Genomic DNA, 461,613 nt, shown 5'->3' with positions numbered 1-461,613 from the left:
AGCATTGGACCTTATAGCTTTGGTGATTCCTAATAGCCTTTGCCCCATGCAGAGGGGCACGCTCAACTGTGTCCCCAGGGCTTTGACAGCACTTACATGTGTCTTCTCATGTCCATGTGTTCTTTTGTTTTAAAATGTGATTTTTACACCACCATTCTGTTTCCTACCCACGTATTGTTTTTGTTCAATTAAATGTCTTACCCACTTGGATAGGCATATTTCTAATTCCTTCTTCTAGGTCATTACCTACAGTGGCCCAAATGGTGTCCACTAGACACAGGGAAGTCACTCCAGTCTGCCCAAGTTGACAGAGTGGTTGGTTACTACACTTTAAATTCACACATACTTTAATCCTCTAAGGCCCAACATTTTTGGAGTTTGGGGTATGATGTAGTTTCATTGATTCCACCACCCCTCCAGAACTGATAGAGTATAGTAGAATTGACCAAAGTGATTCAAAATAGAGTTAACTGGAATTACTCTTTAAGTTTTAAAAAGAAGAAAAAAAATTGTTTCAATAGTCTGTATGATTGTAAATGTTTGTGTTCTTTCTAATAAGATTTCAGTAATAGTACTAAAGCCTGATCAGCAGGCCAGCGAGGAAAGGAGGAAAATCCAGGGATGGCATGCCTCTGTTGAGGGAGCTTCAGGGATCAGCAGTCACTGGTGGTGTCCACGTGGACAGCCAGGCCGCTGTGGGTTCCAGGAGCATTGTGTGCAGGCAATGGCAGCTGTGGCATCTGCAGTGGCAGTGTGGAACTTCAGAGGGTACATTCTCCAACATGAAGCAGGACACCAGCAAGGCAGTCAGCTTTGGGGGGCAAAAAGTGGGGGGTGCTGCAGGCCCACTTCAAGTTGAGAGACAACAGGACTGTTTTTAAGTGAGGTTCATTTCCAGCCTGATTGGGTTACTGGGGAGTTAAGGGAAATCTCAGGCAGAAGCCCAGTAATCAAGACCAGTCGTGGTCCTTGGGAAGAAAGCTGCAGCCTGATGAGATGCATACTGGGGATGCCAGCTCAGCCTCAGGGGCTAGAGTGCTGTTAGCTGTGACCCACCTATGTGAGGTTGGGGCTGCGAATAGGGCTAGGGCTCCCAGACCCCTCACACTAGCCGGGCCTGAGCCTGGAGGTTCAGTATCTTCAAGACGTCAGCCTGAGGCTGAGGAAGGCAGGGCTGACTGCTGGCCGACAATGCAAGGAAACTAACTTTGAAGGGTGACATGGTCCTTTAAGTGATATGTGTCTTTCTAGACACAAGGTTCCAAATTAAGAGCTTGTGATTCTGCAGCAGCAACCACCAATTCTCAAATACCTCCTGAAAAAACATTATTCACTTCAATAAATCCAACCTTAAAAAGAAAAAAAGGCCAAAACACTTCTAAATTAATTTCAACTTTGGCCCCCCTAATCATTCCTCTCTTATTGGTGCTGATCATCTACACTGGTGTTTTAATATTCTTATAATAATATAATAGGTATTATAAGAAAATATAAAGGTCGATTTATCCATCCAATAATTTTTAATTTTTTAAAGGAAAATATAAATTTTTTAATTTTATAATATAAAAATTTTTTCAAGGGAAAGAAAGAAATATAAAAACCTAAGCATTCAGATTATTCAATTTATCTCATTGGTTCTCAGGGCTGAGTATTTAGAATCATATGATTCCCGGGCAATATCAAACCATTTGAATCACAGCCTTTGGGATTGAGACCCTAGAAAATAATATTTTTGATAGCTTTGTTAAAGAGATACAGTTCACACACTGAAAGTGTATAGTTCAGTGGGTTTTAGTTTGTTCCAGAGCTGTATAACTATCACCATAATCAATTTTAGAATATTTTCCTCATCCCAAAAACGAAACCCTGCACCCATCAGCAGTTATTCTCCGTTCCTTCCCTCAGCCCTCAGTTCTGGGCAAAAACTACTCTACTCTCTTTCTTTACAGATTTGCCTATTTTTAACATATATAAATGGAATCATATAGTATGTGGCCTTTTGTATCTGGAGTCTTTCACTTAAAGTTTTCATGGTTCATCCATGCTGTAGCATGTATCAGTACTTAATTCCCTTTTAATGCTAAAAAGTATATATTCCATTGCATATATTTGCCACATTTTATTTATTCATCAATTGATGAACATTGGGTTGTTTCTACTTTGGGGTTATTATGAATAATTCTGCTATAGGCAGTCATATACAGGTTTTCCTGTGACAAAGCATACTGTTTTTTTAAAGCTCTCCAAGTGATCTCTGATGTTCAATGAGGTTTATGAAACACTAGTCCTAGTCATTACAAATGACTGAACGATATTTTTCCTTGAATTAACAAACATATCTCCTCTACTTCATGTGTTACTGAACACAGAACATGGCATACTGTATATGCTCAATAAGTATTTGTTGAAGTGTATAAGAAAAAACTCTTTCGGGTCATCATGGTGAGTGAAATAAGTCAACACAGAAAAGAACAAATATTTATGGTCTCGCTGATATGAAATAATTAGAATAAGCCAATTCCGAGAGTCAAAAACTAGAATACAGGTTACAAGGGCCTGGGGCGGGAATAAGGAGTTAATGCTTAATTGGTACAAAATCTTTTTTTAAGGTGACAGAAAGGTTTTCGTAATGGGCAATGGTGATGGTAGCACAACATTGTGAATGCAGTTAACATTGTTGAATTATGTATTTGCATATAGTTTAGAGGCAAATTTTAGATTGTATTTGCATATATATATATACACACACACATATTATATATGTTTATATATATGTTTAGAGTAAAACTTTTTTGGAATACAGGATTGTATAACAGTGAGCCTTACTATAAACTATGGACTATAGTTATAGTAACAATTGTAATAACATTATTTCATCAGTTGTAACAAAAGTGCCACACTAATGCTAAGTGTTAGTTATGGGGGAAACTGTGTGGGGAGTGGGAGATGTATGGAAATTCTCTCCATTTTCTGTGAACCTGCAACTTCTCTAGTGAAAAAAATGGTAAGAAAAAAGAAACCTTTCAAGGTAGGAACACAATGAAGAGATGCTTCTTTTCCTAATCAAGACACCATTTCACTGGGGATTCTAGATCTATACAGAAGTGCACTATATGTTAAGAAAAATAATTTCTTCTGACAATTTGTCCAAGCAAGAGCCCATCAAGATGGTAGTAGCGGTGGTAATGGTGCTGGTAAAACATGATTCCTGAGTAAAGGCTATCTCGAATCTGCAAGTGTATGTTGACCTTTACTAAATTTCAAGATCAATATTAAGTACTGCCAGATTGCATAATTATAAAAGCCCTATTAGATGTTCTATACCAAGGGAAGAACTTGAATTAACACCTTCTGTGATTTCTAACTTTATAATTAAATTTGTTCCTGTTTAAAACCTTGAGTTAGTGTATGTTATTGTTATATTTGTTAACATCCAGAGAAGTATTGTCATTAGGGAGATATCCATCCTGGATTTTTTTTGACAATTCTGCTTTACACCTATTTTTGTGGGTTTTTGGTTTTTGTGCTTTTTTTTTTTTTTTGGTATATTCATTAATAGCTTTGTCTCACTCAAAAGTGTCACATTTTGAATAACAAAGTATATGGTGACCCCCAATTACAGTGCTGTTACAATGACTGAATTGATAGGTTTTGAATGTCATCTTAAAAAAATACATTTTTGTAGTATCAATTGGATGAATTGATTTTCATCCCAAAGACCTCTAATTGTCTTTGCCTGTTCTTAATAAATGCTTTATATTGTGCCATTTAGAAACCACGAACTCTACTAATACACAAGTTAGAGTTTACTACTTAATCTGCTTTGGGGACTAAGTCCCTGAAAGTAGTTTGTCATCTGCCCTGTTTCCCTGAGATCAGGTGAAGAGCGTACACTGCAGGACTGAGAGAACCATGGCAGGGCTGTCTCTTCCACAGATACTGGTCTCAGGAAGAAGTCTCCTTTGCTTTTCTCTCTCTTTAGTTTTGTCCTTTGTTCAGTCTTCCCTTTCTTGCCTTTGAATATCTCTCTTTTTTTTTAACATTCAGAACAATCTAATATTCCTACATTAGCAATTTATGTGCCATTTTAACCATCTTTCCAGCTTCAAGTTACCTGTCTTAGTTTTCCAGGGCTGATATAACGAAGTATCACAGACTAATTATATCATAGTTCTCAAGGTGTCAGCAGGGCTTGCTCTGAAGTCTGTAGGTTCTGACAGTGGCCTTGCTTGTGGCGTAACTCAGTCTCTGCATCTGTCACATGGCTGTTTTTCTCTGACTCCTACTGCCTCTAAATTTCCTCTCTTTATAACCACATAGTATTGGATTAGGAGCCACCCTAACCCAGTTTGGTCTCATCTTTAATAATATTTTCAAAGATCTTATTTCCAAATAAGAACCATGGGTCTGAGAGTCATGGGTCTGAGAGTCAGGACTTGAACATTTCTTTTGGGGGAACACAAATCAATCCGTAAAACCACCATTTTTCTAATCTCACTTCTCTGAAGCTAACTCGTTGGATGTAGATGGTCCTCTGTCAGAATCATCAAAGGAATTCTTTTAAGTGTGGATTTCTAAACTCCACCCTAGCTCTCCTCAATTTCAATCTCTGAGGTTGGGACCCAGGAATATGAGTCAATGTTCATTTCTCTTCCCATTTCTTTCCCCATTTCCTTTCTCCCTACATTGTGATTATTTTAGTCAGCCAAAGCTGCCAGAATGCAACGTGCCAGAGATGGATTGGTTTTTAATAAAAGGAGATTTGTTGAGTTAAAAACATAAAGTTCTATAGAGGAAAGGCAGCTAACTTTCAACTGAGATTCTTTCATACACAGGAAGGCACAGGGTGATCTCTGCTGGCCTTCTCTCCAGGCCTCTTGGTTCCAACAACCTTCCCCGGGGTGATTCCTTTCTGCAGCTCCAAAGGCCTGGGCTGAGCTGCAAGTGCTGAGATGAGGTATGCTGAACTACTTAGGCTGTGCTACGTTGAACTCTCTCATTTAAGCACCAGCCAATTAAATCAAACATTCATTGCAGCAGGCACACCTCCTAGCCAACTGCAGATGTAATTGGCAACAGATGAGCTTCACATGCCATTGGCTCATGTCCATAGCAACAAAACTAGGCACCTTCACCTGGCCAAGCTGACACCTGAACCTAACTACCACAGTGATCTGGCTAAAAATCATATTCTTTGGGCCATACCCCCTTTCTAAGATTCTGATTCAGTAGGTTTGGGGCAAAGCCTAGAAAACTTATTTTTTCTTAAGCTGGGTATCCTAAGTGCTCCTGAGGTAGGTGGTTTAAGTATCACGTTCTGAGAAACATGACCATAATGCCTTCAGATTTGTATTCACCCAGCAGAAACCATTTCTGTAAGTAATGAGCCTTTAATTTGTCCAAGCTTTTTAGATTCCTTTTTAAATCTAAAGATCATGAAGCACAAATGAATGTTAAAAGTTGCATTTTGTGTTATGAGGTTTATAAAGAAATGTCTATAAGGAGCATGCAAGATGCCTCAAATTGTTCATAAATTATCTTCTATAATGGTATTTTATATTGTAAATAATATTCAAATCAAGATGTAGCATTGTTCAAGAAAGCAGACAATAAAAATATTTCCATGCACCTATGCCGCTTCATGGCCTTGAGTTTCAGCACTGCAATTTTCTAGTGATCAGTCGCTTTGCTCTGAGAACATAAGTGAGGTTTCTAAAATGTTCTTTCTGTCGAGGTACAAAAAACATGATGGACTTGGTTGTTAACAAGAGTTGTTAACAATAAGTAATTCAAATTTTGTAAGCAGCGTAAACAGGTTCTGTGCAAGTGAATGCTGGTTATTCTTGCTTTAACTTGAACCTGCCGTATTAGGCATGCCCAGAAAAACCACTCCAATATGACAGATAAATCATAAGTGAGGTTTGGAAAAGGAAAAAGAATTCATTAAGTTAGCATTCCCTTCTCGTGAGAAAATGCAATTCCTTACGTGTAGGAATGAACTGGTTGAAAATATTAACTTTTCTACAGAATTAAGAACCAGAGGCTTCAAGACATCTGATTTAAATGTAAAAAAGACATTTTAAGTAGCAGCTAAGTGCAGGTAGTCAATTGCAAGACACAATTATATTCAGGCAATTTAGCTGCAAGTCCCACAACAGAAGAAATGAAATGCCACATAAATGCCCAATCATAGCTAAGAACTTCTTACACCAAAATGATTTCATCAGTATAGCAATTTACCATAAATTCACTGATATGTTTATATAATTGCAAGCTTAGTTAATAGTGATAGGTTTTCTTAAGTTGCAATGAACAGAAAGACACTAGAGGATAAGTTCAAAGTACAGAAAACAGAAACAATGTCCTAACATGGACTTATGGAAGAAGAGAAATTATGATAATTTTTCAGAGTACAGCCTATTTATGCCTGTTATTTTATCACTTTCTCAGCAATGGGCATTCATTTCTCTCTGTTTGGCAGCTGCTCCACCATAATAGGCAATCAGCTTCCCCTGTTTTTGTTTCTTTTGCTTTTGCCATCACTGACTTGTGTGGTGGTTTGGAGCTGTATGTACTCCAGAAAAACATGTTCTTCAATTCAATCCATTCCCATGAATGTAAACTCCATTGTAAGTAGAACCTTTTGATGAGGCTGCTTCAGTTAAGGCGTGTCCAACCTCATTTAGGAAGGGTATCGTCCTATTACTGGAGTCCTCTATAAACAAAATGAATACAGAGAGAAAAAGCCACAGAGGCAAGAACTGATATCAGCAAAACCCAAAAAAGAGAGACCAGCAGATGCCACCATGTGCATAGTGGCAGAGGCACAAGCCACGGGCAGCCGGCCTTCAGGAAGCATTGCCTTTGTGATGCCTTAGTTTGGACATTTGCTCCTACTCTAAGGTAGGTGAATCAATTCTCATTGTTTGAGCCAACCCGTTTAATGGCGTCTGCTTTGAGCAGCCTAGGAATTAAAACACCTGGCCTCTGCTTCCCCTGGCTTCTACTTCACTGCCTTCTCTGCCCTCACTACTAATTTATTACTCCCTCTGGCCTGCAGCTGATCTGATTTGTTCAGTTAATCACTACTGTTGCTGCTGGGCGCGTTAATCCTGGGTGGCCTTGAGGGTGGCTGGCTAGGTTGGGGAGTAGCAACTTTTAGATAAAGCAGCCACTCTGCCTAGTCAGCTCTGTCCAGAATGACAGTGTCACCTAGAAGGAACCATGAATGTGGCAGCAACTCTGAGCACCAGTACAATGATTAACCTGGCTTCTTGAAGGTGCTGGAGGTTAGTGCAATATATGAATACACTGGGCACTAACATTCTAGAAGCAAAGATCCTTACTGGTTTAGCCTTGTTGGAGAGCTGGGTGCATCTGAATTAATGCAATACCTGAATTACAGAACATCTTACGCAATTTATTTGTAGGTTCATTAACATTTTTGAATCTAAAGGAAGAGTATAGCCAAAGTAAGGATAAAAATTTCTGGTCATTGTTGAGAAGTATAAGAAATATTTTCCATCACCCTGATATGACATAAATGGGATGAAATGTTAGAATTTCTGTAAACAATTTAGGTATTCAAATAAAGTGTCCATGGTTAATGTTGAAATGTATATACAATGCTATGGAAGAACTTTCTACAACCCTTGGAGGATGGTTTAAGACTAGATACTATTAGGAAAAAATGTACCAATGATAATGGCAACTGCCTACACTCTTAAAGAATTTAAGATAAATCTGTTGAGTGACTATTTAAAGAATTCATGACAAGAAGGATAGGAACACTTGTGCATTGTTGGTGGTGATGTTAAATTGTGCAGCTGCTGTGGAAAACAATTTGGCAGTTCCTCAAAAAATTAAAATGGAATTAACAAATGACCTGGAAATCCCACTTCGAGGTAGATGCTCAAAAGAACTGAACGCAGGGACTTGGAGAGATATTTGCAGCACTACAATGTTCATGCAATGTTATTTACAACAGCCAAATACTTAGAAGCAATCCAAATGTCCATCAGCAGATGAATGGATAAACAAAATGTGATATAGAATATAATATTCTGGCCTTAAAAGGAATGAAGTTCTGATAAATGGCACTACATGGTCGAGCCTTGAAGACATCATGTTGACTGAAATAAGTCAAACATAAAGGGACAGATATTATAGATACCACTTAATATAAGATAGCTAGAATATGCAAACATATAGAAACAGAAAGTAAAATACAAGTTACCAGGGTTGGGGATTAGGGGCAGTGGGGGTTAATGTATATTGAATATAGGGTTTCTGTTTGGGTTGATGCGAAGGTTCTGGTAACAGAAGATGGTGAGGATAACACAATATTGCTAAGTGATTAATCCCACTAAACGGAATGCTTGGGAGCAGATGAGATGGGAAAGTTTATGTTGTATATATGTTTCCACAATTTAAAAAAAGGGCAACTAAAGAGACAATGATGATTAAATGCAATCCACAAACCTGAACTTGATCTAATTATGGAGGAAAAAAGGCCTAAAAGGACATTAATGAGACATATGAAGAAATAGGAATACAGACTGTAAGCTTTATATATCAATATTAAATTTCTTGAATTTAAAATTGGTTTTAAGGTGGTTACATAAGTGAATATCTTGTTCTTTGTAAATATTTTATATGTTCAAGGAACATGTTTATACCACTTACTCCCAAATGTTTAAAAAATAGATAAATGATATAGACTGGATGGATGGATGGATGGTTGGTTGGATAGATGCACAGACACAAGAAATGTGGCAAAATGTTAAAAATTAGTGGAGGGGCATGTTGGAATTCTCTGTATGTGTTTATTGTTATTATTGAAAATGTCCTGTAAGTTTGAAATTATTTCAAAATAAAAAGTTTATCAAAAGAAAAGAGAAAGGAAATAAAAGTCGGGGAAATAGAAGGGAGGGGGAAAAAAGAAATCATGATAGAACACAAATAGGAAAGACCATTCTTTTCCTAGTAAATTAAAATTCCTTCAAATCCCATGACTAGCAAGCAGGCCAAAAATACTCTGGAATATAGACATAAGGAAAAGATTAAAGTTTGGTTCTTGGCTGAGTTCTAAATTCCCTTTTAAAAAATGTAGATAGGCAAGCTGATCTAGAAGACTTGCTACGTTAGACAAATTGAGCAGGTACTCTTGAATTGTTGACTAGACAATCCAGGTGAAAAAGAATGTCTCCTTCACAGGTATGGAATACCTGCTGGTATTAATATTCTCTTAAGGTAAGGGGAGATGGCAAGATCTAATAAGCTCTGAACTATCACGCTTATTTGGTCAAGATTTCTGCTTCATGAATTGATCATTTAAATGTGTCTTGCAGCTTGTGTCCATCCCATTTTCTCAAATTTCTCATCCCATAGTCCCTCAAATTGTTTCTCCCTTCTCTCAGTGAATAATTCACACTTCCTGTGTGATTTCCTTGGTACCCCCCTATACTCATCATCCTCTCACGTGCTACCTGCTATTCCTCTACCTTTTATTATTGTCCCAAATCTCTGAGATTTACTTCCCTAAAATACTTTTCTCCCAGAATTCCTAATGAATGCTTGCTGGGCAATTTTAGCTTTGAAGTAGAAAGGGTATCTTGTAGTTTAATTCCTGAATCTTGGTTGCTTTGGGATATACAAGAGGAAGCTCCAAATACGAACCAGACACAGTATCTAGAATTCAGTAGGAAGAAAGAAAAATTGTTCACCTAGCTCCTGGTTCGAAAAGATGATATGCACAGAGAGCACCAAGCAGCCTTTTTGTTGTTTTTTTTTTAAGGACATTTTCATTTAATTACGACTCCAATGATAATTGAAATATGAGTTATAGTGCATGTAATGTGTACACACATGGGTCAGTGCAAGCAGGACTGGGCAGGGAAACAGAAGGCCACGTCTGGTGTTATCCTTGCCAATTAGCATCTTTAAGGACGTCACGTAGTAGCTCTGGGACTTGACTTTCTCTTCTGTAAAATTTGAATAAGGATAATAATAAATTCATTGCCTATTGCACAGGTTTATTTTAATTCATTAGAAAATGAATAGAAAAGAACTTCATAAATTATAAAATGCCTTAGGGCCACCAAGTATTATGTTACAAGATGCTGTGCCACATTGGCCTGGCTAGTGCTGGGGAAATTGCAGAAAAAAGGCCATCTCCCACCCCTCCCCTATCCCACCTTCTTTTCTACTGTGTGCTGATGTTTCAATATGTTTCCATTCCTCAGCCTGGGGGAGACACTAGATCTAAAGAAATGGCCTGAGCATACCTGTTTTAGTTTGCTAAGGCTGCCAGAATGCAATAAACCAGAAATGGGCTGGCTTTTATAAATTGGATTTATTTAGTTACAAATTTACTGATTTGGGAAGACACAGGGCAACATCTGCTAGACTTCTCTCCTGGCTTTTGGGTTCAAATGGCTTTCCCTGGGGCATGTCCTTTCTGCATCTCCAAACATCTGGGTCTAAGCTGGCTCTGAGCTCTGAACTGAGGTGTGCTGAGCTGTACTGATCTGCTGCTCTCTTCTGACTCTTCCTTTTAAGCCTACCATTAATCAGATTAGAATATCACTCATTGCAGAAAGCATACCACTTAGCCAGCTGCAGATGTCATCAGCTATAGATGAATTTCACGTGCTGATGATTTAAGTCCACAGCAGCATCCAACAGGACACCATCACCTGGCCAAGTTGACACCTGGATCTACCTCCTGTAATACCTTAACCTGGAGACCAGGAATAAGCTGCCCCAGCTGCTTATCAGGACTGTAATTTTCAGTGGCAAGACTCCTCCCCCTGGGATGCAGAAATATTCAACACTCAAATAGCACAGGATCTCTCCTCTAAGACATGAAATGGGATGTGTGGAATTGCCATCTACTGACCCTGACCTAAGCAGTTGACCTCTCAGGAAGAACAGAACAGATGGGCTCTTTTTCTCTGCTCTTTTGAATCCCTTATGCCAGGTAGGTAATAAAATAGTCATTTGATAAGTTTTTGTTGTGTCCAAACCCGTGTTCCATGACACAACATAGAGCAACTTGCTCCACAGCTGGAAGCGATAACTTCATTTAGTAGCCCCAGTAAGAAATGACATTACTGGCAATGAAGATATTATAAGGATACATGGTATCATTATATATTTTTTAAAGATTTAATTCATCCTAATTTTTTATAGTCTTTAAAATGTTCCCACATACAGAATTAGAAGATTCTAAGAGAAATTGTTTCTAAGGAAAAAATCCTGAAGGATTTGTCTTGCTGGAAGATCCAAGATTCTTTTGTTGCTATAGAATAGAATTGTGACAGCTCCTGAATCCCATTAAAAACAAATGAGTAGATATAGAATTCCTTTCATTGGAAAATTCCTAAAATTTGAAGCTACCCTCTCATTCTCTCCTCCCTTCAGCTTTGGTTTTCTCAGAAGAAATGGGGGGAGGGCGGGGGAAGAGAGAGAATTTAGCCTTTTTCTAGCTAATTATAATAATACCTAATATTTCTTTGGGTGATGCTATGTGCTAAGTACTGAACTGAGGTTTATGTATTTATGCTTTATGTATTTTTCATTTAACCTTCACAACAAATCTCTGAGGTAATATCTCCATATTTTAGATAGGGAAATTCAAGCTAACGAGGAGAAAGTAATTTGCCAAATACCATACAACTGAGCTCTGAACACAAATAAATAATAGGGTCATTATTCAAATCAAGGCAATTTGACTCAAGAGTCCACACTCTTAACCACAACCCTTGTTAAGAAGTAAACATTGTTATGGTTATGAATTTCCCTCTAAATTCAGCTTTGGCTGTAATCCCATAGGTTGTGATATTTCCATTGTGGTTCCTTTCCAAGCATAATAAAATTACAGCTTTGATTTCTTTTTTGATCTGAAATTGAGACTATTCAAGTGGTCATGATTGTTCTGGTCAAAATTTTAGCTACAGAAAACTAGCCACAATGGCTTGTTTAAGCAGAAAAGGAATTATTAAGGATTCACTTAGCCTACAGAATTTCAGGAAGGGCTAGGGAACCAAGCCTGGATGTTTTATAGTGACAAGTGGTATGGTCAGAGAAAATCCCAACTATACCACAGCACTGTGCCAGTGAAAGGTCTACTACTTCTACTTTTCCCCTTGCCATTCACAAAGCTGATGACCAGACACTAGATACTTCACTGCAACAGCTGCAGATAAACTAAGCTCCTCTAAGACTTTATCTGCAGGATAACTCTGAGGGGTCGTGTGGGTCTTCACTGTACAATGTTCAATTCTGCCTTCCAAGTCTCACACAGGTAAATCTGCATGGTAAAAGGCACTCCCATATAGAATTAGTCTTAAGGGAATGGGAGAAATGCCAACTCTTCTCTGTAGGAGTGATAAATGATTTGGAATGGGGTTGGCTGAGTCAATCTGCGGTATCTGCCACAGAACTTATTTTGTTTAGCTTCTACTTTTGTTATTATTTTTTAGCTTTATTTCATTGTGGTCAGAAAATATCATTGTTGCTATTCCTACTTTAACCATCCAAACTATTTCTACTCTCTCAGAAACCTATTATATGGTACATTATATGGTACACTTTAAAAAGGGCTCCATGAGTGGTTGAATTACTGGTTTATTTCCTATTCTCTGGCTATAAAGCTGCATGCAGGTGTATGTAAAGTTTTATGTATGTATCTACAAGATCTCAGGGGCAGAGGGATTGAGGCAAACTGCAGCCCATAGTCTAAATCTGATCCACCACCTGTTTTTGTAAATGAAGAGAAGTGGAATACAGCCATGCCCACTAGTTTATATATTGTCAATTTTGTGCTACAATGGCTGAGTTGAGGAATTGCAAATGATACCATATGGGCCGCAAAGCCTAATATATTTACTGTTTACTTTTGAGGCAGGTAGGCGAGGAGCACTAAGACAGCTATGCTGTCTCCAAGCACATAATCACCAAATCTATTGCATCTTCCATCACTTTGGCACATCCAGTTTGGTATAAGGGGTAGGAGAGTGAACAACCCCAGGTTTTTCGTGCTCCCACTTTGGAGTAAGCAGTTTACCCTGACAAGAGAGCAGCTCAGCATGATGCCCTGCGGCTCACAGGCCCTTTGCTTAGAAGTGTCTTACTTATTTCTGTTCAATCATCTTTGCTGTACAGCTGTAGAACTGGTTCCCTTTGCTCCTTATCTCCTCCCTTGCTATTTAGAAAACCAGATAGGAAGAAATAAAAATGGCCTGGCTGATAGACACAGCAGCACATACTGTATGGCTCTATGTATATCAAGTACAAAAAGAAGCACTCTATACTGTTAGAAGCCTTCCTTGGTGGACCACAAGGAGGGCTTCTGTAGTGACAACATTCTGTTTCTTGATACAATACTAATTATATGGATGTGTCCACTTAATGCATTTTGCATGTATTTTATACTTCAAAAAAGTTTTTTTTCCAGTTCTCTTTTTTTATCACAAAGTTGTGTATTCCTCACCATGATCATCTTTAGAACATTTGCATCACTCCAAAAAGAGAAATAAGAAGAAAAATGAACTCATACATCCCATAAATTGAAATACTATTGATCAATAAGAGGGAGGGGTAAGGGGTATGGGATGTATGAGTTTGTTTTTTTAATGGCATGCTTAAAGGTCATCCTTCAAACATGCTTCACATACATCTGGGTGTCTCCACCCCTGCCATGTTTATCCATGCCCCCCGTCTTCCTATAGCCAATGTGAGCTTTGTTGTGAGGGCTCCTTTCTCCCTCCAACTGTATCCTGCTCGGATAATACTGGATGTATGCCAAATCTCAGCATCCTCCTTCCGTTTTTTGGTCCCAACTTTATCGCATTTTACAAATGTTCTTTGGAGTCTATTCACTGGGATTGTGGCTGCCCTGATTTCATTATAAACATTCCCTTCTCAGTGTTAGGCCCTGTTTCTTATTTTTGAGTTTCAGGGCAGAAGGCGAGTGTGATGCAGTCAATGTCCTTTCAATATTTCCTGGAAGACTTGTCTCCCTTCTGTTTTAAAATGATGACTGTTGAGCATAATTTTTAACCTAAGCCGAACCTTAGCCATTCTCCTTGGGATAAACTCATTTAAAAATATAGAAAGTTACTCACTATTGCTGCTGATGAATTCTTTAAATACAAGTACCTAATTTATATGTTTCTGTATGTTCTGAGAAGGCCCTGGTTTAAGAATTCCTTGTTTGTTCTGTAGCTGCTAACTTTCCCTGGTGGAACAGCACACAGAGCTGTTTCTTTGTTTAAAACTTGCAGCTAATTACTGTATTCTCATGCTTTTTAATGATTGCTTAGCTCTGTACTCAAGCTCTGAGGTCTACTTATTATGAAGGTTGCAATTCTATTATTCATAAATGAAGTAAGGGATTGATTTACTTTGTTAAAGCTGCTGGAATGCAACCTTTCCAGAAATGGAATGGCTTTTAAAAAGGGAATTTACTAAGTTAAAAGTTTACAGTTCTGAGGTCATAGAAATGTCCAAACTAAGGCATCCGGAGAAAAATACCTTAACTCCAAATAGAGGGGCCAAGGATATTTGGGGTTTCTCTCTTATCTGGGAAGGCACATGGTGACTTCTGCAAGCTTTCTCTCTTCATTTCATAAGGCTTCCCCAGGAACATTTTCCTTCTGCATCTCCAAAGATCTCTGGCTATGTGGGCTTTTTCAGCACTAAAGCTTTTTCCAAAATGGTTCCTTCTTAAGGGGCTCCAGAAAGCAACCCCACTTTGAAAGGGTGGAGACACATCTCCATGGAAACCATCTAATCAAAAGTCACCACCCACAATTGGATGGATCACATCTCCATGGAAACAATCAAAAAGGTCCTTCCCAGCAATATTGAATGAAGATTAAAGAATGTGGCTCTTCTGGGGTACATGACAGCTTCAAACCAGCACCAGGATATAGCAGTTTCTGATGACCAGAAACAAAGAAGATAATTCACTGATCAGAAAACCCTAGCCGTGTCCTAGGAGCTCATGGTCTGTAATGACTGTAACTTATTTTTCTATGCTCTAGTGATAATTATTTTGACAATATCTAATATTATTTATAACAAATGAAAATATCTAATTCTACGTATAACAGAATAAGATATTTGACAAAGCATCTCATTACTTTCCTACTTATTTTCCCAACTATTACATTTCTATGATTAAGAAATAGTATGACGTCACTGAAAGAAATAAAAGTAAGTGCCAGCTTTCATTTCCAATTAAGATGGAGTAAAGACACTTGACCCTATCTTTCCTAATGTTAACAACCAAAACTCTGGAATGAATACATAAAGCACCCAGAAGCCTGAAAAGTAAATAATAGCAGACTGATTAGGGAGGGTGAGATAGTTAAGGTTCAGGTGTCAACTTGGCCAAGGGATGGTGCCTTGTTGTTGTGTTGCTGTGGACTTACAGCATCAGCATGCGACTTTCATCCGTGCCTGATTGCATCTGCAGTTGGCTAAGGGGCCTGCCTTCTTAAATGAATGACATTTAACTTAATTCGCTTGAGGCTTAAAAGGAAGAGTCAGGAGAGAGAGCAGCAGCTCAGCACAGCACAGAGCTCAGAGCCAACATAGACCCAGATGTTTGGAGATACAGAGAGGAGACGCCCTGGGGAAAGCCATTTAAACCCAGAAGCTGGGAGAGAAGGCCAGTAGGCATTGCTGTGTGCCTTCCCATGTGGCAGAGAAAGCTAGCTGTCTTTCCCATGAAGAACTGTAGATTTGTAACTAAATAAATCCCCTTTATAAAACCAATCTCTTGCTGATGTATTGCATTCCAACAGCTTTACAAACCAAAGCAGACTGAATCAAAGCTCAAAGTATAAGCCATACAGGAATCAGTTTCCTAGGCTTTTTCTCCCTCCCAGTTCTTCTGACTTACACTAGAGGGTAGAACCACACAGTGGGGTAAGACAGGAGAGGCTCCAGGAGAAATCCTCTCATGTTATAGGAACCTGAAGGGGGATCCCCTGTAGTATGGATATAGTTGGGCAAATTCTCTTCTCTCCCAGCCCTTCCCACACCAAACCCAAGTCCCAAAGCTTTACTTTTGCATAGCAGATGTGGTGCCAGCAGCCACAGAAGCAGTACCTGGGTACCTAAACCTTGAAGAAAAATGTTCCTTCTCTCTAACCATAGGAACTAATGAAAGGAGACCCTGCGGTTCAAAGAATGTGGGGTGAATCCCCATTACTTTTTCTCTCTTTTCTCTTTGCACCTCATACCAGAGGTGAAGTCAATCATAAGAAGTTTCTGCAGGGGAGATAAAATCTTGCCTTCCCAGTTTTCTAGGAAGGCAACTAAGAAAAGAAGCCCTTGACAACAGGAGAGTATGGGAGAAATCAAAGAAAAGAGGGAGCTTGAAAACAAATCCTATAAAGTTCTTTATTAAGTCTTGAGCTCAAGTCCAAGCTGCATATGCATGTAACTGATCCAAGACAACATGCCCAAAGCTGTGAGAATCAGGTGTGGTGTAGAACACCTCTGGGTCCAAGACTGACCACCTAGATGATGCGCTTGTGAAGGAGAGCTGAACAGCACCGCAAAAGCTTCGAAAATGGAACTAACAGTAAAACCACAGTCAGAACTTATGACCTGAATCTAACGGGTAGGTTGCTGGCCAAAATAACAAATAAACATTGACCAAAGGAATTGAACAGGACCTAGATACTGATAATATACTAAATATTCAAGAAGAATCCAAAATTACTTAACGTACGAAGAGCCAGGGAAATCTCAACAACCTACAAGAAAAAGCTCACCCCAAGATGACCCAGCTGTTGGACTTATCAGACAACAACTTTAAAGTGGCTATTATAGCCAAGCTGTTCAAGAGAACACTCTTGAAATAAATGAAAAGATAGAAAGTCTCTGCAGAAAAATAGAAGCTATAAAAAAGAATCAGAGGGATATGTAAGAACTTAAAACTATAATAACAAAAAAAATCACTGGATAGGCTCAGTTGAAGAATGGAGATTAGAGAGGTAAAATCAGTGAACGTGAAGATCACTATAAAGATCAATATATATTACCCAATCTGAAAACAGAAAGAAAAAAATTGACAGTCTCTGGTACCTATGCAACAATATCAAAAGGTTTCACATTTATCAAGATTAAATACTGAAAGAAACAAAATTTATCAAATTTGGTAAAATACATGAACATAAAGATTCAAAAAACTCAGCAAACCTCAAACAAAATAATCTAAAACAAAGAAACAAAAAATATGTCCAAATGCATCAAAATTTGGGCATCAGAACTGCTATAAATCAAAGATAAAGTCTGGAGAGAATCAGAGGAAAAATGGCACGTTACATATAGATGTTAAATGATTCAAATGACTGTGTATTTCTCATCAGAGATTATGGAGGCCAGGAAACACTGAAACAACATTCTTTAAGTGCCAAAAGAAAAGAAATGTCAATCCAGAATTATATGTTCATTAAAATACCCTTCAGAAATGAAGGCAAAATAGAAGCATTTTCAAAAGCCTTCTTGACCAAAAGGAGGAAGAGAAATGAAACAAAATAAAGTTTCAGTGGCTGAGAGATTTCAAATAGAGTCAAGAGGTCATTCTGGAGGTTATTCCCATGCATGACATGGATATCCTATTACAGTTTTTAGTGTATTAGAATAGCTCAGGAAGAAGTGTGACTGCTGTAAGAACTTAATCTGTGCCCCAACTTCCTTTTAAGTATTCTCTGAAGGAGTCCATACAGTATCTATCCTTTTGTTTCTGGCTTTTTTTGCTCAACATGATGTTCTCGTGGTTCATTCAGCTTGTTGCATGACTCTTGACTTCGTTCCTTTCTGTAGCCATATAATATTCCATCATATGAATATACCACAGTTTGTCCTTCTGCTTCTCAGTCGATGTAAACCTTGGCCTCCCCCATCCTTTGGGTATCATGAATAATGTTATCATAACGTCAGTGTGAAATGTCTATTTTAGTCCCTGCTTTCAGTTCTTTTGGATATATTCCTAGTAACAGGATTGCCTAATCATATGGCCACCCTTTGTTTAGCCTCCTGTGGAGCCTCTATATTATCCTCTGCAGGGCTGCCCCACCAACATTGCATAGGTAGACCTCTCTCTCCACAGTTTCTCGCACACTTGAATATTTCTGTTTATTCATTTATTTTGAATCTGCAGATTTTGTGGAGATGTATTCATATAGCATATATTCTATCCAAAATAAACAGTGCTTCACAGTATACTCACTTTGTTTTATGGTCATTATCACTTTCCCTTTTAGACAATTTTCATTGCTCCAAAGAGAAAAATAACAGATAGATAAACCCATACCAAAGAGAAAATCCAAAAGTCCCCTTAACCCTTGTCTCTCTCCAACTTTCAAATTATTTACCCCTAGTATTGTAGTGATACTAGTAAATGTAATCCTGTTAAACATAGGCCATAGCCTGCAGTAGTAGTTTTTACCATATAACCTTCTATTATGAGCTTTGTATCTTCGAAGTAGTTCATGCAAGAACTTATTTGTATTTGTACTGCTAATTGGTGAGGTACATGGCTCTAAACAGCCCCTCTCAGTCATGTTCACCTTCACTATGGCACTGTTACTTACAAACCTACTAATGAACTGGCATCACCTCTATCCATCCCTGTACTTTTAAGTTCAATCTCGTTAACTGGTCTGTACAGTCTAGGTAACTTGTTAGCCCTTCTCTAGCACCTGTCTATCCCTAGGCCCCCTATAGTCTACACTTTAAGACACTGAGTTTACATTTTCGAGGGGTTTCATATTAGTGAAATCATATAGTATCTATCCTTTGTGTCTGACTTATTTCACTCAGCATTATGTCCTCAAGTCTCATCCATCTTGCCATGCGGTCCAGGATGTCATCTCTTCTTAACTGCTGCACCATATTCCATTGTATGTATATACCACATTTTGTTTACCCACTCATCTGTTGATGGGCACTTGGGTTGTCTCATCTTTTGGCAGTTGTGAGCACTGCTGCTATGGACATCCGTGTGCAGATGTCTGCTCATGACACTACTTCACTCCTAGCTGTGTATACTCGAGGAAGGAAAACTTATATTCACACAAAGACCCGTACATGAATGTTTAAAGCAGCATTACCCATAGTGACCAATAATTAAAAACAACCAAAATATCTTCCGATGGATGACTGGATTAGCAAACTGTAGTGCCTCCGTACAATGGAAGGCTGTTCAACAGTGACACGGCATAAACTGTTGATTTACACAACAACATGGATGAATCTCATATATAGTAAGGTTGTGTGAGAGAAACTGGTCCCAAGTGGTGACATACTCTAGGATTCCATTTATTTGACACTCTGAATTAGGACACTATCCCTCTACGGAGGGAGAGCAGAGCAGCTGGGTTAGGGCCTGGGGAGGCAGTGAGGGGACGTCTGTATCCTGACAGTGTTGGGGGTTACATGAGCTTATACAGGTATTGAAGCACATACAACTAGACTTAAAACAAAAGAAAAAAGGAAGAAAATGTAAATCTAATTGTATGTAAATTAAAAAGAAAGACAAAATACGTTAAAAATCAGTGCAGGTAATGTCTTAATGCACTCTCATTGCATAATATTGCTCAAACATAGGTCTTGGCTAAGAAATACTGGGCAAAAATGTCACTAAATACTCCCCATTCCCATTTATTTTTAAGAGACTAGAGAAGTTACTCAATTAGCTACTCCAAATAAGCCAAAAGTGGTTTCTATGTAATATGTTGACATAGAATTTTGTTAATCACAAAATAAATGAAAAATAAGCTGTCAGTGCAAAAGCTTGCTTCATTTAATGCTTTTGCAGAGACCTGGAAAACAAGGCAAACAAAGTTTCCTCCCATAATTAATTGCAGGAAAATCACAGGGAGTTACATAATTGCCCCAGTTCTCGTTTGGAGGATACAGAAGCTAACATGAAAGAAAGGACGCTCTGGAAGAGAGCTACTTTGCAAGGACATTAGCAGGCTGGCTCCCAGGAGTACTAGAATGGAACTTCAGAGGTGAGGGCTTCATCCTTGGGCTTCACTAGCTTCCCCACCAGAAAACTCAGCTGTTTTGAACTGAACTGCGAACGATTACACTGCAGTGGTTGTGTTCAGAACTACCCCTTTGAGTCCGGCTAATTCTAAATTGGAAAAAAAAAAGAATACGAGGTGTTCAGAGGACAGTTAAGCATTCTCTCTGCACTCAAAAGGGCTTAAAGTTGAGAAAGGGAAAAGGGGAGATAAGGCTTGGGAAATGGGATTTTTCAGGCTGTCTTAAAATGCCTTTAGTAGTGTTGCTTTGTATTTTTTATTAAAATTTTAATTAAAGAGGGAAACAAAAAATGCTATTCTACATTTGCTTTGTTGTTCAGGTGATTTAATCATCACAGGAAAAATGATAGGGTCTGGCTGCTGTGCTTTTAATGAAAACAGAAAAACTCAAACACGACTGCAAGCCCACCACAAGCTTGGTGCTGATTCACGCATGCGCATGGCTGTATGGAAGTGAATAATGGCCAAATTACACACCCACTTTTTTGGTAATTATCACTCAAAATATTTGCCACTCCTCCCTGAGAGCCCCTCCCCGAAGGAGGAGTCTACCTCCCTGTCTGTGGAACTCAGGTGTGGACAAGTGACTTGCTTTGGGCAATAAACTGTGAGCAGAAGTGACACATGAAGCACTAAGAACCAGCACATGGGTTGTCATGTCTTTTCCTCCTCTGCTCTAAGACCAGCAATATCCCAGCGGATGGCTGGTCCATGACCCTGGGTCTATGAGTGGAGCAAAGCTGTAGCTGGCTCACGATGGGCAGGGAACATGAACAAAAGTAAACCTTTGTCTGCTTGGAGCTCCCTGTTCCTGCAGCACCACAGCCTATACTGATTGTTGCCTATTTTCCATCCAAGTAAGAGTAGCGTCATAACCATTTAGGTAGTGTTATAGCATTTGCTGAGTCTTTTTATTTATCTATTTATCCTCTCCTAAAAGCTAAATGTATACAATTTCCTTTTCCTTCACCGATAATGGAATCCCAACTTCATTCTAGCTGCAATGTGTCTAACTAAAAGTTTGATTAGTCTAAACTCAATCATAGCAACTCAGTTTCCCTTTGAAAGCAACTGATTTGGGCAGGGGAGGATAGGACCCATTTTTGATCAGTGAGATTTCAGGGGAAGTCTGCTGGAGAATTCAGGGGAAATTTTCTTTTCTGTGAGTTTTGAAAGCTGTCAGAATGTGGTCCCTGGAACTTTGACCATGAGTTAACAATACGAGGACAACACCAAGTTGTTGAGAGTGGGAGTTGGAGGGGCTCAGGTTCTTGATGACATTAGTGAACCATCAAACCGACCCTGGGACCACCTACCTGAACTTCTTGGTGGACTATTAATGTCCTTGTAGGTTAAGAGACAGGTCTGATTGTTCTGTTGCTTGCTGCCAAAAGCATTCAAACTGCCAGAAGGTATGTGGACAAATTTGTATAAATGTAGTTGACTTTGCATGTTTCATAAGAAATTCATCTTTACAATAGGCTTAGATCTACCAGTTCCTTAAAAGACCACAATGGAAGTTAAAGGAATTTGGGGGCTTTACTTGATTTGCCCACCCTAGTGCAGTGCTACCCTTGACAAATTCATCTTTGTTGCATGCACTGAACAGAGCTCCCAGACCCCATGCCAATGGGTGTTGGTCTCTTTCTCTAGGTAGTCCTAGAAGTTGCCCAGTCCTGGGATTCCCCCCAGCTCCCTACCACCAAACTCCAATACACAATTTTTTTCAGCAAAAGATCGTGAACCCAGAGAGCTGCCGATGCCACTGTCTTTTTTTTTTCTACATGGGCAGGCACCGGGAATCGAACCCGGGTCTTCTGGCATCGCAGGAAAGCATTCCTGCCTGCTGAGCCACCGTGGCCCACCCTGATGCCACTGTCTTGAGCACTATCATATTATATGCTAGAGGTGCAGCATGAATGAGTGCCCAGGGGCCACCCAATTAGAGCCCCAGTGAGTGCTGTGTGTGTCACCCTCTGAAGCAAGAATAGTCCCCACTCACAGGCACTGTCAGGAGTGGCAGCATCAGCCACAGAGTAAAGCACAGCACGAAGCAAGGCGGGCTGCATCCACATTCTCTACAAATGATTTGGGTCTTTTCAGAGTTTTTGGAACAGACCTCATTTTGGCATTCTGCTTTCATCCATTATTTCCAGATGTTCCTTGTTTGGTTTTATTTTTCCTAGTTTTCTATTTCGTAAGCCATGTTTTGTTATGTTTAATATTTTTCTTATGTCTGTATTTGTGGGTTCTAGACAAACTCCCAGAAATGTGATCTATATCATTCTTTAATTTTGCAAGTATCTTTTTTCCTTGTTGTCAAAGCACAGTGTGGCTTCTGGACAGGATGTGGGCACAGCACTTCAATTTCAAGCATCTGGAAACGCATAACAAATATCTCAATTGTTCCAGCCCTGCTTTCTTTTGATCTCAGATTTACCTGTCTTTCATTTTTACCAAAAATATTATTTTGATGCTTGGCATTCTTTCCTATTGCCTGTGATACCTTTTTAACCTTGTAAATAAGAAAGAAATACACAAAACTTATCTTGTACAATTATTTAAATAAATCCTGGTAGCTGTTCTGAAAAATCCCAGGAAGAACAGTTAAGCTGCTATTTAAGCTCAAAGTAGATATATTTTATGAATGACCCAAAGTGATCTTCTCAAAATAACCTCCTATTTTTAATTTGTTATTCTTTGGATAAATTAGATAGTAGCTGGCTATTAGATATTTGCCATTTTTCTCCCCTCTCCATTTCTACTCCATTTCATAGACTGCCCTTTGGTCCATTTTTGTGGCTACTCAGCACCTGTGAGTTCTCAGCATTCTTTCCTAGATTTATGCCTTGAATCAGAAGAGATTTATAAAATAAAAAAAAGTCTGTTGGTGCACGTTATCCCATAAAATTTTCTTTGGATGGACTAATACACCAAGCTTTTACAGAGTTTCATAGTGATTCGAACTTGTTGATTTCTTGTGGGTTTTTTTTTGTTGTTGGAGCATTTCCACTCTTCCATCAGCTCACAGGAACCTTGAAACATCTGTGTTTGGGAGAAGGGCGCTTTCATGGACACATCTAGCAGCTTTGTTGCAGCACATCATGTGGCAAATAAAAGTCATAGGCCCTCACCATTCCAGGCAGCCACCGGTGTATAAATGGCTTGGTTCTAACAGTCTGTGTCAGCTGGTTATTTGAAATGCATTTCCCCATGGAAACAAGGTTAAGGGGGCACTTGGATTTCCAGGTTAGCTAATAAAGCTTATTTCACCCAGAGTATCACTAAAATTCTGCACATTGCAGTGAACAAGAGCCAAATACTATTGTAAAACTGGTAACTCTTAAGGACCCAGAAAAGCAATGCAATTGAATAAGAAAGGAGATTTAAATATAGACACTGAATGATGATTGTCAAGGAGAAACAAAGTTAACTCGATGAGGAGGTGGAGGGATAAGAAAATTTCAGCAGTGACAATGGAAGGACAAATGACCCTGGTTTTCGTTATTATACCTGTTTCTTTTAAAACTAAATAGCTTGTCATATGTACAAAATTTTGTTCAATAAGCATTCTTTTATCATTAAGAAGAAGATACAAAGTGATAATTTTAAAAGAATGCTTTAAGAAGTGAAAGAAAAATAATGATTTTCTTCTTTCTTGAGGTAGTTGTATCAAAGTCACTTTTTTATGTATCCCCCAGTGGTCGTGACTTTAGTCTCTTTCGGTCTTTTCATTAATTGAACAGCTGAGTATCAAGTGCCTACTAAGTGACAGCACTGCAGTGGGTTCGAGGGATTCCGCAGCAAATGAAGGCAAATGTCTGGCTGGTTGGCTTACAGAGAGGAGGGGAAAGGCTGCGGGAGAGACTTGCCCACGGGAATGGGCAAGGAAGAAAAAGATAAAGGAGGAAGGGAGAAAGAGATTTTATGAGTGGGATGAACTGAGCTGGGAGGGGAGAGGAAGAGTGAGAGATGGGGTTTTGTTTCCTTGGCTGTTCAAGCAAATTCCATGCAGTGGGTCGGCTCAAACGGTGGGAATTTATTAGCTCATGGACTCTAGTCAAGGCCTGCTCAAGGCAATAGGTTCTCCCCGAAGGCTGGTGCGCTGGGGCTGGCAGCTGGGGGTCCCTGGATGTGGGCTCCCCGTCAGTGGCACTGCACACCGTGGCCTCTCCTGGACTCTCCCTTCTCTTCTGGGTTCCGCTGAATTTCAGCTTCTTGCTTCCTGTGGCTTTCTCACTCTTCCAAGTTTCATTCTGCTTACAAAAGACTCTAGTAATAGGATTCAGACCCATCCTGATTGAGGTGGGCTGCATCTTCACTGAAATAACCTCACTAAAAAGTCCTGCTGACGATGGGTTAATGGATTAAGTTTAAGAACTTGTTTTTCCGGGGCACATACAACTCTAAACCACCATGGGCGTTACCCTCGGAATTCTGGAAGAAGGAAAAGAAGCTGGGAGGGAGAGAACTTGGATGAAGCAGTGTTTCGGTCAAACGAAGGGGTGACTTTGCGATGCCCAAACAACTTGGTTGTGACCCAAGGTGACAGGAAGGAGAAAGGGCAGTGAGGCCATGTCAGCACAAGCAGTAGGGATGGGCTGTTTTGCAAGACGGTGTCAGAAATTTTAGGAAGTAAAGCAATGAAATATTGTTCTGTTTCTGTTAGGAGCGATTGTGTGTGATTAGGAACTCTCTAGACTATCTGGAAAGACAGTGTTGGGGAGGGCTAAGTAATTGGGATTCCGGGAGACAGTGAGTGACTGAGGAAGTGGCAACCCCTGCAGGATAGGTAGGAGCTGAGCTCACAGCCTAGTAACTTGCTCACTCCTTTCGCAGCTTCCTTGAATTGCACCTACACCCTCGGTTCACTTTAAGGAGTCCTTGACATTTGCTTTTAACATATTTAAGGGACTACTGGTCCACCCAGTTAGCTGCGTGTGCAGTCTCTGCACCTCTAGAAAGATGACCCCACCACACATAATAGCTTCACAGGGGATAAGAACCAGACCATTTGGGTTTGAATCCTGACTCAAATAACACAGGCATTTCCTAGCTATTCTGTGTGGCTTTGGGCAAGTTATTTAACTTCTCTGGGCCCCAACATCTTCATATGTAAAATGGGTATAATGATAGTAACTAGCTCTTTGGGCTACTTTGGGGATGGATAGGTCCATATATGTGACACTCTCAGAAAAATGCCTGGCTCCATACAGTGTGAGCTTAAAAACAAAACAAAATAAAACTTAAAAAAAAATTCCTTCATTGGTTACTCATATTTACTAAAACAATAGAAAATGTTGCTGCATAATTATACTGTTTGCCTTCAGAAACATTATAATTAATGCTTGCCATCATGTAAGTGGTTGGAAGCTGGCTCAGCCCCTCTGGCTCAGTCCTTCCCCAGCACCAACTGTCAGAGAACTGTCACATCTGAACATGGTTCACTTCCAGTCCTGGGCTCGGCCAAAATTTCCTGGGTGAACTTTGCTATAGCAATGTTAGAAACTGCATACGTAAGTGTTCCCAGACCTTCTATTAGAAGATGGCGAGTTGGTGATCATTTTATCTGCGTGTGAATGTAGTTGAATTTCTTTTAAGGGAATACATGGAGGGGAAAAAGACTCAAAACTTTCCTGTTCTCCTTTGGATGCCTTCCTTTTAGCAGTTTATCTGGAATAAAACAACTATACTCTAGCCAGGTCTCTGGCTCCACACAAGCTAGTGAAGCAAGCAAAGTTCATCTTTAGGGCATCTCTCACCTGGACTTTAACCCCTAACCAGATCCTGTTACAAAACCCCACCCCACCCCAACATTCACCCTCATTCTCAGCTGTCGTAAAGAAAATTTGGACTTATTTTAAACAGGTGAATGTTAGATGCACAACTTCCTACCTCTAACAAGCATGTCTGTTTCTGGTTCTTCCCTTCCCTTCCTCTTCTCTCTACATTTAGACAAAAACATGTCACATGTTTAATTCCAAAGAGAATTTTTTTGTTGCCAATAATGAAATGCACACCAACTGGTCTTTTTTTTTTCTATCAAAATTGGGCAAGGGGGCAAAAAGAAGAAAACAACGAGTAGCAAAATGGTGGGGAACCAAAACTGAAAGTGTTGTAGAGAAAGAAAGGAAGCTGGAGTAGAGAAGAGAGTTAGACGCTTTTGTGTTTAGTGTTATGAGACTCAAGTTGACCAGGATAGAGTTTAGGAAAGGAGGTCCCGGGGCTGATTTTGGAAATCAGATAGGGAGGGTTACTTAAAAGCTTTAGTCATCAGCCTCATTGAGGTGACAGAGTCCCTCAGTCAGGCTGAGGGATTAACAGAGATACGAGGTAAGTGGAGTCTATGGCCCAGATTGTTGGCAAGGCAGGATCTGGTTTCTTATGCCAACTGGCCAAATATCAGCACCATTGATAGTCCTAAAGGGTGGTTATGCAGTGACTCTGGAGAGAAACAAAACTAATCCTAAATATTTGGAAAGAGACCAAAGTTTTTTTTTTTTTTTTTTATTAGCCTGTCCCCAAGAAAGGCCTTTTTTGCTTCTGCCTATATTCAAAAGCAGTAACACATTTACTGAGTTTCTACTATGTCCCAGGCACACTTACTAGTGCTAGACAACTACAGTGGACTGAGATAAAGTTTTCTGCCCTCAAGAAACTTACTACACCTTGGAAAAAACAGAAATTTTAAAAACAACACTAGTAGCCAATATTTATTGATCGATTACTATGTCCCAAGCATATACTTCTACGTGCTTTACTCAGAGGGACATATTGGAGATGCACTTAAATCAAAACTGGGGATAGAAGTGAGGGAGAAATTCAGATAAGTCATCTAGCAGAGATGTCACCTGACTTGAGTCTTGAAGAACAAGGAAAATTAGTAATGGAGGATTATATTAGAAGGTATAGCATGCTTGAAATTACAGTGCTAAACCTGTTGCAGGTCTAACATGGAAATCAGCTGCCCCCTCAATCCTTCAGTTTCTAACTGGTGGAAAGTTTCTAACTGGTGGACTCAAGGAACTAGGCGAACGAGAAGTAAAATGTGAAATTTTCATAATTCCTTCCAAAATACAGGGATCTTTGGCATGGGTTTGGAAAATACAACTGAAACCAGAAAGACAAAGAGATACATCCTGTTGCCATTGTATCCCTGTATTTCAGTCAAAAAAAAAAAAAGAAGAAGAAGAGAGTTTCTAGTAGCTTTTGGATACAAGGTTGAAGATAAATAGTCAAAACCATTTAGACATAAAAATTCTGAACAAAGTATTCAATAATATATAAAAGGGATAATATATGATGGCCACAAAGGATTTATTCCAGGAATAAAAGGTGGACTCAATATTTGAAAATCAGACAATGTAATTGGCCAAATCAACAAACTGGAGGATAAAATCCATATGATCATCTCAGTAAATGAGAAAAAGCACTTGTCAAAATTCAACATTCATTTATGATGAATACTTCCAGCAAACCAGCATTAAAAGGGAACTTCCTCAGCCTGAAAAAGGGCATCTTAAAAAATCCTACAGCTAATATCATGCTTAATGATGAATGAATGAATGCTTTCTCCCTAAGATCAAAACTACTTTATATGATACTGTATTAGAAATCCTAGCCAGTGTATTAAGGCAAGAAAAAGAGGTAAAAGGTATACAGATTTTACTGGAAAGGAAGAAAGTAAACACTTCTATTTTCAAAACACAAATATATGGTTGTCTATATAGAAAATTCCATGGAATCTACAAAAGTGCTCCTAGAACTAAGAAGTCAGTTTATCAAGTTGTAGGATACAAGGTTAATGCACAAAAATCATTTTTTTGTATATAATTTTGAATTAAAAAAGGAAACTCAAAAGGCAGTACCAGTTATAATACTGCAGAAAATGAAATATTTAGGTATAAATCTAACAAAATATTACAGGATATTTATGCTGAAATTAGCAAACATTTGTAAAAGAAGCAATCAAGACCTAAAAATGAAGAGATACAGTGTTCTTGGATTAAAAGACTCAATCTTAAGGTAGCAAGATTTTCCCTAAATTGATACATATAGTCAATGCAATCCCAACCAAAATCACAGCAGGATTTTTTTGTAGAAACTGGCAGGTTGATTCTAAAATTTAGGTGAAAGAAACAGAATGAACAAAACAAATTTGACAATGCAGAATACCAGCTGATTTAAAAACTTGCTATAGAGCTACAGTAATCTTCAAGAGAGCATGTTCTTGGCAAAACAATAGACATAGAGATCAGTGGAACAGAACAATAAACCCAGAAACAGATACTACCTGCATATAATCAGTTGATTTTAGACAAAAATGCAAAGACAATTTAGTAGCGAAAATTCAGTTTTTTGACAACTGGTGCTGGAGAAATTGCAAATCTATTTTCCAAGAATCAAAATTAAACAAAAGCACCTCCATCATACCTCACACCTTGTAAAAAAATTTGAAGTAGATCATAGCGTTAAATATGATACATTAAACTATTATAGAAGAAAACATAGGAGAAAATCTTCATGACCTTAGTTTATGCCTAGAGTTCTTAGATATGCCATCGAAAACATGATCCATAAAAGAAAATTTGGGCAAAGGTCTGAACAGTCACCTCATTAGAGAAAATATCTGGATTGTAAGTCAGCACATGAAAAGCTGGCCAAAAGCATTAGTCATTAGGGAAATGCCAATTAAAAACATAATAAGATAAGACCATTTAAAAACAAATGAAACAAAACTACCACCAACAAAGTAAAACACGACACTACCAAGTGCTGACAAGAAGGTGAAGCAAATGAAACTCTCTTACATTACTGTTGGGAATTTAAAATGGCACAATAACTTGGGAACACAGTTTGGCTGTTACTTATAAATTTAAACTTACACTTGCCATCTGACCCAGAACCTCCACTGCTAGGTGTTTATACCCAATAGAAATTAATACCTGTAATCACAAAAAGTCTTTTATGCAAATGTTTATAGCAGTTTTATTCATAATCATCAAAATCTGGAAACAACCCAAATGTCCTTCAGCTGGTGAATGAATGAACACACTATAGCACATCCATAAAACAGAATTCTACTTAGCAATAAAAAAATACATGCAAGGAAGTGACTGATGTGAAGTGTATTATGCTAAATGAAAGAAGCCAGCTTACAAGGCTATATACTACATGATTCTGTTTATATGACATTCTGGAAAAGGCAGAAATGTAGGGACAGAAAACAGACTGGTGATTGCCAGGGACTAGAATGGGCCAGGCAACATCAATTAAAGTTGATTTTCCTTTGAAAGACTGTAATTGCAATGAGTAAGGATTTTGAGGACACTCTTCCACTGTTCTCCAACCCACACTTCAGCTTTAGCGGTGATATTGAAAACTGCAATTTTATGTTCTCAAGGTACCAAAGGTCAGAGTTCAAGGGTGTCAAAGCAGCTGTAAATTTATGTGGGAATCCTGGATTCAAGACAGAAGGAACAGGAACCAAAAACTTAGTGTAAACTCTGCTCAAGTCCTTGACTGACAGGTAAACTATAAATTCACCAGAGACATCATGGGGGCCTGGTGAGAAAGCAGGGAGAGATAGGAGAGTAGTCTACCCTTGAAAACAGAACTGAATTGCACCAGGTTGTGTTTGCAAGTTTGCTGCTCTTTGATTGAATACACGGCCAACCTGTGTACGGATCTGCTGGCACAAAGATGAAGCTTTCTTTACTGGATCAAGGTGTTCAAAGACAGAACCTGTGGCTGGAAGAGAAGCTAGAATTTTAGGAGGGAAACCATAGAAAAGATAAAACCACAAAAGGAAGAGTTACAAAATCTGAGTATGAACTCCACCCAAACTTCAAGTACTATGATAAGTTTTCAATGCAAAATTAGTAAGTATGTCGTGCTTGCTTTGGTGGCACAAATAATCACATAAATAAGAGTTGTATTATCCATTGCCAGGGAAGAAATGCAATCACTATTAACTAGCTCCTGAAAGCACTTAGATGTTGGATTTAGCAACTATTATAAATAGGTTCAAATAATTAGATATATCAAAATATATCCAAATAATTAAAGGAACATATGGCCTTAAAAGATAAGAAATTGCAACAAAGAAGTGGAAACTATTTTAAAAGAACCAAATAGACATTTTAGAACTGCAAACAAAGGGAGAAATTCACTAGAGAGCTTCAACAGTAGAATGGAAATGGGAGCAAAAAGAAACAGTGAATTTACAGATAGATCAATAGAAATTATCAAATCCTAAGAACAGAAAGAAAAATGATTGAAGGAAAATGAACAGGGCCTCAGTGCCCTAAAGGACAATAATGAAAAGATCTATCACATATTTAGTGGACTCTCAAAAGGAGAGTAGATATAGAAAAGAAGAAAAAAATTGACTTCAAGAAATAATGTCTGAAAATTTTCTCAATTTGTGAGAAACATTGAATTACAGATCCAGGAAGCTCAACAAAACCTAAGAAGAATAATGAAAAGAAAATGACACCTAGTCACATCACAGTCAATCTATTGAAAGCCAAGATTAAGAGAAAACCTTGAAAGCCACCAGAGGAAAAGTTACACAAATATTAATGACTGACTTCTCATTGAAACACTTGGAGCCAGGAGACATTGGAATGACAAATCCGAAATACTAAAAGATAAAAGTGTCAATCAAAAATTTTATATCTAGTAAAACTGTCCTTCAAAAATGAGGGTGGAGCCTGCTGCAAGAGTAGCTCGGTGGTAGAATTCTCGTCTGACATATGGGAGATCCATGCTCATGCCAAAAAAAAAAAACAAAAAACCTTCCTTTTGGGTGCACGGGTGGTTCAGTGGTAGAACGCTTGCCTTCCATACAGGAGACCCAGGTTGATTCCTAGACCATTCATCCCCTGTCGCCCCCCAAAAAAGAGGCTGAGGAGGGGGAGGTAGAGCCCAGACAGGCAACATAGTACCATCTGTGTTGCTGTGCTCCTTTTCTAGCTCCTGTCCCCGGCCTGGCTCCTGAGCAGTCCTTCACTACAAAGTTCTACATTTGGGAGCTGCCACATAACAGCCCCGATCAGCCACAAGTTGGATTGACTTGTACACACCATTTTACTGTGGGACTCTTTATCGACCAACATCATAATAAAGATGTTGTAAAGTAGAAAAGAACAAATAGGTTGAAATAAATTTTGTAAATACTAACATAGTATCTTCCATATAGTGGTTATAGCAGTTCCTCTGAGTTCACCATCTTTTGAGTTGTAAATGTGAGAGAAAAAGTTAAATGCAAATACATCAAGTCAGCATTTGTGTATTGCATCATTGAATGCAAAAATAAAAATATCTAAATTCTTCAAATTCTGCATATTATGACAACTTGTAAAAAATATAAATTCTAAGATCTATTATTAGAAGTGTTTCAATATGGAAGTTTGGAAAAATTAACAAATGGATATAAAGTTCAATGTAAAAAAAATGAAGTTGAGGTCAAAAACGCTTTCAAATAAACACAACTGAAATAATTCATCAAATCATACCTGTGCCACAAGAAATTCTTAACAAATTTCTACAGGCTTAAGGGAAATGATGCCAAATAGCACCTCAAATCTATAGGAAGGAATGAAGAGTAGAGCACTGAAAATTGTAAATATGTGGGGAAACATGCAAAGATTATTTCTGTAAAATACAATAACTGTTTAAAGCTAAAATTATAACAATGTATACAATCATACGAATGTAACATCTATGACAAAAATAGTACTAAGATAGGTGGGTAAATGGAACTATATTATTGCCAGACTGTACTCTTTAAACTAAAGTAATTAAATAATAATTCTAAGGAGATTGTGGCAAGGTAAAAATGTCTACCAAAAATTAAAATGGTATGTCAAAACTTATCAAATTGTTTCACTCAAATTAAAAACAATGGGAGGCTTAAACAATAAAAACTATATTGATTAACACAAAAGAAGGCTGAAAGAAGAGAACGGAAGAATAGGGAAACGAAAGAAAGAAATAAAAAGCAAAATAGCTTGGTGACAGACATAAATCCAACCATATTCAAAATTGCATTAAATGAAAATGTACTAAACCCTCAATAAAAAGGAAAGATTGTATGACCAGATAGAAAAAACAATAACCAACTAACTGCTATATATAACACATATAATTTAAAGACAGAAATCTGCAAAAGATAAAAGTAAAAGACTGAAGATATCAGCATTTGGCATGAAAGTTTGAGGGACTCTGCTGATGTACTCCCTACTGAAACTAGTGAAAAATTATTTTAAAACAACCATTTAAAACCCTTAGAAATGATCTTAAGGGCAAGCGACAAACAAGAAACATCTGTTGAATATAATCTATGATAATTCAGTAAGAAATTTCAGAGTCTGGTATTTGAACCAAAACTGCTCCCTTCCTCCCCCATCCGGGCCCAGCAGGGTGTCCACTCTAGACTGCTGCAGCCAAGAACTTGGGACTCTCTTCCTCCATCTCCCAGTTGGAGGCCTTTCTTCCCAGGAAGCTCAAGATGTCAGTATTTTCCATCCTACCCTCAGCTAGTTGTTGCTGACTGGGGCTAAATCCTAGCTGATACAGCAGAGGCTCCCTTAATTTGTCCAGACCCCTCTCGCAGAATGTGGGCTCATCTTGGGTGGGGTGCACTGAGATAATGGGGATGTGATTGCCCTTCCCCCACTCAACATGCAGGACAGGCAAGTTGAGAGGACTTCAGGCTGCTACCTGCCCCACTTCACCAAGGGCTCAGCAACTAGAGTGACATGCCACCCTGAGAGTTACCACTGCCCCCACCTCTATTTCCAGAGAACTACCTCAGAGATTTTGCCTGGAGAGGTGGGGTGTGTGAGAAGCAAGCCTTAAAACAGAGGGTTCTTAATCTCTTTCTTCCTAAAGGAACAGACCTCATTTTCAACAGTGCATGGAAATTTTCAAATTTCAGACTTAAGGACACTCTCAAAATGGGGTAGTGGTGAAAGGCAATTGGGAGGAGATTCATGAATTTAATGAACCTTAAATCCATGGATTTAATACACCTTATACTGTAGGCAATCTAGTTTGCAGGAAAGCACCTGGAATTTAGGCAGCTGAGAGGAGTCTTTCGGGGTTAGAACAAATATCAAACACTGACTTCAGAAACCATTCCTTCTAAAGAGACACAGTTTGGTCACATTAATTTGTAGAATAATTTATGCCCTAGAGCATTGTTGAAAACAATAGCACTCTTGATTGGCAATTATTAGAGCTTGATAGCTGGGGATGGTCAGGGAAAAATAGAAAGAGAGACCCACCAATACGACTGCTATCCCAGGTGACTGGGCATACCCAAAGCTGCACTCCTCTAGACAGCATGTCAAATGCTGTGTGTGTATATGGAGATGGGGTGCGGAATAGACTTCACTAAAATAATCCAGCCAGTCACAGAAAATAACAGTAACAGTTATTAGATCAGTAACCAGAGATCATATATCCAAGTGTTATTATCTAAAATGTGCTTTTTCTAGTAAAAAAAAAGTACACAGCATGCAAAGAAACAGGGAAGTATGCCCCATACACTGGAGAAAAAAGGAGGCAATACAACTGGCTTGTGGAAGTGACCTAATCAGATTTAATAGCTGATGACTTCAAAATATGTGCACAGAACTAAAGTAAAGCATGATTAAAGAAGTAAAGGAAGATGTCATGACAATGTTACATCAAACTGAGAATATCAAAAAAAGAGATAGAAATTATGAAAAAGAACCAAAATGGAAATTCCGGAGTTGAAAAGTGTAATAACTGGAATTAGAAATCTACTTGAGGAGCTCAACAGTAGACTTGAAATATAAGAAAGAATTAGTGAATATGAAGATAGATCAATAGAGATTATGCAAGTTGAAGAACAGAGAAAAATAAGAATGAAGTAAAATGAACAGAGCCTCAGAGAAACGTGGGACACCAGCAAGCACACCAACAAACATGGCAAAGGGGTACCAGAGATTTACGCAAGAGCAAAAGGAGAAGAAAAAGTGTTTGAAGGAATAATAGTAAAAAACTCCCCAAATATATTGAAAAACAATAATCCATACGTTCAGGAGGGTCAGTGAACTCCAAAATGTGTAAACACAAAGACAGCCACAAACAGATACATCATAGTAAACATGCTGAAAGTCAAAGACAAGGAGGAAATGTTGAAGCAGCAACAGAAAAATGATTCATCCCTTACAAAGTGTGGTGGCTAGAGCCCCAGAAAATGCTCTTACACTATCCTTTCCTGTGGGTGTGCACCCATTGTAAATAGGACCTCTTGATGAGGTTTCTTCAGCTAAGGTGAGGCCCAACTCAATCAGGACAGGTCTTCACCCTTCTGTTGTCTCTTACAAGCAGAATGAAATTCAGAGAGATAGAGAGAAAGCCACAGAAGGAACAGCCAGAAACTGAACATCATCAGAACTCAGAGGAGAAGGGAGCAGCCGGGAGAGGTTGCCATATGCATTGCCATATGGAGAGGAGGCAAGGACCAAGGATCACTGGTAGCTAGTCCCAGAATGCCAGTATTGGGAAGAAAGCAGTGCCTTACTGACACTCCAGTCTGGAATTCTATCCTCAAACTGTGAGCCAATAAAATCCCATTATTTAAGACAACTCATTGCCTGGTATTTGCCTAAGCAGTCAAGCAAACTAAAACAAGAGAGCCCCCATAAGGGCAGCAGTTGACTTCCATGTGGAAACACTTGTGCATGCAAAAACTTGTACATGAATGTTTACAGCAGCCTTACTCATAACAGCCAAAAGGTGAAAAGTACCACCGAAGTCCATCAATGGGCCAATGGATAAACTAAGGGTGGCGGATCCATTCAATGGAATAGTGTTTGGGCCATGAAAAGGAATGAGCTATTAATAAATGCTGCAACCTTGTTGAATCTGGAAAACAATATATTAAGGCAAAGAAACCAGTCACAAAGCTCTACCTAATATGACCCCATTCATATGTAAGAATAGGGAAATCTGCAGAGACAGAAAGTCGATTTGAGGTTGCTTAGGGCTGGGGAGTGGGATTTGACGGTTGTAGCTAAAGAGAATGGAGTCTCTTCATGAGGTGATTAAAATGTTCTAAAGTTTATTGTGATGATCATCGCACATATCTGTAAATTAACTTAAAACCATTTATTGTACACATTAAATGGGTGGATTGAATTATATGGGAATTATATCTTAACCAAAGTTTTAAAAAAAAATGTAAAAAGGTGTAAAAAGGCATACCATGCTAACAGCATAATAAAGCTGGAGAAGCTAAAATTATATCAGAAAAGTAGTTTTCAAGACAAGGAGTAGTATCAGAAAAAAGGACATATTACTATGATAAAAATGGCAAAAAAAAAAAAAAAGTCAGAAAGAAATAAAAGTTAAAAATGTAGATTTGCCTGACAGAGTTTCAAAATACCTGAATTAAAAAGTGACAAAACTAAAGACAGAAATAGACAAAGCCACAATCATAATTGGAGATTTTAACATGTCTTTGCTGATATTGATAGACTTAGGAAAAACTTTGGTAATGTTGTAGCAGATATGAATGATGCTCTCAATATCATAACATAAATGAATGTTATATAACTACATATGACAACCACACAATACATTTTCTTGAAAAATCCTCCAATATAGTCTATATGTTGGGCCATAAAGTAAGCCTCATTACATTTCAAAAGCTTAAAGTCATGTTCTCTGAACACAATGAAATTAAATTAGAAATCAATAAAAAACATGCCATTTGCAAAGTCCCCCAATTTTTGGAAATTAAATGATACATCTCTGAATAAGCATTAAGTCATAGAAGAAATAGCAAGGGAAATTAAAAATATTAAAAAAAAGAAAATGAAAGCATCATATGAAAATGTGAAGGATGCAACTAAAGCAGTGCTTACACAATATTAGCAACTGATTCTAGAATACATAAAATTATAACACACTATGATGAGGTACATTCTCAGGAATGTAATTGAATATTTTGAATATTATGCAAAAATCTGGGTCATTCCCCATTTAATATTAACGGAATAAAGGATAATACCATATTTTCATTTCAGTAGTTGTAGAATAAACATTTGAAAAAATTTACCATCAATTCATAATAAAAACTCAGCAAACCAGAATAGGATGGAATTTCCTTAGCCTGGTAAAGTGGTTATATAAAAAACCTACAGCAAATATATTTAATGGTAAAAGACTGTATACCCTCTCCCCTAAAGAGGAGAAATAAGGAAATAAAGTTCTCTATTGTCACTCTCCTTTTCAATATTCACTGGAGACCCTCACAGTGCACTAAGGCAAGTTCAAGAAAGTTCAAGACTGCAAATTGGAAAGGAAGAAGTAAAGCCATCTTTATTTACAGACAGCAACATCTACAAATACAAATACATGACTAAAACTACCAAGTGAATTTAGCAGGGTGATGGGATTCAAATCCTCCATTCACTCATCAATTATATTTTTCTATACTGGCAACGAACAAGAGAACAAATGAAATGAAAAAAAAGTTTCAGATAGAATCACAGACTTCTGGATAGCCGGAGTCAAGGGAGACCTGGTAGTTACCAACACCCAGTCTCCTACCCTCCAAATATAAAATATCGTTACAACTACAAACGTTCTGCTTAAAACCACACTCTCAGCATCACTTAAAGCCAGAGAGCGCTGCTAAATAACTTTTATGATAAGTAAAAAGAAGAAGAATACCAAATCCTAGTGTCCCAATCCTTCGTGCTCCCATCCCCTCCCTGCCCCCCACGGGTCTGGTGGTGGCATGGGGAGGACAGAAGACAGAAGAGTGACACTAGCAAAGGGACAGCTGGAGCAACAACAACAAAACTAACCCCCTTAAACCCACCAAAAATAACAATAAAAAAGTAATGAGGCAGATGGAAGCACTGACTACGTGAAAGTGACTTAAAGGAACATGTGATTTAAAGGACTGAATGCCATAGGAGCAGCCAGGCTCCTACTTTAAAGAGAGACAGACTTGGTTTAAAGAGGCATGGACAATTTAAAAGGACAGGCAATTTTCCAAACCCATGAATTCTATGGGAGAGAGGAAGGAAGCAGAGCCTTTTGGCGATGAGGTTGTGAAGGGAAAATATGAAAAAGGGGACAATTTAGGTTCCTGTGACGCAAAAGTGGACAACACACAACCCCTCCCCACCACCAAAACAAGCAAGCAAGCATACAAAATCTTGCTAAAATGTCCTGCATTTTGCTAGGCTGACATAAAAAGACAGCATTAAACTAAGAATCTTGTAAAGCACTCCATTAACATATAATGAACAAAAGAGAAGTCCATAGAAAACTAGTAATGAAAATTGGGAAACAAAATTCATATGAAGGAAAATTACTACCTCCCCCAAAACACACACCTTGAGAAACAACTATGAAACAGGAAAACAGTCTTCACTCCAAACAGAAATAAACTCAAACAAGCATTTGAGGACATGAAAAACCACGTTGAATCAGAGATTCAAAAACGAAAACCAGAAATGGACAAAAACAGGGAGAAATTTACAAAGAGTTGATTGAACTCAGTAAGTATATGAAGAAACAGGCAAAATTATATCAGAAATCAAGACGAAATTACAAAGGAAGAAGTAAAACTTTCATTATTTGCAGGTGACATGATACTATACTTGGAAAATCCTGAGAAATCTACAGCAAAGTTACTTGAACTAATAAACAAATTCAGCAAAGTGGCAGGATATAAAATTAATGTGGAAAAATCAGTAATGTTTCTACATACAAGCAATGACCTAACTGAGGAGTCAATTAGGGAAAAAATTCCATTCAAAATAGCAACTAAAAGAAGTAAGTATCTGGGAATGAACTTAACTAGGGACGTAAAGGACTTGTACACAGAAAACTACATAACATTGCCAAAATAAATCAAAGATCTAAACAGGTGGAAAACAGCATGGTGCTGGCACAAAGGTAGAAGTATTGACCAATGAAACTGAATCAAGAAGTATAGACCACCAAACTTATGGTCAACTGATCTTCAACAGGGCCCCCAAATCCACTGACCTGGAACAAAATGATTTTCAATAAATGGGCATGGGAGAACTAGGTATCAATGGCCAAAAGAATGAAAGAGGACCGTTACCTTACACCCTATACAAAAATTAACTCAAAGTGAGTCAAACACCTAAATATAAGACCTGGCACCATAAAGCTTCTAGAATGAAATGTAGGGAAACATCGTCAAGACCTAGTAACAGGAGGTAGCTACCTAGAATTAACACCAAAAGCACAAGCAACAAAAGAAAAAATAGATAAGAGGAAACTCCTCAAAATCGAACACTTTTATGCCTCAAAAGACTTAGTCAAAAAGATGAAGAGGCAGCCAAATCAATGGGAGAAATTATTGGAAATCACACGTGGGATAAAGGTTTGATAGCTTGTATACATAAAGAAATCATACAACTCAACAGCAAAAGGACAAGCAACCCAATTATAAAATGGGCTAATGATATAATAGGCATTTTTCCTGAGGAGCAAATACAGATGGGTAAAAAGCACATGAAGAGATGCTCATTTTCATTAGCTATAAGGTAAATGCAGATTAAGACTACAATGAGACACCGCCTCATACCTTTATCTGCTATTAAACAAACAGGAAACTATAAATGTTGGAGAGGATGTGGGGAAATGGGGACACTTATGCACTGCTAGTAGGAATGTAAGAGGTGTAGCTGCTATGGAAGACAATTTGGAAACTAAGTATCGAGTTGCCCTATAACCCAGCAATAGCGGTACTTGGTATATACCCAGAAGAACTGAAAGCAGTGACAGACATTTGTACACCAATGTTCATGGCAGCATTATTCACAATCACCAAAAGATGGAAACAAGCCAAGTGCCCATCAACAGAGGAGTGCGTTAACAAAATGTGGTATATACATTAGATGGAATATTGTGCAGCAGTAAGGCAAAATGACATCCTAAAGCACATAACAAGAAGATGAGCCTTGAGGACGTAATGCTGAGTGAAATTAGCCAGACACGAAAGGACAGATACTGTATGATTTCACTTTTATGACCACGGTAAAGGTAAAATCAGAGACTTATAATATAGACTCTAGGGGACCTAGAGACGCACGGAGGCTAGAGGTGGGTGAATGGTTAGCTAATGAGGTTGAACTTAAATGTAAGGGAATGGATAGAAGTGAAGGCGGTTCACTAGTGGGTCTGTAAGTGTTATCACCATGCTGAAGGTGACCGTGACTGAAAGAGGTCGTACACACAAGTGTCCCATCGATTAACACTACAAATGCATATAAGTTCTTACGTGAACTACTGCAAAGGTATGAATCTTACATAAAGAGTGTACAAGTTCGGGGTATGGGGGGAAAACTGTTATTGCATGCTGTGGACTATGATTAACAGGAAATCATCAACAGCAACACCGGGGTAAATAATGGGGGAGGGATAAGAGTTAAGGGAAGGTTTGGGCCTTCTATTTAGTGTGCTTATTGCTATCTTTGTCTTGGGAACAGCGAAGATATCTAAGAGAAAGTGTTGATGGACTATTGACTTTGGACATTATACACGATGCCTGATGAAGGGAGGTGCTGAAGGATGCACTGACTGAGAAGTAGATTGGTGAACAATGGTGTATACAGATGATCGGATAATTGTGCTGCTACAGGAAGGAACGAAGTTGTGAGGCATGCAACATTGTGAATGAACCTGTGGGACACTTGGTGAGGCAAAATAAGCCAGAAACAAAAGAGCAAATATTGTATGGTCTCATTTGGAAAATATTCATAAGAAAACAGGGGCCTATATTATGAGCTCGTATAGCAGTCACCTTTAGTCTGGAGGAGTAATTGTTATTTCTGGATTTTGAGAGGCTGTTTTAGATATGTATAACCTGGTATTTAGAGATAAGAATGAAGCTGATCAGGCCAGGATTAAGGTAATTCAAAATACAGGGGTAAGGAAGACATTATTGTCTGTATTTTAGAACCTCATCTACTCTCAGAGACCAAAGAAAGAGAGGTTTATTTTGTTCACAGCCTAAATTTTCTGTAGCACGTAGTCTAATTCAATCTGTCTGGATAGATCATTTAAACAATCCAAACAGAGGGAGCCCAGAATAAGAATGAGGGCCTTTAATCCTGTATACATTTATGTAATGGCTATATAAATACCAGAGCATATCAAGCAGATAATCAAAAAGTATTGGGCGGGCCGCGGTGGCTCAGCGGGCAAAAGTGCTTGCCTGCTATGCCGGAGGACCTCGGTTCGATTCCCGGCCCCAGCCCATGTAACAAAAAACGGAAAAACAAAATACAATAAAACAAGAAAATGTTTAAAGATGTTTCCCTTTCTTCCTTCCTTCCTTCCTTCTATCCTTCCTTCCTTCTCTCTGTCTTTCCTTTAAAAAAAAAAAAAAGTATTGGTAAAGTCCCTTGAAGGAAGGGAGAAAAAATATGAAACTATTGAAGTTTACCACTGGGGAAACCCCTGACACTGTGTCAAACATTAAGGACAACCAAATCAATAGGCCAAGCCCTTGATCTTGAAGGCTGCTCTTTTGAAGTGTGTGTATATAGCAGAGAAGCTTAGTCTATCTATAAGTATGCCTGAGAGTTACTACTGTAGGACCTCTTTTGTTGCTCAAATGTGACCTCTTTCTCTCTAAGCTCAACTCTGCAAGTGAAATCATTGCCCTCCCCGCATTGTGAGACATGACATCCAGGGGAGAAAGTCTCCCTGGCAACCTGGGAGATGACTCCCAGAGATGATTTTGGTCCTGGCACCATGGGATCAAGAATGCCATCCTGACCAGAATGGGGGAAAGAAGTATAATAAATAAGGTATCAGTGGCTGAGAGAGTTCAAATAGAGTAAGAGAATACTCTGGATGTCACTCTTACGTATGCTCCAGTTAGACATTGCTACCTATCATAACTTGCCAAAACCCAACCAAAAACTTTCTTGCCAATCCCAAAGAACACCTATGGTGATATATAAGATTCCACAAAGTTTCCATGTACTACAGTACCTTTCTAAAACGTACAACCTCCAGGTGAGTCTCTGGACCACATAAGTCCTGAAATGCAGAGGAGCCAGCCTCACCAGAATATGAACTAGTTCCATCCCCCCATCCCATATAATTAACAGCCCCTTCCTACATGAAACAGTTAGAATGGACATAGGCCGAATACCCCTAAGGAGTGGGAGAAAGATCAAAGGTGATGGTGGAGTTATACAGAGAAGGCAGGGTTTAACAAACAAGTATAATTGTTGAATCATTATGCTGATATTTCTTTTATTTTTCAGTACCTTAGAGCAGTTAGAAGTAAAAACCTAAAATTGTGGAATTGTAAACCATATCAAACTCTGAGATCTGTTCTACAACTAATTGTTGTGATGTGCTTTGAAATTTATTGCTTTTTTGTAAAAATGTTATTTTTCACACAAAAAAACAAAAATAAAAGTCAACTGTGATGATAAATGTACAGCTATATGATGACATTGAGAACCATTGATTGTATGCTGTGGATGATTACATGGTGTGTGAATATACAATATATGTCAATAAAAAATGAAGAAATAATAAATTACAAAGTGTCCAAGGGAAAATGAATGAATGAAAATTGAACAAGGAACATTGAAGAAAGGCACGATAAAACCCCAAATAATGAAAGTGACATAAAGAAAGAAGTATAAAAGAGCAGAGAGAAAATGGTGAAAATAAAAAATAGGTAAATAAGAAATAACCTTCTCATCAGAGTTCTTGAAGAAATAAAACAAAAAAATGGAATTGTGCTGACATTTAAAAATACAATACAAGAAACTTTCCAATTATAAAAAAAGACCTCAGTTTACACATTAAAAGGGTTCAGTGGGTACCTGAGAAAATTTACCCAGAATGATCAATTCCAAGATAGCCTAATAAAACTACTCTATTGCAAAGAAAGAGATAAAACCCTGAAGACATCCAGGGGAAAAAAAATCAAATAACTTATACAGGAAAAAGAATTAAATCATCAGACTTTTCAAAACCAACATAGAAGGCCAAGCAAAACTGGAACACAGTTAAAAAGAAAGGAAAAAAAAAGCTTAATGAAAGAAATGTAAAATGAGAATTTTATATCCAGCCAAGCTGACTTTCAAATATCAAGACCAAAGGAAAACAGTTGAACATGTAAGAACTTAGGAAATTCTGAACTCATTAGCGCTTCGGGAATATATTAGAAGGTGAACTCCATCCAACCCTGTGCCTGGATATTCCCCACTCCCAGGTGCGGTTGGCAGAGCTGGGTTTCTCCAGACCCAGAGGTAGGTCACGGTGTGTGGGCCATTCCACTGGAACAAAAATAAGCACAATTACTGGAGTTGAAGACCACAGAAACTGAAAGGAAACATTAATACAGGATTTTAACAGCCGATTGGAATTGACAGAAGAAAGAACCAATGAACTAGAAGAGGAGACAAATTGAAGTGATTCAGGCAGAGGAGCAGAAAGAAAAGGAAGAATGAAAAAAGTGAACAGAGCCAAGGAGACCCATGGGACACCATCAAGCACTCCAACATACAGATTGTGGTAGACCCAGAAGGAGGAGAAAGAGAGAAAGAGGCAGAAGGAATATTCAAAGAAATAACGGCAGAAAACTTACAAAATTTAAAGAAAGACATGCATCTGCACATTCAAAAAGGCCAAACAAGATAAACTCAGAGAGAACCACACCTAGACACATACTAATCAAACTGTCAAATGCCAAGGACAAGGAAGAATTTCTGAAAGCTGCAAGAGAAAAGTAATGTGTTGTGTATGAGGCAGTCCAAATAAAATTAGGAATTGATTTCCCATCGGAAACCATGGAAGCAAGAAGGCAGTGGGATGAAATATTTAAAATGCTTTAAGAATTCAACCAAGAATTTTATATGTAGTCTTAAAAAATGAGGGGGTGATGTAGCTGACTTTATCTTCGCCACTGGACTTGTATAACCATCCTAAGAGCCTTGTCTTCCTCCTGTGCACAGTGGCCACTCTTTTTTTTTTAACATTTATTTTATTTATTAAACATACCAATATACAAACACAAACATTCTTACCATTTGATCATTCCATTTTTACATATATAATTAGTAATTCACAATATCATCACATAGTTTTATATTCATCATGATCATTTTTAGAACATTTGCATCAATTCAGAAAAAGAAATAAAAAGAAAACAAAAAAAATCATACATACCATACCCCTTACCCCTCCCTTTCATTGATCACTAGCATTTCAATCTACTAAATTTATTTTAACATTTGTTCCCCCTATTATTTATTTATTTTTAATCCCTATTAAAATCATCTGTCAATAAGGTAGATAAAAGGAGCATCAGACACAGGTTTTCACAATCACACTGTCACACTGTGAAAGCTATATCATTATACAATCATCTTTAAGAAACATGGCTACTGGAGCACAGCTCTACATTTTCAGGCAGTTCACTCCAGCCTCTCCATTATACCTTAACTAAAAAGGTGATGTCTAATGTGTAAGAATAACCTCCAGGATAACCTCTCAACTCTGTTTGGAATCTCTCAGTCATCGACACTCCATTTTGTCTCATTTCGCTCTTCCCCCTTTTGGTTGAAAAGGTTTTCTCAATCCCTTGGTGCCGAGTCTCAGCTCATTCTAGAATTTCTGTCCTACATTGCCAGAAAGGTCCTCAGCCCTGGGAGTCATGTCCCATGTAGAGAGGGGGATGGCAGTGAGTTTGCTTGTCATGTTGGCTGAGAGAGAGAGAGGTCACATCTGAGCAACAGAAGAGGTTCTCTTGGGGGTGACTCTTAGGTCTAATTTTAAGTAGGCTTAGCCTATCCTTTGAGGAGTTGTTTCATATGAACAAACCCCAAGATTGGGGGCTCAGCCTATTGCTTTGGTTGTCCCCATTGCTTGTGAGAACATCAAGAATTCTCCACTTGGGAAAGTTGAATTTCCCTCCTTTCTCACCATTCCCCCAAGGCAACTCTGCAAATACTTTTTATTCACTGTTCAAATCACTCTGGGATTTATCTGGGTATCACTCTGGACAAACCTACAAAATCTCTTGTGCTGCTCAAGGTTCCATGCACTTATGGTGTCAATTAAGCTGTCTACATAAGTTATATTAGGAAATGCACTAGTCAAAATAGAAATTTTGTACCAAGTAAACATTTTTTGCTTTAGTCTCACACATAAGTTAAAATTTTAAAATATGAATGACCATCTATTTTCAACACCCTGCAGTATTGACATTCCTTTGTTCTTCCTCATGCAAAAACAGTTTTAAATTTGTACATTTAGTCCACAGTGGCCACTCTTTAGGGAAAACTGATTGCACCAGTTGTAGAAGAAGAGGCAAGAGTCCCAAACAATAAGATCACTGCAGTGGGTGTTGGACAAGTTGGTGTGGCATGTACCATCAGCATTCTTGGAAAGCTTCTAGCTAATGAACTTGCCTTTGTGGATGTTTTAGAAGATAAATTCAAAGGAGAAATGATGGATCTGCAGCTAGGAAGCCTGTTTCTTCAGACACCTAAAATTATGGCAGATGAAGATTACTCTGTGACTGCTGAGTTTAAGACTGTGGTGGTAACTGCAGGAGCCAATCAGCAAGAGTGGGAGAGTCACCTCAATCTGGTTCAGAGGATATTAATGTCTTCAAATTCATTTTTCTCCAGATCATCAAGTACAGTCTCGATTGCATCATCATAGTGGTTTCCAACCCAGTGGATATTCTAACATATGTTACCTGGAAACCAAGTGGATTACCCAAGCACCGTGTGACTGGAAGTTGGTGCAGTCTGGATTCTGCTACATTTCATTACCTTATGGCTGAAAAACTTGGCATTCATCCCAGGAGCTGCCATGGATGGAGTTTTGGAAAACATGGAGACTCAAGTGTGGCTGTGTGGAGTAGAGTGAATGTGGCAGGAGTTTCTCTCTAGGAATTGAATCCGGAAATGGGAACAGATCATGACAGTGAAGATTGAAAGGAAGTGAGTAATGGCCTATGAAGCCATTAAGCTATTGGATTAAATGTGGCTGATCTGATCGAATTCATGTTCAAAAATCCATCCAGAATTCACCCAGTGTCAACAATGGTGAAGGGGATGTACGGTATTGAGAACAAAATCTTCTTAAGCCCTTCATGTATCCTGAATGCTCAGGGATTAATCAGTGTTATCAATCAGAAACCGAAGGATGATGAAGTTGCTCAACTCAAGAAGAGTGTAGATAACCTCTGGGACATCCAGAAGGACCTAAGAGAGCTGTGATATTTGAGTTCTGTGCTGTAGAAATTTAAAAACTGCAATGTGATTAACCGTGAGCCATTAGTGACCATCTCTGCCCATGGATCACAGTTTGCTTCTCTTCCTAAATATGTGAATTTGGGCCCACAGAATCGAAGCAAATTCTTGGTTTAATGCTTGTAAGAGTTTCCCTTCCACAAATAAAATGAACTACCATAGTGTGAAAAGAAAAATGAGGGGGATATTAAGATACTCACAAATAAGCAAAAGCTGAGGGTATTCACCACCACGACACCTGCCCTATGAGCAATGCCAATGAAAGGTCTTCAGACTAAAAGGAGAGCACACTAGACAGTGAATCAAAGCAGCAGAAAGAAATAAAGGCCTGTTTTAAAGGTATCCATGGCAATACTATTGTATTTTTTGGTATATAACTCCACTTTTTACTTCTTATAGTAAACTATATGGGTGAGGGTGGGTATACAAGAACTCTTGCTTTTGTTTTTTTGTTTTTGTTTTTGTAAACCACAACTTCTCTAATAAAAAAAAATAAACAAGGAAACTTCTGGGGAAGATGGTGGAGTAGGGAACTCCAAGATTCGTTCTGGCCTACCAAAAACAACTGTTAAACAGGAAGGAACTGTATGAAACAACTATTATGAAACTCTGGAGCCAGAATAATATCTTACAGCATCCAGAGAACAAGCAGGCAGAAAAGGCTGATAAATTACAGTGAAGAATAATAAATTACATTCTCCACATGGTGGCTTCTGATGCCCGTTGCCAACCCTTGCAGCAGGCTGTTATGGTGTCCGGCCCTGGGCTCACTTGCCTGTGACAGAAAGGGACTTAAAAATCCTCTTCTTCAAGAACAGAGGTGGCAGTGTCCAATCACTGATCATGTCTTTCGGTTAGTGAATTCAGATCGGTGGGGGCCCGGCCTTGAGGGCAACTATTGTTTCAAGTGGCCCATGACAAAGGTGGCAGCAGCCATTGATTCAACCCCATCCTGGACAAAAGAGACAGCAGTAATTGTTTCAACCCTCCCCAGACATGGGCAGAGGCCGTGGAGGCTTAAAGACACAGCACGGTTGCCAGGGATATTTAGCTGAACAATTGAATTGGCCAGGAAAACTCAGCTTTGGGTAGCCATCAGAGAAGTTCTTGGTGCCCTTTCTAATCCTCTCTCCAGGGTGCTTTGGAGCCAGTCTGCACCACTTACATGGGTCCCTGACTCTGTTTTGGTTGGGAAATTCTGACTTGGAAAAGAACTTTCTGTCTCTCCCTACTTCCAGAATTTGCCCTCTAGGCCAAAGGCAGCTGGAGACAAAAAAGGGTGAATAATAAACTACAGAGGTGGACAGTCAGGATAAAGGCCTGTGGGCTTCAAAGATCCAGGAAAGAGAGGTCTGATCCCTGTGAAACAGGGGACAACCAAACTCCTGTAAATAGGGGAATCCCAAAACAAGTAGCAAGCCAAATCCCAGGACAACACATAGGCCCAGAAATATGGAGAAAAGTTTGCACAGTCCATTCACCTTGGGCAGAGTTTCCTGAAAGGAGAGCTAAAGCTCAAGAAAATCTCTGTCTTATCACCAGCTGGTCAGAAAACCAAGAAACAGATATCCTGGGGAGTAAATCCCAAAGTTAACATTTTAAAATATTAAAATGTAACAGAGTGCAACCAAAGAGTACAAGACAAACAGTGAATTAGAAAATGACTCATCCAAAGGAAGAGAAAAAAATATAGAAAACACCAGTGAAGAAATGAGATTGTGGGAATACCAAATAAAGCCTTTTAAAAATTGATCTTAAAAATGCTCAAGGAGATTAAGGAAAATACAGAGAAAGAACTACAGGATATCAGGAAAACAATGAATGGACAATATGAGAGTCTAAGTAAAGAGAAAGATATTTTAAAAAGGAAACAAATTGAACTATTGTAGTTGAAGACCACAATAACTGAAGTGAAAAATACCTGGGAGTGTTTCAACACAAGTGTTGCAGATTGGAACTGGCAGAAGAAAGAATCAGAGAACTTGAAGATAGGACATTTGAAATGAGTCAGGCTGAGGAACAGAAAGATGAAAGAAATAGTAAAAGTGGAAATAGCCTAAGATCCCTCTGGGACAACATCAAGTACACCTATATATGCTTTATAGGAGTCTGAGAGGGAGAAGAAGAGAGAAAGAGGCAGAAGGAATAGTCAAAGACATAATGAAAGTAACAAGTGTTGGAGAGGTTTCAGAGAAATAAGAACACTCATTCATTGCTGGTGGCAATGAAAAAATGCTGTGGAAGACAGTTTGGAAGTTCCTCAAAAATTAATTATGTAATTTTCATATGACTTGGCAACCCAATTCTAGGTATAACCCCAAAAGAATTGAAAACAGGGATTCAAACAGATATTTCCACACTGACGTTCATATTGGTGTTAGTCAAAAATGCCAAAAGATGGAAGCAACCCAAGTGTCCATCAACTGATGAAGAGATAAACAAAAAAGTGATATATATACACAATGGGATATTATTCAGCCAGAAAAAGGAATAAAATCCTGATATGTGATAAGATGGATGAACCTTAAAGAAATTATGTTGAGTTGAGTGAAATAAGTCAGATACAAAAGGACATATACTCTATAATCTCACTGAAATGAAACTATTAGAATAAGCAATCATAGAGTCAGAATCTAGAAGATAGGTTAGAGGGGATGAGGTAGGGATAGCGAATGGGAAGTTAAGTCTTAAAATGGACTGGGTTCCTATTTAGAATGATGGAAAAGTTTTGGTAATGGATGGTGGTGATAGTAGTACAGCACTGAGAACACAATTAATAACACTGAAATATATAGCTGGATATGGTTAAAAGGATAAATGTTAGATTGTGTATATGGTAACAATAAAAAATTTTAAAAATTCATGAAACTATACTATACCAACAGTGAACCCTAGATTAAGCCATGGGCCTTATTAGTACAATTATAAAAAAGTGTTATCACAATTGTAACAAATGTTCCACACCAATGCAGGGTTTTGGTGGTGGGGTAGTATATGGAAATGTATTTTATGCATGATTGTTCTTTAAACTTCTCTCATAACTAAAATTTTAGAAAGAAAAATAAAAAACATGAAAAGCCTAATTCTGGGCATGGGAGAAGAGGTATTTTGCAAGTGGGAGGGTTCAAGAGAAATTTTGTGGCTTAAACAAGTCCAGGTTCTTACATTTACTGTGCACTCCGGACCCTGTGTTGAGAGATGTTATAAATCTAGTATTACCTTTCAGAATTTATGTAGGAATTCGATTGCCCAAATAATACTGAATGCTTAGGGTTTGGCTTACTTTAGATTTTGACTTTCACCAATTCTAGCTGTAGCCCATCCAAAAGCAACATGAAATTAAACGAAAATGGAAAGGCTCTTTCAACGTAGGAAAGGCTACTAAAGCCATTCTAAAAAATGGTCTGTGGATGTTATCCTGTGGTTAGCAGAAAACACAGCATGTGCAATTTGAACTGAAGAGCCAAAGCTAAAGTGAGCTCTGGAATGTCAGGTTGGCAGGTAGTCGGAGAAGAACATGACAGAAGAAATAAAATCCTTGAGCTACTTCTTTTTATTGGATAACAATTTCACAATGTTTTGGTCCTTCTAAAAAACTGTATTAACTAGGTTGAATTGCATGTTTTTTCCCTTCTTCCGGATGGGGTCACATGTGTAAAAAGGAGTTTTAGCAAAGAATTTAGGAATCTCGTGGCCTAGCCACATGGTCCATGATAGTGCCTGGTTACTGTGTTAACAATCAGCAGAAAGTTAGCCAAAGTGGGACTGCATTTCAGTTTCCAGAGTCTGAATGTGAACATCCTCTAGATGTGTTAATTTTTACACCTGAACTGAAGCATAACAGCCAGTGTGGCACGGATGAAGTGCACTCTTGGAATCCAAAGAAATGTGCCTATGATGAGTGAAAGAAATCAGAAGACAGGACCTGCCCAGACTTGCAGGAGGTGGAGAGAGCGAGCCCTCTGACCTTGGCCACAGTGGCTCAGCACTCTGAATGTCTGAGCTCATCCCCAGGGGTTCTGGGCTTACTAAATAGGTCTCAAGCAAGAGAATAAAGATAAATACCAATAAAGAGTTGATCCTATTAGTAAATCTAATTTAGCTCCCTCACAGCCAACCAGATAATTAAAATTCCCAACCCCATTTTTGTTCATTTGAGTTCTGTCCCAAAAGTTAGTGTCAATATGTCCCTACGTTACCAAGGAAAGGTAATGCATAGAACTTTGATGTGGGGCATCCTCGTCAAAGGATGACAATTTATAGATGCATCTTCAGAAGATAAACCTGGATCAGATCTCTCAGTAAGAATCTGGGGAGCTATAAGCAAGCTCTCTAATAAATGTCACCTGAGCAAGGCCAAAGCATGATGAAGATTCTTAACACTGAAGAGATAACACACCCAAGGCAGCATCAGTGCTAGATAAATGCTAGGGTTGGTCATATTATGCATAATGTAAATCTCAGATTCTAGAGTCAAAGAGATCAGAGTTCAAATCCTAGCTCTGTCATTATCAAATGTAAGACTTTGGGCCCGTATGAGTTGGTACCTCAGAATCCAAAGGAAATGTGTCCATTGATTTCCTTACAGGTAAGTAGGGATGACAATAATAACAATAACAAAGAACAACAACGCTAACACCACCACTGAGCTCACAGTGTTGTTGTGAGGATTCATTCATGTACATTCTTAGCACAGTGGCTCAGGGCTTGGCATATGGTATGCATACATCAGTTAGCTATTATTATGCTACCCCTGTTCCCGGCCTTAGCCAAATTGCAAAGAACCCAACAGAAGGCTCCATCATTTCTCAACAGGGTCCTTCCTTTGATGATCATCGGCCAACGCCACCCTCATTCTTCTATTTCTCACGAAGCGTATTGTAATGGACAACAGAGCGTTTCCTGTGGCAGAGTCATTCCAACTTCCTTTGCTGGGGACGAGCTCCATTTCCTGCCAGGGAGCATCTGGCATTGCCCCTGGCTGGATTCCAGAGCCAGGAACACTGCTTGGCATTTGGTGCCCACAGTGTGGTTCATTTTCCCTTCTAGGATCCAACAGTCATATCTCACTTGAATTACAGTTCTCCTCTCCTTTAGTGCCAAATCAAATGTGAACATCACATCTGAAATGCACATTCATCCTATAAAGTTGTGGTATTTGTGAGCAGCAGTCTCTAAGTCCTGACCAAGACCTTAAATTCTGTGACATTTCTATAAAGAAGGGAATGTGCGCCAGGGACATTAGAAAGGAAGCCTTAAAAATCCATATTCCCGAGGCTGGTTAAAGAAACAACTCCAGAAGGCTCAAGCCTGGGTTTTTATACTGAATTGCATATACATTTTAATTGACTTTTATTTGCTTTTGTTTGCGTAAGTTGTGTGAAGTTAGCTGCCAATGAGTTTATTTATATGACTCTTATGGTGGTGTAGACGCTGATACCCACTGCTGTGATCGTTATTTAAGACAAAATTAGTTCCTGTTGGTAAGTGTAGCAGGTTTGCACTCCCAGTGTAATCTGTGTGTGTGTTATTTTAGTTTTAAATACAAATCGGCAGGCACTGTAATCGTGGGAGAAGAAAATGAGGAGACAGTGTTATAGGTTGCCTTCATGGAAGACAAAATATCCTGGGGATATTTTATACCTTTTTTTTTTAAAATAACATCTGAGGAATTCCCCTCAAATCTGATGTTGCCCGAACTCCAGAGAGTCCTGGGAGGTCCGTGCTGCAAACTGCAAAGCCTGATTCTCTCACCTTCACAGGGAGTCCTTGAGCCCCTTTATTAAACTCCTTTTCTATTTTAAAGAAACAAGGTAGAGGTTTATTGTCTCTGAAGAGCAGGAACTATTGGAACAAGACTAGATAAGCCTCATCCGACCAGCAGAGGAGTAGAAGATACAGACAAATCCCGTCAAATGTGCTTAAGGGTATGGATTCTGGGGACAGACTGTCTGCGTTCAAACTCTGGTTCTGAACTTCTGAACTGTGTGCCCTGATCAAGTTATTCAACCTCTCTGTTTCTTTATTATAAAACGGTGATAATAATAAAATGCACGTCAAAAGGTTGTTTATAAAAATTGAGTCAATTTATGAAAACCATGTAGTACAAAACCTGGCACCTAGTAGGTTCTACAGGGTTTGTTGCTGTTAGTATTATTATTTTGTGTGAAACTTCCAGGCCCCGGAGGGTCTTCAGAGGAAAGTTTAGTTGGCGTGAAAATGCTGGCCAGGCCAGAGTGACGCACTGGAGCAGTGCCATTTGCACAGCAGGAGTCTCCGGTGTGTTCAGTTCAAAAGAGTGTGTGTGGGGGGTGGCGGGCTGCAGGGGGCCGCGCAGGGGGCCGCGCAGGGGGCCGAGGTGTCTGCGAGCGAGGCTTGCGAGCACCCAGGGCCTGCTCATTTTCTGGTAATTTCTAAACAGCCACAGAGGAGGCCTCCTTGGTGGCATGCAGGGGTTTGCTCAGCAGATTTTTGCCTCTGAGGCAGGGGTGACCCTTCTTTGGTGAAGCAGGTGGGGCTTGCAGCATTCAAAGTCGGAGAAAAACATCAGAGAACCAGAGCGCTGCCCTTTACTGTTCGCTAACTTGATGCTTGGTTCTAGATGCTAAACAAATATCAAGTGTATCCCTTGAGCCTCATATCATGGGTTGACTTGTGTCCCCCAAAAAGATATGTTGAAGCCCTCATCCCCACTACCTGCGAGTGTGACCGTATTTGGAAACAGGGACTTTGCAGATGGTACCAAGTTACGATGTGGTCATACCAAATTAGGGACCCTGATGCTCGATAACAGGTGTTCTTTAAGAGGAGACAAGACACACAGGGGAGAAGGCCAGCTGAGGATGGAGGCAGAGACTGCAGCCCTGCAGCCACAAGCCACAGAATGCCAAGGATTCCAGAAGCTAGAAAGGGGCAAAGAAGAATGCCTCATCCGGAGCCATAGGAGAGAGCATGGCCCGGCTGACTTCTTTTTTTTTTTTTTTCAGAATTAAGAAATATTTAATTAAAAATCATACAAAGTGCCACTTTTTTCTACTACTCAACTGCTACCCAACTTAGTTACACACAAAACAGGAAAAGTCTAAACTGCAAAATGAAATGAAAGTGAATTTATAAGGAAATTATACCTTTATAAATTATAAAATTTAAATTATAAACTATAAGTTATAAAACTATAATTTTTAATTATAAAAATGTATAAATTATAAATTTCCTTTACTTGTCTATTATAAAAATCTTCACTCTTTTTTTACATCATTTATTGTAAAATATAACAAATATACAAGAAAGCAATGAATTTCAAAACACATTGTAATGAGTAGTTATAGAACAGATGTCAGAGTCTGGTATGGGTTACAGTTCCACAATTTCAGGTTTCTCCTTCTAGCTGCTCCAAGATGCTGGAAACTGAAAGAAATGTCAGTATAACGAGTCAGCACTCATACTCATTTGTTAAATGCTGCCTTCTCTGTTATAACTTTTCCTTCTTCTTTGATCCTTTTTATGGTATTTGGGCTATGCCCATTCCAACTTTTTCATGTAGAAAGCGGTGTCAGCAATATGGAATAGGGGATGGAGCTGGCTGATGCTCTTGGAGAGGCTGGGCCCTCTGGGTGTCAGGACTTATCAGGCCTAGGAACCATCTGGAGGTTGCAGGTTTCTGGAAAGTAAACTTAGGGCGTGAAACTTTTGTAGAATCTCAGATAGTGCCTAGGTCATCCTTAGGGTTAAGAGGAATGGTACTGTTTGGGGTTTCCTGCCGACATCTTAATTTCAGTTTCTTGCCTCCAGAACTGTGAAAGAATGAATTTCTGTTATTTTAAGCCACCAAGTTTGTGGTGATTTGTTAGAGCAGCCCTAGGAAATGAATATACCTTGTTATACTGCTCCCAACAGAAAACCCAACTGAGAATGTGGCCATCCGGGCTGTTTGATCCAGAGCTCCAACATGTCATCCAAGCACCCCTCCCCCACTTCAGAAAATGCGTTCCATCCCACCCTCCACAGCACTGACCTCATCCGAAGGCTGATTTCCCTCATTGCTACAAGATGGCTGCTGATGGCTCAGAGTTCACTCGGTTTCATCCACTTACAAAATTAAGTAGAAAGTCTTAGTGGTTGCCCTAGGATTTCAACCAGGAGTTCTGAGATTCACTCCAATTGGGATGGCTTAGAGCACATGCCTAATTCCAAACCCATAGCTCTAAATGGGAGAAATGGCATCTGCTGATTGGCTTGATCAAATCAGAGCATCTTCCTAGAAGTAATTTAGTTTAGCAAAAATTAGAGTATCGGTAGGAAAGAGAAGCTAAGAAGGGATTTGGGGAAAGCAACCAACAAACATTGGTGACCACTAGGTTCAGTTCAGGTCAGCCTTTACAACACCCAGGTCTTGGGCTAGCTGCTGGGTCTCAGATGTGCATAAGACAGGGTTCCTGCCCTGCAGAAGCTTCAGTCCAGTATGAGAGACAGATATGCAAGCAGATAATTCCAAAACAGTGTGATACATGCTAAACTAGAGATAATACTATTGGAGCCCATGGAGAAGGAACTAAATCCCACTGGGGAGCTCAGCAAAGCTTCCCTGAAAGAGATGCTAACCAGGCCAAGTCTCAGGAAAGAGCATGCATTTGCCAGGCAAAGACAGAAGGCAACTCCCACAGAAATAACGGTATAAATAAAGAACTAGATGGATGAAACATTCATTTATTCAACAAGCACTTCTGAATGTTGTAAAAGCTGAGATCTAGCAGCACTTGAGTTACTGGAGATTAATTCTCAAAATGTGAGGTGCTAGGAGAGGAGGTAGAACTGGAAGCAAGACCAGATAACAGAGGGTTTAGTGTTCCAAGTGAAGAAACTTGGGGTTTATCCAGTGAGAGTTCATATTTGATTCAGGGAATGGAAATGGACAGGTGCTAAAGAATTACCCTTAATCAGTTTCAGCAAGTGTCTCCTTTTCTCAGTCTTACCATATTTCAGCAGCTTGAGAATTACTCACAGATTGTTAACTACGGTTTGGTGTTGGTTTCTTTTCACTAATCATACAACACAGTTCATCCTGTTCCAATGGTCCTAGGGGTAAAAGTCATCTTGGCATTTTGTCTTGCCTTGCATTACTAACAGTTGTGTGTGTGCTTGCTCGGTCCTATAAGATGGGGAATTCTTGGAGGCTCTTGAGTCTTATTCATCTTTGTTTCCACCATCAGCATAACTAGTAGGAATCCAATAAATGAGTGTTGAATTGACCTCTTATTGACCTGGGTGAGGTTGGTCACAAAATAAACTTATTTATAATTTGGGAAGATAGGGTTGGGAAGAACGGAGAGCTGGGTGAAAGGTTGTAGGCTTTGAGGTCTAGGGCTGGAGCATGCAGTGTTCAGAACATGCTGCTGGGGAGGCTAAGTCAGCCCTTGCCTGGGTCAGGAAGCAGTGAATGGACGTCCTTCTGGTCTTTGTCTGTCTTGGGCTTGTTTGCACTGAGATCCACTCCTTGCCTGCCCCTGTTCGATGTCTGTCTCCCAGGCTCTGCTGGAGTTCCGCCAATGGGAAGGAATGGTGAGTTTGGATGACTAGAAAAAGAATGAAGACTGTCCTCTCCCTCACTTTTCCTGTCTCTGCCTTAGGTGCCTTGCAGAGTGGCTGAGTTTCCTCCATGGCTGCAGCTCCTGCCGGACAGATCCATGATGATTCCAGCCTCTTCCTGGTGGCTCTAGGTGACTCCAGGTGGCTGCAGCATTTGCCTTCTCCCATTGTCCCTCCAGTCGAGGAGTTGTGATGGCTTCCTGCATTTCCTGATCTCTAGGTTCCATCCTGAACCTTGTTTGCTATTTTGCTATTCCATCCCTGAATTTCATTCTCTCTCTAAAATCACTAAGTTTTCCCAATTGGACTCTGAATGATTTAATATTTTACCAAGAACCTCCCCACCCTAATTCTTTTATCTTACCCTTTGCCCTCAATTTAATGTCATACTCCACTTCCCTTTCCTTCCATCCCTCCAATTTTCCCTCCTTTCAATCCGGGCCTTTCACTCTGCTCTGTTTCCCTCCTTAGGAAGGACTAGGAGCTGTAGGTTCCTTCACATGAAGGTGTGTATCCCTATTGGGGGTGTAAGCATTTTTTTTAAAAGAATGCACAGGGACTCAGTAATGATAAACTCAAAGAGACGACTCACAGATGGTGCAATTTCTCTTCCCTATTGTCCTTCAGAGGTCTACCCTCCCTTTGCCTACTGCCCCTTGTGGATTTGTATGAACCAGTTAGCATCATTCAGCCCCACCACAGCATTCTCTAGCCCAGCTGTGCAGCCGTGACCCCAATTGGGACTTGACAAGGAATGTGGATGGGGCATCAGGGACTGTTCTAGTTTTCTAGCTGCTGGAATGCAATATACCAGAAACGGAATGGCTTTTAAAAAGGGGAATTTAATAAGTTGCTAGTTTACAGTTCTAAGGCCGAGAAAATGTCCCAATTAAAACAAATCTATAGGAATGTCCAATCTAAGGCATCCATCCAGGGAAAGATACATTGGTTCAAGAAGGCCGATGAAGTTCAGGGTTTCTCTCTCAAGTGAGAAGGCACATGGCAAACATAGTCAGGGCTTCTCTCTCAGCTGGAAGGGCACATGGCGAACACGGCGTCGTCTGCTAACTTTGTCTCCTGGCTTCTGGTTTCATGAAGTTCCCCAGGAGGTGTTTTCCTTCTTCATCTCCAAAGGTCGCTGGCTGGTGGACTCTCTGCTTCGTGGTGCTGCTCTCTCTGCATCTCCCATTCCTCTTTTATAGGACTCCAACAAACCAATCAAGACCCATCCAAATGGGTGGAGACATGTCGTCACCTAATCCAGTTTAACAGCCACTCTTGACTAAATCACATCATCCAAGGAGATGATCTGATTACAGTTTCAAATATACAGTATTGAATAGGGACTACTCCACCTTTATGAAATGGGATTTTGATCAAAACATGGCTTTTCTAGGGGACATACTTCCTTTCAAACCAGCACAGAGACCTTTGCCTATTATCCTCTTACAGCTAGAGTCACCTCCAGGCCACTCTGGGCCACTGTCCTCCTCAGGTCAGTGGTGACCTGGACATGGAGATTGGCAAGGGGAAGTGCATCTTTCGACTTTGCCAACCCATCCCAAGCATGGAACAGGCTCTTTCTTTCACTGCCCTTGGAATAACAGAGAACCGACCATTCAGGAAAAATAGAGAGGCTAAGTGTTAAAAATGCGGACTTTCTCAGGAGTTTCCTGCTGCTAGAGGTAGTTTCTCTCTCCCTTCAATTCAAGCCCTTCCACTCCAGATCTCATTTTCCATAGTGGGATCAACCACTTCTCAGGATGATTTTTGGAAGGAGGATTCACTCCCTCAGGGGGAAATACCTGCACTACCCCTAGGCCTTGCTTTAAAGCTCTCATGGGAAACTTTATCAGAAAGCAGTAGTGCAATAGCAGCTGTGCATGGGCTTTGGTCTTACATAACACACCACAGGGAGCAAGAACATCACTAGACCAGTCCACGGGACGCCTGGTGCAGGCCCTTTGCACAGTCTCTCCCACATGTGGCTTAAAGCTCCTGCCTGGTCATTATTCTGTCGATTCCGTCCTACCATCAACATCGACTCTTCATCCTCTGTGTGCCACTGCCAAATAACGTCTCAAGAACAAAGACAGAACTTCTTCTTTCTGCCTTAAGCAACTGAAAATCAGAACAAAATATAAAAGCGAGTGCCTGGGGTTGTGATCCTTGAGTGAGACTTGAGAGCCCCACAGCGCCCCAGCTCACGGCTGGGACTGAGCTGCCAGGAGGACCTGAAGAGGGCCTGGTGGCTCCTGGATTTAAGAGAAAGAGTTCAGGGTGCAGGGAGGCCATGGTTGCTAGAATACCCAGGCCAGATTGCTGGAGAGAAAAGAGCTGCAGACAGGGCTCCTAATTTGCAGAAGTTTCCCCTCAAGTCTTAGGTGAGTGCTGATCAGCTCGTGCATGTGAAAACAATTGCTAAGGTCAGAGACAGACCTCCTAAAAGAAGTAGGAGGAACAATACCCAGTACTCATACCACTTCCTGACAGTAGGAATGGGATGATCTCCTAACACATGGGACATCTGGTATAATCCTCAAAACATTATGACCTCAAGAGGGGACCAAATTATCCTTAGACTAAAGCTATTCTGCCCCCTCCTTAAAAAGCTTAAAAGCAAACCTCAAATGGATCAAATTATATTTGCATTTTTAAATTGAGTTCCAGACAAAGCCAAAATATTTGAAGGAATATGTTAAAACAAACGACTAAAAACATAACCTAAAAGGTAAAATTTACAATGTCCCTCATCCAATTAAATATTGCAAAGAAGCAGGAAAACCTGGCTCATAGTAAGGAGAAAATTCAATCATAAAAGGAGATCCAGGAATGATACAAATGACAAAATTAGCAGAGAAAGACATTAAAACAGCTGTTATAAATATACTCCACACACTCAAGACAGTAGAGGAAATCATGGCCACGATAAGGAGTGAAATGAAAGATAATGAGACCCAAATCAAACTATTAGAGATGGAAAATAAAATGTTTGAGATGAAAAAATGCACTGAATAGGATTAACAGTCGTCAGGAAGAAGTAGAGTTTATGCCTGGAATGCAAGGTTAACATTTAAAAGATCAATTTTAATATACCTATAGAAAGACTAAAAAGGAAAACCCATGTGAAAATCAGAAAAAGCATCTATCAAAATTCAACATTCAACCATGATCCAAAAGTCTCCACAAATTAGGAACAGCAGGAAAGTTCTCCATCCAGGCCCTCTGCTGAAAATCTAGAGTTGACATCATACTTGGTGGTGAAAAGAGTGAATTCTTTCCCTTAAATCAGGAAAAATCAAGGATATACGCTCTCACCACTTGTATTTACTGTTTTTCTAGAGGTCCTAGCCATAATAATAATAAGGTAAAAAATATAATAAAAGATACGCAGATACAAAAGGAAGAAATGAAAACTAGATTTATTTATAGATAACCTGGTTGTCATTGTAGAAAATCTTAAATTATTCACAAAAAGATTATTAGAACTTTTAAGAGAATTTAGCATAGTTGTAGAGGTCAAGATCAATACACCAAAATCAATTGTATTTTTATATATTGTCAATGAACAGCCACAAAAGAAAATTATAATACATCATTTACAAATGCATCAAAAACATGAACTAGAGATAAATTTGACAAAAGTTGTGGAAGATCTGGCACTGGAATCTATAAAATATTGATAATGGAAATTAAAGACGACAACATGAATTGACAATTACATCACGATCATGGATTGGAGGACGCAATACTTTTAAGATGTCAGGTCTCCCCAGTTTGACCTATATTTCAACCCAATCCCAGCATAAACCTCTGCAAGTTTTTTTTGGGGTAGAAATTTACAAGCTGCTCTAAAATTTCTGTGGAAATGCAAAAAACCTAAAATAGTCAAAACAATTCACAAAAAGAAGAACTGAACTAAAACTCTTATAGTATAAGAGTTATCCACCTTAAGGCTTTTTAGAAAGCTTTGATAATTAAGGCAGTGTAGTACTGGTGTAAAGATATACATATTTATGTCAACGAGGAAAGTCCAGAAATAGGCTCACACACATATGGCCAATCGATTTTTCACAAGGGTGCCAAGGCACTTTCATGAGGAAAGAGTAATATTTTCAACAAACAGTACTGAACAATTCTATAGCCAAATGCAAAAATACGAATGTTAACTCCTAGCTCATGTCATCAGATCATAAGCCTAAATGTAGGAGATAACATCAGAAATCTTCTAAAAGAAAACATAGGAGAAACTCTTAGTAACCTTGAGTTAAGCAAAAAGCATAAACTATAAAAGATGAAATGAAAGATCATACTTTATCAAAAGTTAAAATATTTTCTCTTCAAAGAGAATTAAGAAAATCAAAAGGTAAGCCACTCACAGGAAGGAAATATTTGTAAAACATATATCTGACCAAGATCTTCCATATAGAATATATATAAACAACTCATACAGTTCAATAATGAGATAAACTACCCAATCAAAAAAAAAAAAGGCCAAAATCTGAATAGACATTTCATCCAAGAAGATATATGGATGACAAATAAACATAAAAAGATGTTCAACATTACCAGCCATCGGGGAAATGCATTAAAACCACAGTAAGACGCTACTAAACATTTACTAGTAGGGATCAAATGGAAAATGGGTGACAGATAGGATGTGGGGCCATAGAACTCTTATACATTGGTGCTGGGAATATAAAAATGGTACATCAATTTCTAAAAGTTAAATATACTTCTATCACACGATCCAGCTATTGCAGTCCCAGGTATTTTACCCGAGAGAAGTGAAACATATGTCTACATAAAGACTTACATACAAATGTTTGTAGCAGTTTATTCGTACTAGCCCCAAACTAGAAATAATCCAAATGTCCTAAACAGGTAAACAGATAAACAAATTGGGCATAACCATACAATAGAATACTACATAGTAACGAAAAGGGAATGAACTATTGATACACTCATCTACACGAATTAATATCATAATCATTATACCGAATGAAAGCCAGCCAAAAAAAGAGTACATGCTGTCTGTCCAGTTATATAGAATTCTTGAGAATGCAAACTTACTTATGCTGACATAAAGTAGATCCGTGGTTGCATGGGGGTACAGGGCAGGGACAGCTGGGAGGAAGGAACGAGGAGACTTTTGGGAGTGATGGAAATGTTTATTTTTTACTGTGATGATGGTTTTATGGTGTACAAATGTGTCAAAATCATCCAATTGCTCTTTCTAATTATGTGCAGTTTACTGTCAGTCAATTGCGCCACAAAGAGAAAGCTGCTAAAATCCCTAGAGGAACACGTCAGTCAGAGCAATTAACATTAGCTGCTATAACAAGAAAACCATTATCTCAGTGGCTCAATGCAACCAAAGTTTATTATTGGCTCAGGTGTCATTCCATGTGGGTTGGGCTGTTATTGACAGTCAACCAATGATTTAGGGACCCTGGATCCCTCCATCTTGTGGCCCTACTGCCTTCAATATGTGGCCTCTACTCTTAGCAAGGAAAAGAAAGGAAGAGTACAGACGGTCATGATCAGACCTGGAAGGAGACGCCGTCACTTCTGCTTATGTCCCTTGGGTCAGAACCAAGTCACTTGGTAGGGAGGTTGGAAAATACAGTCCTGTCCATGCCCTGGGAGCAGAGGAGGGCTTTCGTTCATGTGCCTGGCAAGTGTCTGCCAGAAGAAAAAACATCTCTTCCCAGAAGAGCCAGGCTCACGATACCAAAAAGAACACTGAGCTTCTCAGCCAAAATACTTACTTTCAGATTTCTTCCTAGTTTCCTCCTAGAACGAGAGGACACATGCTTTACGTTTCTGAACTAAAGCACCTGAATGCATTCAAGAGCTTCTTTTCACGAAGGAACACTTTCTGCTCAGAACAGGAATCCAAGTCCCCACCTTCTAAGAGATGAAAGAAAGGTTACAGTTTTCACATCACTCCTTCTCCAAGGTTTCGAAACTCTCAAGAGTCCAGGGTAAGCATAGCCAGGAGTTTTGTGTCCTAGCCCATCTGTACCGGCACCTTCAGCAGGAAGAGAAACCGAGCGCAGTGTAATGACAGAGCACCAAGCAAATCTGCTCAGGGTCTTCAGTGGTTTCTGGCAGGATAAAGGGACTTTTTCATAGCTAAGCAGCCGGACGGCCTCCATGTGCGGCCATCAGGATGGCCACTGGTGGAGAGAAGACAGAGATTCAAGGGTTTACAGCACCTCTTGCCAACTGCGTGATCTTGGGCAAGACCTGGCCTTCAACAAGCCTCAATTTCTTCGTTGACCCGTGAGAACAATTATACCTGTTAAAATAAATTATGTAATTTTGGAGCGCAGTGATGAAATGATATATGATACACAGAAAGGCTGTGACTGTTGAGGGACTTGCGGTTTAGAGCTGGAGGCAGAGAAGCAAGGATAGGTAATATGAAATGTTAGTTTCTAATAGTGACATTACCCATTTTACCTCCTAAGCTTATTGTGAGGATCAAATGAGGTATGACGAATACATTAAGCTCTCCCTAAACTGTACAGCACCAGACAATGCTAGTTACTGCTATTAAACAAATAGGCCCTATGTCATCTGTGAGCTACTGCATTCCCGTGCCAGCCCAAATGTTTAAAAGGCAGAGGATTACACATTGTACAGAAATGGAATTAAATGAGATAGTAATACAAGTGGAAGCATTCTGTAAACTCACATGCTACCCACATGTAATTTATTTACAATATTTTTCTGTTGTTGGTCAACAAGGACACAGCCTATGACCTTCAATATGCTCTTTCTATGATGGGATATTTTGAAAAGGTGCTGCTTTTCAGCCCCGAGAACATAGCCCATGACAGAGATGGCTACCAGCATGTCTGGCAGCAACACGAAAATACTTACACATGAGCTCATCATCCACAGAAGGTCACAACAGTGAGTGGGTGGATTTTAAATGTCATAAAGACATATTTTTTACACAGAACAAAGAGCAAGTTTATTGCAATATTTATCCCCAATCCTCCACTCTCCTCCCCCTAACCCCTTTAAAGACATCCATAAAGCTTTCTGCGATGTCTGTGTGTCTTCTATGTTAACATAACAAACCACGTCCACAGGCTTAGCAAAGGATCTTCTCTGAAGCCACTGTTCCTGCAGCAGTGGGTGTCCCCCTAAGCCAGCAGAGGTTCTCACCAGGCATATGTGGTGATGGGGCACAGGCTGGCCGGCTCCAGATCAGGGGGTCCCAGGCTGCCACCCGGGGGGCCAACGCTAGCTCTGCTCAGACAGAGATGATCTGAGTGTTAAGCTTACAAGTGTAAATTGATTGGTGCAGTCTTCCCCTAATATTTCAATTTACATCCTAAATTATTAGTGTCAATCTCCTCAGGCAGAATCCCTGTAGTTGAAAATTGGGCTCAAGGTTCTCACATTTTTGTGGACTGGACTAACCGTTCCATTTAAAGACAGACACAAAATTGGATAATATATTCTCTGAGGGAATGAATAAATAGTTTTCTAAATTTAATGGTATCATTTATTGTGAGCTTTAAAATACCCAGGGAACAAATACTGTCTGTTTATTCAAGTAGACAAATGCATAGGAAAAATGAGAATTGTCAGATTTTGGTCTGACTCTAGAATTCTGTCTTTATCTGTGACTCAAGAGATGTTTAATGGGAGATCACATGTCAAGCCCCAAAGCTTAAGACATTATTCCGACTAGCTGAGTCTTCTTTATTGCCCTGTCCTTAATATAGCATTATTCCCAGCTCCTTGCTCACTTTCTTTTCCTGTCCAAAGTCTCATCCTGTCCCCTTTGATGATTTCATTACTATGAGATGTGCCCTGTTCTAAGCTCTTTGCACATATAAATTATTTAACCCTCATGGCACCCTATGAATAAGGTCCTATTATTACCCCCACTTCTAGCGTGGAAACAGAGGCATAGATAAGTAACATGTTCAGTGTGATAAGTGGCAGAGTCAGGACTGGAACTGAGACTTGAGTCTCCAGGGCCATGTTCTCAGGGCACCTGACCCCTCACCTGCTGCCTCAGCTTCAGCTCTCACTTCCATGCAATGCTACAGGTGCATAGCAAATAAAAAAAAGAGTATGCATTCTCCAGTCAGACAAGCCCAGGTTCAAATCCTGCCTCTGAAACTTAACAGCTGTCTGACTTTGGGAAAATTACTTAACCTCTCAGAACCTATTTTGCCTCCATAAAGTGAAATGATAATATTATCTACCTTGAATAGGTGGATGTGACAAATGTACATAAATACCAATTACGGGGCTTCCCTCTACTTCTAGGCAGATGACTTATAAAGTATGTATATATATATATAAAACAAAGGATATCACATGTCCTTGGCCATCCTGACTTGATTCCTAGCTCCTGCTACATTTCCAAGCTGTCCACTGCCCTGTTCCATCTGTATCACCATTAGCCATCTTAAAGTCAAGTGCAAATACAAACTTGCCATGTGCTCTCTTACTTAGGCTGGCAATCTAGAGGGATCTCGGACTCTTCCTTCTCCTCCACCTTCCATCCCTCATATTGTATCAGTAGCCAAAACTTGTTGATTCTTCCAGTTTGGCTAAAAGTATCACCTCCATCACCATTGATAAAACTCACCTTATGCCAAGTGCTATATTAAGTAATTTAAAATACGGCCTGAGGTAGATATTAGTATCTCCAATTTCATGATCAAAAAGCTGAGCTTTTAAGAGGTTAAGTGGTTGGTTAAAGATTCCATAACTAATATATAGTAGAACTGTTATTTGAATCCACACAGTCTGATCCTAGCGCCCACAATCTCATACAATCTCAGCAATTCCCCTAATTACACCCAACTATACACACCTGGGAGAGGAATTGAGCTTCACAAGATCTTAAGTCCAAACTCTCCAGTAAGGACCTTTTACTGCCTCAGCCCAGCCAGGCCAGATACCCATTCCTGGTCCAGTCACTCTGGCCAAGGAGGTGGGACTTTACAGAAGGCAGCTCCCATTTGAACCAGAGGGTTTAGAGGGAGGGAGCATGGTCAGAAGGGAAGAGGAAGGTGCAAATTAAGAGGGGGCTACGAACAGTCTCTGCTCAAAAACCTTCCAGTAGCCACGTGGCCATCAGATGTGCTCAGGCCACCATGCTCTGAGATCTACTTCCATTTACATCCTGTCTCACCACACCCCTTCAAACTGCCTTCTCCCCACCCGGCATAAACTCGAGCACTTGCTTTGCCGACATACCCTGTGCTTTTCAATCTTTGGTATCTCATTCTTACAGTTTCCTTAGCTTAAAATCTCCTGTTCTCCTTCTCTGCCTGCTGAACACTTAAGCAACTACTCTTAGAGACTTGGATACCCCACTGGCTCCTTTGAGAAGTGCTCTGCCCTCAGCTGAATGTAATGCCTTCCTCTGTACCGTGGCAGGACCTTGTAACTTTTCTAGCAGGCACCACATTCTTTCTTTTTTTTTTATTTTATTAACGGAAAAAAAAAAGAAATTAACACAACATTTAGAAATCATACTATTCTACATATGCAATCAGTAATTCTCAACATCATCACATAGATGCATGATCATCGTTTCCCAGCACATTTGCATCGGTTTAGAGGAACTAGCAACACAACAGAAAAAGATATAGAATGTCAACATAGAGAAAAGAAATAAAAGTAGTAATAATAGTAAAAAAAACCAAAAAAAACAAAAAAAACCCTATAGCTCCGATGCAGCTTCATTCAGCGTTTTAACATGATTACTTTACAATTAGGTATTATTGTGCTGTCCATTTTTGAGTTTTTGTATCTAGTCCTGTTGCACAGTCTGTATCCCTTCAGCTCCAATTACCCATTATCTTACCCTGTTTCTAACTCCTGCTGGACTCTGTTACCAATGACATATTTCAAGTTTATTCTCGAATGTCCGTTCACATCAGTGGGACCATACAGTATTTGTCCTTTAGTTTTTGGCTGGACTCACTCAGCATAATATTCTCTAGGTCCATCCATGTTATTACATGCTTCATAAGTTTATCTTGTCTTAAAGCTGCATAATATTCCATCGTATGTATATACCACAGTTTGTTTAGCCACTCGTCAGTTGATGGACATTTTGGCTGTTTCCATCTCTTTGCAATTGTAAATAACGCTGCTATAAACATTGGTGTGCAAATGTCCGTCTGTGTCTTTGCCCTTAAGTCCTTTGAGTAGATACACCACATTCTTTCTTAAACAGGTAAATACTTGGTTTTTATTTCTCTTTCTAAATGTCCTTTCTTTGTTCATTTTTGTAGCCCTCATAGACTCCGGGGCAGTGATTTAGATACAGTAGATGAATATCCCCTGAGTTGAATTTAACCCTACCTATTTACAATTCCATTTCTATATTCTCTAGGGTCTACTGAACTCTATATAAATGTTATTGCACAGTGTCTTCTTTTACTGTCCTAAATTGACCACTTTTTAAGTTTAGATGTCTCTTTGCTATAAGTAGTAGACTGCCCAACATACAGCAGCTTTTAAATGAAGATTTATTATTACCTCATATAATAAGAAAATCTGAAATAGCTGGCCGCAGGGTTGGTTCAGCTGCTTAATCAATAATCTTTCCATTTCCATCTTTCCATCTTTAGGGTGTAGGTAAATATCTGTGCATGGTGGCTGGATGGCTACTGCAGCTAAAAGCATCACATTATTCTACAATATTATTCAAAAGCAGGAATGGAGAAGGTGGTTGCCCTTTCTCAAGACTGTTGTATTTTTATCTGATAAAAAAATCTTTCCCAGAAACCTCCAAGTTTTGTTGGCTAGAACTGGGACACAGGTCCCCATAATCCACCCCAAAACCAACCACTGCAGACAGAAATGGGGCTAGGTTATTTAGAGTGCTGGGTCCACCTTCCCTGGCCTCAGTGGATTTCTGTCTGATCCCTGGAATGAACTTTGAACAACGAGGAGTGGAATTGCTCTTGTATGGTCAAACAACAGTTTCTGCCAGGTGGACCCAAGTATCCTGAGCTTTTAGAAAGCAAACATTGTACTCACCTAGCTAAACTCACTCAGAGAATATTTAGTAATCACTATATTTCCTTCTCTGTGGTGGGTATTAGAGACCAACGTTCTACCTGATATAAGGACAGAAAAGGACATTGATTGTTTTTTCTTAGATTTTCCTAAGCTTTTCCAAATTTTAACTTTTGTCTATACCTTTTAAGTAACTTTCCAACTTTTACTAATCTCTATACAATTTTAATTACAGGTTTGTTTTCCCATAAAAGATAAACATTTCCCCTCTAATTTATCTAGGACGCGTATTAGTCCATTATTCCAAATAGTTGGTGTTTGTTTGCTCTGGTCTTTGCCGCAGGTTTGAACACAGGCACGCACTGCTCTTTTTCTCTTCCATATCTCCACCTCATGTTCATGACTATAAATAAGATTCTCAGAAATCCTTGATGTGGACAAGAGGTTTCTTGAAGTTAGCAGGAAGTTAATATCCCCATGGATACCGTCCTTTCTGGCACTTACAACAGATATTCACTGAGTCTTACTATGAGTTAGGAATGTTCTAGGTGTTGAGGATACAGCAATAAAGAAGATATCTATTATATTCCAGTGAGGGAGTTAGAAAATAAGAAGTGTGTCATACCAGAATGTCCAGTAGTGATAAGTTCTGTGAAAGAAGATGAAGTAGGATGAGAAGGTGCTACTGCAGGTAGGCTGGTCAGGCTGGTCTCTCAGGAAGTAACATTTGAGGAGGACCTGAATGAGAAGCCAGCCATGAGGTTACATGGGGAGGGCAAGGGGAACAGATTTCAGGCTCAGGAAGCATCAAGTATTAAAGCCTAGACCCAATCCTAAAGAACACTTAGAGCAACATATAAGATTCTACAAAGGTCCCATGCACTAGGGTAACTTTCCAGAACCTACAACCTCCAGATGGGTCCCTAGACCAGATAAGTCCTGAAACCTAGAGGGCCCAGCTTCTGTAGAGCATCAGCTAGTTCCATCTTCCTATCCTATATTATTGACAACCCCTCCCAACAAGAAAAATTTAGAATGGGCACAGCCCCAATACCCCTAAAGAGTGGAATAGAAAGATCAAAGGTGATAGTGGAGTTATACAGAGAAGGTAGGGTTTAATAAACGAATATGATTGCTCAGTCATTAAATTGATATTTCTTTTAGTCTCCAGTACCTTAGAGCAGCTGGAAGTAAAGCCTAAAATTGTGGAATTGTAACCCATACCAAACTCTTTAATTTGTTCTCCAACTAATTCTTGTGTCGTGGTTTGAAACTTATTGCTTTCTTGTATATATGTTATTTTTCACAAAAAAGAAAAAAAACAGTCAATTGTGATGATAAAAAAATATTTATCCTTTCTAGCCTCCTATGTTCTGGAGCAGCTAGAAGTAAAAATCTGAGATGAGGGTATGGTAGCCCATGACAAACTCTGGGATCTGTCCTGTAACTACTTGTTGAAGAATGCTTTGAAAACTATTGCCTTTTCTTTCTTTCCTTTGCATATATGTTATAGTATACAATTAATAAAAAGGCCTAGGCATGCTTAAGAGAGGGAAAGTGATATGTGGTAAGGGTGAAGAGGTAGCCACAGGCAAGCTTGTAAGGCCATGGCACCGAGTTGGGATTTTATTCTACATATGCTAGGAAAGTGTTGGAGGATGTTGAGCGGAGAAGGAGCATGATCGTGATCTATGTTTTAAAGTTTCACACTGATTGGTGAATGGAGCCAAGGAAGGAGAATAAGGTGAAAGCAGGGAGACGGTTTGAAGACCACACTAGTGGTCCAGGTGAGATATGGCGATGGGTTGGGGCAATGGGGGTGGTGGGAAGTGGTTAAATGTAGGATCTACTTTGAAGGTTCAAGCTGCCGGGGTGTGAGAGAATGAAAGGTCTCATATATGACTCCAAGTCTTAGGATTTAAAAATGCAAGGATGGAGCTGCCATAGACAGAGATGAGAAAAGTGGGAGGAACAGTCTTTTGTGGGAAAGTTCAATTTTGAACATGTTGAGTCTGAGATGCCTACTAGACATCCAAGAGGAGATATTGAGTAGGCAGATACACAAGTCCACAAATCAGGGGAGAATCAGGGTGGAGAGTTATTTAGAGCCATTGGATGGATAGACAGGTGTAGACAAAGAAGAGTAGACAAAGACATCCCAGAAAGGGCCCTGGAGCACAATAATATTCAGAGGTTAAGAGAAGAAGGAGGACAGAAGATGAGAGATGAAAGAACAGCAGGCGAAGTAGGTAGGTCCTGAAGCGTGCGATAACCCAGAAGCCTAGTTGAAGAAAGTGTTTCAAGAAAGAGGAAGTGATCAGCCACACCAAATGTTGTTTTGATGTCAAGTTCAATGCAGGCTAAGACTGACCATTGAGTTTGGAAAAGTGGGGGATTGTTGTTAACCATGACAACAGTCCTGAATGGTGGGGATGAAAAAACCTGAATGGAGTAGGGTCAAGAGAGAATGAGGATGAGGAAGTGGAGACAGTGTGTAGAGATACTTCAGTCAATGAGAAGTTTTGTTATAAAGAGAAGCAGGGGAAAAGGATGATGTTTTTACTTCCCACTAGATCACAAGTATTTCCTCAGATCATTAAGAATTCCTTGCATATCACAACTCAGTCATTCCCACAATATTGAACGTTTAGAGTTTTTCCAAGTTTTTGCTACCATAAATATCAATGTATGGAACATCTTGGAATAGAAATAACTTTGACATTTCTGATTATTTCATTTCAAGGAAAAATATAATCTCAAAATTTCTATGGATCTCTTTGGTATGAAAACTGGGGACTATTCTATATTGCAGATTCCATCATGGATATACTTTCGCAAAAAGGTAAAATTTCTCGGGACTCTTTCTATTGTACACATCAAAAGAAAGCTATTTTGGGAATAGGGGCAATAGTTACTGGCTGATTGTCATTGTTTTTAACACAATATAATTGATTTCAAGGTTTCTACCTGCTCATTTTTTTTTGTCTTGACACTGAAAAATATAGAAGTAATCAATGTGTAATTTTCACTACTGGATATAATAGCTATGTGTATATCTATGTAGTCAGACTTTACAGTCTCAGAGCCCAGCTGAGAACTCAAAAGGAGGTTGCCAATAAATGCCATAAAAATCCGAGCCATAAAATCTTACACTTCACTATCTAGAGAGCTCTTCAAGTTCCTTTCATTTTTAAGTTTAATAAATTCATATTTATATTTCACTAAGTTCTTACAAGCTTGGCATTCTGGTCTCTAAGCCATCATGAGATCAAAATAAGAAGGCTGGTATGGAGAAAGGGTGAAGGAAGGGCTTGTGTTTGTGGAACAGATGGACAAGTCCAGAAAGTGTGGCAGCCTGGGGCCATTTAGAGGGAGGCACACAGTGCAGGCCACCGTGTCATGTGTGCAGGCTGGTCACTGCGTGGGTCCCCCGCACAGAGCAGCGTCTAACCAGAGGGACACTTTTTAATTCACCTGAATAAGCCACCCACTTAGCAGGTTCAAGTTTCTTGGGACTATGAGAAGGGAGAGACTTTTCCTAATCTATCCGCCCAGACTGCGTTTTTCTAATTTGCTTATTAAGAGTGCAGGCTAAGAACCATGTGGATAAAGCTCCTAGGCTCCGTGTTTAGAACAGTGGCCTTCAATCATCAAAACAAAACAAAATAAGACAAAAAGCCAAACCATGATAAGCTGGCCTGATTTTTCAGAAGGTACGGGTGTATAGCTTATAGCTTTGGTGCTTGAAGGACAAGCCTTGGCAATTTGGATTAATAAATACAGTAAATCATCATATTTCCTAAAGATGACAGATAAATGGGAGAATTTTCTTAGCTCCCAGTAATATAGCTGAGCATTCTGTATTTTGTATTTGGTAAATGAGAAGTTCCTTTTGGTTGAAAATACACAGTGGAAAGGAGAAAAGGATAATCCTTTTAGATTCTACATAGCAGGGAGAGAACCTGGATTTACTGATTATCAAGAAACAATACAAACAATATGTGCAAGAGGTGATAACATTGTGTCCTTTAGAAACACTGGAATTCTTAGTGTGCCTGAATTATTAAAGTCACTAGTTTCTAATCTACAAGCCATACAAATGACAGTTTCTGGCATGTTCTGCTGAACGAAAGAAAGGATTTTGGTAATTCTCTGGTTTTTAAATGGACCCGGAGCCCAGGCATTTCTAAATTACAGAAACTAGGAGGAGAAGGCGTTGCACAGACTCATGCAGCACATTCAAATTCTACTCACAAAACAAAGTTTGGGGAAAGGAAAAAATGTAAAACCTATCTTCCGTGACTGAAAGATAAGATAGGAGTTTGAGGTTTTGAAAAAGCTATAGATTAGGCTCGATACCTGGGGAATCAGGTCCTTCCACCCCCCAGCTCCGACAAGCCCTCTCCACACCCCACGCTACCCACCCACAATAATGGCATTGGACAGCTCAGAGATTTCTCTTCCTTCCCTCCTTCACTCATTTTCTCCTTTCCTCCCTTCCACTTCTCTCCCTTCCTTCCTTCCTTCTTTCCTTTATTTTTCAGTCGAATAATCTGGATTCTGGCTCCCACTACAATTGTAATGATGATTTTCATATATGGCAGCACATTCCTACTTTTTTCTTTTTGTCTTAACTTGCCTGGAAAAGGGCAAAAAGAATGCTTTTACCATTACCACTGACAAATGCTTTGCTGCCGTCAGAAACTTCAGTTGGCCTTTTCAGGAACTAATTCATGGAAGGGAAGACAATGAAACCATAAAAGAGCTTGTTTCCACCTCCATGGTACAGGTCTCTTTTACCAACCTGTTTGATCAGCTGGGAAAAGCATCCTCATTTACATAACCTCCTGGCCCTTTGTGTTTTCGGGGTGGCACCATTCCAGGGATGCCATTTCCATAAAGGAAGGAGGCCGAAGGCCTGCAGATGCCGGTCAGACACACACTGGAAATAGCGTCTCTAGATTGTCCAAGGACTTCTGGTTGTTTCCATTCCTCACAGTCTGGCAGGATGACCTAATGTTTTGCAAATGTTTGTGTCCTCTTTGACAACCTAAAACCCAAATTAAATTAAATTAGAAAAATTTCAAGAATTATTTGTGCGTCTGCTGCAGATGAGTGCTGGCAGTGGGTACCGAAGGGCTGAGGGAGGCAGCCCTGCCTTTGAGAAGCAGACAATGTGGTGAGAAGAATCGCCTAGACATGACATTGTATTCTCCATGGACTCTTGAGTATAGCAGGAGCAAATCAAGGTCCTTTCTCTCTATTCTTGCATCAACCACACAGAGTATTGAGGACTTAAAGAGGTAATCAATAATGTTGTTGAAGTGGATTTCCATAATTAGTACCCACAATGGTCATGAACCAAATCTGGGAGGAAACCAAGAGCTCCTTTCTCTCACCATCAGAGTGGCTGATGGCGGGTGGGGGTTACGATGGCCACTCCACACCCATGGCAGGAAGTGATGGCGGACATCATGATTTGATTTCAACAACATTTGACATCAAAAGAGAACGTCAGCATGGAACTAAGTCTTAACACCACAGACGCTGCTTTTGGTAGGGGGAAGGACCTTTCACATCTCAACACAGGTGGTTTGAAGGTTTGAATACTCATGAAACTGAACTAGCATTGAATTCACACTCTAATGCTTTCCACTCAAAAATGGAGCTCCTCAGCTAAATACCAAGTTCCTTGTGTTCCTCATTGCTGGGACTGGACCACGGAGAAGGAAAGGAAAGGCCTCCCAAGGCCACTGCCATCTCCTGTTCATGGAGAATCTGGCCCATAATGTTGTCCACATGTACTTATTGCCTCAATACTTCTGTCTTCTCTCAAGAACCTTGCAAATTCCCAGCTGGGTTAAACCAAATTACTTTAGATAGTTAAGAATACGTAAAGAAATGACCACAGTTCACACGCTGCAATTTCAAAGTGGCAGTTTCCCTGGTATATATTTTTTGAGTGAAAGTTTTTTTTTTTAAAGATAAAATGGAAAGAAAAAATACTCAGCTTCCGAGTGAAGCAGAATGAAAATATTCTGCAAAAACAGAACTCCAGGGCTACCAATTTATGAACGCACAGCCAGTGAGACAAGAGAGGTGTATTGCAGAGTCACAGCCCAGAAAAGCCTTTTTATTATTTTTTCCCCTCTTATAATGAACACTTTATGGTGAACCATTTTAATGATAAGTGATTAAGGGGAATAAAAAACGTATCTAGCACTCTCTGGAGGTTTCACTAGCTTTCTCTGGCAGCCTCGGGTACATCATTTCTTTCCCACTTATATCTTACAGCAGGAATCTTGGCTTTCTGGTTGCACCTGTGAAATTTGTTAATCAAATGAAGTCCAATCCCAGGAAGGGAATCTGGTAAGTGCTTATAACACTGCGGCTTCTGGGCATGGATTCTGCCCAGGCTGCAAAGTCTCCTCCTTTGAGTATTTTCTCCAGGTTGAAAATACCTTGCTTAACCTTTAATTTCTTTTATCTCGATCCTGTGACATCAAGGACAGTGAGAGGGAAGTACTTGGTGCCTTCCTGGGAACAGAAGGGTCTCTCTTAGTAACCTTCCCAGCCCCTTTTAAAACTACAGGTATACATGGAAAAGCCAAGCTGCCCTTATGCAAAGCCACCTTATGACTCCACCCGCCCACTGCCATGGAAACATATTTGTGGATAAGTGTGAGTGTATGGATGCGCTGTGTGAGTATTGTAGGTGGGTTTGTGAAAGTGTGTGAGTTTGTGTGTGTGTATTCATATGTGTGTTTGTGTATGACTGTGTATTTGTATGTATTTTGGGCAAATGTATGCATTCATCTCTCTGTGTGAATGTATATATGTGTGTGCATGTATGTTTGTGTATGATTAGTATTTGCCTGTTATGTGAATGTGAGAGCATGATTGTGTATATGTGTATGCATTGTGTGTTGTTTGTATAAATGTGTGTATGAATGTGTATTGTGTGTTTACATGAGTATGGATTTGTGTTGTGTGTATGAAGGATTGTGTTAGTGTGTGAGATGGCTGTGTTTTGAGTGTAAATGTGTGCATGTGTACAAGCTGTGTGAGTTTGGGTGTTTGTATGAGTTTGTGGGTTGTGTGTGTGAAAATGTGAGCATGAGTGTTTTTGGATGAGCATGTGTGTTATGGAATGTTGGTTACCTGTGTACTTTTCTGTGAATGCGATTATATATTTTTGTGTATCTGTGTGCATTGTGTGTATTTAACTGTATGTGCGTACAAGTATGTGTGTTATGTACGTATTTGTGCTAATGCATTTCTGTGCATTAGTACACACATGAGTGTACATGTTGTATATAAATGTATTCTTCGGGGCACATTGTATATATTTATGTGAATGTATCTGCGTGTGTATGAGTGTGCACATTGTGTGCATTTTGTGTTAATTTCTGTGCATGAGTGCGCAGCGTGTTGATTTATGCGAATATATTGTGTATTCATTAGAGTTAACGTATTTGTGCATGCCTGTCCGACTTGGGCGCGAGTATGTGTGTGTGCGTATATGAGTGTGCATCTCTGTGTGTGTGTGTGTGCGCGCGTTCTGGGCGAGTGCGCGTGTGTGTGCAGCCGCCCCCCGCGTCAACCTCCCCCTCGTCAGCCCCTCCGTGCGCGGGAGCAGAGGCGGCGGCGACCGGGCCGGCGGAAGGAGGGACGCGCGCGGGGCTGCACCGGGGGCGCCGCCACCACCACCACCGCCACCGCCGCCGCCGCCGCCGCCGCCGCCGCCGCCGCCACGCCGACTTTGCCCTTTCGATCGGTCCCCAAGCCGATTACAGCTGATCTCCCACGTGACGTTTACCTTCTGTCTCCGGGAGCAAACTGCCCGAGGACAGTGCTCCGCCCGCTGCCTCGCGCCGCGCCACCTCGGCCCGCCGCGGACACTGAGCGCCCGCCACTTTGGGCGCGGGCAGCGGCGGCCGGCCGGGGTGCCCTCGGCGGATCTCGGCACCCTGGGCTCCGGAGCTCCGGGCGCTTGCCTGAGCCGGGAGAGCGGCGGTCGCGGCGGAGAACGTGCGCCGGTCCGAGCCCGACGCCCCTCCGACCCGAGCCGCCGCGCGCGGGAGGGGGCGGCGGGGTGCCCTGCGCGTCCAGTCGGGACGCGGCGCGCGTCCTCTCCCCGGCGGGGTCGGGCCCTCCGGGAGCCGGGCCCGGCGATGCCCGCGAGGCAGGGGTGAAGCGGGGCCGCCCGAGCGCGCCCCGCGCCCCGGCCATGCAGAAGAGCGTGCGCTACAACGAGGGCCACGCCTTGCACCTCGCCTTCCTGGCGCGCAAGGAGGGCACCAAGCGCGGCTTCCTGAGCAAGAAGGCGGCGGAGGCGAGCCGCTGGCACGAGAAGTGGTTCGCGCTCTACCAGAATGTGCTCTTCTACTTCGAGGGCGAGCAGAGCGGACGCCCGGCGGGCATGTACCTCCTGGAGGGCTGCAGCTGCGAGCGGGCGCCCGCACCCCCCAGGGCCGGCGCCGGGCCGGGCGGCGGTCGCGACGCGCTGGACAAGCAGGTACGGGCCGGCCTCCCTCCGGGCCTCGCCGGCACCCCCCCGCCCCCCACCCCGTGCTGCTCTCACCCCGGGGGCCCGGACGCTCCCCCAAGCGCAGCGAGGGCCCAGGCTCCGAGATCCGAGGTCTCGTTCGGCGTCAGTTCCAGGACATTGCCACTTGTCCCCCCACCAGGGCTTCTCCCCGTCTCCATCCCACTCCCCCGACCCCGGCTAGGTGTGATCGGCCCCTCGACCCTGATGGGGAGTCAGGCGGTTTGAGTTTCACTGCTAACCATTGCTTCTCTGGACGCTGCTCGGAAGGGTTTTACGTGACGACCTGGGTTGACACCTGTTGGATTTAGATGCAAGATGCACCAACTTATTTGGAAAACTTTGGTTTCCTCCTTTCTCGGCTGGTATGTGTAGGTTTCCTTGTCTGCCGAGGTTTGCACGCTGGATGCGCAGGGAACACGTGGGGCTCTCGTGTGCAAAGACGGACAGGCGCTTTCTGTTGGTTCTTTACAGTCCTTTTCGGTCTTTGTGGTTGACGTTGGTTTACTTTGCTAACCTTTGACCTGCTAGGTTGAATTATGAAGGTAAATAATGTGTATTCAGATTCCCCAGGATTAATATTTGGTAGCCACAAATTTACTATGTTTAAAATGCGAGCGTTTTAAAGAATGCTTCTGTGTACCTTTTAAATGAATGCTTTGAAAATAAATGCGACCCTTTTGTTCTGGGTCACGATTTTATCAGTTTTGCTGGTGTTCACGCTCAGGGGAAAAATAATCCTCTAGTTTTAGTAGTCCCTCCCACCCCATCCCCAATCACCATTTCTTTTTTAAAGCAGACCAACTTTAGGCTCCTAAGTGATTTCACTTTGCTTCTAGATCTCCACCTTGAAAAAAAAGAGGCTCATTGTCTTTGCTGTTGCGTAAAAATATCTCGCAGCTGAATTTTCCCTGCAAGTCAAATATCCCCAGCAAATCACTGGGAGGTGGTGGCTGTGGGAGGTGCCGGGGATTGAAGGATGAATAAAATGCCTGCCTGCCCCGTGGGGGGGCTCATAAAACAGTGTGTAAAATTAAGAAGAGTTCAAACGAGATCACCCAGAAGTTTGACTTTTTTCCAAGTTGGTTTCATTATAAACCATTAACATACTTAATTGGTTAAACTTGTTTAAAGCTAATCTGATATTTTAAAATATGTCCTTTGGTTTTTGAAGACACATTTAAGGTCATTAAAAAAAACTGATTTCACTTTTGTAGATTTATATACTAGAATTACATGCATTAATTTCAAGTCATGCATTTAGAATTTCAATTGGAAGAGAAACAAAGAATTTTTCAGATTCTCAGTCTTTTTTACTTTTATGGTGAGATTTTTTTTAAAGGCACATGGTCCAAGACCCCAGAGGAACTAAATGAATAGGGTTTTAAGTTAATTATATCTAAAATAAAATATGGTACTTTAAATTACCCTGAATATATACCTTTGATTTAATTCCAAACTATTTGTTCCCTTCATATATATACTAGTGTCATGAAATAACTTTTTTTTTTTTTTGAGTTAGGGGCAGGTAGTTTTTACTTACCTATTACTTACGTAGCTGCTTTATCTGTTAACAGATAAAATGTTAAAAATGTTAACATTTTTCTACTTGGAAAATAGCTGGACTCTCATCTTCAGTATTCTTTAAGTTATAATAAAGAAATGTAACTTGTAGATAGTGTGTTATTATTTGTTGACATTCCTTTCTCATGGAAGTCCTGAGCAGATATCTTACTTAGGCTGTAGGGAATTTTTTTTCTCTGTTTGTGATGTTATAAATACTTCTCTATCATTTTATAAATATCCCTAAGAGGTTGGGAGTTAGAACTTTTGGTATTTGAAGATAAAACTAAGACAGAGAAGCAAACAACCTGGAATGGATTAGGATTTGGGTTGGAAACGTCCCAAATTCTGTTTTGTGTTAGGCATACTTCTGTGACTTGGGGTAGCTTAGCAGACTGATGATTTCTCTGTCACTGCCTGTCTGAGTGGCTTGGAGAGAAAAGAGGGATCTGGGAAGATAAGAAACAAAGGAGAAACACTTCCTTAAATCTGCGGTTTGCACAGTCGTTTCTCTTTCTGTTAATTTGTGTTGCTGATGTGCTCGGGTCATCTTACCTTTTGAAATGCGTAGACCGGCAGCGTTGACCAGGAGGAGGTCGAGGATGGGTAGGAGGTGACAGAGGGACCTTCTCAGGGTCTGCCTTACCCCGCGTGCTTTGGAGAGGTGTCCGAATAACTCTCCACCAACCCCATAAACAGTGAAGGTCAGGGCATGCCACAACAACACAGAACAAGAGGCAGAGTGGGTCTCTTCTGCCAGGATTTGGCAGCAAAGCTCAATGTTTCGAAACTGTTTCTTGATATATAAAAATCACGGATTTGGCCAAGATGATTTCCAAGTTGCCTTCCAGTGATTGCGTTGTCTGTTTCTGAGGTTTTAACAGTGTGAACTTTTGGCTGTGGTATGTGAAAATTTCACAAGATTGAAAGATTCCCAGTAACGCTCTAGTCTATACTGCATTTGAGAAGCTTAACACAAGCAGGCGATGGCAGTGGACCTTCTGACCAGTAAGTTAGGGCAGCAGTCCTGCACTCCCCTTGTAACCACCATCACCTCAGAGTTGTTGTTCTTTGCGTTGGAGAGCTACAGCTCTTCCTGCCATTCACAGCTCTGCAAGCTGATGACATGCTTGCTTTAAATTCTGTTTTTCCTTCAAAGATGTTTATTCTAATTAATTGTGTTTCTAGTTTAAATATAAAGAAGATAAAACCCCTATAGCTTTGCTTGTGTCAAATAATAATTCAAAACCAGTTGGTTGACAGTTGGCAAAAGAAAAGAAATTAAGTTGGTTGAAACCATGAATTTTTATTTTTAAAATTTTTTTAGCACTTTAGCTGTCTGGAGCTATTTCCAGTTTAAACAGGAAAAAGAAAGGTGTGTTTCACCACTCAACTACAGCTGAAGGAACGTTTGGCAAGCCCTTGGGAGATTGCTACACCCTCTTAGGTGCAGTGGCTACTTCCAAGGGATGGTAACAGTGATATAATCAAAATGAGTTCAGTTTACAATCTTTTTTTAAAGCGAAGCTGTTCCTTTTCTCAAAAATGTATCTGGGTATAAAAGCTCCACTTGCAGAAAATGCAAAGCTTGCCTTTTATTCCAGGTGAAGGTATTCAGGGGAGAGGGAGCTTGCATTTAGAAGTACCTTCCATATGCCAGGCTCTACGCTTGCAGTGTTATCCCGCATTATCTCATCTAATTTGAAACTCACTGCAGCTTTTGGAGAAGAGTATTTTTTGTTTTTTCATTTTCATCTATACTACCATGGAGACTCAATGAGTTCTAGGAAGGTGATCAATATTCCAACTGCAAATAATTTGAAGAGCCTCCTTACTAAGGAGAAACTGAATATGTTGAACTTGAATAAACAGCAAATCTGGGTGGGATGGAGGTTGGGATTGTAATGTGTGAATCACTGTGTTTTGTTTATTTCTATTTCTCTTTAAATGCTATTTAAAGAACAGTTGCAATGCTTGAGAAATACAATTGCAGACAATTTCATTTTCAAAGAAAACTTGAACTTGCTTTGAAATGAATAAATTTTACACGACATCCGTGTACTTCAGTGGAGGACCTTTAAAAATATTTGCATTTATGGTGAAAATACACATCCTGATTAGTCTAGTCCATTTACGTAACTTTATGTATTTTGCCTGCTAGAGAGAGGTATAGTAACAAAGCCATCTTCATTCTTATTTTCCTGGTAAGGTTAAGTGTTTTATTCAGTTTAATTTCAGTTGTTTTGGGGGAGAATATCTAGAGGTTTAAAGTAGTAGATACTTATCATATTGTGCAGAATTAAACATGTCAATTTAATTCTAAAGGAATTAAAAGTTATGTGATTTCCCCTTGAACCTCATTACTGGTCAGTCATTTTAGCCTTCCTAATTTGACCACAAACAAGGGTATAATCATTTTATTGAATTAGGCAAAACTGCATGAAGCCTTGAAATATTTGTGGAGGGCAAAGAGTGTGGATGGTGGATTCTCACTCTGGTTTATGTTTAATTGATGTTTAACAATCAGCTCAATATATATATTTTTAAGCCTTTTTTCTTGACTACAAATACAGGGAAAATGGAATACAAGTGTGCTAAATATTATTAAAAGTTTTAATATATAATTTGACGGTTAGAAATGATTTATTACTTGAAGTTTGTAATCGTTTTCCATTTAAAATGAAATGAAAAATATCTCCTGAATTAGCAAAATTCAGTAATATATAATTTTGGCTACACTACCCTTTACTGTTTAGATTATTCTACTTATCATTAAGAATTCAACACAGAAATCTATCTTTGATGTGACATATATATATATATATAAATACATTTTCAATATGAATATTTTTCTATGGGTTTTAATAAGTGACAGCTAAATGGACTATTAAATGGTGGAAAATATTTATAGTGAGAAAGACATAATTTTTCCTTCTTATGGCAATGAAAAAGTAGAGATGTTTTCCTTTTACTGCCTGAAGATAAATCCTAGAGTATACACGATAACTAAATGTTTCTGGTTTTAGTAAGCAAGTGTTGAGAGTTTGTTAAAACAACTGTTGACATTATTGTCTGTTTGATCAAATTGTATTATTGAAGTTTTTAGTACATTTTCAGCATTACACACACACACACACACACACACACGTGCATGGTCAGTATAATTTTGTGGAATAGGAAAACTTAGTCTTTAAGATTGTTTTGTAATGAAATAAGTCAGATTGACAAAAATATAGTCTTATTCAGGTCTTAGGTCCTAAGTTTTACAATATTAAAGTAGCTTTTTTTTTTATGCCTGTTCATTTGTCTTAGAAAAAAGGGATATGCTTGAATAGTAAGTTAAGTCTATTACTCCACCATTAAATATTTAGCATTTCTTGTGTGGTTACATATGTTGAGGTTTGTGTATATTTGTACCATTAACATTCTAAAATATGAGTTAAATCCAATATGTCTACAGTTGGTGCAGCTTTATTTGTGAGGACTAAAGATGTGTTAAATTGATCACAGCATAAATTCGTATCTGAAATAAGTTTACCTTAGTTCAAGACTATAAATAGTAAAATCTTAGATATTTAAATGAAGCAAGAAATAATATTTGGTACATATCAATAGAGCATTGTGATAAGTGTTTGGCTATTTAAAACATTTGGCAATGAGCCTAAAGATTGGTTATTATTCCAGAATTATTCATTATACTTCCACTGGTGTAACTTTCACATTTTAGAAGGTGAAGTTAGAAATTCATTAATTTGGCTCTACCAAAGGTTATATTTTAGCTCTTTTGCCTGAGGAATTCAGATATGATTCTGTTTATATCTAGAAAAAGCACAGAATGGCGGGTGTTTTTTCTTTTTTTTCAGAAAACATTGGCATCAGTAGGTATGAGAAGAAATATAGAAAGACCGAATTCTCATGGTTTTCCTTTTTACTGGCACTTAGAAATTTTACAATTCAATGAAAAATTAAGAATTCAAATCATTTTCCTAAAATTCCTCACAGTGAATGCAAAATGCCTCAAATATACTTTTAGGGAAAGTTGCAGCTCTTCCTTTAATCTACAAAGGAAGCAATGAAACAGAAAGTTGGGGGATAATTTATAGCATCAGAGTAGAGTTCGTTAATGACAGAATTCCTGTAAGATCTGAGAACATACAAATAAATACAATAACATTACAAAAATAAGGCAAAGTGACCTCCACTTAAGAATAAAATTTATTGATCCTTAAGTGCTTTATTTTTAAAAATGTATGTCACAATTTCTTTTAGTAGCTCTTCTCATCCTTACTAGTGTGACATTGCAGAGAGCTATGATGGTTGAAACTTCAGGGACCTGTGGGACTCCAGTTAGTGGTACTTTATGCTATTTTCAGGTTTTATTCTGTCTCTGTCTGATTGAGTTTAGAAGCTGTCTGATTCATTTCCTGAACTTGATTTATGAGCCCATGCTATTTGTATGACTGATGTAAACAGTGGGGTTAACCCTGTGGGGAGAAAGACCGTCTGTAAGGTAGGAGGTTCCTGGGGTTGAGAATGTGGGCGCGGGGAGGTGGTGCCCTGCTCTAAGGCCCATTTTAACATCCTAACTCATATTGAAAGAAGTCACGATGAGATGCTGTCAGTGATTCATAGTAATAGGAGGCCACTCAGCTCCAGTGTGAGTTTGCTTTCCTATAAATCTAAGAATAACAGTTTCCAGGCCAAGCGATACTATTGTGTATGGTTCAGTTGAGGAGTTAGACTGTGTTGGCCCCGTTGCTTACCAGATATATGTTCTGGAGCAAGTTCCCTTTCTAAGCCTGGTTCCCCGCCGGTAAGATGGGACAGTGACACTTCTTTGGGTTGTGAGACAGTTAGTAATTTGTCAGTGAGTAATTGTATTACTGCTTTTCTATCATAATTCTTTTACTTTCTTCTTTTAGTTTGCATTAATATGGTCATTTAGGGGTTTTTTTCTTCCCTTTTTTAAAAAAATATTTTTAATATAACTGACACAAAAATAAGTATCTCAGGAACACCCCCAGTTTACCCATTAGCACACTTCAATCATCTTCAACTTTTTGCCATTTCTTGTCATATGTGTTTCCTTCCATGCACACTTTTATTTTGCTAGAATATTTAAAAGTAAAGCCCAGTCATTGTATCATTTCACATGTAACTAAGGACTTTTTTGGGGGGTATGTGTGTGGGATAGTCCTTGTTTGGCACTGAAGGTTGTATTAAATGCAACTCTACAAAGACCTATCTCAGAAAGAGTTTGTGGTTTGTTTTGTTATAATGTGTTATTAAAATGGTAGGCATCTTTTGTTTCTTTCATGGCATTTTAATAAAGAAAAAAACTCATAACACTATGTGAAGACATAAAGGTGGTGGAATTGGCTTTTTTAACTAATGTATATTATATATTCATGTACCATGTAATCATCAAAATGTACAAGCAACAGTTCACAATATCATTTAGCTATGCATTTATCATCACACTCAGCTGTTTTTCTTTTTTAATGAAAAATATCATAATCAAAAAAGCAAAAAAATTCAAAGCACATCACAATAATTAGTTGTAGAACAGATTTCAGAGTTTGGTATGGATTACTGTTCCACAATTTTGGATTTTTACTTCTACTTGCTTTAAGATACTGGAGACTAAAAGAAATATCAATATAATGATCCAGCACCATACTCATTTGTTAAACCCTTCTCTGTATAACTCCACCATCATGTTTTATCTTTTTCCTACTCTTTGGGGCTATTTGGGCTATGTCCATTCTAGCCTTTTCATGTTGGAAGGGGCTGTTGATAATGTGGGATGGGGGGATGGAACCAGTTCATGTTCTGGAGAGGCTGGGCCCTCTGCATTTCAGGACTCATCTGGTCCAGGGCCCCATCTGGAGGTTGTAGATTTCTGCAAAGTTACCCTAGTGCATGGAGCCCTTGTAGAATCTTGTCTAATGCCCTAGATGTTCTTTAGGATTGGCAGGAATGGTTTTGGGGTTTGGCAAGCTATAATAGATAGCAGTGTTAACAGGAGCTTGCATTATGAGTGACCTCTAGAGTAGTCTCTTGACTCTATTTGAACTCTCTCAGTCACTACTACCTTATTTGTTACACTTCTTTTCCCCCTTTGGTCGGTGTGGCATTGTTGATCCCATGGTGCCAGGGCCAGGCTCATCCCTGGAAGTCCTCTCCCATACCACCAGACTTTCACCCTTGGATGTCATGTCCCACGTAAGAGAGAAGGCAGTGAATTCTGTTGGAGAGTTGGGCTTAGAGAGAGGCCACATTTGAGCAACAACAGACGTCCTCCAGAGGTGACTCTTAGGCATACCTGTAGGTAGGCTAACCTTCTCTGCTACAAACATAAGCTTAAAAGAATAAGCCTCAAGATCAAGGGCTTGGCCTATTGATTTCGGTGTTCCTAATGTTTGACACTATATGAGGGGTATCCCTGGTGGTAAAGTTTAATAGTTTTTTCCATGTTTTTTCCTCCATCTCTCAAGGGACTTTACCAATACTTTTTGTTCATCTGTTTAAAATTCAGGCGTTACATTAAGCTATACAGGATTAAAGGCCCTCATTCTTATTCTGGGCTCCCTCTGTTTGGATTGTTTAAATGATCTATCCAGACAGGTTGTTTGATTATGTGCTGCAAAAAATTTAGATTGTGGACAAAATAAACCTTTCTCCTTTGGTCTGAAAGAGTAGATGAGGTTCTAAAATAAGCAATGTCTTCCTTACCCCTGTATTCTGAATTACCTTAATGCTGACTTGCTCGGCTTCATTCTTATCTCTAAAAACCAGGATATACATATATAAAACAGTCTCTCAAAATCTGGAAATAACAATTACTACTCTGGGCTAAATGTGACTGCTATAAGAGCTTACAGTCTAAGCCCCTGTTTTCTTATAAGTATTTTCAAAATGAGATCATATCGTATTTGCTCTTTTGTTTCTGCTTTATTTTGCTTCACCAAATGTCCCACAGGTTCATTCACAGTGTTGCATGCCTCACAACTCCATTCCTTTTCATAGCAGCACAATATTTGATCATATGTATCCACCATCATTCACCAATCTACTTCCCTGTCAGCGCATCCTTCAGCCACCTCCATCTACTGGGCATCGTGTATAATGTCTAAAATCAGCAGTCCATCAACACACTCCATTTTAGATAACTTCATTGTTCCCAAGAGAAAGATAACCAATAAACATACCTTCACAAAACAGAAAATACAAACCTTCCCTTAACTTTTGTCCCACCCCCCCCCCATTATGTACCCCTGGTATTGCTATGTTTAACAGGTGCCCATAGCATGCAATAGCAGTTTCTCCCCTACACCCCCAAATTGTACACTCTTTGTTCAAGATTCATACCTTTGCAGTAGTTCATGCAAGAACTTATTTATATTTGTAGTGTTAATCAATGGGTCTAGACAACCCCTTTCAATCATGTTCACCTTCAATATGGTAATATCACTTACAGACCCACTAGTGAATTGCCTTCACTTCTGTCTATTCCCTTCCATTTAAATTCAATCTCATTAGCTACCTGTTAACCCATTTCTAGCTTCTGTGTATCTCTAGGTCCCCTATACTCTGTATTATAAGCCTCTGATTTCCCCTTTACCATGGTCATAAAAGTGGAATCATATAGTATTTAACCTTTGTGTCTGGCTTATTTCATTCAGCATTGTGTCCTTATGGCTCATCCATCTTGTCATGTGCTTCAGGATGTCACTGCATCTGACTGCTGCATGATATCCTATTGTATGTATATACGCATTTTGTGAATCCACTCGTCTGTTCATGGGCACTTGGATTGTTTCCATCTTTTGGTGATTGTGAATGATGCTGTATCAACATTGGTGTGCAGTTGTCTGTTTGTGTCACTGCTTTCAGCTCTTCTGGGTATATACTGTGTGGTGGTTTTGCCTGGTCATCGGGCAACTCGATGTCTTCAAAGTGGCTCCACTGTTATATGTGAAATTGGCTTTTAAATAACCTTCAGCATGCTAAATCCTTAACATGATCATGGTGTAAGGTACATCCATGATCTGAACCCGTTCTAGGGGGGGAATTAAAATTTTGGTTGTTTTCTAACTGGGAGGTCTTTCTTTTTCTTTATAGAGCTCCATTTACCAAAGTTTTCCAGTGTAGTGACCTTGTTTAGAGCCAGGAACGAGTGCTTCCTCCTCTGATGCCATTAATATTTCTTCTCATTCAATATTTTGTTCAGTTTTGTAACAGTCAGGGCATCATCCATAAACCCATATTTTCATCCATCTTTTGAAATCAATTCTGAGACCTAACAGCTAGCCGATATAACTTTAAGGCAGTTGCTAAGGCTTCATTAATCAAGTATGTAGTTAGCTTTTTTCCAAGACTGTTAGACTGTTGGTATCTGATTGCAAGCGAGAGTAACTCACGTGGTCTCATATACTGTGCGTGGGGTGGGGAGAAGCCTGAGACTACAGACGGGTGAGGAGTGTGCCGCAGTCTTCATTCTGACTTACTGTTCTTGGGATATTGCTGTTGACTGTCCGATTTTGGGGCATGCTTGTGTGTTTTTCCTTTCTCCCAGCTAATGTTTACTCAGCTTCGTGGCCCAGCCCTTCGTAGTATGGACTTGGTTTTGTGGCCTTTTCCCCACTCTTTTTCCTGCCTCAGTTTCCACTGCAGCCTCTCTTATTCATTCAGTGTCTTCAGTTCTCACGTCTCTGTGGGAGAGAATCTGATTGGCCCAGCTCCCATTTTGGGGCCAGTAAAAAACACTGGAATGCTCAGGAATGAAAGAGTTCATGGTTTACGTATGTTCAGCTTCAATGATGACTGCCAGTTTTCCAAAATAATATGCCAATTTATGCTCCCCTCAGCAGTGTATAAGAATTCTGGTTGCTCTATGTGCCTGCCAGGGCTCAGTATTATCAGTCATTTCAGGCATTCTAAATTGGGTGTGTAGTGTTTTTCATTTTGCTTTAATTAATATTCCCTGATAAATAATGAGGTTTTCAAGTGTTTGTCCTCTTTTGCCCATTTAGTAATGAGTTGTCTTGTCTTAGTGATTTGCGGGAGTTTTTTTTTTTTTTTAAATAGTATTCGGTTGAACTATTTGAATTGCCATTTTTCCATTCTTGTATGTCAAAAATAGTTGAATATTAGAATTTCGTGTTGTCTATCCTAATATATATCTTAGATAGGTGCCCTGGGTCAGTTACATGTAGCTAAAATATTTTCCCTCAACTTTAGCTTGTCTTTCTGCTTTCTTAAAAGTGACTTTTGATGAGCAGAAGTTTCAAAATGTTAATGTAGTACAAGTTATCTTTTTCTTTATGGACCTTTTTGGTCCACGGAAGGAATGGGATGGGGAGGGTGACTTTACCCAGAGGCATTGTATGTGGAAGGTACAGGAGGTCAGGCCGTTTCCTGCTGCTCTGAAATTAAATTATGTTTGAAGCCATCAGAGGGAGGACAGAAGAACCAGAATGTGCCTGCCGTGGTTTGGGATGGCTTTACCTGATGCTTTCCTTTTGGAGGCAGGCTCCGGGCTAGTTGCCGATGACAAGAAGTCATTGATGCTCGTCTCCACCTGATACCTCCCAGGACCTAAGGGGTTCCCTTCCCAGGATCTGGGTTGTTCTTCCTCCCCCCTCACGAAATCTGGGAGTCTCATAACGACAACTGTGACTTCATCTTTTTTCCAATCATCTTCTACCTGTACCCGGATCTCTCATCTGCACTGGTTAACTGCAAGAGGAACAAGGGAACTTATATAAAGTTTAACCAGAATTAAGTTTTCAGCCTGACAGTCATGCTGCCATCTGGGTGTAGTTAGGGAAAGAAAATGCATCAAAATAGGTCTGTATAATGCCCTGTTATATAGATGCCCTAATAACCAACCCCACCCCTTTCCTCCTGGTCATTATCCCGGAAGTGGCTGAAAGGATAGCTTCACTCAATGATCAGCAGCCTTACTGCAGGGTGTACGGACCAAGAAGAGATGCGGGAGAGAAAGAGTCGGATTATCAGTCCATTGTATGACAAGCACATTAGTTCCCAGGGCCGCAGTGGTGTGGCTGCAGATAGCGGACCGGTATCCTGAAAAACTGTCATTGGTGGTGAGCAGCTGTGAGAGGCCCGAGAGGGGACTGGCTCTCTGATGTAGCCAATTTGCCAAGACCAGGGGTGGGTAGCACCTCTTGCCACGTGGCCTTCTCCAGCGTGAGACACACGGGTCTGCTTTTGGCAGGGGTCACAAGTCTGCCGTCCAGCGGCAGCCGCTGCCCTAGAATCAGAGGCAGGCTTGATCACCAGCTGAATCCAGTTGTCCTAGACAGTTCGACTAGCAGCCATGATTTGTCTTTAGGTTTGTTGTTCAAAAAAGGGTCTTGAATAGACTGATTTTTAACATGTGGTTTTCCATGTGGAAGGCCAGAATGCTAGGCAATTGGCAACAGCCCAAAAGTCTGACCTTGGGGGGTGCGAGGGTGGCTCAGTGGTAGAATTCTCGCCTGCCATGTGGGAGACCCAGGTTCGATTCCCGGCCCATGCACTTCCCCAAAACAAGCAAACAGCAAACAAACAATAATTCAACAAATGGTGGGGCAATAACGGGTTACTCACATGGAAAAATAATGTGACCCGCAGCATATAGCATACTAAAAAAAAAGTCTGAGATCTGCACCCTGAGCTAATCACATCCATTTTTGGTGTTTCACTGTGTTTCAGCGTCTCCTAATCATTGGTGAACTAGGTCCAGAAATCTAGGGACTCTGACTCGAGGGCCCCTTGAGCCAGGGAGTGGAGTGGGGTCTTCAAGTTTCCCCTGGAGGGAGAACTGCCTTTCTGTAACATAAAGCTGAGAGGCCGCTGAGGCCAGCCCACGCACACTCTTGAATGCACCATTTCTATTAACACGCAAGATTTTGGCCTTTCTCACCTTGTTAGGTCTTGAGTCTGAGTTGTCCCACCTTAAAATGAGAATTTCAGGGTAGAGAATCACAAGGCCTCAATAGGTCAGACATTTAGTTATTTTTTTATTTTTAGCATTTTGTTGTATAGGATAACATATGTGCAAAGCAAAGAAATAAAAAAAGCAATGCTTTTCAAAGCACTCTTCAACAAGTAGCTACAAGACAGATCCCAGAGTTTGTCATGGGCTACCATACGACCTTCTCATATTTTTCCTTCTAGCTGCTCCAGAATATAGGAGGCTAGAGGACTTAAATATTTTTTTATCATCACAATCAATTTTTTTCCTTTTTTTTTGGTGAAAAATAACGTATACAGAAAAGCTATAAATTTCCAAGCACAGTGCCACAATTAGTTGTAGAACATATTTCAGAGTTTGACATGGGTTACAATTTCACGATTTTAGGTTTTTACTACTAGCTGCTCTAAAATACTGGAGACTAAAAAAGATATCAATTTAATGATTCAGCATACATATTCATTTGTTAAATCCTATCTTCTCTGTATAACTCCACCATCACCCTTGATCTTTCCATCCCTCTCTTTAGGGGTGTTTGGGCTATGGCAATTCTAAATTTTTCATATTGGATGGGTCTGTCACTGATATGGGGTAAGGAGATGGAACTAGCTGATGTTCTAGAGAAGCTGGGCCCTCTAGGTTTCAGGACTTATCTGGTCCAGGGACCCATCTGGAGGTTGTAGGTTTCTGGAAAGTTACTCTGCCTGGAACCCTTGTAGAATCTTATATATTGCCCTAGGTGTTCTTTAGGATTTGCTGGAATGGTCCTGGCTGGGGGTTGGCAGGGTATGATATGTAACAAGGTGGAACTGAAGACATTTAGTTTTAATAAGAACTAGCAGCAAGTGGATAGTTGCTTTTCAAAAGATTATTTGGTTCTGTCTCCTGCATGCCTAGTGTTTTTTATTGAATGCTGGGTAGTGTGTAGGAAAAATTCATAGAGATAAGAGATAATTTGAGGCTCTGGATGGGGTGATTTTCCTCGCAGAGAGGACATACTTTTACTTTCTTGTAGGCTTTCAATGTGGGGAATATTTTCTTAATCCATTCTGATATTAAACTGGATCAAACCTAGGTTACAGGTTTGGCAAAAGCATGTTTACTCCCAGTTTTCTCTTACTTCTAAAGTCTTACCTTTGCCGGGTTTTATCTGGAATTTTGCAGTGTTTACACAACCCCTCCACCTTGTTCCCCCCTGCCCTGTGAGACTGCCTAAAGCTCATTGCTGGTTCCCAGAATCTTAGCTGCTGCTTTCTACTTTGTTTCTTACCTTCTTGGCTCTGTACCACTTAGAAATTGGCAAATGCCTTAAGGGGAAAAGGATGTCACAGGATGTCAAGCTCACTAGTTTGCACCCTTCTCTCAGGGATCTTTGATCTCCAAGTCCTGAATGGATGGTTAGCTCACTGATGCTTTCAGACATTTGTTTTTTTATGTCCCCTGCTTTTTGCCTTGTTCTCAGCTGTGTGCGGGGCGGGGGTGGCTGATGGTGTTTGGGTTTCTCTCTCAGCTGGAACGGCACATGGCGACGTCTGCTTTCACTCCAGTCTTCTTCAGTGGCTTCCCAGGGCTCTGTCAGTTCCGGTGGCTCTGAAGCTTTTTCCACAAGGGTTCCCTCTTAAGGGGCTCCAGTAAGCAACCCACCTTGAATGGGTGGAGACGCATCTCCATGGAAGCCATCTAATCAAAAGTTACCAGCGACAATTGCATGGGTCACATCTCCATGGAAACTATCAGAAAAGATGCCACCCAACAGTATTGAATGAGGATTAAAGAACTTGGCTTTTCTGGGGTACACAAGAAATTCAAACCGGCACAGAGGGTAATGATTTTACTTGGAGAGTTAGCCTTACAAAGAGGAGGGGTCACATCTGATCCACGAAAGAGTTCCTCTGGAATTAACTCTTAGGCATAATTATAGGTAGGTTTAGCATCTTCACTACAGAAATAAGTTTCATAAGAGCAAGCCTCAAGATCTAGGGCTTGGCCCGTTAACTTGGGAGTCCTTAGTGTTTGTGAGAGTATCAGGGGTTTCCTAGGTGGGAAAGTTTAATGGTTTCCATATTTTTTTCTCCAGCCCATCAGGGAACTTTGCCAGTACTTTAAAATTGTTTCCCGACATACTCTGGGATGTATCTGGGTATTGCATTGAGTGAATTGGCTTTTATAAAGGGAATTTATTTAGATTACAAATTTGTAGTTCTAAAGCCATGAAAATGTCCAAATTAAGGCATCAACTAGAGGATACCTTCACTGAAGAAAGACCAATCGTGTCTGGGATTTCTCCCTCACATGGGGTAGTCATTTGGTGATGTCTACTGTCCTTCTCTCCCAGCTTTGGTTTTTCAAATGGTTCTCTCAGCTTCCTGCATCTACTGGGGCTTTTTCCTTCTGCTTCTCCAAATGTCTGTATCTTCTCCAAAATGACCCTCTCTTAAAGGACTCCAGTAAGCAGATTGAGATCCACTTTGATTGCATGGGGTCACATCTCCATGGAAACAACATAATGAAAAGGTCCCCCGGACCATGGTTCTGCCCCCACATGATTGGATTAAGGGAACATGGCTTTTCTGGGGCACATAACAGTTTCCAAGCAGCACACAGGTAGATGGATGTCTATATCGCATCATATACTATGAGTCTTTGGCTTTTGCTCAGAATTAAATCTAAGGAGAGGGAATATCATGACTGTGAGAAAGAAGAAAACTCAGTACTTGGCTTTCAAAGTGCTTATTCTGAAAACCCACTGGGAGAAATGGTAGATGTTATTTCCAGCTAGCTGTCACCTTTGTTGATTTTTATCTGTTCTTGCAGCCCTTTTGTAAGGTCTTTGCTCAACAAAAAGGTCTTTGCTCAACTAAAATTCAAGAAGTTGCTTATGGTTCTTTACACAAATAGAACGTTGTCTACTAATTATCTACAGTCAGTTTTCAGTTTATATTCTTCCATTGTGTTAGAAAATGGTACATTTGACAGTTTGATAATTTTTACCCATCCTTAAATTTGATTATTTACTTTCATGATTTAAAAAGACCTAAAGAAATCCGTTAAACACGGCGGGTGGGATACTGATTCTTCCCTCCATTTAATGTTGGTAACAGCGGCTTTTGTTGTTATCCCTTCCACAGAGGAGAACGTTGTATCTTTGGGGGACCACCAGCCCCCCTCTCCTCTCACTTTCTGCGTGGCTGTCAATAATCAGGGTAATTCTGGCCACAAATGGAACTCTTGCAGACTACTGAGCTTCTGATGTCCTCTCTTTATTTTAAAACTTATGCTCTGCCATGACTGTCACTGTGCATTCAAAACTTAATGTTTAGCTAAAACGTTTTATTTGAGAGTTATTGTAGGCTCCTGGAAGGCAGGTTGTTTAGAGAGTCTCTAACCTTGAATAAGGGAGGAAGCTTCACTGGCTTTTCACTCAATGGCTTGTGACTCCAGAAGTGTAATGCTGGCAGGTGTCTCCCACCCTCCCCAGCCCCTCGCACCCCCATGAGTCCTGGTCCTAAACCTCTCAGGTTTGTGGCTGATAATGCTGCAGTAACATTCAAGCAAGCTTTTTCTAGATACTTAGTCATCTTTTTGTTTATTTGTTTACAAAAGGTAGGCTATGTTTATTTAGTCAAGATCAACTGGCTGACTCACTGCGCCTCAAGACCACAAAGAAACCATTTCTCCTTCACTCCGTAATGAGTCCTGGGGCCGGAACCTGGATTTCCAGGAGTGCTGCCTGGGGCGCCTTCACAGGTGTGCGAGTGTCGCGTGGAGGGCAGTCTGTGACTGCGTGAGGATGGCAGGCGGGTCCCCATCTGCAGGTCCTCGACTTGCTGCTGAGCCTGCTCCCGGTTGTCAGGGAGGTTCTGGGTACTTGGTTAACCAGACGCATGACAAAGCGGCTCCCAGAATTGTCAGCTGACGCCTCTGCAGGTAGAACATCCCCTGCGCACTGCAGCACTGCCCTCTGGGCGTCCTGGACGCCAGCTGATGCTCCCCCTACTTGGCTGTAAGCCACTTGAGAGTCCAAAAAATAACCCGGTTGGGGCTAAGACAGGTCTTCATGATCGGGTCACCGCCAACGCGTTGGGTGGCATGATGTGCCTGTCTTATAGTCAGGGGTCAGCATCACCCATGGTCCTCCCAGGACACCCATGAAAGTACAGACATAGGCCTCGATGGCCATGCCCGGTGCTGGAGGCCTGTGTCCACTGTGGGTGGGGCTGGGGGTCCCCCTGGTCCTCAAGGATCAGCACGGAGTGCTCTGATGGCGGGGCCCGGAGCGCAGCAGCCCAGGAGGAGCTCATTCGGAGAGACTTTCCTGTGCAAGTGGTGCATGCTCTCAGCAAATTCCCTGTCCACAGCCGCCTCCTCAGACGCCCTGCGTGGCCCAGAGAAGCAGCTGATGTCGCCACGGAGCGTCCGCCCACGGTTCCCAGCAGGGTCCCGGTGACTTGGGCCACGCCCTGGTTGTGTCGCCCACCCGTAGCTGCCCACGATGGAGGCCCAAGTGACGGGTGATGCCTGGCCGCGCGGCCGCGGGGGACAAGCCCTGGGAAGGCCGGCCCGGGCCCCGGGTAGGGTCCAGGCCAGGTTCTGCCCCGCCGGGCTGGGTGATGGGGCCAGGGCTGGAGCCGGAGCTGGAGTGGCAGGAGGAGGACTTGCCCGGACAGCCCGTGTGGCCGCCTGGTTGAGAGAGGAGCCAGGGAAAGGCTGGATACTTAGTAATCTTTTGCACATTTGTTGAAAAGTCACTTAAAGTTTGAAAGCTGTGTGCAGACCAGTTGTGTTCTTGTGGCCCCACCAATGGTGGGTGGTTACACAGTCATGTTAAGAAGTGGACACCTCCGTTTTAGATTTCATTGAGACTTTTGGTTTTCATGGTCATTCGTTTTAATACTATTTGGCTTTCCTCTGCTAATTTTTTTTTTTACGAGAATGTTATATGCTTTATTGTTATTTATAAGTTGTATGCTACAATCGTTTATATCAATAACATTTATAAGAAATATGCATGTGTATAAATGCATACTTTTTTTGTTCTCTGAGAGTCAGTTGTTAAACATTTACCAGTATCACTAGAACTTTGTAATGGATACTTTGCTCAAGTTTCTTTTGTGATGTGAATCTATTTTATATCTTATCACAAGATCTTCAATAAAATATCCATTTCTCTTTAAATATACTTAGACTTTAGATTTATTTAGGTGGAATGAATTAAAAATCTGAGACCTGCTTTGAGGTGAATTCAGGGTGAAAACAAAGGAATTTGTCCACTTGCATCCTGTCATGCTTGGGTTACATTGGTAAAGGGTTGATATTAAAATTTGCATTGTATTGTTGAGAAAATATAACCTGATGCTTAACCTGGTTAAATAATTTCTCTGAGATCACTCAAATAGTAGGTGGCAGATGGGTTTTGGATACAAATGAGTTCTAACACTCAGGTTACACTGTCAAGTCCTCACTAGAATGTTAAGGGGTAATATTATTATTCCCCCTTCTCAGGTAATAAAGTTGAGGTTTGACATGTTAAATTAGTTGCTCCAGGTTCCACAAGTAGAAAGTTTAAAATATATATATATATATATATATAATTGTAACTACATTTCATACAAGATCCTCTGTCCACTCAAAATGTTTATATCCTGCTGTCCCTTATCCTGGCATCTCTGACACCTCTGCTAAAGTGATACCACAGCATACATTCCATTATTTCTGGGAAAAATTTGAACTTTCTGAGTTACAGTATTCTACTTGTACTGCCCCAAAAGTTCATTTAAGATTTCAGGCCATAGGGTCCTGATTTGCTTTACAAATTTTGGTCATAGTGATTCCTTGTGGTCTTAAAAAAAACTGTACAAAACCATGGTTAGACTGAAAACAGTGTTCTCAGCCATCCATGTAATACAGGTGAGCCGGAAAGAGATTTTCTTACAACAAAGATTGTTGTTTGTTGCTGAGATTTGTGAGTGTGTGTGTGTGTGTGTGTGTGTGTGTGGTGGTGGTGGTGGTGCTTTAGGAACTTAGGTTCTCTTAGGAGGTGCCTAGATAGTTCCTTGCTCTTGCTAAGAAGGAGTTCTTTGGGCGGGCCACGGTGGCTCAGCAGCTAAGAATGCTTTCCTGCCAAGCCCAAGGACCCAGGTTCAATTCCTGGTGCCTGCCCATGTTAAAAAAAAAGAGGCTCTCTTGGGAGTGACTCTTAGGCCTAAAAAAAAAAAAAAAAAAGAAAAAAGAAGGAGTTCTTTTAAAACAAATCATCTAGTTTCAATGGGAACTTTACAGTGTATTTAAAAATTACAGTGTAGGAAATTTGCCATTTCAGTGAAATGATGTAAACGATAAAGAGTGTGTTGGGGGTTGAATTGAGTCCCCCACACAAGGTTCATTTCTAAACTCGGCCTTTGAAGATGTCATTGTTACTTATGATGTGGCCAAACTCAATGAAGGTGGACCTTCATCCAGTGTAACTGAAATCCTTATAAGCAAAGGAAATCGGGTGCGAGGAGAAGGCCACATGGGGTAAAGTGAGCTGGAACCCAGAGGAGAAAGAGGAAATCACAACGTTTTGGAAAAGCCCATGGAACCCCAAGGAACCCCAAGGCTTTTGGGGCTGAAAGATTCTGCCCCCATGGGGAAGCAGGACTTGTAGCCTCTGAAACTGTAAGCAATTGGGAAACTGACAGTTTTGGGTACTGGAAAGTGGGATGCTGCTGTTACACAGACCTAAAAATGCGGTACCTCTTTGGAGTTGGGTAATGGGTAGAAGCCGGAAGAATTGTGAGGCACTTGGTAGAAAAACCAGGAGTGCTTTGAAGAGACTGTCGGTAGGAATTTGGATGTTGAAGGAACCTTTGATAAGGCCTTAGAAGGAAATGAATGAGTTTATTATTGGAAACTGGAGGAAGGGTGATTGTTATTAAAAGCAGCAGAGAACTTGGTGAAATTGTGTCCTACTGTTGGATGGTGAGTGGAAATTCTAAGGCAGGAACTTGGATAGTTAGCTAAGGAGATTTCCAGCGTGCAGAAGGTGTAGCCTGGTTTGTCCTGGTGGACGAGGACAGAAGTTGCGGTGGCTTTTCTGCCCGCGAGGGTCTGAATGTACATACTCATCTCTCATGGCTTTTTTAGGACCCCCGAGCATCCCCACAAGCTAGACCGACTTTGTGAGGGACTGAGCACGTCACACTCTCAATTAATCACTAAGCAGGTTTTGAACATTTTACAACTGAGAAATTAAGATTTAACAATAATTATGATTGAATCACTATATAGATGCCTTTTTCTTACTTGCTAGTATTTTGTATGATAGCCAAAAGGAAATACTTGAAATTCACTGAATTGCAGATTATGGAAATCTCTTGACTGGTGTAGTTTGTACCCCTCTATCCTGTTTTATAACTTTAGAGTCTTAGACTCCCAAAGAAACTCCGTGATGTTAATGAAGGAACATGAGTCAGTCCTCACCTAACCCCTGCTGCAGTGTTTATACTTGTTATGGTAATGGTTATCCTAGCTTAGTTTCAGCTTAGCTCCTTCTCCTTTAGGTTTATAAATTGTAGTCATGTGTACTTGTTATTGTAATGGTAACAATGCCATCTTCCCTTGTTTGAATCCATAAAGGAACTAAATTCCTAGATTTTAGGCCCATAGGCCATATCTGATCTCCTTGTTTTGTGCTGCAGTAAACTCTTTCTCCTTTTGAAACCCTGGTGTCATAGATTTGCTGTTAAGTTCATTGGATGAGAACCCCACATTTGATCAGTATCAATTTGCTGAGCAGAAAATTTCTGTAATGAGGACTCTGAAAGAAGTTCAAATCTGGTCTCTGCTGTCCTGAAAGCTCCTTTCTACAGGAGGAGGTGGGATGGTGTGTTGGAGGGTCTTCTCTGATGAGCTGTGACGCTGAATAAAGGCTGAATCTGTTTAGAGGAGGAGGAAACTTTTCTGAGCTATCAGCAAGGGTTTAGTGTACATCTGAGGTCATTCTTGATCCAGGGTCCGAGTTTAATTTGTAGGAAAAAGAAATAACTAAGCACTTTGTGGCTTCAGTTGAGGACATTTAGGTTCATACTGGAAAGTAAAGTTTGGGCATGTCCAGAGAGGCAGATAGGGCCGGACTCCATGGGTCATTGGCTGGTGAAAGTGGAAAACCTGTGAAGAATACCAGAGGGGAATGGATGAGTTGAAAAGATGGGATGGCATTGGGAGCAGATAAACTGAAACGAGGAACGACTGGAGCCTGAGAAGGAACCTAGAAATTTGGCTCTATTAGTAAAGCTTATTATGTGGAGTTTTTCCTGATATCAAACAGGGCTTCAAATAATTTATGTTAGCCTAACAGTGTCCCTCAGAGTGAGTAATGTGCTATGAGCAAAGTCTACTTGTGTGACCTGGTATTGCTTGTTAAAATGGGTTCCATGCCAAAAATGTGTGAAGGGAAGTCTCGTTACACAGAGTAAAAGAGGTTTCTTTAAGGCAGGATGTCTCAATACTTTTGTAATGCAAATACATTTTTAAAACCCCCTGTTATTTGATAGCATGTTCTAGAACCCTGGTGGACAAACTCTGGCACTTGGTGGGGTGCGGGAAGAGCCAGTGGGCTACTGTTTAGGTTTACTAGAGCTGCGAATGCAATATACCGGAAATGGATTGGCTTTTATAAAGCGGATTTTTTAGGTTACAAATGTACAGTTCTAAGGCCATAAAAGTATCCAAACTAAGGCATCAACAAGAGGACACTTTCACTGAAGAAAGGCCAATTGCATCCTGGGTTCCTCTGTCACATGGGAAGGCAACATCTGCTGGTCCTTCTCTCTTGGCTTTTGGCCTCAATGGCTGTCTCCAAAATGTCTCTGGGTGTTTCTTCTTCTCTTAGCTTCTTCCATGTGTTTTCTTTCTTTCTCTAAATGTCTCTGGGCTGTTTTGGCTTTTACTGTCTTTTTATCCTGTCATCAAGGAATTCAGTAAAGATTATTAAGACCCTCCTTGGATTGGGTGGGTCACATCTCCATGGAAACAACCTAATCAGAAGGCTCTGCCCACAACAGGTCTGCACCCACAAGAATAGATTAAAAGTAGATGGCTTGGGCGGGCCACGGTGGCTCAGCAGGCAAGAGTGCTTGCCTGCCATGCCAGAGGACGGGGGTTTGATTCCTGGTGCCTGCCCATGTTAAAAAAAAAAAAAAAAAAAGAAGATAGCTTTTCTGGGGAGCATAACAGTTTCAAACCAGCACAGCTTCCCACAAGACCGTGGAGAATACACAGAGTCCTCCCCTCTGCCCCTATTCCTTCTCTGCTCCCAGCACCTGTCCCTCTGACCAGGCCACCCCCCGGTCACCACCATCTCTACTGTGGCAACTGGAGGGCACCAAATGGTGGACTCTCAGTCACCTCTGGCCGCCTGCCCACGGCTTTCTGGGAAGAGAGAAGGGCTAACCAGAACCTAGTGTTGGTGGAGGAAAGAATGGAACTAATGGCAGTGGCCCTGCCAGTCTTGGGCCAGTCACTTTTCATCTTGAAAATGTCCCCAACCGAGGGTACTTGGGCACAAAGCTGCAGGTCACCCTGCCAGGAAAATGATAAGAATGGAATATTCTCAATTTTGCCTCTTGGCTTGCAAAATCCAAAATATTTACTCCCTACTCCTCTACAAAAAAAAAAAAAAAGATTGCCAACCTGCCCTGGACCAGTTCACTGTCCTATTTGGTAGTCATTGAACATATAAAACATTGCCTTCTGAATAGAGATATGCTAGAATTTGAACACTTGGCATAAAAAAAGAATCATTAATCATTAATTCAGAAATTAATTAAAAACATTAATTTTCTATATTGATTACATATTGAAAGAATAGTATTTTGGATTTTTTGGGTGGGTCAAATAAAATATAGTATTACCTGTTTCTTTCTACCTTTTTAATGTCACCACTAGGAAATTAAAAATTACCTGTCATTAGCATTTTGTGGTGCACATTGTATTTCTGTTGTGTAGTGTTGATCTACAGTATAGCATTCAAGTTCATTGTGCATGGAACTCTGTCCTCAAAGACCCTTTTAAATAAACCTCACTGGTTTTTCTTGGGACACAAGTTTAGCAAATAAGGCAGAGACTAAAGCATATTTTACTTTGGGGTTTTGTGCTATAGCTATAGCTCAGCTGTAGTTTGATGTCCACTTTTACTTTTAAATAAAGAAACATACCTTTATTTAACATACCTTTGTGTTTTTCAAATAGAGATGTATTTATGATTTTATATTTTAATTTAAAATCAGGTATTCCTTTATTCTTCTTCTCATTATGAAGCTTATGAACAGTATATGAACTATGCATTTTCTGTGATATAAAGGTTATGACTTAATTACATCTACTCTTTGATTCATCAATTCCAGTTCTAGGATTTGGTCTAAGGAAGTGGATGCATATGCAAAGATGTATGTATCAGTAAGCCATTATAGCATTATCTTTAATAATGGAAAATCGGAAACAACTTTGATGCTTAACTATGAAGAGTGTTTACTTAAATTAAGGAGTGTACAAACAATTGTACTGCCATTATTAATGAGATAAATAGATTATTAGAGTGTATTTGTAGAAGATCTAGTCTTTTAAAGAGAAATATGTGAATTTATATTTTCTAAAATTCTGAAAGAAAACAGGTAACTTTATGCTGGTAATCTTTGGGGAATTTGGGGTTATTTTCATTTTCTTCATGTTTATTCATATGGTCTAGGTTTTCTGTAATAAATGGGCTTGTATAGCTTATCTAATTCATTAAAATGACTATTTAGCCACTTAGAACTAATGTAAGAATTAGCTATTTGGAAACAAGAAAAACTCCAAATTCTATATGAAGATATTTGTGTGGCATGGGAATTCATAAGGATGTATTTTGTTGTCACATAATGGGTGATGATAGGTGAAGTGTATGTTCCCCCAGATTGGTCACATAATGCAAACAAGTTTTTCTGGTAGCAAAGGAAGGAATCATTATATCTAAAAGATACAGTTCATCATAGCTGCAATTTCTTCTGAAATCTACCCTGAATTCTCTACCTCAGCACAATTGTGGTTGCCAGTAATTTTTCCATGAAAATAATTTCCTGGAATTTTTAAGTGCTTCGTGGCTAGTTATTTTTAAAGTGAGCGAGCGGGGAAGGATGTAGGGGGGTGGGGTGGGGTGTTACGGGAAGTCCCACCAGCGAATGGAAAGATTGTCTGAAAGCGAGCTAAGGCCACCAAAAGTGTCTGAAGAGAGTGATATATAAGACACCAAAAGTGTCTGAAGAGAGTGATATGTTGTGGCAGGAAAACACAGTGCTTGATTTATATATTTTTGGCATTTTGTTTGTTTCCATTCACTGTTAAGAATCAGTTTAACAGAACTTGATAAGCAAATGATCATAGTAATTCACAGATAAACCCACACTAGCAAGCAGGGTTTACATTTAACATTCACAGTATTAAACAAAATTCTAAGGACTCAGATAGAGTGTATCATGAAATTAGGTGTTTTGGATAGTTTATGTGGAGCTTCAGCTAAGTTAGTGGACAATGTCACTGGCAATCTCAATACCGTTTTACAAATTGGTGACAGATCTGTATGATTATTGAGTCATCACCAGAGTCAAATGTCACCTTCGCTGTCTGGGCTAAGCTGTTGTAACTCTCCTGTGAGCACCCACCACCTCATACATCCCTCCTGTAGCCTTGGAACCATCGACTGTTACCTGTGTGTCCATCTGTCTTCTACTAAACTCAGAACTCCTTAACCACCAGGACTCTTCCTGCTCGGTTTCACATTCCTGCCTGCTAAGACAGGACACGCAGTTCGTGTCTAGGAGGTGTTTATTGAAAGAAGGAAAGTAGGACAGCTGTGTTCTGGACGTCATTAAATAGTTCCTATATTTAAAAGGCAGTAGTCTATGATTGCTCCATGCCAGATAGTTTTGGGTAGAAGCAATAGCTGATAATCTCTAACTTGGAGAATTTAAACTATGTTTTTTAGGAAGAAACAGTATGAGTAACTATTGAAGTCCATCCTCTCATCTCACTCACTACTTAAATTCAGACCTTCATCTTACCTCACCTGCCTTTAGTTGGACTTCTGGGTGACCTCTTTGCCTTCTTTCTAATCCTTTCTGCACTTTGCCGCCACATCTGTCATTTAAACGTCATCTGATCATGTTATTCTCCTGTTGTTGGCTCTTTGTAACTGCTGTATGATGCCACTTCTGTTAGCAGGACGTTGAATCGTTGGTGGTCTGGCCTTTTTACTCCCATTTTCCCCATTTTTAGGTCCCTGTCACGCTGCACTGAGCCAGTCATCGTTCTTTGCTCTTCTAGTTTGCTAGCTGCCGGAATGCAATATACCAGAAACGGAATGGCTTTTAACAAGGGGAATTTGATGAGTTGCTAGTTCACAGTTCTAAGGCTGAGAAAATGTCCCAGTTACAACAAGTCTATGGAAATGTCCAATCAAAGGCATCCAGGGAAAGATACCTTGGTTCAAGAAGGCTGATGAAGTTCAGGGTTTCTCTCTCAAGTGAGAAGGCACATGGTGAACACGGTCAGGGCTTCTCCCTCAGCTGGAAGGGTGAACATGGCATCATCTGCTAGCTTCTTCTCCTGGCTTCCTGTTTCATGAAACTCCCCAGGAGGCATCTTTCTTCTTCATCTCCAAGAGTCACTGGCTGTTGGACTCTGCTTCTCATGGCTGTGTCGTTCTGCTCTGCTCTCTCTGAATCTCTTTCATTCTCCAAAATGTTTCCTCTTTTACAGGACTCCAGAAACTTATCAAGACCCACCCAAATGGGTGGAGACATGTCGTCACCTAATCCAGCTTAACAACCACTCTTGATTAAATCACATCTCCAGGAAGATGATCTGATTACAGTTTTGAACACAGAGTATTGAATAGGGATTATTCTGCCTTTATGAAATGGGATTTAGGTTAAAACATGGCTTTTCTAGGGGACATACATCCTTTCAAACCAGCACATTTGCTTTGCTATTTCCCCTATTTGGAATGCTCCCCAGCTTCCTGTTTCTGCCGGGTGAGCTCCCCTTCACAAGAAGATGAGCTCTAAGGCTCCATCAGGGAGCCTGGGAGATCCTCCGCCATGCCCCAGCACTGGGCATAGGTTCCTCTATAGCACTATCAACTCACCAAATTACAATGATATTTTTATGTATCTGTCTTTTGCTTCATAACTTCTAATTCTTCGACTCCCCCTCACTCAGCCACAGTGCTTACAAAGTGGAAGCTCCATTTACCGACTGCGAACTGGGGATCAGGAACTGTGGGAGATTTTGGTTGGAGTCCATTGGATTGAAAGGTTTGGGGCAGAAACAGTTTACCCTGGACTGAGCATCTGGTCAGGGGCTCTTTAAATAAAATGTGTTGGTTGGACGTTGAGCTCTCCCTTGTCATTTAAAAATTGATAAGGAGGCCAATCCATTTGAATTGAACTATCATTTATTTCGGCATCACACGAAGACAATTTTTGGGAAAAAAAGGTAATGGGTGATTGTGTAATGATGACATCACATCACTTGTTTACTCTGTGGCTTTATTTTTTGTAACATTTAAAAAATTATGAAATAGAACATATACAAACAAGCCATAAGTTTCAAAGTACATTTTAACAAGTGGTTTTAGAACAAATTTCAGAGTATGGTATGGTTTACAGTTTCCTCCATTCAGATATTTCCTTCTAGCTGCTCTAAGACACTGGAGACTAAAAAGAAATAGCCATATAATTATTCAGTAGTCATACTCATTTGTTAAATCCTGTCTTCTCTGTTACAAATTCTCTTTCTCTTTTGATCCTTCTTCAGTCTTTAGGGATATTTGGGCAATGACCATTGTATACATTTCATGTATATACTTTTTATGTCTTTAATTAGACTGTGAAGTCCTTGTAGCCATTATTCTTTTGAATTACCTAGGATTCTTAGAATCATTCCATGAAGGAATTTAGTAAATATTAGAGTCTAGCTAAATTAAGTCACTACTGAGTGTTTAAAGTCTAATTGATGTGTATATATATATATATATATATATATATAGACAAAGGCCCTCATGATCACTTTTGCATTTAATTAATAAATTAATATTAATTGAAATAGAAGCGTACTGCCTGACTTCAGAGCCTCACTTTGCCACGCACCATGAGTCTAATCTTTCTGTGCTTTAGTTTTCTCATTTCTCTATGAGGCTAAAAGTAGCATCTACCTCCTAGGGCTGAAGCAAGAACAGTGTTGTTGAGAATCAGCTTATGTAAAATGCTCAGCAATGCCATCACATAATAAGTGCTTGATAAATATTACACATTATATACACCTGGTACATACAAACCCAGAAAAATAAAACATAACACATATCTATAGTTTGCATGCATGCAATTTACCCTAATGATTGTATCATTTGCCTATTAAATTGCAGATGATTTTTTAAAGATTCAGTGAACATGTTAATTGTGCATCAGAAAGCAGGATATTATTGTTGTTGATTTCTTTGAAAAGAACTCCTTGTTGACTGTGATATTCAAAATCAGATTAAACTTCCTGTATATAGTTTAGTCTCAAAATATTGGAATATTAAAAAAAATTGAGCAGAAACATGCTTATGGAAATGTTTTCCTTGATTTTGTCCGTTTCTGTTTAGGCATTTTTAGTTTACAGTGTCTAATATAATGGGGGTTCCTTAAAGACCCCTCTGTGTGAAATTACGTCTTGGAGTAACATTTATCATTGGAATAGTGTTGCAGGGGTTGGAACTATTACTGTAGAGTGGTAAAAAATGTTTTCATAAAGTACCAAATTATGTTAGCAAATGAGAAGTGGAAGATGGAAATGGGCTTTGAACATAATAGCTATATCCTCTCCCCTAACATATTGAAAGTAAAATTTCATTTTTTGAGCAGGTTTTGAAGCATGGCTTTATTACACTCCTGGATTTTGAAATGTATACTATTGCTGCCAAAATAATGTAATGTAGTTATGGTGTAGTTAATCATGTTATCAGTCAATTTATAAAACGAAATAGCATTTGGTGGTAAAATGCAATTACAATGAAAGTTACAGTGCAATGAGAGGGAAGGGCCAGCCCTCTGGGAGATATGTCCTCATGTCTAGAACACTGTTCTTTATTCGGATCGTTTATTGGGTTCTGGGATGCCTATGCTTATGCACGCCCCCTTTCTTTTCTCTCCTGCCCTACCTTACAGGTGGGGAGGGGCGGAGGTGGCCTTGGAGACATGCAACTGGAGAGTGAGAAGGAGCTGTGTGTCCCCCTGGTGTTTTTAGCACATGAGTAACTTCCATTTGCTAGGTTCTGTCCTCCACAGGCCTAAAGGAAACACCTCTTTTTTGTTTTTTCCTAATTTAACTGCCAGAGGCTTTTTTTCCCTGGCCCAGATGGAGAGCCATTTTCTAAAGTGCACAGAGGCACATGGTGGCTTGGTTTCCAGCTTCTGTAGGAAGTAGGTGAGTTCCCTCACACCCGCAGTTGCATGGTCGACCAGGGGCAGATCTGGGAGCCTTGGGGCCGCCCTTACCTTTCTTGGGAGAGTGAGGAGAGAGCTTCAGGCAGAAGCTTCAGGACCCACATTGCTGGGTTGAAGGCGGGCTGAGGTTGGGGCTTCCCTTCTGCTACAGACATTTTCCCTTCTCTAGTCGGCTAGAGTCAGGTAACCCTGATTTATGGAGTAGGCCTGTCAGTCTGGGTGAAGGCCTGGGGGCACGAGGGGTAGGGGCTTGTCAAGTAGCCAGCTCCTCTGTGCCTGCCATGCAGCCGTCCCCCCCCATCCACGGGGCTGGCAGCTGCCCCCGAATGCCCCGCAGCGGGCTCTGAGCTTGCAAGCGCCCTGCGCTCCTCCGTGGTCTGACCCTTTGCACTTCTTAGCTGAGTTTTCCCTTCACACAGGTTGAATTGCTGGCTGCCGGCCATATACCCTTATGCTGTTAGTTCTGAACTCTGTTCTGTGGGAATTCCGGGAAGGAGCAGAAGTGAGCACAGTGAGTTCACATTCTCCTTGTGCATTTAGAAGTGCTGACTCCTTAGGACATGAAGGGTCACCCGAGGTGAGCTGTGTCAGCGCAGGCTTGCTGCAGGTGGTAGGAGTTGGTTAATCAGATCAGCACAGGAGAGTAACCTCCAGTTCTCTCCTTTTTTTTTTTTTTTTTAGATGGGCAGGCACTGGGAATCGAACCCGGGTCCTCTGGCAAATGAGCATTCTTGCCTACTGAGCCACTGTGGCCCGCCCCTCCAGTTCTTTCAAATCTCATTTTCAATTTACTCTAGATTTCCAGGACAACACCCCCCCCCCCCCTTTTTTTCTTTTTTTTTACTATCAGCACCTCCTCATTTTATACATTCACTGACAGAGCATTTGAACTTCAGGGGTGTCAGAGCAGTGCCACTCGAGCCCCAATTTGTGCATGTGAACCATGTGGGTGTCCTGTTAACATGCAGCCTGATTTGGTAGTTTCTGCGGTGGAGCCTTAGTGTCTGCATTTACTCCAGGAAGGCTTTATCCAACTTCCGTCATTCAGTAGGATTTGTACCTTTTCCACCTCTTCCCAACATTATATCAAAGTTGTCCCACCTCATTCCTCCATTTTTATTCTAATATTACTTTTTAGTAATAGAGCCATTTGTTGGTTGTACCTGCTTCTCTTTGATGTATCCCCGAGATGCATTCTGAGGTACATTTTAAAGATACCTTCTGAACTACTGAATGTGTTCTCGAGAGAATATATGTACGAGAAAAATAGTTACTTTTATTTCTAAAAAGTGTTCCTCTCTAAATTATGTAAATTTGTTCAAATTGTGCAGAAATGCTTTGAGCACCTGCAGTTTACAGAGGTAGTTTACCTGGTGTCTTTTAGCTTCATTAGCAGCTTCAATATGAATTCCAGAGGCCGAAGGCTGCAGGTTACTGCTGCAATGGCAGGTGACCCCTAACAGGCTGGCGGACCCCACAGACAAGGGGATGGACTCTTTGGATAAGATGTCCTGGAAAGAAATTCCCATTAGGATGGTCATAATGCGGAAAGCAGATGGCTTTCCATGGCATTACCTGCCTCATTTCTTCTTCCCGCCTCCTCACGCCCCAGCGCCTCAGCTGAAGGCCCCTTTTAACGTACAGAATTTCACTCTGTGCACACCAGCCAGGAGAGCTGGCATGAGAAAGAGAGGGAAACCTGGGCCTTTAGTGAAGCCCGTGCTGACCCTGGTAGGACCTCGCCTCTTAAGATCTGCAGTTGCTGGAGGAAATGGCCTCCCAATCTCAGGGGCATCGACGGCCTTCACGTGCGAATGCCTGTTGGAGACATGGCACAGGAAATTGGCTTTCTTGAGAGCTTCTGCAAGATCATCCAGTGGAGTGGAGTGTCTATTCCAATTTTTTTCTGGTTAATAAAGTGAAAAATCAGTGTTCTGATTTGCAGGAGAGAACAGGAGGGAGAGACAGTCAGGGTCTTCCTAGCCAAAGAAGAAATTCTTCAACAAATAGGAAGGAATCGGATCCAGGATAAGCATCAGGGTAAGTTAGAAAGATTATCCTTCAACAAGGGCTTGCTTATGGTTTTCTCAGAGTTTAAAAAATGGATGAAGCCTCTTGAGGAAATACACGCGCCACTGCTTTTGGCTCTTTTTGAAAGTTTGTTCTGAATTATCTTCGTCCCTGGGCTTCATTTCAAAAAACGTTTGAGGCAGCCCACAGAGAATATACTGACAAAAGATTAAAAAATAAAATAAATGAGGAGATGGGGTGGAAGTGAAAGAAGTTAGAGTTGGGTCAGCACACAAAACATTTCCCAGAAGGTTCTTTCCACTTGTTAGAGGTGAGCTGCAACTTTGGCTGGAGCTCCTGGGCTTTCTGAGTCCGTTTTAGGCTCCATGCTGTCCAGGAGATGACAGTACTATGGGTCAATAATAGGGGAAGATGTGGGGTATGGGAGGATTTGGGTTTCCTTCTTTCTTTTTAATGCTTTTCTTTAGTAATGAAAATGTTCTAAAGTTGATCATGGGGATGTGTGCACAACTGTGTGATGGCAGTGTGAGCCAGTGATTGTATACTTCAGATGGTTTGTATGGTGTGTGACTGTATCTCAATAAAATTGCATTTTAAAAAAGATTGAGGTGAAACAGCCTTATATATGCTGAGACTGGAGAGAAATACCTCACAAGGGGGCCGCTGTGTGTGTGGACTACGCTTTCAGCAACATTCTTGAAATAGATACTGCAGAGTGTTTTGTGGAGCTATTTCTCAGAAGGTCCTTTAGTCAGGCTGATGGCATAATATTTATGCATAATTTAGTTAAGACCTTTCTATAAAGGCCCCAAATGATGAAGCAGAAGTATATAGCTCTGGCTGCCTCCAGGGAGAAAATTGCATCTGGAGGAATGGATGGGCTCCAAAGCCATTATGTTGTCTTCTGTGAATATTTTTTTTGCTGAATCAAGCTATATTTTGAAATATGTATAGTTAAATAAAATTACTGATATAAATAGGTATTTTAAATCACTAAATGGAAAATGTGTGAATAAAAGCTTTCTTTATCAAAAAGTCATTAACTTCGATTTCAGGGAAGGTATATACAAAATAGATTAAAAGCAGCAGAAAACTGTCCCTGATCACTCAGTTTCCTAATTTGTTTAGTGAGAAAGTTAAATATATCACTGAGATCCCTTTTATTTCTGAAATTCTCTTTATAAGCCAGTGTCTTGGCAGGTAAGAGCTGACATTCTCGAAGTGGGTAATGGAGACATGTTCAGTAAAGAGACTGTTCACAAAGGTGCAGAGTTTAGGTGTTAGTTCTAACAGGGTATAAGGCAGGACCCGGGGCTAGGTAGAGCAGGGGCCGTTGCCATCTGCAGATCTGAAGGCACTGAGGGGAGGGGGTGCTTACAGAAATGAAAGAGATTAGCTGTCGGGAAGGGTCTATATGACCTTGGTGGACCAGAAGCTGTGAAATGATGCAGCAGCCAACCCTGGTAGGGAGGGACTGGGGGTGGTGACCAGGACCCCCCCCCCCACCTTCTCTTCTCCTCTTCCCACACGACCTCCAAACTTCTATCAGGGGCACTTCTGCTGTTAAATTATTATGATTGAGAACATACATTTTGAAATTATAATTGTCACTTATGGCTTTATCTATAGGTTGAAGGTTTTTTTTAACTTTTTATTTTGAAATAATTTTAACCTTATAGACAGTTACAAAAATAATACAAACCCCATAAGAGAACTCCAGTATGCCCCTCCCCCCATAAAACCCTGATCCACTAATTTTAACATTAGCCACATTTGCCGTATCATTATATCTATCTATCTATTTTCTGAACATTTAAGTGTTGTATGTATCATGCTCCTTGGACACTTAATACTGCCATGTGCATTTTCCTAAGAACAAAGACAAATTCACTTCCATAATCACCTTAAGTTCAAATGCCAAGTTCAAGAAATTTAACATTGATATAAAACTTACAGTCTAATTCTAATTTTTCATATGTCCCAATGATGTCCTTTTTGAGCTTTTTCTCCTTGATTCTTAGATCCCTTCCAGTATTACGTATAACAGTTAGTTGTCATTAACTTTTTAGTTTCTCTTTTTTTTTAAATTGTGGCAACATATGCACTGCATAAATCTCATCTCAACCCCTCTCAAGCATCCCATTTATTGGGATTATCGTATTCACAATGTTGTGGTATCCTCACCACCATCCATTACCAGAAATTTCCCTTCACCTCAAAACAGAAAGCCTACATTTTCATGAACTCCCTTTGCCCCTGCTCTCCACCCCTAATAACCTGTACTTTACTATCTGTCTCTATGAGTTTGCATATTCTCTGATATTTTCTCTGTAGTTACCACAGGTCTTAAATTTAAATATCATAAATCTGTAATAATTTCATTTGCTTTGATACCAACTTAACTTCAATAGCATACATAAACTATGCCCCTGTACCCCTCCTTCCCCCCCACTTAATGTAGTCCTTGTCACAGATTACGAGTTTATACATTATGAGTTCAACACCATTCCTATAATTAACTCTTGTGCATTTGTCTTTTAGATCCTGTAAGAAGTAAATGATGTAGTTACATATAAAAAATATGGTGGTACTGGCATTTATATTTACTCATGTCATTGTATTTACCAGAGATCTTTATTTCTTCATGTGGCTTTAGTCAATTACCTAGTGTCCTTTCCTTTCAAACTGGAGTGCTCTCTTTAGCATTTCTTGTAGGGCCAGTCTAGTGGTGATGAAGCCTTCCAGCATTTGTTTATCTGGGAATGTCTCACTCTTTCCCTCAGTTTTGAAAGACAGTTTTTCTGGGTATAGAATTCTTGGTTGACAATTTTTTGCTCTCAGCACTTTAAATATGTCATCCCTGTGCCTTTTTGCCTCCATAATTTTTTATGCAAAATCAGCATTAAATCAAATTGAAGCTCCCTTGTACATGGTGCATTTGATTATCTTTTGTGCTTTCAGAATCCTCTCTTTATCTTTGTCATCCAACAGTTTGATTATAATATGCCACAGTGTGTGTTTTGGGTTTATCCCATTTGAAGTTTGAAATATTGCCTTGTGTGTATATTCATGTCTTTTGTTAAATTTGGGAAGTGGTCAGCCATTATTTCTTTGAATAGTAACTCTGCCCCTTTCTCTCTCCTCCTTCTGGGACTCCCACAATCCATATGTTTGTATACTGGATGGTGTCCCATAGGTTCCTAAGATTCTGTTCACTTTTCTTCATTTTACCTTCTTTCTGCTCCTCAGACTGAATGATTTCACTTGTCCTATTTGCAGTTTGTTGATTCTTTTTCCTGTTAGCTCCAATCTGATGTTGAACAATTCTAGGGAATTTTTTATTTCTCTTACTGTGGTCTTCAGCTCTGATTGGTTTCTTTTTGTAATTTTCATCTCTCTCAATATTCTCTTTATGTTCATCTATCATTTTCCTGATTTCCTTTAGTTTTTATCCATTATTCCTTTATGTCTTTGAGCATATTTAGGGCTATTTAAAAAAAAACTTTGCTTTAGTTTGCTAATGCTGCTGGATTACAATACACCAGAAATGGACTGACTTTTATAAAGGGGATTTATTTAGTTACACATTTAGAGTTCTTTGGAGGAAAGGTAGCTGGCTTTCCTCTGTTTTTTTTTTCTGTCACTTGAGAAGCCACTTGGTGTGTCTGCTGGTCTTCTCTCCCAGCTTCTGGTTCAAATGGCTTCTAGCCTACAAAACATGAGACAAAAAATTCCTTTCTTTTAAGCCAGCTTGTGTCTTATTTGTTATAGTGGCCCTGGCAAACTAAGGAAAAGTTCCACTGTTGCTGGGCAACAGTTACTGTCCTATATATTTCCTTGCACCTTTGCAATTATCCTATTATGAGTGTGCCACTTGTTTCTTGTTGGGATCTTGATTGATACTTTGAGGTTTCAGGAGAGAGCAAGATTTACTCAGAGGTTGAAGTTTGTACACTCATTTCTGTTTAAGAAGGAAAGACTAAAAAGGCTGTTTGGGCTTACTATGTTTATGACTGGGGCAATCGTTGATATTTGCCAAAATGGTAACTAATTTTATTCTGGGGTCCTATATCCACACCAATTCCTTCAGTTCTTTGCAGTTCAATTTCTTTAAAGAAGAACCTTCTGTGTTTTAATTTTTTTTGTTGTTTGGGTCTGCAGGTGCACTGCCTGAACCCTCAGCACTGGGATGGGAGTAATAGGCACAGGGAAGTGGTTTCCTAAGCATCCTTTCACTTCTCAAAAAACAAACAAACAAACAAATAAAACAACCACCCTCCGAAATAGTGGCATAAGATACCAACCAGTATATCATGCTCACAGATTCTGTGGGTCAGGAATTTGGAAAGGGCATAGTAGGGATAACTTGTCTCTGTCCCTGGAAATCTGGGACCTTTGCTGGGATGGCTGGGGAGTGGAATAACTGGGTTGAGGTGGGGTGAGATAGCAAGAGCTGGAGTTGAGAGTCTATTTACATGACAACTCTTCATTTGTATGAATGGGGCCTGAGCTGAGATGGCCAAAGGATAGATTAACTTTTGGAGCCATGACTTGACATTTGGGAAATCTAACTACCCTGAGATGACATACTAGAGAGGCCACATGTCCATGCTTTGTTTAACAGTCCCAGTTGAGTCTCAGCCTCTGTTTACTGTCTGTTTTTCCTTATGGAAAAGACAGAACCTAGATTTCTTTATTTAAATTGTGGCTGACAGAACAATAATGCATAAGATACAGCGTTCCCATGCACCACCCCACCACCAACACCTTGCATTGGTGTGGAACGTTTGTGGTAGAACATTTTTATAATTGCACTGTTAGCTAAAGTCCATGGTTTAACTTGCAGTTCACTGTTTATATGGTGTAGTTCCATCAATTTTTAAGATGTTTATTCTGTTACCATATATGCAATCTAACATTTCTTTTAACCTATTCAGATATATAGCTCAGTGCTATTAATTATGTTCTCAATGTTGTGTTCTCATTGACACTATCCATTACCCAGACATTTCCATTATTCCAAATAGGAACCCTGTATGTTTTAAGATGTAATTTCCTATTCCCTATCTCCACCCCATCCTTTGGTAACCCATAACCTAAATTCTGATTATATGAGTTTGCTTATTCTAACAGTTTCAATGCAGTGAGATCATACAGTATTTTTCCTTTTGTGTCTGGCTTAAGTCACTCAACATGATGTTTTCGAGGTTCATCCATAAAATAATATTCCATTTCCATTGTTTGTATATATGATATTTAATTTGTACATTCACTGGTTGATAGACACTTTGGGTGTTTCCATCTTTTGCAGTAGTGAATAATGCTGCTATAAACATCAGTGTGAAAATATCTGAGCCCCTGCTTTCAATACTTTTGGGTATATGCGTAGTAGTGGGATTACCGGGTCATACGGTAGTCCTATACTTAGCTTTCTGAGGAACCACCCAACTGTTTTCCACAGTAGCAGCACCATTTTATATTACCACCAGCAGTGAATGAGTGTTCCTATTTCTCTGAATCCTTTTCAACATTTATTTTCCATTTTTTAAATATATGTCATTCTGATGGATGTGAATGGTATCTTAAGGTGGTTTTGATTTGCATTTCCATGATGGTTAATGATGTTGAACCTCTTTTCATGTGCTTTCCATCCATTTGTATACCTTCTTTGGAGAGATGTCTGTTCTAATCTTTTCCCCATTTTTCAATTGGGTTGTTTGTCTTTTTGTTGTTAAGTTGAAGGATTTCTTTATATATTCTGGATATTAAGTATGCATCGGATATGTGGTTTCCAAGTATTTTCTCCCTTTGTGGAGCTGTCATTTTACTTTCATGATAAAGTCCTTTGAGGAGCAGAAGTTTTTAATTCTGATGCAGTCCCATTTATCTATTTTTTCTCTTCTTGCCTGTGGTTTGGATGTAAAGTGTAAGAAACCATTACCTAACGCAAGGTCCTGAGCATGCTGCCTTAACATTTTCTTATGTTAAGATCTTTGATCTATTTTGAATTGATTTCTGTTAGTGTTTGAGGTTGGGGTCCTCCTTTTTCTTTGCAAGTGGAGATATAGTTCTTTTAGTACAATTAGTTGAAGAGACTATTCTTTTCCATTAAAGTGGTCTTTGCCATCTTGTCAAAAATAAGTTGGTCACACATGTGAGGGTTAATTTCTTAGGTCTTAGTTCTATTACATTGGTCTATATGTCTGTTCTTGTGCTCATTATCATGCTGTTTTGATTACTGTGGCTTTGTAATAAGTTTTAAGATTGGGAAGTATGAATTCTCCAACTTCATTCTCCTTTTCAAGATGGCTTTAGCTATTTGGGGCTCCTTACCCTTCCATATAAATATGATGATTGTTTTTCCATTACTGCAAAGAAGGTTGCTGGAATTTTGATTGGTATTGCATTGAATCTATAAATTTCTTTGGGTAATATTGATATCTTAATAATATTTAGTCTTCTAATTCATGAACAAAGAATGTTCTTCCATTTCCATTTATTTAGGCCTTCTTTAATTATTTTTAGCCACGTGTTGTAGTTTTCTGTATAAAAACTCTTTACATCCTTGGTTTGATTGATTCCTAGATATTTGATTATTTTAGTTACTATTGCAAATTGATTTTTTTTCTTGATTTCTTCTTTTGAAAGAAGAAGAAATTTGTTCATTGCTTATGCATAGAAATATTTAGTTTTTGATGTTGATCTTGTACCCTGCCACTTTGCTGAATATAATGCTTTTGTAAATATAGGATATTATCTGAAAATAGGGAAAGTTTTACTTTATCCTTTCATATTGGATGCCTTTCATTTCTTTTTCTTGTGTAATTACCCTGGCAAGAACTTGTAGTACAAAATTCAATAGCAGTAAGAAGTATAACTAATGAACACCAATGTGGCTGTGAGAGTTCAAATAGAGTTGAGAGCTACTCTGGGGGTTGCTGTTACGCAAGTTTCAGGTAGACCTTGCTACCTATTGTAACCTGCCAACCCCCAACCAAAGCCATCCCAGCCAATCCTAAAGAACACCTAGGGCGTTATATACGATTCTACAAAAGTTCCACGCACTAGGATAACTTTCCAGAAACCTACAGCCTCTAGATGGGTTCCTGGACCAGGTAAGTCCTGAAACTTAAAAGACCCAGCCTCTCCAGAATGTCAACTAGTTCCATCTCCCTACCCCTTATTATTGACAGCCCTTTCCAACATGAAAAGTTTATAAACATGAAAAGTTTATAATGGCCATAGCCCAAATACCTCTAAGGAGTGGGATGGAAAGATCAAAGTGATGGTGGAGTTATACAAACGAATATGGTTGCTGAATCATTAAACTGTTATTTCTTTTAGTCTCCAGTATCTTAGAGCAGCTAGAAGTAAAAACCTAAAATTATGAAATTGTAACCCATACCAAAGTCTGAAATCTGTTCTTCAACTAATTGTTGTGCTGTGCTTTGGAATTCATTGCTTTTTTGTATATATATATTGTTTTTTCACAAAGAAGAAAAAAATTTGATTGTGATGATAAAAAAGAATTTATTCCTCCTAGCCTCCTATATTCTGGAGCAGCGAGAAGGAAAAATCTACCATGGTGCGGTAGCCCATGATAAACTCTGGGATCTGTCCTTTAACTACTTGTTGAGGAATACTCTGAAAATTATTGCTTTTTCTTTCTTTGCTCTGTATATATATTATATTAAACAATAAAAGAGTAAAAAAAAAGGTTCAATAGCAGTGGTGACAGTGGGCATCCTTGTCTTGTTCCTGATCTTAGAAGGAAAGCTTTCATTAAGAGGGATGTTAGCTGTGGACCTTTCATTTATGCCATTTATTATATTGAGGAAGTTTCCTTCTATTCCTAGTGTTTGAAGTGTTTTTATTCTGAACTGATGCTAGTATTTTGTCAAATGCCTTTTCTGCATTAATTGAGGTGATCATGTGTTTTTTCCTTCCTTCTATTAATGTGGTGCATTACATTAATTGATCTCTTATATTGAACCATCCTTGCATACCAAGGATAAATCCCACTTGAACACAGTATATACTTCTTTTAGTGTACTGTTGTATTCAGTTTGCTAGTATTTCGATGAAGATTTTTTATCATTTTCACGAGCGATATTAGTTTGTAGTTTTCTTTATCTGACTTTGGTATGAGGGCAATGTTGGCCTCATAGAATGAGTTAGGGAGTGTTCCCTCCTCTTCAGTTTTTTGGAAGAGGTTAAGCAGAATTGGAATTAAGTTTTCTTGAAATGTTTGGTAGAATTCCCCTGTTAAGTTATGTGATCCTGGGCTTTCTTTGTTGAGGGATTTTTGATGACTGATTCAATCTTTTTATTAGTAATTGGTTTGATAAGATTCTGATTCTTTTTGAGTCAATATAGGTAGTTTGTGTATTTCTAAGAATTTCCCATTTGTCCTAGGTCATCAACTTTATTGCTGTACAGTTATTAATAGTATCCTCATGTAGTCCTTTTAATTTCAGTGGGGTCAGTATTCATGTCCTCCCTTTCGTTTCTGATTTTAGTTATTTGTATTCTCTCTCTTTTTTCCTTTGGCAGTCTAACTAAAGATTTATTAAGGTTGATTTTTTTTTTTTAAAGAACCAACATTTGCTATTGTTGAGTCTCTATTGTTTTTTGCATTTTTCTATTTCCTTTATCTCTGCTATAATCTTTGGTATTTCCTTTCTTCTCTTCACTTGCATTTAGTTTGCTTTTCTTTTTTTAGTTCTTTCAGTTTTGAAGTTAGATGTCTAATTTGGAGTGTTTATTCTTTTTTAATACAAGCGTTTACAGTTATAAATATCCCTTTTAGCACTGCCTTTGCTGTCTCCTATAAATTTTGGTATGTTGTATTTTCATTTTCATTCACCTCAAGATATTTCCTAATTTTGCTTCTGATTTTCAATTTGCCACGTTGGTTGTTTAAGAGTATGTTATCTATTTTCCACATATTTGTGAATTTTTCATTTCTCCCTCTGTTATTATTTATAGCTTTATTCTTTCGTGGTCAGAGAATATGCAATGTATGATTTCAATACTTTTGAATTTATCCAGCCTTGTTTTGTGACCCAGCAGATGGTCTGCCCTAGAGAATAATCTATGAGCACTTGAGACAAAAGTGAATTCTGTTTATGTTAGGTTCAGTGGTCTGTGTGTGTGTGAGGTCTGGTTGGTTTTATGTATCATTCAAGTCCTGTACTTCCTTATTGATCTTCTGACAAGATGTTCTATCTGTTATTGAGAGTGGTATGTTTATGTCTCCTACTATTAATGTGGAATTGTCAATTTCTCCCTTCAAATCTGTTAGCATTTGCTTCATATATTTTGGGGCTCTGCTGTTAGATGCATATATATTTATAATTGTTACATCTTCCTGTTGACTTGTCCCCTTTATCAGTATATAATGACCATGTTTGTCCCTTGTAACTGTTACTGACTTGAAATCTATTTTATCTGATGTTATTATAGTCACCCTAGCTTTATTGGTTACTACTTGCATGGTATATTTTTTTCCATCCTTTCACCATCAACCTAATAGATCTTTGACTGTAAGTTGTGTCTCTTACAGCCAACATATAATTATGTCATGTCTTTTAAAATCCATTCTGGCCTTCTTTGCCGGTTTGCTGGAGAGTTTAATCAATTACATTTAAAGTCACTACTGATAATACAGGACTTTCTTCTGCCGTTTTTGCTGTTTACCCTTCGTAAGTCCTATAACTTTTTTTAAAAGCCTCTGTCCTTCACTTCTGTTCCAGCCTACTTTTTAAACATTTTTTTTTATTTATGAAACATAACCACAAACACAAACATCCTTACCATATGATCATTTTGTTCTTGTTATATAATCAATAATGTACAATATCATCGCATAGTTGTATATTCATCATCATGATCATTTCTTAGAACGTTTGCATCAATTTAGAAAAAGAAAACAGAAAAAAATTCATACATACCATACCCCTTACTCCTCCCTTTCATTGATCATTAGCATTTCAATATACTAAATTTATTTTAACATTTGTTCCCCCTATTATTTTTTATTCTTAATCCATATGTTTTACTCGTCTGTCAATAAGTTAGATAAAGGAGCATCAGACGCAAGGTTTTCACAACTACACAGTCACATTGCGAAAGCTATATCATTATACAATCATCTTCAAGAAACATGGCTACTGGAACACAGCTCTACATTTTCAGGCAGTTCCCTCCAGCCTCTCCATTACACCTTAACTAAAAAGGTGGTATCTATTTAATGCATAAGAATAACTTCTAGGATAACCTCTCGACTCTGTTTGGAATCTCTCAGCCATTGACACTTTATTTTGTCTCATTTCACTCTTCCCCCTTTTGGTCGAGAAGGTTTACTCAATCCCTTGGTACTGAGTCCCAGCTTATTCTCGGATTTCTGTCCCACGTTGTTGCAGCCTGTTTTTATATTTATTTGCTTTTTTTGTGTTGTGCCATATTGCCTTCTCACTTCTATCTGGACATATTTTTCATCTGTTTTCCTTGTGGTTATCACAGGGTTAAAATTTAATACCTTAAATATATATATTAATCATATTTGCTTTGATACCAACTTAAGTTCAGTAGTTTGCACATGTGCTTTTCCTATACCTCTCTGAACCCCCACCATTTTTTTTTATTTGTTACCACTATATCGTTATACAGTGTGTGTCCAAAAACCTAGATTTATCATACTTTTATGCATTTACATTTTAGCACCTGTAGAAAATGAGTGGAGCTGCATGTCCAACAATACATTACAATAATACTGGCATTTATAATTACCCAAATGGATGCCTTTACCACAGGTCTTTGTTTCTTTATGCTGCTTTGAACCAGTGTCTGAAGTCCCTTCCTTTCAGGGTTCTTATGTTGAACCATCCTTGCATACCTGGGATGAATCCTACTTGGTCATGATGTATAATTCTTTTAATGTGTTGCTGGATTCAATTTGCTAGAATTTTGTTGAGGATTTTTGCATCTATATTCATTAGAGAGATTGGTCTGTAGTTTTCTTTTTTTGTAATATCTTTGCCTGGTTTTGGTATGAGGGTGATGTTGGCTTCATAGAATGAATTAGGTAGCTTTTCCTCCACTTCAATTTTTTTGAAGAGTTTGAGCAGGGTTGGTACTAATTCTTTCTGGAATGTTTGGTAGAATTCACATGTGAAGCCGTCTGGTCCTGGACTTTTCTTTTTGGGAAGCTTTTTAATGACTGATTCAATTTCTTTACTTGTGATTGGTTTGTTGAGGTCATCTATTTCTTCTTGGGTCAAAGTTGGCTGTTCATGCCTTTCTAGGAAGTTGTCCATTTCATCTACATTGTTGTATTTATTAGCATAAAGTTGTTCATAGTATCCTGTTATTACCTCCTTTATTTCTGTGGGGTCAGTGGTTATGTCTCCTATTCCATTTCTGATCTTATTTATTTGCGTCCTCTCTCTTCTTCTTTTTGTCAATCTTGCTAAGGGCCCATCAATCTTATTGATTTTCCCATAGAACCAACTTCTGGTCTTATTGATTTTATCTATTGTTTTCATGTTCTCAATTTCATTTATTTCTGCTCTAATCTTTGTTATTTCTTTCCTTTTGCTTGCTTTGGGATTAGTTTGCTGTTCTTTCTCCAGTTCTTCCAAGTGGACAGTTAATTCCCGAATTTTTGCCCTTTCTTCTTTTTTGATATAGGCATTTAGGGCAATAAATTTCCCTGTTAGCACTGCCTTTGCTGTGTCCCATAAGTTTTGATATGTTGTGTTTTCATTTTCATTCGCCTTGAGATATTTACTAATTTCTCTTGTAATTTCTTCCTTGACCCACTGGTTGTTTAAGAGTGTGTTGTTGAGCCTCCACGTATTTGTGAATTTTCTGGCACTCTGCCTATTATTGATTTCCAACTTCATTCCTTTATGATCTGAGAAAGTGTTGTGTATGATTTCAATCTTTTTAAATTTGTTGAGACTTGCTTTGTGACCCAGCGTATGGTCTATCTTTGAGAATGATCCATGAGCACTTGAGAAAAAGGTGTATCCTGCTGTTGTGGGGTGTAATGTCCTATAAGTGTCTGTTAAGTCTAGCTCATTTATTGTAATATTCTAATTCTCTGTTTCTTTATTGATCCTCTGTCTAGATGTTCTGTCCATTGATGAGAGTGGGGAATTGAAGTCTCCAACTATTATGGTAGATGTGTCTATTTCCCTTTTCAGTATTTGCAGTGTATTCCTCACGTATTTTGGGGCATTCTGGTTTGGTGCATAAATATTTATGATTGTTATGTCTTCTCGTTGAATTGTTCCTTTTATTAGTAGATAGTATCGTTCTTTGTCTCTTTTAACTGTTTTACATTTGAAGTCTAATTTGTTGGATATTAGTATAGCTACTCTTGCTCTTTTCTGGTTGTTATTTGCATGAAGTATCTTTTCCCAACCTTTCACTTTCAACTTATGTTTATCTTTGGGTCTAAGATGTGTTTCCTGTAAACAGCATATAGAAGGATCTTGTTTTTTAATCCATTCTGCCAGTCTATGTCTTTTGATTGGGGAGTTCAGTTCACTAACATTTAGTGTTATTACTGTTTGGGTAGTACTTTCCTCTACCATTTTGCCTTTTGTATTTTATATGTCATATCTAAATTTCCCTTCTCTCTACACTCTTCTCCATACCTCTCTCTTCTGTCTTTTCGTATCTGTCTCTAGTGGTCCCTTTAGTATTTCTTGCAGAGCTGGTCTCTTGGTCACAAATTCTCTCAGTGACTTTTTGTCTGAGAATGTTTTAATTTCTCCCTCATTTTTGAAGGACAATTTTGCTGGATATAGAATTCTTGGTTGGCAGTTTTTCTCTTTTAGTAATTTAAATATATCATCCCACTGTCTTCTCGCCTCCATGGTTTCTGCTGAAAAATCTACACATAGTCTTATTGGGTTTCCCTTGTATGTGATGGATTGCTTTTCTCTTGCTGCTTTCAAGATCCTCTCTTTCTCTTTGACCTCTGACATTCTGACTAGTAAGTGTCTTGGAGAACGTCTATTTGGATCTATTCTCTTTGGGGTACGCTGCACTTCTTGAATCTGTAATTTTAGGTCTTTCATAAGAGTTGGGAAATTTTTAGTGATAATTTCTTCCATTAGTTTTTCTCCTCCTTTTCCCTTCTCTTCTCCTTCTGGGACACCCACAACATGTATATTTGTGCGCTTCATATTATCATTCAATTCCCTGAGTCCCTGCTCATATTTTTCCATTCTTTTCCCTATAGTTTTTGTTTCTTTTTGTATTTCAGATGTTCCATCCTCCAGTTCACTAATCCTAACCTCTGTCTCTTGAAATCTACCATTGTAGGTTTCCATTGTTTTTTTCATCTCTTCTATTGTATCTTTCATTCCCATAAGTTCTGTGATTTGTTTTTTCAGGCTTTCCATTTCTTCTTTTTGTTCATTCCTTGCCTTCTTCATGTCCTTCCTCAATTCATTGATTTGGTTTTTGATGAGGTTTTCCATATCTGTTTGTATATTCTGAATTAGTTGTTTCAGCTCCTGTATCTCATTTGAACTATTGGTTTGTTCCTTTGACTGGGCCATATCTTCAATTTTCCTGGTATGATTTGTTATTTTTTGCTGGCATCTAGACATTTAATTACCTTAGTTAGTTTATTTTGGAGATTGCTTTCACTTATCCTACCTGGGGTTTTCTTGCTAGATGAGTTTGTTGTCTATCTGTTCTTTCACCTTCAGTTCAACTTTTTCTGGGCCTCTAGCTTAAGTTTTGTTTAACAGAGGGTAATTTTTCAGTTCTTGTTTTCTTGTTTATTGTCCTGCTTGTAAGTTGCCTTTTCCCTCCGCACCCTTAGGAGGGTCTACATAGGTATTACAGACTCCTGCCAGGTTTTCCCAGACTAAACTGGCCTCGTATCGGGGGAAGGAATCACCTGCATCAGTTTTCCCTGAGGATGAGACCCAGCAGGTTGAAAAACTTTCCTGTGAAGTCTCTGGACTCTGTTTTTCTTATCCTGCCCAGTATGTGGCACTTGTTTGTCTGCGGGTCCCACCAGCAAAAGATGTTATGGCTCCTTTAACTTTGGAAGGCTCTCCCTGGTGGGGGCATGGTGGAGACAGAGGAGAGGTTGTAGGCTGGTTTTAATGGTTTCAAATTGCCAAGCCCTGGGATCTGAATTCCTTAAGAGAGGGATTCCACCTAAGTTGGGCTTCACCCCTCCCCTGGGGAAGGCACACGTGGGAGATAGCCCTGAAAGCAGTTTGTTTCTGCCTATTCCTGGGGCAGTTGCAGCCCGAGTAGTCCTACCACTGAATTCAGAGGCAGCCAAACCTCCGTAGAAACAGCCACAAAAACCTGTTTCATCCCCTTTCCTCTTTTTCGGTTAGCCTAATAAGCGACCTCCGCCTTGACCAGTTTCGCCAAAGTCAGAATTTGTTTATAAATGCCACAATTGGTGTTTGGTTGGACTCAGTCCCTGCTACTGTTAGAGTGTCTTTCCTTTCCCTCCGGGAAGCCACCTTTGGGGGAGGTGCACCAGCCGCCGCGGCTTGGGGAACTCACGGTTCCGGAGACTTGCAGCTGGTCTAGCTGGTCCAGACTCGGGTATGCCATGTGTCCGGTCACTGACGTGGCTCCTGGAGCTGTTCTGTACTGTTTCTGGTTATTTAGTAGTAGTTTTGGAGGATGAACTAAAATGTGCACATTGCTAAGCCGCCATCTTGGCCCCTCCCCACTTTCAGGGTTCTTTTTGTTTTGTTTTTAAACTTTTTTATTGTATAGTATAACATATAAATGAAACAAAGAAATAAAAAAGCAATAGTTTTCAAAGCACTCTTCAACAAATAGGATAGATCTCAGAGTTTGTCATGGGCTACCATACAATCCTCTCATATTTTTCCTTCTAGCTGCTCCAGAATATAGGAGGGTAGAGGGCTTCAATATTTTTCTATCAAAATCACAGTTGACTTTTCTTCCTCCCTTTTTTTGTGAAAAATAACATATATACACAAAAGCTATAAATTTCCAAGCACAGTACCACAATTAGATATAGAATATATTTTAGACTTTGACACGGGTTACAATTTCATAGTCACAGGTTTTTACCTCTAGCTGCTCTAAAATACTGGAGACTAAAAGAGATATCATTTTAATGATTCAGCATTCATATTCATTTGTTAAGTCCTATCTTCTATGTATAATTCCACCATCACCTTTGACCTTTCCATACCTCTCACTGGGGTTGTTTGGGCTATGGCAATTCTAAATTTTTGATATTGGAAGGGTCTGTCATTAATATGGGGTAGGGAGATGGAACTGTCTGATGTTCTGGAGAAACTGGGCCCTCTAGGTTTCAGGACTTATCTGGATCAGGGACCCATCTGGAGGTCGCAGGTTTCTGGAAAATTACTCTAGTGCCTGGAACCCTTGTGGAATCTTATGTATTGCCCTAGGTGTTCTTTAGGATTGGCTGGAATGGTCCTGGTTGGGGGTTGGCAGGTTATGATAGGTAGCAAGGTCTACCTGAAGCTTGCATAAGAGCAACCTCCAGAGTAGCCTCTCCACTCTATTTGAACTCTCTCTGTCACTGATACTTTATTAATTACATTTCTTTTCCCCTATTTTGTCAGGACGTAATTGTTGATCCCGTGGTGCCAGGTCTAGATTCATCCCTGGGAATCTTCTCCCACCTTCCTTTCAGTTTGAAGAACTCCATTTAGCATTGCTTGTAGGGCAGGTCTTATGGTGGTGAACTCCCTCAGCTGTTGTTTATGTGAAAATATCTCAATCTCCTTTTTTATCACTGGATATAAAATTCTTGAATGGCAGTTGTTTTCCTTCAGCACTTTTTTTCAACCCAGTGCCTTCTTGCTTCCATGGTTTCTGCTGAGAAATTGGCACTCAATCTTATTGGAATCTCCTTGTATGTGATGTGTCGCTTTTCTCTTGTAGCTTTCAGAACACTCTCCTTGTCCTTTGCGTTCGATAGTGTAATCAGTACATGACAGGGTGTTTTTTCTCTATGTTCATCCTATTAGGTGTTCTTTGAACTTCTTTGATGTGCATAATCACCTTTTTTGCTAATTTGGAACATTCTTCTGCCATTATTTCTTTGATTATTTCTTCTGTCCCTTTTCTCTTTCTTCTCCTTCTGGGATTCCCGTAATGTGTATATGGTGTACTTGGTGGTGTCCCAGAGATGTCTTAGGCTATTTTTGCTTTAATCTTTTTTTTTTTCTTTCTGTTCATCATCCCAACTCATTTCAGGTGTCTTGTCTTCAAGTTCACTGATTCTTTCTTCTGCCAGCTCCAATCGACCCTTGAAACCTTCCTGGGCATTTTTCATTTCAGTTATTGTGGTCTTCGTCTCCAGTAGTTTCTGTTTGGTTCCTTTTTAAAATTTCTGTCTCTTTACTTAGACTCATATTGCTCATAATTTTTTTTCCTTTAGTTCTTTCTCTGTAATTTCCTTCATCTGCTTGAACATTTTTAAGGCTCTCTTTTTAAAGCCTTTTTTCTGCATGTCTACACTCTGGTCTTCTTCATTGGTATTTTCTGTGTTTTTGTTCTCTTCCTTTGGCTGAGCCATCATTTCTGGTTGCTCTGTCTGTCTTGCACTCTTTTGTCACTTAATATTTTAACCTCTTAAAACTTTTAAAGTTGTAAAATATAACATATATACAAAGCAAAGGAAGAAAAAAATCACACTTCAACAAGTAGTTACAGAACAGATCCCAGAGTTTGGGCTATCACTCCACCATCTCAGATTTTTCCTCCTAGCTGTTCCAAAACACTGGAGGCTAGAAGGAATATTAATATAGTGTTTCAGCAGCCATACTCATTTGTTAAATCCTCTGTTATACCTCCTCCTTCTCCTTAAATCCCGCTCCCAATCTATAGGATCTTTGGACCATGCCCTTTCTGACTTTTTCATGTTGAGAAGGGGTGTCCACACTAAAGGATGGATGATGAAATTAATTGATAATCTTGGAGAGGCTGGTCCCTGTAAGTTTCAGGATTTATTTGACCTAGGAACCTTCCAGGAAGGCAAACTTGGTGCATGAAACCTTTATAGGTGTTCTTAAGAGTCAACAGGAGTGATGTTGATTGGGGTTTAGCAAACCCTCTAACTGAAGCTTGCATAAGAGCAGTCCCCGGAACAGCCCCCTGACTCCATTTAAAAATGTTAACTATGGGATTTACTCCCTGGGGTGTCTTTTTCTTGGTTTTGCAACAAGCTGGTGATATGACAGAAGTTTTCTTGAGCTTCAGTCCTCCCCAAGGCGAATGTATTGTGTAGGGTTTGCCCTGACTCTCCGGGTCTCTTTTTTGTCCTGGGCTTTTGCTCGTTGGTTGTTTGGAGTCCCCTGTTTGGTTGTTCCTTATGTTTCCCAGGAGACAGACCTCCCTCTCTGGGCATTTGAAACCAGCAAGCCTTGACCCAGACTGTTCACCTGTATAGTTTTTTGACAGTCCTCTCGTTGACTCGAGCTGCTTTTACCTGGAGGTCAAATTCTGGAAGGAGAGTCACCCAGAGAGAACCTCCCCTAGACAGTCTTCCCCAGCCACAACAGGGCCTGGGGCCACCAAGGGGTGCAGGCTCACCCCAGAGTGCTGTTGAGCAGAGTCAGAAAGGGATCCAAAAGTTTCTCCAACAGCTCTGCAAAGCGGAACCTTCCTGGCCTGCCCAGTAAGTACAGCCATCAGCTAACTGGCCCCTGCAGCCCTGAGGAAGGGTTGCGTGTTTCAGTCTCCACTGTCTCTGTAGCTGTCTGGGGAAGGTCGAAACAGTGGCTGTCCTCAGAGCTGTGACCCAGCGATCTGAACTCGCTAATCAGATTATGTGATCAGTGACCAGCCATGCCCATCCGTCTTCTTGGGGAAAAGGATTATTTAAGTCCCTTTCTGTTTTCAGCCACTAGCCAGGGACTGGACCCAGCGGTAACTTGTCCCGAGAATGGGGGATGGTGCCGAACAGAGCAATTCACCTTTCTTTACCATAATTTCTCTGCCTCGTCCTCCCACTTTTCCGTGTATGCTGTGCGATGTTCTTCTGGCCTGTAGAGTTTCACAGTCGTGGTTTCAGATAGTTCCTGCCTGTTTAAAAGCTGTTTTGGTGGGAGGACTGAGTGTTGGTACTTCCGACTCCTCCATCTTCCCTGGAAGTGTTAGCCTAGCTTTTATTTTTGAGTAACTTATTTAAAGACAGTGATGTTAGCAAATTAGGCTGTTTTACCAAGTCATTAGCAATGGTTTACGATTGTTTTCCTAGTACAGTTAAAGTGTCAATGGCATATCTGACTTTATCTATCCCTGCTGTTTGTCAAAGCACGCACATGGCTCTGAGGCCATGGGACTGGTGTTTGGAGGCAGCCAGTGTCAGTGGATATATTGTCTGGTTGTGTCTGTGCATTGCTGCATGCTCGTGACTCTCTAATAAATATCGGTGTTCAATTGGGGTTTCTTCAACACAGAGAGCAAACTACAGATAACTTTAATTGGTAATATACTTAGCCAGTTGACTTCAGACAGAACCATACCCCATTATCACATGGGCAGGTAAGAAGGACAGAAACTACAGCTGAAGTCCTAAGATTTCAGATCAACCAGGACAAAGCACACAACTGGACACCCACCTCTTGCTGCCGCTCCTAGCCTCAATAACTCTGCAGCTAGCTGCTTAAAAGACAAGAATCAGTGAGTTGTGAGAATGGCGAATTGTGACCCCAAGTTATGCACTTGGGAGTGCTAGCACAAGTATTTTATATTTTTTCTGATTTGCCTTTTAAATATATCAGACATGTCTGGCAGACTCAAGGGGGCATAAAGTTTTAGTTGAGAATTACCATACTAAAGAGATTTAGATTATATTTGCATTTGTGATCCTATAAACTTTTTTTTTTCTTATTCTGCTGTTTGTTAGTATATTTCCACTCCTGGGAAATTCAATTGCTACTCAGACAATAGCCTCTAGCAGCAGTCTTTTTTATTAGGTTTACGAATGAAGTGAGTCTTCGTTACATGAGTCTTCTCTAAGATTAATTTTAATCAAGTATAGGAAATATGAACTAATCACTGTTTTGAGCAGTGAATTTCCTGCCTTTGTTGGGGCTCCATGGCGTTTGGATTCACAGCTAGGTTCTGTTCTCACAGGACCCCCCAGGCTTTTGGCATACACTTTGGTGCCCCTGCGGTCCTGGAATGCTTTCTTCTCCTTTTTTTTCTTTTTCTTTTTTGTATGCTATATGGCGGGGGTCCCATTTCATTCTTTTTCCATGTGAGTATCCCCTTATTGCAGCACCATTTGTTGGATTTTTTTTGGATGTGCGCTGCCGGGAATCGAACCCGGGTTCCCCGCACGGCAGGTGAGAATCCGACCACTGCACTGGCCTCGCACCCCTGCTTTATTCCTGTTACACACAAGCACCTCAGTTTCCACTGTCAGTTTTAGGTTCTTGGATCTTATTGCTTTTCCCATGGGACCTTGAAGACACTCCTCTGATTGAGACTTAGCATCTCCGTCCTCCCCCAGCCCAGACTGCACTCCTGGGCTATTAGGGTGCTGTGACTGGGGAAGTGGATGCTTGACGCCCAAAAGATTTCATCGCAGAGATACACTCTATTCTCCTTTGGAAACCTGGAGCAATTTTCTTATGGCACCTAATTTTGCACTTGCTTATATTTACTTGTTTTTTTTTATCTCTGCTTCACGGTAGGATTGTAACCTCCTTAGGGCCGAGACGAAGAGTTTCTCATCTTGACAAATAACTTCGTACCTACTGTTTTTGCCATGTAGTGGGCACTCAGAAATCTGTGTTAACTGGAAGGGAATGCTGGGCTTCCCCTCATCCGCTAGTTTGAACGAGGTCTTTGTCTTCTGTGACCTCTTCAGTGGTGGCAGATTTGGTGACCGCTATGACGTGGGAGGAAACCATTCATACATTTCAGTGGAATCATGTCCATCTAATTAGTCTATCTATGAAGAGACAGCTGTATGTGTAGTTAGAGAATTTGGTCATCATTGTTGATTTTCTCCAAATGACTTCGTGCTGTTTTTGCATTCCAGTAGGGAAAATATTGTATGTGTTCAGCAAGAGTAGTTTCTGAAATGAATATCAACCAATGTTTCCTTTTTCTAGTCTTGCTTTGCTGGAGGAAGTATAGGTGGAATAATTTAATGTTTAAATCCATTCCCATTCACAGAGGGAATAGTTACCTAATCTCTCTCTCTCTCTTTTTTTTCCCCCTGGAATACATCTAATCAGGAATTGTTTGTGTTTCATTCATTCGCATTCTGGATATTGAATTCAGTGCTATGTTTTGATCCAAGTATTAACAGAAATAGCTGGAGGGAAATTAAAGTGGTATCCATTAACCCACACATGTATGGCCATTACCTTCCAGGGTTTTGTAAGATGGTATCTCACTGTCTAGAATGAAATGGAATATTTGATAATAGGATTATCGTCTTCCCTGAAAATAAGTTATCAGCATTCTATCACATTTATGACGACAGGTCTGGAAAGCAGATGGTAGGACTGGCTTTGGCCATTGTGCTTCTTGTGGAAAAAATTGGTTTTGGGATGATCTTCAAACCAGACAGAAACTGTGAATGGAAACCCTTGGAGCTTTCCTCCTTTCTCAGGTTAACATGAAAATCGTCAAATAGTTGATTTTTTTTTTTTTGCCTGAGAAGAGTAGTTGTGAAGTCTCAATTTTTTATATCCAAGGAGTCAGCCTTAATTAATTTTTCAAAATAACAAAATAAGCTGGTTTGGCTTTTAACGTCTATTCATAAAAACAAACACGAATGTGTTTTGATTGCAAGCGTCACAATAGAAATCTCTCTAGCACAGGGTCAGTGCTGAAGCTGAACTGGCAATCTGAATAAATAATGTCTATTTTTTTTCTGAGCTACTTCGGGAGAAAGAATCCTATGTTTTCCTCCCCACATTGTGGCAAGCCAGGCCTGCTGCCTCGCCTAGACCGTTGGGCTAGGTCTTCGAAGAGAGCCCTGGAAATAACAACTAGGGCGCTTTGCCTGGAGAGAGGGTCACTTCGCTTCACATCCATGCAGAGTTCAGTGTGCCAGCCACTCGCACATAAACTTATCATTCTGGTTAAAAATTCCTGACTGAAAGCAGAGGAGCCCTGCCCCAGAACTGTTGGAGAAATGAGAACTGGGAGTTGACTTCTGTGCCTTTCATTTGTGTTAATGTTGGCAAGGGGGCTTGATCACAGCCTAAGAGCATTTAAGGTTCTCTGGAATAATCTGAGGCTTGTAGCCAGAATAAAATTCCCACTTGTTGCTAAACTGGAAACACAATAAACAGTTTCCTGTCATTTAAAAGAGGAAAAAAAAAAGCTCAGCTACTGATTGTTTTATTGTACTTGGATTATAGTTCTCCTGCTTGATTTTGAAATGTGATAGGTATTGATATGTGTTGCATGCTGGTCTTGTTTTGGAGAAGCAGCTGACGAACTGCTTAGAGTGGTGTTTATTCCCCAGTGAGGCTGTGGGACTTTCTGTGGGTGAGAATAGGGCTTGCTAAGAGCATGCTTTGGGTGTGGCTCCCGGCCAACATTCCGCCGACTTGGTTTGTGAGTGACAATCACCAGACACCTAATTACGTGGTCAGATAAATTAAACAGTTGCATTTCTTACATCTTAATAAGGTTCGATCTTCAGAGCAGGTGGCTTTCTTGACCAAGCATGGCTTGTTGCAGAAAACAGTGTACACAACCTTTACACGGGTCATTTCATCAGATGAGATGGCTCTGGAGAATTTCCCATCTTGACTGATAGCGGCAGGAGCCCAGGGTCTGGGTTATGTAACAGCCGCAGTGCAGCAGAGGTGTAGCAGGCACCCTTTCCCCGATTTGAATCTTCATCTCTTTAGCTGATTGTTTTTCTCTTGGTATGACATTGCTCTTAGAACAGAAGTGCAATGAATGCTGGTCAGTTTTTAGTGTTTGTTTTCAGCTGCTTGGGAAGGAAGAGAGGGGACTACGTTTCCATTCACACGCACGCGTATGGACAGCTTTATGGAACTATACTTTAGTTTCTATAAAATCCACCATTTTACAGTGCACAATTTGGTGGGTTTTAGTATAGTCACAAGGTCATGACGCCATCACCACATTTTCCTTATCTCCCAAAGGAATCCATAGCTGTAGCAGCCACTCTCTATCCCTGCTGCCCCCAGCCCTAGGAAACCACTCTACTTTCTACACAGAAAGTCTAGTACGGATTTGCCTGTTCTGGACATTTCATATGGTAGAATCATACAACGTGTGGCCTTTTGTGTTTGGCTTCTTTCCCTGCATACAGCTTTGTCAAGGTTCATCCATTTTATATCGTGTGTCTGTACTTCATTCCTTTTTATGGCTGAACAGTATTGTATGGATATTCCATATTATGTTTGTTCATTCATTAGTTGATGAACATTTGAGTTGTTTCCACTTTCAGCCACTATAAATAATGCTGCTGTGAACATTTGTGTACGAGTGTTTGTGTGGACACATGCTTTCATTGTCCTTGGTTGTGTACCTGGGAGGGGAATGACATTGTGTGTTGCAGTACTTTTGTGTTGATTGTGTGGAAAGTGGAAGGGCGTTCTCGGTGGTTGATCAGGAGGCAGGGGGCCTGGGTCATGGCGCAGCTCTGCCCCTAACAAGCGTGCCTTAGGACCTGACTCAGTTTCCTCAGCTATAGAATGGGGAGGTTTTACCAGACAATATGTAAGTTCCCTTCCAGGTTCAAAAATTTTTCTGAGTAGTAACAAAAAGCTTTCAAGGTATGAAGGGAAATATTTCCATCAAGGCCTGATCAAACGGCCACACTACACTAAAGTTCTTTTTTTTGTTTGTTTGTTTGGCAGGTGAGAACTCTGCCTGCTGAGCCACCGTGGCCCGCCCTACACTAAGGTTCTTAAATACTGTTTTTTTTATTTTCTATTTTTGGAAACTACTGGGACTTTAACATTTTTAAATTTATTAAATGTTTGTGTTTTGAATAAAAATAAATCAATCCTCATTTAAAAACTGGATGTAGAGCCCAAACTACTCAAATTTGTATTACCCAATGATATCTGCTTTAATATTTTGGTGTATTCCTGTCAGATTTTTTCCCACTTTAGACTCTGAGTGGTATTTATTGACCTGTGAGTTTGCCGTAATCATATGGCAATTTCTATTAAGATTCCATTTTTATTGCATTTCAAGGTGGTTTTGTTTGCGCTTGTAGGCTTCTTACTCTGACTGAAGGACCGTTAAAAGCAGAAAGTCTTTTGGTTTTAATGGCTTTGGTTATACCACAGCAGTTTTGAAAGTGTGAAGGTGTTTCCAAAATACGTGGCAGTCCAGAAAGGTTTGTACATAGTAGAAAGGAATAAGTTAAAATCTAGGAGTTTCGTACCCCAGAGCAGGTAATTCGCTTCCTCCTTCCGTGTTGGTGTCCAGAACGTGTATTTTGACTGTTTTAGATAAACCATTGAAATGCTTATTCCACTCACAAAGGCTTCTGATTTGTGTTTTTAAATCGACCAGTCTTCGTGGAAGGATGCTTCCGAGGGGCTCTCCTCTGTTGGAAGAACTTGTCAGGCTCAGCAGTTTGGGGACTTACAGGGACTCTTTTGGGTCCCTGAGAGACGTCTCGGTAGGGTGAAGCAGGCCCATGCTGGGGTGCAGGGGCGGTCTGTTCCTTCCCAAGGACCCTTTCCTGAGCAGGGCCCAGAGGCTGACCCCCTTCCCCGCCTGCACAGGCTCCTTTAGAAAGGGTGCTGTCAGCTCCCCCTGGGAAGTCACACTCGCTGTGGTGGTGGGAGATAGCTGGCCCCTCCCTTTATTCTTATTAAACACAAAACCATCACACTCAAGTTTCTCACTGTGGCCGCTGGGGTCATAGTAAATATCATTTTGCATTTGTTCAGTTAGCATCTCAGGACACCTATTCTGTATCAGGTGCTGGCATGCACTGGGATTAAAGGGATCAAAATGTCAGTTCTTGCTTTCATTAAGTCATACCATATGCAGAGTCCTTAAACATCTTGCCAGATGATGTGTGAAAAATATCATGAATGTTGTTTGTTTCTTTCTTTTTAACATTTCAAGAGCCTTGGTTTGAGAGAATGCAGAAATTTCCTGCAACAGATTGTGCATGGTTGCCAGGTTGATCCTTATAAAATACAGCTTCATTATCTTAGGTTCCAGCTCCAGAAAATAGAATGAATTACTAGTGCTTCTAGAATAAAGGTCATTTTATAATCTAATAAATCTTGAGACCCTTTAAAAATGGATAAATGAAGTTAGGCAAGTTTATGTTCCTTCCGTTTGAGGTTCAGTTTCCTTTCCCATCTAGGGCTCTCATAAATGAATCATGTGTAGACGAGTAACCAGTCAAATGAGAATATGGGCCAATTCATTAATTTGGGCACATCCCACCCTCCAATTATGTGGGACAGCGTGGCCTGGGCTTGACACCGAAGGAGAGTTTGAATCTGGAGCTTTGAGTCCATCTGCTCAGGCCCTGCAAATAAAGACCTAGGTGGGGGCGAGCAAACCTGTTAATGAAAGCAGCAATACCTCATTTAATCCTCACAACACATCTGTAAGGTAGATAAACAACTGTTGCCCACATTTTTGGATGAGAAACCTGAAGTGCAGTGTGGTGTTTTGGAGTCATGTCTACTCCAGAAAAGCATGCTCTTAAACTCAATCCATTCCTTTGGATGTGAACCCATTGCAGGTAGGCCTTTTGATGAAGTTACACCAGTTACGGGGTGGCTCACCTCCGTCAGCATGGGTCTTAATCCTATTACTGGAGTTGCTTATAAGCAGAAGGAAATTCAGGCAGAGACAGAAAGTCACAGGAAGCAAGAAGCTGAAAGTCAAGGGAACTGGGAAGAGAAGGGAGAGGCCCGGAGGCTGCCCTGTGCAGAGGGGACTGGGACCACGTCACAGGAGGCCAGCCCAGGATGTCAGTCCTTGGGAAGAGAGCATTGCTTTCAGGATGCCTTGATTTGGAATTTCTCCCAGCCTCAAAACCATGAGTTGTGAGTTTCCATTGTTTAAGCCACATGGTATTCACTTGAGCAGCCCAGGAAACTAAAGCATGCAGAGAAGTTAAGTAACTTGCCCAAGGACTTGCCCAAGGATGTGTAAGCTAATAGGGGACATTGCTGGGATTGGGACCTAGGGAGGCTGGCATTAGAAACAGCAATAGTAGTTAGGACCAGCTTTCTCTGCACGGTGCCTGCTTGCCCTGTTCACCTAATTGCAGGGGCAACTAAGAGGGAGGGGCAATTCTATATTCTTCTTAAAAGCAGTGGCCTCGGGGGCGGGCCGCGGTGGCTCAGCGGGCAAAGTGCTTGCCTGCTATGCCGGAGGACCTCGGTTCGATTCCCGGCCCCAGCCCATGTAACAAAAACGGAGAAACAGAATACAATAAAACAAGAAAATGTTTAAAGATGTTTCCCTTCCTTCTATCCTTCCTTCCTTCTCTCTGTCTTTCCTTTAAAAAAAAAAAAAAAAAAAAAAAAAAAAAAGCAGTGGCCTCGTTCACAAGGGAAACCAATTCAGTGAATAGAAAATGCTGAGTGAGCAGATCAGACACTTCTTGTTTGGGAAGGGGGGAGATGAGACTGGGAAGAGAACTGCCCACCTGCCTTTGCATGGCAGTAATGGAGAGGTTCTAAATACCCAACCTTCGCCAGGACCATACAGGGGAGACTTCTGCCTCTTATTTGCTAGACTTGTCAGGCTTACTTTCTCCATCTTCTGGACCATCCTTCTTTTCTGGGATGCTCCAGTTCAAAGTCTACCAGTCCTTTGAGACTCATCCTTTGGGAATGACTCAAATGTATTTTGGTCCCATTTATGAAAAAAAATTCTTTAGCATTTATTGTTATAATCTATTGTGGACATTTTTCTGATAGTTCAAAATCTAATTAGGGTATATATGTACAATGGAATATTATGCAGCAGTAAGACAAAATGACATCCTGAAGCACATGACAAGATGGATGAGCCTTGAGGACGTAATGCTGAGTGAAATATGCCAGACACAAAGAGATAGATACTGTATGATTCCACTTTTATGACCATGGTAAAGGTAAAATCAGAGGCTTATAATACAGATTATAGGGGACCTAGAGAGACACAGAAGCTTGAGATGGGTGAATAGTTTGCTAATGAGGTTGAACTTAATTGTAAGGGAATAGATAGAAGTGAAGGCAGTTCACTAGTGGGTCTATAAGTAATATTACCATATTGAAGGTAAACATGATTGAAAGCGGTTGTATAGACTCATGTGTCCCACTGATTAACACTACAAATACAAATAAGTTCTTGATGAACTACTGCAAAAGTATGAATCTTGTACAAAGAGTGTATAATTTCGGGGTACAAGGGGAAAAACTGCTTTTGCATGCTCTGGGCTATGTTTAACAGGAAAACATCAACAGTACCACAGCAACACCAGGGGTACATGATGGGGGGAGGGACAAGAGTTAGGGGGAGGTTTGGATTTTCTGTTTGGTGAGGGTATGTTTGTTGGCTATCTTTCTCTTGGGAACAGTGAAATTATCTAAAATTGAGAGTGCTGATGGACTGTTGACTTTAGACATTATACACGATGTCCAGTAGATGGGGGTGGCTGAAGGATGCTCTGACTGGAAGTAGATTGGTGATCGATGGTGAATACATATGATCAAATGCAGCGCTTCTATGAAAAGGGACAAGGTTGTGAGGTGGGCAACGATGTGAACGAACCTGCGGGACACTTGGTGAGGCAAAGGAAGCCAGAAACAAAAGAGCAAATATTGTATGATCTCATTTAGAAAATACTTATAAGAAAACTGGGGCCTAGATTGTAAGCTATTATAGCAGTCACATTTAGTCCAGAGTGATCATTGTTATTTCTGGATTTTGAGGTGCTGTTTTTATATATATATAACCTGGTATTTAGAGATGAGAATGAAGCTGATCGGGTCAGGGTTAAGGAAATTCAGAATACACGGGTAGGGAAGACGTTGCCTATATTTTAGAACTTCACCTAAGTTCTTTGAGACCAAAGGGAAGAAAGTTTTATTATGTCCAGAACCTAAATTTTCTGTAGCACGTAATCTAATTCCACCTGTCTGCATAGATCATTTAAACAGTCCAAACACAGGGAACCCAGAATAAGAATGAGGGCCTTTAATCCTGCATAGCTTAATGTAATGCCTGGATACATCCCAGAGTATGTTAAGCAGATAATCAAAAAGTATTGGCAAAGTCCCTTAAGGGATGGGGAAAAAATTATGGGATTATTAAACTTTCCCACTGGGGAAACCATGGATACTGTGCAAAACGTTAGGGGACAGGCAATGGTGGCCCAGTGGCAGAATTCTCGCATGCCATGCCAGAGACCGGGTTTGATTCCTGGCATCTGCTCATGCCAAAAGGAAAAAAGAAAAGAAAACATTAGGGACGCCCCAATCAATAGGCCAAGTCTTTGATCTTGGGGCTTGCTCTTGTGAAGCTTACATATGTAGCGGAAAAGTTTAGCCTTCCTATAGGTGTGCCTAAGAGTCACCTCCGGAGGTCCTCTTTTGTTGCTCAGATGTGACTTTCTTTCTCTAAGTCCAACTCTGCAAGTGAAACCATGACATCCAGGGATGAAAGTCTCCCTGGCAGCATGAGAGATGACCCCAGGGATGAGCCTGGCCCTGGCACCATGGGATCAACAATGCCATCCTGACCAAAGGGGGAGAAGAAATGTAACAAATAAGGTATCAGTGGCTGACAGAATTCAAATACACTTGAGAGATTACACTGGAGGTCCCTGTTATGCAAGCTTCAGTTAGACACTGCTACCTATCATAACTTGCCAAACTCCAACCAAAACCATTCCTGCCAATTCTAAAAATATCTAGGGCATTATATAAGATTCTACAAAGTTTCCTTGCACTAGGGTAATTTTCCGAAACTTATAACCTCCAGATAGGTCCCTGAACTAGGTAAGTCCTGACAAGCAGAGGGGCCACCCTTTCCAGAACATCAACAAGTTCCATCCCCCATCCCATATTATCAACAGCCCCTTCCAACAAGGAAAAGTTAGAATGGAGTATCCCAAAGACCCGAGAAAGATCAAAGGAGACGGTGGAGTTATACAGAGAAGGTAGGATTTAACAAATGAGTAGAGTGCTGAATCATTATACTGATATTTCTTTTAGCCTCCAGTACCTTAGAACAGCAAGAAATAAAAACCTAGAATTGTGGAATTGTAACCCATACCAAACTCTGAAATCTGTCCTACAACAAATTGTTGTAATGTACCTTGAAAGTTATTGCTTTTATGTACATATGTTCTTTAAAGAGAAGGAGGAGCATAAGAAAGAAGATAGGATTTAGCAAATGAGTATGACTACTGAATCATTATATTGATATTTCTTTCGGTCTCCAGTGTCTTGGAACAACTAGAAGAAAAAAACAAAAAATTGTGGAACTGTAACCCATACCAAAGTTTAAAATCTGTTCTGTAATGACTTGTTAAAATGCATTTGGAAATTTATTGCTTTTTTGTATATATGTTATATTTCACATACAAAAGTTAAAAAAAATCTGATTAGATCTCTGTGTCAGAGTTCTGGGTTTTGGACTCACACAACCTGGTTAGCTTTGCCACATATGTAACTTGCGCAAAAGAGTAGAGAACAGAGGACGAAGGAGTTGTTGAGAGTCCATTGCTACTCCTGAGCCTGTAGCTTAGAGCACACATGCGCTGCACTGCCGTGCCTCTCATCTGTAAAATGGAAACACACCATGGGGTCATCGTGAGTATTAAATGATACAATGTAAGATGAATCTTAACCCAATGCCTGGAGGATATTAAGCATTGAATAGATGTAAGTTATTTTCATGCCCAGACATATGTCTGCACGTCATCCTGTGCTGCCCGGGTAAGTGAAGCTCCCCCGAAAGTGTAAACTCATAGACGATAGAAACTATTCAGTTCCTTCTAATTCCCAGTTATAGTGTCACACTTGGGGCCACTGAGCCTCTGAAATTGTGGAATCAGTGTTGTCCAGGAGCTGATTATCATGCCCGTCAGGGGTAGCTTCACATCAACCTTGGCAAACACAGAGAGCTAAGATTCCCTCTAGAAAAACTGAAAACAAGGTAAAAAAATATGTGTATGTATTTGTAATCTTTCACCTGCTCTTGAGATCCTCCACCAACAGAGTAACCCCAAAATTCAAATAAAAAGTTTTCTGCACCAACATATTATAAGGAATAATTGAAAACTTTCTAAGTATTTCAAAGAACAGGCAAATGCATTTTAAGTAAAATGTAGTATATCCTCTCCGTGCAGTGTTCTCAGGCTTTCTAAGTGCTTTCTAAACTCTTTAAGTAAAATGCAAAAATACTTAGGTTGTCATGTGACCTGAAAACACTGGAATAACACTATTTATGCACATGAGCTCAACTACATTAAAATGGTTCTAGAAGACAGACTGGAGTGAAATACATACAAAGTTGACAGACGTTGTCTTTGGATGGTGATGGGATTGTGGATGAATTTCCACCCTACAGTTTTGTTTCTCTGTATTTTCTATATTTTTATGATGTATGCATATTATTTTCATAGAAAAAATAAGCTTTTTCACCTGGATTAAATAATGGAGACAAAAGCTATGGTATTTGGCTTTTGTTTTCACAATTAAATAAAATTTTGCATCAAATACATAAGACACAGAACTGAATCATCAGCTTTGTATTTCTCAAGAAGAAGGAGACTGCATTATAACTAAATTAAAAATACAATAGTCTGGAGAATTTGAGACGGTTTACCTTTTTGAGGGTTTTTTGAGAAGCAGCAAAAATGTGAAGTTCTAGCTTATGCACATGTGCATGTGTCAGTTTTTTTTCCCAGTACTGGAGTTTGGTGTTCTTATTCTTTCTGATTATTGGAAATTCGAGACTGTCATTTGCTTTTAAATGTTTGACAGGTATCAGAAAGTGAGGTGAAAAGGTATTTTTATATTAAAAGTCTTTTTAGAGAATGAGGCCCAACAAACCCATCATTAGTAGTTCACATTCAGAGAATATTTTAAGCTCGCTTCCTAATCCTGCTCCTCTGGTATTTAATAACTGGGCATGTCCACCAGTTGTACTCCAAGCCCTTTTATTTACATAAGCATTTCTAGCATTCGTCTGTATTTTTCTACTTAAAATACATGCCAAATAGCCTTATTTTTCACATGGTTATGCTTCAGCATCTCATTCGTTATTTTGACACAAGATAAAAAAAATGTCGAATAGGCCCCTGGATATTATTCACATTTTTTGCCACATGTAGTAGAATGGTTTTGGAAAATAGACTAGATTGAAATACACAAAAATTCGACAGTGTGTTTTTATGTCATTTATTTATATTCATATCTTTAAAATATATATGCTCATTATGGCTAACTTGAAAAATATATGAAGGAGAAGGTAAAAATTGCTCATTGGTAAGACTGTTAACATTTTGGGTATGTTTCCTTTTATTTATTTTTATTAATACTATTTCATAAATGCCACCGATTTCTGTATATCCTAGCTTTCTTTTATTTCCTGTCTTATTCATGTAGATACATGTAGGCCTAATTCATTCTTTCCAACTGCTTACTCCATAGCACGAATATGCTTTATTTACTTAATTATCCCTTTACTGATGGACATTGGGCTGCTTCCAGGTTTTTCTTTCTGTTTTTTGCTATTAAGATAGTATTTTTTTTTTTGCATGGGCAGGAAACCAGGAATTGAACCTGGGTCTCTGGCATGGCAGGCGAGTACTCTGCCTGCTGAGCCACCGTGGCCCGCCCTAAGATAGTATTTCAGTGAACATCCTGGATGTGCTCTTTGAGCACGTGAGTACGTGCCTTTAGGAAGTAGAAGTACTTGATGGTGGAGTTTGCTGTGTACATTTTCTTTATTTAACATGTGCTCCAGTACATATCTCTATTCATTTACAAGCATGCATGTTATATATAAATAAATGTTACATGTATTTATTTTTCTTTTAGAGTGCAGGGCCAGTTGCATTACCTCTATTGCTCAAAATCTTGCCTTTTTACATGAAAAAGTTAGAATGGGCATAGCCCCTAAAGAGTGGGAGAAAGATCAAAGGTGATGGTGGAGTTATACAGAGAAGGAAGAGTTTAACAAATGAGTGTGATTGCTGGATCATTATGTTGATATTTCTTTTAGTCTCCAGTACCTTAGAGCAGCTAGAAATAAAATTCCAAAATTGTGGAACCGTGATCCATCCCAAACTCTGAAGTCTGTTCTACAACTAATTGTTGTGATGGACTTTGAAATTTATTGCTTTTTTGTATATATGTTATTTTTCACAAAAAGAAAAAAAGTCGATTGTGATGATATATATAAATATATATGTATATATTCCTTCTAGCCTCCAGTGTTCTGGAGCAGCTAGAAGGAACACTCTGAGTGATGGAATGGTAGCCCATGACAAACTCTGGGATCTGTTCTGTAACAACTTATAGAAGTGCGCTTTGAAAATTATTGCTTTCTTTCTTTTCTTTGAATGTATATTAAATTATACAATTAAAAAAATGAATTGGAAAAAATCTTACCTTTTTCACTTAATGATACGATCTTTCTGTGCCACGTATACCAAAGTGTTGTAGGTGGTGTGAACTTTTACACCAGCTCCACAGTTGCCTGGAGACTTGACCATGAATTTGTCTTCTAGCAATCTAACTTGAAAAAAAAAAAAACCTTTTTATTTTGTTGTAATTTCAAACTTTAGGAAAATTGCAAGCAGAGTACAAAGAACTGCTGTTCATCCTTTACCCAGGTTCACTAGCTGTGAACATTTTACCCCATTTGCTTTATCATTCATTCACTCTCAGTCTGTCTGTCTCTCCTTGTATATGTATAAACTCATGATTTTTTCTTGACCTTGTTAACTTTGTTAGGGTGGTGTCTGTCAGAGTTCCCTGATGTCAAATTATTTTTAATTAATGATAATTTGTGAGGAGATTCAGCCGTATTGTGCTGTGTATCAGTAGTTATTTTTTATTTTTACCAAATGGTTTCCCGTTGTATTGGTATACCACAGATCGTTTATCTACTCACCTGTTGATGGGATTTTTATAGAAATGGAAGTGTGTCCCCCAGAGCCCCCTTCAAGGAAGGGTTTCTGCCCAGCTGCAGAGTGACAGCCTCTAGCTGTCATTTCCTCCTGGCTGCAGGGGTCCAGGAAGAAAAAGATGAGAAGTTTGAGGACTACAGGGTATGTGCAGAGTGGACACCAAGTGTGAACATCACTGTTGCACCCACCAGAGAATTTTAGAGGCTTGGGATTCTGTTATTTTTCTCTAGAGAGTGTTCATTTTTTGTTTTAGCTGTCAGTTTACTTTACACAAAACAATGAAGTAGATAAACTGGTCTGTCTACTTTATGCCGGATGACACCTATATTTGCCCCCTCCCTGCCCCACATTGCTGACACAATGAGCACATGACCACAGTGTTGGAATGCAATATACCAGAAATGGAATGGCTTTTAAAAAGGGGAATTTAATAAGTTACTAGTTTACAGTTCTAAGGCTGAGAAAATGTCCCAATTACAACAAGTCTATAGAAATGTCCAATCTAAGGCATCCAGGGAAAGATACCTTGGCTCAAGAAGGCCAGTGATGTTCAACCTTTCTCTCTCAGCTGGAAGGGCACAAGGTGAACGAGGCGGCGTCTGCTGGCTTTCTCGTGGCTCTACAAAAGGGACTGTCTCCAAAATGTTTCCTCTTTTAAAGGATTCCAGTAAGCAATTCCGCCTTCAATGGGTGGAGACACACCTCCATGGAAATCATCTAATCAAAAGTTACCACCCACAATCGGGTGAGTCACATCTCCATGGAAACTATCAAAGTGCTCCCACCCAGCAATATTGATGAGGATTAAAAAACATGGCTTTTCTGGGGTCCGCCATGGATTCAAACCGGCGCAGCTGGCCTGGCCACTTTAATTTTAAATTTTAATTTGCATGCTAACTCTCCCAATTTTGGATTTTATTATTTTTTGAAAGTTGCAATTTTGGCAAAAATGGTCTTAATATGCATTTCTTTGATTATTAAGGAGGTTTTTCATATTTTCATGTGTTTCTATAATAGTTGTGTTTTTGTTTGTAGGCATGTGAATGCTCTATTCCTTTGTCCATATTTTTCTTGGGATATTTGGCTTTTTCTTATTGATTTAGAAAATATCTTTATATATTGTTTATTAAATCATTTTTATATTATGCATTTTCTGGTTCGTGAGCATATGCCACTTTGGCTATATATGATAATTTGATTATTCTTAGGGCCTCTATCTTTAAAGTTTGCTCCCTGATTTTAAGTACTATTAATTATTGCTGAGTTGTTAGAACTTAAAATGAGAAAGAGGAAACAATATTTTAAAGGATTCTTTCTGTTGTAATGAGCCCAGTGTTTCTGTTTAAAAGCCATCAACGCAACAATGTTTCCTAGTTAATTTGATAAGTGTTACTGATAATTATCAAGATAAACCAGACACAATGTCTAAAAATCTTTTCCTCTTAAAAGGCTATTTCTTTACCTAGATATTTACTTTCTCTCATTCCCATTTCTGTAGGTTGTCATGCTATAAAAATTGAGATATTAAACCGCAAAGGCAGAATGGTGGTCTAACAGGTATTTATATGCAGCATCTATTGCATACTTTGATGTTAAATTTCTAAGTTCTGTTACTGCAACCAAAGGCTTTGGGGAGTGTGGAATCTTAGAGGCCATCTGGTTCTGTTTTCCGAGTGCAGGAATCGCTTTTTAAATACCCTAAGGGATGGTCGCCTGACCTAGGCATCCAGTTCTATTTTTAGAAAGGTCTTCCTAACCTCCAGTTTAATCCAGTATTCCTCTTTGTGCCTTCCGTAGTCATATAGAATAAATCGACGATCTAGCTTATTGCCCGCATTTCCCCCTGCCCATTTTTTTTAGCATCGCCATGGGCCCTCTTTGACAAAGCACCCCAAGAACTTGCTTTCAGGAGCAGAGAAACTATAACGCATGCTCAAGTCTAAGTCTTCTCGTCTGTTTGGTGACATTAACTACCCCGGGTGTTAACAGAATATGCAATTTCATTTTACTTATTTTGTTTGTTTGTTTGCATGAGAGAAAATAGAGCTGACAAATGAAAACGAAATAAAGCCCATTGTTGAAATAAGAACGTGGTACAGAAGGCATGAGGGGAAAAAAAGCTTTGGAGACTTCATTCTTTAGGGCAAGTGAAGTTAGAGTTTCCAGATTAGCTCATGGAAGGCCAGGAAAAAATGGACATATGAATGGTAATAGAGTTAAGTCATTTCACTGAGCAGTCACACCGTGACTGAATTCACAAGTGTGCTCAGCCAGTGGCTCTGAGCGTGACCAGAGTTAGTTGTGTCTCTCTAAAAGATGATTAAAGGAGGTTGGGGCAGTAGCTGAAGCCAATAATGCATATCAAACGTTACCTTCAGCAACATCCGCCCCTGTCAGGCGTGGTGGTACAAGAAAAGGACAAGGCCTTGAATGAGAATTTAATGAAACATGGCAAGAGGAAACTTCATCTTTCCCTGTGAATTAGGGACAATGCCTGAAGCCACTGGCATCATGCTTTCCTTTTCACGTGTTTTGAATATGCCTGCTGCTTTATAGAAGCTCAGATCCCTTGATTGCTGAAAGTTTCTTTGCTCCAGTTTTTACATGATTGCCTTTAAAAGATCTGAAGACTAACCAAATATATCAAGTTCTTTTAGCTGTTCTTAAATGACAGGTTTTCTAACCCTTTGCCATCCTTGTCACTCTCCAGTGAGCATGGTTTAATTTGATGCGACTCTTTGGGAAATTTGGAATCCAGACTGATTGTATTATTTTACTTGTCGTAGAGCTATCGTGGGAGGTAAACTACACTCTTTGAGCTGGAATGTAAGTTACATTAATATCCATTAAAATATATTTAGCAGGAGAATATATACTGAGGGAGTTTTTGAAAGCTGATATTGCCGCATTGTATGGATTTTATGCATGCAAATGCTTTGCTTTATTCATATTTTGAAATTAACACTCCACTGTTGGCTTGTGTTGGGACAAATCATTCAGCAGCTCTTGCATGCCATCAAAGCCTCCAAATACAAACTCCTCTTCAAGGCTTCGGGAGGATTACAAATCTTTTCATCTTGAATATCAATCAGCCATGAAAAGGCTCCACAAAGCCAAAACAACCATAAAAACAAAAACAGTATGACCGCTTCTTAATTACCAAGTACTCCAGTTTTCTGGCTCATAATTTTAATGGACCCCTTTCTTCTTCTTTTCCCTCTGCATTAGTACTTTTACTAGAAGAAAGCAGGAGGAAAAAAAAAAAGGAAAGTGAAATTACCCAGTTTTGCAGACCTGCAATGAGTGCAGGGTCTGGTGTCCTCAGCACACTTGAGGTGACTGTTCTCCATGTGAGATTTGGCAGGTCCATCACAGACAGCAATGCCAAGACACAGTTCATGTTTCTCGGAGGACTTTGGTGCTTGTCTTGGCATTTGGTCCGCACCTTAGGAGTCTGTGAGGGAGTAAGTAGCCTTGCGTTTGCTTAGCCCAAGAACAAGGTGAGCATGGAGAGAAACTGTCTAGAGTTTGCATTGTGGCTGCTGGGGCAGAATGAGACTCCTGATGTTCCCCTACCTTTATGTTGTAGGGTCCAGCCTGCTCAGATTACGGTGTGACCCTGTGAAATCAGCTTGTCCTGAACAAATGTGGCCATGCCAAGGCCTCTGAGTTGCAGTGTTGAAAATGAAGTGAACTTAGAGGGAGGGAAAAAGAATTGAACATCTTAGATCTTTGTTCCTAAGAAGACCTGGAGGAGGCTGTTGGATGATGTGATGTCTGTTTTTAGTTTCTCAGGTTGCTTAGAGCAGGTACCATGAAATGGTTTTGGCTTAAACAGTGGGAAAGCATTTGCTTACAGGCGTACGACTTTGAGGCTATGAAAACACCCAAATCAAGGCATTCTCAAGGCTATGCTTTCTTCCTGAAGACGGCTGCTGCTGCTCCTTGGTTGCTCTGCCACGTGGCAAGGCACGGAGTGGCATCTGTGTGTCTCTCCCTTCTCTTCTGGGCTTTTGTTGCTTTCAGTTTCTTGCTTCCATGACTTTCTCTCTCTGTATTCATTCCATTTATAAAGGACTCCAGTAAGAGAATAAAAACCCAGCCTGAATGAGGTGGGTCATCCCTTAACTGAAGTCAGCTCATCAAAAGATCCTACTTACAATGGGTCCACGCTCCCAGGAATGGATTAACCCGAAAAACAAGCTTTCCTGGGGTACATGCAGCTTCAAACCACCCCAGTATGTTTTAACAATAAAGAACGAGCTTTAACATGTAACCACACCGTGAAAAGACAGAACCTGTAAACCAGTTGAAACAGTCTTCTTTAACTTACACAGAATGCTCTTTGGTTGTGCAAGTGTGCATGAATTAGAGCTAGGGAAGAGAGATGATCTCAGTTTATAGAAACAAGTCATCAGAGGCAGAAGAGTGAAATGTTTTCTCTCCTAGAAGCTGATGGAGCTGGGTCAAGGGTAAAGCTTTAGATTCCCTCTTCAGTTAGCACTCACCAGCTGGCACTGTGGTGACCAGATGCGGGGCAGAGAAGCTCATTGCAAGTAACATTTCAGGAAGCCTGAAAGAGTAAGAATGTAAGGAGAACGGGAGGGAATTATGTCAAAAAATATTAAGTGCTTTCCTCTTTTTTATACTCAACATGCTATTATTTTCAATCATTCTTTTTTTTTTTTCTCTCTCTCTCACACACTAGGGCAGTGGCTGCTAATCAGGTTTGGAGTGATCTGTCTGTGCCTGCAGGGCTCAAGGATGGGTTATTTTCTCTTTGCACCAGTCACATACAAGGAAAGGATTAATTGACCTGCCCATGAATGTTCATGGTGACTCAGTGCCTCTTTGGGTGAGTTTTGAGCCACGTAAAAACTCTTCAGAATCAAAGCGAGTAGCAGGAATGTAAAACTCAGTTTCATCACTATTGCAAATATTCAAATGTATTTCATTTCTATTTTAAAAGCAGTTACAGAAGGAAGAAGAAAGGGGAAAAAGGGGGAAAGTGGAGGATGTAACGAATCATAGAAAGGGAGAATGACATAGCATGTATATTATTTTCATTTTTGAAATGCAATTTAAAAATTGCTGTCCATGATTTTTATCCATCTTCATCCTGAAACGCTCGGAGTTTCCCATCTGAATGGGACAGATAGTCACAGCAGCCCATAGGGGCTTGGGAGAGAAATATGTCCTGGCCCTGTGTTCAAGTCCCTGGGGAAGGGGCAGAGGCGGGGCTTAAGGCTGTAGCCTCTCCCACCCTCGAGAGCACTCACGTGGCCCCAGGCTGCCTTCCTGGGGCTACCGGTCCTGAGTGCGTGTTCAGGAAATCCTAGAGCCAAGGACATTTTAGAATGCACCCCTTTTTTCTCCAACGATCAGGCCCCCCAAGGGGAGGAGACCCCAGTGAGCACATCCCACCCTCCCCGGCTCCTTGGGAAAGGATTTCCTCCTTTCATTGGCTGTGGGGAGGATGGTGTAACTATGGGGGGTGTTCTAGTTTGCTAGCTGCCGGAATTCAATATACCAGAAACGGAATAGCTTTTAAAAAGGGGAATTTAATAGGTTGCTAGTGCTAGTTTACAGTTCTAAGGCTGAGAATATGTCCCAAGTCTATAGACATGTCCAATCTAAGGCATCCAGGGAAAGATACCTTGATTCAAAAAGGCCGATGAAGTTCAGGGTTTCTCTCTCAAGTGAGAAGACACATGGTGAACACAGTCAGAGTTCCTCTCTCATCTGGAAGGGCACATGGCGAACATGGCATCATCTGCTAGCTTCTTCTCCTGGCTTCCTGTTTCATGAAGCTCCCCAGGAGGCGTTTTCCTTCTTCATCTCCAAAGGTCACTGGCTGGTGGACTCTGCTTCTCATGGCTATGTCGTTCTGCTCTGCTCTCTCTGAATTGCTTTCATTCTCCAAAATGTTTCCTCTTTTATAGGACTCCAGAAACTTATCAAGACCCACCCAAATAGGTGGAGACATGTCATCACCTAATCCACCTTAACAACCACTCTTGATTAAATCACATCTCCAGGGAGATGATCTGATTGCAGTTTCAAACATACAGCATTGAATAGGGATTAGGAGAAATGGCTGCCTTTACAAAATGAGATTAGGATTAAAACATAGCTTTTCTAGGGTACATACATCACTTCAAGCCAGACAGGGGGCAAGGCTTTAGTTCTGTTCATCTGTGACTGCAAAATACCAAGAATGCATGTCATAATTTAAAACCTTGCCTCACCATCCGAATAATCCTGCTTGTGGAGCAGCCGTCTTCTTTTTTTTAGAAATTATTTTTCTGCATACTTTTTTTTTGCTCTTTTAAGATTTTTTTTTAAGTTTTTTATTGTTCAATATAACATATATACAAAGAAAAGAAAGAAAAAGCAATGATTTTCATAGTACACTTCCACAAGTAATTACAGAACAGATTTTGGAGTTTGTTATGGGTTACCATTAGACTATTTCAGAGTTTTCCTTCTAGCTGCTCTAAAATACTGGAGGCTAGAAGGAACTTTTCTTTTTCTTTTTTTTGTGAAAAATAACGTAGATACAAAAAGCAATAAATTTCAAAGCATGTCACGACAAGTGAGTAGTAGAACAGATTTCAGAGTTTGGTATGGGTTACAATTTCACACTTTTAGGTTTTTACTTCTAGCTGTTCTATGGTACTAGAGACTAAAAGAAATATCAATATGATGATTCAGCAGTCATACTCATTTGTTAAACCCGACCTTCTCTGTATAAGTCCACCATCTCCTTTGATCTTTCTCCCACTCTTTAGGGGTATTTGGGCTATGCCCATTCTAACTTTGTCTTGTTGGAAGGAGCTGTTGATCATATGGGGTAGGGAGATGGAACTAGCTGATGCTCTGGAGAGGCTGGGCCCTCTAGGTTTCAGGACTTATCTGGTCCAGGGACCCATCTGGAGGTTGTAGGTTTCTGGAAAGTTACCCTAGAGCATAGACACTTGGTAGAATCTTATATATTGCCCTAGGTGTTTAGGATTTGCTGAAATGGTTTTGGTTGGGGTTTGGCAAGTTGTGATAGGTAGCAATGTCTAACTGAGGCTTGGCTAAGAGTGGCCTCCAGAGTAGCCTCTCGACTCTATTTGAACTCTCTCAGCCACTGAGACTTCATTAGTTACACTTCTTTCCCCCCTTTTGGTCAGATGGAATTGTTGATCCCGTGGAGCTGCACACTTTTAAGAAGTGGTTTCTAATCTCGATTTGAATGCCACTGATTTCACCAACAACATATACTTTCTGTAGGTATGTAAGTTATGTAATGACCCTGCGCATAGTTGCAATGTGGAATAAATACATTTATTGTTGATTATATAACTCTAGGTATTTATTGTCAATGATTTCAAAAAATATAAAAATTAATAAATATCTGTTTTTGTTGCTTATATAAACTAAAAGTGTTTATTTTAAATAATTAAAAATATATAGAAAGTAGAAACAGTAACCCTGTAATACCCTCCCCCAAGAAATTACCACTGTTAGCCTTAAAGTTTGTTTTTAACTTTTAAAAGCTGAAGACCAGAATTTTAACTGAGCTTGTGTTCTCATATTGGGTTACATTTGTTCTCCCTGCAAAAACTCATACTATAAACAGCAAAAGAAAAGAAAAGAAAAGAAAAAAACCCTTATAGTAAGAGACAGAAAATGAAAATTTATATAAAACTATGATACCAAAAGACCCTGAACATTTAAATTTCTAATTCTATGTATTATGCTGTCTTTCTGACATTGTATGGTCATTGTAGGTAAGAGGTGAAAAAACCTTTGGTGAGTCTGACAACCTGTGGTGTCTGTTCCTATTGTTATACCAGGGGGTTGTGAGGTCATTGTAATAGTCTAGTTTTCCATATGTCTAGTTATGATAAAGAGACATATTTGGTAGCTGAAATGGTCTTTGTTTCTCAGAGCAATCTTTCAAAAAAACAAAAAAGATCTGTGTATGAATCCTGTCTCTTCTCTGGATGGTTACCTGCATGTGATTATGTAGTAATAGATTACATAGTAATGCATTAGATTGTCCTCTGTGGCTGGCTGGTACAAATCTATCAGACTAATGTGTTAGTCTGCCAAAAGGTGCTGGAATGCAACACACCAGAGACGGATTGGCTTTTAATAAAAGGGCATTTATTTAGTTAAAAACATATCATTCTTCAGAGGAAAGGCAGCTAATTTTCAACTGAGGTTCTTTCTTACACGGGAGGCACAGGGTGATCTCTGCTGGTCTTCTCTCCAGGCCTCTGGGTTCCAACGACTTTCCCTGGGGTGATTCCTTTCTGCATCTCCAAAGGCTTGGGCTGAGCTGCGAGTGCTGAGATGAGGTATGCTGAGCTGCTTGGGCTGTGCTACCTTGAGCTCTCTCATTTAAGCACCAGCCAGTTAACTCAAACATCATTCGTTGCTTGACTCCTAGCTGACTGCAGATGTAATTAGCAACAGATGAGCTTCACATGCCACATTACTGACCACAGCAACAGAACTAGGCACCATCACCTGGCTAAGCTGACACCTGAACCTAACTACCACAACTGACTACGCTTCATGTCTCTTTCCTGCTGGTCATTCATTCACCAAACATTATTGAGGGCTTGTCCTGTGTCTGGCCCAGTGCTTGGAGTGAGGAGAGAGGACAAGGAGAGAGACACACATACATGGAGAACCCTAAGGCAGTGGGAAAAGGTCCACAGGGCTACTGAAACCCAGAGGAGGAGTAACTCCTCTTTTCTTGTGAGAAGGTACCAGGAAAGCCTTCTCAGGTGAAATGATGTTTTGGGCAAGTTAGGAAGTGTGTCTGTGATGGTTGGGGTCAGGTGTCAACATGGCCAAGTGATGATGCCCGGTTGTCTGGTCAGGCAAGCACTGGCCTGACTGTTGCTGCAAGGATATTCAGTGGCTGGTTGATAAACTGAAAGGCTGATGTATTAAATCATCAGTCAGTTGATTGCATCTGCGGCTGATTACATTGGTGATTACCTAAGGCGCATCTCCCACAAACAAGCTAATCCAGTCAGTTTAAGGCTCTTTCATGGCTTCTTCACCCAGTGAGCCTCTTGTAGAGTTAATCCTTCATTGGAGCCACGAGCTTCACAGCCTGCCTACGGATTTTGGACTCTTTCCATTCCCACGGTTGTGTGAAGCACCTTCATAAATTTCGTAATTACAAATCTCTCCTGTTGGTTCTGTTTCTCTAGGGAAACCTAACAGTTTCTAAGACTTTGCTGGCTGGGGAAGGGACGGGATAAAGGAAGAAACTAAGTATGGCAAGACAAAGAGGTGAATTTATAGAGAGGGGAATTAATATTTGCTGACTGCCCACTGGGTGTCGGGTGCCATTAACTAGTTCAGTCCCAAGAGTTGTGCATCCGTTGGCCTCATTTGGCTGATGCGGGCACTCCAGCTCAGAAAGACTTGGTAACTTGCCCAAGGTCTCATGGTTTGTAGTTTCTACTTAGAGGAGGCAGGATCCACACACATCTGCTGATTCCATAGACTCCACTCTCTCAGTACCATGAGGCCGAGGACAGAACTTGGCAACTTAGGTGAGTGAAATGTTAATGTGGCTGGAATATGGCCACATTGGAGGAAATCAGGCTAATATGGAAAATAGGGTCAGCTTAGGAAAGGCTCTGTCTGCTTCAGTAAAGTTTGTTCTTAGAGTCTGAGCATCCCAGTGATGCCTTGTTAGCAGAGACAGAAAAGCATTTATCATTTAGAAAGAGACTCTGAGCACCTAGTTTGTGATGGAGGGAGCTGGGAGAGATTGGAGGCAGGGTCACAGATATGTCCTCACTACACTAGGCTGTGTAAAAATATATATCTTTTTAGATCTGACCTGGTTTTTTCCTTCAAGCCCCTTTCCCACTAGATAAATGGAGGAGAAAGAACGTGCATTTAGTTGAGTGTAGTGAGCCCAGCCTGCTCCTGTTAATATAAAATGTCTTTAGGTAATTCATTTTTCCTCTGAGTCTCCCTAAGATGGTGTCCCAGAAATCGGGGGCCTAGGTGTCCGTGTGTGTTGTGCGTTGGGTGGGGGCCCTGCTGGTGCCGACTGTATCGTGCTGCTAGGTTCTGTCTGAGCCTTCTGGCCCACCTCCAGCTGTCCTCGTTATGGGCCACTCTGTCTCAGACCAGCCACGGCCTGGGAGTCCTTTCCGCTTCCTTGGAGGGCTCTTTCAGCGAGTGCATACTCCCCTGAGGTTACCAGCGCCCGTCACCCATCAGCGTCCCTCTACTATCCTCCGCAGCGTACTTGGAAACTTGCACCCTGCAGAGAGGCTAGAGAAGGCCCTGGAGAGCCAGCCTCAGGCCCCTTCTCGACCCGGCTCTGCTGTCTCACTGCTTGCACTTGGATGTGGTCAGCACCCATGTTGACACCAGGATGGGGAGTGGGGCAAGAGGACACTGCGAAATGTCACTCCCTACAGTCCCGAATGGTTCAGAAGATCTTTGGCTTTTGGCCTTGCCATCAACCTTTTTAACCCTTCACCCTTTTCTGGGAGTTTAGCCCAGGTGGGGGAGAAGTTGTAGCACAGGTCTCTCTCTGCCTCTTTCTGCTTTTCCGTTCTTGCCTTGCGCCTCTTCTCCCATTCTTCTCCCGGCATGAAAGAGAAATGATCTTTCCAGTTTGTCTTCCCAGATCTCTAGGATTTTCCTCGGGTAATCCTGTCCTCCTTCTTGAGGATCCATCAGCCCTCTCCCATCCCGCACTCTTTGGGTGTAACAACAGTCAGGATGCAGGGAGGGAGAGACTAGCCATGAGATAAAGGAACATAAATTGGACACTATTTTACGACCGTTATATCTGTTTTCAGAGTGATAAAGTCATTGCAGTAGTCTGTCACAAAAGCGGGAACTAAAGCGATGGCACCAGGTGTTGAGAGAAGTCAAACCCAAGGGGTGCTTAGCGGGGAGTATTGGCAGAAGCAAATATCTGGTGCCAACGAGGTGGAAGAAGTTGAGGATGACTTTAGGTTTCCTGGTTGGTACAACTATTGGATAAAGATGCATTTGACAAATGAAAGACGAGAGGAGAAGGAACAGTGTAGGGGCGGGAAGTTGGAGGAGGGGTAGTAGTAGGTGGGAGGGAGGGAAGGAAAATGATGAGTGAGTTAAGTTTTGGATATGATTGAAATGCCGTCTAAAAGTACAACTATGAGCCTAGAGCCTGGAAGAGAATCTGGCAGGAGAAATAGATTTGGAAACAGGTAAAAATATTCAGGGAAGAGAGACTCATTGTAGGTGTTGAATGTGACATGAACAAGGTCATCCCTCTTTCAAGTCTCCCTTGAACTTTGTGATGAGCCAGTACTTTGGAGCTTCTCTTCGAGTTCCTGCCATGGGACAAGTCAGAGGTCACAGAATACCGTCAAAGGTGACTGTTTCAGTTTGCTAAAGCTGCCGGAATGCAATATACCAGAAATAGATTGGTTTTTACAATGGGGATTTATTAACATCCAATTTACAGTTCTTAGGCAGTGAAAAGTGTCCCAATTGTGGCATCAACAGGATGATACCTGGACTCTGAAGAGAGGCTGCTGGTCTCTGGGACGCCTCTCTCACAGGGGAGGGCGCCTGGCCGTGTCTCCTGGTCCTTCTCTCTCAGGTTTCATCGCTTTCAGCTTCTGGTTCTAGTGGCTTCCCCCGTGGGTCCTCTCTTAGCTTCTCTGGGGCTTTTCTCTCCGTTTTTTTCTGTTCTTTATCCTCCTAAAGGACTCCAGTAAAAAGGATTAAGACCCACCTTAAATGGGGTGGGGTCACATCTCACATTGAAATAACTTAACCGATAGGTCCCACCCGCAACAGGTCTGCACCCTCAGGGATGGAGTAAAAGAACGTGGCCGTTTCTGGGGTACATAACAGCTTCACACCAGCGCAGGCGTCTGCTGCCTTTTTTCATCCCCAAGGGGACTCCGTATCTGGGACTTAGATCCATGTTAGCAAATACTGAGTCCAGATCAGCGCAAGGCCCGAATATACAAAGACAAGTTTTTAATGCCTGGCTGAAAATAAATAGTTTGCCGGTAATGCCGAGGCAGAGTTTTGCATTTTTGTGGTAGAGCTGGATTTGTGAAACTAACTCCAAGAGACATAAAATGTACTTCTCCTAACTCTTCCTAGCATCGTTATGCCTGAGACATGGTTTAACCTTTGACTATACCCTGCTACTGTAATTGCCTTCCTGTCTTTTAAAGGTGGTTTTTAATTGGGTCCCCAAACAGCAGCTGCCATTGAGGTGCCTGTTGCAGCTTTTAGATAGATTCAGCCGGTTCATTAAGTGTTTCCTCTCTCCGGACTGGGCATTTGGGCTTGGGTGGGAGCCAGCTGCTACTGAAATGCCATCAGTTATAGGATTGCCCTTTACGCCACTGATTTGTTATTTTATTGAGCTTCCAGTCTTTTCCTCTCTAACTTAAATGGAGTTTTATTGAATACAGTGCTAACTTAATTCTTCTCATCCTCAGTGGCCTTTTCTTGAAGTCTTCCCCTCCTCCGCCTGCCCTTCGTTTGGAGCATTTAGTCCTCTGGCTGGAGAAGAGGTTTAAGAAGTAAAGATAGCCATTGATGGGGTGCAGGACTGTCGGTGGCGAAGTGCTGTGGCTTATCTCACAGACATGACCCAGAGAATCACATCCATGGCAACCGGCACTGTCGTTTAGCCAATTTCTTCCTTTTGGGTAAAACTGTGCTGAAGATACTTGGTCTGCAGGGCAGGAGATTAATGAGATGATTGACCTGCCGGTTTTTAATTGTTTTTGAACAATTAAATTAGTATGTAATTGCCCCACTGAATAAGCGGGACCTGGGGAGAAGGTGACAGCAGAAATCCCTGCTCCTATCTTCTGTTCTCCCTTTCAGACCACTCTGCAGAACTAGTTCTTTCCATGCCCCATGATGACGTTTTGGGAAGCTCTGGTGTAGTGAAACGTTCTCCAGTCACATTTTCCCTCTCACACGGCCTCAGTTTGGTGATCAGTGTAAGTAGGTTTCAAATGAAAGCTTCTCCCAGCCCAGGCTGGAGCTTCCTGCAGGGAAAGCTGGCTGCCTGGCCTCCTGAGCTGCCCCGGCTCCTGCAATTTGTGGCCAGGGTGGAGGACAGCCAGGGGTCAGGAGATGTCTCACTTGGCTGGCACCCATCCAGCCTTGCTTTCCTGTCCATATCATCCAAAGATTCCCTTTTGTTGCTTCCTGCTTGTTGATCTTATAACTAGTAACTTTACTAAAATCTCTTACTGTTTGCATATGTTTTGTCTGAATTCTTGTGAGCTATTTCCTTCAATATTTTGAGGACATTACCCTGGGGTTCCTGGCCTCTTGCCATGGCTGAGATGTTTATCATTAATCTAATTGTCATTCTTCTCTCCCTTATGCTTCTTTTCTCTTGGTTTGTCTTTGAGGTATCCTTTTGGTCTTTGGTATTTTCTAATTTTCCTATGATGTGTCTATGTTTAGGTTTGCTTTTGTTTATTAAGTGTGGTTCATTTCCCCCTGTGAGGGTCATAACATTTTTACATGCGAATGCTCCACATTTTAACAGAGATTATTTTGAGATGATTTTTTTTTTAAAGCATGCTTTATTTCTGTGGTCTGGGGACTCAGCTTATTGCAACAAAGTTCCCTTATTTCAGTCTGTCTTTGTGGGACAGAGTCATTTGTAGATTGTAGACCATGTGCTCCAAGAGTCTGTAGATCTTAGTGATGTGATTATCTCTGCCCTGGAATCCTTGTGAGAACCTAGGAAAACCTTTTTTTTTAATTAACATAGTGTAAGAATTGGTCCTTTTGGGACGCAGATGGATGGCCTTTATCACATGTGTGGCTTGTGTAGCCAAACCCAGAGTACGAACCTCCCATCACCCCAGAAATAGCTTCCCGCTATCCCTTCTCGTCGCTCACCTGCCACCCCGTCCCCCAGCCTCTCAAGTCCTCTTCATCATCATGTCGCATTGCTCTTTTGAAGGATGTGCAAATGGAATGTAACCTTCTGAAACCCGGCTTCTTTCGCTGGGCACAATACTTTAGGGAGGCCGTATCGAGAGTGTGCTCCTTCTTATGGCTGACTAGCATCCCATTATATGGATGCACCATTGTTTACCTATCCGGTCACCCTTGGAAGGACATTTGAGTTTCTATTTTTGCCAATTGTGAATAGAGCTCCTATTAGAGAACTGTTTTCCCCTTAGTTAGTGTCAATCTTTTCCCTCTTTAAACTCAATTCCTTTTAGTCCTACAAGAGCTCTTTTACACCTCTCCCCAAAAGAAATCCTGTTCATGTTTTAAGCCCTTGGGATGGCAACTAGGTTTGCTTTCCTGTGTCCATTATAACCTGTTGGGAGTGGGCTTCTGGAGTATGGTGTTGGAAAAGAATTGCAAGGCCATCTCTGGGCTCCATGGAAAACAGTGGTGTCTGCAGAGGTTGCAGGACAGGCAAATGGCAGCACTTTTGCTGTGTTATTACAGGCATACTGCTTCCCAGAATGGAGAACAGGGTATTAACCAGTGCAGTAGCCTGATTCATATGTCCCAATAGCGTTATCATACCTACCCCAAAAAGAAAACCATGGAAAAGTATCATGTTCATTTTAATTTCTCTTGCATAACCAGATTTCTGCAGTATTCTTTCTGGTACTTGCATAAAAAGTCATATTACAGAGGGGCTGTGGGTTGACTCCCACTGAGGGGTGTCAGGATGCGCCTGTTATATCTTCTAGAAGCAAAGTCATTGCCACGTGGACTGGGGATGATATTATTATATTTTGAAATATGAGTCACATCATGCTGATGCATTTTGTAACCACGGACCGTTTGTAGGTAAGTCCCTTCTTGCTAATCTGCTACCCTTGAAAAAGAGAACTAAACTTCTTCTGTTTTTCTTTCCAGTATTACTTTACTGTTGTCTTTGGCCACGAAGGTCAGAAGCCACTGGAGCTGAGGTGTGAGGAGGAGCAGGATGGAAAAGAATGGATGGAGGCCATTCACCAAGCCAGGTACCGCTTCCGCCCTCACGTGAACGCTCGGCTGTCAGGCCCCTGCGTTGAGGTTATGGCTGTTGGCGGTAGTTTGGAAGAACTTGAAATTCTAAGATGGGTTGCCCCTTGATGCCTCCTCCTTTGTCATGTATGAGATGATTCTTGGGGTTTTCCGTGGCTTTATTCCAGCTAGAAGTGAATAGTAATGGGTTTAATAATAGTAATAATAATGTCACTTCTGCGGAATTCTTTCTCTCTGTATGCCAGAGGCTATTTTCAGGGTTTCTCCATTAGAGGTTTATTAGATGTATTAACTCACTTATCCTCTCAACAATCGGTGGGCGGGCTGGTGTTCTAATGATCCCTTTTACAGGTGAGGAAATTGAGGCCCAGAGAGTTGGTTTGTTCGCCTGACGTCACACAGCTAGTAAGCAGCAGTACTGGAATATGGACTCGGCTGGGTCCCCGTTCACAGACGCTGTGCTGTGAATCAAGAAGCAAACCCTACGGTATCTAGTTATTAAGAAAAGTAACGGCCAAAACTCCACCGCAGGGAAGCAGAAGATGGTGATTTCACTTCTTTCTAAGAAATACCCACCTGGAAGGTGGAAAGCAGTGTACATGGCCTAAAAAGGAATGAGAAATCTAAATAGAAGCTGTAAGACCCCACTCTTTTATTTCCCATATTCATTTCCTAAGTTTGGTGCATTTTTGCTTCAAATGGCTGCCATACTCACTGCTTTTTTTTTGCCTGTCCCCTCCCTAATCCAAACTTTAATTGCTTTACAACTCCTTGCTCTCTCATCTCAGTGATCTCTCAGTGTTTCACTGGCAAAACTCAAGCGTGGCATGCTTATTTTCTATACCTGGCATGCCCTCCCTTCCCCCACATGCCCATACTTGGTCTCTGAAACGTCCCCCCACCAGTTAGCCCTGACTCCCTTACTAGCTCCCTCTGCAAATTACTACAGCACACACACTCTGTACTGCACGTGGGATACTTAACAATTTAGCACAATTTAGAGTTTTAAAAAAACGTGTTTCACCTGTGTTATTTCTGATTCCTGAGCTGGATTGTATGCACCTTGAGAATAAGGAGGAGGATTAGGGCTCTTTTGTTTCTGCAGGAAAGGCACTGCTAATTATGTAGCAGATGATCATGAAATATTTTCAGATTGCTTATAAAAAGAATGAGTCTTTTGTTCTACGTGAGTTCCTACTGCTTTTTGAGCCTCTGAGACTTTTTTCCTGAAAGCCTCTCCTCCTTGCCTCTCTCCTCCCTCTCCAGCTACTTTATTTCTAATGATTGTCTCCTCTGTGCAGACAGCTTCCTAACTGCTGTGTATCTTCTCTTTTTTATTTGTCACACAACCCAGCAGGTGTTATTGGCCCCATTTTAGAGGTGAGAAAACCAAGGCTCATGATGATTCGACAGATTGGCCACGGTACAATGCAGAGTTGTGCAGCTGCAGAGCTGGGATTCAAACCCAAGCCCATCTGACACCAGAGCCTTTACTCAGTGCTCTGTACTGTGCTTCTCTTCTCCTCTCTTATTCTGTTTAGTCTCTCCCTCTTCTGCTTCTTTTTCTCTATTCATTCAAAGATAAAAATGGACTTGTGTGCGGCAGAGTGGAGAGTGGATGTTATTTGTGAATTCTTTCCATGCCTTTTCTTTTCTCCCCTCCAAAATATTTCTCTGACACGGATGGGTTTGGCAGCCAACTGCTTCCCCTGAAATGGGCTGCAGGGGCAGCTTGCCGACAGAGTGACCCAGGCACATCGTTCAGTCGCCTTTGCTCCTGGTTCTCTCTCTCTGTCTCAGGCTTAGGACTAATGCAGAAGGACTTACTGTGGGGAGAGGTCAGGTCTTCCAAGGTTAAAGAAGCATCAAGTTGGCAAGGTAGAGCCCTTGGATCATTTCCAGCTATGATCTTTGTGGCCACTTCCATTTCTTTCTACCTGGGAATCATAACGAAGTCAATAATTTAAAACACATATATTTGCCCATTCTTTTCTTTTTTTTTTTTTTTGAGAAACCAAACCTCAAAAACCCACTACAATTCCCATCTAACATTTCCAGGTGAAATGTCTGGGGGCAGAGTCTAGGGTCAGTGCTGTATGGCGACCACACAGTTGCACGCAGCCTGGGGTAAGGGCACCCGGGGTCTTACCTGCAGGGGTCTGAGCCAAGTGGAGTGGGAGGCCTCAGAATGGGAGTGAGGGCAGGCATGGGGCAAGGGTGCTACTTCTTGGCGAAGGAACTCTTCATAACGTTGTTCTGGGTTGGCTTGAAGCCCTGCATGGTGTCTTGAGCTGCCTGCCTGCACCTCACGTAGGGGGCTGGCGTGGCATTGGTGCAGCGTGGAGCATACCCGAGTCGTTGGCAGCATGCCCAGGACAGGCTTTTGTATGCCCCCCACCAAGGGGGCAGCTGCCCCCCTGCTCAGCCTTCTTGCAGCTGGGGTCTCCTGGCTCTTGGGCTTCCACTTCTCCTGGTCATGGTCCTTCTCCGCAAAGATGCCTTTCACCTTGGCAGTAACATCCCAGCCAGTCTTGGCATGTTGATTGGCAAGGGCTTGTAGGAGGGAAAACGCTGTGTGGAGTGCAGGATGTCTGGGTGCTGCCAGCCTCCCTGAAGATGACCAAAGCCTGGCCCCTCATCTTCAGGCTCCCAGACACCACAATAACCACGATCGGGTCAAATTGGGAGAAGATGGCAGGCAGGGACTTCTGCTCTTATCCTTCTTGACCCTTCACATTGAGATTGTTGCTATAAATAGTATGATTGGGTCTGGGCTCAAAAGCTGCCATGGAGTGAGGGGCCAAGTTTGGGTAACAGAGACCAGCTCCTCTAAGGGGCACCTACTGCATTCTGAGACCCAACCACCTATTTGCCCATCTTTTCAATTCCAGAAGAACAGGTACCATCAGTTGCCTAGAAGGTTTTTGTTGTCACCAAGCAAATATCTTGGTGAATTCAACCAAACCGACTCTAAATTATTTCAAAGATGGTTACAGTTCATGTAAGAGATCTTCTTTCCATACCGCAGAAACACTCTGTCCTATGCATGGAAGAGGTTTGTATTGATTGCTGTCTAATCAAATACAGGGCGCTTGTGATCTTGTCAGGAAAGGCAGACTTTAGAAACAACTGGCTTGGATTAGTCTTCTCTTTTGGTTTGAGATTTAGTTAATGATCTTTTTTTTCTTGATGTTCTGACACCTTTAGTCCATTAGATTTGCTTTTTCCTTTGACTGGAGGCCCTAGGAGTGGGTTCTTTTTAGATCACTTCCTTGTGTGTGTGTGTGTGTGTGTGTGTGTGTGTGCGTGCATGTGCATGGGCTGGGAATTGAACTGGGTCTCCCCATGGCAGGTGAGGATTCTACCAGTGAACGGCCCACATAGCCCTGGATGACTTCCTTTTACTCTGTCTGCTGTATGCCTGATGTCTTAGTTTCGTTGGAGTGCTATAACAAAGTGCTACAAACCAGGTGGCTTAAAACAACAGAGGTTTATTGTCTTCCTTCTGAAGATGAGTCTGAAGTGACGGTGCTAGCAGGACCATGCTCCCTCTGAAACCCACAGTGGAGAATTCTTCCTTGCCTTTTCCTAGCTTCTGGTCATGGCTGCAGCATTTTAATTTCTGCCTCAGTCATCACATGGCCTTCTCCCCTGTGTGTGTCTCTGTGTCCAAATTTCTCTCTTCTTTTGAGGACAACAGTCATATTGGATTCATATCAGGGTCCCCCTAATCCAGTGTGATCTATCCTAATTTAACCACATCTTCATGGGACCAGGTGTTAAGACTCGAACATATCTTTTGGAGTATACAATTTTCAGCCCATAACACCTGAGTTTGACATTTTGCTTTGAGATTTCTCTTGAATTTCTATTTTCTAAATCATTTAATTTCATTAAGTCAAATAAGTTTTTGTTGTAACCTTGAAACTGCGAACAGCTTACCAGTACATTATTCACCCTAACTCTGCAAATACATGAGTAAAGCTAGAAAAGTAATGAAGCTTACTCAGAGGAAAGGGTGTTTCAGGCAGCTTTGCTTGGCATTGTGCTAATGAAACAATCGAATGGTTGACTAAGCTTTTTATCCTTAGAGGACAGTCTGCTAGCATCACTTTGGCACTGCTGCCATTGCATAGAAAAGTTTTTTAAATGCTTAATAATTATGGTCTTATTGATCCCTCTTTTAAAAAGTTTGAGCTTTTGGTTAGCATATGACTGTTTGAGCATGAGGCTAATTCTTTCCAGAGCTACAAATCCTTGCGTAGGTATTCTGTAGGATCAGGAAGTGCTCAGAGCCACAATTTCTCACTCACTGCTGTTTTCACAGAATGACTTTTCGGTATCAGTTGGTGTGGACTGTCTTTCTGTGTCCTGACAGTCACAGCCTTGCTCCTGGCATCTCCACCCCAGTTTGCCTACAGAGGATCTTTAGGCAATTTTCTGGACTGACCAGGGACATTTTTTTCCCCTTCCAATGAGGCCCAGAAAAAATGATTTTCTGTGAAAATTAATATTTTCATTTTGACACTTCTACCTGTCCTGGAAGCTTGTTTTATATTTTTGCTTGGGCTGATATTACATTTCTAAAACACTGGCACATTTAAAACACCATTTTATTATGTGTTACTGGCACCAGTTTTTGGGAAGCTGAATGCATTTTCTGATAGGATAGCCAGATTCAGTCTTGCTTTGGTCTGGATGAGGTGAAGACAGAGCGCTTTAATAGGAATTGAATCTATGCTCATTCTATAACTGGGTAGTTGGGTGTGGAACTCTGGTCATTTGCAGTAACTGCAATTTCTTCTCTGTTCTCTTGGTCATATCTGTCCGTCGTGGTTTGGTTTAGTTGTAGACATTAGGACAATCAAAAACACCCACCCAGTTGAATGTGGCTCCTGGGGGCTAACTGGCTGCAATGCTTAGGCAAAAGACAATGGCTCGGCAGCTTCTCTCCCCATTCCACCTGCTGGAACCCTGGCCACGTGAAGCCTTGACCGTTAGAAGGTAGCAGTGGCCTATCAGAAGAGGCAGGTGGGCACTTTCTAAGGCTCTCCCCGTCGTGACCTGAGCAGAAGACCCACAAGTTCTGGACTGTGGCAGTTGGAAAGAGGATAGGAAGGCATGATGGAGGGTGACGTCACAGGACTTCGTGGCCAGCTCCCTGTATGGGGGCAGTAGCAGAGTATGTCTCCGAGGTCCCTGGCTTGGGTGGTATCATTCCCTGGGAGTAAAAATGATGGATGAGGGCAGCTTTGTGGGGGCAAAGAAGATGAGCAGCGGTGAGGAAGGGCTTCTCCAGGGACTGGGGTCTGCCGGGAAAGTAGCCAGCTGCTGGGAGAGGCTCTTGTACGGCTGCCCCCTTAGCAGGTGAGTGTGAGAGAGTGAGTGTGCTGGAGCTGTTAGAGGAGTCACGTGTGTCTTGAGGAGAGAGCTGGGTTTCTACCAAAGTTTGGGTGAGGTGTTTTGTTAAAGTTGGAGTGGCTGACAATTCTGCCTAACATGGCCTGCCGTCGAATATGCCCTGCTTTGTTCACCCTCCATATGTCTGGCTCACACTTTCCTTGCATGAGACTGGCCCACTATTTTTTGCTTGTTTTCCAGTTTCCCTGAGTGAATGCTGTATATAACCCCACGCCGATTCTCTTTCCTCACTTCAGTGTGTACCTTATGGCAAGTGGATCTTAGGGTTTCTTCTAAGTGTCAGACATTGACAAGGGAAAAGCAATTGGACATTAGCTTCCATTCCATTCAGCTCATGTCAGATTTAGTTAAGCAAGGATTTGACTTAACCCTTTCCTTCACCCTGTCTGTCCCTAGCATGATGAACAGAGAGGCTTAATCTTCCAGTTAAGTCTTTCAGTTAAGACTTGTTCTCTTTTCCACTAAAGAAAGCTCTAATCCAGCCTCTTGGGTCTCTTTTTATCTATAGTCCTTTTGATTATGTGTGCCTGAGGCAGCCACTTCTCTCTCTCTCTCTCTCTCTCTCACTTTTATACACACACACACACATACTCACACACACACACAACATGGTAACTGAACCAAACATCTAATGCTTATAGCCTCATTCTTTTTCCTTAGATAGAAGCTTAATTTAGAGCAAAGTTCATCATATAATATCTGTACAATTCTAAAGCCTGATGTGAATAACATTATGCTTATAAAAGCAACTCTTTATAAAACACACATGGAGAAATCCTTCAGAAATTAAAAAAAAAAAGGATTACACAGAAAAGCTGAAAATGCTTCTTGTGTTACAGCAAAACCACAGGACTAGAAAATCAGAAATGTGCAGTGCTGTTATAGCCTAAAGCAACCCCAAAGTCATATTTGCATTCTTCTTGTAAAGTAAGATGGACCACTAATTTAAAGCTGAAAGCATGGATTTTGTTCATTGGAGATATTGTTTTCTTACTAAGAATCTCTGGCAGGACTTTTCTTCCAGATCTATCACAATGAAAAAGAATTCAAAATTTTCTTTCCTTAGATGGCAAAACACAGCGTGAAGGAAAAGTGAAATATGTTTGCATCAGTGAAAGAGTTTGCTTGATTTGATGATTAGAATTTGTTTTCTGTTGGGAAAAGTTGGGATCTTCTTTCTTATTTTATTACCTTTACCTGTTGGTTACCTTTCCTCTTCCTCATATGCTTTTGCTTCAAAAGTACATTGTCGGCAGCTGCGAGGGCCGTTCCGTGGCTGAATTCCCGGCTGTCACTCGGGAGACCCGGGTTCGAGTCCTGCTCCATGCACTTCCCCAAAAAACAAACAAGCAAGCAAAACGAAATAAAAGCAAAAGACCAACCAAACAAAAATTCCACAAATGGTGCCGCAGTAAAGGACTCACATGGAAAAAGAATGAAATGTGACCCTCTGCCATGCAGCATACAAAGAAAAATAAAAAGCCTATTTCCTCCTTCCCTGAGCAGCCTGTACTGCGACCTTCACAAAGAAGGCTCGTCACTTGCTTGTCATCCCGCCTGCAAGGGAGCGAGCCCTCCTTACCGACTTAGCTTCCCCAGAAGAAGTTGCATAACTTCTGCTTCAAGGTGATCTCTACCTTGAGCCCTTCCCTCTGATTTCCTTGCTCTGTTAGTAATTTCGCTTCTCTCTTGTATTTCCAATCTGTGTATCATCTCCTCCCCTCGGATTTCCCCCTCTATTCTTTGTATCTCTTTATTAACTCTTCTCTCCTTAAAACAAACAATAAAATCCCCTCCCTTGACCCCTGATGCTTCTCTAGTTACCGTCCTCTCGCTTCTGCATGTGCAGCCAGACTTCTGGAAGAGATGGCGTGGCTTGTTCTCCTGGGTGCCAGTCCCTGCTGTTCTCTTTTCACCTCGCGGGCAGGGGCTCTGTCCCAACCCCATGCAGCCGTCCGAAGCCAGGGGAAGCTTTTCTTTCCTTACGTAACTTGAGCTTTTAGTTTATGTTTAATACTTATTTTTTGAGATATATAAGTAATACATAAATGCAAGCGCTCTCTCTCTAGAAAAACAAAACAAAACAAAAAACCTGAACAATGCAAAACTATATAGAGTAAAAGGTTATAGTTCTTATCCACATCTCCTCCTCCTCTCCCATTCCCCAAACCCATTTACTGCCACAGAGGTATGAATCCTCCCAGATTTTTCTATACATTTGCATATGTGGGGAGAGAGAGAGAGAGCCAGAGAGCCAGAAAAGAGAGATCAGTTTTATAATGATCTATTCTTTTAAATTTACTACTCATATTCTTTTCAACCTGCATTTTCCACTAATTTGAAGCTTGATCAAAGCCCTCTCTGAAAATTCTCTCTCCTGTTGCTTTTACAACCTCACACACTCCCAGTTCTCTCACTACGGCTTCAGTAATGTCTTCCCATCCTCTCTCTGCTCCTTTTTCTGCTCTCCCCTCGGTGCCCCTGCTCTGCCCTCACCCTCCTCTCTCCTATGGGCACCCACTCCCCGGGCTGCAGCAACGTGGGAAAAGCCACCATTCCCTGTGCTGGGTGCCATGCGGAGCGCCCGCGACCCTCACTTGCTTAGCAGTCGCCCAGCTCAGGGGGGCAGTGGGTCTCCCCACTCTGGCAGGACCAGAGCTTCTGGGCTGAACCACTAAGATGTATTTTCTCCTTTATATATCGAAAGTCACCAACATGTATCTTTCTGCACTGAACTATCTATAAATCTTCTCCCCCTGGGACCTCAGAGTTATTTGAGACTCAGCAAGTCCAAAACCAAAGTCGTGTTTTTGTCGCAAAGGCTTCTTGCCCTCTTCTTCATATTGTAGGAAGGGAAACCGCCCTAACATCTGGGCTTTTGCTCAGTCACGTCACCTGTGTCTCTCCCAGGTTCGCCTGCTCCTCCTTCTCCTCTGTGTCCTTTCTAAAAGGATCTGCTGAAAGAACTCTGGGGGTTCCCTATTGCTTTTAGTTATACTATCCAATTTACTACTTATCATAGAAAATTTTAAACATATGCCAAGGTAGAGAGAGTAGGCTCATTGTCCTCCTTCCTTCATGTTGCTTTTTTTAAAAAATTGTTTTGTATTCAAACCTTAACACATACATTCTTTTTTTTTTTTTTTAAAGACAGAGAGAAGGAAGGAAGGAAGGAAGAAAGGGAAACATTTTTAAACATTTTCTTGTTTTTATTGTATTCTGTTTCTCCGTTTTTGTTACATGGGCTGGGGCCGGGAATCGAACCGAGGTCCTCCGGCATAGCAGGCAAGCACTTTGCCCGCTGAGCCACCGCGGCCAGCCCCAACACATACATTCTTGACATAAAAACATTCCGCTCGTGCTGTGTGATCAGTGGCTCACAATGTCGCCACATAGTTGTGTATTCATCGCCATAATCGTTGTTTTGGACCTTTGCTTCTCTCCAGGAAAAGAAATGAAAAAGAAAAAAAGAAGAAACTGATACATGCCCCACCCCTCACCCCTCCCTCTCACTGACCACTAGTATTTCCATCTACTCAATTTATTCCCTTTGTTCCCCTGTTATTTGTTTATTTTTTATCCGTATGTTGTACTCATCTGTCCATACCCTGGATAAAAGGAGCATCAGACACATGGTTCTCACCTTCACACAGTCACATCGTAAAAGCCGTATCATGATAGCTTTTATAACATCATCCTTGATGTTATAAAAAAAAAAAAAAAGCCACTCACTGAAGTGCCACGAATCCCTTCCCTGCCGAGCTGTGTCCTGACGGCTGGGAGCCAGCGCCAGCCCCCCTGCCCTGGCCTGTAAGAACGCGGCCCCCCACTGCCCTCTCCCCCCTGTGTCCTGGCCGCAGCTGCAGCCACCCTAGGGGCTCCGACGGGCTGGGCCGCCCCTTCCAGCCTGGCTGGCATCGAGCCATCTTGTAGGACTCAGCCCTGGTCACCGGCACCATCCTCCCTCGTCCTCCCGCGTCGGGAAGGGCGGACCTCTCCCTTCCTCCGGCCCCGCTGAGTCCCGGGAGTTCCCGGAAAGACCCGCGGCTGACGGCTTTCTGTCCCGGCCGCTCCCTGGCAGCCCGAGTTCCTTGGAGGCAGAGTGTGCGCCGCTCGGGGCGTGACCCCAGCTCCTGGCACAGTCCCAGTCGCTTTTCAGAAATGTGTATTCCGGTGTGTCCTCCCTCCCCTGGGGCATGAGAATCTGGGAGTCATTAAAAAAAAAATCTTTATTATGTTGAGGAGTGAAAAAAAACCCCAGTATCTTGGTGTAGCGAGCATTTCCTTGTTTATGGGTGACACCGGCTTTTCTTTTGCTGTTGTTAATATTTGTCCTATATTTCTTTTACGAATTGTCATCTCGTGTCCTTTCCCCATTTTTTTCTCTTGGTGTTCTTCCTATCAGTTTGTTTGTGAGTTCATTGTACGACAAAGGTGTTAGCTCTTTGTCTCTCTTATTTATTGTGAAATTTTCCTGGCTTCACCACTTTCATTTCTTTTTTGTGTCTTGTAATTGTCCCTAAGGAATTTTTTGACATAACGAGTTTTCGAATTATAATGCCATCAAAATGTATTGCTTTGTGGGAAAGGTTGTTCCACTGCTTAAAAAAACACTTTATTATTTTAAAAATTGAGATAGCATTTATATACTGTAAATTCATCCTTTTAAAGTGTTCAATATAGTGCTGTTTAGTATATTCACAAAGTTGTATAACCGTCACCACTGTCTAATTCCAGAATGTTTTTATCACCCCATAAAGAAACACCATACTTGTTGGCAGCCACCCCCTATTCCTCCCTCCCCGCCCCCCAGCCCCAGGCAACCACCTTCTGTGTCTGTAGATTTGCCTACTCTGGACATTTCATATAAATGGAATTATAACAAGCCTTTGTGTCTGGCTTCTTTCACTAAGTATAATGTTTTCAAGGTTCATTCATACTGTAGCATGTATCAGAACCTCATGCCTTTTTATGGCCAAATATCATTCCGTTGTATAGATATTGTACATTTTGTTTATTTGTTCATCAGTGGATGGACATTTGGGTTATTTCCACATTGCAGCTATTGTGAATAATGCTGCTGTAAACATTTGTGCACAAAAGTTTTTGTTTGAACATATGCTTTCCATTCTCTTGGGTATACCTAGGAGTGAAATTGCAGGGTCATATGATAACTCTGACTTTCTGAGAAACTGTCAAACTGTTTTCCACAGTGCTGCACCATTTTCCATTCCCCATGCAGTGCATGAGGGTTCTGCTTATTCCACATCTTCACCAATACTTGCTTTCATTGCTTTTTTTGTTTGGTCCTTCCCCTTCCTTAGATTAGATGCATAGTTACCCATATTTTCTCTAGATATCCAGGGATTTCCTTTCTTTTCTTTTTTTTTACATTTGTCTCATTTCTTCAGTTAACAGCTATAAAGGTTACCAAAAAATCCTTTATAGTAACCTCAAAAATTGCCAAGTCTCTCAAGCCAATTCCATCCTGATTCTAACTACCGAGAGTTAGGGTGATTCTGCAGCCCCCTCCCCTCCCGAGGTCAGGGTGGTGGGCCCACGTGACTAGGCTCAAAGCCCCAACGCCTGAACACGTGGTTGGTCTTCCTGGACTGCCAGTTCCCTGTCCTGGGATGCAGGTAAGGTTGGCCCCTCCTGACACCGTTAGCCCATGAGCCACTAGGTGTGGTCCTGGACCCACTCCCATCACAGGACATCCCAGAGCCTCAGAGGCTGCTGCCCCAGGAACTGAGGACAAAGACCAGCCAGATTTCTCATCTATTCTAAACAGCCCATGGTTGTTTTGGCATGTGTTGAGATGTGCTGAAGGTCCTAACCTTCTTTTTTTTTTTGGCTAGTTCTTTCTGCTTCTCATTGGAAATGCTGCATTTATCTACATGGATGTGCATACACGACTTCTTGTTTCTTGGCTATCTGGTCTTTCTTTCCAAGTACCTTATAATGATTTTCATTAAACTGAGTTAAGCGTCTTACATTGATTTGGGAAAACTTGATTGACATCCTTATTATATTTAGTCTTTCCATGTAGGGTTGTGCGTTATTTCTTTCAAGAAAATTATTTAAGCATTAACAATAGCTAGCTTTTTAAGTGGAGAAGGATAATCAGTGCCTCCACAGAGACACACTTTCTTGTTAGGAACCTACGTACCTCTTGCTAATTTATTTCTCAATCTGTGAGCATGTGTCTCACTTGACCCATGGGAAGGGCTCTGTCTCAGTGTTGCAGCTACTTCAGATTGTTTACTTTCTTCAAGACCAGGCTGAAGACAAATCCTCCAAGAAGTCTCCTCTGACTAACCACATTTTCTTGTTCTCAAATCCCATTAACATTAATCTCAATCATCTTTTTTTTTATCCAATTATCTTGCTGCAGTGTCTTGGAAATAACCCTCCATTATTTTGTGTATGCTTTGTCTCCCAAATTCTCCAAGGGTGGGGAGCCAGCCTCCATTTTTCACTGTGACACAGAGCTGTATTCATTATTGGTTTTTGAGTAAATGAATGGGTCATGATTGAAAATGGCAGGAGGTAAAAATGGCCCATTCAACTCATTGTTTTATAACAGAGTAAAGATGGACGTGATTCTTGTCCTTGGGTGAGAGTTACCATCTCTGTCCTGTATTTTTGTTGGGATGATTTTTACCTTTAGTGGTTTGATAAAGAAAGGCGAGGTAATGGCCAGCAAAAAGATTGATAAGGGTGACAGAGTGTTACAACCTTACATTGATGTGACTCCTAAAATTATTGATTAGCCACTGGAGTAGAGATATTAATGTAAGAGAACTTGAGCATGAGAAAAAAGAGGGAGATAGTAATGCTAACGTGATCTAGCTAAAGTGAGAGTTTGGTAGAACCCCAGTACTTCAGCACTGCTTAGGTATGGGTCCTGCTATCACCCAATTCCTAAAGACACCTTGACTCTCCGATATGAGGAATGCTGAAGTGTTTTATCAAAAAAAAAAAAGAGTGTAACTCTAGAGTTAATGGGAAATTTTCTTCAGTTATTTATTATATAACTTTTCAGCTTGGGTTCTACTGTACTCATCTCATTATCCAATATGTCTTCGGTCAAAATAACTAGGATGAGATTCTGGCCCATTTAACAGCTTCGTGCTAAACTAATACGAATTTTACCCTTCTGTAAACTTGTGGCCTGTCATTGTATACTGTGCCTCTTCTTTGGACTCTTCAGGATTTAATTTGAATGTCCCCTTTCTCCCATAAAGAGTGATGGTGGTTTGGTTTTGATTATAAATCTTACCCACCAGTATTTAATTGCCATATATATGCCAAACTTGTCATCTGTTGTCACATGACGGATGAATTTTGAGTTTGGCTTTTGTCATGTAGATTCATTCAGATGAATTTTATTATTTCCCTTGCCAATAAGGAAACTTTTCTCTTTTTTTTTTTTTTTTGGTGAGAGTTGAAGTAAAAAAACAATCACAAAGCTGAAATGATGACTAGGCAAAAGTTCTTAAAATTGAGTGCTACCTATTAAATGGAAAATAAAATCAGGTAAAACATATAGTGGAAATATAATAAATTAAAAACAACTGATCCTCAGAATATTCTTCTATTGAAGGGAAGCCATGCATGGAGTTTTAGTTGTTTGGACGCAATCCTGGAGTAGATATTGACTTACTGGTAGGATCCATAAAGAAAGCGTTGGGATCAAAGTTGAAGGGGTTTACAGAACCCAATGAAATAACAGAGCAACTTGAAAATTACAGGAAACGAAAATTATTATGTGAAGAAAAATAGGCTGTGGCTTTTTTTCTTTCATCTGAGCAGCAGATTTGAATGACTACTTTGTGCCAGATCCCATGCCAGGAGCTGGACTAACCCTTCAGCTTTTGCCTGGGTTTTTGCTGCAGCCTCCACCTGCTCTCCTTTCTTCCCACCTTGCACCCCCATCTCCGTCCATCTTCTCTCATCACAGCAGCCAGTGGGATCCTGTTAAAAAGTCAGAGCTTGGCATGCTTCCGCTCAAAGTGCTGCCTCCAGCGCAGGTAAAGACCTGAGACCTCTGTGTTGGTCTGCAAAGCCGTACCTGCTTTACTATCCAGGCTCCTCTGCTCCCTCTCAATTATTCCCTTCCGGAGAACTGGAAGCTTCTTTATTCCTCAGGCAGGCCCGAGGCAGGGCTGTTATACTTGCTATTCCTTCTGCTCCGAAGGTTCTGCCACGACTCACTCCTTCCCGTTGTCTCAAATGCCACCTTCTCAATGAGGCTCTCTCACGCCCTGGTGAAAACTGTCACCCCCCTCCCCCCAACTCCTCTCCTAGCCCTACTGCACTAGTCACAAGGAACGTACTTTATTTTAAAACATTTTCTTATTGATTTTGTCTTTCTCTCCCCACTATTACATAAGCTCCATGAGGCACAATGCTGCTGTATCTGGTGCCTGGAACAGTTCTTGGGTACATAGCAGCATTCAATAAATTATTATGGACTAAAAGGTTGAATTTGGATTCACAGAATCATATCAGAAAGGAAATTAGCATCACTTGTCCCCTTACCTCACAGAGTAAAGGGCTGTCATTACGATTTTATGTATTTTCTTTCCTCTTATGTTATAAAAGTGTTGGAAAATAGAGGAAAACACAAAAACTGTAACTAAAGAAAAATGATTTAAAAATCGCCTATACTTGTTCCAGCCAGAGAAAACTCCTATTTTTGTTTTGATGTATACTTTTGACTTGGAGATCCGAGCTTTCTTTCCTCCTCTCTCCTTCCCCTTATCTCTCTGCATATGAACACATGCGAATGTGCGTGTACACATCATATGTACTTTGATTTCCTGCTTTTTCCCTGTGTCTCAATGGATCTTGTATATGTTCCATTGTGTTACTATTCTTTAATAATATAGTTTTAAAGGACTTTTACCATTCCATTGTGTAGATGCACTGTTACTAGTTGAACCCCTTCTATATTATATGTAAATTTAGATGCTCTCAATTTTCTTATTTTCGTATTAATGAATCAACATCTTGTTTCTTTGAACATCTTTTGTGCAAGCCTCTGATTCTTTTCCTTTGGCTTCGATTAGTAGAAGTGAAATTACTAGGAAAAAGGTCATCAGCTTTTAAACCTATCTTGATGTGTATTGTGATATTGCCTTCTGGGAGAGTTCACACAGGACACCACCTGAGTACCCATTTCACCACATCTTTGCCTGCACTGAGTATTGTTTTCTAAAATTTTTGACTAGTATTGGTAAATAATTTGTACTTTGATTAATTTAGGCTCTTTTTCATCCATTTACTAACCATTCATGTGTTCAATTGAACAAAACTCTTTTGTCCATTTCTTGACTTGTTATAAATTTTAGCCAGTATTATTGACTTCTTGCTCTAAAGATGAAGAATTTAACACCCTTTCAATACTTCTTTCCTTCTCTCCCCGCTCTACCCCTCTCTGTTTTGTTTTTTTTTCCCCATGGGCAGGTACTGGGAATCGAACCCGGGTCTCCGGCATGGCAGGCGCGAACTTTGCCTGCTGAGCCACCATGGCCCACCCACCCATCTCTGTTTTTTATTTATTTTTTTGTATGCTGAATGGCGGGGTCACATTTCATTATTTTTCCACATGAGTATCCGTTATTGCAGCACATTTGTTGAGTTTGTTTTGCTTGTTTGTTTGTTGTTGGGGAAAGTGCAAGGGCTGGGAATCAAACCCCGGTCTCCCGCATGGCAGGCAAGAATTCTACCACTGAGCCACCTTCACACACCCAACTCCCCTCTGTTTTCTTTACTTACATATTCTTGGCTCTTCAGCTGATTGACTTTATGTTTTATAAGAATATAGTTAAACTTCTATTGATTTATCAACTTTAAACAAAATATATATATATATATATAGAGAGAGAGAGAGAGACTCCCTGCTATGAAAGATGGAAAGTTAGACCTTTGATGTGTTTTCATTGTTCTTTTCTCTCCTCAAAACATGCAGCTTTATAACTTTTATTATTACTCATTCTCTGTATTAATATTAAAACATTTACATTCTGTTGTCTAAATTTAATTAAGCTTCTGTGCTTTGCCATGGGTTGATTCTGAAAATTAAAAATAAGGGGTATTGGGCAGCCCCGGTGGCTCAGCAGGCAGAGTTCTCACCTGCCATGCCAGAGACCCAGGTTCGATTCCCGGTCCCTGTCCATGCAAAAATAAATAAACAAATAAGGGGCATTTATATCAGGTCATGCAAATATTATGTACCATAGTCCCAGGGCTGGTGTTTGGTTCCATAGAGGATGAAATGTAATATTTGCAATGGAATATTTCCTCCTTAAAGGAGAATCTCACGTTACATGTGTCAACTTTTAATTTCTGTCTCGCTTCCTTTATTTCATCTGGCTTGTACTCTTGCTTTCCATGTCATCTTTCGTCTTTGTTTTCTGTTTTGTTTCATTGGAAAAACCTCATCATTTTTTCCTATAGTAAATGTGTAGGAGTGGGAATAAACTTTTCTGTCTTGTCATGGCACTTGGTTGGTGCATTTTTGCCTGGGTTTAGGAATTTAGATTCATAATATTTTTCCTTCAGTTCTCTATTGCCATTTAGCATCCCAGGTGTTACGATGAGAAGTATGATAAAAGCGTGATTCTCATTTCCTTCAGATAGCCTGTTGTTTCTCTTTGGAAGCTTCTATAATTTTTTTTTTTATCTGTAGGGCTCTGATGTTTCACCAGGGTGTATCAGGATACAGATGGAATTCTTTTCATTTATCCTGCCTGGCATTTGGATGATCCTTTTTCTTTCAACTATGCCACGTTCAGTTCAGGCGAGGTTCTTGTGTCTTTTGATTATATTCTTCCCCTCACACCTTTATTATTTTTTTTCTTCTGGAACTTCCATAAGGCAGACATTAGACCTCTTAGATCTCTGTTCATGCTGTTCAATTTTTCTCTCAAATCTCCAATTTCTTCATACTTTTTGCAGTGTCCTGTACAAAAACAAAAACAAAAACAAAAACAAAACCAGCCTGGATTTCAGCCATATCTGGTTTACTGGTTAGCACATTTGCTGACCTGTAAAACTTTAGTAATTATTTTTTGGTCTTCAAGAACTCTTCTTGTTATTTGATTACTTCTTTTCCATAGCGGGCTTTTGTTTTTGTTTTTGCTTTATGGCTGTAATATCCTCCCTTGTCTCTCTGAAGATAATAAATCTCTGTTGCTCAAAATTGCCTTGTCTTCTCTCTGTTTGTTCATTTGGGGTTGTCTATTGCTGCACTATGCTTTAATGGCCTAGGAAATAAACACTAATTCTCCCACAGTTTCTGTCGGTCAGGAATCCAGGCCCAGCTTAGCTAGATGCTTCTACTCCTCAGTCTCTCCCGAGGCAGCAGGTAAGGGGTCAGCTAGGCCTGCAGTCTCATGTAAAGTCTCAGCCGGGGGAGGGTCTACTTCCCAGCTTACTCATATGGTTGTCAGCAGGATTTACCTCTTTACCAGCTATTGGACTGAGGGCTTCAGTTCCGGGAGCTTCCCTCAGTTCTTTGCCAGTTGGACCTTTCCACAGGGCAGCTCACAAAAATGGCAGCTGACTTCCCTCAGAGCAAAGAAGACAGTAGGAGAAGTCAAACAACCTGAAAGTCAGAGTCTTTTTGCAAAATAATGTTGGACGTGATGTCCCAGCACTTTTACCGTATCCTGGTCATCAGAAGTGACTATTTTAGTCCAGCACGCACTCAAGGAGAAAGGATTACATAGGGGTACAATTCCCAGAGGGCTACTATAGATGGCATATGCCTTAGGGGCTTTTCTTTTTGGGGAGTTGGTTTTTCTCCAGTGCCTGGTGATCCTTATTTCTAAATGAAGGAACTTGTGGGTTATTATATGTAACCGGCATGTGGTTGCTTTGTCCCTGATGACCTGGGGTCTGTGTGACACAGGTACGTTTCTCTTAGGCAGGTAACAGGTAAGAGAGACCTTGCTCTGAGGCGGTGTGATTTAGTGTATGTTGTGGGTGGGTGCCCCCTAAGGGAACCCCCAATGTGTCATGCCCTTATATAATTCCCAACTTTTAGTGAGGGAGGAAACTGTGAGGGAGCCACTAGAATATGGACAGATGATGGGATGGTCACTCTTGATTAGGTTATGCTTTATGCAAAAGGAAAAGAGATTTTGTAGATGTGATTACAACACGAATCAGTAGATTTTGATTTAATCTAAATGGAGAATATCCTGGGTGGGCTTGACTTCAGGTGAAAACCCCGAGATCATAGATGCAAGCCACAAAGACTTCTATAGCTTCAAGAAAGTGAATTTTTCTACCAACCTGATGAGCTTGGAAGAGGATTCTTCCCCCTTTGTGCCACTAGATGAGAAAGCCCTCGTGACACCCCTGTGAGACCTGAGGAAAGGTCCCAGCTAACCCGAGCTTGGACTCCTGACCTACAGAAACTGCAGGATAATCGATATGTGTTGTTTTAATCTGCTACATATTTGGCTACACAGCAATAGAAAATTAATACAGTGTATTTTACTCCTAGGGTTCCTGGTGCCTTCTGTTCTTTGGTTCTCCCTCGTGTCCACTGTGGATGTGCAGTAAACCCAGCCTCTCTCCTCTCTGTCAGAGCCCAACTCCCCAGATAGGAACCTTCTTTAGGAGCATGGCCCTTTCTACAGAGAACAGATCTTAGCCTGTGGCCTGAGGATGTGCCACTGTTGCCAGCTGTGCCTTTTCCTTGCATGTTTTGGGGGATGGCCTGAAGGCACTTATTTAATGGAATATCCCAGTGGTCACCCTTGCCTACTCCTGCTCTTCGTAGGGGTTGAGTCTGAGCTCCAGCATCTCGGGACCAACTTGGTGAGAACCACAATTGCAAAAGGCATCTACACCTGTGGCTTCCTCACTCCAGTGTTCCCAGCATTATGATTCCATTTGTTTTTTTCTCTGATTGGAATGTCTCAAAATTTCTCATCTGTCGATGGCTTACTTTCCTGCTTTATTAAGTTATTGTGGTTTCAGTGCGTTCTTGGACACAAAGGGAGGCTAGCCTCGGTGGTGACTCTCCATGAACTCAGCCTGACATCCTGGGTGGGGTTTGCCTTTCCTTTTTTTAATGAGAAACTAAAACACCCTTTTGCTATATAATTGATTTAGCATATTCCTAATCTATGTGGCCTACTTTTAACAAAATTGATGTGAAAAGGTAGGATTTTTATAATAGCAACTTTTCTAATGCTCTATCATTATTTCCTCCATTTAAACTTTCCAATAGCACATTTCTATGAAGTGCTTTCTTTTTTTCCCGCTTCTTCCCCTCCTCTTATATTTATACTGTCTTTCTTCTCTTAGAGAAATTTTTTAGCACAAGTCACTTAAAAATGTTGCCAACAGTATGGCTTTCTCCCTAACACTAACAACACACATGATGTAAGTGCTGAGAATACTGAGGTAATTGAACTGAAATTGTGATTTTTAGAATTGTCTTAAGACTCTTCTGGTTCCAGTGGACACAAGCTTACTTCAAAATAGTTTAGGTCAGAAAGGAATTTTGTTAGAAACAGCAATATCTCATTGAATCCAAGGATAAAACTTGTATTCATGCATCACAAGGGTCTGGAACCAGAAACTAGAAAGCTGACAGGAACCCAGGTAGTTTTTACCTTTCTTGCTCAGATTTTCTGTCTCTCTGACCTCTACTTTTCTGAACATCCGCTTATCCTTTCCTCTCCTCACAGACTGACTTTGACTGCTTTGGCAAAGGGTAGACAAATATGGCTCCCCGCCATGGCAGCCTGAGTCTCCTTGTCTATAGCACCTCAGTTGGAGAAAATAGGTTAGAGGCCCAGTCTCATATTCCCAGGAGAAAGAATCTAATTGGTTGAACTTTGGTTAGTTATCTCTTTTAGGCCAGTTTCACCGGGTCATGAGGGCAAGCTTTGTGGTATAAACATGGCTGCCATCATCCCAGTTCACATGTCATGACCCAAAGAAGAGAGAAGAAGAGAGAAGGTAGCTCAAAACATTTCTGCTGCAACATTCTGGTTTATATCTGATTGGCTGTTTCGCATTAGAGAGTCAATTTAGCTGTGGTTAAGAGCATGGGATCGGACTGCCCTTAATTTGAGTCTCAGCCCTGCCGTCTACTAGCTGTGTGACCCAAGGCCAGTACTTTGCCTCTGGAGGGTCAAGTTCTTTCTCTGTATGATGAGGATGATAAAGCCTCCCTCCTGGGGCTCCTGGAAGGATGAAATGAGATAAAGTGTTGCACCTCCTATACATCAGTAAATAGTAACTCTAATTCATTCTTACCATGATCAAATATTTGAGAAAGATTATATGACTAGAGGAATTTTACCACCCTGGATATTGCAAGATCTGGAGGCAAGACTGCAGATGCCACAAAATGGCATAATCTATTCAAAAACCTAAGAAATTGTCTTACTACATTTGGCCAAAGAAATGGACATAGGTTCGTTTGCTAGATTAGTTCCTAAAAATATCTGTTTGTTTTGAAAAGAGAGCAGTCAAAGGTCTCAGAAACCCTTTGTTTGTGAGAGCCAAACAGGGCTAATGACCAGCTGCTGTGCACTGGTGGGCCTTAATTCAGACATAATGGGCTTTACAGCCAGCCCCTAATCTGATTGGTTGCTGCAACCTTTCTGCCTGGCAGCGGGTCTCTTCTGATTGGTTAATGTCTGTACCTTACCCTTACCTGGTGAAATATTTTGAATCGTGTCCCTGGAAACAAAATGTTTACTATCGATTCAAAACACATCGGTTTCTTTGTTAAAGGAAATGGGCCTTCTTCTTCGTTAAAACTATTAAGATTTTCTTTACATTTTTCTTACGTGATAGAACTGTGAGTCCACTAAATGAACTCTCAATAAAGGACATGTGAAATGACAGTAATTCAAATTCTGTATAGCTGAAGGATACCAAGTATAAACTGAAACTTAAGATATACATAAAATAGAGCTAACAAAACAAACTATACATGGCTTCTTTTTAAACTGTAGTATATATTCCACTTTGTGGAACTGCAGTAGAATATCTCAATGACTAACTGTGTGATTTTTTTCTCAAGTTATGCAGACATTCTGATTGAGAGGGAAGTGTTAATGCAGAAGTACATTCACCTAGTTCAGATCGTAGAGACAGAAAAAATTGCAGCGAACCAACTCCGACATCAACTCGAAGATCAAGATACAGAAATCGAAAGACTTAAATCAGAGGTATTTCCCAGTCACTAGATTCTTTCTCAGTGTTTTACATTTATTGTCGTCTTCTCATTATTACCTGAGTCCTATTCAGGGCAAAACTGTAATCCCAAGCTGAGTTCCTTTGCCATCAACATGAACATATCTGGGCTACTGATCTAGAAGTGAACCTAATGCATTTAGAATTAGAGAAATGTGCTCCAGAAAAATATCAGGACAGTATGTTGTGATTATTTATGCTCCTCATGTCTTTCATTAGATCAGATATTCAAGAGGTGACTATACTATCTATTTTCAGATTGACTGTTGTAGCAGTAGTGATAATGTCAGTCTGCCACAGTTTCAGTTAAGGTCCAAAATGACAACTAGGAAAGAACCAGAAATGAATTCAGATAGTCTTTACTTTTGAACATCTGAGGACTCCAGCCTTCTCCCCTCCCGAATGTGACAAGCACGTTTGGGTTAAAGTATGACATTTGCTAAGGTGCCTTTTTCCTGAGATTGGAATTCCTGCCTCCCTTCCAACCCTCCCTCCTGTCAGAGTGTGAACTTCCAGTTACTGCACCCCAGACAGTGTGATTGACGCCAAGTGAGAGAAGATGAGCAGGCTCTCCACGGCACTGGGGGTTTTCCTGGCTTCTCACCCTCTCCCGGGACGCTTAGGCTCTATCTAGATACTTGTATGTAGCTTTCCTTGCTGTCCTTGCCATTTTTTCTGGAAAGTGATCGATCACTGAAGAATTTCAGAGGACTGTCGAGAATGAGATTATTTCCCCCTCTCTGACCAGGGATGCATTACTGGTGTCTTCAAAGGGAAGACTAGGACAGAATGGACTCAACTACTAATTCCATCCTTATTAACAGAAACAATTCAGGTTTTTCAAATGTAACTTCCTTGCATTTTCACTGTCCTTGGATGTTTACCTCCTGGGTTCCTCACACCTTCCTCTGAGACTGTCACTACAAATCCTGTTGAGGGTTTTTCACCTGCTCTGCCCTGTGCACGCCCTGTGCAGAACACGGGTGGAAGCTGATCCGACTGGGATGTGCTAACTTCCCCCGAGATGAGAAGTTGCAGACTGTGTCTGTATCATTAGAGTTGTTAACTTCCTGATTAGTTCCTGAAATCTGATATAGTACAAACAATAACAGAAAACTTAACAAACCTGCATTTTAAAAGACTATATCAGGCACTGTAATTTAAAACAAAATTATTGTGTTCTTTCTTTGCCACAATAAGCTGGAACAGATGCTTGTCTGCTAAGTGAAAGGGGTTGATATTTACTCTATGAGAAACTCAGCACCAAGCAATGTTCCACAACATTTATTTGTGGTTATCTGTCTTCACTATGTTCTATTTTAGTCTGAATATAGATTCCAGCTAAAAACTGTCAGTAGCAGGTATGTTTTCTGTGGTCGCTTGACAGGAACCATAATTTATTTTCTACTCCTTTTATTTCCCCCATTTATCACTTCCCTGCTAGCAAATGGCAGAGGAATATATTCGGTATTGGGGAGGAAAATTTAATGACAGGTCAGGGGGAAGCAATAATGATCTAACTTCTGAAGTGCTTGTTTACTAGCAAACCTGTGTAGGTCCTTATGTTTGTAAGAGCCCTGCAATTGCATGGTAACGTAGTGCATTTTAAGTGTGATTGAGAGACCACCTGGTGACTCTTTCACATCACAGAACTGAACAGGAGATATGTAAAGAGATCTCAGTTTTCAGTCCTTTTTACCTATTTCTAAGGAATCTTCTTGGCTGGCCTGTACCACCCTTAGAGTCCTGAGGTTCCCTGTGCAGTTTCCATTTTCCCAAGGAAACCTGTGCAGTACTGTGTGTGTTTAAAGAGCCACAGGCTGATGATGGGACACAAGAGCTTTGAGCTGAGCGGCCCTGAACTTAGGGACCAGAGGCATCACAGGCGGCCCCCTTGGAAGGGTGGCTGTCATGGTGCCGAGCACCTGCGAGGGCTTGGCCTGGTCATCGCTGGCAGCCAGGACCGAGCTGGGGACCAACAGCCCCCTAACCCCAGACTCCAGCTCAGCTTTCCTCAGATCTTCTTCTAGGCGCTTTCCTTGGGGACACCAAGGCTTGGAGTTCCTGTCCCCCCTGCTCAGCCCCAGAGAAAGAGAGAAAGGAGAAGAAATGAGTGTCTCTTGAGGGTCCCATGAACCACCTTTGTAGGCACAACTTCCTTTGGGTTAGGGCTATAATCGAGTGTTTCCCAAATCATGGAATGGACCAATTTTGTGTTATAGATTATTGCTCTTAATAAAACCAAGGAACGAATGCGACCTTACCAAAGCAACCAAGAAGATGAGGACCCAGACATCAAAAAGATTAAAAAGGTAGGACACTGGGGGATCTTGGCACTGGTGGGGCCAAGGCGAGCAGTTGTCCGTGGTGTGGTGGTGCCTTTGCCACCCTCTCCCTGAGCTGAGACCGCCTGGTGTTTCTGTTCCAACAACTCTCAGACTGGAAATAGTCTCATGACTGTTTCTCTGCTCAAGCTTCAGCTTGAGATTTTTTTCTACTTCTGGGAGTTTCCTTTTGGACTCTGGGAAGGATGCTGAAACCAGACATTAAGACAACAGTGTTCTCCGTTTGGGTTAGTTAAGTGCTGTTGAACCTCCTGATTTTGCACTGCTTTCATATTTGGGGGGATTATTGTTTTAAATTACGTTTTAAAAATAATTCTTTTCAGCCTTTCAGCATTGTCTTCAGTGCTATTTAGGAGAGGTTTTTGTTTGTTTGTTTTTAATGTGTGAAGATTGAGTAAATCAGTATATCTGCTCAGATTTCTGTTTTGTTATTGTTTTTCCATTCTTTAACATTAGCATAATCAGTAGATCCTTCCATCTTACTGTCATTTGTAACTGTACAACTCTTGCAATGACCCAAACAGTGGCACTCACTCTAACCCACTGTGTTTTAATTTGTGTCATGTAGGTTTTGTGTTCCACAGTTTTACTTGTCCTTTTTAAAGTAACTTACTCAGCTTCCTTAACATTAGGTGAAATGCTTTGTGTTTGAAACACATTTCCTGGGTACCCATCTTCAGATTTTAATTTTTATATTATTCTTTTCATATTCCTGTTTTTCTATGTTAAATAATAATTCCTCTTTAGTTGTAGCAGAAATTTATCTAAATTTAGACTTTGACTTAGTGATTCTTAGGGCTAAGTAGCAGTATTTTCAACTTTCAAGTCATTCAAAGGTAAGATAATGGGAACTCTATTTCATGCATCAGTTTTCCTAAGAACTTCTCTAGTTAAAAAAAAAAAGGAAATAGCAAAGTAGCATCATTTCTTTTTTTAGAAATAAAGATTTTTATTGAATTTGATTTGTTATTGTTATTAGATTAATGCTGTTGCTTTCCTTTTAACTGTATGCAGTTACATGTAAACAAAAATATTAGTAAGAGCCAATTTTCAGTTCTGTTGTAGAAATGGTCTGACCCAGTCATTCAGCAGGCACCACTTGCCAAAGTAAAGAGAAAGGTTTTAATTAACAGAGAATTCAATTAAGTTGACTTTTGAAAATACTTTTGTTAAATGAGAGAATAATGATAAAATCAATACTTTTGACATTTTCTGCTTTTCTGTTTCTTAATAGAAATAATTATTTTAAAAACTTGTTTTTGAATTTGTTATATAAGTCTTAGAGCTAATTTTACTGTCTTTTATCTCCCAAATCAAACTAATATCTGTGTGAAAAGTTATGTTAGCAAATGAGTTTGTGTCCCTATTCTGATCATGGCAAATGTCAACTTAATTTTTTGACTCCAAGAGATGAGGAATTGAAATTGGCTATAATTCACTGAAGGCTTTTCATTATATTTCTCCAAATACTATGCATAAAAATTTCCTGCATAAATCAGTTCAAGTGCAGTTGATGTTTATTGTTTGAGGTACAGTTACTTCAATGCCTGTATGCAAATTGATAGACAAATGAGTCTATCAGTAGACATTTAAATGCTGCAGAAGAGGAGTAGAGATCAAGTACAGGATAATTTAGACATATGGGTGAAATATTATGAAAAAAAAGAACGTGTTGAATAGATAACAGTGATACCGTAAAGGATTTGGTAGTGATTTGATGCTTTCAGTTATATGTGAACTGGCAATCTGCTTTGTTGCTGAAACTGCCATTGAGATATAACAAATCCTAACAAACTGTCATATATTTATTATTTTTTAGATCCGTTAGGGACATCAGTTACTTCTGGCCAGTTATTTTATAGATGAGAGACCTGCGGTAGTTTAACCTGCTCAAGGTCACCAGACCCACAGAGCCTGCGAGTTCACAATGATGACACACGCCTTTCCGTTGCTCACATATAACATTTTCCTGGGTGCGTCAGTGACCCCCTTCATTGTTTGTCAATTAGCTAAAACACACAGTCCAGTGTACCACGTTCCCAGGTTTCCTGCTTAGTTTTCAAATAATACTTAGAGAATTCAGATCAATTTTAGAGGCTGTTAAGGTTTTCTACAACATTGATTTTTAATTATATTTCTGTAGCCTTTTCACAAAATAATCACCTTTGCAAATAGTTAGCATGTGTTTTGCACAGGTGGCTGAGAAAGAGTCCTTACAATTAAGGAAGAGAAGGTACAAAGAGCTGAGTCTGGCTGCATCATTCCCAGCTTTGTAAATTAACATAAAATTTAGTTTTTAAAAGGGGGGGAGGGGAGGTCTGATGAGCTGATCGCTCGCGCTTCTTTTTAAGCCAAAACAAGAAATTATGATACTATATTGTTAAGGAATAAACCTCCTATTTATCCCTTTCTTGAAATGTTGATAACTCTAATTTATTATATTCTAGAATCCATGTAGACAGGCTTAAAGGGCTTAAGTATTTATGGAAGAAACTTAGGAACCTGAGAAAAATGTATTATTTTAGAAATCTTTTTCCTGCCGCTTGGAGGAAGCCTGCCCTTATTTACTGCACTGTTGGACTCAGTAGTGCACCAATGAAAGTACTGTTCTAGGCCACACTTACCCAGTTTGGCTGCTTTATTTTACTGATAAGAAAACTGAAAATACAGTTCCCATGGGAAGAGGTGGGACTAGCTTTCCCCAGTTCTCTTTCCAGTACAACCGCTGGACCTAGATTGTTTCCTTCTAGCTCTTTGGGCATGGTTAGGTCAGATAGGTGTGTGTGTGTGTGTGTGTGTGTGTGTGTGTGTGTGTGTGTGTGTGTATGGAATTAGGTATTGTGACTCAAAGCCTTCCTGCTACTACAACAGGCCCCATCCCACCCTCCAAAAAAACACGAGATACTATTGAAACCTGCCCAATATAATTCTATTACAAACCACATCATGACATGTACAAAGTTGTTCATTATAGCATTTTTCCTTTATCAGCAAAAGCTTGATAGCTCAAATATCCAGCCATAGGGGATTGGGTGGAAAACTGTGGTACTTCCGTCCGGGATACTATCATGTCGCCCTTAAAACAATGCAGCAGTTCTCTGTGCTGATAACGAAGTCTCTCCAGAACAGTCTGTTAGGTAACAAAACGAAAAGCAACAAGGTATAAAACTGAGTGTGTGTGCTCTTATTTTGAATGTAGAGGAAAATCATGCGTGCGTAGATATCCTTATACATATATAAAATATGGCCAGGAGGGCGGGCCACGGTGGCTCAGTAGGCAGAGCGCTGGCCTGCCATGCTGGAGGCCCAGGTTCGATTCCCGGTGCCAGCCCGTGCAAAAAGAAGAAAAAAAAACAAAAAAACCCGCAAAATCTCCGGATGGGGAAATCATATCTGATCACTTGGGAGTCGGGAGGGCGGAAAGCTTTTTTCACTGCGTACCTTCACAGTTCTGTAAAAGTAGCCCTTTCGCCTAAGCTGGCCTGCGAGCGCTCCCCGGGTGTCGTTGGCCCCGCAGGTGCAGAGCTTCCTGCGCGGCTGGCTGTGCAGGCGCAAGTGGAAGACCATCGTGCAGGACTACATCTGCTCGCCCCACGCCGAGAGCATGAGGAAGCGCAACCAGATCGTGTTCGCCATGGTGGAGGCCGAGGCCGAGTACGTCCACCAGCTCTGCGTCCTGGTCAACGGCTTCCTGCGGCCGCTGCGCATGGCCGCCAGCTCCAAGAAGCCCCCGGTCAGCCACCACGACGTCAGCAGCATCTTCCTCAACAGGTGTGTGCGCGCCCGGGGCAGGCGGGGCCTGCGCTGCCCGTGGGGAGCTTCGCTGTACTGGGAAAGCGGACAGAACCGACGGGCCTCGCACCCTCGGCTTTCCCGGTGGGCCGGGGCGGCAGGCGCAGCGCCCGTCTGTGCTGGCTGCTGGCCCGCGTGCAGCGCATCTTTCCCCGGCGCCTGGCCTTCGCCCTCTCCCCGTTTTCGTCTCCATTTCCTTTCCTTGTCCTGCCGTTTCGGGTGTGTGTGGGTGTGGGTGTGTGTGTGGGGGGGGGTATGTGTGGATAAGCTCCTTTATAAACTGAGAAAAGCGGAGTCGTTAAGGGGTCTTTACATGTGATTTGAACAGAACTATTTTAGGATGAGCAACAGTTAATGGAGGGTTATATTTATAGAGTTTGGTATATATGTATATAAATAAGTATATAACTCTATATCGGTATACATTTTTCTAGGGTTATGAATATTTACTATTTAAATTAAACATTAAATGTACTTTAGTCTATGTTAAATATATTAATCATATTAAATTGTAATTAAATGTAATTATTCATTATAAATTATATTACATTTAATATAATATTTACCGCTCTGGTTACATAGTGAACAGGCAGAAAATCCCTGTTCTCATGGTGCTTACATTTTGGTAAGGAAGAAGACAGTGAATGGTGAATTAGAAAAATGTAGAGTGTATTGTATGGTGATGAGTGCTGTGCAGAAAAATAAAGAAGGGAAGGGAAGAAGGGAGTGTGCCTGGGTGTTTTACTTAACTATTTTATTTACTTTTTTTTTTTAAATAGATAATGCATTTGCATAGTAGAAAAATCAAAACAACACGAAAGCATCAAACAACTTTGCATGTTTCATTCACACTCTGTCTTGTCAGTTCCATTTCTCCCACTTCCTATCTGCAACCATTTTTATTGGTTTCATATATGTCCTTCCGGTGTTGCTTGACGTAGACCAAACTATGACTATAGAATCTTATTTATACCTTTCTCACCAAAAAGCAATATACTTTAATATGTACTTGAATTTTTCACTTAACAATACATCCTGGAGATTTTTTCATATCAGTACATAAAGAACTTTCTCATTTAAAAAAGAATTGTTGCATGGTATTTCATTATGTAGATGGTCCATAACTCTTTATAACCAATCTTGAGAACAAAAATAAGGTAACATTTGAGCAGAGAATTGAAGTTGGTGAGGAAGCAAGCCATGTAGCTGTCTGGGGTGGAGTGGTGCATGCCGAGGGTACTGCCAGTGCCAAGGCCATGAGGGTACTGCCAGTGCCAAGGCCAGAGCAGAGTGGATGAGGGGAGCTCAGAGAGGTAACGGGAAGAACATTGCAAAGACTTTGGCTTCTACTGTGATTGACACGGGAAGCCACTGAAGAGTTTTGGGCAGAAATGAGATATTTATGACTGGTGTTTCAAAAGCCTCCCTCTGCTTTTTCTGTTGAGAATAGACCATAGGGGACAAGAATACAATCAGAAAGATCACTTTCATGGGTATTTCAATAAATTAGATGAGAGATAATTGTAGCAGGGAAGTCTGTTAGGTGACTATCGCAATAATCTAAGCAAGAAATTATTGTAATGGAGGCAGCAACAAGTGGTTGGATTCTGGGCATATTTTTAAGATATGACCCACAGGATTTGCTGATGGCTTTGATGCAGAATTTGAAAGAAAATGAAAAGACAGGTAAGATCCCCAGGTTTTTGGCCTGAGCAACTGGAAGGATGGAGTTACTATTTACTAAATAGGAAAGACAGAGACAAGAAAATGTTTAGGGGAAAAGATAAAGACCTGCTGAGTGTGAGATGCTATTGGCCATCCAAGTGGAGACAAAAAATGAGTAGGGAGTTGGATATTAGTCTGGAGTTTGGGGGCGGGTCTGAGTTGGAGGTACACATTTGAGAGTCCAGCAGCCTGTGGATGGTATTTAAAGCTGTAATCTGTGTGAGATTATCAAGGAAGTGAATACAGATGGATAAAAGGAGAGGACCAAGGACCTTACAACATTTAGAGGTTGGGAGATGAGGAGGAACCAGCAAAGAAGAGTGAAGAGGATCAGAGAGAATTATAGGATGAAAACCATGAGAATGGGTTGTTCTGGTTTCCAGAACAAGAAGGAATGAACACTTATGACAAAAAAAGGCCAAATAAAATGATGTGATCATTAACCATTGAATTTAATAACTTGGAGTGTATTGGTAATGTTGATGAGTGTTTAGAGCCTTATTGGAGAGAGTTTGGGAGAAAGGAGGGTAGAAATTAGACTAGATAGAAAGCTTGCTTTTAAGGAGAAGCAGAGAAATAGAGTGGTAGCTGGAGTTTGAATTTTAAAAAAGTGTTGCTTTTTTATCATGGTAAAAAATTACAGCAATTAAGAGGGAAAAGTAAGTGATGTAGAAAAGAGGGAAAATTGCTGAAGCAGTACATTTTGCATAGGCAAAAGTGAAAAGAAGCGCTTGTACCGTCAAGAGAGGCATAGTACATAAGAATGGAACATGGACACATTTGTAGTTAGTAAGCAAAGGCATCGGCTGACTGTGAGGATGGGAGAGGAGGAGTTGGAGTTAAAGAAGAGAGGAGAAAGTGTGTGTTTTAGTTTTCCAACTGTCAAAACAAATTCCATAGAGTGGGTTGGCTTCACAATAGTGATATATTTGCTCATGGTTTCAGAGGCTGGAAGACTTTTTTTTCTCTTGTGGTCAGTATCTTCTGAATGGCTGGCAAACTTTGGGATACCTTGGCCTTTCTGTCACGTAACGATGCATATGACAATGTCTTCTGCTTTCTCTTCTGGGTTCCATTGACTTTTAGCTTCTAGCTCTGTCTCACTTTCACTCTCCTTATAAAGGATTCCAGTAATCCAGATTAAAATCCAATCTGACTCAACTGAAGCAATGTCTTGAAGAGATCCTATTTACAGTGGGTCCACAGTCACCACAATGCAGAACAAGACCAAGACTATGTCCAAACTGGGTTACCCAGTTCAATCCACCACAGAGTGAAAGAGTGATCAAGGAATACAGGAGAATAAATGGAGTAGGGACATGTAGTATAAATGCTAGGTAGCCATATGAGCCCATATTTGGTTAGAGGTCATGATTTTAGAGTGACACAAATCAGCATGGCTGTGTGTTATTTCTCTAGCCACTTCAGCTGCAAGAGTGTGGATTCAGAGTAGCTGGAGTGTGGGATCTTACTGGAAGTGGTATTGTGTGAGGCTAATAGGATGAAGTGAGAGAAGAGCAAAGGAATTTGAAGGTGTATACAAGGAAGAGATTGTAATGATGAACTGTGAAATCTAAGCTGTGCAGTGAGGAAAGTGATGGTATGAGGGGGTTATTGGTCAGTGAAACTGTGGTTGTACCCATGGATTTAGGTCCTGGTAGGGTGAAATAATTTTTGGAGTCAGGATTCTGAAGGCAATGAACTGAAAGATGGGGTTTAGTCAGAGAATGGTGTGCTCGAAAAGGGGAAGTGATGGGGTACAGTTGTTGACAATGACAAGGTCTAGAGTATAATCAAGGGAGTACTGACCAAGAGCAAGATTTTTGGAGGAGAGGAGTCCAAAGGCCCAAGAGACCAGGATATGGGAAGATTGCTTGCTTGCATCTTGAAGTCATCTGTGATGATGACAGGAGTAGTGATGGCGGAAAGAGAGACTGACCGAGAGCTGGGAGTCAGGATCTCAAACCATGAGGGAAGTTGACTGGGCATCTGTAGATGGCTGTAATAAAGCAGAGTGATGAGTGGTAAGCTAGTTTGTTGAGAGGAAGGAGGGAAATTCCCCCCACACACATACACTGTTTGGCAGTGTCTCCACTCAAGTATGTGAGACATCTCAAGTGGCCTTAGTTAGCATTTCATTTTGGTCACCTGAGTATGCAGTTTTGAAAGTTCTGATGGCAATGAACAGGACCGCGAACCGCACTCTGGTACTGATGCTATTGGCACATGTACCACATCAGTTTTACGTTGCCTCTGGGGATTTGTTTCCATTGGATTATTTTGTCTGAAACATGAAAAGCCAGGTTTATCATATTGTTTAATTTTGTTTCTGTTAGGAAGGTGAGACTGTAGGCTCTTCGCAGTTGCTCTTACGATTGTTTATTATGCCTAGTTCCAGGATGGAGATTTGAAAAGATGCGTTTTTAAAGGTGAGCCTCAAAGGGAGCTTGTTGTCATTGCTGTTGTTTAACTAGATTCCCTTTCTTTGCTTTTGAAATTAAAGCCCCAGGCAGTCTATTATTCGCAATTTCAACACAGAGTTTATCCCACCTACCTGCTTACCCACAAGATTTTTTCATCTGTTTTCTAAATACCCAGGTATCAAAACATGAAGGTAGAGGTATCAGCTAGTTAGTTTTCAGTGTAGGAAAGGGAAAACCCTCTGAATGGAAGCAATTTGCTGCTTACAGAATCCTTTGGAAGGGCTGGAGGAGTAAAAGTTGGGAAGCTGCTCCAGGACCATCGAGTTCAAGGGCACAGCACATAGACATGATCCACAGGTTAGGAAATGACTGTCCCCGTAACTGCCTCTCAGACCCATGAAGCTGATGCTTGTAAACTCAAATTCTGAGTCCTGGTGCTGCAACTGCCCCTAAAACACCTACATCTCCAAGACAGGCTTTCAGCAGCAGGAAGATGGCTTCCATGTCTTACCAAGTTCATCTGTTGGTGAGAATGAATTTACATCCAGAATCCTAGCTGCAAGGGAGTCTGGGAAAATGTAGTTTTACCTCTACCACCCTTTCTACCTAAAAGGAAGATAGAATGGAGATTGAGAGATGAATCTGCAATGACTACCCAACTAGGTTCAGTTGAAATCCCTGACCAACAAATGCTACTTAGAAATAAGAAAAAAAAAATACAGCCCCCCAAGAATCGTCTATTTTAGTTCATCAACCTTTTGGAAATAGTAGTAAAGATCTTTCCCTTCAAGTACTTGTAATGGAATTTGACTTATAACAAGCCAAGAGATCTTACTGAGATGAATAATTTGTATTTGGTTGTGTCCGTGTGGTGTTTCAAAAAAGGCTTCAAAAGCTTATCATTCCAGAAGGCTGATTCTATTGATAGAGAACGCAAAAGGTGTTTTGACTTTAATAACTGCTCTTGTTGACTCTTTTAAGAATTTATTCATCTAATTTGTATGTGGTCTTCATTTCAGTGTCTGCGTAGGTTCTGCCCTTTTGAGAAGATTCTTTCACATTCTGTCTTGTGTGTCTTAGCAGAGTCCCCTTAAGTCTTTGCTACGGCTTTTCCCCCTCTCTCTTTTTGACAAAACTCATTTTAGTGACAGAGAGACCTTTCCCTGAGTTAACATGTTGAATTTAAAAAAGTAACTTGATTTTCTGATTATCCATTGAAGTGATACGTTATAATAGATAGAAATCTGACTTATAAACTGGTGAAGAGAGTTATGTAACAGTGGTTTGGTACTTCCTGACCCCTATTTTTGAAGCTCAGCTCAGAATTTTCTTTGGGATTTTGAGATTGTTTAAAAGAAAAATTCCTTAATGGAGGTTGATATAATCCATACAGTTAGTGGGTGTACAGTTTGGAGCCCCTATAATATATTTATATATATTCATTTTTAAACAGGTTTATTCACACATCATACAAGCCAACCTAAGTAAAAACTCAATGGTTCCTAGCATGATCACATGAGACACATATATTTTAAGGCTTTAAGGATGCAGTGGACTTCTTTAACAAAACAAACATTCTAAAGTGACCAAGGTATATTACTTTTCCATTTTTTTATAGTGAAACAATCATGTTTCTTCATGAAATATTTCATCAAGGACTGAAGGCAAGGATAGCTAACTGGCCTACTTTAATTTTAGGTAAGTGCATGCTTTTGAGATATAAGACTTTCCTTTTAGTATGGTTATAAGTAGAGAAAAATAACCTGTACATTTTCCAGCCTAAGTGGTCTGAATTTCCCTGTTGACTTGTGAGCCTCCTCAGCCACTGGGAATCTGTCCCCTTGCCCTTTGGGCCTGCCTTTGTCATCACCTTTGACACTGTCCACTGCTCTGGCAGTGGACTTGGCTCAGGATTTGGCACAGGACTTGGCGCAGGCCCAGGGTGCACTTCACCAGACCAGCCATTCAGGCGTGTGGACGGGGCCCCAGTGCACATGTGGTGCTGGGAGCCCACCCTCAGCCACTGCCATGGGGTGTCACAATCTCTCCAACCCCCAAGAGGAACTGCCATGTTTACTTCTTCTTTCCAGCTGATCTGTTTGATATTTTGCTCCCCATGCTGAACATTTATCAAGAGTTTGTGCGTAATCACCAATACAGCCTCCAAGTACTCGCCAATTGTAAGCAAAACAGAGATTTTGACAAGCTCTTAAAACAGTATGAAGCCAACCCTGCATGTGAGGGGAGGATGCTGGAAACGTTTTTGACCTACCCCATGTTTCAGGTAAATCATTTGGAATGCTTTGTGTAAGTTGTTCATTCCAGGTTGATGTTACTGATGACAGGATGTGATCAGAGTGAGATGCCTAAACTCTTCCTGTGAGGAATTACCGTGTGTCTGCATCATCTGTCATTGTCTTGAGCTTTGATCCTGAGATAAACAAATCTTATGCCACATGCTCTGGGTCTAGTCTCTGTAAGAGAACCAGGTATTTTTGAAGTATATAAATCAGGAATGAGTTTTTGAATAGCAGCACAGTTTTCTCTTCACAAAAAGATTCCACACAGACCTCTTTGGTGGAGCCTCCTCCTGAACATGTTTAAAAATATTATTAGGTTTACAGAAATAGAATGCTGTGCAAATGTTCCAGTTGATGCTGGTTGCATAAAAGGTTCTTAAGGACTGGGGGGACTTCTGGGAAGGTTTTTGTTTTCCTGCCCATCTTTCCTGCCCTATTGGGATTGCTGTTGAGGCTGCCTGGCTGGAGCTCTGAAGAGCTAAAGAAGGACCTCAGCCAGCTATAGGGCAATGCTAGGAGCCAGAGGACACTGGCTGGTCCTGGGGACTCTTGGCACCCAGGCATTCACTTCAGGGAAGCTTTTGGGACAGGAGCAACTCAAGGGATCAAGGACCCTTGTGTTCTTTCCTGTGTCTACCATTAGGAGTCCTTGAGGAGGCCAAAATGTGTATTGAACCTTTTATTCTTTTGAAAAGTGTTGATCTGTTCTTTTGGACAGGCATTGAATGTTCCCATTGTGGAATTTGTGGGGCTTCTGGCCAGGCCTAAAAATTGTCATGTGGGAAACCGATTCCACTAGTCATGTGTGTTATGGGTACTGGGAGGCACTTTGTCCTCCTGAACAGGCTTCCTGACCCCAGCTAATCGTTTTGCTGCCTCAGAATGAAACAGTACTCTGGTGCGTAATAGTTTGACAGAGTTTGTTAATCCTACTCAAGATCCTGGAAGTCACCAAAGGAGTTTTTTTTTTTTTTTTTTAAGATTTTTAAAAACCCAAAAGATCCATTTGAAACCACTTAAGTATGGTGAAACTTTGTAGTGTTATTGTTTTTTTCCATGGAACTCAGTCATTTGAACTCTGCCTCTTTGAGGAAGTATTTCACAAGGAAAACGCAGAGTTTTTTGTTTTCTGTATACAAAATTGTAATTTAAGATCTATTTTCAGGAAAGCAGATTTTATATAATGTAATGGTCTTCTGAGATTCTATTTGGCTATTTAGAGTTACCTCTAGGTAATAATTTAATGCCGCCATTGTATCTGCTCAGCAGCTCCCAAATCAGGTGGACTACACAGTGGTAGAATTGTGAAAGACGTGGTCATTCCGGGAAGAACCTAGCTCGCTTTGAACTAAGCCTGCTGATGCCTTTGCAGTGCTACCAGATTCCCTCCTAGTGTGAGTCTCTGGGTGCTGTGAAGGGCAGACCTGCTCTCGCACCCCAGGTGAGGTGTCCAAAGCACAGCTGAATGTAGGCCATGGCAAGGCCTTTGGATTTCTTAAAAACACTAGAATACTCTTCCACTACTCCTTCTTCCCTTGCCTTGGAGTTTCAGGCTAATAGCAAAGACTTACCATTTCGACTGACCCAAGGGATTCCCATAATGTCAGAAAAAGAACATTGCACTGGGAATCTTTAGGAGACTGGAATGTCTTGCTCACCTTTCAACCATGGCAATGGGGAAATAATCGAATCAGTGTAAGTCTTCATTTCTTTATCTCTAAATCGAGGCAGCTAAACTCTAGTTATCTTCCAAATAACTGTAGAGTTTTAGAGTTCTCTGGCTCTGTGATCCTAGGGTGACTAGATGGGTTCTGAAAGTTTGGGTTGGGTTAACTGTTTTATGTTGCAAAGGAGCCTGGTAGTACTGTAGGATTCCCCAAGATAAGGTGGCCCCAAACCCTAGAGCTCGAGGTTCTCTGGCTTCTTCTGGAGCAGGGTAGCCAAAGGTCTCAGCTTGTCAGAGCTGTTGCTGGGTGGAGCCTCAAACTTAAAGAAGTTTGATTCGCATTGTATACACTGAATTAGCAACTCTACTTCTATATGTCCACCTTATTCCCGGGTAGGATTGGCCACCTCAGGGTGAGGTTGGGGAGCTACAACTTTTGCTGCAGGGCAAAAATGAACGAGGTGACCCTAGTTTGTATCACCAAGAGTCTCTGGCCCAGACTTTTCCATGAGCCTAGATATGGGGGCAGAGGGTGATTTGGGGCTGAGGAAGGGGAGAGGTGACTGGAAGCTTTTAGCAGGCATATATTATAGAAGGGAAAGGGGTTGTATTCTACCTCCTGAGTTTATTGCTGCTGTTACTGAAGTACATTGTACTATGGAGACATGGAGACATTGTAGAATTTGGATGATGCAGTGAAATTATGCTCAATTGAATGATCAGAGCTGTAGGTCCAAGTGTTCCCAAGAAATTTGTTCTAGAATATAATGAAGTTATTCACATAATTTCTGTTTAGCAAAGACAGTGCCTTGACTGGTACTGTTTAAATTTTAGCCTTCAGCTGCTCATCTCTCCATTTGGATATTTATATGTTGTAAGTCCATAGGTAAGCCAATCATGAAATCTGCTTCTGACAGGAACTGGGGCTTTTAGATGTTTTTCAGAAAGTAGGCACTTGCTGCTCTATCCATTATTTACTGTAATTTGGGAGCCAACTAACTAATGTCTATAAAGTGGCTAATATTTGTTCTTTAATTGAAAGCAGAGTTATGATTCATTCAGACAGTGCTTGCTATGATTCTTTGGTCTCTTGAACAGATCAGCTCTTGATAATATGGTTGAGCTCTTTGGAGGGCCATCCAACCACTCTGCAGACCTTCCTTTGCCTGCTTTTTAGCAGTTTAAGTGCTTGTTATTTCCTCCACTAGAAAAGAGAAGAGGCCAGTTACTGAGTTTGAAATCCATCCATTTGAATCTTAGCCAGGGTGCTCTCTAAAATAAATTTAATTAATGGGGGAGGATCATGAGGCTATGGACTAAACTTAGTTATGTGGGTTGTCAGTGGATCATAAGTAACCAGGCTCTCCCACTCTTGCTCCTTTTATTATGAAAAACTTAGTATATTTGATGTTGATTCCCTTGGTTTTCTTGTAGTACTACTAACTTAGAGGCAAACTTTTATGAATCATGGGATTGTGCCAACAAAAGGGATATTTGAAAGCACGCTTATCCCAGGGCCCTGCACCGAGAGGGACAGCCTTAGCAAGAAGTTTATGGGTTGGAGAAATTCTATGTGTTCTACAGAGGAAGGAGTCTCCACAATCCCACACACGGATAACTAAGGAGCCTATCTGCACGTCCCAAAACCTTGGCTTATGACATCTCTAGGATGGGATTCCAGAGTGTGGGCTGCAAATTGCTGTCTGTGCTGATGCCTGCTGCGTCTCTGCATAGCACATAAATTATGGACCCTAGTAAGTGTTGGTAAACAACTGGAGGAATCCCCTACCTGCAGTAGAGCAAAACTAGGGTCATACATGGAGCTGGCAGCACTTCAGCACAGAATGGAAAGAACTGCCCAGAGGGGCCTGGAAGGCAGTTTTACTTTTATTTTCATTCTCAGAGGTCTTTTCAAGGGAGATCCTGTCCTCAGGGAAGAGACCCCTGGGAGTGGCTCTAAGGGGTCGCTAGTAGTGAACTGTCCCAGGCTCTGCCGTTTACCCTGAGGCCACCTCGAGCAGGTAGTCAACTTTTCACACCTTGTTTCCTTATCTGTAAATTGGAGAAAGACTCCTTGTGCTGCTAGAGGACTGGACACATGTACAAAGTCTCCAGTACCTGGTGAGATCCATGATGGGGGGTGGGTATTATGTTCATGCATGTTTCCGTTAAACTTAAACCCTGCTTTCTAAAAAAAGCTGAGTTTATAAGTCAGTACAAAATCAATATATTGACTCACATTTTAAGTTGGTTCTTGACTGTGGCCTGTTAAAACCTTCATAGGGATGGTAGACTCTCTGCCTTTGACAGAATTTCGATTAGAATTAGGCTGTCTATTCACAAACAGAATTACAAATCAATCGTCTAATTAAGCAGTGCCTTGCACTGCTATAGGAATGAGTTGAGGTAAAGTAGGATCGCAATGTAATAAGGACAATTGTATCATCTTCTCCCAAACTTTAATTCTTAAAGAAAGCATTGAGTAGGATCATCCATTTTTATTTTTAAAATTTCAAGCAGATAAATATCTAAATTACAGACTCAAGTGACTTGATGAAACCTCCATTTCCCTATGAACCAAGTTTGAAAATGCATAATTATATAATATAATTATGTATGTAATATAATGATCTATAATTATATATGTAATATAATTATGTAATAATATAAAAATTAAACGGTTGTTTTCTGTGACATAATATTTTGTTTATGACTGCCTTTTTTGTGTGCTCTTGGTGAAGTCTTTTTTTGTGTGTGTGAAGTGTGAAACATAGTTCATTTTAAATGTGTTTCTTAAAAAGATGTATTTGTAAAGCAATCAAAACTGTGAGAGCAGAGACGAACTTCTCAGAGGTGGTGTTGTCTCCGTCGAGAACGTCTGGGCATGGTCCCTCCTCACCTCCTGCTTACGCTGGGACTTTGCGTTTAGATCCCCAGGTATATCATCACACTCCATGAACTTCTAGCTCATACACCCCACGAGCATGTGGAGAGGAAAAGTCTGGAGTTTGCTAAGTCAAAGCTGGAGGAACTGTCCAGGTATGTGGAGAATTTATATTAAAGCTTGGGATGGGAAAGCAACCAGTTAGTCACTTGTGGATGCCTAGTTCATATGTTCAGAAAGCAAGAAGGAAGACACAAATCCAGCTTCTCAGATTCGCCCAAAAGGTACATACTGCTAGCTCTTGGGATTGTATTGAATCATCAGTCATATTAATTTTAACGAAGGAAAAAATTGTATCATTGAAAATGTTTTTATTGAATATGAATGTATGTAATTGAGAGGAGATGTATTTCAGTTCAAACTGGAAAATGTTCTTATTTCTTTCAGTGTAGAAAGCTGTTTTTCAGTGGCATTTTTGTATTCTTACTTGTCAAGAAGCTGGAGAATATATATGTTCGATTTATCAGGGATTTTTTCAGTGTTTCAGTTAGTTATTTATATCTATGCTCCTTTAGCTTATGTGGGAGAAATGAGAGAAAGCTCTCTAATTTACTTCCCCTCCAAGAAGCAGCATTCTAAGTTTAACTAGGGGGTCTACCCGTAAAATAATGTGTCCCTTCTCTATTGCATTTCTGAGCATCACTCCCCGGGTACTCACTGATCATTGACCCATTTTCCATTGCAAATCATTATGCACGCTAGCTTTGCTTTGGGTCTTGAATTTTTGAAATCTTGAAGACCCAGTGTCCTTCCCCCATGGGCCCCAGCCCATAGTTACGTGTTTACAAGCTCAAAACTGAGCTTCCCAGATAGAACCCTTCTCTGCTTACCTGCTGGGGCAGTAAGAAACATCTCTTACTGTGATTCCGGCTGTGTTGTGTCTGGCAGGGTGATGCACGATGAAGTGAGCGACACTGAAAACATAAGGAAAAACCTAGCCATAGAAAGAATGATAGTAGAGGGCTGTGACATTTTGCTGGACACCAGCCAGACTTTCATCCGCCAAGGTAAGTCCTTGTGAAATGAACCCGCGATCTCACGGACCCGCGTGACTGTCCCATTAGCACTGACACATCCAGGGAAGCCTTTTGGCTGCATCATTAATGCTGTTTGTGCAGGATAGCCCATGGCCTTGACTGAGGCTGTGGGTGAGGCCCACCTTTGTGCTGTTTCTTTTCAGGGGCCATGAAAAACAGCCACACAATAATAGTAAAGCACGAGTGGGACAGTAAGTTACATTCTGACTGGACTCTCCTCCTCAGTGGACCGGACGTTCTCTACAGCTCCAAGGAGGACAGGCCCGTCTGGCCGATTGGAATGGCAGTGCCAGGCGGTGACGACATCCAGGCAAAGGCCCAGGAGAAACTGGCCTTGCTCAAAGCCCTTTCACATAGCAGTGGGGACAATGTCCGAAGCGAGAACAGCTGTCTCTTGTTCCCATTTTTCATCAGCACTTCTGGATCAGCCCCACACAATATGGTCTGATTAAATCTGGCTCCAGCTGCCCAGTGAAATGTTTCCGATTGGCCCCTGCCATGCTTTGGTGATGGCGAAGGTATCAAGTTTGCGGGGTGGGTTTGGGGGCCATCACCCCATAAAGTAAGCGTTTGAGCCCCCAGAAGAGTTGAAGATTTTTGTGCTGGAAACTATGGAGAAGCAACAGCCTAACAGGGCAGAGTCCTACTTGCCTCTCTCGTTCTGAAGTGCGTGAAGTGAATGACATTCTGGTTGTTTCTCACTGCCTAGATATTCTGGGAGGAGAGCACGGTCCATGGAACTGATTTGAGAAAATATGTTGCTCATATTCATAAATTGAAATTTGTTGGACAGTGGCATATCAATTTGGAGCTAGAATTAACCTTGGATGCAGTTTCCATTTATGATGTGCCAAGATCATTTGAAGATAATTTGCATTGCTGCAACTGACCGCAGTGTGCTGCAAAATATTTTTAACCTCATGAAACAAGACATTATTTGTGGTGTACACGCTAAGTTCTGCACAGGAGAATACATGAAAAGTTTAGCACGTGCCATTCTTCTCTCCATTATTTATTTACCAGGAGAGAAAACACACATGTTAAAGTGTGGAGGTATATTTTAGGAAATGACTCCTTTTCTCATTCTTGGCTTTGGATATTAATTTTTCTTTAAATAATGGTGGTATGTAATGCTGACAAGGTTAGACCTCCCTAATTTCTCTGGATCCCCTCTCATATATCTCCCTCTCTAGTCTTCCCGTTTTGGCTTCCTGCCTGCCTGGCACTTGCTTCTGTGCCTTTACCTGTGCTGCTTCCCAGCCTCAGGGGCCTGGAATAGTCTTATCCACTTCTTTTCGGCCTGTTGAAGGCCTGTTGTATCCAACAGGCTCAAGTAAGTTACTTCTAAGGAGCCTTTTAAAATTTCTTCCTCATCTGTCTTCCCCTCCCCTACAGTTACAACGAGTTCCCAAGGCACTTTGCTCGAGTGCGTGTATTTTCGTACTTGTATGTTCTAGGTACTTGTTTGCGTGCCTATCTCTCCTTGTACTTATATACTCCAAAGGGTAGCGTTCATGCATAATCTCTGCCCCACCTTGCCTGGTATAATGCTTTCCATGTTACAGTTAATCAGAAAATGGGCATTAAGTTAAATCAAACTGTTTGCTGAATTGTGATTGTAAGGTGACTTTTTTGTACTTTTCTTGTGTTTGTAGTTTACTGCAAGTGCCTATTAATGGACTTGGGCTTCGTAATATGGGAGAGTGGAAGTAAAACTTTTTATAATGAGTGCACTATTTCTGAAAGAACTTTTGGCTGAAAAATATTATTATCTTTGACTGTTTTAGTAGAAGTTTGAAAAAGCATCATAATGAAAACTGTGGGGAGGTGAAACATATCGAATAAGTCACAGTGTTTTCATTGCACCTTGAAGAGAAATTCTCATGAGCTGTCTCCCCTTGAACTCATGCCCCTGTGTTATTTAGTCCTTGCTGGGTAGCACAGATTTAAGGCACTTTGTCAGCCGTTGATGTTTCTGATGTTGTTATTGTAATGGCGTCGATATAATGATTTGCCTTTCAGCAGTATTTTCCTATATCATAATTTTGGTTCAGTTGGACTGTTTAGGAATTATTCAATAATGGTGGCCTTAAAACAACCAGACCTTGATCTGAAAGTAGAAAGTAATCGAAATAGAAACAATTGGGGAGAGTTTGCATTGTTTTGCTCTGTTTACCCCTATTGTTACTTCTACTAAATATCCTTAACAGATGTTAAGACTTACTGAATTATTTATTTTTCTCAGTTATTATCTTAAACTTTGAAGATTTCCATTCTCCATGAAACAAACTATAATTTATTTCCAATCGTGTACAAAGAATTTGTGTCATTTACTCTTCAGGCTGAAAAGGTCCATTTTGGTATGAGTGTGTGTGTGTGTGTGTGCACTCATGCATATGTACATGGTTTCAACCTTAAATGAATTTTTATTCTGAGGACTAGAAAGATAAATTACCCAGTCATCTGAAAGGCCTCAGAATAAGGAGACCTTATTATTAACCAGTCTTGAATGCCATCCCATGGGAAGTTAGTGATTGAAATAACATATATTTTATTATGTGCTACATTTTTGTTACCATGGTTAGTTAGCCTGATGATTGCAAAGGTCTATGTCATAGCAATGATCTGACACTGTCATTTATTTTTAAAAGTGTATTAAAGGGTGGGCCACGGTGGCTCAGCAGGCAAGAATGCTTGCCTGACACGCCAGAGGACCCGGGTTCGTTTCCTGGTGCGTGTCCATGTTAAAAAAAAAAAAAAGTGTATTAAAAGTTATATGAACAAATGTGTAAGTGTCAGAGCAAATGATAGGAAGACAGTATAGCCACAACACTGGAGGTCAAATCCTGTCTCTCTCACTTCCTTGCTGTGTGATGTTGGCAATTTTGTTAACCTTTCTGTGTCTCCATTCCCTCTCCCAAAATTGGAATTAATAGTAGTACCTTCTCTTATGGTTGCTGTGAGGATTAAATGAGCTAAGCTCCGCAAAGCACCTAACCTGATGCCTTTGGGATTATGACATAAGATTTAAAAATCAAGATCAACATTTTGGGATGCGTTTCTGTTTTCACTAACATGAAATATATGTATGAATAGTTATTAGAAAAGAAAGGCGTTCTGACACGTTGTAGAAAGCCCATTACTTATCCACAACATGCTGTGGAAAAGTGAATCAGGAAAATTGAATAAAGATGGGTGAATACAGAGTGAAATGTATTGAGAATAAGAAATGAATCTCCCTAGTTTCTTAATCACTCTGTAAATCACACATCTTTCAATGTACTAGTATTTTTTGAAATTGTAACATCGGGTCTAGAAATAGTTAGCCCTTTCTCAAGTGCCTAACCCAATAACCTAGATATTGCCTCCCATTCTTTTTCACTGTGGGGTGGAAATAAGTATAAAAGCATCAGCCAGTATTGAATGTCACTCCATGGGAAATTAGTGATTATGTAAGTTGATCCCGGTTATTAGATAGTCTGATAACTAGGATGCAAAGGGCCATAAAGACATGGTCTGATATTTAATACGACTATTATCTCTAATTTGTATGAACTAGAGAGGAACCCCTTCCTCAAGTCTCATGGCTATGTTGAAATAGCATATCAAACATGAGATGTGAAAAAAATCCACTTGACATGTTTGATTTTTTTTTACCAGACATGATTATTTTACAAACCAAGTGTTGAAATTTCTTGCTTTCATTTCAGATGTTTGAATTCCTGTATATAACTAATATATATGATCTCCTAGTTGGATGTGAGTTAACAGCTATAGATTAAGCAAATGAATCTCTAGTTGCCAAGGAAACATCTATTTTTTGCTTCAAAGCTGAAATTGACAGTAATTAATAATGTTTGAGCTAACAGTGTATTCTATAATTTTGGACTTACAAAATCACTAAATGGCTAGAAGCATTTCCAATGTGCATACTGTTGTTTGAGTTTTTAAGGCGTTGGTTATAGTCTTGCTGGAAATAACTCCCAAACTCATTTTTCCACAAAGACATTTGACAAAACCCCAGTCTTTTCCATGGGCCCTAACTAAGCTGCATGGACAACTCACAACTACCCACGGCAAAGTGAAAACTTAACCATCTTCTCCCATTCTTTCCCATTCCACGGCTTGGTATTTATATCACTGCTAAATTCACTGCCACCCTCCAGATTTGCCGCTCAATTAGGTGTGACCTGTGGAAAGCTATTAGCCTCTCAGGCCTCAGTTTCCCCATCAGTGAAGTGAGGGGGATGAGCCAGGTTTACTGAAAGGTCCCCTCCAGCTTTGATTCCGTCCCAGTGAGTCCCATGACTGCAGTCCCCTGGCGGCTACTCTTGCTCACCTATTTCTTAACCTCTCTGCCTGCAGCTTTTCCCATGTTTCCTGTACTCTTCAATTTAGTTATGTTCCCAGTGGGCTGCCCACCAGTTTGCTCCCACCTACGCCACCTCCTCTTGCCCATGTCCTTAGTGGAATCAAGCCTCTCCTCTCCCAGGGCTGCAGAGCTACCTACTTTGTGACTGTGAAGCAGCCCCCAAACACTCACCGAAAGAATGAGATCAGGGGTGGAAGTTTGGTTCCTTTTACTACCCTGCACACCTTTAAATCTCTGGTAGAAAGTAGATTTTATTTGGAATATTCATGTCAATGTGAACATTTTGTGACTCACAAGCATGGTTTCACTGTTGTCTATGTGCGTATTCTTTATATAAAGAATGTTAGTGTTTTTATTCCCACTTTATAGAAGTAGTCTGTGCTCACTTAAAAAAATCGGGAAATAAAAAGTATGAAGAGTCAAATAAAATTGCCTGCCATCGTATGTCTTAGTGATAGTGGTGATCGCCATTACTGCCATGGGTTGAATATGCCGTTAGTGGCTCTGGGAAGGCTGATATGAGCCAGTGTAAGGCTGCAATTGTGGAAGACGGTGGAAGATCAGAAGTAATACTGGCTCAGGGCCCTTTCAGAAGTTAGAGCCCAGGAGTTTGCAAGAATCTTTTTTAGTATATTTTTTATTTAACATATATTAAGATTGGAATTTTCTTTTGAGTGGGGAGAGAGGGAGAGGTTGTTATTTGGGTCAAATGTGTAATAATCGCGGTATTATTAATACTAATATTACTAATATATATAATATTAATAGTATATATAATATCAGTATTATATAAAGTCTGTGTATAGCTTCTCATTTGGAGCAGAAGATGGTTTTCTTGGGAGAAAGGGTCTGGGTGTGGATTTTATGTAGTTTATTTTCCAATTAGATTCTAAAAAGAATTGTGATCTCACATAATTTAAATTAACTTGAAATAGCTACCCTTTAAAAATAGTCTTTAAATTACATTGAATTGTATAGTAGGTATTTTAAAATAATGAACATGTTTTGTTCATTCTATTTCTTACATACAAATTGTAAATTGTATTAAGATACCATTTATCTGCCCTCAGTGTTTCAGGAAGAGTAAAATCTATTTGATTTTTATCGTATTATCAGTATTACTATATGTAATTGTATAATATGTATTTATTAAGTAAGTAAATTAATTAGGATCAGATCACCAAGAACAGATGGCAGAAATGCCTTGTACTTTGCATTGAACTTGGTGTCCTCTCAAACTTACTTTACACATTATGGAGAAAGAATCAAGTTTAAAGTGTTATACAAAAATTGTAAAAACTAGGTCAGCCCTTAAAATACGCAACATTTAAAACACAAAAGCTTTACTGATTGTGCATCAAATAAATACTTGGTATCTTGAGAAGCAGGCCCTACCCTTTATTGACACAAGAATGATGCTCTCTTGGCAGAATTTTAATTGTTGTGTATTCTTCACTTTTGTGATCACCAGGTTCTCTTATTCAAGTACCTTCCGTTGAGAGGGGGAAACTTAGTAAAGTTCGCCTGGGTTCATTGTCTTTGAAAAAGGAAGGAGAAAGACAATGCTTCTTATTTACAAAACACTTTTTAATTTGTACAAGAAGTTCAGGAGGAAAACTGCATCTGCTCAAGGTACCGGTTTTACATGACTATTCCATTTATATTCCATGCACTTAAGAGGCATTTAGGTGAATTTAATTGTCACTTTCCCATGCCTGCTATTATCACAAGATGGATTGTCACTGTTGCACCAAGAGTGAGGTAACGTACAGTTATCAGCCCTAACATTTATTTTACTGTCAATTGAATTCAAATTTATTTTAAGGGTGCATTACCATAAAGAAGTACAATTAAAATCACCATCTGGACAACTAAAAATTGTTACTAGTTGATGGCTAGTGAGCTATAAATTTTTTCCCCCAAAATCACTATATTGTACTGATGCAATATTTGCCAAATGCTGTCTTATCTTGCTGCGTACTAGGACTCAACAAATAATGGCCTTTAGCTCATTAATAAAATTTGTTGGAGTAGAACACACACATTTGTTTATATTTTCTGTGGCTGCTTTCATGCTGCAATGGCAGAGTTGGGTAGTTGCAACAGAGATCACATACTTGCAAATCCTAAAATATGTGTTCTCTGGACCTTTACAGAAAAAAGTTGCCTGTCTATGCTCTAATATTATTGCTTAAAATATTATCTATACTATCTATTATATTATCTATACTCTAGATTATTATTGCTTCAAAACATTATCCAATACCGTGTTGAAGGTTTTCTACTCCTTAAAACATGTCCAGTTGTAGAGTTCAGCCCTTTGCTGAACTGCATTTACTGTCTCAGGTCACTAAGATGCCATCCAGTCTTCCATGGACTGATTATTTGCTAAAGTTTACAAACGTTGGGAGTGTGAGTGGACTGGGGTAAAAGAATCATGAAGTTGACAGAGTTCGGTTCTTATTCACTTCTGGGTTTAATTTTGGACTCTTTGACACATTATGATGCAGACTTACCATTTTCTTTTGTGGCAACTTGAGTATAAGGTTTACAGATCAGAGCTTCCCAACCTATGCAAGACCCTCAAACTCTTCATGAAAAATTGGTTTGTGTCCAGACAGGTGGGGTTCTGTCTCTAATAGAATGCACGCTGATTGAGGAGCCAGATGCAGGCGATGAGGACCGTAAGTTACATTCTTTTAATTAGGATTATTAGAATTTTGTTTAAAGCCCCGTCATTCGTGTTTCTTTATAGCTCTGAAGAGAGGGAGGTGGGAGAGATGGCAAGGACACTCCCCCTTAAGTCACTTTTCTATGAAAAAGTCTGTCTAACCATTTAACCTATGGGCCTTGGTAAACCATTCATCTCTGAATTCACATTTTACTGATTTGTCTCACGATAGTGACTTTTCAGGGACAGGCAGAGAAGAAAGAGGAATTGAATTAGAATGATGGAATTCTGTAGCTCATGTAAATAAAAAAAAGAAACGAACTTGAAATGAGAAGTAAGGAGACAAGAATCCTAGTCCTGACTCATGTACTAACCTCAGTTTCTTCACCTGCTCTTGAGCTTACTAAAGCCTTTACCAGGCCTGAGAAGTATTAGCACCAAAATGAGATTCTGGACTTGAATACATATTGATCATATTGGCACATCTGCGTAAAAGCAGCTGTCATTCATTTTTTTCCACATCTGATTGTTTGGTTTATGTGTGTTGAAGCCAAAGGTTCTGGCCAAATGTTTGGACACCTGGATTTTAAAATAGTGGTGGAACCTCCAGATGCTGCCCCTTTTACTGTAGTCTTGTTAGCACCTTCACGCCAAGAGAAAGCTGCCTGGACAAGCGACATAAGTCAGGTGAGCACATTGGTTTTTTTCTGTGACTTTTGTTTTTTGTTTTAATTCGATGACATAATCTTTTGGGGTGGACTTTTCGAGGTATTTTACTTTATAAAAAGATTGTATCTGTTTGCTATTGTCACTACCATCACAATTATGTATTTTGATATGCCATGATTGTTTTATTTGTTCATTTGTTTTTACTCTTAAGATTAAAATTTACTTGAAATGTAGTAACTACGTATTAGTTCCTAGGCATTATTGTACTAGCTGTAATTGTAACCACTTGTGTTGAACGCTGGTAAAATTGACTGTTAGTAATAAGTTCACCAAAGACTGTTCTAGACTTTTTTGCTTATTTGTTTCTGGGGCAGGAGATTGGTAAGAGAATTAAGATACAGAAACAGCTAACAAGGACTATGGTGAGAAATCACGGATTAAGGAATCAAAAAAAGATTACTGTTTGAAGTATGAAATCTGAAAATAAGTGCCTATATTCCATGTAGAAAGACATTAGAGAACAGATTTGCTTACCTTTTTCCAATCAGCAAGGCCCAGTTAGGGAACTATTGCCTGTGTGAAGGCAATAAGATGATTCGAAAATATGTCAAAACCGGTCGTTATTGGGCTTGGGCAGTCTTAAATTCACATTCCACGTGAATTTTGACTCCAACAGGCAATGTAGGGAAAAAGTGAGCCTAAGTAGGGGAAGTATTGAGAAAAGGGTTGATAATTACTTTCAAAGTTGTTAACCCAAGGAAGATTGGGGCAAAGAGAAAAGGCATCTACTGTAGATTTCATTGTCGTTGTTTTTCTGAAGAGCTCATGGTCATTTATATGCAAGACTTAGATAAAAATATGAACTGGATCAAAGTTCTTCAGACAGACACTTGGATTTTTTTCTGAATGACTGAAAACCAAGGGAAGATGGGGAGAGAATGAAGGGTGATAATAATTACTTTTATGTGCCAAAGAAGTTTTATAGACCTTACCTCATTTGACCCTTACCATAATATTCTGAAAGTAAACAGAGGAAAATATTATTGGTCCCATCTCACAGGTGAGAAGCCTGAGGTTCAGAAAGACTGTTTGGCTAAAGTTTACATAGCCACGTTGAATCAGGACTCAAACCTAGTCTGGGTCTTTTCATAGTACTCTAAGTAGTCCCTACAGGAGTGCATCCTGCTGAATTTTTACTTGTATACCCCCCAGCACTACTTTGAGGGTAAATAAATCCCTAGATATGCACATTTCTGTTTGGGCTAGCAAAAGGATGAAAATATGGGCTCTTTTGGTTCTTTTCACAATTGCATCTTTATGGTGATGTATTAATGTTTTCATTAGCTTTATGTTACATGAGATAATTCTTTAGGTTTGTCCGCATTTGTAATATATCTCTTCTCTATAATTTTCTGAATTATGTACTGATTCTACAAATATTTATTGAGCAATTACAGTGTGTTGTCAGGTATTGTGTAGGCACCAGAGATCTGGTGATGGTTGTTGCTTTCAAGGAGATAGAAGGTCTGTAGGGAAGAAGAGGAAGTAGGTAACTTAATATAAAAAAATTTTTTGTGGGTGCTGTAAAGCCAAGATAAGTAAGAAGAATGGGGAGAACAGAAGTAGGCAAAAGCGTTTTTCCAGGAATGTCTATGTCTAGCTTTTACTTTATGACATAACTGGGGCTCCTAAGATCTAGAGTTGAAGAAAGTTCCAGGTGGCCTACCTTAGGGTGCCTGATGAGACCCTGCTAAGAAAGAAAGACCCCTGGGGAGCATCAGCATGGGTGATTCTATGCCTGGTCCTTTTAAGAAAGGTACCCAATGCTTTGCCTGCCTCAAGCATCCAAATGAGTCTTTTTCTCAAGTCTTATACCTTGAGGCAGAAATATGCAACTTCCTCCTTAGTTCTCCAGGTAGCTATGGCTAATATGTTGCATGGCATACATTTATACTACATTACATCACAATTGAATTGAAGAAGGGAGGTAAGAGAAAGTCATATCTTCTTGAGTGGTGATACTATCATTACATGAAGCCACTCTGTTCAGTCGAGACTTGTTATGTGTGGCTTTGACAGCGGTGCTTTCATTCAATCAACAAATATGTTTATGCAGCAATACTATACATCACACACCGTTCTAGATACTTGTGATATGTTGGGAACAAAAGAGCCAACAATAACCAAAAATTCCCTAACCTTGTGTAGTTTACATTCTAGTGTGGAGAAGACAAAAAATAAACAATAAATGTAATAAGTAAGTATACACTGTTTTATGTTAGAAGGCAATAGGGCAAGGTAAGAAGGACTGGGCTACAAGGGGGATATGGGTGGGTGTGGTTCCAAACTAGTGTTCGCTTCATTTTGAAGGAGACGATTAAATAAAAACGTGTAGTAGGTGAGGAAAATACCATATAGTTATTTGGTGAGGGAAAAGTTATCCCAACAGAGGGGACAACCATTGCAAAGGCTCTTCAGCTGAAGGACACCACGTGTTTCGAGGAACAGCATGAAATCCAGTGTGGCTGAAGTGGAGTATGTAAGAGGAAGAGTAGAAAAAGAGGTCATAGAGGAAGCAGAGGCCAGATCAGCGAGGCCTTCTACACCACTGGATGGACTTGAGCTTTCACTCTGGGCCAGATGAGAAGCCGTTAAAAGGGTTTCAGCCAAGGAATTGCATGATTTGATTCAGGTTTTAAAATGATCACTTTGATTACTGCGCTGAGAATAGACTGGGGATGTGGGACAGGAGTGGAAGCAGAGAGAATTAAAAGGCTATTGCCGCACTCCAGGTGAGAGATGATGAAGGATCACGCTAGCATGGCGGGGTGGAGTTGGAGATAGGGGTTCAGATTCTGGATTCATTTCTGAAGGTCGAGCCAATAGAATTTAAAAATGAATTGGATTAAATCAGAGGCTTATAATACAGAATGTAGGGGACCTAGAGGTACACAGAAGCTAAAGATGGGTGAACGGTCAGTTAATGAGATTGGACTCAAATGTAAGGGAATAAATAGACGTGAAGGCGGTTTTCTATTGGGTCTATAAGTAATATTACCACATTGAAGGTGAACATGATTAAGAGGAGTTGTATAGACCCATGTGTCCCATCGATTAACACTACAAATATAAGTTCGTGCATGAACTAATGCAAAGGTTAAAAAAAAAAAGGATTAGAACTAGGATGTGAAAGCAAAGAAGGGTTGAAGAAGATTCCAAAGTTTTTGGACCCAGCAACTGCAAGAAAGAATTGTCATCAACTGAGGCGGGGAGGTCTGCTGGGGAAAGAGATTCTGGGGTGAAAATCAGAAGTTAACTTTTGGATGTGCTGACTTTGAGAAGTCTGTTAGACATCCTAGCAGAGCTGCTGAGTAGGAAGTCCAGAATTTAGGGGAGAGATCTGGGTGAGAGACTCCACATTATTTTGGTGGTAGTAAAATCTGAAACAGCTGAGATCACCGAGGGAGTAAATGTGTATATAGAAATGGAAAGAGGCCATGGGCTGAGTGAGGGGCCAGGAGAAGAGCAGAAGCAGCAAAGACTGAGAAGGAAGGACCTGCAAGTGAGATGTGGAGGATACCCACGAGGTGGTGTCCTGGAGACCAGGTGAAAAAACATGTGCCAGGAAGGAGGGAGTGATCATGTGTCAGCTGCTGCTAGGGGCATGTGAAGTGGTGGGCACTTGGGACACTTGGTGATTCGGTGGATGTGGGCTTGAATGGCGGGGGCGAGACCGCAGTGCTCTGGTTTGTTGAGCCTGCCTGCTACCCAGCAGCCTGTGTCTCAACTGGCTTTGTTCTCTGCTGAAAGCATTTTCATTTTATGGAAGATATTATGTGCTATACATATATCCATGAAATTTGGGAGCCCTTTGTCTCCCGAATATGCCTTTGGACATATTCATTGTTAAATATATGGGACTACCGAATGCTTGAAAGCATACTGTATAATATTCTGTTTTGTGTATGTAAAAATATCAACACAAAAAGCAACTAAAAATACTCCCAGCACACTAAGTATTTACCAGAGGGTTTCCCATAGGTAACCTCTATCAGTTCACTAACCTAGGTGTTATTCTAAAACCCTAACAAGTTACTTTTCCCCAATTAAGTGACTTTGCTCTAAAGAATCAACTGTTTCCATCTCTAAATCCCTCCCAGTCCTGCTGTTTAAATAGAAATAACTTTACAGTCTTACTCCAAGTGTACATAAGCAGCATCATTTTTTCCCTTTACCTATTTACTTGTTTGTTCCTGTAAACTCTTCATTTCGGTTTTTTCTAATAGCAATATGTATCCTATCACATAACTTAGGACTTTCGCAGCTCTTTCCAAAATACTGGGCGTATATTAATATATAATGTGGTGTTAGGCATCTCTTTGCAGAGAGATTTCCCCTCTTTCAAGGTTCCTTATTGGTATATATTCTCCAAAAAAGTATAAGACTGCTTCACAGGCTGTGATCACGCTCATGATTCTTACATAAACTGTCCAAACTCCCCTCAAGAAGCATATAACTCATTCTTTTACCTCAGCATCAACAAGGTAACTATGTAACTTTTTTTCTGAGTCCTGCCAGTGTTGAGTTTTGTCACATTTATCATGTTCCCCCATTTAGTGGAAAGAGATATTACCTTCTTGTGTTTTTAATTTACATTTCTGTAATTATCAACAAGATTAACATTTTCCCACTATTTTGTTTCTTGTCTGTTCATATCAGATGGATGTTTGTTCATTGGAAATAGAACTGTCCGTATAGACAAGAGAAATGAACATTTTCTTTCAGTTCAGATTATGAACATGCTTTTCATTGTTTTGCCACTCTTTGTTTTTCTAAATTTTAAAAATTTTGTGGCTTGTTTGAATCCACCTTACCAGGCTACTCTACCTTGCTACATTAACCACATGTGGCTCTTACTTAAGATAATAAACTACTTCTTAAATATCCATGCAACCCCTATTTCAAATAAGGAGCTATATGAAAGATTTAAGACTTTTAGCTCTGCCAGGCTTCTCTCTCTGAAGCTGTAATTTTTAAAAGTAACAATTGTTTGAATGATTAATCACACCTTTAGTACACCAGTAAGGCCACAATTAACTTCTGGAGCCTCCAGTAAACATGCAAGTGGCTAATGCTCTTGACCAGTGATTCTTCCCTTCTTTCATCTATTTATAGGGGCAATTTTGAGGCTGAAGCTTTGACTTTGCATTTCAATACAGTGCATTCACTTGTGCTTTTCTCACTGCCATAGGTAATGGTTTATTAGGCAGATTTCTCTATAATTATGGATATTAACTAAAATGCAGAACAAAAGCCACTTCTGAGCTTCTTGGTTTGGTCATTTGTGTCAAAATATAGACCTTGTGTGGACATATTTGTAGCACACTGGATGGGTTTTCTCCCTTAAAATAGCTTCCCTGAAATAGGTTGGGTATTTTCTACTTTAATATAAAAAGATGAATTAAAAGAGAAAAATTGAATCTAACCTTTCTTCCCAGTACTTAGAAGTACTGAGAGGGTGGAAAAGCATGGTGACCTGGTGGACCACTGACCTTGAGGCCCTGCCCATAGCAAGACCCTCAAAGCCCTGCTAGAGAAATCAGAGGACCAATTACAGCAGAGTCACCTGGGGCTTTTGCTAACACGCATATTCCCAGGCCTCGTCCTAGACTCCTCATGAACAGCTAGAACATTCCTGGCCTAGGAATCTGCATTTGTTAACTTCTACATTTCAAGGTTTTCTCTAATTCACATAAATTCTGTATGTCTTTAAAAATATGCTATGCCCTGCTTATTTCCATGTTTTTCTTCTTAACTGAGTCAAATGCATACATTCCCCCAGAGCGCCATCACATTTCTCCCTCACAACCAAGATATGTGCCTCCATAATCATGCCTATATAGTGCACTTGCCACTATAGATTTTTTCATAGACACACCCACGTGTGCAAATTCGATTATAGTTTGTTAATATTTCTTCCCTTTCTTCAAAGCAATATTACTAAAAGTCTCAGATGCAAGTCAGATGACAGCAGGATTCTCTGGTCGAAGTTGACTTGATAGATGCAGGGCTTCAGGGAACCCTGATTTCCAGACCCATGTTGCCCCTCAAGATTGTCTGCCCCTAAGAGAATAAGGTACCCATTTTGAAAAATGCTCCTCTATTGTAAACATACAATATATGAGTTATAGATAATATATGATATAAATAGATAGAGCAAACATATTTAAACACATAAAATATGTTTATATTATAGCATATAAATAGAATTATATAAATATATATTTATTAATCCCATGGATGGAATAAAGACTGTATGCCACCTGTGGCCTTTTTGCACAGTTAAAATATGACTTTCGTTACTTGTCATTTTGTGCTGTGGTTCAAATGACATGTATATTTTGTTCTACTGGAACATATGTATAAGTGAAACTTTCTTTTCATATTCTATTGAAAATAATTTTAATGCTTCACACAATGAATTAGAAAGATTTATGAATGAGAGCTGACACTGGATAATAAGATGTGCAAAAGTGGTCACATAAATCTCTTCTTTTGGATCTAAAACATTTATCTCAGTTTCTAATTCTGGCAGTGTGGAGGACTGAGCTAATGAAGATTCCCTCAGGCTACAAAAACAGAAATGTTCAACACATAGAATCAGTATAATAAAAAAATATTTTAGTACATAGATAATCTTTGCAGATAGAAAGGGAATCTCCAGTAGCCAAATTAACGAGCGAGCTTCAAGCCAGAGCAGAAAGTTTGTATCTGAAGCCATAGAATCTTTGTAGTGATTTTGGGTTGGATACAGGTCCCAGGTCCTAGAAGGGGAGAGAGGAGGCGAGGTAGAACAAGTAACTGAGATTCCTGCCTGAAGCCAGGGTCTTGGAAGGTTGCCCGCTTTGTGAAATAAGAACTTGAAAAATTCTACCTGTTGACCCAGGAAAGAAAGAAAGAATTTTGTCTTTGTCTTAGGTTCTGGGTTTTTAAAAATTTCCTTTTTAAAAGCAAATGCCTCTCTCACCTATTTGACTTGAAATTCAGATTTATAACATGCACATGGTGTGAAAATTCCAAACTGAGGAATTAGTGTAAAATACAGTTTCTGAAATGTTGAAATTCCAAGAATGCTTGGTAGAATCAAACACAAATTCACTCTATTAGCAACATTTCTACAATCTAGGCTCACTTATAATGTGCTCACAGTCAAAAATTATAAACCTTGTTAGTAAATATCTACCATGAACGAGTCAGCAGACACGGGAAACAGTAGAATTATCATTACAAGAACTTCAGATAATAGTGTGACAATATTACACTATTATTGTAATAGTGGAAAAGACTGAAAAATAAGAACAACTAAAATATTATTAAAGGCTTTTTTTAAAAAAAAGAAATGCAAGACATAAAGAAAGAATAGATCACTATGTAAAAAGACCAAGCAATCATGTTAAGAACCAAATAGAATATCTAAAAATGGAAACTAGCTATCAAAGTTACAAATCCCTAGAAATTTCATTAACGACATTGAATCAAACACAGCTGAATAGATTAAGAAACATAGAATCGATATGGGGGAATTACAAAGAATGCAGCAAAGAGGGAGAAAGCAACTATGAGAAGTTCACAGAGTAGAGTGAGACAGAAAGACAGATTACTTTTAAAAAAAACCTCCGATTTACATCTGGCAACGAAAGAGACTGAAATTAGTAAAGTGAAAGAAAAGGGACCCTAGGGTACATTGTCAGGAAAAGAGAAATAGTATCATTACTTAATAATAAAAGGAACTGTCATGCAGCAAGACAAGCTTTCACTTGTAGACACCTAACAATAGCGTTATTTGCAAAAAGAGAATTACCAAGAAAATTGACAAATACACAATTCAATTTTTGCGTTTTTGTTTCCAAAAACCCTGACTACTCAAGGAGACAGAAATAAATATATGAGAAATGTCACCATCACAACAAACAGGCTTAAGCTAGATCCTAGCATACAGTGACTGGAATACATAGTGCTTTCAGAAAATTGTAGAACTTTTTTTTAATATCTACTTATTAGGCCATATTAATATCTACTTATTAGATATGTTATGTTATTAGATATGTTATATAACATAACATATTAGATATGTTATATGAAATATAACAAAGCTCATTTCATACCCAAAATTGATACATCACAAACTATAATCTTTAGTCATGAAACGTTGAAAGTAGAAATCAGAACCAGTAAAAACTAGCCAACCCCCCCAATAGTATTCATTAAGGTAAAAATGTATTTATAAGTAGTAGTGGAAATCACAAACTATTTCAGACTGAAAGACAATTAAAAGCTACATATCAAAAGCTTGTAGGCAACTTCAAAAGTTGCATAAAGTCCTCTCAGAAAAAGATATATTTATAGCATTAAATTCATATATTTAGAAAAAAAAAGAAACACGAATGACTTGTAAACCTCTTAAAGCTGCTGAGTATGCTAGATATCAGAGAAGTGTAGTTTAAAACATTTGAAACCATTCTACTCAGTTGGTTTAACAAAAATTAAAAAGTCTAATAATATTGGTGAATACATGGGAAATGGGAATATCCTTTTGGTAGGAATTAAATTGGCATATAATTATTTTTGATAGCAGTTTATCAGTAGATAAGTAATATTGGGCATGCATGTATATGAGCCAGAAACTTTTGTACACAGAGAAATAATAGAAGAATATTCATTATATTTTTGTAATAGAAAAATGAAAACATCTTTGTATAAGAGTCTGCCTCAATAAACTATATTAAGTACATTTATACCATAGAATATAGAATATATAGCAGTTGAAATGAATGAATGAACCAAATCTACACTTATCAACATAGATAAATCTCAAAAGCAATGTTGGGTGGAACAAGTACAAATATTTGTGTATAAAAATTTTAAATTCAAATAATATTGTATATTGCAAAGGGAAAATACATACATATATAATACAATTTTATAAAGATAAAAAAAAGGGTGAAAGGAGGAATAAAGGAAGGAAAACAGGGACACCCATCAGTTGTGGGATAGTGGTTGTCTCTAGGGTAGAGGGAGCCTGCTGGGATTGGGAAAGCAGGAGTTCAGCTATGATTGTGAAGTTTTTTTAATCTTTAAAAGAAAAAGGATGCTCTAAATCAAATATGGGAAAGTGTTGACATTGATTAAATGTTAACTGGTGTATGAATAGCTTGTTACTACTTGTATCTTTCTGTACGCTTGCAGTATTTCATAATTTTAAAAAAACATTAAAATGAAAAATAAAAGCCTATCTCTATTCTATTTTTCCCTCTATCTTGAACTTCTAATTACAAGTCCCTACATTGAAGAGAGGTGAGAAAAAAAATGAAATAAAGGATATCGTCATATATCCCTGGTATTAAATCTTATCTGATCTGTGGTTTCCAAATATTTTCTACCGTTCTGTAAGTTGTCTTTTTACTTTCATGATGATGTCCTTTATGCACGAAAGCTTTTAATTTTGATAAGATCCTATTTGTCTATTTTTTTCTTTTGTTGCTCATGGTTTTGGTGTCAAGTCTAAGAAAACCATTGCCTAATCCAAGGTCTCGAAGATACTTCCCTGTGTTTTCTTCTAGGAGTTTTATAGTTCTGGCTCTTATATTTAGACCTTTGATTGATTTTGAGTTGTTTTGTATATTGCATGAGGTAATATACAAAGAATGAAAGAAAGTATTCTCCTTCATTCTTTTGCGTATGAATACCTGTTTTTCCCAGCACCAGTTGTTGAAGAGACTATTTTTTCCACGTTGAGTGGACTTAACACCCTTATTGAAAACAAGTTGGCCATAAACTGAGGGCTTATTTCTGAACTCTCAGTTTGATTTCATTGATCTATATGTCTGTCCTTATGCCACTACCATGCTATTTTTGATTACTGTTGCTTTGCAATAAATTTCAAAATCAGAAAGTGTGAGTCCTCCAACTTCCTTCCTTTTAAACATGGTTTTGGCTGTTGGTTGTAGCTCTTGCGCTTCCCAGTACGTTTGATGATTGGCTTTTCCAGTTCTGCAAAGAAGGCTTTTAGAATTTTGATTGGGATTATATTGAATCTATAAGTCACTTTGGATAAAATTGACATCTTGATGATATTTAGTCTTCTAATCCATGAACATAGAATGTCCTTCCATTTATTTAGGTCTTCCTTGATTTCTTTTAGCAATTTTTAAAAAATTTTTCTGTGTATAAGTCCTTTATATCCTTGCTTACATTTATTCCTAAATATTTGAATAGAATCCATGAAGGTGAGATTGTCTTGCAGAAATGGAGAAGGTGCACGGGTGGTTCCGTGGTCGAATGCTTACCTTTCATGCGAAAGACCCGGGTTCGATTCCTCGACCATGCACCCCCCCCCAAAAAAAGGAGAGATTGAGGCATTCCTAGATAAACAAAAGCTGAGGATCCATGGTTTCTGATGAGAAATTGGCACATAATCTCGTTGGTGGCCCTTTTACTGTAATTTTCTTCTACTTTGTGCACGGTCTAAATTAAGATAACAGTAATTTCTATTCACTGTTTCTACTTATCAAATTTGTACAAAGGTTATTTACAGAGAAAAGGGCTGGTTGGTGTCAAGGTGGTAATGAGAATTTAAAACATCTTTTCCAAGTGTCTTTTGCTTTTCTCTTGCAGCTTTCAGAACTTTCTCTTTGTTCATGCATATTTATGTCTTTCATTAAATGTGGGAATTTTTCTGTCATTATTTCTTTGAATATTCCTTCTGCCCCCTTTTCTCTTTCTTCTCATTTTAGGACCCCCATAATGCGTATATTGGTATACTTGATGATGTTCCACAGGTCTCTTAGTCTCTGTTCACTTTTAAAAAATTTTTTTTCCTCTGCTCCTCAGCCTGAATCATTTCAATTGTCTTGTCTTTGAAACCCTCTAGTGAATTTTTCATTTCAGTTATTGTGATCTTCAATTCCAGTGTTTCTGTTTGGTTCTTTCTAAAAAAAATTTCTCTCTTTATTGAAATTCTCACATTATTAATTTATTGTTCTCCTGCTATCATGTAGTTCTTCCTCTGTGGTTTTCCTTTACCTCCTTGAGCATATTGAGGATTATTTTTTTAAGGCTTTGTTTCGTATGTCCAAAGTCTGGTCTTCTTTATTGATGATTTCTGGCTTTTCATCTTGTCACTGTGGACGGGCCATCATTTTCTGTTCCTTTGTCATGTAATCTTTTGTTGCACACTGTTAATTTTAATATTTTAAGTGTTAATTCTGATATTTTAAGTGTTGATTCTGAGCTCTAATCCCTACGATGTCTTAAATTTATATCCAACTAGTGATATGACAGAGATTTCCATGAGTGCCAGGAGCTAACAAAAACAAACAAACCAATGCAAAGAAAGCACCTTTTGCAGTCTTTTCAAATTGACTCTGCATTGGCTGGTGTTCTCCTTCAGGAGTGCAGGGTTCCCTCTTCTTTTCCCATCTAATTTTGAGGGCCACCTATAGCAAGTTTTAGGGACTTCTCAATATAAAGTATGCGTGCTGGCTTCCTTCCAGCTTCATCTTATAGAGTCTCATTCTTTGTCCACCTCCTCTGTCATTTTTCTCACTTGTTTTTTACTTTTACCTTATATTATGTTTTTTTGTAATCTGCTTTATACAATCAAGGTGAAATATAAATTAATAAATAAACCCACATTACCAAATTCAAAGCTAGATAACCATAATCATCCATATATAAAAAATTATTCTAAATAATTTCCAGAAGTAGTTTAAGAAAATGTGTTGAAGAGAACTTTCAAGTATTCTACTTTATTCGCTGAATTTTGAATCCTCTACATCTGAAAAAAAGTGAAGAAAAGCAAATCTTAAGGACAATCAAGTATGAAAATGGCTGCTATACAGTGAAACCAAATAGTCGGGGAATGCCAGTGATCTAAAGTTTCTTATATGCATAGTCACTCTTTTACTAGGGGTTTAGGAGAGATCCTGAGCTCAGGACCTGAACGAGGTCACTTAGCAATCAGCTTCTTGGCACCATGCAATTGTAGTCACAAAGCAGTATGTGGTATCCTAATGACTAGAAGTAATTTGTGATATAAACAATTGTTTTAATTTTTAAAACAATTTTTGTTTTATTCAAATGGAATGTGTATAATTCAAAATAAACTTTTCTAACCCAAAGTAATTGCAATGGCAGTTTTAAGTTAATAAGGCATATATGTAAATAAAGAGGGAAGAAAATTAGCAGAGTTTCCTTACTTGTCCTCTTTAAAAAGAGAAAAAGATGACGCAGGTTTTATGAGTGTCAGAAACAGAAGTTACAAGTTGCATCCAACATGGTGGCAATAGAAACCGTAGAGGAATAGTAAAATATGGGAATTTATCGTTAAAAGCCCCTGAGAAGCAATATTGAACGGTTTATGCTAAGGCATTACTGGTGAGAGATTAATTCATCCAGGGAAGACTTCATTTCTAACCTGACTGCTCGGTACTGTCCCCTCGTGGCTGAGAATAAATATGCAGGGACGATAACCACGAGATGAATGTACAAACCTCTCAAGTACTGCTGGGACTGCTGGAGAATTGTGATACTGTACAATTTGTGGTCTGAATCCTTAGGAAACACATTCCTGGAAAATATTTATCCTCAGATATTTGCCAGGTATTTATCAGGCATTTGGTTGGTATCCAGTTTTGATATCTGTATATTGAATCTGTTCAGTATAAAGTATAATGTTTACCTGCTGTTATTTTTTTTTTTTTTGGTGGGCGCACAGAGGTGAGAAATTCATTTATTTTTGTAGCTATCAACAATTGCAGAATATATGTTCTGCCTAGGCTCTCATGTGGGTTGTAACTGTTGCTTATCTTCATTTTCACAGTGTGTGGACAATATACGGTGTAATGGTTTAATGACCGTAGTGTTTGAAGAGAATTCCAAAGTTACTGTGCCACATATGATCAAGTAAGTGTAATAGCCCTTTCCCTTATATTTTAATCAAGATCAAATTGATAGAGAATGTAAATCCCTGAAGAAAATACTTTCACTAGGATTCTGCTTTTTGTTTAGAATGTTTCTTTACAGTAAAGTGATAGTTTTGTTATGCTATTATGAAAAAGATCAAAATGGCTTTTCAGATTCACAGTTTACCTTGTTGACTCCTAGACAGATAAATCATATTTTTTCATACTGTCAAATATGCCTTCACTTTGAGCAAATGCCCATCAAGATTTTTATAGTTCTATATACAAAAAATTAAAATAGTGGCTGTGCAAGGTCAGAGGGGAGATCAAAGGTAACAGGTTCAGTTGCTGTCTTCCCCATGGCGTGAATTGGGTCATCATGAATTTGTCTCTAGAGATCCCTTGCCAGTTTGAAGATGCCCAAAATGAATTGTCTGGGCTTGGCCACGGTACTGGCTATTCCCTGCCCATACATGGATTTGCTCCAAAGCTTGTTTGTATTGTGGCTGCATCTTGTTTTGTGTTTTGTGAACAAATAGACTATTATCTTTCAAATTCACCAGTTGGGAAACTGCAGTTTAAAAAGAGAAGCTAAATCAATAATTATGTGCCAGAGCTCCCTGGACTAATGCTTTTGTCTCTATATAGCTTTTTCTTTTCAAATTAAGAAATGGTTTGGGAGTATTTTGAAGCTTACCCATTGTGCCTTACTCCTGTTTTCTTGGTTATTTGCATTTCAAATTCTAAGGGCAAAATGTCTTTTTTTTAAGTTGTGTTAAATTCTTCAAAAAGTTACGTAGAACTAAGAAAATGTTTTTCTTCCATCCCTGTGTGTGACTTTGAATATTCTGAAATCTGAACTGTTTATGCTAAGGCGTTAAGTAACGTTAACTGCAGAAGGCTGGCTTTCCTCGGCTGCTATGTGTTAACTGCTATTAGCATCATCCCAATGGTACAAGTTTTAGAACTTAATTATTGTCACAGATGAAGGCAGAGTACATGATGCTAGTGCCATAATTACTACAGAAAAATATAAATTATAAAAGAATGTTAGTGTTTTAAAGTATTGGTCCAAAGCTTACATTTTTGGTAGGACCATTTTAAAAATCTAGGGCAAGGCTTGTTTTAGCATTCGTTATCTAGGTTTTTAATCTAATATAGATTGTTTTTTAAACCAGATTAGTTAAAAATGTATGATGCCAAAAATAAAAATAAGCATAAAATATTAAGTCAAAAGGTTTGAATTATGACTTAATTACAGTCATATCATCAGGTTAGTTTTCTTATTTATTTTCTACCATAGGGTGCTTATTTTAATATTTCACAAAATGATTTATAAAGATGTAGGATTTTTATTTTTCAAAGTACTCTCTTGAAGGTTAGGCAGTCATAAATGTCCACCCTGCTTTAGAATGAAAATATGAACATCAGTTAGCGTAAAGTTAGAAGCCCCTAAACCACAGGGCAGCTGCTCTCCCACTATACATATTGATGAACTTTAAAAGTTAATACTGATATAAACTTTAATTTGTGATTTGACCAGTTGAGAATATGCCCAAATGCATCGTCTTTCCCCTACGAGGAAAATATCAGTGTCCACGTCCAGTCTCTTTTGTGTAGCCACCTCACTTGCACTCCAGGACTTTTCCTACTTCAGGAACACAGAGGGGACCAGTGAGTAGGGAGGGACCGTCTCCTGCTAGGACAGAAACCTGCGTCTCGGGCTGTAGGATTGTCTATTAGCGACATGCATTTTTCAATGCCCGTCTATACTGTACGACATGAATTCTCACCATAGAGTGAAGTGCGTATATCTCTGCCTTTTGTTTTTCCCAGACTCTGGTTGAGTCTGGTTCTCCTCATTCAGAGCAAAGAGTATGATTTTGTAGTCTCTGTCCTTTCCCAGGCCCCCCTCCATGGCCCCATCCCACCCTAAATTCTGTATTCCTGCCTCCCTTTGCATCTCTCTGGCTACATATCATGAGAGAAAAATGACTGCATTTTGCAGAGTTAAAAGAAAAAAATATGCCATTTTTATCATGTCTTGTAACTGACATGGTATCACTTTGCAAGTACTCACTTCGTTTTAAAGCTTACTAATTATCATAGATGATTTGGGTTTAATGTCTCAAGGCTGCTTTTTAAATGCTTAACAAAAAGAAATTGCTATTATCATAGGAGGATTAAGAAACACATTGTCTTTCTTGAGAGTCCCTTAGGAAATAAAATGAGATCCTGTTCAGTGGAATAAAAGAAAATTAAATAATTTCATAATATCTAATTTCTTTTCTTTGTTTAAAATGAAAATGCCATCAGCATTTTTAAGGACAGAGATGTAATTAGTTTTTATGCTAATTTCATGTTGGTCACAGCGTATTTTTTTCTCCTAATGTTTTGATTAAACTGTAGTCAAAGATTCATAGCTCAAAGCTATAATCAGGATGCAAATTCATAACATTTATAAGGTGAAAATATCCCTTTCAGTGGTGTCCAAATAATGTTTACATTTTATGTATGTAGATTGAGGTTTGTTTACTTTTAATCGTATTTCACCTCAATGTTCTTAGAAATTAGAGATATCCAGTGGGAATATGGTCAGTTCTGAAAAGGTGATTGATTACCTCATTCAGCCATCTTCTGAACCAACTGACAGATTCATAAAATTTTCCGAGATCATTTTAACTTGTTCATTTTACAAATGAGAAAATTACAAGCCAGAAAAATAAAGTTGCAGAGCCACACCATTTTGGAGAATCTCAGATGTATTTATATATTTCTAAGGTCAGCAGTGTGACCAGAATTAACTGGCCACTCTCGGTCCTTTGGTGAGCTACTCATTTAAAATGCTCTTTCAGGCCTGCAAATGAAGTACTTCCACCTGCACTGAGCATACTTTGGGGTAGGAAGTTTCCAAGAGCCACCTAAGAAAGCTACTGATTCCTTTTTTTTTACATGGGCAGGCACCGGGAAACAAACCCAGATCTCTGGCATGGCAGACAAAAACTCTGCTGCTGAGCCACCGTTGCTCGCCCTATTGATTCCTTTTTAACCTAAGGAAAATAAATATATTATTTGAAATCCCTTGAAGTGCTGAAAAGTCTAATTAAGGGGCACTCACAAGCCACTGGTTCTTAGCAAACAAATGCCTCACTGAAAATCACTGGCCTCCTGATTCTTTTAATCAAGTGATGAAATCCAGGACTTCACATGATTGCCTCTTCTGAGATGCTGCAATAAGGGAAAGGGCTCTCAGAATGGAAAGTGAAAGCTATAGGCAGTGCTTGCAAAGGCTGCACGTTTCTTTGTGCCCCATTTGGCTTCAGCCTCTGCTTACAAGCGTTTCCTCTCTGCATCCTCTCCTGCCCTTTGTGACAAGTGTGTACCAATGGCTTTGGGCTTTGAGCAGACAGCCAGGCGATTCCTTGGCTCCTTTGCGAACGCTCTACCCAGTTCAGTTGTCCACCTGGAGAGGGCGCCTCAGGGGTGATGTGTTGGGAAATAGCCAAACGGGAGGTTTTAAAGAATCATCAATCATATTTCAGGCAGTGGGGGGTGGGGGCTGTTCAGGGACAAACTCAAGAAGGGTTTTCACCACCTTTATTTCACGCATTACTTTTTAGTTCTCTTCTGATTTAAGGGAATAAGCAATGCTCTCTCCCGTGGAATACACTCTAGGGCTTTTAACTTCATTTCCCTGATGATAAAACTGATGGACTTAAAAAGAGAAGGAATCCACAGAGTGAAACAAACCATTATTATTCCTTCACAATTAATTCTTGCCTTCCTAAGTTTTAATAGCATACCTATTATGCTATTTTTATAGCTCTGAGTATGTATATATGCAATATAAATAACTATAAATATATTTACAGCAAACTCTTATAAACTGCAATGGAAAGAGAGTCCAAGGCTATTTTGGAGGCTACTCTTATGCAAGCTTCAGCTGGATGTTGCTAATTACCACAGTTTGCCAAACCCCAATCAAAACTATTCCTGTTAACCCTCAAGAACCCCTAGGGTGCTATCTGAGATTCTACAGAAGTTTCACACACTAAAATTACTTTCCAGAGACCTTCAACCTCCAGATGGTTCCTAGGCCAGATAAAAGTCCTTAAGTCCAGAGGGTCCAGCCTCTCCAAGAACATCAACTAATTCCATCCCCCAACCTATGTTGTTGACACCCCTTTCCAACATGAAAAAGTTAGAAAGGGCAGAGCCCAAATACCCCTAAAGATTGGGAGAAGGATCAAAGGAGAAGGAGGAATTATACCAGAGAAGATAGGATTTAACAAATGAGTCTGACCACTGAATCATTACATTGAGATTTCTTTTAGTCTCCAGTGTCTTGGAGCAGCTAGAAGGAACACCTAAAATTGTGGCACAATAACCCATACCAAACTCTGACATCTGTTCTCTAGCTGCTTCTTACAATGTAGTTTGAAATTTATTGCTTTTTTGCACATACGTTATATGTCACAACAAAAAAATGGTTTTAAAAAATGCAACGGAAAGCCCTCCCGTAGAGTCTGTTCCCAAATAAGAATACGCAGTGCTGGAAGAGGCTGCCTCGCCCTGGGTTTTGTGACCGAGCTCCCGCTTCGTGTCTAGGTCTGACGCCCGTCTTCACAGAGACGACGCTGACATTTGCTTCAGTAAAACACTCAACTCCTGCAAAGTGCCCCAGATCCGTTACGCCAGCGTGGAGCGCCTCCTGGAGCGGCTGACAGACTTGCGGTTTCTTAGTATCGATTTCCTCAACACTTTCCTGCACACATACCGCATTTTCACCAGCGCAGCTGTGGTGCTGGGGAAGCTGTCGGACATCTACAAGAGGCCTTTCACCTCCATCCCTGTCAGGTACGCACCCAGCACTAACGGCCTGGCCGTGCACGGGAGCAGCCTGCGCTGCGCAGCCGCCTCCGACCCGGTCGGCCTCTGAGCTGACCGAGGCCCAGGAGCAAGCTGAAGTGGCGATCACAGATGGTCCCCAGCTAAGAAGCCTGATGTCTCCGAGCAGACTTTGCTTGCTCTCTCACTACTGGGCAGCTCGCTCTTCTGGTTTAGGAGGTTCCTTTATTTATTTATTTTTTGGTCTACTTATTAGGTCAGTGCTTGTTAAATTTGAATATGCCTAAGAATCACCTGGGGGGTCTATATTTTTTTTTTCAAACTCCTCGGCTCTGATTCTTTACAAATGCACCCGAGTCCTGCATTTCTATCGCCCTCTGGGGAAATACCAAGGCTGCAGATGCTCTGGCCTCAGTTTAGCAGCGAGGGGATTGGACAATGTCTGAAAAGTGTCTTGAGCTCTTTTGGCTAGGGCGCAGTGTCCGTGTAGCATTTAGACTGGGGGAGAAGCCAGCGATAGGAATGTGATGATTCTGTGATCTTTAAATGTAAGGAGCATGTTCTTGAATGACAGCTTGGGAATCATTGTCACTTGGCTACAATCCGCCAATAGGTTTTACTCTCACTTTTAGGTCCTTGGAATTATTTTTCGCCACCAGCCAGAACAACAGAGGGGAGCATTTGGCAGATGGAAAGTCCCCACGTCTGTGTCGCAAGTTTTCTTCCCCACCACCACTGGCCGTGTCCAGGACTTCCTCCCCCGTGAGGGCCCGAAAGCTGTCCTTGACCTCTCCCTTGAACTCAAGGATAGGGGCGTTGGACCTGACCACTTGCTCGGCGTCCAGCAGCCCCCCCACCACACACAGCCCTGCTGCTTCCCCACCGCCCCACGCTGGTAAAGTGCCGCTGGATCTCAGCAGGGGCCTGTCTTCTCCAGAGCAAAGCCCGGGATCTGCAGAAGAGAGTGTGGACAACCCCCGCATGGACCTGTGTAACAGGCTAAAGCGCAGTGTTCAAAGAGGTAGTATCCAGCTGCCATACCCCGGGTTTCTGGGCACCTGCTTCGCCCCCCCCCCCCCATTCCTCTGGAACCCTAGCTCACTGGTTGCATCACTGGCCTACTTCTGCATTGAAGGTAGACTTAAATGAAATGGCTAGTTAGAAGGGAACATTCCAGTAGTTCCCTCCAGCCCTTGTAGAACAAACTGTGCGGCCAGCTTCAGTTCCATATTGAAAAGTAGCAGATCTGAGCTGTAGTACTGGAAGACTCTTCCTGGAACTTGGGGAGGGCCAGGTAGGTAAAGAGCCTACTATGATCCTTAGCATAGAGGCGAGCTGTGGGCACCCTTCACCCAAGGGCTTGGACCCCAGGGCCGCCGTCTCCTCCCATGTCTGCCTTAAACATCTCTCCTGCTTTCAGCCTTCCTGCTGCCGAGGGTGACCTTACCTGGAAGCTTTAAGATGGTGTTCTAGGTTGCTAGCTGCCAGAATGCAACACCCCAGAGACAGATTGGCTTTTAATGAAAGGGGATTTATTTCATTAGTTCTTCAGAGGAAAGGCAGCTAACTTTCAACTGCGGTTCCTTCTTACGTGGGAAGGCTCAGGGTGATCTCTGCTGGCCTTCTCTCCAGGCCTCTGGGTTCCAGCAACTTTCCCCAGGGTGACTTCTTTCTGCATCTCCAAAGGCCTGGACTGAGCGGCGAGTGCTGAGATGAGGAATGCCAAGCGCTTGGGCTGTGCTACGTTGCGCTCTCTCATTTAAGCACCAGCCAATTAACTCAAACATCATTCATTGCAGCAGGCACGCCTCTTAGCCGACTACAGATATAATGAGCAACAGAGGAGGTTCACGTACCATTGGCTCATGTCCACAGCAACAGAACTAGGCACATTCACCTGGCTAAGTTAACAACTGAATCTAACTACCACAGATGATTTCTTCAGTTTAGTTATTTAGCAAGGCAATGCTCCATATTGCAACAGAAATATAGGAGACAAAAATCATTTAATCCTGCTGTGCAGTTGCAGGTTAGCATCTCATTCTCTATACCACAGCAGACTGGCTTTTAAAAACATGGATCCAATCATAGAGTGTCCTCTTTAAATCCTTAGAATCACAATATAAAGTACATCTCCCTTCCCAGGGCCTTGGATCCTGTCTCCCTCTCCAGCCTATTCCTGCCACACTTCCTCCTCTGCCAGGTTCTGGTTGTGCAGTTGCCTTTCTGCCATTCCTGCCTCAGGGCCTTTGCACGTGGCCTTCCTTCTGCCTCCACAGTCTTTCCCCACATAGTGCATGAGGTCGGTGATCTTGTCTGTCTGTTCCCCTCTTTTCCCCCAGTGCTTGGCTAGTGTCTGGAAGGTGGTACATGTTTGTTAAATAAGTGAATCAAGTAAAGCAATGAGCTAATCCAGGGTCCTTTAGCATGTCACTTTTCTCAGCTCAATACAATGTATAGTTAGAAGAGATAATCCCTGTTGCTTTCAAAATCTTTTTTAATCTGTGATAAAAATCAGAAAAAAGTTTCTTAGCCAAATTAGCAGACACCCTTTTGTTTGTTTTTACTGTATTGACAACATAATCAAAACTGGACAGTTAAGTTAGAAAAAGTGTCCAAGTTTCAAGGAGGGTCAGTTAGATGGAAACATAAATCCTTGCTTTTGTACCTCCTTGAAGTTTCCATGTACTTTCTAACTCAGCTCATGTAAATAAACTTCCTGAATGAAGGCCTTAATGGAATTTTAACTGAAGTAGTTATCATCATCAAAAGTAGCACCCTGTTTAATGGGAAGTTCTTTAAATTGACAAGTTAGCAACCATGGAGGAGGAAGGTGGCAGATAATTAAAAAGTCCTTAGGACAACAAGCTTCGACAGAATCACAATGGATTCTTTTCTGGGTTAAGGAGGCCTGCACAGGATGACAGGTGCGTCTGGGTTTCGATGCAGTGCCAGAGTTTGGGAGCTTCTCTGAGGGGGGAGATTTCGAGCAGCAGATCTCAAACCTCCCGTTTAGGGCAAGGTGTGTGAAGTACACTGATTTGCCAGGATATGGGACGTTCTTTCCTTCCCCTTATTGGAATGTGGTAAATTGGAGAGGAGAAATCTGGGGCGAAGCCTGGATTTGCATGTTATTTTGAACAAGTAGGGATTTAGGAACCAGCATTTCAGTGTCAAACATCATGGCTCTGAGGCTTACACGCAGGGTTTCTAGACCTGGGGTGGAGGCATCATCGTGTCTGTTCAAGAGTCACTGAATGCCCATCTTCTCTGTGGAGGGTTCTCAGTGCTGCAGAGGCCAGAAAGGTAAATAAGATGGCATCCTCGCCCCTTCTAATCTAGTTATGTGGGTAAGTCATAATGATGAGAGCAGGTGGACGCTGGTACAACAGAAATGGACAGAGTGCTAGGCCAGGTGAAAAGCAGGGGAGATGGTGTCTCTTTGAGCAGAATTGGGAAGCGTCATTTCGTGTGGGCGAAGAAAAATGGGGGAAGTAGGCTGGAAGAAAGAGATAGGGGACCTTCTAGGTGAGGAGAACATAAGAACACGGGGCTGGAGGTAGCCCCAGGGGCTAAAGCTCTTTCCGAGAGCTGGAGACGTCATCGCTTCTGAAGGGCTGGAGTTTGCCCAGTTTTGAAGCCAAGGGGAGCCCCGAAGAACAGGACCCTGTTACTGGTCTTCTCAGGGCTTTCCGGCATGGGATAAACTTTTAAAAGAATTTGTCTTCTTCTTCTTTTTTTTTTTTTTTTTTTGTAATTTTCCAAGAGATTGCACTTTCATTTGGTTAATGCTTAGTAGTATGAATCAGCTTTTTTCTTTAATAGCAAAGCAAAAGCAAAATCTATTCCTTTTTGCATTACTTTCTGAATATGTGTCCTGGCTCTCAAAGTCCCCAGTCAAGCTGCCCATTGCCCACCATAGTTAATTCTTCCACTTTAACTTGTTGCACAGGGATCATTCCACATTGTTCACCACGTTGCCTAGATCGCGGTCTTCGTAGCCCGAGTCCAGAGCATGTAGTGATGGCTCAGTGATGTCTGGTGCCATGTCATAAAACTGCTTGACCTTCCTTCTGGGACTGAGGTGGTATTGCAATGGTAGGGATCAGTGGGTTTTTTCCTAGAGCAATAAACTAGAAGATTAAAGTTGAAGAGACCAAGATAAATAAGAAGGGACTATATAAAGCTCCCAGGGAAGGACACTGGTGAAGACAGCAAAGACCTGTCAGTGCAGAGCTGGACAGAGGTCGGGTTATTGTAGTCACAGCTAGGTGCAGCTGGTGAGCCTTGTCATATGGCTGTATCTGTCATTTATGGCCTGGAGCCCGCAGATGGAGAAGTTCTGTGCATCAAAGTGTGGCTGAAATAGTAGGTTTGCTTTCGCTTTAGAGAATTAGCTAAAATTGAGTACTTAATGTTTCTGTTTGACACAGAATTGCCCCCAAACAAATGATTTAGAGTTATATTTTCAAGGTGTTACTGTTGGAGTTTCTTTGCCTTCTCAAGCAAATACCACACAATGGGTTGGCTTTAATTATGGGGATTTAATGGCTTACGGTTTTGAGGCTAGGAAAAAGTCCAAATCAAGGCATCATCCAGGGCGGTTCTTTCTTCCTGAAGACTGGCATTCTGGGGCTGGCTCCCAGTGATCCCTGGTCCTGGGCTCCTCCGTTTCCTGGGCAGGCCCGTGGGTGGCCTCTCCTGGCCTTTCCCTTCTCCTCCAGGTTCCATTGACCTTCAGCTCTCGCTTCCTGTGGTTTTCTCTCTGTCTCTCTCTGTCTGAGTTTCATTCTGCTTCTAAAGGACTCCAGTAACAGGATTAAGACCCATCCTCATCGAGGTGGGCCACACCTCAACTTAAGTAACCTCATCAAAAGGTCCTACTTACAGTGGGTTCAGGGAATGGATTAGGTTTAAGAACATGTTTTTCCATTGCTTGTTTATCCAAATGGCTCATGGTTAGAAATGTCATTTTGCAGTTCATGTCACTGTTAACTGCAGACCTTCTTCCACCTTTGGTGATAAAGAATTTGCAAGATCATATCCAGGTGGGGCCCAGGGCACTAAGAGATGAAGCCTCTTAGAACCAACTTGAGATACCAGCTCTTCTGCTCCCCACTCTTCCTAGTCATATCTACCCACTAATGTGTCCCCCCTTATTGCTCATTTTTACCGTGGGCCCTCATCTGTCTTTCTCTTTACACTTTGTATTTAACCTCTTATTTGCATCTTTTCCCTTTCTGTAGCTGTCTTTTAATTTCTTTTAATATATTTATTTCCCATGTTATTCATACAAATATTAGGTGGTATGTCAAAGAGACATATTGAACAACTGGATTGCAAATAAAATAGGTCTGGAAATCAGACCAAGGAAGAAGAATTATGTGAGGCCAAAGATATGGTTGGTAAACAAAGAGTACTGTGTGGGCAGTCTGCAGTTCCCAGAGTCACCCTGACTTTGGTTCTGAGCTTCCCAGCAGATGGAGCAGTGACTGGAATGCAATCAACTGTGTGGTTCACACTGCGAGTGAGAATAGGTCCATTGTTCAGACACATCTTTTCTTGCTCTTGAGACACGAGAACAATATATCCTGTGGATCCTCATAAGGAATTCACTGAGTAGAAAACTTAGAATTAAGACTGGGGTCTAGGAAGCTCTTTGGCTTTTTTTCTAAGTAGGTGAAACAAAGAAAACATAGACAACTTTTTCTTTCATTTGCGTTGACATAAGGGCAGTATTGGTCATGAGGAGTCTTAAGAAAGTCATGAATGAATGAAACACTACTTCAGCATCAGGCTGACAAGTACTGTGTGTGTGTGTGTGTGAGAGAGAGAGAGAGAGAGAGAGAAAGAAAGAGAGAGAGAGAGGTATCTAGAAGCAAAGCATGTCACTTTGTTAACCCTGCTGTCAAGTCTTGAAAACTCCAATTGGCAAAGAAAAGGGGGGCGCTGATCTTTCTTTCATCTTTAGTTTGAAAGATGTTTGTGTGTACTTTGCATAATGTTAACACTTAAAACAGTTGGCAAACTTGGATAAGATCCCTGTGCCAAAAGTTTATACATTTTCTGCTTTCACTTCAGGATAAAACCCCACACAATTTCATTGCATGATACCAGCTTAACCCAGTAAGCCTGTACTGAGAGAGAGGGCTCTCTCACTGCAATTCGGCCAGTCAGTTTCAGAGCGCATTATTTAAAAAATGCTGTGACCTCTGTGCAATATTTTTGTCATTTCAGTTATAATACCTGCCTTGCATATCTTCCGGCAAGAGGAAAGGGATAATAGGAAATATCCCTTAAAATGAGCGAGTCTATGAACTGAAATGAAAATAATGCCATTTAATTCCCTCCACACCCAGTCCCCAGGTCTGAGCCAGGCTCACCCAGCATTCACTCATTCCCTCCTCTCTTTTTACCAGGCCGTCTCCACCACCTTCTACTCTAGGTGAGAAAGCACAAGTATCTGTCTGACTCAAATACGTCCAGATTGACCTAATGATGGGTTCTCCATGAAAATCAAACCAGTGGCAAGAAAGAGAGGGGAGCCAAAGAGCAGTTCCCTGTATTTGGGTGCCTTCTCCAATCCATTTTCACTTAGGCCACCGCGGTGCAACTTAGCTCAAGCTTTGCTGCACAACCCACATTTCCAGTGTCTGTTTCTGTGTTCTTAGTTTGAAAATTGCCTGCCTGTGGGCTGTAAGTGCTCCTGATTTTAGCATTTGTTGGAGCCCACATCTGCCCACTCATCTTGCAGGCAAAGCTGTTGGCATGGAACTTTATTGAAAGTGAACAGTCAGTGGGAAATGCTTCTTTTCCCCCACCTCAAGCCACAGTTTCTTCTCTCTTGTTAGCCTAACAGCGTTATTCCTTCTTTCCGGTTCTGCCCGTGGACATTCTGGCTCATGCATATCTCTCACAGGAAACTTTTTTTTGGGTCTAATGTAATTGCTGACTGGTGATTTTCTCATTTTGCCTTAGATAAGTGAATGGTTGAATCAAACCAAGGGCATGTATTTGATATTCTGCTTGCTCTTTGCAGAGCAGATGCCTTCCATTACGAATTTTGAGGGAGCTATTTAGAAAATAATAAAACTAACAGCTAAGCACTGATTTTTTGTCTATATCTTGCATCGTTGCCAACTTTACTGTAATTATGTCATTCATGGAAAGATTCTAACCACTTCCTTTCCCTGGCCCCTTTGTGTTTTGAAAGAGCGGAATTGTGGCCTCATTTCTTAGGCAGTAAATCACATGCAAATGTAAAAATGGCTTTATATGAAGTCATTGGGGATTTTGTAAAGTTTGTTGAGTGAAATCTTAAATGGAATGGCGAGGGAGTCAGTTATGAGTAGTTCTGCTGACAGGGAAGTGTAAAATTAGCAGAAGTAACACAGCTTTTATCAGGGAAAGTTTATGAAAATCCTGAGGAAAAAGCAATGGAAGAATTGTTGGAAGCTTTTGAAAATTTTTTAGTGCTTTCCTTTAAAAGGACTTAGACAGAGTTTACTATATTATTAAGCCAAATTGGAGGGGTATGTTCATGTCATCAGTAATAGCCTACATGTGACCTTGGAATGATGTGTCTTTTATTCTTAGGACATTAGCTGCAGTAGAGAGGCCCGAATTATCTTAAACCCTCTCAACAGTACATTGTAAAAATGTCCACTTGCTTTCTGTAGCTCTACATCAGGGCTATCCCGTAGAACTTTCTGGGAGAATGGGAGTGCTCTATTTCTATCCTGTCAGAAGCTCACATTAGGCTTCCAAGCATTTGAAATGTGTTTAGTACAACTGATTAGCTGAAATTTTAACTTAGTTAATTAAATTAAAATTTATGAGGACACATTTGGCTGGTGCTGCCATTTTGAACAGCACAGTTCTAGATCCCTAGGCACCCCCAGAACTTCTTGGGGGCCACACTGATAGTTTCAAACTTTGGTCGGCTTAAGGGAGCAACCCAAGCAAAGAACTAGCAAAGACCCAATTTTCATCTCAAATCGGATTTAGAATCTGGAAAAGTCTCCCTTTCTCCACTCCAAGAAGGCAGAAACATTCCAGAGGATGTGGGACCCACTGCATATCCTCTGTTCTCTTTAACGTCTGTGACTGTGTTGGACAGAAAGGGCTGGGCAGGGTCAGCCAGGGTCAGGGAGACAGAGTTCAAGGACATCCATATTTAGATTTAGTGCCATTAATATTCAGCCAGTTGGCATGATTTCATTTCATATTAAAGTCCTTTAAAAATGTAGGCTAGTATGAGCTGCTTATTGTCCATAATGAACTTTTGTGTTTCCATGCGTGAGACTAACAGGAAGCTGTTGGATTCATTGCCTGCTTGTTAAAATTCTTGATGTTTCAAAGCAGCAGTCCTAGAGTCTGCAGCAGGGGACCGAGCCGGACAGGACAGCTCCCCAGCAGCGGATGCCGCAGAACTGTCACCGTGTAGGTCACCGTCAACTCCTCGGCACCTCCGCTATCGCCAGCCTGGAGGTGAGGGATCGGAAAGGGCTGCCAAAATGTAGAAGAGAAATATGACTTCAAGCTTCTGAATATTTCCTTTGCCTCACTGTTTTCATTCCCAAAATATTTCTTAGTTTCAGTTATGAAAATTAATTGGAAGCGAACAATGTTACTATAGGACCAAAAAATGGATAAAATACAATTAGAGAATATGTCATCAGAACAACCAGCGTTTTCATTTTGTGGCTTTGTACTGTGTGCGGATAATATGAATCAAGAGCCAAGTGATTAGATGATTGCTAGTTGAAGACTCTCAATGCTGGTTTTACCAAAATATTCCCAGACTCTATACCTTAGCGTAATTCCAGTCTGGTCTATGTTAAGAAGGCTGATCTGGGACATCCCAATTTAGGGGGGCTTTATTGATATTGCATCTAATATCAGTTAGGTCCAGTTGCAAGGAACCCCAGTCATCATTATTGCATAGTGGCGAAAGTGGGTACATTTCCTTTCTCAATAGCTATAAAATGTTACCCCATAATTTGTTGTTAAACATATCAAACTTCTAAGTGGAGGCAAAACCATCAGAGCAAAAGCTAGAAATCTTTTATTTCCACAATTTTCCCATTGCTCAAATAAACATATTCAAACAATTGGCTTTGAAACATTTCTTTTTTTTTTCCCTCAAGCCAATTATTTCAAGTCAGAAGGGAGAATCACATAATTATAAAACCGGATTCACCCCAAGTGGTCCAAGGACTCTCGTCCTCATGCTACAAGTGAGGCAGTTTAGCATAATATGATATCAAGTAGAGTGTGTGGCTCCAAATGGTCACTCATCTGTGGCCTTCGTTACTGTCATTTCCATCAACTCCAAGAGCAGCTGGCCTGGGTCAGACAGTTGTCAGAGGATTTGCCTTAGTAAGTATTAGCCCTTGGGGATGGACTGATTTCACGCTCCCCATCTGTGATGGGTCATCCAGCCATTCAGCTGGTTCTGGTAAATGGAAGTGACAAGCTGGGTTTTCCGGGCTTGTCATAGGATGACCATGGATTTGGTGAAATCTCTCTCCTATTCTCAGAGCCTTGGTCGGTCCAGGCCTTGGCACCTTCCTTAACCATTGCCATATGGGACAGGCATATAGCTCCTTGAGTTCATTGTAGCCTGTAACAGGCTGGGGCCAGAGTTCGTGGAAGGAAAACGCTGCCAAGGCAAGTGTTGATTGCTATTCACTTTATTTTTTTAGCACTCTGTTTTGTCTCTCAAAGTAATTTTCATATATTTCATTCATATAGAAAGTCTTTAATTTATATAAGGGTTATTTGGAAATCTTCATCCCATTTGTGGATTAGCTAAATCCTGTCTTTCTTCCCTGGTATGACTAAATCATAGAGACATAGGAACACAGGAAGGAGGTTGAAATCAGTGATTATATAGATAGTCCAGATGGGGACAGCCTCGCACATTATCTCATTGTCTAGCAGAAAATTTACCTCTTAATTTTGCCACCTTATTCCAAAAATGTCTTAAGAAGACAGTAGAGCTGCTGTGTCACACTTGGACACATTAAGCAGCTCTCTGCTTCCCCCTTATTTGTTTATATGTTTTAACTTTTTTTTAATTGTTAACTATAACATATACACAAAGAAAAGAAAGAAAAAGCAATGATTTTCAAAGTACACTTCAACAAGTAGATACAGAACAGATTTCAGAGTTTGTTATGGGTTACCATTCCACTATTTCAGATTTTTCCTTCTAGCTACTCCAAAACACTGTTTGCTCTTATTTATTTTAAGCATAACTGTATATAACTTAGAGGCAAACTAATAAAAAGACTCTCCAGGTCAGAATCACAGTGGACTGATCTCACTCTATTGGAATAGGAAAATCAGTGAGGTTGGCATCAGCATCATCAAATGTTGGGTATAGAATACAGCCTGAGTGTGAAAGGGACTGCAAAAGGTTGTTCAGTGCAGCCTTTTGATTTTAGAAGGGCCGCTTTCACCATCACCACTTTAAAGGTGCTTTGAAAAGGGAATTCTACTGGTAATCTGACATAAAATCTTTTTAAAAAGTCTTTCTTTGAGATGTAATTCACATGCCATAAAACTCACCCTTTAAAGTGTAAAATTCAGTGGGTTTTTAGTATATTCACAAGGCAGTCAACCATGACCACTTTCTAATTCCAGAATATTTTCATCACCGCAAAAAGAAGCCCATCAGGAGTCACTCCCCATTCCTCTCTTTTCCCAGACCCTGGCAACCGCTAATCTCTCTATCTCTGTGGATTTGCTTATTTTGCATATATCATATAAATGGAATCCTACAATATGCGGCCTTTTGCGTGTGGCCTTTTTCACTTCACACGTTTTCCAGAACATGTATGGTGTAGCATATATCGGTACTTCATTCCTTTTAGGGCTGAATGATGTTCCATTGTTTGGATTTATTACATTTGGCTTGTCCATTGATCATATGACAGACATTTGGGTTGTTTCCACTGAACATTGATGTATCAATTTCTGAGTGAAAATATGCTTTCAGTACTCTTGGGTTTATACCTAGAGCGGAATTATTGTGAGGCATCTTATTTGCCCATTAAGTTCCGGACATTTGGTCCAACCACTCATTGTGGGAGTGAAGCTCAGAATAGTTAAGTTATTACGTGATATCCACCTGCCTCACCATTCCTTTTCCTTTCTTTTCAAATAACCAGGGCAGACAGCCGACAATGCCCACTGCTCTGTTTCACCTGCTTCTGCTTTTGCGATTGCCACTGCCGCGGCAGGACACGGGAGTCCACCAGGTGAGTTGAGGGGACCAGCTGTGGGCAGATGTACGGCAGTTTATGTTAAAGCAGTGATCCTGGCCACCACCTGGCCGCCACTGTCTCAGTCATGCACTGGGCAGCTATCCAAATGCAGATGTTCTGCTCCCATCCTGAGCAGTATGTCCGAGATGAGACTGTCCCTTAAAGAAGATGATTCTCGCACAGGTGGTCTGTAGGTTCCAGTTTCGAGAAATTTGTATCAGAGAAGGATACATCTTTTCTCTCATGGGGTTTTGTGGAGTCCTTTAACCTTTTTAGCCAGGTTACTGAGAACACGTGTTTTCGTTTAATTCAGTACAATGCTAAAAGCATATGCAGTGGGAAGAAGGGCTGAGGTGGAGGGTTGGGGGAGTAGGAGAATTATTGCTTTAGGTGACTCATAATTCATTTCCAGTGGCTCCATCGTTCTTTTTGAGTTGCTGTCAGTTCATTTTCAGGGTATGGAAGAAGTACTTAACAGTACAGTATTTTAATAATAAAATAAAATAATTTCATTTTAATTTAATTAAAATAATTTAATAATAGTTATTTTAATAACAATTAAAATAAAGATACATTCATTATCTTCTCCCCTTCTCTCATGTGCAAAGAAGTCACTGTGTTCAAGTAAATCTGTAAGTGATTTAAACAGCCTTGCTGTTGTGAATGCTCTCACCAAAATTAGCCCTGTGGGTTCTGATCATCGTGATCTGTAGGACCATGAATGATGGTATTTTTTAATTCATCACTGTTCACCCACCACAAAGGAGCCCATTTCCAAAGCCTATGAATTGGATTCCCAATAGTAACTACTAGATCCTATCTATGTAATTTCTTCTAAATTGAAATAAGAACATAGAGATGTTGTGTAATGAACTTGAAGTACCCTCCTGTCTATTTTCTTTTCCCAATTTCTTTAACAGTTGTTGTGTGTGGCAATGCTGCCTTTCAGACGTGCAGAACTCCTGCCCTGAATCTTAGATACCGAGAGTGCAGGGAGTACTTGTCCCATCTGAATGGAAATCACTGCGGATTGACCACATCCCGCTTCTTCAGCATTTGGTCCCACATGCTTCATTGAATGTGCTCAGCCAAACTGGGTTGCCCTAAAAATATTCTTAAAATTCTCCCTTGCTGGTAATTGGGTAGGGGAAGGTTGTTTTTTCACCGGAGATTGCAGTCAGGATCGAATGTTCTAATGAGCTTTAGAAAATGGTTTTCTGGCTCTGGCAGGTTTTCTGTGCTTATTGGACCAAAAGGACAAAGTAACTAAACCAGTCACAGCTTCCTCCTGGTCTGAACTCATACTGCTTCTGCTGTGTTTCTTTGTACCCTCCCCTGCAGCTGAAATACCCTTAGGAAGGCAGCTCTCTTCAGTGAGCTAGCCCTTGGCTGTGCTGACATGCCACCTGGCTGTGGTCAGGGTTGCTAGGCGGAGGGTAGTCTGACTCCTGCGTGACCTGACTGCTGGTTTTATTATGATGCTGTTGATATTGCCTATAATAATCTGGAGCTGCGTAATTCAATTTTAGAAGAAAAGGAAATAAGGGATTGGATCTGACAGTGCCCGTGATCCCGCAGTGTGTTTCACGTGGGTCGGTTTCAGTAGCTAGTGGCAATAAGCAAAAAAGCCTCTTTGGCAGTGTGGCCAGTGTGCTCCTGGGGCTCCGTCACTCGGTCGAGTTGGTCCCACGGGGGGGTTCCTATGCCTGGGAGAGCTCAGCAGAAGAGCTCTGGTCTACTGGGAGCTGAGGAAGGTTGGACTCGAGCAGAAACAGGAGAGTGCTAAGCAGATGATATGGACTTATTGGCAAGCCAGAGAGAGCATGGTGCTGCCTAGGAAAGGGGTAGACCCAGATGCGTGAACAGGTGTTCAGAGTGAGGGAGCGTTAGATAATGGTTAACTCTCCAAGTGGAATTTGTATCTGCTCTCTGAATCTAGAATTGCCCACCTGATTGCACCACAGAAACTGCAAGTTGCAAAGGCAAGCAGGAGGGAAGTTTTTCTAAACAAGTAAACATCATCAGTCTCTCCAGACTTCCTTTCTGCTTGCACAGCTGCAATACATCTGGAGGCCCAGCTCTGTTCTGCCCTGGGCCAATCACTGGAAACAAAGTAACATCTAGCCAAACCCTGTGGTCTTCAGAGTGGGTTTTTCCTCTTCAGGGTCCTCTGCAGGTTCCCTCCAGGTCTAATCCACACCCCTTTCTGCTCCCACATCAAAATGCACAAGAATCTGATGACTCTAGATTATAACCATCAATTAATAATTATGCTTTAAAATGTTCACCCCTGGCATTTGCACGTTAAGCCATTTCTCTTTAATTATTGCATGGAAGACTTTCTTACTACATTTAAAGTTGGACAGAAATTTTTCTTTGTAAAGAGGCCAGACAAGATGCTCTTGTTTGGTCCTGCAGGAAGGGACCAAATGTTTTTTTTTTTTTTTTTTTTTGTGGAAGGTGACTTGAGAGCTGCTGAAGATTTCTAGCTCTGTACCACGGATCTGGACCTACCTGATATCCATAGACACTGGAGAAGCCTGGGGATTTTTCTCTCTTTTTTTTCTTAGTACCTAGAGCCTAGCCTTTCCAAAGACGGATAGGTCTCCTTCTTCCACAGGCCCTCGCCCACCTGGCTTTCTCAGTCCCCCTCTTCTGTCCAGAGAATGCAAATCCTACCCCCTAGACTCAATATTCAGATAGTATGTTTTGCATGAGTGCCGCAACTTTGAAGGGAGAATTGTATGGGTTTTTATGCAGACTCATAGCTGGCATCTTAGAGTTCAACTTTATGCTTCCAGTATTACATCTCCTTCTGTTTATACTGTTTCTTTGACTAAGATGTGCGTCACCCGAATGTCTTTTTAAACCGAAGTGATATTGTTTTGTGTTTCTTGATTAATTTTAGCTCCCTACACAAAACACTTTCTATCTTTGCTTAATTTTTTTTATCAACACTTATCACCGTTTGACATACTATATATTTTTCTTATCTTCACTATTATTTGTTTCTTTAAAAGAACAAAAGTTCCATGAGGGCAGGTTTTTGGTCTTCAGTACACTAATATTTAAAATAGTATTGTACATATAGCAAGTGTGTATTTAATGAGTTAATGAATTAGTGGCTCTATGAATCAATCATTCTACTTACAATAGAGTTTATTTAATATAGAAAAGAAAACCTGTCCCTTCCCGTATAGTTTTGTGCTGTGATGTTTTTTAGTTATTGGCTTTTTTTTTTCTGGAGTCAGAGTTTTGTCTCATTTCTCCAACTGATCTGCGAGAGTTTCAAATCAGCAAGCACCTTTTGCTTTCTCTCGTGCTTAGTACAACGGTTTTGGAGACTCACTGCCCTGAGCTGGGCACGTGGTGGACCGTACACAAACCTTCTTGACATGCTCCTGAGCAAAAGTCCTACCCTAAAAATAGTGACTGGAGAGCCCTGAGACATGCTGGACCCAAGGTCTAGGGCCCCCTTGTATTTTCTGCCACTCAGAAGGCAAATTGCCAAATACATGGTTAAATCTTCATAACATAAAGTCTAGCAAGAATTGGTTTAATCTTACTGTCTTACACTGAGAACTAGTCTTGTCATTCCTTCCAACAAAGGTGTTGGTGTTGTTGATCTACAAGTTACCTTAGGCCCAGTGAAGGATGGATTCAGCATTCATGGGGCCTAAAACGTACAATTTGGGGAGGTCTGTCTCAAGGAAAAGACTAGAATTTTATAAATACAAACACTTAGGGTCCTCTCAGGGCCGTGGAAGAGGCTGCACAGATTGAGAGGCCTTGAAGCTTCAGTTTCACTGACTTCCTGGTAAATCCACCAGTTCAGATAGTTCTTGAAATAACAACAGCTGTAAGAAATTTTACTTGTTGCGGGATAGGGGTTGTTTGTGGGGTAGAGGATGGATGGTCATCAGTCAGTCATTAGCTGTCTATCTCCTAAACAATTCCAAAACTAGATGGTATAATGAAAAAACAGTAGAAGATCCTATCAATTAGAAATGAACTCTTGACCAGTTATTAACATATGGACTCCTGTGAAGGCTGTTTGGGTTATTGGCAGTGGTGAGCACAGCACAGTAATGTATGTTTTGTTTTCCTGATTTCTTTCTCCAGTGTCAAATAAGCTCACTTTTAGGGGGTGGAGCTTTAACTCTATACGAGACTGAAACAAAGCACCACTGATAAGGTGCCTGTGTGCATCTCACAACACTGGTCGAAATGTGTATATAGATATATATATATATACACATACATAATATGTATAATACATATAATATGCAGGCATATACTCAAATTTAGAAGTTTTGTGTTAAAGTAGAACTTAAAATGTGTGCCTTTCAGATGGCTGCTGATACAGGAAAACTGCAGGTGCAGTTTGCATAGTTTGATGGCATGAATAGAAATGCAAATGCAATGAATAAATATAACAGGGCACATCATGACTTTGACTATAGACCTGAAGCCCTCAGATTAATTATAGAGTTTATGAAATGATCTAAAATGAGGTATGAAAGTACAAGGTAGTTTATTTTTATGGAAGTGGAAATAATGGTAGTGGGGGTACCACAGGCAACTGTTGATTATCTATAAGCAGATTATATGTTTTCCAGTTCGGTGCAAGTCAAAGTGAATTAACAAAGTAGGGGAATGGTTGGGTGCACTTATAGGAAAATTAATGGCACAGTTACAGTTGCTTAGAGGAGAAGTGAGTTCTTTATTGGTGATTGCCTGGTACTTGAAAATAGATGATTCATTATCTTTTTTCCCTTTTGCCAAACCAGTCAGCTCTTGCAGAGCTAGTAAGTCGATCTGAGTTTGGTGTAAGTCGGACACAGACTAGTTTTAAAAATACTATTATCTGGGTGGGCCACAGTGGCTCAGTGGCAGAACTCTTGCCTGCCATGCTGGAGACCCAGATGCAATTCCCAGTGCCTGCCCATGCAAAACAAAACAAACAAAAACTATTATCTTAGAGATTCTGACTTGATTGGCCTGGGACAATGTCCTGGGTGTCAGGACTTTTAAAAGTTCCCTTACTGGAGCCGTGGTGAAGAGAACCACTGGATGAGGCAGAGGAGGTGGGGTGGGTGTGAATATTTTACTTGAGGTAATGTCAATTTTTAATGAAAACTGGGTTCTTGGTAGGTGGGTTATGAAGTTATTTGATTAATTCAGTACATGCAGATGGTTAAAGCAGTTGGGTAAGCCTCACTCACGCCCTCGGGCAGCTCAGTAAGTATGCATGGACTTCATCTCACAGCCCAGTACTGACGTGTGCACTTACTGTCTGAGTGAGAAATCATGGGAAGGCTGCGGGACTGGATGCCAGGAGAGTGAGATTGAGTCTTCGCTGAGTCAGCATGGACAGTTTCCTCAATCTCTCTGGGCCTCTGATTTCTCATGAGTGAAGCCTGAGAGTTGAACTTGTCTACTGGCTTTCCAGCTTCAGCATCACCTGGGAATTTCTTTGAAATGCAAATTCTCAGGCCCCACACCAGTCCGACTGACTCAGAAACTCTGGGGATGGGGCCCAGCAGTCTGTGGTTTCACAAGCCCTTCACGCGATTCTGATACATACCAGTGTTTGAGAACCACTGAACCAGCCCAATGTGTCAGCTCCCTTTCCTGTTTAAAAGTCTGTGACTCCATATTCTTTGTAGTGAACTATTGATGACAAATCTAAACTTCACTTTGGTCACTTCCTAAACCTTAGGTACAAGTCTGCCTTTATCTTTTGACAGTTTGGTACACAGTTAATTGATGTTGTTCCAAGTTGTAAACTTAAATCCTCAATTCTCTTTGTCACTTAAAATTGGGAAAATTACCTGGAGTTCTACACTATGTTAGAAACTTTTTTTTAATCTCAAAGCAATATAAACCATTGTACTTATTTTTCTCTAGTTACATTTTTTATAACAGCTTTATAGAAATATAATTCACATATAATACAATTCACTTACTTAACATATACAATTCAATCATTTTTAGCCTATTCCCAGAATTGTACAGTAATCACCACTATCAATTTCAGAACATTTCCATTACCTGAAGAAGAGATCCTGTACCCATTAGCAGTCATACCTCCCTACTTCCCAAACCTTCTAGCTCTAGCCAGCCACAGTCTACTTTCTGTCTCTATTGATTTGCCTATTCTGGACATTTCATATAAATGGAATCATACAACATGTGACATTTTGTGACTGGCTTGTTTCACTTAGCATAATATTTTTAAGCATCATTCATGCAGTAGCATGTATTAGAACTTCATTCCTTTTTATAGCTGACTAATACTCCATTGTGTGTATATGTTGCATTTTGGTCATCCATTCAGCAGTTGAAGGGCATTTGGGTTATTTTTACATTTTGTCTATTATGAATAATGCTCTGTGAACATTTGTATACATTTTTGTGTGAGTGTTTTCATTTATATTGGGTACAGATGTGGAATTGCTAAGATTTATTTTATGTTTAACTTTTTAAGAAACTGTCACACTGTTTCCCAAAGCGATTGCACAATTCTGCATTTCCACCAGGTGTGTGTTCAAGTCTCTACCTCCTCACAAAAACTATTACTTTTTTATTACAGCCATTCTATTGGGAATTTAGTGATATCATGACTTGTATTTATCTAAAAAGCAAATTATCTAATGCTATTGATTGTTTTTTCATGTGCTTATTATTTCCATTCTTAGGTCTTTTTGGTAAGCTGTCTATTTAAATCTTTGCCAATTTAAGAGTTTTTATCGTTGAATTTTGAGAGTTCTTTGTATAGTCTGGATACAAGCCCTTTATCAGATATATGATTTGCAAATATTTTCTCCCAGTTAGTGACTTGTCTTTTCATTTTCTTAATGTATCTTTTAAAGAGCAAAACTTTTTTTAAATATTGAAGTCTAATTTATCAACTTTTTAACTTTAAGAACTTTGCTTTTGGTGTGGTATCTAAGAACTCTTTGCCTAACCTGTAGTTAAGATTTTCTCCTAGAAGTTTTACAGTTTTAGCCTGTACATTTAGGTCTGTGTTCTATTTTGAGGTGGGTTTTTTTTTGGTGTATGACATGGTATAAAGGACTTAATTCATCTTTTTATGTGTAGATATGCAACTGTTCCAGCACCATTTGTTGAAAACATAACCCTTTCCTATTTTTTTTTTTCTTTACACTTTTATCAAATATCAATTGACCATAAATGTAGGGGTTTATTTCTGGGCATTTGATATGTCTATCCTTACACCAATACCATGCTGTTTTGACTACTGTAATTTTATAGTAAGTTTTGAAGTCAGGTAATGTAAGCCTCCCTGCTTTATTTTCCTTGTTCACACTTGTTTGGGCTCTTCTGAATTCTTTATACTTCTGTGATGTTAGGATCAGCTTGGCATTTTCTACAGAAAAAATCCTGCTGAGCATACACATTTAATACAATTAATTTCCTTCCCATTATGCTTTCCACAAATTTTGATAAGTACAAATCTTCAGTTAGATCAAAAAGTTTTGAAAGTTCTCTGAGGCTTCTTCTTTGATACATGTGTTATTTAAATGTGTGTTGTTTAATTTCTATTTGCGATTTTTCTGCTGTCTTTGGGAAATTCTTAGCCATTATTTCTGTAAATATTTCTCCATTCTCTCTTTCTTCTCCTGGTATTCAATTATGTGTGCTTCTCCAAAATCTCCAGTAATACAGCTATTCCTCCCTTGCCTTCTACTTTCATCATGGCTGGAGCATTCCCAGTTTATTTCCTTGAAGCCCTGACGTCTGTAACGTGTTACCTTTCTCTCCTAAGGGTGAGACAGGAAAGTTGGAGGGGGCTGGAGTGGGAGGTAGGCAGTTTCTACAGCTGGGAGAACTCCGGCTGTTCATGCCTGTAGAAGAATCTGGGCATATTTCACAATGATCGCTCTTTCCTTCCCACTGCACAAGCCAGGATGGGATCCTTCTCCAGTCTTTTACTTTGAGAATGGCTGTGGTTCCTGGATATAAAGCCCATGAAAATATAGGGGCCCTCCGTCCCAGGAGGTTTCTCACTCTCACTGTAGTCCGCACTCAGCCTCCAGCAAATTATCAAAATGACCACGTAAGTGTTGCTACCAGTTTATGACTGTAGCCGCTTCTGTTCCCAGTAAGCAGATATTGGGAATCTGCTTACTATCTCCTTGGGTGCACCTATTTCTAATTGCTCTCAGGGTGGTCCTTTGCCCTGCAACCTCAGTTCTCTCATGGGACCCCCCAAAGTCATTCGTTTCCCATTTGTCCAGCTTTTTCTTATTGTAAGGACAGATGTGAGAGCATCCAAGTGCTTTACATGTCAGAGCTGAAACTGTAAGTCTCCTTTGGTGGCATTTTTATAGTTATTCCATCAATTAGGTGGATCAGTTTGGGAAGACTTTTATTTTAACAGTACTGAATCTTTCAGTACATGAATTTGTAATGTCTCTTCATTTGTTTAGCTTGTCCCTCATTTCTCTCAGCCATGTTTTATATTTTTCAGCGTATATTTTAATTTATCTTGTTTCTTGAAACTTTAACTTTGTTTAGTAGTTCTTGTACTTTGTTTTTTGGTGGATTCTTTAGGGTTCTCTAAGTATAGAATAATTTCCTCTGTGAATAAAGATACTTTTATTTCTTTATTTCCAATCTATTTGTCTTTATTTTCTTTTTCCTGCCTTATTGCACTGGGTAGAACCAGCATTAACTTTATAAATCTTTATTTTTGAATTGCAGGTGTCTCTTTTTAGCCCTTGTCAGGTACATAGTCTATACAATGATGATGATATAAAATGGTGCTCTTTTTTTTTTTTTGCAGTATTTCATGGGATCATGTAAACACATAACAGGCTCATAACAGTCACCCTTCAAATAATCTCACAAAGCTTTTTCAATACACCTCTTCTTGGAATTCAGACTTTGAAGCTAGGTCAGCGCCATCTTGGTGGGCTGTGTGGTCCATAGTCAGTGGATAATTTCTAAATGAAAATGTCTAACAGGTATTTTCTTTCTGCATTCACCTCTTTCACTCACTCTTCAAGACATACAGAATTTTTTTTCCTACTGGAGCTCTCCTGGTTTGAGATAAACATATTTTCTGTTGGTTTTTCCCTGAAACAGACATACCTCAGAAATATTGCAAGTTCAGTTCCAGATCACAGCAATAAAGAGACTATAGCGGGCGGGCCGCGGTGGCTCAGCGGGCAAAGTGCTTGCCTGCTATGCCGGAGGACCTCGGTTCGATTCCCGGCCCCAGCCCATGTAACAAAAAAACGGAGAAACAGAATACAATAAAAACAAGAAAATGTTTAAAAATGTTTCCCTTTCTTCCTTCCTTCCTCCCTTCTATCCTTCCTTCCTTCTCTCTGTCTAAAAAAAAAAAATAAAAAAAAAAAAAAAAAAAGAGACTATAGCGATGAAGTGAGTCACACGAGCTTAGTTTCTCAGTGTGTATGAAACTTATGTTTACACTGTGCTGTAGTCTATTAACTATATGATACATTATGTCTAAAAAGCAATGTACATACCTAAATTAAAATGTGACACAGAGAGGCAAAGTGAGCACATGTTGTTGGATAAATGGCCCTGAGAGACTTGCCCAACATAGAGTTTCCACAAGCCTTCAATTTGTAAAAAATATAAGAACAACAATAAGAAGCTAAGAAGCACAAGAAAGCAAAGTACAATAAAACAAGGTATGCCTGTTTATAAAAGCCTTTTTTTCATTATTTCATAAAGACAGCTAATAGAACTTTGGGGACCGTCCATAGCATATATTTAATTTCTATTTTTAAATAAAAAATATTATCACACTTATTAATGGAAAATGAGCTCGGCAAGCCAAATTTACACTAATAATTCCAGGTCTCATTTTTAAACACATACACGTGCGCACACACACACACACACACACACCCTCTCACACATTGCCTGGAATTAGACTTTTAGAACTGATGTCCACGTCTTTATGGTGTGAGTGCTGTGCTGGCCCTCCAAAGCAACCACAGATGCTCAGGCCACGTGGTCCAGCAGCCAGCTAGAGAAGCACCACCTGCTCGGCTTCCAGCCAGACCCAAGTCCTCGTCCCGCTGGCCTGGGCACCCTCTTCCTGACGGTGCTGCCCTCGGCCAGGTTCTCTTTCTTTGGACAGCCCATTCCGGGGCTCCACACAGACCGCTCTCCTCCAGTGCTGTCTGTCCTCGGCAGAGGTGTGGTGCAGTTGATTGTGCCTGTTGACTTCAGTTCACGCACAGTGCTTAGCTGCTGCTTGATTGCGTTACAACTTCATCCGTTTCAGGGCCGAGGCGGCTAAGCCACGTGGCGGACGCAGAGCCACTGCTGGGTGTTGCCCCGTGGGAATGCAGGGCTGGCGTTTTCACATCTGCTGCGTGTTTCTTTTCTTTCCTTCCCTCCTTCCTCCCTTCCTCCTTTTCCTCTCTTTCTTTCCTGCCTTGTTTCCTTCCTTCCTTTTTTCTTTTTATTTCTTTTTTGAAAAAAGCAAAGCCAGAGATCTGAATATTTATGTGAAACCTTCTGTTTTTGTATGTTGGAAGTAAATTCATACTCTTTAAAACACTGTCCACACCAAACAAAATACTTCTGTGATGAATATGGCCCTGATCCCCCAGTGTGTGACCTAAAATTGAATGGAATCACTTACTGCTGGAGTTAGGTTGTTAGAGACAGGATTTGCAGAGACACCCCTCAGTATTAGCAATGGATTCCTGAATCTCTTCAGCTTAGCTGCTTTACACAGAGTGGAACTTTCCTTGCCCTCTGTGGTTTTACACTATGAAAGCAAGAAGTGATCATCTTTTTTTTTTGTATGCCATATGGTGGGTCACATTTCATTATTTTTCCACGTGAGTATCCCGTTATTGCAGCACCATTTGTTGAATTTGGGGTGGGGGTGGGGGTGGGGAATGTGCATGGGCTGGGAATCATAGTGTAATCTGATCTCAGACATGTGGGGATGCCCCATTGTTACTCCTTACCATGAAAGGGACAGTGGGGACTGTCTTCATCACCCATTTTATAAATTCTGAAGCAGATCTGAGGTTCCGTGAGGTGAAGACTCTTGCCTAGGTCCTCACAGCTATTGAGAACTAGACTCTGATCTGTCTGCTATCTAATGGTTGCTTTTCTTTGCCCTGATGTTACTTCTAAACCTGTATTTATTTCAAAACAAGCAAGGTTTGGGAGACTTGAATTACTTTTGTTACTGACTCTTGCTCCTGTCTTTGAGATTTATCCATTTCTTTCATCTTCTTCCCACCTCTGAACCTACCTTCTGTTCACCCAAATGACAGATACTGCAGCTTGGTAACTCCAAATAGATAATTCAGGGTGAAATTAGTAATCTATGGGTGGTTTCTCACTTGGCCAGCAGTTGGCATTGAGGGATTTGTGATTTCTTTCACAAGATCGAAGACACCAGGGCCTTAGTACAACAATATGATCCGTGTAGAGGAAGCATTTGTCTCTGGGTTGTAAATTGGATTAAATTTACAGTAAAATATTGATTCCTATGAATTAAGTGGCTGTCACATATGTACCCTCTGTCTGTAGTCTCTTTCAGGATTTGTGAGAGCACTTGGCCCTATAGCTTATCTGCAGGGGTATAAGAGAGGCACGGGATAGGGGCTATTTTGTCAATTGTCTATAGCGCTATAATTCTCACTTCAGGCAGAAGTCACAAACTCATTTTCTGTTTTGAAATCAGAAGCTTAGTATCATGTGGACGTCTTACTGGGGTGACTCTCAATGGGGTGCTGGTTGGGGTAGAATGAGAATAGTCAAGGGGACGTCTTCAAAATACCTCTATCCCCTGGGGATTCTGAGGAGCCTCCCAGAAGGCAGGCCCTTCCGACTGAGAATCGTTCCAGGAAAGAGAGAGATTTTTGATGGAAATGTGTTGCGCCTATGAATGGTGTGATAGCGGATGTAAGGTTAAAAATCTCTGCCACTGGAAGTCCTGAAAAGACTATGCTTATTGTCTTAATCCATTTCTCTATTTCCTGGTTAGTCCAGGCGTCATGGGAAGCAGGCTGTCCATCTAGTTTTAGTGACGGCATTCAGAGGTCTGAAGTCAACGTGTTGGCTGCATCAAGTGCCTCTCATATGGGAGCCTATCTTTTTTTTGGCATTCCATCCTTGTCTTATTCATCTCCCCTTTCACTTTATCCTGCTGTCTTTTTTCCTTAGTATGTTTTTACCTTTGGAATACTGTACTTATGGCGTGAAGATATGTCCTCTTGCTGGGACCAGCTACATTATGGGTCCCAATGCAAAATGAAAATGTGGGACCCTGTTCTAGTTTTCTAGCTGCCAGAATGCAACACCCCAGTGATGACTGGCTTTTAATAAAAGGGGATTTATTTAGTTAACATATGGCTTTTAATAAAAGGAGATTTATTTAGTTAACATATAGTTCTTCAGAGGAAAGGCAGCTGACTTTCAACTGAGGTCATTTCTAACGTGGGAAGGCATACGGCGATCTCTGCTGACTTTCTCTCCAGGCCTCTGGGTTCCGACAACTTTCCCTGGGTGATTCCTTTCTGCATCTCCAAACGCCTGGACTGAGCTCCGAGTGCTGAGATGAGGTATACTGAGCTGCTTGGGCTGTGCTACATTGAGGTCTCTCATTTAAGCATCCAGCCAATTAAATCAAACATCATTCCTTGCAGCAGGCACGCCTCCTAGCCGACTGCAGATGTAATCAGCGACAGATGAGCTTCACTGCCATTGGCTCATGGCCACAGCAAAAGAACTAGGCACCTTCACCTGGCCAGGTTGACACCTGAATCTAACTACCACAGACCACTTGTTCAGAAATTAAGCATTTCAAGATAGTGACAGTAGAACATTAAATCAAGCATGGGTCCTTCTGAGGGTGGGGCCTTGTGTGTGATTGGACACTGTCACACCTATGAGGCCGGCCTATCTCTTACATTCTATTCAGGGTTAAAATAGTTTCTTAATGTTTTTTTCTGGGTCATGCAGTAAATTGTTCTCAGGTAGTACCCTTCAGTGTGTCTGTAGAGTTATCTCCTGGTTCTGTAGAAACTTTCCATCGTTGAAACCACACTAAGAGAAGACAAACTCCTTTAGTTTAAAGATTAAACATCTTAAGCTGGGAGAGATCAATTAGAAAGAGGAATGGTACTTAAACTTAGGACTCCTGATTCTCTGATGAGAATACAAATTTTTAAAATTAACTTAACACTAATGCTGAGCACAATCACTTTTGAGTCAGAAGGGCTCACTATTTACTGATGACTCAGATTAATCATAAAACAAAAGTCATCATTATGTAAGACTAGAAAATTCTGGTTTCCTGGGCTTTTTCATTATTTGAATCTTTATAATAAATGCAATAAGGCAAGTAAACAACAATAGGAGTCTCAACATAATAAAAAGCTGAAAATCATTACTCTGAAAAATTAGAAATAGTAAACAGACTCAACAATATGTAATGAACTGAAATGGCATCTGAAGAATGAAATTTCTCAGTGAATTTTCTATTGGAAGAAATAGTCAATAATTTGTGATTGTGCAACATGGCATCAGCACCACACATTAAAAAGGATTCATATTGTATGATTCCATTCATATGAAGTATCCTGAATAGGGAAACCTATAGGGTCAGAAAGTAAATTAGTGTTTGCTTACAGCTGGAGGTGATGAGAATATGGGAAGAGTGGGGTGATGGTAAAGGGTGTGGGTTTTCTGTTTGAGGTGATGAAAATTTCTAAAATTGTGGTGATGGTTGCACATATCTGTGAATATACTAAAAGCCATACACTTGTACATTTTTTTGGTTTGTTTTTTATTAATTAAAGAAAAAAGGAAATTAACACAACATTTAGAAATCATTCCATTCTACATATGCAATCAGTAATTCTTAACATCATCACATAGATGCATGATCATCATTTCTTAGTACATTTGCATCAATTTAGGAAAAGAACTAGCAAAACAACAGAAAAAGATATAGAATGTTAATAAGAGAAAAAAATAAAAATAATAATAGTAAAAAAAGGAAAAAGAAAAAAAGACACAAACAAACAGACAAACAAACAAAAAACCTATAGCTCAGATGCAGCTTCATTCAGTGTTTTAACATGATTACTTTACAATTAGGTATTATTGTGCTGTCCATTTTTGAGTTTTTGTGTCTAGTCCTGTTGCACAGTCTGTATCCCTTCAGCTCCAATTACCCATTATCTTACCCTGTTTCTAACTCCTGCTGAACTCTGTTACCAATGACCTATTCCAAGTTTATTCTCGAATGTCGGGTCACATCAGTGGGACCATACAGTATTTGTCCTTTAGTTTTTGGCTACACTCACTCAGCATAATGTTCTCTAGGTTCATCCATGTTATTACATGCTTCATAAGTTTATTCTGTCTTAAAGCTGCATAATATTCCATCGTATGTATATACCACAGCTTGTTTAGCCACTCGTCTGTTGATGGACATTTTGGCTGTTTCCATCTCTTTGCAATTGTAAATAACACTGCTATAAACATTGGTGTGCAAATGTCCGTTTGTGTCTTTGCCCTTAAGTCCTTTGAGTAGATACCCAGCAATGGTATTGCTAGGTCGTATGGCATTTCTATATTCAGTTTTTTGAGGAACCGCCAAACTGCCTTCCACAGTGGTTGCACCATTTGACATTCCCACCAACAGTGGATAAGTGTGCCTCTTTCTCCGCATCCTCTCCAGCACTTGTCATTTTCTGTTTTGTTGATCACTTGTACATTTTAAATAGGTGAATTGCATGATATGTGAATTAAATCTCAAAGTTGTTTTTTTAATGTGATAAGATTTTAGATATAAAACTTTTCAAAGGAGTATGTCAGAGTGTAAAATATGGCAGTCAAAATAATCTATAGAAATGTACTGCTTTTATGTAGTGGTATAAGCTCAACCCAGGTAAACCATGTCTTAAACCCTAGAGTCTATGGTAAGGGAGGAGTAGACTATTTCAGCCTCCAGATAAATATCTTAGACTATAGGTCCTGTACGTGTTTCTTACTTTATGCAACTGGCATGATTATTGTTGAGTACTTGTTTATAGCCTGTGGCTTCACAAGTGCTGGGAGTACCTAAGGAGGCAGCTTGACAATATGGAATTAGCCTGTGTTATTGATTCTGCATATACAGTAATTCTGGGTCTGGGTAAATTTTGCAGAGTGGATCCTAAAGTTGCACCCAAATCTTGCAAACCTCTGCCCTTTGCTGTCCAACTGGGGCCAATCTGAATACAAATGGAATGTTATCAACATAACATAAAGTTCTGTACGTCTATAGGGCTTACTGTGTGCTAACACAATACTATCCTAAATGTGAAGTAATTGCAATTGTTGTACCCACTTTTCAGAGGAGGAAACTGAGGCACAGAGAATTTAAGTAAATTGCCTAATTACTATAAAGTTGTAAGTGGCAGATTTGAATCCGGTCATCTCACTCTAGAGTCCTCTCCCAACCACCACCCTACCCTGCTTGGATTTCTCTAGGACTTTATTGACTTGGCCCAGTGGACGCTTGATGTTTAAAAAAAAATAAATGAAGAAAGGGCCTACAAAATTTACCATCAATCTCAACTTCTCCCTTACATATGTAGTGCATAGCTGTGACTTTGTTCTTTGAGTTTCTGCAGTGCCGCCATTTTGTTTGAAGAAAGACGTGAACATTCTCCTGGGGTAGTCTGGTGGTTTAGAAATGGTTTAGAAATGTATCCACAAATTCTTTGATATTCCTCCCTTTAAGAGGTGGAGCTTAAATTCCCTTCCCTTCCAATGAATAAAATAAAGCGGGAGTGATCGTGTGTAACTTGGAAAGCTAAGTCACACAAAGGCACAGCACCTTCCATCTTTGTCAGTCTTGTGTTAGCTCATTGGCTCTGAGGGGAACCAGCTGGTGTGTGGGGAAAAGAGGCCCACAGGCTGGTTCGCTGAGGCCTGCCAGAGAAGAGGAACGAGGACCCCTGCCCACGGCTGCGAGAAGGACTTCGGAAGTACAGCGCCCTGCCTACTCAGGCCCCCAGTTGACCGCACCCCTGATCGCCATGTGTTTTACAAATTCATGAGAAATCCTGAGCCAGGACCACCCAATCGAGTGGTTTCCAAACTCCACCTGCCTTGCAGAAACTGTGAGATAATAAATGCTTATTGTGTTAAGCCACCAAGTGTTAGGGTGATATGTTTTGCAGCAATAGATATGTAATACATTTAGTATCCTGGTGGCCAGTAAACCTTGGTCAAATTATTCATAACCACACTGAATTTAGGGAGGGTTTTTTCATTATGGAAAGAGAAGCATGTGTGTGTGTGTGGGGGTCCCCTGTGGAAACAATCACAGCTTAATCCCTACCAAATATTCTGACCTAGAGGGATTTATACCTGAAATTTACATAGTTTAAATCTACCTTCTACTTCAAGGTCTCTAAGCAATCTTTTTCTTCTCTCTTTACCTGTGCTGCTCTGAACTGATTAGATAGGTTCTCCTGCTATTGGAGAGCTGAGAGCAGTTTGATTTTACCAAAACTGTTGCTTAGCAATAGGAAGAAACTTAATGGCTCTACTCTCCTCTGCAAACTGAGGGGAGCCTCCCTGTGTAGCTATTGTCTGTAATGCTGAATTTAAAACTATAATGATCATTTTAAGATAAAATTGAAGCTGGCCTAGGCGACACATTACATTTTCCCTAGCATCTCGGCCACCCAGGGGACTGGACTGGCCCAGCTTGAGGCCCCTTGCAGAAAAGCAGGTTTCCTGGAATTAAGGGGCACTTAGGAGTCTAAGACAAAAGCTGGAAAGAAACTAGTAAATTCCTCATTGGTAGGAAAACAGGTGGTTTGTGTTCAGTATGTACTGACTTTGTGATTCTGGGATCAAGCACTTGGCTCTCAAATGTTATAATTAGAAACTCAGCCAGTGATTTTAGAGAAGGTGCTTTGGAAGGATCCCGAGGAAATTTCAGGACATGGGAGAGGGTGGGAAGTCTAGCTCCTCCTGACCTCACTGTCGGAAAGGCTCCCAGAAATATCAACTGTGTAGAAGTTTTAAACACAAATTCTAAGCCCAACTGTTCATGAAGGATGTTGGTGTCAAGATTCAGAAATCTCTGCCCAACTTAGAGGTCTTATTGTTTAAACTAAATGATGCACAAATTTATTTAATTTTGTTTAATCTTCTATCAATCCTGTCGGTCTTTCTGTGAGTACCCTGTGCCATTCCAGGTACTATAAAGAGGTAAAACTGAAATATAAAGGATTACCTCTAAGAGCTGTCTAATAGTTGACAATTGAGTCCAGGAAATAAGATGAAAAGGCACAAGGTAAATATCAGATGACCAAGATGTAAACGCCAGGATACTGGTAATAATCAGGGTAATTACTGGCCACATTGTTAAACTCTGGACCTGAAGAGCAAGAGAAAATGTCTTATTAGCAAAATAACAAGGCATCAGTGATGACCCTGAAGAAAAAGGTTAATACAGTATCAAACTATTTCATATATTCTTCTAATTAGCCACCTTTCTCCAGGCAGCAAGGCTTTGTTGTTTTTGTTTTTAAAACACGGTGACACTTTTACTCTCTGTATCTACAGGTTGTTCTTTATAGATGCACACCTCCTGATTTATTTAATAGGCTTAGGAATTCAACTGGCATTGTAAGTGGAGGTGGAAGCAGCCTCTGTCATACTGGGCTAAATTAATATTGCCAGTATATCTACATGTGCATCATAATGAGAAGTGATGAAAGACTTACATTGAAGCAAATTATGTTTCAGTGGTTTGAAAACTCAAGAGCCATAAACCTACAGATAGTCCAAACTAGACTAGTTGAACAGGAGTAAAATAATAGTATTGTGATGTATTTTATTTGTATGCTGTATGGCGGGGGTCACATTTCCTTCTTTTTCCATATGAGTATCCCCTTATTGCAGCACCATTTGTTGAATTTTTGTTTGTTTGGGTTTTCATTTGTTTGTTTGCTTGTTTGTTTATTTGGGAAGTACATGGACTGGGAATGAAACTTGGGTCTCCCACCTGGCAGGCAGGAATTCTACCACTGAACTACCCTTACACCCCCTGTGATGTTTTTAAAATAAATGCAATGAATAGTCATTAGGTGCCAAACATCTCTTTGCTTAGGCATTATTAGACTATCAGCTGTAAAGACTCTGAGACTGGATATTTAATTATGTGTAGCATTAGCGTGGCACCTGGCAGATGTTGCCTGCTTATAATCCTCTTCCTCATTCCAGACTTTTCTCTGTGCTCACTTCTAATTTTCAGGATCCAGTACACAAGTCAGAATTAATTAAAACAGTAGAGCATCCTAGAGTGGATAAACTGTCATCTGGCAAAGAATGTTAACACTGTCAGAAATTCCCCTGTCAAAGGCAGTTCTCTTGGTTCCTGTGGATTGTATATAAAACAAGCCACAGCTCCCTTGAGAGGCAGATGCCCAAATGCAATCAAACAGGCTTAGCAAAAACTAGAGTCTTCTGCCTCCATCTACTTGCCTTCCTTGCTGCGCTGTTGAAGATTCGCAAGTGATGTTCACTTTCCCTTTTCTCTAATGAGCATTATGAGCTTATGAAGACCTACTTCTTTACCTTGGGTTTGTATAGTGCCTTACAGTTGTAAAGCCTTTAGTAAGTAATGGCATGGTGTCTGTCACAAGCCTGGGAAATGGGAAGAACAGATATTATTTTCCAATTCAGACGTACAAGGAAATAGGCTCAGCAAGCTAAAGTGACTTGCCCAAGAGAATTCTAGTTCTCTGGATCCCCAGCCCAGTACTCTATCTATTAAATCTGTTTACCTTTGGCAAGCGGTATTTCAGAGCCATATACCACTATTTTAGTGGACATTTGAACAATTAATTGATACACATTTCATATCCACTGATTTAAATTATTGATGATCTTCAACTATCTCTCTCAACTTCCTTCTCTCTTAGATGTAGTTACTTCCTATATGTAAGGAAGTTTTAAGGACTGCCTTTTATTCCTGGTTTCCTCTGTGTGTTTTGTAGTTTAGGTTTAATTTTCCAGCACAGAACTTAGCACTAAAACATTTCTGAGATGGTGCTTGGATACTGATCAACACACATAAAAGATCTCTCTCGAGATTTGAACATATTTCTTGTCCTCATAAACATTTCTACCGATAAACCTATAATAGAGCCATTGTGGAAAATAGTTCAAAACTTCTGAACTCTCCAGCTAGATTTTACTTATTTACTTTGTTATTTTTAAAGCTCACTGACCATGAGTTCCTTTGGAATGCATACTGAACATTCAACAACTTTTGATGATGGCCTAGAGATAGAAGTCTCTCATTCTCAAAGATTGGCTGCCCTGTCACTTTTTTGAACAGTTTTATTGAGATGAATTTCCTATATCATAAAATTCACCCATTTGAAGTATACAATTCAATGAGTTTTAGTATTACTGTATCATCTTTAGTAGACTTCCTGTCTTGGTTTTTTGAAAACACTCACACTGCCTACTGTGGAAAGCAGTTGAATCTAGATTTATGATAGAATCGAAATCTCTGGCCTTGCTCTCGGCACCGTGGCGTGGGTAGAAAATATGGTTAACTGCCCTGTCTTGAGAATTTGAGCTTCTGTTCTCATTAAGTTGGGGCTGGGAAGAAAGAGTCACTATGCCTCTTCCTGAGGACAGTGCTTGCTAGAGAAGTGGCCTCTGAGTGCTGGTGTTGGGAAGGAAGTTATTCAGGAAACAGGAGCTGTGAGGGCCTGAGGAAGAAGGGGTATTGGTGAGCACAGCTAAGAAGGACTCTGCAAGGAGACAGGAAGGAAGAGTTCTGAGGAGAGTGGATTTTGGTGTCATACAAATATGGGTCTGAGTTCTGCCATTTTTCTAGCTTCATGATCTATACTAACCTCTCTAAGTCTCCATGTTCTCATTTTTAAGTGAGGATTATGACTGAACTTACCTCAGAGAGTTACCATGAGGATTCAGTGAGATGATTCCTATGCAGTTCTTTGCTCAGCACCTGGAACCTACTAAATACTCAATGAATATTTTCTGCTGTTATTGTGAGTTGTTTCATCCATGTGATTTATAAGCTTCTTGAGAACAAAGATAATTGTGTTCACCATTGGATCTCCAGACCCACCATTGGATCTGGACAGACCAGAGAATTGAACTGAATTGAATTCATTTCCCTGGCACCCATTTTTTTTTCCTCTCTATCACGTTCTACCTCATTTTTGTGCACCCATGTGTGTGTGACATGCATGTGCATATAAACACGTGTAGGCATTCCATCCCCCCACTGCCATGATGTTATTTCATGTTCTCTATTGACTATACATGGGCAAGAATTAGTAAAATAACTGGAAAGATTATTCATTATATGTCACCCCATGGTAATCTTATGAAAGGAGTGTAATTTCTGGATACAATTAAGAGACCTAGAAATGATTTTGTTAAATGAATCTATGCTATTTAACAGTTGTCACCACAGCACACTCTTGTATGTAATGAAAGGTAATTGAAGACAGAAGAGGTAAGAGGTTCAGCAATATGTTTTTATAATAGTCGTGTTAGGAAATAATTGGACTTGCACTGGGAATGTTCCAGAATGGGAAGTATTCTGAGAAATGTTAGTGTACCCACTTTCTGATGGACTATGTATATGGTGAAAAAGAACAGCAATGAAAATTATTCTTAAATTATGAGTCCAAGGTCTAAAAGTCTAAGCTAGCAATACAATAATGGTCTCAGTTCATGATTAGCTAAGTGTTGGGTGACGGCAGGAAATCTAAGTGGGAAGAACCACAAATGGGACCAGATGCCCTCCCAAGATGAGCTAGTCCAGTCCCTCTCACCTCTAGAGGTATCCCCTAAACTTGTTTATTTATGTCTCATCTCATCTTGCAAACAGCTTGAGGCCGATCCTCCAATACCGTTGAGTAAGAAGACATTGCTTTGGAGGGATTTCACCCAGGTAATCGTTCTCTGATAGAGTCCAAGGGAGATTGAGTTTTCAGTCTATGAGGGAAATGGTACTTTAATAAAAATTATATTTGCAACCTGTATTCCAATGAGCTTTATTTATGAGAGCAAGTGAGGGTAGTTTGCTGATTCCTGTACTAAGTGAAAGACATAAAATGCAAAAGACCACATACTGTGTACTGATGTATGTGGTCATGCATTCATTTTATGAAACATCCAGAGAAAAGCAAATCTGTAACTGCCAAAAGCAGGCTAGTGGTTGCCTGGTGCTGGGGGTGGAAATAGGGATTGACTTCGTATAGGAACTGTGAATAGTTCTAGAGTGATGGAAATGTTCTATAACTGGGTTGTGGTTATAGATGCTTAACTATGAATTTACTAAATATCAGTGAATTGTATACTTAAAATCGGTGAATTTCATGGCATATAAATTATACCAGAATAAAATTGCTTTAAAACTATGTACTTTCATCTTTGCTTATTTCTCTTCCTTTATGCTTAGCCATTTTATCCTTATATTTTCACTTTTGCCTTCAGAGGAAAAGTTATGGCCTAATATTCAAAGAGTAGTGCAGAGTTTTTTAAGTGTTTGTAGGAACTTGAAATCCTTCCCGCTGGAGCAAAATTTGATAGGGATTAGGTGAACTCATTCTTGACCCCTCTCCCAGGGATCTTACTAGAAGGGGAGTAAAGCCTAGTTAGAACTCGGAAGGAAGCTTTACAACATCATCAGTGCAGCAATATCTGGGATCAAACATCAGGGACTGTGGTTTTGACGTTGAATAATTATGAAAGGAACTTTTTTTTTTTTTATTAACGGAAAGAAAGAAAAAAAAAATTAACACAACATTTAGAAATCATACCGTTCTACATATGCACTCAGTAATTCTTAACATCATCACATAGATGCATGATCATCGTTTCTTAGTACATTTGCATCGGTTTAGAGGAACTAGCAACACAACAGAAAAAGATATAAAATGTTAATATAGAGAAAAGAAATAAAAGTAGTAATAATAGTAAAAAACAAAAAAAAAACCCTATAGCTCAGATGCAGCTTCATTCAGTGTTTTAACATGAATGAAAAATGATATAAAATAATACCTATTTACAATTAGGTATTATTGTGCTGTCCATTTTTGAGTTTTTGTATCTAGTCCCGTTGCTCAGTCTGTATCCCTTCCGCTCCAATTATCCATTATCTTACCCTGTTCCTAACTCCTGCTGGACTCTGTTACCAATGACATATTCCAAGTTTATTCTCGAATGTCCGTTCACATCAGTGGGACCATACAGTATTTGTCCTTTAGTTTTTGGCTAGACTCACTCAGCATAATGTTCTCTAGGTCCATCCATGTTATTACATGCTTCATAAGTTTATCCTGTCTTAAAGCTGCATAATATTCCATCGTATGTATATACCACAGTTTATTTAGCCATTCTTCTGTTGATGGACATTTTGACTGTTTTCATCTCTTTGCAATTGTAAATAACGCTGCTATAAACATTGGTGTGCAAATGTCCGTTTGTGTCTTTGCCCTTAAATCCTTTGAGTAGATACCCAGCAATGGTATTGCTGGGTCGTATGGCAATTCTTTTTTTTTTTTTTTTAAACTTTTTTTATTAGTTAAAAAAAATTAACAAACAAAACATTAAGATATCATTCCATTCTACATATAAAATCAGTAATTCTTAATATCATCACATAGTTGCATATTCATCATTTCTTAGAACATTTGCATCGATTTAGAAAAAGAAATAAAAGGACAACAGAAAAAGAAATAAAACGATAACAGAGAAAAAAAAAGATTATACATACCATACCCCTTACCCCTCGCTTTCATGTACCACTAGCATTTCAAACTAAATTTATTTTAACATTTGTTCCCCCTATTATTTATTTTTATTCCATATGTTCTACTCTTCTGTTGATAAAGTAGCTAAAAGGAGCATCAGACACAAGGTTTTCACATTCACAGAGTCTTATTGTGAAAGCTATATCATTGTTCAATCATCATCAAGAAACATGGCTACTGGAACACAGCTCTACATTTTCAGGCAGTTCCCTCCAGCCTCTACACTACATCTTGAACAACAAGGTGATATCTACTTAATGCATAAGAATAACCTCCAGGATAACCTCTCGACTCTGTTTGGAATCTCTCAGCCATTGGCACTTTATCTCATTTCACTCTTCCCCCTTTGGTTGAGAAGGTTCTCTCAATCCCTTGATGTTAATTCTCAGCTCATTCTAGGGTTTTTCTCAGTCCCTTGATGCTGAGTCTTAGCTCATTCCAGGATCTCTGTCCCACGTTGCCAGGAAAGTCCACACCCCTGGAAGTCATGTCCCATGCAGAGAAGGGGAGGGTGGTGAGACTGCTCGTCATGTTGGCTGGAGGGAGAGGCCACATCTGAGCAACAAAAGAGGCTCTCTTGGGGGTGACTCTTAGGCCTAAATTTTAAGTAGACTTGACCTATCCTTTGTGGGGTTAAGTTTCATATGAACAAACCCCAAGACTGGAGGCTCAGCCTGTAGCTTTGGTTGTCCACACTGCTTGTGAGAATAACAAGAATTCAACTTGGGAAAGTTGAATTTCTCCCCACTCTCACCATTCCCCAAAGGGGGCTTGCAAATACTTTTCCAGTCACTGATCAAATCACTCTGGGATTCATCGGGGCATCACTCTAGACAAACCAACAAAATCTCATGTCCTACCTGAGATTCCAAGTACTTATGACATTCAATCAAACTATCTACATGAGTTATATTAGGAAATGCTCTAGTCAAAATATAAAAATAAACATTTTTTGCTTTAGTCTCACATATAAGGTGACATTTTAAAGTATTAATTATCTATTTTCAGCACCCTGCAATAATGACATTCCTTTGTTCTTCCTCATGCAAAAACATTTTAAAAATTTGCACATTGTACATTTCACTATTATTATACACTCTAGGCATTCCTAGATTATACCATCTCGATCTTTACCATCTATCTTTCTTTCTGATTTCATTTATGTCCCCAGCCCTCCTCCCTCTATCATTCCCACATGCAGCTTCATTCAGTGTTTTAACATAATTACATTACAGTTAGGTAGTATTGTGTTGTCCATTTCTGAGTTTTTTTTTTTTTTTTAGAAATCATTCCATTCTACATGTACAATCAGTAATTCTTAATAACATCACATAGTTGCATATTCATCGTTTCTTAGTACATTTGCATCGATTTAGCAAAAGAAATAAAAAGACAACAGAATAAGAATTAAAACATTAATAGAAAGAAAAAAAAAAAAACAAAAAACCTATACCTCACATGCAGCTTCATTCAGTGTTTTAACATAATTGCATTACAATTGGGTAGTATTGTGCTGTCCATTTCTGAGTTTTTATATCCAATCCCGTTGTACAGTCTGTATCCCTTCAGCTCCAATTACCCCTTCTCGTTTTTTTTTTTTTTTTTAATTAACGGAAAAAAAGAAATTAACCCAACATTTAGAAATCATACCATTCTACATATGTAATCAGTAATTCTTAACATCATCACATAGATGCATGATCATCATTTCTTAGTACATTTGTATCGGTTTAGAAAAACTAGCAACATAACTGAAAAAGGTATAGAATGTTAATATAGAGACAAAAATAAAAGTAATAATAGTAAAATCAAAACAAAACAAAACAAAACAAAACAAAAACCTATAGCTCAGATGCAGCTTCATTCAGTGTTTTAACAAGATTACTTTACAATTAGGTATTATTGTGCTGTCCATTTTTGAGTTTTTGTATCTAGTCCTGTTGCACCGTCTGTATCCCTTCAACTCCAATTGCCCATTATCTTACCCTGTTTCTACCTCCTGCTGGACTCTGTTACCAATGACATATTCCAAATTTATTCTCGAATGTCTGTTCACATCAGTGGGACCATACAGTATTTGTCCTTTAGTTTTTGGCTAGACTCACTCAGCATAATGTTCTCTAGGTCCATCCATGTTATTACATGCTTCATAAGTTTATCCTGTCTTAAAGCTGCATAGTATTCCATCGTATGTATATACCACAGTTTGTTTAGCCACTCTTCTGTTGATGGAGATTTCGGCTGTTTCCATCTCTTTGCAATTGTAAATAACGCTGCTATAAACATTGGTGTGCAAATGTCCGTTTGTGTCTTTGCCCTTAAGTCCTTTGAGTAGATACCCAGCAATGGTATTGCTGGGTCGTATGGCAATTCTATATTCAGCTTTTTGAGGAACCGCCAAACTGCCTTCCACAGTGGTTGCACCATTTGACATTCCCACCAACAGTGGATAAGTGTGCCTCTTTCTCTGCATCCTCTCCAGCACTTGTCATTTTCTGTTTTGTTGATAATGGCCATTCTGGTGGGTGTGAGATGATATCTCATTGTGGTTTTGATTTGCATTTCTCTAATGGCCAGGGACATTGAGCATCTCTTCATGTGCCTTTTGGCCATCCGTATTTCCTCTTCTGGTAGGTGTCTGTTCAAGTCTTTTTCCCATTTTGTAATTGGGTTGGCTGTCTTTTTGTTGTTGAGTTGAACAATCTCTTTATATATTCTGGATACTAGACCTTTATCTGATATGTCATTTCCAAATATTATCTCCCATTGTATAGGCTGTCTTTCTACTTTCTTGATGAAGTTCTTTGATGCACAAAAGTGTTTAATTTTGAGGAGCTCCTATTTATTTATTTCTTTCTTCAGTGCTCTTGCTTTAGGTTTAAGGTCCATAAAACCACCTCCAGTTGTAAGTTTCATAGGATATCTCCCTACATTTTCCTCTAACTGTTTTATGGTCTTAGACCTAATGTTTAGATCTTTGATCCATTTTGAGTTAACTTTTGTATAAGGTGTGAGATACGGGTCTTCTTTCATTCTTTTACATATGGATATCCAGTTCTCTAGGCACCATTTATTGAAGAGACTGTTCTGTCCCAGGTGAGTTGGCTTGACTGCCTTATCAAAGATCAAATGTCCATAGATGAGAGGGTCTATATCTGAGCACTCTATTCGATTCCATTGGTCGATATATCTATCTTTATGCCAATACCATGCTGTTTTGACCACTGTGGCTTCATAATATGCCTTAAAGTCAGGCATCGCGAGACTTCCAGCTTCGTTTTTTTTCCTCAAGATGTTTTTAGCAATTCGGGGCAACCTGCCCTTCCAGATAAATTTGCTTATTGGTTTTTCTATTTCTGAAAAATAAGTTGTTGGGATTTTGATTGGTATTGCATTGAATCTGTAGATCAGTTTAAGTAGGATTGACATCTTAACTATATTTAGTCTTCCAATCCATGAACACGGTATGCCCTTCCATCTATTTAGGTCTTCTGTGATTTCTTTTAGCAGTTTTTTGTAGTTTTCTTTATATAGGTTTTTTGTCTCTTTGGTTAAACTTATTCCTAGGTATTTTATTCTTTTAGTTGCGATTGTAAATGGAATTCGTTTCTTGATCTCCCCCTCAGCTTGTTCATTACTAGTGTATAGAAAAGCTACAGATTTTTTGGATGTTGATCTTGTAGCCTGCTACTTTGCTGTACTCATTTATTAGCTCTAGTAGTTTTGTTGTGGATTTTTCTGGGTTTTCGACGTATAGTATCATATCGTCTGCAAACAGTGATAGTTTTACTTCTTCCTTTCCAATTTTGATGCCTTGTATTTCTTTTTCTTGTCTAATTGCTTTGGCTAGAACTTCCAACACAATGTTGAATAATAGTGGTGATAGTGGACATCCTTGTCTTGTTCCTAATCTTAGGGGGAAAGTTTTTTTAATTTTTCCCCATTGAGGATGATATTAGCTGTGGGTTTTTCATATATTCCCTCCATCATTTAAGGAAGTTCCCTTGTATTCCTATCTTTTGAAGTGTTTTCAACAGGAAAGGATGTTGAATCTTGTCAAATGCCTTCTCTGCATCAATTGAGATGATCATGTGATTTTTCTGCTTTGATTTGTTGATGTGGTGTATTACATTAATTGATTTTCTTATGTTGAACCATCCTTGCATACCTGGGATGAATCCTACTTGGTCATGATGTATAATTCTTTTAATGTGTTGTTGGATATGATTTGCTAGAATTTTATTGAGGATTTTTGCATCTATATTCATTAGAGAGATTGGTCTGTAGTTTTCTTTTTTTGTAATATCTTTGCCTGGTTTTGGTATGAGGGTGATGTTGGCTTCATAGAATGAATTAGGTAGTTTTCCCTCCACTTCGATTATTTTGAAGAGTTTGAGGAGACTTGGTACTAATTCTTTCTGGAACGTTTGATAGAATTCACATGTGAAGCCGTCTGGTCCTGGACTTTTCATTTTAGGGAGCTTTTGAATGACTAATTCAGTCTCTTTACTTGTGATTGGTTTGTTGAGGTCATCTATTTCTTCTTGAGTCAAAGTTGGTTGTTCATGTCTTTCCAGGAACCCGTCCATTTAATCTAAATTGTTGTATTTATTAGCGTAAAGTTGTTCATAGTATCCTGTTATTACCTCTTTTATTTCTGTGAGGTCAGTAGTTATGTCTCCTCTTCCATTTCTGATCTTATTTATTTGCATCCTCTCTCTTCTTCTTTTTGTCAATCTTGCTAAGGGCCCATCAATCTTATTGATTTTCTCATAGAACCAACTTCTGGTCTTATTGATTTTCTCTATTGTTTTCATGTTTTCAATTTCATTTATTTCTGCTCTAATCTTTGTTATTTCTTTCCTTTTGCTTGCTTTGGGATTAGTTTGCTGTTCTTTCTCCAGTTCTTCCAAGTGGACAGTTAATTCTCAAATTTTTGCCCTTTCTTCTTTTCTGATAAAGGCATTTAGGGCAATAAATTTCCCTCTTAGCACTGCTTTGCTGCGTCCCATAGATTTTGATATGTTGTGTTTTCATTTTCATTCGCCTCTAGGTATTTACTAATTTCTCTTGCAATTTCTTCTTTGACCCACTTGTTGTTTAAGAGAGTGTTGTTGAGCCTCCATGTATTTGTGAATTTTCTGGCACTCCGCCTATTATTGATTTCCAACTTCATTCCTTTATGATCCGAGAAAGTGTTGTGTATGATTTCAATCTTTTTAAATTTGTTAAGACTTGCTTTGTGACCCAGCATATGGTCTATCTTTGAGAATGATCCATGAGCACTTGAAAAAAAGGTGTATCCTGCTGTTGTGGGATGTAATGTCCTATAAATGTCTGTTAAGTCTAGCTCATTTATAGTAATATTCAGATTCTCTATTTCTTTATTGATCCTCTGTCTAGATGTTCTGTCCATTGATGAGAGTGGTGAACTGAAGTCTCCAACTATTATGGTATATGTGTCTATTTCCCTTTTCAGTATTTGCAGTGTATTCCTCACGTATTTTTGGGCATTCTGGTTCGGTGTGTAAATATTTATGATTGTTATGTCTTGTTGTTTAATTGTTCCTTTTAGTAGTATATAGTGTCCTTCTTTGTCTCTTTTAAGTGTTTTACATTTGAAGTCTAATTTGTTGGATATTAGTATAGCCACTCCTGCTCTTTTCTGGTTGTTATTTGCATGAAATATCTTTTCCCAACCTTTCACTTTCAACCTATATTTATCTTTGGGTCTAAGATGTGTTTCCTGTAGACAGCATATAGAAGGATCCTGTTTTTTAATCCATTCTGCCATTCTATGTCTTTTGATTGGGGAATTCAGTCCATTAACATTTAGAGTTATTACTGTTTGGATAATATCTTCCTCTACCATTTTGCCTTTTGTATTATATATATCATATCTGACTTTCCTTCTTTCTACACTCTTCTCCATGTCTCTCTCTTCTGTCTTTTTGTATCTGACTCTAGTGCTCCCTTTAGTATTTCTTGCAGAGCTGGTCTCCTGGTCACAAATTCTCTCAGTGACTTTTTGTCTGAAAATGTTTTAATTTCTCCCTCATTTTGGAAGGACAGTTTTGCTGGATATAGGAGTCTTGGTTGGCAGTTTTTCTCTTTTAGTAACTTAAATATATCATCCCACTGTCTTCTAGCCTCCATGGTTTCTGCTGAGAAATCTACACATAGTCTTATTGGGTTTCCCTTGTATGTGATGGATTGCTTCTCTCTCGCTGCTCTCAAGATCCTCTCTTTCTCTTTGACCTCTGACATTCTAACTAATAAGTGTCTTGGGGAACGCCTATTTGGATCTCATCTCTTTGGGGTGCGCTGCACTTCTTGGATCTGTAATTTTAGGTCTTTCATAAGAGTTGGGAAATTTTCAGTGATAATTTCTTCCATTAGTTTTTCTCCTCCTTTTCCCTTCTCTTCTCCATCTGGGACACCCACAACACGTATATTTGTGTGGTTCATATTGTCCTTGAGTTCCCTGATACCCTATTCGAATTTTTCCATTCTTTTCCCTATAGTTTCTGTTTCTTTTTGGAATTCAGATGTTCCATCCTCCAAATCACTAATTCTATCTTCTGTCTCTTTAAATCTATCATTGTAGGTATCCATTGTTTTTTCCATCTTTTCTACTTTATCCTTCACTTCCATAAGCTCTGTGATTTGTTTTTTCAGTTTTTCTATTTCTTCTTTTTGATCAGCCCATGTCTTCTTCATGTCCTCCCTCAGTTTATCGATTTCGTTTTTGAAGAGGTTTTCCATTTCTGTTTGTATATTCAGCATTAGTTGTTTCAGCTCCTGTATCTCATTTGAACTATTGGTTTGTTCCTTTGACTGGGCCATATTTTCAATTTTCTGAGCGTGATCCATTATCTTCTGCTGGTGTCTGGGCATTTAGTCAGATTTCCCTGGGTGTTGGACCCCACAGGTTGAAAATTTTTTCTGTGAAATCTCTGGGTTCTGTTCTTCCCATCCTGCCCAGTAGGTGGCGCCCGCGGCACACGTCTGTCCATGGGCTCCACCAGCAAAAGTTGCTGTGGGTCCTTCAACTCTGGAAAACTCTCACCGTTGGGGTGGCTCAGCAGCCGAAGCATCTTGGAAGAGTGCCAGCCGGCCCGGGGGCCCGAACGCGGGGAGGGTCGCCGGCCGCCATAGCAGGGGAGAGCGCCCGACCGAATTTCCTAGTCGGCCTGGGGCGCCAAGCGTGGCGGAAGGGCGCCAGCTGTGCAGCCCGGGAGAGTGCACTGTTCCCAGCCGGACCGGGGAGTCACGTGTTTGGAAGGGATCCCCTGGTCACCGCCCCCGCAGTCTGGGGACCTCCGACCCAACCCCCTCAGTTGGTCCGTGGGGCCTCGCGTGGTGGGGGCGCCAGCCGCCGCGGCCCAAGGGGACCGCCTGCCCAATTCTGCCAGCTGGCCTGGGAAGGAGGAAAGGAGGGACTCCGGCCGCCCGCCGTTCCACCCAGGAAAGCCCGCGCCCCTCAGCGATCCCACCGGAGCTGGCCCCCCCAGACAGCCAGCCGCTCCAGGATGGGGCACGCCATCCCTCCGATCTCTGCCGTGGCCCCGGGAGCCGCTCTGCACCGTCTCCACTCCCCCAGCAGCTGCCCTGGAGGAGGAAAGGCGAGGGCGGCAAGGCCGTCGAGGCCGGCGGCGGAGGAGCCAGCGAAGGCGGAAGAGGGCACCGTGGTGGCCGGAGAGCCGCTGGAGCAGGAGGGGGAAGAGGGCAGCAGCCGTCCTGCCAAAGAGGGGAGAGGAGGGCAGGCGGGCCGGCGGACAAAGAGGGCTGAAAGGAACTTTTAATTGTATGCATCTGCTTCCTGCCTTCTATAAAAGCTCTTATAATATCCAACCTCAACTAGAATAGGTTAATTTATCTGCTCTCAAGGAATTGTTCGTGTCTTTTGAGGATTATTTTATGCTATGAAGAGAACTTTTTTTGCATGCCAATTTTCTGTGTGAGCACTGCATTCAAACCACATGATCTGGGGCTCAGGTAGGTGAAGGACTCAATTCAAATTCTATCTTGGGATAAGTGCATAATTGCCCACTTGCCCATTACATCTCTCCAGGAGGGTAAGTTCCCGAAGTGTGGAACCACTGGCATTTTTGGTACATAGACAGGCTCTCGTGGAACTGAAAATATCTTGCTAGTGACAGAGTTGGTCCTTCTGAGAGAAAGAGAGGATCAGGTGTGGCTAGTGGGGTAGGGTGCCAATTTGGCTTCATTTCCTTCATCAGAGAGCGTTTCTAAGGCGTGATCTTAAAAGAAAACAGTCTTTTCTCTGAGCTGCTGATGGAGAATAAGTTCTAATGGACGACCTCACTGTATGATCGAGGTGCTATTAAATCCTTGCGTTTAGATGAGAATAAGAGTCCAGCTCTTGGAATCTTCAGGAGCCAGAGGCAATAATGTATCCTCTCAGGAGGATGTGCTATTAACAAGTTACAGTTTTTATAATTTGCTGAGATTAATGAACTTTATATAGCTGGGGGTGGGGAGGCATTAGACAAAAAAATGAATATAGTTTTATCCCTTCTACCGCCTCTCTCCACCTTGTATACAAAATTTTCCTGTGTGTGAATTTTAGTTTGTATAATTATGGGATGCTTTATTTAAATCCTCTTACTGAAGATATCACTATAAACATTACTGGCACCCAGGAACTCAATGCCAATGTCTTGGTCCTGTTTTGTGCATTTTGCTATACATTGTCATTGTCTATTTGAAATGCTTTCATTTTGTCAGTCAGTCCTGTTCTCTGAATTAATAGAAGGATCTTCTGCAGTGCTTTACTTCACATTTAAATGTGAGGGCAGTTTCTGTCCGTCAAACACAAACCGAGACAGGCTAGTTTAGAACTGTCACAGGCTTGCTGTCTTCTTCTAAAGATGGGCTCCAGAGTGCCTTATGCACTGAAGACTGTCCTCAGAGTTAAAAACTTCTATACAAAATCTCCTTACCTCTGCTGAGATTTTTTTTTTCTGGTAGGGAGGAGATGCAGGTATATGTGGAGCAGTGGTAGGACATCAGTTATGAGAAGGTTGAGTATTTAAGTAGAAATTTTCAGGTCTGCTAGGCGACCAGTGTCAGCATCGCAAAACTGAAGAACTCTCTAGGGTAGAACCTCTGCTGTAGAATGTGTTGTTTTAATTGAAACACTTGCTCAGATGCTATCACCCTCTTCCTCTGACCTCTGAGAGAAAAGGCAGCTTCTGCTCTCTAATTGCAAATATTGAGAGCCCTGGATGTTTGGGATTGGGCATGGCTAACTGTTAATCCATTAATGTTTGGTTGCAGGAAGCAAAAAACTAGTCAAGATATTTTATATGAGAAGAAATTTATCACAGGGATTTGGGTGTGCAGGAAGGGTTGGAGGAGTAGGCTCTGGTCAGGCTGGGCTTCGAGGAATTCCTTCTGGAACACCGTGTACAGGTGGCCACCAAGGGAACTGCTGCCTCTGCTGCATGTGGGGTGGTGGGGAGGCACAGGTTGCTCCCAGAATTTCTGACCTCGAGAACACATCAACTTAGCTGTACCTGGTCACCAGGGAATGCCGCTGTCTCCGAGACCCACAGTCTGGGACACGGGGGACCCTATACCTCCCCAACTATGCCCACAATAATGGCTGCTGTGGCAGGAAAGTAGCCTCCATCTTACTTCCACCTTCCAAATCTTGATCATGTGTTCTAGTTAGTGAAGCCTAATTTGTATCCAGAACCTGAGTTGCAAAAGACCCCAGGTCATGCAAAACTTACCTTTTGAGCCCTGCAACCCTATCTTGGCCTTTTACATGTAACCAGTTATGCTAATGAAAGGAAATGTCAATTCTAACTGTCTTAAGTCAAATATATTACATTGGGAGAATGTGCAAAAAGGAGATCATGAAATAGGCGCGTAAGGTTCTCATGCGTTCTCATATACATATGTGATCTCATATATTTAAATGCACCTTTGTTGGCCTCTACACTCCCTAATTTAGAATATCTTCAGGCAGATCAGTTTTTTCCGCAATATTCGTTCTAGCTACAAAAGAAACATGCAATTATGCGACCCACTTTTAGGTGCGTATGAGCATAAACAAATCTTGTGCTTAGAATAAGCGACCCTTTATTTTTCTGACCTGATAGAAGTCCAGATGCAATGTCTGTCCCTTCGTAGCCTAAGTCACTTGCCTAACTGCACCAGGAGGTGTTGTGCATTCGAGAACCCTGGTAAGATGGGCTTACCATAGATCCTCGCTCATATGACTGCTGTTTTCACATCTGCAGTGGATGTAAATGGTCCTGGTGATGCTGTGGGCAAAATCTCTGCTCCCTCCTAAGGTTATTGTGAGGATTAAGTAAGTCAGTACACCTAAAGTGCTTAAAACAGTACCTGGCATATATAAGCACTATATAAGCAACTGCTGCTATTGTTATTATTATTTTCTATAAAATGGGATAACTCTAACTTACAGGGCTGTTGTGAGGCTTTAATGAGTTTATTCCCTGGTGTAAATAAGCACTGAATAAATGTGAGTTATAAAATGATCATCATTATAATAGTTTGACTCTTAAAAATAATGCTTCAGGGTAGTCATTTCTGTAGCCCTTTTTTAACCACCGAGTCTCTTACTTCCGGAGAGTGAGGCAAAGTTGCTGGCTTGAGTTTGAGAGAACCTGGAGGTCGTCTGCATTCTCCAGGACAGCAGTCTCCGCCACCGGCGTGTTCACTCCATGGGGTTTGTGCACTTTGACATTCTTTTCATAGGACCTCAAGTCCAGGAAGGCAGTTTATTTTTGGAAAGCTCTTTTTCAAACCAAAATGACTCCATCCCACACTTGTTCACTGTGTTTAAAGTCTCCGCCCTTAAAAGGAGGCCAAGTTTGATGAAAAATAGATTGATCCTCACACGATTTAGCTATCAACATAGTTCATTAATTTGTGCTTTTATAAACCAAATTCTTTGGCTTGATTTAATAGCAACTATTTTTATACAATTAACTGGTAGACTGTTCAATCATTTCTGGGCTGTTGAATCACTTCTTTGGATGTTAAGTAGAAAATATTGTCAGAGTTTGTGGTTTTTAAAAATGGGCTCGCTCTAGCCTAATGAATAGTGATGGTTACACAGGCCGAAGGGATGGAATCTCTGGGGAGCTCCTGGTGCCTGCTGGCAGTTGTGTTGCAATTTGTAAAGGTCGGCCTGATCAGCAAGGTATGGGTTCTGGAGAGGAAGAATGTGAAATTCCTATATAGGAATTAGGGTGCTGTCTTAGATGAGGTGAACATGCTTGGGTGTAGGGCAAGGAGGGACTTTGAGGCTCACAGACACGTTTTAAGAACACTCTATGTTGAAGTTTTTCAGCGTTGAGTATTGAGCAGCCATCTTCCATACTTAAGGATTTTATCCTGAGACACACTGAGGAGACGTAGAAGGGAGATGGGGCAACCCCCCAGCCGGGGCCGGGGAGGGTTTCCTGAAGATGGGCCCTGTGTGACTGTGCCTCATGTGTGAGGAGTTTTCTTGGAGTTGAGGGTTTCGCAGCTGGGCACTAGCCTCGCTTCTGGGTCCTCCGTTGCTGGACTGAAAGTTCTGTTCAGTTTCTCAAGTGTTGCGGTTACCGACCCTGGAAAGGGGTAAATGGGTGGAGAAATGTGGTGAATTCCAAAGTCGGGAGGTCAGGAACCTCCTGACTCAGGAAATACTCAAGTATTCCAATAAATGGAACCTGTCTGTGTTAGTGAGAGTATCCACAAATGATCAAGTGAATTTGAAAATCTTGAACTAAAAAAAAATAAAATAAATTGAGCATATTGACCAAGGGTCTACTGTGTGTAAACCTCTTTACCAGGCATTTGTGGGGATATAAATGTAACTGAGCTGTCCCAGACCTGCTGCCCTGGACCTCAAAGTGAAGTGCAATTTCTTCTGATACTTGTATTACATAATTTAGGAAAAAACCCACATCCACATCCAGTATGGTTCATCATTGGGAAGCCTGTCTTTCAAAAAAATTCCTGAGGGATATTCCCCAAAATTCTCACTGCTGTTTTCACCTGTCCTTGCTTGCCTACTGCTGTGCCTCTAGGCCAGGTGTTCCAACTGTACCAACAGCCCCACCTGCTGGCCCTAGGTGCCTATGCTGAAGCCTTGGCCAGTCTTAGAGTTGCTCCTGGGAAGCCCACTGTTGTGGCTGCTGCAGAGCTCTGCTAACCTGCCCAGGCCAAGTGGTTTACACCCTCCCTAAGCCCTGGCTTATTCCAGAGCACCAGTCCAGCCTCCCTGTTTTATTTTGCTAAAGCTGCCAGAATGCAACATACCGGAGATGAATCTCCTTTCAATAGTGGGATTTATTTAGTTAAACATTTATAGGTCTTCAGAGGAAAGGCAGCTCACCTTGACCAGAGTTTCTCTGTCAGTGGAAAGGCACATGGGGACATCTGCTGGCCTTCTCTCCAGGCCTCTGGGTTCCACTGGTGCTGGGGCAATTCCTTTCTGCATCTCAAAATGTCTGGGCTGAGCTGTGAGTGCTGAGATGAGGTATGCTGAGCTGTGTTGAGCTCCCTTCTGACTTCTCTCTTTTAAGATTCCAGCTAATTAAATTAAACCTCACTCATTGTGGAAGGCACTCCCCTTACTCAACCCCAGATGTAATCAGCCAGAGTTTCACAATGATGATTTTAAGTCCACAGCAGAACAACAGGACATCATCACCTGGCCAAGTTGACACCTGAACCCAACAATCACACTCCCCTTCCCTTATGTGTCTTGATTCTTAGGAGCCCCCACCATCCTATCCTACAGTCTGACCTCCCTCCTGAGGAAGCCTTGGTTTTCAAGCCCTAGGTGGTGAGATCTGCTGAGAGTGAGCAATGGGACAATCTCTGCTATGTAGAGCATGGAGTTTAGAGCATCATCATATTAAGCTGTTGTCAGCATTGTGACTTGTTTTAGGTTGCTCTCAAGGAATTAGGTGATGAATCCAGAGCTTTTGGCCTGAGGGACCTGGGGTGGCCCTGCCTTGTCTTCCCAGCAGAAATTCTTAATTACACAGTTAGAGAACTGGTTGCAATACCGTCATGCAGCAGGGCATGTTCTGTAGCATGAATCCTGGGGATTTAAGGTTAACTAAGGAAGCTGCAGGTATGATACCTGCCCCCAAGCAGCTTTAGGTGAAGGGTAGAAGAGCATTTCCAGGAAGAGCAGAAACAAGAGGAAATGTAACGCCAAGAGATTCTAAACACTTAGCACCATCAGCCAGCCAGCGGATGTTAACTAACTCAGTAGAATCGTACAGCGTACTGCTCAGTCGGTCTGAAGTCCTGGGAGGCTCTTTGGACTGCACACTTCAGTACACAGTCAGATGGACTGGTAGTCTCCTCCTGTGCTTTCTGTAGGTCTCAAAGCAGAGCACAGGATGTAAAATGAAAGGTCACAAGAGTAGCTGCGGGCATGAATGCCTTCACTGTGACCCTCAGCCTCTGCAGCTGTCTCCAGGGCGGATGAGGAAAAGTAGATGCCTCCTCGGCAAGATCAGATGGCGTGATCAAAGGCCTGGGGTGCGGAGCAGCCAGCATCGTTGGAATGGCTCAGACTCCGTGTTCAGAGTGCAGCCGTTCCCCCACAGAGATGCCGCAGTCGTGCTGCCTGGATTCACTTCAGATCTATGACCTTAGATCTCAAACAAGCTCTCTGCACTGCCAGACAATCCTAGTAAAGTCACTTTCCTCCTCGCTGAGCTAAGCGTTGCACACCTTCTCTCCTAAGATCTCCATGCCCCTCTCTGGTCTCAACTGACGATCTTGTTTGGTACTTCATAGAGCATATGAATACAAAGGACCAAGGATGCCCTCTTCTTTCCTTCGCTCATTTCGCTAGCCAACTGCACTTGGACTTATCCTTGGCTTTCTCATTATGGCACTAGAAGAGTCTCCTCTGCACTGCTTTGGGGCAATCCCCCACTTTGCTCAAGTTCCTGTCCCTTTGTACCTCCTCAAGAATTTTGCTCCTGCAGTCAGTTAACTCTTTTCTGTCTCAGCATCAATTTTTTCCTATACACAGTCATCCCTATCAGATGCAAACATTCTTAATATCATCCCATTTGCCAGCTACTGCTCCGTTTCTCTGCTCGTTCTCAAAGCAAAAATTTCTTGAAAGAATTGCCTATATTTAGGGCCTCCACTTCATCACCTCTGTTATCCCCTCAGTCTACCTCTTGGAAGTGGTGACACTTCTGAAATGATTCTTATCCAGGTCACTAATGAACCTTATCAAAGACGAAGCCCTCAGCTTACTCAGCCTCTCAGCAGGATTGGCACAGCAGTCACTTCATCCTTATTGAAACTCTCCTGACTCCAGCAGCACTGCTTGGCACAAAGATGTTCAATAAATACCTCGTGTCTGAATAAATAGGCTAGCTTTGTGTTTTGTGGGTCCCCTCCTCCCTTCCATGTTTCATTGTTCTAGTGGTAAACCTACCATTTTTATACACAAACACTTTTTTTTTCATTTTTAAAACTTTTTTTTATTTTTAAATATGACATATATGCAGAGAAAAAGCAGTGATTTTCAAAGTACATTTCAACAAGCAGTTACAGAAAAGATTTCAGAGTTCTCCCTCATTTTTGAAGGACTGTTTTTCCAGATAAAGAATTATTAGCTGGATGTTTTACTCTTTCACTAGCCTTAAATATATAATACCACTGTCTTTTTGCCTCCATAGTTTCTCGTGATAAATCAACACTTAATCTTATTGCAATTCCTGTGTATATGATGAATCACTTCTTCCTTGCTGCTTTCAGTACTCTGTCCTTGTATTTGGCCTTTGACATTCTGATTAGTGTATGTCTCAGAACAGGTCTATAAGAATTTATTGTTTCAATTGTTGCAGCTCTTGAATATGTACATTTATGTCCTTCATAAGAGTTGGGAAATTTTTGGCCACTATTTCCTCAAATATTTTCTTTGCCCCCTCTCTCTTTTCTTTTACTGCTGGGATACCCATGATGTATATGTTTGTGTGCTTCATAATGACATTCAAGTCCCTGAGGCTATGTTCGATTTTTCACATTCTTTTTTATATCTGTTCTTCTGCCTGTAAGATTTCAATTGTCCTATTCTCTAGTTTGCAGATTTTTTCTTCTACCTGTTCAAATCTGCTTTTTTTTAATTAATTAAAAAAAGATTAAGTAACAAAACATTTAGAAATCATTCCATTCTACATATATAATCAATAATTCTTAACATCATCACATAGTTACATATTCATCATTTCTTAGTACATTTGCATCGATTTATAAAAAGAAGTAAAAAGACAACAGAAAAAGAAATAAAACGATAATAGAGAGAGAAAAAAAAACACTGTCTCTCACATGCAGCTTCATTCAATATTTTAACATAATTACATTACAATTAGGTAGTATTGTGCTGTCCATTTCTGAGTTTTTGTATCCAGTCCTGTTGCACAGTCTGTATCCCTTCAGCTCCAATTACCCAATATCTTACCCTATTTCTATCTTCTGATGGTCTCTGTTACCAATGAAACATTCCAAGTTTATTCACTAATGTCGGTTCACATCAGTGGGACCATACAGTATTTGTCCTTTAGTTTTTGGCTAGTCTCACTCAGCATAATGTTCTCTAGGTCCATCCATGTTGTTACATACTTCATAAGTTTATTCTGTCTTAAAGCTGCATAATATTCCATCGTATGTATATACCACAGTTTGTTTAGCCACTCGTCTGTTGATGGACATTTTGGCTGTTTCCATCTCTTTGCAATTGTAAATAATGCTGCTATAAACATTGGTGTGCAAATGTCCGTTTGTGTCTTTGCCCTTAAGTCCCCTGAGTAGATACCTAGCAATGGTATTCCTGGGTCATATGGCAATTCTATATTCAGCTTTTTGAGGAACCACCAAACTACCTTCCACAGTGGTTGCACCATTTGACATTCCCACCAACAGTGGATAAGTGTGCCTCTTTCTCCACATCCTCTCCAGCACTTGTCATTTTCTGTTTTGTTGATAATGGCCATTCTGGTGGGTGTGAGATGATATCTCATTGTGGTTTTGATTTGCATTTCTCTAATGGCCAGGGACATTGAGCATTCTTCATGTGCCTTTTGGTCATTTGTATTTCCTCTTCTGAGAAGTGTCTGTTCAAGTCTTTTTCCCATTTTGTAGTTGGATTGGCTGTCTGTTTGTTGTTGAGTTGAACAATCTCTTTATAAATTCTTGATACTAGACCTTTATCTGATATGTCGTTTCCAAATATTGTCTCCCATTGTGTAGGCTGTCTTTCTACTTTCTTGATGAAGTTCTTTGATGCACAAAAGTGTTTAATTTTGAGGAGCTCCCATTTATTCTTTCTTTCTTCAGTGCTCTTGCTTTAGGTGTAAGGTCCATAAAACCGCCTCCAATTATAAGATTTATAAGATATCTCCCTATATTTTCCTCTAACTGTTTTATGGTTTTAGACCTAATGTTTAGATCTTTGATCCATTTTGAGTTAACTTTTGTATAGGGTGTGAGAGATAGGTCTTCTTTCATTCTTTTGCATATGGATATCCAGTTCTCTAGGCACCATTTATTGAAGAGACTGTCCTGTCCCAGGTGAGTTGGCTTGACTGCCTTATCAAAGATCAAATGTCCATAGATGAGAGGGTCTATATCTGAGCACTGTATTCGATTCCATTGGTCGATATATCTGTCTTTATGCCAGTACCATGCTGTTTTGACCACTGTGGCTTCATAATATGCCTTAAAGTCAGGCAGCGTGAGACCTCCAGCTTCGTTTTTTTTTCCTCAAGATACTTTTAGCAATTCGGGGCACTCTGCCCTTCCAGTTAAATTTGCTTATTGGTTTTTCTATTTCTGAAAAATAAGTTGTTGGGATTTTGATTGGTATTGCGTTGAATCTGTAAATCAGTTTAGGTAGAATTGACATTTTAACTATGTTTAGTCTTCCAATCCATGATCACAGTATGCTCTTCCATCTATTTAGGTCTTCTGTGATTTCTTTTAACAGTTTTTTGTAGTTTTCTTTGTATAGGTCTTTTGTCTCTTTAGTTAAATTTATTCCTAGGTATTTTATTCTTTTAGTTGCAATTGTAAATGGAATTCGTTTCTTGATTTCCCCCTCAGCTGGTTCATTGCTAGTGTATAGAAATGCTACAGATTTTTGAATGTTGATCTTGTAACCTGCTACTTTGCTGTACTCGTTTATTAGCTCTAGTAGTTTTGCTGTGGATTTTTCCGGGTTTTCGACGTATAGTATCATATCATCTGCAAACAGTGATAGTTTTACTTCTTCCTTTCCAATTTTGATGCCTTGTATTTCTTTTTCTTGTCTAATTGCTCTGGCTAGAACTTCCAACACGATGTTGTATAACAGTGGTGATAGTGGACATCCTTGTCTTGTTCCTGATCTTAGGGGGAAAGTTTTCAATTTTTCCCCATTGAGGATGATATTGGCTGTGGGTTTTTCATATATTCCCTTTATCATTTTAAGGAAGTTCCCTTGTATTCCTATCTTTTGAAGTGTTTTCAACAGAAAAGGATGTTGAATCTTGTCAAATGCCTTCTCTGAATCAATTGAGATGATCATGTAATTTTTCTGCTTTGATTTGTTGATATGATGTATTACATTAATTAATTTTCTTATGTTGAACCATCCTTGCATACCTGGGATGAATCCTACTTGGTCATGATGTATAATTCTTTTAATGTGTTGCTGGATTCGGTTTGCTAGAATTTTGTTGAGGATTTTTGCATCTATATTCATTAGAGAGGTTGGTCTGTAGTTTTCTTTTTTTGTAATATCTTTGCCTGGTTTTGGTATGAGGGTGATGTTGGCTTCATAGAATGAATTAGGTAGCTTTCCCTCCACTTCAATTTTTTTTGAAGAGTTTGAGGAGAGTTGGTGCTAATTCTTTCTGGAATGTTTGGTAGAATTCACATGTGAAGCCATCTGGTCCTGGACTTTTATTTTTGGGAAGCTTTTTAATGACTGATTCAATCTCTTTACTTGTGATTGGTTTGTTGAGGTCATCTATTTCTTTTGAGTCAAAGTTGGTTGTTCATGCCTTTCTAGGAACTTGTCCATTTCATCTACATTGTTGTATTTATTAGCATAAAGTTGTTCATAGTATCATGTTATTACCTCCTTTATTTCTGTGGGGTCAGTGATTATGTCCCCTCTTCCATTTCTGATCTTATTTATTTGCATCCTCTCTCTTCTTCTTTTTGTCAATCTTGCTAAGGGCCCGTCAATCTTGTTGATTTTCTCATAGAACCAACTTCTGGTCTTATTGATTTTCTCTATTGTTTTCATGTTCTCAATTTCATTTATTTCTGCTCTAATCTTTGTTATTTCTTTCCTTTTGCTTGCTTTGGGATTAGTTTGCTGTTCTTTCTCCAGTTCTTCCAAGTGGACAGTTAATTCCTACATTTTTGCCTTTTCTTCTTTTCTGATATAGGCATTTAGGGCAATAAATTTCCCTCTTAGCACTGCCTTTGCTGTGTCCCATAGGTTTTGGTATGTTGTGTTTTCATTTTCATTTGCCTCGAGATATTTACTAATTTCTCTAGTAATTTCTTCCTTGACCCACTGGTTGTTTAAGAGTGTGTTGTTGAGCCTCCACGTATTTGTGAATTTTCTGGCACTCCGCCTATTATTGATTTCCAACTTCATTCCTTTATGATCTGAGAAAGTGTTGTGTATGATTTCAATCTTTTTAAATTTGTTGAGACTTGCTTTGTGACCCAGCGTATGGTCTATCTTTGAGAATGATTCATGAGCACTTGAGAAAAAGGTGTATCCTGCTGTTGTGGGATGTAATGTCCTATAAATGTCTGTTAAGTCTAGCTCATTTATTGTAATATTCAAAGTCTCTGTTTCTTTATTGATCCTCTGTCTGGATGTTCTGTCCATTGATGAGAGTGGTGAATTGAAGTCTCCAACTATTATGGTAGATGTGTCTATTTCCCTTTTCAGTATTTGCAGTGTATTCCTCACGTATTTTGGAGCATTCTGGTTCGGTGCATAAATATTTATGATTGTTATGTCTTCATGTTGAATTGTTCCTTTTATTAGTAGATAGTATCCTTCTTTGTCTCTTTTAACTGTTTTACATTTGAAGTCTAATTTATTGGATATTAGTATAGCTACTCCTGCTCTTTTCTGGTTGTTATTTGCATGAAATATCTTTTCCCAACCTTTCACTTTCAACCTATGTTTATCTTTGGGTCTAAGATGTGTTTCCTGTAGACAGCATATAGAAGGATCCTGTTTTTTAATCCATTCTGCCAGTCTCTGTCTTTTGATTGGGGAATTCAGTCCATTAACATTTAGTGTTATTGCTGTTTGGGTAATACTTTCCTCTACCATTTTTCCTTTTGTACTATATATATCATATATAATTTTCCTTCTTTCTACACTCTTCTCCACACCTCTCTCTTCTGTCTTTTCGTATCTGTCTCTAGTGTTCCCTTTAGTATTTCTTGCAGAGCTGGTCTCTTGGTCACAAATTCTCTCAGTGACTTTTTGTCTGAAAATGTTTTAATTTCTCCCTCATTTTTGAAGAACAATTTTGCTGGATATAGAATTCTTGGTTGGCAGTTTTTCTCTTTTAGTAGTTTAAATATGTCATCCCACTGTCTTCTTGCCTCCATGGTTTCTGCTGAGAAATCTACACATAGTCTTATTGGGCTTCCCTTGTATGTGATGGATTGCTTTTCTCTTGCTGCTTTCAAGATCCTCTCTTTCTCTTTGACCTCTGACATTCTGACTAGTAAGTGTCTTGGAGAACGCCTATTTGGATCTCTTCTCTTTGGGGTGCGCTGCACTTCTTGGATCTGTAATTTTAGGTCTTTCATAAGAGTTGGGAAATTTTCAGTGATAATTTCTTCCATTAGTTTTTCTCCTCCTTTTCCCTTCTCTTCTCCTTCTGGGACACCCACAACATGTATATTTGTGCGCTTCATATTTTCATTCAATTCCCTGAGCCACTGTTCAAATTTTTTCCATTCTTTTCCCTATAGTTTCTGTTTCTTTTTGGATTTCAGATGTTCCATCCTCCAGTTCACTAATTCTAACCTCTGTCTCTTGAAATCTACCATTGTAGGTTTCCATTGTTTTTTTCATCTCTTCTGCTATATCTTTCATTCCCATAAGTTCTTTGATTTGTTTTTTCAGACTTTCCATTTCTTCTTTTTGTTCATTCCTTGCCTTCTTCATGTCCTTCCTCAATTTATTGATTTGGTTTTTGAAGAGGTTTTCCATTTCTGTTCGTATATTCAGAATTAGTTGTCTCAGCTCCTGTATCTCATTTGAACTATTGGTTTGTTGCTTTGATTGGGCCATATCTTCAATTTTCCTGGTGTGATTTGTTATTTTTTGCTGGCGTCTGGACATTTAATTACCTTAATTAGTTCATTCTGGAGATTGCTTTCACTTATCTTACCTAGGGTTTTCTTGCTAGATGAGTTTTTTTCTATCTGTTCATTGACCTTCAGTTCAGCTTTTTCTGGGCCTCTAGCTTAAGTTTTGTTTAACAGAGGGTAAATTTTCAGTTTTTATTTTCTTGTTTCTTGTCCTGCTTAAGGTGCCTTTTCCCTCCCTACCCTTAGGAGGGTCTACATAGGTATTACAGACTCCAGCCGGGTTTTCCCGGACTAACCTGGCCTCCTTTCGGGGGGAAGGAATCACCTGTGTCAGTTTTCCCTGAGGGTAAGGCCCAGCAGGTTGAAAGACTTTTCTGTGAAGTCTCTGGGCTCTGTTTTTCTTATCCTGCCCAGTATGTGGCGCTTGTCTGTCTGCGGGTCCCACCAGCAAAATATGTTGTGGCTCCTTTAACTTTGGAAGACTCTTCCTGCTGGGGGCGTGGTGGAGACAGAAGAAAGGTTGTAGGCTGGTTTTAATGGCTTCAAATTGTGAAGCCCTGGGATCTGAATTCCTTGAGAGAGGGATTCCACCTGAGTTGCGCCTCACCCCTCCCGTGGGGAAGGCCCAGGTGGCAGACAGCCCCGAAAGTAGCCTGTTTCTGCGTTTGGGGCAGTTGCAGCCTGTGCAGTCCCGGCGCTGAGACCAGAGGCAGCCAAGCCTCTGCAGAAACAGCCGCAGAAGGCTCCGTTTCGTCCCCTTTCCTTTCTTTCAGTCAGCCCAACAGGCGACCTCCGCCCTGATCAGTTTCGCCTGAGCTGGGGGCCCACCCCTAGTAGTCAGAATTTGTCCATGAATGCCACCACCGGTGTTTGGTTGTACTCAGTCCCTGCTACTGTTGGAGACTCTTTCCTTTCCCTCCAGGAAGCCGCCTGTGGGGGAGGGATGCCAGCCACCAGCCACTGTTGCTTGAGAAAGCGAGCGCTGCTTGGGAAACTCACCACTGTGGAGACTCGCAGCTGGTCTAGCTGGTCCAGACTGGGGTACGCTGTGTGTCTGGTCTCTGCCGTGGCTGCAGGAGCTGTTCTGTACTGTTTCTGGTCACTTAGTAGTTGTTCTGGAGGACGAACTAAAACGCGCGCACCTTACCAAGCCGCCATCTTGGCCCCCCCATACACAAACACTTTTGTTGTGTAAATTCTTACTTAGTCACAAATGAGTGGGGAAAAATGGTCTCTTTGCATACTCCCTGCCCCCCACCCCAACCATCCTTAAAATTATCTGCTTTGGCATCTTCAGAATATCCCAACTGATTCTGTAGCTATTTCACACACACACAGAGATGAGCTCATTCACAGCTTTATGCATGTCTCATATACACCCTGCCTGGATAAAAAGCTACACTCATTCTCTCCATCCCATGAAACAACTGGTATTTGTTTAGGATTTTTATAGAAGAAAGTGTAGGAGGATTTTTTAAATTTTTTTCAGTTTTTTATTTTGGTTTGTGGGGAAAGCTTACCTAGTGCCTGGTGCCAAGGAGATGAATATAATATTCCACATCAGTGTGTTGTACTTTATTCAGAGGAGGTAGCAAATGCCCATAGTTGAATTCAAACTGATATGCACAGCAATCTTCCTCCATGCCCTTTTCAGGTATTGTTTATCAGTCAAGCAGAAAAGAAAACTATCAGGATATTTAAAGTTCTTTCTTAGTTTATTTGGTGTTCTGTATTTAACCATTTATAGACCATTAGTTGTATGCTAAAAGGCTACTCTAAAGAAACTCTAACCAAAAGATTTTATTATATTTCTTGGTTTTTTAGATTACTGTATTTTAATTTTCAAACTGGGTCAAATTATTGTCTTCCACAAACCTGTGTCACCTTTCAGTTTCTAGCCTATCTCTTCCTTCTTGTCCTAGTAAGTTCTCTTGAAAAGTCATTTAAGCTTGCCCATTTTATGGCCTCACTTCCTACCCACCTCTCAAATGCCCCCACTCCACTGAGACTGCTTTGGTAGAAGTCCCTGTCACCCTCTGTACTGTCTATATACTCTTGTTGCATTTCCATACCAGCTCCAAAGCTGACGACGGCAGCAATGGAAGAGCTGAAAATTGCACAGCAATAAATAGGAACAGCTTGCTGCTTCTCATGAATAGGCACTTCGGCAGTACTTTTAGTGGAAAGAACCTGGATTTGAGAACGAGTTAATATGGCCATAACTCTTGGCTCTGCTTTTACCATCTGCAACCTTAGATAACTCTTGACTTCTCTGAGCCTCAGTTTTCTCATCTGTAAAAATGAGAAATATGTTTTGTAGAACTGTGAGAACAAAAAGAAAGATTCACAAAGGTTCTCAAAATTTTCCCACCCTCATATAATTATTCTTTTAAGTATCTAAACAGCCCGCATTTTAAAAAAATCATCAGAATAATTCAGCTACGAATCTTAGTTATTGATTTCCTTGAAAAATGAGAGCAAAGATGTTGGTTTTACCATTCAGGTATTTTTCACTACAAATAATCATAAACCTGCTGAGCATCTTTTCTTCAGTCTTCAAGGATATATATTTTTTTTCATTGTTACAGATAATTACATTTAGAAAAAATTTCAGGTTTACCTGATTCTGGAGAAGAATTTAAAAACCTCTGATAAATGGCCATTTTTATTATTGTCCTTGGTCATGAGAATTTAATTATAGACACTTACAATGTTCCTAGCACATCGCCTGGCACAGAGCAGTATTAAATATCAATGATCTTTCCACACCAGCCACTGGAGAACAGAAATACAGTTGTAATCCAAGTGCACAGAAATGTACAGTCCATTTATGATTTTGTTTTGCACACAATTTTCTAGAAAGATATCTAGTGGGTAAAGCAAAGCACGTTGATACTATTGATGCTATTGGACAGATTGTGTTCCATTTATACAAAGTGAAAAATGATGCATCACTGAAATGGCTAAAGTGAAAAATGATGCCTCGCTGAAGTGGCATTATTCTTAATTCCCCTGTCAGAAGGACCCTTTAGGTAGAGCATGGTACTTTCATTCAGTAAGCCTAAATTTATTAAGCACCTATCGTGCCAGGTCCTGGGGGCAAACATGATGAGAAAGTGCCCACCCTTAACGCGTCTACAGACTAGTAGAACAGAGAGACCCATGAATACATAAGGCACAGCGCAGCTGCATGGAAGCACAGTGAAAATAGCCAACAGTTGGCTTTTACTTTTACCCTCAAGCAGTTCTTCACCACGGACCCAGCTATCAAAAGTATCTCTGTGATTTATGCCTCTTCCTGATTCTACTCTCACTTTCCTCACAGAGTCTGAAAGATGGCTTAACGTTATTAACGAGATGTTTTGTTGGCCTTAATAATCAATTTTTGATTGATTTCTTTTGATCAACTGTTGATGATAAAATACTGTACTACGTTAAGTAATTTATTGTCTTTTACAGATTTTTCTCTGGAACCTCAGGGTGGCTTTGCCTAGACTAGCCCACATCCTACCTACATATAGTCTTATTTCCACTACCTCATGGTTATTATTCTTGCCTCTTACAAAGTGGGCAGTGAAGTTGACTGAATATCTCTTCATTCAAGGAATAAAATGAAGACTTCCCTCCTTTTCACTTTTTCAACACCGTTGCTTCCCTCCCTACTACTTCCCTCATTGTCTGCTAGGGATAGCCTTAGAATAAATAGTCATCATGGCAATTTTGATGAAAGAACAAGATATTGGGTGGTATCTTTTGTTTGTTTTTTTGACTGGTAGAAAATCTTGCTGCACTGGTGATTTAGTCTGGGGCCATCAAGCTGTTGAGAAGTTAGTGACCAATAAGAGATTTCTCTAGATTTAAGAACACAATCAAAGCCATATCGCACCTAAGGAAGCTTGTCTGCTTGTCAGCTGAATGCTCAAATGGTGTCCTTTGATAGGTTATAGCTTCTCTGCCCTCCTTGAACTGAGCTAGGGGACTGTGGCATCAGATTTTTCTCCTTTTGAAACACCATACTGTATTTTGAAAAATAAAAAGTTGCCTACCACTTCCACATAAGCTGTATGAAGAAGGTACCATTATAATTACTTTACATGAGTAATCCTTACAACTTATCCTATTATTATTATTATATCTATTATTGTCTCCATTTTTACAGATAAGGAAACTGGGGCACAAAGAGCTTAAGTAGTTTGCCTTAAGCAACTCGGTTAGCAAGTGGCAGAACTGGGCCTCAAACCCAAAAAGTCTGGTTCCAGACCTTCATGCCTAACTGCTAGGCATACAGACTTAGTTCATCAATGAGGACCTATAATGACTGGCATATAGTAGATCCTCAGAAACATTCATTACTTAACTGGTAAGTGAGTTAATGAATGACTTTAGTTCAGATATGAGGCGTATTCAGATGTTTTCAAATAGTTTCCTCTAGGAGCTATACAGCTCTTCTTTAAAAAAATACCTAAGTCCTTGTTATGTGCAAAGCTGAAGGACCTACAAAGATGCTTGAGATGAAGTTCCTTTACCAAGAACTGTGCGGTCCAGTCGGGAGATGGAGCATCTACCAATGGCGCACAAAGGGGGTAATGGCTGACGAGGCATCGGGAAGGGTCATGAAGTTAGATCTCATTCTAAAATATACATGTATGGTGATTTGGTTCTTAGCACTTTTTGAAATATCTTTGGTTGTCCAAACTAGCCCGTTTGACCACTGCCTACAACTAGAAAAGTATATGAGTAAATCAGCAAGACAGAAATCTCAAGGTGACAGTATTCCAGATGTGTAATATCAGTAAATTAGACTCTTTCTGGTGTATGTAGCATTTGGTTGCAATGTTAACCCTTGACAAGTGAAAAATGTTTAAAGATTCTAAAGATTTATTATTGACTTTTGCAAAAATGGCACAAGAACTCCTTGGGGTTGGATCCATGATTCTTGGATTGTGAGTTTTTCACCTGGGGCTTTCCTAGCAGTAATCCTGTGCAGCCAAGATTGAGCGTGGATCCCTCCAGAGAGGTTTTGTGTGGGCTTTTGTCCAGAGCCCCAGGATTATCATGGACCTAGGCCACTTGTTATTCTAATTTCCCACCTGGAGGGGCAGACCATGTGATAGTGGTTTAGTCTGAACTTCAAACCTACATGAGGGACGCTCCCGACCCTCCCACCTCCATTCCTGAGATCTAGGCTGAGGCATACGAGTTTCTTAGGAAACTGATATTTCCTAGAATCTTTTGTCCTAGTCCACTCTTTCACAGAGGGGGAATTCTTAGAGAGTTGCAGCCATATGTGTGGTTCTCCGTCCCCGCACCCCTACTCCCACTTCATGAAGGCCCCAGGGCTTCTTCACCTGAACTCGTGTGGGTTTTTCAACCCAAATCCCAAGTTACCAAGATGGCAGCCTAGCCCTCCCCCCACCCCTCCCCTGACCAGGGCCACCACAGCATCAGTTCAGGGGCTTGGTTCTGGTTTCCAGCTCCTTCTGTGTGTTTGGCCCTGGAAAACGTCTTACTTTCTTAAGAATTCAGGGCGGGCCGCGGTGGCTCAGCGGGCAAGAGTGCTTGCCTGCCGTGCCGGAGGACCCCGGTTCAATTCCCGGCCCCAGCCCATGTAACAAACAAACAAACAAACAAAATATAATAAAACAAGAAAATGTTTAAAAATGTTTCCCTTTCTTCCTCCTTTCCTTCCTTCTCTGTCTTTCCTTCCTTTAAAAAAAAAAAAAAAAAAAAGAATTCAGCTATGCTTTTAAGACGATGCTTGTTAGACTTTACCCAGAATTTCTAAATTTTTAATAGCAGAAGCTTTTTCAAGATATCTAGTTTGCCAAAAGTATGTTACCACTATCCTCTGACAGAATTTAAATGTCTACTGGTGGGTGGAAGATGCCTGTCTACATTCAAGGAAGAGTATGGAGAAGGGGCTCTGCCCTTTAGAAGATGACAGTTTTTGTTTATTTCACTCATAAGTTCTGAGGTTTGTTCATCCAGCTATTCGCTTAGCTATCCTTATCTTCATATCTCCTTTGATGAATGCTTAGTAAATTCCTATTATCAGGCTTTCATGCATTTATTCAATGAATATATATTGTGCACAGCATCTGCTTCATGCTGGACGTATACTCAATGTCAGCAAATACATATCTGACCCCTCTCTTCATGGAAGACACAACTTTGATCAGATAAGCACATGCAGTCACATAAGTATACAATTGTAAGCATAATAAATGTCATAAAGGAAATATGCATGGTGCTGTGAGATGTGTAGGGGAGGATTTGTCCACCTCAGGCTGGGAACGGTTCACTTGGGGGAAGTGAAATAAAGAAACAAGAGTGGATGTTCATTAAGTCAAAAGGGAAGCAAAAGTGATTCCAGACATGGAATAGTATGTGAGATGTCCTGGATTGAGGATTAAGGACTAAAAGATGGATGTTGAGATGGAAGAGGAAACAATGAGAAGAAGTCCAAAATTCCAGGCTTACATAGCAGGATGGGTGATGGTGTTTACTGAGATAGTGAGTGCTAGATGAGGACAGGATTTGAAGGAAAGGCCAAGGATTTTTCTTCTGGACATATTGGGTTTGAGGTTATTTTGAAACATCTAAGAGGAAAACGTCGAGAGGCAGTTGGATATATGGGTCTGGAGCTTAGAGAAGAGATCTGGAGATATAAAGGCGATAGTAATTTGTTTATAGATGATCATTTAAGTGGTAGACCTGGAAAAGATTTCCTTTGGAGAAATTATAGACTCGCATAGAGAGATATGGATGTTGTTATTGATCTTAAATGCAGCTGTTTTGCTGGGAAGTTGGGACCAGAAGCTTGGAGTATAGGATGTAGAGAGAGTAGGAGATGAGGAAACAGAGTCAGTGAGGACAAACAACTCTTTCAAGAATTTTTTGGTGAAGTTATGTAAGGCTTTAATTAATTTTCAAAAGGGGATATATTGATTATGATAGGAAGGAAAAAATCTTTTAAATAGATAGTTGAAAAACAAGAGTTTCTTGACAGTAAAAAAAGTGCCAAGATAGAGACATAGGCTGGAACAGAAAAGACTCAGACACTGCATTTTTACAACATCAAACTAATAATAGCTAGTATTTATTGCACTCTTGTTCCTCCAGGTGCCATTCTAAATGCTTAACATGTATAATCATTTAATCCCCACAACAACTGTTTGAGGTAGGTACTCTTACTTTCCCACTAGAGATGTGAGCAAATTGATCACCAGAGAGGAGAAGTAGCCTGCCAGGATGGGAGACCAGGGATTTGAACCCAGGCTGTATGACTGTAAACCCTACTATTATCCACTATTCTGTACTTCTCAATATATGTTTGTACAATGAAGTAGTTGTATCATCTGTATGCCAGTGTATGGGCTTACCCATCCACAAATATTGAAAGTGTAGTCATCATATAATCGCTTTGGATTAAAAGTTTAAACTAGTGCTGGAAAGAATTGTGAGAAGAGGGTAGAGTAGGAAGCTCCAGGAATCAATCCCTCCACCAGAACAAATATTAAACAGGCAGGAAGTATCTGAATCAATTATTTTGAAACTCTGAAGTCTTGGAGAACACTGTACAACATCTGGGGAGAGTACAAGGAAGAAGATGGTAATTTATGATAAGCAGCAATAAACTGCTCCCTCTGTGCGGCAGTTACCATCACCCATCCCCAACTCTTACAGCAAGCAGCAGTGGGATCCAGCACCCCTGACATAAATTACTGGTGCCAGAAAGAGACAAAAAATCCATTTCCTCAAGATTTGGGGGTGGGGAGCAATTACAGATCAATGCGTTAATTAGCACTGCTGGGGCCTGGCTCTGAGGATGGCCATTGTTCCAGCCTGCCCCGGCCAAGGCAGGAACAGACATAAAGATGGAAATCTTCCTCAGAGCTCCAGGGGACAGTTCATAGGCTGTATTTGCTAGGCAAGGGCCCAGTCAAGAAACCACAGCTTTGGGGAGCTATGGAAGAAACTCTGGGTGCCCTTCCTGTCTGCTCCCTCAGTCCTTCCCCAGGGCAGCTGGAACCAACAGTGCTCCCTTTGTGGGGCCCTCCAGTGCTCCGTCTATGGGATGCTGCACTTGTTCCAGCTGGGAAATACTGACATGGGAAGTTCTTCCCTGCTGTGCTGCCCTTCTAGTATCTATCTTAAAGGAAAAAAAAAAAAGCATGAGACAAGGACGGGAGTGTATGAAACAATTGAGTGGCCCATCCTGTGGCAGTTTCCTCTTTAAGACCTGCAGTGGAAGAGCTGAGTAAGGGAGGACTGTGTCCTGGGAAGTAGATGGGGCATTCAAACTCCTATAAACAAGGGCTCTCCTAAGGCAACTAGCAAGCACAAGCCCAGGACGAGACCCAGACCCAGACGAGAAAGGGAAGACCCTGCATTTCGCCTTCACTTTGGGCTGGACCTTCCTAATAGGAGGGCTGAACACAGAGCATCAGCTAACACAAAGCCAGTTTGCAAAGATGATAAAAGGTGGTTTGTTGCTTATGTTTGGTTGGTTTTAATAGCTTCTGACATGCAAGAAAATGTCATGTCACCAGCTAGTTACAAACTCAAGAAACAAATATCTCAGGGAATAAACCCCAGACTTAACTTATATTAAAATATTCAGTGTACGATAGAAGATTACAAGACAAATAAGAAACTGAGAAAGATGGCCCATCCAAAAGAAGAGAATAAAAATCCAGAACACAAATGAAGAAGACCAGGCTGTGGAGATACCAAAGACTTTTAAAAACTGAACCTCATTATGTTCAAGGTGATGAAGAAAAATACAGAGAAAGAACTATAGGACGTCAGGGAAACAATGAATGAACAATATGAGAACCTCCATAAGGACACAGAAAATTTTAAAGGTGGTGTCATGGTTAGGTTCATGTGTCAACTTGGCCAGGTGGTGGTACCTGTTTGTCTTGTTGGGCAAGTGCTGGCCTGTCTGTTGCGATGAGGACATTTCATAGAATTAAATCATGATCGTGTCAGCTACATCCATGGCTGATTACATTTGTAATCAGCCAAAGGGAAGTGTCTTCTGCAATGAGTGATGCTTAATCTGATCACTGGAAGCCTTTAAGGAGGATTCAGAAGAGACAGGCTCTTCCTGTCTCAGCTGGTGAGCCTCTCCTGTGGAGTTTGTCCAGACCCTCCATCGAAATCGTCAGCTTCACAGCCTGCCCTGAGGATTTTGGACTCTACATTCTCATGGTCACGTGAGACACTTTTATAAATTTTATATTTGCAAGTGTTCCCTGTTGATTCTGTTTCTCTCGAGAACCCTAACTAATACATCTTGGTACCAGGAGTGGTTCTTAAGAAACAGAATCTTAAAAATGGTTTTTTATGAATGGTTTTCTACTCTGACTGGACTCAAAGGCACTAAGGACTCTGATTCCCATAATGAGAATGACACTCCCAATCCATGGAATGAGTTGGCAAAAGAGATAGTCAAAATATCACCATTCGATTCTCCTAATGTTTCGCTTGTATGAAGCCAGGCTCTGGGGGATAATGTTTTTGACACTTTTACAAAGTTTTGTAGAAATAGGAGGTATAGAGATGTTGGTTGATTGTTGTTAGATACACTGGCTACATTAAGGAGTGAAAGGGATGGGCTTAAAGCTTCAAACGAGAAGCTTAAGCACTGTCTGACAGATGTAGGCATTTCTATGAGTATCCTGAAGGAAAATCTTATTTCCTGTAGTTGTAGACTTGAGATCTCTGAAAATCAGACTCAGAATCTTATTGTTAGAGTAGCAACTTTACAACGTAAACTGAAATCTCAATCTTGCCTGGTGTCTGCCGTTAAAGTGAGGGCATTGATTGGAAAGGAGTGGGACCCTGAAAAATGGGATGGTGACAGATGGATTGATAATGATGTCGGGGGTGAGATTGAAACCCTAGGTCATGCTGAGTCTTCTCTAGATAACCCTGTAATAGTTTAACCTGAGGACATAACTGCCCCACCTCCAGCCTACCTTAAGGAGTTGGTCACCCAACCTCCACCTGAAGGGATTAGCCCTAGAGTTATTAATCCTGTTTCACCAGATGAAACTGCAAATGAAGGCCCTGAAGCAAATAGCTTGGAAGATATTTCTATTTCTTTTCATGACCCACCCCCACCACCCCTCGTTTCTTCTAGAAGAATAACTAGACTAAAGTCCCAACAGGCCCCTAAAGGTGATACAAAGTATCACACACGAGGAGGTATGTTACACTCCAAAAGAATTTCATGAGTTTTCCAATTTATATAGACAGAAATCAGGGGAATATGTGTGGCAATGGATTTTAAGGATATGGGATAATGGTGGGAGGAATATAAGACTAGATCAGGCTGAATTTATTGATATGGGCCCAGTAGGCAGAGATTCTGCATTCAATGTTATAGCTCGAGGTGGTAGAAAAGGTATTAACAGTTTGTTTGGATGGTTGGTTGAAACATGGATCAAAAGGTGGCCAATGTTACCTGAGGTTGAAATGCCAGAACTGCCCTAGTATAATGTAGATGAGGGGATCCAGAGGCTTGGAGAGATTAGAATGTTAGAGTGGATTTATCATGCAAAGCCTGCTCTTACACCCCAGGAATGTCTGGAGGATGCACCTTTTACCAGAACAGTGAGGAATAAATTTGTGAGACTAGTACCATCATCCCTGAAGAGCTCTGTGGTTGCACTTCTCTGTAGGTCAGATATTACTGTAGGAACTGCTGTCACTGAGCTGGAATCCTTAAACACAATGAGGATGATGGGATCCTGAGTTGGCAGAAGCCAGGTGGCAGCACTTAATCGCCAAAGACAGGGTAGACGTGGCTATTATAATAGATAGCAAACACAAAGCAGGCGTCAAAATTATATGCCTCACAGAGATTTGTGGCATTGGCTAGTAAATGATGGGGTACATAGAAATACAATAGAAGGGTAGTCTACTAAATTCTTGTTGGAGCTGTATAAACAAAAGAGTTCTAGGTCAAGGGAACAGAAGTCTAACCTGAATTACAAAAACACAGAGTCACGGCCCCTTAACCAATTTCCAGACTTGAAACAGTTTACAGACCCTGAGCCCCTTGAATGAAGGGGAGGCCAGGTCCCTATGGGAAAGAAACCTGTTACACTGCCACAAATTTATACTGTTACTCTTCCTCCAAGCCTTCCGCAAGGAGACAGATGGCCTTTTACCAGGGGATTAGAGAAAAGGAAATGATCAGATATTTCAGGGATTATTAGACACTGGTTCAGAAGTGACATTAATTCCAGGGGACCCAAAACATCACTCTGGTCCACCAGTAAGAGTGGGGGCTTATGGAAGCCAGGTGATCAATGGAGTTTTAGCTTAGGTCTGTCTCACAGTGGGTCCACTGGGCCCCTGGACCCATCCTGTAGTTATTTCCCCAGTTCCGGAATGTATAATTGGTATAGACATACTGAGCAATTGGCAAAATCCCCACATTGGCCCTCTAACTCGTGCAGTGAGGGCTATTATGGTGGGAAAGGCCAAGTGGAAGCCACCAGAACTGTCCCTACCGAGCAAAATAGTAAATCAGAGGCAATACCGGATTCCTGGAGGGATTGCAGAGATTACTGCCACTCTTAAGGACTTGAAGGATGCAGGGGTGGTGATTCCCACCACATCCTCATTCAGCTCGTCTGTTTGGCCTGTGCAGAAAGCAGATGGGCCTTAGAGAATGACAGTGGATTATTGTAAGCTCAACCAGGTGGTAACTCCAGTTGCAGCTGCTGTTCCAGATGTGGTATCATTGCTTGAGCAAATCAATACATCCCCTGGTACCTGGTATGCAGCTATTGATCTGGCAAATGCTTTTTTATCAATAGCTATTAGTAAGGACCATCTGAAACAGTTTGCTTTCAGCTGGCAAGGTCAGCAATATACTTTCACTGTCCTACCTCAGGGGTATATCAACTCTCCAGCCCTATGTCATAATCTTGTCCGCAGGAAACTTGATCATTTCTCCCTCCCATTAGACATCACACTGATCCATTATATTGATGATATCATGTTGATTGGACCTAGTGAGCAAGAAGTAGCAACTACTTTAGACTTTTTGGTAAGGCATTTGCGTGTCAGAGGATGGGAGATAAATCCAACAAAAATACAGGAGCCCTCTACTTCAGTGACATTTCTAGGTGTCCAGTGGTGTGGGGCATGTTGAGATATCCCTTCTAAGGTGAAGGATAAGTTGCTGCATCTGGCCCCTCCTTCGACCAAAAAGAGGCACAATGCTTAGTTGGTCTTTTTGGATTTTGGTGACAACATATTCCTCATTTGGTGTGCTACTCCAGCCCATTTATCAAGTGACCATAAAAGCTGCTAATTTGGACTTCCGAAGAAGATGGCGGCTTAGTAAGACGCACGGATCTTAGTTTCTTCTCCAGGACAGCTACTAGGGAAGTAGAAACGATACAGAACAGCTCCCAAAGCCACAACAGAGAAAAAAAAAAGACAGCGTACCCCATCCTGGAACAGCTGGCTGGCTGAGAGAAGCCGCTCGGGTGAGATCACCGAGGTGCGCGGGCTTCACCGGGCGGGGCAGCAAGCAGCTGGAGTCACTCCCTTCCCCCTTCCCGGGCCGGCTGGGAGAATTGGAGAGGTGGTCCCCTGAAACCGCAGCGGCTGGCGCCCCCACCACGTGCGGCCCCCTGGACCAACTGAGAGAATTGGATCGGAAATCCCCAGGCCGCGGAGAACGGTGACGGGGGGGGTGGCCCTTCCAAACCCGTGACTCCCCGGGAACGTGCACTCTCCCGGGCGGGCCGCTGCCGCTGGCGCCCTCCTGCCACGCTTGTCGCCCCGGGCCGACTAGGAAATTCGGACGGGTGCTTTCCCGGGCTGCGGCGGCCAGCAACCCTCCCCGCGTTCGGACCCTGGGCCGGCTCACACTCTTCCAAGCCGCTTCGGCTAGCGAACCTCCCGGACGGCGAGAGTTTTCCAAAGTTAAAGGTCCCACAGCACCTTTTACTGGTGGGACCCGCAGACAAACGTGTGCCATGAGCGCCACCTACTGGGCAGGATAAGAAAAACAGAACCCAGAGATTTCACAGAAAAATCTTCCAAACTTTTGGATCCAATACGCAGGGAAATCTGTCTAAATGCGCAGACGCCAACAGAAGATAACGGATCACGCTCAAATAATTGAAATCATGGCCCAGTCAAAGGAACAAACCAATAGTTCAAATGAGATACAGGAGCTGAGACAACTAATGCTGAATATACGAACAGAAATGGAAAACCTCTTCAAAAACGAAATCGATAAATTGAGGGAGGACATGAAGAAGACATGGGCTGAACATAAAGAAGAAATAGAAAAACTGAAAAAACAAATCACAGAACTTATGGAAGTGAAGGACAAAGTAGAAAAGATAGAAAAAACAATGGATACCTACAATGATAGATTCAAAGAGACAGAAGATAGAATTAGTGATTTGGAGGATGGAACATCTGAATTCCAAAAACATACAGAAACTATCGGGAAAAGAATGGAAAAATTTGAACAGGGTATCAGGGAACTCAAGGACAATATGAAGCGCACAAATATACGTTTTGTGGGTGTCCCAGAAGGAGAAGAGAAGGGAAAAGGAGGAGAAAAACTAATGGAAGAAATTTTCACTGAAAATTTCCCAACTCTTATGAAAGACCTAAAATTACAGATCCAAGAAGTGCAGCACACCCCAAAGAGAATAGACCCAAATAGGCATTCTCCAAGACAAGTTAGAATGTCAGAGGTCAAAGAGAAAGAGAGGATCTTGAAAGCAGCAAGAGAAAAACAATCCATCACATACAAGGGAAACCCAATAAGACTATGTGTAGATTTCTCAGCAGAAACCATGGAGGCTAAAAGACAGTGGGATGATATATTTAAATTACTAAAAGAGAAAAACTGCCAACCAAGACTCCTATATCCAGCAAAATTGTCCTTCAAAAATGAGGGAGAAATTAAAACATTCTCAGACAAAAAGTCACAGAGAATTTGTGACCAAGAGACCAGCTCTGCAAGAAATACTAAAGGGAGCACTAGAGTCAGATACGAAAAGACAGAAGAGAGAGGTATGGAGAAGAGGGTAGAAAAAAGGAAAGTTATATATGATATATATAATACAAAAGGCAAAATGGTAGAGGAAAATATTATCCAAACAGTAATAACACTAAATGTTAATGGACTGAATTCCCCCAATGAAAAGACATAGAATGGCAGAATGGATTAAAAAACAGGATCCTTCTATATGCTGTCTACAGGAAACACATCTTAGACCCAAAGATAAACATAGGTTGAAAGTGAAAGGTTGGGAAAAGATATTTCATGCAAATAACAACCAGAAAAGAGCAGGAGTGGCTATACTAATATCCAACAAGTTAGACTTCAAATGTAAAACAGTTAAAAGAGACAAAGAAGGACACTGTATACTACTAAAAGGAACAATTAAACAAGAAGACATAATAATCATAAATATGTATGCACCGAACCAGAATGCCCCAAAATACGTGAGGAATACACTGCAAACACTGGAAAGGGAAATAGACACAAATACCATAATAGTTGGAGACTTCAATTCCCCACTCTCATCAATGGACAGAACATCTAGACAGAGGATCAATAAAGAAATAGAGAATCTGAATATTACTATAAAGGAGCTAGACTTAACAGACATTTATAGGACATTAAATCCCACAACAGCAGGATACACCTTTTTCTCAAGTGCTCATGGATCATTCTCAAAGATAGACCATATGCTGGGTCACAAAGCAAGTCTTAACAAATTTAAGAAGATTGAAATCATACACAACACTTTCTCGGATCATAAAGGAATGAAGTTGGAAATCAATAATAGGCGGAATGCCAGAAAATTCACAAATACATGGAGGCTCAACAACACACTCTTAAACAACAAGTGGGTCAAAGAAGAAATTGCAAGAGAAATTAGTAAATACCTCGAGGCAAATGAAAATGAAAACACAACATATCAAAACTTATGGGACACAGCAAAGGCAGTGCTAAGAGGGAAATTTATTGCCCTAAATGCCTATATCAGAAAAGAAGAAAAGGCAAAAATGCAGGAATAAACTGTTCACTTGGAAGAACTGGAGAAAGAACAGCAAACTAATCCCAAAGCAAGCAAAAGGAAAGAAATAACAAGGATCAGAGCAGAAATAAATGAAATTGAAAACATGAAAACAATAGAGAAAATCAATAAGACCAGAAGTTGGTTCTATGAGAAAATCAATAAGATTGATGGGCCCTTAGCAAGATTGACAAAAAGAAGAAGAGAGAGGATGCAAATAAATAAGATCAGAAATGGAAGAGGAGACATAACTACTGACCTCACAGAAATAAAGGAGGTAATAACAGAATACTATGAACAACTTTACGCTAATAAATACAACAATTTAGATGAAATGGACGGGTTCCTGGAAAGACATGAACAACCAACTTTGACTCAAGAAGACATAGATGACCTCAACAAACCAATCACAAGTAAAGAAATTGAATTAGTCATTCAAAATCTTCCTAAAAAGAAAAGTCCAGGACCAGATGGCTTCACATGTGAATTCTACCAAACGTTCCAGAAAGAATTAGTACCAATTCTCCTCAAACTCTTCAAAAAAATCGAATTGGAGGGAAAGCTACCTAATTCATTCTATGAAGCCAACATCACCCTCATACCAAAACCAGGCAAAGATATTACAAAAAAAGAAAACTAAAGACTAATCTCTCTAATGAATATAGATGCAAAAATCCTCGATAAAATTCTAGCAAATCGTATCCAACAACACATTAAAAGAATTATACATCATGACCAAGTAGGATTCATCCCAGGTATGCAAGGATGGTTCAACATAAGAAAATCAATTAATGTAATACACCATATCAACAAATCAAAGCAGAAAAATCACATGATCATCTCAATTGATGCAGAGAAGGCATTTTACAAGATTCAACATCCTTTTCTGTTGAAAACACTTCAAAAGATAGGAATACAAGGGAACTTCCTTAAAATGATAAAGGGAATATATGAAAAACCCACAGCTAATATCATCCTCAATGGGGAAAAATTGAAAACTTTCCCCCTAAGATCAGGAACAAGACAAGGATGTCCACTATCACCACTATTTTTCGACATTGTGTTGGAGGTTCTAGCCAGAGCAATTAGACAAGAAAAAGAAATACAAGGCATCAAAATTGGAATGGAAGAAGTAAAACTATCACTGTTTGCAGATGATATGATACTATACGTCAAAAACCCGGAAAAATCCACAACAAAACTACTAGAGCTAATAAATGAGTACAGCAAAGTAGCAGGTTACAAGATCAACATTCAAAAATCTGTAGCATTTCTATACACTAGTAATGAATAAGCTGAGGGGGAAATCAAGAAACGAATCCCATTTACAATTGCAACTAAAAGAATAAAATACCTAGGAATAAATTTAACCAAAGAGACAAAAAACCTATATAAAGAAAACTACAAAAAACTGTTAAAAGAAATCACAGAAGACCTAAATAGATGGAAGGGCATACCGTGTTCATGGATTGGAAGACTAAATATAGTTAAGATGTCAATTCTACCTAAATTGATTTACAGATTCAATGCAATACCAATCAAAATCCCAATGACTTACTTTTCAGAAATAGAAAAACCAATAAACAAATTTATCTGGGAGGGCAGGGTGCCCCGAATTGCTAAAAACATCTTGAGGAAAAAAAACGAAGCTGGAGGTCTCGCGCTGCCTGACTTTAAGGCATATTATGAAGCCACAGTGGTCAAAACAGCATGGTATTGGCATAAAGATAGATATATCGACCAATGGAATCAAATTGAGTGCTCAGATATAGACCCTCTCATCTATGGACATTTGATCTTTGATAAGGGAGTCAAGCCAACTCACCTGGGACAGAACAGTCTCTTCAATAAATGGTGCCTAGAGAACTGGATATCCATATGCAAAAGAATGAAAGAAGACCTATCTCTCACACCCTATACAAAAGTTAACTCAAAATGGATCAAAGATCTAAACATTAGGTCTAAGACCATAAAACAGTTAGAGGAAAATGTAGGGAGATATCTTATGGATCTTACAACTGGAGGCGGTTTTATGGACCTTAAACCTAAAGCAAGAACACTGAAGAAGGAAATAAATAAATGGGAGCTCCTCAAAATTAAACACTTTTGTGCATCAAAGAACTTCATCAAGAAAGTAGAAAGACAGCCTACACAATGGGAGACAATATTTGCCAATGATATATCAGATAAAGGTCTAGTATCCAGAATTTATAAAGAGATTGTTCATCTCAACAACAAAAAGACAGCCAACCCAATTACAGAATGGGAAAAAGACTTGAACAGACACTTCTCAGAAGAGGAAATACAAATGACCAAGAGGCACATGAAGAGATGCTCAATGTCCCTGGCCATTAGAGAAATGCAAATCAAAACCACAATGAGATATCATCTCATACCCACCAGAATGGCCATTATCAACAAAACAGAAAATGACAAGTGCTGGAGAGGATGCGGAGAAAGAGGCACACTTATCCACTGTTGGTGGGAATGTCAAAGGGTGCAGCCACTGTGAAAGGCAGTTTGGCGGTTCCTCAAAAAGCTGAATATAGAATTGCCATACGACCCAGCAATACCATTGCTGGGTATCTACTCAAAGGACTTAAGGGCAAAGACACAAACGGACATTTGCACACCAATGTTTATAGCAGCGTTATTTACAATTGCAAAGAGATGGAAACAGCCGAAATCTCCATCAGCAGAAGAGTGGCTAAACAAACTGTGGTATATACATACGATGGAATATTATGCAGCTTTAAGACAGGATAAACTTATGAAGCATGTAATAACATGGATGGACCTAGAGAACATTATGCTGAGTGAGTCTAGCCAAAAACTAAAGGACAAATACTGTATGGTCCCACTGATGTGAACGGACATTCGAGAATAAACTTGGAATATGTCATTGGTAACAGAGTCCAGCAGGAGGTAGAAACAGGGTAAGATAATGGGTAATTGGAGCTGAAGGGATACAGACTGTGCAACAGGACTAGATACAAAAACTCAAAAACGGACAGCACAATAATACCTAATTGTAAAGTAATCATGTTAAAACACTGAATGAAGCTGCATCTGAGCTATAGGTTTTTGTTTTGTTTTGTTTTGATTTTACTATTATTACTTTTATTTTTTTCTCTATATTAACATTCTATATCTTTTTCGGTTATGTTGCTAGTTCTTCTAAACCGATGCAAATATACTAAGAAATGATGATCATGCATCTATGTGATGATGTTAAGAATTACTGATTGCATATGTAGAATGGTATGATTTCTAAATGTTGGGTTAATTTCTTTTTTTCCGTTAATTAAAAAAAAAAAAAAGAGAGAAGGGGTAATTGGAGCTGAAGGGATACAGACTGTACAACGGGACTGGATATAAAAACTCAGAAATGGGCAGCACAATACTACCCAATTGTAATGCAATTATGTTAAAACACTGAATGAAGCTGCATGTGAGGTATAGGTTTTTTTTTTTTTCTTTCTATTATTGTTTTAATTCTTATTCTGTTGTCTTTTTATTTCTTTTTCTAAATCGATGCAAATGTACTAAGAAATGATGAATATGCAACTATGTGATGTTATTAAGAATTACTGATTGTACATGTAGAATGGAATGATTTCTAATTGTTTTGTTAATTCTTTTTTTAATTAATAAAAAAAAAAAAAAGCTGCTAATTTTGAGTGGGGACCTGAACAAGAGGAGACTCTGCAATAGGTCCAGGCTGCTGTACAAGCTTCTCTGCCACTTGGGCCATATGATACAGCAGATCCAATGGTACTGGAAGTGTCAGTGGCAAATAGAGATGCTGTCTGGAGCCTTTGGCAGGCCCCTGTAGGAGAATCACAATGCAGACCCTTAGGATTTTGGAGCAAAGCCTTACCATCTGCTGCAGATAACTACTCTCCTTTAGAGAAAAAGCTTTTGGCCTGCTACTGGGCCTTAGTAGAGACTGAACGCTTAACCATGGGCCACCAAGTTACCATGAGACCTGAGTTGCCAATCATGAGCTGGGTGTTGTCTGACCCACCAAGCCATAAAGTTGGGCGTGCGCAGCAGCACTGTGTTGTAAAATGGAAATGGTGTATACGAGATAGGGCCAGAGCAGTTCCTGAAGGCACAAGTAAGTTACATGAAGAAGTGGCCCAAATGCCCATAGTCTCCACTCCTGCCACATTACCTTCTCTTTCCCAGACCAGAGCTATGGTCTCTTGGGGAGTTCCTTACAGTGAATTGACTGAGGAAGAGAAAACTCAGGCCTGGTTTACAGATGGTCCAGCACGATATGCAGGTACCACCTGAAAGTGAACAGCTGCAGCACTACGACCCCTTCCTGGGTTGTCCTTGAAGAACAGTGGTGAGGGGAAATCCTCCCAGTGGGCAGAACTTCGAGCAGTGCACCTGGTTGTTCATTTTGCTTGGAAGGAAAACTGGCCAGAGATGCGTTTGTATACTGACTCTTGGGCTGTTGCTAATGGTTTGGCTGGATGGTCAGGGACTTGGAAGGACCATAATTGGGAAATTGGTGACAAAAAGGTCTGGGGAAGAAGTATGTGGATAGACCTTTCTGAGTGGGCTAAAAACTTGAACATATTTGTGTCCCATGTGAATGCACACCAGAGGGTGACTTCAGTAGAGGAAGGTTTTAATAATCAAGTGGATAAGATGATCTGTTCTATGGATACCAGTCAGCCTCTTTCCTCAGCAACTCCTGTCATTGCCCAATGGGCTCATGAACAAAGTGGTCATGGTGGTAGGGATGGAGGGTATGCATGGACTCAGCAACATGGACTTCCACTCACCAAGGCTGACTTGACTACAGCCACTGCTGAGTGCCCAATCTGCCAGCAGCAGAGACCCACACTCAGCCCTCAATATGGCACCATTCCCCGAGGTGACCAACCAGCTGTATGGTGGCTGGTTGATTACATTGGGCCACTCCCTTCATGGAAGAGGAAGAGATTTGTTCTAACTGGAACAGACACATACTCTGGATATGGGTTTGCTTTCCCTGCACGCAATGCTTCTGCCAAAACTACCATCCATGGACTTACAGAATACTTTATCCATTGACATGGTATTCCACATAGCATTGCTTCTGATCAAGGAACACACTTCACAGCAAATGAAGTGCAGGAATGGGCACATGCTCATGGAACTCTCTGGTCTTACCATGTTCCCCATCATCCAGAAGCAGCTGGATGGATAGAATGGTGGAATGGCCTTTTGAAAACTCAATTACAGTGCCAACTAGGTGGCAATACCTTGAAAGACTGGGATCATGTTCTCCAGGAAGCTGTATATGCTCTGAATCAGCGTCCACTGTATGGTGCTGTTTCACCCATAGCCAGAATCCATGGGTCCAAGAACCAAGGAGTGGAAATGGCAGTGGTACCACTCACTATTACCCCTAGTGATCCACTAGGAAAATTTTTGCTTCCTGTCCCTGTGACCCTGAGCTCTGCTGGTCTACAGGTTTTAGTTCCAAAATGGGGAGTGCTTCCTCCAGGAGAAACAACGATGATTCTATTGAACTGGAAGTTAAGACTGCCACCTGATCACTTTGGGCTACTTATGCCATTGAATCAACAAGCCAAGAAGGGGATTACATTACTGCCTGGGGTGATTGACCCTGACTATCAGGAGGAAGTAGGACTGCTACTACATAATGGGGGTAAAGAAGAGTTTTCTTGGACTATAGGAGATCCCCTAGGGCGTCTTCTAGTACTGCCATGCCCTGTGATTAAAATCAATGGAAAACTGCAGCAACCCAATCCAGGCAGGACTACCAATGGCTCTGGAACTTCAGGAATGAAGGTTTGGGTCACCCCACCAGGCAAAGAACCACGGCCAGCTGAGGTGCTTGCTGAGAGTAAAGGGAACATGGAATGTGTAGTGGAAGAAGAAGATAGTGATAAATATGAACTTTGACCATATGATCAGTTGCAGAAATGAGGACTGTAATGCTGTTTTGTTCATATTATACTATTTAAGTTGTAAGATATCAGGTTTAAGAATGAATATTACCCAAGGATTTGCACGCTATTCTGGAGAGATTTAATGTGTTTCCAGTTATATGCAGGACAGTTGAGTGTTGTTAGGTAAAATAAAAAATGTGTGTTTTATTGGTTTTTTATTTAGAAATTTGGTATGGTTTAAGGTGGTATGTATAGCTGGCAAGTTGACAAGGGGTGGACTGTCATGGTTAGGCTCATGTGTCAACTTGGCCAAGTGGTGGTACCTTTTTGTCTGGTTGGGCAAGTACTGGCCTGTCTGTTGCAATGAGGACATTTCATAGAATTAAATCATGATCATGTCAGCTACATCAACCAAAGGGGCATGTCTTCTGCAATGAGTAATGCTAAATATGATCACTGGAAGCCTTTAAGGAGGATTCAGAAGAGACAGGCTCTTCCTGGCCCGGCTGGTGAGCCTCTCCTGTGGAGTTCATCCAGACCCTCCGTCGAAATCGTGAGCTTCACAGCTTGCCGTATGGATTTTGGACTCTGCGTTCTCGTAGTCACGTGAGACACTTTTATAAATTTTATATTTGCAAGCGTTCCCTGTTGATTCTGTTTCTCTAGAAAACCCTAACTAATACAGGTAGTCAGACAGAACTAGTGGAGTTGAAGACCACAATAACTGAAATGAAAAACTCCCAGGAAGGTTTCAGAAGCAGATTGAAGCTGTTAGAAGAATCAGCGAACTGATTAAATTGAGACAATTGAAAGGAATCTGGCCAAGGAGCAGAAAGATAAAAGAACTTTAAAAAGCAAAAATATCGGTGGTGCAGTGGTGGCTCAGTAGCAGAGTTCTCACCTGCCATGCCCAAGACCCAGGTTCAATTCCTGGAGCCCGCCCATACCAAAAAGGGAAAAAAAAGCAAAAATATACTAAGACAGCTGTGGGATACCACCAAAACACAAATATATGTGTTATGAGAGTTCCAGAAGAAGAAAGATAGAAAGAGGGAGAAGGATTATTCAAAGATAAAATGATAGAGAACTTCACAAACAGCAAAAGATGTGACTATGGATGTCCAAGAAGCCCAGAGATCACCACCAGGATGAACATGAAGAAAAATATGTCCTCTGACATACACATCAAACTGTCAGATACAAAGGACAAGGAGAAAGTTCTGAAAGCTGCAAGAGAAGAGTAGCATGTTGCATACAAGGGAGTCCCAAATAGATTAAGAACTGTTTTCTCATCAGAAACCATGGAGACAAGAAGGCATTTGGTTGAAATACATAAAGTGCTGAAAAGAAAACATTTGCCAATCAAGAATTTTATATCCGGCAAGACTTTCTTCCAAAAATGAGGGGGAAATCAAGATATTCCCAGATAAATAAAAGTTGAGGAAATTCATCATTACCAAACATTCCCTACAACAATGCCAAAAGAAATTTTTCAGACTAAAGGAAAGGACACTAGACAATATTTAAAAGCATAAATGCCGATGATATTGTATTGTATTTTTTGGAATGTAACACCACTTCTTACTTCCTATATGTGCTAAATGCAAATGCATAAAAAGTAATGATATCAGTTATGGAGACTTATTTTGTTTTTAATACTCAAAGGGCTTACATTCCCAGCACTCACTGGTGGCAAAAATCAAGGAAGTTGTATCTAACTAATACTTTTCTTCATAGCATTCTCTAATTGAGATGAGCCCTCTAGCATTTATGAAATTACAAGCATAAAACATTTCATATCAGTTTTTATTATGCATCCATATGCAATAGCCACAAAATACAAGTCCATTAAAAAGATTTTTTTTCTCCTTACAAATTACTCAAACCCCTAGCAGTAAAATTTAGTACTTACAGGGATAGCATTACAGTTGCCTGGGGAGAGCCTAGCTGGAACCGATGTGGAATGGGATATGAGAGGCAGCATCAAAAAAATAAAGTAATAATAAGTCTAGGTTTCTGGACAAAAAATGTACGAAGATGTAATTTGTGAAGAGGAGTTCTGGGGAAGATGGCAGAGTAGGGAGCTGCAGTTCACGGTCCTTCCAACAAAATGACTACTAGACAGGTAGGAACTGTGTGAAATAACCATTTTGAAACTCCAGAGGCCAAGAACACAGCACACCATCCAGGGAAGAGTGGGAGGAAGAGACTGTTCAATCATGGCAAAGAACTTCTTTGTGAATATGGGTGTCCAAGTGGTGACTACCGACATCCATCCCCCACTCTCACAGAAGGCTGCCATGGGGTCCAGTCCCTGGCTAGCCTATGCTGACAGAAAGGGACATGGAAAAGTCCTTTTCCCAAAGAACAGGGGTGTGCACGGCTGAACACTGATCATGGCCTTTGATGAGGGAATTCAGATTCCTGATTCCCAGCTCTGAGACAGCTCTTGTTTCTACCCACCCTGGACAAAGGTAGCAGCAGCCATTGTTTCACCCTCCCCAGACAGGGCAGATGCAGTGAAGATGTAAAGATGCTGGGTTTCCTTAGGGCCTTAGGAGAGAATTAGCTGAAGGGCTGCATTTGCTGGGAGGACCAGGAAAGCTTGGCTTTGGGGACCCATCCAAGAAGTTTTGGTTGCCCTTCCGGAACCTGTCCTCAGGACACATTGCAGCCAGTCAGCGCCCCCTTCATGGGTCCTGGCCCTGTGCAGCTGGGAAAGACTGAATTGGGAAAGTCCTCCCCAGGGTGAGCCCCCTCCCAGAAATTTCCCTCCAGGCAAAAGCAGTGTGAGACAAGGATAGAAAATTTTAAAACTATAGAGGCAGGCAGTCTAGGACACAGGGTGCTGCCTTCAGATGCTATAAACTTGCAATTTAATGAATTCGCCCTTTTAAAAGCCATTCTGTTTCTAGTATATTGCATTCTGGCAGCTAGCAAGCTAGAACAAATGCCTTCAGAAAAGTGATATTTAAACAGATTAAGGAGATGAAGGAAAATACAGAGAAAGAATTACAGAATAACAGGAAAACATGAATGAACAATATGAGAGTCTAAGTAAAGCGATAGACATTTTAAAAAGGAAGCAATCAGTACTGGGGTTGAAGACCAGAATAATTAAAATGAAAAATTCCTGGAGGCTTTCAAGAACAGATTGGAGCTGGCAGAAGAAAGAATCAATGAACTTGAAGATAAAATATTTGAAATGAGTCATTGCTGAGGAGCAGAAAGTAAAAAGAAATAATAAAGGCAAAATGTTCTAGGACAATGGTGGGATACCATCAGGCACACCAATATATGTGTTATGAGAGTCCCAGAAGGTGAAAAAAGAGAGAAAGGGGTAGAAGGAATAATCAAATAATGATAGAGAACTTTCCAAACTTAGCAAAAGACGTTAATATGTGCATCCAAGCTCAGAGAATACCGAACAGGATAACATGAAGAAAAATACACCCTGTCACATATTCATTACACTATTAAATGCAAAGGAAAAGGAGGATGTTTTGAAAGCTGCAAGAGAAAAGCAGCATGTTGTATACAAAGGAGTCCCAATAAGATTGAGTGCTGATTTCTCATTAGAAACCATGGCCACAAGAAGACAGTGGGTTGAAATACTTTTAAGTGCTGGAGGAAAACAACTGTTAATGAAGAATTTTATATCCAGTGACACTCTCTTTCACAAATGAGGGAGAGGATGCATGGGTAGTTCAGTGATTGAATTCTCACCTGCCGTGCGATAGACATAGGTTCAATTCCTGGTCTTAGCACCCCCAAAGAACAAAAGCAAAAACAAAAGCAAGAAGTTGAGCAAAATTCCCTATGATATACATATCACAAATCTGCCTCTGTGCATGTGTATATGTAGATATAGGAATACATATATATAGGGAGACACATAAAAAATGAGGGAAAATTTAAGACATCTCAGATAAACAAAAGTTGAGGGGGTCCATCACCACCAGTCCGACCCTTCAAGCAATGCTAAAGGGAGTTCTTCAAACTGAATGGAAAGGACACTAGACAGTGTTTAAAGGCAGCATGAAAAGAAAAAGACCTGAAGTAAAGGTAACCATTTGAGTAATTATAAATGCCAGTATTGTTTTATTGTATTGTTTGGTATATAACTTCATTTCTTCATTCCTACAGGTGCTAAAATGCAAATGCATAAAAAGTAATGATAAATATGGGTTTTTGGAAATACAATGTACAAAGATCTAAGTGTTAACAAGTAAAAATAAGATGTTGGAGGGGAACAGAGCCGTGCAAGAAAAGTATACGTGCGTGTTATTGACGTTAAGTTGGTATCAAACCAAATACAATTGTTATGTAGTTAATATTTTAAATTTTAACTCTATCGTATCCACAAGGAAAACAGAATAAAAAATATATCCAGATAGAAATGCAAAGGCAATCAATATGGTACAACACAAGGAAGTAAATAAATATAAAAGTAGGCTTTGATAGAGTTTAGGATCAAAAAAAAGTGAAGGAATTTAAATGTAAATGGGTTAAATTCTTCCTGTCAAAAGGTAGAGATTGGCAGAATGGATAAAAAAGCATGATTCAACTATATGCTGTTTGAAAGGACTAACCTTACAGACATAGGTTGACAGTAAAAAGATGGAAAAATTATATATCACAGAAGTAGTAACCAAAAGAGAGCTGGGCTGGCTATACTAATAATGGATATAATAGACTTTAGTCAAAAATAGTTATAAGAGACAAAGTTGGCCATTACATACTGATAAAGGAAGCAATTCAACATGAAGATATAACAATTATAAATATATATGCATATAACAGCAGAGCCCCAAAATATGTGAGGCAAATACTGGAAGATTTGAAGGGAGAAATGGACGGTTCTACATTAATAGTAGGGCCCTCTCCAAGGCCTGGGGCACAGATCTTCCCAAACAGTGAAGTGGAAGGCCCACCCTCTGCCCTTGGGGCAGACTTACCCTTTCCAAGTACTTGGGTGGGTCTGCTCTCCTGGCCAAGGTTTCTTGACTTCAGACCTTAGCTTCCATGGTTCTGCCTTTGAAGTTATTTTTCCTCCAATATGTGTCCCTTTTTTGTCCCTCTTAATCCAGATTGGCAGTGTTCCATTTATACAGATCCCACAGCACTCTTGTTGATTTTCTTTGTAATAGACAGGGATCATAACCACCAGAGAACAGACTTTCCAGATATCCTTCCTGGATAACTCCTTCTCCAACTCTGGCTTTATCTGAAATGGCTGATTGGTTCCATGTTTGGTTAAATCCTCATATGGGGCACTATTCTCTGGGGTCTCTCTTTCTGGAAGCACAGAATTTTTCAGACCATCAATTTCTGATACCCAAGAGTTCAGTTCTCAGCTTATCTCTTTTCTGTTGCATTTTGCTATAAGCTACAAGGAGAAACCAGGTTGCACTTTGCACATTTAATTTTGAAATCTCTTCTGCTAAATATCCAAATTCATGGCTTTTAAAGTCTGCCTTCCATCTAAAACCAGCAGTCAATTTTGCCAGATTCTTTGCCACTTTAAAATAGGTTCACCTTCTTTCCAGTTTGCAGTAACACATGCATCTTTTCTGTTTAAAGCCTCATCAGAGGTATCTTTAGAGTCCACATTTCTATCAACAGTCTCTTCAAAGCATTCCAGGCCTTCTCTATCAAGCTTCTTACAACTGCACCAGAGTCTTCCCTTGTTCATTTAAAAAACCCACTCCAACATTCTGGTATTTGCAAACTACAGCCGCACCCCTCTTCTCTGGTACCAAAATCTGTTCTAGTTTGCAAGCTACTGAAATGTGATATACCAAAACTGGAATGGCTTTTATAAAGGCGAATTTATTAAGTTGCAAGTTTACAGTTCTAAGACCATGAAAATGTTGAAATTGGACAAGGCTTTCAAAATGTCCAAATTAAGGCATCCAGGTAAAGATACCTTGGTTCAAGAAGACCAATGATGTTTGGGTTTTTTTTCTCACCTGAAAGGCACATGGCAGCATCTCCTGCTTTCTCTTCAGGTTTCTTCAGTGGCTTCCCCAGGGCTCTGTCTGTTCTGTTGGCTCAGTCAGTTCTGGTGGCTCTGTTGGTTCTAAAGCTTTTTCCAAAATGGTTCCCTATTAAAGGGTTCCAGTAAGCAACCCTACATTCAATGGGTGGAGATGTATCTCTGTGGAAATCACCTAATCAGAGGTTACCACCCACAATTGGTGGGTCACATCTCCATAGAAGCAATAAAAAGGATCCTACCCAGCAATATTGAGTGAGGATTAAAGGACATAGCTTTTCTGGGGTGCATAATAGCTTCAAACTGGCTCAAACAGAAAATAAAAAAGTATATGTAAAGTCCCCTTGAGGGACTGGAGAAAAAAATGTGGAACTATTAAACTTCACCACCAGCAACATTCCTGATATTCTCTGAAGCATTAGGCATTCCCAATTTAATAGGCCAAGCCCTTGATCTTGAGACTTACCCATATGAAACTTATTTCTGCAGTGGCAAAGCTAAGCCTTTATAATTATGCCCAAAATTTACTCCCCCAGAGCCTCTTCTGTTGCTCAGATGTGGCCTCTCTTTAAGCCAACTCTACAAATAGACTCACTACCCTCCCCACTACGTGGAACATGACTTCCAGGGATGGAAGTCTCTCTGGCAATGTGGGACATGACTCCCAGGGAGGAGCCTGGCCCTGGAATCATGGGATTGAGAATGCCTTCCTGACCAAAAGGGGGAAAAGATATGAAACAATAAAAAGTTTCAGTGGCTAAGAGATTTCAAATAGAGTTGAGAGGTCATTCTGGAGGTTACTGTTATGCAAGCTTCAGCCAGATGCTGCAAATTGCCACAGTATGCCAAATCCCCAACCAACAGTATTCCTGAAAACCCTGAAGAATACCCTGGGCTCTATCTAAGACTTTATAAATAATGTTTTACTTAGTAAGCTTATTTTTTTCCAAAACTGAAGACCTCCATATTGTGCATATGACAGATAAGCCCTGAATCCTAGAGGTACTAGTCTCTCCAAGAACATCAACCAGTTGCATTCTTCTACCCCATAATGTCACCACCCCTTTCCAACGTGAAGAAGCTAAAATGATTATTGCCCAGATATCCCTGAAGATTGAGAAAGTGATAAAATGAGAGGAGGAGGGGTAACTGAGAAATTATGATTGGTGACTCATTATATAGATATTTCTTTTTTTCTGATATTATATCAGAATAGCCAGAAGAAATACCTCAAATTGTTGAACTATAGTCCAATAGTCTTGATCTTTGATAATGAATTATAACTATGTAATGTTTATTATTAACCATGTGATTATAAAAACTGTGTGACTGATACTCCCTTTATCCAGTATATGGGTAGATGAGTAATTAAAGTAAAGACATGCATGAAAAAAACAGGTCTGGAATATGGGAAAAAACACCCTTACATAAACTATAGACAGTAGTTACAGTACTACTTTAATAGTCTTTCATCAATTGTAGCAAATGTAACTACTGTTAAAAGATAGTTGAGGGCAGGCCATGGTGGCTCAGCAGACAGAGTTCTCGCCTGCCATATCAGAGACCCGTGTTCATTTCCTGGTGCCTGCCCATGCGAAAAAAAAGAAAAAGATAGTAGAATTACAGAAAAAGTGTTATCATCAATTGTAATAAAATTTTCACACCAATGCAAGTTTTGATGGAGGGGTGCTATATGGGAATCCTGTATTTTATGCATGATTGGTCTGTAAACCCACAACTTCTCTAATAAAAAATTAAAAAACAAACAAACAAACAAAAACCTCCCAACAAAGAAAAGACCAGGACCACATAGCTTCACAGGGGAATTCTATCAAACATTCCAAGAAGGCTTAACTGTTCAAACTCTTCCAGAAAATTGAAGAACAAGGAACACCCTCCAAACTCATTCTACAAGGCCAACATCACCTTCACACCAAAGCCAGATAAAGATACCTCAAGTAAAGAAAACTGTGGACCAATAACTTTTATGAATATGGATGCAAAATCCTCAAGAAAATACTAGCAAACTGAATCCAATAGCATTTTAAAAGAATTAAACAACATGATCAAATGGGATTTATCCCTGGTATGCAAGAGTAGTTCATCATAAGAAAATACATTAATGCAATACACCACATCAATAAAACAAAGCATAAAAATCACATAAGCATCTCATTTGTTGCAGAAGAGGCATTTGATAAAAGACATCACCCTTTTCTGATAAAAACACTTTAACACTGGGAATAGAAGGAAACTTCCTCAACATGATAAAAGAAATATATGAAAAGCCCACAGCTAACATCCTACTTACTGGTGAAAGACTGAAAGCTTTCCCTCTAAGTTCAAGAATAAGACAAGGATTCCCAATATCACACTGACATTCAACAATTGTACTGGAAGTTCCTGCCACAGCAATTAGGCAAGAAAAAGAAATAAAAGGCATCTAAATTGAAAAGGAAGAAGTAAACCTTTCCCTATTTGCAGATGATATGAACCTACATACAGAAAGTCCTGAAAAGTCCAGAACAGATATTCTAGCACTAATAAATGAATTTAGCAAACAGCATAGTACAAGATCAACACCCCCAAAATCAGTAATATTTCTGTGTACAAGCAATAAACAATTGGAAGAAGAAATCAGGAAAAAATTCCATTCACAATAACAACTAAAAGAATCAAATATTTAGGAATGAATACAGCCAAGGATGTAAAGGACTTGAAGTAAGAAAATTACAAAACTTTGTTAAAAGAAATTAGAGAAGACCCAAATAAATGGAAGGAAATTCTGTGTTCATGAATCGGAAGACTAAATTGTTTAAGATATCAATTCTACCCAAAGTGATTTACAAATTCAATGCAATTTTGATCAAAATCCCAACAACCTTCTTTGCATAAAGGAAAAACCAATCATCATATTTACATGGAATGGTGAGGGGGCCTGAATAGTCAAAGCCATCTTGTTAAAGAACAAAATTGGAAGACTCACTTTCCTGATCTTAAAACTTAGTACAAAGTGACAGTAATCAAAACAGCATGGTATTGGCACAAGAACAGACATGTAGACCAATGGAATCAAATTGAGAGTTCAGAAATCAACCCTTTCAGTTACAGCCATCTGACTTTTGACAAGATGGTAAAGACCACTCAATTGGGAAAGAATAGTCTGTTCAACAAATGGTGCTGGGAAAATTGAATTTCCATTTGCAAAAGAATGAAGGTGGACCTCTACTTTACCTCACACCATATAACAAAATCAACTCAAAATGGATCCAAGGCCTAACTGTAAAGACCAGAACTGTAAAACTCCTAGAGGAAAATGTAGGGAAGAATCTTCATGACTTTGTGTTATGCAATGGTTTCTTACACTTTACACCTAAAACACAAGCAACAAAAAGAATAGATAAATAGGACCTTATTAAAACTAAAAGCGTTCATGAATCAACAGACTTTATCATGAAAGTAAAATGACAAATTACACAATGGGAGAAAATATTAGAAAACCACGTATCTGGTAAAGGTTTAATATCCAGAATATATAAAGAAATCTTTTAATTCAACAGAGTGACAAACAATCCATCACAAAATGGGCAAGAAACTTGAATAGACATTTATCCCAAGAAGATAAAGAAATAGCCAAAATACACATTAAAAAATGCTGAACATCATTAGCCATCAAGGAAATGTAAATCAATATGACAATGAGATATCATTTCATACCGACTGGAATGACTACTATTAAATCAATGGAAAATTACAAGTCTTGGAGAGGATGAGGAGAAATAGGAAAACTCATTCATTGCTGGTGGTAAAGTAAAATAGTACAGCAGTTCTGGAAGACATTTTGGCCATTCAGGAAAGTTAATTATGTATCATATGTGACTTGGCAATCCCACTACCAAGTATGTACACAAAAAGATTGAAAGCAGAGACTTGAACAGATATTTGCACACTGGTGTTCATATTGGCATTATTCACAATTGTCAAAAGATGGAAGCAGCTGAAGTACCGTCAACTGATGAATGATAAACAAAATGCAATATACCCACAATGGAATACTACTCAGTCATAAAAATGAATGGAGTCCTGATATATGTGATAACATGAATGAATCTTGATGATGTCATGTTGAGTTAAGTAAGCCAGGCACAAAAGGACAGATATTGTATGATCTCACTGTTTTAAAATAATTAGTATAAGCAAACCCATAGCATCAGAATCTAGGATATATGTTGCCAGCGAATGAGGTGAGGTGGGGTTGGAAGTGAAGGCTTAAAATAGAGAGTCTCCATTTGGGCCAGTTGAAAAGTTCTGGTGCTGCTTCCTCGTGATGGTAGCACAACATTGTGCATGTAACTAATAGCATTGAGTTATATATTTGAATATAGCTAAAAGAGGAAGTTTTAGGTTGTACCTTTTGTTACATTTTACTGAACATTGTTACTGGAGTTTTAAAAAAGCTTGAAACAAATCCAGGAAACTGCACAATGCAAACAGTGAACCCTAAGTTAAACTATAGACAGAGATAATAGTGAAGTTATAAAAATATATTCTCATCAACGAGATGCCAATTCATAACCACTAGAATGGCCACTATTATTGACACCTTGTACCAATCCAATGCAAGGTGTTAATAATAGGATTGTAAATGGGGACCCTGGATTTGATGCATGATTTTTCTGTGAACCTACAACTCCTCTAATTAAAAAACAAAACTAATGGGGTCTGGATACTACAAAGGGTGCATTTTACAAATGTCAATTATACTTCCTTGCACCCACTTTAGAAAAAAAAGTATAATCCGGTGCTGACTGAAATATTTTGTTAAAACTCCTTCTTGGCTTTTATTTATTACAAGAAAACAGCATAAATGGAAATATCATTTGACCAGCTTTAGTTTTAATTGGTGTCCTTTCATCAGTAGGTGAACATTATTCATTTAGTTCCACCTGTAACTGTGTGTGGGCTCGCTGCTGAGAGGGTAATAGGTAAGCAGAAAGCACAACCATCTGAAGCCACTTGACCTCTATGCCAAGATGCCACGGTGTGTCATTTGTGAGTTTCATTAGCCAAGGTCCTAAAATAAGTGCCCTTTTCCAGGCGACTGGGGATTGGCTTTAACTACAATATGTGTTTCTTTTGCTCCGAAGGATTTAACAGCACTGAGAGAACATGCGACAAGGAGTTCATTATCCGCCGAGCCGCCACCAATCGGGTACTGAACGTCCTCCGGCACTGGCTCTCCAAGCATGCACAGGTAAGGAAGTGGACTCATTAATTAATTTTTTGGGACCTCATTAATTACTTTTAAGCAGTTTTTTTTTAAGCAACATCTTAAGTTATTACACATGTAAAGTCACTCCACATTCTTTTGGAGTTAGAGTTTGAGGCCTTGAAATTGCAATAGGAAGAGAGAAAAATAGGCTAGATGTACAGTTGGAAGGAAACACACACATATTGCCATATTGCCAACCTCAGTGGTCTTGGGCCAGCAAAGAGGCTGGTTTCAGAGCCACAGATCACGTGACATGGTACAACCAGGCACTGCTCCTCTTCAGAGGCCCTCTGTGACCGCAGCCCCAACCTGTGGGCATCTGAATCCCTGCAAGGCCACAGCAGTGCCTCCCGGGGGGTGGGCATGGTGCCCCTGGAGGTAAGAAACAAGGAGCTGGGCCTTGGGCCGTGGCTAGGGAGTGTTTCCTCAGCCTGACTCGGGAGGAGTTTTGCCTTGTGCCCTTTGACTTTTGAGTTCTGTCTTTAATTGTGTCACAAGACTGACACTTATCTACTTCATATTTTCAGTGCAGGTTTGTAGAATTGATGCCCATTTTGCAAAATAAAGCAAGGCCTCACTTTGCCTCGTTGGTCTGAGGCATTTGTAAGTGCTTTTCTGACCCACACACCCTTGTGTGCCTGGGGCTGGCTGGCATCATCACAAGGAAAGTTGCAGAGACACAGCAGTGTGTCCTACTTAGCTCAGATCGGAATATATGTAACATGGGAAATGTGGGTCAGCTAATGAGTATTCCATATTATAAGAGTTATGAGGTCTCAGATTCTCCGAAGGTGACATGGATCGGCCTCATGGTCCTTTGGAAACAACAGTACATCCGATAGGGTCACCACCAGGCCAGACCCCTGAAATCTCTGCGATAGGAGAAGTCACTAATGGGGAAAAGTAAGATATGGTACCACCACAAGTAAGCCCTTCAGAATTCTTAGATATTTATTGAAATAAATACAATAAAGCTGGCACACTAAATAAAGTACTTGAAACTCTATCTTACACATCATAAGTAAGTACAGCTGGATCTTATGTGACTCAGAGTCTCAGCATCACAGTTATTGAAATGGTCTAGTCTCTCTTCTCCACATGAAATAGCGAGCTCCTTTAAATCTATTTTGACTCCTACAGATAAAACATGATAATGAGCTTTTCTCCCCTGTCTGATCATCCATCCCATTGCTTTCTGGTTTTGTGACTCAGGGTCTGGAGTCCTATTTCTGGGGCCCACAATGGCCTTGGGGATACAGAGTTGCTGGGACATTCAAGGCTAGCAGGTACTGCTCAGTTCTCTTCTCCAATCTCAGTGTGGCCCATAACAAGGTGTATTTATCAGGGTTCTTTAAGGAAACAAAACTACTTCTCGTTTTCCCGTTCTCGCATATTGTTCATTTGTTCACTAATAAGAATTGCAGAAGCAATAGTGGATGTGTGAGTGAGCACAACACCCATGACTTCTGACCTCTTGGAGCTCCCAGTCATTGGGAAAAGCTACCCACTAATGGTCATTGTACTTAGTGTAATTACTTGCATGACAGGCTGTTAATTTTGATCCTTCAGATTGTCCAAGACTTTCAGGTGGAAAACCAAAGGCATAGGGGAAGGTACAGTAGGCGGCCCAAGCCTGTGCATCCTGGGAGTTGCTAGGCTTGCCTAAACAAGATAAATTAAGAGCCTGTGCAACCAGTCCTGCCCCAAATTATGAGCACCCACCTATGAGAGGTTGAAGTAAAAGGGGCCAGTGAGAGAGCAATTTCTGGAGAGAGTTGTCAGAGCTAAGTTCTCTATCACCATGGGAAAGAGGAGGAGATACTTGCCTCTCACCTCAAGCCACATGAGAAAAACTTCAAGGAAACCATCCAGCTAGCCTGATCTCTTTAAAAGGGAAAGGTACTTACCTGGGGCCAAGTGAAGAGGTGGATGGTTTGGGAGTGAGCAGCATTCATAAGTGTTTCTGTGAACAAGGCAGAACCATGGGAAATCTAGCCTGGGTCTCCTTGGGTTCTGCCCAAAAGGACTGCCTAAGGGGCAGCCTGGGGCCTGGGTAGAATTGTCCAGGTAAGGGGTGTGTGAAAGAGAGGTCCCAAAAAATGCCCCAAAGAGGAAAAGCCAGCCTTTGTCATTCTACCATACCCAGAGGGAACCAGGCCAGGTGGCACCTGTCCCAGGATGTCAGGCTATGTTCCTTCCCCTGGCCTGACCCTGGAGGATCAGAAGCAATGGCTAGCAGGTGGGGGAGGTGGTGGACTGAGAAAAAGTGGCCTCCTGAGCAGGCTTCCAGGTTTGAAGAAGGCCAGGTGAGGATGTGACTTGTCTTATTGTGGACCACACTGGTGTTCTGATTAATATTCTGGATTTGGCATTTTGATTGATGGAATGAAACCGTTCTTGTAACTAAAACATATGGGAAGACTTTGGTGTCTTCCCAAAACTACGTGCAAGGTGGGGTATGGCCTTGTAGTTCACCAAAATCTACAGAGCATTTTGGTGAGCAATAGAAAAGCTGCTTGATGGCTTTGTCACTGTTTATGATATAGGAAAAATGTTACCTTGGGAGAGCGATTTCACAGAATGTATCAGAATAACTCAGCTATTCTGTTTCTAATTCATTTCTGTCCTCTTTCACTTTATGGTGAACAAAGAGATACATATATGGTTGATAGTGTAGCACTCTTAAGTTCTCATTTCAGTTTAATGCTTTTTTGGAGGATTTTTATCATTTTAATTGAGATATAAAATACTACATACAAGGTCCACATTAAACTCAAGTATGCTGCTTGATGATTTTTTACGTATGTATATGCCTGTGTGACTGCCACTCAGAGCAGGATATAGGACATTTCTGTCACCTGAGAAGGCCCCTCCCACCTAATACTCTTCTATTCTCCAAAGATAACCAACATTTTGACATAAAACCTTAGATTACTTTTGCCTGCTCTTGAACTCGTGTATTTGGAAGCATGTAATATGTAGGCTTTTGTACCTATTTTCTCTTGCCCAGTTTAATGTCTGTAAGATCTCTCCCACTATTGTTTATAGCCATAGTTCATTCTTTTTTTTTTTTAATTGCTGGATAAGCGCTTCAATTTATGAATCTATTACAATGTATTCATCTATTCTCCTGTTGGTAGATATTTGGGTTTTGGGTTTTTTTTTGGGGGGGGGAGGTTCCAAATTGCAAATATTTTGAATAAAGTGTTTGAATAATTTAAACGTCCTTTTACTTGTCTTTTGGTGAACATATGTGGTTCCCATTTCTCTTGTATATATAGTTAGGAGTGTAATTCCTGGGTAATAAGATATCTATTTAGTTTTAGTAGATTCTGCCGAATATTTTCCAAAGTAGTTTACCAATTTACACGCCAACCAGTTGCAGTTGCTCCACACCCTTCCCAGCACTCGGTGATGTCAGTCCTTTGAATTGAGCACTTTTTCATGTGTGTACTGGCCATGTGAGTATCCTCTTTCGTGAAGGCCCTGTTCAGATTTTGCCTATTATTTATTGGAATTTTTTTCTTGTTTTTACTGATTTGTAGAGGTTCTTTACATCCCTTGGACATGAGTCCATCATTGGATATAGTGCTTTGCAATATTTTCTCCCAGTCTGTAGCTTGCCATCTCACTCTCTTAATGGTGTCTTTTGGTGAACTGAAGTTCTTACATTAAATAAAGTCAAAGCTATCAATCTTTAATGAACAAGAAATTTTTGCCTATCCTAAGATCATGAAATTATTCTCATATGATTTCTCCTAAATGCTTTATTGTTTCACCTTCCCCATTTTTTCTATGATCCAACTCATATTAAGTTTTGCAGGTGGCAGTATGGTTCTGTTTCACCATGCACATCTCCAGTTCTCCTCTATCGTTTATTGAAAAGACTCTCCTTTTCCTGCTGAATTGCAGTGGTCCCTCTGTCACCAGTAATCATATATATGTGGATCTGTTTGTCTGTCCTTGCACTAGTACAACACTCTCTTACTCGCTATCACCTTGTAGTAAGTCTTGAAATCTTTTGGGGTGTTTTTTCCAAATTTAAACTAAATATAAAATTTTTAAAAATTTAAAAATATATAAAGATTTTGAAAAGTGCAGAAATAAACAAAAAGGAAAATTTTAATTTAAAAATCACCCATAACTTGTCATCCAGAGATAACCACAGTTAACATCTGAGTATATATTCTTTCTGTAAATAATATCATCTAGATATAAAGAAATATTTTAAAACCAAATTATGATCATTGAAGTTATTTAAAATTTTCCATGTTATATCTGTCCATTAATTTCTACTTGATTTATGACTAATTTCTTTAACATAAATTCCTAAAAGGGAAATTACTAGATCAAGAGTTTATATTCGATTAAGGTTCTCTTGATAGCCACTGCTAAATTGCTTTCCAGGGATGTAACAATTTACAGTCTCACTGCTAGTTTATGACATTTCACCTCTCCTTGTCAGTACTGACTATTATCATTTAAAAAAATAACTTTATTAATGGGTGGAAATGGCATCTTTTTAAAATTTGCTTTGCAAAATTCTTAGTTAAATTGGACCTTTTTTTCCATAAATATATTTTTTCATGGTCTTTGCCCAGTTTTTCACTAGAGTTTAAGTGTTCTCATGTGTATTATGTGCTTTTATACATGCAGGATAAAACACTTTTTCTGCCAAATTACGTATATTCCCTCTAATTTGTTCTTTTGCTTTTAATATTATTTATATTTTTAAATGCATGCCCTTTTCCCATTACAAGAGGGATTATATATACTTTATACTACAAACATATATACACACATACTTAAATACACAGTTTCTATCTGTCTTTTTGTTAAAATAAACATTCCATAACCCTTCCTGAGCACAATTAACAAATAGCTGTAGTTTGGAGTATAAAACAGGAATTAGCAGCTCTCACACCCCGCAGTGCAGTAGTCAGTCATAGCCACTGAAGAAGAAAGCTTTTACGTCTTCAAGAATTGCAGTGGGATATGAACTCCGGTCCAATCTGTACATGTGGCATGGATCTTAAAGCTGGAGAGGACTCCAGGTGCCTGTTGGAAAAGCAAAGGGCTGTAGTTAAACACAGGGGCTGTGGAGTAAGAGTAACCTGAATTGCAGTATTTGCTCTGCTGTTTATTAGCCGTGTGACTGAACAAGCTATTTAGCGACCCACCCGCCCCGCCCAGGCCTCATTTCTTCATCTGTAAAAATGGGATTACTAGCACATGAGGTAATGCATGTGGAACAACCCCTTTAGATGGATGCTTGGACATCGCAGATGGCTGTTCTTGGTGGAGCCAGCCTTGTGGAGGTGGCATCTGGTCCAAACCCAGGCTTTCAGGCAGGCCACGTATTGTCACTCCCATTTGGCAGGTGAGGCAGTTGTCTCAGAGAGGTTCTTTGGGTGCTGCTCAATTTTGAAATGGTGGAAAGGTTCTGAACTTGTAATGTCCTATACAGTAGCCTCTAGTCACATGTGGCTAGTTGAGCACTTGAAACATACTTAGTGTAGAAACGGAATTGTCAATGTTATTTATTTTAATTACATTTAAATAGCAACACTGACCAGTGGCTCCAGTACCGAACAGCACAGTAATGTCACTCAAAAGTACAGCAGCAACCAAACCTGGCTCTCTAGTGTCTGGCTTCAACCTCACTTCTCTGAAACGGGAACCTGACAAGATGGTCTCAGCTGGGGTTCCAGCAAGAAGCCTGCCGGAGGAGACACACCTGGATTAGGCTGATGTGGAGGAAAGTGAAACCTTTGTGTAACATTGGGGTTGGGTTATAAAATCTCAAAGATGTCGGCTGTCTCCCAATAAGGGAATTTAGCAATGAGTACCCTTATGTCCTACAAAATTTGGGCTTCGGGGCTGTGGCTCCGGGTCAGCGGTGAAGTGGGGGCATGCCCTCACCCAGGGGGACACGTGTGTGCTGGTCTGATGACCTGCACCTCGTGTGTTTAAGGACCTCAGGGATCAGGTTATCCTAAAATGAGAGTTTGTGCAGTTCCTTTCCATGGTTTATTTTTACTTATTGATTGATGTATGTATTTCTTTTTTTATTTTGGCATTGTACAGTAAAATACAAAATTCAGTGTTGCATTGTAGCACCAAGTTCTGATTTATTCTTTGTTCCGAGTCTGAACCGGAGGTTGGGCGGGGAGGGACCCAGCACAGACATGTGGATGTGGGCAGGAGAACAAACTGTGTAAGAAACACCCAGCTCCTGCGCAGGCAGCTTCCCTCGCCTCTACCAACAGCCCTTGAACAGCTTCCCAGCGCTGTCCTGTTCTCAGGCTCCGTGCCCTCCGTGTCCATGCCCGCTCCTGTCATTCTGCCACGGGGTGCTTTACCACCTGCGGGTCCCGCCCAGGCTCTGCTTCTGAGCTGCGGATCTCCTCTCCCAGCAGAAAGGCGGGCTCCAGCTCCTGGCTGCCCGACCTCTGGGCTCTTTGCAGGAGAAAGGGCCACAGCGATCTCCTGGGTGCGGGAGCCATCTGTCCCCCTTGCCCCGAGGATGCTCGGGATCTTATAAACTCTGCCCCTCCCCCAAGTCTTCACCGCGGTGGGGTGAGGGGATTTCCAGATGCCCACTTCCAGGGAAGGGGTGTCACTTGTACCCTGAACTAGGAGGAGGAACTCTTTTATTTCATAGAAAGTCTATAAATCAGCTTGAGGTTGTTTCAGTTGTGATATGGGGGCACATGCTCTTTGATGGGCAGCTTGAGAACCGAACCCCTTATTTTTACGAGATAGTTTTCTCTGTGAGGATGCAATTTGAATGACAGACTCTCAGTTTTAAAACCGATATATTTAGCAAATTCTGCATCGCTTCATACATGTCTGGCACCGTTCTAAGCAGTTATTGACTCCAACCTTCTGAGGAAGGGGCGGTAGATACTGTTCCTGTGCCTGTTTTACAGATGGGGAAACGGAGATGACAGAGCTGAAGTAAATCTGCCCAGGAGTCCCCAGGTAGCCGCGGTAGAACTAGGGCCCAGCCCCATGCGTCCACTGTGCAGTTCACGCTCTTCACCCCTAACCTCACAGCCCCGCCACCTCAGCGGCTGACCTGTGGGGCCCAGCGTCAAAGCCCACCTCTTACTCAAAACGGTGAGGATGGCGTATTTTAATATCGCCACTGTTTTCCCGCTTTGGGTGCTGTTTCTATGTCTTTACTTAGAAACGCTCCTTTAGCCCCAGAGTCTGTTTTGTGTGGCTTAAACAAAAGATTTGTATTTGCTAAAGGTGGGGGGAGCCAGAGTGTCGCATGGCCTTTGACAGCCGCTGTTGTGCCTCCCGCGCTCAGGTGGTCACCAAAAGATGCTTCTGCAAGTTTCTGCCAGGCTGCCGCCTCCTGCAGGAGGTCAGCTGTCCAGGTTGAAGGGTCAGGAAATCCCTGCTGTTCTTGAGCTTTTGAGACCCCAGATGCTGGGTTCCCACCCTCCCAGATGCTGCCCCACTGCTCAGGGGCCCCAAAATACCGAGAGGCTATGGGGCCTGTCTCTATCATTGGGGCCAAAGGAGAACACCAGGAGCAAGAAGTTAAAGTTTAGTCTCAGTGTGAGATGCCGACAGCCAGGAATTATTTCTTTTTAATGATAAATTAGTCATTTATTACTTAAACCTTGCAAAAGGCTTTATAAAATCACCAAACCAGATGATAGTCCATGGGCTGTGTACTTTCTATGTTATTTTCTTCGTTACCGATCTGTGTCCGTTCACTCGCAGTCGACCACCACTTCTTGAATATAGGTAACCCATCAGATCCCAAACATCCACCGGTGCAACCTGTGTTTGTTCACAGACTCAGATTTCCCAAGTGAAATAGAGAATGGTCCATTTAATTTAGTTAGGCCAGCAGTTTGAGTTCCTTTGGCCCCTCCTGATTTTCTGGACATAGAGTCTGGTACTTATTTCATCAATGTAGGACTTGATCCTGCTGTATTAGCTTATTGACGCTTGCCTCCATCGCCTTCCCCCAGAAGAGATTGCCTTGTCCAGCACATTTCACTTTAGCTCTTCTGAGATTCCTGGGTCAAAAAGGACTAATGTGAGAAGAGAAATCAGGAAACTTGTATTCTAGTCTGGATTCCAATGTTAGCTTGCTGTCATCCTCATTTGTAAAATAGGCAAAATGATCTGTATGTGCTCTTATGCACAAAGGAGTTGTTTGGCCAAAATGCTCTGGAAAACGTAAGAGTTAAGAAACTATGATCTGATAGTATGGGTTTGTTTTTTTTTTAATCCTAAAGATAGACTTACACACTTGGTCCAGGTAGACAACCAACCAAGTGAGAAAACCCTAGTTCCTTTAACTAATTACCAAAGTTTTTTTTCTTTTTTCTTTTTTGTACCCCTATTATGTTTCTTTACACTCTCCTAAGCCTTTCATGCTTTTCTTTAGAAAGGACTTGGTGAGACATTTACAACAGGATTTATTGAAGGCAGTGTAAAATAGATTGAAGAGCTTAAGAAGACAGTGTCTTAAATGGAATTTATTTTCAATTTCCAGTAGTTGCCAAGACAGACAGTTTTCCCTGTAGAACTGGGATGATTCTTTAACATTTTGTGTATGGATTTTGTTGACTGAGAAAACGTTGAGAAGCACCACAAGGGATTTTATGTACATCCTTAGCTTCTTATGTTCATCTTAGGAGATTCCTAAGTGCAGTAGGGAACCCTTATTTTTCCAAATTTTCATTCCCCACCCTCACAGTCACTCTTGCACCTTGGAAGCATTTCTGGAGACTGTGCACACTGCAGTTCTTCAGCCTGGGGAGTGGGTGGACAGGCCCTACACCATGATATGTCTCTGTCCTTGGGTGTTGGGAAGGCTGAACCAGTAACCCCTCCACCACTTCACAGCTGCCTCAGCCTCCGGAATGCCAGCTTGCATACTTACTGGGTCATTCCAGCCCTAAGGGTTTTTTTTTTTGCCTCATCTTTTACCCTATCTTTGTGTTCTTCCCCTCCCCATTCTGCTCTCCCATGTCACTAACCTATATCTCCCAGTCTCTTTGCATAGAATTTCTCCCCCAATGAAAGTCGAAGGTTCTGCCTCTCCCATGTTCCTCTAGCTCTTGAGTGTATCTTCTCCACAGGGAAAGGAATGAGATGCGGTTTGCCTACCAGCATCTCTATCAGTCTTTCTCTCTCATGGATCAAGGTAGGAGGAACAAAGAAAATAATTTTTAAAAATCAGGATTAAAATCAGGCACTTCCATCCAGACTCTTTATTTTTCCCTCCAGTCCTTGTCATTGTTTTAAGAGACTATAATCCGTATCAATTAACCACCTATCTGGGAGCCAAAAGAAAACACAGCATCTTGGAAAAAAAAAAAAAAAAAGCATCTGGGGAAAAAAAGAAGCTTGATTTTTAAAGTGACTGATTACTTTCTGAAGCTTAAAAATGTAAGCTTGGAGAGCTATCTGATTTCTATTTGTGGGGGAGTATTAAGAAACACTTATAATAAGTACAGATGTTCAGGACTAGAAGCTAAATTTTAGCAAATCATTCAAATACAGAGTCATTTATCATAAAATGGTCTCAGATGAATGTTTTTTTTTTCTCCTTCACACTGAGTTGGTGTCATTCATTGCCACTTGCCTTTTCCCAGTTATTTTTGTTCTAATGTCACGTCCCCATTTTTCACTGCGCCTTCTCCTCGTAGCCTCCCACTTCACATCTGCTGAACTAATTTCTCAAACCACCCAGTTTTAGAAGAATTAGGGAAACTTATTATTCCTTGTCTCAAAGTCATGTACTTCCCCATGAACCATTTGCCGTTCATTCAACAAATAGAGGCCCCGCCAGGAACAAAGCACTGTGCTTACAAAATGTAGGCTTTAATATTATCTGGAGTTCACTACCTTTTCCTGGTGCATAAGCTCCTAGATTATAACCAGGTGCACATTTCCTGTATATTCTGTTCCTCTTTGAAGATTCTAGAATCTTATAAATAATTAATAGCTAGTAAGTACTGAAAAGGTAGTATAAGGTTTAGAATTATTATGGTAATGCTTTATAGGGCTTAATTGCAAACCTAGTATCCCTCCTTAAGTTTTTTAGTTGGGTTGTTCGGTGCATGCTGTGAACTTTGAGGCTTTTAAAGTGTTTTTGTAGTTGGACAATGGGAAATGCTGGAAAACCCTGCCATTTCACCTTTCCCCACGAGAAACCTTGATTCAGAGCTATAGTCACTCAGAAGCAGTCAGGGCAGGGGAGGTGACGGGCTGCACAGGCCAAGCGGGAGCGGTGCAGGGCTTCCCGTCCCAGCTTTCAGCCAGCACTGTCTCCCTGGGATCAGGTTTCAATATTAAAGTTCCAAATACAGGTTCCCCTCCTCAAAAGAGTTAAAAAACCATGCTCATTTTGGATAGAGGCTTGTTATCTCTAGTTCATTAAAATGAGCAGCCAGCAGTGTGTGTCCCAGATCTATCAATCTGTGGGCATCTTGGGGTGACCCCTCAGCATCTTTGCCTTCGGGTCCCCGTTCACAAAAGAGGCCAAATCTACCCTAAATCTATACCACCACTCAAAGGCTGCATCCTCTGTAGTCAGAGGAGACAGGAAATAGTCCCGTACTTCTTCAGAATCACTCAGTTAAGCCCCAGTCCCATTTTTCGAGCTTAAAGAATCCTGAGCCCCCTTCTTATCAGTACTTTGTTCCAGATTTTAAAATGATTCGTGGTTTTACTCCACCCTGTAGTATTTCTAGGCTCCTCTTAAAAACTCTAGCCACAGTAGGACTGTACTAATTAAAGTGAGAAAATTACTCTCATAATTCTCTTTACCCCCAAACTGTGTTAACTGAATCAGATTTTCCTAACATTCTAGACTTCCCTTGGCCATATGGAGTATAGTACTAATTATTACCCTGCTCTCCTGAAACAGTGAATGTCATTTCCAAAATGCCTACGTTATCCACAGGGATTCATTTTAAAATCTTGATGTATTGCTTCACAGATTATTTTCTGTTGTTTGGCCTAGACTTATTAATACAAATTAGTTTGTTCGGACTGAAAACCCAAGCCCCAAGATCCCTGCCTCAACTGGTCGTTGCTATAGATGGGAAACAGTTCCACGCTTCTGCATGGCAGCCACTGCTTGAGGTGTCTCCTGACCCACTCTTCCCCAGGTCAGTGGGCCCCAATTCACCCCAGGTCGGTGGGCCCCAATTCCCCGTGAGCTACTCTCTCTGGAGAGGCCGTGTGGTGTCACTGTTAAAAGTCATGCTTTAGCCAAGACTGCCTGGGTTCAAGTCCTGGGAGTGCCACGTGCTAGCCGTGTGACTTCGAAGAGCCAGGATATTTAAATTCTCTGTACCCTGGCTTCCCCCCACCCCCTGTAAAAGGGGACTGATAATGATGGTAACTATTTGTAGGATTGTTACTGAGCTTATGTTAGATAATGATGTAGTTAAAATATTACTTGGCATGTGGGAAACTGTTAAGTCATGGTTATGATTATAATACCTCAAGAGAGGTGTTCACCAGCCAAGGGGACATACTGACATTTATGAATGTGTCTGAGTAAAGAGTCTTAGTAAAATCACGGTAGGACCTTCTCCTCTCACGGCAGCGTCTCTTTCTGAAAGGGTTGCAGTGTCACCCTTTGCTGACTTTAGGTTCCTGCGCATTTGCTGTGAGTCGCTCCGTGCCCGATGCTTTCCCCCTGGCTGTCCAGCTTGAGCCCCTTCTCAGGTGGTTCCCAGACTTTCATTTCCAGGCCGGCCCTTCTCCTAAGAGGCGATCGGGTGATACCAAGCTCTGCATTTTGACCCCAGCCTCCCCTCTCAAGCTCTCCTCCTGAATTTCTTTCCTTAATGTTTCCTTCATCTACCCATCTGTCCAAACAGCTGTTGCCTTTCTCCCAGAGCTTTATTTATTGAGGTGCTCAGTTGCCGTTGTTCAAAGAATAAGAAAGATGGTCTCTTTTTTAGAGATCAAAATGTAAAAGTCTCATATTTTCTGCACTTTCCCCCTTCAAAAGCAGGTCGTTTCTTTTTTCTAATCTTCCATCTTCTGATCCCTGCTTCAAGAATTGAAAAACGAAAACTACACTGAGAAAACTGTGGCGGTGACAACTTTAATGAATACCTCGGGTTCTCTTGGGAGTCCCAGGTTTGCTCCTCGGCGAGCCAGAGGCTTGTGTGACAACCAGACCCCACCGCTCACCCCAGCCCCGGGAAAGGCCGAGGCGACCTCCCGGCAGGGCAGGCGGCCCACGAGTGCCATCTTGTGGGCACCTCGAGTGCTGCCTCCGAGAAGGCGTGCTGGTGTTCATTATATCACCCCATATTCTCATTTCCGATTCCAAGGCTTGGGGAAACGCAGCCCAGAATTATTCTCTAGATAATTACGAAATGACTGCCAGGCAGATTTGTTGTGAACAGTCTTCCTCTGGATTTAAATAGGTCAAGAGTCTTTTTGCTGCTTCAGATTTCTCTTTTTAATCAATGGTGGCTATCATACTTTAAATAGGGACTCTTGAATGACCAAGGCTGAATTTTACAAGCATTTAAGATAAAATTACACATTCTAAGGAGTCTGACAGATGAAATCGATATTAGTAAGTTTTTGAGTGTTTTTTGTATGTGTGTTTTTTTAAAAAAACAAAGGTACTTTATCTGCCTTTGCTACTCAAAATGGAGACTTTTAGTGTCAATTGGAAATGCAAAACCTGACCTGCATTTTAACAGGAGCCCCTGGTGATGCCTGTACACGTTATAGCTCCAGAAGCACAGATGTAAAAAGCCTCTGGACAGGTGTGAGACAGATGTCCTATGTTCTGGCGCCAGCACCGCTACCTCCTTCACATCTGATCTCAGCCATACAAACACATTTCTTAAGCCTCAGTGCCCCATTGTAAGTTGGGAGCATGGGTCCTGCCTTGTCTACCACTGGATCATGGTGAGGTACAATCAGCTGAAATCATACACAGGAGGTCACTTTGTGCATTGTAAAAACCTGAGCAAGTGGAGGGCAGTTACGAGTGAGAATGCTTATGTTGCATACTCCGCTATCATTGAGAATCTGCTTTATATTCACTGTATCATCAGCAGAGCAAATATTTGACCATAACCATTCATAGAGCCTCAAATAGTGTCTGGAAATTTCACCAAGTTTTTCAAAGGCCTCTCTGAGCCTAGCTTTCCTGAATGACATTCTGTTTTTCTTAAGAAGGTCTTTCAAAACCACTTGACTTCCTGGGGGCCTCAGAAAGCATTCCACCTGTTGAACCCAGACGTATCTTATGGGCACAGTAGGTGCTCAGAGATGCTTGTTGATTAAACCACTGATTAGTAGTCAGCAAAGTCCAAACACTCCCCTGATGTCCTTCACACTATTCGTGCCATTTGTGATAATCAGATTATTTGCATCATTAGACACTCTACATAACTACCTAAGGAACCTAAGGACGTGGCTGTCTCACTAATACAGATCAGAGCTTCATTAAGGAAATAGGTTCCTGATGGCTGAGAAGTTATTTGGTAGTACATACAACTTGAAGGATTTGAGACCATTGACTGTTTACAAACATCATTTCCATTACCTGGTGGGAATCAAATTTAAAAACCAGCAGCAAAATATTACTTTCTTCTCTTTGCACACATTTTAAAAGAAAAATTAATAGCCCTGAAGCTGTTAAACAATAAATAGCTAAACTTTTAGGAAACCATATCATCTGCCAATCTAAAATTGATAAGACATCTTAACATCTCCACATCAGTGGTTCCTGTTCGCAAAGAAATGGATCCTGGTGGTCAAAAAGAGAAAGTAAAATATTAAGAATTTATTGTAAAGTTCTCTGCCAAACTGAGACACAAAAATATTCCATTCAAATTAGTTGAGACCTTTGTGTTGTCTACAATTTGGGAAATTAGAGACTTTTTTGTCCTTGATTTGGTAAATATAATAAAAGGATGCTGTTTTCATTTTATCTGGTTCATTGTGATTAGCAATGTTCTCTCTAACCATTTTTTAAAAGTCAGCATGTCAATGCTTCAAAATGTATTTTCCGTAAGGTTAAAAGGTAGTTAATAGGTGCACAGGTAGTTCAGTGGTAGAATGCTCACCTTCCATGCAGGAGAGCCAGGTTTGATTCACAGACCATGCACGCACACACACACCAAAAAAAAAAAAAAGGTAGTTATAATAAGTTATTTATATGGAAGGGAAAACAAAAGTCCTGCCTGGACATATGAAGATAAAGTCCATCAGAGTACAATCCTTTGAGCTTTCAGTTTGACTCTGAATTATCTAACCATCCCAGTACCCTGGCTGACTGCAGGTGTTTTATACAAATGTGGTTAATAGTGCAAGAGCCACAACTCTGCCTTTTTTTTTTTTTTCAACTTGAAAAAAAAATCTTGAAAAATTTCAAATGTAAAGAGAAATTGCTGGAATAAAACACTGTGACAAATATTTTTGCCCATTTTCCCCATATTGTCCTGCATAGCATTTCCTCCTTGATCCCGCACCCAGAGTTTGCATTTAGCTGTTGTCCCTTTGGTGTCCTTCAAACTGGAACTGTTCTTCAGGTTTTCTTTGTCTTTCATAGTGTTGACATTTCTGCAGAGTAGAGGCCGGCTCTTCTGCAGACTACCCCTCTTTTGGACTTGTCTGCTTCCTCACGATTAGAATGAGAATGTGTGCTTCGGGCAGAAACACTAAGTGACACATCCTTATGTCAGTGGGTGCTGTTTGTTCCATTATTGGTGGTGACAACTTTGATCACTTGGTGAACGAGATGTCGGCCAGATTCTCCTTTTGTAAGAAATAAGTAATTTCTGGGGAAATAACCTGAGATTATTAATATTCTGCTTCCTAACAAGCTCCCCAGCCGTGTTACTATCCTTCACAATTCTTGCCTGCATCAGTTATTACTGCAGTGGTTGAAAATGGGTGATTTGTTATTTGTTAATTTACTTGTTAGTTGGAATTCCACTATAGAAAACAGTTTTATCATCCACCCCTACTATGTATGTTTCTGTGTGTTTGTAGGTGAGCATCAGTAGGGAACTGGGGCTTCTTTTTAATTCGATGGCTTATTACTCATGACTCTCCTTCCCCGTTTTAATGCTCATGTTGTCCCAAATTTGCTCTGTGGGTGCCCCTTCAGTTTTACTGCTGTGTTCTTTTGACATGTGCCCATCAGTTTGTGTCATTTATTCTTTAGTCCTTAGTATGTCTGTATTGAAACTCTTCATTCAAGTTGTAGCCCAAATGATTGTATTCTTGCAACAAACATTTTGAGCCTTTGCTCTCCCAGTTACTGATCCTACCCATGTCCAGTGGGAAACCAGGCAATTAAATTGATGCTTAGAATGGGGTAAGTTATGATAGAGCACCCTGGGAGCACAAAGGGGAGGCTTCTAGCCCTGGTGGGTCAGTATACAATAATGTATGTCACCTCCTGGACCTGAAGGATGAATAGAAATAGACATGTGAGGAGGAGTCAGTCTTCCAGACCAAGGGAAGCACGTATCTCTTTGAGGAACTAAAAAAATGTTCTAGAGCAGTGTGAGTGTGCAAATGGTGAGTGTTAGTGTGAGTGTGTGTAGGGGGCCTTGGAGGGCAGGGTGCAGGCAGTGTGAACGAAGAGGCTGGAGGGATTGGCCGGAGTCTTATAAGCTCTGTAAAAGATTTTGCAAATTGCTGCCCCTCGAGCAGCAGCGGCCCATTAGCATGACCTGGGGAACCTGGCACAGAAGCCAATGCCCGGGCCCCATCCCAGACAGTTAACTCAGGACCTTTGAGAGGTGTAGTTTGGCCAGACATTTTAGTTCCCACATGCAGCCTCTAGGGAATATATCATGAGCAATGGCATCATGGGTCATGGAGCTAAATTCTCAAAAGTAAACTTTTAAAGATTCGTTTTATTTTATAGGATTTCGAACTTAACAACGAACTAAAGATGAATGTCCTAAATTTGCTAGAAGAAGTTTTGCGAGACCCAGATCTTCTTCCCCAAGAAAGGAAAGCTACAGCGAATATCCTGAGGTAAAGGCACTTAGGTGCCTATTGAATTACATGGGTTTATGTGTGCTATGTTCATATAAAATAAGGCCCTATCGATTTGTTCATATGAAATTTAACCCCACAAACGATAGGTCAAGCCTACTTAAAATTAGGCCTAAGAGTTACCCCCAAGAGAGCCTCTTTTGTTGCTCAGATGTGGCCTCTCTCTCCAGCCAACACAACGAGCAGTCTCACCACCCTCCCCCTCTCTACGTGGGACATGACTCCCAGGGGAATGGACCCTCCTGGCAACGTGGGACAGAAATCCTGGAATGAGCTGAGACTCAGCATCAAGGGATTGAGAGAACTCCCAGAATGAGCTGAGACTCAGCATGAGGGGATTGAAAATACCTTCTCGACCAAAAAGGGGGAAGAGTGAAACAGACAAAATAAAGTGTCAATGGCTGAGAAATTCCAAACAGAGTCAAGAGGTTATCCTGGAGGTTATTCTTACGCATTAAATAGATATCACCTTGTTAGTCAAGATGTAGTGGAGAGGCTGGAGGGAACTGCCTGAAAATGTGGAGCTGTGCTCCAGTAGCCATGTTTCTTGAAGATGATTGTATAATGATATAGCTTTCACAATGTGACTGTGTGATTGTGAAAACCTTGTGTCTGATGCTCCTTTTATCTACCTTATCAACAGACGAATAAAACATATGGAATAAAGATGAATAATAGGGGGAACAAATGTTAAAAATAATAATAAGGCCCTATCAAACGAGGATGATACGTCTTAGAATCCTGGGACTACAGGGTAGCCATCCCTAGTAACCTATAACCTAGATTCTGACTCTTGGGTTTGCTTATTCTAATCATTTCATTTCAGTGAGATCATTCAACATTTGTCCTTTTGTGTCTGGCTTATTTTACTCAACATGATGTCTTCAAGATTCATCCAGGTTGTCTCATGTATCAGAACTTCATTCCTTTTTATGACTGAATAATATTCCATTATATGTGTATGTGTGTGTGTATGTGTGTGTATATATGTGTGTGTGTGTGTATATACTTACCACATTTTGTTTATTCATTCATTGGTTGATGATACCTGGGTTGCTTCCATCTTTGAGTAATTTTTACATCAATTTCTCTGCTTGGAATTTCCATATCGAGTAGATTATATAAATTTGGACCCCATACTTCTATATGATAAAACCTTGAACTCTTGCTTTCCTACTAGAAGCTTGTTTGTTTCTGTAGTTGTTATAGTCAGAATTCAAGCAGGTAGCAAGCCCTCATAGCTTCCCGAACTGGGGGGTGGATTTGTCTTCATCCACTCTGTAAGAGGAAGGCAGCACCAAGGCTTTGTGCAGACATTTCCGTTATGAGCTCTCTACCTCGCTTATGGCCATCTCTTCTGTCCTTCCTGAGAGTGGAAAGCCCAACATTTTATGCTAGGGCCTTGTATTCCTTTACCTTCTGGCTTCTAGTTCATTCCTCATTTACAACTCCTAAAATTATTCTTTCCTTCTTCTGAGATTTTGATTATAGGAGGAATAAATAATGCTTTTGTCACATCTCTTGATTTTTCTCAGAGCCATTGATAATCTTCCATCTCAGACTTTATATAATGAAATTTGTATATTTATATTTTTTAAAGTCATGTCAGAATTATTAGAAAGCAGGATTTCTGAGAAGACCTAGTTATAAAAAATAAACTGAAGAAATGCCATCATTCATTAAATCTGTTTGTGTAAAAATATCATGTAGTATATTAGTTTGCTAAATGTTGCCAGAATGCAATATACGAGAAATGGAATGGCTTTTATAAAGGGAATTTATTTACAGGTTTACAGTTCTGAGGCCATACAAATGTCCAAACTAAGGCATCCAGCGAAAGATAACTTGACTCGAGGAAGGCCAGTGTCTGTCACATGGGAAGGCATGTGGCTGGCATCTGCTGGTCCTTGTTCCTGGTTCCATTGCTTCCAGCTTCTGATGCTAGTGGTTTCTTCTCTAAGCGTCCATGGGCCTTCACTTAGCTCCTTTAGGACACAACTCTGGGTTCAGCCTTACATTGTGTCTCATGGAAAGGCACATGGCAGCGACTGCTGGGTTCTGCATCTTCAAACATCTGTGTCGAGCCGTCTGCTCTCTCTGTCAGCACTCCAAGCATCTTCAAATGTCTGCATCTCTGTCATCTCTGAAGCAGTTGTTCTCCAGGCATCTGCAGCTCAGGTTTCTCCAACATGTTTCCCCTTTTAAAGAACTCAAGTAAGCTAATCAAGCCCCACATGGAATGGGCAGAGTCACATCTCCATCTAACCAAAGGGTCCCACAGTTGGCTGTGTCACATCTCCAGGGAAACAATCCAATCAGTGTTCCACCCCAAAATATTAAATCAAAATTAAAAGAAACATGGTGCCCCCCCCCCCAAGATAAGATCAAGAAAAAGGACTTGGCTTTTATAGGGTCCATAACAGCTTCAAACTGGCACAAGAAGTATATGAAAAAGAAACAGAAAATCAAAGGAAAATGCAGACCAGTCCTAAGGCAGAGTGCAGTTGCTCTTGGCTCTGTTTTAGACTACTTGATTTCTTCAATCAAATGGGGATCTTATGTAGTCAAAGAACTTAGATAGTCCGTTTCCTTTTATAACCTTTGAGACCCTCAAGGACAAGTAATATTCCTGTGACTGACAACTGAGTTTGTCCATAGGCCCCATTGGGGAAGATCTATGAAATGAACCAAAATTGGTTTGGGGTTTAGCAGTTAGTTAGTGATACCAGTGTTGGCTTTGACGTTTTTGAGCTTTTAGTTATGTTTCAGCAACCCTGAACTAAAAGATTTTCTTATTAGTTCATTTCTTAACTTGGAAGCAAAAAGAAAGTTATTTCCAGACAAAGCCAGGAGACTTTAGCATGAAAGACTTTCACGCACTTGTGGACATGAGCATACGTGGGAATGGGCCCAGGTGGGCCTGGAGGGGAGGGAAGCTGTGCTTGAGGAAGCACAGGAAAGAGATCTGGCAGGTCCCAGGGAGTGAGGCAAGTAGACTAAGCCATTCGCAGTGTCACCTGAAGGGGGTGAAGCAGCAGGGTCCAAGGCAGGCCAGGCCAGGGGGGCAGGTCAGCAAACAGCAGGGGCACGCATGCAGCCCAGAAAGTGAGAGCAATGCGAGGGCAGGGGCCAGTTGCTCCTGGCTGTTTTTAGACTATAGTTCATTGGGGGGTTTTCCATTCAAACAGCTTGGGTAATCCCATTTTTGTGTAAGTTTATTTGGCATTTCATTATGAATATACTTTTATTAAAGTTACTATATTGACTGATAGATGTGGGAGGAGCCCAGGACCTCGGAGTATGAAGCAGTCAGAAGAATCAACACAGGTTCTTCCTCTATTGGGACTGGACTAGAGGCGCAGAGCCCTCCTTATCTGAAGGGAAAAGCATTTCTGAATAAACCTCCAGCAAGTGCAAGTTATAATTGGGAGAGGAAAAACATGTCATATTTCAGTTAAATGTAGCTCTGACATTAGAGATTTGCATGCATTCTATGTCATGTGACAGTAAGATTTAAACACTATAAAACATGTATGTAAACATATATGAACTTAATGCAGTAAAGCTGGACCTTCCTATGATGAACCTTCCCTGACTTACACAGTCTCATGGGGGCCTCCTTTGTGATGAATAAGCATAGTTGTCCTGGATAGTTTGTTGCATGTTTGTGAATAAAAACCTTTTTTAAAGAGGTTTTTCTAAAATATCACCCACCCAAAGTTGTCTAGCTCTCTGTCTTCTGAATCTGTATGGTGTAGAGATTTTCTCTGTCTTCTGGATCTATACAGTGTAGAGGTTTTTGTTAGACACCTGACACCCCACAGAATGGAAAGTAACAGCCGTTGCCTTCTAGGCTGATTACCTGGAATGGGCTCAGGTCATGAAAAGGTGATCCCCAGGCCTCCTAAAGCCCGAAGTCTCTGCACCGAGGCTCTCACGGAGACAGCCAGCTCTAGCTAACTGAGCAGAACCAGAGCATCCCTTGCAACTTTAGGGTGAGATCTTTGACGGCTGGAATCTTTGAAAGGAGCCGATTTCTTAGCCATTTCTTTCCAAGGAAGTGATATTGCCCAGCCTCATAAAAAAGATTATATCCACTGTACTAATAATTATGGGGCCCTGGGCCTCTCTCTGCAGCAGCCTGGACGGCAGTGGAGAGGATCAGCTGTGCTCTGTGAAGCAGTCATTTTGATTCCCCGTGTGTAACCCTTAATGTGATTTAAAGGTCTTTGGAGAAATATTTGTTTTTACTTATTTTCCCTCACCTTTACCAAGGAAAGGGTACTGTTTTGGGACTCACAAACACAATAACAAATTGCTGACAAGGTCTAGAAAAAGTCTGCTCCCTGTCAACCAGCTGTGAGTTTTAAAAGAGAAGGGAGAGACGAGAGGAAAGGAAATCGAGATGTCTTGTCTGGGCACCCTAAACTGGCCCGTCGGGAGGTGCCATCCCTAAACCTGCTCGAGAGAAGCTCGGCTGGCGGGACCCTGGCCAAGCTGGCTAACTTCTTTGAATTTTAGTTTCCTCTTCTGTAAAATGGAGCTAATAATGCCATTTTTGCCTCCTTTGATGGTTTTGAGACCTGTGGCTGCTGTTTTAATCTCTTGAGAATGCATTTCTTTTTAAACTAGCTTCTCCCCACAGACAGACCGCATTGTCTGGGACTGTATAAATATTTTAACCTTTTAATATGTGTCTGTGCCTTCCTTTTGGAAAACTCAATATCAATAACATATACAACTGGATGCCTACTCAGTATAATTCTCCTGGAATCTAACTCTCTGTGGGATATAAAGTATATCTCTCACTCCGCAACCCATGTCCACCTATAAGTCAGTTTTTTTGTGGTTTATTCACTCATTCATGATTTATCCAAAAAGTATTAGAGAGTGCTAGATAACACTGTGTGTGCGGATTCAGGACTGATGTGTCTCCAGAAAGTTCACGTAAGAAGAAAGAGAGAAGAATCTATCTGTTGGCTTCTGCCTCGCGTTGTTCAAATTTTGGACACTAGAAAATCTCCTGGGCCTCTGGAGAGGCATGTGCTGGGATAGGGGCTCGGGCAGGCCGTCCGCAGCCTCTGCCTCGGTGTCAGCGGGAAGCCCTGGGAAGGAGCCAGGGAGGAGACGGTGCTTTCAGGCTTGTTAGTCGCTGATATCACAGGACACCCAAACTCTCGTGGCAGAGCCTCTCTGAGACACATTGTTCTGTTTACAGCCTCATGTGTAGTAAGTTGCTTCCTTGTTATGAATCGGCCCCCTTGGTTATTCCCTTGTGCCTTTAACATGTGTCTTTTCCTGTGCCGCTGATGGCCTGGGGAAGCACAGGTGTGCCCCCAACTGCTCCCTGTGCGTGGCTCCGACTCGCAGGCTCCCACCCTCAGGCTTTCCACCCAGGGAAAACTGAGCTGCCTTGGATAGTTTCATCCCCAGCAGAAGCAGCAGGGCTATTTCTTTTTTCATGGATGATATTTTGTTCCTTATAGGGCCCTTTCGCAAGATGATCAAGATGATGTCCACCTAAAATTAGAAGATATAATTCAAATGGTAAGTTCAGCCCTAGTTTTATTCAAAGTACCTCTCAAAGGCAAATGATATGCTTGTAACTGCTAATTGAATATTTGACGATCGGCACTATTGACAAAGCTCTGTGAAATAAACCAAATTTGATTTGGGATGTAGTGGTTAGACTGTGATACTAATGTCGGCTCTGGTATTTTGAAGTTTCCAGCCATTTTCTTTCATAGCTTGAATCTGGTGATGGGTTTTACAGTTCAGCAAATGCAGCTGCCTGCAGCCCTGGCCTGCCAGTGGGGTGATGGGCCTGTTGCTACCGGGCTGTGGTTCATTTGTCTTGCAGACTGACTGTCCCACGGCTGAGTGCTTTGAAACTTTGTCTGCGATGGAGCTGGCTGAACAGATCACACTGCTGGACCACATCGTGTTCAGGAGCATCCCCTATGAGTGAGTGTGCCCCGTGCTCAGGAGCGTCCCCTATGAGCGAGTGTGCCCCGTGTTCAGGAGCGTCCCCTGTGAGTGAGTGTGCCCCGTGTTCAGGAGTGTCCCCTGTGAGCGAGTGTGCCCTGCATTCAGGAGCGTCCCCTGTGAGCAAGTGTGCCCCGCGTTCAGGAGCGTCCTCTGTGAGTGAGTGTGCCCCACAGAGCAGCGGGGCTCAGGCAGGACTGGCTGGCTAGCGACTGACATTACTCCTAAAACAGCTGTGTGTGCAGAGGCATGAGCCTTAACCTTAAAAGCTCTAGTCCCATATGAGCAACTTTTGGTAATATGGTGGAATCATTGATTGGGGGACTCTCAAGGCTGTCACTCTCGCGTTTCTATCTATTTGGTGTGATTGCTGTGGAACCTGAATTTCTCTGGGCTCTCGTAAACTCACATTACCGAAAGCCTCCATAGCACTTTCACAGTGGTTCTCAAGCTTCTTGTGCCTAAAAGCATTTGGGAAACTTGTTACAAATGCAGACTTTTAACGCCTCTCAGAGATTCTGATTCCAGGTGGTTTGGAGGAGACCTAGGAAAGCGTGTTTTCAGTGACCATCCCAGATAAGTCTGGGAAGTCCAAGACTACACTTTGCGAAGGTCTGATCAAGGGTAAATTCTGCCACGGTTCTTCACCCGCTTCGTTATTTCAGCAAGTACTGCTGAGCTGTGTGACCATGAGCTCAGCACACAGGGTTTAATCTCCTCATGTGTGACCATGAGCCCAGCACACAGGGTTTAATCTCCTCATGTGTAGAGCAAGGGGTGGTTCTCAAAGACTCCTTCTAGCTGTCATGTTCTGTGGCTCCAGAAACAAGGCCTTTGTACAAATGGCAGCTATTGGCACATGTCCCTCGTGAGCTCATAACACAATAGAAGGGAGGGATTGGGCGTGGGATATGAGCGTGATGCATGTTGTGTGTAGAGAAGAACCTCAGTGTGATGGAGGGTGGGGGTGCCAGCAGGTGGGTGACAGGGCCGAGGCCACAGCGTGTCCCAGAGGCACAAGGTGAGGGGCCAGAGAATTCCCTTGTAGACTTTTTCCCCCTCCTTTCGTCTCCTTTCCCTCCCCTCTTCCAGCACCCATAGACCATCCGTGAACATGAAAAACAAAATCCAAATAGAAGTGTGGCCACATGGGGCATAGAAACGGCCCAGTGGCTATTTGAGGACCCCATACAGGACTCCACTCCTCCACACCCTCCTCCGCCCCTGCTGCCCACCCACTGCTCTCCAGGGCAGCCAGGCCGGGGCCTGGGGCAGCCGACGGCATCGCCTGGGGAGGTGGGGCAGAGGCAAAGCCAGGGCCTTCGTGGCCACCCTTGGTGTGTCTCTTCCAACAACTCTTCCCGCCTCTGCTCCCTGTCCCCTCTGTGTCCATATGAACATCTACCAGTGTGGTAGTTAGGTTCAGGTGTCCACTTGGCCAGGTGAACGTGCCTAGTTCTGTTGCTGTGGCCATGAGCCTATGGCATGTGAAGCTCATCTGTTGCTGATTACATCTGCAGTCGGCTAGGAGGCGTGTCTGCTGCAATGAATGATGTTTGACTTAACTGGCTGGTGCTTAAATGAGGGAGCTCAACGTAGCACAGCCCAAGCAGCTCCGCATACCTCATCTCAGCACTGGCAGCTCAGCCCAGACCTTTGGAGATGCAGAAAGGAATCACCCTGGGGAAGGTTGTTAGAACCCAGAGGCCTGGAGAGAAGGCCAGCAGAGATCATCCTGAGCCTTCCCACGCAAGAAAGAACCTCAGTTGAAAGTTAGCTGCCTTTCCTCTGAAGAACTATACATTTTTAACTAAATAAGTCCCCTTTTATTAAAAGCCAGTCCATCTCTGGGGTGTTGCGTTCTGGCAGCTTTGGTACACTACGACAACCAGTTATTTTCATCTCTGGAACTGGCACAACTTTGTGCTCCAGAGTCCTAGGTTAGGAGCAGTACCAGCAGCAGCAGGGGTCAAAGAGCTTCACGGGGACTCAGTCATCATTTCTATATTGACAATGGGTCAGAGAATTTTATTTCAAATAAATGCCCATTCAAAATAATTCCTATATGCTCAATCTTAGTTGCCCATTGCTTGCTGTGGTCTGGTGAGTGAGCAGGGATGTTGTTCAGAAGGGGTGAACCTTCCTACCAGGCTCAGCTCCCACCTCTGTAACTGCCTCTGTCAAATGAACATACTGGAAACGGGGTAACGACAAGCATTTATTCAGCCCTTCCCATGTGCCGGCACCATTCTGGGCACTGGGTGAACGGAACAAAGTCCCTGCCCTTGGCAGCTACATCCTCCTGGAGAATGTCAGGGCAAAGTGAAGAAAAGGTCTTTTCTTGATGAACATTTTTGGCAGTAATACATTTTTTAGACCTTCTGCTAAGGCTTAGAGTGTTTGAAAGCTAATCTAGGGAAAATAGTCTTGATCTCTGAGTTAGTATTTATCCTCTTTATTCCTTTTGTGTTGGTCGTTATTTTACAACTTCAGAGAAGTCTTCGTGATGATCCTAATAGGGACAAAGTTCCAAGCATTTATAAACAAAAGCTGGAAATGGAAAAATCTTGACCCTTTTGTCCCTGAGTGGTAAAATGCTAGAATCGAGCTAAAAATTTTTTGAGATGGCCAGTAGCTGCAAGGGGCAGGTAACCTGCTGGACAATATCAAGTTTAAATATGTAACATTCATAGAAGGCATTCAGGATCATAGCCACCATTTAAAGAAGACCTAATTGGATTTGTGTTTTGTTTTTAACTTCCAGGGAGTTTCTTGGGCAGGGGTGGATGAAGCTGGATAAAAATGAAAGAACACCTTATATAATGAAAACCAGCCAACACTTTAATGAGGTGAGTAACCGTTCAAATAAAACCTTGGGTACATCGCTGGAAGATGAACTTCAAGGTCTGAAAACACCTCTAAAACAAAGCAATTGCACCCTCCACTTTATTTATATGTGTGTGTGTGTATATATATATATATATTTAGAGAAGTTGTCAGCTTACAGAAAAATCATACGTAAAATGCAGCATTCCCATAAAGCACTCTACAGTCTTTTTTAAAAAAAAGCAAAACAAAACCGTTTCATTGAGAGGTGCTCACACACCACACCATCCATCCGAGGGTGCACTCGGTGACTTAGTGTAATCACAGCGTTTGCATCCCTCACCGCAGAGCATTTTCATGACTCCAGATAGTAAACTCCTTCCCCCTTAGCAGTCGCCTCTCAAGCCCTCTATCCTTCCCCGGCCCCACATGGTCACTAGTCAAACTCTGTCTCCACAGATTTATTTATATTTACATTTTATACAAATGGAGTAACACCATATGTAGTACCATGTACCCTGTTTCCTTCACTTAGGATAATGGGTTTTTAAAAGATTATTATTATAATTTTAATCAGAGAAGTTGTAGGTTTACTTAAAAGCGGTGTAAAAAATACGGTGTTCCCATACGCCTCGCTGTTGCTGGTAACTTTGCGTTGGTGTGGTAACTTTGTTACAACTGAAGAAAAATATTAAATATTACTGTTAACTATAGTCCATAGTTTGCCTCTGGTATATTTTTTCCAATATACCTAATATGAACACCTAATAGCAAAATATGTTTGATATGTCATGAAAGAATATTCTTATATTTGTAGTGTTAGCCACAGGTGGCGGGCACAGTGGGGTTCACAGACATGCGGTCCCATGTTTTACCCACTAACTTTCATTCTAGTGACCTATACAACCCAAAACTTCCCCTTTCTACCACATTCACGCAAATAATTCAGTGCTGTTAATTATATACAAAATAATGTGCTACCATCAGCACTATCTATTTCCAAACATTTACAATCAACCTAATTAGAAACTCTGCTCAAATTAAGCATCACATTCTCATTCTCTACCCATGCTATCTCCTGGTAGCTCATCTTCTAAGATTCTAACTCTGTCAACTTGCTGATTATAGTTCGTATCAGTGAGATCATACAATATTTGTCCTTTGATGTCTGGCTTATTTCACTCAACATGCCATCAAGTTTCTTCCATGATGTCACATACATCAAGACATCATTCTTTTTGTTCCGTTGATTGTGTATTCCATATTTTGTTCATCTATTCATCAGTTGGTGGATACTTGGGTTACTTCCAGCTTTTGGCAATTGTGACTAATGCCACTGTGAACATCAGTGTGTAAAAGTCTGTTCACGTCCCTGCTTTCAGTTCTTCTGGGTATATACCTACTAGCGGGATTGCCAGATCATGCAGCAATGCTAGATTTAACTTCCTGATGAGCTACCAAAATGTCTTCCCCAGCAGCTGCACCATTTTACATTCCTACCAGCAGTGAGTGAGTGCTCTGTTATCTCCACATCCTCTCCAACATTTACAGATTTTTGTTTGTTTAATAGTGGCTATTCTAGTAGGTGTGAAATGATATTTCATTGTGGTTTTGATTTGCATTTCCCTAATGTTGAGCATCTTTTCGTGTACTTTTTGGAGTCCCTCTTTATTTTGTATTCCCTGTTTGGGAAAATGTCTATTCACATCTTTTGTCCATTTTTTTATTGGGTTGTTTGTCTTTTTATTGTTGAGTTGTAGGATTTCTTTATATATTCTGGATATTAAATACTTATTGGAAATGTAGTTTCCAAAATATTTTCTCCCAGTGAATAGGTTGCCATTTCTCTTTCTTGGCAAAGTTCTTTGAAGTATAATTTTTTTTAATTTTGAGGAGATCCCATTTATTTATTTTTTTCTTTGGTGGTTTGTGCTTTGAGTATTAAGAAACCATTGCCTTAGCACAAGATCTTAGAGATGCTTCTCTATATTTTCTCCTAGAGTTTTGTTATCCTGGCTCTTATAGGTCTTGGATCCCATTTGAGTTAATTTTGTATAAGGTGTGAGATATAGGGGTCTTTTTTTCATTCTTATGCATATGGATATCCAGTTCTCCCAGCACCATTTGTTGAAGAGACTATTCTGCCCCAGTTGAATGGTTTTGGCAGCCTTGTCAAATATCAATTGGCCACACGTGGTGTGATGGGTCAGTATATCTATCTTTAGGCCAGTACCATGCTGTTCTGACCATTGTAGCTTTTAATATGCTTTGAAGTCAGAAAGTGTGAGTTCTCCAGATGTGTTCTTCTTTTTCAACATGTTTTTGGATATTTGGGGCCCCTTACCTTTCCAAATAAATTTGATAATTGGCTTTTCCATTTATACAGAACAGGTTGTTGGAATTTTGATTGAGACTTTGTTGAATCTGTAAATCAATTTGAGTAGAATTGACAGCTTGATGATATTAGTCTTCCTATCCATGAACATGGAATGTCCTTCCATCTTTGATTTCTTTTAGCAATGTTTTGTAGTTTTCTGTGTAAGATCCTTTATATCCTTAGTTAAATTTATTCCTAAATATTTAATTCTTTCAGGTGCTATTGTAAATGGAATTTTTTCTTGATTTCCTCTTCAGAGTGATCATTCCTAGTGTATACAGATGCTCCTGATTTCTGTACATTGATCTTGTATCCCACTACTTTGATGAACTCTTTTATTAGCTCCTGTAGCTTTGCTGTAGTTTTTTTTTTTTTTTTTTTGGAGCTTTCTATATATAAGATCATGTCATCTGCAAACAGTGAAAATTTTGCTTCTTCTCTCCCCAATTTGGATACTTTCTTTTTTTTGAGGGGAGTGGGGTGCATGGTCCAGGAGTGAAACTTGCGTCTCGTGCATGAAAGGCAAGAATTCTACTACTAAACAATCTGAGCACCCAGTTTTGATACCTTTTATTTCTTTTACTTACCTAACTGCTCTGGCTAGAACTTCTAAGCACAGTGGTGACAGTGAGCATCCTTGTCTTATTCCAGATGTACAGGGAAAGCTTTCAGTCTTTCACCATTGAATATGATGTTAGCTATGGGCTATTCATATATGCCCTTTATCACATTTGAAAGTTTCCTTCTATTCCTATCTTTTGAAATGTTTTTATCAAGAAATGATGCTGGATTTTGTCAAATTCCTTTTCTGCATCAATCAAGATGATCTTGTGGTTTTCCCCTTCAATTTGTTAATGTGGTATATTATATGTATTTTCTTATGTTGAACCACCCTTGCATATCTGGGATAAAAGTCACTTAATCTTGGGGTAGAATTCTTTTCGTGTGTTGTTGAATTTGATTTGAAAGTATATTGTAAGTATTTTTGCATCTATATTCATTAGAGAATTGTGATTTTCTTTTCTTGTAGTATCTTAATCTGGCTTTGTTATTAGCATGATATTAGCTCCATAAAATGAATTGTGAAGTGCTCTCACCTCAATTTCTTGGAAGAGTTTGAGCAGGTTTGGTAATAATTCTTCCACTTGGAATGACTGGTAGAATTCACCTATGAATCCATGTGGTCTTGGGCTTTTCTTTGTTGGGAGGTTTTTGATGACCTTCCAACAAAGTATCTTTACTTGTAATTGGTCATTTGTGATCTTCTCTTTCTTCTAGAGTCAGTGCAGGTTGTTCATGTGTTTCTTGAAATTTGTCCATTTCATCTGAGTTGTCTAATTTGTTGGCATAATTGTTCATAGTATCCTCTTATGATTCTTTTTATTTGTGTGGTTAGAAGTAATGTCCCCCTTCTCATTTATAATTTTATTTACTTACTTCTTCTCTCTTTTTTCTTTGTCAATCTAGCTAAGGGTTTGTCAATTTTATTGACCTTTTCAAAGAACCAGTTTTTGGTTTCGTTAATTCTCTCTGTTTTTCTTTTTCCAGTTTCATTTATTTCTGCTCTAATGTTTGTTATTTCTTTCTTCCTGCTTGCTTTAGGATTAGTTTGCTGTTCTTTTTCTAGTTCCTACAGGTGTGCAATTAGTTCTTTGATTTTAGCTTTTTCTTCTTTTTTAAAGTAGATGTTTTAGGCTATAAATTTCCCTCTCAACATGGCCTTCACTGTATCACATAAGTTTTGATATTTTGTGTTCTCATTTGTATTATTCATCTTGAGATATTTGCTGATTTCTCTTGCAGTTTCTTCTTTGACTCACTAATTGTTTAAAGTGTCTTATTTAACCCAGATAAATTTGTGAGTTTTCCAGTCCTCTGCCTGTTATTGATTTCCAGGTTCATTCCATTATGGTGCTTTGTATGATTTCAATCTTCTTAATGTTATTGAGACTTGTTTTGTTACCTAACATGTAGTCTATCCTGGAGAATCATCCATGGGCACTTGAGAAGAATGTATATCCTGCTATTTTGGATTGCAGTGCTCTGTATATGTCTGTTAGGACTTGCTCATTTATCGTATATTCGAGTTCTCTGTTTCCTTGTTGAGCCTCTCTCTAGATGTTCTAGAGATGAGAGTGGTGTATTGAAATCTTCAACTACTATTGTAGAGATGTCTGTTTCTCCCTTCAGTTTTGCCAGTGTTTGTCTCATGTGTTTTGGGGCACCATGGATAGGTGCATAAATATTTATAATTTTTTTTCTTCTTTATGGATTGCCCCTTACATTAGTACCTAGTGTCCCTTTTTTATCTCTTATAACAGGTTAGCATTTAAAGCCTATTTTGTCTGATATTTGTACAGCTACCCCAGCTCTTTTTTGGTTACTGCTTGTGTGGAATATCTTCTTTCAACCTATTTGTGTCCTTGGGTCTAAGGTGAGTCTCTTGTAGACACATATATATGGGTCATATTCTTGTAATCCATTATGCAAATCTGTGTCTTTTGATTGGGGAGTTTAATCCATTAACATTCAATATTATTACTGTCAAAACAGTACTTACTTCAACCATTTTATCTTTTGATTTTTATATGTCATATCTTATTTGTGTCTCTCTTTTTACCCCTTTAGTTTTTCTTTTCTTACTGATAATCTTCATTTCTACACTCTCCTCCAACCTTCTCCCTCCTATCTTTTCCTTTCAACCTGCAGAACTCCTTTTAGTATTTCTTGTAGGGTGGATCTCTTTTTGAACTCTCATTTCTGTTGAACAGTGACTATTTTAAACTCCATCTCATTTTTGAAGGACAGTTTTGCTCATTAAAGAATTCTTGGTTGGCAGTTCTTCTCTTTCAGTACTTAAATATATCTACCACTGCCTTCTTACCTCCATATTTCTGATGAGACATTGGCACTTAATCTTATTGCAGTTCCCTTCTATGTGATGAATCACTTTTCTCTTGCTGCTTTCAAGATTCTTTCTTTATCATTGGCATTTGACATTTTGATTAGTGTATGTCTTAGAGTAGATCTATTCTGATTTATTCTGTTTGGAGTACGTTGCACTTCTTGGACATGTATATTTACCTCTTTTGTAAGAGTTGGGAAATTCTTGTGCCCTCATATATTTCCTCAAATATTCTTTATGCCTTTTCCTTTCTCTTCTCCTCAGATACCCATGATGTTTGTGTGCTTCATGCTGTCATTCAGTTCCATCAGACCCTGCTCAATTTTTCCATTCTTCTTCTCTGTCTGTTCTTCTGGCTGTGAGATTCTGATTGTCCTGTTTTCCAGTTCACTGATTCTTTCTTCTGCCTGTTTAGATCTGCTGTTGCATGCCTCTAGTGCATTTAATCTCTTCTGTTGTGCCTTTCATTCTCATAGGTTTGTAATGTTTCTTTTCATGCTTTCAATTTCTTCTTAATGCACACCCAGTGTCTTCTCAATATCCTTTATCTCCTTAGCCATATTTTCTTTTATTTCTATGAATTGATTTAGGAGATTTGTTTGAATATCTTTGGTTAGTTTTTCCAAATTCTTTGTATCCTTTGAAGTTTTAATTTGTTCCTTTGACTGGGCCATATTTACCTGTTTCTTAAGATGGCTTCTAATATTTTGTTGCTGTCTAGACATCTGATTATCTTGATGAGTTTACTCTGAAGGTCAGTTTCTCTTTCTTGCCTAAGCTTTTATTGTTGATTGACTTTGTGTTAAGGCTTTTCTTTGACACTTGGTTCAGCTTATTCTAGACCTTTAGAATCGTCTGTATTTAACTGATCAGATTTTTTTTAGTTTTTCTTAATCTGATTCTTGCCTGAGTATATGGTACAATTTTTTAAAATTACACTGTCTGTACAATTGTTTCACCTCCAGGAGAAAGCTTCCTTTCCTCTGTTCCTTTTCTGGGAATCTTGATCTGTTATATCTGTTTTTGTTTTGCCTCTAGTTTTGTTTTTTGTTTTTTTAAAAAAAAGCTCTCCTTTCATTGCTTCTAGCTGCTTTTGCCAGAATGGCAAATTCTGGGGGGAGAGTCCCCCTGAGAGGACTTTGCCGAATCAGTACTTTCCAGCCTAAGTGAGACCAAGGACCCAGGAAAAGGGCTCCAAACAGTTCCAAAGAGCCCCGGGGGGAGAATGGGAAAGACACAGAAAAGCCTTTTGGACACTCCCCAAAGCTGCACTTTCCTGGCCTACCCAGCAGACGGGGCTCTTCAGCAAACTATTCCTTGCAGCCCTAAGTAGGCAGTGTATCTTCAAACCTTCTTCAGCTCCACCCCTGTCAGGGGCAGAGTTGCAACAATGGCCATGGCCGTTCCTGTCCATGGGGTAAAACTGCATCAGAACTGGAACCCAGCTATTTAAATTTACCTATCAAAAGCCATGGTCAGTACTGGGCTGTGCCTACCCACCCCTCTTCTTGTGGAGAAGGTCTCCCACTTCCGTCTCTGTCCACAGCAACCAGCCAGGGACCAAACCCAAGGTAGCTTGCCTTGAGGATGAGGTATGGGTACTGGCCATCGCTGCAGAGCAAATTACGCAGTTTTTTACTGCAGTTTCTCTGCCTCTTTGTCCTGCTCTTCCCTGGGTGCTCTTTAGTGCCCCCCTGGCCTCCAGAGCCCCAGAACAGTTGTTTCAGAGAGTTTCTGCCCATCCATTAGCTGTTTTTGGAGGAGTGAGTCCTGGAACTCCCTACTCCACTACCTTCGCTGGAAGGTCCCTCTCACCATCCACTTTTTAAACAGAAACGATGGAATGTTAAAGAAAAGCTTAAATCTCTTCTGAGAGCATATGGTGATGTAATGATTTCCAGTTAACTTCCAGCCATAAGAGGCTCACTTTTGTGACATCCAAGTCTGGTAAGAGCTCAACAGTTTGTGGGTTGCTGTCATCATCTTTTTCATAATCAACTGCTTTATGGTCATAAGTCAACTAATTCTAACACAATGAGCAGCACATAAGTCAGCTCTCAGTGGTGGCGGGGGAGCCCTCAGGCCAAAGTACCTCTCAGGGCTGGAAGGGGCCTCTTCCCACCTGATGACATTGTGGTGGCTCTGTAGAATGGTGACCAGCTGTCAGCCCATCCCCCAGCTCTGCTTTCCTCTAGCAATAAAACTAGGAGTTGCCTTATACCCACCAACTCTTAATTGGTTCCATACTAATGGTTTTATCCCTTGGTGGAACTAAAATAAGAGACATGAGGGTGTCTTCAGGCTTAGTCAGGCAAAAGGAAGCCTCCCTTTCTGGTTCCACCAAATAACAGTAAAAGGAACAATGACAAAAGTGTTAAAGAAAAAAAATAGACTACTAGAACACAGTAGATAAATTAGTAAGCCATCCACAACAAAATACAAAAATAACAGTGTAGGTTCCTAAGAAAGAGCTTCACATAGGGCACATGCTGAGTACAAGTAAATTGAATGAACCTTGTCAATAATGAGCATCAATGTCACTGCTGCCTACAGGGCAGGACACACAGCCTGAGTTGTCTATTCTCCGAGAAGCAGATCTCCTTCTGTGGCAAATAAACCCCTATTAGCTGTGTTCTGCATGCACTTGGGATGTAAAATGGTCCCTCAAATTGGAGATTCAATCCCAAGCCGCAGACCCAAATACCTCTGCTTGATGACCACTTGGCACTGTGCCCTCAGCAGTTGGCCAATGGAATTTATCATCAGCATTCCCTAGAGTTGCCAAATCTGCTTCTTCATCATATTCTCTGTTTGCAGTCTAGACTGGTGGCTTCACCATATGCTCACCCAAGCATGGAATATAGAGATCATCCTTGTCTCCATCTTCTCCTTTACTCCTTCAGCACATCAGTGAACCCTAAATCTACAAATGTCTCAGACTCTTCCTCTCTCCTTCTTCCCATTGCCAGGGAGTGGATTTAGTCTTTTAGCCTTTACTCCTAGAGCACCTGATTCATCTTTCCACCTTCATCTCATTGATGTCCAGTCCTTTCTTCATTCAGTGTCTTTGGAGTGCCTTTTCTGAAAGGTCAATCTAATTATATCACTCTTTTTGACAAAAATCTGTTGGTGGCTTCCCTTCACCTTTAAGTTATGGTTCAGACTGCTCAATCTGGCATATAAGAGCCCTGCCAACCTGACAGCCACATCTCTCATGACCCCCCACACTCCGTGCTCTCAGACTGCTGCCAGATCCTCCTTAGGCCATACCTTCCGCCTCTGTCCCTTTGCACATGATCTTCCATTTTGATGGAAAGCAGTGGCTAAATCCTGTTCATCCTTTATGAGTCAGTACAGGCATTACCTCTTTCTAGAAGACGCCTCTGGGCTTGGCCAGTTGCCCACGCCCCTCTTCCATGTTCTCATAGCAAGCCATGCTTTGGTTTTGCTTTGCATTTAGCTGTGTAGCAATTGTTTCTTTGTGTTTCTATCTTCTCTTCCCACCTGACTACACTCAGAGTGCCTTTAGGTCAGGGACACTGATTTATTTGTCTTTCTATGCCCAGCACCTGAGAGAATGCCTGACCTATAGTAGACACTCAGTACAAAATAATTCTTTAATATGAAAAATTAAATATTCACAGTGATAAATCTGAGGCACTGTGAAATCATTATGTCTTCAAAATCACCAAAGATTGGATGTGCCCATCAGATTTAGTACATGGATGTAAAGATTACATTCCCTGTATTTCCTTTGTTAACAATCCTATTCTGTTCTTTTCCTTTCTGTATTGCAAGTGTTGAGCTTCTTAAGCCATCTCTTCTTTTGGTTTTAACCAGTAGAATTACAGTACTTAGTCTTGAAACTGCAGATCCTTTTTGGTGCTGATGAAAAAATAATTCAGCAAGATAAGAAGGAGAAAACAGTTTCTCTTATCCTACAGCTAAATGTTTCTGATATGACAGTTGTTTAAGGTAGAATTTGATCTGATTGAGGGCAATTGTGTTTTCTTTCTTCATGAGATTGGAGTCTTCCCAGACTAAGTTTTCCCACATGGTTGGGAGCTAAAGCATGCGGAGTGAACCCCGTGACTGCAAATGTTACCTTTCCTTGGGGTTTAGGTTCTATTCCATTTCCCCAGTAATTATTGGCAATAACTCTTTCATCACAATTTCTGGTTAACAAAAGCTCTCCTCCCCTAACAAGCTGAATTGAAAATAATCTCTGTCCTCGCTTCACTTCACTAATGAACAGGTGCTCATTAGTTTGTTATTATTGTTAAAGATTTCCGCATCTCCAAAGGTTGATATCTAAATATTGAATCACATCTCCCTATCACTCAACAGCTCTGTAGGTAATTCAGGTATTTTGCCTAAATGCATTGCTTTGGCTCTGAGACTGCCTCTCTTGGCTTTTGGTCGTCTCAGATGAGTAACCTGGTGGCCTGCCAGATCATGAACTACGCCGACGTCAGCTCCCGCGCCAATGCCATTGAGAAGTGGGTGGCGGTGGCCGACATCTGCCGTTGCCTGCACAATTACAATGGCGTGCTGGAGATCACCTCGGCCTTCAACAGGAGCGCCATCTACAGGCTGAAGAAAACCTGGGCCAAGGTGTCCAAGCAGGTGAGCCACAGCGTGCGACACAGCCCGCTGCCCAGAGAAGGAGAGGCTGGAAGGGGCTTCGAGCCGAGAGCCAAGATAAGTATTACTCATTAGGACATCAGTCACTGAAATGAGCAGCTCGGTTGCCAAGGAAAGGTGCCAATGTGGGTAACTACTGTATGCTTACCATCTAATTGATTCTACTCATGTGCATTTCTAAATGGTTAACTTAGAAAATAAAATACACACCAGTATTCATTAAAATAGTTTTAGAGACAACCTCAGACAATGTGGTTGTCTGACAAGAACTGTTTCCTGAATTATTTAGGCAGGGCAGATTCATTCCAAATGGAGACAGTAAAATGCAATGGATCCATATTTGGCATCCTTTCTCCCCCAAAGTAAGGGCCTTAGGGACCAACACAGGGGCAAAGGGCCTCTGTGTTCACTTTTTTTCTTTGTTATTCATGTAATAGATTGAAAGTTTTAGCATAATGACTTAGATGTGCAGAGATACTACTTTCTTAATACTCTTTACTTAGACTCAGCTTGCTCAGGCCTATCATTTTCATTCAGATAATTTCAGGGTGCAAACTAAATCACAGTTTTTCCCCTGCCCTTCCCCCAGATATCAGCGGGTGTTGGGGAAGCCTTCTCTGGCCTCTAGTTACAGTCTTCTGCTGGTTGGCCATTGGGTGCAGGCTGCTGTGAATTGTGCGTGCCTGATATACACGTGGTCTGCAGATGTAGGAACCATGCATGGTGGTTGTACCTGGGGAGTTTGGCAGACCTCACCTTCCCCCCCACACCCACCAGCTCTGCTGATCCTCCGAGATTGGGTGTTTCTTACCTCCAACCCACACCCACCCAGCAGTCTCTCCTACTGGCTGCACTACACCTTGGTGATCTCCAGTGGGCACTTTGACTCTTCGTCACTAGATAATAACCTTGGCCCATCAAGGGGCCTTGGGAACTCTCCATATCCCATTGATGTCAGAAGATAGGAAGTTCTACTTCAGGATCTTCTACCTAACCCTTTCACACACACTACCATGCCTCCCCTCTCATAACCATCCAAAGTTGGTGAGTGGCATCTGCAAGGGTGCTCATCACAAGGGGTCCAGGTGGGAAGGAAAGTATAAATACATTTTGCTGTCATTTCCTCAAAATTCTGCCCCCTGTAAGGATTTAAGCACCTCTCAGAGATGTTCCCTATGTCTTACTTTTTACTATCTTGGTTTCCCTCTCTCAGCCTCTTCCTCTAGCACAAGAGGGACTTTAATTCATCCCTCTGTGGCAAGAAGCCAAGATGAAACCATATACTTTACTGCACCACTCTTCTTCTGTCAAAATGCAGTGCTCTGAGAACTCCAAATATGGCCCATAGAACTCTCAAATCCCTTTTCTGTCAACAAAGCTTGGCTGTTGAAAAGAACAGTTATAGCTTGTATAAATATTGTTTTTTTTACTTTGAAATTATTGTGGACTCACATGCAGTTGTAAGAAATAATACGAAACTCCCTGTACCCAACACCCAGTTTTCCCCCCATGGTAACATCTGGCATAACCGTAGACAATATCCCAACCAGGAAATTAACATGGATGCAATCCAGCAATCTGATTCAGATTTCCCCAGTTTTATGTACACTCACATGTGCAAATGTGTGCATTTAGTTCTATGATTTTTATTACATGGGTCGGTTCCTGTAACTACCTCCACAGTCAAGATACAGAACTGTTTCATCAAAAGGGTCCCTCGTGCTAACCTTTTATAACCACAGCCTACCTCCCTCTTTTCCACCTCCTTAACCCCTGGCAACCTCTGATCAGTTCTCCAGATCTATAATGTTGTCATCTCAAGAATGTTATATAAATGATAACATACAGTATGTAACCTTTTGAGATTGACTTTTTTTCTAGCATAATTCCCTTGAGATCCATTCACGTTGTTACATGAATCAACAGTTAGTCTCTTTTTATTGCTGAGTAGTGAGGTCCATGGTATGGATGGACCTCATTTTGTTTAATCACTTACCCTTTGAAGGACATTTGGGTTGTTTCCAGTTTTTGGCTGGTGCAAATGAAATTACTATGAACATTTCTGTGCAAGTTTCTTGTGAATATATGTTTACTTTCTCTGGAATAGATGCCCAAGAGTGTAATTGCTGTGTCATATGATAAGCACATATTTAGTTTTGTAAGATATCCCCATGCTTTTTTCCAGAGTGACTGTGCCATTTTATATACCCACTAACAATATATGAGTGATCTAATTTCTCTACATCCTTGCTAGTATTTGATGTTATCATTACTTTTTATTTTAGCCATTCTGATATCTCATGACTAATGATGTTAAACATCTTTTCATGTGTTTTTTGGCATCTTTATATCCTCATCAATGTAATCCCGTCCATCTTTAGCATATTTTTAATTGGATTGGTTTTTTTTTAACTGTTGAAATTTTGAGAGCTTTGTATATATTTCTCCTATTTTTTCTTTTTCAGAATTGTTTTCTATAGGTCTTATACCTTTCCATATAAATTTTAGAATGAACTTGTCTATATCTAAAAAAAATGCATAGGATTTCTATTGGAATTGCATTAAACCTATAGATCAGTTTAGGGAGAACTGACATTTTTACTATCTTGAGTCTTCCAATCACCCATGAATATTAATTTAGGTGTATTTAAATTTCTTTCATCAATGTTTTGCAATTTTAGCATACAAGTCCTACATATGTTTTTGTTATTTATACCTAAGTACTTAATTTCCTTTGGATAGATTATAAATGTTAGTATGTGTGTAATTTGGTTTTCATATGTTTATTGTGAGTATATAGAAATATTTTTTGGTGATGATCTTCTATCTGTGACCTTGCTAAACTCACTTATTAGTTCTAGGAGTTTTTTGGTAGATTCCTTGGGATTTTCTACATAGATAATTATATTATCTGCAAATACGGATAGTTTTATTTCTTTCCAATTTGTATGCCTATTATTTCTTTTTCTTGCCTTATTGCTTTGGTCATAACTTCTAGTGCAATGAATAAAGAGCAGTGAGAATAGTCATTTTTGCTTTGTTCTCCATCCTTAGGGGAAAGCATAAAGTCTTTTACATCATTAGGTGTGGTGTTAGCTGTAGAGTTGTTTTTTCATTTTTACATGGGCAGGTACCAGGAATCGAACCCAGGTCTCTGGCACAGCAGGTGAGAACTCTGCCACTGAGCCACCATTGCCTGCCCTGTTTTGTTGTTTTTTATTTTTAAATAAAATTAAGGAAGTCTTCTGAGTGTTTTCAAAATCATGAATAAGTGTGGGAATACTGGTTTTAAAAATGTGCATCAAATAGCTACAGCAGAATTCAAAAACTGGACACTGACCCCTTTGTTTTGGCTAGGTTTTCCCTCCCCCTAAGGCAGCGGTGACCTCAGCACTGGGCACTAGCTACAAAGAGCATGATATCCTGTCACAGGCCTAGGTACACTTCATCAGGGTCAGTAAGTCACTTTTCTGCTTTGTCTTTCCTTCTCCTTCCCCTGTCCCCTCCAACCCCCCCAACCCAAGGCTGTCACCAAGTGATTATTAAATGTTCTTTAATAAAGCTTCCAGGCCTTGCCTGTAAGGATGCAGGTTTAAGGACAACTGAATTGACCATGGATTAAGGATGATAAGACTAAAATTGAAATTTTGTTTCAAATTGTGATTTAATTATCTGTGGAGGCATTACTTAGAATCTACCATTTCAGCCACATATATGTGCCCCTCAGAGTAGCCTTAGCCTGGGATAATGGACTGTCCTCAAGAGGGGCTGTCTCCAGGGCTCCACACCTCACTCTAGTCCTGGTGGGGCCTGATTGTATATCTGCCCTGACTCAGATACCTGCCCCTTCCCGAAATCCAGGTCCAATCTGGGAAGGCCTGGTAGAATCCGCACTCAGCTGCCCACCAGATTTGGTCTTGGCTGTAGGACAGACTGTATTTTTGCAGGTCTTTGAGCCAAGACCGGGGCTGACTGTCCACCCCCATTCCCCCCCCCCCCCCCAAACACACACACACAGACCTTGCTGGCTGTCTTCTTCCTGGAACCCTTAGAAACCAGACAGGGCTGGGCAGCCCTGTGGAGTCCTTTTGAAAATGCCCACAAGGCCATACAGCTACTTTCCAGACAGAGTACTCTACGAGCTGCCCCACTGGGCATTGCAGGTGCCTCTCTGAGTGGGACCTGGAGGATCAGAGCCTAGCCAGGCCTGGGTGTGGGAATTACCAGGAGCAGATCATCATTCTGCTGGGACCAGCCTCCCATTCCCCCCTTTCCATGGAAGAAACACTAGACCACTGATAACAATTTTATTACTCAGTATCAGTTATATATAAGTATCAGTTATATTTTTCTAACTAATTGATGAAGGTATTCACAAATAAAAGGATTTAGAGTAGACAATAGATTAATAGCAGAGCAACCAAATATGTACTTTGATGGTTTGGAGACCACCACTCAAGAAGGTTCATCCCGAAGACTCCCTGACAGGAGACATCTCTGTAAGAGAGGTCCCATATTCCATAGGCGTTTTGCGGCTCTTTAAGTTCCTGAGTTTCCTGTGCATTACCATTTTTCTTATCTACAAATTTTTTTCTCTTTTTTTGAGTAAATGTGGCGCTTTCTCTTTTCTACATGTTCTTTCTTTTTTTGATTTAAGCTAAATTTAAAAATAATCTCAACACCATGAGAATCATATTATACCATGACCTTTATCCTGGTAAAGGTACTGGTGCCTACCACTCTAGAAGAGAATTAAGCAACTTTTGGAAACTATTTTATCAAACCATAGGAGGTACTAAGGTTTTTTTTTTTCCTTTCTAGACCAAAGGACTAATGGACAAACTTCAGAAGACTGTTTCATCTGAAGGAAGATTTAAAAATCTCAGAGAAACACTTAAAAAGTATGTTTATCTTAATTAAGAATATTAATAATTCAGAAATTTACATAGTATGTAAATAGCGGTCTACCTCTACTTTTCTTTAAAAAGGAAAAAAATTGGGGAACTATTTTTATCATCTATGTGATTTTCTGATTTCTCTTTTCCTTTGAAATACTGTGCCTACAATAAGTGTGGACTTACTCATCATATGCACAACATCCCAAATAAGAAGAAAATATCACCATAGTAAATCAAGCCATCTATTAGTACAAGACGTTTTTTCATTAGGTATTCCCTAATCTAAGAACAATGACTTCCTGTGACTTTTTAATCAAATATTCCAGCACCTCTTCATTGCTGTTATTTATTTCTTATGGCTTCTTATTTCTGGGTTATTCTCTTTTACACACACAGACACACGCACACTATTCTCCTGCAAATGGTTTTCTCATGGTCTACCACACACACTGGATTTGTTCTGGGAAAACATTAGCCCTGTAGTGGAATAAGCAAAATAAACTGTAATAATGACAATGATGATGGTGGCAGTGGTGATACTCATGCAAGAACTACTTACTGACTACTTACTAAATGCCATGCAAAATGCCTCCTAGGTCTTACCTAAGCCTCACAACAAACTAGAGATAAGTTTTATTGTCTCCATTTTACAAATGAGAAATCTCTGGTTCAGAGATTTGCACAGGATTACTTATTGTGCAAACTTTTATCTGTCTGGTTCAAAACCCATGTTCTCAGCTTCTAGAGAAACAGGCATAGACCCCCTCCCCAACTGCCCCCGAACAGGCTCTCACTTTAGCATGTTGTTAGAATATTAATTAAGCCTACACCATCTAAAATATTCCAGTACCAAATAAAACAGAAAATAAGTTTTACTATGGTGAAAGGTCTAAGAATATTTATCTTTTGATCCAGTTCTTTAAGGAGGAATGTCTGTCTTCTGATGAGGTGAGAGCAGAGAGGGTTTCCGATATCCTTTTACCCCTCAAAGAAGTGTGTCCCAAATAGTGGGCTAGCAAGTATTTTGCACTTGCCTGTGAAACATCCTGTTGTTTGAAATTGCCATTATTTCAAACATGTAGTAAAGTGTGGGGTATACTTTTGTGTTACTTCTGTTGTGGAATGTATTTAAAACTCTGCATGTCATGAGCATGCTTCTGAAAACAGAACAAAAATGATTAATTGTTTAGGATTGAGGCAGCCTAGTTACTTCCTGTTTTGGTTGGGAGGGGAAACAGACATTCTTGTTATTGGGTGAGAACACTGCCTCTCGTTCTTGCAGCTGTAATCCCCCAGCAGTCCCTTATCTTGGAATGTACTTGACTGACCTGGCATTTATTGAAGAAGGAACTCCAAACTTCACTGAGGAAGGCCTTGTCAATTTTTCCAAAATGAGAATGGTAGGTGATAATTTCATCATTAACCTGCTTCAATGACTTATGGAGAAGAGACTAATGAGCCGTGAAAGTCACAGTTCACTGTTTACTCGGGAGGTGGAGCAGAAGGACGAATACTGTATTGGCTCATTGAGAGACTTTGGCAGAGCCACTTTGGCTCGTAGGGTGGGCATAAAGTCATATCCAGGGATGACTTTCTAAGACTGACCAGTGACAGAGAGATGCTAAAGGCTTCTTACTGGACAGCCAGGTTCTGGGCACCAAGTCAGAAGCAAGGAGCCCAAGGACAGTGGCACCCACAGCTTGCCAAACCCCAGCCTATGGCCACCCACTGCCAGCAGTTCTGGATTGTGAATCAGCATCTTGCTGTTGGCATTTCCCATGGTCTGTTGGAGGATAAGAAAGCATAGGCTGAGCAGGCAGGGCTCCTGCTACCTCACTGGAGGAAGCACCTGACTGCACTGGGAAGGGGCCCCAGGAGAATGTGTTACAACATGGAAACCCCTTTGCTTTTGTTGCTGTTGTGTTTTTTTTTTCTCTTCTAGATATCACACATCATCAGAGAGATACGCCAGTTTCAGCAGACGTCCTACCGGATAGACCATCAGTCAAAGGTCATATTTTACATAAAGCTGTAAAGGAATTAATAGAGAAAAAAAGCAGAAATTAATAAAATTAATAGTTGAACAATAGTATAAAAACTGCCTCGTGGGAAAAAAACAATGAAATAGATAAATCTTTGGCAAGTCTGAGCAAGAGAAAAGAAGTTACAACGAACATTACAAAGACAGATGACATTTTACTATTGTAAGAAAATACAGTGTAACTTGTACAAAAATTGGATATATAGACAAAATCAGCGGCTTTCTAGAAAGCAGAAATTACGAAAATTAGCTAAAGAAAATACACCAATAACCACAGAAAATTTAAAGAAAACTGGTTAAAGATTCATCCCTTTATAAAGGCACCAGGCAATGATAATTGTAAGGACAAGTTATATCAAATCCTCTATGAACAGTTTATTCTCATGTTATATAAACTGAAGCAGGATATCAAAATCATGAGAAGTTACCCAACTCATTTTTTGAAGCTAGTATAATCCTTTAACAGCATCAGACATGGAAGGGCAGAAGCAAAGAATATTATAGGCCAAATGTTAGTTATGATGATAGATGTAAAAATCTTAAATTACATGCTAGCAAAGCAAATCTAACCTTGCGGTAAAAGAATTCATTTATACTAAACCAAATAGGATTTCAGAAATGCAGGTCTGGTTCAGCATTAGAAAATCTCTCACTATAATTTACTGTATTGACTGATGAAAAGGAAAAATAAAATTGTACGACTGTGATGATAGGCACTAAAAACGAACAGACAAAACATTTGCTACAACTGTAACTCTGATTCCTGTTAAAAACTTTCAGTAAATCAGGAATAGAGAGAACCCTCTTTAATATGATAAAGGTATCGACCACAAACCTACAGTAAACATGTGTTTTTGCAAGATATGGATGCATTGCCATTTATTGTCTTCCTTTGACTCCGTCATATAACCTTCTCCTAGTTTTCTTTTGCCTCTCTGGCTCCTTCTGCTTTGGGGCCTCTGGGGACTTGACTTCTTTTACCTGGTGATTCCCCAAGGCTCTGTCCTAGTTCTTCTCCTCTCCTGAGTTTTACCCTCTCCATAGGGGGTCCCACCCATACTCATAGCTTCAATTAGCTGCTGTACATTCATGGCACCCAAAATTCATTTCTCATCCTCTCCACTTAGCAACGTTCTTCCTGAATATCCCAGTCACCCGAAATGCAACGTGCCCAAAATATACATTCACACACAACTTAGCCTCTTCCAGAGTTTTCTGGGTCATTTTCCATCCCTTGGGCAATTCTTGATACATGTGTTTTTGAATCTATCCAATTCATCATCAAGTTCTATTGATTTTACAGCCTATATTTTTCCTGAATCTGCCTCTCTTCCTTCTGTCTCCATGTCTTCCCCATCCCTCCCACGCCCTCCCCACCCCTGGTCCAAACTACCAAAATCCCTTACCTTGTCATCTTGCATTCACTTTAGAATATAACATCATTTCTCCAAATTACAGCCCAATAGAGCTTTCTGAAACAAGTCGACCATACCTCTCCCTTGCACAAAACGTTTTCCTGGCTTACCACTGCTCACGGCTGTGATTTCTCATTGCTGAGAAGACTTTCGTTGTCTTTTGGTGTAAATGATAGCTCTAAGGAGTAGAATTCAGGTAGTTTGTAGGATGGCCCACTGTTGGAATTTGTATGATGTTTTTCTCATGATTAGAAGTGGGGTAACGGGTGTTTGGGGGAAGACCCCAGAGGAAAAGTGCCATTTTCATTTTATCATATCAAGAGTACATATTACCAGCATGATTTATGACTGTTGATCTTGACCTTGATCACCTGGCTGAGGTAATTCTTACCAGGTCTCTCCAGTATAAAGTTCCCCGTTTTCCCCTCTCCCCATACTGTACCCTTTGGAAGGAAGCACTCTGCCCACATCTAAGGGATGAAGGCTTATGCTTCCCCTCAGTGAGAGCCAAGTATCCACATAACTTGTTTGAAATTCTTCTTCATTGGAGATTTGTTTCTTCCCCTCCATTTATTAATTTATTTGATCATTTCTTTATAAAAATATGAACTCATGGATATTTGTTTTACTCTTTGGTCATAATCCAGTGCTCCTTTATTTCTTTAGTTTTGAAATTCTTCCAGATCTGGCAACTGGGTGCTCTTTCAGTTGGCTCCTTTGCCCCATCAATGTGTTTTTTTCTTCTTTTTTTAAATACTTCCTTACTTTTTACCATTACAAGATGTTCAAGGCTCACTTTGTATATTTCTGCTCCAGACTATAGATCTGTGGTACTCTTACCAGAGAATATTAGAAGCCAAGATCTGAGCACAAGGTGTGCTCATTATTACATTTCTTTTAGGCCCTCTCAGCTTGACAGAGCACAAAAATATATCAGTGTATACTGACCAACATATAGTCATATATTTTTAAATATTTCTACATGTAAACATCTGTGTTTATATTAAGCTGAACATGAGTTAATGCTGATGTCTCCAACTCTAATCCATTGCCACATGGGTCATTCTAGTCTCCTCCCCTTGCTTATCCGTAAATTCTGTTTCCAGCAGTGAGGAGCACAACTAGTCTTTTATAGTCCCTAGTTTTTGCTGTATTCTTTAAAATATGTTTTTCCCTTTGCCTGGAGCCCCTCGTTCCTCAGGCCACAGTTAACTGGTGCACATCTTTCTGGCCTCAGCTTACGTATTACTTTCTCATGGACATCCTCCCTTACTTTCCCAACCCCACCGTTTTAAGCTTCTATTGCCCTGTGTTCAGCTTCTTTCTAGAATTTTCTGCAGTTGCAATTTTACATTTATTTGTGTGTTTATGTGCACACACATAAATTCCATGAGGGCAGGAGACATATGTGTTTTGCTTTATTACTAGAGCTCTAGCAACTTGCACAGTACCTGGACCACAGTAGGCAAAAAATATTTCTTGAATTATTTAGTCCAAATCAGGAATAAGTCCCGGTCCTCACCCCTTCACTGCTGCTGTTTGCATCTGAACTGGAGGAACTAATTATGGCCATAAAGCAGTTTTTAAAAAAGAGAGAGAGAGAAAGATACAAAATTGGAAGGTAGAGACTATTATTTGTGATTTATGATAGTATGTACAGATGGTTTAACAAGCTACCTAGAAAATCCCATAGAAAAACTGATACATTATTGCAACCAATAAAAGTATAACAACTTTTCATATAAAAACCAACAATTTGGAACACATTGGAAATAACAAACTGAAATGTAATGGAAAAATTTCGCATTCAAAATAGCAACAAAATGTATATTGCTTAGGACTAAATGCAACAAAATATATATAAAACCTTTACGAACTAAAGGACATAAATGAGATCTTGATTAAATAGAGTGGTATATCATAGTCATGAATCAGAGGACTTGCTAATGTAAAGAGGTCCATTTTCCTTAAATCAATTTATAAATTCATTGATATCCTAATAAAATGCCAACAGGGTTTTTCATGGAACTTGACAAGCTGATCCTGAAACTTATAAGGAAGTAAATAAGCAAAAAAAGAAGTGAGAAATTTTTGAAAATTGGAAGCAGTAAAGGAGAGATTTCTCTACTGGATGTAGACATATACTCAAAAACTATAGTATATAAAACAAAACCACCTTGACACAGAAATACAAAAATCAATGAAGAGTGGGTGCATAGGGGTTTTGGTGATAGAAAGCTCACCTTCCATGCAGGAGACCCAAGTTTGATTCCCGGCCCATGCTCTAAAAATAAAATTTTAAAAATCAGTGTAGTAGAAAAAAGTCCTTATACACGTTTTTTCTATATACAAATCTAATGAGGATAAAAGGGACATTTAAAGAAATTTCCAGAAAGAAACTGACCATTCAGTAAATGGAATAAAAATTTTGGTTCGTCAACCTTATTCCATTCACAAAATTAAATTCCAGGTGAGTTCATTACTAAAATATAAAAATGTATATTTATATTATTTAGATAAAATGTAGGAAAAATATTCATGGCCTTTGAATTTGAAAGGCTACTTTAAACACAAAATGCAAAAGCTGTAAAAGACAAACTTGATAAAGTTTGCTACATGAAAAAAAAATTCTATATGAAAAAGGACAATTTTTTTAAAAGTTAAGATACAAGCAGTAGACAAGAAAACAATATTTGCAGCATAAAAAACAAAGATACATGATATGTAAAGCATTCCTAGAAATCTGTAAGATAAGCATAAACAATACAATAGAAAAATTGGCAAAGCTATGAACAAATAAGTTACAGAAGTAAAAATGGTCAATAAATATTTGAAAAATGTTCAGTTTCATTAGTAAAAAGAAAAAAATTGCAGAAATTATAATGAGACAGCATTCTCACCTCTCAGGTTGGCAAAAATTAAAAAGAATGATAACATTAAACATTGGTTAGTATATAGGGAAACAGCTGCTCTTAAGTGCTAGAGGAACAGCAATTTTGGAAATCAATTACGTCATCTTTTAAAATTAAAAATAGTTATACTTAGCAACTGGAACACTCATTTATTCCTGGTAATAGTATAAAATGGTACAACCACTTTTGAAAACTGTTGGCATTTTCTTAAAACATTAAACACGTATTTACCTGATGACACAACAATTTCTCTCCTAGGTATTTACACAAGAGAAATGAAACTATGTGCATTCAAGCCTTGTATGAAAATGTCCATAGCATTTCTTGATAGGCAAAAATTGGAAACCGCCTGTATGTACATCAACAAATGAATGGATAAACAAATTATGGTTTATACTATAGAATACTCCTCAGCAATAAAAAGGAACAAGCTACTGATACATGTTACAACATGGATGGATCTCCAAACATTATGCTGAGTGAGAGAAGCCAAAAGATGCAAAAGAGTCCATACTGTGCGTTCTAATTGTATGAAGTTCTAGAATAGACAAAACTAAATGTGGTCATGAAATCAAAGCAGTGATTGCTTCCAGGGAGCAGATTAGGTGGGAAGATGCATTGAGGGAACTTTCTGGGATGATAAAATTGTTCTATATCATAAGGTGGATGTGAGTCACGTGGTGTATACGTTTGTCAAAACTCATTGGACTATTCATTTCACATATGTAAATTATATCTCAGTAAAAATAAATGTTTCATGGAACTACCCTATGACCTAACATTTTCATTTCCAGTGTCATTTCCTTTCATATCATTTCTTGTGTCTACACTAGAGTAAGATTCATAGGCATGAGCTAAGAGGCATTGACAAGGATCTTTCACTGTAATTTTGTAGAATAGCAAAATATTGACAGCAACTAAATATCCATCAATTAGGTAATCATTAAATAAACTCAGATGCACATATGATTGTGTACTGCTGAGCAGATAGATCTCTATGGACTGACACTGGGAATGCTCCAGGAAGTGTAGCTGAGATGCAAACAGAATGAAATATGCAGTATGAAACAATTTATGTTTAAGAGAAAAAAAAAGTTATCTGTAAGTTCATCCAGTATCTATGAAGACAGTAAAATGTCTGATAACAGTGGAGCCTCTTGAGAGAGGTGTCTGGGGTTAGGGATTGGGATAAGATTAGAGATCTTTGAGGGTTTTTTTACAATGAGAATAAACTCCTGAATTTTTCTAGTTATATAAAACTTAGAAATTTTTAAGAGAAAATATTAAATTGGAAAAAATAAATGGTCAGAATCCATTCGGAAAATGTATGTACTGGTATTGAAAGAAATAAAAGCTGAGATTTTCTTTTTTAATTTTAGGTCACTCAGTACTTGCTTGACAAAAGCCTCATCATCGATGAAGACACACTCTATGAGCTGTCACTAAAAATTGAGCCTCGACTCCCTGCTTGAGGATCCAGCCTTGCCCCCGAGGCCACAGGGTTTTTATGGAAACAGGACAGACGGAATTGTGCATGTCTCACAAGGCGCGGGAATAAGTGGAGGGCACACGAATCCAGGCTCCTTTCTCCACCAAAGAGGATGGAATGGACTGGAATTCTGTCTCCAGCAAGAGCAGCACAGCTGTTTGGGGTGAAAGATAAAGGCTTCGGGTGTGGGTGGGAAGGTGAAAAGATTGATAGTTGGTAAAGCTGACTGCGCATTTCGCATAAGGGAATGTAGAGGTGGGAGATGCTCGCAGCCATTTTAATGAGGCAGGTAAGAAGGCAGAATTCAGCCTATGCCCCGGGCTCCGTAAGAATTCGGGGAAAAGAATCCGGGGCAAAGACCTGTGATGTTTCTCTCGCGCTTTCCTGGCCTGGGCACACCTACCTACCATTCTCCTAGGATTTAACTGCTACTATTACATTAACTTTTTGTTACAAGCCTCAGGGGAAAGCCAGTGCTTCCTCTGTAGGGAAAGCCAGTGCTTCCTCTGTAGGGACGAGCCAGCGCGCAAGCAGTTCCTGTCTCCAGCATGTGCATGGCTGTCAGTGCATTATAAATATTTACATTTGAGGAATCTTATATTCTGAACCTGCCTTTTTGGTCTTTTAGGCAACATAGCAAGAAATAATGATGTGGCCATGTGGATTTGTACATAATATTTCCTTCGCTAAAAACACAGTAGGCTGTGCCCCAGAGGATTCCAGCCACTGGCTGTCGGGGGGGTGGGGTGGGGGACGAGAGGGTCCACAAGCCAGCCCCCTGGAGGGCAGGGGCGGAGCGGGTGGGAGGGCCGCTGGCTGGGCGCACGCGCCTCATTGCCAAAGCGAGAACAAGATGAGAGATCACACCGCGCAATGGGGAATGCTGCGTGTCAACACAAAGTGAAAATACAGACTTTAGAATCATCTCTATACCTTGCTTTGCCTGTTTTCTTTCTCCCCTCATAGTAATGTGGGGATCTATTCTGATTCACACGAATATTTTCAGGCTCACTGTGAATGTTGGTTGTTTTACTAAAAAAAAAAAAAGTTGTTTAGTGGAATTTTCTTTTTAAAACCCACACTTCCATGTGTTTGGGTAGACGGTTATCTTTCAGCTATTTTTTTTTATAAAATGCTTTTGAGATATTTCTGGATGAAAATATTGTAATTGCATGGGAAATGGGCCCAGCCACCCAACAGCTCTTACATCAGAAAACCAAATGCAGGGGTTAATTAAGCCTGCTACCCAAGGCTGGGGAAGTGGCCTTACTTTTCCCAAGATTGTCAGTTATTGAAGAAATAGGGCTATCTCCTTGTTTACCTTCCTCTTCTCTTCTCAGGGAGATGCTGCTTTAAAAGAAGGAAGAGAAAAAATACAGAGATATTACCTAAGCCTGTTGCACCTGGCAGTTTCTCTTAGCGGCATGAAGCTTATTGATGCTGACAATGAAAAATGTATCTCTCTGGCTGTTTTCCCTCTCTCTTTGCACTTTAATTATGTTGTTAGGATTAACAGCTGACCATTAAATTCCACTGGCTGGTTCTTAAGACCCAGTGGAAGCACTAGCATTGATAATGTATATAGAGGTGAAAAATGTACGTGTTTTTTTTGCATGGTAAGGGCCATCTCTGTATATAACTATATAGTGAAATAGCAACTAAGTGAAAGGCGGTATTTATAATATTTGAAGACTATTAAAAATATTTTCAATAGCTTTTATTAGCCAACAGTGTAGCACTAAACCCAAGGAGGATTATTTATGGATGTTTTCTTTTTTCTTTTTTTTTTTCAAGGTTGCTTGTTTGTTACCTTTAGTATCAAATAAAGGTTACTGCATCTAGATGCATGATAAGAAGCATGGGTTTTTTATTCTAAAAACACACAGCTTGTAGTTTATTTCCAAGTGTTTAGAATGCAGGACTTAAAATAAAACACATCTGTTGCACTAAACGTCTCAAAGCCTTGCAAAAAGAAAGTAAAGATTAGCTGTTAGCTAAAAAGAAAAACAAGAAGAAAAAAAACAACAAAAACATAATCTTGCAAGGTGAACTAAAACCAGGACAAATCAATGACAGGATCACACACATTGTAATTTCAGACAAAACAACATTCTCTGCCTTGGAGTCCCCCAAATCCTCCAGAGAGTTGGCAGAGGGGCTTGTGTTTGCCATATTCCACTGTCCAGTCTTCATCCCCTCTCTCTGGAAATTTGGACTCTATTTCTCTGACCCAAATGTCCCAGAAGCACTGCAGCCATTCTTATGAAAGAAAAACAGGAGATAAAGAAATTCCCAAAAAGCTCCTTCCCTTTTGGAATGCAGCTTTTTGCTCAGCCAGTGACAAAGCTTTCACAGGTGTTTCCTGCAGGATGTTGGACGTGCCCCCTGGTGGTCGGCTGTGGGCACTGCTAACTGCTGTGCTACTCTGCAATGTTTTGTTGAGTTACACCCCTCTACCCCTGCTTGCCATCTCTGAAACCTTGCTAGAGCTACAAGTGAGCACTCCACCTCTGAGAGAGTTCTTTCTGATGCCCTGACCATTTCCCGGCCCGCTGGGTTAGGAATGCACATTTTAAAACCTGAATTTGGTCACATTCTAAGCAATCTGTGGTGTTTCCTCTGATTGTAAGAGCAAGCATCCTCTCTGGCCTTTCAAGCTTTATCTCTGCTGCTGGGGGGTTCACTCACAGCTGCATTTGTCTGTATTCCATTTATGAAATCCCATTTCTAAGAGCCACTTGCAGCCAAGTAGGGAACACATATACTGCAAATTAACCTAGAAAATCAGAAGTAAAAATCCAATTTCATACTTTCAGATGAAAACCCACGTTTTGAACTGTCAATGAAATTATCTGGGGCTTTGGATGCCTTTGGATATTAACGAAGACTGCTGGTTTTGCTACAGGGACATATCTCTTACTTAAGCCAGTATATTATTTGACAGAATCAAGCATGAAATAGAATATTGTCACTTTTCCTTGGAGTTTTTCTGCAGGAATTTTAAGCTGCTCTTATGATATATTCAAATAGCTATTACACAAAGCACCCATTACTGTTTGCTAAGTTTTAGTACATCTTAAAGTACTACTTAAAAGCATATGAAGCCCATAGATTCTGAATACTTTGGGAGAGGAAAATTCATTATGTTCTCACTGGGAATGTGTGTGATGGACCAGCAACCTCTTCTCTCATGGTGTTAGATGGACACCATGAGACAGTGGACTGACAATAAGTGGGCAGCTTTTAAATTCTTACTAAAAGTGAGTAATGCAATGGAAGGGTTATTCCCAATGAAATTAACTATTATTTTTAAACAAAGAATTTTACTTAGCTTCTTTTTCAAAGTTTGATTTTATTCTCCCCACCCTGGGAAAAAAAAAAGTCTCTCATTTCAAAGTTCAAGAGATTTTATCCAACCAATGATAAAAGAAAGTTTATCACTCTTCTAGTAATGGGATAAATACTACTTTATGGCTAAAGGACAGGGTAATGTTCACAGCCAAAAGGAATAGATGGATAAGATTCATTTCCATTTCAGTAATAAAACAGATTTTAATAGTGACTTAACTACAGATGCTACTGTGTGATTCCTGGTAATAAGACTTGAGTCAATGAAATCTAATTAGTGTCATTTTTCAATGGCCATTAGTGACTTAAAATTAAGGCAGGATAGAGAAAAAGTGGAAAAGAATCATTTTGTTGTAGATACAAACACATGGATGACTCAGAAAATTGTTCATCTCGACTGCCACAGCATGACATTAATATTAGCGTTGATTGTTTTTGACCTGATCTACTCAAGGAAAATAATAATTCTACTTAGTGATGTTGAGCAACTATCTTGTACACAACAACCATTTCATTTTTCACTAGAAAGGCAGCTGTGAAAGAACACTGGATTGGGAGCCCCAGCTCTGAGTCTTAGTCCAATTGTGTATCTTCAAGCTGGGAAACCATAGGCCAGTGTTTAAACCTCTCTGAACCCCATTGTCCTCATCTGCTAAATGGGGTTAATGGTCATTTCTGTCCTGCCTACCTCACAGGGCTGTTGTGAGGACGAAATGGATTAACTGTAAACTGTAAAGCGTTGTCCAAATGTGAGGTAACATGATTACCAACCCCAGCTCTCTTTGGCAAAGGATTTCAATGTATTTTATTGTGTCTGTGTGTGTGTGTTGTGTGTGTGATGGGCAAACCTGTGTGTTACTTTGAGAGGCATATTGTCCATGTCCGGTTACTTTGCAAATCCACTGACATTTGTGATTCCAACGGAGGAATGTGTGCTGTGGCCTGTCACTTACCTTGTGAGGTGTGGGTCATGCCTATATGCAAATTAAACTTCAACTTTCTTGAATTCTCAAAAACCTCATTAGTGTCTTCATTTAAACTCTTTTCACATTTTTCTAAATTATTTTATTCATAGTAATGAGTCCCCTTGGTGTTCAGGTATTTCCTGAACTCCAGAATTCGAGGAGGGGCATGTTGCAAGCACTAAAACAGCAGAGACTTTGGGGGACCTTAGAAAACATACCAAGAATCATTTGGTCTCACTCTGTTTCCAGTACTCAAGTCTGTCCAGTGGCATCCCCTGCCCAATGGGACTATCACAAGCAAGAGAACTCACTACTGCCTACAGTGATTCAGTTCAACCTCTTGGCCATTAAGACTCTCTTGAACAGGTTGTGTAAAGAAGAAAAGCTGCTGGCCCAGGTGTCACTAGCTCCAACCTTGAATGGGCTTTGGAGCCATTCTGAGATTGTGTCCTCTTCTATAAAATAAGAACCACATCTGCCTCTAGAAATTAATATATGACTAATGGTTATGTGGATAGCTTATAATATGTGAGGATACTTTTTTTTGGTCAAGTAGATGAAATTGTAACATTTAGAGTTGGAGAATGTGTGATGCAACTGCTGAGCACGAGAGAATTGAAGAAAGGAAGATTTGAGTCCTTTTCTCATTAGCTTCCTTGGGCTTAAGATTAATCAAAGCTTTGGTCTAAATGGCATCTGGCTAGCAGTTCCTCTCATAGCTTCTCCATGTTACTCAATAATTATGAAGGCGAAGAGAAAGGCAAAAGCTAGAGCACAAAGAACTAAGTCTAAATGGAGCCTAGTACCAGTCTCTGGGAGAGAATTCCACCAAGTAGTGGAGAAGGACCTATGAAAAGAGGACTGAGAATTCACTGGGGATTGACACCTACTTTGCTGCTTAAAACAGCAGACACCCTGCTGTAAGAATTTGAGAATTTTGCCACGCAAAGGAGGACTCCAAGAGACGTTCTCTCATGCAACACGCAAGGGGTTTATTTTCCACACATGTGTGGGGCTCGCTGAACACGCAGGAACAGAGAGCCCCGAACTTAAGTCTGCAAAAGCTTTTTAAAGGGTAAGATGAGGGGGGTGGGGGTTGAGCATGGGTCACAGGTGCTGTTTTGCAAAAAGCAGATAAGAGCAGCTTTACAACAAGCACTTTTAACAGTTTCACAGCGAGCATTTCTTGAGCATGAGTCATGGGAGTGGCTATTGCAGATAGCCACAGTTTTACAACAAGTGATTTAGGCGCAAGGAGTCAGGGGGGGAAGGGCGAGAAACAGATAACCGCCCTGGGAAAGTCTCGGATTGTTTATTTTCAACCTGATGGGGCCCATAATTCTTTCCTTTATAATTCTTAACTCACACCAAATGCATAGCCATGAATACAAAATGACACAAATGCTTTTGCTGGATATTTCAGAAGCTAAGATATATGTAAATAGCGAAATTAAGCAGGAAAAATTAGCTACTGTTAAGCTTTATAAAATCCCTTTTTACATTCCCCACTCCTTTTCGTATAAATCTCTAATCTTAGAGATTTTCTGGATTATTTAACACTGAGTACTGTTGTTTGATGAGCATTAATTTGATATTTTCAATCTGCCCCTGTAAAAACTGTATAATTTTATTTAGAATACATGGTCCTATAGTTATTATTAAAAGTAACACAATTAAAGGCCCAACGAGAGCAAATAATAGCATCGTTAACCAGGGGGACTTAGTAAACCAAGATTTAAACCATCCCTGTTGCGCCTCTTTTTTTTTTTTTTTGTCTTTCACGAAGGCGCTCTCTGAGTTTTGTCATGGACTTTTTAACAATACCAGAGTGATCCGCATAGAAACAACACTGTTCTTTTAAAGCTGCACATAGTTTCCCCTCTTTAAGGAAAAGTAAGCTAAGTTCCCGCTTATTCTGCAGAATTACTTCTGAAAGGGAGGTTAGAGAGTTCTGAAGGGCTGAGACAGATTTTTCTATTTTTTTAAGTCTTGATTTATCGCGGCTTGTAATTGACTGGTTTGTTGATTGCTACGTACAATGGCAGCAGTCCCTTTGCCTATACCGGCAGCGACAGTTACCCCCAGAGTGGTAAGATTACAAGGGGGTACCAGGAACGAAGGCTCCCCTGCTCCCTCCCAAGTTTTTATAGTCTTTCCATTTTCCTATCTGGATATTGTCCATTTCTAAGGCTTATGCGGGTTGGAATTGGGTTCCCCTGGGGGAAGGAGAAGGAGTAGTAACTTTACGAACCCGCAGCTTGAGAGGATTGTCAGTCCTTTCCAGTTTTTATTGGGACTCAGAGGGCGAAGGCGCAAGTTTGAGATGAGACGCATGGATCCAGGATGCGATGCCATCGACCTTGACTGCGGTGGGGGTGGTCAAGAGTACCTGATACGGTCCTTTCCAGCGAGGTTTAAGAGTCTGTACCTGGTGGCGGCGGACGTAGATGAAGTCTCTCACCTGATATTGATGCAGAGTTCTGTTGTTTCCTGGCTGGTAGGAGGTGGAGAGCTGCCGCCACAGGAACCGCTGGGCTTTTTCCAAGGCTCGCAGCCTGTCAAGCAAGGGGGTATGAAGGGAACTATTAATCTCTAGAATGGAAGACATGTCCTTGACTGGAGTTGGCACTCTATATAAGATTTTATAAGGGGTTAGATTACACAAGAGAGCAGAGGGGGTATTTCTGGCTCTGAACAGGGCATAAGGCAAGAGCATGGTCCAATCTTTCAAGCCAGTCTCTAAAGCTAATTTGGTTAGGGTCTCTTTAATTGTCCTGTTCATTTTTTTCTACCTGTCTTGAGCTTTGGGGTCTGTATGCGCAATGCAATTTCCAATCAATCCCCAATATCCTGGCCACACCCTGACTTACCTGGGCTACAAATGCGGGTCCATTATCTGACCCTATTACTTTTGGTAGACCGAACCGGGGAAAAATTTCTTCCATAATCTTCTTGACTACGACCTGGGCCGTTTCTCTCTTAGTTGGGTAGGCTTCAACCCATCCTGAAAAGGTGTCTACAAAAACTAGTAAGTATTTAAGTCCATACTTTGCAGGTTTAATTTCAGTAAAGTCGACTTCCCAGAACTGCCTAGGTCGAGTTCCCCTTAGTCTTTTTCCGTTAGGAGCTTTGGTGGGGTAGGCGTTCACAATTTGACACGCCTGACATTCTCTAGCTACGAGATCCGCCAGTTCTCTTCTTTTTGAGGCTGCCAGAGGGTACAATTCCCTCTGGTCTTGCAGGAGCTGCTGTAGTTTCCCTGTCCCCAGGTGAGTGAGCTGGTGGACCTGCTGTATGTAAGCTAGGGCTTCCGATTTTCCTAGGGGTGCAACTTCAGATAGTGTTTCAGGGGGTTGCTGGTTTTCTTTGGTTACTAGGACTAAGTTTATAAGGTTCTTTAATGCTGCTGCTTTTGCTTCTTCATCTGCTTGCTTATTACCCAGGGTTATTGGGTCAGAGCCTCTTTGTGTTTGATTTTTTTTTACCAGCTGAGGTTAATAGCCCTCTTTGTTGGTAAATTGCTCCATGTACGTGGGCAGTAGCAAAGGCAGAACGGCTATCTGTATAGATAGTTGCTTGCTTTTCTTTTGCTAATTTTAGAGCTTTTGTGAGGGCAATTAGTTCAGCCTTTTGGGCAGATGTTCCCTCCGGGAGGCTAGAAGATCAAATAACTTTTGTCCCACTGACTACCACCGCTCACGCTCGTTTCTTACCGTGTTGGAGAAAGCTGCTTCCATCCGAAAACCAGGTTACCTCCGAGTTAGGCAATGATTGGTCTTTTAAGTCTCTGCGGATTCCGGTCTCTTCAGCTAATATCTCTTGGCAAGTGTGCTGCACAGGTCCCGCGGTCTCGTCCGGGAGCAGGGTAGCGGGGTTTAAAGCTGACGGGGCCCCAAAAGTCACCCTGTCTTTGTCTAGGAGGATGCTCTGATAGTGAGTAATTCTGGCATTTGACATCCATCTATCTGGAGGCTGGTGGATTATGCTCTCCAGGGCGTGAGGGGCTATTATGGTCAGCTTCTGTCCTAGAGTGAGTTTGTCTGCGTCTTTTGCCAGGAGGGCAGCTGCCGCGATGGCCTTGAGACAGCGTGGCCATCCGCTGGCAACTGAATCTAATCGCTTGGACAGATAGGCCACCGGTCTCCTCTAGGGGCCTAAAGCCTGTGTTAGGACCCCTCTAGCCACGCCTCTCCTTTCTTCTATGTAAAGCGTGAAAGGTTTAGTCACGTCTGGGAGGGTTAAAGCTGGAGCTGACAGGAGCGCTTTCTTAATGCTGTCGAAGGCTTCCTGCTGTGCTATTCCCCACTGGAAATCAGCGCTCCTTTTGAGCAAGGGGTATAATGGGGCAGCAAGGGCTGCAAACCCTGGGACCCACAACCGGCAGAATCCCGCTGTCCCTAAGAACTCTCGCAGCTGCTTTCGGGTTGTGGGCGGGGGTATCTGTGTTACAGTTTTCTTTCTAGTCTCGGTGAGCCATCGCTTTCCATTCTTAAGAGTATATCCCAGGAAGATTACTTCCCTTTTACAGATTTGGGCCTTTTTGGCTGAGGCTCGATACCCCAGTGCGGCTAGCTCACGTAACAGTTTTCGGGTTCCATACTCACAGTCCTCCTTGGTGTCTGCTGCCAACAGTAAGTCGTCCACATATTGTAGCAAGGTGACTCTGGGATGCTGAATTCTGAAGGAGCTTAAGTCTTTATGAAGAGCTTCATCAAAAATGGTGGGGGAGTTTTTGAACCCCTGGGGCAAGCGTGTCCAAGTCAGTTGGTTCGAGGACCCCGTCTCTGGATCGACCCACTCGAACGCAAACAAGGGTTGACTGTCTTTATGCAAGGGCAGGCAGAAGAAAGCATCTTTTAGATCAAGCACAGTATACCAAGTCTTTTCAGGATGGAGAGTGCTGAGCAGGTTATAGGGATTTGGCACCGTAGGATGTATATCCTGCACTCTGCTATTTACTTCCCGTAAGTCTTGCACCGGTCTATAGTCTCTAGTCCCTGGCTTTTTGACCGGCAATAAGGGAGTGTTCCAGGCTGATTGACAGGGCTTAAGTACTCCCAAGCCAAGGAATTTCTCTATATGGGGCTTGATTCCTTCCCGGGCTTCCTTGCTTAAGTAGTATTGCTTTACCCGAATTGGAGAAGCAGTGGGCTTTAGGGTCACCACTACTGGGGGCTGATTGACTGCCAACCCTAACCCAGCAACTTCTGCCCAGGAATTAGGGAATTCTTCAAGCCAGGCCTGAGGAATAGAACTGTGGAGCTGTTCTGATTTTACATACAGCTGATATTCTTCTTCGACTGGCAAGGTGAGGGCAGTTATTACAGGTTGGCTTACTAGCGGGTTTAAAAATTCCACCTTTGGCCCCTTAGGATTGAAGGTGATTCTCGCCCTTAGTTTAGTTAACAAATCTCTTCCCATAAGCGGGGCAAGGCACTCAGGAATGACTAGGAAGGAGTGTTGAACCCTCCCCTTCCCCAGGTCCATGGTTCTTTTAGTAGTCCAGGCGCGGTAGCGACTGCCATTTGCTCCCCGCACCAAGGACCTTTTTGTAGAGAGCGGGCCTATAGGTTTTTGGAGGGCCGACACTACTGCTCCTGTGTCGACTTCAAAATTAATTGGTACCCCCTCCACATTAAATTTTACCCTGAGCTCGGGGAGGGGTGCCGAGCCCTGACTCCCCTAGTCTTCACTTTCTAGAGCCAACGTGGCCGGTTGTTGCCAATTTGGGGGCCTAGTACCCCTCCGTTTTTTTTCGGACAGTTTTTGGCCCAGTGCCCAGTTTCTTTGCAGTAGGCGCACTGGTCTGGACTAAGAGGGGTATGATAACGCCGACCCGAGGGATTTTCTTTAGCTTGTCCTCTACCTTCAGTGTTTCTTTCAACTACTGTGGCCAGGATCTTTGTTAATTCTTTCGTTCTCCTTTTCTCTCTCACCAACTCTTTTTCCTCTCTCTCTCTCTCGTTCCTTTGTTCTTTTTCCTCTTCTGTTTCTCTCTTATAAAACACTTTTTCAGCTTCTTTGACTAAATCTCGCAAGGCTAGGTCCTGCAACCCGTCTAAGCGCTGCAGCTTGCGTCTAATGTCTGGAGCTGATTGGCCGATAAAGGCCATGGCCACTGAGGCTCTTTGATCCTCTGATTGAGGGTCAAAGGGAGTATACCTGCGGTATGCTTCCATTAGTTTTTCTAAAAAGACTGAGGGCGATTCGTCTGCTCCCTGAATAACCTCTCTTACCTTGGCCAAATTGGTGGGCCGGCGTGCGGCTGCTCGGAGACCCGCTACTAGAGTCTGGCGATAGATGGACAGATGCTCCCTACCTTCAGAGGTGTTTGGGTCCCAATTAGGGCGGCGCAGCGGGAACCGATCGTCGATGATATGCTGGAGTTGGGTGGGTCTCCCGTCTTGTCCAGGAACTTGCTTCCTGGCTTCCAGTAGGATCCGATCTCGCTCCTCCGTGGTGAAGAGAGTCCCCAGGAGTTGTTGACAATCATCCCAAGTGGGCTGGTGAGAGAACATAAGGGACTCCACTAATCCAGTCAGCCTAGTGGGAGCCTCGGAAAAAGGAGGGTTATTATTTTTCCAGTTATATAAGTCAGAGGAGGAAAAGGGCCAGTATTGTAGAGCGGGCATTTCTCCCCCGTGTCCATCATCCACTGGAGGCCCGTATGGTCTGAGGGGGAGAGTGACCGCTACATCAGATGGGCTTAGTGCTCGTCTGCTTCGTGTACTATGTGCCGGTCCTGGTTCATCTGGGATCGTCTCTTGGTGAACCTGCGGGGAGAGAGAACTAGAGGAGGGAGAAGGTGAGCTGAGAGAAGGGGGGTCCTGTACCGGAGCTGAAGGGTAGGGAGGAGGGGAAGAAGGACCTGCGTCGAAGAGGAATAGATCCGATTGGGATTCCGGTAGGACTGCAGGAGGTAAGGAAGGATAGAGTTTCGGAGCTTGAGAAGGACCCGGCACCTTGATTGGGAGTACAGAGGGAGAGTCATGTTGACCAAGAGGAGTGAGAAACGGCTTTACCCATGGAGGTGGATTTTCACACAGGTCCTGCCAAACCATGATGTAGGGCTGCTGGTCCCGGTGGCCATACGGGTCAGGGCGGAAGATGACTGACTTGACGGCCTGAATCAAGGGTAGATGAAAAGCTCCTTCACAAGGCCATTCCACGTTAAAAGAGGGCCACTCAGCCGAGCAGAAGGTCTGCCATTTGCCTTTCTTTACAATAAAAGATAGATTCTGACCTCTTTCCCTGACCTCAGACCAGTGTCTTAAGGTCAGAGAAAGTGGAGTCGACACTCCCTGACCCATCTTTGTTAAAACAAAAACAATTCCCAACACACAAATACAGACAGACACACACAGAGCCGGCACACCACGTTTACACAGTTTCAGAGACACAGCTCAGACTGGCCTGATGACTATGATCGAGTTTCCCCCTGTCAGAAGGGAAACAGAATCAGAGTCGGCCCTGTAGGAAGCCTCCAGGCGTCCCCGGAGGTCCCCCAATCCCGAGGCGTCCCTCGGGAGAGTGACCTGCAACCCCGGACACGTCTGTCGGTTGCGGTCGGGGAGTGCTCACGCGACTCTCCGACAGTCACTGCCAGTCTGACAGACTAAGCGATCGCACTTCAGACAAAAAGGCCTCACTTACCCCGAGAGAAAGAGCTGTTGGAGCCTCCCCTTACGAAGAGCCGATCTCGGTGGAACCTCCAAATGTAAGAATTTGAGAATTTTGCCACGCAAAGGAGGACTCCAAGAGACGTTCTCTCATGCAACACGCAAGGGGTTTATTTTCCACACATGTGTGGGGCTCGCTGAACACGCAGGAACAGAGAGCCCCGAACTTAAGTCTGCAAAAGCTTTTTAAAGGGTAAGATGAGGGGGGTGGGGGTTGAGCATGGGTCACAGGTGCTGTTTTGCAAAAAGCAGATAAGAGCAGCTTTACAACAAGCACTTTTAACAGTTTCACAGCGAGCATTTCTTGAGCATGAGTCATGGGAGTGGCTATTGCAGATAGCCACAGTTTTACAACAAGTGATTTAGGCGCAAGGAGTCAGGGGGGGAAGGGCGAGAAACAGATAACCGCCCTGGGAAAGTCTCGGATTGTTTATTTTCAACCTGATGGGGCCCATAATTCTTTCCTTTATAATTCTTAACTCACACCAAATGCATAGCCATGAATACAAAATGACACAAATGCTTTTGCTGGATATTTCAGAAGCTAAGATATATGTAAATAGCGAAATTAAGCAGGAAAAATTAGCTACTGTTAAGCTTTATAAAATCCCTTTTTACACTGCAAGCCAGGTCAGAGGTGAGGACTTCTTCCTCCACAACCCTTCCTTGGCTCAGAGTTACAGGATCCCTGACAAGCAAAACCGAGGAGCTACTCTTACTCACACGGGTATGGCTTTCTGGGATACACAGCATACCTTTCCAACCCGACTCTAGCCTCATTTCCAGTTATTAGAAGATTTCAACATGCAGGAAGGGAAGAGGGGCTGGTAATAGCAGATGCCTCCTGGGAGCGAGGGGTGCTAAAGGAAAGTTAGTTGGGAGAGGAATATTTTAAAGCTTCCTGTTTGCTGAGTCAGTTTACACCTGGTAAACTGAACTGGAGAAGATGGTATTCTTTTAGCCTTCGGGAGTGATCTGTAGGTTATGTTGAGGCAATGTTTTGAAATGTGTGCTCAGAAGATAGAAGATGAGCTCCCTGGGCTGGGGACTAAGGGAGGCGTACTGAAGGAAGAGCTAGGAGTCCATGAGGGAGCTGCGAGAAGACTGAGAGGGGTGAGGAAAGATGAGGTTGAGCTTCACAGTAGGAAGCTCACTGGGCCATCACACGTGACCTACCCCACGCTGTACAAAAGGACAAGAACACACGCAACGTTACCCAATTTCTTATGTAAATTAGTGAAGGAGTCAAGCTCTACACACCGGTTGATATGTGATGAAAACATTTAAGGTGCATGAACAAGGGAAGACATGACCTTGGGGGCAGGGAACTCTTGGTTTCAGCATTTCCTTGTTGCTGGTATGGACTGCCCGTTGCCCTCATTGTTGGTCTGCTTGTCATGGACAGCAAAACCTCACTGCCCATGGGACCCTGCCCGTGATTGGACAGGGGAAGTCACCTGACCCAAAGGCATCGGTTCCCAGGCCTGCGACGGCTTATGAGTGGCCCCGAGGGCCCTGCCCTATGGGGAGGTGGTGACGTCATTGGCCCAGGAGCCATAGAGAGAGTGAGTGAGGGTTAATAATTGAGAAAGATGCTATAAGATGTTGAGAGTGGAGCTGAGACCGAGAGAGCAGCCCGTGACAACAAAGACATAACACAGCAGTGGTTCTCATCCTGGCAGCACCTTACAGTTATTCCGGAGTGGGGCCCGTGCATAGACCACCCTCCGGACCAGTTAAATCAGAATTTCTGGGGGCAGGACTTACACATGAGTGCTGTTTTTATTTAAAAGCTGTCCAAGTAATTGGAATTTGTAGCCAACTTTGAGAATTATTAAAGGGATTGATTTTTTCTGAGAAGGGTTAACAAGGTTGCCAGGTGCTAAAACAACTTTGCCTTCTGAATAACATGCCATTTTAAAAAAATATATTTCACTCTCCATGAAGCCTCTGCAGCATTTCTTCAGTTCCCATGAGGCCAGGCCACCAGGCTGTTTCCCCATCTTTATTATTTGCATTGTATTATTATAGTAACACCCAGCAGTGTGTTGGTAAATGTTTAACAACTGGCCTCCAGAACAAAAGAAAGAAAAAAGCCCTGATTTGTATCATTTGCACATCGTGTGTATAGATACTCCCACCCTAGCAGATTTCAAGCTGCCAACAAATCCTGGCTGAAGGCAGAGTTGGGAAGACATGCTCAGTAGGCCCACCAGTATAGGGTGTTTCCTCCACAGATACAATAGATATAAATAACCCTAAGAGTACAGAGAATAGGAAAATAATTCAAAATCGATGAGTTTTAAATATGTATTGTCTTTGCTTTTAATAGAATTAATTGTATTGTCTTTGCTTTTAATATAATTAATTGTAAGTTCATATGATTTAATTTCTAATATATTTAAATTTTAATAATACTATAAAATAATTTTTAATAAAAGCTGTGTTTATTCTTTTCAATAATGACTGGCTCTCAAAATCCCTAAAAAATTAAAATTGGTTCAATCAGCCAGTATGAGCTGGTTTCAGGACATCCAAATACCTATGGCATAAGGTAAACTCAGACACTCTCTAATTCTTGTCACACTAATTCTTATTTTTCACTTGTGCCCAACGTTTCCTGGCCTTTTTGGCCAGTAGCCTGATGCTGATTTCACTTTGACCATCAACTCAGCTTTCCCTGTCTGGTCACTTACCCTCTGTTTCCATTTGTAAAATCTGCTGAAATGCAATATACCGGAAACGGGTTGGTTTTCAACGATGGGATATATTAAGTTACAATTCTAAGGCCATGGAAATGTCCAAATTAAGGCATTATCAAGATGATACCTTCACTGAAGAAAGGCCAATGGTATCCAGGGTTCTTCTGTCACTTGGGAAGGTCTTTTGGCATATGCTAATCCTTTGCTCTGGGGTTCTGTTGCTTTTAGGTTCCATATGTCCATGATTTTCTTTTCAGGGACACCTCTCTGTGTCCAGCCGGCCTTCTCTTGGTGTAGGGGCATTGCTCTCTCTCTCTGAATCTTTCACTTGGTTTCATCTCTCTGCTCTCTGTGTCTTTTATCTTTTCATAGAGGACTCCAGAATGGGCTGGGTCACATCTCCATGGAAACAATTTAAGGAAAAGTTCCCATCTGACAATAGGTCTGCCCCACAGGGATGGATTTAAAGAACATAGGCTTTTCTGGGGTGTATACCAGATTCAACCAGCACATCCTCTGACCCTCCCTCCCCACAAGGCCTTGGCTCTCCCGGGTCTTGCTCACCAGCTGTCTCCACAACTCTCTCTTTCCCCTATCCTGATAGTGATAGAAGGATCTTGGAGATCATTGGACTTCTTTCCAGCACTGCTAAAAAGGAAATTCTTCAGGCCAGCAGTGAGGAACCCCACTTTCTTCTGAAGAACCTTCCTATGTTAAAAGGTGATGATAGCTTACTGTCATTTTTTGGTTGTAGAGTCATATATATATATATATATATATATATATATATATATATATATATATATATATATATATATATATATATTACTATAAAACTATAGTGCCTCCTCATCCAGTTAAATGTTATTTTTCATGTTTTACCAAACAACAAAGAAACAATATGCAAAGAAGGCAGAGGTGAAGTTTGTCATTCTTCCTTACTTATCCGAGGTGGCTCTTTGGACCTTATTTCCAGATCTATCTATGGTCATAAAGACTTACAGAAGGATGTTGGATTAGTGCTCCACCCTCCTTGCATACCCCCAAGATAAGTGAGGAGCCTGAGGAGAACCATTTGTAGGGTCTGGGATTTCCTTCCTGAAGCGGGGACTAGTTAGAGGTATGGGGAAGTCCTTGGAGAGCCCCAGGAGTTGGCAAGTGTATGTGAAATTAAAGGATTGATACTGATATGCTTTTCCCTTTGAGAATTCTGAAGCCTGTGAATGAAGTAGGGACCAGGGGCAGCCTGCACATCCAGGGTTAAGTTTGTCTAAGTTGAATGAGTTTCCTGTAGGTCAGTATGGATGGAAGCTGGGTTTGAGTTGTGTTTCTGGTACCAACTCAAGAAATGAATGCAGGGAGTCAGCATAGGATGATGTAAAAGAGCCACCTGGCCAGGTGGCGAAGGGGGATCAGAAGAGGTCAGCTCAAATCCATCATTTACAGCAGCCAGTCGTGCAGAGGGAAGGTTCGATTGGGGTCTCCCAAAAAACTACCCATAAAACTCAAGAGCAAGCGGATAGTAGGATACTTGCCATATAAAGGACGTTATTGATGCAAATGTTAGCCAAGAAGCAGTATCAGCAGTTCCAGTTGTATTGGTTAAGGTATAGGCTAAGCTGCTGACAAAAAGACCTGACATTATAGAGGCTTCAGTAAAATAGACACTTATTTTACTCCCCATCACAATTCTGAAATCCAGACTGGTGGGATTCAGGAACCCGGGTATCTTTCATCTTATTACTTGGCCATACCATTAAGTATTGTCTTCAGCTGCAAGGTAGAATCTAGGTCACTGCTACATCTAGACTCCAGTTGGCAGAAATAGAAAAGAGAATAAACCCAGGGCAAGAGATTTCCTTTAGAAGTGGATGAGGAAGTCGCACACATCACTTCTTTTCCTGTCCCTAGGGCAAGAGCCAACCACATGGTCACAGCAGCCACTGGCTGTGGGCAGACCTCGAGCTTTGAAGGGAACTGCCGTAGCCGTCAGAGGCAGAGCTTCTCAACAAGAGAGGAAAAATGGCAAGCACGATAGGGATAATATCTAAAGGTTTTTATGAAATCTAGAATTTCTGCTGTGAGTCGCTCATAAACTTCAGCACTCGCATCTTTCTACCTTAATAAGCTCGAAGACACCCAGGCCCCCCAAAGAGGAGAGTGGCACCCCTTTTCTCAGCAATCTTCCAACCTATCTTCTTCCGACTTTACTGTGTAAGGTCACAGTACAGTTTTAGACAATAAATGATGAGGGTTGAGGCAAGCCTGTGTGGAGGAGGCGGGAGGGGGCTGGGAGACCTAAATACCCACAAGGAAGGAACTGGAAAAGCAAAAAGATGGCTCTTCATTGTAACTACCATTCTTCAAACCTCTGTGTTCCCACGCTCTTCAAAAACCTCATCATTTTTGGATCTGGAAGGTGTGCCACCTCAGTGTCACTGGATTTACTTCACTTGGTGTCTGAACTGCACTTGAAGCAGCCTGTGTGTGAAACAGCTACTTGGGGAAGGGAAAAACCTAGGAAGCCCCACCCCAGACCCACAGAGCCCAGCGTGCCTACCAGCAGCCCTCCACCCCCCACCCCTCTTGTCTGCTCCCCCAGGGGGGTCCCCAGCGCTGGACCTCCTGCAGCAGAAGGTGCAAACCGGGAACTACGACCTTTTGGAAGACCAAGAACTCCGTTTAGCATTAGGTCTAAGACCATGAAACAGTTAGAGGAAAATGTAGGGAGATAGCTTATAAATCTTATACTTGGAGGCAGTTTTATAAACCTTACACCCAAAGCAAGAGCACTGAAGAAAGAAAGAAAGAAATGGGAACTCCTCAAAGTTAAACACTTCCGCGCATCAAAGAACTTCATCAAGAAAGTAAAAAGCCTACACAATGGGAGTCAATATTTGGAAACGACATATCAGATAAAGGTCTAGTATCCAGAATTTATAAAGAGATTGTTCAACTCAACAACAAAAAGACAGCCAATCCGATTACAAAATGGGAAAAAGACTTGAACAGACACATCTCAGAAGAGGAAATACAAATGGCCAAAAGGCACATGAAGAGATGCTCAACTTCCCTGGCCATTAGAGAAATGCAAATCAAAACCACAATGAGATATCATCTCACACCCACCAGAATGGCCATTATCAACAAAACAGAAAATGACAAGTGCTGGAGAGGATGCGGAGAAAGAGGCACACTTATTCACTGTTGGTGGGAATGTCAAGTGGTGCAACCACTGTGGAAGGCAGTTTGGTGGTTCCTCAAAAAGCTGAAAATAGAATTGCCATATGACCTGGCAATACCATTGCTGGGTATCTACTCAAAGGACATAAGGGCAAAGACACAAATGGACATTTGCACACCAATGTTTATAGCAGCGTTATTTACAATTGCAAAGAGATGGAAACAGCCAAAATGTCCATCAACAGATGAATAGCTAAACAAACTGTGATATATACATACGATGGAATATCATGCAGCTTTAAGACAGAATAAAGTTATGACGTATGTAACAACATGGATGGACCTTGAGAACATTATGCTGTATGAGATTAGCCAAAAACAGAAGGACAAATACTGTATGGTCTCACTGGTATGAACTGACATTAGTGAATAAACTTGAAATATCTCGTTGGTAACAGAGACCATCAGGAGCTAGAAATAGGCCAACACAACAAGCAAACTCACCACCCTCCCCCTGTCTATGTGGGACATGACTCCCAGGGGTGTGGACCTTCCTGACAATGTGGGACAGAAATCCTGGAATGAGCTGAGACTCAGCATCAAGGGATTGAGAAAAAACCTAGAATGAGCTGAGATTTAGCATCAAGGGATTGAGAAAACCTTCTCCACCAAAAGGGGGAAGAGTGAAATGAGACAAAGTGTCAATGGCTGAGAGATTCCAGAGTCCAGAGGTTATCCTGGAGGTTATTCTTATGCATTAAGTAGATATCACCTTGTTATTCAAGATGTAGTGGAGAGGCTGGAGGGAACTGCCTGAAAATGTGGAGCTGTGTTCCAGTAGCCATGTTTCTTGATGATGATCGAATAATGATATAGCTTTCACAGAGTGATTGTGTGATTGTGAAAACCTTGTGTCTGATGCTCGTTTTATCTACCTTTTCAACAGATGAGTAGAACATATGGAATAAAAATAAATAATAGGGGGAAAAATGTTAAAATAAATTTAGTTTGAAATGCTAGTGATCAATGAAAGCGAGGGGTAAGGGGTATGGTATGTATAATCTTTTTTTTTCTCTGTTATCGTTTTATTTCTTTTTCTGTTTTTTATTTCTTTTTCTGAATTGATGCAAATGTTCTAAGAAATGACGAAGATGCAACTATATGATGATATTGAGAATTACTGATTATATATGTAGAATAGAATATGTTAATGTTTTTGTTCTTAATTTTTTAATTAATAAATAAATTTAAAAAAAAAAAAGAAAGAAATCCGTTTAGTTGGTCCCAATCTGCAACTGTTCTAATGAAATATAATAGGGGCGCATGGAAATGTCTGAGTGTATCATTTGCAGGACGGAGAAGTATTACTTTCTAAGGATTTTGTTTCAGTGTAAGCTGAGTCATAACGATAGCTTTTCTATTAGCTGAGGTCTAACCAATAGACAGGAAAGCGCCTGTATCTTAATTGTACATCTTAAGGGATTTATAGACATGTGTACGTCCCTATAACCACCCCAGATCAGGAATCTTTCCAGCACCCTCATGTCCTCTCCCAGTTAGTACCCTGGCCCAAGGCAAAATACATAATTTTTTGCTCTGGATCGTATTTGAAAGTTTGGAAAACAACTAGAGAAGCACCCTGGCAGGAGGTTATTGCTGGAGCTCAACCCCGTCCCCAGACCCCTTAGAGCATGAGTGGGCCCTGAGACGGAGGGGAAGGACTCTGCTGGCGGTGCTCGGTGTGCCACAGGCCCTGGGTACGTGACTGTCACCAGGCGCCGGTTGGGCTCCACCGCGACACAGTCCCGGCGGGTCACTGCTATTTCCAGCCGACCTTTCCGGTGCAGAGTGGATGGCCCGAGGAGGGCTATTTTTAAGCAGGGACGTGACCTACAGGGCCTTCTGGGGGGCACGTCGGGCTGCCGCGGACCGGAGGGCCGGTGAGGCGGTCGGCTCGAGCGAGCCCACCCTGGCGGGGCCCGGGGCGGCTACCGTTCCTGGGTCCAGACCCCAGCAGCGAGGTGCCAGCTGCTGACCAGAGAGCGCTCCGGCTGCTTCCCGCCTCCGGGTCCTGAGCTGGGGGGGGCGGTGGGAGGGGGCCCCGAGCTGGGGGGGGGCCCGAGCTGGCGGGGGGGGCGGTGGGAGGGGGCCCCAAGCTGGGGGGGGGGGGCGGTGGGAGGGGGCCCTGAGCTGCAGGGTCGGTCTCCAGAGCAGGCGCCCTAAGTGGGGCCCCGGCACGGCGCTCCCAGAGAAGAGAGAAGCCAATTCGCTCGCTGGTGGCCCGCCCACCCCCAGGCCGGCCCCGCGGGGCTCGGACGCCCTCCAGCCCCTCGGCGGGCCCCGGAAGCCCGCGCAGAGCCCGGCAGAGGCAGCCCCAGCCCCAGGCCTGGCGCGCCCGGCCCCTCCTCCGCTGGGGGAGGGGAGCGTCTCACAGGCCGCAGGGGCCCGGCGCCCACGGGCCGCGGAGTCCCCGGCGGCTCTTCCAAGGGCACAGCGGGGGCAGCCGGAGCGCCTCGCGGTCGGCCCGGGATTGGCCGAGCGGCCCCGCGGCCCCGCCCCGCCCGGAGCCTTTTCCCCGCGGCCGGCGCCCGCCGGGTGGCGCTTCTCGGCTGGCTGGCTGCGCGGTGCGACGCGACGCGGACGCTCCGGTGCAAGGTCAGTGCGCCCCCGAGACGGGCTTTCTTCCCGGGGAGCCGGCGCCCCCCGGCCGCCGGCTGGCACCCGCGGGAGACCCGGCGCGGCGCTCGCCGCCCGTGGCATGAGGGAGGAGTCGGGCCGAAGCCCGCGGGGGTCGCCGCGCCCGGGCCCCCCGGGGACGCGCTGCCGAAGCCGTCTCGGCTCCCCCCCCCGCTCGTCGCACCTCTGCTTGGGATAGTGAGTCGGGCACTTTTCTAGTGGGCAAAAAGAACGTAAATGCCAGTGAATTGGGGGCAACCTTTACCTCCAGATTTCTTTTCCTTGTGATGCACTGAGATTGATCTTTTTTTTTGCTGGGAGTGTTCCCCTTCGGCCGCATCAGAAGTGGTGCGAATCAGTGCGCTGGGATGCGCGAACTGAAGAAATTGAGGCTTTAGAAGGAGCTAATTACTAATTGGCTCAGTAACTTGGCCCAGTTTAAACTGGCTAATTGTGCTGCTAGAAATTCAGTTTTGAAATCACTAAATCATGAATAACGAAGTAACCATTCCTGCCACCCGATCCCACCCACGGAAGGTAAAAAGCCACAGAAGTGGCCTAGATGTGTTTCTTCTCTGACAAAGGTCTCTTTGCTCTGTTGGTAGGTGGTCTCGCAGGGGACTACTGTCAGCTCGGTCCTTGCCCCTTGAGTTTCACAATCTGGGGCGGGTGGCGTCTTTGCCTTGCAAGACTGACTGGTGTAGAGAGTGACATTTGCCAGAACAATGCCCAACTGCTCTCTGCAGTGCTGCCCTTTAGACCTTCATGCATCCTTTGTCTTGGCTCTACAACTGTCCTTGGGACCAGCTGGAATCACATGAGCTGTCAGTTAGTGGCCTTTTGAAAAGGCTGTGGTGGGTAAACGGGCGTACTATTTCCAGAAGTGTCACTTTGCGTGTCTGCAGCTCTTGCACGTCCTCTCATTTCTGAACTAGTGCCCTTGGTCTGTTCTCCATTGGAAAAGAACACGTCCACCACCAGAACTTGACAAGAGGGCTTCCTGACCGGGCAGGCCCTTACAGGATTTGGCTGGTGGGGGGCTGTTTGAGCATTCACTCCCTTTTCTGCATTTATAGGTCCCTTTTCCAAAGCCTCCCACCTTCAGAATTGATCACTTCTGTGGAATAAAGCACTGTTCCAACAAAGCTACCTATAAAAAGCACAGAAGTACCACATTCGCCCCATGAGCAGCTTTCTGATCAGATCACATCTGTAGAGATTAGTCTGCTTGACCTCTGCGGGTAGCTGGGAAAGGACCAGGAAACTGGTTGGGGATGGGGAGATAAAGAATGGGGAGTCCTGGGTTTCAGAGGCAAGAGGAGTCTGATTTTGAGACAGTTTTACCCACTGCTTTGGGGCGCCCATCTTTGCCACAGCCTGCAGGGGGGGCCCATTTCTCTTCCCAGAGGGGATCATGTGGAACCTGTGTAGTGCTTTCTGGGAGCTCCTGCCATGAGCCAGGAAGCTGGCAGGGACCAAGCTCCGAGGTGGCCGTGGAGGTCAGACCCGCCCTGCATGAAAAGCCACAGAGAACACTTCCCCTGGGCAACTTGTGACAATTCAAAGGACAGAGCGTGCCCAGAAAAGTTCTGTTTTCTCGAAAACAACTTATCCTTAAGAGACTTGTCTGAAAAAAGCTCTGTCTTCAAAAAGAAGGGTTGTGACAGGTCTGTTTTACAGGAAGGAATTTCAACCATCTCCTGCCTGTGAGTTTTTACTCACTGAACGGGATACCCACTAAGGTCGACTGTGTGCCCAGGGACCAACTTGAACCCTTTGGTCTCTTAGATGTGGGAAAAGACATTTTTTTGCTGCTGGTCTAGGAGATGCCATCCTGGGAATTTGTTCAGAGCTAGTCTGTGGAGCTAGTCCAGCCCCAAGGACGTCCCTTGTTTGCAGTGACTGTCCCTGGATAGAAAGTTGACATGCAGTCCTCCTCCCCCTGCCCCTCCAGCTGCTCCTGAGCCCCAAGGCCCAGACATACAGACATTTTATTCTGCTGGACCGGAAATAACTCTGAGTCAGCAGAAGGTCACACGTGGCGTCTCCATCCAGCATCTACAGGATGACCAGGCAGCTCAGAATCAAGGCAATGATAGAACCTCAGGCTTCCGTGTCCAGGATGTTGCAGACCAGACAAAAGCCGTAGACCAGGACCCAGACTCCCAGCACACCTGCCTGGGACTGAGCTATATGGCCGTTGAGCACTCTAAACAGCTTATTGTTTTAGTGAAGAGGACAAATGTAGGAGTAAAGACATTTTGCTCTGCCAGGTTGTTTTCCTCAACCCATCCAGAAGGTTCTCTGGTTTGGGAGCCCAGGAAATCTGCCCAAATTTAGCCTGATGCTATACACAATGCTTTTCAAATTAGGTGCTACAGGTTTTATGGAGTGAGGGCTGGAGAAAGGTCTCTCTCCTTACTCCAACACAATCTCTATTTCTATATAAAAGAGGGGAGAGAGGGAAGGAGGAAAGGAGGAGGAGAGAGAAAGAAGCCCATGCCCCCTGTCTTAGAGGAAGCCAGGCTGCCCAGCACCCCTGCACACCCGGGCAGGCATGTGCCCCAGGCATGCCCAGGGACCTAGCATCAGAGTAGAGTGGGCAGAGGTGTCCCTGGCATCTGGGACACTTCAGCAGAAGCCCAAGGTCAGGGGAGAAGAACAGGTTCATAATATTCTGGGACTCTGGGGGAGTCACATGTTCTGAGGTGGCAATCCCGTGCCTCGGTACTGCTGTGGTAAAGGCTTTCTCTGGCCTTGGGGGTTTAACCAAGTGGAGTGATTGGTGACCGCCCCCCAGGCCTGTGAGCTGGTTTTGCTCCCGTGGCTGTGGGTGCAGGCTGTTATGTGAGGTTTAGTCCACGAGGAACTGGAATCCAGGGCCAAAGATGAACCTGGGTTCATATCCCAACTCCTCCAAGGTGCCACGTCCTGGAACAGGTCACTTAACTTCTCTTGAGCCTCGGGTTCTCCATTCACAAAGTAATGCGTACTTTGCAGGACTGTTGAAAAGACTGAAGGGGCAGAGATGGGGCAGTGCAGAACCTGCCTGGTGACACCTGTAGGTGGGGGTCATCACTGGAAGTGGAATTCGAAGGGAGGCTCTGGTCTGGCCTCCTGAGGGCTTCAAGTTCTGCCTAGAAGAACCTGGGAGCCCAGCGTGTTAAATCCATTTTGGGGACACAATGTTGGTTTTGTTGGTTTTCAGAGGAAGATCAGTGGATCCGAAAGTAAGCGCTAGGGACCTCCTGGACTGAAATCTTGTCCTCAGAGATGTGACAAAATGCAATTAAATGAAACACTTTAAATGCTAAAAATGTAAGCAGAAAATGAAGAAACATGCAGAGAGGGGGCAGAGCAGCGTGACTGCACGCATTAGGCCCTGCTTTGGGGAGGGAGTGATGACTGTCCCACAGCCTTCAGGTTCCTGAGAAGGAAGGGACAACGTTCAATGCCTACGGCAGGCAAACCTCTTACTCCTCTTCGCGTGGGAAGAGGCCTCATCGTCCCCACTGCATAGAAGAGGGCACAGCCGAGGCTCAGGCTGAGAACACGAGGCGTCAGCAAGTCCAGCTGGGCTTGGAGTTGCCCGTGAAGCTTTTTCACAGGGCACCTGTGTGTGCCCCACTTTGGCAGATACTCATTCAAAAGGTGGAGCCTAGAAATTTGTCTTTTTTAACACATTTTCCAGTTAATGCTTTTTGTTTTTTTTTATTTTTTTATTTTTTAATCATAAAAGTAACATGCATATTTTAACAAGTGATGATACAGATTTCTATTAAGACAAAATAATGTACTTCCTCCAAGTCCATTGTTCTTAAGTATCCTCTTTAGTAGTTTGCTGAATAAACTTTAAGACTTTTCTTTATGTTCGTTCAAATATATGCAACTACATGCTAACATACATATACATATATCTGTCTGTACAAAATTGGAACCAATCATATGCATTACTGTGCAAGTTTTTTCCCCCTTTTAGTCCAAGTGTATGTCCTACAGATTCACTCAGGTCAACAGAGGCCTCTTTATTTAACTCATTCTTTAATAGCTGCAGAATATCCGTTGTCCGAATGCCCCATACTTAATGCAATCATTCTCCCTCTGATGGACAATTTATTTCCAGTTGTTTTCAGACTCAAACTGTGCTGCGAGTAACCTCTCTCCTTATATACCAACAGCTTTATTTCCGCAAAATGTATTTCCAGGAGTGTAGTGCTGGACCAGGGAGCGTGCACATGTTTTAATTTAGTAGCTGTCTCCTGCTCCACTACCCTAAGTGATTGTAGCAGTAATCAGTTCAGCCCAGGTGATTCTGCTCACAGGTAGTGGAGGGTGCTGGGCCCTGGTAGCTGCGGAGCTTTACTCCTCTTCAGCTGCCTCACTGAGGCCCCCGGGATTCTGCTTTTCCCACCGCCTGCTTCAGGGTAACATGCCCAGCAGTACTCAGCTGGAACCTTTCGGGACTGAAAGACGGCCCCACTTGCCTCCAGCACGCATCTCTATTTAACTGTCTTTCTACGGATAGTCCCTGACTGGGAGCAGCCACAAGTAACTTGTCTAGTGGCAAAGCTCCTGCTCCCAGCTCTGGGAGCCCTGGGGCGGGCACCAGGCCTGAGAAGTTCCTGGGGCGGGGGGTGGAGCGAGCAGGCGCGAGGCTGGAGGAGGGAAGGTGCCCTGGAGCTAGCAGAGGCCAGAGGGGAAGAACTAGAGCTGCCAGTAGGGGCTCGTGTCCCTAGAGGACCAGGTGACCCCTGCTTGGCTGAGAGTCATGGTGTGGCCCAGAGGAGACCTGTGTCCTCAGCGGAGAGGTGGGTCAGAGAAAAGGCTCCATCTTGGCTGAGCAGACTCAGGAAGGCACTCGGCAGCCTCATCCAGGAAGCAGCTTGATTAGGGGGCTGGGCAGAGGGGTCCCACACTGAAGGGTCCCAGATGTGGCTGAGGAAGGCTCTGCGAGCATCCTGCCCAGAGGAAGGCTCTGCCAGGATCCTGCCCCAGGCTTCCCAGGTCCGTAGGGAGCACTTTTAATGCCCTCAGGCAGCAGTTGTCCATCTGTCCAAAAGGTCAAGGGCGTCTCAGATCCCTTATGGTGGATACAGTTGTACCTGCTATTGGACTGTTTGCTGGAGTGAAGGGAGAACGTTCCAAAACATTCTTCTGGACAGCAGCTGCCTCTCAAAAAGTAGTACAAAGTGATAGTAACCATTACTAGTACATGTTTCCCTCTTAATAAGTCCTGAGTACTGTTCTGTATATTCTACATCGATTATCTCTTTTAATCCTCAAAAAATATACTTTTTTTTTTTTCACTTTATATTTGAGGAAACAGAGACTGGGAAAGGGGACATTTTCTTGAGGCAGCCGAGCATCGTCAGAGGCAAAGCTGGATTGAAACCCAGGCCTTCTGGCCCCAGAGCCTCTGTTCATAGTGTTACCCCTGTGTCTGTCAGGGAGTGAGCTCCCTGTCACTGCTGGAATTCAAGTACCCAGGTGGGATACCATGAGGGGATTTAGAAACAGGGCAGATAGCTAAACAATTACCAGCTTTTCTAGTCCAGACCTCTCTCAGGAGAGAATTATCACACTGAAAAGACATTTCCTCTGGACTACCTCCTGAGTGTCCCCAATTCAACCTGAACACCCTGTTCTTATCTCTCCCCCACACCTGCTCCCAGGAGTCCCAGCCACAGGACATGGCTCTTTGAGGGGCCAGACATTCAAGCCTGAAACCAGGTCATCTTCCAAGACTCCTCCACGGCCCTCATACCCACAAGCGCCCTGAACCCACACCGCAGTATCTCGGGAATTCTTCAAAGTCTCTCCATGAATCCTGTGCCACTTCTATGGCTCAATCTCTGAAAATCTCCTGCCTGGAATATTCCAATTCATTTGAGCCTGGTTTCCCTGCATTTCACCTACTCATCAAATTAGCAATATTAGCAAGAACTTCTAATATTTATCACCTGCTCCCTGTATATTGGGATTTGAACTAATCATTCATTTAATCCTCGCAAAACCCTTATGGATAGGTACTATTATTAGACCTATTTTATAGGTGATGAAATTGAGTGGTACTTCTCGAACTTTCTATGGCAGAGGGCCATTTTAATATCTAATCCATAACAGAGTCATACATTTGTAAAATATAATAAAGCTCAATTACTAGAAAAATCAAATCAAATAGAGTCAAAATACAAGCTCAATTTTTAAAAATTAGATGAGCAGACATAAAATTACTCTATCAAATTACTATAAATGTTCCAAACTTTTAATCTCATTTTCTATACTTAGCTCATCAGGGGCAGGTAACAGTCTACAGACCGCACTTTGGCAGCACTGGTTTGGAATGGACAGTCTTCCATAAATCTAGTAAAATCACTCCTCTGCTGTAATCCTGGTGTCGTTTTGCTCTGCCTCTGGAATTAAGTGCCACGTCTCACGGTGACTTTCTTCTAACCATGGCTACAACGCCTGTCTCTGCGATTCTCCTGCCTTTCACTTCTCTGGCTGCAACACTACCTCTCATGGCTCCCTGCCCTGCACATTCTGTTCCCTCTGCCTGGAATGGCCTCCCTCGTCTACCTGGTCAACTGGCATCCTCAGAGTTTTTGAAACAGTCACTTCTTCCAGCAAGACCTCCCTAATCCACCAGGGAGACTTGGGTCTCCTCTCTATTCTCTTTGCTCTCGTCATTCTGGATTTTAATGATCTGGTTTTGCAATGACCAGTCTCCTCATCAGACAGTGAGCTCCTGGAGGGTAACCCCCGTATCAGCCACAGGGATTGATCCCCTAATATTTTTCTGGATGGGTGGATGGATGAATGGATAGATGGACGGATGAATGGATAAATGAGAATCAAGACTTGGCTCCTGGGCTGTACTGGCCTCTGCTGAGTGCTGGGCGTTCACAGGCCATCAGGCTCTGTCCCATCCACATCAGATCCTGGGCTCTAGAATTAGTCAGAGTTGTTCTGAATCATGGGATTTTCCCTAAGATATTTGGGGATGAGCAAGCATGACAATTCTCAGCAGATTCCGTCCCAGTTTAATGCAACTCTCCAAATTTCAAGAGAATTATCTTATTTAGAGTCCCTCCTGAGTCAAATTTGGATTAGTGATAGTGGCCCAAGATGCTGTGCCCCTCTCCTCGGCAGAGGCATGGAGTGGGTTGCAGGGGCATTTAGCTCTTCCTTCCTCTCTTCCTTTCTGCACTGTCCGAGGGCAGCAACCATCACCCACCTGGAAAATGCCCAGAAAGCAGCTGTCCCAAGACAAGCAATGCACACAGGCAGCCCTTGGCTTCCGTGAGGGCACATGGGTGTGTGGTATCTACTCATCGTTTCCCCTCAGATCCTTCACATCTGGGGGGCCTAGAATGAGTCCCAGGGCAGATGTAGTTGAGTGTTCGGATCCCACGCCAGAGCATGCTTTCAGAGGGCACCCATGGGGCGCCTACCCCAGGACTTCTGGGCGCCCCGGAGTAGGTTCTGGTTGAGAGCCTGGAGGCTATGGACAGACAGCTGATCTTGAATCCCAGCATTTGCACTCACAAAATGGGTGATCTCCAGCAAGTTATTTAACCTTTCTCTACCCCCATTTGCTCTCTTTAAAGTGGGATAATAGGAGTGTGTACCACGTGGGTCTGTTGTGAGAAGTAAAGGGGTTTCTGCCATAAAATGGCACATAGTAAATGCTACGCAAGTGTTCTCCATTACACATGTCTGTCTCCTCTCAGACAACGAACTCCAAAAGCTGCCCTATAATAGGCACTTAAATATTTATCAAAGAATAAGTTTTAAATGGCCTATCTTCTGATATGTGCAGAGACATGGATGGACCTTGGAGACATCATGTTAAGTGAAATAAGCCAGATGCAAAAGGACAAAAATTGTATGCTTGATCTCACTGATTTGGGATAATGAGAGTAAGCAAACTCATAGAGTCAGGATCTAGAAAACAGGTTAACAGGGGATGGGGTGGAGGTAGGGAATAGGGAGTTAAGGCTTAAATTATAAAGTATCCGTAATTGGGGTGATGGGAAGTTTGGGTACTGAATGAGGGTGATGGTTGTCCAACATTACGAACATGAGATATTTGAATGTAGTTAAGGGGGGGGGAATTCTAGGTTGTATATATGATACTAGAATAACAATTTTTTAAAAAATCCATGGAACTGTACAACACAGTTAACCCTAAGTTAAACCATGGACTATAGTTAATAGTATGATTTTTAAAATGTGCTTTCATCAATTGTGACAAATATACCTCACCAATGCAAGGTGTTAATTATAGGGTCGTATATGGAAATCCTGCATTTTTTTGATTGTTCTGTAAACCCACAATTTCTCTAATATAGGTAAATAAATAAGTAATAAAAATGAATCTTTTGTTAAAAAAACTTAAAGCCTATCTTGGCCCTCTCATCTTTCCCTCTCCCCTCCCCCACCATCACTGCCTAGCATGGCTTCTCTCCATCTGAAAGGTGTGTCATTCAGTGTTTGACCTTCACCCAGCCCCACCCACAGGCTCTGGAAGTCTCTGGTGACCTGTGGCCATCTGCAGGAAGCCCCGGGGGCACTCCCTCTGGCTGCAGTTCCCCTGGTGTTGGCCCAGAGTGGCGCCTGTGTGATGGTTGGCGATTTAGCCCCATAATTTTCCCTCATCCCTGTGGAAACTGCTTAGAGAAAGTATTGATATCCCAGAGAGGCCACAAAGGGCTAGAGCTTTCTGGAAGCTCATTCCTTGAGAGATCAGGGGGTCAATGTCATCCAAACATACTGTAATACTGTTTATTGTAAGACCTTAAATGAAGAAAATAGGATCTTCATTTAAGTGAGTGCCTGGGATAAACCTGATGTTCAATGATTTCCCTTCAGCTGGGTGACGTTGGGCTGTTGCTTAACCTCTCTGTTTTCAAGTTCCCTCACCTGACATGGTAGACTCTATTGGCTTCTTGAAGTTGTTGTGGGGGATTAAATACAAAAGTGCCTGACCCTTGAAAATACTGTACTCTCTAAATTCCCCCCCCCCGTCCCCTCAAATTAAGATACAAAAGAATGCTTGAGGGATTCCAGTTGCCCGACAATGAAATGGTTCCTCTAGGAAGTGGTGAGATCCCAGAACTGGTGATATCTAAAGAGAGCTTTGGGGAAAAGATTTCTGCATTTAAACTGAGCTAAATGACCTTGAAAGTCCTTTCAACTCTTAAGTTCTTCTGACTGTCCCGTCACTCACTTCACTGGCATTTGCTGAGAACCTGTGCTGGCCATTGGGCTTATGACCCAGAGCCACCTTCACAGAGGCTTGTCTCTTATTCTTTGAGATGTAGGATCAGTTCAGAATGATTGTCCACCCGTGGACAGTGAGTTCCTGACAGTGTCCTCCCTGGCACATGGTAGCAGGGTGGGGAGTGCAGGTGGAGGTCTTCTAAGGAAGCAGTGAGGAGGTCTTCCTGATTCTTCCTTTCCACTCACCTGCTCAGTCTGAGAAGGATCCCTAAAGGAAGCTGTGCACATTTATTTGCTGGGCGCTGTGCTGGGAGGCTTCCCTCTGTCAGCTGAGGGGTGGCCTTTGCTGGATCACCAGTGAAAATCCCAGAGGATGGCCCTGGGCCATGGGGGCTTCCAGGGGTCAGACAGCCTGGCACGGCTGAGAGGGTAGGAGCCTGCCCTGGGCCAGCCCTGGCTCCTGAGCACCTTGCAGAGACCTACTGCAAACCAAAGCTGCCAACCTCTCTTGGTTGATTTTATTGACAGGATTTTGAAATCAGTGGTTGAAAGGCATGCATGTCATGTAATATAAGTAGATTTTTCTTAAGTTTTGATCCAGCAAGCTATCTCACAAACGTGATTCTAAATTGGCTTGGATAGTAGGACTAGGAACGTGGGAGCAGGTTAAAAGTTGAGAAATGCTCGGTGTAAAGGAGCCAGGCCAGAGGGGGATGGTGTCTCTCAGCCACAGGAAAAGGATGAGCTTGCTTACATCTGCATGCATTGTGGGGAAAGGGGATACATGGGAGGCTGGTAAGATCCCCTCCTCTGGAAATCAAAGCTCTGCCCATACATAATTACATGAAATCAGGGGAGAAATACTTGTTGAGCAGCTGTGATGTGCAAGGAATTGGGCAAAAGTTCCTGTCCTCAAAGAATTCACCCATCAGCTGGAAAGGCAATAGAGACAGCAAGAAGTTCATTTACACTACAGGAGATACCTGGCATTTCAGTTCACCAGCAGATGTCGAAAAACTGTGCAGCACAAATGCAAATGCGTGAGCAGCCAGTGAGTGATTTTTTTTTTAAATGATTTAAGAACAGTAAGCAATTTTTTTTTAATTTCAAAGTTTGGTTATTTTAATGCAATTTCATTGTTCAAGGTAGTATAGGTATGTTAAGTGGTTCATTTTCATCATTTTTTTTTATTGCTCCTAAAGTCGATGAGTTTGCTGGACAGTTCTGGTCTTGAAAAAGACCATGAAAAAAAGCCATCACCATGGGCTAGAAGAGAACAGGAGAGTCTGTAGAGACTGAGGTGCCAAGCTGTGACCCCGTCAGGCAGGGAAAGATGGGTATCAGAGTCAAATTGGAGAGGCAGTAAGAAGCAAGAAACAGTGACACTTTTACTAAAACAAATTAGTATGATTTATTGTATTAGTACAAAAGTACAGACAGCAAATCGATATTGTTATATATATATAATATTGGCATACCCACACATATAAGCATTATTTTTCAAACTGATTCCGTGCAGGACTCCAAAGCATTGATCTGAAGGTCAGGTTGACCACTGAGTCCTGCTGTGTGGGTGCCCCATGACAGTCCTGGTACATGTGTGTGCACACATGTGCCTGTGTGGACTTTCACAAAAGTCCTGATGAGTTTATTTAGTTGATATTTGCCTCTTTCTCCAAACACAGATCAAAGGAAATGTCCCCCTTTGTCTCATCTCATGCTCTGACTGGGCTGGGGAGGGATGAGGCAGGTCGAATGGACCATCAGCTGCTGGTTATGAAGTTTTCTGCAAGCCCTCCGCAGCACGGGCCGGACATGCCATTTTTCATTAACAGAAGTCACAAAGGAAATGAGACAAAATGAATGAGGGTAATGCATCGTGACTCACCAAATCACAAGAGATTGCCGGCCGTGATTGCCCGCCTCAGATGATTAACATTACCTGCCACTCGGGCCAAGTCTTGGCGCCCATGAGCACATCAGCAGTGTGAGCCTTTCTACCTGCCTGCCCTGCCTGCCCTGCCTGTCCAGGTGCACATGGCATGATGCTGCTGAAGGTCCTGGCCTGGCTGTAAGACAAAATGGAATCAGTACAGATGCCATCAGCCCAGGATTCCCAGAGAGCAATCTGAATTCACGACTGCACAAAGCTGGAAACTCTGCACTGCACACACTACACACTCTACAGTCACACCAGGCAACTCTACCTTGGGTTATGCCCAAAGGAATTTGCATTTTGAGTTCAGAAGAATTTCGGAAAAGAAAGTCTGTCTTATCTGGAATGGACTTGTGCACTGTAGCAGACACCCAAAGGGTGCTGAGTCTGCTGAGGCCCCAGTTTAGTTTCTCAGTAACCTGCCCTGGAACATTCTCGTATCCTCTCTCCTTCTACTCATCAGGTTCTCCTAACCCTAGAAAACAACTCAGCATGAAGGCATGTATCTGAAAGGTGTTACTTCTTCACAGTGCTACGTAGGAGAAGAAACAGATCACGTGATTCTTCACGTAAATATGCCTTTGTGTGACTTTGCATCTCATTTCATGGAAACCTGGCTGCTAAAACAAATGCCATACAATGGGTTGGCTTCAACAGCAGGAATTTAGTGGCTTACAGTTTTGAGGATCGGAGAAGTCCAATACTGAGGCATCAGCAAGGTGATGCTTTCTCCCCAAAAACTGCAGCATTCTAGGGCTGGCTGCCAATGACCCTTGGTCCTTGGCCTTTCTTAAGGGAATGCACATGGGACTCTCTTCTCCTTTCTCTTCTGGTTTTTGTGGACCCTCGGCTTCTTCCCATGGCTTTCTCTCCAAATCTCCTTTGCTTATAAGTATGGCATTCATATTGGATTAGGCCCACCCTCATTCAATTTGAGCACACTTTAACTAATAACATCTTCTAAGTCCTACTTACAAATGAGTTCATACCCACTGGACCAAGAGGTGAGACCTGAACATGCCTTTAGTGGGAGACATGAGTCAATCCCCAACACCTACCTACTGCCTTCCTCATCCCATCTCCCCACACTTTGGGGAAGCCTGTTACTATGTCCTTGCCGTGACTTCTACATTTGCCCACTGTGTGGCCATCAGGAAGGCTCACCGTTCTCTGGCTTTGGATCAAGGAGTCAAATGTCAGGACCTCTGACATCACTGGCCGATAGAGGTCCAAACAGCATGGTGCCAAGTCTGTCCTGTAAACTGCCCACGGGCTTTGGCCACCGGGACTAATTCAGGACCACTTGTCAAGACCCCGAAGAGGGAGGGAGAGGTGGTGTGAACCCATGTGATGTGAAGTCAGACAGATGTGCATTCAAATCCCATCTCTGTCACCCCTTAACAATGTGACCCTACACAAGACATTTAAATTTATGGAAGAGTGTCTGACTTAATCCATATTATGTATTGTGCCTGGCACATTCAGGTATGCAATGATTACCCATTACCCTTTCTCCTTTCCTTCTTCTGGTGAAAATACTACTTGTTGGGTAAAGACATAACTTGAAAGCCTGAGAGAACAGATACATCTGAGGTTCTCTGGGGTTGAAAGAGGACCTGAGAAGTGATTAGGTTGCAAGGCCACTGTGTTTACAGCAGTCTCTGTGGTGGTGCTGGACAGAAATGAGGCGCCCAAATGGCCAGACCTTAGCTCTGTGTCTTAGGAAGATACTGAAAGAACCCCAGAGACTACTAGGGATGGTAAAATTGAGGCACATCAGCTAGCCAGGGGGAGGAGTGGATCTGAGCCTGTGCTTAGATGGGCAGGCAGAGAGCCCCTGCAAGGCCGGAGCTCAGGGTAGAGCCTGACCGACAGCAGATGAGAACCAGGGACTGGAAAACTCAGATATACCTCTACCACCTGGTCCTAACAGATTGCACATACATTCTCCTTCATCATCCTCAAAGACATCACCTGGGTCTGGGCACCTCTTTCCTTACCAAGCCCACCTCTGACTTTCTAACAGGGCTCTCTGTCTTCACTCTTACCCACGCCCCTCTAAGCCATTCCCCACATGGCAGCCAGGGTGACCATCAGCTGACTCTTCTGCCTGCAAGCACGTCCATGATTCCTCTTTACTCGGGATGAATTCCAGACTCCTTCCCATCGTTTCAAGGCCCTGCATGACCTAGGTCCTGCCCATGTCGCCAGTCTTCTCTCAATTCACTGTCTCTTTCCTCGTGGTGCTCCAGCCCCACTGACCATCTTTCTGTTCTAGAACAAGTTCAGGTCTGCCCAGCTTTAAGGTTTTTGCACTTGCTGCTCTTTTTGCCTGACTAATCTATTTCAATGTAGGCATTGCCCCCAGGTTCTCTCTCATCTAACTGTTAACCATGAGCAAAAAGGGAAGCTGGATCCCCCAGCCAATTAGCTCCCAGGAGAAGCATTTGAGAAACAGAGGAGTGTGCTGTCTGGGAGATGAATGTGAGATGCCCCCACTATTTTGCAAACCCTTGTACCTGCAGGAGTGGGGCCCACAGTTGAGTGCCTGGCTGCTGAAGGTGTAATCCCAGGGAGAAATCTCACGGCTGCTCTGGCCCTTTATGCCCCTGCCCCTGTGATGTCTTAACAGAGAAGTTCTTAAGTCATGCTAATGCTTGGGGGTATGGAGGGAATTGAAAACATAAAATAGATTTGCAACTGAGCCTCAGATTTCTTTTTGCTCCGAACGTTTGTCCCAGTGGTTTCACAAAATATACTGACTTATAAAACCATCCTGTGTGGAAACTTGGCAAAGCCAAATACTGACTGCTTTGGTGGACCACAGATTACCTCTTATATACAGATGTCTTCTCAGCTTTACTCATTTATGCCGAATGTTACCGTTGGTGCCAATAGTAAAATGAGCCTCTTCTGAGCAGGGGTTTTAGCTGTAGCTAGGGCTTATATAATATTTGAGGCCTTGCCAGGTCTCAGGGAAATTTATAAAACAATGCAATATTATGCCTTTGCAGCTTTTCCAAGACTGATTTTAACATGCAATAGCGATTTAGTTTCATCATGAGGAAAAGATTTCATTGCAAGGCTGTTTCTGAGTTTTTGGGGACTGCAGAGCAGCAGTTCCCAGGATCACTAGCTTGTTTGGTGAGGCTCTTCTTTCTGTCTCACACCCAAGATTACTGATTGGGACTTTAATGGTGAAATTTAATATTTCTGTTTGCCTTGGTGCGAGAGAAACAGAGTCAGGGAAGCAGGACTCTTCGCTTCACCAAAACTTTGATTGAAATTTTTAAAAACCACAGCAAACTTTGAGTCCTGCTATTCTCTACAAGAAATAGAGGCAGGGAGTCTTAAAGAATTTCAGTTCCACAATTGCTTTGCTTGCTAGAACTAAAGCTCCCCCGGGATCATTGGCATGGATTGTGCAGCATTTGCTCAGTTACTGGGGTGGTGTCAAGACCCTTGGAAGTAAATTATTACTATTTCCAGAAACTGAAATATGGACATAGTGACATTCCAAACATTAATAGTTCGAGCCAGACACGCACACCTCAGATCATCACTCACAGGGGAGATGTCTAAAGACCACCTGTTGTCCCTGGAATGTACATGGAGACCACCCCTTCCCTTCCTCTCGACTGCCGCTTCCGATTTTTGTTCTCCGACTCTAATGCGAACACATAGTAGTGCTCAGGTAATTGAAGGAAAGAAAAATACAAGTCTAGACATCTGGATCGGCCTCAGAAACAAATTCAATTCCTGTTTAGCTTAGAGAGACCATCCCATGGCTTATTTTGTGACCTATACTGCCTAGAAAGAATTTAGGCAAAGCTTGTTTTGAATATGATGAGTTCTGTGGTAAATCTCAGCTTTGTCTCTGTGCTTAGGTAGCAGATTAGAGGGTGTAGAAGCAGATAGAACAGGGCCGAGTGATGGGTCAGCGTCATCTACTGTTTATGAGGGCCATGCAGAATAGGTGCAATTCCTTGAGGACCATCCCCTCCCCCCCATCAAGAAGGGGACTGATAATATCCCAGTGTCTGGTAGTGGGAAATGAAGTATATGTGATGAGATTAATGTTGGGCCATTACATGTCCTTAGAACAACTTTAAGAAATGGCCCATTTGTCTTGCCTATTTGTAATAATGCCTGCTGTCTTTAGGATTGAGAAACTTGTTTTTAGATATTAGCATAGAAGAGAGGCTATCACATAATCTGGTTACTTGGGTTAATATCTGAATACATCTTCCTAAATGCTTTCAAGGACTTTGGCTAATTTTTTTAGATGAGGCATTCAAGCTTCTCCCTTGTATTGCTAGAAATGATGGAATATAGAAACTTCCGGGTGGGGCTCCTGGGAGCAGGGAGTTGATGGACTGACCCCAGTTTCCAAACTTCAGTGGAGGAAGAAGATGGACCTCAGAAGGCTAGCGTAGAATTGTGTGAAGGGCCAGGCCAAGCTCATTATGGTCCACCTTATTAGAAGGAATTGATGCTCTCCTGGGTGGCCCAGGTTTTCAGCCATAGCCATATAAATCAATTAGCTCTTTGCAATCGCTCACTCCACGTAAGCTGAGAGCATCTTGCAGCAGTATCCTGTGAACCTTCTAAATGTTAAGGGGAAAATTCTATGCTCTGTTTGGACATCACAGGGAGAAAATAATGAGAGACTACTGATAGCTACCTGCTCTATTTTCCACTCAAAAATACATTTTATATAACTCCCTGCTAGATGATACCTGAGGGCTAATGGTCCATTTTGATCTTTGGGCAGTTGGAGACTCAGTGGTTATGTGTCCTGGAACATATCCTGATTTTCATACTTACATGTTTATTTTGATTTATGCCTGCTTTCTCCATTTTATCTGGTGTCATTTTCCTTCTTCCTAGAGTATATATTGATCTGTCCATATCTGAAATTGTCTATTTTATTATCATTTTTGAAAGATAATTTGATTTGGTCCCTTTTTAATTTGTTAAAGCTGATGGAATGCAATATACCAGAAACAGAATGGCTTTTTTAAAAGGGAATTTATTAAGTTGCAAGTTTACAGTTCTATGGCCATGAAAGTATCCAAATTAAGGCACCAACAAGAGGTTACCTTCACTCAAGAAAGGCTGGTGCCATTCGGAATACCTCTGTCAGCTGGAAAGACATGTGGCTGGCATCTGCTGGGGTCTCTGGCTTCTGGACACCTCTCTCCACTGGGAAGCCACATGGTGACATCTGCTAGTTTTCTCTCCTCATTTCATAAGGCTTCCATGGGGGCATTTTCCTTCTGCATCTCCAGAGATCTCTGGTTGTGTGGGCTCTGCTGGCTCTAAAGCTTTTTCCAAAATGGTTCCTTCTTAAGGACTCCAGTAAGCAACCCCACCTTGAATAGGTGGAGACACACCTCCATGAAAACCATCTATTCAAAAGTTACCACCCACAATTGGATGGGTCACATCTCCATGGAAACAATAAAAAAGATACCAACCCAGCAATATTGAATGAAGATTAAAGAATATGGTTTTATTGGGAGTAAAGGACAGTTTCAAACCAGCACAGTCCCCAATTCTAGGTTCATAATTATTGTCACTTAGTCCCTTAAAGACATTCTTTGCCTAGCTTCCAGTGTTCATTGTTGAAAAATCAGCCGATTTTTCATTTTTTTACAGATGAACTGTCTTTTCCTTCTGACTGCTTTTGATATCTTTGTCACCAATATTTTGCAATTACACTGTTGTCTCAGTGTGGATTTCTTTTTGTTTTATTTGGACTATGTTATGTCTCTTGGATCATAGACTTGTCAATGCAGTCAGTTCTGGAAAATTCTCAGGCATTCTTCTTCAAGTTTGGCTGCTCTGTGTTCTCCAGTCTCTCTTTTTGGGACTTCATTTAGTTGTGTATGTCTGTCATTTTATCTTTCACATGTTTTAACTTATACCTCATATTTTCCATTTTCTTATTTCTCTGTTTCATTCTGGCTAATTTCTGAGAAATACCTTCCAGTTAATATATTTTATCTTCAGCTATATCAAATCCAGAAGTTAAATTTGGTTATCTTCCAAATCAGCTTGGTCATATTTATTGGTCTCTTGTTGCTTGATCATTATTGTGATTCCATTCTATATTTTAAAACATTCAACATAGAGCTAATCTATATTCCTATCAGACAGTTCCAGTATCTTCAGTCATTGGAGGCTAATCTAGTCATTTCTTCTGTTGACACTCATTCATGATGTGTCCTTGTGCGCTTGGTGATCTTTGATTGAGAGCTTGTTGCTTGCTCTTACTCTGTTGAAAAGCAGGGCCTAAACTGTGTTACCTTCCTCAGAGAGGATTTGAATCTGTCTCTACTGGGAACCAGAGGATAGGGACCTACCATTCTTGGACCACCCCGTCAAGGGTCCTAGTTCCATGGAGGAGTCACAGAGTCAGCTCCTCCACCTAGCTGCTGGCACTCTGACCTTGATGCTTGGGTGGACATCCACTCTAAAGACAGCACAAACCTCCTGGCCTCTTACTCTACGCTCATCTGGGGGAAGTGGACTGGGCAGGTTGTCCTCAGACGCATCCTCTTACCTCTTATTAGCCCAGAAACCCATCCTATTCAGGTCTAGTTCCTTTGCAGTGGCAAAGTCCAAAAGAGCAGCTGGCTGTCGAATAGTCAAAAATGAAAATCCTCTTTTTCGTTGTTGTTTATTTTTCTTATATTAATGGAAACAATGGCATGGACATCAGGCAACTTAAAGCAGGCTATTTCCTGCAGTTTTTTTCTATACTGTGGTTCAGGGTCATCCTGTAAAGCTGTCTAATCCAGCATTTTTGCTTTCCAGACTCTCTTCCAAGAGAAAGGATGGCCAGTGCTTTCTCCAAGTTGCTAACTGGTCGCAATGCTTCTTTGCTGTTTGCCACCTTGGGCACCAGTGCCCTCACCACCGGGTACCTGCTGAACAGGCAGAACATGTTTGCTGAGGCCCGGGAGCAGCATAAGCTCTTCCCTCCAAGGTAAGTCCTCTTGGCTTTAAAATTATTCCAAATGCCAACCAGAAATATGCTTTCCCCTGCTGGGAGCTGAAAGCAAGTATGCTTCTTTTTGCCTCTGAAGATGACTAAGTCAAATCGATAATCATTTCTGAAATCTCATTATGTGAACAAAAGAAAAGTACAGCATCACCCTTCCTGCCTGGGAGCTTGCAGCTGATAGCTGACCTTTGTTGGGCAATGATTATGTGTCTTGGCACTTTACGTGGAATATATCTTTTACTCATCTCAGCATTCCTTTGTAATAAAATGGAGTCTAGAAATATTAAGCAGTCCCCAAGCCACAGTTAGTGCAGTTGAATGTAAATCTAGGCACTCTGATTTCAAACCCATGCTTCACTCACTGCTGGAAACTGTGGTTACAGTACCGACTTTAAGATTCAGCATTAAAAGGTATTGCAGATGAGGGCGGGCCACGGTGGCTCAGCAGGCAAGAATGCTCGCCTGCTATGCCAGAGGACCCGGGTTCGATTCCCGGTGCATGCCCATGTTAAAAAAAAGTATTGCAGATGGGAAGTGGAGGAGTGGTGCCAGGGGGAGGAGGAGGGGCATGTTTTTCCAGTCGCTGCAACCTTGCCATGGTTGTTACATCATACCCGGGATGGAGCTGAGAGTGGAGTCCTGCATTAAGGGATTCCACACAGGCAGGTGTGGATGAGAGAGCTGAAAGCTAGGAAGGTGTTTCTCAGAGACACTTACCAGCTCTTGTGGAAATCACGATCTCTGAAGGAATCACTGGCAACCACCATCTCTATCTCAGGAATTCCTAAGGTAAGATAACGTGCGTCTGAGCCTGTGGTGGTCCTGAACTTTCTATTCTTCAGCCGATACATATCCTAGGGTAAGACAGCACCCCATATGATGTCTTTCTATGTATTCATCCCACGGATATTTCCTGAGTCCCTGTTTCAATAGACAAGCACTATTCTAAAGGAAGCAAAGTCCCTCCTCTTATGGGGCTGCATTATAGAAAGGGAGCAGAAAATAAATAAATGAATTTCTATATAGTTCTACCTACAGTTACTACCTTCTGTGTCGCACACCAAAGGGACAAAAGTATGAATGTTGTATTTTACTAAAACTTCTAGGTTTATATAAAAATAGTGGTCTGCATATAATTTCTATTTATTTGCTGCTTATTTTCATTCCATCTCTTCTTTCCATGAGCCACAATCCATGGGCTCCTGCAGCCAGCATCACGGGGCTCTTTAGGCAAGGTCAGGTCCTGTTCTCTGGCAGATCATGGAAATATGTTTTTAACCTGGATTGCTTATCCTGGGCAGCTCCAGCCAGTCACCCATGTGTCTGCTGTTGGAAGAGACTGGTGGAAGGATGGGCTGAAAGAAAGTCGGTTCACAGGCCCCTTCCCCTCGGGTGTTGCTCACTGGAACCTACACCCTCCCCGCAGTGCAGACTACCCTGACCTGCGCAAACACAACAACTGCATGGCGGAGTGCCTCACCCCGGCCATCTACGCCAAGCTCCGCAACAGGGTGACCCCCAGCGGCTATACCCTGGACCAGTGTATCCAGACTGGAGTGGACAACCCCGGCCACCCCTTCATTAAGACCGTGGGCATGGTGGCTGGCGACGAGGAGTCCTACGAGGTAAAGCTACCTGCCGGGTCCTGCCGGCTGCTGGTGCTGCAGTGGGTAGGGTTGAAGTTCATGGCCCCAGAGTCCTTCCCTCTTCCACGGGCTTAGCGTTCTGCCTTCTCAGGAAGAGGCCCCGTAAAGAGGAGCTAGCTTCAGTGACAGAATCACCTGCAAGGCTTTCTGGGGCAGCGCCTTCTGCAGCTTCCCAGGAACGAGGCTTTGCTGCTGTGCTTGTTGATTGCTGATTAGACAGCCACTGTGGCCCAGGCACTGAACTTCACCAAGTCTCTTGGAGAAATCTCACGATCACAGTATCCTTAGCTCAGCGGGACAGAATGGTCTGCAGAGAGCTGAGCTCAGCCATCGCGGACTCATCTCCACAGAGAGCACCCTCCAGGCAGGGACAGATATCTCCAGCTCCCCCTCAGGTCCCATCCTCTCTGCACTCTCTGGCTGTGCAGGGCTCGAGGCAGTGCCCTGGAAGGCCAGCCGTCAAGAAGCGGAAGACGGCCATCTTGAACAAAGAACTGGTGGCCCATTCATACAGCACTGTGCAACTCTAGGCTCCCAGAGCCCCCAACGAGAGCTGCTCCCTGGTCCCAAAGCCCTCTCCCCTTCCCACAGCTCCCAAAGGCTGCAGGGTGCTCTGTTGTGACTTCTCCTAGTCTTAATTTTTCTAACTATCCTTATACTCATTTGAGCCAGATTTGGCATGAGACAGTTTGGCCTCACAGAGTAAGAGGTCCCCTTTTCTCCAGCTGTGCTGTATGCTTTTCTTCTGGTGGACCTGGGTTTTCCACATTTTTATTACATTGCTTAAAGTCGAGGACCTAATCTTACTTTTTTTGACCTCAAAAGAGCTTCGCTTTCATCTGGCAGCTTCTTTTATCCTACAAAGGCAAAAACTTCTAGGAAAACCCTTGAATTCTTAAACACGAGATTCTTGCTGAGTCTGATGGTCAGTGAGCTTGACAGACTCACTAGAGAGAAGGGTAAGGTGGCAGGGTTCGGCTGCCCTAGACTCTCCCAGGAGGTAAGATGCCTCCAAAGTTTTGTCTCTGGTATATGCTGCTGCCTCTTTGCATTATTAGTAGTAGTAGTAGATTCATCACCATCACCATCACCATCATCATCACGCGCAGCAGCAGCATAAACCACCGAGCCACCCTCACGCCCATTTCCTGCACTGGGAGTTTCCGAGAAGGAGAGTTTCAACTTTGGCTCTTAAGACCAAGAGGGGCAAGCGAAAGAAGGGCCTTTTAATAGGAGGCAAACTGCGAAGGAAACAAGCATATTTCCTCCCGCAGGTGTTTGCTGACCTTTTTGACCCAGTCATCAAACTGAGGCACAATGGCTACGACCCCAGGGCAATGAAGCACCCCACTGACCTGGATGCATCCAAGGTAGGCTCCTGCTGGTCCAGGAAGAGGCTGGGCTAGCAGAGCACACGGGCAGAGGCGGGAGCCTGAGTGGAAGGCTCCACCCCTAGTTCAGCTGTCTCCCCGAAGCTCCCTGTGGGCCCCAACACTGCGCCCTCCCTCCGTGCACCCCTCAGGCCAGGGAGGTTGCAGCGTTTTGTCTGCCTTAATAACCACCTGGTTGGGGTTGGTCACTGAAAACTTGAAACCTTTCCTAAACAATTCCTTTTTTCTTCCCAAACCATGGGTGTGGGGAAAGGGTTCCAGACCGCACTGTAGAAAGACCTCTGCCCTTTACTTGCCTTAAAGGCCCTCTCCCCAGACTTCCCGAATCTGCCCAGAAAGCTGGTTCTGTAAACGCGCCTGGAACCCCCGGGGCGGGGCTCCCAGGGCGGGGCTGTGGGCCGGGAGCGGGGCCCCCGGGGCGGGGCTCTGGGCCGGGGGCGGGGCTTCTGGGCCGGGGCTCCCGGGGCGGGGCCGCACTCACCCTTCTCCCGGCTCGCAGATCACCCAGGGCCAGTTTGACGAGCGCTACGTGCTGTCGTCGCGGGTGCGCACGGGCCGCAGCATCCGCGGGCTGAGCCTGCCCCCCGCCTGCAGCCGGGCGGAGCGGAGGGAGGTGGAGAACGTGGCCATCACAGCCCTGGAGGGCCTCAAGGGGGACCTGGCCGGCCGCTACTACAAGCTGTCCGAGATGACGGAGCAGGACCAGCAGCGGCTCATCGACGTGAGTGGCCACGCCGCCCAGGGAAGGCCTGGGGTCTGCGGGGACCTCGCGGCGCCGGCTCGCCCTGCGCTCCAGCCCCTGCCTGGGGGTGGCTTGGGGGACCCTGCCCCTGCGGCTCAGCCCGAGGGCTCAGCAGGTTCAGTCAGGCCTCAGGAAGCCTCATTCAGCAAGGTCATAAATTGGATTTGTATTCCCCTTAGCACGTCTAAAACAGGACAGCCTTTTCAAAGGGAACTTAGAACGAAACTTCAGGGAAAAACAAAATCAAATTCGTGTCATTTCAGAAAATGTGAGTGTTGCAAAACATACTACATTTACAAATCATATGGGCCAACATGTATTTGACCGTCAGGTCAGCCCATTAGCCTGCCCTCTTCTGCCCCAGCTCACCACTGCAGGTTTCCAGCATAAGGGACACCTTGAGGTGGCTCAAGGGGCCCACCTTTCCCTCTTCTTGGGAATTGTATAAGGACTCCTCTCCCCATATCCTTTGGATTTCATACCTCAGTGTAATCAATTCAAATATATGGTATCTGTGTATCTCATCGCAGAGTAAGCATATATCCACATGAGAAAGAGTAGTGGGCGCACAAGAAAAATGTCAGTCTCTTGGCATCGATTTTGATGTGTGGGGTAACAAACATATCAGTGGTTAAAGGAACCATTCTGGGAGTTAGGTTTCAATGCCATTTACCAGCTGTGTGATACTGGATAGGTCACTTTATCTCTCTGAATCTCAGTTTTCTTCACCTGTGGAAAAAAAATACACTTATCTCATAGGGTTTTCTATGTGAATAAAGGGAAACAGTATAAAAGTGCTTAGCACAGAGCCTCACATGTAGGGAACATTAAATTAGTGGTGGGTATTTTTATTTATGGAGCATTGTTTTGCATCTCTAGTATTTTAATGAAAGGAAAAATAAACCCACAATTCTAGAATTCTAGAGAATGGCAGCTGTGTAGAACAGACCTGTGAGGGTGGGGCCCTCATTCATTGCACACTCTGCCACTGCACAAGCTGATGGTGAACTGCACAGTGATTCAGGAGTTAGTTCCCTTTGGGCTAAGCCAGGGGTTTTCAAGAATCACCTGAAGAGCTTGTAATAATCCTGATATCCAGGGCACACCCCATAACAAGTAAGTCAGAATTTCAGGGTGCAGGAACAGGGCATTCGTAATTGTTAAGTTCCTCATGTTATTCTAGTGGGCAGCCAAGAGTGAAAACCATTAGCTAAGAAACCTCAGTATTATCAGTGAGTTGCAAATTGGCTGCCTGGCATTTACAGTCTATCTGAGCTCATCAGTCTCTCCCTCTCTGCTTTGTCCTTTTTGGCCTGCAGGACCACTTTCTGTTTGATAAGCCAGTGTCCCCCTTACTAACATGTGCCGGGATGGCCCGTGACTGGCCAGATGCCAGGGGAATCTGGTATGGACATAGCATTTTCACATTTGCAATGTGTGCAGAGGATCTCCTGCAGATCGCCTGGCTTGTCGTAACCTGAAGTTGCTGTGAACTGCAGTTGACAGCATGCTCAGCTGGAGAAGACAAAGTATTTAGAAATTGTATGCGTGTTTTTTATTTTGTGTGTGTGTGTACCTAAGCATTGTGATGTTTCTAACATGTATAAGACTGTAAGCTGGTTTGCATAAATTATGCATGAGGAAAAGACTGCATTTTTAAGGCAAAATTTAGCTTCATGTTATTTGACTCCTTTGATTCCTGTACCTTGGGTAGATTATTCTGACTGTACCTTAAGGAGCTGAGATAGAAGTGTTCATGAGCAGCTGCTTGATGGGGGAGTATTTGCAGGATCTGTCTAGCAAATATATGTGAAACTCCAAACATCCTGGGCTGTGGGTAAAACTCCTTTTTTTTTTAAAGCACCACAGGATTTGTTAGAAGACAAAATACTCTTGTTAGTGTCAAAGTCAAAAATGCAATAGTGTAATTACTGTCATCCTGGCCTGAGGAACTAAAGGGATTATATTCTTGTTGGGTAATAATATGACGTCTTTAAGAGTTGGAATTGCTCTTACTCTTCACTCTGTCGAGATAAAACCATTTTGTGGTACTTGTTCAGCACAATCAAGAGATGACAGCCTTCCAGGAAACGAGAAAGGTGAAACGAAGCAGTCAAGCTCCAGAGTTAGTAGGGACTTTCATGTATTGAAACAAACGCAGTGAACACTCACCACCGTATTTCTCTCCTCATTAGGCATAATTTCGACAAGACATTTCTCATCTGGATAAATGAGGAGGACCACACCAGGGTGATCTCCATGGAAAAAGGAGGCAATATGAAAAGAGTGTTTGAACGATTCTGTCGGGGGCTAAAAGAAGTAAGATGTGATCAAAGATCTCTGAATATCTATGAAAATAAAATCTTTCTGTTTTTCATTCCTGAAGGAAGGTGCTATGGTGACTTCAGGGTGGGGTTTATTTTTTTCCAGGGATCAGGACACTCTTTGGCGGTGGACCTTCCAGGGCAGTGCTTGAGAAAATAGATGACTTTCCCTTGTTAATTAGCAAGCCCTTCTGCTTCCCTCCCCAGTCCAGAATGGTTCGCGGGAGTTTGTGGATCGTTAAATATTTTTCTGATTTATTTAAAATTGCTCTCTTGGCTAGTCTAAGTTTAGATACAATATAGTATAACGCTGTATTTATAACTAATTTAACCGCAGATTTATCTACTGAGGATTCCTATATTATCCTACAGTCCTGGCATGGAAAATAATAGCAACAACTGACATTTATTTAGTGCTTAGTAGGTGTTAGGTACTGTGTTCAGTGCTTCACCTCATTCATCTGACTTAATTCTAACATTCTAATAGTCTGATAGGTGTCATTTTCTATTAAAGAATTACTGTAAATTTACCTGAATTTCACATGTGGTCTCACCCTGATGTTTGGCATGTGCTGAATGAATCGTTACTCGAGAATTGTGATGTTTGTTCATTGTTGTTCTCCTTGTAGGTAGAACGGTTAATCCAGGAACGGGGCTGGGAGTTCATGTGGAATGAGCGCCTAGGATACATCCTGACTTGCCCCTCCAACCTCGGAACAGGACTACGAGCTGGTGTCCACGTTAAAATACCAAAGCTCAGCAAGGTGTGTCATTTGACCAGCACCCCTGCTGGATCCCACGAGGATCAGCTCAGACCTGGCTGCATAAAGGGAGGAAACATCACTGGCCATTCCGTAACCACTCCTTTCTCTATCTATAATAGAAAAATAGTGAGGAAAGTTTAAGCTTTCCTCAAAAGACAGCTGTATTAGATAGGATAGAAGTTTACGGAACTGTAAGAAAGAATTGGTGGCTTCAAGAATAGGAAGTGTAAGTTCTCTCTCATGTAATAAATCAGGCCAGTTAGGCAGGCTGCTCTGCTTAGCTCCATGTGGTTCCTTCCGTATCATTTTTTTTGTGGTCTCCTGGTGCAATGGCTCCTAACCTTGAGTATACGTCAGAATCACCTAGAGAATTTCTAAAATCACTTTGCTGGCTACCACCTCCAGAATTTGTATTTCCAAGTTTCCAGGTGATGCTGATGATTCTGGTCAGCGCACCATACTTAGCCGACCTCTGTCTTAGGGCATTGTCTCCATTTGCGTGGTCGTTGTCAGGCCTGGCGTGTCACTTATGGAAAGGGGAGAAAGCATGCAGGTGTGCCCATGTGAAAAATTAAAGTCTAGGCCTGGATGTGGCACGTGTCTGTTTCCTTAGCTCCAGCTCTGAAGGAGATGGAAAAGGATTCTGGTGGGCAACTAGTAGTTTCCTCCACAGCACACCAAGTAAATGAACGACTTTAAAACGTTTTTAGAAGATGTACATTCCGTCAAAACAGATTAGCAAGAAAATTTTTGTTGTTCAAAATTCCAGTGATAAAAAATAATTTGAAGTGATTGAACTTCATGATTTCATTTGTATCAGTGACAGCTGTTATGTGGATGAATAATAAGCATACTAAAGCTGCAACCCAAATGCCAAAAAAGCAGTATAGCAGTTAAAAAGAGCAGGCTGCAGTCAGGCTAGCCAGGTTCCATTTCACCTCTCCTCCCTTCTGACTGTGGATAAGCTAATTCCTCTAAGCCTCAGTTTCCTCTTCTGTGAAATGGGATGAAAGCAATACCTACTTCATAGATTTGACGTAAGGTTTAAAAGTTCCAGTGTAGTGCCCTGGTGCACAGCAAATGCATGCTTAACAAATGTTAGCTGTCCTTATCTTTCCTTGTGTGGTTTTTCTAAGTGAAACACACCAGTGATAGTGAATCCATTTTGCTTCTTACAACAATAAGCATTATCTCTTATCCTAGGATCCTCGTTTTTCTAAGATCCTGGAGAACCTACGACTCCAGAAGCGTGGCACGGGTGGTGTCGACACTGCAGCAGTGGCAGATGTGTATGATATTTCCAACATAGATCGAATTGGTAGATCTGAGGTAATATCTCTCTCTCTCTTCCTTAAAGTGAATGAACGAAACCAGCTTAAAAGAAAGCAGGAATAAAGAAGTAACCTAAACAGTTTTACCTTATTCACAAAATTCAAGACCATGTCTTTTCCCATTGAGTCATGAGTCACGTTAGCTTTTCACTCTGTACTCTTATTTCTTACATGTGAAATAACTGCATAAGAGTCAGCACAGTGTCATCTGAGAACTTATAGACAGGTAAGGGAATTCACAATGGGGCTGTTGTCACCGACCTGCTTTTGAGAGCTGTTCCAGCAATCTTCAGCAGCAGGAGTCTCATTAAGTTATATGATAGCAGTATCTTATCACTGGGAAGCCAGAGAACATCTGTGACATCTCTCTTAAGGGGCAGAAGTAGAGGAATTTTATCTTGCTTCTGAATGTCCTTTGGTGAAGGCCAAATGCTATAATTTTCACTGTAGACTCTTAGTATTTTTTTTAATTTTGTTTTTACTGCTGAAGATGGAAAATAAGGTGTGCATTAGTGGTTTCTATATAAGACTGTGCCTACAATACAATCCTGTGTAGGATGACTAGGATTCATAGATTATATGTAGGTCTGCGCAGTGCCTGACAGAAGGCATAAAAAAGCACTCAAGCAGCATGCCCCAGAATCCTAAGCATTATACCCACTTAATATGTCCCACTGAGCGTAGTGTGTCCACCATAAATTTGAAAATCATTCTCTTCTTATAGTGTAAAGTTTTTAATAACTCACTGGCTGGTTATTTAAACTGTGGATTATTGGTGCTCTTTCCTCTTCCTCACCAATTTTTTAATACTTCACTGCCCATTGGTATCCCTGCTGGTAAACTGAGGAAAAGAAAGGAGGAGGCACTCAAAACAATTAAATCAGTTCATGTGCTACCAGCTCTGGTAAAGTACTTGAGGAAGAAACAGCTATAAAAACTGTAATTTATGAAATTTACTCCATAATGTTTGGTATAGTAGATAAAGGAAATCTGGAGTCGAGCCCCTTTTAATGATAGCATTATAAAAGTAGTCCATTAGCTACAATCTCCCCTGAGTATTTGATATTTTGTTTGACCATCCCTTTGCTAACTCTAGTCACAACTCTGATTATTCAGATAGAATTTATTTCTGAATAACACAGGAAAGGAATCCCTATGTTAAAGATCAGGAGCCCTTTCTTATAACCCAGTTTCCTACCAGAAGGTTTAAGCCAAGATAGAGTCCCATGCTACTGAATGAGAGACCCATCTCTGGGGTAAGTCAGTATGTACACAGAAACAGAAATCATGAGTTTCCCCGATTTGCAGTAACTAGCTTTCTGACTCAATCCTATCTCAGGGCCTCAGTTTCTTTAAGCATAAACAGAGGTGAAGAGGGGACTGGACTCCATCATATCTCACCTTTGTTCAAGCTGTAACACCCAATGAGTCCTTCCATCCTTGCTGTTAATTCTGGAATTTTACCATGCATTTTAGTGCTGGCTGGAATTAACTAGTTGTTTAGTGTGTTTGGGTTTTCTCAGAGCAATGGAAGTAATTTATTTGGGAGGTGATCCCAGGAAGGAATGTATAGGTAGATGTGTTCAAGTTTAAGAAAAGCCAATATTTGGAAACCAAAGTTTTAATACAAACTTTTAAAAAGGAGCAATTAAAAGATAACCTTAAAAGTTTCCTTTAAATAGTAAACTTGCCTGGTGCAATGAAAACCTGATTTTAATTGCCAAACATTTTATTTTAAGCAGTTTTTCTGAAAGACATTCACTGAGTAAATGCCATTAGCTGAACTATGGCCTATTCAGTTCTTAGATAGCTAAGCCGCAGGCCAGAATTCACAGCCAGGCCAGAGAAGAACACAAGGCTGTCACTGTAGTTTTACTTGTAGGCAACCTGTGATATCTGGGGGAAAAGAGTCTGAGATGCAAACTAATGATTTCCAAATATAAGAAAAGTTCTCATACACGAAGCAGTATCCCCAGCTCTGTGAAAGAAGGATTGAGAGAAAGCCTGTCTATCGCTGCTTTCCATCTCTGATAATAACCGCCAGACCCTCTCCTCCCATATCCCCTTAGGGAAATAATGAGAAGGAAGTATTTGTTACAAAGTCCATCTAACATGGCAAGTTTCCATTTGTCCCAGTGTTGTTCCTGTTTATCAATGCCCTGTATGTGCCTTCTCTGCAATTTAATCATTTGTCTTTCTCCCTGTCAAAGGTTGAGCTTGTTCAGATTGTCATCGATGGAGTTAATTACCTGGTGGATTGTGAAAAGAAGTTGGAGAGAGGCCAGGATATTAAGGTGCCGCCACCTCTGCCTCAGTTCAGCAGAAAGTGAACTTTTCCTTCCCCAATTTATAAGTAATCTGTCTGCTGGTATGTCAGACAATAAGAAATCTCTATACTGAGAATTTTTGTAAACTTGTAAAATATAAAATTATAGTCCTATCTTTACAATAAAATTCTCCTTAATGTTGCTGTTTGTTTCCTTGATTTTTTAACTGCAAATTTTAATGAGATATATTCACACACTATATAATCCATCCAGTGTATACAATCAGTGTCTCACAGTGTCATCACTTAGTTGTGCCATCATCATCACACTCAGTTTTAGACCATTTTCATTGCCCCCCAAAATAAAATAACTGATAGACATAAAAAGGAACCCCCAAACATCCCATGCTCTTTATATTCCCCTATTATTGACCCCTAGTATTGGTGTGGTGTACTTGTTACTGCTGATGAAAGAATAGTAAGATACTGCTGTTAGCCATAGTCCATATCTTGCAGTTCCCTGATTTTTTAATGCTATGAAGAAATGCAAACCAGTTTGAAAATATCTAATTACAAGTAAGAGGAGGCAACAATATATTAAGGCAATGATAGAACTAACATTTGTAAGACCATCTATACGCAAATCTAGATAACTCTTCTCCATCTAGATTCAACTATAGTCAAGCATTTAACAAATCCTATGTGGAAACCATTGGAAAATGAGGAACTAATATAATATAATCAATTTTCAGAAAAATAGAGCAAGAGGAGGCTTGATTCTCTTTGAAGTGTGGAAATAAAGACCACCAAAATGAGAAGCAATAGAGGTTATTTATTCAGGGATTGCTATAGCAAAGGAATCAGTCATATGACCTGCATTTGGCAGAGACTCAAAGCCAGGCAGGGGAATGGGAAAGCTTTACACTGAAACAAAGGGAAGACTACAGTTATGCTCTATTTGGAGGCTGTAGGCATAAGGAAGCTGGAGGCAAGCTAACTAGAAGTGAGATAAATTGGGGATTGGTTTGGAGAGCATATTTGGCTTTCTCTGGTTGAGCCAGAGACCAGGGCAAAATGTAGGGGGCAAAAACTAAGGAAACTCAGTCATTGACCAAGTCCTGACCATTCCAGGCTGATGGCTGCAGAGGCTGTGGTTTGGCTTCCTGGACTGGATGCTGCAGAATTTATGGGTTGGCACTCTATTGTCATATGTGACTGTCTGTTCAATCTCTTAAAAGCAATCCAAAACTTTATGGTTGTAATGCTGAAATGTTTTTAGCCTAATTCAAATGGTGAATTCGTCCCTTAGCATGCATGTCCTTATCTCAATTCTCATTATTCTTTTTCATGCATCCTCTGATGTCTGTAACCTGAAGGGACATGATAGAAGAGGTGGGAGCAGCCAGTAACAAGCAACAAGTGTAACTGCTGCCCACTCAAGGGACAAATATTATGAGTCTGGTGAATAGGGTTGATACCAAATCTGACATCCTATAAGTAAGTGCGTGCCACTGGTACTAAGGTTAAATTAATCCCTTCTGTAATATAAGCATTTGGGTTCCCTCTTGCTATGCTGAGAAAAAGAAACTATAAGCAGAATACACTCGTATTGATACAAATAGGCTATCAGTCATATCTATCTGTTCTAGTTTGCTTGCTGCTGGAATGCAACAGACCAGAGACGGATTGACTTTTAATGAAAGGGGATTTGTTTCATTAGTTCTTCAGAGGAAAGGCAGCTAACTTTCATCTGAGGTTCTTTCTTACGTGGGAAGGCTCAGGGTGATCTCTGCTGGCCTTCTCTCCAGGCCTCCGGGTTCCAACAACTTTCCCCAGGGTGATTCCTTTCTGCATCTCCAAAGGCCCGGGCTGAGCTGCGAGTGCCGAGATGAGGTATGCTGAGCTGCTTGGGCTGTGCTGCATGGAGCACTCTCATTTAAGCACCAGCCAATTAAATCAAACATCAAACATCCTCCTAGCTGACTGCACATGTAATCAGCAACAGATGAGGTTCACGTACCCTTGGCTCATGCCCACAGCAAGAGAACTAGGCACCTTCACCTGGCCAAGCTGACAACTGAATCTAACTACCACATGATCGTTCAAGTGACAAACTGGTATGTGGTAGAAATCTAGAAGAAATCCACACCCATCATTTAAGACACCAAGCAAAATACTGTATGGGGTGGACAGGGGGAGGAGGGCTGTCCCCAACCAGGGACTGAAAACAAAGGCGGAATCACAACCTCAGGCAGTGGCCAACTTTCACTGAGTACACAGTGGTCCTGGGGAGAGAAGACGGGGGTCCTGGCTAAGTGTGTCAACTCTATAGCCGCATGGCCTGGGTGCAAGGCCCGACTCCCCCACTCTGTGATTCTGGGTGACTAGTCTTTAGGTTCCTTAGTTTCTTCTCTATAAAATGAGAATAACGATAACACATACCTTATAGGCCCATTGGGAGGATAAAATTAATTGATATTTGTAAAGTTCACTTAGAAGTGTTCAACACACTAACTACCATGTAAGTTTGCTGAGTAAAGAATACAAGTAAGGAAATCATTATTATAATGTTGTAATAATCTGGTCTCTGAATATCCCTTAACATCATTCTATAAGGCAAAGCAACAGGACAGGTGGGCCCTGTTTTGAAAGGCCTTATGAGCTAAGTGGCAAATGAAGACAGATTCATAAAGCTAACGAAACACAGCATAAACGAGCTAAAGAGATCAGAAGCATATATTAACATTTCATTTTGTTTAGAAGATGAAACACAGGCACTAACAAAAATATATGGCTACTGATATAAAAAGTCAACACATATCACATTGAAGCAACAACAAAAATTAACTGAATAGCTAAGGTACAGAGAGTTCCAGACAATCTCTCTCTTTGCATTTTTGTCTAATTCATTTCTCACCACTACCCATTATTTCTAACTCATCAATAACACACTGACATTTGAATTCAATATTGACTTGCCCACAGGCTGTTAGAATTTAATTTTTAAATTATCGTATCTACCTTTGTAACTCTTGATTTGTGGGGCTTTTTGACCTATATTGTTACCAGGAAAGTACTCAAGTGTGACTTTACTCCTTAAGAACAAAATATTCATAACTAAAGACTTAATTACTTAAACCAAATCTACAACAGATTCCTAAACACTCAATCTGACACCTTATTTTTCTTTGAAATCCTCCACACACACATGAAATACCCTTTCCTGACAGCTCTTCAGACAATTTTTAGATTGCATAACAGCACTTAAACTGAATATAAGAATATTTTTTGCCCTCAAACAGTCCCAAATATTTGAGTGGCATGATTCTGTTTGCAGAAGTTATGGTAAGTTGCAATATTGCTACAAGAAATAAGTATATTGACAATGTTCCAATGACAAGATCTTTCATGTGAAAGATGAGTCCCTTGGAAGAGATAAAGAGATTTTAACTATTAATTAAGATTCTAATGGAATATGATGTCTTCAGCCAAAGTAGGCCCAGCATGCAAATAATTTCTGACCAAGGTCCAGTTTAATCAGTATTCATCAAGCAAAGATGTGAACAGAGCATGATTCTGAGTCACAGGCCTTTTTAATTTGCTACATTCCTTGCATTGGAGGCATAAAACAGATAAGGAAGGCTTCGAGGCCTGGAAATTACTCTGGCTCTCTTCCACAGGGGAAGAGAAATCTGGGTCCTTCCTAACTTCTGACCTACCACAGTAAGTCTGCTTCTGGGAAACTGGCTCTTGTATTCTTGGCCTAAAAGTCGTAAAAGACTTTTTTTTTTCTGTGTGTTTTGAAAGCAGCCAGAAGAGATTGTTTTGAGGTCAAAATATTTACATTAAATTCAGGCTCATCCATTAACCAGCTATGTGGTCAAAGACAAACCCCTTAACCCAATACAGTCTTAGTTTCATCTGTAAAATGGAGATAATTCCTGTTTTACAAAGTTTTTATTATGATTAAATAATCCAATGCATTGACTTACTTTTTTTTATATTGTAATCTATGGGAAGAAATATATTTTACATTAAAATCCAGTACATGCATACCCAGAGAGTTCATTTTGTCATATGGTCACTGGGTTATTTTTATATCATCATCAAATATAAACTAGCTTTAGGATAGTGCCAGACAAACATATGATATCATGGTGTAAAAAAAACACATATAATACAAAAATATTTGTAACAGATTGTGACCAAATGGGCCTCAAAGATTCAAGATTTTTTTTTTAAAAAAAGCTTTTGATGGAAAATAAGTGGGTGGTTAGTATATTTCTATGGGTTGGGTCTAATTTGGTAATTATTTGATGTGCCTGGTTTTATCAACTGTTCAAATGAGAAGATTTTTGTCTTCTGTAGCACTGATAACCAGGAGAAACCATTAAAAGCCACTGGTTATTTTATCTTTCATCAGGCAATTTTTAAGATTTTTATTTGTTCAGTATTGTTTTTTCTTTTTTTTTTACACTATGGTACATATAAGCAACTTTAATAGTTGATAAATGTACAGTAGCTAGATTTTACCTGCATATACATTTTTCCATTTTATGCTCTGATCTGAAAAAAAATGCTTTTCAAACTGTATAAGATTTATGACTACTGTAAACACTGCTTAAGTTTTGCTCTTGATTTTAAAAAGACATTTTTGTTGAAAGTGCTATTGAATATTGTAATCTGTATAGTGCATTGAATGGCTTCTGATGTCAGCCTGATCTCTGCTGCCAATGCATATCATCAACATCTCCCCAAAGTGGGCTTAATCTTTGCTTTCTTTGCACAATGTCTTTGGTTGCAAGTCATAAGTCTGAGGCAAATAAAATTCCAGTAATTAAAAAAAAAATCCAGTACATGCATGTTTGAATGTGCCAATTAATGCATGTGTACGTGTATAAAAGTGCACATAAAAGTTTTATGTAGCAAAATTTACCTTTACTATTCAAGATGCACTCTGGTATTTTTCTACTGTATACTATCTTACTCTCTTTCAGCCTTAAAAACTACTGATTGTGAGCCACTAAATTGATTTTGCATCACAGTGACAGGATGAAACTCACAGTTTGGAAAACACAAGTTTAATTATGTGGCTGAATCAACACTAAATTCCTTCTTTCCTGTTTTTCTTCTTTCAGCCCTTTAAATCTTTTTTCCCACTTTTATTTTTACCTTTATGGTTTTAAATGAGAACTCCATAGTTGTAAAATGGTTGTTTTCCATATATAGTATGGCATTTTCCTCTGGCTGCTTTCAAAATTTTTCAGCAACTTGCCTATGATGTGCCTAGGTGTGTTTTTCTTCTTATTTATCCTATTTGAGGTTCACTGAGCTTTTTTATTATGTAAATTTATGTCTTTTACCAAGTTTGGTTAAGTTGTGGGCCATTATTTCTTCAATTGTTTTTTCTGCCTCCTTCTCTCTATCTTCTCCTAGAACTCCAATTACCTGTATGCTGGACCTTTGCTATTTTCCATAGGGCCTTGAGTTCTCATTTGTTTTAATTTTTTTCCCTCTTAAATTTATTCAATCATTTTCCTCTATCTCCCTTCCAGATTGGATAATTTCTATGGATCTATCTTCACGTTCATTGATTCTTTCTTTTGACTTCTTGGTTCTGCTCTTGAACTCATCCAATTAATTTTTATTTCAGATATTGTACTTTTCATTTGTCTCCTTATTTACATTTTCTATTTCTTTAATGAGATAATAAATATTTTCATTAAAAGAAAATTTCCTATAAGCAGTAAGCATATTCAAATAGTTGCTTTAAATTCCTTATTTTATAATCCCTGTGTCATTTGGATCATTTTGGAATTGGACTCTGTTGTCTCTTCTCCTGTCATATTTTCCTAGTTCTTTGTAAGTCAAGTAATTTTGGATTTTATCCTGAACATCATGAATGTCATATATTGTAGAAACATGGTTCTGTTAGATTCTTCCAAGAGTGCTGATGTTTTCATTTTAGCAGGCAATTAACTTGGTTAAACCCAAATTGGGCACTCTGTCTCACCTGTGATGGCTGTCAGTTTAACTCTGAGTCCCACTTTTAAGTCTAACAGGTTAATTTCTTTGAGTATGCATTCATGTGTATTTCAGGGGTTGTACTGGTGTGAATTTACTACGTATCCCAGAAAAGCCATGTTTTAATACTGATCCAATCTTGTGGGAGCAACTGTTTCTCTTAATCCCTATTCAGTACTGTGGGTTGGAATCTTTAGATTATCTCCATGGAGATGTGGCACACTCAATTGTGTGTATTAACCCTTGATTAAATGTGAGTCCACCCATTCCAGGTGGGTCTTGATTAGTTTAGTGGACTCGTTTAAAAGAGGAAACATTTTGGAGACAGTCAGAGATGAGAGAAACAACAGAGCCTAGAGAAACAACAGAAGCCTCAGAGCCAACAGAAACTTCACAGCAGAGTTGACACAGATGTGGACACATGGAGAACAAAGATGTTTGAAGATGCATGGAGCCCAGCAGACATTGCCATGAGATGTTAAGCAAGCCAGAACCTGGAGAGAGCCAAGGGAAGCCAAGAGATGAAAGCCAGCCACAGAGAAGCAAAGTGAGGAACCCCCACAGGAACAGAGGCTGAAAGCGTTGGATCCCAGGAGCAATGGACCAGTGTACCTTCCCACCTGACAGAGGTGTTGCAGATGCTTCGGCCTTTCTTGAATTAAGGTATCTTTCCCTGTACGCCTTAATTTGGACACTTTCACTTCCTTAGAACTGTAAACTTGTAACTTACTAAATTCTTCTTTTTAAAAGCCATTCCAGTTCTGGTATATTGCATCCTGGCAGCTAGCAAACTAACACAGTGGTCAAAAAAGACTTGAGCCTCATCATCTCTGGATGTTTCCCTTCTAGAAAACCCCCTCTGGTAGCCTCATGGTTGCCCCAGGATCCATCTCCTAGTTCATTAGTTCAGAAGGTTAGTAGATATGCTATTGGAGTTTTACCACTCTCTGCTGTGCCATGTCTGTGGCCAATATTCAGGCTAAAGCTGCAAAACTGGAAATGTACTTTGTGCTGCCTTATTGCTAAGATTTGACTCCCCTCCAAATCTGCTTACTTTTGTTCAATCTCCAGAGCTCTTACGTAATTAAAAAGAAAATGTGTCTGCAGTTTATAATTTTTATCTGCAGGAGGGCAAAACACTTAAGAGTATACTCCATCAGAGAACTAAAACTCCCTCCTCTTTTCTTTTTTTTAAATTTTATTTTAGCAGCTCAGGTATTGGAAAAATTGGTCTTTTGATAAAAATCTTGGAAAGTATTAATAAATTAACTATAAATTAATGAAGAAATCTAGTTATTATTTCACTGGGTGTGGTAGTTTGAATGTGGTATTATGAATGAAGAAGACTAGTTATTATTTTCACTGGGTGTGGTATTATTCACCACAGAAAAGGCCATGTTTTTTAATCCATTCCTGTGGGTGCAAGCCTACTGTAGGAGGGACTTTAGGTTATTTCTGTTGAGATGTGTCCCACCTCATTGAAAGTGGGTCTTAATCCTCTTACTGGAGTCCTTTTTAAAAGGATAAAATACAGAAAGAGAGACAAAAGTTAAAAGAGATGAAATCAAGAAAAGCTCACAGAAAAAGCCCCAGAGAAGCCACTGAAGCCAGAAGCAGGAAGTAATGAAACCCATAAAAGAAGGACGAGCAGTTATCACCATGTGCCTTGCTATCTGACAGAAGAGCCCAAGCTCACCAGTAGCTGGTCTTCAGAGAAGGTACCATCCTGTTGATGCCTTAATTTGGACGTTTTTCATGGCCTAAGAACTGTAAACTTGTAAGTTAATAAACCTCCGCTGTAAAGGCCAACCTGTTTTGGGTTTATTGCATTCTGGCAGCTTTATCAAACCAAAACATATTTTGGTACCAGAAGATTGGTGTGCTGAGATGAAACTACCAAAAATGCTGGAATGGCTTTATAAATGGATAAGGGGAAAATTCTGGAAGAATTGTGAGATGCTTGATAGAAAGGGCCTAGATTACTTTAAAGAGATTTTTGGTAGAAATATGGATGCTAAAGTTACTTCTGATGCAACCTTCAACAGAAATAATGAGTCATTGCAAACTGGAACAAAGGTGATCCTTGTTTAAAAGTGGCAGAGAATTTGGTAAAATTGAGTCTTGGTGTCAGCTGGAAGGCAGAATTTAAGAGTGACAAGCTTGGATATTTAACTGAGGAAATTTCCAATGGGAGAAGAAAGAGATAAGCTGAGAACTAAACTCTTGGTTACAAAAGAAACCAGAAATTGTTTGGAAAATTCTGACCTTCCGGAAGTGAATCCCCAGAGAATTGTGCCCATGTGAGGATTTGATCAAATGTGGAACCAGTCAGCCACTTCAGCACAAGTCAGGATTAGAAATGCAGTTATCCAGAAAGGATCTGTGGAAAGTTCTATTGTCTGATAGTTGGTACCCCTGTGTGCTGCATGCAAAACCAACAAATTTTTTGTGAAATCTATATGAACAGAATCATGCCATCCTGGGCTAAAAGGGATAGAAAAGGGATAGGTTGAAGGAAAAATGACTTCAAAGGCAAAACCATGGAAGTGGAAGTCTCCTTGGGCCAGGAGAGCAGACCTACTCATGTATGTGGAAAGGGTGAGTTTGCCCCAGAGCTTGCAGAGGGCGAACCTTCCACCTTCCTTGTCCAGGAAGAGTGTTATCACCCCAGAGCTCCCTGATGCCTGGGGAATTGAGGAGAGCTTAGCCATACAATAGTCCATTTAGAATGCTGCCACCTCAGACTTTAGAGAGGATGGAGAACAATTCCTGGGGTTGGGTAGAGTCCGGATGCTACCCCACTATTCTGCAGGGTTTGAGCCTGTGCCTTGGAGATTGTGGAGAGCCAGCTGCCACCCTCATGCTTGAGGAGAGTGGGGCCTAGAGTTTGACTGCCACCCCAATACTGCTTGATAAGGATAGAGCCAAGAGCAGGGACATCACCCCAGTGCTTGGAGATTGGTGGAGCCCTCACCCTAATGTTTAGAGAGAGCAGGGTTGCTGCATAAGCCCTTGGAAAGGGAGGGGCTGATACTCTATCAACCCCTGAGGACAAAATATCATTCTACAGATGACTTTCAGATCTGGAAATCTAATGAAGTATGTCCCGCAGATTTTTGTAACTGTTTGGATCCAGTGACCCCTCTTTTTCTTCCAATTTCCCCATAGACACTCTGTGAGTGTCTCTTTTTTGTGTGTTGGAAGCAGATAACTTGTTCTCAGTTTCACAGGTCTACAACCTGAGGAGAATTTTGCTCCAGGACAGACCATACCTGTAACTGATTTTGATTAGACTTTGTACTTAATATTGTTACTGAAGTGATTTAAGGCTTTTGGCCTTAATGGATGGAATGAATGAATTTTGCATATGGAAAGAACATGTCTTTGGGGGGTCAGAGGGTGGGTGTGGTAGTTTGAAGCTGTTATGTACCTCAGAAAAGATCATATTCTTTTAATTCATTCCTGTGGGTGCAGACCTATTGTATGTGGGAACTTTTGATCAGATTATTTCATTTGAGATGTGTAAGGTGGGTCTTAATCCTCTTACTGGAGTCCTCCATATGAGGATAAAAGACAGGAAGAGGGACAGATGCTAAAAGGAATGAAATTAAGAAAAGCTCACAGAAAAATTCCCAGAGAACCAAGAGGAAGCCACTGAAGCCAGAAGCTGAAAGCAATGAAACCCAGGAGAGAAGGACCGGCAGATGTCGCCACATGCCTTGATATTTAAAGAAGCCCAAGATAGGTGATAGCTGGTCTTCAGATGTTGCTACCTTAATTTGGACATTTTTCATGGCCTAAGAACTGTAAGCCTGTAAACTAATAAATCCCCTTCATAAAAGCCAACCCATTTTTGGTATATTGCATTTTGTCAGCTTTAGGAAACCAAAACATTAGGCTAAACATGAGTCACAATATTTGTGGGAAAAAGTAGAATTACCTTAAAAGAAAGCCCAATTTGTTTTGAAATTTATTTCCTTGGAGTATTCTAACTTAGAAGTGAAGCCATTTATGCTCACTTTATATTTGAGTAATAAGGAAAACTTTATACATTTATTAACTTAAGAAACTGACCAGTTACTAGCATACAGGAAAAGACCTTGGGACTGTGGAAAGTATAGAAAACATAAGCTGCTCAACATATCTGTAATAAGAATCTTAAGCCTTTTCCATTAAATTATTTATTTTCAGTTTAAACTCATAATAGATACTAAGAAAGAGCAGAGAATTCTAAGTAAATCAGTTTGTATTTTATCTTGGTTTACAAACTGTTACTTGGCTTAGAGCCTTCAATTATATGCAAACTTGAGAATATGGAGAACAGTTCTGCTTGGCTTCCCAGTGAATATCAATTTAGACTGCAGTGATCATCCGCATTGGTCTTGTCCTCTTGGAAACCAGCTGCCACGCTGGTCTATGTTGTGGACTGAATAATGGTCTCCAAAGAAAAAAATACAGCAAAATGTGTGTACTATCTCCCTATTTCCCTTCATCTTTCTCTCTTCTCTCTCTCTCTCTATCTATTATCTATCTATCAACTCTATGCAGATATTTCACAACAACAACACAAGTTTAATATTTGAGAGAAGGTAGGGAATATTTTGCTCATCCTGTGGGAATTTCTTGAATCCACAGCTTTAGTATTTCTGTCAGATCCTGAGCCAACTCTGTAGTTTCTCATGTGCAGACTGGGACTCCACAATGCCAAACAGGGAACAGGTACCGGGAAGCTGGAGAGCAAAGCGGCATTTCAAAGGCAGCGGAATTTTGGGGAAATGTTGGCCAGAGTAATGAGATCTTAATGAAGACCTGAAGCTTTCAGTTAAGGCTACAGTAAGACCATGATCTAGTTGTAAGAACCATGCCCTAGGAATAAGGACAAAATTGAATAGTTCAGTCCTAACATCCTAAACAAAGCCTCAACCAGTTAGCTTACTACCTGTCAGAGCAAACATTAATATTTTTTTACAGGATGATAAAAACTCAAAGATCTAAAATGTTCAATGAACTCCAAATATGAAAAACACAAGAAAACCAAACAGAGGAACACAAGATATTTTTAAAGTGATGAAAGAAACACTTGTCAACCTAGAATTTTATATCTGGCAAAAATATCCTTCAAACATAAAAGCAGAATAAAAAAATTTCAGATCAAAAACTTGAAAAGAATTTATTAATATCACCGCACTGTAAGAAATGATAGTGGAACCCAGCCACACCCCTCATTTATGTATTGCCTGTGGCTACTTTTGCTACAATGGCACATTTGTATAGTTGCAACACAGATATCTAAGTACCACACCCAAAATATTTAGTATCTAGCCCTTTACAGAAAAAAAATTTTCAAATTCCTGGTTTAATTACTCCACTTAAAAGGTAGAGACTGTCAGACTAGGGATAAAAATGAAAAACACCCAACTATATCCCATCTACAAGAAACCCACTTTAAATATAAATAAGTTAAAAGTTAAAAGTAAAAGCATGTAAAAAGATATATTATGAAAACACTAATCAAAGAAAAAGGGAGTGACTCTATTCTATTACTATTATATAAAGTAGACTTCAGAAAAAAGCATAAAAAGGGACATTTCATAACGATATATAGGTAAATTCTTAAGAAGACTAAAATGTCCTAAATATGTGTTCATCTAATAACAGGGTTTTGTAATACATGAAGCTGAGACTAACAGAACTATAAGAGGAAATAAGAAAATACACGACACTCCTTCTTGGTAATACATAGAACAAGTAGACAAAGTATCAGGAAGAATCCAGAGGATTTAACAATATCAACCATGTTTAGGTCTGCCAAGAAGCAGGTACCAAGAAGGGAATCGATATGAAAGTGTTTTTAGCAGGGAGGAGAAAGACAAGGCAAGAGCTTTCAGACTACAATACAGGCTTAAAAGGAAAGAAAGGAAGATTGAGTAGGAAATGTTCCAGATTACGATACAGTTCCAAGAAAGTTTCAACCAGATCAGTGAGGAGCCTTCAAACCTGTTGGAAGAGTCTTATATCTCCTAAAGCAGGAATGGACCTTTTTCAATTATGAGCTGAAAGCAGTCTAAGGCAGGCCTAGCCTCAGAGGGCGCACAATTGTTGATCCAGAGGTGTTCCTGGATCAATTATGCTCCCTACAAGAGGAGCTCTCAGTGGTGTTCTTTCACAGCTACCACAGTTCACCCTTTGTGCCACAAAGATTTATGTCAGCATGAGCTCCTCTGTGGCTCCCATGGGTCTCATTTCCTAGGGAAAACTTAGAAGAGAAAGGGTAGTGGTATGAACTACAGCCCTGGTCATGGGAGCTGGTCTTGGTGTTATAACTGCTACTCATTTTCAACCTCCTCCATTATCCATTCTAAATTCCCCTCACCTTCATCTCTGACCTTGGTAGGGCTTGGTGACTTAATTTGTTGTGTGAGTCAAACTTTCAGTCTTGAGAAGTATGAGACCTTAGCAATCATATCTTCCTGTGGCTGGGGTTGTTTTATACATCTGTTCAGTTACAGAGGGCCTTATATATATTTAAGGGAGAACTAGAAGTCATCCACCTGGGTTCCATACCTATTCCCCCCTGCCCCATTTTGTGTAAAAGTAGCTTTACTTTCTTCTGATTATTAAGATTGATTATCCCTTTCACAATGGCAATGTCTTTTCTCATCTGCCGTGAGAAAAATGCCCTGGCAGCTGCCATAGCTTATTGATCAGCAAGATCCTTACTGTCTTCAGCAAGAGTGCAGCCCCCACTTTGGGGACCAGGATCTAAAAACATGTGGAATTACTGAACCCAGGGCCTTAGTTGACATCAATAGCAAGAAACCCAAAGTGTCATCATGGCCCCTTGTTTCAGCAGGGGCGTTCAGAAGTCAGGGAATAAACCTATTGTTGGCTAAAGTCTAGCTCACAATAGCCCAGTCCCTAAGTCTCTTATTTTTCCATTCTCAGGTGGTTATTGTGGTTGTTGTAGATATGAAGTAGCATCCTTGTCAGCCCCCCATCTATTTAGCCCTTAGGGATGCCGTGCTTGATTAACCATTTCCACAACTCCCAGTTGATCAGGTTACATTGGCTGCTCATCTAACTTTGCCAGTAATTGGGATATTGAGGCCTCCTGGCTTCTGGCCGGTATACACTGTCATCTGGACTCTGTTACTTAAGGCCCCATCACATCCAATGATATTAAGGCAGCCAGCTCTGTGCCTGCTTCTCCTAACTTCAACCCTGGCTCAAAGAGGAGAGCTACCACTGAACTTTTCTAGTGCCCCTCCTACTACTGCATTTCTAATGGGTTTAGGGGGTGGCATGCCCTCTGAACCCTCCCATGGAACACAATTCTCTGGTGGATCTTCTAGCCTCGGGTTGAACATGCAGTTCAACATGTCTATTTTTCTCAGTCTGTTTATGCCTTACTCTATCATCTACCTGGGAAATTCAGGCTATTCTAGCTTGCCAACTGCAGGAATGCAATATACCAGAAATGGAATGGATTTTTAAAAAGGGAATTTAATAACTTGCAAGTTTACAGTTCTAAGGCCATGGAAATGTCCCAAGTCTATAAAAATGTCCAAATTAAGACACCAACAAGAGATTACCTTCACTCAGGAAAGGCTGATGAAGTCAGGGTTTCTCTCTCAACTGGAAAGTCACATAGTGAATGTGGCAGCATCTGCTAGCTTTCTCTCTAGGCCTAATGAAGGTCCCCCAGGGGCGTTTTCCTTCTTCATCTTCAAAGGTCTCTCTGGCTATATAGACTCTCCTGGTTCTCTAAAAATGTATTCTCTCCAAAATGCTTCCTCTTTTAAAGGATTCCAGTAAACTAATCAAGACTGACCTGGAATGGGTGGAGTCACATCTCTTAATTAATACCCACAATTGGGCGAGTCACATCTCCACGAAGATAATCTAATCAATTTTCCAACCTGTAGTGCTGAACAGGGATCAAAAGAAAGGTTGCCTCCACAAGACTGGATTAGGATTAAGCATGGCTTTTCTATGGTAAATAAATCCTTTCAAACCAGCACACAGGCATTTCCACTTTGTGCAGCGTTAGCCATAACTTTGTCTAGGCTTCCAAAAGTCACCCCAGCCGCAAGTTTGCCCCATGTCCAGGGGCAGGAAATGTGGGGATTTCTCAGTTTTCTTCTCAGTTCTGTTCAACTGGGCCTGGCCTCAGAGTAAAGAAGAGAAAAGAGAAATAAAAAATTGGAGTTCTCCCACGTTCTTGACACAAAAGAGTCCTCCTTTCCCAGTTCCTGTATTGGGAGGGGCAGATTTTCTCTTGGGCTTTTGGGTGCCCTCGCCTTCGCCGCCATACTGTGGCGGTGCAGTTTCAGGGCTAGGAGCTGCTCCATCAGGAAAGAGCGGGGAGTGAGAACAGGAAAAAGCCCTGAGGACTTCCCTATATACTCAGGGCCCCAGGGACCTTCCCCAGAAGTCGCCAGAAAGATGGTCAGGATGCTGAGTATCCCTGCCTGCTACTCAGTTCCCAGATTCTACTCCTTCTTAGGTCAAAGTTGGAAGATAAAGAAAAAAACACAGCAAAACAAACAAGAAACCCCTGTTAATTAGCTTCCCTCCCCAAACTACCAGCTATTATTTACTTTTCAGTTTTCAGAGAGTTATTTGTGTATTTCGCTAGTCTTTCTAATTGTAATCGGTGGCAGAGATGGGCCACAGTAGCCTGACTGCGTCTTGGTTGGATCTAGAAGTCTTTTCTTCTTTTTTGAATGTTAAAATACTTTATAACAACTTTTTAAAATGTAAATTTGAGTCAAGCCTAGTTGTTAAGTGAATCGGGGGGAAGATAGCCATTACTCAAATTTAATGATGAAAAAACTTGTTATACGTTGTGGCATGGCATTAAATTAGTATAATCTGCACATAATGGAGACTAGTCATCTGTAAAACAGAATTAAAATACCAAAGAACTGCTGACTGATGGTGATCTGTGGGCAATTTCAAGGAAGCAAAACTGGGATCAGATGGTTCAAAAAAGGAAGTGCAATACTTACATTTACCCTTTCTGTAAAAAACCTATGTGAACAGAAGGCAAATAGTTATCATGAAACCTGGAAAAACGGGGTTGAGAGATCATATCTGGTGAGTACCCCTTCAACATTATCCTACCTGGCTGCTAAATGACCAGATGCTCCTGTTTGTTCCTAGGGAGGGATGGAATTAGACTGCTTGACCTCCTAGCATTGGGCCCATCTGTAAAATGAGTCATCTGAATGCTGTGGAAAGGCTCAAGCCAGCAATAAGGGATTAAAGAGATGCACCATAATTATTCATGTGTTCGTTTGTCCAGTTATATCTGACAATGAGCAAATCTAGCTTGAGAGATGTAATTATAGAACTATAAAAGCAAAATTACAAATTTATTTTGATTAGTTGCATGAAACTTAGATTTACAGTGGAAATGCAGTGAACCGACATTATCATTTACTTTTTAACATATTATCAGACTTTAGACTTTTCACAACTGCATTTGACTCATAAAGGCCACATCTATAGCCAATCTGCAGATTTTGGGAAGAAAAGTATCTCCACAAAATCATTGTTTTGTTGCACAAAACCCAGTTGTTAGTATAAAAACAATTATGAAAATAGAAATCTCTTAAATAGCGTAAGTGTGGCCAAAAGAGAAGGCATCAGGCTCCTGAAGTGAAAAAGCTGTGCTGCTGAAGACCTGGGCAAACATGCATAGAGTTGATGTAAATAGAGACACGTAATTTGTGCTCACATTGCAGACATGGCCTGAATTACTTGGAACTCATCAGCACTGATGAGGCACTAACTGCATTCAGGTGCACTTCAATCAGAGCTAGATTATACCATTAAAATTAATGAGGCACTAGAAGACTTTAATGAATAAAAGAGGGTTAGTTTTATAATCTTTTATGCATTTTATTCATTTGACAACAATTTGATTAACCGTGCAATCACGTTTCTCTGGTAGACAGCTAAAAAGTTTTGGTTATTATAGGTTTTACTTAAAGAACACATTCTATTCAACACTCCCTGGCACAGCTTTCCCATCATCATTTATATGGTCTAATTATCTGTCACTTGCCATTGTGTTGTTATTTTTGTAAAAACTAAACAATCATTTCTGCAGATCCCAATTTTTCTCATTATACTGCTGAGACATCATTTTCTCCTCTTGCGTTTTAAGCTGCTAGCACTTTTCTAAGCCGTAAGACCCTTGCTTTTCAATTTTTCTAGGAATCTACTCATCAAGAATTATGGGGCAGAGAAGAGTTCAGCTACCTCCAGACATGGCTTCACTATGAGATTCAGCAGAATATGAAATTTGGGAAGGAAAGATGAATATTTGTCAGATGTCAGTGTGTATCTTAAAATTAGCCTGGCAATTATGAGAATGAAATAGTCACACACCACAGGAAGGTAACAGTCATTTCTCTGAGTACAGGAAAAATTAGACATTTCAAATTATGGATCCAGTTTTTCCAAAGTTAATGTTATTTAAGCCCTCCATATCTTAGTTTTCCCCAAGTGTAAATCAGCATTACTGTTCATGACTACTAGTATATAATGAGTACTACCATTCAAAACTATTTGGGAGGTTCAGCACAAAGATGCTTAATAGCGGTATTATTATTTTAAAAATGTTTTGGCTCCACCAATAACACTTTCTAAATTTAAACTGATAACTGACTTTGTGACAAGAAAGGGAAATTATATACACATAACAATTTGACTCTTAAATTTAAGAACAGCTTTTTTGAGTAAATGGTAAATAAAGGGGTTCTAGTTTGCTAGCTACCGGAATGCAATAGACCAGGAATGGAATGGCTTTTCAAAAGGGAAATTTAATAAGTTGCTAGTGTATATTTCTAAGGGCGAGAAAATGTCCCAATTAAACAAGTCTATAAAAATGGCCAATCACAGGTATCCAGGGAGAGATACCTTGATTCAAGAAGGCTGATGAAGTTCAGGGTTTCGCTCTTGGCTGGAAGGGCACATGGCAAACACAGCGTCACCTGCTAGCTTTCTCTGCTGGCTTCCTGTTTCATGAAGCTCCCCAGGAGGCGTTTTCCTTCTTCATCTCCTAAGGTCATGGCTGGTGGACTCTGCTTCGTGGTGTTGCAGCATTCTCTGCTCTCTCCGAATCTCTTTCATTCTCCAAAATGTTTCCTCTTTTATAGGACTCCAGAAACTTATCAAGATGCACCCAAATGGGTGGAGACATGTCGTTACCTAATCCAGTTTAACAACCACCCTTGATTAAATCACATCTCCAGGGAGATGATCTGATTACAGTTTCAAACATACAGTATTGAATAGGGATTATTCTGCCTTTATGAAATGGGATTTTGATTAAAACATGGCTTTTCTAGGGGACATACATCCTTTCAAACCAGTAATGTTCTCCAGGAAGCTGTATATGCTCTGAATCAGCGTCTGCTGTATGGTGCTATTTCTCCCATAGCCAGGATCAATGGGTCTAGGAACCCAGGGGTGGAAATGGGAGTGGCCCCACTCACTATTACACCTAGTGATCCACTAGGAAAATTTTTGCTTCCTGTCCCTGCAACCCTGAGCTCTGCTGGTCTATAGGTTTTAGTTTCAAAAGGGGGTGCCCTTCCACCAGGAGAAACAACAATGACTCCATTGAACTGGAATCTAAGACTGCCACCTGGTCACTTTGGGCTACTTATGCCCCTGGATCCACAAGCCAAAAAGGGGATTGCATTATTGTCTGGGGTGATTGACTCTGACTATCGGGGGAAGTAGGACTGCAACTACATAATGGAGGTAAAGAAGAGTTTTCTTGGAATATAAGAGATTCCCTAGGGTGTCTTTTAGTACTACCATGCCCTGTGATTAAAATCAATGGAAAACTGCAACAACCCAATCCATGCAGGAATACCAATAGCTCTGAGACTTCAGAAATGAAGATTCAGGTCGCCCCACCAGGCAAAGAACCACGGCCAGCTGAAGTGCTTGCTGAGGGTAAAGGGAACATGGAATGGGTAGTGGGAGAAGGTAGTGATAAATATGAACTACGACCATGTGATCAGTTACAAAAACGAGGACTGTAATGCTGTTTTGTTGATGTCATACTATTTAAGTTATAAGACATCAAGTTTAAGAATGAATATTACCCAAGGACTTGCACCCTATTCTGGAGAGATTTAATGTGTTTCCAGTTATATGCAGGACAGTTGAGTATATATGCAGGACAGTTGAGTACTGTTAGGTGAAAGAAAAAATGTGTGTTTTTTTGTTTTTTATTTAGAAATTAGGTATGGTTTAAGGTGATATGTATAGCTGCCAAGTTGACAAGGGGTGGACTGTCATGGTCAGGTTCATGTGTCAACTTGGCCAAGTGGTGGTACCTGTTTGTCTGATTGGGCAAGTGCTGGCCTGTCTGTTGTGATGAGGACATTTCATAGAATTAAATCATGATCATGTCAGCTGCATCCACAGCTGATTCCATTTGTAATCAGCCAAGGGGAGTGTCTTCTGCAATGAGTGATGCTTAATCTAATCACTGGAAGCCTTTTAAGGAGGATTCAGAAAAGACAGCCTCTCTCCCTGCTTTGGCCAGCGAGCCTCTCCTGTGGAGTTTGTCCAGACCTTCCGTTGGAATCATCAGCTTCACAGCCTGCCCTGGGGATTTTTGACTCTGAAGCCCCATGGTTACATGAGAGACTTCTATAAATTTTATATTTGCGAGTGTTCCCTGTTGCTTCTGTTTCTCTAGAGAACTCTAATTAATACAAAAAGAAAGATGTATAAAGTGATTTTCAAAAGAATCAAGATGAAAATATTACTTATAAAAAGGTTAAATATCAGTTGTCAAAACAAATAACCCAATATAAGAAAAGCAGCAACATATACAGGTTGAAGAAGGCACCTTTGGAACAGATCTTAAAAGAAGTTCCTTTATATTGTTTACTCTCCTGCTCCATGATATGCTGTTTGGGAATCTAAAAGGAACATAGATCCAATGCAGCTATGTTCCTATTTGAAAATGTTCTTGGCTTTTCCATTTCAAGCTGCCCTGGGCACACTACACTGCCACATATGTTCTTCTTCTTTCATGCCTAGGGTATTGTTAGCAAATCTATTTTGTCTTCTCAACTAGATTCAGGTTCCTCTGGTGTATGAATTATATCTAATTCATCTTCCTACTCTCATATCATATTCTCGTCACCATGCTCTCACATCTTCCAGAATATATATAAATATAATTTTTAACATTTCCCTGGTCCATAAATGTTTCTTAAACAAAATATTTGCTAGAATTCTTTATTTCTCTGCTACATCATGGGATTTGAAAGACTACTTTTTCTACTATGTGGTCCTTTTAAGTTAGTTAATCTGAAATAATTAATTACTCTACTATTTTTACCCAGCCTTACAGGTAGATCTTTTTTTTTTCCTTTTTGTATGCTGTATGGCAGGAACACATTTCATTATATTTCCATGTGAGTATTCCATTATTGCAGCACCATTTGTTGAATTTTTGTTTGTTTTTTTGGGAAGTGCATGGATTGGGAATTGAACCCGGGTCTCCTGCATGGCAGCAAGAATTCTACCACTGAACTACTCTTGCAACCCCCAGGTAGATTATTTTTATAGTAGGTATTAAGACTGCATTAAACATTTTGGCCACTTGGCTATGTTCACTTTGATCAAAGTGAACATAGCCAAGTGGCCAAAATGTTTAATGCAGTCTTAAACTCTTCTTTTTGGTGTGTGTCAGTGTCTTCTACCCACAGCATTTCAGTTTACTGGAGAGAATGATTAGATTGAGTATTTGTTCTTTATTGATGCCTCCCCCTTACCTTGCCAATCCCTCTTCAGTATGTCTGCAACATAGTCTACTGTGACGTTTTTCCAGAGTCTCCAAGGAATAATAAATTTATCTGTAATCTGTACTACCACTGTACTTTTCCATTGCTTATTATGTAACATTAATCACCTTATTAGTAGTTTATGAGTCCCCATGACCTACCCTCATAGGCTATTAGCTGCTTAAAGCTAAGGATGCTGTCATTTCTATATATCTAGCATTTAGCAAGGAACCTAGCAACCAATAGATACCAAAAAGTGCTTTTGCCTCACCAACTCGATTTTATAGAATTCCATAGGGCCTCCCATTGTTCTCTTTGGAAGGGCAATCTAATGCCCACATCAGGTATCAATTCCTCAGACAGACGGAGAGGAAAGAAGTACTTATTTCGAGAATACGAGAGAGCTTGCAAATCTTGCCACTTACTTGTAATTTAGATTGAAATATTCTTTTGAAGCACTTGACATCCTAACCACTAAAAAGCATGATTGGGAACTTGAACTTGAGAGACACATCAGAAGAGGGTGAGATGAGAGTCAGAAGGCTGTATCACTTTTGAGATTCGTGTTTCTAATGGTATTCTGTCTTATGTTTAAGCAAAGAACATGAAAAGGATTCAAACCTTCACAAGGGAGGGCACAAACTTCATATCATTCCTATTCCTTATTGCTTAGCAACTCCAAGCAACTTGCACTAATCTGTTTCTCCTGCTAGACACTTCAGATGCTATTTTCTTTCATTTCCAAATAAATCAGTATCACTTGTGAGTTTTATTGAGTGAGAAAACCAACTATGGAAATGAAAAATAAAAATTCTCAATCATTTCACTTCTCTGAATCTTATTTTATTTGATCTATAAAACAAAAAGATAGTAGTTTAAAAGGTATATATTTCTAGTATATATAAATGGAAATCCTCATGTGCTATACAAAATCCCATGTATTAAAAATTCTTCAATAGTGATTCTAAATATAAAAGATACTCACTGAAGAAAATTATACATAATATATAAAAAAGAAAAAGTCCATTACTAACAAACCTTATTATAAGGGTCCTAAAGCTACTGGAAATTCACTGACAGATCTTTAAGAAAGAAGATATTAGAATACCATTGGTCTGGATCTCATTTTTATTTTCAAGAGTAATACCATTAATTTGCTTTCTCTCCAGCTCTGTTTTTCTGATTATTCAAAGTGAAGTTCAATAAGTGCCCAGAAGATGCTGAGCACTTCATTAAATACACTTATCCCTACACAATCCTCTTCTCTAGGTCTATTTTATGGGATCTACTGTATGATCTAAGAAAAACATCTATAGTTCTCCATTGCCTAAGCCCTAAATGGATATACTTATAACATAAAAGAGTATTCAAAATCTGGTCCCAGACTTCCTTTCCAGATTCACTGTTCTCCGTTCTAAATTATGCTATAGCTAAACAGGCTACCTTGAAGCTTTTCACTCTAGCGTGAGACAAAGCTAGAGGATTGGCCACCCTGCAGCATCTACTGGTCACTTCACCCAGGCTGGCCAAAAGCCTCTTGTTCTGAGAGAATCTAAGAATGAGGATTAAAAATTCTAATGTTATTGGTTCCAATTCCAGGTTATCTTGTCTAGGGAATCTAAGAATGAGGATTTAAAATTCCAAGTCCAGGTAAGACAGGTTTGCATCTCCCCCTGCCTCTCCCATTGAATGCAGCTATAAAACCTGGACACAATACATGAATCAGCCATTTGAGGACTCTGAGAAGTAAATAGTAGTATGCAAATTAGGGAAGAACCCCAGAATTCAAAGTACCACTAAGCAAGAGGTAATGTTTCCAGGTTTGTCCTCTGGTTTCCCTCACCCCGAATGCAAAATAGTCTGAAACATGGAAATGGGCACTTGAGCTTGAAGAGTACACATTTTTAGCAGTCAAAAAGGGCAGGAGAAACTTCCTCAACATAATAAAGAGCATATTTGGAAAAAAAATAGCTAATATCCTACTTAATGATGTAAATCCAAAAGCTTTTCCTCTAAGATCAGGAACAGACAAGGATGCCCACTGTCACCACTGTTAATCAACATTGTACTGGAAGTTAATGCCAGAGAAATTAGTGAAGGAAGAGAAATAAAAGGCATCCAGATTGGAAAGGAAGTAAACCTTTCCCTATTTGAAGATGACATGATCCTATACTGAAAATCCTGAAAAATCCACAACCAAGCTCCTAGAGCTAAGAAATGAATTCATCAAAGTGGCAGAGTACAAGATCAACACCAAAAATCAGTAGTGTTTCTATACACTAGCAATGAATAATTGAAAGAAAAAATCAAGGGAAAAGCTGCATTTACAAAAGAATTCAAAATAATTGAATATCTAGGAACAAATTTAACCAAAAATGTAAAGAACATGTGTACACAGAAAACTACAAAATATTGGCAAAAAAATCAAAGAAGACCTAAATATATAGAAAGACATTTTATGTTCATGGATTGGAACACTAAATACTGTTAAGATGTTAAGTCTACCCAAAGTGATTTACAGATTTAATGCAATTCCAATAAAAATTCCAGCAACTGTCTTTGCAGAAATGGAAGAGCCAATCACCAAATTTACGTGGAAGGGTAAAGGATCCCAAAAGCCAAAGCCATATTGAAAAAAAGATCGAGGTTGGAGGATTCACTTTTCCTAATCTTAAAACATATTACAAAGCCACAGTAATCAAAGCAGCATGGTACTGATACAAGGATAAATATATTGACTAATGGAATTGAAATGAGAGTTCAGAAATCAATGCTTACAGCCAACTGATTTTTGGCCAACTGCTTTTTGTCAACAGCTCAAAGACCACTCAATTGGGAAAGAACATTCTCTTCAACAAACAGTACTGGGAAAACTGTTCTTCATTTACAAAAGATTGAAGGTGGATCCCTGTTTCAGTTTGCTAATGCTGCCAGAATGAAATATACTAGAAATGGATTGACTTTTACAAAAGGGATTTATTAGGTCACAAATTCACAGTTCTAAGACCATGAAAAGTTCAAATTAGGCATGAACAAGATGATACATGGACTCTGACGAAAGGCTGCAGGCATCTGGAACACCTCTGTCAGCTGGGAAGGCATGTGGCTGGAGTTTGCTGGTCCTTGCACCTGGTTCATTCCTTTCAGCTTCTGATTCCAGCGGCTTTTTCTCTGTGTCCTGCAGGTCTTCTCTTGGTGTCTATGGGGCATTTCTCTCTCTAAGCGTCTCTAGGTCCTCTCTTAGCTTTTCTGGGTCAAACTCTGGATCTCTTCTTTTAGCTTAGTCTCTTTTGGTGTGATTTCTGTCTCCAAACATCTATCTGTGCTTTCTCCAAAATGTCTTTCTCTTAAAGGACTCCAGTAAGAAGATTAAGACCCATCTTGAATGGTTGGGGTCACATCTTCATGGAAACAACCTAATCAAAAGTTCCACCCAATTTAGGTCTGTCCCCACAAGATTAGATTAAAAGAACATGGCTTTTCTGGGGTACATAACAGTTTCAAAGCAGCACAACCCCTACCTCATATTCTATACAAAAATCAACTCAAAATAGACCAAATCCCTAAATATAAGAGCCAGAACTGTAAAATTACTAGAAGAAAATGTGGGGAAGCACCTTCAAGACCTTGTGTTAGTCAATGGTTTAGACTTTACACCCAAAACACAAGCAACAAAAGAAAAAATAGGTAAATGGGACCTCATGAAAAAATTTTTAAAAAACAACTTTTGTGCATTAACAGATTTTGTCATAAAAGTAAAATGACATCCTACACAGTGGGAGAAAATACCTGTGAAAATACTTTCAAATATCTGATAAGGGTTTAATTTCCAGAATATATAAAGAAATCCTTCAACTCAACAACAAAAAGACAAACAACGCAGTTAAAAACTGGGCAAAAGATTGAAAAGACATTTCACCAAAGGAGATATACAAATGCTAGAAAACACATGAAAAGATGCTCAATGTCATTAACCATTAGGGAAATGCAAATAAAAAACACAATGATACAATTTCAAAACACTAGAATGGCTACTATTAATAAAAGCAAAATTGCAAGTATTGGAAAGTATGTGGAGAAACAGCAACACCCATTCATTACTGTTGAGAATATAAAATGGTGCCACTGCTGTGGAAGACAGTTTATCAGTTCTCATCAAATTAAGTATAGAATTACCATATGACTCAGCAATCCCACTTCTAGGTATATACTCAAAAGAATTGAAAACAGGGACTCAAACAGATATTTGCACACTGATGTTCATAGCAGCATTATTCACTAATGCCAAAAGATGGGAGCAATCCAAGTATTCATCAACTGAATGATTGGATAAATAAAATGTGGTATATAAACACAACCCTAAAAAAGAATGATGCATGCAACAACAGGATGAACCTAAAGACAGCATGTTGAGTAAAATAAGCCAGACGTATAACACAAATATTGTATGCTCTCACTGATATGAAATAATTAGAAGTAAACTTATAGATTCAGAATCTAAAATACAGGTTACTAGATGATGGGGTAGGGATAAGGAATAAGGGGTTAAGGTTTAAAATATACAGAGTTTCTGTTTGAAATATGGAAATAATTTGGTAATAGATGGTGGTGATGGTAGCATAGAATTACAAACATAATTAACAGCACTGAATTATATATCTGAATGTGGTTAAATAGGGAAATTCTAGGTTGTATACATGGTACTAGAATAAGTTGTTTGTTTTTTTTTAACCATGGAACTGTACAGCATAAACTGTGAACCCTAAGTTAAACCATGGACTATAGCTAATAGTACAATTATAAAAATGTTTGCAGTGACTGTAACAAATGTACCACACCAATGTAAGGTGCTAATAATAGGATGGCATATGGGAGTCTTATATTTCATGCATGGTTGTTCTGTAAACCCACGCTTCTCTAATTAAAAAAAAAAAAGAGGAGGAGGAATTTCCCATTTTTCTTTTATTCTTTTGATTTTTTTCCCTTCCATTCTCTCATGTTTCTAGCCCCCAAGACATTCCCCAGAGAGCCCAGCAGCAGAAGCAACAAGAGGATACGTGAGCCAGAACTCTGAGGGAGGGAAACCTTCCTTCATGATGAGGAATGTAGGGCAAATCACTTTCACTTTTTTTCTTTCTGACTTCCTACCACTTGGTCGGATGCAGGCACAGTTGTATAAAATGAGCAACAAAGCAGAGTAGTTAACTCCCCAGACTGGACACTCAGTGGTGTAAATGTGGGATAGATTAAAGGTCTTGCAAACTGAGGTGACAGTGGAATCACTGTCATAGTTCTGGTCATACTTGCAACTTGAATCGCTGCCTCGTAAAACAAAACAAAACAAAACAAATGTCAATATTTTCTGTAGGACTTAAACAAGACCCAGGGTCTCATAACATAATATTAAAACATGCAGGTTGCAATCCAAAATTACTTATCATAAAAAGCACCAGGAAGATCTCAACTCGCATAGGAAAAGATCATCCCCAACACCAGGATGACATAGATGTTGGAATTATCTGGCAAAGATTTTACAGAACATTTTTAAAAAATTCCCCAAGAAGTAAGGCCAAATATTCTTGAAGTGAATGGAAAAATCTCAGTAACTGTCATTTAAAAAAAAAAACCCAGTAAATATAAAGAAATAATTAGAAATTTTAGAACTGAAAAATACAATAACCAAATTTTAAGACTCATATGGACTCAATAGTAAAATGAAGATAGACATAATAGACAGTGACATTGAAAACAGATCAATTTATTTATTTAATCTGAAAAACAGAGAAAAAGGTTTGAAGAAAAAGTGGGGGCAGGGCAGGAAACAATCTCACTGATGTATTGAACAACACCCAAAACCTTCCATTCAGATCATCAGAGTCCCAGAAGGAGAGGAGAAACTGCATTGCAGAAATAGATTAGAAAAAATAACGTTTGAAAAACGTCCCAAATTTGATGAAAGACATAAACCTACAGGTGCAAAAACCTCAGTGAACCTAAACAGGATTAATCCAAAGAAATCCATGCCCAGACACACAATAATCAAACTGTTAAAATTTAAAGAAAAGAAAATATTTCTGAAAGCAAACAAAGAAAATGACATATTTCCTATAGGGGAACAAGTATTCATATGGCTTCAGATTTTTCATGAGAAAATGAAACAACATTTTTTCAAATGTTAAAAAAAATAAATAAAAAAGGACTGCCAACCCAGAATTCTACTTTCAGTGAAAATATCCTTCAGGATAAAATAACGAAGAGACTCTCAGATAAAGGAAAATTAAGCATCTGTTCCCAACGGACCTGCTCTAAAAGAACTGCTACGGGAAGTCCCTCAGACAGAAGGAAACTAATACCAGAAGGAAACACAAAACAACAGGTATAATTGCAGAGCCACAGAAATGGTAAATATCTGGATAAATATGACAGGCTATTCTTTTTCTACTGAGTTCTTTACAATGTGTCTTGGCTCAATAGCAAAAGTTACAACACTTTATGATGGGGGTTTTCAATGTAAATATAATATATAAGAAAATTACAACATAAAAGGAAAGGGTAAAGGAACCTGTATGGTAATAAAGTATCTCCATTCCACTTGAAGTGGTAAAATATTGATTCCAAGTACACCATGAAAAGTTTTATGTATACTGTAATCCTTGAAGCAAACAATTGAAAAATTTTACATATAGTAAAAACCACAATACATTAAAGTAGAATATTTTAAAATGTTTAAATAACTCAAAAGGAGGTAGAAAAGGGAAATCACAACATAAAAAAGGAGTAGAAAGCAAATAATAAAATGGTAGAAGCATTTTAGAATTTGAGATTGATATGCTGTTTTCTGAAATATCTTCATGATATTTGAATAGAAATCTAAAAATGGGTTTTCATATGGGAAAAGTCAACACCTACGTATGGATACACAGTCTTGTTTCACATTCCTAGCAGAATGCCACTATCTTCTACAGCCACACAAGGGTTTTCCCCTTTCCCCTCCCTCAGCACTCCTCCACGTAGGCCACCTTAAACTTAAATCCATTCTTACCATTTCTCTCCTTTTGCCTGTCCCTGCTTCTTGAAATATAGTATATATAATGTAAACCTGAATTTATGCAATTTGTTTTAAAAACAATGAGTGCCTCCCTCAAGCTATCACAAGAGGAACTGAGAATACTTCAGTAAGGTAATTCCTGCCCTCAAAGAGCTCTATATACTCCTCCTTCTGTGAGCAAAATACATACTGCCAAATCTCTCTCAGTGTGCAGCAATCGATAAGGTCAGCAAAGACTTCACCGCCCTGTCAGAAAATGACTGTCTTCTTTTAAGTACATGGGACTCCGGGACTTGTAGTTCAGAAAGCATGTCTCACAGGGAGATGAAATTCTCTGCTTCTTAATATGTAAACTGTGAATTCCAGCTGAACAAGAAACCAAGTTGTATTTTATAAAATACACAAAGGATCTTTCTACTGCATGGAATCTTACCCAGTCTGCTGCTTCTTGGTTCCCTACTCACAAATTCTGTATCGATGGCAAACAATACCACACAAATATCCTTCCAGATGCCCTACACAGAGTTTGTTTTTTGGTTGTAAAAAAGTAAGAAATAGGCCTCCCTATATTTACAAATATCAGTTTACCCTTTTCTCCCATGACTAGCCCTGGTTTAAGCAATTGCTCTCTTATGTAATTTCATACAGTCCAACTTTCAGAAACTAGTTTTCTTTGCCAAAATTTTGTTTTCATGGAGTCTACTTGTATAGGGATCGGGAATGTGTGTGCTGACCCTCAACCCCTTTACATAAACTTCTGCCTGTGTAATGCAACCACGGTTTCATAGCTTCTACGTAGGACCAGACTCATGCATAATCTAGCAAGAGCAGAGAGAAAATGTATTTACATTTTTGGATCACAGGTAGATTTCTCAATAGGCTTTACATTAATTGATTTATCAAATACTATGTTTTTAATTATCTGCAGATTGAGAATTTAAACAAGCATTATTAACTCTGGTGCCTTAAAAATTGTGATTTTGGTTTCTAAGAGGCAATTGGTACGTTTGTTAAATAAGCAAAAGAATTAACTGAAAATTCTAGTGAAAAGGCTTTCCAAATTGTGAAGTCCTATAACAATGTATAATATTAATACTATAATAGGGTGTTCAATGACTGTAGAATTAAAATCAATCCTTAAATGTTTTGATAGTTCTTCCCTATCCATAGACTCTATCATTAGCCTGGATAATTTCTGGACAAAATAAAATAAACAATAACTGTTTTAATACTAACTTTGAAGTATTGCTAAAGCTAATACTCCTGAGACAAATACAATGCTGAAGTACTTGATGCGTGAACTTCCCATATTCATGCTCTGGAGTACTCTTTAATATCATTTTGTATCTTTTCATCTTAACTAAAAGCAAGTGAAGTAAGGCTTGAGTTTGCTGAAACCATCAAATGGTCAGCAGCATCTAACATCACATGTGCACTCTAATGGTACAGATGACAGCACAGACAATTCAGCCCAGAGATGGTAATAAATTCTGTCAGGACCTACCAATGGCAAGACAAAAGTCACTTTACAAACTTTATGGGACAAAACTACTCTGACAATTATTAATGAGTATGAGACTGGACTATTCATTTTTGCTGTTGCTGTTTTTCTTTCTTGTGGTTGCTGCTGTTTTAAACTACACTAGACAATTGGTTTTGAAATATTCTGATCTGGTAGTCATTCATTTATCAAATATAGAAACAGCTTACCTTTCTTCATTTATTCTTATATTCATTCATTCAACAAAAATTTGAGTTTTTTATATAGCAATTCTGTTACACAAACAAGATGTAAACTGTGAACAAGATACATGGTATCGACATCATTTTGATGATTTGGTGTTTATAATCTAGTAGGGGAAGCAGGTAATACAGTGAATTAAGTGGTAGGCCAGAAGAAATAGAGGAGGGGCTCATAAGCCAGATCTAGGGAGTCAGTATGTTCCCCAAATCTGTATTCCTTCTATTCCTAATCTAGTATTTAAAAAGAGAACTGATTACTAATATATATATAGAGAGAGAGCTCCTAGCAATCACTAAGGAAAAAACCAACAGCCCAATAAGAAATAGGCAAATGATAAAAACTGGTGGTTCATACAAAAGGAAATACAAATGAATCCTTAACACATAAAACAATGTTACACCTCACTCATAATAACAAAACAGATTCCTGAAAAAACACCAAGGTATTTGTGATGGTTAGGTTCAGGTGTCAACTTGGCCTGGTGATGGTGCCCAGTTGTCTGTTCAGGCAAGCACAGGCCTTACCATTACTGCAAGGATTATTTCATGGCTGGTTAATAAACCAGAGAGCTGGTTTATTAAATCATCAGTCAGTTGATTGCATCTGTGGCTGACTACATCTACAGCAACTAAGGGTGTGTCTTCCACAATGAGAGAATCCAATCCAGCTGGATTTAACCCAATCAGTTGAAGACTTTTAAAGGGGAAGAGAGAATTTGCATTCTTCTTAGGCCAGCCAGCCAGCCTTCTCTGTGGAGTTCATCAAGGACCTTCATCAGAGTTGTCAGCTTCATGGCCTGCTGTACAGATTTTGGACTCTCACATCCAGATGGTTACATTAGACATTTTTATAAAGTCTCATATTTACAGACATCTTCTGTTGGCTCTGTTTCTCCAGAGAACCCTAACACAATATTTTTCACCTGTGACAGTTTGGCAGCAATCTAAAAATGTAATAATACACTCTTTGGGGAAGTGTGAGAAACTAATGCCATTGCTAGTCGGAATGTGAACTGGTACAAGATCTAAGGAGAAGAATGCGAAATATCTATCAAAATTACAAATACAGTTAAAATCCCAGTCCATGCACTCCCAGGCCCCCCCCCCCAAAGAAACACAAAACAAACTAAGCAAACAAAATAAAACAAACAAAAAATTCAATAAATGGTGCTGCAATAACGCGAAGGAAACTAATATGCAAAGAGAATGAAATATGACCCCCACCATATATCATGTAAAATAAAGTACAAATTGATTCAGCAATTCTAGTCCTGAGAATTTATACCATAGATATATTTGTACATGTAAAAAATGATATATAAGTTCATATTACAGAATTATAAGTAATAGTAAAAGATTGGAAACAAACAGCATTCATAAAAAATAGACTGGTTAAATACATTTTCTGCCTCACGTTTTCTCTCCATTCCTTTTGTGATGTCTATTATACATATGTTAAGCCTTTTGATATTGTCCTACAGGTCTCTCAGGTTTTTCTCAGTTCTTCATATTGGAGAATTTTTCCTGATCTATCTTCAAGTTCACAGATTCTTTTTTTTTGGGGGGGGTGGGGGACATTTCCAATCTTTTCTTAAGCCCAACCAGTAAAAGCTTGTTTGTTGCTTTTTCAGGTATATTTTTCAGCTCTAAAGTTTCCATCTGGTTTTTCTTGTATTTTCAATTTCCCTGAAGAGATTTTCCATCTTTTAATTCATTGAGAGCATATTCATAATGTATCCTTTAAAGGCTTTGCCTGATAGTTCCAACATCTGGATCATTTGGGGTTGGTATCTATTATCTTTTTTCCTTGAAAATGTTTTACATTTTTCTGTCCTTTGTATGTCATGTAATTTAGGATTTTATTTTGAACATTGTGGGTGATATGTTGCACATTGTGATGGTTAAATTCATGTGTCAGCTTGGCCAGATGATGGTGTCCAGTTGTCTGGTCAAGCAAGCACTGCCTGATTGTTACTGTGAGGATATTTTGTGGCCTTCAATCATCAGTAAATTGATTGCATCTATGACTGATTACATTTATAATCAACGGAGAAGACTGTCTTCAACAATGAGAAAAGTCTTGTGTTAGTTAGATTCAGTTGTCAACTTGGCCAGGTGAGCATACCTAGTCTTGTTGCTGTGGACATAAGCCAATGGTACGTGAACCTCATCTGTTGCTAATTACATCTGCAGTCAGTTAGGAGGCGTGTCTGCTGCAATGAATGACATTTGACTTAATTGGCTCGTGCTTAAATGAGAGATCGCAACATAGCACAGCTAAGCAGCTCGGCATTCCTCATCTCAGCACTTGCAGCTCAGCCCAGGCCTTCGGAGATGCAGAAAGAAGTCACCCCGGGGAAAGTTGTTGGAACCCAAGGGCCTGGAGAGAAGGCCAGCAGAGACCATCCTGTGCCTTCCACGTAAGAAATAACCTCAGTGGAAAGTTAGCTGCCTTTCCTCTGAAGAACTAACAAAATAAATCCCCTTTTATTAAAAGCCAATCCGTCTCTGGTGTGTTGTATTCCGGCAGCTAGCAAACTAGAACAAGTCTCATCCAATCAGTTGAAGGCTTTAAAAGGAGAAATGATTTCAACCATCAGAAGAGAGAATTTCCATCCCTATTTCAACTAATCAGTTTCTCCTCAAGAATTCATTGAAAATCTTCATCGGATTTCCCAGTTTGTGGCCTGTCCTACAGAATTTGGATTTGCCCATCTCCTCAGCCGCATGAGACACTTCTTATTAAAATCTCATAGTATTTACATATAAATGTCTCCTGTTGGTTCTGGTTCCCTAAAGAACCCTGACTAACACATTTCTGAGTTCTGTTTTACTCTTCTGGAGGTAGGGGATGTTATTAAGCAGGCAATTAACCTGTTTTTGGTGCATATTATAAATTTTGTCTTTCAAATCTCAGTTCATTTTTTTAAGCCTCTGAGTTTGTCTGTGCATGTGTGGTTCCAGGGTGAGTTTGAGGCTTGTAAGGGATTTATACACAGAAACAGGAATAAACACTGACTTTCTCCCCTCTAGAATTCAGCCCTTACTCTCCAGGGTAGCTATTGCCCATGCTCTTTCCCTCGGTTCCTCCAGCCAGAAAGATGGGGGTGGGAGTTTTCTTGCAGCTTTAGCTGCTCGTGCTGCACTACTTTATGACTGTGGTCCACATCCAGGGCAAAGCCAAACATGTATGTTCGCACCTACTCACAAAGGATGCTCAACCACGTGCTGGTTGCTTCTCAAATATGGACTCTGCTCCACAATCACATGCTTTTCTTTACCCTTCAGAATTCTCAGGTAGTTGCTTTTTATATCTGGTCCAGAATTTATAGTTGTTATCTGCATGATGGATGGTTTGAAGGAAGGTTGCATCATCATAATAAAGTATTTTTATTTGAAACACAAGAATGCATTGCCCATGCAAAAAGTACATTAATAAAATTAAAAAGATCAGGCAACGGTCAGTTTCTTAAACTGGTTAGGGTTTACATGAGCACGTGTTTTACAATCACTTCACATATTTTATACCCTTTTCTGAAAGTGTGATACAGTTCACAGTTTTAAAAAAATGAGGTACTTCACTCCTTCATAATTAAAATTCTGGCTTCACATTCAACACTGACTTTGCTATTAGTACTGCTGTGAAAATAACATATTTACAGTATTTCAATAACTGAGGGGGAAAATTGACGAAAAAGAAAATCCGTTTAACTGTAAAAATGAACATATTCTAAAACAAAATTCCCAGATGGCCGAGGATAACTGAGTAAAGTCTGTTTTAAAGTGAGCTCATAAAATAGGAAAATAACCCTCTGAAGTATTTCAAAGTAGTAGAGTCCACAGGTTTTGGTGCGTGACCTTGAATAAGTTAGTTCAACGATCTGAGCTTGTTTTCTCATTGTAAAATTGAGAAAATGATACCTATCCCACAGGATATTGGGCGGATGAATGAGATAATGCATGTAAAGCATGAAGCACAGTGCCAGGTGTACTGAGATAGATTTGGCAATGTATATTTTGTACACAGGAGAAAGAATATAAGTTATTTGAGGGCAGGAATTATCTTACTGAATTATCTTACTCTCTTGTGAGAGTTTGCATATGGGAGGTACTCAGTTTTATTAGTAGTAATATTTTCTTCTGTACCCCAAAGGATTTCCATTACCTGTTTACTCAAGTACCAATTGCTATTTGACGCATCTTTACAAAAACAAATTTAGATTGTATTTCTTCATTTCCAGGCGTGAACAATCTACAGGTTAAAATTTAGCATAATGCTAAAAAGAAGTTTTAGTTAAATGCGCCCTCTAGTGGTATATGTTATATGCAAGTACCTGACATCCACAAAGGACAAAACCTCATTAATTGTCACTACGTTAATGATTAGAATCTGAAACCAGCTGGTGTGAGGAGCTCTATGCTGCATCTTTTAAGAAGTCCCCTATTTTTAAGGCGTGGAGAAAATTTTTGCGTTTTAAAAATTTCTCTATCATATGAATTAGGACTACTCTTGTGTTATTTATCATATCAAATCCCAATATTTCCTACAAAATTGACTTTAGTCTTCCCTCTTAAAGAAAACTGGGGCATTTATAGGTTGCTTTAAACAAGTACTGCCAAGTACTTATGCTCCATTCCGTTAGTAAATATTACATTGAACATCAACTTTGTACCAGGTCATGTATTATATATGGGGATACAGTAAACAACTAACAGTAAAATCCATTATGTAATTATGATTTTAAAAGTGTCATAGAGAAGTATAGAGTGTATACAATAGATTTGGTCTAGTTTGGGGGCACTTTGTCTTTTTCATTTCTTTTCTATGAAAAATAACATATATACAAAAAAAGCAATAAATTTCAAAGCACATCGCAACAATTAGTTAAAGAACAGATTTCAGAGTTTGGTATGGGTTACAACTTCACAATTTTAGGGTTTTACTTTTACCTACTCTAAGATATTGGAGACTATAGGAAGTATCAATATAATGATTCGGTAATCATGGTTATTTGTTAAATCAACCTTCTCTGTATAACTCCACTTTCACCTTTGATCTTTCTTCCACTCTTTAGGGGTATTTGGGCTATGCCCATTCTAACTTTTTCAGGTTGGGAGGGGCTGTTGATAATACGGGGTAGTAGGATGAAACTAGTTTATGTTCCAGAGAGGCTGGCCCCTCTGCATTTCAGGACTTATCTGACTCAGGGACCCATTAGAAGGTTGTAGGTTTCTGGAAAGTTACCCTAGTGTGTAGAATCTTATATGACACCCTAAGTGCTCTCTCAGATTGGCAGGAATGGTTTTGGTTGGGGTTTGGCATAGTTCCGGGGCACTTGGAAGGCTTACTTGAGAATGTTAAAAGCCTTGATGGGTGAGTAGAACAGAAGTACCAAAGAAACTCCCAGTACATGTGGCATTTGAGAAACTGAGGGAAGGCCCCTATGCACGGAATACAAAGAAAATTGTGAAAGGTGAGGCTAGTGAAGTAGATAGAAACAGATAAGGCAGGGCCTTAATACCATATTAAGGAGTTTGAATTTCATCATAAGAACAACGGGAAACTACTGAAGGGTTTTAAGCAGGAGAGAAACAATGTGATTTGACAATCTGATTTATATTTTCAAAAGGTCACTTGGCTGTTGGGTGCTGCATGGAAAATGAACTTAGTGAAGTAAAACGGGTGCCCATATCAGCTGCAAAAGTCCAGGTGAGAGAGTGGGCCACGGTGGCTCAGCAGGTAAGAATGCTTGCCTGCCATGCCAGAGGACCTGGGTTTGATTCCCGGTGCCTGCCCATGTAAAAAAAAAAAAAAAAAAAAAAAAGTCCAGGTGAGATGATGGAAGGGACAAGGGAGATGACAGTAAAGATAAAAAGTGGACAAAATATTTAAAAGATTAAATAAATGGAGTATGATGATGGGTTATGTGAGTGTTGGTCCTGGTGAACTAGGTGTATGTGATAATGCCAAGTTTTCACTAGGCACAACTGGTGGAGGTATTTTGGAAGAGACTAGGGATGCATTCATTTTCGGAGACTAGAGTTTTCCTCTCAAAAAGAACTTTTTCTTTTAGCTACAAAACGTCAAATTCCAAGTGAATGCTCAACTAGCATTGGGCAGGAGACCATGAGGGACTGACTCCCATCCATTGGGGTCTCAAACCTCCTTTTCAGACTTCTATCATACTGATCCACTCCCAGTGTACGAATACCTTTGCCTTCCCTCTACTTCTAATACCCTTAACTCCCTCCACCGCCAATTTCACCAGCAAAAATTTTTTTCGGTTTCTGAAGTCCAATTCAAAGGATATCTTCTCAAGGAAGCCTACCGAGATTTTCCACCTCACCGTTCCTAGAGGGCAAATATTTTTCCTCTCGTTTATCTCACTCGCTAAATTGGGAGTTCCTAGAAAGCATGGATTGAGCATTCATTAGCCTTTACATCCCGACATCCAACGCAGCTACTTTCAAACACTAGGCAGAACCCGCCGACTGTCCGCAAAGCTGCTCTCCAGCCAGATATTGGCCCGCCGGAAGTGACGCACTTTGAGGATATAGTGCTTCCGGTCCCGAGAGCAGTCGTCGCGGTGGCTGGGGGCTGGCTTCTCTGGCTTGCCAACTCTCCTGCTCTGGAGGATTCAGGCGCGGTAAGAAGCCGCGTTCGCACAGCGAAGTGGGGTAGCAGGCACCCTGATGTTGTAGGGTCCCTTCGTTCGTTCCCTGGATTCAATGTGTGGCGAGCGCGGGAGGCAGAGGGACCGGCAGTAGGGTCCCCGATACCCAGCGACGGCTGGGCTGAAGTGCCGGGACGCGCGGCCTTCGTGGGCGCCGCCGCATGGGGCGGCCTCAGCTGGTGGGCGCTGGACACCCGGGCGCGCGCGCCCAGCCCCAGTGAGCCCGCGGTGCGGGTGCTCAGCGCGCACCTAGGGTCCTCCCACTTCATTCTCTGGATACTCTTTATTCGGGGGAAGGATGATCCACATCCTCTTGAACAGCTCCTCGCCCCACTGTGACAGTCGTAGAATCTTCGGCGCCTAGTGTGCGCGCGTGTGTAAAGCGACCGCCCCCGCAGGTGTTGAAGGACCGCTCAGACCGCCGGGGCTGAGGCTTTAACGCCGATTGACGTGCGGGATGCTGCCTTGAAAAGGTCACAGCTCATTAATTGAAGATGATTTGAAGTGGGCTGGAAGTCACATATCCTGATTAGTAGGAGAGGAAGGTCCGATATCATCACATGACTTCAAACACTTTCATGTACTTTATTAGTAGATTTGCGGGAAATGTTGTAACGAAAACTTAACATTAGAGGACATTTCAGTATTTTTAGCAATCTGTTATGCAAATTGAAATGGTAGACTAAACCAGAAGATTGGGAGAGGTAACACTGTGACATGGTTATAGGAAAATAATCAGCCAGAAACTTGGTTTGTGAGTTTTAAATAAGTATTTGAGTTTTGTGTACCCTTCATCTCCACTTTTTTTTTTTAACTGGTGTGGTAGCTTCTTTGGTAAGAGCTAAATTTACAGCATATCTGTGTAGCAATATTACAGAAATAAATGTGTGTATGAATATCTGCACGTAGTAAAAAGTGTTTTAGTAACTGAAATGTAACATGTGAGCATAGGTGATATGGCATGTATCTTTGTTTTTGTTTTTAATGGCAACTAATTAGACATGCTTGTCTTAAGGATTGACAAGGTCCCTCTGTGGAAATCATGACCAGGTGGGCACGAGCCACGACTACACATAACAAGAGACCTTTGCCTGCAACGTCATGGGAGGACATGAAGAAGGGGTCCTTTGAGGGTACAAGCCAAAACCCACCCAAGGATAAACAGCTTGAAGCCAACAGGCTGGCCCTTAAAAATGATGCATCCCAGACAAAACACAAAAAGAACAAAAAGAAAAAGGAGTACCTAAATGAAGATGTGAATGGGTTCATGGAATACCTAAGACAGAACTCACAGATGGCTCACAATGGGGTGATGATAGCAACAGACAGCCAGGATGTAAGGGAAGAAATTGCAATTGCTTTAAAAAAAGACAGTCGACGGGAAGGAAGACGATTAAAAAGGCAAGCAGCAAAGAAAAATTCAATGGTAAGATAATTTCTGTGCTTCATATGGCTAGAAACCTTTATTCATATACACACACACAAATACACTTGCAAATGTCAGGGTCAAAGATTGCTTGATCCTTCCAAAAGGCATCTTTATCCTTTTTTTTTTTTTTTGCATGGGTAGGCTCTGGGAATCAAACTCGGGTCTGTAAACCATAGCAGTTTTCACTAAATTTTAGCACCTCCTATATGTTAAGTTCTCGAGTTATCGATTAACCATCACAACAACCTTACAAAAATGCTGGAATTATTCCCATACTGTGAGTGGAATACTGAAAGCGAGACAGCTGAGTGACTTCCTGAAAGTTACTTAGCTAGTAGCAGAGGTAAAATTCAAGCCCAGAGTCTGTCTGACTTCAAAATTATGTCCTTACCCTGCCTTCCAACATCCATTTTTCAAAAAGCCATTAAAAGATTTCAGAACAATGAAGAAGATTAAATAAATGTGTTTGGTTCCCATTTCTTGGAAAGGGTGTTATTCTGTGTCTTTATCAGTGAAAAACTGAGGCAGAGGATGGAAATCTTAAGAATTGTGTTAGTAGCAGAACCAAGTAATAGAATTAAAACTCTTTAAGATTCTGTTGCCATTGCTCCTTCCCTCTCCCCACATGAAGGAAGAATTCTGGGAGCAGCAGGTTTATTTCTGTAGTGCCTAAGCCTAAATTTTAAACTATGTTGGACATAGGAAATAAAATACTTAGTATAATTCTTTCTCTTCTCTAGGTGAACTTCCAAAGTCATCTAGCAGAGTACTGCATAGGTATCAGGACTTGCTGTCAGTTACTACGTATTCATTCTTTATTAGACTTACTAAATGCAGAGCCTTTATGTACCAATTCAGGCTTAAATCTTTACAGCCATTATAAATGTGGCTACTGACTCTTCGTAGAATTAGTTCTAAGCATTGTCATATTTAAAGATAATTTAGAGATAATACTAATGAAACTGATGAATAAATTTAGATAGAAAAGGTAATTGTTTCAGTTTGGATCAGGATAGATAGAATTGTGTTTGAATTTTAAAATTACGTTCACATATTTTTTTTTAGTCAAATACATTAATTTAAATCCTAAAGATAATTTCATTGGCATAGCAGTATGATGAATCACATACTATTTGAAAAAAATGTAATACAATGGCCTTTTAAGAAAAGTAAGTTTTATATTTGCAATTAAGGGAGAGAAATTCTGTTTTTCAAAAAAAAAGGAATGCTTTATAAATATTATTTGGTGTTTATTGAGGCCTTCTTCAAATCATTTTCTTGCTATTGTTTATAATACCTCGCTATTATTTTAATACCTCATCCTAGCATCAGGTCTTAAATGCTAACAAATTAGTTAGGATTAGATCAATCAGCTTTCCACAATACCATCTACATTAAATTTTAGGATCATTCAAGAAATTAGTATTTGGTGATAATTAGGTTTTTTGTTTTTTTTTTTTTAACATTTTTTATTGTATAGTATAACATATATACAAAGCAAAAAAATAAAAAAGCAGTAGTTTTCAAAACACTCTTCAGGAAATGGTTACAGGACAGATCCCAGAGTTTATCATGGGCTGCCATATGATCCTCTTATATTTTTCCTTCTGGCTGTTCCAGAATATAGGAGGCTAGAGGGCTTAAATACTTTTTTATGATCACATTTGTGTTTTTTTCCTTCTTTTTTTGTGAACAATAACATATATACAAAAAAGCTATAAATTTCCAAGCACAGCAGCACAATTAGTTGTAGAATGTATTTCAGACTTTGACATAGGTTACAATTTTGAGTTTTTATTTCTAGCTGCTCTGAAGTACTGGAGACTAACAAGTACCAATTTAATGATTCAGCATTCATATTCATTTGTTAAGTCCTATCTTCTAAGTATAATTCCACCATCACCTTTGATCTTTCCGTACCTTTCTTTAAGGGTGTTTGGGCAATGGCAGTTCTAAATTTTTCATATTGGAAGGGTCTGTCACTAATATGGGGTAGAGAGATGGAACTATCTGATGTTCTGGAGAGGCTGGGCTAGGTTTCAGGACTTATCTGGACCAGCGACCCATGTGGAGGTTGTAGGTTTTTGGGAAGTTATTCTAGTGTCTGGAACCATTGTGGAATCTTATATATTGCCCTAGGTGTTCTTTAGGATTGGCTGGAGTGGTCCTGGTTGGGGGTTGGCAGGTTATGATAGGTAGCAAGGTCTACCTGAAGTTTGCATAAGAGCCACCTTCAGAGTAGCCTCTAGACTCTATTTGAACTCCCTCTGCTGCTGAAACTTTGTTAATTACACTCCTTTGACCCCTTTGGTCAGGATGTAATTATTGATTCCATGGTGACAGGTCTGGATTCATCCCTGGGAGTCCTCTCCCACGTCGCCAGGGAGATTTTCACCCCTGGATGTCATGTTCCACGTAGTGGGGAGGGCAATGATTTCACTTGCAGAGTTGGGCTTAGAGAGACTGAGGCCACATCTGAGCAATCACAGAAGTCCTCCAGAAGTAACTCTTAGGCATGCCTATAGGTAGTCTCAGCTTCTCCTCTACTTACATAAGCGTCACAAGAGTAAGCTTCCTGATTGAGAGTGTGGCCTATTGATTAGGTTATCCCTAAAGCTTGACAAAGTATCAGGGGATTCCCTAATGGTTAGGTTTAATAGTTCCGTATTTTTTGTCCCCTCCCTCAGGGGACTTTGCCAATACTTTTTCATTATCTGCTTAATATACCCTAGGATATTTCCAGGCATTACTATAATCTATACAGGATTAAAGGACGTCTGTCTTATTCTGTGCTTCCTGTGTTTCAGTTGTTCAGATGAGCTATAAAGATAGATTGAATTAGATTATGCAGTACAGAAAATTTCAGTTCCAGATCAAATAAACCTTTCTTCCACTAGTCTCAAAGAGTATGTGTGGTTCTAAAATATAGACACTGTCTTCCTTACCCCTGTGTTCTGAATTACTTTAACCCCAACCTGTTTGGTTTTGCTTTTATCTCTAAATGTCAGGTTACATATATATATAACAACCTCTCAAAATCCAAAAATAATCACCACTCCGGATTTAACATGTCTGATCTAAAAGCTTACAATCTAGGCATTTTCTAAAGGTGACCAATTCTGGCTTATTTTGTCTCACCAAATGTCCCACATTTTCATTCACATCATTGCATGCCTTACAACATTGTTCCTTTTTGTAACAGCACAATCTTTGTTCATAAGTATACACCATCGTTTGCCAATCTACTTCCCTGTCAGTTCATCCTTCAGCCACCTGCATTCAGCGGGCATCATGTAGAAGGCCCAAAGTCCACAGTCCATCAACATTCTCAATTGTAGATAATTTCATTGTTCCCAAGAGACAGAAAACCAATAAACACACCCTTGCCAAATAGGAAATCTAAACCTCCTCTTAACTCTTGTCCCTCACCCCATTGTTTACCTCTGCTGTTGCTGGGATAGTGCTGATGGTTTCCTTTTGAACATAACTCATAGCATGCAGTAGCAGTTTCCCCCCTATACCCTGGACTTAAATGCTCTTTATACAAGAATTGTACCTTTGAAGTAATTCTTATGAGAACTCATTCATATTTCTAATGTGAATCAGTGGGACATGTAAGTCTATACAACCCTTTCAATCTTGTCCATCTTCAATGTGGTAATATTACTTCTAGACCCACTAAAGAATCACCTTCACTCCTGCCTATTCCCTTACATTTGAATTCAACCTCATTAGCTAACGGTTCACCCCATATCTAGCTTCTGTGTATCTCTAAGTTCCCTATATTCTGTATATAAGCCTCTGATTATACCCTTATGCTGGTCATAAAGGTAGAATCATACAGTATCTGTCCTTTTGTATCTGGCTAATTTCTCTCAGCATTATGTCCTCAAGTCTCATCCATCTTTTCATGTGCTTCAGGACGTCATTTTGTCTTACTGCTGCATAATGTTCCATCATATGTATATTTTGTTGACCCACTCGTCTGTTGATGGACATTTGGTTTGTTTCCATCTTTTGGCGATTGTGAATAATGCTGCTGTGAACATCGGTGTGCAAATGTCTGTTTGTGTCGTTGCTTTCAGCTCTTCTGGGTATATACCAAGTAGTGCTATTACTGTGTCTAGGGCAACTAGATATTTAATTTCCTAAGGAACTGCCAAACAGTCTTCCATAGTGGCTGCACCATTGTACATTGCCACCAGCAGTGCATAAGTGTCCCAGTTCCTTCACATTCTCTCCAGCATTTATAGTCTACTGTTTGTTTAATAGCAGCCATTCCTATAGGTGTGAGGTGGTATCTCATTGTAATCTTAATCTGCATTTCCCTTATAGCCAGTGAAAATGAGGATCTCTTTATCTGCTTTTGGGCCATCTGTATTCGCTCTTCAGAAAAATGCCTATTTATATCTTTAACCCATTTTATAATTGGATTGTTTGTTCTTTTGTTGTTGTATGATTTCTTTGTATATACAGGAAATCAAACCTTCATCTCATATGTGATTTCCAAATATTTTCTCCCATTGAATTGGCTGCCTCTTCACCTTTTTGACAGTCTTTTGAGGTGCAGAAGCATTTGAATTTGAGGAGTTCCCATTTATCTATTTCTTCTTTTGTTGCTTTTGCTTTGGGTGTAAAGTTTAGGAAGCTTTTACTAGGTCTTGAAGATGTTTCCCTACATTTTCTTTTAGAAGCCTTATGGTGCTAGTTCTTATATTTGGGTGGGTGATCCACTTTGAGTTAATTTTTGTGTAACGTATAAGATAGGGGTCCTTTTCATTGTCTTGGCTATTGATATCCAGTTCTTCCATGCCCAATTATTGAAAAGAATATTTTGTCCCAGTTCAGAGAATTTGGGGGCCTTGTCAAAAATCTGTTGACCATACATTTGGTGGTCTATTTCTGCATTCTTGATTCAATTCCATTCATCAATTTTTCTGTCTTTGTGCCAGTACCATGCTGTTTTGACCACTGTGGCTTTATAATAGGTCTTAAAGTCAGGGAGTGTTAGTCCTCCCACTTCATTCTTTTTTAGGATGCTTTTAGCTGTTTGGGGTCTCTTTCCCTTCCAGATGAATTTGGTAGCTTTTCCAAACCTTCAGAGTAGGTTGTTGGAATTTTGATTGGTACTTTGTTGAATCTGTAGTTCAATTTGGGGAGAACTGATTAGGTTTTAAAGGTTAACATTGAAATGTCAAAGTAGTAGCTAGAATCTTGACTTCACCAAGAAACCAGGAATTCTTGTGGTGATGATCCAGTTTTTAGTGGCAGCTTTTGCTGCAGTTGTAGGTTAAATGTATTTACTTTGTTTGGGCCAACTCATTCTAAATGTAACAGTTTACTGGAAATCTGAAATATAAAGGGTCTTATACTTTTCTAATATATTGTTAAACAGGAAAAAAAGGAAAATGAGGACATGATTGTAAAATGCAATGTATTTTAAGTCGATTGTGCCTGTTTTTCTTTAAAAAAAAACCCCTGCTTATCTTGAAAAAAGTAATTAAATGGTTATTTGTTTTCAAAGAAATATATTTACTCTGTTCCAGTTTAAATAATATAGTTTAAATGTCTGTCATTTTAAAATTATGGCTGTGTTCTCATTGTAACAAAATAATCCTCCAAATAGTTAGCTGTAAAGTATGAAAAGTAACCAAAGCACTGGTCGGTTTTATGTTGGAGCCAAAAAATTCCTCTTAGAATAAATCACTCTTTTAAAATTTAATGTGTATATGTTCCAAAAATGAAATTTCTTTTTCTGAATATTCAATATATAGTAAAATTAGATGAACTATCAGTATATACTTTTTGGTATGAAAAAGCTATTATTTGAATCCTTATTGAAATGGAATCATATGACTCAAATTCATTCAGTTATATGAACTTTGAAAGTGCAAATATTTATTAATTTTGAGTGACAGTTTGTAGCCATTGTCTAAATTCAATAGAACACTCATTTTTTTTAGTGCAGCCATCTCCATTAATGAAACAGATAGTTCTTATCTGCTTAATCCATTTAAGTAGTTGCCTTCTACAAAGCTATTTATAACCTTATTTCTGAGATTAATGCGTTTGGATTGAGGGTTTTCAGAAGCACTGAGACCCTTTGATGGAAATTACATGTTTTATTGCTTAGGAATGTGTGAAATACTTTTTCTACAGATAAAATATTGAGGTTTTTAAAAAAGAGCTGGATTATAACTTTAAAATGAGAAAAGTTTTAAAAATATTTTTGATAAGAATTGATAGAGCCAGTGTAGTTTTGCAATGTGTAAACTCACGTTTTGTTTCCCAGGTATGTTTCCATTGTAGAAAACCTGGCCATGGGATTGCAGATTGCCCTGCTGCCCTTGAGAATCAAGATATGGGCACTGGAATATGTTACCGGTGTGGTTCCACAGAGCATGAAATAACCAAGTGCAAGGCTAAAGTAGACCCAGCTCTTGGTATGTTATTCTGTTAATTTTTTGTTTGGTTGGTGGGGAAAGTAACTAAGAAGTAGCCATCTGACTATTTTTGTTGACAGTTTATTATGAACATACCATTAATATTTTGAAATTATGTGAGATTAAATTTTAAGATTTTTTTCCATTCAGAATATTTTAAAATAATGTGAATTATAAGACTTGTCATATTTATAATAAACTTCATAGGAACTTTTATCCTTACAGGTGAATTTCCTTTTGCAAAATGTTTTGTTTGTGGGGAAATGGGGCACTTGTCCAGATCTTGTCCTGATAACCCCAAAGGACTCTATGCTGATGGTGAGTACTGTTATGATCATATATCAACAATGGTGAGACATCAAGCAGAGTTATTAAATTATGCTTTTAGAACTTTTGAAAAAAATAACTAATATTGAGAATTACATTATTTTTATTAAGTGCTAGTTATGTGTACTTGGGTTTTGTGTAATCTTTCTGACTTGCTATATTAATAAATCAGAACAAGACTAAGGTGTACATTTCAAACTCATGCTTTCTTCATCATCATTTTTGAGAGTACGTTATGCAGTTCTACTTTTAAATTTTAATAGAAGCAGAGGGATCGAGGGATCATACTTAAGTGAAAATAAGATTTTAATAATAGTATATTTAATCAGCCCAGCATATTATTTTAGTAGAAGGGCTGGTACACACTACCTTTTCAATATTTGAAGAAATGTTTGTTTCTGAACTTTTTCTCTGCGTAATTGTCTGAGTCATGTAGCTTTCTTATCTTTAGCTCAGCTAAAGTCTTAAGGTCCCTGCAATAAAGTCTGTGATGTCTGAAGTTTTAAAGAGGAGGTTGTCATCTGTTAATGTGAGTCCACAAGGAGGTTGTCATCTGTTAATAGTGAGTCCACACGTAGGCCAGTGTGCCTGTGCCCAGTACCATCAGCTTCTAGACACTTCCTATGTCATATCCTGGATATTTCCCAGAGGGGTCCAGTGACAAAGCATGGCTTTTGGAGTCAGTCAGACATGGATTATAGCCCCAGCCCCAGCACTTACTGGCTGTAGATTTTTGGCTGAGTTATCTAACTTCGCTGATCTTCAGTTTCCTCCTATAAAATGAGGATGATAAAACTGTATTTCATTGATTCTAAGATGCATATTTTTTTACATTTTAATATCTCTGAAATGTGGATGTAACCATTGGTGGGTGTTATACAACTGGCAGCATATTTTCTTCTGATTGGTGCCTAAAAACGATAAATCTTATAATCAGTGGTACCTTAAATTTTAAAAATTGTAGTATTTACCTAGAAGAATTATTATAAGGATTAAAATACATTATTCAAGTGCGTCTTCTACTCTACTCTGGCATATAAAGCAATAAAGAGGCCTGGGCCTTGAAAATGCTCACATGTTCTTTTCAGTTTTGAACTTAGGAAATAGGTCAAATAATATGACTAATGAACAGAAATGGCTTTGGATAGTCAACCAAAATGACTAGATATATTTTTTAAAGTGTAGCAAAACGAGTAGATCATGCAAGAGTGAGAATTCAGCCAGGTTTATATTCTACCAAGTCATTTTTCTCACTAAATGACTTAAAACTTTGAGCATGATCATGCTTGACTGTTAATTGAAAGGCTCGTTTTAGAAACCACATGTTGTAATTCACAATCCTGGAATGTTGCTTAAGGTAGACAAATAGGCATTTTTGTTAGGGTTAGGGTGTCTGGGAGAAAGAAGACATCTTAACAAGAGTTTATTTCATTCCTTTCTTAACTGTTCAACCTGATCTGATCGGTAGAGCAAAGCAGTGCTTCCTAAACTTTTTTGGGATCATTGACCATTTGAGAATCTAAGAAAAACTATGGACATCCTTCTCAGAAAATTGCATTTGCATACAAGTTTTGCTTACAGATTTGAAGATTCACAGAGCCTTGACTGTCTAACTGTGGTTAAGCTCCAGACTTCTGTGTGAGGCTCTTGGACACTCCAGAGGATAAATGCCTTCCATATCTCTTTCACACTTTTGCCCAGAAGGCCAGGTCCAAAGTACTGAATAAGTACAGTTTTATGCTCTGTAAAGTTAAGAAAAATGGAGAATTAAATAAAAAGGAATGGCACTTGCTGCCTTTTCAACTAACATGAATGTGGGAATCACATAAGATATGAAAGTGCATTGGGACATTTAAAGCCCTCTGCAAGTGTGAGGTGGTTCTCAATGAGTTTGTTCTTTTATTAGGTGGTTGCTGCAGACTTTGTGGCTCAGTGGAACATTTTCAGAAAGATTGCCCAGCGAGTCAGAATTCAGGTGAGAATTCTGGGTCTTAATTTAGAAAGGGTAAGAGTAGTTATTTTCCTGCATTTTGTTACTAATAACCCTCATTGGGGTACTGCTGATTTCCTACTACAGTGATGACTTTTGTCAGCAGTAAATACAGTATTGAATAACTGAGCATTAGCTGCTGTTCTCAGTTGGAAGGGAAAAAAACCCTCACCATTAAGCTTTAGAGGAGCCTGGTTTTAAATATTATTATGGTGGAGTATCCTCATATGTTTTGCTTTAGGTGTGCTTAAAGGATTCAGAGTTGATTGCGAAAACTATTGAAAATACATGTTCTCCTCACAACATTGGGCCAGTTATTTTCTTCCTTGGTAGTCCACATCTTCATAAATGTTCACTATACCTATGGCAGACATTTGGGGAAGTGGAGACCATTATTAGATTAGTTTGCTTACATTAAAATGCTGATAATCCTGTGTGAAAAAAAGCAAGAGAGTGGGAGAGCCCAGTTAGTGCTTCCTGGAAAAAAACATTAAAAAAAAATTCCTATAGTCACAGTACTATAAAAAATATGTCTATCCATTCCTTTTTGTTTTAAACTTTTATATGTCTATCCATTCTTATTCCCTATCCCTAACATTTGCTCTGAAAAGCAAGAGTTCTTATTGACAGTCTTGTCCAGAAGAAGATGGTCTAGTGCGTTGTGTGCAGTCAGACCGAAATGGTGAAGTGGAATCTGAATTCTCCCTCCAGGGAGGAATATCCCTTCCCAAATGGCAAGACTGACAAGCAAATGTTATATAATTTCACAGGTGGAATCTTGTACTTTTGAAACTGGTGCTACATAAGTCTTGCTATTTACTGACTCTTAGACTTCATTGACTCCATAAACATGAATTCTGGGAAATGTAAGAGCTTTCTCATCAATCTGTGCATTGCAAAGCAGTTGCTGCATTTCCCTAATTGGGATAAGAAATTGCCTGTGGTACTCTGAAATCAAGGGTTATAATCAATTATGGAATTGCTCACTTTCCGTTAGTGATGGAGTCTTCCCTCCTTGTGATTAATCATGTCAAAACTCGTTCCTTTGCTAAAGCAATACCAATCTAAGTGGATGGCTTTGATGACTGTTTTTGTTACATTCTCACTTTCCTGTTCCTTTCAGATCGAATGGTCACAGTTGGTCGCTGGGCAAAGGGAATGAGTGCAGACTATGAAGAAATTTTGGATACTCCTAAACCACAGAAACCCAATACAAAGACACCTAAAATTGTTCATTTTTGATAATATTAAATGTAGGATTAATTACCACCTCATTGCTACTTTCTGAACTGGATCTACTTCTGAGGTTGGAGCTGAGCGCCTTTCAAAAATGTCCTGAGTTTTATCCTTTAAGGAGTACTTCTATCACAATTTGGAGAAAATCACTTATGGAAAGTATAAGATGTTTAAATTGGATCCTCTAAGAGAACATATTTTTAACAGGCAGAACTTATGTATAACTAGTGGTTATATATCTGATTGTAGCAATCAACTTTTCTTAAAAACAAAGGAAATTATGCATTAATGCCAGCCATCCCTAAACAAAGGGTAACTGCTTTACGTTTGGAAATGAACTTTACTATATTGTTTTCTTGTTTCAAAGTATCATTTTATTATTACAGTAGAAAGTTATTTAAAAATTGCCACCAAATTTGCTGTATTCTAAGAATCTTGAATAAAAATCCTTTGCTATTTGCTTATTTTCTTTGAATACCTAAATCTGGACTGAACTAGCTAGAGTCCATTAATGTGTGGTGTAACAATAACTTTGGGAACAAGGTCTTTTATGAATCCTAGGTGAGGATAAGTAAGGATTTGAATAATTTTTGTTTTAGCTTTGTCATAAAGAATTAAAGATTGGTAAACTTAACATTTAGGATACCTTAATTTAACTGTTTCTTTGCCCTTGGTTTTCAAGAGAGAAATTCTACCCAAGATTCACTGTGGGCTACTTGACTGGAATGATGGCACCGAGCAGATTACACATAAAACTTAGCATTTTATTCACATTTTTAGATAAGTCAGGGTGAGATAGAAGTATCACCATAATAGAACACTCCTAATCAGAGATCCATTAGCTTCTTTGATTTGATGAATACATGCATACTTAATACATATATTTCATGGGGCAACCATTGTATAATGGAATGACTCTAATGGATTTTGTGCTTTGTTTGAAATTTTACCTGATTGGATATATTTGTACCTTAAAGGAAGCAGCTGTGATTAGTTATTGATGCCTTGAAAGCAAAATATTTACCAAATAAGAAAACACTTCTCTCTGTTTTAATGTCTGAACAACGCTACAGTTCTAGTCTTAATAGGTGCTGTTCTTTTATTTTCATTGTGAGAGGAAAATAAGAGGACAAAACACTTTTCAGCATCCCAGAACTTAAGGAAATGAGTGCCATTTAAAAGGAGCTGCACAGATCAAGCAGCTGGAGAAGGACAGTATTGCTACCTTCTCCATTTCATCCTAGAACACCCAGATTTATTCCACCTGTGGTATCCAGAGCAGAAGGCACTGTCAAGTCTAAAACCCATCAGCTGCAGTGAAGTTTAAGGCTTTCTTACAATCTTTTATGTAAAGATAGTGTCCACTTTGTCTTCTTCAGGTTTCTTTGTTTACATTTTAATGCTTCATAAATTAGTGAAATCATTAGAAATGAATTGCAGATGCTGATTATAACATTAAGAAAGTGTGGACACTGTCAAAGCAATCCATCAGAGACAAGTTCTGACACATCTGAAATCATGGTGTATTTCTTGAAAGGAATGATTTTTCTTGGCTGATATTCCTAAAGAGGAAGGCAATCATGTATCCATTCATCATACATTTCCTAAGTACCTACTGTGTTCCTGCTAACTCTTTCAGGCGCCAGCGATTGTGGCAGTGAATAAGACAGACCAGGGCGTATGCAGTATGGGGGTTAAGGGTGGAAAGGAGACAAATAGAAAAAGTATCTGAATGAGATAGTTTATTGAATTTTTAATGTTTTATTGAATTCTGTTAAGGTTAGATTGTGTCTTCCAAAATGATATGTTGATGATTTAATCCCCCATACCTGTGAATGTGACTTTATTAGCAAAACGGTCGTTGAAGATGTATTTAAGATTAGGCCATACCGAATCCAGGTGAGCCCTAATCCAGTATGACAGGTGTCCTTAGGAGAAGGACAGACACAGGGAGGAAAGCCATGAGAAAATGGAGATAGATTGCAGTGGGGCACCTACAGACCAAGGAACGCCAACCAAGCATTGCTGGCAAACACCAGGTGCTAGAAGAGGCGAGAGGGATTCTCCCCTACAAATTTAGAGGGAGCATTGCTCTGTTGATACCCTGATTTTGGACTTCCTCCAGAATAGTGAGATAATAAATTTATTTTAAGTCATCTAGATTGTGGTACTTTGTTACAGAACTCCTAGGAGACTAATAGAAATCCCCTAAGACTTAGTCCTTAGCACTCTTTTCTTCCTTCAGTTCAGTCTGTCCTTAAGAAATTTCATACAAGTTTATTTTTTTTCTTACAAGCTTATCTTTCACTTTTCTATGGATAACTCCTAGATCTACATTTAGCTCTGATAACCCAGGTTTCAGTACCATCTTCTCCCGTCATCTGAACATTCCTACTTGGATGTTGTACTGACAACTCAAACTCAGTATGAATTTAGAGGCTATCTCATCATTTCCTCCCTGAAAAAAAAAATGACTGACTTCCTTTCTTGTCTCGGTTTTTTACAGTACGATTACATTCCAAGTCACTAGGCTTAAATCTCAAGTGCTCTTCTCTGGCCACCCCCAACCCCCCAACCCCCTGACAGCTAACACTCTTCCTTTGGCTCTTTGTTTTACTATTAGCTTAATAGAACATCTCTATGGCAGGGCTTTTTGGAAATAGCAACTCCTTCCTTCCCTATCCCAAAAACTTTTCATTCCCTTACTGTCTTAATTTTCTCCATAATTTGTATCCTTTCTTAACCCCAGGTATTTGTTTTTCCCCTTTCCACCAGATTATAGGTTACATGGAGGCAGGGATTTTGACTCATAGTCATTGTTATATCACCAGGAATGCTTGGCATGTAGGCACTACTCCCATTTGCTGAATGAATAAGTGATATGAAAGGAATTAAGAGAATATGATGCAAATGGCTGGACAGTTACTTTAGATTGGATAATCAAGCGAAGGCCTCTGTGGGGAAGATTTTGAAGCTGAAATCTGCATGTTGAGAAGGAACCAACCGTGTTAAAGAGAATGGGAAAGATGATAGTGAAAGGAAGCAGTGCAAAGTCCTTAAAGAGGAAATGAATCTTGCCACATTTAGAAATAGAGAGATAAGTGATTGAAGCGTAGTGAAGAAGAGACATTATATAATAAGACTTATTCTCTATTTAAAATTGAACCTTCTCCCTCATCCTGATGCTAGCACTCCTGTTCCCCCTTTCCTTGCTTTGTATTTTTCTGTCATCACCTAACATACTAATTTATTTATTTATTATATGTACATTTAGTACCTGTCTACCTCCTAGAACATAAACTTCACGCAGAGGGATTTTGACTGTTTGTGGATGTATCCCAAATGCCTAAAACAGTGGCAAGGTTGCTCTGGTTGGCTGTGGTTGTCATGGTTTACACATGTTTGGCTCACAACAGATATTTGTTGGGCTGTGAATTTAAAAAGGAGACAGAGACAAAATCATATTGGGGAATTTAGGAAATGATTGGAAAGTTTTTTTTTTAACTGCTTTATTGGGATATAGTTCACTTACCATAAAATTCAGTCTTTTAAAATATATTCATAGAGTCTACAACCATTGTCACTATCTAATTCCAGAATATTTTATTACCCCAAAAAAGAAATCTCGTACCCATTAAGTACTCACTCCCCATTTCCCTCTGTCCCAGCCCCTGGCAACCACTAATCAACTGTCATTCTCTGTGGATTTTCCTATTCTGGCTGTTTCATACAAATGGAATCATTTGATCTATGGCAGTGTGTGTGTGCTGCTTTCAGTTCACAATGTTTTCAAGGTTCATCCATGTTGTAGTGTTCGGTAGTAAGGAAGTCATGAGCCCACCACATGGGAAAAGGGGACCACCCCAAGACCACCCCCAGGAGGCTGAAACCACCTTTAATGGATGGTTAAATTGAGCAAACAGCAGTCAGAACATTCTACCTTTAACAGATGGTTAAATGGTTAAATTGAGCAAAATGCAGTGGGAACACCCTGTTAAAGTAAGAAACAAAGTCACAAAGGAAAAACCCCAAGAAAGCCCCCTAGTAACATGTGCACAATCCTACCATCAGCTGGCCCCATAATACCCTGAACTAAACTATAATTGGGGTCAGTCTGATTCTTCACCAACTAAGCCCGTCCTTCTTTAAGGCATATTTTTTTCTCTCTTTACTTGCTGTTTTAATAAATCACCTTGCTCTCCCAACCTCGACTTGAGTGTCAATTCTTTGTCTCAGGGAGTCAAGGACCAGGGCTCCCCAGCCAGGTAAGGCTGCGCCAACAAGAGCATGTATCAGTACTTCATTCTTTTTTATGGTCACATAATATTGTATTGTCTAGATATATCTCACTTTGTTTTCCATTCATCAGGTGGTGGACATTTGGGTTGTTTCCACTTTTTAGCTGTTATGAGTAATTCTGCTGTGAACATTCATATACAAATTTTCATGAGGACAAATTATTTTCATTTCTCTTGGCAATTCAATGAGGTGTTGGCTTGGTGGGTCATACAGTAATTTTATGTTTGGCATTTTGAGGAACTGCCAAATGGTTTTCCTTTATAGCTGCACCATTTTATAATCCCACCAGCAATGTATGAGGATTCCAATTTTTCCAACCTTTGCCAACCTTTGTTATTGTGTCTTTAATTTTAATCATTCTAGTGAATGCAAAGTGGAATCTCATTGTGGTTTAATTTGCATTTCTGTAATGGTTGATGATGATCTTTTCATATAATTATTGGACATTTGCATATCTTCTTATTCAATCCTTTACCCATTTTTAGATTGGATTATTTGTCTTTTTATTGTTGCGTTCAAAGAGTTCTTTATATATTCTTGCCACAAGAGACCTTTTCATATACATGCTTTGCAAATGTTTTCTCTCTTTGTGTAGATCATCTTTTTACTTTTTTTGATAGTGTTTTCTTTGAAAACGAAATTTTTAGTTTTGGTGAAGTCCAATGTATCTGTTTTTTCTTTTGTTGCTTGTGCTTTTAGGGTCATATCTCAGAAACCATTGCCTAACTTAAGGTCATGAGGTTTGCACCTATGTTTTCTTTTAAGGCTTTTGTAATTTTAGCTCTTACCTTACATCTATAATCCATTTTTAGTTACTTTTTGTATATTGTGTAAGGTAGGGATCCAACTTCATTGTTTAGCTTGTATTTTAGTTTGCCTGAGCTGCTAGCATTTGGCTTAAACTGCAGAAATGTTTTGGCTGAAAGTTTTGAGGCTAGGAAAAGTCCAAAATAGATGAGGAAAGGCTTGCTTTCTTCCAGAAGACTAACATTCTGGTTCTGACTGCAGGCAATTCTTGGGGTTACGTTACTTTCCCATCACATGGCTATCTACTCCCTTTTCTTTTCTGGGCTCCTGCTGACCTCCTACTTCTTTTCTGGGCTCCTGCTGACTTTATAAGGGGACCTTATCCCCTTATAAAATCTAAGTAATCCAGATTAAGAACTACCCTGATTCAGCTCACTGCAATTTAGCTAAAAATAACATCTTCAAAAGGTCCTATTTACAAAGGCTTCATATGGTGATGTGGATTAAGAATATGTCTAAAGAGGGGTACATAATTCAACCTACCACAGCATGGTCGTCCCCAGTTGTCTCACCACAACTGAATATTATTTGAAAATTTCAGACTCTTCTTTCCACGCTGAGTTGTGTTGAAGTCTTTTTGAAATTGATTGATCATAAATACCAGGGTTTATTTCTAGATCCTTAATACTATTCAGTGATCTATGTGTCTATCCTTATGCCAGTATTATACTATCTTGATTACCATTTATTGGTAGTAAGTTTTGAAATCCATATGTATGAGTCCTCCAATTTTGTTTTTTCAATACTGTTTTGGCTATTCTGGGCCTCTTGCATTTCCATATCAATTGTAGGATCAGGTTTTTGTTTTTATTGTCGTAATTGCTGTTTGGAGAGTACTTACTCATTAAGTTAAACTCAGTATTGTCTAAATAGAGTTTTTCTTCTATCTTACTTCCATTCAAGTTTTATTTTGATCTTTTTTCAATTTCATGAGATTTGTAAGCTGATGTTTTATTTTTTTGTTTCTGGGTCTTTATTTACCACCACCTATCAGTTATATATAAATATTCTGGAGATCTGTCAATCTTTGAGAACATTTAGGAAGCACGTTGAATAAAGCAGATCTAGCATCTTACCCACGGCTAAATCCTTGTCAGTTGCCAACTCCTATAGTTTACAATCCTGTGGCCAAACTCCCATCGCTTTTAATTTGCAATTTTGCCCAAATGCTGGCCAATATAAATGGATTTAATGAGTTAGATCAGTTAGGATATTGTTTTCTAAAATGAAGATATGTCCATTGTTCTTTTTATTGTCAGGGCAACATTTTCTGCAAGAAATGCCAGCAGGGATTTAAAATTTTTTTGTCAGCTGGAATTTTGAAAAGGATTGTGTTGAAACTGTAGATTGGGGAGTTTGCCATTTTCACATTAAGTCTCCCAATTCATGAACATAGGAGGTCTTTCCATTTATTTGAGTTTCTAATTTCTAACAACACTGTTTTAGTGGTTTTCAGTGTATGGGTCTTGAACTTTTGTTAAATTTATTCCTATGCATTTTATTCTTTTTAATGCTATTGTAGGTGGAATTGTTTTCTTGGTTTGTTTATTGTTAATGTATAGAAATACAATTGATTTTTTAAAAATAATTTATTGATATTAAAAATAATAATAATTTACATAACATAGAGTTAACTATTTTAAAGTGAACAATTCAGAGGCATTTAGTACATTCACAATGTTGTACAACCACCACTTCTTTGTAGTTCCAAAATATTTCCATTATTCCAAAGTAATATCCCTTTCCCCATTAAGCAGTTTACCCTCATTCTCCCTTCCCCCAGCTACCATGACCACTGATATGTATTCTATCCTTTGGATTTTGATTTTTTTATCCCAATTTTGAATCCTGCAACATGGATGAACTCATTTTTTTTTTTAGCTCTAATAGCTTTTAGGGTGTATTTCTTAGGATTTTCTAAATATAATAGAATATCTTCAGCAAAAAGAGATAGTTTTACTTCTGCCTTTCCAATCTGGATGGCTTTTATTTCTTTTTCTTGCCTAATTTCCATGACTACAATCTTCAATACATAGTTGAATAGACATGGCAAGAGTCTTGCTAGTTGCAACCCCCCCTTGAGGAACTGTGGAAAATGTAGAAATGTTCAACTTCCCCACCTGGGGAATTCCTGCTATTCTTGCAAGCAATGAGGGATTACTAATTTAATAGGCCAAGCCCTTGATCTTGGGGCTTGCCCTTATGAAATTTCTTCCTGGAAAGGAGAAGCTTAGCCTACTTATAATTAGGCCTAAGAGTCACCTCAGAGAACCTCTTTTGTTGCTCAGAAGTGGCCTCTCTCTCAAAGTCAACACAGCGGGTAAACTTACTGCCCTCCCCACTACATGGGACATGACTGCTAGGGGTGTAAATCTCCATGGAAACATGGGACATGACTCCCGGGATGAGCCTGGACCTGGCATTGGGGGACTGAGAAAGCCTTCTTGACCAAAATGGGGAAGAGATGAAACAAAACGTTTCAGTGGCTGAGAGATTGCAAATAGAGTTGAGAGGTCATTCTGCAGGTTATTTTTGTGCATTATATAGATATCCCTTTTAAGTTTTTAGTGAATTAGAATAGCTAGAAAGAAATACCTGAAGCTGCTGAACTGTATTCCAGTAATCTTGATTCTTGAAAATATTCATATAACTATATAGCTTTTACAGTGTGACCATGTGATTGTGAAAACCTTGTGACTGACACTTCCTTTATCCAGTGTAGGGAGAGATAAGTAAAAAATGAGAAAAAGTAAATAAATAATAAGGGGTATAAGAGGCATGGGATGTTTTGGATATTCTTTTTCTTTTTATTCTTACGTGTATATATATTTTTTGAGTAATGAAAATGTTCAAAAATTGATTGTGGTGATGAATGCACAACTATATGATGACATTGTGAATCACTGATTGTACACTTTGGATGATTATATGGTATATAAATATATCTCAATAAAATTGCAATAAAAAAGAGTAGACATCCTTATCTTATTTCTGATTCTAGGTAGAAAGCATTCATTCTTTCACCATTAAGTACGATGCCAACTCTAGGTTTTTGTAGAGGCACTTTGCCAAGTTGTACAAGCTTCTCCACATTCTTAGTTCTCTGATAGTTTTTATCAAGAAAGGATGGTGGATTTTGTCAAGTGTTTTTTCTACATTTGAGATAATCATGTGATTTTTAAAATCTTTTTTAGTTTATCCTATTTGGAGTTCATTGAGCTTCTTGGGATGCATAGATTAATGTCTTCCATCAAATTTGGAAAGTTTTTGGCTTTCCAAATATTCTTTCTGCCCTTTTCCTTTTCTCTCACTCCTCTCCATCTCCTCTCATTTTGGGAACCCCATGTTCACATGTTGGCATACTTAACGATTTCCCATAGATCTCTGAGGCTCTGTTCATCATTTTTCCTCATTCTTTTGACTTTCTATTCCTCAGACTGGATAGTCTATCTCTGAATTTACCAGTTTTTTTCTTTCACTGGCTCAGCTTTGCTATTGAGCTTCTCTAGTGAACTTTTTTCAGTTACAGCACTTTTCAATTCCAGAATTTTTATCTGATTCTTTTTTTATATAATTTATATCTTTTTATTCATATTCACTGTTTGGTGAGATATATTTCCCATTCTTCCCTTTAATTATTTAGTTATGATTTCTTTTAGTTCTTTGAACGTATTTATAATAGTTGATTTAAATTCTTTTCTTAGTAAATCTAACTTATTGTCTTCCTCAAAGATGTTTTCTATTGATTTCTTTTTTCCTGTGTATGGGCCATACTTTCATGTTGTTTTGCATGTCTTGTAATTTTTTGTAAAAAACCAGATATATTAATTAATACAATGTGGCAAGGCTGGATATCAGTTTTATTCACTTAAGGGTTTATTGTTATTGCTCTTTATTGTTCTTGTTGTTGTTGCTACTGTTAGTATGTTTTGGGACTTTTGGACTAATTCTGTAAATGTTAATTTTTTGTCACGTGTGGCCACTGAAGTCTCGGCTTAGTTAGCTTAGCAGTCAACTAGTGATTAGACAGAGATTTTTAAAAATGCCTTAAACCAGTAAGCCTCCATATTAGTGTTCTTATTGCTGCTGTTAAAAATTACCACAAACTTATTGGCTTAAGACCACACAAATTTATTCTTACAGTTCTGGAGGTCAGAAATCCAAAATGAATCTCACAGAACTAAAATCAAGGTGTTAACAGGGCTGGTTCTTTCTGAAGGCTCCAGGGGAGAATCTGTTACTTACCTATTCCAGCTATCAGAGGCTGCCAATACTCCATTACCTGTGGCTACATAACTCCAAACTCTGCTTCTGTTGTCACATTGCCTTCTCCTCACTAACTTCAATCTTCTGACTCTGTCTTATAATGATGCATGGTTACATTGGGAGTATCTATATAATACAGGATAATCTCCCCAACTCAAGAACCTTAACTTAATCACAGCAGCAGTGCGACTTTCAGCACATAATGTTATGTAACATATTCACACATCTGGGCATTAGGATGTGGACATCTTTGGGGGAGCAATATTCATCCTACCACAGTCTCTCAACATGTGCTGAGAGGCTCTGTGTGTTGGAGCACACCATCAATGTGCTAGCAGTTTATGACTCTGCTTTAGCCTTCACATCCTACTTACCCAAAGCCTCAATATCATCCAGAGATAAGAGATTAATGCCGCCTCAGATCTTTTCTGGATGTTTGTACATGTGCATGCTTTTCTAGATTTCCAGGATTATGATGGAGTTTTTCAAAGCCCCCTATAAACATCTTATTCTCTTGCCTTTCCTTTTAAGTTTTTTGGTTATTCTACTGTATTGCTCCAATTGGCATACACTTCCCCAGTTAGCTATGATGTCAAACAATTGCCGCTGGCTGTTTTGACAAACAGTCTGGGAATAGGGCTGTTTGTGAGCTCTTAGGCAAGTCAAGTAAAGGCAAACCCTGTGTGGCAGTTAGGTTCAGGTGTCAACTTGGCCAGGTGATAGTGCCTAGCTCTGTTGCTGGGGACTTAATATTAGCATGTGAAACTCATCCATGGCTGATTACATCTGCAGTCAGTTAAGGGGAGTGCCTTCCACAATGAGTGATATTTAACTTGATTAGCTGGAGGCTTAAAAGAGAGGCCAGAAGCGAAGTCAACACAGCACAGCTCAAGCAGCTCAGCATACCTCATCTCAGCACTTGCAGCTCATCCCAGATGTTTGGAGATACAGAAAGGAATCGCCCAGAGAAAGCTATTAGAAGCCAGAAGCTGGGAGAGAAGGCCAGCAGACATCACCCTGTGCTTCCCCATGTAAGAGAGAACCTGAGATGAATGTTAACTGCCTTTCCTGTGAAGAACTATAAGTTTTTAACTAAAATTTCCCCCACCTTTCTTTGTTAAAATAAATCCCCTTTTATTAAAATTGTTCAAGTTCTGGTATATCACATTCTGGTAGCTTTGGCAGGCTAAAACACCCTGAGAAAGAGATTTTTCCAGGATTTATCCTGATAGTTTCCTGGGGTGGGTCATTTGGGAAGTCCCAAACCCATCATGTTCCATCCAGCGGCTGCTAAGCTGCTGTTTTGCACAGCCACCATGGTCGTAAGGTTTGGTTTTTGAGGCTAATTGGAAGCTGGAAAAAGTAGATGGGAACAGGATAAGTTGAAATGCCATAAAGCTAACATTCTTACTGACATTCAGAACTTTTTCTTGCATAAATGCTCTTTGGATTATCACAAGTCATTGATTAATTTTCAGAGTTCTGAAAGAATTGATTTTGCAGTGTTTTTGTTGCTTTTATGAAGGAACAGATTTTCAGAGAGCTCTACTCTGCCACTGGGGAAGTACTCCCCATTGGAAAGTCTTTTAAAATACAGTTTAATTGAGATATAATTTACATATGCAACAATTCACAATGTAAAGTGTAAAATTCAATGTTTTTTTAGATATCCACAGTTGTGCAACCATTACCATATTAAATTTTAGAGAATTTTTGTCATCCCCAAAGAAATACCATACTCATTAGCAGTCATTACACATTCCCACTCCCTTACCCCCAGATACCTCACCAACCCCAGACCTAGGCAATCACCAATCTACTTTCTGTCTATAGATTTGCTTATTCTCCTCATTGGAAAGTTTTGAGCAGGGAAGCAACGTGATCTGAAAAACATTTCTAAAAATATCATTTGGATGATGTGTGAAGAATAAGTTGTAGGAGTACAAAATTAATATGCACAGAAACATTAGGAAGCTATTACAGTGAGAGGTGATAGTGGCTAAGACTAGGATGGCAAACGTGAAGACAGGTGGAGAAATGAACATAATTTATAGGCAGGATGTGAACTCCCACTTGATCTTACCACTCAAAATAACAAATGTGTATTGATAGAGATATTTGTTTCTGATCTATTTTTAGTGTCTTTAAAATTGTTGAATTGTGAAATGATCAAATGAAAGATAGCAAAGATGTGTAGATTTTTATATGGTACTTTACACTTGCAGGAATAAAATGGGAAAGGTATTTTTCATCTAGTATTTCTCTGATATTTGACTCAGGGTTACTGTCAGGAACTGTGAAGGGTCTTAGATTCCTAGTAAGCTAATAAATTAGCATGTTATTGCTTCATGGACATTGACAGAAGACATGAGACTCCTGGTTCAGAGACAAAAGCCTTTATTACTTGTGGCACAGCAAGCAGCATAAATATCAGTTTATCCGTGTAAATTTCCTTTGCCCCCATGTCCCACGGGGGTGAAAGATGGGCCTAGATGGATGCTGCACATGGTAGAGGGTTTATTTCAAAGCTAAGAAGATGAGGAACCCAGGTTCCAGTATGTTTTGAGCAAACACTGTAGCAAGCAGTAAACAAGTCAGTTCCCCTGCCCCAGGGAGCAATAAATTACACTGTAGGAACGCTGGGCTCACCTTGACCTACTTGGCTGCTTATGGGACTAGCTACAGAAATTGCTCAGAATCCGGCAATGGAGATAAGTCTCACATTCTGACATACTCAGCAAGAATGTGCAAGAACACTCAGGGGTCATGGTGAACTGCCTCTGCCAGTAGATATATTCCCTTCAAATAGGTGAGATCAATCATGAAAAAATGTAAAATCTCTCATTTAAGTAATTTATTCTAAATCAGAAAACCTATGATTTTTACATACACCTTTTCAACATGTATTTATAAAACTACTCCTTTAAATATACTTATAAAAATTTTCAAGGTTATCTCTAAGATAAAGCAATAAGAAATATGAACAAAAACCATGTGACCATATATATAAAAGTATACTGTTTCTTTCCATTTTGTTCCTTATCTCCTAAGGTGTTTGAGAACAAGGGTAAACTATATTTTCATATAAAAATGAAAAATGTTATTAAAACTGTATGTAAGATGGTTCACTGGTAGAATACTTGCCTTAAATGTGGGAGACCTGGGTTCAATTCCTGTACCATGCACCCAAACAAAACAAAACAAAACAAAAAACTGTATATAGGGCGGTGCAACGGTGGCTCAGTGGCAGAATTCTTGTCTGCCAAGCCAGAGACCTGGTTTGATTCCCAGAGCCTGCCCATGTCCAAAACAAAACAGAACCAACAAAATGCCCTGCATGTACATCATCAACTTTGTTGCATTAAAACCAGGAAGAATTAATAGGAATGAACTTACTTTCTGAATCGAAAGGTTTTCAGTCCTGTTAGAAGCACTTGAAAATACTTAACATAGAGAAAGGCATGAAATCTTAAATGTTTCTTAAGGGTACTCTGACACTCCAAAAGGAAAAAAAAAAAAAGAACTAGATTTCATTTTTATGTTTCCTCTGTCCTTAGATTCTGGGGGAATGAGAATGACTACTGTGGTAGTTGGAAGCTGTTGTGTACCCCAGAAAAAGCCATGCTCTTTGAATCCATTTCTGTGCTGTAGACCTATTATGGGTGGGAACTTTTGATGAGGTTATTTCAAATGAGATGTGAACCCCCTCATTCAAGGTAGCTCTTAATCCCCCTACTGCAGTCCTTTTTGAGAGGATAAAAGACAGGGAAAACAAAACAAAAACAAAAACAGAGACGCTCATAGAAAACACTCCAGTGAAGGAAGCTAAAAGATGAAATACAGAGAAATACCTAGAGGAGTTTAGAGAAAAAGCCACAAAGAAACCAGAAGCTGAAGCAAGGAAATACAGGAGAGAAGGACCAGCAGATGCTGCCATGTGCCTTGCTATCTGACAGAGAAGCCCAAGCTCGCTAGTAACCAGTCTTCAGAGAAGGTATCATCCTGCTGATGCCTTAATTTGGACATTTTCATGGCCTTAAAATTGTAAACTTGCAAGCTAATAAATCTCCATTGTTAAAGTCAGTCCATTTCTGTATATTTCATTTCAACAGCTTTAGCAAACTGAAACGACTAATGAACAGCTTAGATGCCAAAGGCTGGGCACCACAGAACGTAGGGGAAGGCTCTCTCTCATTTGCTGTCTTTAAGTATCTCTCACTACACTCAAGCATCTGTAGCTCCCTGCTTTTTCAAAAATGTGCCAGAAACACTCCCACGTGAGGGGTTTTGCCCTGGATATCCCTTCTGCAGGAAAGATGCTACATCCAGTGCTTCTCATGGCTCTCTCCCTCTCTGCCTTCAGGTTTTTGTTCATATGTCATTTAGTGAAGTGAACCCTAAACATTCCATTGAAAATACCAACAACCATCTTCACCCTCTCCCCATTATTTCCTTTACCCTGGTTTAAATTTCTGGATAGCACTTATTTTCGAGTCTCTATTATTTATTTATGATGTAAGGAGTACACTTCTGTTCCCTGCTGAACCCACTGCCTATGAGCATCTAGCACAAAGTAGATCTTGTGCTGGTATGAAACTATTATGTACCCCAGAAAAGTCATATTATTTGAAGCCAATTTTGTGGGAGGAGACCTACTATTGGGTGGGACCTTTGATTAGGTTTTTCCATGGAGATGTCACTCACCCATTCAAGGTGGGTCTTAACTCACTGGAGTCCTTTAAGGGGGAAACATTTTGGAGAAAGCACAGACACAGACATTTGGAGATGCAGAAGGAAAATGTCCTGGGAGATGCCAGAAGCCAAGAGAGGTATTTGAAACCAGAATTCAGGAGAGATGGGCCAGCAGATGTCGCCATGTGCCTTCCCACATGATAGAGATACCCAGGACATTATCAGCCTTTCTTGTTGATGCCTTAATGTGGACATTTTCATGGCCTTAGAACTGTAAATTTGTAACCTGAAATATCCCCTTTGTAAAAGCCAATCCGTTTCTGGTATATTTCATTCTGGAAGCTTTAGCAAACTGAAACAACTCTCAATAATGATGTGCTGAATGAATGAAAGAATGACCAGATGGGTTCCTAAAATTAGAAAAGGAACCGTGAAGGGGTACATACTAGTTCAGGGGTAGAATTCTCGCCTGCCATGTGTGAGACCCAGGTTTGTGTCCCAGCCCATGCACTTAAAAAAAAAAAATCAACAAATGGTGCTGCAATAACATGATATTCATTTTTACATGGAACAGAATGAAATGACCCCAATTGCACAGCATACAAAAAGAAAAGTCATTAAAAAAAAAAAGGAAATGTGAACATATGGGCTATTGTTGAATTTTGCAACTGGAACACCGTCATCAGTTGAGACATTGTTTCAGTCCAAAGGTTTCATATTTTTTGAGATGCCCTAAGTAGAGCCTGAATAAATTGCTATCTTTTCCTCTGCTGGACCCTTTTAAATCTCTAAAGTTCAGAAGTCCTGAAAATGAGCATTTCAACTTAGGCCACGATCAGTGCTCCAAGAAAGAGCCAAGTATAAGAGCCCTGTGTTTGTTTACAGGCATAAAAGCAAAATCTTTTAGAAAGGGCAGAAGGCATTGTTTGATACAAAAATAGGTGAAGATGGAGAAACAACAGTTCTGTTGGGATTTTAAGACTGGGGCTAATGGAATACATTGGAATTATCTCACAGAATTTTCTGTGATGATTGAAATATTCTGTATTTGTGTTGTACAACATAGAAGCCACTAACTACCTGTGACTAACATATACTTGAAATGGGGCTAGTGTGACAGAAGAACTA

General features: G+C 40.6%; 3 protein-coding genes, 1 long non-coding RNA gene and 1 pseudogene across 7 annotated transcripts; 4 read left to right on the top strand and 1 right to left on the bottom strand.

The window, feature by feature from the left end:
- Positions 1 to 44,408: 44,408 nt before the first annotated feature.
- Positions 44,409 to 45,370, top strand: LOC143665374 (L-lactate dehydrogenase B chain-like; annotated as a pseudogene).
- Positions 45,371 to 74,221: 28,851 nt separating this feature from the next.
- RASGRF2 (Ras protein specific guanine nucleotide releasing factor 2) lies at positions 74,222 to 351,226 on the top strand. Of its 4 annotated transcripts, none has more exons than XM_077139291.1 (27): positions 74,222 to 74,522; positions 151,675 to 151,781; positions 172,271 to 172,418; positions 174,666 to 174,755; positions 178,306 to 178,559; positions 184,347 to 184,426; positions 184,819 to 185,012; positions 189,624 to 189,733; positions 190,527 to 190,645; positions 196,519 to 196,679; positions 197,665 to 197,731; positions 198,275 to 198,405; positions 211,268 to 211,350; positions 215,958 to 216,206; positions 216,830 to 217,218; positions 224,559 to 224,687; positions 227,375 to 227,464; positions 302,837 to 302,943; positions 318,866 to 318,978; positions 324,486 to 324,546; positions 324,860 to 324,963; positions 327,749 to 327,833; positions 337,521 to 337,718; positions 342,558 to 342,637; positions 343,917 to 344,034; positions 344,577 to 344,645; positions 350,382 to 351,226. In XM_077139291.1, the coding sequence occupies exons 1-27, from the start codon at positions 74,235 to 74,237 to the stop codon at positions 350,472 to 350,474; spliced, it is 3,717 nt and encodes a 1,238-aa protein (XP_076995406.1). In that variant the 5' UTR covers positions 74,222 to 74,234; the 3' UTR covers positions 350,475 to 351,226. The 4 variants fall into 4 exon arrangements, with proteins under 4 accessions (XP_076995406.1, XP_076995405.1, XP_076995404.1 ...); XM_077139290.1 differs by having other exon boundaries at positions 198,269 to 198,405; positions 224,562 to 224,687; XM_077139289.1 differs by having other exon boundaries at positions 198,269 to 198,405.
- Positions 177,750 to 178,708, bottom strand: LOC143665632 (uncharacterized). The gene is made up of 2 exons (XR_013167123.1): positions 178,230 to 178,708; positions 177,750 to 177,918 (listed from the first exon to the last, which is right to left on the bottom strand). It is a non-coding gene; the product is annotated as an uncharacterized LOC143665632 (long non-coding RNA).
- Positions 351,227 to 370,944: 19,718 nt separating the features above from the next.
- Positions 370,945 to 399,883, top strand: CKMT2 (creatine kinase, mitochondrial 2). Its single transcript, XM_077139288.1, has 10 exons — positions 370,945 to 371,023; positions 389,028 to 389,199; positions 390,644 to 390,842; positions 392,138 to 392,233; positions 392,754 to 392,975; positions 394,316 to 394,401; positions 395,192 to 395,315; positions 395,950 to 396,084; positions 397,288 to 397,413; positions 399,626 to 399,883. The coding sequence occupies exons 2-10, from the start codon at positions 389,048 to 389,050 to the stop codon at positions 399,743 to 399,745; spliced, it is 1,260 nt and encodes a 419-aa protein (XP_076995403.1). The 5' UTR covers positions 370,945 to 371,023; positions 389,028 to 389,047; the 3' UTR covers positions 399,746 to 399,883.
- A 34,993-nt stretch (positions 399,884 to 434,876) lies between these two features.
- Positions 434,877 to 446,885, top strand: ZCCHC9 (zinc finger CCHC-type containing 9). The gene is made up of 6 exons (XM_077139287.1): positions 434,877 to 434,969; positions 436,012 to 436,422; positions 442,718 to 442,868; positions 443,094 to 443,186; positions 445,102 to 445,170; positions 446,309 to 446,885. The coding sequence occupies exons 2-6, from the start codon at positions 436,039 to 436,041 to the stop codon at positions 446,425 to 446,427; spliced, it is 816 nt and encodes a 271-aa protein (XP_076995402.1). The 5' UTR covers positions 434,877 to 434,969; positions 436,012 to 436,038; the 3' UTR covers positions 446,428 to 446,885.
- Positions 446,886 to 461,613: the final 14,728 nt, after the last annotated feature.

This window comes from Tamandua tetradactyla, chromosome 21 (assembly GCF_023851605.1).
Source record: "Tamandua tetradactyla isolate mTamTet1 chromosome 21, mTamTet1.pri, whole genome shotgun sequence".
Taxonomy (NCBI): Eukaryota; Metazoa; Chordata; class Mammalia; order Pilosa; family Myrmecophagidae; genus Tamandua; species Tamandua tetradactyla.
This window is presented reverse-complemented; position numbering and strand designations above follow the sequence as displayed.

Excerpts from the sequence above, each read along its gene's own strand:
- RASGRF2 (XM_077139289.1), top strand. The coding sequence starts at position 74,235 with ATGCAGAAGAGCGTGCGCTACAACGAGGGCCACGCCTTGCACCTCGCC. Across the intron at positions 151,782-172,270 it reads GAGGCCATTCACCAAGCCAG|TTATGCAGACATTCTGATTG; the intron begins GTACCGCTTCCG and ends TTTTTTCTCAAG. Across the intron at positions 324,547-324,859 it reads TAGAAGATATAATTCAAATG|ACTGACTGTCCCACGGCTGA; the intron begins GTAAGTTCAGCC and ends TTTGTCTTGCAG.
- CKMT2 (XM_077139288.1), top strand. The coding sequence starts at position 389,048 with ATGGCCAGTGCTTTCTCCAAGTTGCTAACTGGTCGCAATGCTTCTTTG. Across the intron at positions 394,402-395,191 it reads CCAGATGCCAGGGGAATCTG|GCATAATTTCGACAAGACAT; the intron begins GTATGGACATAG and ends TCTCCTCATTAG. Across the intron at positions 395,316-395,949 it reads TCTGTCGGGGGCTAAAAGAA|GTAGAACGGTTAATCCAGGA; the intron begins GTAAGATGTGAT and ends TTCTCCTTGTAG.
- ZCCHC9 (XM_077139287.1), top strand. The coding sequence starts at position 436,039 with ATGACCAGGTGGGCACGAGCCACGACTACACATAACAAGAGACCTTTG. Across the intron at positions 436,423-442,717 it reads CAGCAAAGAAAAATTCAATG|GTATGTTTCCATTGTAGAAA; the intron begins GTAAGATAATTT and ends TTTGTTTCCCAG. Across the intron at positions 442,869-443,093 it reads TAAAGTAGACCCAGCTCTTG|GTGAATTTCCTTTTGCAAAA; the intron begins GTATGTTATTCT and ends TTATCCTTACAG.